Here is a 504218-nt window from a genome sequence, read left to right on the forward strand (position 1 = left end):
TCTGCAATCAGAGATCCGTGCTTCCCTGGATGGGCCTTTTGAAACCCCAACTATGGACAATATCTGTCCTGTTCCGCCAAAGCGTCTAACTGAAATACTAACTGTATGCTCTCCTGACTCCACCCCACCAGTAAACTTCTCTGTCGTGAGAGTTTAATTATTGACTTGTTTACCTTCTTCCCTTTCTTTTTCTTCTTTTTCGATAGCTTACTTCCAAGAGTGAAGACTGGTTCTAAAGAGTCCACTATGTCAAGGTCCCACACTTCAATAACGGGGGTCATGTTTCCCACAGCAATATAATTTCCTACAGGAGGAAGTGAGGTATTGGATTTGAAACATTTCTAATGAAAAATACTGCACCGTGGGTCGAGTGATGTCTTAGAGCACTTTCTCTCAAACTTTCACATGCATGTGTTGTCACCTGAATATTCAAATGCATATTCTGTTTCAGAAGGGCTGGGGTGTGCCCCTGCATAAGCACTCTGACCAGCTCCCAGGTGTACTGTACTGTGCTGCTGGCCCTTGGACCATAATTTGAATAAAAAGGGCTCAGTCTTTTGACCCCAGGGTCCCTACTTAGGTTCTAAGAACAAAAATCATCTTCCACCTTCACCAGTGTTGTGAAAACAAGGACTGAATCAGATCATGAAGGTGAATAAGCTTGGCAAACGAGACGTGAGGTTGAGCAGGACCAGATTTGACCTTTCTTAAGAAGCAGGATGGGGCAACTAGCAGGGTGCAGCTGGGGCTACAGCAACTAACACAAGAACCTACTTCTCTCTTCAGTTTGGTTTTACTTGAAGTTTTCTAAGAAAGGTCATGCTACCAAACTCTTGGGCCATGCTACTTTCTACTGGGTTTACTTCACACCGTTTTGCAGCTCCTAATGCTGTTAGCCTGTTCTTCTGCCTACAGCAATAGCAGTTCTTTATCTGACGTCTGAAGACACACAGACTCAAAACAATTACATGATTGTGCTTTAAGAACAATGTAACTTCATAAAATAACAATTTCATTTAAAAATCAACAATTCTGAAAACATTCATAGAGAATACGTAACTTATGTGGCTAGAAATAACATACAGGGCTAGGAACCCCTGAGCCATCTTAGCTTTTCTAATTACCTGTAGAATCATCTGGACTGGGATCAAAATTCAGCCATTCCACACTTAGAGGGTATGCAGACAGCAGTATATCATGATGCACATAAAAGGAATCTTCTTCTTGATTATAAACTGAAAATATAAAACATTGGGACGAGACTTTATTGTGTCAGAGTAAGAAATCACATCCCACTGAAAAGGACACACTCTCCCTGTTAAACCTACAGAAGCCCATGTGCTTAAAGTGGGTCACATCTGATGGCATCAAAAGGAGCCTCCCAAGTTGTTACTGCTCAGCAAAATTCTGCAGGTCTCATCTATTCCTATCACCTGATATGCTCCAAAGGAACAGGAACAGGGGCAAGGAACTGACATTTGCCTGAACCCCCCCATCGGCATATGCACTGGTTAGAACAGTCCTATACTCTAGTCCACCCACTACAGAAAACAAATGTTCATAAGGGATCCATAGGGAGCATTTGATTATTATCTTTTAAAGGTCTATCTGGCTATAAGAATAAATAAAAAATAGAACTGGAAAGAAATAACTCACATTTAGAAATCTAAATGCTTGTCAAGAATTACTGCTTTAGTATTTAAAGATCAACAATGTAAACAAAGCTCTTGAGAAAACTTTCGGAATATGACAACTAAAACAACTGGCTCTTTATCATTCAGAGTTATAATGTTAAGGAGCAAAGATACTGTTAAAATCAATGACTATGAAGTCTTTCAAAAATTATGCAATGAAACACTGATAAAACTGAGCCCAAACAATCAGAAATCTGCCCCCCCAATATGCTTTTTATTAGAAAGAAGCAAAGTTAAGAGAGACTAAGAATTTTTAAAGAAATTTCTCAGACCACTTTCTATGTATGTTCTCTGAGGCAAGGGAAACAAAAATAAACTACGTAGAAGCTAAATCAAAATTAGAATCTTCTGCACAGAGAACGAAACAATCAACAAAACTAAATGGCAACCTACAGAATGGGAGCAGATATTTGCAAATGACATATCTAATGAAGGGTTAGTATCCAAAATATATAAAGAACCTATAAAACTCAACACCAAAAAATAAATAATCCAATTAAAAAATGGACAGAAGACATGAACAGACACTTTTACAAAGAAGACCTACAGACGGCCAACAGACACATGGAACGATGCCCCACATCATCGATCAGGGAAACATAAATCAAAACTACAAGGAGAGACCACTGCGCACCTGTCAGAATGGCTAAAACCAACAACACAAAAAACAGTAGATGTTGGCAAGGATGTAGAGAAAGGGGAACCCTCCTCTAACCCTGCCTGTGGAGATGTAAACCGGTGCAGCCAGTCTAGAAAACAATACAGGGGTTCCTCAGAAGTTAAAAACAGAACTACCCTACAATCCAGCCATCACACTACTAGGTATTTACCCAAAGAATACAAAAGTACTAATGTAAAGGGGTACATGGACCCCGATATTTATATTTATACATTATCTACAACAATCAAATTATAGAAAGAGCCCAAATGTCCATTGACTGATGAATGGATAAAGACGTGGTGTGTGTGTGTACACACACACATACACACACACACACACACGGAGGAATATTATTCAGCCATAAAGAAGAATGACATCTTGCCATTTGCGAGGATATGGATAAAGCTAGAGAGTATCACACTAAATGAAATAAGCCAGAGAAGGACAAATACCATATGATTTCACTTACATGTGGAATTTAAGAAACAAAACAAGCAACAGGAATAAAGAGAGAGAGACTGTAAACCAAGAAACAGACTCTTAACTGTGGAGAACTAATGGTCACCAGGATGGAGGTGGGCGGGTGCTGGGAGCAACTGGTGTCGGGGACGAAGGAGGGCATTGCTGTGATGAGCCCCGGTGATGCATGGAGGTGCCGAATCACTGTAGTGTACACCCGAAACCAGTATTACACTGTATGTTCACTAACTGGAATTTAAATAAAAACTTTTTAAAAATTCCTAAAACCTCTGCATCTGGGTTAGATCCTGGATCAGCAGATTCCAAGTCACGTTCTATCCTATCACTTCATGACGAATGTTTAAAATGGAAAACTTGTGGTCCTGCGAGAACCTCAACTGTGGTCAAAGTACTCAGCTAACATTTTAGATAAATACGATGATGAAGCTGGAAAATAATCTCCTTTTATCCATGTCAAATCAACATTCAGATCAGCCTTTAAGTGCAATTTTGAATTTATTCTTGCCTAGAGATATGCTAAATAATTTGGAGATCCACACTAGATCCACACCCTTCACCAGATCCAAGTATCTCTTTAATGATGTCGATTAGACTAAGGAAGTAGGACTACCACTGCTTTAACTTAACCCCTCTCCGATACTCACTAAATACAAAGGAATGACTCCAGTAAGCTCTCAAAGGAAAATGTACAAAAATCAATGTCAAACTGAGTTTCGATTTTTGAAATTAGAACTTTAAGAATTTATTTATTTATTTGACAGAAAAAGATCATAAATAGGTAGAGAGGCAGGTGCGGTGGCCAGGAGGAAGCAGGCCCCCTGCTGAGCAGAGAGCTGGATCCCAGGAGCCTGAGACCATGACCTGAGCCAAAGGCAGAGGCTTAATTCATTGAGCCACCCAGGCACCCCTGGAATTTTTTTTTTTTTTTTTTTTGTAAAGATTTTATTTATTTATTTGACACAGAGAGAGAGAAATCACAAGTAGGCAGAGAGGCAGGCGGTGGGGTGGGGAGCAGGCTCCCTGTGCAGCAGAGAGCCCAACACGGGGCTCCATCCCAGGACCCTGAGATCATGACCCAAGCCAAAGGCAGAAGCCTAACCCACTGAGCCACCCAGGTGCCCCTAGAATTGGTTTTTTAAAAATTTTGCCACATGGTTTTTATTTGAAATATGTAAAAAGTTCAAAGATCATTAGAAGAAAAACTTTGCACTAAGATTTCTGCTATTTAAAGCCTTTTCATTTTATAAATAGATCCACAATGGGCCATGGGATTAAAATGGCCTAATCCATAGACTTCCTGAAGGCAGTCTTAAGGATTGTGAGGATTTCCAAAAATCCAAGCTACGAAATGGAGTAAGTGACAAAGTAACCTAGAAGATGTAAAAAAAAAAAAAAAAAATTAAACATAAAGATTTTAATTTTCAAGCTATGCAACTGTGCTTCTATAGCAAAAGGCCTTAGCTTAATATCTTTAAAGCTTCAAATTTTGTTTTTGTTTTTTTTAAAGATTTTATTTATTTATCAGAGAGAGAGAGCGAGCACAGGCAGACAGAGGCAGAGGGAGAAGCAGGCTCCCTGCCGAGCAAGGAGCCCGATGCGGGACTCGATCCCAGGATGCTGGGATCATGACCTGAGCTGAAGGCAGCTGCTTAACCAACTGAGCCACCCAGGTGTCCCATAAAGCTTCAAATTTTAAAGACAGATGATTAGAAGATTGTTGAGTAAGGACAGACATGTCTGAGGATGTGCACAGGAGAAGGGACAAGAAAAAGAGAAGGGAAAATCTAGAGGCAGAATACTGTAGACGCCCTGAAGGTCTATTTTTTTAGAAAACAGTTATTCAATTAATGTTTGTTAACATAATAAATATTGACATTAAATACATCTGATTTAAAAATCCAAATGAAAAAGAAAAATTCAAATCAGTGCCCACTTCAGATTCAAAGCATTCACCTCCGGCTGTGGTGCAAATATTCCTTAACTGGGAAAGAAGACTAGAGGAATGGAAGCCCTTGCATTGAGTTTTTGTGAAGAAATATGTGAAAAGACTATGGAAAAAAGCAGAATAAAAACCTGCCTATTGAGTATAATCTTCACTATGTAAAGAAAAAGTACGCAGAAAAGAGACTGGAGTAAAAAGCCAGGGCAACAAGTTACCTCTCGGTAACAGGACTGTAATTATTTCCTGTATTTTTATATGGCTTTACTTCTAGGTTTTCTCCAATGGGGAGAGAGGGAGAGTGAAAAACTGGCAAAAATGTTCAAAAAAATACTAAACCTGCACGCACACACACACACACACACCAGGAGACCCATTTCCATAAATAAGTCATGTACGAGCCACATACCAGACCACACATGCCCAGGCACAATGACCAGCCTATCTACGGACTGTATATAATTAACCATGTAACTTAAATGAGATCCACCAGGAGCTGTGCCTGAAAATTCACAATAGTAGCTATTATAGTGATTACTTTCATCTTGGAGAACCTTTCCCCAAGGGCTGCCCGCCACTTACCGTGGACCTCTAAATTGCACTGGTCTTGTTCGGCTCTGCCACAAACTATCAGATTGTCACTGGGCTTGATCAGGAAATCTTCACGTTCATACTGCTCCTACGTGGAGAGAATAAGTCGTTAACTAGAAGCAGATATTTGGTAAGGTTTTCCAAATACTTAAGAAGCATAATTAGAAAAGCCACATAAATATTTACCGTATCTTTCAGAGTAACATAAGGATCTTGATCATTACTTCCATAGACTGTAAGACCCAAGAGAGATTCACCAAGAGTTTCAGTATCTGTAAGAATTCATAAATTGAACAGTCATTTCGACAAAAGCATTTTCCTAAGGTATCCCATCTTAGCTCCAACTATCTGTTTCATAACTAACTGGATCATCCACAGGTGGGAAAGGAAATACTGGATAATAAATAGGAATTTAAAAGCCAATTTTAGGGGGGCATGGGTGGCACAGTCAGTTATGTGTCTGACTCTAGGTTTCAGCACAGGTCATGACCTCAGGATCTGTATCAGGTTCCGTCCTCAGCGGGGTCTGCTTAAGACTCTCCCTCTCCCCTCAACACATATGCTCTCTAATGAATAAATCTTAAAAAAAAACCCAAAAAACATTTATATTTGACTTTGGAATACATACCTGATAGTCTTGGTCTTCACAATGTTCCAAAAAAATTAAACTGTAAAGCTCTCTCTTAGAAAATACTAGCACTCTGCTCAGATGGCTTGGTCAGTTAAATGTCTGACTCTTGATTTCAGCTCAGGTTGTGATCTCAGGGTTGAGATCAAGCCCTGAGTCGGGCTCCATGCTGGACATGGAGCCTGCTTAAGATTCTTTCTCCCTCTGTCCCTCCCTACTCCTATTAAAAAAAAAAAGAAAAAAGAAAAGTGTACTTACTTTTAAAAAGAGATAAAACTATCCTAAGACACCAGAATTGATATAGAATAAGGGTTGCCTGGTCAAATCAAATAGAAAGAATGATGGGCTGGGGCACCTGGGTGGCTCAGTGGGTTAAGCCTCTGTCTTCGGCTCAGGTCATGACCTCGGGGTCCTGGGATGGAGCCCCACATCAGGCTCTCGCTCAGCAGGGAGCCTGCTTCCCCACCCACTCTTTCTGCCTGCCTAACTACCTGTGATCTCTCTCTCTGTGAAATAAATAAATAAAATCTTAAAAAAAAAAAATGATGGGTTTCACAAAGTTAAATTGGTTATTATATTGCAAGATTTCTCGGAACTGTTTCTATGCTAATTTACTATATGACTCTGAAAGAGATGCTATTATGCCTTTTCCACTAAACTTATCTCAAAATTAGAATTCTCTTATGGCATATCTGCAAGGGTGACCTAGAGTAGACCCCAAATAACATAAAACTCAGGAAAGAAATATACTCTTTTTGTTAGGGAAAGCTACTTTAAGGAGGCAGGACTAATCTGTCTTAAACATTTGATTAACAACAGAGATGGGAATTTCAACCAGACAAGAAAGACAGCCAATAATCCACACAGTGTGGAGATTATTAAGAAGCAATTTAAAAAAAGATTTGATTTATTTATTTGAGAGGGAGAAAAAGAACATGAGCATGATCGCAGGACCCTGAGCTCATGACTTGAGCTGAAGTCAGATGCTTAACTGAATGAACCACCCTGGTGCCCCAAGAAGCTGTTTCTGAATGCCATTTCTCCAGGCTGGGTTAGCTCTTCCTTTCTCTGTATTCCCATGGTATCTGTCCTAGCAGGATGGTCACAAGTTTAGATGTGCACAACTCAGAGTCCAATGGAAAAAACTATTCTCTGCACCTGATGAAGTGTACTCTAAGAGTAAAGGCTTTGCAGCAAGAGAATGTTCAACCCTCAGCTCCACTGTCCATGGCTGTGTGGCCCTGGCAAAGTCAGTTGATCTTTGTAAGCCTCAGTTTTCTTTGTAAAATGGGGGTAATAACCCCTCTCTCATTATTGCAAAGAGACAGAAGTTACAGATTAAATTTTTTTTTCATTCGGGTACAGCTGAAACACAGTATTAGTTTCAAGTGTACAACGCAGTGATTTACCTTGATCTCTTATGCTTCATGCCAGGCTCACAGGTGTAGCAACCATCTGTCACCACAGAGCGCGATCACAGCATCTCTGACTATATTCCCTACACTGTAGCTTTCATCCCCAAGACTTACTCATTCTGTAACTGGAGACCTGTATCTCTCACTCCCCTTCGCCCATTCCCCAACTTGAATTACAGATCATACCCATCACTTGCAATAAAATATACAATACTATGCTTTTTTTATGTCTTAGTTTAGTAGGTTAGCTTATTTCTTCAACTAGTTTAGGAAACATGTTAACTGCCTTAGACTTGAGCCAATTATTTAACCGCTATAAAGGACAACAAAAGCTCTGAAACAGCAGAAGCATGATCTAATACACTGAGCCTGTGATTAAAAACCAGAAGTAAGTGAACTCTAACCTGGGTCACCTTCCTCATCGTATTTATCTAAGTCGTACTCAGCCAGTTCATCATCATCCAGCGTCCTGTCGTCCTCTGGGTCGCCATCTTCCAGGGGCTCCCTTGGTCGTGCCTGGGTACGTGCACTCTGCATGCCATCTTCTGAAGGATCGCCTGTCTCCTCTTCGTCACTGCCACCTTCTTCTCTGTGCCAAGGAACAAAAAAGAGAAATCACCCAAATGGTACCATCTGACAAGAAGACCACTTCATCATCAATGTTTGAAATTTACATTTCATCTGGACTTGACTTTAGACATCAACAATCCTAAACTTACTGTAATTTTTCCTTAGCTTCAGCAATGAGACGTTTTACTTCTTCTTTACTAAGTTCTACCTATAAGAGAGCAAACATTCTGTTACCATACAGTTAAGGAAATCTTTATAAATCTCTGAGTTAAAAAGAAGTCTGAGAACTAATGTAAAATATAACTTCAAAAAATATCAAGAATCAAACTTCAATCCAGACTCCCTAAATTTACCATAAATGGGATTTTCACAGGTCTTTATAATTATTAAATCCATTTCCCACCTGAAACTGTTAAAAAACAAAAAACAAAAAAACGCTGCTCAGTCTACTTCTTCCCAGACTTTTCAGAAAAGACTAACTTGTATAAACCGGCTTCTGTGACAGTCCATCTCATTTTCTTTCAACTATTCTGATTTCTTCTTGGCTACTTCTCATGTCCCCAGCCTTGGTCCCCTCCTCTTTTCCTGGTTCTCACTGTGATTCATTATGCATCACACGCTGTCACTTCCTTGCAAAGGTCATTCATTCTGGAGACTAAAACTATCACCTCGGAACTGATTACCCCTAACTCATCCTTCTCTAGCGCCCCCAGACTGCAGTTGCATCTTTCTGTCTTTCTTCCCTTTTTTTTTTTTGCAGACTCCCTGGAGTCTGACAACACAGGACTCTTGATCTCACGACCCTGAGATCATGACCTGAGCCAAAATCAAGAGTCAGATGTGTAACCTCCTGAGCCCCCCAGCACCCCACCCACCTTTCCAGCTGCCTTTAAGACTCTCCACTTGGGAAATCCTGTTCAAAAGGATCATTGGAGTCATTCTCTTTATTTCAAAACTGGCATTCTTTCATCTAATCAATGCTTTAATACCTTTTAAAACATCCCATTACTGCGAAACTGTAAACTCACTGAAGACAGAAACAACTTCTTGTTCTGTGTTCACACACATAATTCAGTGCTCAGCCCCTGGTAGGGATGGATACTTGATGACAGACGATGATTCAGTCAATCACTCAGTTTGCACTAAACATCTCTAGTAATATGGAAATCCTCCTGAGGGAAGACATTCACTGTTCCAGAAATTAAAGGCTTTTGAAGTTAATTAAAAGATTTTTTTTTTAAAGATACTTATTTTTTGGGGCACCTGGGTGGCTCAGTGGGTTAAGCCTCTGCCTTCAGCTCAGGTCATCATCTCAAGGTCCTGGGATCGAGCCCCACATTGGGATCTCTACTCGGCAGGGAGCCTGCTTCCCCCTCTCTCTGCCTGCCTCTCTGCCTATTTGTGATCTCTGTCTGTCAAATAAATAAATAAAATCTTAAACAAAAAAAGATACTTATTTTTCTAATTACTCTCACTGATCTCAGTTTTTCTGGGATTTTGTAGAATAAACTTAATCTCTTTATCCTATTTTGATTTTGTAGAATAAACGCAAACTCTTCAAGCAGTGGTTACCAAACTTGTCTGCAATTAAAATCACGTGGTGGGGGGAGGGAATCTTCTCACACTCCAGACCAATTAAATCACAATATGCAGGAGTGGGGCGCAGGCACTGTATTTTTTTTTTTTTTTATGTAAGCTGCAGGCCCAATGGGGGCAGGCGGGTGTGTGGCACTTGAACCCATGACCCTGCGATCAAGAGCCCAGGCTCCACCAATAAAGCCAGTGAGGTGCCCCAGACATCACTACCTTCTGAAGCTCCCCAAGTGGTTCCAGTGTGTGGACAAGTCTGGAACTCATACAGTCTTTAAAAGGTTACATGTCCCTTTTTAATAACAACTATTACCTCCTTCAATAATTTCTATTGAGATAATTTCCTGGCCTTATTCTTTCTCTCTCTATATATATACACGCAATGAGCACCTACTGGAGCCAAGCACGGGAGAAACTGGTGAATAAAACAAGCATGGTCTGTCCCCTGGTGGAATTTAAACCTTCCAACTCCTCATTCCTGTTAACCTCACCTCCCAGCCACTTACATTCCTATCCCTTTTCCCATCTCTGTCACCACTGGCCCAAATACATTCAGTCCCCCCCGCACCTTTCCATTCCTAGCATTTACTCCCACGGACATATATGCGCATGTCAACTCCATAAAGGCAGGGAATTTTTCTGTTTTGTTTATGCCTACCCCTGGACCCTGAACAATGCCCAACCCACAGAAAGCACTGAGTAAATATCAGCTGAACAACTTAAATTATCTTCACCTCTACCACTGTCTCATTTTCGAACTTCTGCAGGTTTTTTCCTTCTTAATGTGTCAGGTTTACCTCTCATCACCCACTGCCACAACATCTCACATGGATCTCTGCGAGAAATTCCCAGTTCAGCGCCCAGCCTCACGACGTCATAGTCTCCATACCCGTTGTTCTACCCTACAGCTCTCGTCCTGCCCAGCATGCCCAGCACACGAGTAGAAAGTGGTTTCCCACTATCCCGTGCTCCCTCTTCTCGCTATGCCTGAGAACGCACTAGAGTGGGGGTGAGCCCTCACTGCTGTCAGTGAGAAGTTGAGAGATTCCCCACTGAGAGCAGCACCCCGCCCCCTTCCCGCCCGCCAGGCCCACGTGCTCGCCAATTCCGGGGTGGGCTGGACTCGTGGGAAGAGACCGTGAGGGGGCGCGGCCCCCGACTCGGAGCCGGAGGGCCCCTCACCACAATCAGGCCAAAGCCGGCCTCACCCCGGCCAGTCACACCAGCCAGGCCCAGGCCGCGTGGAGCGGGTCCAGGTTCTCTAGGCGGGCCTGGACGAGGATGCCGCGAAGAGGCCGCTCCCCCTACCTCCGAGCGGCCAGGCCTACCTTGTCTGGCGTCTCTTTGGCCACGCCGCAGCGGACCCAGGCCACGCACGTCACCTGCCGACTGCGGTTCATGGTCCTCTCAGCTCAAGGACGCCTCACGCTACAGATTCGGCCGCAGCAGCACTGAGACCCCCGCCGCCCTGCGGTGGCCAGGCTCTGTGACAAGCCTGGGGCCGATGCTTGCACACGGCGCACGCGCAGACGCTGATTTCTGCGCCTCCGCGCCTTCTTGTGACGTCATTCTAGGGCGACCGACGGGAAAGGGGTGGGAAAAGGGTTGGAAGCCGAAATGGCTGGGCGGGAAATCAGCGCTGGGGTGGCCCGGGCTGTGTGGGTTCGTGTGAATGGGCTTTTCCAGACGGCCCCACCTGTGACAGTCTCTGCAGACTTCACGGAGGCAATAAATAAAACTGGAACTGTACGGGTCAGAGACCTTTATTTTGCCTGCAGACTTCGCTGACAAATGGTAGCGGTTTGGGGTTTTCGTCTTTTAAAGCTTTCTCCAAAATAGCTTTGTCATTTCAAGGGAGTTCAAGCGCTGTGTTGGGCTCCACGGAGCCTATGAAAATAGAAAGTTTGACTACCCCGAGGCCACTATGTTGCGAGAAGGGCACATAGGAAGAGGCCACGCTTGGGCGCTCCAGTAGGCAGTCCCAAGTTTTTGGATCAGCCCCGGCATGTAAATGTAAGGGCTCTAGATGGTGCCGGCACCCAGACACCGATTCACCCCCGCCTTTGAGTCTCTCTGACTCAGGCCCAGACACCATGGAGCAGCAATGAATTGTCGCCACTGTGCCCTGCCTCACATTCTCACCCCCCAGAATCTGTGATCTTCGTTAAATGGCTGTTTCAAACCGTTACGGGTTTTTTTTTTTTTTTTTATTCTCCCATAATATTTTTCAGATGACAAAATACATATAAAACTTACCATTTTAACCATTGTTATTAGTTTTTTAAATTTTTCATTTATTTGAGAGAGGGAGAGAGAGCATGAGCGGGAGGAGGAATGGAGCGGCGGAGACCAATGAGAAGCCGACTCCCCAGTTAGCAGAGAGCCCAATTCGGGACTTGATCCCAGGACCCTGGGATAATGACCTGAGCGGAAGGCAGTTAATGGACTGAGCCATCCAGGCGCCCCTAAATCATTTTTCAACGTGCAGTTTGGTGGCATTAAGTACCAAGCCACTAAGTTTGGTATTTAAAAAAGCATTAAAATGCATTTTTAAAATGCAGCAATAATAACTGGAACAGGCAAGCACCTGTGCTATATTTAGAGGAGGGCACATGAAATGATTTATTAGTAGAGGCTGATTTAATAACACTAGGCTAGGCTCAGTCAGGTGTGCGGGTGGAAATACAAGAAACGGGCTTCTGTTTGGGTATTTGCCTCTGGATCTCTTCCCTCCGTGGGATTCCTTCTTAGAAATGAGCTGCTGCTTTATCATGGTGCCTGCTGCAGAGTGGACACTTGATAACTATTTTTTAAGATATTTTATTTATTTACTTGACAGAGAGGAAGGGAGAGAGAGCACAAACAGGAGGAGGGGCAGAGGGAGAGGGAGAAGAAGACTCACCACTGAGCAGGGAGCCTGACATAGGGCTCAATCCCAGGACCCTGGGATCATGACCTGAGCTGAAGGCAACACTTAACCAGCTGAGCTGCCCAGGTGCCCTGATAACTATTTATTTGTTAAGTGAATGAGCAAATGAAAGCCTAGAAGGTGGGATAGAACTCTGGTTATTTGGGGCCTGCCAAGCTTCCACTTGGATGCTGAGCTTATTTATCTTGGACATTTGGCCACTTCAACCCAAGTTGTAAATTCCCTTTAAAAATGAAAATCCAACTGCAGTTGGCATTATTCTTTATAACAAGAATTGAAAACGATTGAGCTTAAGTAGCTCCATTTCTAAGCCTGAATCTTGGGAACGCTGATGAGTGTATTTGAGTCAGAAAAGTCTCTGTGCCAGAGGCCAGAAAAATTGTACTTGGTTGCAGGTTGGTTATTCTTAGAGTTAAAGGTCCCAAAGGAGAGGACCCAGGCCCAACCCAGGCTCTTGTTACACACTCTAGCTCAGGGCTGTGTATAATTAGGTTCATAAACATTAGTTCTGGTTGATCGTGAGCTCTGGTAGGAAGTGAAGCCTGGGTACCCTCCTCCCTGGTCATAAGAGGCTCTCTTTCCCGCCCCTCCTCCAGCTAACCCCAATAGTAGCTGATGAGGAGTGGAAGGAATAATGAGATCATTACCAGTTAAGTGCTGGGGACTTGTACCACAAACAGATTTCCCAGTGACAAAATCAGGTATGCAGAAATATTACTTTGTTATTCTAGTGAAGTTCATTTCCATGAGAACAGGAACCATGAGGGGTTGTTACCATAGAAAAGCCAACACCTAGCATGGTGTCTGGCACGATGAATGGCCATAAATGTTGAATAAATGAAAGATATCCGAGTTCTAAACTGAAGTCTAGAGACATCAGGGAACTTGCCCAGGGTCACATAGTAAATGACATGACACTGTCTTGGCCCCTAGCACAGAATCCTTTCCTCTATGTCAATGTTTTCTGGTTCATTCATTCATTCATTCATTCATTCATTCATCTGTCAGGACTCTTGGATGTGAGTGACAGGTAACTCCACTCTAATTGACTTAGACAAGAAATGGAAACTACCTGCTCAGATGATTCAAGAATCCAGTGGCAGAAATGGCTTCTGACTCAGCTGGATTCAGGGGCTTAAAGCATGTCACCAGGATCTGACCTCTCCCATCCTCTCCGGCTTCGACTGTTTTGGCTAATTCTAGGTGTTCAGCAGCTTCGAGCCTGCCGCATCCTTGCTTCTTGCAGCCTGAGCAGAAGAGCACTTGCTTTCATCCCCGCTTCTGTCTCCTTTGTCTCCTCAGTTCTGGAACGATCACTTGTCCATTCTCGAACCAGTAAGTGTGCTCTGGAGAAAGTGATGTTTTCCTTGGTTAGGCCTGGCCATGGGTCCAGCTCTGGAGTCCGGGAGGGAGTGAGCCCTTACATGGAGCACATGGGTGAGAGCAGGGAAGGGAGCGTGCCCTAGAAAAAAATTGGGGTCCTGCTATCAGGCATGGCTGGCAAGAGAGGACTGTTGCTCACAAAACTTAGCAAACGTTCTCCTTGCCACCTTTGTGCAGAGTTCCATTTGGGAGACAGGGAGCTACGGAGGTGAATATGTCCCAGGAGCTTCTACTCTAATGGAGGTCAGAGCTATAAGTCGGGGGAAAAACCAACTAAAATGAATCAGATGCAGTTACAGCATCCTAACTGGGGACTCACTCATCTACTCACTGGCCAGCCGCAGGACGACAGCCCAGGGTTCTGACCCCTTACCGTCCACCAGAAACCGTGTTTCTGGAAGCCCAGCCTTGTTCATCCCACCACCCTCTCCTCCTCTTAGAGAAACTCCCCCTGCCAGGTTCAAGGAGAAGTTTTCTGGTCTCCCCTAGTTTTTGGATAGAGGAATGTTTATCTCAAAGTGAAACTTCAATCCCATATGCTTTCCAGCTCAAGTTCTGCTTGTTTTTCAGCTCCAAGCTCTCTCTAGAGGACCAACTGTGTGGTCCTGGGGTCACAGTCCCAGACGTGGGCCCCGTACACTATGAACAAGGGGGAGACAGGCAGAGAAGTGGGTGGGGAGCCCCATGGTAGCCAGTCTTGAAGGTCATGGAAGGGAGGCCGGCTGTGATCCCCGGGGGTGCGGCAGATGAGTGATGTGATCTAACTTGTTCTCACGTCATTCGATCTCCTGTGTGAAATGCACGTTGAGGGCAGAGTGACAGTGGGAGAACCTCTGGCAGGAGCCTTATGGCTAATCTAGGGGAGATGATGTGATGTGGATTGGAGGGTGACTGGCTCTGGGATCCAGTGGGGGAAAGACACCACCTCCTGCTGGGAAGGTCTGTAAAGAATTTGTGGCCATATGGAGTCTACCGCAGATAAGGAGACTGAGGTCTGAAAGAGAATGTGATGATCCACAACCACACATCATGTTAGGCTCAGAGCCTGAGCCTCCCGACATCAGCCTCCAAGGTTCCATCTATACCTACAGAGCCTCTCTTGGAGGGGAGGCAGAAATGTGTGCCCAGGGAAGAGTGAACACTTTCGCCTACTCCACCTATAATGAAATCAGTCTTGGGGTGCCTGGGTGGCTCAGACGGTTGAGCATTTAATTCCTGGTTTCAGCTCAGGTCATGATCTCAGGATTGTGGGATCGAGCCCCATGTTGGGCTCCTTGCTATACTATATGTTAACAAACTTGCATTGAAATAAAACAATAAATAAATAAAAGAACTACAGTGTTTACTGTTGTATCACGTGTCATGCATACAGTAGGTGCTTAGTAAATATTTATTGAATGAGTGAGTGAGTGAATGAATGAGTGAGTGAATGAATGAGTGAATCTTTTCAGTAGCTCACTTATGAGCCAAATTCACGCTCTAATCTAGAGAAACGTTGGGACCGTGAATGCAGAAGCGTGGCTCCACCTAGTGGACACTCGGGATTATGCTTGGAATATAAACGCTTTCCCCTACTTTTTTTTGGACTGTGTAGGTTCTGATTGCTTAATCCCACAGCACCCAGTTTGGCAAGCCCACCAAGTATGTCCACATAGCCTTGCAGGTGAGAGAATCCTATCTGGAGCTCTGAAATGGGCAATTTGAGAAAGATTCTGTAAGGGGACGGAGAGGGCCAGATTGATGAAATGGTTTAGAGCAGCTGATGTGTAAGGAATACTGGACCATGTATTCAGAGGCCTGTCAGTGCTTTGCTGTGTGGCCTTAGGGAACACACTTGCTCTCTCTGAGCTTCAGTTTTAGCATCACAACGCTGTGTGCCCCTCGTGTTTCTGGGCTAATGCTCAGACCCTAACACAGCCTCACTGGAGATTTGGGGACCACCAGGTCAATTACAGCTGAGGAAAGTGGCTTTAGATTAAGGAAGGAGCTCAAAACCTCACAGCAAAGGGTCTGAACCAGGATTAGAATTCAGATCTGTGTGACTAACACCTGGCCTGTTGACATTGCCCTATACCTCCTCGAGATGCTTTCTAAAGCTCTTTTATGGTGCTACACAACTTCTTATCTCCCTTTGAGAGGCTGTCAATGGACAGGGTCACAAATGTGGTCTCTGGAGTCAAACTCTGTCGATTTTACTTACATACCTGATTCTACTCACGGACCCACTGATAAGGTATGTGACCTTGGGCATCACTTTTATTTCTATTTTGTTTTTCCTGTCTGTCAAATGAGATTAATAACAACAAAGGGTTGAGATTATATGTGTGTGTGTGTGTGTGTATATATATATCTATAGGTACATCTATACATGGATATATGTATATATATATACACATATACACACATTTATACAAACACACACTCAGATTACTACCTAGGACATCCAATAAGTATTTGTATGTTTAAACTACTATTTTTTGCCTTTGGACTTTTGCTGCTCCTTATGACATGGCCTCCAATAGCTGTACATTTAGATTTTTATTATTTTCCCAAGTAAGCCCTATTCACAGAGACACACCGGTAGGACTCAAGAAAGGAAAACTCTCACTGTGCACTCTCAGGGTTGGATTCCATCACAGGATGACCCTCCCTGTAGGGCACGATGAATGAATATATGAAGTGTAGAGATAATGCAGTGATACCCTGACTGGTACAAGCATATTGATTCCACTCTTTGGGGACAGTATTAATTGCTTATTTGCAAATATTTAAAATGCACTGAAATTTTTATCATCTTATTTTTGTCTTTCTTCATTTTTTATACCTAGAGCTTCCAAAACAAATGTGACCTGGGTTTCTCTTGGCCTCTCAGAGGCCCCAATCTATGCCAAGTAGCAGGACTGGGAAACATTTCTTCCAGAAATGCCCTGGAAGATGGAATATAAATGAGCGTGCTCTGCTGTCTGAGGAAGCCCATGATGACCTGGCTGAATGTGGTCGGCCTTGGCCTTGGCCTTGGCCAGGGGCGGGGCAGGGTGATGGAGGGGGCGGGGCACAGAGAATCTGAGCTCATTGCTAGAGACTGTGTTCCGGTTGATTTTCCTGTGATTCAGGAACCTGTGGGGAAGAAATTCCTTCCAAACCACCATGCTGCTCAGTGAGTGAAGACCCAAGCCCATGTCCTGGGAACAGAGCTTCTCCACTTAGGCCCTGCTGTCATGGGAGGCTAGATCATTCTGCCATGTGGGGCCTGCCCTGTGCATTGTGCCCTGTGCATTGTGGGATGGTTAGCCCACTGGTTGCCAGGAGCATCTCTCTCCGTCAGTCAGGACAACTACAAATGTCTCCAGACGTGGTCAAATGTTCCCGGGGGCAAACTCTTTCCCACACCCCACCTCCCCGCCCCGTGCCATAGTGTTACAAGGCAGGTGGTTTGCTAAACCAAGTCCCAATCATGGGGTTTGTGCTCCTGGTCAGAGCTTCTCGGTGAAGGACAGATGATGGTTTGTGCACAGGAGTAGCTGAAGTGGGAGGTTGTCCTTGAATTATCTAGATAAATGATCCATTCTCCTCCATGCTGCACTGGAGGCAAAGCCTTGGTCTCCCGGGGATGAAAAAGTTGTGTTTCATTAGTAGGGATATAGTGACATAACCTGAAGGACTAGAATCCTAGGAGTTACGGGCTCTCCGTAAAAATGACAGTTTCTTGTAACTTTCATGCTCTCAAAGACATTTCTAAGGAAGCCGTTTCCGACTGCCACAGGGTCCCTGAGCTCATGCATCCTCTTTCAAGCCTTCTCGATCTTTCCTTCAATCCTCTTCTCCATTCCTGCCCATAGTGGCCCGTCTGCCTCACTCGGGACACAAGCAGCTTTTGGCAAACCTCATGCATGTGTATGTAGTTTTATAAACAGCCCTTAACTTTCCGTGTCATTTTTCCCCAGAGTGGGATGATTTTTATCTAATACTTAATAAAGAAGCTAATTCCTAAAGTTGTCAGCAGAAACAGGTGGCTGGAAAGGGTGATTGTGTACACAGTGTTCCAAGGCTTTGGACACAATGTCCCCCCTGGTGCGCCACAGGCAGGAAAGACGAGGGTAAGGTAATTTACCAGACATTCACAGCAGGCTGGAAAAGCATCTCTTACCTCTAGGCAGGGGAGAAATTACTGGCAAAAGAAGGGTGCACAATTGACTCTCTGGGATTCTGAGAGAGTGTGGCAGTCTTAAAATGATTCACTCCAGCCAAATGGATCAAACACCCTGAGGATCTTCTCCCGCACCCCACCCCGCTCAGCTCCCCAAGTCCTGACCACATACAGATCACCTTTCCAGGCACGACGTGTGCTCTGTCCTTAGACAGAAGCGCCTGATGCACTCCCAGCAGCCTGCCCTTCTCAGACTCCAGGAGCTCAGCATTTGCCTGAGCCTCTGGGGAAGAGGCAGATTCCAGGGCACTGGGTCTGGGGTAAGGGGTTAGATTTGGCGTTCGCAATGGGCTCCCCATGAGCTCGTGTGACTATCTGTGGGCCCCACTTTGAGAAGCAAGGAGATGGAGCACTTCTTTTGGGAAAACTATCAACCCCGAGCAGTGGAGGAATGGTGGGGGATTAGAGGAAGCACCAGACTTGCTGTGAGGTGCCAAGAGCAGTGGGGTTTCTGTAGGAGGTGTGGGGCTGGCGCGCTGGTGCTGGAACCGGGGTTCCAGTCTCTGCTGTGCTGTTTCTCTGCTTCAAAATAGAAGCGGCCCCAGAAGGAGCAGCAGCTGGGCTGTAACCTCCTCAGTGGACAGTTAGAGGACTTTACCCAACCAGAAAACTCCTCAGTTCACGGCCAGTCCTACCTACTGTCTACCACTCTGCTTGAACACGAGCACAGGATGACGGACACGACAAACCCGAAACGAGGCCAGACCACCCTCCTCAAGGCCAGCATTCCTAAAAGCCCCTCGGGTGACCCTCCTCCCAGCTCAGCCCGAGCCCATGGCCACACCATACGATGTTCAATGTCCTGACTGCCCGCCGCCTTGACAACCCCAACCAGGAGTTACCGGTCTCCTGGTTTTACCAACGCAAAACAAGACAATAAAACCCATATATATCCTGGGCTTTCTCAGGCTGCCCCTGGGCTCTGTTCCCCTGAGGACAGATGTTTTGAAGGTGAAGATGCTGTGTGTATTGTCTGAAATGGGAGCAGACAGAACTGGGTTGCAGGTCAAACTGGCCCATTAAAAAACAAAAACAAAAACAAAAACAAAAACCCCAACCCCGGGGCGCATGGGTGGCATAGTGGATTGAACGTCTGACTCCTGGTTTGGGCTCAGGTCTCTATCTCAGTATGGTAAGATCAAGCCCTGCAGGGGGCTCTGTGCTCAGTGGGGAGTCAACTTGATTTCTCCTTCTCCTTCTATCCCCTCCACGCACTCTCTAAAATCAGCCAATCGATCAATCTTAAAAAAACAAACAAAACCCAAAAACCATGAAAAAACTAGAATGCCCAGGTCAGCCGGAGGAGTTTCTGGCAGCTCATTTTTTGGTGCTTCTGAGAGGTTACTGCTAAAAGCAAAATTTGGTTTTCTAGTGCCCGTGGCAGCAGAAAGCAAAGGAGCCTCTTGTCCTCCGTGTGGAAGCCAAAAGAAGCAGCCCAGTGGATAGGCAGCAGGCCCGGGGGCCTGGGGTCCACTGTCTCCCACCTTGGAAGGGGGGCCTTCCCTCTCTTCCAAAGCTCTTCGAGGCAGTTGAGACGTTGAAGTCTTTCTCAACTGTAACAAGGAACTTAGACCCGACCTCCCAAACTCAGATTGTTCCCTGGGCCTGGAAAGAGAAATAAGCCACACCCACTCCCCCTACACCCCCCGAGTGGCAGAGGGCAAATCGTACAGGCCAAGAGGGGCCTCTTCGGTATGCATTCCTGGGTCAGCGATGCCCATCATCGAGCCACTGTTTGGGGGTGAAATCAGCCATTAGAGAACTTTTCCAGATGCTTTCTCTACTTATGAGCACGGCTGAGGACCCAGGTGGGTGGGACCTCGGCTTAGTAAGAACCAAAAATCTGGGGCACCTGAGTGGCTCAGTCATTAAGTGGCTACCTTCAGCTCAGATCATGATCCCAAGGTTCTGGGATCAAGTTCCACATCAGATTCCCTGCTTGGCATGAGGCCTGCTTCTCTCTCCCACTCCCCCTGCTTGTGTTCCCTCTCTCACTGTATCTCTGTCAAATAAATAAAAATCTTTAAAAAAAAAAAAAAAGAACCAAAAATCTGAGATGGGGAAGGTGTGGCTCAGAGGCATAATGGGCCAACCATGTCTCCTGCCTGTCTGATGCAAGGCCTCGAAGATCATGACCTGGACTGTCAGTGTGACCTTGGGCCCATCTACCCAAGAGGTGCCGGGGTTGGGGGTCATAAGGGTGGTGGTGCCTTCACACCAGGAGTTGGCCTGGCAGCAGCTCTGTTCCCAGGCTGTGTCTGTGTGTCAGGAAGCACCTTGAGGGACCCCAGCTTCCTTGCCTCTGTCCCCAGTAACCGACAATACCCACTGAGGACTGGTCCATATGAACTAACCCTTCATACCAATCAACACTCCTGTCTCTCCCAAACAAAACTCACAAACAGAAAATTGCATCCAGAGGAAGTTGACCTTGGCACAACCAGCTCACCACAGACTCACATGCTTAACCTTCGCCTGACCCCAGAAGGTTTTTTTCTTCCTCTTCTGAACAGCTATCCGAATGGTCATTTTTTTTTTTTTTTAACAGCAGAGAGGAGAGAAGGATCTTTTTCCCACCTCCATTGAAAGGAGGCCTTTTATTTTATTTTTTATTTTTTTTAAAAGATTTTATTTATTTATTTGAGAGAAAGACAGTGAGAGAGAGCATGAGAGGGGAGAAGGTCAGAGGGAGAAGCAGACTCCCCATGGAGTCAGGAGCCCAGTGCGGGACTTGATCCCGATACTCTGGGATCATGACCTGAGCTGAAGGCAGCCACCCAACCAACTGAGCCACCCAGTTGCCCTTTTTAAAAATTTTTAATATTTTTTATATTTTTTAAGATTTAAAAACCCAATGTGGGGCTCGAACCCACAACCCTGAGATCAAGCGTTGCATGCTCCGCTGTCTGAGCCTGCCAGGAGCCCTGAAAGGAGACATTTTAAACAAAGAGCATGGCAAAGGGTAAAAGCTTGCTTAGAAGTCAGACCAATGCAGTTTGCACCTACATTTCAGCACTGCACACGCTTTTAGCCCTGCTGTCTGCACCTCGGTTTCCCTATCTGTAAAATGGGAGTACAAATCCCCATCACGTAGGAGTCATGGTGAGGATGGAGATAATGTACATAAAGCACTCGTTCCAGTGTCCGCGGCAGGATAAACGCTTGATAAACATTAGATCTCACTGTGATGAGTCAGAGCCATGTTGGATTTTTCCTTGTTTTCGCATTTCTACACATTGCGAGGGTCTCTCCCTGGCAAGTATGCACAGGACTGAGCTGCGGCGGTCCTTCATCTGTCAGGACGGCCATTCTCTAAAACCTACCCTGTCTTCCCAGGCCAATTTCTGCGCTCAGAGGTGTAAAAGAGGGACCCAAGATATAGAGGGACGAGAAACGCACTGCTCTCCAGTGCCCTGGAAATGCCTTTCCAGCCACACGGAAGCATCTTCGAAGCAGCACACAGAGGCACGATCCTTGAACATTGTTTCCGTTGCCTCTAGGACGGAACGTGACAACCAGCTGACAGTTACTTAGTAAGATTCCATATCTGAGAGCCCTGAGCAGGAGATGAACACAAGGCTGGTGTCCTCTGGGGCCTCTAGGGAGTGAGGCTGTCAAGGGAGTGTCATGAATTAAACTGGACCCGACGCGTGACTCCTGGAACTCAACAGTGTGGTAGGAGGGCAGCTGGCAGGGGCCGTGGGCAGGATGCTGAGAGAGCCACTGCTGGCCTGCGGGGACCTGAGGCTGGGGGCGTGGTGGATTGAGCCAATCAGCGACATGGGAGCCAATCAGCCAGCTTCCCTCTTGCTTCCCCCGTTTGACGGACAAGGTGTGTTGCGTTGTGACAGAGCCCTACCTACCAGTGATTGAAGCCGGCCATCACTCCCTCACCTGCTGTGTCAGTGCAGCGGCATCCCCATTATGGAGGAGGGAAGACTGAGGCTGGCCTGCCCCCGTGGCCAAACTGACGCACGCTCCTGGTTTTTCTCTGTTGACTCTGGTTTTTTTAAAAAAATGCACAACGGATGCGGTATTGACACGTGCAACTTCCCAGACGTGGATTTCATTCTACTCTCAGAAATGGCCCTTCCCTAACTTGATTGCTTTACTGAAATCCATTTTTTCCCCCTTTATAAAAAGAAGTCCCATTTTTCAGTAACGGAATTGCTGCTAGCTACTTTTTCCTCTTTCCAGCTGGCGAGGGTTCGGAGACCATTTCTCTTCCTCCTATATTAGATAAGTAAGAGTAATGAATTGATCTGCTGCCTCACTAACATGATGAGGATAAATGGGGAAGCAGGCTTTAATAAAATGCAGCACTGACAAAAATGAAGGCAGGGAGGTCATTATAAATTCTACACAAGATATATCAAGATGGGTTGGTTTTCTGAGGCCAAATAGGTGATTAATATTGGAAGGAGAGAACAGAAAATAACAATATCTTTGAGTTGTAAGGGACCTTTAAATTCTGCCCCTTTATTGTTTGTATCTCTATCAAGTGGTTTGACCAGCATTTTCTTGAATGCTTCCTGTGACGGGGAACTCACTATCTGTGTCAGCTCATTCCCTCTTTAGAAGACTTTGCTCTGACTTTTAAAATTTCTTATTCATACCCAGGTCTTCCTGTCTGTGCTCCAAACTTCCCCATTCCTTCAGCGGCTCTTTCACTGTCTGGTTACTTTCTTTTGATAAGTCTGTGACCTTCAATAAGAACAGGGGACATCTGTCATGTTCATGGCCACCCATCATCTTTCTCCACAGAAATCCCCTGGGATCCGTCCTGTCCCCAAAAGGCAGCAGGAAGAACTGAAACTCTCATGCTGCCCCTCCTCCCTAAGCAGAGTCACGTGACCGATGTGGTGCTGGAATGAAAGCCTGATTCTGAAGGGGACACCATGAGGGAATGGGAGCTTTCGTTTTGTGGTTCAAGTGGAGACAGAGGCCTTGAGCTTTTTGCTGGGTTTGCAGGAGAAGTCCTGTGGGAGGAGTGGTCCTGGTGCTTGTGGCCATAGAAATCAGGTCCTCTGTCACCATGGAGCTGCCATTACTGACTTTGGCCTTCATAGCATTTGGTGGCAGCAGCAACAACAAGGGTTTCAACAGGCCTTTCCTGTGTCATGGCTTGTAAGTCATCCCTAAAAGCTCCGCCTTTCAAGTGGTTTCTCCAGTCCATCAACAAATGTCTGAATTGTCTAATATCTTTGAGCAAATCCCCTTTCTTCTTAAATTAGTCAGAGTTGCTTGTTGCTAGGAACCCTGACTCATGCAGGCCCTGAACCTAATGCACGTCTCCAGGAGGGATCTCTTCAGTGCAGAGAGGAGCATCATCACCTCCTCATTGTAATGATTATGCTTCTATTAATGCAGCCTACAGCTAAATGAGCTCTTCTAAGCAACTGTACCATATTGCTGATTTTCCTTAAACTCACTGGTCAGCTGAAACTCTCATATATCAAGGGTAGATATTCATTCCCTGGTCTAAGGAACTTCTAGGAAAAAAAAAAAGACTTTATGTACTTTCTTATTACTGGCTCAACAGAAAACAATCTCTGAGAGCACCCCCCAACCACAATATTTAATGTATGAGAGGGATTCCTTTGAAGTGCTGAAAATCCAGTCATTCACTTGACAAGGAAGGAAAGTAATGAGTAATTATGGATAAAATATGCCACTCTTTCTTCTTGCCACCCACTCATTCCCTACAGCAAACGGCTGACAAGTCTCAAGGTCACCCAGCAGCCATTTGGAACCAGATGCTTCCCTCATCCTGCCCCACTATCAAAGTAATTTTAGTGAAGATGGGAGGGACAGTTGTCTTTGATCGTTCCCTTCTTGGTCCTCCTGGGTGTCCTTGCCATTCTCAGGATGGGTTTGTGAGCCCGGAAAGAAGTCTCATGAAATAGTCTTGCAATAAACAAGAGTTCTCTTCTTTCCTTCTACTGCCAATGCCAAAGGAAAATGGAAAACCAAAGTGCATGCGGATGGGTACTTCATGTCAGAAAAGAGAGGCAGGTGAGGTTCCCCATGCATGCTGGGGCATCAGTGAACACCTGGGGCATAAATACATTTGATCTGGATTAAAAACAGACCATGAAAACTGGAGGTAGAATGAGGTTGTGGGTGAATAATACGTTGGGCATAATTTAGACTCTTTGGACCCTCCACCTAGGAAAATTTAACTTCAAATGATTTCCCCAGATGTATAGCTAAAATGTCTTCATCGTCTGGGACAGAAGGAAAGGCTCATAATAACCCACAAGGTTGAGATTCCAGAGAGGTGGATAACCAGACAGAAGCCACGGGTTAGTCTGGCAGCACAAAGTTTTGGAGATGAATCTCTGATGGCCATACTTGACATTGGCTGGGTGCTCCCCAGGTGGACAGCAAGAGGCTCACATAGATGCTTATTGGAAATGCTGAATTTCAAGCCTGATCCAGCCTTACTTAATAAGAACCTTCATTTCGACGAGATCCCCAATGATGTACACACAGAGTGAGTCTGAAAAGCACTTCTCTGTGCCGTCAGTGAGATGTTTGGAGAAGTCAGTCCATGATAGAAGCTAAAAGACCATTTAGGACAAGGCAGAGCTGTGGTCCTCCATGATCGATCACCGACACCAAAGTGTTGGACTAACATCACAAAACCGTTTCCCCTGGATGCTGCAAAATGAGAAAGTCATGTCCGGTTCTCAAGAGACATCACTGTTTTTTGGGAGCCACAAGCAGAGAACAAGCGGTCAGAGTCAGGTTGTCTTCCTGCCATACTTCCCAACATGTGCCTTAATTTGGTTAAAAGGAGATGGGGGATGCCTGGGTGGCTCAGTTGGTTGGAGGACTGCCTTTGGCTCAGGTCATGATCCCGGAGTCCCGGGATCGAGTCCCGCATCAGGCTCCCAGCTCCACAGGGAGTCTGCTTCTCCCTCTGACCTTCTCCTCGCTCATGCTCTCTCTCAAATAAATAAATAAAATCTTAAAAAAAAAAAAAAAGGAGACGGGCCACAGGGGAACGGTACTCGGCAATAAGAAGGAATGGATTCTTGGTACAGGCAACATCCTTGGATGGTTCTCAAGGACATGGTGCTGAGTGAAGCAAGCCACTCATTGTACAGTTGCATTTATAGAATATTCTCAAGATGACAAACCTTTAGAGCTGGAACACAGATATGTGATTGCCAGGGCTGGGATTGTAGGAGAGGAAGGGCGTGGGAGTGACCAGGAAGGGGGAGCACAGGGGCACCTTTGTGGTGTGGGACAGTGATTGGGGTGGTGGGAAAATGGATCCGTACTCGTGACGAGATGGCATCGAACTGGACATATGTGTTGTGCTGATGTCAGTTTCTTGGTTTCAATATCATACTATAGACACTTCAGATGCCACCGCTGAGGGCAAGTGGGTGAAGGGTACAAGGACCTCTCTGTACTGTCTTTGCAACTTCTTATGAATCTGTAATTATTTAATTTTTTAAAAGAATGTATTTATTTATTTGACACACAGAGATCACAAGTAGGCAGAGAGGCAGATAGAGAGAGAGGAGGAAGCAGGCTCCCTGCTGAGCAGAGAGCCTGATGCGGGACTCGATCCCAGGACCCTGAGATCATGACCTGAGCCGAAGGCAGAGGCTTAACCCACTGAGCCACCCAGGCACCCCTCTGTAATTATTTAAGAGCAAAAAGAGAAAAGAACAAAACAAAAAGGAGATGCTGGTCGCGAGGCTATGATTTGGTGAGAAGCAGCTTCATCATAAAACATGTGTGGAGTGTCGTTGGAAGGCGTTTACTGGATTTCTTGCCTCTTTTACTAAAGACATCATTGTGCACTGAGGTTCCTTTACCTGAGTCCTCCTGGATGCATGAGTGTAGCAAGAGGAGTATGATGTGTTCAGTCCAGGTGCACAGAACATCAGCTCAGAAAGGCTTTCATTTAGAGTAGGTCCAGAATGGAGAAGGGGCCTGATCAAGGTCACCAAATAGCCAATGGCAGAAGCAGGACCAGAGGCGGGATCTGGTGCTCAGCCCAGAACCCCTCCATTCTGCCACCCGCCAACTCTCCTGGCAGATCTTCATCCCAGAGTTCTAAGGTGGCATTAACATTCAGAACTCATCCGAGGTTAACTCTGAAAGCAACATCCAAAGAACGCATCAATGCCATCAGGGCATCTCTTTTAATTGCCTATTCACGCCGACAGATTGTCTTTTCATATTCGGAGCTAAACTTGGAGGCATGTCCTTTCATAGGGCACTCATTACCCCACTGCCTCATCAGTAATGGGAACTAATGTGCAACGTGATTGCTGAGTACAAGTTCTATTTTTTCCTACCAAGCAGGAAGTTTAAAATCTGCTGGGTTATTTTTAAGGAGGGCAAAAAAACAGGCATCCTACCAGCTTCCCAGTGGTCCTGTCCAAAGGTACATGCTGCTTTAGCCAAGGCATTGGCCAGCTTGGGAAGGACACAGGTGATGTGAAGTTTCACCAGGGAGATTTCTCCATGGAGGGGTGGGGGGTGAGTGTCCACACACTCAAGTGGCAGGAAAGGGCGTGGGGTAGTTGCCACTTTGCTGAGGACAGCAATCCTGGCATTTTCTGGAGTTGACATTTGGTGTTTACTTCCCCTGGAGGTCTGTGGCTATCTGTCTCCTCTTCAGCCATGGTCCCCAGCCCTAGACTGAGAGTCGATCTGGCAGGTCTGTCCCTGCTTAGTCACTTCTGGGGCCCTTCTGGGCTCAATGTCATGAATCACAAATAACAGTCTTACGCTCCTGAGTCGATGAAGAGTTTGGGAGAGCAAATCCCTGCAACTCTAATATTTAGCAAATATAGTAATAGCGTGAAAGTATTTTTAGTACTTACATTTAGTATCTATATGAAATATGTATAGTACTTATATGTAGGAAAATCTAGTTGAACTTGGCTTCCATTGACTTAAACATTTCTTGATCACTGACTTTGCGTGAGGCACCATGCGAGGAACTATGACTGCAGTGGAGGTGTTTTGGGGGAATTTCTCCACCTTCCCTGGAAAAAGTAGTGCAACCCTAGAGCTCACAAACCACCCTGGGCATGGCTGCAGTAGAAGGTTCTAGAAATGAAGGGCAGGTGATGGGCATTGAGGAGGGCACTTGAGGTAATGAGCCACCAGGTGTTATAGGCAACTGATGAATCACGAAATCGTACCTCTGAAACTAATAATACAAAAAAAGAAATGAAGGGCAGAATCGTTAACCTTCCCTTCCTTGTGAGAACTGTCAAGTTCTCCTTCCCCCTGCTCCGTCTCACAAGCTTGGAAGTGCCTTTTCCTGCTGCTAACTGTGTAGGACCTGTTCAAAATATCTTGCTTAATCCTCCCAACGATGCTAGTAATTAGTTATATTTACACCAATTTTTCAGAATGGAAAAATGAAAACTAGGTTTTGTGAGTGACTTGTCCAGTGTTCCAGGGCTAGGGAGGGGCTGGGTTGGTTTGGATATGTGCAAGTTTCCAGACCTGCTTGCAGCCTGAAGTCTGGCAGTGGATGGCTGTGCATCTCCCAGACCGGAACCCCCAAGCCCCGAAGCCCAGAAAGCTGTCTTGCAGGGTGTCCGGTATGGCCCATCCTTGAGGGAACCCGAGTGGGGGGATGTGGGTCTGCGCCCATTTGTCTGTGACTCAAGCTTGCGACGGCAAAGCGAGGGGCGGAGGGAATGAGCGGGGAAGGTGAACAAGCAAGGAACCCAGGACTGGGGAAATACAAGATTTTCTCCAGGGGCTGTGTGGAATCCTTGCCCCTTTATCCACCCCGCCTGCAAAGCGCGCCGCCCTAGGCTCCTGGAATAACTGGGGAGGCTAGGGTGAAGCCACGCCCACCTGGGCTAACACGATCGCCCTGGGGCTTCGAGCCACGCCCACCTGGACCAACACTTCCGGCCTGGGGCTACGCGGGGGCGGGGGAAACAGTGCGAGCCCCGGAGACGGAATCACAGAACCTCACGGGCGGAGGGGATCTTAGAAGCCTGTCCGTCCATCTGGACCCTGAAGGGTGCCTCTTCGGGGAGGCTTCCAGCTTCTGCCTCCCTTGATGGGAGCTCACACACCTTGATCCCCCTTTTGGAGGAGGGGGTTCTCCTTTTGGGAAGCACGGATGACATGTAAATACAGGATATACAAGGTCAATCGCACACGTGCAAATATTTTGGCGGCCGCAGAAGCCCAGCCGGGGCCTTGGTGTTTATTCGGGTGGCCGTGCGCACACCCTCCTTCCCCGCACACGCTCCTCCCGTTCCTCCTAGCAGTGGAAGGGGTGCAGGGAGCTTTGTGGCCGGCAGGTGGGCTCAGCCTTCTCCCCGCAAGCCGCTAAGGGCTTCAGACGCTTTGGGCTTCACTAAGGACCGAATGACAAAGCCTCCTGTCAGAGAAGTAAAAGGCGAATGCCGCAGCAGCGTACGCTTTATCTTTGCAGAAGGAATAAATCAAATGGTGTACTCACCCCAGAGGCCACGTAGGGGGTGAAGCACAGTCAAAAATAAACCGACCTTCTGTTCTCCAGGCCGGACTAGCACTCGGAGTTCCGGGCCCGCACTTGGATACTTTGGTTGCTTCTTAAAAGAAAGAGCTTGCCTGCTAAGCAGGGCCTCTGGGCTGGTGAGGGTTGGTGAGGTCAGCTGTTTACCCCGGCCTCCCTGGCCAGGCTTCCTAGCCCTGCTTCCTGTAGGCCGTGTGGATGGGTGCGGGGGTGTGGGGGGACTCAGTCTCCACCCAGACCCGGGCTGGGCCACAGCGGACCGGGTGGGGCCTGGGTTTGACCGCAGTGATGAGGCTACCTAAGAAGAGAGCTGCTTGTCCCTCTGTGGATGCCCCCCACCGCACCCCAGAATGCTGCCGCCATCCACAAACATCAAGTCAGGCTGGCCCTTGGTAGGGGACACGCCATGTGGGAGGAGACTTCTTTTTCTCCATTTTCCCACCCCCCAGAAAGATTCCTCAAGGCACAGAGGAGACAGCCAGAGCTTAAACCCTCTGCAGGCTGATTAGCCTCATGAGGTCAGTAGCTGAGGTGGTCTCGCCTTTAAGTCCTCCAAACGGGGCGGGCGGGGGCACCCAGAGGTATACGCAGGCCCCAGGGGACTTGAGCCTGTGAGGCCGACATCTCTTCCACAGAGCGGACAGGGGGCAGCCCACTGCCAACGACACGAGCCCCTCCCTCTCTTTCACCTGGTGTCTTCATTTTCCTTGACTTTTGTCTGCAGGACCACGTTTTCCAATCTTTCAAATGAATGAAGTTCTCAGGCCCCACCTGGCGGGGAAAGAGCTCCCTCCTACCACACACACGCGATGCGCGGCTTGGGAAAATCGTTTAATGACAGAGAAAGCACACACCAAACTGCAACAGAAGCCCGTCGGGAGTCGCCACTGTACAAATCGGAGGCCAGAGGCCCCAAACTAGCATAAGACATTCGCAGGGAAGTCAGTCGTGGTGAGGGGAACATCACACAGCATTTCTGAGGATACGGAGGAGGCAGGAGGCAGCGGTGACTCACGCGTGGGCTGTGTATCTTCTGGAATGTGGCCTCCTCTGCAGGCAGTCCCTCCCCCCTTCTTCATTTGATGGTAGGGCCTGGGGAGGTTTGCAAATGACCAAGTAGGAGAGAGGCCTTGTGGATCCAAATCTCTCACGGGCCAGCGTTGTAGGCAGACACGGCCCGCGTGCTCACGGGTCACACCCATGTAACTCGGCATTGGTCCTCTTGGATGGTGGCTCAGGGAGCAAGTTCGATGGGTGACAGCAGCTCCTCAGAGTCTAGGGTCCGTGCACAACTTCCCAAAGGCATGCGAGGAAAGAGGTTTTTACCAAAGAGACTTTGCCAACCCCAAAGGGTAAAAGTCATTCTCATTTCTAGCTAGGTTCCAAATTAAGGGACAAGAAAGAAAATGAAAAAAAGGCAACAACTCAAAAATTACCTGGAATATTGTGGCACTTCACCAATCCCTTTTGTTTATAATATATGGCAGAGCAAAACGGACCCCTGTCAATATAAACTTTCGTTATAGATAACCTTATAACTGTACACTCTCGGGATACAGAAAGAATCCTTCCTATCATACATGTTTCATCTTTAAAAATAATCTAACATAGTCATATATCTGGCTAGTAACAAACTATTAACATCTTCTGAGAATACAGAGGAAACTTTGGGATTAATAGTAAATCCTCTGGCGTGCGCCCTCCCCGCCCCCCATCAGCATCATCTATGAACACGTTTCTGCAAAAGCATCCAGAATCATTGTTAAAGGAAAGGAAGAGGTTCTAGTTTTCACCAAATGGATTTTTAGCAAGAAGTGGTGGAACGTTTTTTTACCTTGGCAAAAATGAAGCACAAACATAATATTTCACTGGTTCGGGCCCATGCAAATGCATGTTTTGTTATGTGGGGGTGTTTTATTCTCACCCCAAAATCACGATTAGCATGCACGTTGTTTTCAACTATCGAGTTAATTATTGGCAGTGCACCTCTTTTGTGTAACCATGATCACTAAGGCAAGGTTATTATTTTACCTTGTATAGAATATCAGTAATAACTTGTCAGATGCATATGTTTATACAGTACAGACCGGCAACTTACTGTTTTTTTAAAAAAAAACCAAACCCAAACTCAAAACACAGATCCCTAAACACAATTCAATTGAAAATGAACTGTTAAGCTTTTAGAAATAGGTTTTAAACTACAAGGCTGCCCTGTTTTTTTTGTTTTGTTTTGTTATGAACATTTTAAAAAGTTCCCACCCCTAAAAATTTGCCAATTTATTTCTTCGTGATTGGTAACAATCTCGCAAATTCGCTACCACGCTGACTCTCCCTGAACCGCAGAGACGAAGGTCCTTCGTGGGAACACAACGCTCGCTCATCAGGGTCAGACCAGTCACGTTCTCCAGCTCTCAACCGGTAACCCAGACGACCTTGAGTCCTCAATTCATCCACTGGACGGTGGTCCCCGCCCTGCGTGTTTGACTGCCCCAGGGGTGCTTTCCGATGGGCTTGGCTTGGCTGCCCAATGTTGACCTTCAAGCTCCGGACCCCGCTGCCATCTGACCTACAGACCAGAGGCATGTCCTTTGTTTTTCAACAGGAACACACGGGAGCTGAAATTGCTTATTCGACAGAAGCTGAGGCAGTAGAGACAGCTCCTTGGCCTAGCCAAAAACAGACGCCAGGTGAACTTGGTATGTGTTTGTGTGAAGCCAGTGCAGCAGCAGGGTCTGGAAAGTCCCCAGGGACCGTTCCCTGCCCTGGATGTTTCATACGACAGAACCTTTGGAAGAGGACAAGTGGATTGACTGAATCCTGATGGCCAACGTCCTCTGTAAGTCCTGGAGCACATCCTGGCCCGTCCCTTCGCCATTTTTGTCATAGAGGAGCTGCTTGAAGGCTTCATTTTCAATGAGGACCATCATGTTTTTGAGAAAGTAGCCTTCACAGTAGGCTGAGAGCTCTGTGACTCCAAGAAACTGGAGAGAGACAGGAAGCAGGAGAAGGTTAAGTTTCTGGACCACCTGCGTACCTAATAATGGCTAACAGCTGTGAGGGTAGATTGATGACAGTGGCTGAGATTCACTGCGCTTTGCGGCATTCCCCTAGGGGACTGGGGTTCATTTCTCCGGGGCTTGGCCTTGTGACTTCCTCAGGCCAACAGCAGGTGGCAGACGTGAGAGCTGCCAAACCCGGGCTAGCTTTAAAGGGCCAGGTTCGGACTTCCACGCTCTTGCTCAGAAGCCCACCTCTGCAGAGAGAACAGGTGAGGTGAGCCTGCTGGGAGGGTAAGCGGCTCCAGGAAACTGAGAGGAGCCAGTGACCGAGCCCAGCCAGGGTCACCCAAGCTGACTTCAGAAGCAAGGCCCGTGGAGACCAGAAGAAACTTCCAGCTGTCCTGTGAACTCCTGTGCTGAAGACCTGCTTACTGGTTTAACCCCCGGGTTTTGCGTTTCTTTGTTGTACTCTAGCGAGCTGGCACATGAACGGAGCTGCAGACACAGCTCTAAGCGCCTGGAGTGTTAGCCCATTTGACTCTCACAGCAGTCCCGGGTGGGCATGGACTATGTATGCCCCGGATTTGGGGCAGTGGTTTCTCTACCAGGGCTGATTTGGCCATCCAGGGGACATCTGGAAAAGCCTGGAGGGAGTTTGGTTGTCACGACTGGGTGTGGCGGTGATGTGTGTACCACTAGGATCTAACGGGTGGAAGCCAGAGATGCTGCTGGGGCTGCCACCATGTGCAGGAGAGCCCCAGCAGCAGAGAATCCTGCAGCTCAAGCAGGTGGTGCCAAGGCCGAGAAAGTGATCTGGACACAGGGTTCCTTGCAGACTAAGCCAGTGGGGAAGGGATGATGTTGACCTCGATCAGGGGCCAAGTCGAGGGTTGGCAGATGGCACATACTTAGTACTTGTTGAATGTAGAAGCGAACAGTTAACTAACCGAGTAACAGACTCATGGCAAACGTCGACCAAGAGCTTACAATGTGCCAGATACCTTGCCAGGCACTTCGCCTGCAACATCTCATTTAATCTCCAACCTCCCCGGAGGCGGTTGTATTACCACCTCCAATTTACAGAGGAGGAAACAGACAAGACAGTAACTGACAACAAACTCAGGCAGTACATCCAGGGCAGAATCGGGCATGGAACTCTGGTAATTCAAGTCCTAAAGGCTGTGTGGTTAACCACCAAGACACTGCCTCTAGCCCAGCACCATTACTCAGAGGGTGGGTATTTAGCCTCATGCGTGTGCCTGGCGGAGGGACTCGTGTTTGAGGCACGGAAGTACATGTGGTTATGTGGGTTGGCTGTCTTCAGACCTTTTCTACACTTTCCAGAGCTTGTAAGTCTCTCTATCACAATGAACTGGGCATTCAGAAGTTAAGTGCTCCTTGAGATGACATCCTGCTGCTCTATTTAGATGCCGAATTATCTACATCATCTAAACGCTGAATCATCCTTCTGAACTCCCCAATATCCTGTCCTTTAAACCAGACATGCACTTTAAGTTGTTAGATATGGAATGGTGCAATGATAATGAGGCAGTGCCGACAGGGTTCCGGGGGAATGAGCTGGAATACTTGGATTCAAGTGGGGGCTCCTCTGCTTTCCTGAAGATGTGACCAGGGCTGGGTCACTTTGCCCAAGCTTGGGTTCATCATTTTCAAAATGAGAATGAGGCCACCGGCATCCCAGACCTGTCAGGATGATTTATGGCATGATTCTGTCATTTGTCACACTTAGGAGAGGCAGGTTAGGAATGTAGCTAAGAGGGGGGCCTCTGGGATCTTTTTTTCCCTTCCATCCGTCCTTCCTTCCTTCCTTCTTTTTTTTTTTTTTTTTCTTCAGATTTATGACTTTAGCCATTAGCTGTTGGGCGAGTACATAATCTCTCTTTGCCTCGGACTTCCTAACCATAAAATGGGGATGATAATACCTCCCTAATAGTCTGTTGTTGAGATTAAATGAGATCACGCATGGAGCATGAGAGCAGTGGTCAGTTGTACTCAGCACGCAATGCTAGCTGTCATTGTAAATGTCAACTATGTTTGTAATTATCACTCTCTTTCTCACCAGCTGGTATCCAGTGACCCACGTGGACAAAGTAGGTGGCCAAGCTGGGATAAGGGGAACTGACTGTACCTACAGAACCTAGCCCAGGGGCGCCTGGGTGGCTCTGCTGGTTGAGCATCTGACTCTTGGTTTTGACTCAGGTCATGCTCTCAGGGTTGCAGGACTGAGCCCCACATCAGACTCCATGCTCAGAGGGGAATTTGCTTTAAAAATTCCCAACCCTCTGCCACTTCCCCCATCTCTCAAGTAAATAAAAATAAATCTTAAAAAAAAAAAAAAAAGAACCCAGCCAAGCCAGCTGGCCCTTACAAGGACCAAGCCTGTAACCACGAACTCCCTGATGCCATGTGCTCATTCGCCAAGCCAACGGCAACGGTATGCAAAAAAACCATGTGCAACCTTGAGCAAGTCAGATCACTTTCCTATGCCTCCATTTCCCCAGCTATAAAATGGAAGGAGTGAACCAGAGACACTAGGTAATTCGTGGTCTCTGAGAGACCCAGAAGACATGGTGAGGTTTAGCAGGTGAGAGAGCTTGTTATCACCCAGGGTTCGCCTAGTATCCTGGGGGCTGGGAGACACCTCAGGAATTATTTCATTCTTACAACATGAACCGTGCTCTTACAGTCCTAGAGCACAAGGCTTCACTCTACAGCTGGGGCAAATGAGGCTCAGTGTTGCCTATCTTTGATTCTGCGGACACCCTTTACCACACCTGGCCATGCACTTTGTCTATCAATGTCCCTCACTGTAAGGCAGTAAGTGGAGAATAATAAATACTTACATTTACATTTGGTGATATTTACTCAATGGTGACTGTAGGTCAGACCCTGACTACCTCCACATAGCTAATTACTGACGGAACTGGGGTGGAAACTCTCATCTCCTAGATCAGTGGTTGACAAACTGCAACCCTTCGGAAAAATCTGGCCCCCCACCTGCTTTTGTAAATAAAGTTTTATTAGAACACAACTACATCCATCATGTACATATCGCCTATGGCTGCTTTCATGTGGTTCAGCAGAGTTAAGGAGGTTCAAGGCGACTGTGTGGCCTATGTGAACATATTTACCTGGCCCTCTACAGCACAAGTTTGTTGAGCCCCATCCCTAAACTGTAATTTTTCAAGGGCAGAGACTATGTCTTACTAATTTCTTATTATATTCTGATGAATACAGTTTCTGGTAAACAGCAGGTGCTCAATAAACACTAATGAATGAATCCCCTGGTTTCCAAACCTGTGTTCTTTCTAGCACAGAGCACTGCTGAGCTTACTACTCTAGCTTAGAATCAATTTGATGAACTAGCCTATTCTTTTTCCCAGTATGAAAGATACCACAGAAGGGCCATCAGTAGCTCTGGGGCCCCCTTTGTTTTTGTTGTTTTAAGATTTTATTTATTTGTCAGAGAGAGAGAGCACACAAGCAGGGGGAGCAGCAGACAGAGGGAGAAGCATGCAGGACTCCACGCCAGGACCTGAACCAAAGGCAGACGCTTAACCGACTGAGCCACCCAGGTGGCCCCCGAGGGCCCTTTTTTCATGACTGAATAGTTTGGAACAGCTTTGCCAGGGGGGGAAAAAGATGGCCAAGCCATGCATTTATGGGATGGGCTTCTCATCTGTATGAAATTCTGCAGCTGTCTGAAATAGATGTCACAGAGAGGTAACATTGCCAAGGGCTTGTTGACATTTGCAGCATTGTTATTAACGTGTAAACGCCTGTGTTTCCTGGGGTGCTGAACCAAGAGTTGGTTTCTTTCTTTTCCATCTTTTACTAAACTAGCCTCAATTTGCAGTACAATCTGCCAGGAACAGAAGCCACATGGCATGTGATCATTCGTGGTGCTGTAGTATCCGGAGCACAGGGGAAGCAGCACAGAGAAAAGGCAGGGGCTGGCTGGCTTTGCCCTGTCCTCCATGCAAATAGCACAAAGGGCAGCTTTTGCATTGGAAACACACCAGGATGTGGCCTGGGAGCCACGGCAATGGCTGGTGTCTGCCAAAGTGCACCTGCAAAAGAGGCAGTTCCCTGCCTTAGGTGTGCAGAGCCTGTAGCACCCGCGGATTCCTGGCCTGGGCTCACACCGCAGCCAGTTTCATTATTAATGGCAAGAACTATGGAGCCTCCTGCCAAGGTGGCTGGAGTGATTAAAATGGATTGCTGTCAAGACGACAGGTCACGGCAAAGCCACTTGTGGATGCCGGGTTCACAGGGCACCTGGAGGTTCCGTGGCCAGGGGAGGCGGAGAAGGAAGAGGGAGAGGGGGAGGGACCACAAGATTACTAATCAGGCTCTTCTCTTGGGGAGACAGCAGCCTCCGATGCTTTCCTGCAAAGTCATTAGTTGAAGATTAAAGAAAAAGTGTGCTGTGTCCTGAGAAACCAGATTTTGGTAAAACCTTCACTTAACCAAAATACCTAGTGTACATGCATACGTGTGTATGTGCGTGTGTGTAGGAAGTAGCCTGTAGTTGTCGATTTACTGATGACCAATCAGAACACGTGCTTTGCAGGAAGAAAAAATCTAGATTTACACTTCTGGGTATATACCCCAAAGAACAAAAAGCAGAGACTTGAACAGATTATTTGTCCCCTGTCCATGTGCACAGCAGCATTATCTACAGCAGCCAAAGGGTGGAAGTCACCTGTGTGTCCACTGATGGGTGAATGGACAGACACAGTGTGGTCTCTCCATACAAGGAAACATCATGCAGCTTTAAAAAGAAATGAAATGGGTTGCCTGGGTGGCTCAGTCATTGGGCATCTGCTTTTGGCTCAGGTCATGGTCCCAGGATCCTGGGATCGAGCCCCACATCGGGCTCCCTGCTCAGCAGGAAGTCTGCTTCTCCCTCTCCCACTCCCCCTGCTTGTGTTCCCTTCCTCGCTGTCTCTCTCTCTGACAAATAGATAAATAACATCTTAAAAAAAAAAAAGAAAGGAAATTCTGACACATGCTATAGCATGAATGAACCTTGAAGGCACTGTGCTAATGGAAATAAGCCAGTCACAACGGGCCAAAACGTGATGATTCCACTTATGTAAGGTCCCTAGAGGAGTCAGATTCATAGAGACAGAAGGTTAGGTGGAGGTTTCCGGGGCTGAGGGGAAAGGGAAATGGGCGTTAATGTTCTGCAGGTACAGAGTTTTCGTTTGGAAAGATGAAAAGTTCTGGAGATGGATAGTGGTGATGGCTGTACAGCGGTGTGAATGTGCTTAGCCCCTGAAATGTACACTTAGAAATGGTTAAAATGGTAAATTTCACGTTATGGCATCTGCCACGATAAAAAGAAAAATCTCCACAGCCGTGTGATCTTAAGCAAGTTCCTTCACCTCTCTGTGCCTCAGTTCCCTTATTACGACATGGGACTAATGATAACGTTTACCTCCAAGAGCTGCAGGGAGGGTTACAAAGGAAGGTGTGACAAGGATCTTAGCACAGGGCCGGCATGCTACAAGGGCCTGTTAAGATAGAAAACATCTCAAAGGCAGCCCAAGTTTTCAGGAGGAACAGTGAGAGCGCAATTCAAGTCAGTCGTCACCGGACAGTGGATGTGGGGGAGGTGTCCTGAGCTCCAGCCACACAAAAGAAGGCTTTTTTGTTTTAATTCCTGATCTCAACTCATTTCGTTGTTTCTTCCTAGCAAATGCTAACGGGCCTGTCCTCAGCGCAAGGGACCAAATGAAATGGCACCTGAACAAGTATTTGAATTCTCTTGGTCCCACTATCCCCACAGTGACATGAACTGGATGAGGACAGTGGTCCCCCCAAATTGGAGTTAAGACGGGTCTTAGGGCTGAAGCCACAACAGTGACCCCAGGAGCTTGTTAAAAATACAGATTCCTGGGGCGCCTGGCTGGCTCTGTAGGTTAAGCACCCGACCATTGATTTCAGCTCAGGTCATGATCTCTTAGTCTTGAGATCGAGCCCCACATCGGGCTCCCCATGCAGGCTAGAGTTTGCGTCAGATTCTCTCTCCCTCTCCCCACTCACGTGCTTTCTCACTCTAAAATAAATAAATAAAACCTCTAAAAATATATATATACAAATTCTTGAGCCCCACTGCAGAGACCACTGTGCGGTGGGGGCCTAAAGATTCAGGACTCTCCCCAGGTGATTCTGACTAGGTGTTGGGTCCACCTGACCAGGAGGACCCCTTAGGGGCTCTCCAGGGCTGTTCTCAATCTTGGCCATATCTGAAATCACCCAGGAAGCTCTGGAAAATAGCTATTCTCAGGCTCACCCCCAGAGGCAGATTTAATTGGTCTTTGATAGGCCCCAGGCATAGGGATTTTAACTGAGTGCCCAGGTGATTCTCCCGTGTGGCCAGTTCTAGAACAGCAGTGCTCCCCCTTGAGCACGCACCAGAGTCACCAGGAGGGTGTGCAAAGCCACAGATGGTGCACCTCTCCCCAGAGCTTCTGGTTCACGAGGTCTGGGACGGGGCTCCAGAATATACATTTCTAACAAGTTTCCTGAAGAGGTTGATGGTTTCTAGATTGGAGGACACACTTGAAGAACCACTATTCCTTGCTACTCAAGGTCTGATGGCTTAGACCGGCAGCAGAAGCTTTACCAGGGAGTTTGTTAGAAACATAGACGCCAGGGTGCACCAGGCCTGCTGAGTCAGGGTCTGCAACGTGATTCGTGTTCGGGAAGCACTGTTTGAGAAACAGCTTTGTTTTTGAAAATCCCAAGAGCTCCTGCTTTCATTGTATTTGGGAGGGGCGAGATGAAGGGCAAGGCATTTTTTTCTAGAGCGGGAGGGAGGCTGAGGCGGGGGAAGGAATGCGGGCAGCTCAGCCCGGAGCGGGCAGGCCAGTGTCTGCTCTCTGGCCAGACTCCGTGTCTGCGAAGGAAAAGCCCGAGCCACTTCCGTGCACCGCGCATGCTTGGGCAGCCTGGGCGGGATTGATTACCTTGGCGTGATTGTAAATATCCACACAGTTGTCAGTGTTAATGCTCTTTGCGCAGATAATCTCACAGTGTCGCTGCAAGGCCTCCAGCTGGAAAAATTTAGCGGCAGACAGAAGCTAAAAATCGTAAGAAGAGCCTGTTAGAGGTTGGGAGGTGGAAATAAAGGGAGGACAGTGGTGGGGAAAATCTCCATCTTCCACAGAGGTGTCCCAAGGAAAAGGGCTGGGGGCACAGCGGTGGGTCGGTCACTTTAAAGCACAAAGGAAACCCCAGAAACTAAGGCACAGGGATAGAACTCTGTTGAATATGGCAGAGGGGAGGAGGCTGAAGGGAACCAGATTTAGCATTTTAGCAAAAATGCCTGCAGTTGCTATGTCCAGAAACAAGGGTGAATGTCCTTAGCAAGACAGACATGGATGCGGCGAACTCCCTCTGTTCACCCAGGTGTCCTACACAAATGTCACCTCAGAGAAGCCTCCCGGACCGCCCCACCTCGGGTCACCTCCCTCCGTCACTGTCTGGCCTCCTTCCCTTGCCTCAGTCTTCCTCGGAGCCCTCCTCTCAACAGACATGACGTCATGCCTGGCGCCCTCAGAGAGCCCGCGAGGGCAGGGGTCTCTGTCCCTTTGCATCACCGCGGTGGCCGGGCCCCTGGGAGTTTAAAGGGACTGACTTTGTGGGGAAAGGATGGGGGCAGGCGTGGGCGGTAGGGTGAGCTGCTTCTTGGTGACAAGCTCTTCTGCATCATTTATATGATTTACATGTGCATTCGTTATTTCAATTCTAAAATAAAAACAAATGTGACAGAAGAGCCTGCGTCTTCAGAGGGTAGCTTGGTCCGCAGGTAGAGAAGTGTCAGTGCAGAGGTTCAGAGAGACCAGAGAGGAACTGGGGGGTGGGTGGCGGGGGTTGGCGGGAGGTTACAAAGGGAAGGATAAATGGGTCACACAGTGAATACCCAGCCTATGGCCTCCAGGTGCCAGGAACTGTTGCAGTCACCTTATTATAAAATCCTACAATCTTCAAAACCCAGCGAGGTAGATTTTGTTATTCCCATTTCCAGGTAAGGTACTTGAGGCTTGGCAAGGTTAAGTCATGGCCAAGATGACACAGCTCTGCAGGAGCAGAGCCTGGATCGAAACTCGATTTTTCCACCACTGTGTGGGGTCATCTTCTGACGGGCTGACCGTCCTGACATCTCTAATCGGCCACGTGCCCAGGACTTCGGTCACCTTAAAAGGATCCTGGTTCCTTTGCTTGGGATTATTGGAGTGATTTTGGCTTCCGGTTCAAAGCTCCCAGCTTTGAGCAGGAAAACCAACAAGGGCTCCACTTTGAGGAAGGAGCAGGGTCCCTTGGCCTTGGGGAGAAAGGAGCAGAAACAGGCCCCTGGACTCAGAAGGGGAGGACAGGCTTGGTGGAGAGGTAGACAGCAGATGGGGTGGGGGAGCCAAGGAGCCTCGGGAAGGAGGGACGGTCACCGGGAGTCCTTATAATGGGCTCCTGGCAACCACATCAAGGGACACACTGTGATTTATGTTTCCTGGTGACAGAAGTCACCAAGATAGCTCCTGATGGTGATATTTGCGCCCCTGCTGTGCCTAGAGCTAGCCGAAGCCTCCTCAGTAAGCCCCCCTCTACCCGCCCCAAAGCCAATTAAAATTGGATTTTGCAGACTTGCTACCTAGCACCCCAGCTCTCCAGGAAGGGGCTCTGCCGAGAAGCCCTTGGGAGGTCCAAGGAGGCAGGCAGGACCCCAAAGCCTGTAGCCAAGAGAAAACCCAACACAGGTGCCCTCAGACACTGCCAACACACGCCGGTGACCTGGGTTTACAGGGATGCCTTACCTCCATTATCTCGTTGTTTTTAATGAGCAGTGACTCTGGGCCACCGTAGTAGAGATACTGCATGACCAGCTGGAAGAAAGGACACAGAGAGCAAAGCAGTCAGTCCGAGGGCAGCACAGACACAGTTCTCTTCCAGCCGGGCAGTCTGTGTGTCCCTCTAGAACATCCGCTCCTGCCGGATCGCTGCCTCGTGGGAGAAGTTCCCCTTAGGACACTTCCTCCTCATTGGGCAGTTTTCCTTATCGCCACTGCCACTTGTCTCCCCGTGGTTCTGCTGGGCTCCAAGCGCACCCCAGCTCTGCTCTGCATCATAGACGGCAATCACAGCTTTCCCCTTCCACGTCCCCCCCATTCGGCTGCCTCCAGGACACTCGGCTTAAACAGCCTGCACCAGCGGCCATTCCCCTCCGGGAGCATGGCCCATAGTGACTAGAAGAGTCTCTTTAAATCCCAGAGAGGAACTCTGGGTTACCATGGGACCACCTGCTCCTTTTTACAGCTCAACAAGATGTGGGAAGTAGCCGTCAGGGGTCGGGGGTTTCATTGTCTTGTGGATGTGAACAGTCCTAGCCCAGGCTGCTCAGACCGTCCATGTGATTCAGGAGGCCTGAATGGTGTGCCAACCAGAGCTTTACCAGCTGGCGTCCCTTTAGAACGAGGCCCCCGGATGTGCAGAACTGGCCGTCACCACCTCCCACGAAGCTGTTCATTTTTTAGATGGTGCACAGGCTTTCCAAGTGGGCATGGTCTTCTCCACCATCGTCCTCTGCCTGCCTTATGACACGTGGACTCCCTGGTTGTCCCCACGGCAGCTGTGCTGGAAGCATCTGTGGACTGGCTACATCCCATCTTTGGGCACTTGTAAAATGAGGCACTGGGGCCGGGATGTCTGCTACGGTCCCTTTAGGCTCCAAAGGTCTGTGACCACCATAAGGGAGTGCTTAAGGGCAAGGACCCTGCACTCGGGCTGCCTCAGTCTCCGATCAGGCTCTGCCACTTAAAGGCTGGGTGACTTGAATTAGGTTAGGCCTCTCAGTGCCTCAGTTTTATCATCTGTAAAGTGGGGCTAACATTGCCTACCTCATGTGAGGAGGATTACATGACAGGGAACAGCTCTAGCAAAGTCCTGGCACGTGGCAAGAACTCAGTAAATGTTAGCTCTTTGATTTCCTGAGGTGGAAGCACCTTTTTCCTATAGTACCTCTACCACCTACACTCAGGCCTTTGAGGCCCCATGCGACTGATCTCAATCTACATTTTGCATGCATTTTTACAAATAATAGTTTTCTTAAAAAACATGTTTACAGGGCGCCTGGGTGGCTCAGTGGGTTAAAGCCTCTGCCTTCGGCTCAGGTCATGGTCCCAGGGTCCTGGGATCGAGCCCCGCATCGGGCTCTTTGCTCACCAGGGAGCCTGCTTCCTCCTCTCTCTCTCTCTCTCTGCCTGCCTTTCTGCTCTGTCAAATAAAAAATTAAAAAAAAAAAATCTTAAAAAAAAAACCCCCAAAAACCATGTTTACAGATTTACTGAGATATATCTCATGTAATGCAAACTGTTTCTGTTTATAAAGTGTCCAGGTCGGTGGTTTCAGTGGATTCACAATCTTGTGCGACTGTCCCCCCTGTCTAGTTTTAGAACATTTCCAACACCCCCAGGAGAAACCCCGTGCCCGTTACTAACCGTTCCCACTCCCTCCTGCCCTGGTCCTGACAACCACGAGGGAAATACCCGTTCCAGACATTTCATATGAATGGAATCCTCCGACATGTGCTCTTTGGTCTGGCTGCTGTTGCTTTGTGTCCTATTTTCAAGGTTCACTCTTGTCACAGATCTTTCCTTCACTCTTTTTTATTAGCCCAGGGGCATCTGGATTGTTCCCACATTTTCACTGTTAGGAATCCAGTTGCTAAGGATTAGTTTACTTTTTCAAATCTCATCTGCCACTCTGCCCTTCTCTCTCCTCCTCATCTTGACAACATCTGCCTCTTATACTCTGACCAGTCCCAACCACTTGCCTTTAACCGAACCTATCACAGCGTTTTGTCTCAGGCTTTTGCCCAAGCTGTTCTCTCTGCTTGGATGCCTTTCCCTTCTTCTTCTTCACTTGTTGAACTTGGCCCCCTCTTTTGGGATCTAGCTCAGTGGTCACATCGATGAAGCCTTCTCAGATCTCCCAGCTGCGACCCCAGGCGATGGGGCAGAACCTCATCCACGAATACAGTGTGACTTTTCCCTGGAGCTTGAAGGCCCAGGTGTGGACCGTCCATCTATGCGTTCCCGTGCCTAACACGGGGCCTGCGAGCCCAGGAAGCGCGCTTGAAACAGAAACACAAGCCCTCTGTTTCCCTTTTGTGCTTGGGTCTCCACATGACTTTGGGCTTCTGCCACTACCCACCTGTCGCAGAGATGGCAGAGTGCTCATGGTGGTGGCGGAGACTTGGTCAAAGGATCACACAGCCTCATGGCCCCTCCGCTCCCCCATGCTGATGGGTCCTGGGGATCTACAATACCACATCAGCGTATGGTGGGGTCCTGCTCTTAGGCAGGTAACAGATTTCCCTAGCTCCTCTCTTTTCTAAGGGCCAGACCAATAACCACCACCACCACTAGAGCCGTGAGAGGAACTTCCCCGAACACAGGCCCTACTCCATTGTTTCATCTCATTTATTCGGTTGGGCTGCAGGCTGAAAATGCTGCTCCTTTAGAAGATGGAGATCCTGGGGCTAATGGGATTTAAATCAGGCCACCCCTCTCCGCCTTCAGTCTCCGCCAACACAGGCCTTTTTCGCAAGGGGGCAAAACGAACCCTTAGGAGGCCAAAGGGCCTGTTTATGGAGTTGTTTTTCTTGGCAGCTGAAACCTGCACGAAGCCCGGAATTAATCGCCTCCTCGGCCTCCGGAGGCCCCCGCTTGCAGGTGCAGCTGCGTCCGGTGCTTGCCTGTGCGCGATGCTAAACCGTCTGGCGGGGAGGAAACTCCAGGCAGTTTCATTTGCTAAAATTCTTCTGTCAGCGTGGAAGGGAAGTGAACAGGCCCCTGGGAGCCTCCTTCTGGGTCAGAGTCAGACCTCTTTGGCCTATTTCAAGCCACAAATGAGGCTTTTCTTTTATGGGGACGGGGCTAGCACACAGACAATTCCCCGGGGGCCCGCTAAACCGTCCCTCCTCCTTATAGTAACCCGAGGCTAATGTGACCAGGAAACCTTCCCCAGTCAAAAGCAATTACAGGCCTCAGAGTCCTCTAGGGCGTGCTTTCCTCACACCGGTCTCTCTCATTCAATGGGTCTGCGTGGCAAACATGCACTAGATGCCTACTCTACGGTTCCTATTACAGGAACCTCCCCAATTAGTTCCAGGCTTTCTGGCGTAAGTGCCCCCTTCACGAACATGGGAAGAGGTGGGAGGTGTGCGTTTTCCAGCACTTACTTCATGCTCAGACTCTCATGGGCCTATGATTCTTTCGTCTGGGCCGGCTGACTTCAGCATCCTGATGATGCCTGGGCTCCAGCCCAGGTTCCGATGGACAGCCCGGGCACGGGCAATTTTTAAAGCTCCTCACATGACTCCAATGTCCAGCAGAGGCCGAGAAGCACCAGCTTGGAGCCCGACACATAGCCAGCATTCAAGAAATGGGGGCTGTTCTTACCACTGTCCCCCTTTAGAAAGGGCATTCCAGGACCAAGTCCCTAGGCTTTGGCACCAGATGGACTGGGCTCCCATCCTGGCTCTGTCCCTAAGTAGCACTAAGACTTGGGGCACAGGATTTAAGTTTTCTGAGCCTCAGTTTCTTCGACTCTAAAACCAGCAAGAAAAATCCAGATAACCATGGGCAAGCAGAGGTCAGTATCTCATTCATAGTTAAAGCCCCACAAAGGTTTCTTCAGGGTCCTTCCTCCGTGAATCCTAAAGCAAAGCAGCAGTTCTTCTGGAAAATTTCAAACTCCATAGCCATCACTGTTCCAGAAAGGACTGTGGCCACTTGGTTGTCAGCGGGAAGTGTGGTGAGACACTGGGGTGAGAAGCTGGGTGTGGGGGCGTGCCAGTGCCCTAGTCCTAGGCTGGGGCTCCAGCCTCCCACCGCGCCCCTCCCCCGCCCCAGTGGAATGACTCACCCAGATTAGCTTTATCCATAGAAACGTCATTTGCCCTTTCTCCCTCGCTTAGAGCCAAGTAACCTATTCTACCAGGTCTTGTGTTGAGTAGGAAGGTGGTTTACAAGTTACAGCTCAGAAAAACAACAACCCTCTTAAATATTGCCAAGTTGAACGCTTCCTCGTGTTGTCCTACTTGCTAATCTCTGCAAGAACCCATGACCTAGAGGTGATAATGATTAAATTGTTAAAAATGGAGGAAATGAGCCTCAAAGAGTGCCTTACCCATAGTTACTTGGGAAGGATTCTTTCTTTTGAAGTTTCAGCATAACCAAAGAAATGAATCTCTAATGGTGGAGATGCAGGTGCCACAACAGGCTTTAGGGGCTTGTGTGAGGGTATGGTGGCTTCCTGGCAGCTCTCTGAACAGCAGGATCTGGGGAACCAGGGTCAAGGGTAGAGGGAAGAACCACCATCTGGCCTGCCTTCTGACTTGGCTCATACTATGTGGTCCCAGGAAGTATTTTCAGTCTCCAATATACCCTAGGACCCAGCTGAACAGACGGATAATCACTTTCTCTCAAACACACCCCATGACTTCCCACAACTGGGCCTTTGTTTATGCTGTTCCACCCCCTGCAGTACGCCCTCTGTCTTCTCCACCAGACAAGGAAAGGAGCCTCGGAAGGGCTGGTGAAATGCCCAAGGCCCCGTGGTAGATACTGATTTTAAAGAGAATTTTTTTTTTTAAGATTTTTTTAAATGTATTTATTTGACAGAGAGAGATCACAAGTAGGCATAGAGGCAGGCAGAGAGAGAGAGAGGAGGAAGCAGGCTCCCTGCTGAGCAGAGAGCCCGATGCGGGACTCGATCCCAGGACCCTGAGATCATGACCTGAGCCGAAGGCAGTGGCTTAACCCACTGAGCCACCCAGGTGCCTGTAGATACTGATTTTAAATAGGAAAATGCTGCATTTCAGTCCCAGACTGCAGCTCTGTCCTCCCGTGTCCAGATCAGTAGCCTCGTCCCGCCGCCCTGGCCATGGCCAGCCCTGTCTCCTGCCCCTCGCACTTGCCACCATCTCCGAGCCGTCTCAACAACCCTCTTGGACCATGAGTTCCCCGCGGACCTGCCCGAGCCTCAGCCACCCGTGTGCTCTTCCCAGGGCTGTGCTTCCTGAGCTGAACTGCAGGAGACCAGGTCCTGCCCTGAGTCCCGCAGATTCTGGCCCCGGGTCCACCCACGCGGACGGCGCATAACTCTGGCTGCTGTGGGGACAGCACTGAGGGAGTGCAGTCTTTAAAAGTTGGCTGGCTCCCCATTGCATGAGGCTGACCACAGCTCTGGGACTTCATCCCTGCTGTTCTCTGCCTAGAATCTTCTAACTCCCTTTTTTAAGCCTCAAGGCTTCCTATGGTTCCCCAGATTCTCCTCAGCCCTCACTATTCCAGCCAACGCCTCACCAGGAGGCCTTCCCTGATTTCTCTGGTCTGAATTGCCGGAGCACATTGGCTCTGCTTCCTCTCTCTCGCCCATTCCCACGTTGTACTGTAAGAAATTAATTGCTCAGAGTTACCACCCCCGGACTGTGAGGCCCCAGGGGAGGAAGATCCTTTATCCCTGTGTCCCCAGGTCCTAGCAGAGTGCTAGGCATACAGTAGGTGCTCAATAAATACTGTAGGGATAAAATGATGGTAAACTGGAGGGGGTGTGAGAAGGGCCTCAGAGTCAGGGGACTGATGACTCTGCAGTGGCCAATCCACAGCGGGAGGCCTGCAGGGAAGCCCTGTGCCCCGCGCCCACCACAGGATGTTCCAGACCACGGCAGGGTCTCACCTGAAAGATGGGGTACTTCACGTAACCGATCTCTATGCAGGTGCTGTCATTTGTTGGCTTGCTGGACAGGAGTGCTTTGAACCTGAACAAGGATACAAGAAGGGAGATAAAAAGACCCACAAACACATCTGTAGTTTGTGAGAAACTCCACTCTCTGATGAGAGAGACATGTAAAACCCTGTATTCCCCCACTTAGCACTACATCAGCGACACGGCCCACAGACACCCTAAAGCGACCGTCACCCCAGTATGATGCCATACTTCAATTTGAATTATTTTTTAGAATTTTTTTTTTAAAGATTTTATTTATTTATTTGACAGAGGGAGACATAGTGAGAGAAGAAACACAAGCAGGGGTGTGGGAGAGAGGGAGAAGCAGGCTTCCCACAGAGCAGGGAGCCTAATGTGGGGCTGGATCCCAGGACCCTGGGATGACCTGAGCTGAAGGCAGATGTTTAATGACTGAGCCACCCAGGTGCCCCTATTTAAAGTTTTTTATTTAAGTAACCTCCCTGCCCAATGCGGGGCTCCAACTTACCACCCCGAGATCTAGAGTAGCATGCTCTTCTGACGTGAGCCAGCCAGGTGCCCTCAAACCATCTTTTTAAATTTAAAGTTTTTTTTTTTTTTTTTTTTTTTTTTTTTTTTCTTTTTTAAAGATTTTATTTGTTTATTTGACAGAGAGAGAGCACAAGTAAGCAGAGCAATAGGCAGAGGGAGAGAGAGAAGCAGGCTCTCTGCTGAGCGGGGAGCCAGCCTTATGTGGGGTTCGATCCCAGGACCCTGGAATCATGACCTGAGCCGAAGGCAGTTGCTTAACCAACTAAGCCACCCAGGTGCCCCTAAATTTAAAGTTTTAACTTCAGGGGCACCTGGCTGGCTCAGTTGGAAGAGTTTGCGACTCTTGATCTCAGGGTGCTGAGTTCGAGACCCACACTGGGTGGAGAGATTCCAAAAAAAAAGTGGTTTGAACTGCTATTTCTCATACAGGTGATTGGAACAGAATGAATACCGTTTGAAAACCCACCTGTCCCTCCTGCAGGACCCATCACAAGGCTGGGTCCTTCATGGGGTCCCTCCTGGGCGCAGGCTTCACGTCCCTCTGGGGCTCACGGAGCGCCCCGCCTCCTGTGAGCTCTACCCCCCACACCATCTTTGCCCCAGGAGGGCAGGGACTCTGCCTTCCTGACCCTGTGGCATCCCCAGAACCCATGCCAGCCTGGATCTGAGGCATCATAGGTAATTAATCATCTGTGGCCTAACGACCTCCCTACGGATGACTTTCTTACTGGGTTTTAGATGTGCTTCCCTGTGATCGACAGAACTGTAGGCTCCAAGTGGGTACAGACCCAGGCCACGGAACATACTCGTACACATTAAGGACGAAGCTAAGCTATGTCTCTTTTCTTTCCTTTTTTTTTTTTTTTTTTTTTTAAAGATTTTATTCATTTATTTGACAGAGAGAGAGACACTGAGAGAGGGAACACAGGGGGAGCCGGAGAGGGGGAAGCAGGCTTTGCGCTGAGCAGGGAGCCCGATATGGGGCTCAATCCCAGGTCCCCAGGATCATGACCTGAGCCGAAGGCAGATGCTCAATGACTGAGCTACCCAGGTGCCCCTGTGTCTCTTTTCTTAAACTTTTAATTTTGAAATAATGGTATATTTGCAGAAAAGGTATAAAGACAGTACAGAGCTCCTACAGGCCCTCCACCCAGCTTCTCCTGATGTTAGCATCCTACAGATCCATGGTGTCAAAACCAAGACATGAACATTGGGACAACATCTCTTCTGCTTTTATATGCATCATAGCCGAAAACCAAGTAAGGCACAACGCATTTTTCTCATGTTGGCAAAGCAGACATCTGGGGCTAGTTTTCAGCTTTGGGGGGAGGCAGTGGGAGACCAGGGGAGCCTGGGAAGTACTGGTCACACGCATTCATCAGCAAACATCCTGGAAATGGGCACCCAGTATCCTCACCTCGGCCTCCTTATCCGGCATCTCCTTCTCCTCTGTGCGCCCTCACTGATCCCAGTTCAGGTCTTTGGATAATGTGGTTCTAAATGGTCAACTCATTTCAACTCAAAGCGGAAGGACTAAGGGCCATAGCAAAGTTGGCAGGGAGAGGGCCAGGCTGTTGTCAGCTCCATAGTCAGAGGGAAAAGTCCAGTTCAAGACCTGTGCATTTCGGGTGGCTCATGCCAGAGTTCTGGGATATTTGGAGAGCAGACATGAGACGTTTCAGGCTGGAACCGCGTGAGGGCACTGGGCCGGGGGAGCTAAAATCCAATCCACACTCTGTTCCAAAGCTTGGTGCCCAGAAGAACAGGTGCCCTTGCCTGAGTCACACAAAGGCGCTGCTGTTTATGCTAGTGGCTGCTCTGTACTTTAAAAATCGTGTTAAAAAACACATAATAGAAAATGACCATTGGGGCACCTGAGTGGCTCAGTGGGTTAAAGCCTCTGCCTTCAGCTCAGGTCATGATCCCAGGGTCCTGGGATCGAGGCCCGCATTGGGTTCTCTGTTCAGCGGGGAGCCTGCTTCTTCCTCTCTCTCTGCCTGCCTCTCTGCCTACTTGTGATCTCTATCAAATAAATAAATAAAATCTTAAAAAAAAAGAAAAATGACTATCTTAACCATTTAAAGCATACAGAAATGTTAAGTATATTCACTCTGTTGTGCAACCAATCTCCAGAACCTACTGTGTACCCAATTAAACAACAACTCCCCCTTCCTCCCCTGCTCCCAGCCCCCAGCCCCGGGCCGCCAGCATCCCACTTTCAGTCCCCATGAAGCAGACCACTCTAGGTACTACTTGTAAATGGAATCCTACAGTATTCATCTTTTCATGACTGGCTTCTTTCTTTGCATAATGTCCCCAAAGTTCATCATGCTGTAGCATTTGTCAAAACTGCCTTCCTTTTTAAGGCTAAATAAAATACGTATATCCCACACTTCGTGTATCCGTTCATCTACTGATGGACATTTGGGTGGCTTCTACCTTTTGGCCACTGTGAAGGTTGTTGCTGTGAGCGCGGGTGCACGAGTGCCCTCTGCTCTTGAACTCTTGGTTTGGAAAAGATCATCTTCCCATCCAGGGAAAGTACCACCAAAATTGAATTTCAGAGAACGGTAACAGCAACGGCCAAACTCCTGATTCAGCTGCTTTTGAAGCTGACAGTACGTACCTGGGAGAGGCCGTGAATAACAACACTTTGTGAGCATAGAACGGTCTTCCTTCTACCAGAAAGGTAACATCGGACATTTCTTTATTGTTCAGAAAATGAGGATCTAGAACAGGAAGGGGGAAAGGGTTGCTTTAGTGAAAGAAGGGTGACATTTCCATTCCTCTTCTGGAAAGTGCCAAGAAGAGCGAACGGGGAAACCATGGGGATATGGTATTCATTGGCGAGACAGTGACCCAAAAGAGGACAGACAGAAACAATCACAGGAACACTCAAATTACTGAAATTCAGTCTTGCATAGGAAATCATAGCTGATTTGTGATTAAAAGTAGTATTTCCTCAGAAGAGACTCACCCCAAGCCCCATGCAGGTGACTTCCAGATGTGAAAGTTATGCCCACCTTGCCCGTTAAGAATGCCACCCCCCACCTTTGCTCCTCCTTCTAGGGCTCAGCGCTCTCCCTGCCTGATGGAAAAGGGGTTTTCAGGTGATTCGAAATCCAAGCCCTTCTCTGCCAGAGTCAGAGTCACTCGAACCAGTTCCCGGCTCTCGTCTCCCACAATAACAAAGAGGGTAGAGCCGCTGCTTACTGAGCCCTTAGGACGTGCCAGGCACTGTGCAAGCTGGCAGGCACATGCGCCAATGCACTCGGTCCCGGGAGGCAGGGACCCCTGTCCGTTGTGCAGCACGGGCGCACAGACGTTTAAGCCAGTGACAGGTGGAGGAGCCAGGATTTGAACTCGGGCATTCAAATTGGAGCGCCTGCCTTGTTCAGCACTAGGATTCCTCCCGCCCTCCCTACTCTGCCCCGATCTGCCTGTCATTTGAGCCACAGAGACCCACAGCTCCTGAAGGTGCCAGTCTGTCCACTCCTTGGGGCTTCTGCCGCTTGGGAACATCCAGTAACACCCCTAACCCTGACTGGGTGCCACCCCGCTCGGGTCCTAAGTCAGTCTGGACCCAGGTTCAAGGGGAAGGTGGGTCTAACCGCTGGTGGGGCTTCCTCTCAGTTCACCCACCCTGAGCTCACCTGGGCTGCGCTGCCCTAGGGAGGACCTTTAGAGGACTCTAAATGGAAGATGACTTTTCTGGGGGTTTCTGCATCCAAGTTCTGAGTCTGAGGATGTGCTGCGTTCTCAGCTCATGGGAAGAAGATTCTTTCTGCAAAATGTGCCTTGCCCGGTGCCTCTGGTCCCGTGAATGGCACCACCATCTACCCACCGCCCAAGCCAGGGATTCGAAGGCAACAGGACACCTTCCTCTCCTGGGCTTAGCCAGACCGAGTCTATCACAAACACTGGCTTCTCTTCCTCCTAAGTGTTTCTCGATTCCCCTGTTTCTGTCCACCCCCAATGCCGCAGCTCCCCCAGGGCCACACGGTCTCTTGTCTGGGCACCGGTGGGAGCCTCTGTTGGTCCCTGCCTCCGCTCCCGGCCCCTCAACCTGATGGTCCACCTCACCACAGGCATCCTTCCTAAAGGCAGATTTGATCACACCCCTCCTCTGCTCTAAACCTTTCCATAGCTCCCCAGAGCTCCCAGGAGAAAGTCCCAACTTCCTGACGAGGCTCCTGGTGATGGGGCTTCTGTTGCCTTCTCTGGCTTCATCCTGGTCACATCCCCGTCAACCAGCATGCATGCTGAGCCACACCAGTGCTAAACACTCTCCCCTCTGGCCCTTTCCCTGCTGTTCCTTCTACTCAGAACACTCTTCCATCCCCTTCCAAACCCCGTTCACCCCAATGTGGTCTTCAAGCATCAGTGCAGACACCTTCCATTAGTAAGCCTTGCCTGATTCCCCGCCCTCCCCAGATGGACCAAGCATGCCCTACCTGTGCTCTCACAGTGCCTGTATGCCCCCTGGGTGGGTTCTGAAGCCAGAAATCTCAGCTGTGTGACCTTGGGCAAGCTATTTAACCTTTCTGAGCCTCTGTCTCCCCTTCTGTTTAATGGGAATGGTAATACCCATTGTGCATCTACATCCGAGTTTCTGTGAGTATCACATGAACTTCTGCAAAGTACATAGCAACATGGCGGACACACAGTACTCATGACCCTTGTTCCACAGTCTTGTTCTGAGAGCCTGTGGAGGACATCAGGCCTCTTCTTAGTTGGAGGACCTGCTTGTTGCTGGGCCCTTCTCCAGGGCTTAAAGTGCTATGCTGAAATGAAACTCCTGCTGCTTCCTTTGGCTGGGTTTAGGCTGGGGCTTTAGACCAATCCCCTGCATTCCTGGGGGCCATGATGCCAGTCATTGGGCCCCCCCGACAGTAGTACCTTGGACCCCTGGCCTGGCCCCACTTTGCCCAGAACCTGCTGTAACTTGGAGCCAGAATTTGGATTCCTGGCGACCCTTCTCTTCCAGCCTTCGAAGGGGAGGTGGCCCCTCAGCCCCCGTGTGGCCCCAGAAGGTGGCTCTCCATTCACATTTCTGTTGCTACATATAGCTACCTCACTTCTTCCCATTAAAAAAACTTGAAACTTAGAACGTATCAAAAAAGCATAAAACAGTCAAAATCACTTATAATCCCGCTATCATTAGGTATTTTTTTAAAAAACTCACATACTTCTGAACAGCCCAGATGAAGAGAAAGGAGGCTGCCAGAGACGTCCTCAGAGTTGACTAAAATTCACTTCTCCACTTCCTTTAAACACTAGAAGTTTGGAGTGACATTCTCCTGAGCAACCACCCCCTCTCACTCCCACTGCACCTCCAACCAGCCCCCACTCCTGTTTCCCAAATTACTCATGTCTCCTACCTGTGGTTCTTTTAACCCTTCTCTCCCAGAATTCACTGGGAGGGCAAGAGGACAACGCAGTCACAGAAAAATCAGGCATCAGTGGGCTACAGTCCCCACCACTCCCTACTGTCTTATAGGGAACCCATTTCACTCACTTATATGGCCTCCTGGCTCTTCGAAATTCCAGTCTGGGACCCTAGTCATGAATCACACCTATCTTGCCTTTAAAGCAGGTCTCTAAAGGGCCACTGTTTGGCGACTTTCAGTCATCCTAGCTGGAAATGGTCTACTGAAGAGGGAAGCCCTACGTTTTCCATCGTGCACTTACTCATAATTTTATTCTTCCCTCTTTCTCCTACACAGTAAGCTTTGAGCCTCTCAGGCCTGCCTGTCTTCTCGCAGTGCTAACCCCTGAAATTCTAGTGGTTGGCTTGAAAACGAGGCCCTTTTAATTGCGGGTGAAGGAAAGCTCAGCAAATTCAGGAGGAAAAAAATGTTCCCTCCTCGCCTATAACTACAGGAAAGCAGATTTTATGCTGTGTCATTGAATGGCCCCTGCAAAGGCTGGCTCTAACAAGGGTATCTTGTAAAGGCACCGAGATGTCAGACAGGATTGCCACGGCCTGGGAGCGTAACAAAACATCAGTCTCTGAAGTCTGTTAATATGATTGGTCTTTGCAATGCGTTGCCCTGATAACATTTTAATTAACACCTGCTTTCTATAAGGTGGAAATATTTGTGGTTTTGGTACATTGTCCCCAACGGGCATAAAGGAAAACACACAAGATTTGACTTGGTTACTAACTTTTTTGTTTTAGCAAAAAGTGGTATCGTTTACATTAGCAAGTTCTTCAGGACTTTTCACTAATTTTAACTAGCGCACCTGTTCCAAACGTAATGGTCTTGTTGAAGAATCGCATTTTCAGATGCTCCCATCTCTCAAAGGCTTCCCAGTCTTTACAGGAAAAGTTCACAGGAAGTAGGAAAGTCCCCAACCTTCCCTGGAAAAGGCATTCTTTATCTTTCATATTTTATCATTTCCCAGGCAGCGAGGAGAAAGGCCCCTGCAGCAGGAGCCTCGTATATCAGGCTTCAAGGCAGCCAAGCATTGCTTTGCTTTTTTTTCAGACTGATCGGCCAGCTTACGGCAGCCCCAGGATCCTCTGAATGAAATCAGTGCCCGATGAAAGGGTTCTTCTGGAAAATTCCAGAAGCTGGGACTGCTAGGCTGGGGCCAGCCCCATGCCATGTCCAAGCAGAACAAACAGGGATTACTGCTACTCGGATGGGATCTCAGAGTGATCCGTCTCCTCAGCTCGAGTACACTGTGTGTGTGTGTGTGTGTGTGCATGGGAGCACTTGTTTCCTCTCCTCCTCGGTCCGTGCAGAGGGACTCCATTAGAGGAACACTGCTGGCCTGTCACTGTCCCCTGCTTGTTCCTCCTCAGGGAGGAATGGGGACTTCTTAGAGGAGAGGGTGAGGACGGGGCTGGGGGAGAGCTGCCCGCACAGCTCAGCCTTCCTTCAGAATGGGGAAACCACCTGTGCAGGAAGTGCACGGGCCCAGGGTCTGTCTGTCTGTCTGTCTATCTCTGTGGGATGAAGTCCTTCAGTTAGAGGGACGAGGTATTGGCCAGTCTCCTTCTCCACATTTCCAAGGTGTAGTCTCCAGCTATCCTGTGATCACTGGTACCACGATCTCTACCTGCCGGACTCCTGTATCCATCCTCCGTGCCCTCCAGCACCGCCTAAGATTCTCTAGGGGACTTTGCTACCTCTGTGGGCTCCAACCACAATGCCACTCACCCAGGCGCGAGGTCTGCTTGCGCTTGATCTCCGTGAGCTTGGGGATGGGGTAGGGCCCGTAGCAGTGGGTGAAGATGACGCACAGCTGCTGGCTGATGACCTCGTTCTGCAGCAAAGAAAGAAAAGTTCACGCTGCTGGGCCCTGCACGGCCTCATCCAAGCTGTCAGCAGGAATGCCTGCCTCCCAGGCGAGAGGGGCCCGAAACTTCTGGCAGGTTCTAAGGCCCCCCACCTCCCCTTCGCCCCCTCCACCAGGCCTCACACACTCAGTGTGTTTCGCAAGCCCTGCATTTGCTTGCTGTGTTGGACTGTTGTCTGTTTCTGGTCTGTTCACTGGCGAGAGCTTACTTTGTAATTAAATCCTTCTCCCTCACTCCAATCAGTTACCACCCATCGGAAAGCAAGTTTCACAGCTCGCAGAGTAGAAAATAAGTTTTTACCCCAAACACACCTTGATCAATACTTTGTAGTGCTAGAAGCAGCGAATTATCCTGAAAGCAGCAGCAGGAAGCCCTTGTGATCCCATGACTGCTCTCTGATACCCAGACACAAATGCTCCTGATTCAGCTTTCTTAGGAATGTGATTTTGGTGCTGAGGCATATCCGGATCCAGGAATGCTCAGCTGAATCACTTGCTCCAAATAAAGGGGGGAAACAAGTCCTGTGGTACAGAGCGACAGCTGCCTCTGATCGCCCAGGAACAAAGGAGCCCGTTTCTCACTGCCCCGTGTCCTTCATGCTTTTGCCTCTCCCCGCTGGGCCCCGCTGCTGATCATTAATCTGCCTTCATCTGCAGGTGCGTGGGAGGGAAGCCACGAATCACGGCATCTGATGCTTTTTACTGGGTGAAGGGGGTTGAAACCAGGGGCTGAAAATGGGGGTGAAGTAGAAAGGCATTTACAATATATTACGGAAAGTAGGTTACAACACAGTGTGTACCGTGTATTTTTGGAAATAAAACCCTCTACACATATATACTCAGATTGACAGGTACAGAAAACATCTGGAAGAGTAGGGTTGCCCCCTTTGGGTGGGCTCACGATGTTTTCCCTTTTCAGTTTTATCGGCATTTTCTACGACCACGCACAATAAATTTTTTTATTTTTTTAAAAAGATGGGTTTGGAGCAACTGATGACGTCCGTGGTTTGAGATATTCTTGAACCTGTTTCATCGTGCTCCCGAAGCAGGATACAGCTCGACACATGAAAAGAGAATCGACCGTTTGATTAAAGACACCACGATGCCAGGGGCGTGATCCACACAGGTGCCTACAGGGATGCAGTCAATATTGGACAAAGGAATTCTGCTTTCAAAGATGACGTCTTAGGACCAAAAGGTGTTAAACGCTCCTCTCGACATCCACAAAGCGATCGCCTGTCTCATGGCTTCCTGTGGTTTCTCAAAGTGTGGTCCCTGGACCAGCAGCATCAGCATCACCTGGAGTCTTTGGAAATGCAAATTCTCTGGTCCCATTCCAGACCTTCTGACTGAGAAACACTGGGGGCAGGGCCCAGCAATCTTGATTTGAACAAGTGTCCTGGTGATTCTGGGGCTCTCTTGGGTTTGACCTGAGCTACAGCTGTACATTTGCTTCCCCTGGCCTTAAGCCTGTGCCTCAAGATGGGTTCCAGAGACCACCAGCAGCGAAGAGGCCTGGGAGCCTGTCAGAAAGGCAGATGAGCACCCCAGGCCCACTGAGTCAGGATCCATGATACCGAGCTCTGCCCATAATTCCCAGGCACACTAAGGTTTGAGAACTGCCGCGCACTGGGCACAACTATGGCCCCCCCGGAGACTGTAGTCCCCGAATCCCTGGCACTGAGAATACCGTGAGATAGCACGCCTGCAAATGTGTTCCATTACAGGGCAAAAGGGGCTCCATGAGGGTAATTAAGGTTACTAACTAAGGTTTCAATTGACCTTAAAGTAAGTATATTATTCTGGATTATCCGGGCAGGCCCACTGCAATCACAAGAAGCCCTTAAAATTAGAGGCAGAAGAGGATTCAGAAGGGATGGGGGAGAAGAGGAAGTCAAGGGATTTGAAGCCTGAGAAGGACTTGATGTGCTGTCGCTGGTTTCCAGATGGAAGGGACCCCATGGCAAGCTTGAGTGGGGGAGTGCGGGCAACAACTCTGCGAGAGAAATGGGACCCCCAGTGGCAGGCAGCAAGGAAGTGGGGCCTTAGTCTTACAACCACCAGGAAGTCAATTCTACCCAAACCTGAATGAGCTTGCAGGAGCATTCTTCCTTGCAGCTTCTGGAAAGGAACACAGCCCTGTGGACACCTTGACTTCAGGTCTCCGTGAGACCCTAAGCAGGGAGGGCAGCGAGATACTGTGTCTGGTTTCTGTGGAAACCACAGAAAAACAAGCAAGTGTCTAACCACCTCGGGTAATGGAATGAAGGAAGATGTACTTCCTGGACTTGGTGGCCTGTGGTCAATGTTGGCAGTGAACACTCAGGTTGAGAGTGTGTGCCCTTAATGTGGTGGGAATGGCACTTGACCTCTGTAGTCCTCTGCTCTAAACCCACAACCTCTGTCTAACAGCAAGAAAAACATCCCCTCTTCCAGGAGAGGGCATCCTTTATGGTATATTTGATTAGGACTCCTCAAAATTTGTCAAGGTCACCAAAAAACGAGTCTTTTTAGAAGTGGTCTTGGCCAAGAGGAGTAATGTGGTGTTCTGGATGGGATCCTGGAGCAGGAGAAGACAATAGACAAACACTAAGGAAATAGGAATAAAGTATGGAATAATGTCTCAGTGTTGGCTCATTCATTAAAACAAATGTACCACGCCACTGTAAGATGTTAATAATAAGGGAATGTGGGTGAGGGGTTGTGTGGGGACCCCTGTGCTGTCTTTTCAATTTTTCTGTAAAGCTAAAGCCATTCTAAAAAATGAAGTCTATTATTGGTGAAATAAACCCCCCTACCCCCTGAGGAAAGAGGATGATTATGATGAAAGTATTAGAAGTTCAGGAGAAAGAGAAAGAGGAAGAGTCAAGGGTCAAAGTGGACACTGGCCATTCCCTGGGCTTTAGTCACATATTCCCTAAAGTTCTCATGAATGTGAACATCACACCATGTGCTAAGCCATGTAGCCATTCATGCGGTAATTCTTTCTTCGACTATTGACTGGGCATCTGCTAAGCGCTGGACACCACGTGAAGGTTGATGGTGACGCTCCCAAGGTCAGGACCCAAAATGCTGCTTTTCTCAAGGCTTTCAGGCCACCTCTCTTTCAGACACCAGCCCCCCGCAAGAGAAAACTCCCCCCTCTATCCTTGACTTCCTCTGGGTTTGTTGAGGTGTCTGCTCTGTGCCCTTTCCTGTTCCTTTCCTCCAGGTAGAGGGGTTGTTGGTCTCATTCCCTCTAGTTCCCCAGCACCCAAATGAATCACAACCCCAGGAGGGCTCCTCCGAGCAAGAAGGGGTGCTGTAATTAGTATCAGTTAATAGCTTCAGTGGGGAGAGACCCGCTGAGTTAGATGGTCAGTTTGGGGTATCTGTTGGGTTTGGTTAACTCTGGCCTCCAACTGGAAGGCAGCAGAACGGAGGTGTGGGTAGGTGGGGTAGGTGTGCTGGGAAGATACTTATACTCTCCTCTGAGTTGTACATTTAAGAGAAGTACTTTGAGGCGAAGGCGTGGGCTGGATGGGTGGACGTCTGGCTAAGCTGAGTACATGGCACCTGGTTAGCGGTGGTTACTGGTATGCTGCTAGGGACCAGCCATTCAGGTCTCTCATGGAAAATGCTGGGTGTGCACATTGTGTGAACTTGAGACTTGAGGACTCAGAACCATGTGGCTCCATAGAATGAAAGGGGAGTGAAGTGAAGTTCTTAATGTCACGGTTGGTAGGCAATGCCTGAGAGGGGCACCTGTGAATTTGGGGATGACATCTTTCCTCTCTTAGACCCTCACTTCTCTCCTAAGGAGACACCAAAACATTTTCTTTTCTTCAGAAAGGAATGCTGGGATTGATCCCCAAGTGCCTTTTTAGGGGAATTAGGCAGGGGTTCTACACAGTGGTAAAACATGGGGCAGTGGGGCCAGATGGGGTTGGGTGCCAATTCTGGCTCCTTGTTCACTAGCTCTGTGACCTTAGGAAAGTTACTCAGCTTTTCCGGGTCTTGGCATCCTCTTCCAAAGTGGATTAAAAATATCTGCTTGCTGAGGTTGGTAGGAGAACTAAAAAGGATCAGATCACAGCGTACCATTAGACTGAACCAAAGGAAAGTGCCGAGATTTGACCATTTTTGTAACCCCTCAAACGAACAGCAATTTCCTACAATTCAAACCAATCTCTCTTTTTCTAGATTCTAAAATGTCATACAATTATTGGCAGCTTTTAGGGAGAGAAAAAAAAAAGACCTCACTGCATTAAATACACACATCTGTTTTCAAAGACCCATTTCAAATTGTGAAATGCTAAAAGGTGAAAAAAGCCACATCTCAAAATCAGGAGATGCTGGAAATACTGTTACTTTCAGGGGGACAATGGCAGTGAGTTCTCTGCCTCAGTCCCTTGTCAACAGTGGTTTGTCCCTAGACGGGCCCTCCCTTGTGGGATGTGCTGGGCTGACCTGTAAGCAATGGGCCTCTCTCTGCTCGAACACACCCAGAAAAAGTATGGGAAGGGCACCAAAGAGATGGGAGGGCCACCAGAGTTCCCTGAGGTCAGCCAGAGTCCCATGTCTGTCACTGGAATTGTGTACAAAATGAAATTGAACACACAATAAAGTGCTTTTAAATAGTCACCTGTGTATTTTGATATGTCCCCTCTATTCACGGCAAGTGATGCAGACTTTCTTGTTTATGGTAGTACTTTAACATTTCCTTTCTAAATGCATTTAACAGATGATAAGTTGATGTAAAGGAAAATATCAAACAAATAATAACCCGTGACAGTACCTTTTAGTAATAAAAGGGAAATCAGACATTCTCAGATGAAGGAAAACTTAGAGAATGTGTCACCAGGAGAATTCCCCTAGAAGAATGGTTAAAGAAATTTCCCTAAATTGAAAGGAAGGGATAAAACAGTAAGCTTGGAACCTCAGGAAGGAAGAAAGAACATGGTAAACAAGAATATGGGTAAGCATAATAGCCTTCTTTCTCCTCTTGAGTTTCCTAATTACATTTGATTGTTGGTACAAAAATTGTAACACTGTCTGATGTGGCTCTAAATGTGGGTAGAGGAAATATTTAAAGACGATTATGTCATAAGTGGGGGAGGGTAAATGGGCATAAAGGGAGGCAAGGTTCTTTATTTCACTTGAACTAGTAAAAAGATGGTACCAGTAGAATGTGCTGTTACATATATATAATGGAATACTGCAAGCAACCACTAGAAAAGCGATATGAGACTATACAAAAGCTACCAAAAAAATTACAGACAAATAAAAATGGAATTCAAAAATATGTTCAAGTAGCCCACAGGAAGGCAGGGAAAAGAAAACCTAAGGCAGAGAAACCAAACAGAAAACAAAAAATAAGATGGCAGACATAAGCCCTAAAATATCAAAAAATATAAATGGTCTAAATATACCAATTAAAAGACAGAGATTGGCAGAATGGATGAAGAGCTCAACTATATGTTGTTTACAGGAAATCACTTTTTAAAAAAATTTTTGTTTTTTATTAACATATAATGTATTTTTAGCCCCAGGGGAAGAAATCACTTTAAATATAATGAAAAAGGTAGGTTGAAATTAAGAGGGTAAAAAAAAAATATGCAAACCTTAATCAAAGAGAAGCAGGAGTGGCTATATTAATATCAGATAAAGTGGATTTCAGAGCAAAGAAAATGAACAGAAGCAGGGAGGAGCATTATTTAATGATAAAAGGGTTAATTCACCAAGAAGATATTGCAGCCCTAAATGTGTAGGCGCCCATGAACAGAGCTTATATGTGTCTTCTATGTGATTCTGAGAGAACTGATAGGAGAAACAGACAAATCCACAATTATAGTTGGAGACTTCAACACCCCTATCTGAACTGATAGCACAGGGAGAGAATCTGTAGGCTACGAAGACTCAACATCACCATCAACCAACAGAATTTTCCTGATGCTTATAGAACAGTCCACTTGACCATAGCAGAAAACAGTGTTTTCAAGTGTCGATGGAAGATATCACGATAGACCATACGTAGGGTTATAAAGCCAAACTCAAAAACTTAAAATGATCAAGTAATACAGAAGGTACTCTCTGACCCCAGTGGAGTCAAACTAGAAATCAATAACAGATAATAAGAAAATCTCCAAACATTTGGAAACTAAACAACACATGGCTAAATAATCCATAAGTTCAAAAAAAAAAAAAAAAAAAAAGAAGAAGAAGAAGTTCCAGGGGGAAATAAAAAAATAACACTGAACTGAATGAAAAATGAAAATAACATCAACATTTATGGTACACAGCCAGAGCAGTGTGGAGAAGGATATACACGGTATAAAATGCATATATAAGAGAAAAAGTCTCAAATCAGTAATCTAAGTTCCTATTCGAGAACCTGGAAAAAGAAAAACAAAATAAACCCAAAGCAAGCAAATAATAAAGGTAAGAGCAATAATCGACGGAGGTTAAAATAGAAAAATAGTAGAGAAAATAATGAAACACAGAGTGAATTCTTAGAAAAGACTGTCAAAGGAAAAAAAAAAGAACACATATTAACAGAATCAGGAATGAAACAAGGGCTAGCACAACAGACTACAGACGTCATAAGATAAGAAGGGGGATTATGAGGAACAACTCTACCCACATAAATCTGTCAACGCAGATGAAATGAACCAATTCCTCCCCAAAAAAGTACCCTAATGCATCCAATATTAAAGAGATCGCCTGAATAGCTGTATAGCTATTAAAGAAATTGAATTAATAGTTGAAAAAAACTCTCCCCCAAAGAAATCTTCAGGGTCAGATTGAAAAGGAAGAAATACAACTATCTTTATTTGCAGATGACATGATTATCTAAGGAGAGAATCCCAGTAGATCTACAAAAAATTCCTAGAATAAATGAATCCAGCAAGGTTGGAGAATACGAGATAAACATAGAGAAATCAATTGTATTTCTTTGTCCTAGCAATGAACACATGGACAAAAAATAAAAATATATACAATTGCTCAAAAAAGGGAGAAATACATTTAGATAAATCTAACAAAACACGACTTGTATGGTGCAAACTCCACAGTATTGATGAAAGAGATCAAAGATGATTGGGACGCCTGGGTGGCTCAGTTAAGTGGTGACTCTTGATAGCGGCTCAAGTCATGGTCTCAGGGTCGTGAGATGGAGCATTGCGTTGGGTTCCCCGCTCAGCAGGGAGTCTGCTTTAGGATTCTGCCTCATCCTCTGCCCCTCTCTCTGCCCTGCCCCCCCCAAATAAATAAATAAATCTCAGAAATCAAAGACAATCTAAGTACATGAAGAAATACAATTCATACACTGAAATATTTAATATAGCAAAGAGGTCAATTCTCACTGTATTGACCTAGAGGTTGAACGCAACGCCCATCCAAATTCCCACAGGATATGGTTGTTGTTTGATACAGTAAGTTTATTTTAAAATTTATATGGAGGGGTGCCTGGCTGGCTCAGTCAACGGAACATGTGACTTTTTATCTTCAGGTCGTGAATTCTGGACCCACACATCAAGGGTAGAGTTTAATTGGAAAAAAAAAAAAAAAACAAACCCAAAATTGATATGGAAAGCCAAAGAACAGGGCTAACATCATTTTTAAAAAGAAGAATAAAAAAATTAAAAAAAAGAAGAAAATGGAAAGAGTTAGTCTACCTAACTTCCAAATTTATTTTACAGCTACACTAATCAAGACGGTATGGTTAATGGTGGAGGGACAGACACAGATCAGTAGAGCAGAGTGGAGACCCCAGAAAGAGACCCACACGAATATGCCCAACTCCCTTTTGACAAACGTGCAAAAGTTATTCAATGAAGGAGAGACAGCCTGTCCAACAAGGGAAGCTAAGATACCATCCCTAGGCAAACCAACAAAAACACACAAAAACCAAAAACCTTGATGGAAGTCCCACACCTCATACAAAAATGAATGCAAAACGACTCCATAGAAAACATAAAACTAAAATTTCTAGGAAAAAATATGAGGAAATATTCATGATTTAGGGCAAGGCAAGGAGTTCTATTACTTGATGCCCAAAGTGAAATCTCCATTTAAAAAAAACACTGATCCATTAGATTTCCTCAAAATTAAAAGCTTTTGCTCTGTGAAAGACCCTGTCAAAAGGATTAAAAAAAAAGCTACCGAATGGGAGAAAATAGGTGCAGACCACCTATCTGACAAAAGATCTGTCTCACTCAAAATCAACAGCTAAAAAGCAGACAGCTTAATTAGAACACAGGCAAAGACACAAAGAGACATTTCACAGAAGAGGATGTACAGATGGCAAATAAGCACATGAAAATATGTTCAACACCACGAGCCATTTAGGGAAATGGAAATTAAAACCACGAGATGTCACTTGCACATCTATCAGAATGGCGAAAATAAAAAAAGAGCAGTAATGGCAAACTGTGAGGATGTAGAGAAATGGGCTCATTCCTACTTTGCTGGTGGGAATGTCAAACGGTACAGCCACTCTCCAAAACAGTTCAGCACTTTGTTTAAAAACAAATCACACAGGGGCGCCTGAGTGGCTCAGTGGGTTAAAGCCTCTGCCTTCAGCTCAGGTCATGATCCCAGGGTCCTGGAATCAAGCCCCACATCGGGCTCTCTGCTCAGCACGGGGCCTGCTACCCACCTACTGCCCCCCACCGCCGCCCGCCTGCCTCTCTGCTTACTTGTGATCTCTGTCTGTCAAATAAATAAATAAAATCTTTAAACAAAACAAAACAAACAAAAACCCCCAAATCACACAGCTAGCGCCATACAACCCAGCGATCACACTCCTGGACGTTTATCCCAGAGAGAGGAAGACATACATTTGGATGAAACCTTGTGCACGATTGTTTAGAAAAGCTATATTTGTAACAGCTTGAAACTGGAAACAATTCAGCTGTCCTTGACCTTTGGTGGGTGAGTGGGCACGCAAACCGTGGTATGTCTGTGCTACAGGGCACTGTTCAGCAATGACAAGAAACAAACTATGAATACATCCAACAACCCAAAGAATCTTCCGAGAATTGTGTTGAGTGAGAAAATCTCATTCTAAAAAGTCCTATACCGTATGATTCCACCGAAATTACATTCTTCTTCTTCTTCTTCTTCTTTTTTTTTTTGGAAAAGATTTAATTATTTATTTGATGTGGGGCTCAGTCTCATGACGCTGAGATTATGACCTGAGCCAACACCAAGAGTCGGATGCTTAACTGACCGCGCCACCCCAGCACCCCCAAAATTACATCCTTGAAATAAAATTAGAGAAATGGAGACCAGATTAGATGTTGCCAGGGGGTAAGAATGGGGTGGCGGCTGAAGGGAAATGGGTTTGGGCTGAGAGTACAACATGAGGGAATCCTGTGGGGGATGGAGATTTCTCTGTGTGTTGGCTGTATCACATCAATAACATGGTTGTGGTTTTTTACCATAGCCTAGTAAGATACTGCCAGTAGGGGAAACCGAGCAAAGGCTATATAGTAGTATATAAATTGCATGTGAATCTATAATCTCTAAATCAAAAGCTTAAAAAACTAAGATGTTTCAACTAAAAATTGAGAAAAAATAAAACTGCGTACAAATCACAAGAAAAAACCCCCCACAGATAAGGTCTTGTCTCTGAAACCTCCAGCGGTGATCTAGTCACCGCGTGTGGAAGGACACTACACTTTTCACCATGGAGAATGACTCCGTGCAATCTGATTTCTTCCTCTGATTCTTATTTGTCCCTTTGCATCAGTCACCTTGCTCTTTTTCCTGTCACCTCAGTATACCAAGCACGTTTCTGTTAAGAGCCTCAGCTCCCCACTTGGAATGCTTTTGCCCCCCAGACCTCTGCACAGCTGGAGCTTTTTCCTCACTTCAGTGGTTGTTCAAATGCTACCTTTTCAGGGAGACCTTCCTTATGCCTTGTCTACATTATGCCTTGCCTGACGACTCCCCCCTGCAGACACTGTATCAATGTATCCTGTATCACTGTATCACTGTTTCCTTGCTTATCAGGTGTCTGCCCCTCCCCTGGACAGAGCAAACCCCAGGAGAAAGAATGTGTCTGTCCCATCACCACTGCAGCATAGTCAGACCTGGTGACTGTGGAATGATTCAATGCCCTGGGGAGTTACGTGTGGGAGAAATGGACCAGGAACTTTCTTTAAACAGATGTATATTAAGAAATGGCTATATTGTTCTGTTCCTGGAAAATCTAGAGACGCTGAATTCCTTTGAAGGTAAAATTTAGAAGAGGGAGAAAAAAATAAACCCAACATACACACACCTGCAACCAGATTTCAAGTAATGTATGAATGAGCGCAAGGCAAAGATGGGAAGGCATATGCTTTACTTTATAGGACAGCTGGATTTCTGTGAGTTGACCAGAAAGTGAATTTATTTCTGGGATTTCTATCTCCTTATCCACTGTTTCTTATCCATCTGATAAAACCAGATACCTGTCCACACAGAACAATAGACGTGATGTGAACAGGACTCCTTTAACGAAGGAGAAGGAATAATGCCGGCCGGTTGTGTGATGTGTGGCTACCATCATCCTCCAATAGGTCGCAGGGGAGGGCAAGCTTTGTAGAGCTATCTCAACTCTTTTTCTGCCCCCATCTTTCTCCAGTCTTCTTTTGACCGTAAGGATATCACTCATGTTCTGGGAATGCTTGGCCTCACACCATAGCCATGGGAAATCAATCACCTCTTTCCTTCTACTGCCAATATACATAATGTGTAATACCCCACTTCACCAGTAGGGGTTGCCACTGAACCCCTATGAGAGCAAACCCAACTCTTCCTGAGTGCGCCATCCTTCCCAAGTGGTCTGCTCCTGACAATTTGTTGCTCCTGCCTCATCCCTGGGTCCCTCCACCCTTGAAGATCACTATGGCTGATGGGGAGCAGCCTCTAGTCCACATCTCCTGGCAAAGGCTCCTCCCTTCTTCCCCACAGCCCCGCCCCAGCCATCGGCTGTCCTTTACCGGGTAGTAGCTGAGTGGGGCATAAGGGGTCTGCTAGGGTGTTGTAATGTTCTCTTTCTTGGGTTAGGTGCTGACCACACAGGTCTATTTCACTAACATGAAAACTCGCTAGGATCTATAGTGACGGTCTGAGCACTTTTCTGTATGTATGTCACACTCCAAAACTCCAGCTTACTTGAACTTACTTTAAAAACCTATGGATTAGGTTTACTTAATATACAGGATGCCTCAGTAATTTCTGGAATTCCACTATAGCCTAAAAATGGAACAAACAAAGACCAAGAAACCAAAAACAAGTTAGAACTTCTAACTCTGGGGCGCCTAGTGGGGGCTCGGTCATTAAGCATCTGCCTTTGGGTCAGGTCATGATCCTGAGGTCCTGAGATCAAGCCCCACACTGGGCTCCTTGCTTGGTGGGAAGCCTGATTCTCCCTCTCCCACTCCCCCTGCTTGTGTTCCCTCTCTTGCTGTGTCTCTCTCTGTCAAAAAAAAAAAAAAAAAATCTTAGGAACAACAAAACAAAACAAAACAAACAAACAAAAAAACCTCTAACCCTGGGAACAGATTTAGGAATGTTTTCCACTGAAGTGGCTTCTTAGGTAATTGCTAAGGTGAAAGTGCACTTCATTCATTCATTCATTCATTCATTCATTCAAAGTTGGTGGGCTGAAGAGTGACGGGCAGGGAGGGTTTGGTTTTGAATGCTTCCATCAGGTTTTGCTCTCTGTGGAATCGCTGTGGCTTGTTATGCTGGCACTCCCGCTCCCGCTTTGGGTCCTGGTGGGGCTTCCATTAGGTGCAAATCCAGCCCAGAGGGGGCCCTGAGACTCCGGACTGAGGCTAGGCTGCTGATGAGAATATCTCATGAGAGCTGCTCTGGACCCCAGGCCAGGTGCTCTGCAGCGGCTCGAAGAGCAGATGGGCCTCGTTGCTGCCACTCTGCTGCTGGGCCAACCCTGCCATCCTGAGAAAGGAGCTCTCTGTGCCCCTTTCACTCTTTGGACACTCTGTTGGCTCAGCCTGGCAAGGGGAACCCATGCTGCCCTTTAGGTTCAGAGGCCCATTCCTCCTGAGACTTCAGGGGCCTCACTGTCTTAGAGGGAACCTCAGAGTTCTAGAAAGTGTGTTCCAGAGCAAAGGGGTAAGAGGCTGGTGCTAGAGCCAGGCTGCCTGGGTTCAAGCCCAGTTCTGCCACTTAACTGTGTGACCTTAGGCAAGTGATCACCTGCTCTGTGTCTCAGTTACCCACCTGTTAAATGCAAATAAGAACATTACCTCCTTCCAAGGTTGTTTGTGAAGATTGAGTTAATCCTTATATATAGTAAATATATAATATAATATATATTTTTTTCTATAGTAAGTATACATTATTTACTATAAATAAAACATTTATAAATATATATCATCTTCTATAGTAAATATAAAATATATATTTTAGCTTAAAAAAATCCTCATTTGTGTCTTGAGACAGTTCATTATAAAAGGGTTCCAAGGTCAAATGAGTTTGGGAAACACCTGATTGCCTTTGTGAATTAGAGTATTCGAGACTCTGCAGGAGAGAAATTGGAGTAACCCAATGTTAGCCTGCAGAAAGAGCTCACGGCCAAGAGTCTAGCCTGTTCTCAGGTCAGTATTTGTGGCTGGTTGGTACGTGCGCTGCAGTGGGGTGTTAAATATTCTGAGGGGATGGTTTCTACAGAGCTCCCTCTGGGAAACAGTGCTGCATCCTCTCGTGAGGCCGTCTTTATGGCAGAGTCACTTGCAAAGCCCGCACTAAGTTGCAGGGACAGTTTGAAGGGCGCTGAATTTTGTTATCTTCACAACCACCCTAAGAGGTTAATATAATATTATTTAATAATGATAATAATAATAATTATTAATTATGATTAATATATTATAATAATACCTTATTATCAGGGAGGGACACTGAGGCAGCTGGAAGTTAAGTAACTTGAGTGGGGTCACAAGGCTGGGAAGTGGCTTGAATCCCCGTAGTCTGGCTCCAGAGTCCACGCTCGGAACTGCTGTGCTATATAGGCCCTTGGGGCCCGCTCAGAAGCTCCAGGGTGTGTGGAAACTAACAAACTCTTCAGAGTGTCTCAGGCAGACTGGCCACGCCTGGTGCTTCCGTGGCCTCGGTGGTGGGGCAGCGGTCACAGTCTCCCACTGCGCTTGGCTCTCCCCGCCAGTGGATGGCTGGGGGATGGGCCCATCTCTGCTGTCTGTCCTCAAAGCTCTCCAGTGACACAAACAGTAAGCCCACAGGCCTGCTGGCTAGGACCAGACATCTATGTGGTAGCGCCAACAAGTGACCCCAAAGACATTTTTAAGAATTGATCTCCTAATGGCCTAAGGGCTGGGCTGACGTTTTAATGGGGTTGTAGCATTTCCCTGTTGCAGGAATTAGGAGGCCCGTGAGGAAGGGGTGACACTCATCCCATCCTCTGTACCCAAATAGCTTTCTCCAGGGCCTGGCTTTGCAGGATTCTCGGCAGGGTCCGTATCCCGTTGACCCAAGGAGCTGTATCATTTCCCTCTTCCCGTTGAATTCCCATCTGCCCGTCCAGGCCTGCTCATGTCTCTGCACCTCCGCTGACACCTTCCCTGACCGACTCACACCTCTCAGAGCCCGTGACACCCACTGTACACTGTTTCATAAACTCAGAGGGCCTTGGGCCACATGCGAAAGCACCCAGCTTTCGTGTTAATTCCCTGAGATAGAAGGTATCTCTCTACTCTGTCCTGTGTGCCCAAACGACAGCACAAGTAGCTGGAGCAGCTGGGTGTTTGAGCCACCAGTGGCCATGACCGTGGGATTCCTACCCAAAGGGCAGGACCAGGCCAAGGGACTGGCGAGGTCGTGAACCTCCCGCCTGGTTCTCTGCCACCGACGGACCGCAAGGGCGTTAACCTTCTCCTACCTTGCTCGCTTTCAAGATCTCAAACATCAGGGGCAGGCCTTGGGTAACGAGCTCCTCCGTGTACTCTTCCTCCTGAATGGTCTTGAACTCCTTCAGCAGGCACTGGATGAGAGGCCTGCGGTGCTGCTGGAAGGCGATCCGCAAAGACTCCAGCCACGTGTGCAGCGTCCACGGGACCCCTGGGAGGGGAAGGGGAGGGCCCGGAGGGGAGGAGAGGAAAGACAGAAAACAACCACAACAGAAGGTGTGTTTTTATCTGCAAGTGGGCCTTTCCCCAGGACAGCACCAAATGACGAGACCAAGACAAGAGCCGGACGTGGGGTGAACAGCGCCAGTGTTGCTTTTTTTCCCTGAAGACGTGTGGATGTTGAAATTGAAGCTCATAATTCAGGTCCCTTAGCTCTGGGTGTCCAGCTGCGCACGCCATCCATGGTATGAGGAGCTGCATTCTACCAGATCTAACCGTCATGTAGAACATGGACGTGTCACGTGCTGCTTACACCCTCTCCCTACTTCTGGGTCCTGACTCCGTCTACCTCTACCCCTTCTGCCTTCTGGGGGGCGGGGGAACGGAGGCTCAGGGAGGATGGGTCTTGCCCAGGAGCTGGTGACAGAGCTCAGAGCTGGTGACACTTATCGCTGGACTTGACCCTCTACTGCTCCCTCCAGGACAGCCATGGGATGTCAGAGAGAGATCCTGGAGGATACCCCTGCCTGCTGCCGCTCTGCACGAGAAACAGCTTTGCCATCTGTGGGTGCTTCATCAGGCCTCCCTCCCAGAATGGAAACCGCTCGGGCAGCTGCGGGGCACGGAGGCAGAGCGCATCTCCCTACTGCTTCCCAAGAGCGGGCTGTTCGGAGTCCAGAGTGTCATTGTCCTGCTAAAGAGGCTCATGGGGCAGTGGCATCTGTGTCCCATGTACTAAACAGTCACTCTAAGGGAGAGGCCCACGTCCAGAATGGCGGCAGTGGGGGGGCTTTCCTCAGGCCCTCTGCCCCCCTCTACCTGCCACACTGGTTCTGTTGAAGGCCCACTCTGGGCCCAGACGGGGAGGGCAGGGCTGGCCCGGTCCCTGGACACACGGAGGGGCTGGATCCGAGCTAGCTCACTCAGGAGGAGTCACCCCTGCCTTGCTTTCCCCCAGGGCGGCTTTGCACCCAGAGCTCAGGCCTTCTTGGCCGGTCTCCCGGCCCCTGCTTCATGGACCTGGTTCTCTAAGGCAGTGATTCACCAACCACTGGGAACCACCTGGGATGATTGTTAAACATAAAGATTTCCGGCCTTTATCCATCCAGACCCTCGACAGCAGAGCCTCTGGGTGTAGGGCCTGGCAATCTGTATTCGGACAAGCTCCCAGGTGATTCCGATTCCTCAGTTCTCAGGGTCCGGAGTTTGGGAATCATGAGAAAATGACCTGGGGTTGGATGGGCCTTTGGGGATCGTGTGGGTGTTTTAGCCTGCCTGTGCTCCAACCAGCACATGAGAAGCTCCCTGGCCCCGTGGTATGTGTGTGTGTGTGTGCGCATGGGTGTGTGTGTGCATGTGTGTGTGTCAGTGAGCTAGGGCTGGGCAGGGGTGCTGTGGCCAGCGGCAGAGGGCGCCCAGACTGACCTATGCTCCTGATATCAATTGTGACATCCACGTAGCCATGCTCAGCGCTGTGATACATGGCCTCCCTCAGGGCTCTCAGTTTGGCCTTGCTGTTGCGGCTGGCACACAGGGGAGGCGGGGCTGTCTCCGCCAGGTCAGTCCCCTCGGCCAGAATCTCCTCCAGGGACAGGATATCACTCTTCTCCTTTTCTGGCTGAGCGAGCAGTTTGCGGAACACATTCCTGTCAATCATAAACCCAGAGAGGAAGACACTCAGAGATGGTAGGGCTTTGCCGGGGCAGGACGGGGTGTGGGATGTGGGGACCACTCATGGGAGACAATGGAATGATGGGAACGACTCTGGAGTGGGGGTGGGGGGTGGTTTCAGAGGCCTGACCATGGGTGCTTATGTTTTAAGGATGAAGGAGACAGTGGGGCATGGCTGGCTTTGTTTCCTTGAGGGCAGTCTGGAGCTAAGTGCTTTTCTCAAGTATCTGGAAGGTTCTAGAACTGTGCCCTTTTAACTGTCAGCCTGCACAGGGCCCCACAGTGAGTTTGCTTTATTTGGGTTCTGTGGAATAAAACAGGATGGGGGAAACCCTGAAGGAAATGTAGACAAGGAGTAACCAAACGTGTGGGGGTTTTCTTCTTTTTAAAATGGATTCTTGTCCCTTCCTGGCAGCTGAGGTGACGGGCTCGGACCAACACTGGCCAAGGGGAGCGTTTCTGTGAGGTGAAAGCTGATCGGGAAAGGACAAAACAAGGCCATCTGAGTGGATGTGCACTGCGTGGAGTTGGCTCTGAGCAGGAAGCTGGCGGTTAAGCTCACTCTGGCCAGGCCTGGGGTCTGGCCTGCCTCTGGGCCCCACATCCAGAGATGTAGTGGGTCTGGGGTAGGCCTGGGAATCTGCATTTTTAACAAGCACCGCTTGGGACCTTGTGGCTTTGGCCCGTCCTAGCCTACCTGTGTCCATGGGCTGCAGCCTGGCTGAAAGAGTTCATATCCCCCTGGGGGGTGGTGGAAATTCCATTCCTGTACATGGTTCCTATCAGGGGATCCGCACCACGCTCCAACAGCAAACTAACGAGCTCAAAATTTCCTGCAAGCCCAGAGAAGGGGGTTTTATAAGCGAATCAAGCAGAGATACAGTCACAGACACACTGAGGGCCAAGGTGGCGCAGACCCTTGGCGGGGATGAGACTTGGCGGCTCTTACCTACGGCGGCGGCCAGCTGCAGGGGGGTTTCCGAGTAGTTCTCCTCGCCGTGCTCCACGGAGCCCTCCACCTTGGCCCCGGCGTCCAGGAGCAGCTGCGGAGGAAGAGGGGCCACTGAGACATTTGAGGACATGCACGGTGAGGACGCATGAGGAAAAGCTGGTGGAAGTCAGTACGATGCCAGGGTTCCTGCCCTCCCTCTGGGTCAGGGGCCATGGGCATAGGGCGAGGGCAGCTGGACGCCAGACGGTGAACGGACAGCCGCTTGAATCTCCTAGAAGCTCGGACTATCCAAGTGTGGTCCACGAAAAGCAGCATCAGCATCGCCTGGGAGCTTGTTGGGAATGCTGGCTCTCAGGCCCCGCCTCGACCAACTGAATGAGAGTCTGCATTTCAGCAAGATCGCCAGGGGATTGATATGTATGTTCAAGTTTCTAGAAGCACTGCCTTCGGTGCTCACAGCGCCAGAGTGCTGGAAGACTCCCTTTTTGGGTCTGGCACACAAAGCCTCGGAAAGCATTAGTGTGGTCTCTTAGAACCACGGAATCTTGAGTTCCGAAGGACTTTGGGGACCATCTGGGCCAACCAGGGCCACGAGTCCCTTCTAGAACACTCTGGGTAGCTCTGAGGACAGCTGAGCAAGTTTCCTGGCCAGCTAGATCAATTAATTAAGTGGCAGAGTGAGCTTCAAGGAGTTTACTCTGTTCTATGCATTCCCAAAGATACTGGGCTTCTTAGAGATGGCGGCTGTCCATGCTGGATCTCGCTCACAGTGAATGCGTTCTCAACACTGCTATTGGAAAAAGGGGGGGAGCAATCCGCCTTCTTTACTCCCTATCCGGGGCTCCCTGAGGGCACAGCCGGGAGAGGGCTGCTGAGGGCTTTCCTTGCCTTGTGTACCTGCAGGGGAGAGGTGGCCTGACTTCTGTTTGGCTTTGCTTGGTTACCGCTGCTCCTCCTCCTGATTTCAAGGCTTGAGGATGCCCCTGCACTTTAAGGGAAGGCATTTGTATCCACTAGGCCACCCCCCTGGTCCCTTCTTTCCTATATCCCTCTCCCAGGAGTGAATTGGGCATGACATTCTACAGGCAGAAGTCAGCTCTCAGTGTGACATGTCCTACACTCCGCCTCCTAGAACATGACTTTGGATCTGTCTGAAGGAGTCCCATGACCGAGGAAACAACAAAAGATTCCTGTGGATCTCCAGCATTGCCCAGTGGTCCCTGGAACACTCTTTCCTGCCCTGCAGACCTCTAAGAGTCTTAGATGACATAAAAGCAAGTGTTCTTGATGTACCCAAAGCTCTATGAGGCCAGGAGGGGTAATGGACCTGGATGCTGATTTTTTTTTTTTTTTTCCAGAAGCACTGAAGACCAAGTTTAAGATCTAGAATGTGCTGGATAGCTCCTCCTTGAACACCAACTGTACAACAACCAAAGAGTTCAAGCAATACAACTTAAATGCCCAGAGGACCTTGGATGAGGACATCTCTCCATACCTGGGGGTGGGGGGCTGTTTCAGAAGGCCCGTGCAAAGGCCCTACTCTAGACCTCTGAGATCAGATTCTCATTAAGGAGTGTCCCAGTAAGTGTCCTTTAGAACCACTCCCTTGGTGACTTGGGCATGCTTCTTTCCACTGGTTAGAAACCACTATACTCTACAAAACACCAGGGTCACACCTAAGGGGATGTTCTAAGGTCTTACACCAGTCAAATCTTATGTTCACATTATGACAAGCAAAATGAGCAAATCCACAACATCACAGCTCAGGCCCCACCCCCGAGCAACCAGGAACAGCTTTGTCCGTGTGCCACTCGTGTGTGTGAGGCTGCGTGTGGGTCTGTGATCATTTCATATTGGTTAAAGCCAGGCCATATAGATCATTACATATGATATTTATGTTTATATGATATGAATGTGCTATACTTTGTTGCAATTAACCAATATGAATCCCTTAGGGGATGTGCATGCCGGGAGAGGTACAGATTTGCATAATGGAGGAGGTAAAATTAAAGGTCAGACGTGGATAGGGAAATCCATTAATACCTGAACTACAGGAATATGTCCATGCAACACAGCAAAAGTCAGAGCCGTCCAATGGCGGGTCTCGGGGTGGACGGATGGATATTTATGAGGAGTACTGACAACCTATAAACAAATTGAAGTTATTTTCAAAATGTGACCTTGACAGTATTTCGACTAGCAAATCTGACCTATCTGTGGTTGGGCACGTGGGCTAGAGATGTACAGAAGGGCATCCTGGGAGCGCCTGGGGAAATGTTGGTGATAGCGGGCTGGCGACTTTAAGTCCTCCGTGCATCAGAAGGACTCCCTCTTGCTTCTCACCTGAAGGGAGTTAAACTGATGGCTATGGACCTCCTCCAAGGACCTCCAAGGTGCCTTGGAGAAGCTGTGATGGCAGCTATCATGAGCCAGCTCCCCAGCCGGCCCCCTCTTTCTGCTTAAGGAAGGGTGGTGCTTCAGAGGGCCAAGGCATGGCAGAGAGCAGGAGATGCTGGACCAGGACACCCACACCTTTAGGGGAAATTCTCAGCAGCAGCAAACCTCAGGCAAGGTGAGTTCTGCCTCAAGCTCTCAAGCCAGGGGTGGTCACCACCCATCGGATGGAATGACAGTCCCATCTGGTCACAGCTCTCCTGACCTGTCCTCATTTCACTCTTTGGCTGGCTTCCTGAGAGACAAGGACCCTGATGCTGCTGGAAACTTGGGCACAGGCCCTTCCTGGACACACTGTGGGTGAGCAACCTGACCTCAGTCTTTCAATATGGGGCCTCAAAACACCCTAGGCCAAACGAGAGGCAGCAGGGCAGCTGAAGGCTGGGAATCTGCAGTACTGGCACCCACACATGGCTTTTCTCCCGAACACCCCTGGGGCCATCTAGCCATGATGCCTGTTTCATTCAGAGCAGCTGAGTTCACTAATCACCTGCCGGGGGGTGGGGGAGGGGAGGCCTTGAGCTGGGAGCCATGGGATGGGCCAGAGAGGACCAGAGAAGCTCACCAAGGACCCAAAGATCAGGAGCCCTTGCAGGGGTCTGCACGGTGCTGGGGGATTCGTAGCAGGCAAGAAAGTCCCCAATACTTGAAACTTGTAATATCTAAAATGGTCTGGAGGCAAAACTGTGTCTACTGCCTGTTTTCCTCGGAGGAATATCAAAATTACTAATTAAAAAAAAAAAAAAAAGCCCGGTAGTAAGACTACGAGAACATGTGATATTGAACTAACAAGGCTTCATAGGGCTGCTGAGCTGGGATCGTAGCGTGCCAACCTTTCCAGCCTCTGGGGCTGCCAAGAGCTGGCTGCCAGACAGACAGACAGGATAGAACACGGTCAAAAAGCGTGAATTCACCTATTACAAGCCTCATGGTGTGTTGGGGAGGGGGGAAACCGGTATTAACTGAGCCCCAAACTTAGGCTAGGTACCCTTCGTATTTAATTCCAGCAACCCTGAGATGTGTGTGATGCTGCTCTCCCTGCTGTGGATGGGGACGCGGGGGCTCCAAACGGTTACACCACCCGCCCAAGCACAAAAGCAAGTTGCTAAGACTGGAGTTTCTGAATTTGAGCCTGAGTGTCAAATTCTAAAGCCCGTGGGGTGTGCTTTCCACTATACACATCGCACTGCCTCTAGGAAGCTTTGCGATTGGCTTTAAGACCTGGGGCTTCTGCTTGGCCAATGGGCGAGCCAATCAGGATTTGGTAGGGAGGATGGAAGATCTGGGGGAGTGACACCTCTGGGGTCCACGGATCAGCTCTGTATTAGGCAGAAAGGGCTAATGGCTCAGGAGACCACTCTCTCTCCCAATCCCCAAAGGAATGGATCAGCAGTAAGAATCAGACTCAGTCTGGCGGAAGCAAAGGAAAGCCGGTGTTCCCTGTAGCTCCGCTGGTTGTTTTAAAATGAAATGTACATGCCCGCAGCCCCTTGGAGTGTGGCTGGGCTGGGGCCTTGGGCTGGAGGAAATCCACCAGCTGGTCTGGCCTATTTTGCTGGACTGAGCACCCTCAGTGGTGGCTCTCGGGAGTAAAAGCACCCCCGCCCCTTGCTCATTTCCCATCTCTGGGGACGGCCAGGCCGAGGGGCCCTGCAGGGCTCTGCCCCCTCACCTCCACATTCAGATCAGCTCCGGCATCCAGCAGCATCTGAACCATAGCCTCGTCCCCACGGACGCAGGCGTACATCAGGGGGGTCATGCCCTGCAGCGGGTTAAAAAACAGAGAACGGAGAGGGTTTACACGGTGGCTGTGTCACTCAACAAATGGAAACTCTCACCTGCATGTAGGTAGCGATGCTTGTATTCAAAATCCAGCATTAAAAAAATAAACGTGCTGCTCTAGGACTCACAAGGTTACACACCTCCATGTTTTGAAAACCAAAATGGAAGCAAAAAGTGGGGGCAGATGAATTGCCCCCCCTTTTTTTTGGCAATTATTTTTGCTTAAGTTGGAGTATTTTCATCTGTCCTAAGGAACAGTAGACCTAAGAGTGTTTACTAAAACAAGTGGCTGATTTCAACTTAAGGGTCTTAGGAACTTTCTGGATTCTGCAACATCAGTTCAAACTACCTAATTCATAAACACTGTTTCCTTGACATTTTCTTCTTCACAATAAAACAAGTGTCATCTTTGCTTTATATAAGCTGCTGGTCAGTGTCGAGGGAAATTGGATGCCTCTGAGCTTGCCTCCACCACTGACGTGTGGTTTGACATTATCATTTACAAGCAAAAGGCAAGAGGATGAGGAATGGCTTTTAGGAATTCCCTATTTGCTTGTGACTCCTGCTAATTTTGAAGTTCCATAGCCAATAGAAGAAAGGGACAGATTTTGCAATAAATAGTGCTGTAAATGTGGCTATTCGGAAAAACATGCCAATTAGAGCCTTATCTCACACCATACACCAAAATAATTTCTAGTTTGACTACAGATATAGATAAAAAAAAATTAAAACCACAAAAGACATCTAATCGGATCTGTTTTTAGGTGTAAAAGTAATGGAAGAAATCATAAACAAAAATCATTAGTGTTGAGGACATAAAATTGTGAATAGTATAAATAAAATTGAAAGGCAGATAATAAATTGAGACATATTTGTCATATTATAACAAAGGGTTATATGTCTAATATGTAAAGAGCTCTTCTAAATAAAGAAGACAGGCTCCAGTGAAATCCTCATCAAAGGTAAGTAAAAGATTAATAGGGAAACACATACATTGTTGGAGGGTGTGTATAAGGAAACGAAGTCTCTGGGAAGGTAATTTGAGACTGAGAACCTCTAGAAAGGTTGATGTGTTTGAGCCACTATTTCCACTTTTAAGAATTTCCCTAATGATGAGCATAGCATAACATACAGGATCGTAGGATCATTATTTTGTGCTCCTGAAACCACTGTGTCAACTATACTTCAGTTAAAAAAAACCCTCCCTAATGAAACAATCAGGGATTTGAACAAAGACTTGTGTGTTTAACTCAGCATTATTGACGTAAGTAATTAGAAACAACCTAAATATTTAACAACCAAGGATGGTAAACTGAATAAATAACATGACCATTTCATGTAGCCATTAAAAGTGATTTAATAAAAAAAAAGTGATTTAATAAAATATTTAATGATACTGCAAAGTACTTTTAATATACATTATTGGGAAAGGCAAGATGTTATAATTCCCTGTTTTAAAAAAATATAAGAGAGAGAGAGAGAGAGAGAGAGTGTGTGTGTGTGTGTGTGTGTGTGTTAGGACTCCTCGCTGCCGAGGAAAATTCTTAGCTGCTGTTCCTTCCCTGGAACTTGCTGCATGAGCTGTCCGTATGAGAAACAGCTCCATCTGTCCCTTGTGACTCTCCATCTGGGGCTCACATTGAAAACCGCTGTTTGTTTTCTCTGTCCGTGACATCTTCAACCACATGGTGTCTCCGGACTGGTAGAAACATGAGCCTTTCACCACCCCTCAGTTTCAGGGGCTGGGGGACAGCTGCCGATCTCTGAGGTGCCTCCTAGGGCTCTCCAGAACGACTTCTGTGTATCTCAACGTTTGGTAAAAATACTCCTGGAGTTGTTCTGTGATGCAGTAACAGACAGGCAGGCAGAGAACTAATTTTAACCACGCTGAAAAAAGGACTTGAAGGACACATGCTAAATATAAATGACGGCTATCTGGGTGATGGCATTATTTCCTTTCTGGAATAGGCCTATTTTTCTCTATTTTCCATTTCAGCTGCAACGATCATGTGCAACTTCTATAAGGATGAACAAGGATATTTTTATATTTTAAAAACTAAAACTAACTAAATAAAATAAAATTTAAAAAGTGACCCTAAGTCACCAGCAGGGGGAGTGCGTGCGTGCGTGCGTGTGGGTCTGTGTGTGTCCAGGGCCTGCTGTTGCAGCCATCTTGGGACATGGGGCTGCGCACCTGCTGGAGGGGGTGGGGGGTGTTCGCTCAGACTCTCGGACCCTGTACCTGTTCGCTCATGGTGTTGATCCCATCGGGCCCCAGGAGAGACACTGCCTGCTTCACCAGGTCCGTCCGCCCACAGTTCAGCATCCGGAAACCCAGGTCCTGCTTAAACTTGGCTTCGATGGCCACTGCGTCCAGCTTCCGAGAAGCACAAAAGCAATCGTCGGCCCTAAGGAAGGGAGAGATGGTCAGTTGGTTGCAGCGGCTTCCCCAGGAACTGGTCCTGGAGGACCAGGAGAGCTAGAAAGCACCAAGGATCCTTCGCATTTTCCACGTTAATGGCCCGTTCCTAGGCTCCAGTTAAAATACGGATGTCTTGATCCTTGGTCCTTTGTAACTGGGGCTCATCTGTCTTCCTCTGTGCTAAACAGGACAGAGGGAATATTTACTGTTTGCTACGGGCGAGGTGCTCTGCTAAACTCTTGACGTGAGTTCGTTTGTTCAATCCCCGCACAACCCCGAAAGGCAAGGACTACCATTACCCCTCTTGTAACCATGGAGATAGGCATACAGATAAAGGACTTGCCCAGGACCACCCAGCCAGCAACCTATAGGAGACACTGTCCCAGACCCCCTTCTATCCCCTCTCCTTGCTAATTCAGAGGGTGGAAACTGAGGAAAGGAGCCAGGTACTCAGATTGCCTCCTTCCACTGCAGCTTCTAACTAAGCCACCTTGTGGCTTAAGAAGAGGTTAAGTCTGTGAGGGAACAATGTTCTTTTTTATCTTTGGAGGACAGGAGAGGGGCTACTGTTCCAGAAAGTTTATGGCACCGAGGTTCCTCTTTATCAGTAAGCCTAGGACCTGGGGGAGAGCCTTGAGGGGCGAACCACAAAGGGAGCCTCAGGAAGTGGGTGGGGTGGGTATGTGCTTGACTCTTGGTTTGGTTTGTGATGTATCATTCATCTCTGCGTGGGGAGAAGGCCACCCCGAACTAGGAACCCAGGGTAGGAGATAGTACGGTTCTGGACAGGAGGCAGCAAGAGTTTGCTTCCGGCCACCAGGGGGCGCTGATGCAGTGAGGATAGAAACCGGAGCAAGGCGTCTAAAAGCTTGGTGTGGATGTGGGGTGTAGTCCGCAGGCACACCTCAGGAGCTGGGTGTGGGGTTAGGCCTCCAGGGGCCTATTTGTATGAGCACGGGGAGGGACCAAGAAAACCCACAGCTGGCCAGGACCCTGAACTCCAGGATTAAGACCTTTTCACGGCAGGCAGGGGAGACAAGACCACGCACTACTGTTGGAGGACTCGCCAGGGAAGCTCCGCAGGTGGTTGAGGGGGAGGGGAGGACAGAGGGACCCTGGGTCTCAGCATCAAGATGCGATGGGGTTTGTGCCATAAGGCGTGATGCATGGGGCTCTGGATTTGGGACTCTCACAGTGAGGGTTGCCAGATTTAGCAAATAAAAGTTCTAGTATACTAGAACGCTATTCGCTGTTTAATTCTGAAATTGAAATTAAATTTTGTTTTTGAATTTTTTTTTTTTTTTTTAAATTTGTGAGCAGGCAGAGCCGCCTGCCATGATTTGAAAAGAACGCAAGGAGAGACCACGGATCCCAGCCAGCATCTGCAGGGGATGGGAGGAAATTCCCAGTGTGGCGATGGGCTGCATCTAAGTTCTCCCCCCAAAGGGTCCAGGCCGAATGGACAGGACAGAGCAAAGAGGATGAGTGCAACAGGGCCAGGTTCTGGGGCATAAATAGAGGCTTCTGGAGAGGGAAGTGTTGGGGTCTGCATGTGTTGTGTGGCCATGTCTGGAGCCTTGACTGGGTGGCAGGTAGGGAAAACTTTTCTTCTAGAAGACCATTATCTAGTCCCGGAAGAGGCTGATTTGTGAAATCAAGGGCCTCCTTCTTGAGAGCAAAGATGCTACAAATTGTCATTGTTCGTGAATTTGCAGTTTCCTCTCCCCTGTCCATGTCTAAATCCCTTCTGCTATCTATCCTCCATGCTTGACTGACTCTCTCAAATAAGCATTTTTTTTTTTTTTTTCCTGGAGTCAAGTTGAATTCCACATGACTGGAGAAATGTATACTGAGCACCCACTGCGTGTAGGCACCACGATAGGGGGCTAGGAGAAGGGAGACACAGACCCCCCACCCCAGGTTCCCTGAGAGCCCAGACTCATAAGCCAGTAACTCCAAGAACATCACCACAAGTGTTTTCCAGCTACAGAGGCCCTTGATTTTAATTACAAAGAGACAAATGGCAAGGAAATTACTGTAGCTAAGATGGTGATGATGATAATAATTGTTATTATAGGAAGCTAACGTGCGCTGAGTTCTTATTATTGAAATCTAAGCTCTTTCCGCATATGAAGTCATACAGTCATCACGACAAGCCCACAATAAGAGCTCTCAGGAGCCCCGTTCTAGACCTGAGGAACCTGCCCCTGTCACAGAGCTGGTAAGCACGAGCCCATATAGTACTGCGTGTCTGAAATTCAACTTTTTCTTTTTTTTTTTTGCAACTTTTTCTTAACACATCCACCACCCCCCAACTTCCCAAACCTGTCCCCCAGTCATCCTGTCCCTCTGTGAATGGCACCCCTGAGCTCCCAGATGCTCAGACCAGAACCTTCTCCCATGTTCATGGCCATGGCATCAGTTGGGTGATTTTGCCGCCCCAATTCCAAATCCATCCCCTGCTCTCCAGCGGCCTGGCTTCCAAACACCGGCCCCTGAGACCAGGACCCGAGCCGAAATCAAGAGTTGGAGACTCAACCGACAGAGCCACCCAGGTGCTCAAAGCAGTCTCTCACACGAGGAGAGTGAGCTTAAATTGTAAATAAGACTGTGTGGTCCCTCCGCTTAAAACCTTCCCATGCCTTCCCCTGTACTGAGACTGGAATCCAGCTCCCGGGGCCTGGCCCGCAGGCTCTGCAGGGGTGGAGCGCCCCCACCCCACCCCCGAGTCCTTCAGCAGGTGCCGCCCTCCGCCGGCCCGCGTCTCTCCTGCCTCGCAGGCTTTATTCTCGCTCTTCCCTCTCCTGGCTCTTGGCGGGGCTGGCTCCTTCTCGCCCCCCAAATGTCATGTCCAAAGGAGGCCTTCTAAGGAGGGTACCCCCCTTTCCTGCCTTTCCACACCCCATCTCCGGCCAATTTCCTCCTCCCCTTTCTTAGCACTTTTCACAATCTGTGACTACAGCATTCCATTCGTTCTGTCTGTCTATCTTACGGTTTGTTTCCAGCCTCCTGGGGGCAGGACCACATCTGTCCTGTGGTGCCTCTTATGTGTCTGAAGCATTGGGTCTTGACGGAGAGCAAAGCCCTGCACCACTTGCTTTTTCTTCTTCTTCTTCTTCTTCTTTTTTAAATTAACATACAGTGTATTATTTGCCCCAGGGTACAGGTCTGTGATTCATCAGTCTTACACACTTCACAGCACTTACCACAGCCCGTACCTCCCCCAATGTCCATCATCCAGCCACCCCCATCCTGCCCACCCTCCTCCCCTCCAGCAACCCTCAGTTTATTTCCCGAGATGAAGAGTCTCCTGTGGTTAGTCTCCCTCTCTGGCCTCATCCTGTCCCACTTTGCCCTCCCTTCCCCTACAGCAGGTCCCGGGAAACACCTGTTTTTCAAGAATCCCTCAGTCGTACAAAGTGAGTAATGGTTGTGATTACTCAATGTTACCAGCTAAAGCAAGTAAGAAACATTTTCCGTAAAGGCTTGTGAAAACGTGGCTTTCTGTTCAACCTGGTTTGTTAGAAAATTTACCTCTGCAACATTGAAATTCCTGCAGCACTCTTGTAAACACGACTCAGAGATCCATTTACTCGTTCTGAAGGGCCTGGAAGGATCTGCCACGGAAGACCAATAGGTCCCCTTGGGACCTGGCAAATACGTGCACCTCCCGAAGGGTGGGACTAATTTATGCAGAAATCTATGAGGCCGGTCCCCTGGGGCTTCACCAGAAGGGGATCAACTCTGTGGTTTCCCCCTCCAGTGGCTTTCAATGACGCCATAAAAAATCTGATCAATTTAAGTAAGAGGTCAGCTATGGAAGTAGTCAATTTCTCTGATTTCTCAAGGGCCCTGGCCCCGAGAGACTGCCTCGATATTGTCTACCCCTTCAAGAATGTGACTTCAGAAAGATGTTTTCCAAGGAGGTCCCAACACAGCAAGCGATTGGGTTGACTTTGGTCCCCTGGGAAGGAGGTAGCACTGGGGAGGGGTGTGATGTTTTCTGCTGATCTCTTGATGAACTCCCACTGACACAGGCAAGCAGCTGAGGCCTCAGACACATTTTATTCATATATTCATTTTTAAAGCTAGCATGCATGGGAGTTGTGAGCATGAACTCTGGTTCCCAGTTCTGCCACTCAGCGGCTGTGTGATCTTGGGGCAGGTTCCTTAACCTCTCTGATTTTCAGCTTTCTCCTCTGTAAAATGAGTTTAGTAAGAACACCTTCGTCCCAGGATTTTGGATGTGGGTTAAATGAGACAATCCACGTATGGTGCTTAGCAAGGTACAGAGCTTTGCACACAGTTCTCATGAAGTGTTCACGATCGCATATCATAATCGTTACGGTAAATCACAAGGCAAGGCGTAGCCTGGAGAGAACGCACTGTATTTGGAAGGACCAAATACAGAGACTTGGAGACTGAAGAACACTGTAGTAATCGTGCTTCTTAAGGTTTCAAAGGAGACACTGCAGCTAAGAAATTCCACCAGAATAAAGGCAGTCCTTTTCCCTGTGGGGAGACCCTGGCCCCCAGAAAAGCTGCCAGGCCTCAGCATGGTTTTGCAAGCAAACTGTAAGTGATGACAGAGGTTGGAAAGGGAGGGGGATGGGGTCAGGCTCGAAGAAAGCACAGTTTCTGGAACATTTCAACAAGCAGGAAATGGTAGAGCAGAGCCACTCAGGATGCTGGAGGCTGCCCAGCCAGGCTCCCAGCCCCTCTTTTCTCTCCTACCCCAGGACCAATCCTGACCCCACTGATGCTGGAAGGTGCCAGGCAGTTCCCAGGCTCCCTGAGCGATGAGTCTAGAAGCCCCTCTCCAAGGGTGTGGCTTGGATGCCTGCCAAGCTGGGTTTGTCACTAACTGCTTATGCTGTGCACCTAACCTTGCACAGGTAACTCGGTCTCATTCCATTTTCTCACGTGTAACATGGAGACCCTAATATTTTTACGTATCTTACCGACTTAACAAATACACGTTCTTACCACGTACCAGGCATATTATAACTTTTGGCAAGTGTTAACATGTTTAATTCTCACAATAACCCCACGAGGAAGGCTTTATTGTTATCACATTTACAGTCAGGGAAAAATGGGGCACAGAGAGATTAATTAACTTGTTCGTTGTCACACAGCTAATAAGTAGGACTTGGGATTTAAGCCCAGGCAGTCTGGCTCCGGCGTCTGTCCCACTAAGTGCTCTGTACAGCCCAGTTCTTAGCAAGGTGCTGGCAATCCCTGGGCTTCTGTGCATGACTCTGGGATCTGAACCTCAAAGGCCCAAACAGTCTCTAAAACCATGACCTGCCCTCACCAGTAAAAAAGAAGCCAGCCCTTACTGTTTGCTCTCTGTGTGCCAACCACCATACCGAGTGCTCAATTCCTACCCCTTCAACTGACCTCCCCTTGAAGGCATTGTTATCATTATTCCCATTTTCTGGACAAGGAAATTGAGGCATGGGTCTGAGTGTTTGACAGCAAAGCTTGTCTCTCACAGAGCAGGCAGAACCTACTGCTTTAGACTTGAGTTCAGACCACCCCCCCCCACCAATGCCCCGTGCTTCAAGCCTGCTGCCTTGGGCAGGGAAACTAACCCGTCTAAGCCTCTCTTTTCCGATCTGCAAAGCAGGGATGGTAACGCTGGGACTTACGCCTCTATCTGGGATGAGGATTAAGAAATAAAGCTTTGGAGCCACTCAGCACAGCGTGTGATGATAACTGCACACAGAATGCATACTTATTTGTATTTGTATATGCACACTGTTTTGTGATTGTAGGTCCTCTTTCCCGGGATTTAACGGGGCATCTGGAAGTCCCCCACTCCCTACCCTCCCACTCACGCTTCTTCAGTCCCAGGGCAGGTCCCTCTTTGCCCCCACAGCTCTTTCCAGCCGCCGTGGAGCCCAGCCCTCACCAGGGCCTTGTTTGCAAGAGCTCTCTGCTCTTGTTCCCCCGGCTTCTCACTACCTTGGTCTACCAGCAGGCTGGCAGCCTGGGACAGAGCAGCTTCCCAGGCCCATCCCAGAGGCAGCCGCCAGGGGTCAGCCTGCAGGGGTGGGGGAGGCGGGCTGAGGGAGGGGTGGAGCCGCTCTGCCCTGCTCTCATGGAAGATGCCAGTGCCCGCGACCGTGGGGCACAGACAGAGGTGTTTACCCACAGTGGGGATGACTCTGGGTGGGGGGTGCAGTCCCCCTCTGGTGCTTGAGCCCCAGGACCTGTGATCTGCTTTATAGTATGGTTCCCAAGTCACATTACTTGCCTTTTTTTTTTAACAGTAGTCAAAGAAAGAGTAAAGATTTGCAGTTTTCCTAACACACTATAGTCAATCCGAACAATGGCATTTACAGATAGCCTTCCCAGTGCTAGACATTTCCCATGTAAGAGCTCACCTCATCCTCCAAATAATCCCACTGTTGTCTTTATTTTACAGACGGAGAAACTGAGGCACGAGCTTCTGTCACTTGCCCGAGGTCACACAGCTCATAGGTGGCAGAGCTGTCATTCAGCCCCGCTGGTCTGACTGCTGAGCCCATGTTCATGTCCTGCTTCGACCCTCACAGGAACCCCAAAAGTCAGGCTCCCATATCCCCATCTTACCGATGAGGAAGCAGCAACCAAGTGAAATTAACTATCTTGCCTTCAAGTCACTTGGCTCTGTCTGCCTCCAATCCTACCCCGGCTGGGGGAAATGCCACGATTCATTCATTCCCATGTACTGTTCCCTGAGCGCCAGCAGCAGGCAGGTCAGGGTCAGGAGCTGGGACCAGCAGTGAGCTGGCCGGATCAGGAGCTGGGACCAGCAGGACCTGGCCCTGCCCTTGCAGGCTGCACGGGGAAGGACACGAAGCAGGCTGTTGGCTGCAGCCGTGACCACATAATGGAAAACGGAGGGGTCCAGGAGAAAAACGAGAAGCTTATCCCCAACTCTAAGTCCTAATTGAGACTCCCAACAGCCGGCCTTTCATGTTCCTTGGTGGGATACCAGAGAGATGTATGATGTCGAGGAGACAATGATGCTGATTTCATTTATCTGGACCCCAGGAAGCTTGCTGAAGGGTGGCAGAGAGAACTACTGATGATGTATATCCCGAAACAGCCCAGCTCCTGGCTGCATAACTCAGGGCAGGTCTCCCCAGTCTCTCTGGACTTCCGCCTCCCCATCTCTAACATGGGGAGAACAGGACGTATGCGTTTGGGTTTTGTGGGGGAACAAGGCACACTGTGCACATGAACCTGTCCGGCTGCTCTGGAGACCTGGTGGAATGGGGGACACATGCCTAGGAAATGTGGGATGTGTGATGCTGACAGGGATTGTGACTTTCTAGAAGACGTGGACATCGGTCAGCCATCTGAAATGCAACAGAAATGTCACGGACGGTCAACGCCCACAGCACCTCTTCAGGAACAAGGGCCAACGTGTTGGCTCTGAGACAACACCCAAGCCAGGCATGCAAAACATGGTTCATCTCAGGCACGAACTCTGATTCGTTCGTTCGGCTGCTGGAGTGTGGTGTGGGGGATTCTGAGGCCAGGTCTCAGCTTGGCCAGGCAAGAGGAACACGGCACCCTTTAAAGAAACGTTCTGAAAGCAACTGGTAAGGCGGAATAGGGCCAGAGTAAAAGCTCAGATAAATGTGGTTTTAAGTCGTGGCTGTACCCCCCATCAGCTGTGTGACCTTGGATAAACCGCATCTCCTCCAACAATATCAGTTTTTCTCCTCCGTAAAATGGGGCTGTGGGGCTAGTCAAGATCTTGGGGGCCTCCAAGCATGGACATTCTCTGAGTTGATCCCATGTTTTCTGGTGCCCATGAACCATTCCTTCCTAGGCACCAGCTTTCCCCCCTTTCCTCCATCACAACCCTTGAGTGTCTCTGTTTTTGCTCTTACTCAAACTCTTGTTCATGGCCAAGAGGATCATCTGGGAAAAGCTGTGTGGCAAGGAGTGCTGTCTCCCAGCATGCATTCTCCACCCCTCCTCTTAGAGTAGCACAGAATCTTCTTCCTTCTTTGACTTTTGGCACGGCTTGTGGCTGTCCCGTTAGAAAGTCTATTTCCCCTTGTGGCCGGTGACAGCCATTTGGCTAAAGTTCACACCAACACACATGAGCAGAAGGGACATAGGAAACTTGCATGTCCTGCTGGGGAGCGGGAGCCAGCTCGGACTGGCTGGGAAAGCCAGTGCTGTGTATCTTCCCCATTCTGGGTTGGCGACATCTCCTTGTCAGCCTGAAATCAGCCATTGTGGAAGCATTTATACCAAGGGAGCCGGCAGACACCACAAGCCACGGCTCCTGCTGTCCTGCTGTTGAACTTTCACCAGCACACTGTCTATGTCATCTGCTTGAAAAGAATATTCTAGCCCTGGGATAACAGTCCCATCTCCCCCTCCCCAGCAGATAAGCAGACCTGCCTATGTCCCAGCGCTGACCACACAGGTGAGCCGAATGCACTAGGGCAGCGCTGGCCAACTTTTTCTTAGTAAGAGAGGTAGTCACTATTTTCAGCTTTAGGCTAGAGGACAGCCATAGACAAATGGGTGTGACTGTGCTCCCATAACATTTCATTTAAAAAAACAAACCAGACTGACTCAAGGGCCACAGTTTGCTGACACCTGCTCTCAAGGAGCCACAAGCAACAAGATGGAAGGGTTGGGGGTCTTCAAGGGATCTTGTGGAGCAGACAGAGCTGCCCCATTGACCTGCCCTGGATGAACTATTACATGGCGGAGAAATAAACATCTAGTTTAGTTAAATCTCCATACTTGGAGATGCTCTTGTCATTTAACTTACACAGGAGCTAAGAAAATAACTGCCCGTTAGGGCTCCTCTCCTAAAGCATCAGAAAGAAATATACATTTCCTTGAAATGAAAGGGTCAGATTTGGCTGCTTCCTCCCATTTCCTAATTTCTGTGTCTCCAGATAAGAATACGAGTGTCTGCAGGTCCAAGGCAAGGTATGTATTCCTATAGGGTATGTAGGAGAGTAGTTTCCTGGGTTTTGTTTATAAGGATCTGGTGACCCACAGGACAAAAGCAAGACTGTGCTCTCAGCGTCTTTGTGGCTGCCAGGCTGCCTTGGCGGGGGGTGGGGGGTGTCCTGAGGGGTGCATCAGGCCTGCAGATGCTCCCTGCCATCCCCGGCTCTAGCTTCTTAGTTTATTGGGCATCTGGATGAGGTCAGCCTGGGGAGGTGGAGGCAACAAGGCCAAGAATCTGCTGGTTGATACTTTTATCACAAAGCAGCTCAGTGGTTCTCAAAGAGCCAAAGAAGAAAGCCACGTTCTGTTCTTGCTGTGAGGTGCAGGAGGTCTGACTGGAGGAGAACTTCAGGGAGCAGGGAGATGTGCAGGGCTTGGGTGCTGAGGGGCAAACTCTAGGCCAGGGCAGTCCTAAGACCTATGCTGCTGGCTGACACACGGTTTGAAAACAGGCTGCAGATAACTTTCATGTGGGGCACCCCTGTGCCCAGTCCTCTCTATTGTCTTCTATCATGCTGGGTCCACACGTGTGTTCTCTGCTTGTCCCTGGGCCTCTGAGTTTGGATCCCGGACTAGCGAAGGATGAATGTGGTTAAGTTCTAGACGTACAGGTGACTATGGTAGGTGCTAGATGCACAGAGAGATACTAAGGAACTAATATGTTAAGAAATCTTCATTACGGTTGGGAGACAAACCATAAGAGACTCTTAATCTCACAAAACAAACTGAGGTTGCTGGGGGGAGGGGCATATGCAGAGGGGGGTGGGGTTATGGACATTGGGGAGGGTATATGCTATGTGAGTGCTGTTAAGTGTGTAAACCTGGCGATTCACAGACCTGTACCCCTGGGGCGAATAATACATTATATGTTAATAAAAAATAAAATATTTTTGGGCGCCTGGGTGGCTCAGTGGGTTAAGCCGCTGCCTTCGGCTCAGGTCATGATCTCAGGGTCCTGGGATCGAGTCCCGCATCGGGCTCTCTGCTCAGCGGGGAGCCTGCTTCCTCCTCTCTCTCTCTCTGCCTGCCTCTCTGCCTACTCGTGATCTCTGTCTGTCAGATAAATAAATAAAATCTTTAAAAAAAAAAATAAAATATTTTTAAAAAAGTAATAAAAAGAAGAATTCTTCATTAATTCATTCTGATCACCTATTATGTGTGATACACCTATTAAGTGCTTCCATACTCAAAATATTTTATGGTTCCCAAACAATAATGATAATAATAATAATAGCATAACATAAAGCATTCCTTTTTTTCTTTTTTCACAAAGGATTTCTTGTGTGCCAGGAACTATTTTAATTGTGCATATATATACACACACACAGATATAAATGTATCCTACACATATCTGTGAATGATTATGTGATGGCGTATGCATGTCTATATACATGTAACATATATGTACACACACATACACTCATTCACATATATGATATTATAGAATCCTTACTTTAACCCTGCAGAATTTACTGCATCTTTCAGAATTTATCTGTATCTTAGCCCAGAGAGCCGAAGAAACTCACCCAGGTCCCAGAGCCAGCAGATGGTAGGACAGAGATTAGAACCAGGCAGGCTGTTGCTGGAGCCCTGCTCCTCCCGCCCTACCCCTACCCCACTTTCTGTCTGTGCTACTGAACGTCTTCCATGTTCACTAGATGCTATTCAGATGCTCCCTAGTTCACTACTAGATGCCACGTCCTGGGCAGGGGGCCAAAGAAACATAAATTCCCGTGCACGGGCCTCAAACTCGAGGCCCTCTTGCAACTCTCCCTCCCGAGAGCTCCTCATCACCCAACCATTTCTTCTTTCTCACCATTTCAGCCAATGAGGCCCACTGCCCATGCCACATACACGTCTCCTTACTGCTTTCTTGCCTGCACACACGGTGTCCTCACCTCAGATCCTCTCCCTGTGTCTCGCTTTCTTTCAAGTCCTCCTGCACTCACGAGTCCCATTAAGCCGCCTCTGGCTTGCAGAATCCCAGAACGTCAGTGCTAAACAAGAGCAAGGGCACTGGGGCCAGCTCCTAACCTTCTTAAGATCAGAAGTGTTAATTGGAAGGGGTCCCGGATGTATCAAGTAGCAGAACTCGTGTCTTCCTCTAAGGTCATTTGGCAAGTCTCTCTATGGATACCTTTAGACTTGCGTAGAGCAGCGATTCTCAAACTGGGTGCCTCTGACACCCAGGGGCACCTGGCAAAAACCTGGTCTCAGCCTGGGTGGTCACAGCTAAGGACAGGCTGCTGGTGTCTGGTAGGTAGACAGATGCTGTTGACAGCCTGCAGTGCACAGCACCACCAGCCCCAAATGTCCACAGTTGAGAAAGGCTGAGGTTGAGAAATCCTGGTGGAGGGTAATAACATTTTTTTTGCATCACCTCATATAGATCAAGAAGTCCCCATTACAGGATTCTGTAAGCATGACCACAAAATGGTGCCTTCAGAAATGAATCGTGAAATGACAATTCAGAGGACGACAGGCCTGACTTGGATACCAGCACCCAGAACCTCCTCCTCAACACGTTTGCCCAAAAAGTCAAATTCCTTTTCGTAGGCTTCTAGGCCCCCAGCTGATGAGTTTTTTCTTTTCTTTAGGGTAGCAAAAAAGATGAACACGTTTAGACTCTTTTGTGCAGAAGTAAGTCACACCAAGATCTCCATGCGCATTTTTTTTTTCCGTGCACCTTTTTAAGAAAAAAAAAATTGTATTATTGCAGCAAATGAGACATGTAATGGTGCAAAGTTCCTAGGAGAAATCTTTGTTCAAAAATTGTGTCTCGTTGCTGTGTAATGCTGCTACTGAAGTACAGAGAAGGGCCAGATCATTAACCTGCTTCAGGGAAGGTAAAGAAAGTATGATTCCACGTCCTCCTCCCAGCCCATCTTTTCTGTCTTGTGAGAGATCCCAAGGGGCCTGGAACCTTCCTCCTCCTCAGAAGCCGATGGCCAGTTAGTGGCAGAACCCACTGTGTTTGCCTCCCCACAAAACAGAAATTTGGGGTCCGTTCAAATATGTGAAAAAAAGATCTCTCTCAAACGCAAGGGCTATATGGGGCGCCTGGGTGGCTCAGTGGGTTAAGCCACTGCCTTCGGCTCAGGTCATGATCACAGGGTCCTGGGATCGAGCCCCACATTGGGCTCTCTGCTCTGCGGGGAGCCTGCTTCCTCCTCTCTGCCTGCCTCTCTGCCTACTTGTGATCTCTGTCTGTCAAATAAATAAATAAAATCTTAAAAAAAAAAAAAAAAAGCAAGGGCTATAAACACTCAGGAGAATGAACCAGTGTGCTCATTCTGAAGGTGCTGTCATGTTCTTTTGAGTAGAAACTAATGAGGCATCGTCATCCATCTCTTGTCCTGGCATCATGGCTTATTTTAAAAGAGTCGAAAATGAGACCTATCCTTCAGAGAAAAGTCACCCCTAATTTTCGCAAGTGCTTCATGTATCCCTTTTTGGCAGAGGCTGATTACTGTCCTCCAGAGAGTCCTTTATTTCCTCCATGTATTGTTGTCAGACCTGAATTTTTAGCTGGGCACATGGCTGCCCAGAGAAAGCAGACCTTCCCCTGGCTTCCCTGGTAATTAGAGGTGGCCACATGAATGAGCGCTGATCAACACGCAGGAAGGGAAGTGACGTGGGCAGTCTCTGGGGTCTGCTTGGTCCTCCTCCTTTCCCTCTTCCCACTAAAGCGATGAAGTCCTGATGGACGGGCTCAGTCATATCAGGCCACACAAAGGAAGGACTCACCTATGGGAAGGCAGAGCAACAAGAGGGAAGGTGCCTGGGTCCCTGGCATGGTGTTGCCCAAACAGCCCCAGGCCGATCACTCCTGGACTGTTGCTGCATGTGGGAGAATTTCCAACTCATGTCTAATCCAAAGCACAGGCATTTTATAGATGTGTTCTAGCTAAGGACTCTAGTATCCTAATGAAGCCACTCCACAAGTGGGTTTTTAAATGAAAACCAATTCAGGGAAGCACCCAGGAAGTGCCAAGTACCTTACAGCTATTGGTTTGGGTGCTGGAGAGTCAAAGAGAAAAGTACACACATCATCTGCCAAGGAATCTAGAAAAGAACAAGGGGTCTCCTAGATACTAGTTGGTAAATACACACACCAGCTACTGTGGTAGAAGGGCAAAGCTCGGGTGGGACAATTCCAGCACTCCCAGTGACACTGGTCCCATAAGATGCTCTACGATGGGTGCACAAATGTTTTCTGCAAAAGGCCAACTAGCAAATATTTTAGGCTTCGTGGGCCATAAGGTCTCTTATTACTGCTCAACTCTGCCACATGTGAAAGCAAAGTGTGAAAGCAGCCATAGACTGTAATAAGCAAATGGGTATGGCTGGTGGTCCAGGAAATTTCATTCATAAAAACAGGAGGCAGGGGTGCCTGGGTGGCTCAGTGGGTTAAAGCCTCTGCCTTCAGCTCAGGTCATGATCCCAGGGTCCTGGGATCGAGCCCCGAGTCGGGCTCTCTGCTCAGCAGGGAGCCTGCTTCCCCCTCTCTCTCTGCCTGCTGCTCTGCCTACTTGTGATCTCTGTCAAACAAATAAAGTCTTTAAAAACAAAAAAACAAAAAACAGGAGGCAGACAGCTCTCGCTCGCCAACCCTTGCTGTCTGGTCAAGTGTTTAACTAGGATAACCTTTTCTTTGGGACTTACAAGAAACCCAGGATGTTAAAAGCCTGGGTTTTTTAAAAGCCTATTTGATTTTTATTTAGGCCAGTATTCCCCAAATTTATTGGGCTACTTGCCACTTTCCAAAAAATCATGCTTGTTAACATCCCAGAACTGGCCTTCTAAATATGCTGTTGTAAACACTGGCTAAGTAACTCTTTTTAGCCAGTGTTTACAACAGCATATTTAGAAGGCCAGTTCTGGGATGTTAACAAGCATGATTTTTTGGAAAGTGGCAAGTTAATAAATTAATTTAGGGCACATATAAAATGAAAAGGTAATACAATGACACCGATATGCTCACCACCCAACCCAGTGGAAAACAACAAAGCATCATTAAGTAGCACACACCCCTCCTGATTCGATCATGTCATCCATCTTCCGGAGATCACTGTCTCTCCTCTCTTGGACATTTATCATCCTTATGCATGTTTCATACATTTTACTACTTTTACTCAATTCCTGATAATACGCAAACCGTTTTGCACGCTGGTAAACATTATGTAAATGTTAGCACACTATACAAAATCCTGCCTCGATTTGCCTTTTTTTTTTTTTTTCTCTTTTTGTACACAGTATTACATTTCTGGGGTTTTGGCTGTGTAATAACATGTAGATCTGGTTCATTTATTTTCCTCGCTGTCTGGTATTCTATTGAACGAACCTTTATTCATTCCTTGTCTTGCAGACAGCTTGTTTCTTTTCTTTTTTCTTTATTTTGCTATTATAAATACAGAATGAACATCTTTGTATATGCCTCCTTATTTCCATATGGAGGAGTTTCTCTCGGGTATAGATTGAAGAGTGGAATAACGCATTTTCAAGTTTACTTGAAAGTGGATTCGGGGGGTGGGGGCGTGCACCTGGGTGGCTCAGTGGGTTAAAGCCTCTGTCTTCAGCTCAGATCACGATCCCAGAGTCCTGGGATCGAGCCCCGCATCAGGCTCTGCTCAGCGGGGAGCCTGCTTCCCCGCCCCTCCCTGCCCCCGCTCTCTCTCTGTCTGCCTCTCTGACTACTTGTGATCTGTCAAATAATAAATAAAATCTTAAAAAAAAAAAAGAAAGAAAGAAAGTGGATGTGGAGCGCTACATGGGGGTACAGAGGCAGTCTCACCGCTCTACATCTTTGCTCAAATCTGGGGTCATGACACTGTAGCTTTTTTGCTTGGTTCGATGGGTGGGAAAGGGTATACCCGGGTGTGGTTTGGAAAGCATTTCAGGATGACTCGTGAGGTTGAGTCCTTCCTGTATACTTCTTGGCCAGTTGGCAGAATATTTCCACGTTAAGTCTTCACAAGGATATTTGACAACGGTCCGTGCTGAATCTGTTAGGTTGGTGCAAGAGGTGGCCGTGCACCCTAATTTCTAAGAGGAACAAAGGCCAGAAGCTGAGCCTTTCAAGACGAATCTGGGGGCCTCATTCAAAGTGACTTTCACATTTCCCCATATTGATTCTCTGACTGGAGATAGCCCTTTGGCAGAGACAGACTTGGTTTGAATCCAAGATGGGACACATTCTACATGTGATGGTGGGACATCCTAACTTCCCAGAGACCTGGTGTTCTCGGTGTGCCCAGGAAAACAAAGCCCACTCGTAGAGCTGAATGGAGCAGAGTGTGAGAGGCAGCCAGGATGGTGTCTGGCCCAGGCAGGTTCTCCATCGCTAGTTCCCTCTATCATCTGCTAAGGTCCAGGAGCGGCCACGAGTTGACGCTCCACGTATTTCTTTCCATTTTTGTGTGCCTCGGTTTCCCCTACAGGTAAAGGTCTCATTGCCATCTGCCCATCTAACGTCAGGCCACAAGATGGAATAATCTTCACGGCTAGAAAGGAGATCTTTGGAGATCATCGAGTTTGGGGGTTCTCAACATTTCGTAGAGCAACTTCATGAGCTGGTGAAAGAGAAGTTCATTCTGGAAAAATGGCATGCACACACAGCACTTTGTGAAGACTACAGACATGCGGAAGGAGGGAACCTGCTCCTTCCTTGTTATCTGGAGCTCCTTTGTTGTCATGGTTTTGTACTAAGTACTTTGTACCAAGCACAAACCTCTGTAAAAAGTACTGGCTGCCTGACTGATTGCAAAGGAAAATACTGTTCCTGTATAAATAATATTTTATTTTATTTTTTAAATTATTTTTTTAAAGATTTTATTTATTTATTTGATAGACAGAGATCTCAAGTAGTTGGAGAGGCAGGCAGAGAGAGAGAGAGAGAGAGAGGAGGAAGCAGGCTTCCTGCTGAGCAGAGAGCCCGATGCGGGGCTTGATCCCAGGACCCTGAGATCATGACCTGAGCCGAAGGCAGAGGCTTAATCCACTGAACCACCCAGGTGCCCCTATAAATAATATTCTAAACTAGAGTTTGAGAGATTTGCTGGCAGGAAAGTAAATATGCACCCTGGGTAGAAATTTAACAAACTCAAGGGGAGACCCCCGACAAAAGAAGTCCAAAAAAAAGAAAAAAGGAAAGTCCCTGTTCTCTGCAAGCTAAATCCCACATGGCAGACACAGACCCTCACATTGCCAGCTCGGTCAGAAGCTCCAGCTTGGAAGCAAGCCCCGAATGCCACTGAAGACGTAGTTCTCCGTGTCGCTGTGAGCATCCAATGTGTTTCTGTTTTGCTTTCAGCACTCTGAAAGCTCAGAACAAATTCCAAGTGTTAGCAAACTGTCTGTCGCCTGCAATATGGTTTCCGCCCACGCTGAGGCATAGAGAGCGCGGCTGCAGACAGTGCAGTTCTTTCCAGGATGTGGGGGCCGCAGCCTGGGGTTCTGGTGGTCCCTCTCCGCCTGGGTTCCCTTGGCACCTGCCACCTCACCTTCTTCAGGCTCTTCTCTGACCTAGTGTCAGAGTGTCTTTCTCCCTTCGTGTCATGGCGATTCCTCTGCATCAGTCCCTCCCCTGGGGCACTCTCACCTGCCCCCCGAGACATCGGCGGGCACTCATCTGCCAGCGTCTCCCCCAAAGGCCTCCATAGTTGAGACCTCTCTTGGAGACACCTGACTTTCCTGTGTCTACCCATGTCTCCATGATGAAGCCTCTTTGCATCTGCTTTAATCCAGGAGAAGTCTTCGTCTGTTGACTTTTAGTCCCAACAACATACCTACTAACTCAACTGTCCTCCTTCCTTCTACAAATGCCTACGAGACCCAGCTATGTGCCAGGCTCGGTGGTAGGTCCCAGAGTTCAGGTGTATCTGATTTCTGCCCCAGCTCTAACAAGATAAAAAAGCCCGCTGTCTCAGTCCGTGCTGCATGTCCCCTTCTTCTGGAATATTCTATGCCCCCTAACCTCTTCCCTAACTTCTTGCTCACCTGAGACAAGGCCCTGCCAATCAGGAGCCATATGGACCTTTGTCCACACACACCCTCCTTTCCTTCTGCTACCTCTTCCCTCTAGCGACCCCACTCAGGGGTCAATGCCACAGCGATGGGCGTGCGACTGCTTTGAGGACATGGGGTACTGGGGTACTCTAGCCAGCGATGGCCTTCAAAACTCTTGCCTGTCACTGGGGTGGGAGAGGGGCCCCCAGCTAGCTGGCCAGGTTGATTCTCTTGCTGCATGTTGGGGTGGCTGCCTCAGCAGTGGGGGCGGGGGAGGGTAGAGACTCGTCCGGCCTCAGTCTGGGCTAAAAACCATGTCCCTGGTGGGATCCTACCACGTCTCGTCAAGATACTCATCTCCTCCCTCTCCCTCGGAGGAAGGGGGCTATTGTTTTTGGCAACAAGGAGAAGCAGACCTTCTTGGACTTGAGTGGCGGAATAAGCATAATCACTTATCACTTTAATGTGCATTTACTATGACCCAGATGTGCTACATGGTTTATATGCCACGTGGTCCTAATAAATACATATTTAGTTTTTTAAAAGATTTTATTTACTTATTTTGGAGAGAGAGAGGGAGGAAGAGAGAGCATAAGTGGGTGAGGGGCAGAGGGGAGAGGGAGAGGAATAAGCAGACTCCGCACTAAGCATGGAACTGGACTCAGGGCTCGATCTCACGACCCTGAGATCATAACCTGAGCGGAAATCAAGAGTTGGATGGTTAACCAACTGAGCCACTCAGGCACTGCCCATAAATGGGTATTGTTTTATTGGATCCTTCCCACAACCTTATGAGGTGGGCAATTCCCTGTTTTGCAAGATACAGAAACTGAGGCCCAGAGAGGGGAGCAACTTGTCTAAGGTCACACAGACAGTCAGTGGTCAAGCCAGGACTGGAACTCAGGCAGTCAGCCTGCAGGGCCTACACTCCTAAGCACTGTGCTCTGCTTCCTCCCTATTAGAAGCTCGGGGGGTGCACCTGACACCTGGGCAGGCTGGTTTGGGGAAAAATCCATACACAGACTCTCCCATTTCAGTGGACAGCCAGCTCTCCCTGGCTTGGGCATTGTCACAACTGAACCTACTCTTACTTACCCCACATTGTCCTTGCCTCGTATTTGTTAAAAGCATCCCTAGCTACACACTCTCCCAAGACAGAAACCCCAGGGTGACTTTATGCTGTAAAAATCTGGTGAGGGGAATTGGTACTTCATGCTACAAAATCCAACATTTAAGTGAGTTTCCCTCCCATCTCTGTTCCCCCCATGGGATGGGTTGAATTACGTTCCCCATTAATACGCTGACATCCTAGCTCCCCACCCCCTTACCTGTGAATGTCACTTTGGAAACAGGGTCTTTCTGGATGTAATCAAGTTAAGAGGTGGGTCCCAATCCAATAGGACTGGTGTCCCCATAAGCAGATGAAAATGTGGTTGGAGACACAGAGAGAAGAAAGGCCACGTGAGGAGGAGGCAGAGATTGGGGGGATTCTACACAGGCCAAGGTATAGCAAGGGCTTCTAGAAGCCGGAAGAGGAAAGGAAGGATCCTCCCCCGGAGGATGTGGAAGGAGCACAGCCCTGTCGACACCTTGATTTTGGACTTCTGGCCTCCAGAACTGTGAGACCATCACATGTGCTGTTCTAAGCCATTCTGTCCAGGGCAGCCACAGGAAACCCATACACCCTGTTTTCCAACCCCCTCCTCAGGTACCGACACCACCCTGGGTAGCGGTTTCATATCTCCCCGTCCAGAGACAGCCTAACACAGATGGCAGATATACATGCATTCGTCATACGAAGCTGACACCTTATACGCTGTCCTGCGTGGTGTTTTTCACTTGGTGATACGGCCATTAAAAAAAATTCTGGTAAAGTATACGCAACACAGATTTACCTTTTCAAACATTTTAAAGGTGTTGTTCGGTAGCATTGAGTATGTTCCCACTGTCGTGCCATGGTCACGGTCGCTTCTCCCAAGAGCTTTTTCATCTTCCCAAACCAGAACTCTGTCCCCAGGCAACACTGTCTCCCCAGCACTCCCCCTTCCCCTGCTGCCAGGGTCACGCCTTACACCCTTCATTCCCTCACCCTGGAGGGGTCACTGAGTCCTGCCACTTCCACCTTCGCTGTGTGTCTGCCCCCCAACCCCTCAGTCCAGCTATAGCTTCTCTCGCCTGGGTTCCTGCAACAGCTTCTGGACCCCCGGCCCACCCCCGCCATCTGGTCCACACGGCCACCAGCCCCTCTTTCTCCAACATAAATCTGGGGGCGCCGGGGTGGCTCAGTGGGTTACGCATCTGACTCCTGATCTCAGCTCCGGTCACGATCTTTGGGTCCTGAGATGGAGCCCCGCCTTGGGTTACCCGCTCAGCATGGTGTCTGTTTGAGATTCTCTCTCTCTCTCTCTCTCTCCCTCTACCCCTCCCCCAAGGCATTCTCTCTTGCTCTCTCTCTAAAATAAATAAATCTTAAAAATAAAATAAAATAAAATACAAATCTGATGTCCTCTCCCAGCTTCAGAGTCTGCGATGGTTCCCACCTCCTGCACACACAGTCAGAATTCCGTGTGGAAGTGCGCCACACGTAGAGCTCAGCCCCACATCCCACGCCTGGTCCAGGGCCTGGCCCCCAGGAGGCGGCTCAGACCCGGGGATGCTCCCGTGGTCTGAATTCCTCATTTCCTCCAACACACGCTCCCACCTGGAGGCGTTCCGAGGTTCCCTCTGTGTGGACTGACTTCCCTGCCTCTCCTCTCTTCAGTGCCTCGGCCTCAGCACTCTGTTCACCCTGCAACACGCACATCAAAGGCTGCCTCCTGCCTGTCTAGCGCTCCTGGAGCCCGGTCTTGCCTGCCCGATGTTAGAAGAGTGACCACATTTTTCGGTAATTACTTGGAGGTCCCGTCTGTGCTGCCCGCTGCCTCCCTGGGTGGACACCGTAGGTGCTGGGTACGCGCCTGCTGAGCCCAGGACTGCCCGGCCGGCCAGCAGCAGCTCCTGGAGCAGGCTTTGAGGCCTGTCCCTGACATCATTAGGGGAGGACATCGGAGCCCCACAGTGACTCTCCTGGGATCACGAGAGAGCGCTTTTCTGAATTCCTGGAGGCGCTAGTGCACGGGCCTCAGTGTGGGGGTGGCGGGGGCTCTGCTGGGGTCACCCTGGGGCTTGCAGCACGGACTTCATGCCCACTGGTGGTGAGGACAGGGGTGGCGTCCTGGGGCTGTGCTTTCAGGCCAGCCCAGCCCAAGAGGCCTCGGGGAGCTGCAGGAATTTTCCGGAGCCGGGCAAGGACAAGGGCATTCCAAGGAAGAAGAGAGAGTAGCTCCCGACTCCGTGAGAGGCAGGGGAGCCTTCCAGGGCCCACGGAGCTGTGCCAGGGCCCAGGAGCTCCGCTTCCACAGGTGACCTTCCGAGGGAGAGAACGGGGAAGCCCCAGGTCTGGATTCGGGGGTTGATGTGGAGGTGACCAAGGGGAATGCTGGCCTGAATGTGACTCCAGTGTCCCCTGCCCATGATACCAGTGTACCTTGTCACACTGTCTTTCCCCTCCAGAGCCCAAGATGCTCTCCAAGCACCTCTTCAATTCCTATCTGCCCCACACCGGTTCACTTTCTTTGTAGCACTCAGACTCCGTGAAATCATCTTGCCCATTCGTACTATTGTTTATTGTCCGTGTCTCCTTAGTGGTGCCTCAGTCCTGGGGTCTCTGTCCTCTCTGAGCCCAGAACAAGGCCTGGCTCCACACAGATGCAGGAAGGACGGTGGGGAGCCTCTCTCCTTCTGACATCCACAGTCAGAACTCCCCTCCTCCGGCTGATCCTCTTATAGGAATGAAGGCCAACAGCTCCCACAGCATGAGGTCTGTCCCCTCGGTGACTCGGTGACCACCAGATGCTGTGGCGCTGATGTGGCACCCCTGTGCCCCCATGGGGCCTGACCAACAAGCAGCACCCCATATGTGTTTGGTAAACGAACCCAAGCTTCCAGCTGTCATTACAGGGCTCGGTGGGAGGCACCAGAATGTTAGGACAGGTACTCTTGGGGCACAACCTTCACCTTAGAACCCAGTTTGACCCAAAGTGGACAAATGACAAAGCCTGTTAACCTCTAAAGGTGGTCCAGAGACCCAAGAAGGGTTAAAAGTAGGTCAAGCTTTGGTGCGAATCGTTAAATTCATACTCGACTCCCTTCTGGGGGTCCCCAGCCCGTGAAGCAGCTGTCATTGCATCTTTACAGGGAATGAATCTCATCCCATGAGGCAGGTGAAGTGACTTGTCCAAGGTCACCTGTTACAAAGCAGCAGACCCAGGAGAGAGCATCTAGAGTGGAGTCTGGCACCTAGTAGTGCTCAATAAACACAGCAAAAGAGGGAAGAAAAGAACAAAACGACCCTGGTATCCCATTCTGACACCCTCTGCGCGGTGCCATTCCCAAACTTACCCATTCTGGGACAGCTCAGATTCTGGTGCTCCTTGCAAAAAGAGTAACTATTTCCCGGAGCAAGCTCAAGGTTCGGACAACCCCCAAATCCTGTTGCTAGGTGCTGTTTATTGGCTAAGTTAGGATTTGAGAACATGCCTTATCACCATTATTTCAATACAGTTCCACTCCGGAGCAGAAAAATTGCCTCTTAGAAATATGGGAAAATAAATAGCATTTAGTCTTTGTATTTCTAAAATGTTTCAAGACCAATCATTAATAAGAAAATGTAGAAACGCTGCCAGGATGTCTTATTTGTTCTTTCCTTTATTCTTTCTGGACCCCCTCTCCCACCTCCCCAAGGAGAGGGAAAAGAAAAGAAAGAAAAGGCTGAAAGTTCCAGGTTTAGATTATCTGATACTTTAATTAAGGAAGAATAAATGGGGTCACACTGTCAGCTCCCACACTGCAGTGGCATCAAAGGGTGTTCCTTTTGAACAAAACCCATCCCAGTGGTGAGGCTTTATCATTAGCTGAGTAAAGACAAAAGTGCTTTGGCTGCATTTGGCCAAGGTCACTCTGAAAATCAATGGCTGCACTAGGAACAGACCTGAGAATCCTTGACTCTGGTGGCTCTGTCCCAGCTGGTATCCAGGCTGCCTCCCACCAGGACACCTCGGCCAGCTGGTAGGTAATTATATGTGCTAATCGTCACGACAACTCTAGCCGCCAACACCAAGATCCCAAGTTCCTGAATTGGTTAGAGCATCCAAGGACCTGTCCCTTTCTAGGGCTGTTTACTGAGAGAGGCGAGCTCCCTCCTCTGTGCCTGGGGCTCAGAACAGGAGCCTACCTGGAAACTGGGAAGAATGAAGTCTGGTGGGGGGGAAGGGAGGGCGACAAGGAGACCATGTTGTTATCTCCACTCCCCAAGTCCTCTATTCTAGAACGCACCTGCCTCACAGTAGCTGTGTGACCTCAGACCATTTCCACAGCCTCAGTGAGCCTCAGCCTTCCCATCTGTAAAATGGGATAAGCAAGCCTGCCTTGCACAATTGTTGGGGATGGCACGCCGTGAAGACTGAGTACCAGGCACAGAGTAGGAGTCCAATACCTATCTTTTGGATATCTGAATGAGCCAATCTTTCTGCAGACTGGAGACAGCAATTCCTCCTTCAGGTCACATGAAATGAGGTGGGAAAATCGATGTATAGATAGGTCTGCATGTTGCCTAGACTGAAAAATACTTTTTTTTTTTTTAAAAAAAAACAGGTGCCTCCTTCATGTACTTAATTTAGTCTAGTTAATGGAATTTCTGAGTCTAATGAAATATTGTATTTTCTTTTTCTTTTCAAAAAGGATTTCCAAACTTGAACACTTGGCTGGGCCAGTCAATGATTATGTCTTCTACACACCAATCATGGTTCTGGAGACAAAAGAGTCAAGAATTGAGAGCTAAAGGACTAAAAATAGCCTGGACACTGAATGGAACTGCCTTACTTTGTCTCCCTGCTCTGCACCTGTGCATTCTGGCCTGCCCAGGGCATCTCGCTCATATCCTGTGTGCTTGGAAGAGCTCCGTGCTGGACTTGGGGCATGGAGATGGACACCGGCTCTTGGAAGCTCATGCTCCGTGTACAGAATTGCAAGAAGGAAAAGAATCATCTCAAAGAGGGTTGCTAGAATCCTCAAAGAGGACTGAGTCTAGGTCTAGTGTTGGGGAACCAGAAAAATTTTATCTCTGGGTGTCTGGGTCTGATATCTGACTCCTAACCCTGTCACTTAGTAACTATGTGATGCTGGAAGAATTACCTCGTCTTGCTGGGCCTTGATTTCTTCCTCCGTAACTTGGGATGGCACTACTTTCCTGGATAACAACAGCATCTCTTTTGAGGTTCACATGAGAAAACCTTAAAAGCTTTTAAGAATTATAAAGCGATATGGGGAACCTGTATGGCTCGGTTGGTTAAGTGTCCGCCTTCACTTCAAGTCATGATCCTTGGGTCCGGGGATCGAGCCCTGCATCAGGCTCCCTGCTCAATGGGGAGTCTGCTTCTCCGCTTCCCTTTGCACCACCCTCCACTGTTTGTTCTCTCTCTCTCTCAATTAAATAAATGCAATCTTGAAAAAAAAAAGAATTATAAAGTAATGCATAGCTAAAAGTCTCCATTGTTATTTCAGGGATAGTAGAGGCACGGGAGCAATGTTAGTTAATACTGACCATGTCGTGAGCACTTTCTTCCTTTCAGGCCTTGTCTGTGCAGGTGTGTCAAGGTCTTGGGCCCACCTTGTGCCTGCACCAACAACCTCTGACGGTGGCTGCTTTCATAATGGCGATGTTACGGGATGGGAAACGAGAGGTCCAGAGAGGGTAACTAGCTTGCCCAAAGACACACAGCTAATGAACTGTGGTGGATGGGACTCTGGAGCCCAGTCTCCTAACCTTTAAGCTATGGAGTCTCCTGAGAGCATGGCAAACAGGGAATGCTCGGCAGCCACAGTTAAGGAGACATCTTAGTTTCCCGCCACCCAGCAGACTCAGGACTATTGCAAAGAGAAGAGCTGGAGCCTCGAGGTCAGCTCAGATTCAAGATGTAAATCTCCTGTTGTAATCGATAACTGGCACATAGTAGGTGCTCAGTAAATGCTCCTTAGCCTCTCCCCAAGACATGCTCTTATTCCAGATGGCAAGGCATGAGGGACGGCAGTGTAGGTAGAACCTGCCCAGACTGCCTGCACAGAAACCCAAGGAGAGTACAACTCAGTGGTTAGGACTGTGGGCCATCCGGGTCCATAGCCTTGCTTCATCACTTACTAGTTCTATGATCTCAGGTGTGTTATTTAACCTATCTGTGCCTCATTTCCTTACCAAGTGGGCACCATAAAGTATCCACTTCCATAAGATTTGGGAAATATTAGTTATTATTCATCTGTGTAAAGCACTTTAAGTAGCCTAACATATGGCAAGCATTTGATAAACACCAGCAATGACTTAGATCAGCCCCTGCGTGTTCTCTGGCTGAAGGGCACCTCTGGGTCTTCAGGGGGCTCTGTTTTATGCTGCAGACTCTCCATTTCCTTGCAGACCCCAATCAGATCCTGGAAGGGTGGGAATCTCTGCGGTCTGGTCACATGATTGGGCTAGATGAAGGGATTTGAAAATGGTGATTACGTGTGAGTCTGAAGTCTTCCACAGTGTGTGTTCGGTGTGTAAAGTCTCTAAACTCTTTGAGGGTCTGTGTTCCTGGTTTGCCTCTATGGCATCTGGGGTTCAAGGCGTGAGCCTCTAAACTCATCCAGGGTGTGGGTTTCCAAGTTTGAGTCTGAAATATCTCGAGGATGTTTAGCATGTGAGTCCTCTTAAATCTTTGAAGACATTCGTCCTAAGGTGTCTTAAAAATTTATTTTTACTTATCGAGCCATAATTGATGTACGGGATTATATTAGTTTTAGATGTACCCAATAGCGTGATTTGACACTTGTATACATTGTGAAATGGTCACCACCAGAAGTCTTGTTACCATCTGTCGCCTGACAAGTTAATAAGCATTACTGAATATATTCCCCATCCTCATGACTTACTTATTTTATTTATTTATTTTTAAAGATTTCATTAATTTGAGAGAGAGGGAATGAGAGTGAGAGAGCATGAGAGGTCAGCGGGAGAGGCAGACGCCCTGCTGAGCAGGGAGCCCGATGTGGGACTTGATCCCGGGACCCCAGGACCATGACCTAAGCCGAAGGCAGTCGCCCAACCCACTGAGCCACCCAGGCCCCCATGACTTACTTGTTTTATAACTAGAAGTCTGTACGTCCTAATCCCCTTCGGCCATTTTGCCCACTCCCCCATTCCCTATGCCGCTGGCAACCACCAATCTGTTCTTTGTATCCATGAGTCTGAGTTTTGTTGTTGTTGCTTTGATTTTTTAAGATACCATATATAAATGAAATCATGTGGTATTTGTCTTTCTCTGTCTGACGTATTTCACTTAGCATAATTCCCTCAAGGTCTATCTGTGTTGTAAAAGGCAAGATTTCATTGGTTTTGATGACTAAGTAGTATTTCGCTCTGTGTGTGTGTGTGTGTGTGTGTGTATACATAAAATATATACACCACATCTTCTTTATTCATTCATCCATCGATAGACACAGGGTGTGTCCATATCATAGTCATTGTAAACAATGTGCAATAAACACAGGGGTACATGTATCTTTTCTAATTAGTGTGTTTGTTTTCTTCAGGTGGAACTGTTATTCCATCTATGGTAGTTCTATTTTTAAGTTTTTGAGGAATTTCCATAGGGGCTGTACCAGTTTGCATTCCCACCAACAGTGCATAAGCGTTCTCCCTTTCCGCATCCTCACTATAACACTTGTTTTCTTGTCTTTTTGCTAACAGTCGTTCTGACAGGTGTGAAGTGATCTCTGTGGTTTTGACTCGCATTTTCTTGATGACAAGTGATGCTGAACATATCTTCATGTGCTTGTTGGCCATTGGCATGTCTTCTTTGGGGAAATGTCTATTCAGATCCTCTGCCCATTTTATAATCAGATTGTTTAGTTTTTATTATTGAGTCGTGTGAGTTCTGTACAGATTTTAGCCTCATATCTTGAAATATAGATCACCAAAAAAGTTCAGTAACTCCACTTGTCAGCACAGATCCCCAATAGCAGATAGATATGAAACATTTAACAACTTGGAGATCTCAAACTCTGTGACAAGGACCCTCTACCTGCTCAGACAACTCACACGTTGGATACAGATGCCCAAACTTCCCCAAGCTCTCATATTCCGAGATGCCCACACAGCTTGTAAATGCAGACTTATAATTGGCTCAAGGGATTCACTCCACTGAACACAGACACCCAAGTTCAGAATGTGATACTCTGAATACAGACTCCCCAAATACTTCTAGAACCTCACAATCTGAAGAGAGACACAGAAACAGAGCGGAGGCTTGTGGACAGACCTATTTTGGGTACATACCCAAAACTCTCTTGAACACCATACACCAAGAATACAAACACCTAAACAGCCAGAGACCTCCCATCCTGGGAAACAGCTAGCCAGTTCAGGGCCCTCAAGAACAAAGACTCTGACCAGCCAATAGGCTTCACACGGATTCAGAGTGAAGGCTGATTCAGAGCCTTTCAACAGCTCAGAGGGCTTGTACTCTGAGTTCAGAGAGAACCACCAACCTAGGCAGGAGGCACAACCCCCAAGGAACCTAGGGTCTTCCAACCCTGCACAGGAAACACGAAAGAGCCGGGAGACTTCAAACCTGGGACACAGACCCTCAAGTTGCCAGAAAGCTCCACGTGTGAGCACAGACCTGCCAACAGACTTGTGACACAGACTTCTCAGCAATGCAGAGACCTCATACCCAGAGACACACCCCCCCAAACAGCTCAGAAGTATCACACTCAGGGACAGGGGCACTCAAGGAACTCAGAGACCTCACAAACTGAATGAACTCCCCCCCCCCCCCCCCCCCACCGCAAACTGTTGAGAAACTCCAGATGCTGAGGAACGCCAATCAAACCCACAGGAGCTATGGCCTCACACCTGTTAGAATAACTTTCCACAAAAAGCTAAGAAATAACAAGGGTTGGCGAGGATGTGGAGAAAAGGGAACCCTTGCATCCTCCTGGTGGAAGTGTATATTGGCATAGCCACCATTCCACCCATAGAACACAGTATGAAAGTTCCTCAAAAAAAAAGGAACTACCCTATGATCCAGTAATCCCACTTCTGGGTTTATCTCCAAAGAAAGTGAAAAGAAGACTTCAAATCCTGCAGCCTCCATGTTCGACTGTAGTGTGAGTCTCCATAGTCAAGATATGGAAATAACCTGAGTGTCTGTTCATGGAGGAATGGATAAAGGAGATGTGAAAAAAAAACTGTATGTGCATAATGGAATATTATTCAGCCACGAGAAAGAAGGAAACTCTACCATTTGCAACAGCGTGGATGGCCCCTGGGGCATTATGCTAAGTGAAATAAGGCAGACAGGGAGAGAGACAAACACCCGGTGCTTTCACTTCTATGTGGAATCTAAATCGAGCTCACAGAAACGGAGAGTAGAATGGTGGTTGCCAGAAGTGGGGGGGTGGGGACAAGGGGAGATGTTGGTCCAAGGGTACATGCTTCCTATTATAAGATGAATTTAAGTTCTGGGGATCTCATGTGCAACATGCTGATCATAGCTAAAAATACGGTCTCCTATACACCTGAAAGTTGCTAAGAGAGTGGGTCTTAAATGTTTTGCCCACAAAAAAGAAACGGTCACTGTGTGACAACAGGAGGGAGATGTGAGCTAATGTTTTGATGGTCGTCGCTGTGCAATATTTAAATGTATCAAATCAACACCTGGTACACCTGAACCGTCCACAATGTCATATGTCAATTACATCTCAGCAAAGCTGGGACATAAAGGAAATGATGACCATGACCCCCCAAAGACAGCAGAGTCAGGACAGCGTACCCACAGGCACACACAGCCCCCAGCTTCCTGCTTGTTGCATTTAGACCGGTTTTGACTCAAGCCGAGGGAGCAATTGCATTTCTTTTGCTTTGGGTGAAAACTAGCCCCCACCCCTCTCCGTGCATTGGGGTCCCTGAGGGGCCGAAGAAGAATTCCTATCCTGGGGGAGGGGAGACGTGGGTACAGACCTAGGAAAGAGAGCCACCCCATGTGGGCGACAAAGCAGAGACGTGCTCTTAGCCAGCCAGCAAGTGTTCCCTGCAAGGTGTTGTCAGAAACTACAGCAGGACTGGCCTTTCCTCCTTGCGGAGAGAGGGGAGGAGGGAGGGAGCGAGCGAGGAGAGCAGGAGGAGAGTAGAAAGGAGGTGCACAGAAAGAAGCACTCGGTTATCTGGTCGATCGCAGAAGCGGCGCATTCCCACGCAGCCTTGCTCCTGTCCTTCCGCGTCCCTGCAAGTGCAGGGACCCGCGGCTGGTCAAGCCCGCACGGTTCGCTGGGCGCCAAGCGCAGGGCGGGGCTCCGGCTGGCGGGCGGGGGGGAGGGGTGCCCAGAGCCCCGAGCCCTGCCTGCGCGCGGCCGGCCGGCTCCCCGGGGAGGGCGCCCCTTGATCGCGGCGCCCCGGCCCTACCTGAGCTGGCGCGGCTCGCAGTCCACACCGGGCAGCAGCAGCCGGGCCGCCTGGCGGACGTCGTCGCTGTCCATGGAGAAGCTGCGGCGGTGGCCGGCGTGCGCCACGGCCACCCGGATCCACTCCATCAGCGGCGGCAGCACGAGGAAGGGCCTGCGCGGGAGAACCGGAGAGAGTTAGGGCGGCCGGGTGGCGGGGGGCTGCCGGCTCAGCCCCACCCCCTCCTCGCCGGTCCCACCCCCGTCCCGCGCCCCCATCACCCGCTTCCCCAACCCTCTCACCCCTCCCTTCCGCCCCGGGGACCCTGCCTCTGATTTCCCGAGTGGTGGGAGAGCCGTCGGAGACATCCTGATCGCACTGGTGACCCCACTGGTGACCCCGGGGCAGGCGCTCCAGAGTCTTTGAGCCTCGGTTTCCTCATCTGCAAAGCTGGGATAAAGTGTGCCGATCCTGGGAGGGTTATCTCCCTCAGAGATCATGTGAACACACAGGAGATGGCTCACTTAAAGCACCAAGCACTGGGGGCCGGCCTTGGTGAAAACCCCAACAGACGCCCCAGGTGATGAGTCCTGGGGGCTCCCCATTCTGGGCCCAATCCTAAGGTGTCCTCCAACTCTCCCTTCTGGTCTCCCCACGCTCCCTTTGTGGAGCTCTCCCAGCCCCTGCTCTGCCTGAGCACTGGGCTGCCAACAGGCTAATTTTTAGCACCTGGGAAAGCTGCACAGGGCCAAGTGGACAGGCAGTCCTCCCGGAGATCCAGGCCTCGGGGATGCCCAGTCAAGGCCCACAAAACTGTCTTAGCTGGGGAGGGGAGGGGGCGGGGTGCGAGCCACGCCCCTGAAGCTCTGGGAGCCTCAGGTTCTCCACTGGCTAATGAGACCACAGCAGGGGACAGCTTGTTTGCAAGAATGAACTGAGACAATGCCCAAGGCTCAGCTATACACTTTGCAATCTCATACATTTGTGCCAACTTCCTGTTTCTTCCAATGATCATTATCTACTCTGTCCTTCCATTAGGATTAACGGGTTGGTGGGGAAGCTTCTGAAGGAATTCCAATTTAATTCATCTAGGATGGGGCTGGATATTGGTAGTTTTTAAAACCTCCCACGTATGAATTTAGTGTGAATCAGAATTAGGAGGGCTTGTTAACATACAGATGGCGGGGCCCCAGTCCCAGATGGTCTGAGTCTATGGGAAAGGTGGACAAGAATCTGCATTTCTCATGAGTTGTGCTGATGCTGCCGGCCTGGGGCTGCTCTCAGAACTTCCGTCCTAAAGCACTGTATGGGTAGAGGGCCTGGGCATCCCGTGTGTGTGTGTGTGTGTGTGTGTGTGTGTGTGTGTGTTTGAAATGCTGACCCCTCAGGGTGCCTGGGTGGCTCAGTGGGTTAAAGCCTCTGCCTTCGGCTCAGGCCCTGATCCCAGGGTCCTGGGATTGAGCCCCACTTTGGGCTCTCTGCTCCGCAGGGAGCCTGCTTCCTCCTCTCTCTCTGTCTGCCTCTCTACCTACCTGTGATCTCTGTCTGTCAAATAAATAAATAAAAATCTTAAAAAAAAAAAAAATGCTGACCTCTGACCTTGTCTCCAGAGATGCTGATTGTGTCAGGTCCGTGAATATAATTTTAAGAAGCGGGCCCTAGGATACTGATTTAAATAGACCAAGGAACACACTTTGAGAAATGCACTGTGTAGACCAAAAACGCTTCCAAGATTTAGCAGAGCCCCTGCCAGGGTGAGGCAAGTGGGGTGCCTCGGGTGCAAAACTGAAGGAGGCCAGATCACGCAAATGTGTCCTAGGCACCTCTCCTGCCTCACCTTGACCCCAGTGCCACCATTCCATCCAGCATGGCTGCTGTGGGGTGGACCGAGGGTGGCTTGACCAGGCAGCAGCAACCCCCTCCCCACAGTATGCAGCCGTCACAAGCTCCCCACCAAGTTTTTAGCGGTGAGTTCTGGTCTGCCTAGAGAGTGAGCTGTTTCTCCAATGTTAATATTCAATAGCTAAATAAACCTTTTACATTCATCTCAATTAATCTCACTCATGATCTCCTCTAAATGCTTGGGACCAACACACGAGCTACTTACGGTTATGCCTATTTTCTAGATCAGGAGAATGAAGTTTACTGAGGTTAAGTGGCATGTCTGGATCACAAGGTTAGCAAGGACGAGAGCTGGGAGTCGGACCCAAGATGTCTGAGTACATAGGTCACGTGCCATAACCCCATGTGATCCCGACATTCCCTTGTCTAACTTCCCAGCATGCCTCTGTTACCAGCATGCAGCTGTTACCCCCCCAGCAGAACCTGCTGATCTGGTCACAGACCTTTGCAGGCACCCCATTTTCATTCCTGGCCACGCAGCTCAGTCCCCTGTCTGTAAGGCCTCCAGCCCTTTAAAAATCCACATCCCACTTCACCTTCAAAACACAGTGCAAATCCTACCTTACCCTAAACGTTTCTCCTGGTGTGGACCCCTCCCACGGCGGACCCCACTCCACTGGCTTTTACCCACCGGCCTTGCTGATGCCCCAGTAGAATGGAAAATCCATCGGAGCAGGGACCCGGATCTGCTAGGTTCACTGATTTGCCCCAACCCCTGGACAGGCCTGGCAGGCTGGAAACACTTGATAAATATTTGTTCACAAGACTCAGATTTACCCATTTCCTACTAGGTGAAATGGATGCAATTGAGTTTTGTGGCCCCTTGGACCTGTAGGGCAGCCTCCCAGGGAATTTCTGGCCAAGTCAGCCTGCTGCTTGGGCTGTCTTCCTCATTCTCTCATTCTCTCCATCACCTAAACTGAATCAGGCACTCAATAAACACACACTGACTTGAAATTGAATTGGATTCTACTGTCTCAGGTGAGCAAGACTTATTTTTGTCACCATGTCTCCATCACCTAGAAACCAGCCCCGAGCGCTTGGGAGAACTCTCCTCTGGGAGAACTCTCCTCGTCAGAGGCCGCTCCTGCCATAACGTCCTGCCTTTCCTTTTGCCCAGTGCCCCTGGAGCGCGGCCCCCAGCTCCCAGTCCCTGGGGGGTTGTGTCTCTCCCACGCAAGGCCCCTCGGCCGCTGCCTCTTCCCGAAGTGCTGAAGCCCAGGGCGTGCTACCAGCTGAGGGAGACTGAAGAGGAGAGGTTGAGGCCCTGCTGCCTTCAGGTCCACGCCCGAACCAAGACAGCTGGTGAGCACCAGAAAAAGAAACCTCGAGCCCCAGGATTCCAAGCCTCCTCTGGAAATTTCTGTGTACCTGTTCTCCTTTCAACGCCGCCTTCTCTTCATCACCCCGACTTCAATAGTTTATAAGCTCATGAATTCTTTGCCAGCAACTCATTTAAAAATCTTCTTATCTCGTCTACTCAGAGGCGGGGAGAAAGTGTTATTGGTGATGTTTCTTTGGGAGGCGTTGGAGATGGGAAAGAATTCTAGGGCCTTGAGCTAGTGGGGCGGGGGGAGAAAGCAGAAGGAGAAAGACGGCCTTCTCCTTAGGTATTTTTAAAGGGAACAATATTCCACTGGCTACTGACTTTGTTCTGAAGTTGTCCTCAGTGACTAACACCTAGAGGACGCTTGGGAAGCCCATGGCTTCGTGAAGTGGTTCTGAGACTGTGCTCAAGACCAGAACCCCACATGTGTGTGTGTGTGTGTGTGGGGTGTGTGTGTGTATGTGGGTGTGTCAAAATTCCCAAGGCCTTGGGCTACCCCCAGAGTTTTGGTTCAAATCTGGGGTGGGGCCTGGGCATGTGCATTTGAGATTAGGTCCTCTGGGAATCCCGGAGCAAGCTGTGGTTGAGAACCCCAACTGGGTGGCCTGAGGTGAACAGAAAGGGGGACACGGTCCACTCTTTCAGGGCAGTGGCCGTCGAAATCTTTACTGTGGTGTTCAAACAGGAGGTCTCTGGGTCTCCAGAAGGGAACCAGGGATTTCACAAGGGAAGGGGCCAGGGGTTCCAGAAAGGAAGAGCAAAGTCTAGGTGGGTTTCTTGCAGAGTCAAGAGAGCAAGTCAGCTCAGGAAGCTCGTTGGGCCCAGATTCCAGGGATGAAAAACATACATGAGTGGGGTCTTCCTGAAACAATGAAGGGAAAGTGGGTGAGGGACGGTGACCACTCAGAATTGAAAGGGAGTTCGGTTGGGGAGGGGCTGGATAATATGGAGGATGCTATGGTATGTTTAGGACTCTGCGGAACAGGATTCTAGTCCTGAACCTGCCAAGAGCTCACAGTAGGACCCTGGTCTTGGATCAGATGGTCTGTTTCAGGGGTCAGCAAACCTATTCTGTAAAGGGCCGGATAGTAAATATAGGTTTCATGGGCCGTCTAGTCTCTCACTCAACTACTGACCTCTGCTGTGATAGTGGGAACGCAGTCCCAGAGAATATGTACAGGAAAGAACCTTGCCGTGTTCCAAGGAAACCTTATTCACAAAATCACAACGGGTCATAGGTGGCTGACCCTGGGTCTTTCTGGTTCCTTCTTCCTCTAAAATTCTTTGAGGGTATAGACAGGCGGCTTCCTGGGGGCTCAGGAAGAAGCCCTGAGACGGGAAGATACAAATAAAGGTCCTAGGAATGGGGACAAATAGCTTTGGAGAGATTTGAAAACAGGACCTTCCCACAAAGAGGTCGTGTTTGCATCTGGGGAATACTGAGCCACAGGCATGCCCAGAGGAAGTACCTCAAGATTTAAAGCCAAACCTGGCCATGGGTGTGTAACCGATGAAATGTTATCTGTTACCATCACTCATTCATCTCACAATCCGTTAGGGAGCATGCATGTTGTAGGCACACTTTCAGGACCGGGAGAGAGAGAATAGGACTTATCAAATCCTTGTTCTCACAGAACTAACAGTCAAACAGGGACAGAGATAAGGAACACATAAACCAATAAGTAATAAAGCAATTACACACACCATGGTCAGAGTCAGGGTGCTGGGATAGAGAATACACCAGGCTGAGGTAGGGTGGTGGAATGGCCTCTCTAAGAAGGTAACAAAACCTCAAAGATGTGAAGGAATGGGCCATATGTGAATGTTTGTGTAGAGAGACGCATGCTCCAGGTAGCAGTAACAGACTATGCAAAGGTCCTGAGGCAGAAAAATCCTTTGCAACTCACCAAGGGCTTTCATGGGCATCATCTCCTATTTTGGCCCTCCAGGGCAGCTGGGGCGGCCAGGACACAAGCGTGGAAGGGTCACTGTGGCAGGCTGAATAACAGCTCCCAAAGACATCAAGTCCTATTCCCTGCAACCTGTGAATGTTGATGGCAAAAGAGACTCTGCCCTTGTAATTCAGTTAAGATCTTGGGAAGGGAAGATTAACCTGGATTATCCACGGCCCTAAATGCAGTCACAAGGGGAGGTGTAAGGAGAGAGTAGGGGACATGAGGACAGAAGGAAGTAGCTGGATGAATGCAGCAAAGGGGCTGTGAGCTGAGAGATGCAGGTGCCTCCAGAAGCTACAAAAGGCAAAGGGATTCTCCCCTGGAGCCTCCAGAAGGAACCAGCCCTGCTGAACACCTTCCCTTTAGGCCAGTGAAACTGATTTCATACTTCTGGACTCCTGCACTGTAAGATGATACTTTTGTATTATTTTAAGTCTTCGCATTGGTGGCAACTTTTTTTTTTTTTTTTTAACAGCAGCCATAGGAAATGAACACAGAAGGTTATCGCCAGGATTGACTGGGATGGTGTACGTGGCCTGGCCCCCGGTCCCCGTTCCACAGGTGGCAGCTGTGCTCGTCAGCACCACCGGCTTGGTTTTCAGCATCACTCAAGTGTTCTCTCCACTGGTGGAGGAAAAGCCTGGCTACGCAGAACACCATTCTTGTCTTCTCTCTTTAAACCAAAGCAAACCCCTGCAGTTGCTATGCCTTTCCTTTATAAATTGTCTGGCCTTGACTTCACATCTCTGTTATTTGTTAAGCCTCAGACTGGAGAGAAATTTAGATGTTTGGCTGTGGGTTAGGATGCTCCTAATTCTAGAGATACAGAGAGTGAAGGAGAGCAGCAACATTGATAGCAGACAGTACCCAAGGCTGGTTTCCATAGCAATAGTCACTGTAATCGCACTGTATTTGCGGGCACCAGAGCTAAGCAGATGCAGAGGTCAGAGGTGGCTTGCTTACTATAGTGACGGCCCTCTTGTCCAGAGGAGAGTCACGCTGCCCTCGAGCATGGTTCCCACAGAAGGGCCTGGGGTCAGAGAAGCCAAGGGGCGTGCTTGAGGTCAGTGCTTCTAGAACATGAATGTGCACAGGAATTGCCTGGGACCTTGTGACAATGTGGGTTTTGGATTCAGGGCCTGAGATTTTACATTTGTATGTAACAAGCTTCCAGGCCGTATCTGGACCACAGTTTTCAGTAACCAGACCCTAGAGCGGTATTAGGACTCAAGCCAGAAACCAGGGAGGGTGAGTTCTCTTATGTGTAAAGAGGAGAAAGCGAGTCCAGGAGTGACACAGTTACAAGAGGGCGTAGAGGCCCAGGACACAACGGAAGGGAAGGAGGAGCTCATTTGGATCCGGAGCTGCGGAGGCTCTTGTGAACCTAGGTCGTGAGTTTGTGCCAAGCCACAAGAGAGGCTGGGACAGCAGGTGTCTGGTGATTGCAGCTTTGATCCTGGGAGTCGGGTTCTGCCCCCCTGCCAGGCTTCTCCTTTAGTCTCCCTGCAATCTTAGGAAACAGACACTTTCTGCCCCAGGGGAGTGTGTTCTGACCCAAGCACCCACTCCATTGTCAAAAAAGGTATTTGGTATTCGTGATGGTGTTTACCATCATCCTGGAATGTAAGTACACCTTCTAATGGCTGATTTTATCTGTCCACTTGGCTAGACCACAGTACCCAGACGGGTGGTCAAACGCTAGTCTGGATGTTGCTGGGAAGGTATGTTTCAAGAGATTAGCATTTAGATCAGGGGACTCTGAGTAAAGCAGATTATCCTCCGTCAGGACGGTGGGTGTCATCCGATCAGACCCAGGCCTTAGGAGCTGCAAAGACCAGAGGGTTCTGCCCCCCTTGGCCTTCAGACCTATGCTGGGAAATCAGCCTGGTAACCCCCAGTTTCTGTGTGGACTGGGCCCCCTCATCGTCACGCACGATCGCCGGGGCGGGGAGGAGGCCTGGGGGCTGGGTCCCTCCGAAGACCACTTCCAGCATCCTGAGGGCCTGAACACTGCGTGGGGACGGTGAAACAGAGGCCTCACGGGTGGGCTCAAAGCTTTTAGGGCAGAACAAGACATTTTGTACTAATAGGACCAATCTTTTGGGTGTGAAAGGCAGCCCCACGAATAGGCGATTCTATAAACTTCCCAAAATGGGGCGAGGGCCAAGGGGTGCTGGGTGGGAAGGGGACTTCTGCTCATAGTGCCAGCATATGCCCTATTAGATGCTCCCTCTAGGCGGAACAAATACGATATACCATACCGAGGACTAACCGTCTCCTCCCTCCGCCTTTGCCCCGACTTCACCTCCCCGCCCATCCTGGGGAAGAAGGTTCCTCTTCCACCTGCCCTCCCTCTGCTCTCCTGGGGACGAGGCTCCAGCACGGACCTGCCTGCCCCTTATCTCAGCCCCTGCTCCTTTGCCCGTGGCCACCCCCATCTAAGCACCCCACGTGCTCCCGTCTCCCAGTCAGAACAGGATAGGAGCCCCAACGATGGAGAGCGAGAAGTCACAGCTCTCCAGGGATTGAAAAATCTCCCCCTGGGGAACTGGTTAAAAGGCACATTCCTGTGTTCCCCCCAGCTTGCTGGGTACATGGGTCTCCTGGGGCTGGTGTCACAAGGTACTACATACTTGGCGGCTTAAACAACAGAAGTGTGTTCTCGCACAGTGCTGGAGGCCAGAAGTCCCAGATCAAGGCAGCAGCAGGACCGTACTCCCTCCAGAGGCACGAGGACAGAGCTCATTGGAAGAGTCCAGCTTTTGGGGGCTGCCAACATTCCTTGGCTAGGGCTGGGGCTCCCTCTTTTCCTCTCTGCCTCTGTCTTTATATCTCCTGGTCCTCGCCTGTGTCAAATCTCTCTCTCTCCTCTAAAGATGGGACTTAGGACCAGCATTAGGACCCTTAACTAAAATCACACCTGCAAAGACCCTTTTTCTTTGTAAACTGTAGGCTGCAGAGATCAGGACCTAGTATCCTCTGGGGCCATTACTGAAACAGTTACCCTGGGTAGATCCGCACCTTGTTCATTCCCTGCAGGGTTTCTGATGCCCAGCGCAGCGGAGCCCCTCACTAGAGAATGCCAGCTCCGAGCTGCAGGGTGCTTGGAAGCCCCGAGGTCCTTCCTTGCACACCACTCAGGGATCCAAAGACCAGCCTGTCCCTCTCCTCTCTGGGCTGCTGGCTGCACCCCAGCCAGGCCTGGCTTAGGGGCACAGAGCCTCTGCGGTGGGAACCTGATCTCGAGTGGGTGGAATGATGATGGGGCCTGGGATATAAATGGCCCTGGGAGGGAAGCCGGGGCTTCAGAAGTGGGGAAGCCACAGGCTCCGTTTGAGGCCGCCACAGAACCTTCCTTAGCAGGCTGGGCACCGAAGATCCACATTTGGGAGGCGGCGAGGGCTGCCCAGCCTCACATCCCTGGGAACAGGGGCTCCAGGAACCTTAAAAGGGCGGGGCCTGGGCTGGTGCAGGCTGAGAGGCAGAGGCCAGCAAGGGTCTGCAGGGGTCAGCTGGGCTTGACCCTGCTTCCAAAAGGATTATCATAAAAGTCTGCAAAAGGCAGCACACAGCCTTACAAAGGAAACCTGCTGCTGGTGTGGTGCTGGTGTGGTGGGAAGGGCACGCACTCTAATGACAGAAGGCCCAACATTTGAGTCGGTGACTTGCTAGCTGCGGGTGGGACTTGGGCAAGTTGCTTCACTTCTCTGTGCTTCAGCTTCCTTCCATGTAAAATGGGAGAAATAGGCTACTGCACAGGATTGTTGTGAAGATTAAGACAGTCTCTGTAAGGTGCTTAGCACACAGTAACTGCTCAACAAAGCCAGCTGCCATCAAGCATTTGTCTTTTATTAGTTCGCTTGATAATGACAAGAACCATAAAGTACTATTCTTATCTTCATCCCACGGATAGTGAAACACAGGCACAGAGAGGTTAGACAACTTGCCTAAAGGTACACAGTTATAAGGAGCAGTATTGGGATCTACACGTAGGCACTAAGACCCAGAGCCAGGGCTAGTAGCCAGGCATTCTCTCATTTCCAGGCAAAAGAAAGAGCACGTGCAAAGGCCCAGAGGCAGGGGAGGCATAGTGCTTTGGGGGAATTCGGCTTGATGAGGTTAGAGCTCAGGTGGAGGAGAGAGCTCAGGGGAGGAGGTGGACTGGTAGGATAACACTGGAGAGAGACAGGGGAAACACCATATAGGACCCATTCCTTCTAGAATAAAAGCATAAACTCCTAATACTCTAATTTATCCTCAGTTAGGACTGCAGTGGAAAAACACAAAGTCAGAAAAGCATTTGAAAAGAAATATCAAGAAAGGACTGACGGGGTGCCTGGGTGCTGCCATGGGTTAAGCATCCGTCTCTTGATTTTGGCTCAGGACCTGGTCTCAGAGTTGTGGGATCAGGCTCCATGCTCAGCAGGGAGTCTGCTCGAGATTCTAGCTCTCCTTTTCACTCTGGTTCCCTCCCACCCCCGCTCACACCCTCTTTCTTAATAAATATCTTTTAAAAAAAATGGATTGGCCAAAATACCTCTGAAAATGCAAAACAAAAGGTTCACTGTAACTGTTTACAAAGTTAATGGAGAATATTTTTATACTCTGGCAGAGAGGACTGGGTATCTCTCTGTACGCGTTTTCCTCTTTTTCCTTAGTAATAAAACCCCCAATTGTTAGCTGGGCTCATGACTACCTAGTACACATTTTTCAGCCTCCCTTGTTGCTAGGAGACTGGTTCTTACAATGATATATGCAGAAGTTTCTTGTGAGACTTCTAGGAAGGGTCCATAAAAGGCCCAACTTTCTCTGGTCTTCTTCCATTCTGCTGGCAAAAATGTAGATGTGATGGCTGGTGTAAAAGCAGCCACATTGGACAAGGAGGTGGAAGCCACATGTTGATGATGATAGAGCAGAAGGACTTGGATTTCTGACAATTGCTTCAGTGGCCATACCTCACCTGGATTCTTACTTCCAGACTCTGTTTATATGAGACATAAGCTTCTATCTGGTTTAAACACCTGCTGTTTGGGTTTTCCATCATTCAGAGCCAAATCTAATTCTAACTGACACTAATATCACTTCCTGTAATGTTTAAGTTAAATCTGTATTTTTCCATAATTGTGTCATCATGGATTTGAATTCGTTTTCCCTTTACAAAAAAGAGGTGAAAACCTTCCCTTTTAATACTTATCCTCTAAGACTGCAAACTTGGAAACTTGAGACTGTATTTGTTCCTTGAAGCTACATGTATTAAAATATTTGTTACAATGAATTGCTTGTTCATTTAAAGGTGTAAACTATGTCACCAGAAGTTAAGTTGATTTATCGACTTTGTGAAAATACACTGACAATGGCCTTGAGCTCATCATAATTAACCTAACTAATAAAAATAACAACACAGATGCTCTTGAAATCAGAAACATATCTGCAAGTCTTGATCCTTGCAGAAGTTATCCTGCAAGGAAACATGATCTATTTAAAATTAATAAATCAATTTCATTTAATTTCAGCTCTTCTCACCAGCTTTGTTGAGATGTTATTGACATGTAACATTGTGTAAATGTAAGGTGTAAGGCATGATGATTTGATACACTTAGAAACTCCAAAATGATTACTAGGGTAGGATTAGTTCACACATCCATCCCCTCCCAGCAAATTATTCTTTCTTTTCTGTGGTGAGAACATTTTAGATCTATTCTCTTACCAACGTTCAAGTGTAGAAGATAGTATGGTTAACTATAGTCACTATGTTGCCCATTACTAGATCTCCAGAATTTATTCATCTTCTAGTGGAAGTTGGTACCCTTTGATTAACCAACCTCTCCCCAACTCCCCTGTCCCCGAGCCCCTGGCAACCACTGCTCTACTCTCTGTTTCTGTCAGCTCAGCTGTGTTAGATTGTACCTATATGTGAGATCATATAGTATTTCTCTCTCTGTGTCTGTCCTCAAGGTCCATCCATGTTGTAAATGGCAGGGTTTTTATTATTTTCTCATGACTGAATAATATTCCATTAACAGATCAATCTTAAAACACCATCTCTTTCCTCCCTACCAAAAAAGGGGCTAAAAGGCGAGACTGAACATGGTCTAGGAGTATCCCCCTATGCTGTCCTTGGTGTTCATACCACTGGGCTGTGGCTTTAAGGAAATGATATTCTTGTTCTCTTATAAGAAACCCTTTGAACTCAGGATAGAGCTGGTGTGGCCAAGCAGCTGAAAGTCTAATTACATTCAGTTTTAGTTAATTTAACTTTAAATAGTCACGTGTGGCTAGCAGCTGCCCTACTGAGTAGGGTCTTCAGGTCTGTATAATTGCAGACAGGAATCCTGGTAGAATGCTAGTGGAAAGAAGGCTACATACAGGAGACATTAGGTAACCTAAGTTTTTTTTTTTTTTAATATTTTACTTATTTATTTGACACAGAGTGATCACAAGTAGGCAGAGAGAGAGAGGAGGAAGCAGGCTCCCTGCTGAGCAGAGAGCCTGATGCGGGACTCAATCCCAGGACTCTGAGATCATGACCTGAGCTGAAGGCAGAGGCTTAACCCATGGAGCCACCCAGGAGCCCCAGGCAACGTAAGTTTTGATCCAGTTTTTCCATGAGAACAGTGTGGCATCGACTAAGTCACTGAACATTGATAGAATGCTCTGAATGATAGAAAACCCGGTTATTTATCTGGGAAGGAAGGAAGGAAGCTAGGCCAAATGAACTCTAAGATCTGCAGGAAGTAGGAAAAGGCCATGATTTCATACTTGTCTTTTGGGGCAGGGTGGGGGGCACTTTACATAATGAATGCTATTGTTTACAGATGTGGCCACGGGACTCAAAAAGACCCTGACCTGAGCAGAGTCACTAATTTCCCTAGGTGTAACCCTAGACAGTGTTATAGATTGTTCTTATTTTAAAGATTTTATTTGTTTACTTGAGAGAGAGAGAGAGTGCTCACACGTGAGCTCACCAGCATGCAAGCAAGACAGAAAAGGGACAGGCAGAGGTAAAGGGAGGGGAATCTGAAGCAGATTTTCCTGGACTTGGGGCTGATCTGACAACCCAGAGATCACGACCTGAGCCGAAACCAAGCATCCGACGCTTAACCAACCGAGCCTCCCAAGGGCTCCTAGATTGATTTAAAAAACTCCCCAGGTGACTCAGATCATCAGAAAGATCTAAGAGGATTAGCCCAGGCTAGAACTTGCTAAAAGTCAGAAATGATCCTCCTGTGAACAGTTTTTTTGGTAAAAATTATGTTGTATAACTAAATCATTATTTATACACGATTATTAGATAAGCATCATCTGTCTCAGCGTATACCAAAGCCCCACAAATAACTGGAATAATAAAGTAAAAAAGAGAGTGTTATCATGTAGAATGGGGGGGGGTCCTTTGAAAAGGTAGCCGATGGAAATGGGATAGAATTTTCCAGTAAGAAGAGAACAGAAAAGGGACATGGAGAAAGCAAGCAAAGAAAAGAAAACTTCCTGGAGAGCCTTAAAAATCAAGGAAGAGACGGGGTCAAAACAGAGGCAGTTCTGGTGGTCATACAAAACAACTCTGGTCATGTAGCAGATTTATAGAGCCTCCACATGCATGAGAAGAAAACGTATGTGCAGTTTAATTCTCTAAATGTTACCGATTCTACATTTTGCGGAATCTGGAAGTGAGAGATGACAGAAACTAGAAAGGTAGGTTTAGATTTTAGATTTTAGAAAGGGCTATTTCGTAGGCTGGACTCAGCTACTACCTAGGAAAGGACTCCTTGAAGAGGGCAGTGCTCCAGCGAAAGCCTCTCCAGCTGCACACGCAGAAGATCCAGGGCCGCTCATCCGGGGGTGGCAAGAAGCCTGGGCGTGTCTGCGCCTCACCTGTCACAACCTCTCCAGTCCCCTCAGGAGAGGGGACTGCAGCTTCTCTCTGCAAACCAGCAGGTGAAGGTGTTGAGTCCTAGGGCCAGCCCCAGGGCAGGCAGAGAAATTTCTAGCTCGAGGGACCAAAGCAAACCTCATCCAGGGATGAGCTTGGGCTGGGGAAGGGAGACCCAGGGGGGTCAGGAACAGCACTTCTCGGAGAGGGAGGGGCGCAGGCTGGCAAGCAGGTGAGGATGTCTGCATTTGTCTGGGATGTGGGCGCTGCTTCTGAATGGAAGCTGGGCGCATGGCGAGTGGATGAGGCAACGATGTCACTTAACCCTTAAATCCCTCTCTCACCGGGACAGTGAGGATGGTGCCCAGTGGTCCTTCCTTGCAGGGCCACGGAGAGCACAACCGGTAACACAGGTGTGGAAGTACAATCAGGGGGAAGATATACATTCAGGCATCTCCACGTGCATCAGGCACCTAACACATATAGTCTTAAGTTGTTACCAGTTTAAACATCAGGGTAAGTAACATGCAAATGGAAAGACAAGTCGGTTCACAAACCCCTCACTTTGTCAGGGTCCTATCCATTTCCTTGAAGCCCTCCAGCCCAAACTGTAGCAATACCACAGCCTGCCTGAAGGGGGAGCCCCCGTACACATGCTCACTGCACAGGCTCTGTTCTCATGGTTTTTCTCATCCGTTCCTTACACCTGTTCTCATTCTGCTTCCAGCTTCCCCCTATTCCTCTCTGCTCACCACTGGGGTGCGTCCAAGTTGAAGCTCTGCTTTCCTCAAATCTGACTATACACACCAGTTTCATGCCTTCCACCTTTCTAAGTCTATCCCCCTCTGGTAGCTTCCCAGGATACATCCTTCTTTCCTAGGCATAGACTCTGGGGGGGGGGGGGTGACTCCCCCGAGTGCTACCAGCAGAAACCAGGGCCATGCAAAGGACGAAAAGTAAGTCACCATCTTCTGAAATAGCCACCCTGCAAGCCAAAGCCAAGGACACATCATCACAATGCTTGGGTGTTGACTCCACTGTCCAAATCACTAGAATGGGGAGCCCTGGAAATTATTAACCATGCTTATTTACTTTAGGTTTTCCTCTATGATATCAAGGACAGGGATTTTCATAGTAATAGGTGCTAAGTAAATGTTTGCCAAGTTAAATTGATAGCTATTTCCAAGAGCGCAAGGCTTTGGAGTCAGCTTTGGGCTTTCATCCTGGAGCTGTCTGTTAACTGGGCCAATGACCAAATCCCAGCAAGTCACATGAGCCCCTGGTTCCCATCTGGAAATGGGGTAACATGTGTCCTGCACACCGGCCTGGCACACAGAAGGGGTTTGGTAAATCACGGCTGTTTCTAAACAGTGAAAGGTTGCAACTTAATTAGGAATTGGACTGATTCTAGAAGCCCCAAAGAACAAAAGAAGGAGTAGTGGTGGTACCTTCCGTGAGCAGACTTCAGCTTGACATATGTTAGACCTCAGAGGAGTCTCATCAGTCTGAAGCTGGAAAGGGAAGGAAGCCTCTAGGACTGGTGCCTTGGTTGGGTGAAGTGTCCCGTGGAGAGGCCATTAGGAAGGAGATCTAAACATCCAGTGGGTGCTTGGATTAAAGGCTCCCAGTCCTTCCACACTCTATGAGTCCCACACTCCAAATTTAGCTGATTGGTCACTTATATACAGACTCTTTCTAAATTTGGACGATTGCATTATTTTCATAATAATTTCCTCATTCTAGTTGTTCTCTCCAATCTCTTCACTTACTCGCCAAGATGAATGTGGTAACCTGTAAATCTGGTCGTCTGATAATAGTGTCAATTCTTGGCCTGGCCTCATCCCACATATACTTTCATTGTCTTGTGCTCCCACTTCTTATCTGTCCAGCCCCAGTGTGTTCCGGCCACACCAGATGACCAGTTTTTTTCTGGAACACCCGTGCCTGCTCCCATCTCTCTGCCTCTGCTCTACTCTTGTTTTCTTCCTTCTTTCCACCCTCTCCATCCAATTAAGTCCTAAGAGAGTGATCAAAGGTCACCTCCTCTGAGAAGTGTTCCCCAAGAGCCCCCCATAGGATACAGTTAGCTACTTGTTTCCCTCAACTGCCATATAGCACTTTGCACACAATTCCATGATACCACGTGTAACATATTATTGTTATAATTTATGCCTTTATAACCACCCCAACCACATCGTGAAGGCATGAATTATTCACTTTTGTACCCCCCCCTCAAACTTGCACGTAGTAGCTCTTGCCACCACCGAGATGACATTTTATTTCAGTGTCTTTGTTTGTTTTGTCTCCTCTGTTAGACCAAGAGCTTCATGAGAACAGGGACGTATCCTGTGCTTGGCTGGATCGTCAGTACTTAGTACAGTGCCTCGTTCATAGGTCCTCAACCTTCTTTGAATGAATGCACAACTGTTTATTTGCTTAGCTTAAATTCTAGTGGGTTTCCCACTTCCCTGTGGGTGATGGTTCCCTGGAATGTTTTTATAAGAAGCAAATAAAATTATAAAAATAGCTAACTCTGGTTTATTTTCAGTTGTGTTAAGGGTTGGAATCCACGTAATTAAGATTCAATGAGAACCAGGCTTGGGTAAAAACTATGTTAAAAGTCAGGTCCAGAACCCTGGCCAAGGGCCCAGAATAAATCCCAGTGACCCTCAAAGACTTCAGTAAGAAAGTCAGAAACGAAACATAAACAATGGGCAGGCATTAGGCACACATTCTTCTTGAGTTTAGATGTTCCTTGTACCCCCCTCTGCTGCCACAATGAGACTAGTGATGTGGTGGGGGGGAGGCTGTAAAAGTGTCACTGTCCACAAGACTTCTGGAACAAGGCTGTGCCACAGTTCCAGAACAGGTGAACTCATACACTAACAGGTTTTAAAGTTGCTGAATGGGATTATTCATAGTGCTTTTCCATTGGTCCGTAACAAGGAGAGACTTGGGATATTGCAGTCCAGAAGCTGTATGCTGTTCACGCTAACGTGAGACCCAATTCTGTTCAGTTCAGTGGAACCCAATTCAGTTCTGTTCCATTCAACTAAACTCAAATAATTCAATTTAACAAACTTTACCGTGCGTCTCACCACACATGAAATAGAAACCAAACTACGCTGCATGCCCAAAAGGCTCCGTGAGATTTGACCACTCACCTTGGACTTCATCTCCTACACTCTCCCTGCCCACTCATTCTGTTTCAAGCTCACTGGCCTCCCTGCTGTATCCTGCATGTGCCAAGAATGTTTCTGTCCCAGGGCCTTTGCACTTACTGTTCTCGCTGCCTGGCAAGATCCGTGTTCAGATAATGACATGGCTTACTGCTTCCCTTTCTTGAGGTCTTCGCTCAAATGCAATCTCCTTAGAGAAGCCTTCCTGGACCACCCTACCTAAAATTGCAACTTACGTCACTCACACATAATCTGAGTACCCAGTTTTACTTCTCTTTATACCACTTATCTGTGATGGATACTTTATTATTTATGCATTTGTTCCTCATCACGCATAGGGTAGGTGTTCTACAGTGGTTGAATGGGTGAGTAAATAAATGAGCACCTACTGTGTACCAACTCATACACTAGGCGATACTGGAAAATGTCCCTGCCCTCAACAAACTCCTGAGCTCATGCAGAAAACATGAGAAAAGAAGCTATCCAAAAAGCTTTACGCATACAATTTTACAGGAGAAGGAGTCAAAATCAGCCTCAGCGAGAGGAGTGGGAGTGTGGTGCGAAACGCCACCTGGAGACTGGAATCTGGGACAGAGAAAGGCTTGGGAAGAATCCAGGGAGAGGAAGTTAGCTGAGGAAATGCAGAGCAAGCTCAGGGAACTCTGGACTGAAGCAGCTGAAGGGCTATGGTGGTAAGAGATGTTGTGGAAGATGCATCTAAGGGATACTAAAGGCGTGAACAGGGAGGGCCATTTATGGAGTGGGTTTGGGCACTTAACCTGTTCCCTGTTTATTGACTGTCTTCTTGGAGCAGAGGTCTGCGCTGAGTTTTGCAGAAGGTATAAGAAGTTAAGACCTGGACCCTGCTGTTCAATCTAGCAGAGGAATTTAGTGTGGCCACATGACCCCAATTTTCCAGGATAGCCCTGGGCGCTAAAGTCTGTTTAACTGTCCTGAATTAGCTTTGGGCTGATCGAGTCCTTGGCTTGCTGGATTGGAGCATCAGGTAGCCAGCCATCAGGGAAGGAAGGACAAATAACCACAGTGTGAGGCTGACCATGAAGAGTGAGGTGGTCTTTTAAGGTGCTCTGGGGTCTGGAGAAGGACAGAGCCTCCAAGGAAGGCTTCCGAGACGGTGGAATGTGCTGTTTGTGTTTTCAACAAGGTGGTCCTTGGTTTTGCCTACTTACTGGTTTTTGTCTTTTTTGTTTGTTTGTTTTTCTTCACAGGATGTTCCTTCCACACCCTCCTACCATAGGGTCTCCTGGTAAAGGATGAGATTCTGCGTAAGGATCTAATAGCGGACAGTGTGACAGAAGACTGCCAAAAAAGGCTCACTCCAGCCTGGGAGTTTGAATTTTTCAGTGAAACAGAAGCCCGGGAAAATATCCACCTTCTTTTGCCAGCACATTCCACCTCAGGTCCTGGGCCCGCCTGAACCCGACTGGCCAAATCTTGACAGACTTTGAAAGACTCAAGGAAGCCCTCATGGGCAATGTTTCTTATAAATGAGAAAAACAAAAACAGAGTAGTTTAAAATCCAGAATAATAAACACAACCACCCAACCAGTGATTCCTGGGGGAATTTGCGGAGACTTCCTAATCCCTGGCCGCTGCCAAGAGCAGCCACCATAAACTCTGCCCACGGCATCTACTCAAAACTTGCTTTCTGATGATGCCGTATTAAGGCTCTGCTCCATTCTAGAAGCAAGGCAGGAAGCAGGGTGGGGATTTCCAGAGATCCCCAGAGCAGCTCTTTGGTTTCTATCTGGCCACTCACTACATGGCTTTTGGGCAAATCTCATGACTTTTCTAGAGCCAGTCTCTTTAAAGTTATGAAGAGCTGGTCTTCCCACTCCCAGAATGCAGGGAGACGGTATGTGTGGAAGACTCCTAGACACAGTAGAGTGCTGGCTTAAGAGATTTTTTATATTGACTGTGTGTTTCTTCCTGCGAAACACAGCAACTCACCGGATCTGGGATAGGGCCAGGTAAGCTCGCCTCCCAGGGGTCCCCTCTTCTGCAATTTCTCATTCAAAGGGGCCATCAGAAGCATCATGAGTTAACCCCTCAGTTGCTCTCCTCCAAAGAGATTATTACTCTTTTTATATCCGTTCCCTCTGCATGGATGTTTTAGTCATGCTACCGTGTGCAGTTTTTAAAAGAACAGCAATTCACAAACTGGAAACAGCCCAAATGACCAGCAACCTGGGAAACATTAGGTAAATTATGGTGCATTCACAAGACGGGATATTTTGCAGTCATAAAAAATGATGTTTATGAATGTTCTGCAGCAGAACCAGGAAGAATGCTTATGGCATACTAAGTGAAATAAAAGGAGATATAAAATTATATACATATACACAGTACAGCTATTTTAAAAAGCCCCACTCTCTGTATTAAAAACAAAGATGAGAAAAGGTATCAAATAATCATTCCAGCTACCTCTACATACCAGAATTGTAGATGATTTTCATTTTCTTTCTTAGGTTTTCCTGTATTTTCCAAAATTAAAAAAAAAATCAGCATATATAACTTTTCGGTAGAAAATAGAATATTAAAATTTGAATTTAGAGCACCTTGTATTACCGTTGTAAAAAGGTGAGGTCCAAGAGGAGAGCAAAAGGACGGAGGGGACGATGGGATGGAGTCAGTGGAAACCTAGGACAGTGGCCGACTAGGAGACGTGCCGACCCATGTCGGTTTCATGGGGAAAGTCAGACTTTGAAAAACGCAAGATCAACTCAGATGCTATGTCTACTGGGCAAATGACCAGATTTACTGCCTGGGCTGTTTTCCATAATGCGTAAAACTCAGGTATGTGCTGGCAGCTGTCAGTATCACTGTTTCTGGAAGGATAAAACACAGTAGAAACTTGGCACAGGACGGATGGTTTGAAAGCAGGCTGACCCAGGGGACTGTTCCCTCTCCACGGGCCTTTCTGCTTCTGGGCACCCAGGGTTCCTGCTGGCCCTTGCCATGCTGGGCCACCCTTAGTTTGCACTGGGCAGCTTCAAGGGCTAATTTTCACTAATGTTCTTCTTCTTCTTTTTTTTTTTTAGACATCTTATTTATTTATTTGACACAGAGAGAGAGAGAGAGACCGTGAGAGAGGGAACAGAAGCAGGGGGAGTGGGAGAGGGAGAAGCAGGCTTCCTGCCAAGTAGGGAGCCTGATGTGGGGCTCGATCCCAGGACCCTGGGATCATGACCCGAGCTGAAGGCAGACACTTAATGACCGAGCCACCCAGGTACCCGGCACTAATGTTCTTTTGAAAAATGTTTTCCTACATGTGTAGGATATTCATGCACCGTGCCCGAGGCCTCAGACATAGGGCATGTGGAGAGCTGCCAGTTCCCAGCAAAGGAGAAGGAACCAAACATCCAAGAGGCTCATGCAGCTTCCCTCGAGACCCTTCAGGCCAAGGGAGGAGGCCAGTTGGCGACTTCTCTTGCCAGGGGACATGGGAGATGGCACTCAATCAAGCCACACGCTTGTCATCTGTCTTCGGGGCTCTCGCAGGAAACTTCCAACCAGTTCCTGCATCGTGCCAGCCTCCATTCTCCTGCTGCTTTGCACTCAGACTGATCTTTATGTCCCCGTCCACTCTGTGCGAGGGCCTGGTTGGCTGCCAGAGAAAGCACGAGCTGATCAAAGCCCAGTCCCTGCCCACGAAGAGCTCAGACACAGAAGCAAATGGAAACACAGCAACGGCTGCGGCTATGCAGGAGGCGGCTGGGAGCACACAGGCTCTGGATTCGCAGAGTTTGGGCCTGACCTCCAGCCCGGCCACTCACAGGCTTATCTAGGTGACCTTGGGCAAGTCCTTGAACTTCTCTCAGCCTCCCTCCTCATCGGAAACTAGGCAGAGTGACAGCATCTTAGAGTGACCCAAAGTCTGCTCATCCTAGGGCCTGACCCATGATGGCTCCAAGTGTTGTTAACATTTGCCATGGGGGACTTCACAGAGAACGGGGGAGGCCCTTCCTGCTGGGGGCAGTGGGCGGGAGGGGGGGGCAGCAAAGAGTTCATAGCCACATGAGGATGCAGCTGTCTCGAAGGATGAGCAGGTGACCTGCGTTTGGCTTAGGTTTCTCCCTTTGTTCAAACCTTCATCCAACCAAGGGCCCAACAACACCTGTAGGGTAGAATTTTCTCCCATACATTTTCTTTTTTTCTTTCCTTTTTTTTTTTTTTTTAAAAAATTTAAGATTGCATTTATTTATTTCACAGTAAGAGCACACAAGCAGGGGGAGCAGCACAGGGAGAGGGAGAAGCAGACTCCCCACTGAGCAGGGAGCCTAAGGAGGGACTCCACCTCAGGACCCTGGGATCATGACCTGAGCCCAAGGCAGTCGCTGAAGCGCGTGAGCCACCGAGGCGCCCCTCCCATACACTTTCAACTTAGCAATGATATCCTAAGTATGTAACCTGGGTAAGTCTCCGACACATGTACATTCTGTGGTCTTGAGGCAGGCAGTCTCCCCCACCCCAGTGCTGTGGACCCGGAGGCCTTGCTGCAGGTGCTGGATGGCAGGGACGTGCTGTGGGGTGTGGGGGGGATCTGGGCCAGCAGTTCTTTACCAACCCACAGGGAGGCATTTCAGCATTTTAACAGCTGGCCAAACAGCTGCACCTGTGTGATCCAGCTGAAGGTCAGCCTGGCCTCTGCTGCCGTCGCACTCGCCGGTCTACGGCCCACGGGAGACTTCCTACCTCAGAGCCTTGGCCCGTGGTTCTTCCCACCTGGCTTGCCTGACCTTATCCATGTATCCGTCCGCCTCCAAACCCGCTTCCCGGATCCCCTGCGGCGGTTTATCTGCGTGCCCCTTCTGACCCTTCGGCCTTTCTTTCTCTGCTGATAAATGAGCTGCACAGGGCAGGAACCATGCAAGATCCCCAGGTCCCCCCTCCCCGGCAGGAGGCCTGGCACACAGCCCCAGCGTGTAATAGAAGGGGGCTCTGGAGCCGGCCGCCACTCCAGAGCCCTGGGACCTCTCTGCCTCATCTTCCCCCTCTAGAAAGGCCTATCATCCTGAGGTTATCCCAAGGGACAAATGAGTTAATCAGCGCAAACTATTTGCAATGCACACAGAAGATTCGATCGACACCAGCTCTCACTATGTTCAGGCACTCAATTCACGTTCGCTGAATAATGAATAAAGAATGAACACCGGAATAAGAAGTTCAATCATAAATAAAATAAGTGATAAACAAGTTTTAAAAATTAAATAAGAAAGGAAAAGTTCAAGGAGCATCGTGGTGAAGATTGAAGAGGTAGGTTCTATGCTGTTAGAAACTTGTTCCAGGAGATGAGCGTGTTTCTCAAAGAGGTTTAACTGCTATCTAATCAGATGAAGTGATTTGATTATCATCCTTCCATTTTTTAGCAATATTTATGGAGGCCTAAGCCAGGGAAAATACTAGAAGGAAAAAAACAGGGGAGGGGAAGCATATTAAAGCAAGAACATTCCTGGTTGGAGATTTTCAGGTTTTTGACCTTGAGAGGGACCCCGTGCCTCTCCCTCTGAAGCCCGACGGTCCTTCCAAGTCCCATGGCACAGCACACAGTTGGGAGAGCAAACACTGGGCTGTGCTGCATCCCACTCTGCCCCCGACTAGCTGTGCAACGTGGGCAAGCTATACAACCTCTCTGAGCCTGGCATTCCGCCCGGGAAGGGGGAGACAGCAGTCATGTAAGGTGGTGCTAATACACTCCTAGCGTCCTTGGGAAGGGTTCAGTGAGCTGATGCACTCACAAGGGAGAACTGCATGTTACAAACACCTTGCAAAATTTGAGGGTGATGATGATGATGGTTGCTTTGAAATATTGGGCTCTAAGATCGTCAAAACACGGGGACATGGAATATGCTTCGGCAGGTGAGCTGGTCCCTAGTCCCTACAATGACTCCTCGCTTGTGCATTGCTTTGGGAGCACTGATTTTCATGGGCTGTTTTTCTAAAGGAGGGAGGGTGCGGTACCTGCATTGAGCCTCCGGTTCAGTGTTGTCCAATAGAAGTTTCTGTGATGATGGAAACATCCTATCATGTGCTCTCCAAAAGAGGAACCACGGGCCTCATGTAGCTATTGAGCATTTGAAATAAGGACAGTGGTACTGAGGAACCGAGGCTTTAGTTCTGTTCGATTTTTACTTGCTCATTCATTTATTATTATTATTATTATTATTATTATTAATTAATTTATCTTTTAAAGTAGGCTCCATGCTCATCATGGAGCTCAATGCAGGGCTTGAACTCATGACCCTGAGATCAAGACTTGAGCTGAGATCAAGAGTTGGACACTTAACCCACTAAGCCATGCAGGTGTCCCTAATTTGCATTCATCTCAATTCAAACAGCCCCACACGGCTGGTGGTTACCATACAGGACAGAGTAGCGCTAGTTTTTCAGTCTCTGTGCACGAAGGTGAGGTTTGCCTTCCTTTTCCCATTAAATGAAGAGTGGCTGTGTCGGACAAGACCAGACGGCCACGGCAGCTCTTTAACCGGGATTCAGAGAAGACCTGGATAGTCCAACGATCAAGGGCAGTGCATGCCTCTGATCAGACTAACCCTGCGTGTTGGGACAGAAGGCAGCTGTTCTTGAACTTCAGCCTCTCGGCTTGTTACCTGAAGCCAGGTGCAATCTCTGCCCGTTGGCTGGGAAAAAAGACCTCCCGAGTCAAAGCCATTTGACAAGGCCTGGAGGCTGGACGTGTTCAACACAGTGAGCATTCAGATTTGCCCTGCTGCCTCTCTCCAGACAAGGACACCTGTGAAATCCCGCATCACCTTTGCCTTGCACGCTTCTCGCTAACTTGCTTTCCCTGAGCTACTTTAGACGAGACACCTTGTTAGGCTGACGATGATCATTATATTCAGACACTCTGTGTCTCCCCTTGGCTGTTGGAGCTCCCTACTTCTGCAGACTGGCCAGGTCTGACCTCTGGGATCTGTTCATTTCATCAAATGACATGGAGCTCCAGCCTCTCAGGAGGCTCAATCCAGCTCCCAAAGTCTATTATGTGCGAAGCTCTCCCAGAGAGACAAAAGTCACCCTAAGATCTTATTTCTTGCCCTTATGTAACTTAAACATGGGGGTTGGAGTCAGTTGGTGAAAGGAATGACAAACCCACAAAAAACTATTCTTGTTATTCACGTGTCTTGTTATTCACGGTGTGGCCCGTGGACCAGCAGCATCATCTCACCTGGGAGCTTATTAGAAAGGAAACGTCTTGGGGCCCCTCCCCCGACCTATGAATAGAATCTGCATTTTAATGAGATCCCAGGGGATTCAGATGCACATTCCAGATTACAGTCTGAGAAGTCCTGCTACAGTGTGTGTTCAGGTTCCAAGAACCATGACAATGAGAATAACAATGGCCATTATCTATAAAGCACCTAATGTGTGCTGAATTTGAAGTGCTTTATATATATGAACATATAGAAGAAGGCGTCAACCTGAATTAAGGGCGTAATAATTCCTACTATTTATGTATCATCTCCTATGTGTCAGTGAATGCATATGGCACTTGCATAAGTTGATTCACTGGTCACTGAGACAGCCCCATGAAGTAGGAACTATTATTTATTTACAGCTGAGGAAAAGAGCCCTGGAGCACATGAACGGTGTAACAGGTGCCAAGCTGAGCGCTCCCTGTGTTGGAACACACAGGTTTCAGACCCAGCTCTGTTTAGTTCTGTAAGCATTTATTGAGTGCTTACTATATGTGACACCCTGAGCTAGGCCCTCAACATTTAGTATAGCCTGAGGTGGTAGGGAAGGGTTCCTCGAAGAGGTGAAGCCTATAATCAGTCCTGAAGGATGAACAGACTAAGCCAGTTGCTAGAGAGGTAGAAAGGAGGCAGTGTTCCAGGAAGAAGGCAAAGCCTGTGCAAATACCCTGGGGAACTTCCCTGCAAAACCACTACAAGTGCACTTATGACCCCAGACAAGTCCACACATCCTGCTAGGGCTCAGTTTCACCTTCATCATGGAACATGTTCAATGAGCCTGGTCTCAAATCTCTCTTGACTTTAAATGCCCAATGATGGACTGGTCCCTCGAAAAATCGTGCTTTTGAAGGCTACTCAGTGACATGGATCAACAAAACTGCATGGTCCTTATTTGGTGAAACAACCAAAAAACTTTGATACAGACAGAATATATGCCCTATATGATCACAGTGCTTATGGGTGATTCAAATTGTCTTCTTTCTTGATTTTTTTTTTTTTGGAATTACCACATTTTATTTGATACATGTACTTATTAGTTTCATATCCTATAAACAATCATGAAGATTCTTAAACATATTCTAGGGATTAGGAGTGAGGCTTTCAAACATTATAATTTCTTTTGAAACCATAGCTCACCAATAGCAGAACAGCCTAATGAATGTGAGCACAGACCAGAGCCTGACTCTAAGGGTTCAGACACTAATTCTGCAATTTTAGCTACATGACCTTGGACAAATTAATCATGTCCAGTTAAGTTAATATAGTGGGGAAAAAAAAAAGAAGTTTCACAAAACATCTTTACCTTACCTCATGAAGACTACTTGGATTTTTTTCTGTTCAATTTTAGTTCATTTTTTAAAAATTTAGGTTATAATTCACAACATCAGGGGTCAGAAAACTTTTACTAGAAAGGGCCAAGGAGTATTTTCTGCTTTGTGAGCCATTTGGTTTCTGACACAGCTAATCAAGTGCAAAAGCAGCCACAAATAATATGTCAACAAATAGGTATGGCTGTGTTCCAATAAAACTTTATAAAAACAGGCAGTGGGCCAGATTTGGCCTGTGGGGTATAGTTTGCCAATCTCTGCACTGCACTGATTTAATGGCCCATTAATGAGCTGTAACCCACAGCTTGAAAAATAGTGGGATTAGAGTTGTTTTTACCTTGGCCAGATGAAGTAAATTGCAGCCATGCTCAAGTTATGAATGGATCAGGTTTTAGAACTTTGTTCCTCAAGTTAATTGTTTAGAATTCAACATGCATTTCCCCCTTGTTTATATGGTGGTTGGGATTCCAGGCCAATCCACCAAGGCCCATGTACAGCCTTGCAGCTGTGGTCCCCTCATTCTAGCATGTTCACAAGCATCTGTTGGCTCTGGATTTCTCCAGGACCCTGTAGCACTGGGCTGTACATAGGATGGGTCTTTTGTGCCAGACATGATGACGGGGCTTGACGATGAGGAAGTAGCGTTCTTCCCCTGGGAAGAGGCATTCTGCATCCCTGTTGAGGATGCCAGGAATAGTCCTCCACCCTCCTTCTCCTTCCTATCCGGGTTCCCAGTGTGTTAGTCTAAAGAGTCCTTATGTTGAGGTGGTGTTTTGGTTCTCAGCTGTGGTGTATATGCGCATCAGTTTGAGATGTGTGGCTAACAATGGTCAAAAGTCCTGAACTGTACAAGTGCTTCACTTGTATGTTGCTTATATTAAAAACAAGTAAATTAAAAGAGTGTAGTGCACCTCCGTCAAATTTTTGACTTCTCAGAACCACTGATGACTTTACTGTGTCTGGAGAATTTCCCATATTATTAGTCCATGGTTCAACAAGGTAGTAATTCACCTTCCCAGACTCCCTTGCAGCCAAAGTACAGGTATGCACCCTGGGCTCCATTGATTTGGAAGCAAGTGGTGCGATATAGGTGGAACGTGAAGTTGACTAGGGTGTTGGTAGAGACATTCAGCTTTCATGGGTAATGGTGTAGCGGTCCTGCTAGGAGTGTCCAATGCCTAGCATTGGTGGTGTGAAGTCCATGTCTGTGCCCAGCCCTGGTGGCTGTGAGGTCTTTGCTAGAGCAGTCTTAAGGTGTAATTTGGACACAGTTCTAGGTTGTGCAGCCCTGAAGCCTGGTTCTCTGGCTTCATCATCCACCAGAAGTCTTTTTAAGCTCTATTAAACTTTTAGACTCATGGGACTATCATAGGCCACACTTGACCCAGCAGGGTAGCATCAGATGTTCCTTTGGTGGGAGTCCTTATAGCCAGCCATCCTTGAGCTATCTTGCCCAGGTGACATGCAGGTGACAGAAAATGAGATACACGGGGCGCCTGGGTGGCTCAGTGGGTTAAGCCACTGCCTTCGGCTCAGGTCATGATCTCACGGTCCTAGGATCGAGTCCCGCATAGGGCTCTCTGCTCAGCAGGGAGCCTGCTTCCTCCTCTCTCTCTCTGCCTGCCTCTCTGCCTACTTGTAATCTCTGTCAAATAAAATAAATAAAATCTTTAAAAAAAAAAAAGAAAATGAGATACACTTGAGGGACTGTGAGAACTATCTTGTTTGTGAACCCCAATATCTCTTGTAGCAACTCCACAGATATAGTTTCCAAGGTTCCTGCAAGGACACTGACAGTAACAAGAGCCAGTGGATTCAGGGAAGCCCAGAGCTCTGGATATTTATCAAATATTTCCAGCACTAGCAGGCCAGATCAAATTTATCAATATAGAGTTACTCTGACCATAAGCATGCTTCTTGGTAACACAGTCGATGCTGCAATTTTTATCATGTTTCCAGGAGAACAGAGCTAGAGAATTAACCCAAGATCCAATTCTCATGCAGAAGGGGAAAGGATCTGGCAACCATCTACTGACACTGGGCCTCCCAGAGGTCTTCTTTCTGCTTCAAGCCATCATAGTAGGTTTAACCTTTGTAATAAGCATTTTTACTAGTAGTACTGTTTGTGTTAAGGATACCTCTTCCCATTTGAATTCTGATACGCACTCCTTAGGGCAAAGGAACAAGGAAGAGTTATAATAGCATGCTGGAAATTTTGTATAACCCTGAGTATGTCCATTGGTGTATGTTAACACTTGACTATCACCTTTACCTATGCCACAGATGAAAAGCATCCAGAACTGATGTGTTGTAGGGATTTTTTGACAGAGTAATTGTCTTGGAAGATGTATTTGGGTATCATTTAACTTCTAATGTCTGTTATGTTTGCTTTATTAGCTCTGTTTCTTCAAGTGTAAATTCTTCTGATTGTTTGGATTTGTTTCATTTCTCCCCAACAGCTGGTGACTGTTGATTGTATACTCATGTTTTGGTTCAGCTGTCCCTGGTAGAAAGTGTACCACATCTGTTTAAACAGCTCTGCTTGCAAAAGGCACAAGAGCTGCCATTGCCCAGGTATGTGTTTTTGTTTGCTTTCGGTGCCCCTGGGGGAGGATAGACCTACCCAATTGTGTAGTCTTGTGGGTAAAACGATCTCTGATCTTCTCAGGCATGACCAGCTACCTCATGCAACAATATAGTCCAATTTATCCTATTATTTTTTCTTTTTATGGTCATTGCTGAAGTCATCCATGGCCAAGCACATCTAGGAATCACTGATATTTCCAGTAATGATATAGGGGAGGAAAATCTTATCACAGACTGAAGATGATTCTATTTAAAACCAGCAGTTTCATACAGCTTCTACTATCAAAATCAATGTTTACATTTGTCATTACTAAAATAAATACTGCCTGACATAAAACTTACAAAATAAATATTGCCTAATCATACATATGTTTACACATAAATATATAATAAAGTAAATATTGCCTAATCATAAATCTTGGAAAATCTGAGTGTTTTTAAGTAGAAATATATGACTAAAGTCATATGAAGTCATTCTGAAGTACCTAAAAGATTTTACTGATTGACTGATATTATGATATGTGTTTATTTTGATATTTAGTTTAGACTATTGAAGGTTCTGTCCTAGGAAAAACATATGTAGAATTACCTCTTTCTTAGAAATTTCTTAGAATAAATGAAAGTCAGAAATAAGGATGACATTTGAGCTTAGATTTCTTTGTAAAACATCTGATGCTCCAAAACAAAACAGGCTTTGCTGATGACATTGTTTGTATTTATTTTTAACTAAATTAGCAAATACTTGTTAAGGATGTGTAATGTATAATGTGCCAAAATACTATGTTGGGCTCTAGAAAAACATATAAGAGGTAGACTGCCCTCAAGGAGCTTTATTATAAATGGAATTAAGGAATGAAAAAAAATTAAGTCACACACCAGCAGAATGGGCTGGAGTCAATACTGGGTACCATAATTAATAACAATTTATTCCTTTCAATGGACTGTGAAGTTCCTCTCTTCCTGGAGGCATATGCAAGGTCAGCATTGTTTTTCACAGAGCATCATAAATCTTCAGTGGCCTGCCTTTGGCACCTACAAAATTCAGTGATATCAAAGATCAGACTCTCCTTGATAAAGAATGTTCCTCCTCTCTCTTCTCCTTGTTGAATTTGCAAACACCTGACTTGAACAGGATTGCAAGTCCAGACTTTTAGTCTCAGTCTCTACTCCATGTGGTCTAGCTCATGCCTATCTGTGTCACTCTGGAGCTCTAGCTCTTTACAGGACCTGGTCCCAGTATATGCTTCCAGAGACCCAAAGAACTGCTCTGCAAGATTTTAGAAGCTCAAGAACTAGTAGCCAAAGCTCTGGGAAAACTTGAACTACAGACATTTCTCAGTGGCACCGAGCTTCTTCAAAATCCCACAATGAAAAATGAAACTATTCAAAACAAATGTAGTAATCCTCGATCTGGGCCCACATGAAAGGGTAAAATGGTGCCGGTAGGCCTACTTCCAAATACTCCAGCCAGGGAAGAAGGCTTTTCTGACAAGCAGAGACAATTTGAGGCACAAAACAATCCAGATTTCAGTCCACAAATGTTTCCAGACTTTCGGCTGGTCATGGACAAAAGCAAATGATATTCAGCCCCTTTTCTGAAGAATATAGTCTAGAGAAAAACCATATAAGCACCATGACCCTACAGAATAAAAACAAAGAGTTAAGGAGATGTTTTTTGATTTTGGGGATGAGGAGACAGAAAGAGAGAGATAAACAACTCCAAATTAGAGTCCACCTCCCACTGGAAAATTATTGTTCAGAGGTTTTAGTAGGGAGCTGGTATAAGCTGTTGACTGAAAACAGAAGTCCTCTCCCTCTGAAGCCCTTCCATGTGTGATTTCAGATGCTAAACACCAATGCCTATTCCATCAGGGAATGGGAGGAATAGCTTTTTGTCTAGAAGGAACACACACACAGATGGGCTTCTGTAGGGACAACAATAACAACATTTTAGAGCCACCCAGCTACTCTTTTGGGGAGAAGAAGAACTGCTCTCGTGGCAGGCATGGCACTGGTGGCTTAGCTGCCATACTGAATTCACTGCCTAAACCATTCCCGTGAGGCTGGTCTCACTCTCAGTGTACAGTTGCGGTAAAGAGGTTCTGTGAGGAGGAATGGCTTGTTCAAGGACTCAGAGCTAGAAGAAGCAGGGCTGGGATACAAAGCCAAAGGTCAATCTCGCTCCCAAATCCACACTCTTTCTGGAGAGCCAAAGTGAACACAACTGAAAAATGACAAAGTCTACTTTGCATTTTGTTCTGACCCCTGAAAAATCAACCAAAGAAGATGGGAAAAATCAAGTCAGAACTGATCCCAACGTATCTGGGGCCCTGTTCTCCTTACTCTGCTCTCCCTCAAAGCCCATGTGTCTTTACGTCTTGTTCCAGAAAGTCTGGAAGCCTCTGATGGTCTCCTCAGACTGACAGCTACTCCAGCTACACTCCGAACCCTGAAAGGGATTCCAGAAAGCAAGATGGACGCTGCATGATAGAAGATGTAATAGGCCATGCCCCTGTGTTGAGTGGGGGGCAAGGAGTCCATCACATGATGAGATCCACATTCTAGAAGTTTCAGTCTGGTGGTCATGAGGAGGATGGAGCTGCTCAGAGAGTATGAAGCCTCACATTTGGGGAGACCATTTAGAAATCAGATGCGGTAACAGAAGTAAGATGGAACAAGGTGCCTGACCACACAGCGGCAGCAATTAGAGAGACGACTTAGAAGCAGCATCGGTAAGATCTGCTGATCATTAGCTGTAGGAGGGAGAGAGAGAGAGGAAGGAGTGTGGGGCGAGGCCCAGTTTTCTGACAGGGGTGACTGGGTTGGTGGTGATGCCATTCTTAGGGATGAGGGAGAGAGAATGACCAGATGGTTTGACAGCAAAGAGGGCAACCTCAGATTTGAGGTAGCCCATGAACACACCCAAATGGCAATGTTCCACAGGCAGCCAGATCAATGGTTTGCTCAATCTTTATACAAATACTTACTGACTCCCCACTAGGCACCAGATGTGAAGTGACACTTGGCATTAGGTGTAGAGTGGCCACCAAAACAGATGTGTTCTCTGCCCTCAGGAAGCTGTGGTAAGTGTTACCCAGAAAAGAATAAGGTACTATGAGAAGAAGAACCAGTCTGGGTGTGGGAGACTTGATGGGGAAGCTGAGGCTGAGCAGGATGAGAAGTTTCTGGATCTCAGAGGATCCCAGAAGATTCTGGATCCCAGCACCGCTTGGCTGGGGATGGAGAGACCCCTGGGGGTCATGCGCACATTGGTGGGGGTGAGTCAGAGACACTGTTGCACAGGCTGTTGGGGGCCGGGGGCCAAAGAGCTAGATAGTCCAGGGGCCGAGGCTGCTGGCTTCCGTTCCCTCAGCGCTAGGGCATGCTTGCAGGGAGGGGCACTCCTGGTGTCTCGGGCTGAGGCCCTAATCTGCCCAGGGACAATGAGCATTTGGCCCCTTCTCCAAGGTGGGTGTGTTCGGCACATGAGAACCCGTACGGGGCACCCACGGTTTCGCCTAGATAGCAGGAGGCCTGATGAAGCAACCTCCAGGCGGGACTGAAATCCTCACGCTCAGGTTCTTAAAAACAAAACAAGAATAAAAACCTCAGCAACTTTTCTCTAACTCATGCTCCGTTCTCTTCTCGGAAATGAAAGCCAGGAGAATGTGGGTTTAGAAGGGAGCCCAGTTAAGCCCCAGTCCAGCCCTGCAGTAGCACAACAACCAGGGAGCATCTCAAAACTGCTTGGAACCATTTAGCAGAGAAGAGAAAACCGCATTGAGCCCAAACTGGGAGCTGTACGCCTCTGTGCAGTTAGTGTCTATGATGACAGCAACCAGCGCAAACACTTACTGTGTGCTGGCTGCTGTTTGAGTCACTCAGCCTTCCGACAGCCCTATGCAGGATTTACTTTCATAGCCCTATTGTGCAGATGAAGAAACTGAGGCACAGAGAGGTTAAGGTGCTTTCCCAAGGCCCTTGCCCTTTTCCGACATTTAATTGGAAGAGTCAGGATTTCAAGCCAGAAGTCTGGATCCCAGAGCCCACTCTCTTAACCAGTCTTCCGATAAATGGGTCGATGCTAGAGCAGCTGGAGTAAAAGGGACTGATCTGTGAGGCGTTGTGGGGAGATGGACTCCCAGGGGAAGAGGGATGCCCCCAGGCAGTCTGGTTTCTGACAACCTGCCCCTGAGAGGGAGTCTTCCAGATAGAAGGGGAGCTGGGAAGTGCTGAGTTCAGCTGCTGGTTTACAGATGGGGAAGCTGAGGCACGGGAAAGTGGAGGGACTGCGCTAGGGAGGGACAGAAGCTGGGTCAGAGGGAGTGTCCTCTTCCAGGAAGCCTTCCCTTCCTCCCTTTCCCTGGAGGATTCTGCTTGAGCAAGCCCAGTCTCCCATGTACCCTCGGGTGCCACTTCTGCTGAGCAGGTGTTTATGGTTCCCCACGGGAGTCCCCAGGGCAGCCAGGAAAAAATGAAGCCACCTCCCCGCAAGGAGCTGGCATCTCCCGTAGCTGCCTTCACAAGGACGCCACCCAGCACAGCAGAGCCCCTTACCCTTTTGCAATCTGCAGAACCACCTTCCTGACCCGGGCCGTTTATATCCTGCTCAGCATCAACCCTAAGCGACCCATTTCAAACACCCCACCTGGGTCTCAGACACCCCGTCGTGGCACAAAGTTCCCACCTGGACCCTTCCAGTGAGTTTCTGGGAAATGTGTAGTTCTGACCGCCAGCATCACTCCTCTCCTACACCCCCGTGGCGCCCTGGGTGAAGTACCCACCCACCGCAAGGCGGCGGCGGCCGGAGGGAAGCTCCTCTCTTTGGCCATCCGGAGCCAAGGCCAGTCTTACCTTTCCACCTGTAGGTTGACTTTGGAAGGCTCCACGTTGGGATTCTCCCATTCCATTTGCGGGCAGTGCATGAAATAGCAAAGGGTGTACAGCGCCTCCGGCTCCCAGTAGAGCGCCCCCTGCTTGTGGTGCAGGGGAGTGCCGTTGCCGTGGTGCTTGGCATTGAGGGGCTGCAGGTGGTGCATTGCTCGGGACACCAGGTCACCTGCGGACAGAGGTAAGATTTCAGATCCTTCAGGCAGCCATGACGTGCAGAGATGTGCTGAAGACCTCTGCAGAGTTTCCGATGCTGGGACTCCCTCATTCAACTGCGGTGGTCCTCTGGGACCTCTGAGACTGCACATAGGCTATTCCCTTTATCCAGAACATTCTCTCTCTCCTCTTCTCCAGGCTAACGCCTACTGACCGTCCAGGTATCAGCGGATATATTGGTTTCTCCAGGCAATCCTCCTGGAATCTCCCCACTTCCCCGCGTGTGTATCACACTGTACTTTCTTAGCACAGCAGGTAGAGGCTGTGTTAGAGCTGCCATTTCCTTGCGGGTCCTTCCCAATGGCAGCAACTGTCTTAAACGACACTTGCGTATCGGTACAGTTCTAAGTACCCCAGTTCATCTCCCTAAAGTAGGTATCTTTGTAAACCCGTTTCATGGATGAGGAAAGAGGTCAAATAATTTCTCAAGGTCATGCAGCAGCCATAAGTGGCAGAGTCAGGATTTGAACCCACGCAGTCTGCCTCCAGAATGTCCATGCTGAGCCATTCTCCTTGAGGACAGGGGCTCTGTCTTACTTTACTCTGCACTAGCAAACCTGGGATACGCTCTAGTCTTTCTCCTGCTTTCTCCAAAGGAAACCAGCCTTCTCTTCATCAAACCAAATGTATGCCCCCAGGTTGGCCGCACAGGGAGGACCTTCCTGTGGGGAGGCTGGCTGGACCTGGAAGCCCTCACTTTTCTAGGCCAAGATGGCGTTTCCCAAACTTGGTTGTTTGTATGCTACCTTCATGAGCACAGCTGTATCCAAGTCCCACCTGTGCCATGACTTACTTAACTTTAGATGGATTCCTTTAGATTTTTTTTTTTAAGTATGGGTATTTAAAAAGGAAATGTTCTGTCACTTATCATAAAGGGAAGATCAGTATCACTTGTCATAAACAGAAGATCACTATAAAAGTTAATTTGATGGAAACAAAATAGTATAATTCATTTTTAAAAAGATTTTATTTATCGGAGAGAGAGAGAGACAGAAAGAGTGACAGAGAGCATGAGTGGGGAGGAGAGGGAGAGGCAAGATCCCTGCTGGACTAGAAAGGGGAATATTTGCCTGAATGGGGAGCCTGACGTGGGGCTCGATCCCAGAACCCTGAGTTCACGACCTGAGCCAAAAGCAGATGCTTAACCAACTGAGCCATCCAGGTGCCCCCAGTATAATTAATTCATAGCTGAATTCTGGTCCAATTTTGTTGTTGTTCTAAATGACACGTGTTAGAGAAGTGTTAGGGGCTCATCCCAAATGGAGTGTTTCTTCTTGAAGCAAATAGAATTAAAATTGGATTTAAAAGGATCACTCCCTGACCAATGTTATTCAGTGTGCTGCCCTGTTCCACTTGTCCAGTGGAATGTGTAGCACACTCCAGATAACACTCATCTGAGGTACTGTAATGACTAATTTCATGGGTCAATGGGATGAGGCTACGGTGCCCAGTTATTTGGTTAAACACTAGCCTATAGGTTGCTGTGAAGGTATTTTTCACATTAAATTTTAACCTTTAAATCAGTAGATTTTGGGAAAAGCAGACTCTCTTCCAAGATGTAGGTGGGCCTCATCCAATCAGTTGAAGGCCTTAGAAGAAAAGACCTTGAAGAAGACGGAATTCGGTCTTCAGGCTCAAGACGGAAACATTAATTCCTGCTGGAATTTACTGCTCTCTTCCCCACCCAGGCAGCCCCTGGTCGGGGAGGGAGACTGTCCCCCCCACTCCCCATCTTTCACTGCCCAGCTGATACCAGGCCTGCAGAGACCACCACTTCTCTGCCATCCACCCGTACCTTTTAACATGACACTCTGACCTCAAACCCAAACCCAAGAATGTGAGGCTCAATGAGAGGCATGAGTTTCTCCTCCAAAGGCCCAAAGTCCATTTTCTAGTCTGAAGGTGGGGCCAGAAGGGCAGAAATAGCAAATATTCCCCTTTCTAGTCCACGTCCAAGGCAGACATGGTTAATCAATCACAGAGCTCTTACACACTGAGTATAGATGTCCTTCTGGAGACAAGATTCCAAGTGGCCACTATTTCTGAGAGAGGACTTTTCAGAGGAAAGGAAACTTCCATGTTGTCAGAGTCCTGAGGTCTTAACAGGACAAATGAACCAGGATGCAACCTACCAAGCTTGATATCAGGACAGCAAGCAGATGCAGGGGCTGGACAGAGAACAGCGAGGGTGGCAACCCTGCACCCCTCTGCCTCTTACCATGCCTCGCTCAGAGCCTGACCCTTCTCTCTCCATTTCCCAAAGGTGGGAGCGTATGCCCAAGAAACTCCAAAAAAGAAACAGAGAAGGAAATTCTCTGTGAGAGGTGGGCAGCCTGGAAAGACCCCCAGGGGACCTGCAGATGGAAAACTGGAGAACCAGCACTCACAGTCAAGAGGGAGTTCAAATCCCAGCTCTGCTGCTCATCGGTGCACAAAACAGTAAGTCACTCAGCCTCGGGTAATAAGCTGCCTCCGTCTGGTGGTTATGAGGGTTCAGGACAAAACGAGGAAGGGCTTGGCATGCTGTGGGCATGAAATTAGCTGCCCTCTTAGGCTCAGGTCCCGCCGGTTCATCCTTCTCTCTGGATGGTGAGACCTGGAGGTCGGGTGCCTGGGACGTGTGGGGACAGTCCTGCCGGTGTCCTGACCCAGCGCCTAACTTGCTTTGTGCTGGAGTTGATTTTTTTGGAACTTACGCTACAAAGCTGCACACTCCAGGTGTCTGTCTGGGGGTCCACTTAGGTCCTTAGTTGCTGCTTCTTCCCTGTTCTCTCTACATCTTTTAGAAGCATGGAGAGAAGAGAAAAAGGAAGCCAGAAACCTGCCTCTGGCCAGTCCTATCAGTCAGTCTCATAAGAGGCGGCTCCAACCCCTGGGAAAGAGCCTGACCGGCGAATGTAGAGAAGGAGCCTGGAAAGAACAAGATGGCAGGTCTGGACTGGGACTAGACACAATGACGATGCTGTGCATCTTCTGATGAGGAGGACACGAAGTAGAGGGTAGTGGCAGCAGGAGCAGAAACCACAATATATGGAGAACCTGACACGCCTCAGGCCATTTATACACTTTCCAGTTTAATTATCTAAGAGCCAGAGGGGACATAAACCCACTTCAGAGATGAGAAAATCAAGGTAAGAGACAACTGGCCCAAGTGTCGCACAGGAAGTAGCAGGCTGCCACTCCAACGAGGCTGCCAGGGCTCATGTTCTTAGCCAGTACATCCCCGTTTCTTCTAGGATCTATGTCAGGGTGTGGCCTTTGAAAAACTCTGGTGAAGAGTTTGAGGCCTAAATCCCCAGTCTCCCCAAATATATGCCATTGTGGATTTCAGGGTGGGGGGCTCAGGAGATGGGTCTGCCTCTGCTGGCAGAGCGGAGCTTCTGGCTAAGGGGTCTCAGCGTCCGAACCGTCTGCAGGAGGGGGTGGTGGCTGCTGGTCAGCCTGCATGGATGGCCATGCACACTCTTAGAAGATTCTTGACCTAAGGGAAGGGGCCTGGAGGGGCATGCAAGTAATCAGCAATGACAGAAGCAGGAGGCTGGTTCTGGAACTAACAGAAGCCCAGTCTCTGGAGCTCTCTGCCTCAGGAGAGCAGGAGACAAGGGGGTCTTCATTCTTTGGTGGCATCAAGAGCCCATCAGGAGCTCCCGAGGTCATGGCTGGCTTGGCCACCCCCAGAGTCTGCACAGCAAGGCTCAGCCCATCTGTAACCGGCACCTGTCAGTAACCACATCCTCCATGGGTGCAGGGTGGGGACAAGCCACAGAGGCCATGGGCAGATAGGGCCAATGGCCAGCAGCTCTGGAAGGAACTGCACACTTCCCAGTTCTGCCCCTGGCTGTGATATCAGGGTCCTCAACGGTGGCCCCAGCCACAGGTTGGGGGAAGGGGTGAGGTTTTATGAAGATTCACGGGAGGCCAAGACCACAGGCTGAGCCCCAGCAGGGCAGGAAGAAGGGAGGGCTACACATGAGACGCCATCTGGGGAGACTTGAAAATCGCGGGGTGAACTTTGCAGAGGTGCTGGGTTTCCGCTGAGTTTGCATGTCGGCGGCAGGGTCTGAGGGGCTCTCCCTCACCCCCAGGGATGTGCAGGGAGAAGGACCTGGGCTCACCAGTAACAGACTCAGCACAGCCTCCACAGTCCTCCAGGGGGAAAGATGAGTTGCAAACAGCAGGGGTGTGTGTGTGGTGGGGGAACAGTGAGGGGAGAAAGGCTCCCATCAGGAAAATCTGAGAGGTAATTCTGTTCCTAAGTAGTAGGATGCACGCTGACCTCTGGAAGGAGCAGACAGGGAAACCGCTGGATGCTTTTGGCCAAAGAACCAAAGACGGAGAGACTCCTAGAGCCGGGTGTGGCCTCCAAGCTGATCCCCTGTGTTCTCCTGGGTGTGATCTCTGTAGCATCCAGCCATGGGAAATGTCACTGTCCTATTATTACGAACAGTAGTGACAGGAGCCCCTATACTGTGCCACGAACCTGAGTCAGCACCTTGCGTGCACTGTTCCTAATCCTCTTGTGTTCTGCAAAACACTCATGATAGTAATCAGTTTTATAGCAGCGATCTGCAGCCGAGTGGATTCTGCCTGCCAGAGGACACTTGGCAAAGCTTGGAGCCATTTTGGGTTGTCATGTCCAAGGGCCCGCTACTGGCATCCTGTGGGTGGAGGTTAGAGCTGCTGCTAACCATCCTACAAACGGTCCCCACAGCAAAGAATCGAGCCCCAAATGTCAATAATGTCAAGGCTGAGATATCTTATTTTACAGATAAGGAAATTGAGGCACAGATAAAAGTCCAACGTGGTTCCACCTGACTCTAAAGCCTGTGCTCTCCACCCTACCCGCTACCGTTTTTTTTTTTTTTAAAGAGATAGCCCAGGGCAGCCACGGTCAGCTCCAAGTCCAATCTGGCATTATGTAGCCAAGGTGTTAATGCTTCTTACTCTCAGTTCAGTAATTCTGTTTCTGGGAATCCTTCCCAATGTTAGGATCCAAAATGCAGCAAAAATCCTTACGCACAAGGATTTTCATCCAATCCTAATTTATGGGATCCAAAATTTAACAAAGAAATATATATTTAAAAATAACAGCATGGTTAAATAAATTCTGGTATATCCATTTGATAAAATAAAAAACTTATGCAGTCATTAAAAATGTTTGCACTACGAAAAAAAATCCTCTTGTTAAAATGGCAAGTAGAAAAAAAAGCGAAACTCACAATTGCATACTGTGAGATCAGGATTATGTTATTTAAAAACTTTGCATAAAGTCAATATGAAAACCACGCCTCCCCCAACAACCCCCAAAATGTTGATTAAGACTTTCTCTCCCTAGTGGGATTGTGGGAGGTATTCCCTTCCATCTTGTTTGTAGTTTCTGAATTTTGAATTACAGCTACTTGGCGTTATCAGAATAATAAGCTTACTAGGGTGATATGTTTTCTTTCTTGTACCTTCCATCCATGTCAGACTGGAGTATCATCTTTCCATCTGTCTTTCTCTAAGCTCTAGTATAAAAGCTCAGGACAGGGGAACCTGGGTGGCTCAGTCAGTTGAACATTCAACTCTTGATTTTGGCTCAAGTCATGATCTTAGAGTTGTGGGATTGGGCCCCACATTGGGCTCTGTGCTCAGAGTAGAATCTGCTTGAGATTCTCTCTCTCTCTCTCCTGCTCCTTTCCCCCCACCGCTTATAAGTAAATAAATCTTAAAAAAAAAAGAAAAAAAAAAAGCTCAGAATAAGAAAACTCACAAGGGAGTGAAGAAGAGAAGGTCCACGATTTGGGCCCATTCCCCAAGATGCTGGGACACCTTTGGCCGTGGTTGGGCTAACTACCTCCTTACAGCATTGTTCAGCTAAACCTAAACTTCCAGGTTTCCTGCTTTTGCTCCTGTTTTCTCACCTTGGAGTGCCTTTTCCCTCATTCTCCCAACTACTGAGGACCTCTAAGGCTGTGATCAAGTGCTACTTCTCCCATGCAGCCCTCCAGGATGCTCCCGGTCAGAATCTCCTCTTCCCCCTTTTACCCACAATACCTGCTAATAAAGTCTAATATGCTACTTGCTTGATTCTGTCATGTTTCGTGTCTGCTTCCCCCACTGAGCCTCGAAGGGGAGAGGTTGTGCCTCATTCGCTGTCCTGTTCCTGGAGGGGCTCTGTGTGTGTGTGTGTGTGTGTGTGTGTGTGTGGTGGTCAGAAACATGCTGCCTAAGTCTGAGCCTCCAATCTCCCACTAACTAGTTGTGTGACTTTGGGTGCATTATTTAACCTCTCTGTAAATGGAGATTTTTATCACCTAATGGATTTGTTGGATGGATAATAATAGTACCTACCTTGTAATATTAAAAGAAGTCATGCATATAAGTCACTTAAAACACATGGGAGTCTAGTATATCCTAAGTGCTTAATAAATATTCAGCCCTATTTCTTTTTCTCATCACCATCATCATCATCACCACCACTACCACCACCACCACCACCACCACCATTATCACCATCATTATCACTACTATCATCTCACTATCACCATCATCACCACTGTCACCATCATAATCATCATCATCTTCATGACCACCATCTTCATCACCATCATCACCATCATCATCTTCATCAACACCATCATACCACCACCATCATCATCACCATCATCACCACCATCATTACCATCATCATCTTCATCACCACCACCATCACCACCATCACCACCACCATCATCACCATCACCACCACCATCATCACCACCACCATCACCACCATCATCACCACCACCATTATCTCCATCACCAACATCACCACCACCATCATCACCATCAGCAAATCTTCAACAGCATCATCATCATCAGCTCTGTTCTTAATCAGAGGCCCTAAGGACATCTCTCAGGAGGGCTGGCCACAGAAGATGGATTTGGCACAGGGATTCTGCAATCCCTAGCTCCATCTCAAACCCCACTCTATGTACGTGCTATCCACTGCTTCACCCTTCAGCTTTGTGAACCCCAAACTACAAATCCACTTGTCACTAGCTGCTTTATGTTTCAGCAGCTGGAGCTGGTTCCAGAAACCTTATAGAATTTGCTAATAACTGGTTTCCCAAATGTCGGCCACCTGGGAATCACCACCAGGTCTTCTCTCATTATCTGTGGGCTGCAGGTACAATTTATCTACTTAATATTTTTCTTTAAATTGGCTCATTCTTTCACTCATTTTAAAAGGAAACTTCATATCAGTGCCATAAATGGAAAACCAATATTTTTCTAGTGCTCATGAAAAATTCATGGCAATTAAAAATAAGAAGTGTTGTGTGTATCACCTACGATCATCTCCTATCCTGCCCTTCAGAAATGCTGCTCTAACCTGCCAGACTCAGGTTGTCAGAGCAGCTCCCACTAAGTTGCCCCCTGCCTGCCAACTACAATCACCCGGGACAAAGGGCTACACATTCCAATGGTGGCTCCTTCTGCCCAAAAGGCAGTAGCTGAGGCAGCAACTTCATCACCTTCCCTCATCTACAGTCAGCTGCCACTTACTACAGTATGTTTTCAAAACCTTCTACAACCCTAGGGGAGCAAGGATCATCACCCTCTTGTCATAGATGGGAACACCAGGGATCATAGTGACTGAGTCACTTGACTTATACCACACAGCACAGGTGAGGAAACAGAGGTGTTCTCCAGCATCACAAACTGCTGTTTAAATTTCCCCACCAAAACCCCTTCCTTGATAAAGAAAGAATGGAAAGACCACGTGTAATCCAAGTCATTAGGGACAATGGAAGACTGAACCCTGGATTGAGCAGGAAACCTACCATTCATTCATTCATTCATCAAATATTTACTGAGTCCTGCATGTGCCAACCATTATCCCACGCCCTAAGGATATCATGATATTTTTAAAAAACACAACCCAGGGCGCCTGCGTGGCTCAGTGGGTTAAAGCCTCTGCCTTTGGCTCAGGTCATGATCCCAGGGTCCTGGTATAGAGCCCCGCGTTGGGCTCTCTGCTCAGCAGGGAGCCTGCTTCCTCCTCTCTCTCTGCCTGCTTCTCTGTCTACTTGTGATCTCTGTCTGTCAAATTAATAAATAAAATCTTAAAAAACAAAACAAAAAAACACAACCCTCTCAGCTGTCATGGGTTTATAGTCTCGGTGGGGTGGACAGACAGTATATAAATAAACATATGGTATGTCAGGTGGTGATAAGTGCGGGCTGAAGAAGATTGAAGCAGGAAGACTGTATAAAGAGTGGTGGGGAAGGGGTGAGTGGGGTGGTCACAGGGAGGCCCTCTCTGAGTAGGGGAGAGTGAAGCAGAGGCCTGAATATACCCTGTAAATTACAGGCCCTGTAAATACCAGGGGAAGAGCTTTCTAGGCAGAAGGGGCAGCAAGTGCAAAGGCTCTGTGGTAGAGTGCAATATTAGAAAAATATCAAGAGGCCAGTGGCCACTTTGCCATCAGAGAGGGACACAGGTGCACCCCAGGGGCTGGAGGCAGGACTCAGCAAAGAGCCCAACTCCATTCCAAACAAGGAGAGAGACCCTCTTGTCCAAGCCATAAGGATTAAGTTTCTTTTTTTCTTTCTGGGGACACCGAGGAGACACAACCCAGAAAGCTTTTTACTCACTGTTGTAAATTAGTGACCCCCTTTTGTCTGCCTCATTGAATGGGAGCAACAAGTTCACAGTTGAGTGTGAAAAGTAGTGTGAATAGGAAGGGGCATTTTAGGATGAGGCTTTCATTTTTTTCCCCCTTTAACCCAAAGAGCGCAAACACTACAATTAGTGACTGCTGGATGGGGTTTCAACTGGGAGCTTGTGGATAAGGCTGGCATGTCAGGCAGAGGAGCCGAGACAAGACCTCAGAGGACACGAGTGTGGGACTGAGTGGAACCCAAAGGACAGTCAAGTTGGTTCAAAAGTGAGCCTGAAGCTGGGGCCTCTGCTTCTCCTGTGGCCTCAGTGGGAGAGCCTGGGCAGACCCGATTCCCCTAGATGTGCTCACTGGTTCAGGGAAAGAGAGCCTGAAGGGACTGCTCACCAGTCTCTAGGTCAGCTGTGAAGTTCAGCGTGTCACTGCAAATTTCCTCGGGCTCAGAGTTAAAAAAAAAAAAAAAAAAAAAAAAAAAAAAGGCCAGCCGGTGTCAGTTTGGGGGCTGAGTGGCATCCTAATTTAGCTTCGCACTCCAACAGTTTAGGCATACATGAGCTCAGTTCCAGGTCTCTGAAATCAAAGTCTGGTTCTATAGAATATTTAATATTTGACTGGACTGTCATTAAGAGTTCCCCTCCCCGGTGGCATTTTCTTCCGATCTTGTTTCGGAGACCAACTCGCTGCATGTCCCACCTTGAGATTATCTCCCAAGTCAGGGGTGCTGTGTTAGGGGCTCACAAGGCAAAGCTGAACCGGACACAACATAGTAAGGCCGGGGAAAAAAAAAACAAAAAACAAAAAAAAAACTGGATTCGAATTATGACTCTGCAATTTACTAGCTGCATGGCCTTGGGGAAAACCTTTCTCCTTCCAAATTTCAGTTTTCTTATCTGTGAAATGGGAACACCTTTCATCTACCGAAGGCACCTGGCACACAGTAGGTGCTCCAGAATGAGCGGATTTATCTTCACCCCAAGCCACAGCAGGCCGGACAAAGGTAAGTGCTTTGAACATCTTGGGTGATCAAGTTTTGATCATAATGTGATGCCCTGAGGATACAGGCGGGGTTATAGGGAGAAGTCTCCGCCCCAGGGTGGCCCCCTTCCAGGGGATAGCCTTTGTGACTTTCTGCATCTCCAGGTCTGTTGAGAGAAGAACATTTATGATGCATTCAACAGAGCAAGCTACCGATCCCCAGAGCTGGAAGGAACACAGCCCTCACTGCACCTGTAACATGTAGAAACATCTGCCGGGGTTCTCCCCGAGGGACAGCAGTCTTGTGGTGAAGCGTGGAAGCTCCGCCTTAAGAACCGCACTCAGTCCCAACTCCTGCAGCTCGTGGGTGCGGTGGACCTTAGACAAGTCATTCATCTTCCTCTAGCGCCCCTTCCCGCCAGTGTGGACAACAGTGATTACACTGGAAACAGCTCGTGTGGATTTATCCTAGTCCCCTGGTCCTGTAACACCAGCTGCTGTCGATCATTACTGACTATGGAGAAGGCCAAGGGTAGGGGCTCTGCCCTTGACCCCCGCACAGCCTGATTCCAGAAGAGCAGGGATATCTGGGAACAGACTCGCTCCAGCTCACCTTTGCAGAATAACAGTAGTTTCTACAAGCCACACTGATAGAGTAATCTTTGAATATGAAGAACAGCTCTCTAGGTACACAGAGAGAGCAAGGCTCGTATTGATTCAGACCACAGAGCAAGCCGCTCTAAATTACAGTCAGATCAGAAAAGCGGGTGATTTTATTACCTCTGGTTGCCGAGGCAGCTTATCAATGTGCTTGCGCACATACCTTCTATGGGCGACTTAATGAAGGTACAGAACCCCTCTGTAATTAGCAGCACCCTTTTGTGTGCCGACAATTCATATGTGAAAGTCAACATCAGTGAGGATGACAGCGTCTAATATACAGAGCAAATTGACCTTAAAGACAATTTCTGCGGCTAGCTGCTGCTGCAGACTGCCTGCTTTGGCGAAGTACAGATTTATTAAGCAAATCTTTTCTTTGTGGAGAGCCGGAGTTAAGCAGAGCCCCAGCCCAGGGGTTAGACTCAAAGAGGGACCCTTAAGGTTATCCTAGGACAAACCCTGGAGACCCCAGCGGAGAGCTGGTGATGAAGCTCTTCCCAGGTTCTGCCCGTGAAGTCATGATCCAACCCTGCAGCCAGATTCTGCATTTCCAGGGTCAAGGGCATGTCTCAGAAATTCGGAAAGTCCCAAACAGTGTGGCATTTCTTCTTCGAGCAATGCCCCCCACCCCCAGAGGTGCTGCTTGGACCCTCCATATCCCAAATCCGTGGGAAACTATTAAAGTACAGACATTTTCTTATCCCTTTCCAATTGTTGGAAATATTTCAAAATATCATTCACACATATCACTACCTCCAAATAATGGGGTCATCGAAGCTGCTACTAGATCTTATTATATAATGTGCTGCTAAAAAGTACAGAATGGCTACATCACAATTTTTATAAAAATATTGCAGTAACTGACTTTTAATATAATTGGTTTCCTTTGTAAATGTGTGCACGTATTTCATGCATTTAAAAATATTATTCTGAGGCAAGGTCCATAGGCTTTACCAGACTGTCAAAGGGGTCCATGGCACCCAAAAGTTGAAGAATGATTATATAGCGGACGGGGAGCTGGAAGACCCTGACCCTGTGATGAGCAGCATCTTGTGACTTCTGGGTTTGATGAGAATGGAGGTGCAATTTCCAAATTCAGGTGCCAGAAAGTAGCTCCTTAAAGACCAGAGGGCCAGCCACAGCCTACATCGGCTGTGACTTCCCTTTCCAGAGGGGGGCGCAATGTGCTAAATGGAGGATGCTGTGTATCTTGTGTGTATAGGGACTTGCTTTGGGAAGAGGCACATGTTGTCTTCTGGACCCTGATTTCTTTCTATGGTTCAGAATTTTCCAGAATGCCACACCGATTCATGCTTCAACATAATCCATCTTTTCCAAGATCAATGCTCAGGTCCCATGAGGAACACACCTTCAAGCAATTTGATAATCAACTGAACATAAGTAAATTCAGTTTTATTTTCTTCTGGTTGGCCAGACTCCGAGGACACAGTCCTGAATTAGGGATGCAGAAGGGTTTCAGATCACTGCTCAAACTCGAGACACCCAATCTTCTCGACAATCCTTCCCTATCTCCACCTTTCTGTGCTTTCTCTCTCCCTGTCTTTCCCCTTCTCTTCACATTTCCTGAGGGCATGCTATGTGCCGGGCAGTGTTCTTGGCATTGGGGTTACATTAATAAAGCGGATTATCTCGATTCTCTGTGAGAATATATTCTAGTAGGGAGAGATTAACAATTAAAAAAAAGAAATGAGTAAAATAGAGTGTGGTTAGGTGGAGGGGGGAAGGGTAATGACAGCTAATCACTACTGTGTTTCTTGTTGGGGTGATGACAATTGATAGTGGTTGATAGTTGCTACACCTTAGTAAATAACTAAAAATCGCTGAATTGTACACTTTAAAGAGGTGAACTGTCTATACATTATATCTCTGTGAAACTTTTATTAAAAAACAAAAAAAATTAAGGGGAAAAAGGCCTTTGGGGTATTGAAAAAATTTTTTTTGAAGATTTATTTATTTGAGGGGGGAGGGGGCAGAAGGAGAGAATCTCAAGCAGACTCCCTGCTGAGTGCAGAGCCTGGTGTGGGGCTCAATCTTAAGATCCATGAGATCATGGATGCTTAACCAATGGATCCACCCAGGTGCCCCTAAAGGGTATTAAAATTCTGGGTGAGGCTTGAAGGTAATGAGGGAACTAGCCATGTGGCTATCTGGAGGAAGAGCAGTTGAGGAAGAGGGAATAGTAAGTGCAAAGTCCTGAGGCATGTCTGCTATAGTCAAGGAAAACCAAGGGGCCAGACTGGCTGGAGTTCAGGGGGTCTTAGGGGACAGCAGAAGAATAAAAGGGATATGTGGCGTGGCCTACAAGCAATTCTGAAAATTTTAGCTTTTTCTGTGGGTCAGATGGAAAGCAGTGGAGGATTCTGACCAGAGGAAAATGTGATTTACGCTTTAAAACGATTTCACTGGAAATCAACAATGAACAGCCACCATCTATAGAGCATTTACTGTGTGTCAGCCACCATGGCAAAGCTTCTTTATGGGCATTAGCTCACTGAATCAGCAAAACCATACTTTAAGTCAGGTACTATTATTTTCTCTATTTTATAGAAAAGGAAACTGAGGCTCAGAAAAGAACTTGACCTACAACAGTGACAGTGGCAGGAAATGTTATCAGACCTGCCTGACTCCAGAACCCTTGCCTTCCCTATGGCTACCATGGCAGTGTTCTGTGCACACAGCAGGTGCTCAATACAAGCTGTCACCTGGCTGGTGACGAAGTACTGTCCTGAGGGGAGGGGCACCTTGGGCACAGAGAGGGCAGAGAACCAGTGTCCACTTACTCAGTTCTGCGATACTGCCCACACGGGTGGCCAGCAAGGACTGCTCGATGGTCCTCAACTCCGACTGGCTGAACATGGGCAGGTCGCCCGGCTTGTTTGACCGCTGTGGGTCCCTGTGAAGGTTCAGGCTGTCTGGCAGGCACAGCACTCCTACAGTGGGCGAGGAAAGACAATGAAAGAAAACAGTGTTATTTTTCAGGTAACCAATGGAGAGGTGCAAAACCTTGCACCACTTCGAACCATGCCAGGGTTGGTACTGCAAAGCCAACATGGCATCCAGGGCTCTATTTTAAAAGATCCCCTGAAGATCCCGACCTGCTGATTTTAACAGACATGTGGGCATTCATCTGCATGCACATATTGCCAAAGGACACAAACTAGAACCCTTTCCTCCAGCCTGGCTTCTATCCAGTCAGAGATGCCTCTGGAACCAGTGGTCACCGTCCCATTCTCCCTTCTGGAGTCATCTGCCTCCCCTGAATGTCCATGAGCAGAAGAAGAGTCTTTGCCAGCTGTCGCTCCTGAGGGCTTGCTTTATTTCTCCAACAAACTTAACTCTGGGTGTTTGGGCTATTATTCGTTAGACAAAACTCGGGCTTTCTCTGTGGTAAAAGAGTCCCCGTGGACTTTTGTGATTTTATGGTGAAAACCTATGTGAAACCTCTGGCGTCTAATGATTTCTTCCCTTCCTTGCCATCCCATGAACATTTAGCAAGAGCCAGAGAACTTACTTGGGGAGGTTATTTAGAAATATTTACTTTTCCCTCCACCACCAAAACTTCCCTAGGCAGGAGCCTGCTTTCTTGCTCCTTGACTTTGGGGTTGACTGATTGACTTACTTTGGCCAAAAGACTAATGCTCGTGATAGAACCGAAGGCCTGAAAAGCGTTTGTACAGCTGAACTTGCTCTTTTGTAATTCTGCCATTATCACAAGAAGAACATTCCCTGGCTGGCCTGCTCGCTCGAGGTGAGGAGACACATGGAGCAGCTCCAGTACCAACCTGTAGCTTAGAGCTACTCTACAAAAACCAATACCAATTTGGTCTGCCTTTGAGATAGTGGAGGTTAGCTGGTAGTCAGCTTTGTTAGGGAGATGACTAACAGATACACAGATCACTGAGGACCCAATGAACAAGGCACTGTGCTGTGCTAGAGGCTAAGGATACAGTGATGGATAGAACACACACACTCCTGGGGCACCTGAGTGGCTCAGTCAGTGGAGCGTCTGACTCTTGGTGTTGCTCAGGTCATGATCTCAGGGTTGTGGGATTGAGCCTCATGTGAGGCTCTGCACTGGGAGTGGCATCTCCCTGGGATTCTCTTCCTCTGGCCATCCCCTATTCATATGCACTCTCTCTCTAGAATAAATAAATACATCTTAAAAAAAAAAAAAGAACACACACACTCCTTGTCCTCAGTGGGCTCACAGTCTAAGCGAAGGGGAATATTGTTACCACACACAACCACGAAGCCATATGGTATGTGCCCTACAATTCGAGAATGTGAGGAATGAAGGGACGTCTTAGAAGGGATCCCAGCAATGAGTAGTTGTTAACACACAGGAAGCATTTATTGAGTCCCTACTCTGTTCCCAACCCTGCAAGGCATTTTGGAGATGCAAAAGCAGCAGAAGATAAATTCGAGTAGTGCCTAAACTAACTGAGGAGACAAGACAGCGAATGACAATAAAACTACACACACAGAAAAACAAAAAACCCATGGGAACAATACGACGGTATCAATACAGAGGTGCCAAGTGACTTAAGCCAACTTGTAGGGTGAGGGGAGACAGACAGATTGCAGATGTCAGCAGTTCTGGCCCATTTCTCACCCTGCTTGAACCACAAAATTTCAACAAACAAAGGTTCCTGCTTTGAAGATGGGAAGGCTTGAGGTGGCCCTGGTCACACACAGCTCTTCTGGCCCTTGTTGCCCAATTAGTGACTCCAGCCACACTGAGCCTGTCACTTGCTCCTGGATGTTTCCCATTCACACCAAACAAGATGACCCAGCAGACAAAGCAACTCTTGTAGATGACTGTAGATGAACACCGAATACATAGATAAACAATGCAAACGAATGACCATTAGAGTCTCACATTCCTATAAGCAGGAAACTGGCCAAATAAGTGTCCTTCTAAAATTGTTCTCTACTATTTTTCAAACACTTTGTGAGTCAGAATAAAAATGTATTTTATATCATAGCCCAGTGTACACACACACACACACCCACCACCTCCACTGCACACTTTTCATGTTTTTCATGAAAAAAGTTTCCCGTAAAATAATACTGATCCTGACGATGTATGACACACTCTCATTCTTTTTCCTTTTCTCTTCTCTTCCGTCTCATTAATAATAATGCTGGTGTGCAGCACCAAAAGTGATTTCATGACCCACTCATGGGTCACGACAAGCAGTTTGAAGAACAGTGTGGCTGACACTGGTATACAATTTGGCATTAATTGGACAACACAGGCTCACCATTCACTGGACACTAGTTTGTGCTGTGAGAGGCTCTGCAGGGGATGGAGAGATGACTGAGAGGTGGTCCCTGCATTTCAGAAACCCTCAGCCTGGCAGGGAAGACAAGACCTTCACAGAAATACCCAACATCCAAGGCAGGTCTTCTCCCTGCCTCGTTTGCCTCAATAGATGAGTCACCCTCCCTTTCACCCTAAGCAGGGACACCCTGAGTCATCCTTGCTTCCTCCTGCTTACTCACCTGCTGAGACAGTTGGTCCAAGGCCAAGTTGAGAAGCCGTTGCCACGGCAACGAATGCTGGTCCAATCCCTCCCCAGAGGCCCCCAATGTCCCTGACTCTTATTCAGAAATTTACTACCCGTGGAGGCTCACTGCAGATGGCACCAGATGATCATGACCCAGTGTGATAAGTGGCCCCAGGTTCCAGGGTATGAGGTCCTCTGCTGGGAGAAGCGGTTGGGAGCTTCACGGCAAAGGGGACCCACAAGTGAGCCCTGAATGTGGTAGAGGACAAAAGTTTTCTAATTCATCGTATGAATGACCCTTGCACATATGCACAAGCTTGTTTTCTTGGTATTTGCATTACATACAGCAAGTTCTATTCTCAAGCAGACATCTGAGACATTGTTTCACACCTGGTTGAGGTGCAAGCATGGGGGTTGGTCTGGATCCCAGAGCTTCAGTCCTGGATCTGCCACTGTCCACCCATGTTTCACCTGAGGCAGGTCATGGGGCCTCTCTGGACCTAAGTTTCCTCTTCCATGACATGAAGGTTAAAATAATGGCCTTGTCTCCCAAAAGGCCTTGCTGGGCGTGAGCAATGAAATGGAATCATGTGTACTGAAGTACTGTGCATGTGCTAGGCATATAATAGTGGCTCAACATATGTTAATGGAGATGAAAATCAGCTAATATGTATAAGCCCAGCTTTGGACTGCTTTATGCTTTATCATAAGAATAAATAATTTCCCTTGGAACTGTTCCTCCTTCTTTTAGAAGGTTATGGAATTTAAATGAAAGTGTATTTATTCAAAGAGGCTTTGAAAGCTTGATTACTGAGATTTGGAAAATCTATAATTGGTCTATTATGCAAAGATTATATATCAGGGTTTTCTTTCTTCTTTTTCTTTTTGAGGACTCTGTATGGGATATACACATAAACTGGAGTTTTTGGTTTTTTTTTTTTTTTGCATAAATATCAACTAGGTCAATAAGAAGATCTCAGCATCAGCTTTTAGTGTCAGACACAGGCCTGAGCTTTGGACAACTCATCAATTTCCATTACTAGAGCCAAGGACAGCCAAAGTCTAGTGATTAAGACTCAAGTTCTAAGACGGCGAGAACCAAGGTTCACATTATGACTTCTTTGCACCTAGAAGGAATAATCTCCCTGAGGAGCAGTTGACTGTATGCCATCATCAACCATGAATGTGAAGGGGTCATGGTCTCCCTAAAATTCTCTTACTTTGGAATGGCTTGTGCATTTGTCTAAAGGGGAAGTTGATTCACATTCTCAAATGGGTCTCTGGGTCCTACAAGATGATGAATTAATGCCTTTGGGTGTCCATACGGCCAGGCCTCTCATCTCTGGTGCTTGCCGTGGGGGGGCGGTGTGGGCTTGGCAGAACCATGGACCCTAATCCCCTGGCAGCCGCCATGCAACCTGGACAAAGAACTTTCCAGATCCCCAGTCTCCAGGTCTGCAAAGAGGGGTTAAAATATCTCCTTCATTGGTTTATTGTGGTGATTACACAAGATAATACGGATATTTAAAGCTTCTGGCCTATAGAGTAAGCGCCTGCTAACTACCCTGTTGCCACAAATGTGCAGTTTTGTTTATTTAATGTCTGAATTCAAACAGTCTTGAGGATCATCTTTCCGAAATCTTGTGGGACTGGAGACAGACAACCTTTTGGTTAGGTTGCTTAGAATACAAAATATGAGAACTGCTCCTCTGGGCCAACCACATGGGCATTCTGTCTCGGGTGGGGATGATCTGGGTTGCCCTTCTGTCCCTGTCAATGTCTCCTTCCTGTATGCATTGGACAGCCCCCTGGCAAATAGAATGTTCAGCCGTCTCTTCTCTCCTCTGAGCTTTCCTCTGTGTCTCCATCCTATTATTGGATCTGGGTGCTATTTACCCACCAAGAGAAACCCCAATAAGACAGCCACCAGCCTTTAGCTATTCTCCCCTCACTGATGGTGGTGATGACAGTGATGGAGGAAAACAAGGAGATGATGCTTATCTTCTTGTCTTGGCACTGACGACATGGGCTTGGGTTTCTGCCTTGCCTGTCTGGCTACAAGAGGAGAGAACAAATTCTCCAAGCCTCTCCTGCCAAGCTAGGCCTTGTTCATTGCTCAGTTATCCCCAGAATTTAAAGTAGAGGGTCCTGGCACCAGTACTGGCTTTAAGAGATGGGAAGGAAGCAGCTGGCGTTTAGCAGAACTACCCTTGAATGCGCACCAGAGAGATCTGGCTGGGTTCAGATTTCGGTGCTGTTGTACCCCAGCTGTGTGGCACAGGGCTTGTGACTTGGCTCTTCTGAGCCTCTGTCTCTCCCTCTGTAAGATGTCTGACACTATCTACCTCCAGCATGGTGGTGAAGCCATATGGCATAATATACATGGACAGCCTGGCACAAAAAGGGGGTCAATAGGGTGCCTGGGTGGCTCAGTGGGTTAAGACTCTGCCTTCGGCTCAAGTCATGACCCCAGAGTCTCTGCTCAGTCTCTGCTCAGCAGAAAGCCTGCTTCCTCTCTGCCTCTCTGCCTACTTGTAATCTCTATCTGTCAAATAAATAAATAAAATCTTTTTTAAAAAAAGGGGGGGTCAATAAATGTTTGCTAATAATCCAAGTGAAGTTCTTTGAAGCTAAAGATTTAGGAATTCAATCACATGATGCCAGAAGGCTTTCATTTACGGTTAAATGTCTTAAGGAGCAAGATAGGGAGTTAACAGATTTTTAAAAATATTTGCACAACTGGCTTAGAAACCCCTTCTTGCTTAAGATACTTGGCAGTGGGAAACAAATTCAGGGCCGGCTTGGCCAAGCCATTCGTCTGTGAGAGGCATACCATACTCCAATTAGGATAAACCCAGACCATGGTTCATTTTTCTTCATCACAAGTTATATTCAAAGGGAAAGTTCATAGGACTTCTGAAGCCAAACCATCCAAAAAAATAAGAGGTAGAAAACACAGAGATGGAGAATTTTCAGAAATGGGTTCAATAACGGGTCCATCTATGGAGCCTGGAGTACATACAAGGAATGAGCACGTTGACCATGAAAGAACACGAAGATATTTACAGATCAACCACAAACACCGAGCCCCACAAAGACACCAGGATACATTTGTGCCCCCAAAGGCCCCTTCCTGGTCGGCAGGGGAGACAGACCCACCACCAACTGAAACCTTATGGGAGACACATAAGGGCTGATGTGTGCATGGGGTTCCACTAGGGAGTGCAGGTGGGTGAGCCCAAGTTGGCCTGGGGTCTTCAGGGAAGCTTCCCAGGGGAGCTGGGCCCCAGGGAAGCAGATACCTTACAGCAGAGCAGAGAGTGTGGAATCTGGAGCCCAGAGGAATGCCCGGGTTGAATCAGTACTTCACAGCCACATCACCCAGGCATGCTATTTAGCCTCCCCGTGCCTCAGTTTCCTTGTGAATAGCACAGGAATGGTATAGTGCAATCCTCATAGGGCCACTGGATGATGAAATAAGTACATACATGTGAATCTTGGCCCCTAGAAATAGCTCAATAAATAACTCACTACAATAGCTTATTATTATTATTATTGGGACATTCCAGGAAGAACAAAGGCCCAGAGGCACTGCATCTAAGAGTGGCTGGAGCTCTGCAGCCACTTCCTCCATCAGAGGGAGCAAGATGGGAACAGACGGTGTCAAAGGACGGAGGAGCGCAGGGAGCAGCAGGACTGGGAGGCAGGGACCATAGAGGGCACTGGGCCATAAGGGGTCTGGACTTAAAAACTAAACCTTTCCCTTCCGGCTACTGTGCATCTCTCTCTTCCCTTTCACAGCCAAAATTCTAGAAGGAGTGGTCTGCACTAGTCATCTGCACTTCTTCCTGAGCCTCACTGTCTCTAGATCTTGTTAACTCCCTGTTTTTGCTCAGTGCCCAGCAAGTTCAAGTTCATCCCTCAAGGCCCAATACAAAGGTCACCTCTGAGATCTCAAGACTCAAAAAGGTTGCAGCCCCTGTTCTTAGGAAGCTCCCAGTCGGGAAAGGGAGATCCTGAGACAATAAGGAGACTGGGGCTTACTGGAGCGGCTGTGCCTACTGCATGCTGAGCTAGTTCCCAGCTACCCTGGGAACAGGGTAGCCTTACAGAAGAAGAGGCGACCAAAGGGGACACGGTAGGCTGCCCTCCCCATATGAGCCAGGTGCAGCCAGCGTTCCCTAGCAGCCAGCTCAGGAATAAGAGAGCTAATAAGAATCTGAGTTTGGGCATGTGAGCCTCGCCAGCAGGACACAGAGGCAGCCACACTGCTACTAAGGCACTGTATATGCCACGGGGCACCAAGACAGGGGGGCGATGGGGCAGCTCTAACACTAATAGCATAAATGAGAAAATCGACTGTTAAGGGATGGTGAAGAAACAAAAGGAAAACACTCTGACGGGTCCACTCCTTCAGTGAGTATTATCTGAGTACACCCTAGGTGCTAGGTGTTCTTCTAGGTACTAGGGATCCTGTAGCCAAATGCTGGAAGTCCTTGCCATCTTGGTACATTTGTTCCAAACATGTAAGTGGAATATGTAGCTGGTTGGGTGGCCAGCGTCGTGGAGAAGGGCAGAGCAGGAAAGGAGGGGAGGGGAAGCTGGGTCTGGGAGCAGGTCACACGGAGAAGGGGGCATTCTAAGAGAGATGTCAAGGAGGTGAGCATGTGAGCCCAGCCAGTGTCTCAGGGGAAGAGCCGACCAGCAGTAGGGACCATAAGGGGAAAGGTCCCAAGAGGGGTGGGCCTGTCTTACTGGGGAAAGGAACAGACATGGTGAGGAAGGAGTAGGCAATCAGGCAGGAGAAGGGGTGAGGGCAGTTTGCGGGGAGCCCCAGAGGCGACTCTAGACTTTGGCTTTTACTCAGAGTGAGATGGGGGCCATTGGGGATTTCTGAGTAGAGAAGTGATGTGCCCTGAGCTTTTTGGAGGGTCACTCCAGCTCGTGAGTCGGAACAGGCTGTAGGCAACAGCCAGGGCAGAACCACGGGAGTTAACAGTGGAGGTGGTACGCAAGAGAATCTTCATTCAGTGTGAAGGTAAAGCCAATGGAGTCACCAACTGGGCATGGGGTGTAAGAACAAGAGAGGTGCTGAGAGCAGCTTCAGGGTATCTGGCCTGACAGGGTGGATTTGCCATTTACCAACACCGTGGCAGGGGCAGGTCTGTGGAAAAGATCAAGAGTTCGGTTTTGGTCCTGTTCAGCTTGAGACAGCTGTTGGATACCCCAGTGGAGATGCTGGGCAGGCTTCCTTGCTGTCTCTCCTGACCTCCCATGATGCAAGGTCTCATCATGTCAGCCCCATGGTGGCTTATGCCTTCCCCCCCATCTATCTCCTCTTCCCTGTCACTAGAGAGCACTAGTAAATATCCTTACAAGATGGCTGGATGCCTCCTTTGCCCTCTCTCCTCTCCCAGAGTTCTCCCTTTACTGCATTATCCTTGAATTTCCCCCATAGAGTTCTGAGCTACATCCATTGCATAGGGGCCTAGAAAAGAAAGAGTCTCATGTTCCCAGTATCCTTATCTCTGTAGTGACAAGCGTCCCTGCAGGGCTTGTAGTATCTGCTTTGGTCCCTGATTCCTCCTAAGGAGCATTTTGGACCTCCAGCTAGGTCTTGGATACTGGTGGAAATGTCAGAGGTTGGTCAAATTTTAGAGATCATCTTGACCCCAGAGCAACCTGAGTTTCTTGGGAGTTTCTCTAAACTCCCTTGCTCACTATATAACAGTGATACTCGTGGGCATAGTGTCATGTGGTGGTGATAAAACTCAGTTCTGGGCGTGACTGACAGGGAAGACGTGTGTTCGAATGTTTTGAGTTAAAAATTGGTCTCTGATATTTCAATTAACACACAGCAACAGGCCAGAGTCAAATAACGAGGCAGTGTTTTGGACAATCAAGACTCTCCTGTCTTACATGAAGACAGACATGCATCTTCCTCTTGAATACTTATAATGCAAATACACCCATCAATCTATCCATTCAACCATCCATTTATCCATCCACCCAAACTTCTGTATATGTAATGGATTATCATTTAATTAATTAAAGGGTAATTAATTAAGCGGGATTTTTTTGAGTATCTACTATGTGCTACACATTGGGCTAAGCAATGGAGATACAGCAGGAAACAAAACATGGAGCTTAATTTCTCTTCATCTCTCTACCCATCCATCCATCCATGCACCCCATATAATTTTCCAGATTGGGATCATAATGAAAAGTAAGACACAGATCTTGTCCTTAAGAAATTTATAATCTAATGGGGTAAGTCCACCTGCTCATGAATGTCACAGGTGCTATAAGAGAAGCCCATACTTGCTACACTGATGACACAAATAGAAATTAGATATTCCACCCAGATGGTATGTCAGGAAAAGTTTTATTGGTGAGCTGACCCAGGATCAGTATTGAAAGATGAGCTGATGGTCACTAGGTGAACTGGACTGGGGCTGAAGGAGAGAAGGGAAAACCAGAGAAAGCAGCAAAGGTGTACGGCAGGAAAACTGGTGCATTGTAGGGACTCTAATAAGCTGGGGAGCTGAACTGAAAAGAATTACAGTGAGGGTGTGATGAGGGAGGTGGGTGGAGACTGGATCATGGATGGTCTTGAGTGCTTTGATCAGGGGCTTGTACAACATGAGGAGAGGGGCAATGGAGTCCCTGGGAGGTAACTCTGATGCCTCATTTCTTGCCTCCATGAGGTCAAGGCTCATTGTTGGTGTTCTAGCCAGAATAACCATCCAACACCCAACGACACCCACAGTCAGTGGGAGATAGGACAGAGGGAGAGAACAGCACTCTGCTCAGGCTGCCAGCAGACCCAAATCAACACATTGCCCCATATCATTCTTGGCTGCTGACATCTCCTGGATTCAGAATGTTGCTGGAGGAACTTTTCTGGCTCAATGGATGACTTGAATTTGACCTCTGGCTTTCCTGAACTCTCGACACCCACTTTATCCTTCTCCATCTCTGTCCAAGACTCAGGATCTCAACCAGCCCCTTGGTGAGGCTGAGCAGGGCATCTGACTGGATCTCCTGCTGCCTTGGCACTGTCTTGACAGTATCCAGCCCAGACTGACCCTTTGCTTACTTATCAACATGTTGAGATAATGTAGTGAGTTGAAAGTTCACCTCCAGGTATCCTCTGTCTTCTCCTCACCACCCACTCTCATCTCTGACATTCATTTAAAAAAAGTGAGCTACTTTCAAATAATTAATTATAAAACTATACATGCCCATTTCAAAAACTTCAAAAGTAATAAGGGGATAGAGTGGTAACCTGAAAGCAATCTCCTTTCCTCTCCTGCAACTAGTCCTACTCTCCCATCATCACCACTCTTCTCTGTTGGTTGTGTGAGGTTCCAGAATTTTCTACCCATTCTCATTTACTGACTTATTCATTCACTCAACAAATATTTACTGGGTCTAAAGAATGTGCAATTTTCAGAAAACACAAAGGTGGTGTGAGCAAAACAACACACAAGTCCTACACTTATGGAGCTCAGAGTCTGGCTGGGGTGACAAATATCTATCAAGTAATCATACAAATAAATATACAAGTGCAATGTGTGAAGTGCCATGAAGAAAAAGCACACGTGTGTACACCATACCCTAACCAATAAGCCAGCTGACAAGCTGTCTCTAATTTGATTTCAAGTAATTATGAGCAAGACAGTTTCATCACAGTCACTAGCATCTGTTTCCCTTTGTTCGGGAAGTGCTTTTGCATACCTTTGCCTGGTTTTTGGTAGAAATATCAAATTCTCACTGATTTGTATGAGTTCTTTCTACATTAAGGAAATTAGCCTCTTGCCTGACAGGTGTCACGCACACGTGTTTTCCTAGTTTGTCATCTGCCGTTGAATATTTTTACAAGATTTTTCCAAGTAGAATTGTTTTCCTTCAACACAGGCAAACGTGTCATCTTTCTCTCTTTGATTTCTTGGTGTGGAGTGGTAGGTTTTAAATTTAGCTACAGGTGGTCCTGACTCATTTCTATTCCTTTCTTCTTTCTTCTCCTTTCTTACCGCCCCCCCCCACCGACTTCATTTTTCAGAGCAGCTTTAAGTTCACAGCAAGATTGAATGTAAGATACAGAGATTTCCCACATATCCCCTATGTCCACTCATGCAGAGCTTCCCCCATTATCAACATCTCTCACCAGCGCAGTACATTCACATAATCAACGCACCTACATTGACACATCATAATCATTCAAAGCCCACAGTGTACGCTAGAGTTTGCTCTTCGTGTTGTACATTCTATGAGTTTGGACAAATGCATAATGGCAGGTATCCACCATTATGATGTCATATAAAGTAATTTCACTGCCATAAAATGCCTCTGTGCTCCTCCTATTCATCCCTCCCTCTCCAAATCCTTGCCCATCACTGATCTTTTAACTGACTCCACGGTTTTGCCTTTTCCAGAATAATACAGTATTTAGCTTTTTCAGACTGGTTTCTTTTACTTAGTTCATCCACATCTTTTCATAGCTTAATATTCACTTCTTTTTAGTGCTGAATAATACCTCACTGTCCAGATATACTTGTTTATGTATTCATTCAATTAGTGGAAGAAATCTTGGTTGCTCCTAGGTTTTGGAAATTATGGATAAAGCAGCGGGTTTTATGTGGACACACATTTTCAATTCCTTTGGGTAAATACTAAGGAGATTAATTCCATATTAACCTTACATCTTGGAACCTTGTCATTATTGCCTAATACTTCCAAGAGTTTTGGTCAGTTCTTCTGGACTTCTACATAGATGATCATGTCCTCTATGAACAAAGAGTTGTATTTCTTCCTTCCCAATCTGTATACCTTTTATTTCCTTCTCTTGTCTTATTGCATTAGCTAGGACCTCTAGAACAATGCTGAAAATCAGTGACGAGAGGGCACATCCTTGCCTTTTTCCTGAGCTTAGTAAGACAGATTTGAGTCTTTCACCATTAAGTGTGTTGTAGCTGTGGAGTTTCTGTAGGTATTCTTTATCAAGTTGAACAAATTCCCCTCTTTCCTAGTTTACTAGGAGTTCTTACTATGAATAGTGCTGGGTTTTGTCAAATGATTATCTGTATCTATTGGTATGGTTATGTGATTTTTCTTCTCTAGTTTGTTGATGTGATGGATTACATTAATTGATTTTTGAATGTTGTACCAGCCTTGCATACCTGGGATAAATCCCACCTGGCCATGGTGTATGACTCTTTTTATACATTACTGGATTTGATTTGCTAGTATTTTGTTGAGGATTTTTAACAAATTTATGTTCATGATAGATACTTGTCTATAGTTTTCTTGCAATGTCTATGTCTGGTTTTGGTATTAAGGCAATGCTAGACTTGCACAATGAGTTAGAAAGTATTCCATCTGTTTCTGTTTTCTGAAAAAGACTGCAGAGAATTGGTATGATTTCTTCCCTAAATCTTTGGTACAATTCATCAGTGTTTTCTGTTCTGGAAGGCTATTGTTGATTCATTTTCCTTAATAGATATAGACATATTCAGATTATCTACTTCTTCTTGTGTGAATTTTGGTAGGTTGGGTCTTTCGAGGTATTGATTCATTTCACCTAGGTTATCAAATTTGTGGGTGAAGAGTTATTCATAGTATTATTCTTTTAACATCCTTGGAATCTGTAGTGATGCCCCTCTTTAATTGCTAGTATTAGCAATTTCTTTTTTTCTTAGTTAACCCTTAATCTGGCCAGAAGCTTATCAATTTTATTGATTTTTTTTCAAAGAACCAGTGCTTGGTTTTGTTGATTTTTCTATTGATTTCCTGTTTTTAATTTCATTTACGTCAGCTCTGATTCTTATTGTGTCTTTTCTTTTGCTTACTTTGGATTAATTTGCTCTTTTTTTACCTAGTTTCCTAATGCAAAAGCTTAGATTACTGACCTTACATCTTTCTAACCTTACATTGACCTTACATTCTAACACACTCATTCACTATAATAAATTTTCCTTTAAGCTCTGCTTTCTTTGTATCCCACAAATTTTGATAAGTTATATTTCATTTTCATGGTGTTAAAAATATTTTTAAAATTTCTTTTGAGAGTTCTCCTTTGACCCACATGTTATTTAGAAGTATGCTATTTAATCCTCAAGTATTTGGGACTTTCCAGTTTTCTATTACTTATTTCTAGTTAATTCCATTGTACTCTAAGAAGACATTGTGTGATTTTTATTCTTTTAAATTTCTTAAGGTGTTTTTCATGGCCTAGAATGTGGTCCCACTTGACGAATGTTCTATGTGAGCTTGAGAAGAATGTGTATTCTATTGTTGTTGGATGAATTAGTTCATAGATATCCATTTTGTCCAGTTAATGGATGATGCTGTTGAGTTTACCTGTGTCCTTACTGCTGGATCTGCTCACTACTGATAGAGGGGTGTGAAGATCTCCATCTATAATAGGGGATTCATCTATTTCTCCTTGCAGTTCTGTTTTTGCCTTTTGTTTTTGAAAGTCATGTCGAGGCTATTTTAACTGTTTCTTTCCCATTTTAACTCTGCCTTCAGGATCTAAGTATGGAACTAATGAAGATGGTCACACTAGAGAGGGAAGGGAAGATGGTGAGCAGTCGGGGAAGCATGGAGGTCTATGCCAGATTATGAAAACTCTGGATTCATTATTTGAATATACATTATATGCCCTGAAAAAAATCTAGCTATACCCCCTCTGGCCAACTCCCTGATTCTACTGTGTCTCACTGAGACTAGCTAGATAAACACATGTTGAACTAATGAATGAATCCTGGGTAGTTCTTGATGGGAAAGAGACATTAATTAAAAAAAAAAAAAGATAAATTTTAAAGAAAGGTGTTAATGATATATTAGCACCCTACTGAGGATTCCTCCCTGCTAGAGAAGTAAAAGGGGACTGAAAAATGAATTTCACACCAACTGTTAGAGCATCTTATGCCAAGGACAAATATTCACAGATTTGTTATCCCTGGGATGTCTAGAAAGCAATTCCAGATAATTGTGAGGGTACCTTCTACGGTGGAATCCCATGTACTTGGCAGGCTTTCAACTAGAAATCTCTTTCTAAGGGAGCTTCTGCAAAGTAAGAGCGTGAGGATCATTTATATTCATCACAAAGGCCCCCAAGGCCTGTAGGATCCTGAATCACCCAAAAAAGATTAAATCATGTTCAACCAAGCTTTAGTGCTAAGTATATTTAATTGTATCCCAAGTCTTCCAAGACTGATTATCTTTAATTAAACAGCCTGGCGACTACAGACATATCACTTATTTGATATGATAGAGTGAGGAACTATTCAGTAGGACATTTAATAAGTTGAAATACCCCATGGCTGACCACATGGGATGACAGAGGCGTGTGTGTGTGTGTGTGTGTGTGTGTGTGTGTGTGTGTGTTTACAGGCATAGAGGAGGTTAAGCCAACATTTTGAGATCTGGCTAACTGCTGCTGTTAACACAGTGTGGATGTTAATGGCACATAAAAGCATAAATCTGCCATTTGCAGCCATGCATGTGTACGTGGATATAAATAACTAACAAGGCTTTCACAATCCATCCAAAATACAAAGATTACTAAATTGGCTTTTAAAAACATTAGAATCCCATTAGGCCAAATTCAGCAGCTGATTACTGAGCAAAATAAACCGCCAGAGGACTCTAAATTCTCCTTTGTTGCCGCTGTTAAAAGGTACTGCACTTTCAAGGAGGCCACAGGCCCCTGGGGAAGGGAGCACACAGTTTGTGCTGGCAAAGAGGGGAGGCGTAGCTATACATCTGGATGAAGATGCTTCTGGAGCGGTAGGAAGTCTGTCCAGGAAGAATATAGGAAGCAGCTCAGATTTAAGTCAAGTAGTCCAGATATAACTTCTTACCATTATTTATTATGGTCTCTCCCTTATTATGAAGTCTTGACTCAATAAGTCTTTTTGCATATTTTCTTCCCTGCCTGGCCCCAACTTCTACCATATTCACCACATCTTTTACTTTTTGTATCCTGATGCTCTGAGGTCTGGGGCCTCACTTAATCTGGAGGGTCTGCCCCTCCCTGGGCTTGCCAGTTCCTGAAAGCAAACAACTTGCCAGTGAAGGTGCTTTCCAAATAGGAACCCACCAATCCAGAGCCCACACTCCTTATTAATCAGGCTCTCAAGCACCAGGTCACTATCCTCCTACCCTAATCACCCCCAGGACAACCTGGGACAGTCCCCTATGCCCCAGAGCCCACTGAAATGACTCAAACCAGTCAATTCTAAATCTGCTCAACCTGCCTCACCAGCTCCTTCCAGTGCAAACCACAAGAAAGACTCGTTTGCCCACACTCCCCTTTTCCCTCTGTCTCCTGACCTGTCCTGGTGCTTCCTTGTGTGCGTGTTCACACCCTTTCTCTTGGGAACCGAGAGTCACAATCTACCTTTTCAAACTCCCTCTCCGGATCTGGGGACCTTACTGTGCCTCAGATTTCCTGTCAATGTATGTTATTTTTAAACCCCATGGAATTTTAATACTATGGATACATTGTGTGTTTTGGGGCATCACAAACCATAGTAATGCCGAAGTATTCTTTTGCTTAAAGCAAAGTCTTCGAGCTCATGACTACTTTCTCCATTTGAACAGCTTTCAGTGGCTCCCTGCTGCCTGGAGGGTAAATGGTAACTTCTTAGCAGGGCATTTAAACACCTCTATGAACTTTACCCTACCTAGCAGTCCAATCAAATGTCATAGGGCTTCGAAAGTGACAGAGGTACTCACTTCACTTGCTCTGGATCCCCACCTTCATGCCTCTGCTCACAAGGTTCCTCCCACCTAGAACACCTTTCCCTTGGCTTTTTACAGGGAGCAATTCTACCTGACTTCAAGGCAGAGCTCAAATGTGACCTCCTTCAGCAAGCTGCCCCAGATTTCCGCAAATGCTAGGATTCTTCTTCCCAGAGCAGGGTGCCTGGTGGAACGTCCAAACCGACTGAGTGTTGTGTCAAGATAATAATAACGCTGATGAAAAACAACGGTTAAGATTTTGTGGCCCTTGCTACGAGCCAGGCACTATTCTAAGCATTATACATGTATTAATTATTTTAATCCTTAAAACACTCCTTTGCAATTGACATTATAATTATCGAAAAGTAGACTAAGGCATGTGTGCATATGTGTGTGCACACACACATACTCTTTCACCCTCTGTATGTATATACATATATGTGTACATATGTACATATACACTCACATTTATAGTTGTCCATCCATTCATTTAGTGAGTGTATGTGTGTGAGTGTGTGTGCATGTGAGCATATGTGTGTAATCAAAATGCCTTCTAGGGAGCGCCTGGGTGGCTCATTTGGTTAAGCATCGGACTCTTGATTTCGGCTCAGGTCACAATCCCATGGGTTGTGAGACTGAGCCCCACACTGGTTTCCATATTCAGCGGGGAGTCTGCTTGACATTCTTTCTCTCCCTCTCCTTCTGCCCCTCCCCCTGCTAGTGCACGAGTGTGCCCTCTGTTTCTCTAGATAAAATCTTAAAAAATGCCTTTTAGGACAAAGATTTGTGCCACATAGAAAAATGAGACGCTTTCTGCCTTGAAGGAGTTCCCTGACAGATGTGAATACTCATTTTGGAAAATTTGTGTTTTGTTTAGAACTGGGAGTCATGAAATCATGGACCTTGAAAGCTGGGAGGGCTAAGACACCACTAGGTCCAGCCTCAACCCCGAGTCAGTACAAATACTTTCTGAGTGTCTGTTATGTGCCAGACCCTTGGTAGGAGAGAAGGGGAAGCCATGGTGGCTTATTCTGAGAGCTTATAGCTAAACTCTTCATTTTAGAGATGAGAAAACCAAGGTTGAACCAGAGATGCTAAGTACCTTTCCTAAGGTCACACTAACTTGGTTTAATCCCATTTCTTGGTAATAGAAAGCCATTTCCAGTTCCAGCCATGAATCCCCAATTTTGAAAGAATCAGAATGCTATCCTATATTCTTAATATCGTGTGGTAGGCAAGATAATGGTCCCCCAAGAGGTCCGCATCCTAATCCCTTCAATCTGTGAAGATGTTAAGTACCATGGGGGTGGGTGGGTCAGGCATTACAGTAGCAGATGGAATTGAAGTTGATAACTGGCTGATTTTAAAATAAGCGGATAGTCCTAGACTATCTGGGTGGACCCATTGTATTCATGAGGGTCCTTCAAACGGAGAAGAGGCAGGCAGAGAGTCTGTTTGGGAGTGATGCAGTGTGATACAGACCCAACTGGCCACAGCTGCTCTTGAAGATGGAAGGGGCCACAGCAAAGGAATGCGGGTAGTCTCTAGATGCTGGAAAAAGCAAGAAAAGGGATTCTCCCCTAGAGCTTCCAGAAGGGAACATGGCCCAGCAGACACCTTAATTTTAGCTCAGTGAGACTTGGTTTGGACTCTATGTCCAGAATGGTAAGAGAATAAGTTATGTTGTTTTGGGCATTTACAGGAGACTAATGCTCCCCACATTTAGGCTGAGTCTTACCAACCTCCTTAGGGGGCCTGATGGAGTCATTCTGGCGTGAATGTCACTTATCCTTCTAAAAGCCCAGACATCTAATCTCATGTTAAATCATAGGAGCTGTTTTCAGTCAGGGCACCTCCATCAGCCTTTGACTTTTTCCCCTGTAGGTAAATTCCAGAGTTTAATGCAGAAACAGAGATGACCAAAGAATGCCATTTTTCATAACTTCCTTTCTCAGTTCTTCCAGACACTTCTTGCTTGGCCTTTAGATCACAATCTCTGTTGTTTTATTTTTATTTTTTAAAAATATTTTATTTATTTATTTGACAGAGAGAGATCACAGGTAGGCAGAGAGGCAGGCAGAGAAAGAGGGGGGCGTAGGCTCCCCACTGAGCAGAGATGTGGGTCTCCATCCCAGGATCCTGAGATCATGACCTGAGCCAAAGGCAGAGGCTTAACCCACTGAGCCACCAAGATGTCCCTGCCATTTTATTTTTAGAAACAGTCTTGGTGTTCACTCCTTGCAGCCCATTGAAGAAACGTCCTTTCAGGGACCCATGTTGCTCTCCATGGCCCCCAGCCTCTTTCCATTTCTCAATTTCTGTGTCTGAGACTATCTTCTGCTTTGGGGATGTGCTTCAGGCCCTAGGCCCTCTTGACGTGGAGGGAAACAAGAGGGGCTTACATGCCTGGGTGGCTCAGCCAGTTAACCGTCTGCCTTCAGCTCAGGTCATGCTCTCGGGGTCCTGGGATGGAGCCCAGCATTGGGCTCTCTACTCAGCGGGGAGTCTGCTTTTCCCTCTCCCTCTCTCTCTCAAATAAATACATAATTTTTAAAAACTTCTTCTTAGTTATTTATTTATTTTTTGTAAAGAGGAGCTTATGGAGCAGGGCCAGGCTCTGTTTCCTGCTGTGAGGAGGGGGAACTGCTCCTGCCCACTGAGACCAGAGAGCTGAAATGGGACTGAGCCATTTCCAAGAGAGGGAAGGATGCAGCCACTGTCTCAGGCGAGGAAGGTGGGCAACAAAAGGCTTCTCTGGGGACTCAGAGTATCAGAGCATTCATTGTCTGACACCAAAAATTCCTCCTAGGAATGTGAATGATTGTGAGAAATGCCTCATCATTCATCATTCAACAAAATGTTCACTGAAAGTCTTTTTAATACCAGATTCTGTGCAGGGGAACTAGATGATGATGGTGATCATAGTGATGGTAGTGGTGGTGTTGCTGGGCGTGCTCAGCAGTCACGATGATGGGGCTGTTGCTGCTGGTGGTGATGGTGGTGTTGATGGGGCCAGTGGTGCTGATGGTGCTTCTCCTGCTGCTGATGGTGCTTGATAGTCATGATGACAGTGCTGGTGGTACTGATGTTGATGATGGTGCTAATGGTGGTGCTGATGGTGATGGTGATGGTGATGGTGCTGCTGCTGATAGTGCTGGTGATGCTTGATGGTGATGATGATGGTGATGATGATGGTGATGGTGGTGCTGATGGTGGTCTGCAGTTGATGGTCATGATGATGGTGCTAATGGTGGTGATGGTGGTGGTAGCGCTGTTGATGGTGCTAATGGCACTTGATGGTCATGATGATGGTGCTGATGGTGGTTCTGATGGTGATGCTGATGACGATGGAGATGATGCTTATGATGACAGTGCTGCTGCCAATGATGGTGGAGAACACCCAGTTCTAAGTACTTGGTTGTTTTAAGTACTTGCCATAAATTCACTGCTTATGGCAAGTACTTAGAACAGTTCTGTTCTAAGTACTTGCCATAAAACAAGTACTGTTCTAAGTACTTGCCATAAACTCACACATTTTGTTTGACAGGTGTATAATAGTTACTGAATGAATGAAGAGAGGAAGACTTGGTCCTACCACGCTAAGCTCACAATGAGGGGAAGGGACAGGTGGAGGAGAATGAAGGGAAGACAGGAGAGGGAAAGTAAATAGAAATAGTAAGGAGACATGGTAAGATGGAGCAGTGGTCAGGCATACGGGCTCAAGAGCCAAACTACCCAGGGTCTAAATCCAGGCTCTGGCACCAATGGGCTCTGTTAACCCTCTAGGAAAATTAATAAACCTCTTGTGCCTGTTTCCTCATCTGTAAGGTGTGGGTAGTAGGAATATCATAGGGTGTGGGGTACGTATCCACACTGAACAGTGTCTGGCACACACTGGAGGCTCCATAACCCGTGTTTCTTGTCACCCGCTCGGCAGAATTCACCTAAGTGATTCGGAAGCAGACTTGGTTGCTTAGGGTTCCTGTCTGGCTTCTTCCCAAGACCAGTCCTCAGCATCTATGTGGGAGTCTCGCCCGCTCCTATTCTTGCTGCCATCCTGGACACCAAAATCCCCATTTCTGATCAAATTTGGTTCCCTGTTTTGCATCTTGATCCCCCCACCCCACCCCCACCCCACCCCACCCCCGCCAAAGAAGGACCTCGTGTGACATCTGAGCTGAGACTTTAGGAATGTTTTCTTTCTTTCTCTTTTTAAAAAATTTACATATAATGTATTATTTGCCCCAGGGGTACAGATCTGTGAGTCATCAGTCTTACACATTTCACAGCACTCACCATAGCACATACTCTCCCCAATGTCCATCACCCAGCCACCCTCTCCCTATCCCCCCCACCCCAGCAACCCTCAGTTTGTTTCATGAGATTAAGAGTCTCTTATGGTTTGTCTCCCTCCTGATTCCATCTTGTTTCAAAGGGCTAGGATCAAAGAACAAATAATCCAATCAAGAAATGGGCAGAAGACATGAACAGACATTTCAGCAAAGGACACATCCAGATGGCCAACAGACACATGGAAAAGTGCTTCACATCACTCAGCATCAGGGAAATACAAATCAAAACCACAGTGAGACACCACCTCACACCAGTCAGAATGGCTAAAATGAACAAGTCAGGAAATGACAGATGCTGGCGAGGATGCGGAGAAAGGGGAACCCTCCTACACTGTTGGTGGGAATGCAAGCTTGTGTAGCCACTCTGGAAAACAGCATGGAGGTTCCTCAAAGTGTTGAAAATAGAGCTAGCCTACAATCCAGCAATCACACTACTGGGTAATTACCCCAAAGATACAAATGTAGTGTTCTGAAGGGGCACGTGCAACTGAATGTTTAAGAGAAGGCGACTGGTCCAGCTAGAGGGAGAAAGTGAGGTAGGAAGGGTCCACTCCTGGTGGAAATTCTGGGCAGTGGGCTGTGCCCGAGGATAAGGCGGGAGCCTGGTGGGGCAGGAGGCAGAACTACATATGAAAAGCCACCATAACATTTGAGAAGGTCCATGGGAAACCATTAAAGTTTCCAAAGCTTTATAAACTTGTAGTTGTTCTGGACATCCTAGAGGGGGGTGTTGACCCTAGGGGCAGCATTAGTCCCAGTCCCAGGCGAGGTTGCAGCCATAATGGAATTAAGAGCAGCCATAATCATGGTAGGGGCCCCAGGACTGTGGTCATACTAGTGGCAGCACTGTGGGGACTGAGTCACCAGCACCATCATTCTTACAATTCACTGTTACTCGTACGTACTTGCTACGTGCCGTTCTAAATATATGGGGTTTTATCTCACGGGATCCACACAAGAACCGGAGGAGGTCCCTACTATTAGTACCCCCATTTTACAGATGGGGCAACAGAGTCAGAGAAGCGTGATGTGACCTGGGCAAAGCTGCGCTGGAAGCCAGACACCAGGACCTGGGCACAGTGAGAGGCCGCCTGGGCCTGCCTGCTGGGAAGTGGAATCCTCACGAGGGAGCACCGGAGCAAGGTAGGAAACGGCTTCTCTGGAGCTCCAGGAGCACACGTGGAGGACAGGCCCTGAGAGGTGACTGTGGGACCCTGGCTGAGCTGCGGAGTTGGTCACTGAGGGAGCCACAACTCCCCGCCTCTCCGAAGCCCCCTTGGCCTCCGCCAGGGATGGGGTCGGCTGCACTCTGTTCTAGTCATACCCAGGCCAACACCTATGATTAGTGCATGCGGGGCACCAAAGCTCCCTCTGCAGGCCTCTTGCCAGCTGGGGATGACGATCCCCAGGGTGTGGGGGCAGCCTGGGCCCCCCACCCCCCAGCCCCACTGCTGCCAGCCTCGAGTCTGGTGTACCTGCAGCACACAGAGCAGAGGGGAACCACAGTACGGCTGAGCTGGTCTAAGGGGGGCCTGACTCCCCCCACCCCGAGGCTGGACACCGGCCAAGTGGTCCAGTGGGAGGCAATGACAAAGGCAAAATGTAATTACCCCAACTGCAATTTAGCTCTGCTGCCTGCAAAACATGTCATATCCCCCTTCAGCTCCCCCTTCACCAAGAGGAAGGGTGTGGCATTCCTGAGGACAGCAGGAAGTACGCACAAGCCTCAGGTCCCAAATGCTTCTCAGCAAGGACCCTCAGGCAGGTGGGGGTCCTGGCTGCCCCCTGCCTTTCCCTGGGTCCTGAGAAGTCACAGCCAGCCTGCTTGCTCTCTATTTGTTTCCCTGGCTCTGTTCGTGACAGCTCCCCTGTGTCCCCCACGATTCCTGGCAGGAGACAGAGCTTAAAAGGCCTGTTCTGCAGGCTCCTGGGGGACTGCGACGCCATATTTCCGTGCCTTGATTAAGAATGATCCTGGGGCCCTGCTGTAGGAGAGGCTGACTCCCCTGACAGGGCCAGAGATGGGAGAGGGGGAGGGACAGTGCAGCGCGAGGGCCTCCACAGGAAAGGGAGGTGCTGCCTGGGGACAGCTGCTCAAGCCCGAGGGAGGTGGCATGGGGTGCAGAGCCAGAGGCCTGTGCGGAATAACTTGGTTACTTCTAGAGTCCTGGGGGAGGGGCCCAGGCTTTGAAAGCCTGCAGGAGAAGAACATTAAAGAGAGTGAGGGGCAGGCTTCCTCAGGCCTCCGGTGGATGCTCCAATGACCTCCTGGTCCCTGTGATGTCAAGCCTTAGAGCTGGGGCCCCTCGACTCCCTGGCTTCCCCCAGCCGAGGCTGGAGAGTCTTTTGGCCCCTGGGCTTCAGTCAGCTGGCTGCGGGGCTCCCTCTGATTTCTGGTCAGCTCCTTACCCTTGACTTTCCCAGATACTGTACCAGGGACTCAGCTTGACATCGTCTGGACTAGTCCTGCCTTTTCGGCCCAGCCCCTGAGATCATGGAAAGGCGGGACCTGGCCCAGGATCCCAAGATGCCTAGGCCTGTCCCACGAATCTCCTAGTGCTTCCTGGGTATCTTTTGCTTCCAACCACGACCCAGGATTCAATGCTCTAGAGGCTCCCAGACAGTCTGTGCTTGGAGCTGAACGCAGCGAGGCTCATCTCATTTGCCTTTCTTCCTTTTCCCCTATCTTTTAAAGATTTATTTATTTAATTATTTATTTGGGGGCAGGGCAGAGGTACAGAATTTCAAGCAGACTCCCCGCTGGGTGTGGAACCCAACGTGAGATTCCATCCCATGACCTCGAGATCATGACCTGAGCCAAAACCAAGAGGCAGACGCCTAACTGACTGAGCCACCCAGGTACCCCTGCCCTCTTTTCATAATTAGTGTGTGGGTTTGGACAAGTCACTGGCCCCCTCTGAGCCTCAATTCCTACATCTGTAAGATGTGGATAATAATACTTCCCTTAGATTCGCACCGAGAATCTAAGAAGGTAACATACTGTTTTGCGTTCCTAGGGCTGTCGTCACAAAGCACTACAAACTTACCGGCTTCAGCAACACATTTATTCTCTCATTGTTCTAGAGGCTGGACATCTGGGATCAAAGTGTTGGCGGGGTTTGGTTCCCTCTGAGAGCAGCGACAGAGAATCTGTCCCACGCTTCTCCCTGAGCTCCTGGTGATTTGCTGGTGTCCTTGGTATTCTTGGAGTGGAAAAAGAATCACCCCAAACTTTGCTTTCATCTTCACATCTCCAATACCCCTGCTGTCAGGGGTCTGCCTTCATGCTCTGGTTTGACCTTCCCATTAGGGATGTGTTGCCTCCAGAGAACATCTCTTTGTTTCACGCTGAGGCTGCCCTCTAGGTGATGGCTTCCCCCGCCCTAGACGGTGAAGGGACAGGGCCAGGCCAAGCCACCTCGGGCTTTCTGCCCATGCCTCCCTGCGGGGACCCTGAGTGGGAAGTCCCAAAGAGCTCCTTCCGGCCCCTGGTTACTCCTCTGGGCTGGAGCTTGGCCATTTCCCTCTATTTGCTGTCACAGAAGAGAATTCTTTCTCTCCTGCTCAGTCCTGGGGAAGCTCATCTCTCTAGCCCTGGGGGTTCGCGTGCTTCCTGTTTGTCTAATATCATTTTGGTCTTAACAGCAGCACTGTGAAAACAATACCGACTAAACACTGATGCTGGGTGGCATGACCAGCATCGAGCTCCTTCCAGATTCTCAGCTGACTCTGCACCAGCAGCCTGCCTCGGAGGCGTTATCTCCTGGGAAGGCGAGTGGCGGCCCAAGGGCACAGAGCTAATAAATAAGCAGAGAAGTCAGCACAAGGTTTTTCCCTGCGGCTGTCCCTAAATGGTACTAGCTTGAACTGTGACAATTTTTTTTTTTCAGTTGTGTTGAGTGTGGACGGTTGGCCTGGGCAGACCTCCCTGTCGGGAGAGGAAGAGAGGACAGTGAGAGAGGGCCTGGGGCGGAGGACGGGAAGGTGGGGGGATGGGGCTTGGTCCACAGGGCTAAACTGGGGACCGTGACACCTGTGCCACTGCCCTTACGAGCAGTACCGGCTCTGGTGGGGAAGGGACCTGCTCCGGAGCCTGGAAGAGCCGAGGGCACATCCTGCCTTTTTTCTCTGTCTTCCTGAAGGGCACCTTAGCAAGGCTCTGTCATCTCTGACCCTCAGCCTCCCCACCTGTAAGACGGAGAGGGCTAGCCATGCCGCCCAGGGATGCGGCAAGACCCCTGGATCAGCAGCGTCACCCCATTTCTCAGATGACAAAATGGCGCGTGGTCCGTGCCAGCAGGTGGAGGTGACGGGAAGCTTCCAGGAAGGGGCAGGTGAGAGGGCATTTTTTTTCTACTCTCAAAATCTCGATTCTCCTCCATGGGCTTTAGAAACATGACCTTATAGTTTTCTCAGAGCACTGCTGCTTTTTACAACGCTCCCCCCAGAGCTCCTGGACCCCAACAGGCTAGCACCACGACTCGACTGTGTTACCGGATGAAAGGGTTTATCACTGTTCACTGCTCCATCCCAGCCCTCGGGCAAGGACTGGGTTCCATTCCGCTCTGGTTCTGAGCTCGAGGACTGGGACAGGGGAATGACTTGATGATGTTTGTTGAATGAAAAAATGAGCAAACGGGTGAAAGAAGGAATGCCTTTGAAAGGAAACAACCCGCTTCTGTTACCACATTCTCCTCCTGTTTATTAAAGTTGTGGGCAGACCTGAGGAATAGAGCGTGAAGACAAGGAGTGTGCCCTGGTCTCAACCACAGGACACTGAGATGCTGCGGTACACAGCTGAGGCATCATTATTCATGACAAACAATGACAACCATATGACAAACAAACGACTGAACCATGGAGAGCTGGTCTTCTCCTTATACTTGGCCTCGGGGCACCTGATCCCTTGGCCACAGGAGCCCCCCTACTCTGCGTACATTATGAGGTGTGGCCCCAGCAGGCTTTGGAGCCAGGAAGATGGGAGTTCTAATCCCAGCTCTGCCTCTCACAGGCTGTGTAGACTTGGCCCGTGATTCAGCCTCTCTGAGCCTCTTTCCTCACCTACAAAAGGGGGTGTCAATAGCCAAGCGTGGTTGTAAAGACTGAATTGAAGTGAGATTATTTAAAAGCTCCTAGCACAGTCCTGGAAACACTGTGTTTCTCCCCAGTTCTTCACCACAGGTCAAGAAGACAAACTGCTTTGCCCAACCTTGCCTCAGTTTCTCCCTCTGGGAAGTGGGGCCAAAAGTATCTGCCCAGCTTTCTCACAGGACTCTTGTGAAGAGCCGAAGAAAATGAAGGTGTTCTACAAACATCAATGGACCGAGGAAAAAGGCGTTTGTGTTGTAGTTAACTCCTAGGGGCCTTTGTTCCAACTCCATTCCTACAGGCGTGAGAGCTTCCTGAGTTGGCTTCTCCCCCCTGAATATCCACATGCCTCTCTGCTCAGCACCAACATCTCTGATCCTACCGTCTAAGAAATCCGGGGGCAGTCCTAAGCCACCATTTGTGCCAATTTGTGTCTATGGACACGGATACCTATGAGTGGGTCTTACTTTTGCAACAGGTCAATTATTCCCTAGCTGTTCCGTATAAATAAAACTTTAGTCAAAGTCTATCTTCCATGCCTCAGGGTACCTCCCTATGCAAGGGAGACCTGCAATACATTTCAAAAAAAATGTTCAAGGGTTCAAAGCCATGGTTTATTGAACTGTTTCATTAGCTGGGGACAGTCTGGTTGGTGTGCACTTGGGAGCTATTACCCAAAAGGCCAACAAATGAAGTTCATGGATATATGCACATGGGCATGCATGCGCAAATACACACACACACACACACACACACACACACACACACACAGCTTCTCTGAAGTCTAGATCATTCTGAGAATGGATTCCAGGAATTCACACCAGATCAGGGAAAGAACCATTTTTTTAAAAAAAAGAATGGTTTTTGACCTGTATTGCCAAATTAGTTTTCTAAATAAAGGTTGTGCCCCAAGTGATAGACAGTAGTGACAATATCCCCATATTTTACTAGCATTCCCTATTATTTTGGGACTGCCAGAATCTTAGGCCAAATCCTATGCCACAAATAGTAGTATTACAAAGAGAGCCGAGATATCCTTTCATTTCTTCTTGGAAATCACAGTCCTCTTTGAAGCTCCTTTCTTTCTCATACTCAAATTACAATCATTCACCAAATCGTATGGTTTCTTCGGTGCTAAGTTCCACTACATATTTTTTCCATGCCTATAAATTCATCTTCCGTCCGGGCCCTTAACATCCCCACATACACTGTTCCAATGACCTCTGCAGGGGCCTCCCGTGACTGTCTCTCTTGTCGGGGTCATCCCGCCCAATTCCTCTCTTAAAAACAAAATTTTGTGGTGGTGATAGTTTCACAACACTCTGAAGGCACCGACAATAAAATGTCCCTTCTAAGCATGCAACCGCATGAGTTTCGGCAACGGTACAACTTGTGGAACTAAGATCCCAACCAAGTCATAGCACATTTCCACCATCCCCCAAGCATGAAGAGATCTAGCCAGCCAACAAACGAAGTGGCTGAGAATTGAAGCCAGGTCTGATTCTGGAACCAAACTCTTGGCCCCTCGTGGCCCTCGTATCTCCCAGTACCCTCCAGTTAGGACTCCTCAGCTGTGTCTCATTGGCTGGAGCCTCCTGTACCTGAACCATACCTTCCACCCCCACCTCTGCACTGGAATGTTGCTCCTCCTCCTCCTCCTCCTGCTTGACCCAATGCCACCCAAGACTAGAGCTTGGCTCTAATCTTTCCTCCTTCAGGAAGTTTTTCTGGCTTGACCTAGCCAGCCCAAGGGCAGGGCTCCTCTCCTCTGAATGCCTGCTTTGTGATCTGTGTCACCCCTTGGACTCCGCTCAAATGCTCAACTGATGGTGATCAAACACCATTTTTATTTTGGGGAGTAAAAAGAAATTGTCCTTTACCTCTCATGGACCAGATGATCCCTGAGTCTTTCTGGCAACGACTGTGATTTTTGTGACTGCAAAAATGTAGCCGGGGTCTTTGTGCATCATCAACCCCACAGGAACGAGAGGGGTTAAATTACACCTGCTGACGTATTTCCTGGTGCCCGCAGAATTCATGGGGCTTTACCCCTTACGAGTAATCAGTGCGGCCTTTGAAACGGCAGCCAAGTTACACTGAAAACCGGTGAACGCGGCAGGTAACATCCTTTCCTTTCCCTGGGAATGCCTCCCAGCCAAGTTAAATAGACCCTGGCACAGAGCCTTGGCCTTTTCCTAATGGTATTTGGAAAGTTAGAGGCATCATGTCTTAGGCACCAACACAGGCAGAAATAACAAGCCGAGAGGAATGAAGGAAAGAAAGAGCGAGGCGGCCAGAGATGGAAGGTTCCTGGTCCCAGAAAAATTCTCTCCTTCCTCGCCCACTTGCTGAGCCCACTTCCTTGAGGCAGGTGCCAGGCCGGGCCCTGGAGCTCCAGAGATGAATAAGCTGACCTTCCTGCCCTTGAAGGGCTCACCGTCCAGAAGGTGACCCCACCTTAACCGTTAGCCCCTGAGCACCCGGTATGTGCCAGGGACTAGGGTGTGGGGTGTGGGGTGAGGAAGAGCATTTCTGTCCTCGAGGAAAAACTGGGAAGAGACAGACATGGATGCACTTCCTTATAACATAATGGAATATGTGCTGTGTAAGTCTCAGTTTCCCATCTGTAAAATGGGGATAGTAACCGCCTGCGGCAAAGTGGTGAACACGCTCCCCTCTGGGTCCAAACTCCAACTGACCTGTTTAGCAGCTGTGGGGCTATGCGAAAGTCAGTTAACCTCTCTGTGCCTTGGTTTTCCCATCCGTGACATGGTGATAATAAAGGGATTATCACTATCACTCAGAACTGTATGGAGGTCAAATTAGTTCATTCATGCGACACGCTTAGACCAATGTCTGGTACACAGTGTTCTATGAACAACAGTGATCATTAGCTCTTCAGAGCCCCTTGGGGGGCCTGAGGGGGATATGGTTAGCTTTGTCTTGGGTTTGGGTGGCTAAAGAGGTTGCTCAGTAGAGAGATTTCTTAAGTGGACCTTGTAGGATGCATAGGAGTTTGCTAGATTGTGTGTGTGTGTGTGTGTGTGTGTGTGTGTGTGTGTGAGAGAGAGAGAGAGAGAAAGAGAGAGGGAAAAGCGGGGAGAGAGCTTGGCCCACCTTTCCTATAAAGGGCCAGACAGTAAATATTTCCAGCTTTGTGGGCCATATGATCTCTGCGGTAACTACTCAGTTCTGCTATTGAGTGGGTATGGCTGTGTTCCAATAAAACTTTATTTACAAAAATGGGCCCTTAGGCCACAGTTTGCCAAGCTCTGAGTTAGAGGATTAATGGGCCCTAAACCCTTATTTATGGCAGTAGTAGGCCTGGCCATGCTCCTTTAGATGAATGTTTTTTGGTTTGGGGTTTTTTTTTTTTTGTTTGTTTTTTTGTGAAGAGCTGATCCCCAGGCTCTTTTCCACAGCGGAGTCATAAACATTTCTTTAAAACTTCTTAAAACTAACTAGAGGGGAAATTAATGCCCACATAATCATCCCTTCATGCTATGTGTGTGTGTGTGTGAGAGAGAGAGAGAGAGAGACAGAGACAGACAGACAGACAGAGACAGGATGTCTGCATCTCTGCCTGTGCCAGAGGAAACATCCTGACATCTTCCCTTCCTGGCTGACATTCCTGGGAGCCATGAAGTTTCAAGAAGAGGCAGCTCCGGATGGCAAAAAGGCTGCCTCTCCAGGAAGTCCTCAATGCATGCCACCCTGAGGAGGGAGGCTGGACAGACGCTGATGTTCCCCCATTACGTCCCAGTCAGGTCACGCCCCACCCCCACGCCCGCCCCGACAGGTTCTACATGGAAAGGCTGGGTCCGTGGGTTATTGCCCATGTCTGTCAGCACTGGGACTCGCTGTGTTCCCTGACCCCACACCTGGGTAGAATTTTCAAATGTTGTCTGTGGGGCCAGGATGGGACTTACAACTGTGGTGTAGGAGAAAGAACGCGGGCTTTGGAGCCAGGTTCAAATCCCAGCTCTGCCGTTTACTAGCTGAGTGATCTGGGGGCTCTCCTCTGGACCTCAGTTTCTGACCTGTAAAATGGGTTGCTGTGAGAATTCAATGAGGCAATGGATGCTAAGTAACCAGGTTAAGCACATTATTAAGACTCCAAGGATCTTGGCTATCTTTATGTTACCCATACAAACTCCCGACCAATTCGTTCTCCTGTCCCAGACTCAGAGCTATCTCTGCCCTCCGCAGCTCACATGCTCTGCTATCAGGAGCTCGGATCAGGAAGGCCCTGCCACTTCAGCATACATCAGAGAAATACTTAAGAGAGTAAAATGGATCTATGAAGTCATCTCTTCAGATTAACCACAGAGACAGTATGTGCTCTCCTGAAAATAATTTCAACCATAGTTTTGGGCAGGCCTGGAAACATTGCTTTCCAGAGAAAGTTATGCTGTATGTCAAGAGAATATGAAAAAAAAAAAAAAAAAAAAAAAAGGAAAACAGTGATCTGGCTTATTGCCCTGCAGGTGTAATCCCCCTTGGGCTGGTTGAGCAGCTAATTTATTTGCAAGGTTGTTACTCATTGCACAAGTTCAAGCATTCTGCTATTTTCATTGTTCTGGCTTACAATGTGTAAAAACATGCAGAGACACACACACAGAGCCTCCCTCTTAGGAAGCAAAGGGCACAGTGCTAGCAGAAAGAGGCATTAAAGAAAAAGCAGGGGCCCGTGGGTGGCTCAGCTGGTTGAGCATCTGACTCTGGGTTTTGGCTCAGGTCATGATCTCTCGGTTGTGAGATCAAGCCCCGCCTTGGGCTCTGTGCCGACAGCAGAGTCTGCTTGAGATTCTCTGACTCTCCCTATGTCCCTCCCTCCCCCACTCATGTGCACAAGTGCAAGTGTGCTCTCTCAATCTCTCTCTAAAATAAACAAATAAATCTAAAAAAAAAAAAAACCTGCACAAACCAAATGGCCCCATTGCTCTGATTTTGGGAGTGGTACCTATGCCACAGTCACCCACAACCTTGCCTGCCTGGGACACAGTGGTGGCAAGGGAGGGACTGGGATCTGGGGTTGTGGAGGGGGGGATCTCGTCCTCCAGTGGGGATGATGGAGGTAGCATTCCCTGGCTATCCATTTCTCCAACCAGTTTTTTTAATCTCTTGAAAGCCTGTGGGAATAGCATGTGGAGAGGAAAGAGGAAATGGATTCAAAATCAGAGAGGCTGGGCTTGCTTTGCTATATGCTGATTCTGTGACGTTGGGCCAGTTACTTACTCACCCCTGTGACCCTCAGTCTCTTCTTCTCTGAAATGGGCATCACCAGATCTACCAGGCCATGGTTCTCATTAAAGGAAGGAATGTGTGAAGGTCTGTCAGCCCCTGAGCACGCCTGCTTCAGGCTTCATCTTGGGGGATGTGCACTGGACATTGTCCCTTGGTGTCAAAGGACATCTCACACTGAACACGTCCCACAGGCACTTGTGGCCACTGGATGTCCCCAAACCTGCACCTCCAGCCTCTTCCCCAGGCTTCCAGGACTCTAGCCCAAACCCTGGACCCACCTTGGCTCCTTGTTCCTCTTACAAACCCATCCAATCTGTCTCTTGCCTCTTTTTGTTCAGAACAAGCTCAGAACCACTTCTCAGTAGCCCCACTGCACCCCCAAGCCGCTACGTCGTCTCTGATGGGGATTACTCTATGGCCCCAGCAGTGGTCTCCCTGCTTCCATCTCGGCCTCCGGGCACCCAGGTCTATTCTCAACATAGCAGCCAGGTGAGTCTGTCTAAAAAAACCCCACTGGATCAGGTCCCTCCTCTGCTCAAAGGCCTTCGGCGGCCCCCACCCCACTGGGGTAAACGCTGAAGTCCTCCAATGCCTGTGTGTGGGCAGATCCACCGCCCCTGGGGCTCACCTGCCCCTCCTTCCCAGCTGGGTCAGTCCCAAGGCCATGACCTGGCCACAGCCTCCACCCCCGGCATTCTCAAGCCCCCCACCCCACCCCATGCTGTTTCTGCCCACTGAGCTTTTCTGACCTGACATCCTATCTGCCCGACTTGTACTCATGCTCAGCTCCACGAAGGCAGGAAAGGTAGTCTCTTGTGTTTTCTTCTCCATCCCCAGCGTCCAGAACACTGGGTGGGCACAGAGTAAGTACCCAACGGACACCCACGGAAAGATTTCCAGATGTTTCTTTATAAGAGGCACACTTAATATTCATAGTTTGTACTGGATTACAAAGAAAACAGCCTAGACCCATCTAACCAGTGCCATCTTGTCTATATCTGGAACGAGCTTTGGGCAAGCATTTTGGAATCAGACCAACCAAGCTCTTTCAGCTTCTAGCTGATGCCTGTAAAGGAGCTGCCAGGAAAGGGGTCTGCAGGGAGAGAGGCTGAGGGTGCCCGGGATTGCATAGGGAATGTCTGCCATGCCAAGGGGTCTGACAACCCACTGGTCCCTGGCAAAAGCAGGGGCCAAGGAATCCACATGGTGACAGTCATCCTCCCTCCTGTGCCCTAAAGTTGAAATGGGATTAAAATAAGCATCAAATGGAGCTGGAAGCAGGGGGGACGAGGTGCGGGGTGGGGGCGGAGAAGACATCCTGCACCGGAACCAAGGCCTGGAGTGGAAGATAAAGAAGGCAGCACGCACTCGGTTCCTAGTCCCTGGAGGGAAGGTAGTAAGCTGACGGTTGAGTCAGTTCCCAAGTCCTGGATCTGGGCCCTTCTTGTCCTCCATCTCCAAGTCCCTGCCCAGTCAAAGCCTCCTGCCTCCGCTCCCTTGCCACAAGTCCCAGCCTTGAAGAGAGCAGGGCTGGAGATCCGATTCCACTGCGCCGAGCTCCCAACCCTGGACCCTCCCCTCCCAGCTCTGTCCTACCTCTTGCTGCTCTGGGGCACGTGTCAAAAGCAGAGTGGGACCTGGGGAGGCAGCAGCTCTGCCTTAGGAGGCTGTGGCAGAGCTGACAGAGCGGGGCAGTTACTGGCTGGGTGTGGTGACCATGTGTCATCCTGGTCCACCCAGGGTCCACTCCCCCTGCCTCTCATACCAGCATCTCCAGATTCCTAGTGGAGGACCTCCCTTCTCCCGCTCCCTGTGCAGGCAATGCGGCCTCTCTGTCTCTGTCCGCTCCGGGCTGGTCATTCAGAACCCCGCTTCTCTCCGGCAACACCGGGGCGGATCGGGGGCAGATAGGTTCCCTCATTCACAGTCAGAAGTGCACTCTCAGAGAACACAGGGAGAAAGGCACTTTATGTCTCCCTTGCTTGAAGCTGGGAAGGTAGAGCCTGGAAACCCAGTGATTATCTTGCCTCCAAGAAGGGAGGCCATGCCCTAGGGGGAGAGCAGAGCGGAGGACAGTAAAGCAGAGTCAAGAACCTAATGACGTTGTCCATGCCCCTGGATCCAGCTGTGTCTGAGCCAGACCCCTGGATCCTTCAGTTCTTGAAGGAAGACCCTTGGCTTCATGTCACCAGAGGAGCCCACATAGATACACACCCACAGGCTCGGGCAAGTCGGTTCACTTCCCTGGGTTGCAGTGTCTTTGCTCAACATGGGGGATCGGGGTGGGGGGGACTCAGTGATCTCCCAAGCCACGTCCAGCTCTGTGCTATGAGTCTGCGCAGAGAGCCATCCCCAACCACCCAAGTCCTGAATTCCTGCTAAAGAGGAAGACATGCACCTCGGTGTCCAGAGGGAACCAGGCCAAGTGGGTGCTGGGCAGGGCCTCCTGGTTCAGGCCCAGGTCCCACATGGTCCCTTTTGTACCGAGGGCTAATGGATATCACAAAGCCTTCCAGGCACCTGCTCACCACACACAATTCTGTCACTCCATGGAAAGCTAATTAGTTCTGGAAGCTGAGCAGCAGAAGGCACGGGGCCAATGGTCCTGCTCAGCCTCTGCGTATTTGTAAGGCAAAACTCCCTTCCTCTCTAAAGCAGGGTTCTACATCCTCAATGCTACTGATGTTACAGGTCAGATAATTCTTTGCTGCTGGGGGGCTGTCCTGTGGATTTAGGAGGCTAAGCAGCATTCTCTAAGCATGAGATGGCATTAACCCCTCTCACCCCCCCCCCCAAGTTATGACAGCTCGGTGTGTGTCCAGATGTTGCCACATGTTCCCTGGCGGCGGTGGGGGGGGGGGGCGCAATTCACACCTAGTTGAGAACCACTGCTTGAAAGAACGCTGATTACCCAAGAGGACAACTCTTGGTTCTGAGACCTGAAGTGTTCCTTTTCCCTCTGTCCTTCTCTCTTCCCACCCAAATCAATCAATCAATCAATCAATCAATCAATCTCTTTCTGTGTTTCTCTTTCTCCTTGCTTCTAGGTTTCCAGGCATCGCGCCTGCAGAATTCTGGGCTTCACCTTGGGGTGTGACCCTGGGGGCGTCGCCGAGGCTCATGGCTGTTTTCGCAGTCAAGGATTCATCCAAGGAGCTGAGCGGACCGTCTCCCGGCTCAGATGCTCGTGCGTCAGCTCGAAGGACTCACACGCATCCCATTCTGCCTATGATGTCGGCGTCGTCAGTCTCCTTCTAGCTGGAGCCGCAACCCCTCAGAGTTCGTGGGACTTCTTCACCCTTTCTGACCTTCTAACAGGCTCGGTCATGTCTTTGCCCCACAGAGCAGAATGAACACAATTTGGAGTCAGAAGACCTCTGGAGTTGGGGCTGTACCGTTTCATTACCTGGATGATTTTGGCCAAGGGATCCGACCTCACTGAGCCTGGGTTCTGGAAAATTGGGACAACCTCCCTGGCTTAGGTCTACAAGGAAAATAAGGCACCATCAAGTCCAGTGATCTCCCGGTATCCATTCTCCCCACTTCTCATTCCACCTGACATTCCTCTGCCAGGTTAATCTTCCTAGAGCACAGGTATGGGCGTGTTCTCCTGTGCTCACACGCATGCCATGGCTCCCTATTTCCTAGAGGAGGAAATCCCTTTTCATCCTCCAGTGGGGTCCTGTTCTAGCTTTCTACCTTAGCTAGCTACTTCTGTGCTTAAACATTTTCTGAGGTTTCCACCTTTCTATATTTGTTCACGCTGTTCCTATACCTGGAATGTCTTTCTCTATCCTCACCTTGGTTTATCCTCTATAAGGCCTGGCTCAAAGGTCACCTTGGCTGGAGGGAGACACAATCTAGGCCCATCCTAAGTTCCTGTAGCCCTTGGCATCATGGGTTCTGCCTGTACCCCTCCAGCAGCAGCTTCAGGCCCAAGGACATGCCTCCGGGTAGCAAGTAAGAGCATGGGCACTGAGGCTCTCCGTCCTGGATTAAGCCCTAGACACCATTTGTTTCCTCAGTTTCTGCCTGGGCCTTCTCCTCCTCAGCTGAAAAATGGAGCTAATAATAGTGCCTCCTTCCAAGAATCGCACACCGTGGCAGGCACTAAGCCAAGCTATAGGATCTCATACAGGCCACTATGTCAAGTATATATCAAATGCTTCTATCACCGTGCCTGGCACAGAGGAGGTACTCAATAAATTTCAGTACTATCACTGCCATCATTAGTAGGCTCCAGGGAGAGATAAAGAAAAAGACTTCCACAGGGCTAAGGTAAATTGATAACGACCAATTAAAGGACACGGACCAGCTTCGAATTCCTTAGTGGCCTCTGGAGGAGGAGGAGAAAATTAGAAATAGTAACAGCAAACATCTACTTTGTGCTGAGTATGTACCAGGCACTGTCCCAAGTCTTTTGCATGAGTTTACTCTGCAATTCCCACTGCAGCCTCAAAGGCGGAGACAATTAGCTCTCTTTTAGAGATGAGGACATTGAAATACAGAGAGGGCAAGTAACTTGCCTGAGATCACACAGCTGAGCTGGGACTCAGGCCCAGGCCACCTGGCTCTGGAGCTCCTGTACACTCCTGCCCTCACGGGGTATGTTTGTGATCTCTCTCGGGACAGAGACCCTGGGTGGCTCTTCAGGGGACATCTCAGATCCGGAGAAGACAGTGGCAAAGCCCACACAGGAATCTAAAAGGTGCCTTTCTGCGGGCCTATCTGTTGTTTAGTCTGAGCTCCGTCTACAACCACCTGGGATTGGCCACCACACAGCAGGAGCAGAAAACATCTGGAGCCCAGATGTGCCCACCACTCCCTGGGCCAAGAAAACGTATGCACAATTTTCCAAACTCGTTGGTTCTCAAAATATTTTAAAGTGCTTTGTAGGAAGGAGGAAAGAAGTTGGGGGGCCTGGTTAGAAAGAACATCTCCAGGAAGAATCTCAAACAAACTCCATTTCCTCTAGTAGCTTTAAACTTCTGCTGGCTCTGGTCGTTCAAAGGCTATGACTCCTGGGTCAGTGCCCAGAAGCTGGCTGGGCCCAAGGTCATTCTGAGGTGGTCAGAGGCTGAGAGTCTGGGGAATCCAGGGCAGCCAAGACTGGAACTACTCTTGGATTCCAGATGATGTGAAGACCAGAGCCCTCTCTCCAAGACCTGAGATGGGACGGGCATCAAGGCCCCTGCACCCCAAACCTGTTAGTTACATAATAGATAAAGTCGGAGGAATGAAACTGATTTGTTATCTAAGACCCCATCCTTCCTGAATTTAAGTCATTGCCTCTTTATTCAGACTCTTCAAATGGTGGAAAAGGAAAAATGGCTCAGCTGTGTCCACTCCCACTGTCTTAACATGGGTCAATTCATTCCCAGCCCTGTTCTCCTTCTAGCTCTTCTCCAGCCAATGGTCACAGCTTTCAAAATTCCACTGAGACCATGACTTCTTAAAAAACAAACACGTATGCCCTATAACTAAATGCCCATTTAAAAATCACTGCATATAGTTTCAGCTCTGGGACAAGAATCCCTGTGCTAAACCCATGCAAGTAACTGGCGGGAGCAGTAGAGTTGGAAGTCTGTGCTTGGAGGGAAGCCACAAAGGTCTTAGAGGAAAACCCCTCAGGTCTCAATATCAGCCAACTTTGACTTGTTCTGATCAATGGTCTTGTTTGAGGGCCATTGGGACAATGTAACTGACCAGGTTCCCCTTTTCCTAATGCCTTCCAGGAAGCTCAGAGCCCTGTTTCTAGCTCATCAGAGCAAGCACATAGAGAGGGTGGTAGAGCATTGCTTGCAAAACGCGTCTCATTTCTGGCTCCGTTTTGTGTCTTCACCTCTCTTTTTCTTTTATTTCAGTCACTGAGTTCACATTTAGTTTACCTTTATATAACCTTGAAAGCAAACTTTAATCCTTTCTGGAACATGTTGTTAGATAAAATAGAATTAAATGGAATGGAAGGAAATGAAATAACAGTGTTGAGCTTGAAGTTTTGAAACCTTCCAGGCCTACCCATAGACCCAGATGACCTGTCTGTAGCATTCACACTGAAGTACAAAGAGTACTGGGGCGCCTGGGAGGCTCAGGTGGTTAAGCATCAACACTTGGTTCTGGCTCAGGTCATGATCTCAGGGTCATGAGATTGAGCCCCACATCAGGTTCCATGCTCAGTGAGGAGACTGCTTGAGATTCTCACTCCCTCTGCCCCACTCGTGCTTGCATGAATGCATGTTTGCTCTCAAACAATAAATACATCTTTAAAAAAATAAATAGGGGCACCTGGGTGGCTCAGTGGGTTAAAGCCTCTGTCTTCGGCTCAGGTCATGATCCCAGGGTCCTGGGATCGAGCCCTGCATCGGGCTGTCTGCTCCGCGGAGAGCCTGCTTCCTCCTCTCTCTCTCTCTCTGCCTGCCTCTCTGCCTACTGTGATCTCTGTCTGTCAAATAAATAAATAAAATCTTTAAAAAAATAAATAAATAATAAATGAATAAATAAATAAATAAATAAAACACAAAAAGTACATTCTAGCATCTTCTTTCCAAAGGCCCATCCATATGGGATTAGACTCTTCCCATCCCAGTGAAAGCATCAGGCAGAAGCAAGTTGAAGAGCTGGTGTGTCTGCTAATGACCTTCCCATCCCAAGAAAAAAGAGCTTTTGTTGCCACCTCCCCACTAACAAGCATTAAGAGGTGGTCAGCTTTCCATTCTTCTGTTTTTCACAGTGATGTCTTTTGACCTACTCGTTGAACTCTATCATGGACACGTGCAAAAGGCAATAGCAGGAGAGAGGCCCAGGCCCCCTTGACCTTACTTCGGTCAGAGGTGACTGATGGAAGTGGCCTTGTGCCATCTTTGAAAGCATGAGCACCAGGGCCTCATTTTTCTTTCATTTTTAAATTAGGCTCCATGCCCAGAGTGGAGCCCAACACGGGGCTTGAACTCATGACCCTGAGATCAAGACCTGAGCCAAGGTCAAGAGTTGGATGCTCAACTGACTGAGCCACTCAGGCGCCCTACCAGGGCCTCGATTTTGAAGCCTAAAGGCCCAGCATGCTCACACACAGAGTGGAGATGGATTTAATTGCCCTTCGTGAGCCAGCACAGAGGACGGGCAGGCCTGGGGACACAGCTGATGCGGGTTTCTTCTGAAAGCTGGACACCCACCCCCCCGCCCCCAACTCCCTCCAAACTGGAAAACAAAACTGCCTTCTCCACAAATATTTATTGAGGGCCTCCTATGTGACCGTCCTATCAGGCACAAGTATATGGACACAAAGTGAATATGGAGTAGATATGTTGTTTATACGTGCACAAATTAGTAAGTTAGCAAGCAGGCAGAACCAAGAACCAAGAACCACATGTATGTGCCCTGCCTTCAAGGAGCTCACAGTCCAGCTTGGGGGTGTGGTGACAGACATTGGCCTGTATACAATCCTGGCTCTCTCCATTCCACCAATTTTTATGGAGAATCTCCAATGGAGATTAAGCATCACCTCCTCGGAGAAGCCTGCCCTGATTTCTCTCCAGCCTGCCTGCCCCCCAGGCAGGTCGGGTATTCCATACATCTAGTGACAATACTGATGCTCTGGGACACCCCCCATGCTCTAGCTGTACTAGGGAAGAATCTGCAGAATGTTCCCCAGTGAGCTGAAGTAGGGCTATCGTTCTGGAGCACGGCTCTGGGTCAGGCTCGGTGCTGAATGCTTTTCACGAACTATTTGCTTCTTACAGAAGCCTTACGAAGCAGGAGCTGTAATTATCTCCATTTTGCACACGGCAAAGCTGAGACCCTAGAAGACTGTCTGACATGTCCTGGTTTCCCCTCCAGGCACAGAAAGAGCCAGGATGAATCCAGGCCTCTTGACACCTAAAGGCGAAGATGGGCAAGAGGTGATTAGGTGATTTCCAAGTTGCTCATTTTCCACTTTGGCAACTTCCGGTTCCTTGGTCTTTTGGGGAACTGAAGTTTCTGGACTTCAGTTTAGAAAGAGGGCATAGGGTAGGGGAGGGCCGGCTTGGTGGCTCCCAACTTGCACCTGGCTCGACAGGAAGCCTCATAGGGAGGGGCAGGCAATGCATCACACAGCCTGAGTCAGCCCTGAGCCCAGTCTGCTTGGCCTGGATGGCCGGAGGTTTGCCCGCCAGCCAGCCAGCTCCCTCTGCCCTACCTCTCACCCAGCGGGTCCCCCTCTTTGCTTGGCTCTCTCCCCACCCAGTCTACCAAAGGAAGGGGTGGTTTGATATTGCAAAATAAGCAAATGAGGGCCCCAGCTGCTGGAGGAATGTTTGCATCTTGCCCCATCCTGCAGAACTGCAATCGCTTGAATCCCCAGCCACCAAGAACCAATATCTCAGATGCCAACACAGTGGCTCCAGGGGCATGGGGAGCTGTAAGGATCTTCACTGGCCAGGCAAGGCAGTCCTATTCCTGAGGCATTTTGCAACCATCAGCGGGCATGGTGTGCTCTGCTGTTGGACAGTTACCGGTAGGAGCCAGGGAAAGGCCAGAGAACAAATTGGTACGAAGGAAAAGTACAAGGGCTTTGGTGTCAGAAACCCTGAGTGCAAGGCCCAGCTTTATCCCTGACTACTCTGTGTCTCAGTTTCCCGTTTCTAAAAATGAAGACAACAATAGTGCTGGGGGCTCAGGTCTGACTTGTAGGAGGGGGGAATACAATTGCTCATGTAAAGTCCTTATATCCCGGGGTCTGGCACAGAAATGCTGCAGGATTCACCCTTGCTCTCTTCAGGGGTTGCAACACGGGAGGGTCTGAGTCAAATTTGGGTTCTGCTAGGATCCTTGGGGAAAGACCAGAGGAGACAATGTTGGAGCAGGGCTTCTAGGCAGAAGGCCAATGCAACAGGCCCTGGGCAGCAAAAATAGTTTGCTCTCACCCTTGGGTTCTGTCTGTTATGGGTGCCCTGAGCACCCAACTTGTCAGGTGAGTCACGGTTAGCATCTTATGTCCGTCATATCCTTTGGGAATCACAACAAATGAATCTAGGTCTTATTATTATTTCCAGGCCACAGAATAGGCTGAGAAAGGTCAAGGTCAAGTCAGACTTCCATGGAACCCATTAGCACAAGAGTCTGCTTTCTGATTTGCGGCCTGGGGTGAAACTGTCCCCCAAAGGTACCAGAGGGAGGTTTGTGTGAAAGGGTGTTACTTAAAAGCAGCCTGAGGGGGGCGCCTGAGTGGCTCAGTGGTTTAAAGCCTCTGCCTTTGGCTCAGGTCATGATCCCGGGATCCTGGATCGATCGCCGCATCAGGCTCTCTGCTCAGCAAGGAGCCTGTTTCCTCCCCTCTTTCTGCCTGCCTCTCTGCCTGCTTGTGATTTCTGTCTGTCAAATAAATAAATAAAATCTTTAGGAAAAAAAAAAAGCAACCTGAGCAAGTCAAGCTGGGATGGACATTCATTGCTGGATGGTTAATAAGGTACATGCGGAAAAAAAATCATCTAGAGAAACCCAGCCGGGGAGAAGTTAGGGAATGGGCTGAGGCTGTGAATTGTGAGTCAAGAAAGCCGAGTCCCTTTTTGATGGGGCCCAGCATGGGCCAAAGAGATGGTCCCTTAAAACAGTATTTTCCAAACCTGAGTGGGCACCAGAATCCCTACTGGGGCTGGTACAAAAATATTGTTTCCATGGCTCCAGCCTGGCGGAATGTGATTCAGTGGAAGGCAGTATATCAGATCTCTGTGTTCAACTCACCTCTAGGGGCACACCCCCCCGCACACACTCGGAGGAGTGGGTGGTGGGAACCCAGCACTCTGCTACAGGTTGGTAAAATGTGGTACCAAGTTCAGGTTCCTCATATTATCCACCCTGATTCAACGTATGTTTGGCTGTCCCCTCCTTATCTGTCCTTCCAGTGCCAAGGGCATCCTAATCTCAAATCTTCCTGATTTCTCTCTAATGCCCTACCTCCCCCTGTGGGGCTGACCACCACCTTCCCAACATCACTGGTCCAGTGACAAGCCTGTGGTCCCAGACCATCTGTCCCAGGGCCGAGCCATTTCAGAAAACAGGCTCTGATTTCTTAATCTTTGCTCAAGCATCTCTGCTTCCCATGGCTTTTAATCACTCGGAAAGGGCCTGCTGTTCAGAGCAGCACTCCCTGAAATGTGTCGATATCTTGTTATAAATCTCCATGCTGCTGCGTCTCTAGGGCCTGACTCAGGGTCACAACCGCATTAGAGAGACAGTGAGCGGAGGTGGTTCTCAGCAGCCGTGGCTGGCTGGGCAGGCCTGCACCAGATTCAGCTCCGAACCCATGCTCAGTAAATGTGGGCTGAGGGGCTCCTTGCAAGCCCCCTGTGGCTAGAGGTCCAGGGCAGAGGAATCGGCCATGCCACTTGCAGGAATATACCCAACAGGACTTGGGCAAAATGTCACCAAAAACAGGTTCTAGAATGTTCACAGCAGTACCACACATGGTAGCCCCAACCTGGAAACAACTCTAATCTATGCTGTAAGAGTCAAGACAGCATTGCCCTGGGAATAGGCAGTGACTGGAGGAGGGGACAGGAGGGGCACCCTTGCTCCCCGTCTTGGTCTGGGGGCTGGTGACACAGGTGTGCTCTTGGTGAGAATTCAAGGACTTGTACACTTTTCAGGTGTGCAGTTTCCATACATCTATGACATTTCAAGTTTAAAATGATCTCACCCCAGAGATGTCCACGAATGGGCAGAGGGGAGGATACGAGAGATCCAAAAACGGCCACATGGGACTCTGTCCTCACTCAGCTACCGGCCTGCTGTGGCCTCTCCTTGATCCCGGGGTCTCCGGGGGCCTCAGTGTCCTCCTTCACCTATAGAGCAAAGGCACAGGATTGTGATGACCCCTGGCATCTAAATGGGGACTGGCTCTGATGACGGTGCTAAGGGACATTCAAAAGCAAAGGTCATATCACACATATCTCTGGCTTCCTTGAATAGCGGAACATCCCCGGACTCAGCTAAACCTCTCTAAGGGCCCCATTTTGTCATTATGTCCTGTGTCACCAGCCTGTGAGTTCCTCCAAGTCCCATTCATCTTTACACCCTGAGGGCCCAGCCCCAAGGAGAGGATCCCATCAACTTGTGCTGGACTGAGTAGCAAGTGCTCCCATCACAGGCAATAATGATACCAGGGAGAACCAGTGCTAGTACAAGCTTTGCTGCGTCTGTGCCAGGCACCACTCGAAGTCCTTTCCAGGTAGTATCTTATTTAATCGGAGCAGCACCGTGAGGCGGGTTCTACCTCCTGGCCCATTTTACGGCTGTAATCCAAAGAACAGAGGGACTGTGTGAATTGCCTAAGGTCACACAGCTAGTAAACAGCAGGGCAGGGTTTCCAATGGAGCAGTCTGGCTCCAGGGTCCATGTTTTTACCTTCTCCCTAAAGCTACACTTTGATTTGTCCTGGCCTCTGGCGTTTACTGTCCTGTGTTTGCTCTGCCCACCCCTTCCCTTTGATTTATAGACTGCCATCTTAGCCTCTTGGCCTTAATCCTCCTAGACTGGAGAGGACTTTTAGGTTTATCTGTACACATCCACAGCAGCCACTCAGGGCCCTTCATCAGTGTGGCTGCTTTGCTCTGGACCTTCCAGTCTGGATGTGTCTTTGCCGTAGCAACAACAGGGATGGATGGAGGAGCTCTGTTCTGGGCTCTGTCTGATCAGACAATATGCAAGAGCCCCTTGGTGCTTCCGCTTTGGTCCCCAGTATCCTTCCTGGTCATGACCAGCTACCCTAGGTCTAGGTTCAAGAGGTGCTGAGGAGCCCCCAAAGCTACACTGGGCCGGGAGCCCTGGGTTCAAGTCACCTCGAGTCCCTGTTCTAAAAAGCGTCTCTCTCTATACCCAGGGGTGGGGTTCTCGCCAGGTCTAGGAGGAAGATCTGGGAGCCTCCCTGACCGGAGCCCACCTGCGATTGTCTAGAAGGCTTTACGGGAAGGGAATCAACATCCCAGAATTCCAGGCATGATGGGGAAGTTGGCATCCACTATGCCACTGAGCCTCACAGCCTCATGAGGGAGGCGTGCTGAGTCCCATTTTGTAGAGGAGGACACTGAGGCTCAGAGAGCTCACCCTGCCGTGGGCCTCCGGATGCATGAGCCCCCATGGCCCATCTTAAAGCCTCACCTGCCAGATCACAGAGGGAGAAGCTGCTACTCTACTTCCCTCCCAGAGACTCCAGGCCCATCTGCAATGAGTCCCATTTACAAAGGCTACATACTGGGGACAGAATTCAAGCAAACCTCATAGTATTGCTACTCTAAAGGTCAACTAAGATGAAGCATCTCAGGGGCTCAGTAAAGAACCTGGCACACAGTAAGGACTCGGTACCTACTGGTGTTACTAGTGGTGGGAGCTCCTACTTCTGTGCCTGATCCTCAGATTTCAGGGAAATGAGGGGCAGACCCTAGAAGAAGATTAGACTCACTCCTATTACCCTTCTAGATCTCCCAAATCTTGTGAACCTTCTCTTATCCCTAACACTCCTTAGTCACATGACTTCACACTGGTTACTGGAATTCTCTGTGCCTTGGCTTCCTCATTCATAAGATAAGATGATAACATCTTTCATAGAATTCTTATGAGAATCCATTGCATAAATTGTTATATGAATAAGTGCTCAGGGTAACGCTTGACTCAATGCACCATGTAAGGATTTGTATTACAGTGTATGTGAGAAAAACTTCCTGAGCACCAACTGCATACATACAATCCCATCCAGCTATGCATCAAGCCATTCAACAATTTATTATTTACTGAATGCCTCCTTTGTGCCTGGCATGCTTGGTACCTCCCGTCTGTTCTCTGACAGCAACAATTCCCAACAACTGTTCTAAGGTGCTGGATACAAGGGCAATAAGACCTCCACAGCTCACGCTCTCTCCCTTGCCACACCCCCATTAGAACAAGCTCTCATTTCACCCAGATGGCCAGTGAGGCGTCTGGCTAACTCCAGCTTTCCAGATGGCTCAGTGCCTTCTCCCCCCAGGGTCTTTATTCTGGGGGGGGGGGTTCCTCCTCTCTGGCCACCATCCCAAGAAGCAGAGACAGCCCCTCCCAGCTGAGGTCCAGCCAGCTAGAGGCAGGCACTGGGAGAGGTGCCACCAGACCAGGGTCAGTTAATCTTGCCTTTAATTAGCATACATGCTAAGTGACGGGGCCAGGGGTGACCCCACAGATGGCAGCCTGCTCTGCTGCCCGTGATAAATTGGGTGCATCCAGTTCTGTGAAGGGCCGTATCTGAGCTGATTCTTGTGACTGCACTTCTCACACCTGCTGCTCGGGCAGGACGGCACTGAGAGGGTAGCATGGCCAGCTCAGGTGCCCTCAGTACCCAAGGCCAAGACTCCTGTCCAGCAGCCCAAGGGATATGGGGCCCAAGCGGAAGAGGGGAGGGTGGGAAGCTCAGCTTTCCCTGGGCTCCCACGCTGGCTTCGTCCAACCAGATTCTTTGGGAGAAGGAACCAAACATTTATAAAGGCCCTGCCACAAGCAGCTTGCTACGAAATAGTAATAACTACTGGGTCAGATTATAGAAAGTTGCCATGTCTGGAGGTCAACACAGAATTGAATACAGCCAATCTCATGTGGTTCAAACTATTATTATCTGACAAGTGCTTTCTACGTGTCAGGCGTTGTTCTCATATTAACCAGCTGAGTCTTTACAACCACACTTGGAGGAGGGGCTCCTTGCTGGTGGGGGGCCCTCCTCTCTCTGGCTTTGTGCTTCAGAGTAGACGACTTCCATTGGAACACCAGCTTGTTCCCTGACTCTCTCCACCCCAGTGTGTTCCAGGCCCTGTCCTAAGTGACTGACATGTGTCACCTCATTTATTCCTCATAGGAATCCTATGGGATGGGTACCAGTGTCGTTCCCATTTCAAGGGTGAGGACATCAAGTCCCAGGCATGTTGAGCACTTATTCAAGGTCATGTGCTTAGTAAAGAGCAAAGGCAGCGCTGGAAGCCAGGCTGTACCATCTTGTTGGGGAAGAAGCTGAGCCCCTACCTCCCTCCTTTCTTGTCTGCTTCCGGGAGCCAGCTGCCTAGAGGAGACACACGTTCTGCCTGTGGGGTCCCTTTATGCAGAACTTCACAGAGGCAGGATCTGGCATGTGGGGGAGGCCTGTGTCTGACCAGAGGCCCCGAGGGCTAAGGTCTAGTAATGAGGCCCACTGTGGCCACGCAGGGAAGCCACCTCCTCTAATCCAGCCTTCCCCCATCAGAAGGGACATATCGCCATCATTGTCTGTCTGCCTAGTTGGGTCTCTGTCTCTCCATCAGTTCCAAATTTAGGGGGTATGGGAAGAGTGGTGTTATTTAACGGACCCTTAAAGTCCCTACCCTAACCATCCCTATTTCGCAGATGAGGAGGCTGAGGCATGGGAAGCTTGTGTGACCCGGCTGAAGTTCTCTGAGATCCGATGAGCCTCCTCATGTCCGCTGGACCACGTTTCAGCAATGTCACCTGGGTCTAATGGCTCCAAATCTTGACTGCCCCGCAGGTGTCACAGGAACAACCCCATTCAGATCACAGAGTGGCCATGAGAGTTAAATGTTAGAAACCACAGGTTTAAGACTCCTGGAAACATGCGTGGTGCAGAGTAAACACTCAATGTTAGCTATGAGATCAAGAGTAACAGGAAGAACACCCACTCCCTTCTACTCTTGGATCCTCCTCCGTTTTCCATTGCATTTATCTAAATCAGAAGTTATCATGTTTACGTATCTATGCACTTGGTTCTTATTCCCTGCCGCCAGCAAAGTGTAAGGTCCATGAAGCAGGGTCCTCATTATCTTACTCATCTCTGCATCTCCCTTGCCTAAAACAGTGCCTAACACATAGCAGATGCTCAACAAACCCTTGTGGAACAACCTTATATATTCACCAATGATGGCTTCTTTCCCTTCCCCGAGGACAAGGAACACTCAGCTTACAAGCCGCACCCCAGGAGCTGCTCCTCCTTGCAGTTCATCCTTTCCTACCCAGCCTTGCCTACAGGGAACTTCGGAAGAAGCGCTGCACCTCTTCAAGGTCATGCTCAAGGTGTCTTGCTCCCACTCCCATCCCTGGCTCTCTGCGACTTTCACGGCCCTAGTGGCCCCCCGCCAGAAGGCAGCACCCCCTTAAACTCTCGCTGCTCGCAAGACTCCTGTCTGGCCAGCTCCTCTCCCTCCCAGCATAATGGGGGAAGAAGCCCTTTCTCCCGCCAGGCCCACAAAGCGAGAAATGAGAAACGCACACCCCAGGCTGCTGGCTGGCTCTGGCGCCCGTTTCGCTGCTGCCAGGGAGTGCTTGGTCTTTAGATTTCCCCCTTTTTGGCTTGATTAATACAATGCCAGTTTCCTGCTGCCCAGCCTTCGGAGAGGCATGTTTTGCTTTCAATTCGGCTGACCTCAGCTCCTGCGGGAAGGGTTCATATGGGAAAATCGGGGGGTCAGGGGAAGGGATGGATTTGGCACGTCCTGGTTGCAAAAACCATGAATGAGGCTTAGCAAAGCTCAAGAATCCTTCAAGTCAGGGTGAAGACCAGGAGTGGGGGAGGGTCTCTGAAGGCCTCTCCCTTTGCTTCTTCCTGCATATGGGGGGCCGGGGCACCTCTGGTCGGTTCAAGCAGATCACATCTGGGGCTGGCAGTCACATCACATCAGGAGCGCCCAGAGGCCAGCCACGCCTCACCTCTGCTCTTTGTTTATTATGGGCCTCAGCAGCTGAGTGGCTCCAAAAGGCGAGGAAAAGGCAGGAGGGAACAGTTCTCTTTAAAAAAATGTGGGATAACGTTTGATATAAAACAAAAACAAAGCGTTTTTCTCCAGGGCCCGTTCCCTAAAGTCTCTTTCTGTGATGGAGTAAAGCAGGAGAGAAATGAGTGTCACCTCAAGGAAACTGGTTTCTCCCTGTCTCAGAGGGGGTCATAATATAGACGGGGTCTGGGCACGCGTCTGCGGCACCCGCGCGCGAGTGTGCGCGCTTGCGAGTGTCGGGGCTGCGCGATCCGGCCGCATCTCCAGCAGCTCTCGAGCGAGCGTCTGCTCAGAGTCAATAGAGAGGATTCAACCCAGTGAACAATTATGGAGTGTCCCAGCTGCTGCCGAGGACAAGAGGGCGACAAGGCAGCCCCGGCTGCCAGGAGCTCGCAGGCTGGCTGTCACACGCCAGGCCATGGGCACAGGATGCCCCCTGGGAGCACTCGCCGGAAGTGGCCGTGACTGCTGGTCTCCACAACCCCGCAGCACAAAGACCCGCTTTGATGTGGTCCCTGCTAAGCTGCAGCAGGCCGCCATGCAGATGGCCTCCGTGCCCCACCTGGCTGTCGCGTTCACGGCACCCCGACCCCGCAGACAGCGAGCGCTGGCTGAGACTCGCTCAGCACACTGGCGAAGCGGACAGCTGGCAGCCACCTGATACCCACCGTGTGCTGTCTGGCACCGTTCGGAGGGCCTGGCGGGAACAAGCTGATTTTGATTCCCCTCAACTCCCCTACGAGGGTGACGTTGCAGACACACAACCCCTTCTTCCAAGCCCATGGAGCCAGATGTGGCTCAGAATTCAGAAACTCTGGGATTTCAGGAAGAGGCTACGGCAGATATGCTGTGTATCACTAATGCGCACCCAGGATCCAGGAGGATTCCCATAATTGATCATCTTAGTGCCTGTCCAGCAACGGGTAGGAATAGCTTCACTCGGCATGGTAAGACTGTAAAGAACCCTGCGTCCTATGTGCCAGGGTGAGCTGTCAAATGAATTTCTGCCAGTGTACGGAAAAAACCCCTCCTGATTCCAGAGCTTTCTGGGATTTGCAGTTACAGATAATTGGGGGTGTGAAGCCCTGTTCTGCACAGAAGAGTAAAATGTGGAGACACAGAGCTGGGGAGGAGAAGCAGGCTTCATTTCCAGGCCAACTGGCTCCCAAACTGAGTGCTTAGGCCCTGCACATGGCACAGCCTTGCTTACGTGTCTGTGGGGACTCCTGAAGAGTTACATCCCTGGGTGCAGCTCCCATCAGACCTCTCCAGACCCAGGGGTGTTCACATACTCTTGTTCTGACACTAGGAGCCGACCGCACATGTTTCTGAACACATCAGGAGCTTTTAGTCCTGTGGCTTTTGCAAATACTGTTCTTCCTGCCTTGAATGCCTCCCACTGTTTGGCCAACTCCTATTCATCCTACAGAAGCCACTCAAATGACCCTTCTCTGGCGAGCCACATACCAATCCCAGTGGGCCCAGGATGACTTGTTGTATCCTTCCCGGCCCTGCTCAGAGCTGCAAGGCTCCTTGCTAACTCTCCGGGCACACTTTACACTGAGCATTTAAGCCAGATGCCAGGGGACCCTGCCTGCTCTTTGGGATGGGGACAGCCAGGCCCCAACCCCCAGTTCCACATCCTCCTGAAGTCCAAAGGCTTTCTCAAGTTGACTGTGGATCCCAGGGTCTGCAGCCCATGGTAGCCTCCAGTCTTCTTCCTCTGGGCCGTCTCATTCACACAGTAGCCAGCACCCTCCCAAGGCCCACCGCCCATCCACAAAGCATCTGTGAGCAGAGCAGCCTTTGCGGGGCATTTGCCATTAGGGCGGGTGGAAGAGAGGCAATGTTGCCACCGTAGGAATACAGCCTATCTCAAACTGAATGTGCAGTTTTGTTTTTAAATGGCCCCCACAGGACAGTGTCTTGCTCCTCCGCTCTCTGGGTCCCAAGCCTCCCGCTATCTCACAGGTGTCCCCCCCAACCCCGCCAGCCCCCCTACTCTGCTCTCTTTTCGCCTCTGGCCCACCTCTCAATGCAGATCTGACGCCAACTCCAGTTTCCTCTACTCTTTCCTTTTGCAGGCCCTTCCCACCACCCTCCTACCTCATTGCCCTTGACCTCGGGCTCCCACCTTCAGTACCATAAGCAGCTCAACCAGACGTTACCCCAAAGCAGGCAGCATCCTTCTGGGGGGCTGGTTATGTAATAGCCTATTATAAAATGTCTCTGCTTATCAGAGTCGTTTACTATCTGTCTTCCTGGCAGAGGCCTGCTTTGCTCAGCTCAGAGTGTCCTCTGTCTCTAGCACAAAGCTGGGGGCACGGGAGGGCTTCGAGAAGTGATTCTGTGGAATAAATGAATGGGAAGTGAATAGTCCTGAGATGCATGACAAAATGCAGAGAAGTTACTTCCTACAGGAGCATGGAAGACAGAAGCCGAGGAGTGTGTGTGTGTACACACGCATGTGCATGTGTATTTTCTGGGAGTGGGGGTCACGGATTGTCAGGCCTGGGAATATGTAAGGTAGGAAGAGACCAGATAAGACAAACTCATGAGATCCGTAGAGATGCCCAGAGCCTACGGCCCGAGTCACCAAGAACAGCCTAGTGATCAAGAAACGTGGTGGTGACTTTGCCCCCAGGGCAGTGGCCCTGGCTGTGCCTTTCCCCCCCTAGTATGTAGATGAGGACAGACCTCACCCATCTGTCCTCCAGCACTCTCCTCCCCTGATTTGATGCCTATATTTTCAGAAGGAAGGGACAGGATTTAAGTCTAAGATGTTCATGTCTACTTGTGTTTAATAAGCCATTACTGGGCCCTTACTATGTGCCAACCCCCGTACCAGGTGCGGGGGATACAGTGGTATAAAGGGGCTCATAGAGGTCCACACAGATGATCCCAACACAGGCAGTGCAGGCTAGTGGCCATGAGCGTGTGCTCTGGGGTCAGACTGCCTAGTCAGAGCCTGGCTCCTGAACATATGACCTTGCCAAAGTCATTGCACCTCCTTGCCTTGGGTCCTTCCTCCCTAGCATGTGGAGAGTAATGGGGCCTCCCTCACTGGAGAGCTGTGAGTTTTAAATGAGTCAATATGTATCACGACTTCAGAATACTTACAAGACTCGATCACACTCTGCGGGAGTTGGACATACTCCTACTGATGACGATTACTATTACATTGTGATGAACACTACTGCAATCCTTGTCATGGTCCTTGGGCTCTATCCAGACCCTCTCCTACCTCAACTCTCAACAATCCCCCTCCGCCAACCCCTCCCCCCCGCCTCACTTCAGACCAGGGTTTCTCAATCCGAGCATTATTGACACTCAGGATTGGAGATCATCTTCGGTGTGTGTGGTGGGGGAGGGGGCTGTCCCGTGGACTGTAGGACATTTAGTAGCATCACCTCTCCCACACCCAGCTGTCACCTAAAAATATTCCCAGATACTGCCACATGTTCCCTGGGCAGGTGAAATGGCCCCGGGTTGAAGTTCACCACTCTACATTCAGTCATCTTGCTGCTCAACTAGGGAAGCCTACTTAGACCCCAGGGTCTTAGTACCTACTGTTCCTTCTACCTGGTGTGCTCTTCCCTCAGATAAGAAGATGGCTCATGTTTCAGCTCAAATGTCACCACCTCCTCAGAGAGGCCTTCTCTGACCACTACGGCAACAGGCAATGCGTGCACGCGTGAGCTCGCGTGCACACACACACACTTCATGGCTCTCAAACTCCTTTTCAGCCTTCACCCTATGGCTAAACTCCATCTGGCCAGAGCTTGTGCCGGCCCGACTCAGAAGGCTGTGGGTTCCACATAAGGTAAGACACAAAGCCAAGCTGCCCCCAGATGTGTCTCCACTGGCCCATCACTCCCTGTACTGACTCTGATGAGCTGTGGAGATCATCTGGTCTCCCCCTATTTTCAGCTGGGACAGCAGAGGCCCAGAGACGGGAGGGGAGAGCCTCCTAAAGTGGCAATATAGGGACCAGAACCCCCAGCTCTTCTGATCCCAGGACGGAAAGGCATTCTCCTGAAGCCAAAACTGTAAGGGAGGCTGGTTGAGGTCCCTTCACACAGCATTAGGGCAAGCTCTTTATCTGCAAAATGAGGGTAAGCCCCTTGTGGGGTTGTTGGGGAGATTAAACGGGATTGTTTATAGTTTATAAAACACCCAGAACATGCCCGGTGCAAAGCATCAGCTTAACAAATCACATCTATTATTGGGGCTCTTATCATTATTATTGCGAGGCCTTATCTCACACCAAGTGTATGTGGCTTAGCTACAGGCTTTGGAGTCTGCCTGTGGTAGTGCAAATCCCAGATCCATTGCCTCCTGGCTATGTGATTCTGGGCAAGTTATTTAACCCTTCTGTACCTACGTCATCTTGTGCATAAAATGCGGGTAATCGCAGAACCTACCTCATGGGAAGCTTACGAGGATGAAAGGAAATCATGTATGCAAAGTACTCAGCCCCATAGCCAGTGCTCACTAAAGGTGACTATCGCCACCGTCATCAGTGACCACGACCATGACCTCCACCACCATCATCACCACCATAGCCTCCTTGTTCCGAAGTGCTCACGCAGTCTGGCCCCACGCCAGCCCCAGAGAAGGGCTTCACACATCTCCGTGCTGACTGACCTTCAAGTTCTCACCCCTTGGTTCCCAGGGAAGCTTTTGCTTCACCCAAAACTCTTGCTCAGAGGATTTCTCTACTCTCAGAAATGGTTCTAAACATGACAGATATCACAGGAGGGTCCCAGAATGCACTCAAGATAGTCTTGATCATTGAATATTAAACTAATATTAAAATCTCCCTTCTTTCAAAGGCACTAATAAGGCATAATAAAATAAGGCATAATAAGATAAGACTTCCATCTTTCTGCAAATAAAAAGTCCTTGCAAAATGTACAAAGATTTGCAGGACTGGCAAAGCCCCACCCAGTCCTTTCCTGAAGGGATTTTTAAACTGAAGCAGATTGAAGTCTTACAATTCTCCCCAGGGATGCCCCCAAAGGGAAACAAGAGTCCTGACTCTTCTCCCATTCAGACCCTCTTCTCTTGGGACAGCTTCTTCTTTGCCCCAGCCCACGATTCTAAATCACATGGAGCTCTGCAGAGAAACCCTAGCTCTGGTCGGCCCTCCTTATTTATTCATCAGCAACTTCAAGTCTAGCTGACTTTGGAATCATGCCAGGAGGGGAAGACCATTATGCCCATAGCTTCCCGCTCTGGATTCCCGGCCCCGGGCCTGGTTTCTTTTCTTTCTCTGGAGGCTTCAGGGCTGCTGTGAATCTCTGAGGTTGGAGTTTTGGTGTCTTTCACCTCCCCAGCTGTCCCCTCCCCTCAAAGCTGTCTTTCTTTTTCACGGCAAATAGAAAGTAGAAAGTTGATCATTCAGAAGCTGTTAAGAGTCGAGGGTTTGGAAACCAAGGAGAGGGGTCGGTCTTGGGTTCCCAGAGCTGCTGTAACAAACCCCCACAAACTCAGTGGCTTAAAATAACAAAATCTATTCTCTCCTAGCCTGGAGGCCAGAAGTCTGAAATCAAGGCTTCCGCTGGGTTGTTCCCTCCGGAGGCTCGGAGGGAGAATCCGTCTCGGGCCTCTCCCAGCTTCTGGTGGCTCTGCGAAGGTTTGGAGCTCCGGGGCTTGTAGCTGCATCCCTCGTCCCCGCCTCTGTCTTCAGGAGGCCTCTTCCCCTTTGTCTGTTCTCTGTGCGTCCTCTTTTCTTTTTATAAGGCCAGATTGGATTAGGGGCCCACTCTAGTCCAGTATGACCTCATCTTAACTAATTACACCTCCAAGCCCCCTAAGGTCGCTTTCTAAGGTTCCAGGTGGACATGGATTTTGGGTGGGGGCAGTATTTAACCCAGTACAGGGGGCAAGGGCTTAAGAAAATGACTTAGTACTTTCCCCCACTGGAACCCTCTCTCAACGCCTCACCTGGGCCGCAGTCCCCCAGTGCAGCCTGGAAAAAGGAGAAACACTGTGGCCCCTCCATGGGAGAATGTGGAGATTTCAAACCATTTTCCCACCAGTGTGTCCGCACGATCTCATAATGACCACAGAGGGAGACTGGGCTTCCTCATCTTCCAACGACAAAATGGCTCGGAGAGGTTAGGCCACTTGCCTAAGGTCACATATCTGCTAAGTGGAGAGTGGGGCCTAGATCCCAGGCCTTCTCCCCCAAATCCAAGGCTCTTTCTGTCTTTCCATTTCCTCACCAGGGAAGATACAGGGCTGGTGAGTTTGCAAGAGAAACCTGGTGGCTTGAAAACCTGTTGGGGGTTTGGAGAGAAACTGCTTCTGAAGAAAGTAAGAGGGAGTAAGGAAGCGTCCCCAGAACACAGTAGCAGGGGCCTGGCCAGGGAGGAAGAAGGCAGATTGTTTTCCCCACCATGAAAAAATATCAAGGGAAGCTGAGGTTTGGTGGTCTCCCTTCCTGCAGTTCCTCTCCGCATTAGCTCTCCTCTCCTGCCGCAGGCTCCTTTTGCTAATTCTGTCTTTACCTGCAGGGCAGCTTTGCCATCTGCGGAGATGAAAGTGAGCTAGGACAGATGTCTGGAATGCAGGAGGGATGAGCTCAGTGCACCTGCAGGGGGCGCTTGGAGGGCAGGCATCTCGCTGGACACCCCAGCACGCAGGGCTGGGCCCCAGGGAAGTACAGGCAGAGGCCAGTCTATTTAATCAATGGTAATAAGCTAGAGTTTGAGAACTAGCCTTGGTGTGCCCACCTACCTTGGGGCTGCCGCACCTGCTGTTCCCTCTGCCCAGAACATTCTTCCCCCAGAGGGGCACATGGGCACTTCCTCACTTGCTTCAAGTTCTGCTCTGTGCATGACAAGCCTTCTTAAAATCCACACCCCCCCAACTCCCTCCCTGAATTCTTCTCCAACATCTTATGTATTTTAGTTTTCAGTTTTGTTTACAGCCTATCCCTCTACGTCCTAGGGTCCAGGAGAGGAGGGATTTACATCTGTTTTGTTCACTGTTGAATCCCTAGTGTCTGCCATGTAACCCAGACCTCAATAAATATTTGTTAAATAAGTTGGTACGTGAATGAGTGAATTTACTACAAGATTCAGCATGGTAATGTGAGGCTCTGGATTCAGATTCTCTAGAATCAAATCTCACTCCTCACTGCCTGGCGTGGGACCTTGGGCATATTCCTTAAATGTCTCCGGGCATCAGTCTTCTCAAATGTCAAATGGGGATAATAAGAGTGCCTATCCCACAGGCTTGTGAGGAGGTCAGCTGAGTGAATCTCAAGTGCCTGGTACACTGCCAACCTTCCATGTATATAACAGCTATCATGATTATTGGATTTATTAGTATTTGGGAAAGAATACTGCAAAGTTGTGCAGGAGAGAGTGTGAGGGAGACATGCCCCCCCCCCCATCCTCAGGGGCCTTAAGAGTTTCAAGCACTCACTGAGCTACCAGCATTTATCCCAGTGCCTGGCACAGAGTGGGCCTTCAGGGGGCAGCAGATAAAGAGAACGTGCCCCATTTTCCAGCGCCCCTGACAAAGGATGATTCCATGTTCCCCCCCATGCATGGGAGGCAGCAACTAACTCCATGGTGAGGGGAGTAGGAAGGGTGGAGTATGTCCAGAAAAGGGTCATCTGTTGGCTTTCCATCACGTCTGCCTGCCCAAGGAGGCTCCCTCAGACATCTAGGGTTCAAGTTCTGGCTCTGTCCCCAGCTGGCCTGACCATGCCAAGTTTCCACCTTGAGGACTTCCAGAAGGAGACACATCCTGCCAGATTCTATCCTGACCCATTAGGTAAGTATTGATGGGGCTGTTGTTCTAGGTCCAAACCTCCTGCCAGCTGCCTGAAGGGTGTTGGATCTTGGTCTTTGCACCGACTGGGCTCCAGTCCCAACTCTGCACCTGCTTGAGGAGAGTGACCTTATGCAAGTCACTCAATTTCTCTGACCCCATTCTCTTCATCTATCAAATCACGCACACACACACACCCTTCACTGCACAGAGGAGTGTGACAATGGAGCAACAGAGCCTGTATAAAATACCCATAGCAGTGCCTGGTGTGCAGCAGGGGCTCTGGACACAGTGCTTCCCTTCTCTTTCCCCTGGCAGGCAGAGGGAGAGATGGGGGAGGAAGAGAATGAAGATAGCAGGAGTGAACATTCACCATGTTCTTGTACCTAACCCTGCACAAAGTTAAAAGCTTTGCCCATTTCAATCTCCTTACTATTCCCATTTTAGAGGACAAGAAATTGAGGCTAGGCAACGTCAAGGAAGCTGCCCAAGGTCACACAGACCCCAACAGACAGAGCAGGAACTCAAACCCATTTCTTTCTGTTGCTAAAGCCTTGGTTGTTACCGCAACACATGGCCTGCCTCTCATGGAGTGAGCACTGAGCCACTGGTTCCCTCAGCCCACTCAGCCAAGCAGGAAGGTACAGGTGGAAGAACATGGCAGGACGCTTGGCACACAGCAGGCAGCTGAGGCCATGCCTCTGGGGCTGTGGGTGACATTGCAGCTTTTTATCAAGCCCTTTGGGCGGGGAGCTGGGACAGCTCTGAGCTCACAGAATCCTTTCTGCTCTAACCAGATTGAACACTGTGAATCTCTACCCAGAGACCTCATCCATTAGTTGATTAAAAGCCATAGATCAGCCTGCCTGGCTGCCAGCGCCATTACGAATAAGAAGTGTCAGGAAATCTTTCGGCATAACCAATGTCTCTGAAATTGCCATGGTGACAGTTAATAAAACTTCGGAGTCTCTTTTGGCAGGAGGGCTCTGCCGCCAAGCAGCAACATTTGGGACAGCCTTTGAAATCATTTGTATTTAAATGAGCCATGAGTGCCATAGCTCAAAGTTCCACACCCTCAGATTTAAAACAAACACTGCCATCAAAAATGAGCTTGTCAAACAATTATTCCCAGCCAACAGAAGTGGCTACAAACAGCATTCAGGGCACCCAGAATTAATGAGAGGCAATAAGACTGACCACCTTAGTGGGCATAGACATGGTTACTACTAGAGTTAAACTGCTCAAGTTCAAATCCAGGCTCCAGCACCCCTCTACCTGTGTGAACTTGGGTAAGTTACATAACCTGTCTGTGCTTCAGTTTCTTCCCATATAAAATGGGATAAAGCTTAGTAACTCTTTCAGTGGGCTGCTGTCAGGATTCAGTGTATTACTACTGATCTCTTGGTCAGTTTGGGCCACTATAACAAAGTACTCTATACCGGGTGACTTATGAACAAGAGAAATTTAAAATCTCACGGTCCTGGAGGCTGGGAGGTTCAAGATCAAGGCATTGACAGATTCAGTGTCTGGTTCACATTATGCTGGCTTTTTACTATAATCTCATGTGGCAGTGGGAACAAGAGAACCTCTGGGGTTTCTTACAAGGACACTAATCCCATTCATGAGGACTCCATCCTCATAACATAATGACCTCCTAAACACCACTGCATAAGGGGTGAAGCTAGATAAATTCTGCAGGGGACATAAATATTCAGTCTAGAACAATGGAAAAGGCTTAGAATTGTCCCTGGCATCAGTTTAGTGCATACTCATTTACTTACTAAACATTTATTGGCACAATGTCTCCCAATTTTTCAAACCACTCTGACTCATACTCTCTGACCCATACCCTTTCACATCAACTCTGCACTGGACCTGGGGGCTTCTTTTGGCCCCAAAAATGCAGTGGACTGATGGTGTTCTAGTTCCGAGCCTAGTCCTGAAGATCTTGTTACATTCTCCTCCCTCTCTTGGGGCCCTAGCAGGGCCAGGTGAATGAACCTAACTAGCCGGCTTCAGGGTGACAGACTGTGGAGGAGAACCCAGCTGACCCCCACACCCGAAAATAGAACCAACTCCCCTGACCTAGAGCTGACTCAGAGGATGCATGAGAAATCCTAGTGGAGACTGGAAGAGCCATCCAGTTGTACCCCAAATGCGCATTATTAATAATGCTTAGTGTTTAATTCACTTGAGTTTTGGGGTGGTTTGTTACACAGCAATACCTAACAGGTACAGGACCCACTACATACTGAGAACGGAAACGGAGTGCGATACTATCATCTCTCCAAGGGTTCACTGTCCAGCAGAAGAAACAATGCCAACAAGGCCATCACAACCGGGCCTTGTGGGATTGCCCACTGAGAGGGAGGAGGGCACTCCAGGCAGCAAGACCAGCATGGACAAAAGCTCGAGGTGAAGAAGAACCATGAATATGACTCTTCCTTGGGTTTGGAGACAAATGCAAAGGTTCAAGTATTTCTTCCCCTACTGCCGTTATCCAAGAAGCAGGGGATCTAATGCAAAGGTTCAAGTATTTCTTCCCCTACTGCCGTTATCCAATAAGCAGGGGATCTGAGCATCCCATCTCTCAACGAGGAGGAAGACCACAAACTACACAACCTTCTCCAGGTCAGATGCAGGAGCTTGGCTTTAGATAAACCCATGTCGTCATCTCCACAACCGAAGGAGGTAAGATTTTTCAGAGAGGCAAGGAGGCCGGGAGACTCGCCTGAAACCATTCAGTTAAGAAGTGGTACCGATGCCTCTCCCAGGTATGAGGCACCATGACCCAGCTTTAGAAGCAGAGGGACAGCAGTTCAACCCCCTCGCTAGGTTTGTGGGGTTTTACCGTCCCTCACTAACTGTGTGACCCCAGGCTAAATACAACCCACCTGCAGATAAGGTGACATTCCCCAAGAGCTAAAGAATCAGTACCCATTTGTTATCATTACTTATTATAATTCAAAGTAACTTCCTTTCCCAGAGAATTAATATTAACAAATGCTAGAGGAAAGGAGGGGGAGTAAAGGAAAGCAGCGAAAATGCATGCCCTCCCCGGCATAGGGTCTGGAGTTCAGAGGTCCAGGGCTGCTGCCTCCTCCTGCCCCAGAAAGGACACCAGCCACACAAAGGCCTGCCTTCCCACCTCCAATCTGGCCTCTGCCCATGAGACCAGGGCCTCCCCAAGAGGTAGATAGGATACATCCTCCAGGAGAACTTCACAGCTGAACTGCTCCCTGAGACATGCGGGCTGCACACAGTCTGTCCCCACTGGGCTCCTTGCACATCTGGGCTCCTGAAGCCTCTAGGGAAGGTTCTTCAGACTTTTTCTCGGAAACCCAGGTAGACCCACATTTGCCTTCAAGGAGTAGGCTTCCTACTTAGGAGAAGGGCCTCTCAGGCTTGGTTGATGCTCTGCTGCCACTCACTTGAATTTCTTCATGCTTTTTAACCAGGGGCCCCTGCCTTTTCATTTTGCACCATGGCCTGCAAATCACTTAGACTCTCCTGTTTGTGGCCTGTTCCAAGTGTGGAGGCTGCAGGTATCCCCAATCATATCTTTAAAAACAGGGATCAAAGCTGCAGCCCCCTTTGGTCAGGCAGACTTGGGTATGTATTCATTCAACAAGCATTTAGAAGCACATAAATGCCTGGCACATGACTACGTGCTGGGGGTACGTACAATGAATGAGACAAAGACAACCTTTAAGAACTCTGCATATCCCAAATGTACTCTTGATTTCCCTTAGTCCTGCTCTTTTCTCCTGCCCCTGCACTTCTCCCACTCAGTCAACAGTGTCACCATCCTCTCAGTCTCTCCAGCTGGAAACCCAGGAGTCATCGTGATTCCTCTAACCCCTTCACCCCTGCATATGGAACAATAGCAAGTCCCATGGGTCTCGCCTTCAAAGCTTAGCTCCAATCTGTGCACATCTCTCTATCCCGACAGGTATCCCTTCTCCAGGCCAACTTCCCCTATCATCTTAGGGCTCCAACAACTCTCAACTTCCTACCTCCATTCTTGCCCCATTCTATTCCCTATCTTCTTCCAGAAGAATTAACATGTAAAGAAATCATATTTCTTCTTGTTTAAAGCCCTCTAGTCACTTCCTATTGCCCTTAGTATCACATTCCTGCTCCTAACCTTGGCCTCAAGCCACAGGCTTCCCAATATCACCTTCTGCTTTGCCCCCTTGCTCATGATTATCTAGCCAAGTGGGCCTCCTTTCAATTCCCTGAGTATAGCAAGCTCTTTCCTGCCACAGGGCCTTTGCATATGCTGTTCCCTAGACCTGACCACTTTCTGTTCTTTTGGACTGTACTGTCCCTTTCTCTCCTTTTAGTTCTTTTTTTTTTTCTTAATATTTATTTATTTGACAGACAGAGACACAAACAGGCAGAGAGGCCGGCAGAGAGAGAGAGGGGGAAGCAGGCTCCCTGCTGAGCAGAAAGCCCGATGTGGGGCTCTATCCCAGGACCCTGGGATCACGACCCGAGCCGAAGGCAGAGGCTTTAACCCACTGAGCCACCCAGGCGCCCCTCTCCTTTTAGTTCTTAATAGAAATATCAAAGCTCCCAAGAAGCCTTTGCTGCCACTCTGTCTAAAGGTTTTTCAGCCTTGCCCCATTACCCCATATCCCATCTTGGCTTTTTTCAACCATTACTTATCACAACGGGTGATTATTTTGTTGATACATCTTTCTAAATTTTTAAGTCTCCCTCCATGACCCACCCCTGGAGACTGTAAGCTCCATGGGGGCAGGGATCTTTTCATCTGTCTGAATCACTCTTAACCCCAATACCAAACACTGTGCTTGGAACATAATCAGTGTTTGCAACTTGCTTGCCAAATGAATGAATGAGTGAATGAATGAATGAATGAATGAGCTCAGCCCTGGGCAGGAGGCAGAGAAATAAAGCAACAGTTATGATCCAGCCTAGACCATGAATGCTCCAAGAGCACAAAAGAGGCACCATCTTTATCAAGATGGGGGATCAAGGGTTCATAACGGTTTCGCTGTTCTAGTTTGGCTAAGGTGTAAATGTATATAAAGTGTTTAGCTCTGTGCCTGGCATGCCATAAACACTCAATACCTGTTAGCTATTGTTACTGTATCGTTATTATTTTCCAATATGTTGAGAGCTAAGCAGAGTCTCGAAGGGCAAATGAGATTGAGAGAGGGTAGCCATTGCAGCAGAGAGGACTTGGAAAGCAGGAGGCAGGACAGAGCACATGCATCGGGCTGTCTGGGAGGAGGGCTGGGTGGGTGGAGAGCACTGAGGGGTGCGGCTAGGGCTCAGATCCCAAAAGCCTTGTTAGCCATGCTAAGACGCCCAGGCTTTGGGGGCAGTGGGAAACCCCTGGAGAACTGAAGCAAGACACGATCTGGTTTTGCCAGTGCATTGCGGTGGTTGCGCGGAGGATGAATTAGAAGGGGCCAGGGGAAGATAGTTATTTCCGAACTCCAGGGAGCTCATCCACCCATTTCGTGCAGCCCTTGGAAGGGCTCAGGATCACGTTACAGCAGCGGGAGGGTGACCGGGGCGTTGCAGACAATCCTGCCTTCAATGTTCTGTAAACGGGCTCACCTTTGGAGTCTCGACTTCTAGCTGAAATAGAAATGAGGTTTCCAGCTCACATTTTGCAAGGAGGAGGGCAAAAAGAGGCATCAAAGTGCACCAACCTCATCCCAAATCAAGTTGTGAACAAGAGAAAGAAAATCCATCCTCTATGGGGCCATATTCTTCTTGCTTTAATGCCACTTCTTTCAAACCTATCAAAGCAAAACGTGCTCTGCACAGTGGTCGCGTCATACCTTGGCAGCTGCTACGCGGAGTCCATCCGCCTTGCAAAAGGGCACCATTTAGTTCTAATGTTGAATTCCTTGGTCTGAGAATCTTCCGAGTCATTTTACATGCTCTCTCTCTCTCTCTCTCTCTTTTTAAGGTATATGCATCTTAACCCAGTGGGGGAATTCAAATATTCTTCTGCTCTCTTATGGGAAGAGATGGAAGTGGGAGGGGGAAGGGGAGGGAGGGAAGAAGGAAGGAAGTGAGGAAAAGGGGGAAGGAAGGGGAGGAGGGAAGAGAGAGAGCAAAATCAGTAAGAAGAAGATCAAAGAAAAGTGACCCCCAAGAAATGCTTCTGATCACTTCCTACCCATCTCCATGGCTGTTCATGATTCAGAATTCCAGCAACCATACGTAAATCATTTGGACAGCAAAAACTCCCTATTAAGGGAAGCAGAGTGTTGACATTTATTGAGCACCTGCTGCATACCAAGCATGGTGCTGAACTCACCGTCTCAATTAAACTTCCCATCTTTCCTTCAGAAACGGCTTTCTTAACGACCCTTATTTTCAGATGCAAAGACGGCACACTGAAAGGTTAAGCGATGTGGCTAAGGGTATGCAGAGGGCTATGAGGCCTGTTGGTGCTATTGTGCTCCCTGGCCGGTACAGCGTGGTGCTTGGAAGGATGCCAAAGTCAGGGAAATCGGGGTCTGCCCTTGAGAAGCTCAGGGCCCCCTGTGTTAGGAAGGAAGATGCAGGCAGAGCCATGAGAAGCAGAGGAGAGGTTCCCCGAGGCCTCCACTTTGGGACGTTTCTTAGTTGTCCCACATGCCATCTGGACACTGGCAGTTCGGCTGTCAAGAGAGCTGCATCACTGGTGCGCACCGGGCCTGTCAGGGCGCTGAAACAGGTCCAGCGCAGGAGGGAGAGAAATCCAACAGCTGAGTCTCTCCCCATCTCCAGGACCCTAGCACGCTGGCTTGAGAAGCGTTGGCACTTAGTTTCACAAGTGGGAAACCTAAAGGCCAGGACACATGAATGTCTCATTCAAGGTCACACGCCTAGCTCTGCCCCAGTTCAGATGTAGCTGATGGCGGGTGCTTTGCAGGACTTGCCTTGGGCTCGGGTTGAAGTTCTATTTTACGTTTAAATTATCTCATTTGCTCTTCTAATTTCTCTGGAAAGCACCCTCCCTTCCCTTTGGATGCCACAAACGCTGACCCCAGTGGGCATCAGAACGCAGACTCTGAATGGCGCCCCCTGGGGACAGAGCCCGGAACTAGTGGCCAAAGACTCAGGGTTCCCTCAGGTGGGATGTAGGCTAATCAACCAACCACACAACTGTCACTCAACGGAATTCCCGCAGGATTCCACGCGTTCCTTCATTTGTCCTCATGGCAACTCCTGAAGCCAGTCAACGGTCAACGGTCCTCATTTTTGCAGGTGAAGAAGCTGAGAGGATTGATATTCTGTGTAAGTCACGCAGCTCACCTAGAGGGAGAGCCTGGTTGGGAGATGGTTTCAGCTCAGGTTAGTCTGACACTTGCTTCCATTGGGACCTTGGTCTTGCAATCTCTACAATGGGGACTGCAGAACTTACTTTTACAAGGTTGCTCTGAAATGCATTTAAGAGCATTAAGGAGGGGCGCTTGGGTGGCTCCGTCAGTTAAGTGTCTGCCTTTGGCTCAGGGGGTGATCCCAGAGTCCTGGGATTGAGTCCCATGCTGGGCTCCCTGCTCAGCAGGGAGTCTGCTTCTCCCTCTGCCTCTACCCCCGCTTGCATGCATGCTCTCTCTCTCAAATAAAGAAATAAAATCTTTTTTTTTTTTTTAAAGGCAGTTTTAGAGAAGCCCTTCACCATGCTTGGTTATCGGCTCTTTCATGACTATGTGGGAGAGCACAACATCCCAAATGCTGGCTGAGCAGGGGCCCCTGGGACATGCCCTGGCCATCATCACAGAGCCCACATGGCTGTGGGTCAGAGGTCAAGGCTCCAGTTCTCCCTTGGCCTTCATAAGCAAGTTCAAAGTCACATTTTCAACTTGCAGGAGGGATTTAACAAAGAGGCTATGCCTGGTGCCTCTGATCTCCCTCTCTCTCAGCAGAGGAGACCAGGGAGGGCTCCATAATTCATGGAGACAGAACTAATACATGGGCTGACCTGTGAGTTCCACCGTGAGCCGAACTGGTAATTGTGAAAGTTAATACAGTCTGGGGAAGCGGTGCAGCTATTTAAATTTCAAATGTGGCCAGATGCCAGAAACGTCCTGGTGTGCAAGTCGGGTGCATTTCATTCTCTCACCACCCCTACCCCCAACCACTGGCTTGGATTGTAGCTTTTGGAGGACCTGGAGTCTCAGGTAACTACCAACAGGAAGCACCAGGCAGGGCCTAGGGAGGCGGAAAGGAGATTTTAAAAAGTCAACTTAAGGGCCTCCCCACTCTTCCCAGCCTGGGAGCAGAGGTCTGGGGCCATACATACTGTTACCTCGAATGTTCTGGAACAGATTGTTCCAGAAAACAAGAGCTAACTGAGAAGGGCTATGAGATACTGAATGGATGACCACCTTTCAAAGACTGAGAATATGTTTCTAAAAACTCTACTGTTTTAAAAATTACCAAGCTCTTTTGGGGAGGCACTTCTCAAAGTATTCTACCATCAAATTTCCTCACAGTTCCCCTGGAGCAGAAGTTATTATCCCCATTTTTTAGATGAGGAAATTGAGGCTCTGAGAGGTTAGGGAAACTTGCCCAGGGCCACACAGTGTGGCAAGACAGCTGGGATCTGGACACAAATCTTCAGAATTTGAATCCAGCCTCTTTCTGTCACCCCATGTCTACTGGACACTGCATTTGGAAGGCAGTTCTTTTCTCTGGGATTAAGGACTTCATAGGCATCACTGGTCACTCTGGAGATACACACAGAAGCTGGCAGAGCCTGGGCTAAAGCTCTTTCAGCCTCAGGAAGGACTGAGGAGCTTCTCTGACCTTCACATGGTCACCTGGGGCTTGCCTCCCTGCCCAGATATTAAGGGACACCACGGAGGAAATGGTCCCAGTCATCCATCATGTCTCATTTTCTTAAAAAAGATTTATTAGAGAGAGAGAGCGCTCACAAGAGAGAGTGTGCCCATGAATGGGGGAGGGGCAGAGGGAGAGAGAATCTCAAGCAGACTCCCCACTGAGTGTGGAGCCTGATGTGGGGCTCCATCTCATTACCCACGAGATCATGACCTGAACCGAAATCATGAGTCAGATGCTCAACCGACTGATCCCCTGGAGTGCCCCTTGAGTTGTCTCATTTATCGTGTTTGATGTCCATGTTCTAGTGCACATTGGATTTCCAGTCTCTATAATTTATAAACCTGTGACCATCCCCCCTCCCAGTCTGCATGGTTCAAGGCCCTCCTGTCTCCAAATGGTCCTCCCGTCTTAAGCCACCACAAATAAACACACAATTCAAATAAAGACAGTAGACCGGATGGAATATGGTAGCTTTGGGACAAGCCTACGGCCCACCTTTTTCTACCCAGACTAACCCCCAGGCCCTCCTCCCAAGGAACTCCAGAGAGTCAAAAACCACTTCTCACCTGGGAGAGGACCTGAAAAATTCTAATTCTTCTTCCTAAGCGTTCACAAGGCACTGACACTACACTCACCTTGCCTGGGTTAAAGCAATTTCTCCAGCCTGGGGTATCTTCCCATCTGTGGTGGGTGGACTAATGGCCCCCAAAGATGGGGCTGGAACCAATGAAGATGTTACCTAATGGGCCAACAGTAACTCTGCAGATGCGATTAAATTAAGGACCTTAGGATGGAACGATTATTCCAGATTACCTGGGTGGCTCAGTGTAATCACATGGGTCCTTATAAGAGGGAGGCGGGAGGGTCAGACACAGAGAAGGGGATGGGGATGACAGGAGCCGAGTCTCAGAGAGATCTGAGGACGCTATGCTATCGGTCTTAAAGATGGAGGAAGGGGCCGCAAACCAAGGAACACAAGAGAAACTAGAAAAGGCAAAGAAGCTGATTCTCCCCTAAGGCCTAGAGAAGGCACACAGCTCCAACTTGGTTTTAGGGTTTCTGACCTGCAGAACTGCAAAATCCCAAGTTAGTGTTCTAATCACTAAACTTGTGATAACTTATCACAAAATACCACTAAATTTGTTATAATTCTTCACGAGAACTTCTGTCTCGGTTCTTCTCCAGAACCCAATGCCCACCAAGGACTTTGCTCAAATGTGACCTTGACAAGGAGACCTTCCTGGGTGCTTTCCCTCACCTAGCAACTCTCTGCCTCACCCATTCTGGCTTTTTCTCCATACAACTTATCATCATCCAACGTGTTCTGCATTTTACTTATTTACTTAAGTATGCAATTACCCATTTATTTCTATATTTACATGTACATTTATTTTCTGTCTCCTCTCCTAGAATATAAGCTCCCAAGAGTGCAGGGGCTCTGTGGTCGTCATGGCTGTATCCTCTTCTAGGTGCTAAGGCTGGGGCAATTAACAAAACAACGTGGGCGTTGATCAACAGCTGCTGAATTAGTGAATGAATTAATAAGTGACTGAGTGAGTGGCTTGTCCTTCCAGTCCCGTGCTTCCTGGGCTGACTCCTCCAGTTTCTAGCTTCCCCCTGCCTGTTTCTCCCAGATGGGCTGTGTGGGGCACCCCAATTCCTCTGCCCAGCTTGCTGCCTCTTCTTGCCAAGTTTCTCCCTTGCTCTTGAGAAACTCAAGAGAACAAGTCATACCATTGCATTTTTCCAACTCCTGCTGACCGAATGCAGCCCACACTTTTGTGGATTTGTCAGAGGAGCATGGCTGTGTTGGGAACAGCATACGCCAAGTGAAGGAGAGAAGACTCAAGGGTGACCAAGCAGGCCAGGCACCCCCACCTCCTCCACACTCTTTACTTAAGAGTCCTCCTGGGTCTCTGGGAAGCACAATTATCTCACAGGATTTACATGCCTTATGCTTTTCATGAGTCCCTTACCATCTCTTCCAGAACCATTACCAGCTGCGAGGAAAAGGAAAGGAGGAAAAATGGGAGAAAGGACAAAAAAAAAAAAAAAAACCAACCTCGTAGATCTTTTACTGGCTATTCTACCTCCTAAAACTTTGGAGCCTGGTGATGAAAAGCTAGCAGATATTAGGCTCTTTGGTGAAATAAATAACAAATAAACCTTCAAAATCAATCCTCCCCAGTTTGCAATATACATTTCAATGACAACCAGAAAAAAAAAATCTTTGGATTTCAAAGGGCAAAAACCAAGTGAAACCTATAGTCTTCTCTGCTTTTCAAACACAAATTAGGTTATAGCCCAGAATGCAGGAAAGTGACTAGAGCAAACGTTCTATTAAATTCTAACAGGACCTGAATTACTTTAGAAATTGCTAGCTTAATTGGAAAACAAGGATCCAAACTGAAAACCTTCACTCATTCACTCGTCCTATCCATTTAGCGAATGTTTACTGAACACCAGCTACGTAATCCACGCCAGGCCACGGGAAAGCAATGACAGAATGAGCCCTCGCTGTCCTCTCGAATAAGAAAAGAGTATAGACCAAGGTAGTTTAAAAAATAGTAATAATTCCAGGAACCCCTTCCAAAGCTACTGAAATCAGAACTTTTGAGGTGACATTGGAATTCTGCATTTTAAGGAAACACTTGAGCACTTAGAAACCTTTACTTGAAGTTTGAGAACCACGGGCTCATCCTCCCGCCAGGAGCAGAGGCTGGTTCTGTCTCTTCCTCCAGTGCCCAGCTGGAGGCTCATTCTCCTCATCAATAAAAGTGGAGAAATACTAAAAACTTGGACCGGTCATTGTGAGACTTTAAAAGAGCCTGTGGATGTCATGCCCTTGGTTCAGGGTCCAACATGGTGTTGGCATTCACGCAACATAGCTGTCATCTTTATTGGTCTCGTACTGGTGGGGGCCACCCCCCGACTCACTCTTTTCCCCATCTTTCTTTCCCTGACCCCCTTCTTTCCCTCTTCCGTCTGAGAAATAATTATCATGTGACTCGGAGGTCCCCAGCGCTGTGTCAGGCAGTTGGGAAGTTCAAGTGTGCTCATTACAAGATAGATCCAGGCCTGGTGGAACAGACATTCTCATGGGGAAGCTGATCATGACATGCCAACAGATGAAGTGATCGAGACTGCGCTAATCTGTACGAACGAAACACAGAAGGCACAGAGGCAGGGGGTGAGGGAGGGGGCCTAACTAGGAAGCATGGAGGAAGGAAGTCCTCTTTGAAGAGGCGACAGCCACAGGCAGGCTAGAAGGATGAGAAGGGCTTGGAGACAGGAGCCTCCCTCCCAGGCAGGGGGAACAACAGAGAGTGCTCTGGAAAGCAGACGAGTGAGCTTGAGGTGTTTGAGAACCGAAAGAGGTCAGTGTGGCCGAACGGAGGAGGCCAAGGGATGAACCCAGAGGGGGAAACGGAGGCCAGAAGATGTAGAACTTTATAAACTGGGTGGTGGGGCAGAAGAGCAAACAGGCCTCCAAGGCATCTCATGGATGCTGACCGTGGTGCTGAGGCAGGGGTCTCACGGCCACCAAGGTACCAGGTATTATTTCTTCCCTGATGGGATTATGAGGAGCTGTGGGGGTGGAGGGATTCCCAGACCATGGCCCAGACAAGATTCCTAATAGACGGTACCCAGCCCCCAGTGAGTACCAACTGAGTATCACGCCAACGAATAAGTCACGGGAAGCCATTTAGAGTTTATTCTGGGCACAACGGGAAGCCACTGATGGGTAAAGCAACAGGGAAATAACACCAGCAGGATGACATTTTAAAAATGCATTCTGTTTGCTGTGTGTGGATGAAAGGCAGGGCCCAGAGTGTGAGCAGAGGCAGGGAGCAGGCCTCTGAGCTGGTCCAGGAGAGATGGTGGGCGTGGCCGTCAGTGAGGAGAAGTGGGGCCAGTTGGTAGTCTCAGCGCTGCCTGTGTGGTCCCCAAGGCGCCCTGGAGCCCAGCCCACCCACAGGCTCCTGAGCATCCCCAAGGGCTCACCAGGGGGGGATCGTGTAACCCGAGCATCCCGAGCATCCCCGCCCGCAACTGGACAGACAGGTAGAGGTGAGATTTCTGACCTGCAGATGCCTCTCTGGGAGTAAGGGGCCCCAACGGAGAAATGAGAGGCTAATTGGGCTGAACGCTTCCTTCCACATTCCAAACATTCCCAGAGCTAAAGTTCAAACCCAGCTCATGTCAACTGGAGACAGCCAACCTTATTATTAAGCCAGGCATGCCTGGCTAAGGTTAAATCCTGGAAGAAGGAAAAAAAAACCAAAAAACGCAGACATCTGAAGGGCTATTATCTACGAATTATAGCACCATGAAAGACGTGCAAATTATTAGCACCTTGTGTGTGTGGGTGACTGTCTTTATGTTCAAGCAACAAACAGTTTGTTCTTCAAGAGATAAATGTTAGCCACACTTCCATGGCTGTTAACAACCACAAGAATAAAATAAAACAGGTGATGCCTTATGTTTGCAAAACACAGTCCCACTGCTAATTGCCTAATATTGGCACAAGCAGGAACGCTTTCTTCAGCGAAACAGATATTAAGTAAGATTTTTTTTTTTTGAAAGGCAGTGTGACTGCTTGGCATTCAAAGTTATTTCACCGAGAGCAAGTGCCCTTTGAGAGCAAGGAGCTAGAGCCTCCGGAGGCCAGAATTTATTTTTTCCATCAAGATCATCACTACAAAGGACCTGCTGCTAATGTATCGTTTTGTCTCATCTTCGGTGAGAACTTTGGGGTCGCTCCATGAAATGGCTCCAACAACTCAAAGGGAGAGGGAGCAATGATGGTGGTTTATTGGTAAAAACAAAACAAAACAAAACAAAAAAACAAAAGAAAAAAGAGAGAGAGACAGAAGAACGGAGATGTTCTCGGAGGGCTGATGCCTTTTATCTGCTGGAAGATGTGTTTCCACAAGGCACCGATATTTTGCATTTCCAGAGGACAAAGCATTGTACATGTAAAGAATATCACTAGTGTCTCTCTCAAGGTGGCAGCGCGCAAGTTTCTGACAGGCTAAGACAGAAGCAAAGCAGGAAAATAGCAGACTCCGTGTGAGGGTTCAAACACAGCTCCTTTGAGTTCAACACCACGCTCCCACCTGGAAGAATCCATCATGAGATGCCACAGAGTTGGAATAAGACTTTTTTTTTAAAGGCAAACTCATTTCTGTGGCCTGGAAAGGTGTGATTTGCTGGCTCTCCGTCCTCAGGAGAATGGCTTTCGGACAGCCCCTTCCACACCTGCCAATGCATGAAAAGGGGGAGCCGTGTGAAACACTCACCACCACCCCCCCAATCCCCCTTCATGCTTCTAGGAAATAACATTGCACAATGTTGGCAGCGACTGTAACCCAGAGAGAATCGGTGCCTTAGAGCCGAGCTCAGAGCAACTCAGAGTTTCTGGGTCACCTTTCCACGGCCTTCCCATTAAAGAATATCCTCGGGAGAGGCAGCTGCCATTCCGACTGAGCGGCTGCCAACCAAGGTCAAGTCTGTTTGGGAGTAGTATGGGGACAATGGCAAGAGAAGGCAAACAAGCCCCCATTCCCACAGTAGTCAGCTGAGTGATGTCCCCCCCAAAAATATATGTCCACATCCTAATTCCCAAAACCCCGAATGTGACCTTATTTGAGATGCAATTAAATTAAGGATCTTGAAGTGGGATTATCCAGGTGGGTGTGAAATGCAATGATAAGTGTCCTGATAAGAGAAAACCAAGGGAGAGAATGGAGACAGACAGGAGGGGAGGAGGTGCTGGGACTACAGAGGCACTAACGGGACCAGGCGGCTTCAAGGGAAAAAAATGCCTCAGCTGCCAGAAGCCAGACCTGATTTCCCCCTAGAACCTCCAGGAGTGCTGCCCTGTCCACACTTGACTTTGAACTCCTGGCCTCTAGAAGTGTCAGGGGACAAGTCTCTGTTGTTTTAAGCCAGCCAGTTCATGTGTTATGACCACCACCTAACACACGTCATCAGAGGACGTTACCCAAGGGAGTGCACACTGCCCGAAGCCCAGGCTTTCTCAAGAAGGATCCATGGACCCCTAGATGCTCCAGGATGGCTTTCTACCCCTGAAGTCATACAAAAATGTTCTATGTGACAGGGCGCTCGGGCATGCTGGGGGGAAAATACCTGCTTCCACCAGACTCTCAAAACGGTCCAGGATCCCCAAAAGCACCAAACTTCACAGATTTCCATGAAGGCCCAGAGCTGTCCAGGGTCACACAGCTTAGCACTCACTCACTCGCTTATTCTTTCAACTTTTCTGCGAACATTTATAAAGCAACGACTATGCGCCAGGAGCCCAGCTGTGTGCTAAACAAGCAGAGCCAGTAGATTTCCCACTGCATGCTGGGAAAAAAATAAACAGAGACACAAGCTCAACACCTGGAGTCTTTTTGCCCACGAGGTCCAAACTCCCTTAAGCCTTGACTGCCTGTTGCATCTCAAAGACGGTGGCAGGCCGGATAAGTCTCCCGTGTTCTGAGTCAGTCATAGGCTTGAGTATGTGTCCACGGAAAGCCCTCACACCCTTCCTTACAAGTTCCAGAAATTCCAATATGGCGACCATACTCCTGACTGCCTCTCTCAGCCAGATGTGGCCCCAGACCCTTGTTTAGATCACGTGATCACATTAGTGGTGTAGAAAGGACAGCCCCAGGGCTAACTGCAAGAGCCCCAAGCCCAGCCCATCCCTCCCTCCTCATGTCTCCTATTGGCCTTGGATTAGGCCTCTTGGCATCTGTCACGTCATTTTTGGAAGGAATATGGCTCCTGGTCCATAGCTCTTTTTTTTTTTTTTTTTTAAAGATTTTTATTTATTTGACACACAGAGAGAGAAATCACAAGTAGGCAGAGAGGCAGGCAGAGAGAGAGGAGGAAGCAGGCTCCCCGCTGAGGGACTCGATCCCAGGACCCTGAGATCATGACCTGAGCCGAAGGCAGAGGATTAACCCACTGAGCCACCTAGGCGCCCATGGTCCATAGCTCTTAAAGGCAGAGGTTGGGCATCCCTTCTGAGTGGTGTTCTCTCGGCACCACATCTGACACCTTGGAGAAAATTCAGTGCGCATTTCCTGAATGAAGAAACAAGCCAGTGGACTGTCCCCCTTTTTCCACTCCTTCCACTGCAGCTGAGGGAAAATCACCAGAACTCCATGTGGGCAGATGTGGGGACCTGGGTGCACAGGCACGCGAGTGGGTTGCATTTTGAGGAGGGTGCTCAGGAAATACGGAGAAAGGGTTTAAAGCAGTCTGCGCCTGCACAGTCCCATGTGGTACCCACTAGCCCCATGTGGCTACTTAAATTTAAATTAGCAACTCAGTCACACTAGCCCCAATTTAAGTACTTAATAGCCACTTGTGACTAATGGCTGGACAGCGCAGACACAGGAGCCCTCTGTCAGGGCAGGAAGTTCTGGGCAGCATAGGGCTCTCTCCACTTTAGGAATTATATCCTGAGGAAATAATAAAGGGAGAACGAAGTATCTGGGGTAGAGGGCACCACTTAAAGCAAGGGAAGGTTGGAAACATCCCAAATGCTTCCACCCAGGAGAGTGGTTGAACAAGCTCTCAGGAAAAAATCATGACCCTTCACTCCCTCCACAAATATTTATTGAGCACCTACTGTGCAGCAGGCCCCATGGTGCGAAGACATGGAAGCCAAATGAGGCAGAGACGATCTCTGTCCTCGTGGTTCTTTTGTTCCGGAGCATGGGGGGCAGAGGCTGAAGGTCCATGAATGAATAAAGATTATTTCAAAGTGTGAAAGTATCATCAAAGATATAAAAATCCCAAAGCCGCAACCGTGACAGTGGGAGGAGGGTCCTACTAGCAAAGGCGTCCCTAACCCTTCAAAGACACGCTGGCTTCTCTCAGCAGGTGGATTAAAGTCAGGACGTCAGGCTACGTGCGCACCAGGGTCATGTGGAAGCCCCCAGAGGGATGGCCCGGGCACCCCAGTTCCTTTTCCGTCAGGACATGGGGACATCAAGCAACAGCAACCGGAAGAGAGCTCGGTGGCCTGAGGTTTAATGAACGGTCTGCAAGTATGGTTTTGGTGTGTTTGTATTTGTGACGCTGTTGACGTTCACCGTTTCCAACAAAAGAAACTTCAGGGGCGTCTGGGTGGCTCAGTGGGTTAAAGCCTCTGCCTTTGGCTCAGGTCATGATCCCAGGGTCCTGGGTTCGAGCCCCGCATCAGGCTCTCTGCTCAGCAGGGAGCCTGCTTTCCCCTCTCTCTCTGCCTGCCTCTCTGCCTACTTGTGATCTCTGTCTGTCCAATAAACGAATAAAATCTAAAAAAAAGAGAAAGACTTCAAATTAGGGCCACACCAATGTGTTCACGGTGAAGCAGGTGACCACTTAGGGCTGGTGCCTGTCACACTCAGGCGCCACCTTGCCCCTCTGACACTACCCGTTCCTGAGCAGAATTAATTGTTTCCTCTTCTGTGTGTCCATCTGCCTTTACTCCTCATGCAGAGCTGGTTCTCGGACATTGAACTATAGCTCGCATCTGAATCCTGGGTCTTCCTCCAGTATGTTTGGATGGATTTCTGAGGCTGATGGAAACTGGTGTCAGAATGTCCCAGCTGCCTTGCCCCACAGGGAGGGTAATTCTGAGCTGTGTTCCGCGCTGGCTGGGAGTAAGTCACAGTCCCCACGGGTAGCTGGCTCGCTAACACACCCCTCATTTGGTTCTCTTCCCTTCCATGACTCACGACACCACTCCTCTCCCTTTACCTCCCGTGTACACTTCTAGCACTCAATCTCTTGCTCAGAGTCGGCTCCTGGGGGACTTATCCGGAGACCAGGTTAGGTGAGAGACCTACCCTACGTGAGGCCGTATGAGGAGTTGGAGGCGAGAATAGATACCACATTCCCAGAGCGTCACCCGGCAGGCACTTAACAAAGTGGACGTCCTTCCATGGGGGCTACTCCCTTCTTCGCCTTTCTGTGTTTGCAGCACTGCCTTGGCCAGCAAGCCCCGCGGAGCCTTCCGGGGCTGCCTATGTCCTGTTCTACTATTTCCCCAACAGCTGTTTGGGTAATTACAGTTTCTAATTATAACTCATCTTTGTGATTTGGATAACTCCATTAGAGCCACCTTCAACAAACCTCCATTGCTCGTCTTGTCTTGCATGGGTGAAGAAGAGGCAGGCAAAGAGGTGTGCTTGCTAATGAGTGGGCTGCGAACAGGAAGCTTTTCATAACATAATCTCATTAAGCATCATCGCCCAGAGCATGGGCCTCAAATTAAAGAGCCCATCAGAACCTCTGGGGAAGGGGGGGGGGCAGTTGTTATCAATTCACAGTCCTGGGCCCCTCCTGCAGAGACTCTGATATGGAAATTTGGACAGAGCTCAGGAATATGCTTTTCAACAACTGATACCTCAAGGAATTCTGACACAAAAGGACCCCCCACCCCTCGCCTGGTACACACTCGGGAAAACACAGTCCTCTTGTTCCTTACTGGCATCAGTGGTCACTGGCCCAGGGCCTGGAGAGAGCAACTTCCCCACCCAGGCATCCATCCAGCATCTCTCACTGCACACCTCTGTCCTGGCCACAAAGCAGGGCACTGGGACCACCAGAAAGACTTGTCAAACGACGGGGCACATGGGTGGCTCTGTCGGTTAAATGTCTGCCTTCGGCTCAGGTCATGATCCCGGAGTCCTGGGATCGAGCCCCACATGAGGCTCCTTGCTCTGCGGGGAGCCTGCTTCTCCCTCTCCCACTGCCTGCTGCATGCACCCCTGCTTGTGTTCTCTCTCTCAATCTGTGTCAAATAAATAAATAAAATCTTTAAAAAAAAAGAAATTTGCCAAATGAGAACAGACCCCTTCCCACTCCTTTCAGTACACTGGAAACCTGCTTTGAACCCACAGTAAGCTCCTTGTGAAGACATACAGAATTGCCGGGGCCTTCCTGCTGTGAGGGGGTGGCTAATGTCTCCACAGGAGGTGAGGGGCCTGCCTCGCCAAGGCCTCTGTAGTTTTATGGTGACTCCAAGAGGTTAAAATGCCCCCGAGGGTCTTACGCAGGACATCAGCACGCAGCCCACTTCCCTCATACACCCTGGCTCTTTCCCTCTCTCCCAATAGCCACCAGCCTCTTCAGCCTCAGAGTGACCTTTGACCTCTAGTGCTCCTCCCACCCGACCCCCCTACCCGGGCCCCCAGTACCACCCACCGCCCAGCCACACAGGGGAGGAAGAAGGGGGTGGAAGCTCGTAATACAATCTCACTTGTGTCTGGCTACAAGGACCTTACATAATTGTAAATCAGCGGCACCCGGGCGGCTCAGTCAGTGAAGTGCCTGACTGTTGGGTTTCGGCTCAGGTCATGATCTCAGGGTCATGAGATGGAGCCCTGAGTTGGGCTCTGCGCTCCGTGGAGGGTCTGCTTAAGATTCTCTCTCTCGCTCTCCCTCTGTCCCTTCCCCTGCTTGCGTGCGCCCTCTCTCTAATAAATAAATTAAAAAAAAAAAAAAAGGTGTCATAATGTAGAGTTCTTTGGGTTGACTTTTTTACAGTACCTACCATATGCCAGAAATCTCGGGAGTGCACAAATGACGAAACCAAGCCTGTGTATGAGTCGGAATGAGCGATTTCCTCCCACTGGTCAGTGTTTAACAAGAACAGAAATCAAACCCAGTGAGTCAATTTTTTTTTTTTAGCACACAAACCAGAGCCCCTAATTCCCTCTCTCCCAGGTCATATAGCCCCTGACTCACTTACTAGAAATATCCAGCAGGAGCACAAGCAGGTACATGTTCAAGCATTTATGGGGTCTCCAAGAATGGAGAGCCAAGAAGCTTCTCCATTTATTTTATGATGTTAACAAAAACTTAAAACCACAGGCAGTGGTATGTCCTGAAAATCATAATAGGAAGTCTTGACTAAGAAAAATTTATTCTACTAATAAGGTCTAATATTAGGAAAAGCATATAGTTCAATCACACTGATTGATCCTAGGAGATAAACAAATGGTTTTCTCTATAGACGACAAAAGATAGTTCATCATTTGCTCTTAAGGTTTGGAAAACCAAGAGCGCAGGCCATTTTCCTACTCTTGTGGGCCATGTGTCTTTAACTAATATCAACATCGTTCTTAATGATATAACAGTTGAGATATTCCCACTAAATTCTGGCACGAGAAAATGCGACCCAGGACCATTACTTGTGAACATCGTTCTGGAAGCTGTAGCCAGTGCCCCGAGGAAAGGATGGATGGATGTCAGAATGGATGGAAGGAAAACGTATACTGGAGAGAAGCGACCCAAGTCACATATGCGGGTGGGGACTGTCAGTCTAGAATGCCCAAAGTGTGAGGAAATGGGTACTTTTAATGCTGACTAGTAGACTATAAATCATACTGCATTTTCACCTGTAGTATTTCAAACATCAAAAGCAGAAGTCTTCACACACCTTTTAATCCGGTAACTACCCATCTAGAGATATGTCTTCAGGAAATAATCTGAGATGCGTGGGCAAATGTCAAGTTCACCATTACACTAGCTATAAAAGTACAAAAGACGAAAAACGTCAATGTCCAGTGAAAGGGGACTGGATAAATAAATAATGATTTCCCTAAAAGACGGATAGACTATAAAACAGTACTTCAAAATTATATTTTCGATGAGCAAGGCTTCCTGCAGGAAAGAAGGCATGACAGCGTGCTCCGTGTGATTTTCTAAGCTTCAGCTATAAGCAAAACAGACTAGAAAGACCCCGACAGATGTGGAAACTTACTATCTTGGTGGTTTTGTTTACTTTTTCTTTGGGTTTATTAGTAAGGAGTTAGAGGGGGTGCCTGGCTGGGTCTGTTGGAAGAGCATGCAACTCTTGATCTCAGGGTTGTGGGTTCAAGCCCCATCTTGGGTATTGAGATTACTTTAAAAATAAAAGCTTAAAAAAAGATAAGTAGTTAGGGGCACCTGGGTAGCTCAGTTGGTTAAGCATCTGACTCTTGTTTTCAGCGGAGGTCATGTTTTCATCTCGGGGTCCTGAGATCAAGCTCCACGTGGGGCTCTACGCTCAACACAGAGTCTGCTTGTCCCTCTCCCTCTACTCCTGCCCTGCCTCGTGCCTGTATACACCCATACTCTCTTCCTCTCTCTCTCTCAAATAAATGAATAAATAAAATCTTTTCAAAAAATCAAGTAGTTAGAAAACACAGTGTGCTATTTAAAAGTGATTTTGACATAATACTAATGAGCAGTAAGCATGGGGCTTGGATCTCAGAAGACCATTCCTGCCATGGGCACCCAATGCCAGAAACAACAAAGCCTGTCCATGGACCTGTGACAAGGCTAACAGCTTTGGACCATGTGTATCTATGAAGGCAAACCAGATCCACACAATCATAAACCAGACTGTTTTGTGCACTGAGCCCTAGACAAAACCTACACCAACGGCCAAGTCTCTCATAAACCCCTGTTCACTTAGTAGCAACTTGAGGAGTTCTGAGAAATGAGCAGTTTCTGTGCTGACCTTGCAATTCAAACCTGATAGGGGAGGACTGACGCCGAGCTTCAGAGAGCCCAGCCCACAGGGTAAAGAACCTTTTGGCCCAGGTGAGCGGGTGAGACCGCTGTGATTCACCACCCCCACTCCACGTCCCTAACTCCCAGGGAAGACAGCAGACCAAGCATGAGAATCAAAACTTAACACCTGGCGTGGGCTGACAAGTGTGGTCGACCAGTTGTCGAGGTTGATGGCCGAGTGGTTCTTGTCTCAAGCAGAGGGAGGAGGAGACGGAGGGTTGCTGACCTGGGCCTCCAGGTGGAGAGGAGAGGAGGGGAGGGCGTGGGAGGAGAATGTGAGCCCTGCTGGGGTAGGAGGAGGTGGTGAGCAGCCCAAGGTCAGCTCAGCAGCTGGTCCCGCTCCTGCCACAGGCACCACCCAGGCTGGGGCCTCTAACTCAGCTCTGATGCAGATGAGAGAAAAAAGAGGAGCCTACCGGCTGGTGCCGAAAAGACCAGCACTTTTTTCTGTGCTTTGAACCAGAGAAACAGCCCCACACCTCCTTCCGCGCTCACCTCTGGCAACAAATCTTCCTTTACGGGTGGGCCTGCTCTCCCTCTCTTCCCCCTGGACCTTCCTTCTCTGTGCCTAAGGTGCTTGAACTAGCAAAGTGGGGTGGCAGCCACGTGACTGGGAACACCTCTTGTCCCCGCGTGGGTCTTTCGTCTCGGAAAGAGGCCTGACAGCAGCACCGACCTCACAGGGCTGCTGGGAGGACCGGACTGCAGGATGTTGGCTGATGGCGGTGCCTGGTACCAAGCAGGTGCTCAGTAACGTTACCCTCTATCATTTCAGCCTGCTTCTGTGTCTTTGCGGTGTGTAGGGTTCGAGTTTGGGTTCTTCAAAAGCAGATCCTCCAGCAGGGACTTAGGTGAGTGGTTGATGCTGGGAGGCACCGGGAGGAAGCAGGGAGGAAAACCCAAGGAAGCCTTAATGAGAGGGTTACACTGTGCGTGATTGGGGCTCAGCCTTGCTGGGAACCTTCTCTGAGGCTGTGAACATACCGCAGAGCTGTCCCACCAAGGAGGCAAGGGCACTGGCTATCTACCAATTCCCATCCTTCACGGGTGGAGGTCGCTCCTCGGGTGTTAGCTCCCAACACTTTCCAGCCTGCCTGGGTGGAAGCTGAAATGCCCCCGTGGCCGGAGGACGTGCAGGGTGGACATGCAGGGGTAAGTTGTGCGAGGGGCTGAGGACACGGGTGGGTCACTGACTGCACCTCTTACGGGTTGGTGAGGGATGTGGGACAGTGTGATCCCTGACTGTTGATTATGCTAAAATCTGCCAGGCATTTCGGGGCTTTTTAGGCAATCTGGTCTTCCCTATTGTATACATTAATTTGTTCATTTCTTCCATCCCTTATTCAGCCATTCACGAAACATCTACTGAGCCCTTCCCGTTGGCCATGTGCCAGACGCTACAAGAGTCAGAGGAAGGAGCTGGGTGTGAAAGGCATAAAATAGCTGGAGGGGCATTCCAGGCCGAGCTAAGCACACGCTAAGACTGGGAGACAGAAAACCTTCATGGCAACCGGGAGGTAGCATGTGGCGTAGTCTGCCTAGACCTGGCACTCGTGAGAAAATGAGGTGGAGACAAGGAGGGCCGAGTGGGTTAAAGGTGTTCCTGGGGGGTGTTCTAGTCTCATGGGAAGGTGCTAACATGCTGGAGACATGCAGGCACAAGGTCAACACTCAGTGCGCCCTGACAGGCAGAACTTGACTTTGCTCTGTAAGCCATGGGGCGCCATCTTTCATTCCTGCAGAGAGACGCAGTGTTTGGGAAGCTTTGTAGAGGTAATTAAATTCAGGATCTTGGGATGGGGAGATAGATTATCCTGGATTATCCAGGTAGGCCCAATGTAATCATGAAGGTCCTTCTAGGAGGGACACAGGAGGGTCAGAGGTCGGAGAGGAGAAGGCAACGTGATCACGGAGGCAGAGCCTGCAGGGGTACGGCCACAAGTCAAGGAAGGCCGGCATCCTCTAGAAGCCAGAAGAGGCCAGGAACAGCTTCTCCCATGGAACCTCCAGAAGGAACCATCCCTGCTGACACCTGGTCTCCAGCTCTGGAAATTTCATCTTGGACCCGTACCCTCCATAACTGTAGGAGAGTGCACAGAGTCACAACAGCCACAAGGCTCTGGGGACCCCTGCAATGGCTCTGGAGACGGCAGGGAAAATGGATGAAACTGGGGTAAGTACAGGAGTGGAAGGGGCCACCGCTGGGTCCCAGGGGACGGTGGTTGAAGGGCGGGGCGGCAGCGGCAGGCACGAGGGAGGGGCTGGGTTAGAGAGGAATTACACAGTGGCAATCCCCAGGCCTTGGTTGAGGTGGGAGAGGTGGGAGGAGGGGGGAAAGCCAGGCCCAGGCTTCTGGTTTGGGTGATGGCGCAGAAGGTGGTTCCCGAGTTCCAGGCCCTCTTACTCCCCACGGTGGAGGCAGGGCCAATCCTGCTTCTCCTGATAGCTGCTTTTCTCTGCTGTCTGACTCTCCGAGGCTAGCGTGGGCCAGTGAGCTAGTCCAGAAAAGCGAACTCAATCACGAGGTGCAAGAGAGCCATTGCGGGTGGGTGGCGGTGAAGGAGACATCAGGATATTGTCCAGGTGACCAGGGAAAGAAGGGAGGAGAAGCCAGCTTGGGTGGGCAGGAAGAGAGGCCAGCAGTGCCCCTGTCCCCTGGCTTTGTTGATGACGCTGCCACAGTGGGCCCGGAGCCCACTCCAAGGCTCTGGCTCCATGGACCTGCCCACGTGTGGGTTCGAGGACCTGGTCCCACCAGGGATGGTCAAGGCCGCCCGATGGGATGCACACTGACTCCCAGCAGGCTGGCAGCTACCCCGGTCCTTGTCCCCATCCATCCACCCACCATCTGCCCAGACACAGTGGGGCCAGCAGACCACTACTTGGCCCCAGTTCTGTCCTTAATCAGTTGAGAATGCTCCAAAAAGAGAGACACGGCACCGCTGTGAAGTGCTGATGGCACAAATCTGGAGAGGAAAGCAAATAAAAAGGAAGCACGCAGGAGAGGAGCGGGAAAGGAGATGCCAACGTTTCTGCAATTATGCCCAGAGCTGTGAATCCTTCTCGCTGGGGGTGGGAGGGAGGTGGGCCAGGAAGCCACGGTGGGAATGCAAATGCCTTGTGCCGCCCAGCACAGACCCTCGGATTCTGAACTGCGGGAGTCTCGTCAGACAATGACGGGCCGTCAAAGCCAAGTGGGCACAGGCCTCCTCCCTTCTCCAGAATGTGGGGACTTGAAGGGTTACAACCTCCCAGGAAGACAAGATGGGGCTGGGGGTTAGCACCCTCTGAGACGCCCTTATGTGCCTGGCCCAGCGCTAGCCGCAGAGGGTGCTGGCTGCGCGGAGCCGGATGGCTGCTCTCGAGGAGCTCCTGGGCCGCTGGGGGCACAGATGTGGGGACAAATGAATGCCGAGAAGTCCCGGGGGACATCTGATCAAAATCGAGATGGCATACGGCGGGCATGGGAGCCACGATGGGAGAGGGGTCTGTTCCACGTGGGTGAGTCAGAAAGTCTTCTTGAACAGGCAGTTCTTTTTGTTAGTTTAATTGAGGTGCAATTCACGTAACATAAAATGAACCATTTTAAAATGCACGATTCAGTGGCATTTAGTATTTTCGTAATGCCGTCCAACCACTACTTCTCTGTAGTTCCCAAACATTGCATCACCCCAAAAGGAAGCTTTAGCCCCACTGGGCAGCCCCCAAATTCCCCTCCCCGAGCCCCTGGCTGCTGCCAACCTGCTTTCTGTCTCTATGGATTTTCCTTTTCTGGTTTTCCCATATAAATGGAGTCCATATAATATGCAGCCTCCGGTGTCTACTTTTATTCACTCAGTGTAATGTTTCTGAGGCTCACCTGTCTTGCAGCAAGTATCAGTACTTCATTCCTTTTTATGGCTGAGTCATAAGGCAGGTGATTCTTTTGCTAATTGTGAAAAATGAGTAGATGTGTGCAAGCCAGGGAAACAAAGGGGGGGGCGATCCTGGCAAAGACATGAAAGCATGACATAGCAGGGTCTCCTCTGGGGACCTCATGAATGCTGGGATGGCCAAAGGGCTGCAGGGCAACAAACGATGAGACCTGGAAGGGAGAAGGGGCCTAGGAGGTTAAGGGGGCTCCGTGCTTGGGTAACGGGAGCCATGGAAGGCGAACCAGGGTACCATAGGACTAGATCTGCATTTCAGGAAAGATGTTCTGGCTGCAGTGTGGACCAGAAGGGAGACCAGTTGGATGTTACTGGGAGGTGATGGCGGCAGGACTAAGGTAAGAGCCAGGTAGGGACCCAGAGGAGGGACCAGTCGAAATGCAACAGCCTTGACCTTGGAAATGAGCGAGATGAGGTGACCAGCTGTGGGTTCTTGGGTCATTCAGGTGGGCCGTCCTGCAGCAGCTGGCTGGTACCCTGGACTCAGTCAGGACAGGTATCTGGACTGAAGAAGAAGGTTTATGAATCTTGCTTTGTGTATTCCTTCCTGCATGAGAGAATGTGCTCCCATTCTAAAGACAGGGAAGTGGAGACCCACGGAGGAGAAGCCACACACCCACGCCCACATAGCTGATTCAGCGCCAGAGTCAGCCCCATGTTTGGTGGGTTCCAAAGGCTCCTAGCTTTCCGGGAAGCCAAACAGGCTTTTAAATTCTTTCACTGCAACTCCCACCTCCTCCCCAAATTCTAAATTCACCCAGTGCTTCCACGGGAGAAGGAATATGGGCCTGAACGTGACACTGAGCAGCAATTCTGCCATCTTGATGTTCCGCTGCAGGGGGCGGAGAGGGGAGGGGGAGGAAGGAAGGCCCTGTTTTCCAAGTAAACACTTAAAATTCCCCAGGACACACTGGAGATGCTGCTGAACTTGAATTAGACCCCAACGTGGAGAGGACACGGCAGCCTCTGATAACGTAGCCAGGGAGACGTCCCCGGGATGGAGGGCTGGAGTCGTGTGTGTTTTTTACAACACTTAAGTGCCCACTCCAGCCTCTCAAGGTTAATGGCATTAGCCGATCCCTCCCACGTCACGTGGCCCAGCTGATGGTGCCACAGCGGGGAGCAAGATGCAAGTTAACAATTTCATGGGCCAACGTGGGGCTCTGGGAAGTTTCTTAACTTGGGGAGAAGGAGCCCCGGAGGCGAACAAAATCCAGGCAAGAGCAAAATGACCCAAAGCAAATAAACTGGGGGTGGTGATTAGGTGTCATTCGAAGCGAGAGAAACGATGGAGGAGCCGTTATTTTCATGAAACAGAAATGGCATCAACTCAGAAGGTTTCAGCAAGTCCAGCTTGCATCCTCAAGGCCAAACAGCCCTGGCTGCTGAGGACCAGGTTTGGAGCCACACCACGTGGTCATGAAACTTGTGTCTGAATCATTCACTGTGACTCAGCCACTCTCTTTAACAGAGAAACCTGCTGCCCAGGGGTCATTAGGCCTCACTGGCTCTGTGCGACAGCCCCTGACTGTTCTCTGAGCCGGCTCCCCTCCTGCCCTGCCCCCAACCTCCCCCCACCCCCATTACAATCCTCCCTTCTCCCTATACAATAGCTTAGGACAGTGTTCTGTCCCTTCTGAATACAGGGAATATTGGGCTGCTTTCTGCTCTCACTGGGCTCATCAGGTAGCTAGAGAACGTGTGACTGTCAGCTTTTCAGGTTCAAGTTCCTTTTTCTGGCATGGACACATCACGTTCTGCAGCTGGGTACTGGGTAGGGAAGTACTTTGAAACCTGGTATCCAGAACATTGAGGTTTTCATCCCTGCAATTACTTTTTGTGTTTCTGGGAAAGCACAGCGTGTGACATAAGGAAAACGAGAGGGGAAAATTCTCGTTTATTTAAAAAAAAAAAAGTCTAATTCCCAGGTACTATAAATTGGTTATTTTTGTCTACACAGCAGCTACTTTCTATCCTTCTAGCAATGCAAAATTATTTGTGTGTGTGGGGGGGTACGTTTCTCTCCTAGTCACCACCCCTGGTTCTAGGTTGGTTACATGGCAAGGGATGCCCTAAATGTATCCTATTTCCTTGGACAGAGTGATTGGGTTAGGCATACAGATGACTTGAGGTTGATGAATCCATTATGGAAAAAATACCGTTTTCCTCCTCATGCTATCTGCACAGTCTGCATAAGCCTGGAGATGCTGGTGGCCACCATGTGGGAAACGAAGCCAAGCTAAGATAAGGAAAGAGATATTAAGTATACCCTGAACAGAGGCTTTGTGCTCCTGGAACCAGCCATACCTAAAACCCTTGTAGGGCTATGCTGTTCTACTGTTATGCTGATTGGGTTTTTGTACTTATAAGCAAAAGGGTCCTAACTGCAACCTACCACCGTACTTTGTACAGAGAACATGTAAGAGGTTCTCTTTTCATTTAATCTACTAGCAAATCCTGCTGGATCTATCTTCAGAATATATCCCAAATCATACTACTTCTCATCACCTACAAGGTCCAAGCCAACAATATCTCTCACTACTGGCTTCACTGTCTCCCTTCCTAACCCTCCACAGCCGATTCATTCCTTAGGCAAGCAGACAGAAAGATCTTTTTGCAATCTCACTCAAACCAGGTCATTCTTCTGCTCAGAACTATTCAATAGCTCCCACCCCACTGTGGATAAAATCCAAAGGCCTTCCATCGGGCCAGCTCCCTCTCTCACCCCTTTCCCATGACCCCCTCCTCGCTCTCTGCGCCCTGGCCAGGCTGGCTTCCTGGCAGGTCCTTGTTTGTGTCAAATACCTTCTCACGTTAGGCCCTTTGCACCTACTGTTCCCTCTGTCTGCAACCCTCTTCTCCCAGTATTTTCTTGCCTCTCTCTTTGCTCAAATATCACTTCTTTAAGGCCTTCCTTGATCATTCCATCAAGCCCCTCACCTTACGCTGGCCTTGCTTCACTGCATGGTGTCGCACTCTCTACTACCTGACATCATATGTATTTCCATCTGTACACTGCCTGCCTTCCCCACTGGCCTGTAAGTTCCATGAGGACAGGACCCAGCACGGTGCCTGGCACATTGTAGACACCTGATTAAATGTTTGCTGAGAACCTGAGTGAGTGCTAAACTTGTAACGGATGACCTTGGACAATGAGCAGCCTCTTTGGCTCATCCATTTTTCCACATGTGAAGGAAATGAAGGGACGAGATTTATGGTTTTCAAAGTACATTCTGTCTCCCTGCTTCAACAGAGCAGCTCAACTTTTATTTTTATGTACTCGGGTTCCACAGAAGAAGCAATTGTGTATCACTGTTAAGAGGTGGCTCCGACGGTCTCCTGGGTGACTTCAAGGATAGCCCGGCAAGTTTCCTCTCGCTCACATCATTCTAGAACTTCTCACATCTTCTCTTAGCAGAAGGCCTTTGTGGGCTCTCTCTCTTTGCCTTAAATTCTGAAAAGTCTAAGTGGATTCTCTTTCTCTTCATTAAAGAAGTACAGAGGTGTTACTGTCTTCCAGCACCGATCTGTTATCTGGTCGGTACTGCCGTGGAAGGTCCCAGCAGAGAGGTCCCAGTGCTTTGGAAGTTTAAAGGAAACCCCCTCCCTCCCCCTCGGTTGGCAACAAACTGCTCCTTTTTCTTTTACCGCACGCCATTTAGAGAAATTGGCAAATTTCTCTAAAACCGCAGAGACGTTAAGTTTAAACAGGAAGGGAAAATTGATCTGGGTATGAGGCTAATTAAAAAAGCTCTCAGAAGGACTGTGATTTTGCCTATTCTTGTACCTTCTCTTGGAGGCAAAAATTTTCCTCCATAGACTCAGCATATTGAGAAATGTACCTGGGGGGAGAAAAAGGCTCAGAGTCGACCTTAGACAAGAGCCCTCTGGTGGATTTCCCCCAGGAAAGGGGCTTTGAGACCTCTCTTCTCTTTGACCAGAAAGTTGGTGGAAGAGACAAGGAAAATTGGGAGCCAAGACTTCTGTAATCTGAGCCATGGGGATTTAGGCAGTTCCTCTGGAGAATTCCTAATTGCCTTGGGTTTGATCCTCATACGGGGTGAACCCCTTTCCCCCAGCTCCTCCCCTAACTCTGCTGTTTCCTCGGCATCTTGTTCTTCCAACACACACGTGAATGAGGGCTCTCTGAGGCCTCAAGCACTAGCGAGGCTTGGCCAAAATTAATGAGGGTGATAACGACATTAACATTTATGCAGCACCTCCTCTGTGTCTGACTCTGGGCTAAGGAGAGTAACTCATTCACTTCTCACAACCATGCCACGTGGTCAGGCACCATCGGTTCACAGCAGAGAAGCCAAGGCCCAGAAGGGGTAAGGAGTTGAGGATGACAAAACTGGGAGGGGTCAGGTAGCCCCACGCAGTGTTAGGGACTAAATGTTCAAAATTCATTGGCTGAAGTCCTAACCCGAATGCGTTTGGAGACCGGGCATTTAAAGAGGTAATTCAGATCGAGTGAGGGCATAAAGATCGGGTCCTGATTTGAAAGGGTTAGAGTCCTTCTAAGAAGAGATAACCAGAGGGCTCTCTCTTTCTCTCTTTCAGCTCCTACCAATCACCAAACTGCCAGAAGCCTTGATCTTGGACTTCTATTCTCCAGGGCTGTGAGAAAATTAATTTCTCTTGTTTAAACCATTTAGTCTATGGTTTTTTGTTATAGTGGTGCAAGCTGGCTAATTTGGGGAGTAACAAGAGTAGTGTTCCAGGCAGTTCTTTCCAAGGAGGTAGGGGACTTTGCAGCTGAGCTCTGAAGGGGGGGTCATGGGAGCACCTGGTGGAAGAACCACCCAGACAGAGGAACTAGCAAGTGCAAAGATCCTGTGACAGGGACCATCCCTGCATACTGGAGAAACAGAAAGGCGGTGAGTAAAGGGAAGCTTGTACTGGGAGGGTCTGGAGAGGCAGGCAGGAGCCCGAGTGTGGAGGGCCTCTGAGGCCACGAAAAAGAATCTAGATTTTATCCTAAGCGCCCTCCCTGGCCTGCATCCATCGTCCAAGCAGACCAAGCAGCTCAGCGCCTGCAGGAGTAGAGTGAGAGAGGGAAAGTTCACAGAACAAACATCTTTGCCTCCTGCAGAGGCCACGCCACGCCACCCCAGAGCCCATGCTCCACACCACTCCGTGGGGGCCGTGCACGTGAGCTCTGCTCTAAGTACAGTCCCTCGGGCTGGGCAGCAGGGACCCTGCTCACCCAACCCTCAGATTTGTCTCGGAGAACAAGCATTCTCAAAGTGGTTCCCTGTTATCCTTAAATCCCAGTGACCTGCTCCCCTTCACTGCATTGAATTACCAGGCCATCTGCTGCCTGGGAACAGAGGAGCCAGCAAGCAGCCCGAGGTGGGGGAGGGCCGTACCCAGGAGACAGCCTTGTGCTCCCTCCTGAAGACATTCTCTTTATGCACATCCGACAGCGTCTGCCTGACCACTGGGATGGAAAGAGAAGAGCAGTCTGGAGAGTGTGGTTTTTTGTCTACAATTCTTGCTGATGTGCAGATAGCTGGGAATGAGTAGGAGATGGGCAAGGGGAGTCCGTGGATCCTGAGGGCTCCGTTGTCTCTTGGAGGTGACCCAACTCAGGCCCCGGGTGTGATTCTGCTCTGTCGGGGCAATTCTGACCAGAAAACGACTTTCCAACCCAACACCTGGGTGAGGTGTGGCCTCACCACGTAGATCGGAGGTGAGAAGGTGCTGTCAGTGCTTCAGTAACCCCTGAGCCCCTGCGCTGCACCAGTATGGGGTTGGTGCTGGGGTTCATGACAAAGGAAAATGTCATTTCAGGGGGGACAGAACAGCACAGCAGGGGGTGACTCCTGAGATGCCTCTTGAAGGAAAGACAAATGCAACGAAGTCCTCAAATATTTGACTATGGAAGACATTGAGTTCCAAAGATTAATAAAGTCTCAGCATTTTGCCCCCGAGGGGCCCACATTCTGCTAGGGGAGCAAGACCATATTCAAAGGACCATAAGAGCAGGTAGTACATACTGTGAACAGAATGATGCCCAAATGCCCGGGATTGAAAGAAATACGGAAGAGTAATTCTGTCTGGGAAACAGAAGGGACGCTGCAGACGGGAGGGACCGTCGGAAATGCCCCCGAAGGACAAATTTGGTATCTATCGCAAGGCAGGTGTGGTTGGTGGAATAACAGCCCTTTAAGATAGCCTTCCCCAAAGCCTGGAACCTGAGGATATGCTATGTTACAAGGCAAGAGGGGCTTTGCAGAAGGGATGAAAATTACGGATCCTGAGATGGGGGAAATTATCCAGGTGAGTTCAGTGTCGCCCTAAGAGTCCTTGTAAGGGGAGGTCAGGAGGGTATGAGCCAGAGAGAGAGATACGATGTTGGAAGTAGTAGTTGGATGGACGCCGCAAGAGGAAGGCGGGTGGCTTGTCGACTTTGAAGATGGATGAAGGCGCCACCAGCCAAGGAACGACGGAGCCCCTAAAAGCTAGAAAAGTCAAGAAACAGATTCTCCCCTGGAGTTTGCAGGAGGAACACAACCTTGCTGACACCTTGATCTTTGCCCAGGAAGACCCACCTCAGATTTCCGCCCTCCAGAATCGTTACTAGATTGGTGTTATTTTAAACCATGGGGTTTGGGATGATCTGTTACAGCAGCCATAGGAAAGGAACACAGCGGGGAAAGGCATTCCAGGCAGGAAGAACAGCACACACGGAAGTGCAGAGGCCTACCAGGCAAAGCTGCATTTCGAAAACCAAGTGGGGGACTTGGCCACAGGGTACATGCAGGATACATGCTGGATGGGACATCGACAAGTAGTTGGGGACAGGGGGTTCCAGGCGTTTGAAGTCATGTCTGAAAAGTGGGTGTGTACTCTGGAGGCACTAGGGAAAGCACTCGGGATTTTTAAGCCCGGTGAGATGGGGAGTGGGACAAACAGATCTGTATTTGGCAGCGGAAATAGTCTAAAGGTAAAAGGAGACAGAAGTCACTGAGCACCAGTAACCCCAACACCCATGACTTGTGGGTCACGGCCCACGACCAGCTGGACTCCTGCTTCTGACAGATGGGGGAGGCCAGGTCACAGCCCTGCAGCAGTGTCCGTGGCCCCAGTCCCCGACCTCCCTGTCATGAGTGGGAAGAGCCAGCTCCAGCGCCCCCGGGACTGTGGTCACGCTCAGCCTCTGTGGGGAAAAGTGCTGCGATGGATTAGTCATGTCTGCTCTGGGCCCGAAGGGGCAGATGGGCTGTGGTAGCGGAGGACTGTGGCAGTGCTGGTGGGGGTGGGAAGAGGATACGGGGGGGCTGTAGGGACAGGGCATGATGGTAGTCTCTTGAGAGAGGGTACAGAGAGAAGGAAAGGGCTGGGCTGAGGCAACTGGAGGGTGTCAGTCCAGCTTGGGCCAGGATGTGACCTCTCTTGTGGCCCCCTTCCACCTTCCATGAAGTCCACAAAAATTCTTGGAGTGAGGGGGTGTTCCCGGGAGAGAGAAAAGGGGGTGAGTTCTGCATCCTGATTCTGAGGGGTGCTTGCAAATGAGGAAGCAAGCATGGACGCTCGGAGAAAATCATGGGGATGCCACGGGCCCTGGACAAGGGGAGGACCGGGGCCAGGAGGAGCCTTCTGTGGACACAGGGCTCCCCAAAAAGGGATTCTGGGAAAGGTTTTAAAATACGTGTACTTTTTTTTTTTTTAAGGTGGGGAACCACTGCTCAAAATCAATGCTACAGATCTTTAGCTGGATATCTGAGACTTGAGGGAGCTCAGAATCTTGCCCAAGGTCATACAAGGGAAATGAAAGGCAGGGATGAGCACTCCTGCCAACGCTCTATCATGCCAGTTCTCCATCCCACTGTCTCTCTCCTGGCTGCCCCATTTATAGGCCATAACATGCCTTCCCTTCCCTCGGGATTTCCACACCCCTGTCGTCCATGGAATGCCTACTCCGTGGGGGATAAGACATGCCCTCATCCATTCCAAACCCTGAGGAAAAACCACGGTGGCTAGGGTAGGTGGGCTGGGTGGGGGACAGGATGCAGGGCTGGAATGCCTTCCAACAGCCAGGCGCTCATTTCCTCCATCCCCCTCACAGGTGTCCTAGGATGAGCTGAGGAACTTTCTAGAAATGTCTTTACAACTTTTCCCTATTGGTGGGTCATTCCACACATAGGCAGGGAACTGAATTTCGCAGAGCTACCGGGTACTCACAGGCCTCCAGTGTGTGTAGGAATGAACAGAAGTTCTGCAGGCTCTATCATAAGGGGTGTGATCTCACTTCTCCGGGGACATGGTGTGAGCTCAGCACAATGTCTCAGCACTTCATGGATGCTCAGTGAGTTAGAAGAACTGCTGCTGATGAAGAATGAGCTGTGTATGGGCATCAAAAAGGTCTTCGACATCTTATCCCTGGGAGGTATAGACTAAAGGCATCTCCATTTCTCGGTCAAAGTCTCTGAGGCGCACAGAGATTTAATGACTGGTCTAAGGTCATACAGTGGGGGTTGAGTGGTGGGATCTGTAAATGTGGAAAGAGTCTTGGCAGAGGTAATTAGGTGAAGGATCCTAAAATGAGGTCATTCTGGACGATCTGGGTGGGTACCAGACCCAATGACAAGTGTCCTTAGAAGGGATGGGAGAGGAAGTGGCCATATGAAGACAGAGGTAGGGACAGGAGGTCTGCTCTGGAGCCTGCAGCCACCAGAAGCTGAAACAGGTGAGGAAGGGTTACTCCCTCAGAGCGCAGCCCAGCTGACACCCCTTGGATTTGGGCCATCCATCCTCCAGAGCTATGAGACAACACATCTCTGTGGTCTCGAGGTTCCAAGTTTGTGGTAATTTGTTCCAGCAGCCCAAGGACCCTGGCACAGGGGTGAGGGCTGTGGGTCAGTCTGACCCTAAAGTCAGTACTTTTAATCATAAATGAGTGGATCCACAGCCAGAGGGCTGAATGAGGGAAATGTCCTTGCCACAGACTATCAATACTATTTCCGTGATGGGAAGAGGAAGTGGGAGATCCAGCGGGAAAAATCAGTTGTCAATTTCTTTGCCCTCAGGTGTCACATTTAACACCCTTAATTCCACCTGTTCATTCATCATTAGGGTTTCCGTGCTCAACACAAAGGAAAGAAGGGGCCACAGGCCTCGCATGGAGAGACCATCGGGGGAAATTAAGATGGAAATGCCTGTCTGAGCCAGGCAACCAAACGCTGTCGCAACGTGAAGGGGTCACTCCTGGAAAGAGACAAAGAGGGAACACGAGGAGGAGGCCGGTGTCTTAAGGGACATGCCTAACAAAGCATCACGATGACCGGATTTATCCTTCAGAAGGCTACAGGACCTCAGCTGTTCCTCCTGTTTTCTGCTGACTGGGCTCTCCCACCTCCTTCCCCAGGCCGAAGGGGTGGGTGCGGTGCCTTCAGAGCAGAGGAAGCGCCAGCCAGTGGGATTTCCTGAATTTGCTAAAAGGTTTGCACCCTGTAGGTGCTCAGCAGAAGGAAAGAAGCAGAACATTCTCGATCTCTTGATCTCGGTGTCAGTGCTTGACATCCCTCTTCAAAACCGTACAAGCGACGGAAGGGAAGATGAAGGGCCTTCCTGCCCACGACCACAAACACGTCTGCCCTAGCGCCTTCCCCCAGCTTCTGGGCTTCGTTATGACAGGCGGGCCAAGCATTTCTCCAGGCTGCGTTCACCTATTGCTGTTCCTGACCACAGACTTTTCCAATTTGCAGCTGGGCCTGCCTGAATTATTTCAGACTCCGGAATTTTTCCAAACTCCCATTACTGGCTGGCTGTGAAACAGAGCGTAAAATGCCAGTCATTTTTTTTTCTTTCAAATTCCATAGTCATCTGACATCATAACAGATTTCAAACTCAGACAGTCAAGCTGGACTCAAACACCTCTTGGCTGGCCTCTGAAGGGTAAGAGGCCGCTGGGCATGATGGGAAGCACCTTGAACTTGGGGTCAACCAGGGTTAAAGAGCAAATCCTCACTCCACCGTTTCTAGGCAGCACGGCCCAGATAAGCGCCCTAAGCTCTGACTCTTGGGGTGCATGTTCATCCTGTAACTCGTTCCTGAGTCTCCCACTGTGATCAGCACCACTTCTCTGCCAAAGGAGGCAGCTGGCAAACAAGAAAAATTGCCGATGTGATACATGGTACTCAGACTGTGAAAATGGTCAGTGTCAGAGAGAGTGGCCAGCTGTAGCTTTAGACGGAGTAGTCATGGAGGGCTCCTCGGAGGTGGTGACGTTGGCAATAAGACCTGGGTGTCAGGAAGTGAGCTACACAAAAGCAAAAGGAAAAGCATTCCAAGAAGAGGGAACAGATGGGTGCAAAGGCCCATAGGCTGAGCCGAGGCATGCCTGGAGATCTGGATGGAAGGCATTGGGCTGGAGCTTAGGGTATGGCTGAAGATGGTGGCAGACGATGCTGAAAGAAAGGTGGGGACCAGGTCCTGGAGGGGCTTGACACAGGGCCGCACAGGATGATGGATGAGGTGCAGGAAAAAACGTGACAACTTGTCATGACATCAAATAGATGAATCTCAAAATAGATTCTATATTTTAATCTAAAATTTGAATCTAAAAATAGAAGAAGGAACTCAAACTCCACCTCTGAGAATTATTGCTGGTAGCACAGACACTTAGTTTCCAAATGAACAGGCACAGAATGAGGGGACACGCTCAGATTTTTTTGGTGGGGGGGGGAGCACAATAAAAAAGTTCAGACATCGCTAGTGTAGGGCTTTGTAAAGAGTGAGCAGTGGGACGGTGAGCTTTCAGAGAGCTTTCATTGGGAGGAGGACAGGGGCTGGTCGATATTTTGGAAGCATCACTCCCTGCAAAAAGGCGCTAACTTCCCCAGTCTGTATGACCCACACAGGGTGTTTAGAGCCCTCGCTAAGAAAATACTTAGTAGCACTGTGTTTACTGCTTGCAAAAATGTTACCGGCACAGCCTCAGAGGTGCTACAACTGTTCCCAATTGCCATATTATCCCAGTTACTCAAATCAGTCTAAAAAAATTCACGCTCATTTGAGTCCAAATATTCCACTGGCCTCTGAATTTCACATTGCCCACCCCTGTCTCCTCTTACCAGTACACACTCTCTCCCTATTTACTGTGGCCTTCCTTTGCTAGCTTTCTGTCCTCTCATACACCCCTGATCATCAAGCTAAGAAAACAATCTATATTTTTCTCTTTCTGGAGATTCATAATGTACCTTGGGCTTTAAAGTCCCTGAGAAGTTCTGCAGTTGAAAAAACAAAGTCTGTTTAACTCTGTCTAGCCCGATGGCTTTCAACCTGGCCATAAGTCCACATCAAAGAACTTCGCAAAAATTCTATGCCTGTGTCCTATCCCCCAATATACAGGCATGTAGCCTGTGTATTGGGGGTTGTCAAAACTTCCCAGGCGACTCTAATGGGCAGGCACAATGGGAATCGCTCCTCTAACACAGTAGTTTCTAAACTTATTGGCCAGGAGGATTTTTTTCTTTATTATATAACACCTATTAATGTCTCCATGGAACTAAGATGGTGTTCTACGGAACAGGCAGGAATACTGAACTAAGGCAGCAGTTTCCAAATCTGACTACACATTAGAACCAGTGGGGACTTGAAAGAAGCCTCATTTCCCAGTTGCAACCCCAGACGTACCACATCTGCAGCTCTAGGGCCATGGCCTGGAATCTGCAGTTCTAACAAGTGCCCAGGGGGCTCATGATCTCTTGAGTCTGGGGCACAACAGGCCCTAGACAGGTAGGGTGGAAGATAGGAGAATCAACTGAGGGTGAGGTCCCTCCATTCAGAGTTTCTCTAATTGGTGGTGGTGGGGGGAGTCAGGACTCTCCTATCTGACTCTCCTATCTCCTTGATTCCCTGCCGCTGCTCCCAGAAAGAGCACTTTCATTGAGCTGGGGGACGAGGTTGGCACAAGGCAGTTTGACAGGGAGGTCAGGGAAGGACGTGTCTCCATTAATCTGTGTGTCATCTGGCACACCTTCCATGGTTTTTCTCATTTGCAAAATAACCAGGGGAGCTCTGGGACCCTGCTCCAACCTTCCACGTCTCCATGTTCCTCTGCCAATGCCATTTCATGAATGGCATCATCACTGGAAGACCTTAAGCACACATGGCTTCCCTTCACGGTCTCCTTCAACCTTGCAAGACTGCTGTGCCCTGCTTGGATGCATCAAATCCAACAGACAGTGTGTGGACTCAGGCAGCGGAGCCAAGCTCACACCATGAGCCATGGGACCCAGAGCATATTATCTAAACTTGCCGGAGCGTATTGTCTGAACTTGCCAAACCTCAGCTTCCTCATCTGCAAAATGGGGAGAGATGTGACTATGCACACCACTAGGGCTATTGCAGAAATAAAATAAGGCACTGTATACCGAGTGTTAGCATAGCGCCTAGCATCCGCCAAGAGGGTCCGTAAATATCTGCTGTTGATGGTAGTAGTAAAGGGGAGTAATAGAGGGCCAGCCCATAAACATTGTCAATTGCTGTTGTAAGGCCAACAGGTCCCCAGTGACACTGAAGTTGCTCGGCCCTCTCCAGGAGTCAGGGTTTGCATCCTTGAAGGGAGCCCAGAGCAAGTCACTGCCTTTATACCTCCCAGTGTGACAGTTCACAAGGAGACTTACTTTTGGTCCCCACAACCACTGGGCGAGCATGGCTAGTTGGAGCTCAGAAGTTTATCAACTGTGCTGTCCACTCGTTGATTTAAATCATGCCTCACAACGCACAGCAGATCAGTCCTACAGGGCAGAGGGACATAGGGAGGGGAAGCCTGCGTCCACACAGCTCCTTAGGGCCCCTGGCCCGACTCAGAGATGATGGCTCCAAGGCTCACAGTCCTACCTATGAGAAAATCGAGCGTCAGAGGGGTGTCGACACTCACCAAGGCATCCTAGTATTTATTCCAAGTAATCCACCCGCGAGGCAGGCATGAAATCTACACAAAACCAAACAACCAAAGCTCAGGCAGGAGAAACGACTAGAATGCCTAATACCAAGGCCAGCTTTGCCGTTGCAGGATCCGCATGACCCCGGGCAAGATATTTAACCTCTTAGTACCACACTGTCCTCGTTGGCAAAATGGAAATCACAGGTTTACCAAAGATAAAATATACATGTAAAACACTTAGAACAATGTCCAAAGCTCAGTGCTCAGGAAATGCCAGCTCTCCCCAGCTCTTCCGAAATCCAGTCCAGCTCTCCTCCCCAGCCCCCTGCAATCTTCCCAGAGATGAGCCCTTGTCACTAACAGTCAAAGAGCTCCCAGACCATGCCAGTGTTTAAACCATTTCCCCACGATCTTTAAATTTGCAAATTAGAAATGTCAACACACGCCTCGAATGAGCTAGATAAGGATGGGACAGCAGTCTGCTGGACTCTGGCTTGTAATAAAAGAAAAATAACCAACAATATCCATTAAAAAAAAAAAAACACCTGATGTACAATTTCCAAATTACTGTTCTTTGCATTTCTTTCCTTTATGCGTGCTGCGGTAAAATTACCTTTCTCAGACAATCTCAGCCACACAGAGCATGCTTGCCTCCCGACAACGCTGCATACATTTTTAGCATCCACTTGGGGTTTCATTGTGGCGAGTACAATACCCAGTGAGACACAGTTTATCATATTTGGTCGGTTTGCCCCTCGTATTTCCAGCTCACAGTTTTATTTATTTCTTTTGCAGGAACAGGTTTCATGGAGCGGTGCGGGGGGGCGGGGGAGCATTCCTGGGCTTTGCAGTCCAGCCTACCCGTGCCCATCCTCCATCTTCCCACAACATTTTGGGGGAGAAAACCCCATACTGCATCCCTGGGACAATGTGGGTACAGAAAGGAAGTCAACTTCTGGAGCAGTGATCCAATGAGATGTTCAGGGTTCCTGGCCCCATGATACGGTTGAAACGCCTACCCAAACCAGTGGCCCTCACTGGCAGTTCTGACCCCAGCCCTCTCCTGGGAGTTCTTTTTTTTTTTAAAGATTGTATTTATTTACTTGACAGACAGAGATCACAAGTAGGCAGAGAGGCAGGCGGGGGGGGGGGGGGGAAGCGGGCTTCCCGCCAAGCAGAGAGCCCGATGTGGGGCTCGATCCCAGCACCCTGGGATCATGACCTGAGCCGAAGGCAGAGGCTTTAACCCACTGAGCCACCCAGGCGCCCTTCCTGGGGAGTTCTTGGGAGGCCCAGCAGATCCCATTAACGTCCCTGAGTCTTCATGCCTGCCTTTAAGCACACCCCCTTTCGTGGGAATCGGCAGTTCCCTCCACTAAAGGACCAGAGTCTCCTCTACCTGCTGACTTTGGGTTTGGCCATGTGACTGTTTTGGCAACAGAATGAGGTGGAAGGGATGGTCCTGTCCCAGCCTAACCCTTCGGAGGCCTTAAATGTTTGCCCTCCCGCACCTCCACATCGCAGTGAGAAATGGGTCCCCTGGGGCACCTGGGTGGCTCAGTCGGTTGAGTGTCTGACTCATAGTTTTGGCTCAGGTCATGATCTCAGGGTCACGACATCCACCCCCCGCACTGGGCTCTGTGCTCAGCGGGGAGTCTGCTTGAGATTCTCCCTCTCTCTCTGCCCGTCCTTCCACATACACACTCTCTCAAATACATAAAATAAAAAAACAAAGAAGAAGAAGAAGAAGAAGAAAGAAAGATGTGTCCCCTGTGTGGTTACTGCTCTCTCAGACAGGCCCTAAGATGAAGGCATATGGAGCAGATCCGAGCCCAACCCTCAGCGAGGAGCCCCATCCTGCTGGGCCCCCAGTGTAAAGCCCAGGGGCCCAGTCAAACCTAGAATATTCCCGCTGCCTCACCTGATGCACAGATATGGAGGCAACTGTAAGTTGTTGTTGTCTGAAGCCCCTGACTTTGGGACAAGTTTTTTCATAGTAGTAATTCATCAGTCCAGGAGAAGAGAAACAGCACCTGCTCTGTGCTAAGCCGAGAGCTTTACATGCATTCTATCGCATTTTGGCTTTCCATGTGCCTCCTGTGAATTAGGTATGATTTTCTGTCCATTTTACAGAAGAGCAAACTGAGGCTCAAAGTCTCTCAGTTTTGCCCAAAGTCCTACAGGCATAAGCACGGCCATTTCACAGATGAGAAGACTGTTACACAGAGAGGTTAAGTGACCTCTCCTCCAGTAAGAAGCCACGAAATCATAATCAGAACCACCCCACTTAACCACGACCTTATGCTGCCCCCCCCAAACCAGAATGGGGAAAGAAGAGAATTTCCAAGGTCATCTAGAACACACCCTCATTTACAGATGGGGAAACTGAGGTCAGGGAGCGGAAGCATCATGCCCAAGACAGGGAGCTGGATCCGTACCTGGATCTCTCAGTACCCAGTTCAGACCCTGCTTCACAGGACACACAGACTGAGGGCCCGGCTGGGGCAGGCAGGGTGACAGAGGAAGCCCAACCCCACCACCTGCAGGCAGGAAGGCCCTCCTTGGCTGGGGTCCATGCCAGCACGTGTGTCTGTTTCCAGCACGGCCTCCCCCAGGGACCGGCTTCCCTTCCCAGTGTGCGCTGGCGGGTCAGCTGCCCGCCTTGGCTTCAGCCCAGACTGGAGGATTTTCTGTGCCTGCCACTAACTCTGCTCTCCTGCAGCCAGGCGGTCGACCCCTGGGCTGCCCCCGCTCGGACAGCGGCTGCCTTCAAGAAGGGATGACGCTCTAGATGTGCGTAGATGTAAAGAAAAAGATGAGTAAACGCAATAGTGACCTCGTGACAACTTACTATCTGATCCTTACAATGACTCTGATAGGCGGCTGTCACCATTATCCCCACCACACAGGTGTGGAAAGAGAAGTGGAGAGCCCCGTCATGTTGCCAAAGTAAGTCAGCGCTTCCGGCTGGCCAGGGACCAAGCCAAGCGTTCTGCGTGGATTAAATCATGACGACACTGCGGACAGGCCCTACTGTCACCACCGCTGTCCGGAGAAGGACGCTGAGGCTCAGAGAGGTGAAGTACGTTGCCCGCGGCAAGGAGTGAGTAGAAGACCCAGGCAGTCCGATTCCTAATCGCCATCCTGCCTCACGTACCACAGATGCAGCAAAAATCATGGCTTAGTGTTCGGATTACTGGAACCTGGGGAACTGAGCTGGTCCACTGCGGCCACGCTGGTCACTCCACCTCCTCGGGGGCAGCCTGAGATCTGGTCTGTCCCAGCGCGCTCATGCTGGCCTTTCTGGGGACCCTCTACCCCAACACTAATACAACCCTTCCGAATAGGACATCCCAGCATCCAGGCCCAGACTCTGCTGGGGCTGGGAGTTCAGGGCTGTTTCTCCAAATCTTCGGCAGCCAAAGCTGGAAGGTTGCTCAGTATTTAGTTCAAATGTTTTTTTTGTGATGACTTGTTTATTTATCACCACCAGAAGTCTTTAATCAAAGTCTCCCACAGAAATCTGACAAACAGAATAAGTAACAAGGGCATTGTTCCAGCATCTCTGAGCCCCTCCCCCCACCAAGGACCCTAAAAGTCTGTGGAACTCACCTTGAAAACCACTGCTATGTGCCAAGCCCTGACTTTACGGATGAAACAACCAAGGTTCAGAGAGGGAAAGTGATTTGCCCAAGGCCACATAGCAATTAGGAATCCAGTTAGGACCCGATCAGGGCCACCTCCTGGGCAGGAGGGCCAAAAGTAAGGTGGCAATGCCCTGGCTGTAGCTGGGTGGCAGGGGTCGGGGGATGGTGGTGGGGAGGCACGAGAGGCTAATGACCAAGGACCTGGGATCTGGCATGGAGCCTGTGTCAAGATCACAGTGTCATCTGGGGGCTTCTGGGGGCGTGGTCTTAGGAGTGTTATGCCCAGGGCTGTTTTTCTTGATTGTAATAAAATTAACACCACACAGGGTTGTTTGCAGGGAATCAAGTGAGATGGAGCCTTTCCCAAGACACTGTCACATAGTAGGTGTTCAACAAACATCAGCACTTATCATGGCCTCCGAGCCCACGGCCTGAGACCGCTCAAGATAGAGCCCATGTATATTCATCAATTAGTTTAGGGCCGGTCTGTCTATCTGTCTGTCTGTCTCTCTCACACTCACCTACACACAACCCTATAGGCCAGCGCACCTACCTACCCTCCAGGGAAGAGATTGCCTTCTTTTCACAGCTTCAAATGGATGCTTTGGAAGCTGTGATCCTAAGCTTTGTCTGGGCCAAGAAGCTTGGCTGCATCTGGAGGAATCCTCAGTATTCTGGAAGGGGCCTGCTGCCCTGCTCATGCGCCAGAAGATCCGGCTGCAGTGTGGCCCTCTCTTGCTGCCTTTTGCGTGGGCCGCTGAGACCCCTGATGCAGGCAGCTGTCCATTCCGCCAGGCCGCACCCCCTCCACCCCGTCTGGACCGCGAAGGCCCCTGGTGCAGTCTGCTACCATCTCAGACTCTGGGCCTACTCTCTCCCTTAAAACGCACAGTGAGCGTCCTTCAGCTGCTCCCTTGATGTCTCCGCCAAGGAAAAGGATAAGGCGAGCAAGGCCTCACATCCAGCACACATGTATTCGGCAGCTGGGCCTCTTCCAAAGGGCAGGCCAGGTCAACCTGTCATGTTGCATGCCGAGTGCGGTGGGTCCTCCTCCCTCCCTGCCCACAGCAATCCTTACTGCCTGCCTGACCTTGGTTGGCCCTTCTGGTGGGCCTGCCCAGCCCCTCCCTGGGACAAACCCTTGGTTTCTTCCACCCTGGGTCAATCCTCATGGAGACCGGTGGGTAGCCGCCTCCTTGAGTTAGGTGGTCCAGGTCTGAGAGGCCCATGATGCTAGCTGGGGTGGCCCAGGGACAAATAGGGTAGGGGAGCACCTCCATTCCATGACTGTCTGCGGCCAGGCTGGTAAGGCACAAGTCCCTTGGGAAGAACAGGGCACATCTTTGCTTGAGTGGATTGACTGGCTTCCTCGAGGCAGCCACCTCCTGAACAGTGGTAGAACACAGGCTCTGAAGTCACAGAAATGGGGGTTCAAATCCTACCCACCAGTTTCATGTCCTTGAGCAGGGTCCTTGCCCTCTCTGAGAATCTCCCGAGCTCTGTGAAGATGGAAAGAGATTGCTCATAGTGGATACGTAGGCCCTAGGTCAGACCTGGCACCTGGCGGCCTCTCTCAATTCATAAACCCTACTCTCGTCACACCCAGCAGCAGTCCCTTTCTCGGACTTTGCCTGATTGCACAGAGATATGAGGGGCAGCACGAGAATGAGAAGACACACAGCAACGCCTATGTGATCATACACACAGCATAAGTCACAGCAGCCAAAAAGTGGGAACAACCCAAACGTCCATAAGCTGGTGAACGGAAAAGCGAAACTGGTCTAGCCACACAATGCAACATTATTCGGCCATAAAAGGGGATGAAGTTCTCATATGTGCCAGAACCTGGATGAGCCTTAGGAATGTACTTCCGGGTAAAAGGAGGCAGACATCAGGGATGACATACGGTAGGATTCTACCTCTACAGGATGTTCGGAAGAGGAAAATCTGTAGAGACAGAAAGTAGACTAGTGGTTGCCAGAAGCTGGGGGAGAGTTGAGGTGAAGACTTCCTGAGTACGGGGTTTCCTTCTGAGGTTTTGGAAATGTTCTAGAATGAGACTGTGCTGGCTGGGCAACTCTGTGCTTATGCTCAAAACAACTGAATTGTGCACTTAAGCAATTAAAAAGAAACGAAAAAAAAAAAAGGAAAGAAAAAGAAAATGTGGTCAAATAAATAAATGATGACTGTTTATATTTTAAACAACAACAAAAAAAGAAAAAGACATATGGCAGTATGCGTCATATGCAAATTTCCTGGTGTTAGGTGACCATTAGGAGGACATTAACTTATCCATTCAATGAAAACCACAAACCATTTATTAAAGATCGAACATGTGCCAAGCCTCGGGCAAAGCGCATGAAGAGGCAGGACGAGACGAACCGGCGGTGCCCTCCACCCACTCGGAGTCCAGTCACGGCTACTCTTCAGACAGTGGCCTGGCTGTCGTGTGGATGCAGTCAGTGAGACGCCGGCAATGTGCTCCAAGGAGGATCAGAGCAGGGCATGGGGAGCCCCCTCCCAGGGAAATCAGGGAAGACTCCACGGAAGAGGCCATACCCAAGCCACACCTTGTAAGGTGAATGTGGACACAGGAAAAACTCGGCCTGGCGTTCCAGGTGTGGCAAATAACACAAGCAGGGGCCCCAAGGTGGGAAAGTGGAAGGAATGTGTGGGGAAAGATAAGCTATTTGACTGGTCAAGAGCGTGTTGGGTAGTGAAAGGGACAGTGGGAAATGATATTGTGAGAGTCATAAAAACAACAGCAAATGTGAGCAGCCACCATTCACGGGGTGCTGACTATGGGCCAGGATCGTCCCAATCACTATGTACGGATGAACTCCTGTAATTACTGCGCCAACCCTCAGAAAAGACAATGCTCTTAGTCCCTGCTTTATAGATGAGTAAACTGAGGCACAGAATGGTTACTGAATTTACCCTAGGTCACATGAACAAAAGGTGGCAGAGCTAGCTGTCCAAGCCACAGCTGATGAAGCAGTGCATAGTCTCCTGAGCCCTCCCACTGATTAAACAGCTGAAAACATCTGGAAATCCAGGGCTGACATTCTGATTGGGCAGCTTGTGCACTGCACAATTTTAGAGGGCACCAGGCCCATAGACCACACCGTGACAGGTACCTTTAGAGTCGTGCAGTGCACAACCTGGCCAACTGTACACCACAGTCCAGACAGAGGTGCCTCCTAAGGCTGATGAATCAAGTCAGTATGTCATCTACTCCCACCACTGACTCCCACTACTAACATCACCCTCGAGATCTGCTCACCAAAGCACAGTGTCACGCAGAAGCACAGGGCCCTAGGTTCACACCAACCTGGGCTGGCACCCTGGATCTGCCATCTCATGCTGATGTAAGGCCTGGGGAAGTTCCCGATGCTCAGCAGACCTTACTATCCTTAACTAAAAAATGGACAATAATCAATAGCGCCTTCCTTGTGGAACACGTGAACAGTGCCTCAAACACAGTGGGTGCTGGGAACATTGTAGCCACTGTGATGAATGGAGCTTGCAGCAGGGAGAGGGAGCCCTGATCTAGGCTGCCCCAGCCAGGGAAGAGGTTGTGCCATCCATCAGGGCCGGCGGTGGCAGTGAGAAAGCACCTGCCTCGAATGAGCGTCACAGAACCATTCATCAGTGCTCTCCAAACCGGTAGAGAATCTGGGTATGCATTATTCCTAGAAGCCAGAGGAAGTCCCGGGAGAACCAAATCCAGCAAGTTATTCACAGAACACTCCATCTTTCCAGATACTGTGTAAGATGCTAGAGTTGCTTTCAAAGGCAATCTTGAACAGATCTGTCTCTATTACGCATTTTAAGAGATGGGTGCAATGACACAGAGTCGCTCGTGAGAGGCAGTGGGGAGCCAGGCACAGCTGCTGTGCTGTCTGTCTAGGGCAGAAACTGTGTCTTCACGGCGCCAGGACCCCAAACTGCAACATTACTGGTTGCTCTCCCTCAACTCAGGAGATGGAAAGGTTTCACTGTAGAAACAAGTTCTTCCCAGCAGATGGGACATGGATCATTACAATAAAATCTGGTTGCCATTGACTTTGCTTTCTACGTGAAGTCCAAAGATTCTGGGCATTTTATTGGGCTCCCTCTGCTCTTTCTGATCTGTGGGGAGTGGGGGGGGGGGGGAGTGGCAGGAAAGGGTGGGCTGTCACTGACAGCCTTAGGAGCGGTGCGCTCCTCGCCAGGCATTTCCTCCACACTCTGGGATCTGTGATCACAAAAGACTCTCTGGCCATCCAGTCTATGCCCCTAGAGAGCTGTATATTTTTTTGTTTTTTTTTAAAACAAGAATGTAGTTATATTGATGGAGGGTTTTGTCAAGGGGAAGGGGAATAACATTTATTAAGTGTTGACTGTTGGTGAGCCTTTTGTAGACATGACCTCATTTTATTCTCCCTACAGCTCTGGGAGGTATTATTAGGTATCTGTAGGCCCACTCAAACAAGGAGAAAAGCAAGACCTATTGCAGAGGTGAGGGCACAGCTAGGCAGAGGTAGCTGGTAGGGAGGTGGTACCCATCCCCCAAACTTACCATGTGGATTCTAGAAGCAGAGTCTGCTTAAACAACCCACTACCTTTCTGACCTGTGGCATGCCAGGCACAGAAATGTTTAGAATCAAGAAGGCTTTGGCAAGTCCGGATCTGTCCGTAACAGACTATGGGGATATGCACATCTCTTCACCCTCGCCAGGCCTTGCTGTGCTCATCCACCAAATGGAAGTTAACGGGACCCGCCTCACAAGCAGTTAGGAGGATCCGCTGATGCATGTGATCTACAGACCATGCCTGGGACACACCCGGGACATTCCAGGTGTCAAGTTAAAGGGAATCCACGTAAGCAGAACATGTGACTTGCACCCAAGGCTGCGGGGAGCCCTCTCAGCAACCCGGGTCTAACTGGGGAAAAGAAGGAGCAAGGATCCGTGCATAAGGCATGCTGTGGCTGGGGTCTACCCACCTCCCCACCTCCCACCAGCTCAGCTTGGGAAGGGAGCAAACATGGCATAGCGGGGACTCCAGAGCCCCAGCTACTGCCCTAGACACTGTGGGCTCCGCGTTTCCAATCCATGGGGCTGGACTTAGAGATGCAAATCCAGGAAGAGGAGGTAGTTAGGGGTTAGCAGAGGAAGCACGATGTCATTAGCTAGGAATTCCGTCCGCAAGGCCTTTGGGTAAGGTAAAGCAGGGCTGGGGGGGTGCGGGTACTGGGCACCCCCCACCTCCCACAGTCAGAATCCTGGGGGCGGAGGTAGCAGCTTGGGGTGCTGGTCAGGACTTGAGAAAGGTAATAAAGCAATGCGTGGGGAGGCAGGGAAGCAGCAGCTTGGTTTAATCACCGTGGGAAGCAAGTTGCAGGACTGAAGGGCAGGAAGAAGTCGCAGGGAGCCTTTCGGAGCCCAGCGGGTACGGCTGGGTGAAGAGAAGGAAAAGGAGGCACCTCTCCCAAACGCCTTCCATTACCTCACGTTTTCCTCAGCACATCCGTGGCCGGCCACTGCTACGAGGACCACTTTACAGATGAGAAAACAGAGGCTCGCAGAGGTTAAGAGCCAGCCCTAGCATAGTGAAGCTGGGCTCTGGACCCAGGCCTCCCCTTTTCCCCTGCCACGTCTTATCACGAGGGAGGCAGTGAAAGCACAGGCTCTGTGTCCGGTGGCCTGGGTTCACATCCCAGCTCTGTTCTTCAGAGCTGTGTGGCTTTGGGGAAATGCTTTAACCTCTCGGGGCCTCAGGGTCCCCACTATAAGACAGGGAAGCCACTACTTTTCATGGCACCCGTCTCCCAGTATTGTTGGGGAGACTCAGTACACTGAGTATGACAAGGGCTTAGCTCACAGGAAGGACGTAGCCGGTGACGGCTGGCTGTGTTATGCCGACTCTTCTACTCCCATCTCCACCGAGCCCGGCTTAAGACTCAAGACAGGGCTGGGCCCGCAGGCAGGGAGGTTTCCAAGGAGCCGCTCTGGAAACTGGAAGTGGGGAAGATGGGGAAAAAAGGCCGGGGGAGCCAGCAAGGAATCCCTAAGCACCTATTACCTATTGTGTGAAGAGCAGAGGCTGAGGCTTAAAAGGCAAAGCGCAAGGGATTAAAAAAGGAACAAGGGTCCTTTTATACTGTATTATTTTGTTGATTATGTTATTCCTTCATATATAAAGCAGTGGTTCCAGATTCTAGGATTTCAGAGATCAGGAATTTCTCCCCAAAAGAGACGGCGATATTAGAGACCAATTTCGCGTTATAACAAAATGACAGAAGCCACCACTAATTATTAGCACCATCATTTTGGATTTGGATTTTTAAAAGGATGTTGTTAACATCCACTCGAGATCAAGCGCTAGCCTTTAAACTGTATGGATTCTGCAGGGGTTTTTTGGAGGGTGGGGTGGGGGTGGGAAACCTGATTTCCATCTCATTTTGCCACAGACAGTGGAGACCTGGGGAGGGACCGGTGTGCGGGCCAGCGATGGGGCCTTCTTGGTATTGAATATCCCCCATCCAGCCACTGGGAATGCTGGTGACTCGAGAGGTGTCTATTTCCTATAATTACTGCGCGTTAATGTAATCACCGGAGTGGAGAGCCAGCTGGAAAGGATGGAGTCCGACATCCCGCAAAGACAGACAGCTAAATAAGTCATAGGGCCTGCAGACAGCCTGGCTGCCGGGGTTATGTAATCACCTCCCCTTGGCTCCCTTTCCATTGGTCTCTTTCTCCGTTTGGCCTTTTTGTGCTTTTGCTTTTGCCTTCTGAGGCTGAGCCTCTACAATAGGCTGAGAAAATATTGGACATGAAAGAGAACCCATTTGGGAACACGGTACAGACAGCCACCTCATTTGTCTCCAGGCTCAGAACCAAACCCCAGGTTTCCATGGGAGCTGGGCTGTGGCCTGGCACAGCCCGGTCCAGCACGTGAGTGTGGCATGGGCGGCGGACCAGTGCACGCGGGCAGGAGGCAGGGGCTGGGCCCTCCCAGATGGCTGGTGGCTCCTTGACAAACTAAGTTCATGCATTTTAATTTGACCAGGGCCTTTTGAAACCAGGCTGCTGAGGGAGGCAGGAAGTAATCAATTTCTCTGCCAATCCATTTTCCTCTGGGCACCGGCTCTCCATGTAAGAAAGGGCGAAAGGAGATTAGCTTGAGTGCATTCCCAGCAGTCAACTGGGTCAAGGCCACTCCATCGGGGAACACGGGTGCAGGGGTGTGAGTCTCTCTGTGCGCTCTGCCCACCTCCAAGTAATAGTAATAACAACAACAATGGACACACTGGCCGCTTACGGGGCACCAGACATCCCGCTTTGGATGCTCTGTCTCACTGAATTCTCATGCACTCTGGGAAGTGGATCCCATGGCCATTCCGCTGTTGCAGAAGAACAGACTCAGGCTCAGGAAGGTTTGGTTCACGGGAGAAGATACATGCATGCAAAGTGATGCAAATTTCACCATACCAGCTCAGCAAAGAAACGAGGACAGAGAAACAACGATTCTGCATTTCCAAAACCCATCTGTACATAAGGGTTACCTGGAGGGCCAGTTAAACACAAAGATTCCCGGGCTCTGCCCCAGATCTACTCAATCAGAAACTCCGGTGGAGAGGCCAGGCAACCTGTCTGGTTAGTGCGTGGCCCAGGTGATCCTATCAAGGGCACACTGGAGTGTTGATTACACACACATTGCCAAGTAAGTCAATATCCATAAAGCACTTAGAATGCTGGACACGTAGTGTTGGCTGATGTAATACTAGTGGTCCAGTAACTATTATCATTTTGGGGGCAGGTGATTCCACCCACTCTTCAGTTGGTGAGTTCAAGCCCAGAGTATAGAGAAGATGGGCATCTTAAGTTCGCTGCTTCCTCTTGGGCTCCCAGCAACCCAAATGTTCTCCTCTCCTGGCCCTGAGTATGAGTCCGCTGTTCAAAGACGGAGGCAGAGCCAGGCTCTAACAGTGAAGCGAATGGGTCTGGGGAAGCGGGGAGCTGTGCCCCTGCTGAGGAAGCTTCTCAGGGTCCTGTTTCCACATGGCTCCCTTCTCCATGGTCTTATCAGGCGACCGTGTGACTTCACCATTGTGAGAAAGGAGTCACTCTCAGTGAATGGCCTCGGTGGGCCCCTGTGCCCCGCTCCTCCCTGGCCAGCTGTGTTTCTGTTTGAAGGTAACTGGTTTCCAAATGCATCCCCTACACACACACACCACCTACTTCATCTGCTGCTCAAGCAAAGAAACGGCAACCTGCTCCAGGAAAACTGGCTGTGCTGGATGTCTTTTGAGAATGTCATGTCTATACGTTACACTTGAGAGACAATGCAAGGGATTTTGCCGGGTAATACACTGATGTTAGACGTAATCCACCTCCCCCAACCCTACCTTGTGTAAGATGGGTCTCCACTAGAACTCATCTGGGATCACAGAACTCAAGGCCAAGTCTGGTCTCCAGAGTCCAGCATGTTAATGCTTTAGGGACTGTACTGATTCTTTGAAGGTACGGGGAAGCCAAACTGTGCTTCATAAATCACACAGAGCTCTGTGAAACTCCCTGTTAAATGAGTCTTCTGCTGTGTGACTTCAGACCCTCTGCGTAAAACGTAAATGACCACCCTGCACCCCTAAACCTCTCCCAGCCCTAATTTGTGGGTCTCTTAAGTCGCATGGATTTTAAAGTGAGGCTGAGCAGCATGGGAACTGTGCGCCAAAGCCACATCCCGGAAGGCAAGAACAAGAGGCGGGCAATGATGAGACGTTTCTGAATGCCCTAGACTACAGGCAAATATGGCTGCACAAGGATGTGGCAACATGAAATGCAGTGTCTTGCAGCAGCCCAGGCGACCAGAGTGCTTGCTTTGCAGTGGATGGGCTCTGCTCCTGACCTGGGGAGAACCCACCTTGGGAACTTACCCCCCCACCTCCTCTTTCCATTGGAAAATGCTAATCTGTCCTGCCAATGGGCTCAGAGACTCTGATTTTTGTAAGGGAGCCAACTTGTGCTATTGTGCACATGCATGACCTAATCTCTGTGTGGACAGGTCTGCGGCCCTGGTGGGGCTCCTCTGAAGTATGGCTCCATCCCAGGGAAGGCAGGCGTGCATAAACACCAGCTTCCATGAGCAAACTTGAGACTCGTCTGCACGCAGCCACCCAGAGTGGCGTGGCACCTGTCCCTGCTCGATGAGTCAGGCTTTCTTCTCCCAAGTGGGTGCCCACCCCAGCCCCAACCTGCAACTGTCTGCAAGGGCAGACAGTTCACACAAGGCGGCTTGGCCATGTAATAAAAAGTCCAGAACTCATATAAAAGCTGAGAAAGCAGCAGAATAGAGAGAACACAGAAATGAAAGACCTCCCCAATGCCCCAGCTGTAAGTTCTCATAGTATCTTGGGCTTTTCTAGCATAGCATTTGCCACAATTAAGATTAAATAATAATTTATATCTATAGATAGAACAAAACAATGAGCCTAGAGAAAGACCTACATATACCAGTCAACGCAGTATAGAACAGAAATGGCATTATGAAACAGTGGGAAGGGGCGCTGCTTTGGGCTCAGGTCATGATCCCAGGGTCCTGGGATTGAGCCCCACTTCTGGCTCCCTGCTCAGAGGGGAGCCTGCTTCTCCCTCTCCCTCTGCCCCTCCCCTGCTTATGCTCTCTTTCTCTCTCTCTCAAATAAATGAATAAAATCTTTAAAACACACACACACACACACACACACACACACACACACACAGATAATAAAAGGCAAGCATTCCAGTAGGAAAAAAAAAAATGGGTAATGGATTTGAACAGGTATTTAACTGAACAGGGCACCTCAACATTCCAAAAACTTGGAATAATGTTCAACTCACTAGTGATCAGAGATATGCAGATGAAGCCAAAGTATGAGATGCCATTCCACACCCAATCAGATCGGCAAAAATTAAAAAGTCTAATAAAACCAAGCACTGGCTGAGAATGTGGAGAAGCAAGAACTCTCATATGTTGCTAGAGTAAATCAGAACAAACACTTTGGAAAACAAGTCGGCACTGGCCGGCCGAGCGGCAAACACGCAAACCCTATGATTCAGCAGCTCTACTTCTAAGAATACCTCCCATGGGAGCTCAAGGAGAAGCCTGCCGACAGGATCCCTGCAGCCCTGGGGGATAGCAAAGGTTGAGAATTTCCAGAATAGCGTGTGCCAATCAAAATCGATCAGCAAACTCAATGTTTCAATGTGGATAAATCTGAAAAACAATACTGGGTAAAAAAAAAAAAAAATTGAGTTGCAGAGTATCACCTACAGTTTGATGCTATGAATATAAATATCAAATACAAAAATTCGTGATTTATGAACACACAGAGAAAGCAAAATAAAAAGGCAGACTGCAAGACCTGCCCCATATTCAAGCCTCTAGGGAAGCTTCCTTCCCTAGAATCAAGGGTGGCTAACAGGAGGAATTTCAGCTTTAACAAAAATGTTTGCTTTCTTTTGAGAAAATCATGCAAATATGTGGAATTCTTAACCACTGTTAATTCTAGTGGGGGGGGGGTTATATGCTCTGCATTTTTAATTACTGAAAAGAGCATTCATCTCCAAACAACCTTAAAATCCACCACTTGAGAAAAATCATCCATGTCCCTATTGATTTTGGGGTCCACCTCCCCCAAGGGCAGAGCCTGGGACCTTGTTGTCTTTTAGAAAGCCAGTGCTGCTGAACAAATGAACCTTTCCAGTGCATTTACACTTCTTTCGGTCCTCACATTTTTAGAAGTTCCCCATAGTACAAATGAGAAAATTGTGATTTGGGAAGGTTAAAAGACTTGCCCAAGCTCACAAGGCTAGCAGTTTTTGAACTTGGGTCTACGGACATGGGTGGGGCAAGTTCAGAGCACACAAGAGAAGCAGGAATTTGGGGAGAAGGTGGGGCACAGTGCATGAGTTTGTAGGCATTGTTCTAAATTCTCCATATAGATTAGCTCATTAAAACAACACGGTGACCCTATAAGGAAAATATTATTATTAATATGCAGAAGACAATGAGGAGAAGCAGAAGGAGACTAGGTTGGGTTGTATAGGGTCTGAAAATCAAGGGATGGGCACACTTGGTCCCTGGATCTCCCAAGTTTAGGCAGGGCAGTGCCAGGAGGACCCACCAAGGTCAGGAGCTGCCCAGAAGCACACACCTGCCCTAGCCAGGTCTGTGCCTTCCCTCCTTGCTCCCCACTATGGTGCAGTGCTCAGGTCCTTGCCTGTCACCTTGGGTATCCTTCGAGACCTGGCCTCCTGGCACACATCACACCACGTTCTGAGTGTCTTTGGTCACCATCCTTCTGTGAATTACTCATCCTGTACAGCAATGGGGACTTAGGAATTGGTGGGTGGGAGAGGGGAGGCAGCTGGAGTGAGGGATGTGACCACGGCTGGCCCCTGCTGGGGGGTGGGTGGTCGCTCTCCCATGGCACCTGCGGAGTGTGGCGGATCTGGAAGGCCCTGGACATACACCAAAGGATCCTCTGTTGGGGTGGGTGGCAGCACCCACCTGACCAGGGTTAAATGGGGGGTGCCTACAATTGAGAAAAGGCTTGGACACACTGGGCAGTTGGTCTGGAACGGTGCCCAGAGCAGGTGCCCAACAAACGTGTTTGAACAAAACAAATTTGGAGCCACTGGCTAGGGGCACAAGCAACACACGTGTGTGTATTGCAGGGAGGGGATGTCAAGGTCAGGGGCAAATAGCCTAGACTTCCAGATAGCATCAGCAGGGAACCTAAATGCCAAATCAGGAAAGCAAGGCAGAAGCCCCAGCCTGGGAAAGAGGTAAACCTAGAAGCAGCGGCAGAGAACAAAGTTCTGGGCACGCGCAGTCGGGTGTGTGGGTCTGAGGGGTGAGGACAAGAGTGCTGCCCGGGGCTCCCGCTAAGGAAAATAGCAGTGGGCTGCACAGGGGCTCCTACCTTGGCCAGACCACAGGGGAGGACAGCTGTGCAGGTGGGAGCGCTCAGAGCTCCACGGAGAGGCCAGAGAAGAGAGAGTAAAATGTGCAAATGAGAATGAGGACCCTGGTGGAAAAACCCCAGGACCTCTGCACAGAACGGCCCTCCAGGGCTGACCACTGGGCTGCATGGGTTCTGCTGGGAGCCACCAGGCCACTGCAGGGAGCCCCTGGCCTGCCTCTATGTGGGAGAAGAGGAATGACGTCGGTGATCCTCACCGTAATGATGGCAACGGTGACCAGAGCTACGATGTGCTGAGAACTTGCTCTGCACCAGACATCGTTCTCAGCGCTTCAGGTGCACGGACTTCCTTCGAGAGTACAACCCCCCACCCCCATGAGGAAAGTCAAATCTTGCAGGGGAAGAAACTGAGGCACCAAGGGGTGAAGTAACACTGCTGGCCTCGGGGCTGGGAAGCGAACCCAGCACATGGCTCCAAAGTTCATCCCCCAATGGGCCATGCAAACCAGGTCACACATGCATGGTGCTGCCGTGTTTACAAACCAACATGTGCATGCATTTCCTCATTCAAATCTAACGTGGTCTTCATGCAGGGATGCAGCACCCCTCGCCACCGGGGGCACAGGGACCAGAACAGACAGAACTATGGATGCCAGAGCAAGTACTAAGCTAACAGGATGCAAAACTTCCCAACGAAATGTCTTTATAATTCTGAGTTTGGTCCCAGAACTCTGTTGTCTACCACTCTGTGACCCCGGGTAAGTTGATTATTCTAAGCCTCGGTTTCCCTGAAAAATGGGCCAACACAGGACACGCTCAACATCTGCTGGAAGAATTATGTGAGACGTCAGGTACAAATTGCCTACGGAAATTCCAGTTTGGGGGGTTGCTTGTGGGGCTTCAAAGAAGCATCACTATGGGGTCACCTGGGTGGTTCAGTGGGTTAAAGCCTCTGCCTTCGGCTTGGATCATGATCCCAGGGTCCTGGGATCGAGTCCCGCATCGGGCTCTCTGCTCAACAGGGAGCCTGCTTCCTCTTCTCCCTCTCTCTGCCTGCCTCTCCAACTACTTGTGATCTCTGTCTGTCAAATAAATAAATAAAATCTTTAAAAAAAGAAGAAGAAAAAGAAGAAGAAGAAGAAGAAGAAGAAGCAGCAGCAGCAGCAGCAGCATCACTATGTAAATTCTATGCAAAAGGACTCCACAGAGCAATGGTTAAGAACCCTGGTTTTGGAGTCTGGCCACCCTGGGTGGGCATCTGGACACCACTAGCTGTGCAGCTTTGGGGAAGTAAATTCACCTCCCTGTGTGCTTTGGTTTTTATCATTCATTCAACAAACATTTACTGATTGCCTACTATGAGCCAGGCACCACAATAGGCATGACTGTGAAGTGGGGGTGGGAGTGGGAAGCTGTGGTGAAGACATGACATCACCTCTGGGAAGGGCATCACACGGTGCTTGGTCATAGTTACTGCCATTGGGCAGCTACTATAAATGCTAGAGCTCAGGGCTGTGCTGTCATTTTTTTGTCTCCCGTCCACATTGCCATGAAGCACAAGAACTGTGGAAGGCAGGCTCTGGAGGCTATCAGATCTCCGTTTCCCCAGATCTCCTGGCAGCCCTGTGCCCGTTGCACCTCCGCTGAGATGTGAAGTGAGACCCAGAGATCCTCTCCTGTGCCCTGCTTACTAGAAAGCACAGTGTTCTTCCTGTGACCTCATTAGAAAACCACAAAAGATTTATTTTTAAGACGGGAGGTGATGATTGCACTTTGCAGAGCAGGAGCTCCTGTCGCTGCCTGACTGTCCCCAGGACCCCCCAGGGAAGCATTTCCTGCAGGCCAATCACCAGTTTCTTCAACAGCAGCCGGAGAGGCACACCGAGGCCTGGGAGGGGCAGATCCCGCACACCTGCTTCCCCCCTTCTCCTCCCCAACAGTCCTTGCCCCTGAACACTGCACCCTGATGAAGGCAAAATGCCTCACGCATCCCCAGCCACTTTCTTCCTCTGGCCCTTTTAGCGATCTGTCCACCAGGAGTCTTTAAGGGTGGAACTTCCCCGAGTCCGAGGAAGTCTTTCTGATTTGCCTTTCTCTATGATTAGCATGACCTACACTTTTCACTTCGGTGCCCACTGTGGACCTGACACTGGGCCTGATTCATCAGAGGACAGGATTCCCGCCCTCATGGGGCACAGTCTTGGAGAGGGGACAAGTGCTAATTGGGAACTAATCCGTCCCAACTTCCATGCTGGTTACCGTTAGGCTCATTCCTCCCCTACAAGCACTCACTGCTTTACCTGCGAAGTCTCCAAAGAGCCCCCCTCAAAACGAGCCCCCCATTGGGAGGGTTGGCGAAGCCTGATAACCAGGATTCTTATTTGGGTTTGAATCCGGCTCCGTGACTTTAGGAGCCACGAAAACTTGGCCCAGTTACTTCCCTTCTCGGGGCCCCAGTCTCCTCACCTGTAAAGCGGCATTAATGATAGCCCCCAGGTCTTTGGGTTGTTTAAGGGTTCAAGGAGGGAATGGAAAGCTAGAAGTACCCTGTGTACCACATATAACGTGGTATCCGTTACGTAAGTTCAATGACGACCACCCCGGCACTCAGACTTTTTTCGAAATCCCAACCGCTTCTTATAGTCCAGCGTAAGCTCTACTTCCTTAAGAAGAACCACCCGAGGTTGCCAGCCATGCTCTCTCTCTTTCCATCCTCAGAACGACCAACCCTGTCCGCACCAGCCAGCCTCGCTATGGCGGCTGGTCTCCAGAGGAGGCCCTGCGTGGGCCAACCCTCTCGGTGCTGGGCCTAAGGTTAGTCTCCTTCCCCACGCGGAATAAGGCTTGGCAGCTTCTGCTTTTGAGCTTTTGGGGTTCCTGGAAAGGACCCCTTTTGGGGTCATGCTGGAAAGACCACACGGAGAAACCTATGGGAAAGGCCACGTGAAAAGGAGGCGGCCCTCTACCAGGGGAGGAAGACAGACACATGCTCCTGGGTGTCCCACCAACCCGCCCGACCTCAGGCGTGCTCCCACCTCCCAGGACGACATCAGACATGGCAGTGAGCCCGCCGCCATGTGCCAGTCCACCAGCCAGAGCTGTGTGGAGTCCCGGCTGACATCACTGGAGAGAAGAACCACTCACTGAGCTCAGTCAACACCCAGAGTTCCAGGAGATGAGACGGTCGGTCGCTGTTTCAAGTCACTACGCTTCCGGTGCTTGGTTACATAGCAAATCGTACCCCGAAATGTTCGCTCTGTCCCGGAGTATGGGAGGAGACCCACCCCAGGAGTTGGGGTTGTCATGCCAATTTCAGAACCTGAGATGTAAAAAAGTTCTTGCTGGGGGCAGGATGTCACCGTGGGAAGTGTGTGGCCACAGGTGACTCTGGGTTCTGTCAATTACCAGCTGTGTGGCCTTGGGTGTATTCCTGCTTATACCTGTTTTCATACCTGTAAAATGGGATTCTAGGGGTTGCTGTAAATTTAAATGAGATGAAAGATACAAAAATGTCTCACACGTAAGAATGAAACGTTTTGAGCTCTTATGGGGAAGAGACAAGCAGCCATAATCGAAACAATGCAGCTTCTTTACAGAGTCTTGTTTAATTAAAAATGTTTCCCCAAATACTGTTGCAAATGTGTGGAGGTGAATCCCATTAGCCTCCAGCTCCGTTTACAACCCCGAGCGTTCATACAAAGCTGCCGTGGGGTCCCCCAGGTTCAGAGGCACAGTCCCAATTACCACAGCCTAGCTCACCTGCTGCTCACATGCTTTCTTTGAAAAAAGAAATTAAAAAAAAAAAAAGTGGAACTCTGACGTTTTGTGTGATTCACTCCAACACAGGAAAATGTAAACTCTCAATGCTTTTCCTCCAAGGAACACAAAACCTGAGCAAACCCATCTGATCCTTGTTAAATTCATGTATCCATGGAAGAACTGAAGAAGAAAGCTTGCTAATAACGTCACCGCTGTCACCAACGTGGTCATGACTGCCATATGTTTCTGAGCACTGACTACGTGCCAGGCTCTGTGGCAAGCACTTTACTCTGATTACCGGAGCCTGGGGTGGACCCAGCCGGGGAGGCTGGGAGATAAGGAACACCCCACACAGGAGACACTTCGGTGCTACACAGATGACACTCGTGCGGTCCCCAGCATAGGTCTTCAAGGGCTCAGAAACAGCCTGGTACAGGGACTGTTCCTAATATGTGTTTAAATCAGTGCTAAACTGAGACTGATCAAAGTCCCCAAGTCCCAGATGGGAGGAACAGGTGTAGTGGGCTGTTCAGAGGAAAGTCACCACCATCTGGCCTGGACATCTAGGAAGGTTCCAGAGAGGAAACCTAGCACTCTGCCTGGCCCAGAGCAGGTACCTCGAGATATTGTTGAAGAAATAAATAAATGGACTTAGGAGTGAGACATCTCTCCTGCCATCCCCTCCCCCGCAACTTTCTTTGCAGCTCCTGGAACCCTAGCTGCCCTAATCCAGCAGGGACCCTGCCTCTACTGTCACCATGTCACCATTTGAGTCCTCAACACCCAGCCCGACATTTGGCATACAGTGATCATTCAACAAATACTCACTGACTTAGGGACAGACCGACTGAGGGACAGAGCCTGCCTATTGTCACTAGCGGGGCAGGAAGGACCCGCCGGCAGGAGGAGGCTCGCGAGTGTTTCAGGTGGGTTCGGAACACAGCTGCCTGTCTTACCGACACCACATCCTTGCGCATTCATGCACCCACACACAGACCTTCCGCTTCTCAGTGTTCCACCTGGGGAGGCCCAGGCCGCGGTGACACGCCAAAGATATCCCTGTGACATGACACAATTAGAAAGCTGTGTGTGGCAGCTGCAGGGAGAGGCTGAGTCAGCCAACCTGCCATGGGCTCAGGAACACCTACCCTCGTCTATTCTACAACAAAGGCCACGTCATGACCAGTTAGGGGTGTTGGCTCCCTGGGCACAGGCTGACACTCAAGATGGAGCGGGCAAATGAGTTTCAGGTTCTAGGAAAGTTAACTCAGATCTCTGAGGAAACTGAGATGCTTCCCCCAGGTGAGTGCTAGAGTCCCCGGATAATCAAACACCTCCTTTTTTGTCTAGAGCTTTACATTTAGAAAGTTCTTTACCTACACAATCTAGTCGGGATACTCGTCCGCAACAAAAATTTACTGAGCATCTACTATAAGCCAGGGACTGTGCTACGTGTTGGGGACCCAGACACAGACAAGGTGGTAAGACATCCGCTATCTTTATGGTGTATAAAGATGTCACTGGTCTGAGAATCCCATGAATGTCAACCAACAACTGGCCAGTGACAAGCGGAAGGAAGGGAGCTCTAAGTAGGCCTCGGAGGGTGGATAATGGGGACCTGACCTGGTTTGGCAGGTGTGATGACTGACTAAGACCCAAAAGAAAAATGAAGCCCATGAGGTAAAAGGGAAAGGGGTGAAGAATATGCTAGCAGAGGGAAGAGCCCATGCAAAGGCCCTGAGGCAGGAGAGAATTACCCGGAGAGGTAAACAAAGAACATATTCACCTCATCTCCACCTGACAGAAAAAGGACTAAGACCCAGAGAACCACATGGCAGAGCCAGGAAGGCCCAGAACTCAGACTTCTGACTCTAACCCTGGCTTTGTGAAACTCCATGGACTCTCAAAGTCCCCAGGGTTCCCTTCTCGGGCCCTGCCATGTTCCTGGCTGAGGTCGGGCTGGGCAGGTTGGTGGAGACGGCAGGGGGGTAGGGGCAGGGGTGTAGCCACAAGGCCTTGCAGGCCAGGAAGGGGCAGGAAATTGCACCGAGTGATTGCCCAACAGGACTCGGGGCATGCGGTTAGCCATCGGGCCCCGGGAGCTGTCAGCATGCCAGAGCTGCTCTGATCCTCACCTCTAGGGTCCTGGGGCCAGTGCCAAGGGGTGGGGGGGAGGTTTCCCAAGGAACACGTCAGCCCTGCCCGGCAGAGGACACCACACCTCTGGAGAAGCCGTGCGGAGCCCCACCCTAGCCAGCAGGAAGGAGACAGGCTCCTGAGCCCTGACAATGACACCCCAGACTGTCAGTCAGTTCTGTTCAAATAGTACTCGTCACACTCTAGTCAGGTTGCAAAGATGCAGAAGCCACCAACTCATCTTTTGGTCACCTTCGGGAAGCCCACCAGACGCTCTCGCAATCCCTTGCCGTACCTTTACCCCAGCGCTCAGCACTACCGGAAGTTATCCCACGGGGTGACCTGTCCGTTGTCTGTCTGCCCAGGAGAAGCCACGTGCTCTGAGGAGCGAGCCCATCCTCGCCCGCCTTCTCACGGCTGTATCTCAGAACCTGGCCCTTACTCAGCACGCAGCGGGGGAATGAGTAACAAGGAGAAGAATCGGGGGTCCTAGGGGGTTCAGTTGGTTGAGAAGACTCTCGATTTCAGTTCAGGTTCTGATCTCAAGGTCGTGAGATGGAACCCTGCGGTGGGCTCCGTGCTCAGCAGGGAGTCTGCTGGTCCCTCTCCCTCCCCTTGCTCGCACTCTCTCTCTCTCTCTCTCAAATAAATACATAAATAAAATCTTTAATAAAGAAGAAAGAAGGACTCCTTCAAGAAAGGGAAGAGGAACAAATGTGGCGTGTCTAAACGAGCCAGAGCCCGGGCCCAGAGCTTTCCTCCTCAGTCCGCTGACTCCGGCACCTCCCTGAAAGAACGGGGTCGTTCCCACCACCGAGTGCGCGAGCTTCGGAGTCTAGACGCAGCCCAGCGAGAAGTGCTGAACCCAGGAGGGCAACCGAGAGAAGCGGGGACAATCATGGATGTGCCTAAGGAAAAACCGCAGGACAGGTGACGTCACGTGGGGGCTGAGAAAGAAACGAGGTGCTGGCCACCTATCACCCAGGTTCCGGGGTATGACTCCTGATCCCACAGTGATTCCAGCCCGGCTTCACAGCGATTAGAAAACCGTAGAACTGGTCACGTCCGCAGTGCCTGATGGAGGGGACACTGTGGGGCTTCCTCCCACGGCCCTCTGGTTCACGGCACTCTGCCCCCAGCTGCCGAGTCCCTTCTCAGGAGGCTGACCCAGTCACGCACCCCGCAGGGACAGCTGTATCGTGTGGCGGTACAGAGGCCCCCTCGCCTGAGTTGAGACAGATCTAAAGGGGCCTTCTGGCCTCAGAGCTCCCCACGCTATCGGCCGAGGCCTCTGTTGCAACCAGATCACCTCCTCTGTCTTCTGCTTCTCAGAGTCGAGTCCAAGAGCTCCCTCCAATAAACCTCCAGCAGGCAGATCTGAGAGTTGCTTTTCCAGGAAACCCAACCTAAGACACCTCCCAAGACGTGCTTTGGAAACCAAGGAAACCCAACCAGGATCTCCGTCTGGGGTCAGTGCCACTGGCTCCCAGTAATCCTGCTGCTCTACCCACTGGGACTTGGCGAGCTTCTTGCTCCTGGCGAGAAACGGCCACACGCTGGGTAAGGACGTTGTTGGCTCTGGAGGCGGGCTGCCTGAGTTCAAATCCCAGCCCCACCCTCTCCAGCTACAGGACCCTAAGCAAGCCTTTTCAGTTTCCTCATTGGTAAAAGGGAATTCTGTCTCCCAGGACGTGGAGGATCACACAGGTGGCGACACAGAGGCCTTTAGAACATGACCTTGCACCCTGTAAGAGCCCGAGACCTGTTAGCTCTCAGCAGCTGCTGGTTTTACACGGGGCCCATGTGCCCTCTCTCCTGTAGGGACCACACTGCAGCCCGGCGCAGCCGGGGCCTGACACTCATCCCTGCACTTGGAGGGGTATCCCCTTGCTTCTACCTTACGTAGCCTTCTAGAAGCTTCTAGAATGAAAGCCCCAGGGTAGATGGAAGATACTGTTATTATCTACACTGTCTGAAACTTGCTTATCACCGATTCAGATCAACTAGGGACACGCCATTTCCATAAATCAACCGACCACACAACAGGCCCACCCGGCAAAGCCTAAGATGACAATAATAATCATGCGTATTTATGCGGCGCCTTTGTTCTGCGAGGCTCCCAACAGTCGAGAATCATTATTCCTGTTAACACTACAGCCATCTTGGGAGAGGCGGGCAGCGAACACAGGCCTCTCCCCTTGAACAGGCAGGAAAAAAATACCGAGAGTGACCGGGAATGCTTATTGATCTTTTATTCGGTGCTGGGCCCTATTTCAAGCCCTTTATAAATATTAACTCACTGGTAACTCTGTGAGGTAATTACTATTATTATCCTCATTTCACAGAGGAGGAAACTAGTGTCTAGAGAGCGGAAAGGGGGCAGGAGCCGAGAAGCAGGCGACCCTGCCCCCACACGGCCTGCTCCTGGGGGCCTGCTGGCTTCATCCCCGCGCCAGGCTGCCTCCCCAAACCCAGGAGTCAACGAGCCACTGGGAACAAATGCAGAAGTCAGAGCTGTGGGTGGGGGGACACCTCAGTGAGGGTGACAGCCCCAGGCCAGCGACATTTGCAGGGAGAATGGAGAAGGCCCACAGGCCCCGACTTCAGGAGCGGGTCCGCACCCCAGACGTGGCATTCACTTGCTGGCTGGTCTTGCCCCCAAACCAAGAGCCACCAAGTCATCCACTGCTGTCATTTGGACCTTTGCCTGGCTGAGTGTCAGAGTGCGACATGCGACAGGGAGACAAATTAAGGTCACTAGTAGGAATGGCAGGTGAAGGTCCCATCCGGGGGTGAAGGGACTCGAGAAGGGGAAGACAGACAAGACCCTCTTTCTCCATATCATCTTTTCCTCCCATTCTGCTTGAGTTCAGGCAGCGGCCATGGGATCTTTTGAAAGAGAGCCAAATCCCATCGCTGCCTGATCAAACACACACTTTTCCACCCAAACCCTTTACCTTGACAAGACTGGGTCCTCTGCTACCTCTCCAAAATCTTCCCCTCCACTCCCCTTTCCCCTGCTACACTCAGATGCACTGGTTCTTTGGGGTCTTACACACACCCAATCTTGCAGCAGGTAAGTCACCTCCTCCAGGAGGTCCTCCCAGGGTGCCCAGACTGAGGGAGTCCCCAGGCACCTCTCTCTACATAGCCCTATCCCAATTCTCTTCGTAGGCTTCTCACTGGATGATTTGTTCTTGTTAACTTGTTTATTCATTTATTATTTTCCTCCCCTAATTACAATGCAAGCTCCATGCCAGGGTGGTTTATGTCTGATTTGGTCACGACTGTATCCCCAGCCTGGAGAACAGCATGATGCTCAATTAATATTTGTTGAATGAATTATAATAAGCAACACTTGCTGAGCAGTTATCCCATGCCAGGAACCATCTCTGTGATTTACATAAATTAGCTCATTTAATCCTCACAACACCCTACGGAGGCCGGTCCTATTATCATCCCCATTTTGCAGATGAGGGCGCTGAGGCAGAAGGATGAAACCTCCTTCTGAAAGGATAGTGCCAGGATGCGAATCCAGACAGCCTGGCTTGCTAGGTTCCCGCTCCACACCACCACAAGGACACCCTGCCCTCAGGATCCAGCCTCGACTCCTGAAAACCATGAGCCAGGTTTTGGTGACCGATCTGACCTCCTTTCTAACGCCATTCTCTGAGGCACATATGAAGTCTCAGCCCCGCGGAACCTTCTGGAAGACCCTGCCCCTCTCTTATCTGTGCCATTTGGCCTTGCTGTTCTCCACCCAGAGCTCTCATCTTTCTTGACCAACTCCTGCCTTACCCTTCAGGGACCAGCTCAGGCAGCCTCTGTCTAAGAAGCCTCTCCTAGTTCAGACACTCCCTCGGTGTCTTCTTGACTCCCTGCACATCCCCTAACCCTGTACCTAGTCTACTCTGATGGGCATGTGTATTCACCTGTCTGCTGAGACACCCGGCCAGACCCATTCATTTGTTTCAGCAATTATTTACTGTGCGCCCACTACATGCCCAGCCCTACGGGTACTGGAGAGACGTCAGCAGGTAAATCAAAGTCTCCAACTAAGCAGAGCTTTCTAGTGGGGGAGACAGACAAGAAGCAAACAAAAATATAATGTAATGTCAGGAAGAAAGAAGGAGACAGAGGCAGAGGAATGGGAAAGGATTAGGAGGTAGAGCTATATCCTAGACAGAGTGGTGAGGATGGTCTGTGTCCACTAAACCCACAGGGTCCAAATATTTTTGATCACACACCCCTACAGTCCTTGGGGATACCTCCCCAGTATACGGATATATGGTTACATTTAATTAGAGACTACACATAATCACTGCTGTGTTTTTGTATTACACAGTTCACTATAAAATATATATAAAATATAGAAATAAGAAAAGGATGGGCAAACAATTCATAGGAAGAGATGTTCTAGAATGTTCTTCTTGCCCTCCACACGCTCATGCATGCACTCTGATTTAGAGACTATTGTGCCAGAACATCAGCTCAGCTTAGAGTTAAAGAGGAAAAACGCAAACAAAGAAACAAGGCTACTCTCAGATCCTAGCTAATTACACACAGCAGGCACCCCAAAATAATCTGTCAAATGACTCAGGGGGTGGTGTTCAGTAGCTTTTAGGTAAGTCAGCCTCAGGTCATTTCCTAATTCCTGGTCTCAGTTTCCCCATCTGTAAACAGAGGGTGTGGTCTGAATCCCCATGGGAGTCAGTCTACACTGGCTCAGAGGGGAGGCTGCAGTTCACTGAGCCGCTCCCCGGGTAGGAAGGGGGCCCCTCAGTGGGAGTGTGACATGCAGCTGAGTTCTGGAGTGGGCAGGGCTTTCTTTCACTGGCCTTTTATTGATTTTTACTGGTTTACACAGAAGGAGAAAAAAAATGCAAACAAGGAAACAAAGGCACTCCATCTCCAACCCGGGCCAATTATGCAGAGATTCAAGAGAGTAATGAAAACCATAAAGCATTCACTGAAATAAGAGCTCCCAATCTTCCATAATCTTTTGGTGATAAAACGCAAAACAGCAGGCCAGTGACACCCATTCATAAATCCCAGGTCCGTTTACTAGTGCTCAGTTTGGAACACATTGGCCGGCGCTGAGAGCCCATTCCGTTGTTCTGCAAGCTGGGTGTTAGGGCAGGTCCTTTAAGGGTCACACGTGACTCTCCTCATTGCACCAGAGCCAGCGGGAAGGACCCTGAGGATGCTGTGGCCACGGGCACACAGACGGTGGGAGGGCACTTCCCCGGGGACCGCAGCTGGACACGGCATTGTCAAGGGCTCATGGGGATGGGAGAGAGCCTGCTGTTGGGCTAGGGGATCCAGGGCTTGGAGAAATGAACTTGTCCTTGAGTCACAGTTTAGGAGTGGAACCCAGCCTCAAACCAGGGCTTCCTGGCAGCCTGACCCATGATCTCCAGTTTTCTGGAAGGTTCTGTAAGCTCCTCGAGGTTGGGTCGCTCTCCCTCATTCTCTGTCTCCCGGTGGCCTGGCACGAGACTTTGCTGGCAGTAGGTGGTAACTGACAGTGAGGAAGGAAGGGAAGGAGAGGAGGAAATTCAAGGTACGGCTTGTCTGCCAGTCCTGAGAACAACGCTAAAGTAAGGACAGTTAGAGCCCTTACTCCACACCAGCTAGACCAACGCCGCCTTAAATGTAATGTCTCATCTACTCTCCAACTCCCAACGACCTCTGGGGAAGCCACTGTTGTTGCCCTTGCACAGAAGGGGAAATGAGGCTCTGAGAGGTTCAGTAACTTGCCGAAGGTCACTTGGCAGGTAGGTGGTAAATCCAGAATGTCAACTTTGACAGTTCTGGTGCTTAACCACCACCGCACACCGCCTGCCCCTGAGCAGGAATCCACTCTTGAACGCTTCCCGGTACCTTCTGTTACTCTGTGGCCCAAAGCAGGAGCGACTCTCACATCCGTGGAGGCAGCATCCTGGTGATCCCCATGTCACAGCCTTCTAAGGAATCAGATGGCTGTCCACAGGGCAGGGGGTGCAGCCAAAGCGCTGTCATGGGGCATTTTCTCAAGGGACAGAAGATCCATTCTCATTCCCAAAGGCAGAAGGAGCCAATGCAATTGTCAATCTTGGCGTTACCAGTCGGGACCAGGATGGGAAAGAGAAAGCGGAGGGAAGGGCCAGTATGTAGAGGCACGACCAGGGAGCACAGGGGGAACGAGGGCCGGCTTCTGGGGCATACCAGGCTGCCAAGATGGAAGCCAAAACGAAGGGAAAGCGGGCACCCGTCTCCAGGAGGAGAGCTACCGGGAGAACGGGCTGCATGGCTGCCTCATCCTGGTTCCATGGCTCCCTTCTCTGAGACATTGGACAAATCATCCCCCCAGAGCCTCCGACTGTCATCTATAAAATGAGGATAGGAATAGTACCTACCTTATAGAGTTGTTAGGAGGATTAAATAAAGTCTAAAAATTGCTTTAAACACGGAGAAATGCTCCATTGAGCAACTGTGATTGGTGGTGGTGGTAGCACAGGCAGGCAGGCTGATTCGTAAAGCGATGGGGTGGGGGCAAAGGCAGGAGCAGGTAAGATGGAAGGAGGAACCACCACCCCACCCCGATCTGCAAGCGATGCAATGTTCACAGACCACATCTGAATCCAGCCAAGCCAAAGAAAGTGGTTCTGTGACATGCCCAAGGCTGAGTCACAGCATTTTCTGGGCAGGGACCTGGCTGACTCATCTGATAGTCCGGTCCCTGGCATTGGCTTTGCACTCCACTAATGGCTGAGAAACCTACAAGTGGCTGAGGCTCCCAAAGTCTATCATGAGATTACACTCCCCACTGCCTCCCTTTCCCTGATTCCTCTTTCCTTCCCTCCCTGCTGATTCATTTATCTTCTTCCACACTTCTTGACCATCTATCTATTCTAGGTTGCAGTCCTTCTGGAAAAGAGGAGGGTATTAAAAGAAGTCCCGGACAGGACTGTAATTGAAGCAACCAGACATAAACATTGAACAACCAGAATATAAATTACGGATTACGCGCAGCGGTTTTTCCCACCACCTACCCAAAACAAGTTCTTTCCCTTGCCTGTGCGGGCGACATGTGAAATCTTCAAAGGGCAATCTCCTTCTGCTTTCCCATTCCCAAACCATCCGGTCCCCAACAGACATTTGCCTAAGGCCATCACGTGGGCTTACAGTGGCCCAGGAAACACTCGTTCATTTCAGCAGCAAAGTATTACAACTCTGAACCACAGCGAGAACCATATGGGGTCTGATGCTGACCGCTCCCCTTCCTCTGGTCATCATGGCCAGCAAACAGCTGCAAGCCTTCAACCAGCACATCCTGGCCCTCTAAGACCTAAGACACTTCTAAGGGGACACAGTGGAGTCTACGGGACAGGCTGGGTCCCCTGAGAAGCAGAAGAGGAGGTGGGTATGAGCATGTGGTCATACAGAGAGAAATACAGGGTATATATTTCCCATGTATCATACATGTCATATATATACACACATATCCTATATACACACTTAAAGGTGTAGCTCTTGGGCTTGACCCCATGTAAGGGAAGGTGAGAAGCAGGACTGGCACAGGGAGAAGCTGGGAGGGCCCTTTAGAACTACCCTAAGTTGGTGAGCGGGGCCAGGCTTTTACACCTTATGTCTATGGGTCACTGAGTGGGGGCTGCCTAGGAAGGGGGCATGACTTCACCTCCAATGCTCTTTTTTTTTTTTTTTTAAAGATTTTATTTATTTATTTGACAGAGAGAGATCACAAGTAGGCAGAAAGGCAGGCAGAGAGAGAGAGAGAGGAGGAAGCAGGCTCCCTGCTGAGCAGAGAGCCCGATGCGGGACTTGATCCCAGGACCCTGAGATCATGACCTGAGCCAAGGCAGCGGCTTAACCCACTGAGCCACCCAGGTGCCCCCAATGCTCTCTTGAACTAAAGCAATTTCTAAGGATGACAGGAGCAGGGGACTGGACCAGTCCTCAGTCTAAAGGGGGTCCTGACCGTTCTATCTGTGTCCAAGACAGTTCAGGTAATAGCCTCCAACTCCTTTACCCATTGAACAGCAGGAAGACACATGGCTGGGGTTCAGATGTTGGCCTTTGCTCCCATGGAGAGCCTGCCCCTTACCCCTCTAAGCCCCTCACCTGTAAAATGGGGCCACTAAGAGTGTCGTGCACGTCAGCTCCTGTAGGAGCTTGACCCAAACAACACAGTGCAAGGCAGCTGTGGTCTTTATCACACACCCAGAATCGAGGAGGAAACTGCTTGCTTCAGGCCACAGCTGTAGGGTTTCTCTTTCTTAGCCTCACCCTAATGCAGGTTATACCAAGAAACATTTCGGGGACGTTCCGCGGTCATGGCAGCTGACTGTCAGGGGCTAAACGTCTCTCTGTGTCCTCTGAGCAGCCTCTCTCTGTTCCAAACATTGGGTGAGGCCAAAAAGACTTAACCTTTCCCCAGAGGCACGTGTCCTCCTCCTTCCTGAAGCACTTACACAGGGCCCAGGAGAGACAACACTCCTGTTCTCAGGGAGTGCGCACAGCGGGCTCCCGCACCACGGTTGGGCTCTGCTCCTAGATGTTTCTGCGGGGTGGAGGCTACAGAAAAATGTGAGAAGATTCAGGCCAATGCCAAGAGGCCACCCGCTTGAATCCTTCTTAACTGCACCGGGGCTCTCTTGCTCTCCTGGGACTTGCTTTCTATACCTGAAGCATCACTCTCAGGCAGTGTGGCCAAGAATCCCTGTCGGGGCAGGCTGGGCAGAGCTGCCAATATCCGGGACAAAGACCGTAGCTCCTTTGGAAAAGGCCAAGGAGGGTGGCGGCTGGAGGAAAGTGCCTCCGGGTGGCAGGCCGAAGCTCAGAGATCTGAAAGCCAGATCCCGGGCCTGGTGTGGGGAGGGTCCCAGGCAGGGAGGGCTAGGAGGGGAGGACAGCAGCAAGGCCTCAGACCACACCCCCTGTAGGGCAGGGGAGAAATCTCGGCAGCTCCAGGAGGGGCCTGGCCAGAGTGAACAGCAGGGGAGGGAAATGTAGGTTAGACATCTAGGACAGTTCTGAAGCCGGGGCTGTGTCTGCCAGGAAGTCAGGCAGGGGTGGGACGAGGTGGGAAGTAGAAAAAGACAAAGGACCAAGACGGCCTCAAAGCCTCCGATTTGGAAAAGGAGCACAGGGGGCAGAAAAAAGAGTCCCTCTGATGAAGCAGGAGGGGTGCTGGGGAGGCCGGCCAAGGCGGGGCAGAGCTGCCAGGAGCCCCCTCCTCTGCCCACTCCCGCAGCGGACATGGGGGCTAAGGGATACAGGGGCTGGGCATCCCCGGCCACCACGGGCATCAGTGGAGACTGGAGGCCGGCCCTCAGGCTCACTGGGCAGTGTTCCGCTAACGTCCTTTCTGCCAGAATGAACAGTCGCCCCGCCGTGCATCCTGAGTTCTCGGCATGGACTCCACTCCAGCATTTATCTCGTCTGACTTTTATTTGCAGGGTTTGCACTCAGATTCTTCCACAAATATTTACGGAGCATAAATAAGGCGTTGTGCCGGGGGTGTGAAGGATGCTGTTACAAGATCATCCCTCTCTCAAGGACGGCAGGGATCCCGAGGCCAGCTGGGTCACTTCCTGGCTGTGCAACCCGGGGCAAATTCCTCCCCTGGTCTCCATTTCATGTCTCTGTAAAAGGGAGGGGCGTAGGGCTGGGGGTGGGGGGTGATAAAGCTAAAAGAGCAAAGGAGGAGGGGCCGGGTGGGGGCCTCTGCGTAACATCACGACTGCCATTTATGAAAGCACCTGGTATGAAGTGTCTGGAACTGTTTTGGATGTGTCTGGCTGTCATTACTCACCCGACAATCGCCCCACCAGGTGGGAAGTGCTCAATCTCGGCCGACCCAGATGTGAACCTGGCTCAATGCCCAGCACATAGTAGGACTGGGAACAAAGGCTGACACCTGTTCATGTTTCCTATGTGCTAGATGTTTTGAGGCCAATGGTTCTCAACCAGAGGACACTGAGCAACTAGGCGGGGGCGGGGGGGGGGACAGTGCTGCTGGCATCTAAGCAGGGGGCAAGGATGATGCTCACCATCTTACAATGCACAGCACAGTCCCCACGACGGAGAATTATCTGGTCCAAATTGTCAGTCATGCTGCGGTTGACAAACCCTGCTCCAGGACTGGGGACCCAGGAATGCACCAAAAGGACAACGTCCCTGGAGCTCATGTGCCAGGAGCGTGGACAGATAAAGACAAGTAAATGTACAGGTATCTGTTGGTGCGACATGCGGAGGAGAAAAATAAAGTAGTACAGGAGAAGAGAGAGTGACCGGGGAGTCCCCGGGGACATAAGAGGTCATGCAAGAAGAGACCAAAAGGAAGTGAGGGGCTGAACCCGGGGCCTCCTGCTATGATGAGCCAAGGCCCTGTGCAGGGCACACAGGCACCCTTGGTGGGGCAGGAGGGCTACGTGGCTGGAAGGCTGTGAGCACAGATCGAGTGGTCAGAGTCAAGGTCGGAAAGGTGCTCAGACAATTTAGTGAGCCGTGTGGATGCTCCTGGAGGTGGTGAGTACCCTCCTTGAGGACACAGGTCATACCGTCGGATACAACCCCTCTCTGCCACACATTTGCTGGAACGAGGCTGAGGAAGAAGCCAAGTTGAACTGCATTTTGGCTCAGGGGAGGCGGTTTCCTGTACTGCAAAATTTACACGAGACAAATTGTCCCCGCTTTGTTCTGGTTTGGGGCAGGAAATGAGTTTAAATGTGCTGTCAGCTTTTTTATAATTATTGGTTGGCTTTCATTCATTTCAGGAGAGAGAGACCATAATGATAACTGAGCCTCTGATACTTGGTACTGTTAGGGCTGTTAGTCCAGTGCCAACCCAGACGCCCGGGTCCAACAGAGACACACCCTCTGGTGACACAAGGGGAGAATATATCGTATCGTCCCCCGGAGAAAACGCCTAAGCCCAGGGTGGTCCTGGTTCATGGGTGCCGCACCGCTACCACGTCATTTCTAAAATGAAGATCTGTCGTAGCTCCTGCCTGAGAAATATTTCTCTTACGGCCCCCTGGCCTCGCATTGCCGATGTCCCTTCCCATCGTGTCAGGAAACATCTTCCTGTCATGGGCCCCTGTTGACACTGATGTTCACAATCACCCCAGCTGTCACTGAAGTTCACTGCTGGGTCTGCAGAAAGGACCTCTTTACTGGGTCACTGGGAAACCACAGTTCTGTGGGTTTTCTTTGGTCTCACATTGGTACAGGTGCCGTGACCCTGGGATAAACACCTCCAAAGAGAGGGCAGCGAGCCCTAGAGCTGAGTCCAAGCATTTCCACACTGTTCTTTTAGTCTCCACAGGAAGGCAGTCGCTCATTGATCCAAGTAGTAGTTGGTGATGACGAGAGGGCAGATGACACGAAGGTGAGTCAAGCACTGATTCTTCTCTCAAGCGACTTACGGGATGGTAGAAAAGTTCCAACACTTATCTAGTTAATAATACTGGGTACAAAGTCCTAACTGAGAATTCGATGTTTACATAGAAGGCAGGATAGCGTGAAGATTTCATCTCACATGCCAACTGTGATCAATAGCGGTTGCCAAGAACAGTGTTGAGAAGGATTCTGAAGTCCCATCTGAGTTCAGGGAGAGTTAGTGCCAGGCTCAGTTGATTGTGTCTGCTGTAAACAGAGAAACCACGTGGCAAGTGTACCAAGTATCTTAGTCCTCCAAACATAAAGTAGAGACCAATTAAGTGGACGTGTAGCTTTAAGAATGAATTATGTCCTTCCTTTTAAGGTTTAACATAGAAATACAATAACTATGTTACACTATTAGAGTAGAAAGGAAGGAGTAGTAAAAACCCAGCTTAATGCTAAGTGTGTATTTTTTACCTCCTTAACTCTAGGAGTATTTAAAAAGCAAGAGAAAGAGACTCACCACTTGAAATCAGGGCAGCGCTCTGGGCTGAGGGCCCCTCCCCTGTCCACTGTCATACTTTCTCTCCCCAAAGATCCTCCAAGACCATCGTAGGGAACCTGGCAGTGGAGCGGTGAAGTCTCATCCTAGAACTAGATTTGCCAGTCAAATCCGCTCTTCTCAGGGACTGAACAAAGAGGGCAAATTGTCCTTCTGTGACTGTCCAGTCCTTCAAGAGGCTGTTCACCAACAGCTTCCGGGGGAGACTTCCTGTCTCCCTTCGCTGGGACCCTGCTCACACCCAACTGTTTGAAGAACCCTGTGGGCATGGCGGAAGCAGCCCAGAGCAGGGATTTAGTCTCGTTCTGATACAACGAAGCTCCAGAATGCTCTCCCCACTAGCCAGTCAAGCTACAGTGGAGCCAAAGGCTGCACACAGGATCCAGAATGAGATGGAACTGCCTTCTTAATATCACAAAGTGGAGGAGAAAAAAACAAAGAGTGTTCTGGATTTGCTGTGCCAGGAGAGCTTCATTATGGAGAAGAGGAGGTCAGGTGGATTCATGCCCTCTGAGGGCCGCCATCTTGGGAGGAAGTGGTGGCCCTTCCTGGCCACGTGTTGTCAAGAGGAACTGCTATGTCCTCTCACCTAGCGGGTCAGCCCTCCGAGACTCAGGAAGGAAGGTGACAGAAGAGAGCCACGACCAAAGGATCAAAAGCTTAAATTATAAAAAATTTAAAAAATCTTTTCTTGAAAGGCAGCCCAAAAAATGCTTTCACGGAGCTAGCTCTATGGGGACTTTAGCCCCAACCACTTCCAGCAGCAGGGGCTGAGCAGCCCACTAGGCTGCCCACACCAGGGCTTGGCCGTAAAAGCTTTAGTACTTCCTTCACACAGGTGGCCCAGAGACTTGGCTTTATTTTGCTTTTATTTTATTTTATTTTTTCATTTCAGGGGAAAGGGCTGAGGTTGGGGGGGGGGGGAAGGAGAGTAAAACAGAAATACTACATGTTCCGAAAGTTCATCTACACAAATGGCCAGGCAACAGAAGCATTCTGATGACTCATTCAGCCTACTTAGCTAAGCATCTACCATGGGCCAGGCCCTTGTCTCCAAGCCTTGTACAGCTGGACAAAGCAGGTGCTCTATGGAAACCCCTGCCGTGCCCACAGGTGTGCTGGTAGGAAGCTCGCTGGGAAGCTTTCACGAGGCCACATGGACCACCGTGGGGACAGCCAGAAACAATTGAGTACAAGGCCTGGATTAGCAGGTAGGGGCAAGAGGCAAGGACATTTGGGGGATTGGGGTAACGTATACCCACAGCTTGCCAGCCTGGGGAAATGGCTTACAGAGCCATTAAAGTCATTGTTAGATAAGGATGATCAAAGAGGAAATAGCATTTATTAAGTGGTATGCATTCACATGTATTATAGCATTTAATTCTTAGGACACTCCCAGAAGGGTGTTATCCCTGTTTTACAGATGAAGAAACAGAGGTTCAGAGGGGTTGAAGAAGATGCTCAAGTTCACAAGGCTGGTAAATGGAAGAGCCAGGACTGAGTGCAGGTTCATCTGACCCCAAGGTTCCTGTTTATTTCATTATGGTTCGCCACCTCTCAGCATTACCGGAAATAGTCAAGGTTCCCCTACTCAGGACACACCATACAAATTCTGCAAAACAAAGCCTCCTTCAGCCTCGGTATTTGAATGATAAAGTTTAGAGCACTCAGAAGAGAGAAAGAATCTCAGAAATGAACCCATGTATGGAAGAACACGACTTATGATAAAGGTTGCACCTCGTATCGCTGGAGAAAGGATCGACTCTCTAATAATGTTGAGAAAACTGATCACTAAGTGAATTTGGATCTTTCCTGTGCACGCGACATAAAGGGAGACCCCAAGTGGATGACAAAGCTGCACGTGAAAAGACAACCCCAAAGCTAACAGAAGAAAGTGTGAGACTATCTTTGTGAACTTAGAGTACAGAAGAGCCTCTTACATAAGATCCCCCAGAGCACCAACCACAAAGCCCAGTAAGTTGATAGATTTGATTACACCAAAATTAAGGGATTCTGTTCAACAAAAGACACTATGGACAATGTAGTGTAGTTGCAATATTATTGCCACACTAGGATGGCAAAAATGAAAATGCCAAGCTCATCCCAGTGGGGGTGGGATATGAGTAAATGGGAACCCTCACGCACTGCTGGTGATGGTTCAGATTTGGGCAACTGTTCTAGAAACTCATCTGGTAGTGACCATGGAAACCAAATATGTGTAAGTCCTATGACCCAATACACCCACACTCAGAGATAAAGCCCCAAGAGAGAGATTGCACAGGTTCTTGAGGGGACAAGTAGGAGGAGAGGAGGATATTCATGGGGCCGTGGGGGGACCTGGGAGTCCCTGGTGCCTATCACTTAAGAATGAATAAATTCATTGTAGAGGGGGTTCCTACTATATGGTAGTTGTTAGCGGCACTCAATAATTATTTTCAGCTTTCCTCCTTCTGATTCATGGCAGGATTACAGTCCCCCCTCCTTATGACGTTGGGAACGACCACTTCTGGAGTTGAAGCCACCTGGACCCGGGTGCCATTTGCCACCTTCTGAACAGAGTCTTGACAACCCAGTAAGTGGCCGCTTTCTCCTCTCTCTGCCACGGTGAGAGGCGGGGGCTCCCTCAGCCTAAGCCCCCAAATAAGATGTGAAGCAGAGCTCCTACTGACTTGACGGGCATCGGATATGGCCCAACAGTAAACCTTTATTATTTTAGGGCTCTAAGATTTTGGTGTTGCTACTGAAGAATAAGTCCGCCTACCTCAAATGAGACAACTAGGCACCTGTTAGAGATAATGAACCAGACATATAGCCAACTGTGAGGATAGATCTTAAAACCATGGTGAGAATGTGTGGGGATATGGTCAAAGAAGCGCCTAGGGGTCATACCATTTCCAGAAATCAGTAACACACACGCACACATGCACACACACACGCACACACATGAACAATGCATGTTTGATAGACACACACGTTCCAGGGTATTGAACACTTGAGATGGGTTCTTTTATGGGAGAGAAGATCACAGAGGAAGAGAAAAAAAAAAAGAAGGACTGAAATGGGGAGAGAGCCTGGCACTGAGGATGATGGAACTTCTATGAATCCTCGAGCATGAATAACTCAACTCTCTATCGAAGATCAAAAAGAGAAGGAAAGAGGAAAGAGTGTAAATAACTCTTCTGGGTTGACTTCGGGATGCATTTTAAATCCTGCAGGCCAATCAGTCTCCTACTGGCACAGCGCTGCCCTTTTCCCACCAAACTTTTTTTTTTTTTCATTTTTTTAATGATCGAAGTATATAGTTAGGAAACCCTCGTGCACTATAGCTGAGAATGTAAACTGGTACAGCTGCTGAGGAAAACAGTGTGAGACGCCTCCAAAATTTAAAAATAGAAATATCACAGGGTCCCGGAATTCCTCCCTTTACCTAAAGAAAATGAAAACGTTAGTTCAGAAATATACATGCTCCCTCTATGTTTACTGCAGCACTATTTACAACAGCTGAGATACGGAAGCAGCCCAAGCATCCATCAATAGATGAACGGATAAAGAAGAGTGGTGTATATATCACACACACACACACACACACACACACACACACACACACAGGAATATTATGCAGCAATAAAAAAAAAGAATAAGCTCTTTCTCCAGTGCTCACTGACCCACCCAGACAGGCTTTCACCTCACAGTCTCTGTAGCGACCACCCCTTCTTGGCACAAAGGCATAAATGCCAGCCACAGCAGCAACTGCCCAGCTCCCATTTCTCTGAGCTGAGGGAAGATGCCTCCTGAGGGAACAGACATCTAGCAGCCCGACTGGAGACACGAGAAGGGAAATGCACCAACTCTGACAAACTCCAAGCCAATGGCATTGATCAGCTGTGTTCTCCTTTCTGGGGAGCACTCCTGGATCCCGACAGATCTGAGTTGAAAACAAATAGCCAGCTCAGGTCCACACGTGCAGGAGATGATGCAAGGCTCAGTCAAGTGTTCCTGGCAGGCTGTGTTTCCTGGGTTCCGGGAGTGGTGGGTTCAGGAGTTGGCTGGCTTGGAATTCCACTACCTAGCTCATCATAGCAATGGCTGTGCCCAGCACACTGAGAGACAAGCGCAGTGCAGCTCAAACAGCTCACAGGAGAGCCTCCCTGCTGTCCTTTTCTTTCCTGGGTTTAGTGCAAAGGGGCTGGGCTTGGAGTCAGGCAGACCTGAGTCTGAGCTCTCTCCCCCTAGGCACTGAATTAATTCAGGGCACTGGTTTTTTTTCCCTCCATGCCTGGTACTGTGTCAGGCACACAGCAGAAGCATATAAATATTTGTTGAACAGAACTGTTTATGTGCTTCTTACTCATCTTCCTTAAGAAACCACCAACTTGGGTAAGTGCGTTCATTTTATTTGAGGCACTTGCTCCTAGAATGTAAATAACAGTAATTCTTTTCAATTATCAAACGTGTGACACAAGGTTTTTTCATACTCATTTCCAAGATTAATCTTTATATGAACTCTCTTATTATGCTCTTTATATAGATAAGTAGGATAAAGCTCAAAGAGGGTAAGTAATCAACCCTCGGGTTTTCGGGAATGCATGCTAATCAATGTGGAAGGAACAACAGAATTAGCAAACCAACAATTTGCAATCCAAAGCATAACAACCAGCTCAGGTAAGGATTGGCAAGAGATGCAAAGACTTCTGGGAGAAAGACAGTTGGAGAACAGGATGTTCACATGCTCTCCGGGTATCACTCACGGATCCCATAATAGCTACAAAGGGAAAATGTGTCTTTACAATGGGAAGATCTTGCCGTCACCACCTTTAACCAAGAGATCTAACAGTGTCTCCAACTGTAAGGCATTCAAGTATTATGTGCTCCCAATAGGACACAGTTAACAAGCACACAGTAATGCCTGTGGCTATTCCTGCCAAACATCTTTCATTTCCTTATAACCATGAGGAAGCCATCGGACAAACCCAGAAGGGGGCATATTCTACAAGACAAGTAATCTGTTTTTCTTCAAGAACAGTCGTTTATGAAAACATAGAAAGGCAGGGGAGCTGTTCTAGACTTAAAGGGACTAACGAGGGGCGCCTGGGTGGCTCCAGTCGGTTAAGTGTCCGACCCTTGCTTTTGGCTCAGGTCATGATCTCAGGGTCATGATCTCAAGATTGTGAGTTCGAGCCCCACATCAGGCTCCACACATGAAGCCTGCCTAAGATTCTCTCTCCCCCTCTCCCTCCGTCCCTCTCCGCTCCCTATCTTAGAAAAAAAAAAAAAAAGCAGGGGGACTAAAGAGACAGAGCAGCCAAATGTAATGCATTTGCTTTCTATGGTCTTAAAAAGTTACAAAAGCCATTCTTGGGACATTGGAGAAAAATTACGTTAAGGACTGAATAATGCATGGTATTACTGAATTAATATTAATTTGGGGGAGTGTGATAATATTATGTTAGATCTCTTTATTGTGATAATGGTCTTGGGATTATATAAGAGAATATCCATATTCTTAGGAAATGCAACTGAAACATTGGGAGTAACGATTAGGGGTCAAGTGTCTTGATGGCTGAGACTTACTTCTAAATGGTTCAGCAACACAGAAGAATGTGGGTGTGTAAAGAGAGGGCCAGGGAGGAAGGGCAGAGAAAGGTACCAGATGCTCACAGCTGGGGACTCAAGGTGGAGATAAAGGGTATATCGGTATTCATTTGCCTATTCCTTCAAATTATCTGTAGGTTTGAAAATTTTCAATTAAAATAAAGTTGGGAAAAAAGCATAGGTGTTCTGACTTTTTTAAAAAAGATTTTTATTTATTTATTTGACAGATCACAAGTAGGCAGAGAGGCAGGCATAGAGAGAGGAAGGGAAGCACACTCCCTAGGACTCTGGGATCATGACCTGAGCTGAAGGCAGAGCCTTTAACCCACTGAGACACCCAGGCGCCCCAGGTGTTCTGATTTTAAAGCCAAGGATTACCCAGAACATTGACCCACCCCCTAGGAGGATTTTGGTGTGCAAGCAATGTGTCTCCTCCCTGTCCCCAGGACTGCCACCAAATCCCTTTCTAGCCAGAAAGAATCATGAGTCCTTCAGATATAGGGGGTTGCTTTCCTTCTCGTTCATTAAAAAAATACTTTCTCTTGATAGCATACCACTATATACTCAAGATGGATTGGAAAATAAAGTCTATTTTCCACCCCATTTTCATCTTAATAGTGAGACACATTTGCTAAATATCCCAATTAAAGGTTGGAGAAAAGGCCATACTTCATTGTTTAAGCTGCCTTTTCACTAATTTGGTCACTAGTTAAGGGTTTAAGAGAGATGGCACCTGTCAGGTGGAAAATGCTGCCCCCTCCCAGCCTTCCCCCCCCCCCCCCCCCCCCCGCTCCCAGCAGACATGACTAATCAATTACCGTGCGTTTTTCTCCCAAGCCTGAACCTTTTCCCCAGCCTCCCATGGTCCCCTGCCATCTTTCTGGTGGTAGGCTTTTCCTTTCCTACTTCCTTTCCCTTTCTTTTTTCTAAAGACCTTAGAAGAGAAAAATATTCATTCTTCCCTTCGCAGGAGACTCATCTCCAAAGAGCTTATGTAAGAAGTTTTCTCTGGAGAATAGTCATTTGTGAGGTCCCTGATTTCCTCCCTTAATTATTCATCCAGCGATCATCTGCTCACCACCTACTGTGTGCTAGTGTCTGGACCGCCAAGATGCAGGAGATCCAGATCTTCTCCTGTGGGCTCACCAAGAGATACTGACAGAAGTTCAAACAGGGCACAGAGCAAGGAGTGACCAACCGACTGGGTAAGTGAAGACAGGGCTTCAAAGAGCAAGAAGGCGGACACCGAGGCCAACCGTCGGCCGATCCCAGGATAAAACGGTCATTGACAGCCAGCCCTCCTTTGCAGGTGGTCGCATTCTGTGGCTGCTACTCTCCCGTGAGGGAAATCTAACCTTGTACTCTGTGCTGGGTCTGTTGATGACAGCAGGCGGAATGGACAGTTACCCGTTGAGATCAGTGCCCAGTTGGATCCACCCAAGATCACAAAACACCTCCCTTCCTGATGTCTGGAATTCCACCCCATCAGGGGAATAGCTCTTTATCAAAGAGAGGACATGAGGGGACAGGGGGAGGGCGATGGACACCAGCCTTTACCGAGCAACTACGAGGTTTACCTCCACTTACCTACCTCAACAACATTGGGAGCCTGGGAAGGAGTGAAGCCGCCCAGGTGGCTTCCCGATGCTAGATCAGGATCAAAATCTGATAGAATTATGAGGCAGGTGGACAGAAAAGGAAAAAAGCAAGAACTTTTGGGTGTTTGCATATTAAGTGTCCACATATGCGATCTGAAAATCTCTAAGAGGTATTACTATTCCCATGTTGCCAATGAGCAAATTCAGGCAAGTTGGGTACCATTCCCTGGGCTATCCCAACACAGTTACTTTGTATCAAGCTCTGCAAACATTGTATTTCTATTCCCTTCCTTCCTTATCACAGCAACCCTGTGCTGCCAGCATGATGATGAGGACCTGAACTGTGCTAACAAGCACTATTCCTACGGCGGCAGACACAGCACAACTCACCCCTATTCCTGGCCTTCTGGGCCACTTCTGCTACCCTGAATTTACGCACAGCCATGCACTTTGCTCTGGCCAATGAAACGCGAGCAGAGTGACTTGTGTCACCGTCCTTTGAGGCGCTGGAGAGCCAGTACATAATTCCCGGTATTCTGTCTTCTTCGCAAAAGCAAGCGTGCAAGGACATAGATACAGAGGGGAGGTAACACCGAAGCAGGCGCAAGTGTGTTGAGCCAACACACCAAGGGCAGCCACGTTGGGAGTCATCCAGACCTCTGGAGGACTTCACATGAGTAAGAAATAAACTTTGGTTGTGGCAAACTTCTGAGATCTCGGATTCGTCTGTTACAGCAGCGTAAGAGCAGAAGCTAGCCTACTCTGATGAAGAGTCAACGAATCCTCCTATCAGATGTACAATGCGGGTGCAGTTATCCCCGTTTTACAGAAGGGAAACCAGAGCACAGAGGGGCTAGGTAATTCGCCAAAGATCACACAGCTAGTAAAAGGTAGAGCCAATCGTGGACCTCAGGAACTCAGACTCCAGAATCCATGCTCTTTATCAGTACCCTGCAATTCCTCACTAACATTTTTAATCAGATATACTAATGCATAAACATCAAGGTAAGTTTCTTGGTATACCTTCGCCAATGTTTAAAGAATAAAAGAATTATAAGAATTATAAGAACATATAATTAAAGAAACACCAAAACTTCTTGCTTTAAAAAAAAAAGAAGAAGAAAAAAGAAAACCAAGCCTAGCTTTTGCTCGTAAGGCAGTTAAAACTGAAAATGGGTTATAGCAGAGGTAACTGTTCTTTGGAGAATTGCCTGGAACGAGGGAAAACCACTTAAAGAAAAACTCAGTTTCTCTTTCTTTACCCAATTCCTTAGAGTTTACCCTAAAGGGCCACAGGCACAGTTAAAAGTATAATTAGTGTTCTCACCCACCGCCCCCAAATACATGTTTTTCCCTAATTAAAAAAAAATATTTCTTTAACAGATTCATTATATTCTTCTTAAATCAAAGCAAATCCTTAATGAGTTGCTGAGATTCCCCCAGATAAATTGGAATCATCAGAAACCGCACATCGTGTTTCTCTCCCAATCCTCTTTGAAGCAAGGACACTTGTCAAGGTCCCCTCTGTGTGCAGTCGTCATAATCGCTGCTGGTCGTAATTTAGGACACTTGGTTAAGTGGTTCTTTCCAAAGCAATTAATGAATTTCATGGGAATAGGGCTGGTCAGAAGGTCTACGGAATGTGTAAGGGGTATGCCATTTCAACCTGGGGACCCTGACAAGCAGGCCAGTCTGGCTCTCAGCTGACTCTTCCCCCTACGTGGAGGGCATGTCAACCTTTCAAAAGTCAGATGATGCTGATGGGGAGAGACAGATTACTAACTGCTGAGACAGTGTGGTCTCTGGAGTCAGGGGGCCTGGGTCCAAATTCCAGCTCCTTCCAGTCCCAGCTAGGAGATTTGGGACAGAGTGCTTAATCCTCTAAACCTCATTTACAAGACAGAAAGGGCCAGAATATCTACTTCATTGTTAGAAGGATCAAAGGAAAGGATGCAAGTAAAAAGCCTGGCATAGTAGCAATACAAATTAGCTGTCATTTTAATAATAATTATCAGAGAATACTTATTGCCCTTTATGGTTGTTTCCTGCCTTGTGGGGGAACATCCATTTGTTTAACACTCCTGGCTTTTCTCACTCCCTTACGCACTCCTTCCCTGGGGAGCTGGAATGAGTCATCTGGTTGCTGAGTTTGCCTGGAGAGCTGAGCCGCCATGGCTCAGCCCCTCGGCTCACCTTCTCCCTGGACGCCAGCTGCCTCTAGGAAGCCAGCATTCTGCTGACCTCCAGCATTGCCATAGCTTTCCAGGGGGAGGGCTGCGGTTTTCCTACATGGCCCAGGAGTAGGAACTTATACCTGATTCCTTGAGGGGTCTAGGATTAGGAAGGTCATTGTTACTGCATATCTAGGCCATGTTCTCCAAACTAGTCTTTATTAGTTATAAAAGGGGTATTTTTTTTCTGCCTGGCATGTCCTGTCTCCATCAGCTGCATTAGGACAGGTGTAGAGAAAGGAGGTAGCATTTACGAGATTCCCTCTAACCTCAGTGACTGTCACAGCAATCTCACTGGCAGGCACTCAAGGCTTTTTAGGAGCTGCCTGGTCCCGCCCCGCCATCCCACGGTTAGCCACATATCCTTAGGATATAACCAATCACATGCAAAAAGCTGTATTACAGGGCAATTCACTACAGAGCTGTTTATAGAATCAAAGACTGGGATACAACCTAAATGTTCAATATTAGGGAACTGACCATAAGACAGAGCATGGTACACTTAGTTTAAATGATGTTGTCAAGGGGTATCAATGACCTGTCCAGATGTTCATAGTCAGGTGAGTGCAGAACATGTACTATTTTATAAGGAAAATATCAGACACATAAAAAAATTTGGAAAAAATATACCCATTGTTAACACTTTAGATGGTGATATGGTGGGTCCCTTCAATTTTTTCTGTTATTGCTTATGTAAAAATGCTCAAAATGTCTCCCTGATGGACATCTATTTCTTCTAAAATAAGCAAGGAAGGTATATTTCCTTTTCCAAAAAGCCAGGTATACAATGGCTGATGGAGAGAATTCCTTTGAAGGGCTCAACCTCTGTTTCTTGCTTCTTTGGAAAAGAGCCAGTAGGTCCACATGACTGGGCTCATATAGTCAAGTCTTCCCTGACTTAGCGGTGGAGGGTCTGCTTGTTCTAACTGTTTTGGAAGAAGTCAGGCTGGGGTTCTGTATGGCCGCAGGAGCTCTCACAGGACTGACAGTGCTGGCTGGGAAGGGTGGGAGGTGCTGACCCAAGAAAGGAGCCTGGAAAAGCCTGGAAACATCCAAAAGGAAATGGGCACCTGGGACTTGGGTGGCTTCCCTGCCAAAGGTGAGAGTCCCCAGTGCTAGGCATCTGAGGCCTTTCTGATCTGACCCTCGTACCTATCCCACTGGCTCAGTTTCAGTCCAACAAAACTCTTGCCACTCCTCAAATGGTTCATACCCTGGTCCCTCAAAGCCTCTGATGAGGTGTGTCTTCTTCCTCCCCTCCTCCAATTAGCTCCCACCTCTTTCTTTCTTTCTTTCTTTTTTTAAAGATTTTATTTATTTATTTGACAAACGGAGATCACAAGTAGGCAGAGAGGCAGGCAGAGAGAGAGGAGGAAGCAAGCTCCCCGCCGAGCAGAGAGCCCACTGCAGGTCTCGATCCCAGGACCCTGGGATCATGACCTGAGCCAAAGGCAGAGACTTTAACCCACTGAGCCACCCAGGCGCCCCTCCCATCTCTTTCTGATGCTCTTCTGTACCACCAGCATTGCCTACGTCTGCCTACGTTGCCAGTGTCCCCCATGCCTACCTGCACCACCACTGTCCCTCACGCCTCCCTATATTACAACACCCCTACATTGACACAACCAACACCGTCTATTACAACCCAGCATCAGTATTCTCTGGGCATCACAAAGCTCTGAGCCTGTGGGTACAACCTGAGAAGGAGCAGGTGCCTACAAGCCCAGACAACCCACAGGAATTCCACATGGATCTAATTAGGACTCATTTCTCCCTTTGATCTTCTCTGACAAATTGGAGGCCAGGACCGGGTGTCCTCAGGCCTTCTCTCCTCTGATAGTCAGTGACCCCATCTCCAGGGCATCAGCCCCTGCCTCCCTGCCTCCTACCTTCTGTTCTTTACAGCCATCCAACCTCGGTTTAAGTCCAGACCCAGCATGTGACCTTTCCTATCAATGTGAATGTCAACTTCCAGACACTAAGAGGATGGCATTTTTTGAGGTCAGGAGATCACATCAAGGATGACTGTCCCTTTTGTCTTAGCCCACAAACCAGAGGAACAACAGTCCATGCAGGGGCGGTCATGTGTAGCCTAGGTGTTTGATAGCAGTAGCTCTCACATCAGAATCCCCCAGGAGAGCTGGTTCAAATAAAGATTGTGGATCTCACCCCCAGAGGTTCTGATTCAGCAGATCTGGGCTGGTTCTGAGATGACATTTTGAGAACCATTATTTAAGACCTTTCAAGGTCTGGTTCCCAACCCCCAACCTCCCCCATTACTTGTCTGAACTCATCTACACTTTCCCCTTGCTCAACCGACTCCACTCAGGCTCCTCACTATTCTTCAAACATGCCAAGCACATTCCTGCCCCAGGGCCTTTGCATGGACTATCCACACTGCCTAGGAAGCTCTTCCTCCATTGTCTCTATAGCCCTTTCCTAACTTCTCTGAAAGTCTTTGCTAAAATGCCACTCTCTCGGTGAGGCTTTCCCCACTGTATTTTTCTCTGTAGGACTTAACCTCACATAGCATACTATTTTATGTCACTGGTTTTATTCATATATATATTATTTTATTCATATATATATATTCATATATATATATATACATATATGTATATATGTATATATATATATATATATATAATGTCACTGGTTTTATTTATCTCTGTCCCTTGGACTAGACTGCGGGCAGGGGCTTTTCTTGATTTCGTTTCCTGCTATATTCCAGAATAGCATCTGGTCTATTGCAGGTCATCTAGTATTTGTGGAAGGAAGGGAGAGAATGGCCAAAGCAGCGGGGTAAGGAGGGGAAATGGAGGAAAGGAAGCAGATGAAGAGAGTGGGGAGGGCAGAAGGAAACAAGGAAGGAAGGAATTTTAGAGAAATAATATCTTTTACCAGCTATAGATCAACAAGATGGGCGCTAACTTTATTATTCTGTCGCATAAGAGCTTTAAAAGCTCAGAAACTTCAGCTAACATCTATCTCATCAGGGCCCTGCAGGGGGGATCAGAAGCCACAAGTACAGGGTAGCCTACGTGGGTGGATAGTGGCCCTGGAGATGAACAGTCAGCAGCCTGTGCAGCACCACATGGCACTCCAAACACCACCATTTCATGAAATAAAGGATATTTTATTTATTTTTTTAAAGATTATTTGAGAGAGAGAAAGAAAGCATGAACGGTGGGATGCCTGGGTGGCTTAGTCAGTTAGGCATCTGCCTTCGGAACTCATGGTTACAGCTCACACATTCCAGAAAAGGCCAAACAAGAAGGCCAGAAAGTAAGTCAGGGTGGCTACGGGTTAAGGGTACGTATATGGAGATAAGAAGAGATAACACTTCATACCCACTAGGATGGCTGTGATCAAAAATATGGATATTAGCACATGGGGAGAGCGAGGAGCCCTCACACGCTGATTGTGGAATTATAAAATGGTGCTGCCCCCGTGCAGAAGAGCCTGGAAGTTTCTGGAAAGGTTATCCATGCAGCTACCTTGTGACCCAGGAATTCCACACGAAAACATGGGCGCCGACGTTCACAGCTGCATTCTTGGTAACAGCCAAAAAGCAGAAACAACCCAAACGCCTATCCACTGACACAACGAGAAACAAAATATGGCACAGCCATGCCATAAAACACTATTCATCAGTGAAAAGGAATAAAGCACAGATCCATGCTACAACACGGACGAACCTTGAAAATAGGCTGCTCAGTAAGTAAGCCCGTCGACAAAAGCCCAGATGGCATAGGAATCCGTTTGTACGAAATGTCCGGAATAAGCGAATCCATAGAGACAGAAAGTAGACGAGTGGTTGCCAAGGGCTAGGGCACGGGAGGAAGGCAGAAGTAGAGGGAACGGACTGTGATTTCTAAAGGCACAGGGCTTCCTTTGGGGGTCATGAAGGGGTCCTAAACCTGAACAGCTCTGTGAGTACACTAAAAAGCACTGAATTGTATACTTTCAGCAGGTGAGTTGGATGGTATGTCAATCATAGCTCAAAAAAAAAAAGTTATAAAAACTAAGAGATAATAAATTACCATAAGCTTTTTAAAAAGTACAGGAAAAGCTTAACTACAAAGGGATAAGGCAAGGGAATTGGGGTGGGGGCAATTAATAGAATAGTCTAGATCTTATTTGTGGTTCTGATTGCCTGACTCTATGCATTTGTCCATACTCTCAAAACCGTACACCAAAAATGCAAAAATAAATTAGCCTATCCCAATTAATATTAAAAATGGTTATCCTCAGGGTGCCTGGGTGGCTCAGTCAGTTAAGCAACCAACTCTTGATTTCAGCTCAGGTCATCAACTCAAGATTGTGGGATGGAGCCCCTACCTCGGGCTCCACACTCAGCAGGGGTCTGCTTGAGAATTCCTCCCTCTGCCCCTGCCCCTGCTCACTCTCTCTCTCTCTCTCTCTAGCCTAAATAAATAAATCTTTTTTAAAAAAATGGTTACCCTATAGTAGACCCTATGCTAAGCACTTTACAGGCCTTGAATTATTTAATCTTTAAAGCAAACCACTTAAGTATTACTCTCCCCCATTTTATAGGTGGGCAAACTGAGGCTCAGAGAGGTTTTGTGACTTGTTTTGGATCACAGTTAGGAAATGTTTTTAGAACTTGAACCCAGTTCTGTCTGACTCCAGATCCCACATCAATATCTACTGTGCTCTGTCCGCCTACACACTGATCATCTGGAACATTCTCTGAGTACCTCTCGGGTCGTCTTCGATGGTGGCCTGTCTGCTCATGACGGCCCCATAGGTGCGTTCCTTCAGGGCTGAGACTGTGCCTGAGAGCTTTGTATCGCCCACAGTGCTGGGCACAGAGCCAGGCACTTTAACAGCGGATCGGACTGGGGTATAATGAAAGAGAGGCAGCGTGAATGCCCTTTGGAAATGCAGTTGAGTAGTCTGAGAGCTGAATTCTCGGGTCTCCTGCCTCTTGGCCTCCAGTCTGGCCAGGTGGCCACATGCCCTCACTCCACGGGCCTCCTGCAGTTGGGTCAAACATCTGAGCCTGAGCTGGAGAGCCGAGACCACACCTAAACTCTGGCTCTCTCAGTAGCCTGGGGGCAAAACGCTTAGCCTCCTGGCTACGTTCCTCAAAGATTTAGTATTGCTGCTTCTGAAAGAATTTCCTCACTTGACTCACTCACAGGAGGCAGTGAGAACCAGGTCTTTCCCACAGGTGACATGCTTCCTCTGTTATTTCCTTCTCTCCTTTCCCGCTGTCTCCCCAGGCTGCCGTCACAACCACTTCTGCCTACACTCTCTCCCACCACCCTGGGCCAGTCTCCTCCCCAGGCCTGATCCTTCACCCAACATACCCCACAACCAGAGAAAAGGCTTGAAAACATGAATCTGATCACATCACTCTCCTGATATCGAGGCTGGCATCGGCCCTTAAGGCTTCTTGATAAGAATGAGCAAAAAGTGCCCTCCTCCAGGCAGCCACATACCTGTACTGGGGCCCATACCTTGGTGAGCTGAGAGTCACCCCCTTAGTTGGTACCCTTGTGCAGGACACAACCTGGGTAACCGACCAGGGCAACCCTGAGCTTCACTGTCTGCCCACTGCTGTGAGAACAAACACCAAACTCTTGCCAGGGCCCTCTAAGGTCCCGCACAATGTAGCTCTGCTCTATTTCTGCAGGTTCTCCCCCCTCCAGAGTAGGCTCCACCCCCCTGCCCGCCACTGCACTCTACCCTCTGTCTGGACAGTCAGTACAGCTCTGGATTCCCCAAGCGTTCCATGTGTGCCCTCCCTTCGCACAAACTGTTCCCTCTAAGCCTAGCCAACTCCTGCACATCTTTTAGCTATTACCTTAAATGTCCCTCCCTTCACCAGAGCCTCGCTTGACCCCACCATCCCAAACATGTGTCTCCCTCCTAATAGCCTTCTTTCCCCATACCACCGTAAGAGCCTGCTTACTTGGCTGTCTGCCCCTGGACCCCAAGCTTTGCAAGGGCAGGAACCTGCTGCTTATTCACCAGTGTATCTGGGGCATATCCTTGGCACGAGGTAGATATTTATTGAAAGAAGTAGCCAATCAACTAACAGAGGTCAGTGAGACAAAATGGTTTGCAGTAGGACAGAGTTCAGTTCGAGAAAGGGCTGGACCCATCATCTTACTGAGAAGGAAGGAGGCCAATGCGTTAGGGAGGTCCCACGACTTTGCTCAGCTCACATGCACCAGTCTTTAGAGGCCAGGCCAACCCTCCACCCATGACAGCAGGCAGAGAAAACAGAAGTCCCTGCTGCAAAGGGGACACTCCTACAGGAGAAAGTCTGATGGCAAAATGCTGCAGAACGGGGTGCTTAAGCTCCAGGCCTTTGCATCGGCAATCAGAAGGCCCAAGGCTGCTTACTAGCCCTACACTTCGGGTCTCCAGTCTGTAAAATGGGAACCCGGGGCCCATACTGCATGAGGTATGGGTAGAGATGGAAGAGATTCAGCGTGAAAAGCACTTAGCACAGGGCCTGGTCGCCAGCTCATCAGTTAAAATGAGCTGTGAATCCGGAAACTGAGTAATGCTTCCTACCTCCGTGATGCATCCTCCCTCCTCCCCCGCTGGGCCCCAGGTCCAGGTTTTCCCCCATGCCAATCCCATAAGCAGAAGCCCTCCCCTCCACTCCTCACTGTGGACCAAGGGCCAACTCAAACCTCACTGAAAGCAAACAGAGGACTCCAAAAACAGTCTTCAGATTTGCAGGCCTTTCCAACCACCCCCTCATTCTAAAATATCCCCTTCTGTGTCTGGGAGAGAAGAGGGAGGCTTCAGGAATGCAGATCAGACCATGTTCAATATGAGGCCATCCATTTGCAAGGGAAGATAAGAATGTGTCTGGCAGGTAGCACCTTTTTAAAAATATTTGCAACCTGTTCTCCCCCCCTCACCCCCCCAGTATCTCGATGCTTGCAGCTTTGGGTAAATTTTAGTTTGGAAGCAAAGACTCCAATTGTGTGTCTCCTATGAGATCCCTGGGTGGCATGTGGCAAATTTACCTCTAGATCTCCAGGGAAGCAGAATAATGAATTATTAGCATTTTATCTGCGAGATGCACATTCCACAAAGTCAGGGAACAATGGGATTTTCCCCCAAATTAATTTCATTTCATTTTAAAATGGCCTATAGAAAATGAGAGGGAGAAATAGACTGCCTGTTTCGTGATCAACAAAGATCACCTTGTGCTTCGAGAGGGAAGAAAAAGAATTCATTTTCCCAGATTAGTAGATGGAAAGTGAACGTGAACTCTCCACCTCATCTCATGGGCCTGGATTTTGTGCTCTCGTGGCTTTAATTCCACAGTCACTGGGTATGTTCAATAAGCATGCCAGCATTCGGCAAGGGAGGAGGTCTGGATTTTTTTTTAAGAGCCCAAAGGGGGGCTGTCTGTGTTTCCACAGCACACAGTCTGTACCTCTGACGGGAGTCCCAATGCCCTGCACTGCAGTTCTGTTCCTCATGCCCACCCCCCCCACCCCCCAGAAGGTACTCCTCAAACTCAAGCATCCCTCCCCTGTCCCACCTTGCATCTTTATTTTAATTTGCCAATTAAAATACCAAGTGCACAGTTGAGACTAAGACGTAACGTCAGAGAAGCATGCAATATTCAGGACCTAATGTACGGTAAAAAGCACTCCTTGTGTATCTGACATTCAAAATCTCCTTGGCACCCTTTTTATTTGCTAAACCCGGCAATCCTGACCCCAAGGTTCCTTCTCTCATCTACGTGACTCGGAGAAGTCATACCCATTTTCCCATTTTATAGTTGAAGAAACAACGGCTCAGAAGGGCTAAACACCCTGCTGAACGCACACGGCTGGCAGGTGGGCGAGCTGAACGTGCACCTCGCTACTGGTTCCACCCCCGGGCTCCGGACCTGTTGGGGAATGAATGAGCGCGCGCATTCACTCCCGATGAGCAGCGAGGGAATCCGCTCTGCGCCTCACTCTGAGTCATCCTTCCCGCTCTGGAATCCCAGGCACAATTCCTTATTAGCCAGAGTGCTGCCCCACATTCCTCTTCTTGGGAAAGGGCCAGCTTCCTGGGAACAGCACTGATGCCGTGGCTGAGGCCAGGTTCTCCCTAAGTGAAAACAAATCTCCCCGGTGCCAGGAACAGCAGGGGGGAAGGCGGCTGGATATAGGGCTGGGGCTCAGCACCCTGAGAAACCTCCGGGTGCTGGGGATCAAGGCCCGGATGCTGGCCATCCCCCACCGGCAGCCGCCCTCCTCTGAGCTCAGAGCAGGCAGAAGAGCACAGGACAGGGGTCCTATGCCCACTGCAGCCGTGTGACCTCCCGGAGCTTAGGGTGCAGGAAGGCGGCCTCGCAGAGAGAACCGCAGTGTGAGGCGCAGGACTGACACCAAAGCCGTTCCCACCGCGGCGGCTCGCTCTGCTTCGAACTCTGCCCAAATCCCTCACCTCTGCTCAAGGGAGGTCTCCCCAGAGGTCTTCCGGCTGCCCTGATTAAAACAGCACCCCCTGTGGTCTCTTACCCCAAATCACGCGGCGGACTGCAAAGTTCACTAGTTTACCGCTGGTCTACATCACAGACCTGAAGTTCCCCAACAGTCTCTCTTGCTCTGCACTTTTACTTTCTTCGCCATCATAGCTGTAGCACCTAGAACACTCTGGCATAGGTGAGATACTCCGGACGCAGCTGCTGAGAGAAAGCCTGAACGGAGGTCTCTGGTTAAAAGAAAAATGATAGGAAGGACTGGGTGGCTTGGTGGGTTAGGTGGCTGGCTTCAGCTTGGTGCTCGGGTTGTGATCCCGGGGTCCTGGCATCGAGTCCCGCATCGGGCTCCCTGCTCAGTGGAGAGCCTGCTTCTCTCTCTGCCTCTGTCTGCCCCTCTGCCTGCTTGTACTCTCTCTCTCTCTGATAAATAAATAAAATCTTTAAAATATATATATATGGATATGGGTATATATTTTTATATATACATAGATAAACACATATGCACACACGTATATACCCATATCCATACACACAGAGAGAGACAAAACATAAACCCAACTAATTAAATATAAGTGTGGCGGTGTTCCCGGGTAAACCCATCAGAGGACCCTATCACATGCCTTCACACATACTATTTCCTCTCCCTGAAATCCACCAACGATTCAACTTTCAAAACCCAGCTGGGTTGCTTCCTTCTCTGACCCTCACCCCCTCCCCACCCTGTTGGAGAGCCCATTACCCTGTCCCCTCTTTTGACTTGCTGGTGCGGTCACTGTTGTGGTTATTACACTGCCTTATAATTTACTCAATTGCACATTTTGACGCCCTTGTGGCGGGACTGCATTTTACCAAAGACAGCTGCTGCAGTCTGTCTACTGCACGTGCTTGGCTGCACAGTGACCTTGCCCCTCCCCCGCCAGGACGTGGAATTCCTCCTGCTCCCTTGGAAGTGGGCTACGGGGCTGGGCTTTGTGCCTTCTGACTGCTTTGGCTCGATGGCGGAAGTGAGGCCATGTCGGTTTGAGATAGGACCGTTAGCAGACCTCAAAGCTTCTACTTCTTGCCTCTTGGAAGCTGGCCATTGCATCAGAAGGACAATTACCCTAAGACCTCCATGATGCACAAAGTCCAAGCCATGGGGAGAGGCCCCAGAAACAAGATACTATGTAGCAAGAGATGGGTGGAAAACCATCATGGCACCGAAGGCGTGAGTAAGGAGGCCCTCCCTGGAGGGAATTCTTGAGCCTCGGGAACCCCACACACACTCACCAGAGATGATCGGCATGACTGAGCCCTTTCTAGATTCCTAATGCACAAAACTGAGAGCAAAATAAATAGGTTGCTTTGAACCAGTAAGTGTCGGGGTAGTTTGTTTCGAGCAACAGTTCATTGGAACATCCTTGAAGACAGGAACTCTATTTTATTTAACTTTACATCCACTAATCTAAAACCATGCAAGGCTTGTAGCTCAATAAAACTCAGCTGAGCTGAACTGGCTCAGATTGAATTTAATTTTCCCCAATTTAGAAGGACTACTTTAGTAAATAAAGCCAAAGTGTCCTCAGTCATCAGCTGAAGCTATAAGCTGGCCCATGTGCAGAATGGAAGGGTAGAGCTTATATGGAAATTTATAGAATATTACATGCTACTCTAAACAACAGACTTTTACAGGGATGAAATAAAACTACGATTATCCCTAGTAAGTTCTAGGAATATTGCTGGTAATGACAGTCACTGTAAAAACATCGTATAAAAATACTCCCTATTTTGTGTCTGGTGCCAGGAAGCCCTGATGTATTTCCCCATTCCCTGAAGGACCAGAATGGAGATGGGATTCTATGGCCTTGCCTGTTTACTCCCATGCACTCAGAGATAGGGTCTGGCAAGTCAGGTCCCTGTCGCCAGTGAAAATCACATTTACTTTTTATTGGCTAAGATATGGGAGCAGCCTCGACGTGAAGGGCTTCCTGTTCTGAGGAGGAAGAGGATGTGTCCTGTAGCTAAGATCCGGCTTCAGGACATCTTCCCTGGCCCATCACAAAGGACATTCTCTGGTCTGAGATGTCCCTTCATGGAGCCTACCCTCTAACTTTCCTCTCAAGATCCTCTCAGGTGAGCCGCCGCCTAAGTCTAGACCTTCCATCTTTCCTGACATCACAAACTCAGAACCTAAAAGGAACTTGGAGTCACCTAGGTCATGCCCCGGTCAAACCCCCGCTCCAAAACACAGACAGGACTTCTTCTTCTGGTGTGCAATGCAGCTCAGGGGACCAGGGACAAACTGTACCTCACCAGCCCTAGGCGGGAGTCATGACTCCACTCTTTATAGACAATGGGGCCTAAGACAAGTCCCATGACCTCACTGGGTCTACCCAGGCCAAGGATGCTCACGGGAATGAGTCCCAAGAAGACTGCAGGAGATGGGTGTGTGGGGTGAATGAGTGAACATCACTAACGAGGACTGAGCACACTCTAACAATCTGTCAACTTTAGCCTGAAATAACTGCTTTTGTGCTGCAGCCCCAACAGCCCCATAAAACTTCTTGGCCATTCTAGATCCCGACTTCACTCCCTAGAGTTTCTGGATGTTGGAACTGCATGGTCTCCAGCTCTCTGGGACCACCCTGTGTTGGGAAGGAGCCTCATTTTGACATGGGCAACCCCCCCACCAATAGTGACTAGGTCAGAGGTGGGCCCCACGCCCGTTTGGTCAGAACCAATGTGCACAGGACATGGGGATGAGGATATCTGGGAAAGGAAAATGTTTCTCTCCTCCTAATACAATCTGAGGAAGTCAGACCTGGGATAGTGATGCTCGTATGACTAGCCCACAAGAAGCTGAGCTGAAGATAAACCCACCCAGGGAGGAAGGTATGGCTGGCAAGGGCAGAGGGCAGCTGAGGCCAGAGCTCATGATGGCATCCTCAAGCACGGCTCCTGAAGCCAGCCCTGTTCTAGACTTCTCATTTTCATGAGCCAGTGTTTCCCTCCTCTTTATGTTCACATTGGTTTGGTGTTTTATGACCTGAAGCGGACAACTTGCTCTTTCTATCTATGGACAAAATCAAAGCTCCCTCTAATTCTCTTTGTGGGGCAAATCCCACAAAACTCTACCTTCACAGAGAGTTCTAAAATCAAAGAACGGAGCTTCTTCCTGGTCTTACATGTGGCCTCAGAGATAGATTTTTTCAGGCCCACCCAAGTGTCTGCTTATTTATAAAGGGCCCTTGTCTCCATCATGCTTGATTCTACCCATCTTTTCTACCCGGAGACAGTCTATGGTGATTCACCAATAAGATACTTCACATTCACCTGCCCAATCCTACCCTGCAAATAGAAAACAGGCAGGTAAAAAGGGACTCCCTTCCAGACAGAGGGAACCTCCTGAACTCCAGTAAAAGCAAGAGAGGTATCCAGCTAAAGCCTTATCTGGTGAGCTGCGATGAAGAACCAGACCAGGCTGGAAGGCCACTGTCTTCCATTGGAAATAAACAAGGTCTGGCCATAAAGTCATGAGTGCTTTTTGGTCCAACTACAATGTCCTTTAGAGTCCCTTTATGGACCAGAGTGATTTTAAAAGCAAATGAGTTATTTTTGAAAATCAGAATTTATTCTTATTTATATAATCAGGCTGTTCCATTAAACCCTACAGACAAACTGAAGCTCAAAGTTGTGTGGAATCAATATCATGATCATTATCAAGTTTGGGGGCAATGACTTAAACACAGAGGTCATGGCCTGGCTCCAAGTTTGCTTTAGCAAATCTTTCAAGTAATCCAAAACACAAGGACCATTCCTCAGTGCTAAAGGATGAGGTGGCCATGACAAGGGTGTTAGCCATCACCCCCTTTATGAGGCCAATTACATTCAGTGACCGTGAATCATGATTCAAGGTGAATCATTCAAGAAATACTTGTCTGAGGATGAAATCCTGGAGAAACCTGACCGCTGAAGTCCTGGGAGTCACTGGCAGAAAATTGCAAAGAATGAACTAGAAATATCGGCTGCCTTCTTTGACAGGTACCTCCTGAGCCTCAAAAACAACAGGTGCCCTTCACCACCACAACAGGCATTGCTGGCTGCCAACCCAATCAATATTCCTTCCTGTGCTCTTCCTTAGTAAAAGCACTCAGATTGGGTAGTGGTGGTGGGAAAAATATGTCCAGCTAAAGAACTGAATGTCTTAGCCTCCCTTGGAGAAGTGGTGGCTCAAGAGGGACTAAGTGTTGGTCAAAGAGATATAAGCAGAATTACTGGGTGGGGATATCAGTGAGGAACCTTAAAAGAAGAACTGAGGCCACTGGCAGGCACCCTGTGTTCCATCCCTCCTCATTCTTCATCGTGCTTAAAATGTGGAAGCAATGACTAGAGCTGTAGCAGCCATCTTGGGACCATGAGGTACCTTGAGAATGCAGACTATGTGTTAAAGATGACAGGTCAGAAAGACAAGAGCCTGAGATGTTGCAGAACCACCTACCTGACCTTGGACTTCCTATCTGCCTTGGGTTGTTGTAAGAGAGAAAACCAACTCCTTGCCTTATTGGAGCCAGTTAGTTTGGTCTCTGACACTAGCTGCCAAACACAATCTGGCATCAGATGGGCCAATTAAAATCAAGGGTTCTTATTGGTCAAAAATGATATCTGCAATTCACCCTGGGACACCTTTGACAATCAGAATGCTCTAATTGGATAATACAGTTTGTGCTCTAATTATTCTAGAAGGTCTGATCAAGTCATATCTTCACTGAACACAGGGCAGGAAAAGGGGCAGAAGAACTAAAAGATCCAAACTCTGCCCTCAAAGAGCTTATGGGTAATGGGAGAAGCAGGTCACAGCCACACAAAAGGTTTCCAACAAAAGGACCCATGTGACCCACAGCTGAAGCATTTCAGACAGCAACCAAATGCTGTGGGATTTCAAAGAAGAGAAAAATCTGCTTATTCTGGGGCAGCCCCAGGTAGGATGTAGGGCTTAATTTGGAGCCTGAAGCTGAGAGAAGGGGGAGAAAGGAGCCATTCCAGGTGGACAAGGTGCTTGAGTGGAGGCTTGGAATTAGGAAGGAAAGCGTTGGAAGGAGCTTGGGAAGCCACAGAAGTTCCACTGAAGCGGGACTTGGCGAGGGGCGGGTACCAGGAGGAATGGACTGGGCGAGGAGCCTAGGGTGAGGCTCCAGGAAGGAGGCTGACTGTGGTCTGTAGAGGGCCCTGAGATGTTCTGGGTGGGGATGGAATTCAGTGGCTCTGGCCCAGGTGGCAGATAAAATGACAGTGGCAATGGCACAAGCCAATCCTCCCAGCTGAGAGACACCCTGAAAAACTAGAACAGAGCGAGCCAACCACACATCATCCCCTCCCCCCTCCCCTGCAGGCAGGCTGCTTGGATGGAAGCCTCGGCGTTTATGCTCTTCCTATCCCCCAAAGAGAAGCAGGACACCGATCTGGCATCCAGAGGCAGAGAAGGCTGACCGCCTCGATCCAACTGATGGTTCAGGATTCCAGACACAGGATCATGACAACTTGGGATGGAAGGGACCTCACCTGTCATCAAGAAGCCACAGAACTCTAGAACAGCATGGGCTCCTCGGATCATCTCACCTACCACTTTTCAAACTGGGCTCCATATGGCAGTAGGGTCCACTATTCGCAGAAGGGAGAGTGATCGAACCAAAACAACTCTGCCTTTTCTGTTGTGTATACTGAGGTTCCCAAAAAGACTGCATTCCAAACCAAGTCTGAAACCCACCAACAACCCAGCTCCCTCCTCTCATGCTCCAGGGGAGGGAAGGGAGGCACACAGAACCCTGAACCCTCTTTGCTTGTAACTCCCATGGATCCTGCATCACATGGTCAGTGTGTACATTTCCAGGACAGCCTCCTAAGGTTGGGGCAACGCTGTTCCCACTCACTGTGGGGCCCTCAGCTCCTAGCAGAGGACTGGCCGGCCACAAGGTAGGTGCTTCATAGTTACCTTCAAAATAGAGCCACAAATGAAGGTGCCTGGAGGTTGCTTTCAGTGGCAGAGCCATGGTGACTCAATCCCTGCCACACCTGTGGCACAGCATGGCCCATTCAGGCAGGGGCCGAGCTCGGGCATGTGCAAACAGCATCCTTGGTTCCTCTGCACACCAAGCTCCCAGCTGCCTGTGGTGGGGCTGGGGGTAGGGGGGTGCGTTCCCGCCCTCCCCAGGGCCAGCTGCCTCCAGCCTCCACGCCAGCCCCCATCATCCTGTCCCTGACTAAGGGCATGAGCTTCTCAGGGGCACCAAGTGCATCGTATCCATGGCTGCCTCTCCAGCACTCAGCACCACCCTTCTGCTTCTCTCTACCAAATCCCTGATTTAAAAAAAATAATAATTTAAAAAAATGGCAGGTCTTTGAGAACGCTGGGAACGTGCAGACTGTTGCAGACACTGAGCTGGGAAGGGGCTCCATTGTGGGACGTCTCTGGTGAGCCTCCAGGAGTGGTTTTTTCCGTCTGGTGTTCATTTTTCTCGTTCTCTCTAAAATGGGAAGGTTGGCTGCTTAATCAGCCTCCGAGGGCTGCATCAGTGCTCCGTGTAGCTGCAGGAAAAGGAACCAGGGAATTGTGGACACAAGGAAGCACAGCACACCGCAGGCCACCAACTGTGGTTTCGTTCCACACCTCTGAACCCACACATCCGTGGACCAAACTTCCTCTCCAGACTTGTAGACGACACACAGTGCCGTCCACAGGGAGCGGGGAGGGGGTAGAGAGCGATGGCCGTTAGGTTTGGCACTAGATTCTAACTACGTCAACGCAAGCATCGTAGGATGAGTGTGAGCGTGTGTGAGACCACGTGTGAGTGAGTGTGTGTCTGTGTGAGGGGCCTCCGTCGGGCAATGGACCTCTCAGAATGACCTTTCTGAGGCCAATCTCAACTTGGTTTCTTTTTCTTTTTCTTTTTTTTAAGAATTTATTTATTTGACAGAGATCACAAGTAGGCAGAGAAGAGAGAGAGAGAGAGGAAGGGAAGCCGGCTCCCCACTGAGCAGAGAGCCCGATGCGGGGCCCCATCCCAGGACCTGGGATCATGACCTTAGCCGAAGGCAGAGGCTTTAACCCACTGAGCCACCCAGGCGCCTCTCAACTTGGTTTCTTGATGTCAAAATCATGTGGTCATTTTTTCCAGCTAGGCAACTCAGTTCTTAGGCCTCTTCTTGGGCCTACAGAACTACCCAATGCCTTAAAAGTGAAAATTATCAACTCCAAAACATGAAAAGAAAACTGCAAAGCCATAATTAATAGCGGTGTAATTAAGTGGCTAAAACCCGTAACACGAAGTCAACATTATGAACAGCTGATACCGACATTCATCACGATTTCATTACATTTGTGCTGGGGCTGGGGAGAGGCTGGTGAGATTTTTCTCGCTTTGTAAGAATTCCTGAGGACACAAGAGGACAGCAGAGAAATCAGAGCCCACTGAAAACTGAGAAGTACACACAGCAAAATAATTCCAAAAGCAAAACCATTACAATTTTTTTTTTCCTCAGCGGTAACAGAAATCTGATGGGGTTTATCTGAGTGTGATGTGTGTGCCGCCAAAGACAGGGAGGCTAGAATTAAGGAAGACGTTAAAACTACCTACGTGAGAGTCTGCAAATTTTAGCTATCAAAACTCAACCCAGACTCAGAAGTCCTGGCAAATGCCTGATTTCTGACAGTCTTGCTGAATAGAGGCCTGTGTGTGTGCGCACACACACACACACACACACACCAGCTGCCTGTCTCCTGGTCCTGCTGCAGTTAAGAAATATCTGCCCTCACTTCTTCCCAATGGAAACAAACTGAAGTTTTCCTTGATAAACGATGTATAATCAATAACCTCCTACTTCTCCTTTCATAGAAAACTCATTTTACTTTAAGGAAAACATGATGAATGATTAAGATCCATAACAGAGACCCTGCGCACAGAATATGTAAGGATTTCTAGTTATGACAAGTCTTTGCAATGGAAAACTTTGGGCAAACTGAAAACAGAGGTTAGAAACCTGTCTAGAAGCAGATCTCCCCCTGGGCATGCCCCCTCTCTACAAGCACCCGGTACAACACAGGTCAACCTCTTTCATGCAAGAGCAGGACGGATTTTGCAGTTGAGCTGAGGTACACAAAGCTTTGGGAGTCTCTGCGCTTGTGTTTTCTTTCAGAAGGAGATTGCTCAGGCTGGACTAGATTCCTCTAGAAAGTCTACCAGTGCAGGGGCCAGAGGCCCATTCTGTCTGGGCCACTGGGAAATTGGTGACGGGGCTGTCTGGGTTCTGCAGAGCCCGGCAGGTACACTTCTCCTTTCTGAGAGGGCATTCCAAGGACTTCCAAACCTTCAAATAGCAGCATCTGAGCCCAAATCACGAGGAAGCCCCCCACCATGGCTGAAGATGCAAAGGTAGAGTCTCGTCGGATACAAGGTTCCACTGAGGCCTGGCAGACTACAGGGGAAGGACACAGTATCTCCATGCACCCAAAGGTTGGGAGGGCCCAAAGCTGGGGTAACCTTCATATCTTGTTTAGTCTTCAGATGGGATCCCTGTGTACTCTTCCTCCCCGCCCCCCATCCCCCGCCTTGGGATAGTCAGTCCAGGTTCATAAAGCACTTGAGCACCAACAATGCACAAGGAGTGGCCTTGGGAAGCACAGAAAGAGCACTGGACTAGGAGCCCAACAGCTGCCCAGTGTTGCCACTTACTTGGCGACTCTGGGCAAAATATGTCCCCTGTGCCATACTCTTCTTCCTCTTATGCAAAACCAGGCTACTCGTGCCTACCACTCCCCCTGATACCCATGGTTGTTAGGAATATTGATAGAAATAATTGATGGAACTTGGCAAACGGTGCAAACCTAAAGAATGAATAATAACAAGGCTCTGTGAGATTCACAATTAGAGTTAGTGCAGCCTGATAAGTAGCAAACGTCTCCTCCTGTCTTCCAGCGGTCCCATGCTTCAATTCCACTCAACTGGCAGGTGAGTTTGTTCCCCAAGGAAGGGAGAAGAAGAGGCAGACCTGAATAAGTCAATAGGGGCATTAAGTTAAACCAGCTCAGATTAAGTATTTGAATCAATACATGTCACACGGTTCTGGAAAAAAGTGGTCCTGGTCTTTCTAATCACAAAAGTGGACTGGATATTGGTAGTGGTGTGTGCTTTCTTCCTATGCCAGTGCCTGGCACTTAGTAGATGCTGAACCCTGCTTCCCCAATGAAGGACCAGGAGAGATGGAGAGAGACCAACACATCCACAAACACTGAGTCAACAAGACGGAGGACTAGATAAGTGCTTGCTTTACCTTTACAATTCCACACTGCCGATCTGATGAAACTGATCACTCATCTGATAGCTGATGTTTTTTTAATCCCCGGGGGACTGACCAGCTGCATCCTTATGGTCTCAACACAGTCCTAGGCTACCAGAACATTTAAGAAATTTTCAACAAGTCACATTGCAGCCTTGTTGCAGACTGCCGGCAAGGTTCACCCGCTGATGGCAGGCCAGGTGGCCAGCAGGGTGGGGAGACAGCCAGCTCCTGCACCCTGCCAGCGTAGCCGTCCATGAGCCTTGTTAGCTTCTCTGGGTCAGGTCCCCAGGCTGTGCAGGACCTGGGTGGGGGGTGGGGGAGTGGTAAGCACAACTGAGGAAAGGGAACAAAGCCTTGTTTTTTTCTTCCTGGGGCAGCCTGGCAATGTGAATGCCAACCTGGGGATTCAGGGAGCACAGGTCCAGCCCCAGTCGAGAGGTGAGGACCTCCCACTTGGAAAGCTCAGGACTCTCCCTCACCCGCTCATATGCCAGCAGCTGTGCGGCCCCACACACCTCTGGTAAGCACCCCCCGGCTCTGGTCTCTGGTGCACAAAATCCACCCGACACCCAACCTGAAGGCAGCAGGGCCCCCCAGGAGCATCGTGTGGGTTTCCTCCAGCTCTAAGATCCATGCAGCTCTTCCTACAGGTCTAAGATCCTATGCAGACACAGACTTCAATTCCGAATTAGAGCGAGATGCCATCTCACAGGAAGAAAGTAGGTATGAGGGAATAAGGAACAATCATTCTTTTTTTCCGCACTGCAAAGAGGGGCAAGTTTTGAAAAGGAGAGGTTTTCAGGGCTGGGAATTTGGAAACAGAGTGGGAGACTCCCAGCCAGTTAGCCAGTGGTTAGCTCCAGGCTCGGGGTTTGCCTGCTAGTGACGCTCCATTGATTTGTGGTTCATTTCACAGACGACCAGTGTTCACTCAGAGCCCACGATGTGTGGACGCTGTTCTAAGTCTCGGGCTGACAGCGGGGAATGAAACAGACAAATACCCTGCTCGCGCGGGGCTTATGGTCTGTGGCCTCATTCACTCACCGAAGTGCTAACTACATGCCACCTGGAGACCCAAAGATGAAGAAGAAACAGTCTGGACCATAAAGATGAACAGGGAACATGATGAGTGCTACAGCAGAGGTTTCAGGGGCTGCGGGATGAGAATCCCAGCGACTCCAGCTGTCATGTGTGAGCGTTCACCACCCCCACGCTAAAGGCCTATCACATCATGGTATTTCATCTTAGCCCCAAAACATTCCTATGCACTGGGGGTAAACTGAGGCAGAGAGAGACACAAACCCATCCAGGATGGCCCAGCCAGTAAGGGATGACACTGGGACGTGGACCCAGGCTGCCTGACCTCAGATGCTTGGTTAGACAACACGATACACCACACTGACTCCTCCCTAAAACAACAGCTGGGTGAGACATTTTAGTGGGTAAGTAACGTAAGCCACAACATCCCAGCGTCCTCAGCTTCCACACTGGGGTTTAGGCATCCAAGGCTGATCCTTTCCGTGGATGTAAAATTGAGTTGGTCACAAAACTTCTTAGGAAAAAATATACGTATTTCTTTAACACAGAGGCAAGCCAGTTTTTAACCTCAGACCTTCAAGAGCCAAGGTCGACGTGCCAACCCTGACAAATGAAAGCAAGCACTTTGGCCTAGAAGGTTGGGATGCATCTGGGGGGACAGGGTTATTTTTGGCTCAGAGAAAGCTTTGACGAGTTCCAACTTTGCTCCCTTGTATCAAAAATGGCACCTGGGAGATGAGGATATGGCAGTGAAGGGGGAATAAAAAGAAGAGCTTTGCATCAGGAAAAGAGCGGAATTGCAAATAATCAGGAGGAGATGCTCGGAAGCATCTAATTGGACCCTGCATCCTACCTGTCCCATTTATTTCCAATACTGGTTCTCCTCCTTCCCTTTCTTCCAACCCTTTGGGTCCTAGAGCTCTATAAGGTTCCAAGCACAGCACCTACCCTCCTCTCCCCTCCCCATCCCACCCGGCTTGGTGATTCTCTGAGCCTCAGGAGGACACTCCCCTGCAGCTGGTCCAGGCAACCAAAGACAAGAAGGCCCAGCCATACTGTGGGATCCCCGCTGCCCGAGCAGCTGAGGCTCCTAGGATGCCAGAGCTGAAAGGACTTGCTAATCATCTGGGCCAGTGCTTTTCAGACTCTACTTGGCCACAGAATCCTTTTCTCAAATGCATCTTCTGCAAATGTCCGATATGCACAGCGCAGATGGAAGGGGAGGATCTCTGGTAGATGTGTGCAGGGTGGGGACAGGAAGACTCCCCACCCCACGCTTTATGGAACCTTAAGATCATGACAGTCTGAAGCTACTGATCAGGCCTAAGGCCCTTAGTTTATAGATGACATCCTGAGACCATTTTGCCTCCATCCCGTTGAGAAAACAGCCTGCAGGGAGAAATACCCCCGCAGCTGGGGCATGATGATGGTAACTGCCTTGCAGGCCACATGACACAGTGGAACCCTTCCTCATCCCAGATGCTCTCTCCCGCTGACTGTGAGAACATTTCTATTCTCCCATTTTACTGGCTGTTCTTTTTCTTCTATCTAGCCCAAGCAAGGGCCCAGTCCTTGGTCTTCCTCTCTCTTCTACACTCACTTCCCAGGTGACTTTGTCCCATCTCATGGCTCTAAAAACCATCCGTATGCTCCTGACTCCCAAATTTATATCTCCAAACCAAAGTCTCTCCCGAACACAGCCATGATTATTCAACCACCTAGCTGACATCACCACCCACAGGTCTCGAAGGCTCCTCAGACAGAGCAAGAAGGAGAATCGGAAATCTTAACCCCCACCCCCCACCCCCAGGGCCCTTGAATGTCCGGTGTCCTGAGGCTGGCCTCAGCCACCCCTGGAGGCCCCCAGGAGGGGCAGCTGGGCCTCCCCACACTTCATCCCACTGCCTGAGGAGGCTTTGTCACAGGGCACCATGAACCTCTCCTCAGAAGCTCCTGCCATGGGCGCTGTTTTGCATTCGGGGGATAATTTGTGAATCAGCTAAACCCACCTCAGGCCTCAAAGTCTCAGGAGAGCCAGCCCCATGTCCGGCGCGGCCCACAGCGGCAAGTCCAGGCCCTAGACCCTCAAAGTCAGCAAAGATAAGGCTGCAAGGGGTGGGGGCAGGAGGGCCTAGGAAAGGACAAGCTATATCCGCTCCCCAGGACCCCAAATTCTCTGAGGCAGAGAGAGGGAAGGCAATCTGGGGGAATCTGTGCCAGCCCGCTCTCGTGCACGTCCTGACTTATGGGTGGCACCATGCGCTGGGATCAGGACGAAACGAGGACACATGCCACCCAAGATCCCCAGGGAAATGCAAGCAGCCTCTCTGATTTGCTTTCTGATGTCAACACCCCGGGGAACTGCTAACATGATTCCACACTGAACACACCTGATCTTCGCAATAATTGCCTTCACTGGCACAGCCACGAGCTAACGAGGACCTCCTTGATCTGTGAAGACCAGTGAAGACCAGAGATGCTACGGCCTGGTCATAAAGTCATCTCCGGAACTGCTGTAGACAACGCAGCCTCTCGGCCCTCGCTGCCCCCCAAGGAGTGATCTGGTTTGGAGGAGACAATGCATCACAGAGGACAGGAAATGGGCTAAGAATCCAGAAACCTAGGTTCCTGCTCTGCCGTGTGACCTTGTGACATGGGGCAAGGAGGGTCTCACTCTGAGCCTCAGTTTCCCCATCTATAAAGGATGAGAGTTGAACCAAGGGTTCCCCAGGGATGGGGCACAGCTAGGAGGAAGGGAGATCTGAACTCCCTTAGACTTGAGCTCTAATCCCCACCCTGCCATTTATGGGTCAGTGACTCTGGGCAAGTTACGAAATGTCATAGCCTTAGACTCCTCTTGTGTAAGGTGGGCGTGGTAACAATGCCTAACTGGCCTTCCAACACTTGTCCTTCCCTTCCTTCCTGTCTGTCCCAGTACTGCATGAGTACGGCATGAGCTTCTTAGAATACAAATCTGATCATAGCATCTCCCTCCTTAAAAACTTTCAAAGGCTTTCCAGCGTCCTTGGGAAAAGACAGACTCTTTAATCTGGCAGGTGGCCGGGTCCAACCTCTACCCAGCTCCCCTCACTTTGTTCTCCCAGTCAGTCCACATTGGACGCTCTCTTTCTCACCAGGCTCCCTTCTGCCACAGACCCTTTGCACATTCTGTTTGCATTCATGGAGGACTCTTCTACCTTTTTAACCAAATGGGCCACTCTTCCACTTCACTCAAGCCTCACCTGGTCGAAGATTTCTCTTACTCCTGACTGCATCAAGAGCCTCAGAAAAGGCTCTTCCAGTCCCGTGTATCTCCCCTTTGTAGCAACCATCACAGCTGTTATTTGATAAAAAAAAAGTAAGCTCCATGAGGACAGGGACCACGCTGCTTAACTAACACAGTACCTACAGTAAAAGTCATAGTGAATATAACAAAATTCATTTATTAAGCAACATTTATCAAGCAATTTCTACTGTCAGACACTTCCCTAAGAATTATACTGTGTTATTACTCTCACTTAACAAAAGGGAAGACTGAGTCACAGAGAGGTTAGGTAACTTGCCCAATATCACACAGCTAGTAAGAGGTCAAACCCTGAAGTCTGGTTCCTGGGAGACTATTTGGAGCCTTTCACTCCGTATGAAGCAGGGTTCAGATCTTTAAGCAAGGAAACTGGCATTTCTTAAACATTTGATAATAATAATTATAACTGCCAACAGACACTAAGTATTTATGATATGTCCAATACTACATACTCTAGGGAGTTTTACATGAATTAACTCATTCTCTTAAGGACCCCATGAGGAAGTACTACCATTGCCCTCATTTAACAGATGAGGAAACTGAGTCTCAGAAGGTTCATTCGCTTTCCCAAGGTGATCTGAGTTTACCCCTTGGTCCCTCAAGTCTAAAGTCTGGGAAGACACCAGCTCTGGGATTCTCAAGGAGGACCAGGACAAATTCTCCACCACGCCGCAGATTTCTACATTCAGTCCTAGTCAGAAGGCATGCAATCCTCCTGGCCCTGAGCCTGCCCAGCTAGGCAGAGTATGGACAGAGTTATCCCCTGGAGACTCCAAAACCAGCCACTGCCCCGGGGCCTCCACTGAGGAGGCTACACAGCAACTTCACTGGGCAGGCAGGATGGGGAAAGCCAGCAGGGCTAAGAAAAGAGCTGTGACCACATATTGCATAAATGACAATCCTCGACCAGGATCACCACACCGGGCCAAGCTGAGCCCCTCACTCCACACACCCTTCAGGCCGTGCACTGGAGTATTTCTGGGATCCCCTCAGAGGCTCATCTGAGCCAGAGTTCACCACGATGCTGTGGCCCTTCAGAGCACAGGTTCTGAAGCCCAAACCCCAATTCTACCCCTTCGGATCTATCGCAACTCAATCAGTCACTAAACCTGTCTGAGCTTTGGTTTCCTCTCCTGTAAAATGGAAATAAGAAACACCCACTTCACAGGAACGGTGTGAAAACTGAATGAAATATTATACATTATATATTTACAAGTCCAGTCTGTCGCCTAGGATAAGTCAGAGTCCAGTGCCTGGCCCAGCGAGGGTCAGTCCCTCAGCAGGAAAAATACCGGGGAGAGCACAGGTGAAAAGACAGGTGATAATACAATTTGCCCAGGACATCCACTCTCTGGGACTTCTATTTTATCCAGGCCTGAGAGTTTCATACCGATTCACTATGAATCTATACAACACCCGACTTTAAGAATAGGATGGCAATAACAATGATGATACACCTAAGGGATGATAGCTATGCAGTATGTACTTAACATGAGACATTGGGAAAAATACTTTGTAGACACTATTTTAGGTCTTTCATATCATTTTAATTTCACAAAATATCCTACAAGGTGGTCCAGAGCCAGTCTGCCTGGGTTCACATCAGACCCAACCATTTGTTAGCTTTACCTTAGCCAAATTCTTTCAACTTTCTAATCTAGAATTACAGCTGGGAGTGGCTGCCCTGCCAGAGTCCGGCATTCCCAGACCCCTTGTTTCTAGTCGAGGCCAGGTGACTTGAATTCTGGTCACTGGACAGTGGAAAGAGATGATATAAGCACATCCAGACTGTTCTCTAAAACCTGCCTACACAGTCTCCCACACCTCTGTTGTCCCTGAGCAGAAAAGTTCCCCAGAGTCAGTGTTCCAGAGGACAGAGCCTCCATCAACCACCACAGGACAAAGAGCCTCCTTGCCCTGCCACCACTCAGAAGGTCACTTTTACTGTGGTTAGCCACTAAGATCTTTGGGTTGATCTGATGCGACATCTAGCCTCACCCTGCCGAAGAAATTGGTACCAGAAGTGGGCTGCTTACATATGTGGCCCTTGCTTAGAAGTCAGAGAGCAGAGCCCAGGAAAAAGTGGTAAAATGTTTGCTTAAACTGTCACCGAGGATAACTCAGAGGCCCAAACTGGGCCAACTGAGCCGGTAGCCCCCAGAGAAAGAGGTCTGAAAATAAATAAATAAATAAGTAATGCAAATAGCAGGGTCTGGTTGCTCCTGGTGGGAGTTTAGCAAGGTACTGGAAAGAAAGGAGGAGCTGTGGCACAAATTTGCAAGTGAAATTGGAAAAGAATCATGGAGAACTGAAAAGGACAACTATTTCTAGACCCCAAACGGTAAGAGGCAAGAAGACTTTTAAGTGAAAGAAAGGATCAGATTCAGGGTAGAAGCTTCCCGCCTAAGTCTGATGGCCCCAAGGTAGCTGTCAGGACACGGAGAGATAAGAAAGGGTACCCACTTAAGAAAGGGAAGAAATCACCCAGGCTCGATAATTAGCCCTAGGAAAGGACTATGGGCGTGGCTATTGATGCACTAGATGTCGTCGATGAAAACCCTACTATGTAGTTAAGGGAGCTCCACTGGCAAGATCTATGAGCCTCCATTTTGGGTCTTCCACGGTTACGCCATCAGCATTATCCTTGGGTCCCTCACAGTTCAAGGGCAGGAACTAGGTTACAAAAGATGGAGAGTCTCGGGTGGGTCATATTCCTCAAGAGCCACTTGGGGAGTGACCAAGAAGGAAAATGGACAAAGACGATCTTCCCTCAAGGCAGAGCTAGGAGGTTGGAGAACAACAAACCAGGAAATTGTTCAAGCAAGGAGCGTCACCTGTGTCCAGAACACAACCACACAGTGCCTACCTGCCAAGGTTTCCTAAGAACTAAGGGCAGTCCCTTGTGTGTGCCTTCCACGACTGTGTGCTTCCCTAAGGGGAGTTTTCCTGTGGCTGTCCTGCCCTGCTCCGAGATGGCGTATGGACGCAGAGTGGCAGATAACATGTCTGTATTGGCTCAGGCTCCCTTCCCCAAGAAGCCACACACACACAATCCAATGGATAGGACTGAGCTTCACCCTAAGATCCTGAACTTTCCCTGGAAGCAGTGATTGCATAGAATGTTAGTCTCTTCCCTTGGGAAAGGGGAAACACGCGTTGCATGGCAGAAGGACACACATAGATATTTGGCGGCTAGGGAGCTAGTGACACACCTGGCCAAGGATATGCGGGCACAAGGGATGGAGATCCCTTCCAGGCTTTCGTAAGATCCACTACCTTCTCCTTCTTCCTCTGCGTATTGGCTGGACGACTGTCCTGAAGGCCACATACTGATAATAAAGAAAGCCAAATCCTTCAGTCTTAATCCTTCAGTGCCTAAATGACCCTCTTGCTGCCCCCCACCTCGCTCCTCCCCCAGACTTTACAGAGTAAGAAACAACCTTCTATTATGTTCAAATCCTAAGATTTGGGGCTTGGTTTCTATAACAGCTAATGTAATTGTAATGATTATAATATAGAGAAACAATGCCCCGCATATAATAAGCACGACACAAGTGTGGCTATTATTATAATGCCCATTTTACAGATAGGAAAACTGCAAGTTGTGGGTGCGTCGGACTTCAAAGTCAATGGTTTTTTTTATATATACTTTTCAGTTGATGACAATGATATGTATTTTACAGGTGAGTTTGGTTCAAGGCCACAAATAATAATAGATCCACAATTAGAGGCCTTCCCCCTATTTGAAAGCCATCAGCGTGCCACACCCGACCCCAGGTCTCTAGATTGTTCCCTCATTGTCTTATTTTGCTGTTATTTTTATTTTCTGTTCCTTGAAACGCCCTACTTGCGGATGCCCCAGCACTGAACTGGCAAGTCTGCAGAGAAAACCAGATAACCCTCCACTGACCCAAATTCCAAGTTTTAATTTACATGCAGCCAGTTAATTAAAAACGTGCTCTGTGAGCACAGACATGGCCATGGCTGACTCCTGAGATAGTTTTCCTAGTCTTCGTCAGAAGCTAGGTTTCTTCTGTGACATTTTTGTTCAGCACAGCAACACTGCACCATGGAACAGCATGGCCAGCTGGAGGGAATCGGAAAACCGCCGAGTAAGCATTTAGTGCAGATCGGAATCTAAGGGGGCAACAGTGAAGCAAAAGACCTGAAAACGGTCCTACTCACCAAGCCAGTGCTGCCAGGGGCCAGGGCTCATGTTAATTAATGTTTATAAAGTGATTTGGGATCCCTGAATGAAAGAGACTATTCAAAATCACCAGCCTGGATAATCAGTGTTTTAGGGAAGCCATTATAATTGAGTACCTACTATGTGACAGGTGTTTTCACATACTTGATCTGATTTAATCCTTTAATCGCTGTATGGGGTAGATTTGGATTTTCTTCCTTCTTTATGCCTTTTTGTTTTGTTTTGGCAATCCTCACCGCACAGATGAGAAAACCAAATTCAGCAGAATTAAGTCATTTGCTGGAAAGCAGCAGAGCTGAAACATGAGGCGGAATCTTTCCCAGTGTAAAGTCCTTATCCCTTTCATCATACCACATTGCCTCTTCCAGTCTTCCCTTCACACTCTTTCTGCATTTAAAACTAAATTTCATTCAAGGATGCCTGTGGCTTTGTTTTTAATGTCTTCTTTACTGCTGTAACATTTTAAAATACAGCAAAATGCACACATCCTACGTTTACAATGCAATCATTGCATTTTGACAAATGCACGTACCCCCTGAACCCTATCACCCTGGAAATTTCCCTAGTGCCCCTTCACTAAGCATGTCTTTAATAAAAAATAGGGCAAATAAAATGAGCTACTTTCCTTTGACCCAAACTATCTTTTTGTGACCTTGGCAGTGGGGGCTGAGCCCATGGAGCCAATCCCTGAGATGAGCACCCTGAATAACATTATGCCTGGATTACCATGACTACTGCCACCATTTTGGCCCCTACCGAGTGCCAGGCAGCAGACTATAACATCCTTACACACATAATCTCACTTAATCCTAATTATCATCTCTATTTTATAGTTGAAGAAACTGGGCTCAGAGAGGTTAGGTAACAAGCCTAAGAACACAGAGCTGTAACATCACAGCCTTGAAATTCGGATCCAGGAGGCCTGACTTTAGAGGCCTTTAGAGAGGTCGATGCCAGATGCCAGTGGGTGAATTTTAAATCCCAAGGGCTTAAGGCACCACTTTTATTCATTCAACAAATAGTACCCGGCATCTGCTAGGTACTAGGTGCTATGCTGAGTGATATGAAAGGAGAGACAAAGATGAATCCGACATAAGCTTGCACTGGAGGGGCCACAGTGTGATGGGGAGTGACTTAAAGCAAGGTCAGGGTGAGGATTCCCAAGGGAAGGGGAAAGGTCTGCCTATGGCACAGGTATGGGGATTGGGGAAGGGGCTGCATTGAGGGCGGTCTCACGGAGGTGTTGGAAAGATCATTCTTGACCAAGTCTCCAGGGATGAGAACTGGCCAGCTCTTAAGTGTTTGAGGTAAAATGACTCACACACACAAAATGGCTTGCAGAAGCACTTCTGCCTGCCCCTTATTTAGCTTTTGCAAAAATCAATCAAGCCAAATTTTAAAACCCCACAGAAACCCAACGTCCAGAAACCTAAGGTCTACTGGGGTCTCTTAGCTCCTACCCCAGCTCCTCAAAACAGTTCAAAATCAACATAAGAAAAAAGCCCTCTGAAGCGTAAAACAGTCCCCACAAAGTACATGTCCTAAACCCAGTCCTATCATTTTTGAGAGCCGCCAAGCCCCTGCTTACAGCTAGGTATCTTCCGTTTTCTGAACTGAGTCCCGTGTGATTAGTTTCATAATTCCCTGGGCGTGGCCGTTTAGCCCCAGCAAATTTAGAAGTGTGCACAGGTGTAGAGATGGCAGGAAGAGGGGGCAACCAAAGTAGAAGAATTTGAAAAGATGATTCAAGAAACTCAAAAATCAATAGCTTCTTTGGGAACATCATTGTATAATATTACACAACAGCTTGAGCAACTGAACAGGCATCTAGTAAGCTCCACCTGTATACTAGGCTCTCTCTTAGACTTAGGCAGAGGTTATAAAAATGTAAAAAAATCTGGTACAGCCCAGTGCAGTTTGAAAGGAACAGAAAGTATATGAATTGGGACAGAGAGTCAGGCTGTAAAGGGTCTCTGTTCAACTGGGTAGATAATGAAGGGCAAGTCGTGGCCTAAAGACAGAGAATTCATAAGAGCAAAACACTTAAGTTCCCTGTGCCTCAGTGCCTCCTCTAAACAATGGGGATAACAGGAGCAGCTTTCCAAGGGAATGCTGAAGATCAAATGGGTCAACATACAGAGTAATGTTGGAGGCACGGTTACTACCTCTGGACCCCAGTACTTGCTTGGTCCTTAAGTTTATTAACCGCTCAATAAATATCGATGAATAAACAAATTCACAAATGAATAAGTGAGACTGCTGAGTTAAAGGGGAAAAAAAAATCAATCACATAAGACACGGGCTCCTTAATAAGGCTTGCAGATCAGAAAGACTGCCATGAAAAATAGTTTAAAAGGTTTGATGTTTAATGTACATTTCAGATACCTAAGAAATTAATTGCTCATTCCTTACTCTCCAGCATAATTGACCTGCCATTTTACACAAGCTCAAGGAAAGCAGAGAGAGAGAGAGAGATTCACAATGAAATGACAGCATATCTCATAGTAAGGGATGGGCTGAAGGGCCCTGAAACCCAGGAGTTAAAGCTCTGTGGTGTGGGAATCTTTCCGAGGGCAGCAAACCCCAACCGCCACACACTCACCCTGCCCAAAACCAACTCTGTGGTCTTCTCCTTCCTTAAATTATACTTACTCCGAAAAGGATAAACACAAAAACTGTCTTTAAAATATGTTGAGGATCATAAAAGTAAAACCGATTTGAAAAAACCTAGAGGCTACTAATACAGACAGAGCTACAAGAGGCTCTTGATTTACAGAGGAGGAGACTGAGGCCCAAGGAGAGTCAACCAAAGTCACAAGTTCAAGAGCATGGCAAAGACAGGAGGAGCAGGATTCCCAGAGTCCCACAATGGTGCCTCCTAAGGGAAATGCTCCTTCCTTGAAGAAAACACTGTGAGAGCTTAGGAAAAGCGGGGTCCAGTCCCAGCAGGGGAAAAAGGTTTGGGGGTCAGTAAGAAGTAAAAGGACGATTGTAATGGGAAAGGTAAGAACAGGGGAGGTTGGGCACACCTGGTGGAAAGAAAACTAAGCCCTTCTATGCTTTTTGTGGGGGTAGGGCAGCAGACAAGAGCAATCCAGTCCAAAGCTCTTGGGTTTTTCAGGTGAATCTTCCCCCTTCTGAAGAAGCTCATACAAAGACCAATGCCTTCTCCTGCATGTTTCCACCGCGGTCAGGATTTCACGTGTGTTCGGGGTGGGGGGAATGGGGAGGCTCTGCGTCCACGACTGCCTGCAGAAGGGGAAGGTCTCTGGCAAAGAGATTCTCAGGAGTCTCCAGATCAACGCGGAAGTCGCGATCCCTCCCCTCCCCCCAACCACGCCCACTTTTCCTTCCTTCTCCTCCTCCAACGCTGATCAAAACCAGGTGAAAGCACCGAGAGCAGGAGGGTCAGTTTCCCGAGAGCTCTTGCTGGGGCGCCGCGCGCCTGCTCTTTCCTGCGCACACTCACAGGCACACTTAACATACACACGCACAGGCTCACACACTCACAAACAAGCACACACTCACATGCACACACTCGGCACCCCCAGAGGCCCGGCCGCGCCCGCTGGATCTCTCTTTCAGCCCCCGGGAAACAGGCAGGCAGCAACATGAATGAAATCTACCCAGAAAGACTGCATTTCAACTCCAACCACGCAATCTCCGGCCAAACCGCCGACTATGTAGCAAAGTTTTATTTCGCTTTAGAGTCTCCAGTTACGCTTCTACCATTTCCTGTGGAAAACTGAAGCTTTGAAGTGTCTAGCTCGGGCTTTCGCAGACAGGCAGGACGGCCAGCTCAAGCTCTCCAAAACAAGAGCCCCCGACCCCACCCCCTCCGCCTCCAGAACTGCAGGTTCAAACCCACCCAGCTCCACTTCCGAAAAAGGGGATGTGGGAGGGGACAACAGAACCTGCTGGAAACGACACCCTAAACTGACAGCCCCCTCTAGAACCCCGCCCCACTCCCATCTTGCCCGGGTCCCTAGTGGCGCTCCTTAAGGAAAGTGGTGACAGCTGCAGCTCCCTGCCACCGCGAACCCAGAGAGGCGTGAGCTGGGAAGTCGGAAATGGGGGGAGGGGTGTGCATCGCGCTGCACCCATCAGCTGTGCGCTCCGGCCTTCAAAAACTGCCCCGGGTACACTCAGGACCTATAAGTCTTCAGCTACACACTCCCACCACACACCCCTCTCCCCGACTGTTTCTAGGCCATGCGAGCTCTAAAACGTTCTGCCTTGACGGCCGCGGGGCCTCTGGTACACCCGCACCAGCATAGTGTCCTGGAAGGCGCGGGAAGTACATGAGCCGGTCGGTGGAAGGAGGAATGTTCCTCCTCCGGAATTCCAGGGAGCAACACTCGTGCGCCCGAGAATTTGGCATCTTCAAGGTCAAAAAACAAAACAAAACACGGGGCTTTGGCAGAAATATGTACTAGGGCCAAATGACAAAACCTGTGTCCGCGAATGGTGATGGGCTCTTCCCACAGACTGAGGGCGGCAGTCGCCGCCCCGCCCGGCACTAGGGGCGGAACAGTGCGCTCCGGGACTTGGAAACCTTAGGAGCCGCGTAAAGTACGCGGATTCCGAGCGCGCGAGTGAGCAGGCGAGTTTCGCGCCGCCTCCGGCTCCGCGGCCCTCTCAGAGGCTTGGGACAGCTGTGGGTGGCCGGAACGACGCGGGAGTGAGGGCGCGAGGCAAACTTGCAACCAGAGTTGGCCAAGTGGGGTGGGAGGAGACGGCACAGCGCGGCCACTTACCGCTGGCATTCTTCCCGCAGATGAGGTGCTGGTAGGGCTGCAGGAGCCCCCAGATCTCGGAGTCGTTGTTGACCGTGTGCTCCAGAGTCTCCACGGTGAACCTGGGCGCCTCGTGGAGTGCGTGGTGGTGGTGATGGTGGTGGTTGGCGGCGGCGGCGGCGGCCACGGCGGCTGCGGCTGCCGGTGGGGCTGCGGCGGCGGCGGCGGCGGCGACAGCGGCGACCGGCGGGGCGCAACAGCTGCTGCCCCCGCTGGCGCTGCTGGCTGCGCTGCAGGCGCCGCCGCTCGCCGCTCCCCCTCCGGGTGCCTCCCGCTCCTTATCTGCCGCGGGGGCCGTGCCGGGGCCAGAGCCCGGGCCTGGGCCCGAGCTGGAGCCCGAGCCAGGGCCACTGCAGCTCCGGGGCAGCCCGGAGGCCACGACCCGCGAGTAGATGTCCCGGAAGAGGCTCTCCATGCAGGCGGTCAGGTAGATGGCGGCGTGTTCGTGGATGCGCAGCGCCACGCGGCTGTCCACCATCCAGCGGTACACGCGGCCCACAGAGAAGGTGAGGCCGCAGCGCGCAGACTTGCCGCGGCCCAGGCGGTCGCCGCCGGCACTGCTCATGTTGTAGAGGGACAGCGCGGCCAGCGCGGCCGCTGTGCAGTGCGCAGCCAGGCCCCAGGACAGCACTATCTCCATGGCGCTCTGGATCTCGTACTTGGTGCACTTAGCGAAGCGCAGGCTCAGGCGCTGCGCCTCCTTGGCGATGCGAACCAGCGCCCGGCTCACCAGCATCGACAGCTTGGCCAGCGCGTCTTTGGGCAGGCCGCCGGGGGCCGCCGGGCCTGCCCGGGGATCCCGCGAGCGCAGCAGCAGCGCCTCCAGCTCCTGGAGGGTCCAGGGGACCTCGTCGAGGTCCGGCAGCAGCCGCGAACAGTGCTGGCCGGCGCAGTCCAGCCCCTCGGAGTCTTCCACCAGGGCAGTGTTGACGGTGTCAAAGCTGTTGTGCCGGCTGTGCATGGAGTCAGCTAGAGGCGGCCAGCAGCTCCCGCCATACGGGGACGCCGGGTGCGAGTCGGAACAGCACAGGGACAAGTTGGAGGAGCGCACCGAGTCCGCCGCGCCACCATAACCCGAGTCCAGCGTCAGATCCTCCAGCGTCCGCACCACAGGCTTCTTACCTCTCCTGGCCATCGCTGCGCCACTTCATGCTGCGGCCGCCGGGGAGCCGAGGGGAAGGAGCAGCGAGAGCAGCGGGCGCCGGCGCGCGGGGAGAGCCCAGTCCGCGCTGCCTCGGTTCACTTTTCACCAGCTGCTACTACCAAGTGTTACTACTTTCGGCTGCCTACCCGAGCCGCCGCCGCTGGTAGACTCCGGGCGGACCCTGAAGTCATCTTCCAGAGCCTGGGCCGGAGCTGGGGCGCACTGGGGAGCGAGAGAGGCCAGGAGGGAAGCTCACGCCGGGACTCGCCCCTTTCTTCCCAAATAAAATAAAAAGTGTCCGACCCGCTCCTCCCTGGGCCCCGCTGGGCGCAGAAGCCGCCGGCCGCCGGCCTTAGTGTTCGTAGGGCGGAAATGGACGCAGATGCTGCCGCCGCAGCCGCTCTGCCGGCTCCCGGCTCCCGGCCCGGGGTTCGCTGGGCGCCCACCCGGCAGTGAAGCGCAGCAGCTACCGCGGCGGCTGCAAACCCGGCCCAACCCCGCAAACCCCCAGCAGCCAGCAGGGCGGGCGTATGTAAAGCAGGGCCGGCGGAGAGCCAATGGGATCAGAGGATGCTAATTACCTCGCCTTTTTTTTTTTTTATATATATATTCCTCAGCTCCACGTAGCCCCGCCCCTCACACACGCCCCCGGCGGTGACCAGGGCCGCAGGAAGTAAGGGGCAGCGGCCTGGGGATTGCGGGTCCGGGAGCAACGTAGAGACGCGAATGTTATCTCCCTGTTGCTATCCCTGCCCCTCAGGCTCGTGGCTTTGGTACCAGAATGGAAGGGTGGTAGGTTGAGCAGGTGACTCCCCCCACCCCCCTGCCCCAAGGTGTGCTACCCGCCAGTGGTTCACAGTGTCAGCCTGGGGTCGCTTCCTGCCGCTTAGTTTTGGATTTCACTTTCATTTTTTTCTTTAACACGCAAAGCGTGTTTTTTCTGCCTTACCCCTTCCCCCACCTTCGGGTCCCCAAACCAGTCAAGGCGGTCCTCTTTCACCTCTAGTTTTCTACAGCGTGGAAGCAAGGTTAGAAACCAGAAACTACCGAGCCAGAGGCCAGGGCACTGGACACCACTGGAAGGCTGAAATGTCAGGACATTTTAGCCACCTGACACTTGGGCACATTAACTCAGTTCTTTTCCATAGCCAGGAGGACGACCCTGCACCCATCCTTCAAAGGCCTGGGAGGTGCCCCAGGAGGGAAAGCTCCTGTCCCACTTTACCAGCTTGGTGCCCCTAGTTCCAGACAGCTCGGCCTTAAAAGGGTAAATTTGGGGCACCTGGGTGGCTCAGTTGGTTAGGCAACTGAGTCTGGAGTCTCAGGATGGAGTCCCACATCAGGCTCCCTGCTCGGCAGGGAGTCTGCTTCTCCAGCTGACCTCTTTCCTCTCATGCTCTCTCATTCTCTCTGTCATAAAATAAATAAATAAATAAAATCTTTAAAAAAAAAAAAAGTAAATTTGCAGGGGGGAGTTTTTTCTTTGGCGAAAAAAAGCTGTAACATTTGCGTGAAAAAAACCATACCTTTTCACCAGGGGGTTCCAGCTCCCACAGAGGCTTCTGCCTGAGGTTAGGAATTTTCAGCTTAGAAATCCCCTCCCCAGAAAGGTAGCCCAGATCCCCAGTATCCACCTGGGGGCCTTATCTGCCCATTTCCCTTTTAAAGCTGTTGATTTCTGGGCCCTTGTAATACTAGGTAGTTACCATACAATAACATGTCTAGATTGCACACCCGACTAGGGAGTCACCGTGCATAGACCTGTCACAGAGTAGGCACTCAGTAAATAATTTGCTATAATTGGGTGGATGAAGGAAGGACGTGCTTTTGAACTCTTGGTTTGAATGTTCAACAATGGACTTTCCCAGATAACTCTGTAGATTATCTGACATTTCTCTTATCTGTCATCCCAAATGCACCCATCATTTCACCCCCCAATAAACCATGCCCCTCGTAGCTATCATCCTTGTACCCAGGAGCATATACGCTCAGCACCTCTCACTCTATTATAATATTCTACCAACTGTTGGCCTTCTCCCCTGCCCCTTCCTACTCCAAACCATCCAGTCCCAGGATCTTGAAAAGCCTAGTTCTAATCTTGTCACTTGTCACTTCCTTGAAAAAAATTCAAAGGCTCCCAATGGCCTTCCAGATAAATAAAGTTTATACTGATTAGCTTCAGGGATCTCTCCATTCTATTCCAGACTCTCTTTCCATAAAATTCCAAATCTTTTAATAAGGGAGCATGATGATTAATTTTATGTGTCAACTTGAGTGGGCCACAGGTGCCCACTTTAAACATTGTTTCTGGATATGTCTCTGAGGGTCTTTTCAGGTGAGATCAGAATTTGAATCTGCAGACCCAGGGAAGTAGATCGCCCTCCCCAACATGGCTAGGCATTACCCAGTCCAAACAGTAGAAAAGGTAGAGGAAGGAAGAATTCGTTGAGTTTTTTTCCCACCTCACTGATTGAGCTGGGACAATATCTCATCTTCTTCAGCCCTCCAACAGGCATTTACACCACTGGTTCTGCCCGGTTCTCAGGTCTTTGGACTTGGACTGAATACCACCAGCTTTCCTGGGTCTCTAGCTCACATATGTCAGCCTGTGGGACTTCTCAGCCTCTATTATTCATATGAGCTAATTCCTCATAATAAATCTCTATATATTTGTTTTCTCTGTTTTTCCAGAGAACCAGAACCAATAGAAAGACAGACAGACACACACACACACACACACACACACCTGATTCTCTGGAAAACTACCTACCACGTTTTCTTTAATGACATAAAGCGTGCCTTCCTCTCTAGATTATGCACCATCACACTAACCTCCTAAAGGTATATTCACACTCACGTACACACACACACACTCTATTTTTAGCCATACTAAAATCACTTGCTGGTTTTCCAAGTTACCATGTTATCCCTTGCATCCCTTATGCTTTTGCAGAAGCTGTTACTTTTGCTCCAGACACTTGTCTCTGTCTTCTCCACCTGGCAAACTTCTCATCCTCTAAGGTTCAGCTCCAAGATTGTTATCACTGTGAAAGTTTCCCCATGCCTGCTGTCCACCCAGCCCAGACCTGGGAAGGTATTTCCATCTCTTTTACTCTGGCTTTGTTCCCAGGGCCCTTTTTCTTCTCCTCTGCATGTTTCCCTGGTGATCTCACCCACTCATATACCTTCACTTACCACCTATGTGCTGATGATGCTTAAGTGAGCACCGCCCAGTGGTGCAGAGGACTGGGGAAAGCCTCATGCATGGGGGCCTGGGGGGTGGGGGAGAAAGACTGAAAGAATGAGCTTAACATTGATTTATTTTCTTCTGTAGCACCAGGTCAACTTGCATTCCAGGACTGCTTCTGCCAATTCTCCAATCATGTACCCGGTGTTCACTCATTTCATTTTTTATTCTCCCTTTCTTTGCCTTTGAAATGCACAAAATAATCACAGCCATCTTTAGAGGGTTGCTGGGGGTTAAGTGAGATGTTTCCACGTAAGGACTGAACACAGTGTTCCACATGTGATAATAACCCTGGAAATGTCTGTTGTCATTTTATGCATTTTCCTATCCTCTACAAGAAACACCTATCTCTTAGAGAGTCAGCGGGAGAGTGACAACTGTTACATAAAAATCCAACTTCTTCCAGGATGTGCTGAATTACTAACTTCCCTGGAAGGTTTTCCTAATATCTCAGCAGACATGCTCTTCTCTCTTATGCTGTAGATGTTGGGCATATACCTTCTCCCACCTTCCAGGGACCTACCCTTTGAGAGCCAAGATCTGACCCCTAGCGCAATGCCAGTACTAATGGGCGTACTCCTTAGTATTATGGATAAACCAAAGCTTAGGTCCATTTAGTTCACTAAAATAAGTCCTTAATGATAATGTTATGCATCTGTAGGTAAATGACCTCTAATCAGTAGGAAGAGTGAAAGCATCAACCAGACATTAAAAATTAGTCTCTGTATTAGAAAATTTCATGTCTGCAAAAATGTATGATGAAAAAATTCAAATTGCCCAAAATCCCACCTTACAGAGATCATTTACATGAACAATTTCTTGTATTTCCTTCTAGTCTAATTTCTTTCCCATCTTTTTCTTCTAAACTTACAGTTTAACAGTTGGAATTATTCTATGAATTATTTTGCATTTTGATTTCTTTCCTCAAAAAAAATTCCTATTAGGTATTTATCCAAAATTATTCTTTTTTGTGTAGCTACAAAATATTCCAACACATGTTTATATCTTAATTGGTGTGTTGGTTTCTCCTCTGGTTGTTGCTGTTTTCTAACTAGCGTAGGTAATGCTGAGATGGACCTCTTTGCATATAGATAAGTCTCTTCTTTGAAACCAGAAGTCTTAATATATGTTATCCTCTAAGAAATTCAGATGGACAGTAAACATATATTCAAGATTAAAAAATAAACAAAACAACCCCCTCCAGGAAATTAAATTCCTGGGATTATTTTGCCTATCAGGTTAGCAAAGATTTCTAAATTCAGTCATGATGGATGTGTATCACGGTGGGGCATAAACTGTGGCAATCTTCTGGGGGGACAGTTCACCAATACATATCAATATGTCAGTGTGCATTCCTTGTGATTTCCCAGAAATCGTATCTTCTGATTACCCAAGGTGATTCTTATGAATTTTTCAAAAGTCTACAGGATGATCTTGGTAATGTTTTCACATAGGACTTTGGGAAACAATCTAAATGTCTTTCAATTAGGTCTGATGAAATGTATGATAGTGACTCATACAAGGTAATACCACGCAGTTGCAAAGAATAATGGTGGTGATCTTTAGTTCCACATCATATTGGCGAGTGAAGAAATTTTTGAAAATAGGTTTTGGAATTGCATATATAATGTGATCCCATTTGCATAAAATGCTTTATGTAGAACTAAATATGTCTATAAGCATGTAAATGTGCCTCAAAGGACGGAAATAACAGCTATAAATGAGTTTGTTAGATTTCTGGAGGGTTTTTCTTTTTGAAGGAGTTTGGTTTATTCTAGCTCTATCCCTTTTTTCCTTCTTTCTCTCCTTTTTTAAACTCATGGTTTTCAACTTTCTTCTTTGTACTTCTGAACTTTGATGATATCATATCAAAATACATATCATTTTTACCAGAGCCCAGAAAGCTACTGTCAAAAGAAAATTAAATTGTTTTCCGCCTACTTTTCTGAAGCTCACCAGTTAATCAAAATAGTAACATAATCTTTGTCCTTCTGCATTCTAGAAGCCCTAGAGAAAGTGTAGCAACTAACCCAACAAACAGGGTGGCACAGTGGGTTAAGCCTCTGCCTTTGGCTCAGGTCATGATCTCTGGGTCCTAGGATGGAGCCCCATACCAGGCTCTCTGCTCAGCAGGGAGCCTGCCCTCCCCCACCCCGCCTGCCTCTCGGTCTACTTGTAATCTCTGTCAAATAAATAAATAAAATCTAAAAAAAAAAAAAAAAAACCCAACCACCATAAGGTGAACCAGCTTCGCTTGGCTGGATTCTCAAATGTTGGGTGCTTCAGCACATGCTTCCAACACATCTACTGTACCGGAGCAGCAAGGTCACTTACATTAGAAGTGGGCTGAGTTGATATATCAAGGTATGTATATTCTTGTGTCCCCCTCCCCCAGGTAGGTAAGGTAGGTAATTAACAAAGGCAAACCCAGGTTCTAACCACAGGTGGGACATCAAAAGATTATAATGAATTTTCTGTTACAGTTAAGAAATCATTGTTGAGATAGCGTTTCTCACTCAGATTTGTTTATCTGTAAGACAGTATCACTGTTAAATCACCTCTCTTTAAAAGGATGAAAGTAAATGTGTCCGTAGTCTGAATAACAATGTTTGGGGGCATTTATTGCTTCTATAGCTCATTCTTAATTTGATCTTGTAATAAATGTAAATGTAACAAAATATGTAAACAAAAAAAAAAAAAGGAAGAAGAAGAAGTGGGTTCACTTATCTACCAGCCATGTAACCTTGAGCAAATCCCTCAGTCTCTCCATGCCTCAGTTTTTCATCTTTAATTGGGAAGAATAATACCACATGCATCAATGTTTGCCTGTGAGGATTAAATGAGATCTGTAGAACAGTGTCTGGTCAGTTTCCACCGGGCAGCGACTCTAGGGAAAATGGACAGGCCCCTTCTCCCCAGTGGCTTGTTGCTGCACCAAAGTCTTCTACTAAAATATACTCCAAAGGAAAGCATCACTGCTAGAATAATGTGCCCTACAAAAGTGCCCAGCATTTACTAGGCACTCAATACATGGTTGTTGAATGAATGAATGAATGAATGAATGGGTAGATAGGTGGAAACTGCACCATAACCCAAGTAAAGCACCAGGAAGACAGAACTAGAGTTCTTACCCTTCCTTATGTCCCTTCTCCTTTCAGATTCCGCACAAGGGAGTTAATGATGATGATCATTGGGACCCAAGGCTAGAAATCAACCAAATCTTTCTTGAGTGATTGCCATATACTTCTTCTTGGAATTCTAAACATGGAGAGAGGCCTGGATGGCTCAGCTTGTTGTGCCTCTGCTTCGGCTCAGGTCATGATGTCAAGGTCCTGGGATCGAACCCTTTATCAGGTCCCTGCTCAGTAGAAAGTCTTCTTCTCCCTCTCCCTCTGCCTCCTCACCCCTTCTCATGCTCTCTCTCTTGCCCTCTCTCTCAAAATTAAAAAAAAAAAAACCAACCTAAAAATGGAGAGGTACTGTCCCTGTCCACTGGAACTTCTGCTTCAGTGGGGTATCCAGCCAGGAAATAGACACCCCTCTAGGTGTTTCCATCTGAAGGAATCTAATACAAAGAATCAGTTACAGAAGAAATGGCAGAGCTATGTGGGACAGGAAGGAGACAACCAGGGTAGTAGCATCAACAAGAAGATGTTATCAACACTAGGGCTGGTGGGACAGGGAGAAGATGGTGTTACAAGACCTCACAAGCCAGGCTGAGTTGGACAGGCTCTAGAGCCAAATGGAGGCTGAGCTGGAGTGGTTGCTCTATGTTGGGAGGGGCTGCTTGGCAGGGTTTGGACTCAAGGATGAGACATAGCTCCTGCCAAGAACACAACCTGAGGTGGACAGATAGGGATTAAAAAACTTTGAGCGCTCCATGATCCCCCAACCCCTGTCTTCTGTTAGTGCTTCCCATTAGCCAAACCCAGCAAGAAGCTGGAGGGTGAGGGAGTCTGGGAAAGGTAGTGCCTGTGATACAAAGGTGACAAAGCAGGTCAAGAGAAGGGGAGGTATGGAAATGAGCATAAACAAGCAAAGGACCAGTTCAGGAAGACAAGAAGATTATTTCTAGACATGTATCTATTATGGAGTGACCCAACATAATGCTACACCATTCAGAAGCAGAAGCTTTGATACTGTTTCCTCTTCATTCTCACTGTCCTTGCCTGGTAAAATAATTCATCACCTCCTGTGGGACTGTCCAGTCTCATTCACTGCCATCTACCCTGGTTACCTGCTTCCACACTCTCTACAAACTAAGAATAGTTTCTTAAATACACTGTGTGGCTTTATTCATGCTATTTTTCTCTGTATTGAATGTCCCCCCCCCCTTTTTTTGCCCATTGGACTCCTATGCATCCTTCAACGCCCGTCTCAATTGTTACCACTTGGTAAGAACTACCCCACTCATCCTGTCCTGCACTGTAGAACTAGCCTTTCTCTTTGCTCTGCTTTTTTGAATATTAAACACAGGCTTCCATTATAGCCTTGATCGAAAATTATTAGCTATTGATATCATTGTCAGCAGTTACAACAGCCTTCTGTTCTTTTCTCTGTGTGAAAGAGCAATAACTAAGAGTGTAAACTTGAGGTCATAAAGATCCATGTTTACCAGTGGCTGGCTGTGGTTTTTAGATAAGTTTTTAACCTTTAAATTTCTATTATTTTTTTATGTGGGGAAAATCATGATTCCCCATTACCTCATAGAGCTTTAGCTACATGAAACAATGCATGTAAAATACTTAGCACAGTGCCTGACACATAAAAAGTCTCCACTCAATAAATACCAGCTACTGTTATATAATCTTAATCTTCAAGGTAATAATAACAATAATGATAATGAGATTATATTGCACATATTGATTTTCAAACTACTTTTTTCATTAAGATATATCACAAAATAGATTATCACCCCCAAATCACAAAATACTATCATAATATCATAAAATATATCAGAAAATTTTTTTTCATTAAAATATATCTCATCACTAAAAAAGTATTCTTTTTTGTACATTTTGTACTTTTGAAATTTTTTAAACAGGAAAGTTGATAGAAATACACCCCATCCACCATTTACTAGATTCATTAGGGCTGACATTTGCCTTCTTTCTAGTTCTCTGTGAAAAGTATGTATGTGTGTGTGCGTGCACACATGTGTGTATGACATCATGTCCCTTTCTTCCTGAACCATTTGAAAGTAAGCTGCAAAGATCATGACATTTCAGCATGTACCCCCACTACACATACTCCTTTCCCTTACAAAGCATACCCAAGAAATAGCACTGACGTATTAACATTATCTAACATATAATTCATATTTCAGTTGTCCCCCAAATATCCTTTGGAGTGGTTTTTCCTTACATCGTCTGATGACTACAGAGAATTCTACTGAATGGATGTCCAATAATTTGTTCAATGAATCTATTATTTTTAGACATTTTGGTTCTTTCCAGTATTGCATCATGGTACACAGCTCTGAAAAAAAAAGATCTTGACAGTAATTTTTAAAGTATATTTGACTTATTTCCTTGGGAAAAATTCCTACAGTGAAACTTGGTCCAAGGCAATGCAGCATTCTAAGAACCTGCTGCAGGAAGCTAACCTTCCCTGGGAGAAGATTGTACCACTTTATGCCCACCAGCAGTGTACAAAAGGGCATCTCCACACCATTAACACCCCTGCTAGTATCATTTCTATATTTATCAATTGAATAAGAGAAATAATAACTAACATTTATGTGACATTCCTACTATGCAAGCTGCTATTCCAAGAGTCTGACATACATCAACTTGCCTCGCCCTTGTCATTACCCTATAACCTTCATTTTACAGATCAGGAAACTGAGCAAAGAGGGTTTCAGCAGCTTTCCCAAGGTCGCACAGCTAGAGAGCAGCAACCTGGGGAGCCCGAATCCAGAGACTGTGTCACGATCTGCTGTATACTATTACCTCTCAGTAGAGTCTAACATTTATTTGATCACCCTTGAAGCTGAATTTTTTTACATATTTATCTTTTATGCCTTTGCTTGTAAGAATATCCTTTTGGGGTGGGTGGTATGAAGTAGGTCCCAAGGTGTTCATCTTTTTCTTTCCTTTTTTTTTTTTTAAAATATTTTATTTATTTATTTGAGAGAGAGACAGTGGGAGAGAGCATGAGCGAGGAGAAGGTCAGAGAGCGAAGCAGACTCCCCATGGAGCTGGGAGCCTGATGCGGGACTCGATTCCGGGACTCCAGGAACATGACCCGAGCCGAAGGCAGTCGTCCAACCAACTGAGCCACCCAGGCATCCCTTTCTTAATAATTTTTTTAAAAAATTTTTTATTTCTTTTCAGCCTAACAGTATTCATTGTTTTTGCACCACACCCAGTGCTCCATGCAATCCGTGCCCTCTCCAATACCCACCACCTGGTTCCCCCAATCTCCCACCCCCCGCCGCTTCAAAACCCTCAGATTGTTTTTCAGAGTCCGTAGTCTCTCATGGTTCACCTCCCCTTCCAATTTCCCTCAACTCCCTTCTCCTCTCCATCTCCCTTTGTCCTCCATGCTATTTGTTATGCTCCACAAATAAGTGAAACCATATGATAATTGACTCTCTCTGCTTGACTTATTTCACTCAGTATAGTCTCTTCCAGACCCATCCATGTTGCTACAAAAGTTGGGTATTCATCCTTTCTGATGGAGGCATAATACTCCATAGTGTAAATGGACCACATCTTCCTTATCCATTCGTCCGTTGAAGGGCATCTTGGTTGTTCTTAAAAATTATTAAGAAGTGAACAGACACTTCTTAATAATTTTTAAGAACAACTTGTAAAAGAAAAATATAACAGTTTTGGGACGCCTGGCTGGCTCAGTGGGTTGAGTGACTGCCTTTGGCTCGATCATGATCTTTGGGTCCTGGGGTGGAGTCCTTCATGGGGCTCCTTGCTCAGCGGGGAGGCTGCTTCTCCCTCTGCCTGTCACTCCCCCTGCTTGTGCTCTCTCTCTGTCTCTCTTTCTCTGACAAATAAATAAATAAAACCTTTAGAAAATAATAGCAATTTTTCTGTATTGCAGGTAATTCTCCATGGCTCGATATTTTCCCCTTTAAACTTACTTATTTATTTACTTGTCTGTTTATCCATCTAGCATAAGTTCTTTTATTTTCTCATAGTTAAATTTGTCAATCCTTCTGTTTAAGTTTGCTAAGGGAAAAAAAGTCTGCCCTACTTTCTAGAGGATAAACATTATATTTTCCTCTTACATCTTCACATTTTACTTTAAAATCCTCAATCCATCTCATTTCTCAGCACCTTTGCCAACACCAGCTTGGCCTTATTTCTAAAGCAGACCCCAAATACCTTCCAGGGGTAGAAATGGGACATTGTTTGCTGAGAGGTCGGTCCAGGGACATTTACGATTTTATTAAATCTGGAAAGGTCACGTGCATTCCTAAGGGACAGTGCGCCAAAGACAAAATAGGATTGCCATTTCAATCTGTTTCCTAAATGAGCTACCCTTTTCCCCTACTGCTTTCCATCTCAAATATGAAACGCTTGGTACATGTTAGACAGTTAAGACAAAAGCCCTGTTTCTCCGGTCTTCTCTGAAGAGGGCTAGATGGAGGGAGCAGTGGTAGTTGAGGGAAAGGCATGCCAAGAATTCATTTCAATTTGAAAGACCTTTTCAGGGCTTTATTTATTCCAAGAGTTCTTTAAACATTTTAAATACAGTCCGATGAAGTGTTTCAGGCACTGTCTCAATAACGATTATGTCTCCTCTCCTTGAAGACAATGCCTTGCTTCAGTACACATTAGTGTTTTCAGCAGACCTTTGATTTTAACACTAACCAATCCCATTCTTTCTCTCCTTTGCTCTTTGCCGAAATATTGTGGCTGAAACCATTACTCACAAAATGAAACAATTAGCGTATTTCCAAAAATACTTCATTAAAAATACAGCAACCCCATCACCCAAGTAACAATTTGGTGCTTTGCAGTGCCTTTAACATAGTAGATAATCAGTCAATGTTTGCTGAGCAAATTAGCAACGTGTGCATGGGGTCCAGGGAAAGAAGAATAGCTATTAAGTCTATAATGTACAAAGGGGGCATACTCTGAAATTTTTGTAGGAGAGCTTAAGCCTTTGAAATTACAACTTTAATTCATTTACTCATTTAGCTAATAGAGAATTTTCCAATGTGTGTTCCATAAAACATTCGCCCTATGAAATGCAGACAAAAAAAAAAAAAAAAGGTTGAAAAGTTACAGACCCATTCTCCCTCTCTTAGAGAGTCAGGATGAACATTTGCATATTAAAAGCTCTGTCTCTTCCCACAGCATAGAAACATGTTTAAATTAACTTAAACCCCATAAGGGCAGAAGTCAGGTTTGTCGTGCTCAATGTGTCCCAAGAACTGCATATAACGCTATTAAATATTTATTGAATGAAAAGAATATCCTACTTGTCTATTGCTGATAAAGAATTACCCCAAAGCTCTGAGGATTAAAATGACAAACACTGATTACCTCACAGTGTCTGTGGGTTAGGAATCCAGGTCCAGCTAAGGCGGGTCCGGCTAAGGCGGGTCCGCTGCTCAGGGTCCCACAGGCTACAGTCATCTCGAGCCTCATTTAGGAAGGACTCACTTTCAGGATCACTCACTTGGCTGTTGCTGGCCTCAGGTGCTCACTAACTATTGGCTGGAGACGTCACATGGGTAGCTCACAAATTAACAGCTGGTTTCTTTCCCTCTGAGTCAAAAGCAAGAGAAGGTAGCCACAAGAGAGGGCAAGACAGAAGCCACAGTTTTTTTATAACCTAATATCAGAATTGACATGCCATCACTTTTGATATGTTCTGTTAGATGTGAGTCAACAAACCCAACCCACGCCCAAGGGTGTGATTACTGGCAGTGGAGGATATATATTAAAGATTTTACTTATTTATTCGGCAGAGAGAGAGCTCACACCTGGAGGGGGATCGGAAGGCAGAGGGAGAGGGAAAAGCAGGCTCTTTGCTGAGCAGGACCCTGGGATCATGAATTGAGCTGAAGGCAGATGCTTAACTGACTAAGCCACCCAGATGCCCTAAAAAACCAAATTTTCAGGAATTAGCACTGTCTCCTTGAAGAGCTTAGAGCTTCGGCCCAATCTGAGAGTCCCTTTTAGAACGTATCACCTTGGAAGAAGCACACTTAACAGATCACCAATACAGATTCCAACCGAAAGAGACGGGGAAGAATTCTGTCATGGTTATGGCCTTCTGACTGACTAGATTGTGCCCTCCCTCCTGTGCCTTCTTTTTTTTTAAAGATTTTATTTATTTATTTGACAGAGAGAAATTACAAGTATACTGAGAGGCAGGCAGAGAGAGAGAGAGAAGGAAGCAGGCTCCCTGCTGAGCAGAGAGCCCGATGCGGGACTCGATCCCAGGACCCTGAGATCATGACCTGAGCCGAAGGCAGTGGCTTAACCCACTGAGCCACCCAGGCGCCCCCCTCCTGTGCCTTCTTGATGGAGCACCAGACATGACCTAAACTTGGCTGGAGGGCTGCTTCCACCAGGATTTTGAACTTTTTTTTAAGTGACCTCTACACCGAACGTGGGGCTCAAACTTGCAGCCCCGAGATCAAGAGTTGCATGTGATACAGAGCAAGCCAGGTGCCTCCAGACTTTGAATTTTAAGAGTCACACAAAATACAGAACAAGTGAGCTAGCATTTGTGGTGGAAGTGGCATTGGAGCTTGTGAAGTCATCAAAGCTGATCAAAAATATAAGAATTGTTATTTATGGGGTACTTCATAGAATTGCATTTCCTACACTCCCCACCCCCCTCCCAAAATTGGACATGGTCATATGCCTTGCTTTGGTCAGAGAAATGGGAGGGGAAGTAGCATACACCACATCAAAAAGAAGCTTTAAGAGCTGGTTCAGTTGATGGGCTGCCCTTATCCTTCTCTTTCCCAGATTCTGGGATCATGGAAGCACAGGCCTCCATTGGCTTGGGACTTTGAATGACTCTGATGAGCAGAGTCACCCTGCCCATCACTGTAGAGATGCTACAGGAATGAGAAATGAACCTTTGTCACTTAAGTCACTGAGATGTTGGGGTGGTTTGTCACGCCAGCGTAGCCTTGCTGGCCCAGGAGTCCAGCAATGGCAGATGGAGCATCCAGCCATGGTGGTGCCAATGTTATCAGCTTAAGAAGCCATGACCTTGGCTGTATTTTTTCTAACCTCTCTTCGTTCCCGCTTGAGCTATGAAGCTGGCTCTGTGAACTTATTCCCTTCCAGGATCTCACCAATGAACCCTTCTTCTGCATACGTCACTCAGGGCAGGTTTCTCTTGCTTGCAGCCCAAAACCTTGTCTGATACTCATTCTGTTTCATTCAACAGGAATCTCTTGAACCCAGGGTAGTCATCATTGTCCTAACAGCAGGCAAGTTTAAGACTGAAACTCAATAACAAATACGACATATTCCTTACTCCTTGATCTCAAGTAATTTCTAACCTCATTAAACAAATAATATGCACGAGAATGAAACTTGTTGAGAAATTTAAAATAAGCCTGGGGTGACACTGGAGGCTCTGGGGTGAGTTCTTTACCTAGGAAACATATACATTTAAAAAGTAGGGCATATCTATTTTAATCTCTCCATCCTACCCTTCACCGACCAAAATTTACATCTTTCCATTTGAAAAATATTTTCCCGACACAGGAAATATGATTATTGCAACCATGCTTGGCACACCGGAAGCCATAAGTAAGTACAGATCTGTTGAGTGACTCGATGAATGAGTGTGAGGAGGAGCATGTGGCGTTAGAATCTGCAAGCTAGTGTTCAAGTCTTGCTCTATGCATTTATTAGCTGTGTGCTGTGTCCCTTTAAGTCACTGAGCCTGGAAATGGAGACTTCTGTAATCCTTAGCACAGAATGGAGATGCTAGTACTGGTTTCCCAGGATTATTGCCAGAACTGAATTTATATGATGGTATAGAGAGAGCCTACAATACATGGAAATAGGCATTTAGATACCCGCATATATGTACCTACGTGTGTGTGTGCACACACTCTTCACAATGCACTTCCCTTTTATTTTATTAATTCATATAGAAATGGTCATAGAGATTTTATTCATTCATATAGGAGTATAAAAATAGAGCATCTCCTATATGCTGTGTGCAGTGCTAACAGCCGAGACTCAGTTGTGGGCAATGAGATAAACCTTATGAGGGGTGGGACAAATGTCAAAGGATATTCAGGGAGCTAAGGCCATGCGATAGGGAACATTGGGACTGACCTCTAGTAAAAATCAGCACTTGGCAGTTTGCCAAAGTCTTGGAAGTTCTCCCAGGTTTCTCCCTCTATACTTCTTCCAACTGAGGAAAAAAAGAAAAATCAAAGGCCAGATATGACAGATGCTATAAGTCACCTCTCCAATATCCACCTCTCCTTTCTCCTACCATTAGAACTTTGATTTCTGGGAGTCTGGGTGGCTCAGTGGGCTAAGCATCTGCCTTCAGCTCAGGTCATGATCTCAGGGTCCAGGGATCAAGCCCTGTATCGGGCTCTCAGCTCAGTGGGGAGCCTGCTTCTCCCTCTCTCTCCCTCCCTCTCCCCGTGCTCGTGTGTGCACTCTCTCTTTCAGATAAATAAAAAAAATCTTAAAAAAAAAAAAGAGCTTTGATTTTCTTCAAGATAGTCACATGTCCTGCTAGAAGACCACATTTCCTAATCTTTCCGGCAGCGGAGGGTAGCTGCAGGGCTTGGTGGTGGCCTAAGGGACACAAGAAGAAGTCTGAGAGACGTTTCTGGGAAGGATTGGCTTTCTTGATGTGTCACCTCCTCTTCACCCTCCATTCTTTCTTTTACCAGCCCAGAACATGAAAGGGAGGCCACAGGTGGATTGAACTCCTGTACCCACAGGGACATCATGGGGAAAAGAAAGCCGTCCACCACAGGTGGCAGAGAGGAAACCTGAAGGAGCCAAGGGGCCCTGATGACATCGTGAGCCACCCTACTGGCTTGACTCGGCCAACGTCATTTGGGTCTTCTGGGAGGCAGCAGAATTCCGAAACTTTAATGTTATATGTATCCATTTGGCAAACATTTCTTGAGCACGTACAACGTACAAGATATGATTCTAGGTTCTAGGGATAGAGCAGAGCAAAAAGACACTGAGGGGAAGAATATTCCCACAGGGGGACCAGCCACGTAGCAATGGGCTAAGTGTGGAGGGAGCAAAGTGAGCAAAGAGGAAAGCAGAAGAAGATGGGGTCTGACAGGTGAGTGGCAGTGGGGAAGAGAGGGGTTAACCCAGAGCAGGGGTCAACAAACGTTTCCTGTAAAGAGCCAAGAGATCTGAGCCTTTGCAGGTCATGTAGTCTCCACTGTAATGGCTTAACTGCTCAAGAAAGCAGCCAAAGACATCATGTCAACAAAGGGTGTGGCGGTTCCAGAACTTTCTTTGCAACAGGCTGTGGGCAGCTCGGTTTGGCCCGAGGGCCATAGTTTGCAGAACCCAGGGCCATGTAAACCCAGGGCCTAGTCCTTGAGGACTAGGACCTTTACTAGAAGTAATTGATTAGCTCTTGGAAGGCTTTGAGTATGGGAGTGACATGGTCTGAAAAGCATCTTAACAGGATCACTCTGGATGTTGGGTAGAGAATAAAAATTAAGGGTAGAGGGCATGAGGAAAAGCTGGGAGACCAGTTCAGAGAGGACAGCTACAGTCCGGGCTTGTGTCACATAAAATATTCCCTTGGTTTCCCAGTCATTGGCGAGAGTATGACAGTGTTCCTCAAATGATTTATTCAACCTGCCATCCCTTGTGCGGAATTAATGATGCCCACCTTCCCTCCTGAGGGGAGGACCCCAAGTGCTTGGCAACCTGATTTGCCAAGCAGAACATGAAGAACTTTGTATCTAATTGAAACAGTGGGGGGAGATTTTAAATAGGCAACATGAAATCAGCTAGACTGGAAGAGACACGGGACACCAAGGCTCACATGCACACAAAAAATCAAAACCAGCAGCCCAGCCCCGAGCTCAGATGTTCTGCAGGGAATCAGACCTGGGACCAGGGCATTCTGTTGACTTCATGGTAGAACATGGTAGAACAGACTCATCACAAACACTGAGATTCAGACAGCCATAATGGAGAAGTTATTTTCCTCCTGTCTAATGCACATATGAGGTTGGCCATGGGGACAGGAAAGGCTCATGATAAAAAGCAGCCATGTCTGATTCAGGTCTGGCTGAGATGGACATGCTCAACAGCCACCTGCTGGTACAAGAGCCATGTTGGGTGGGGAGGGGGAGGAGGTTGACTGACACTGCTGTGGCTTCTCCATCACTATTCCTTCCTTCCTTCCACTGAGAAGACTCCTTGACTTCATTCTCTCTGCTCTGAGTAGCCAAGTCCCCAGACAGGCCCCTTCCCCACCCCAGGGGTGAATCCTTACTGGTCTGTGCCAACTATGGGGCTCTCTTTCTCCTTGCTAAATGCAGTGGCCATGAGAATGTGCCTCTGAGGTCCCCTACTGCAGGGAGTATAATTGGAAGTCAGCCCAGAGGCTATGCTCAAAAATCCATCCCAGCCTTGGCCATGACTCACGTTTCCCTTGGACTGCTCTCAGCCAGTGACAGAGAGTGGCAGGGATACTGAGGCAGACTTATTTCTGGGAGATGGGGGACTCCTCCCACAGGTTACTGCCCTGTTTTGCCAAGAGCCTTGCGGAACATTCCTTAGGCTGCACTGCAGTGCCTTCTTCACCCAGCTTTTCTCCTGCTCTCTCTCTTTCACTCAGGGTCAGACCCATGTTACTGTCTGCCGGCTATCCTGTCGCTTCTAGCTCCTTCCCATTTTCTGTCAAACATTCCCCCTACTACCTTTCTAGCATGTTCAATCCTAACCCAACATGTGCTTCTTAGAGAACCTGGACCCAACACACCAAGTAACTATTAAATCATGAGCATGTGTTACAATTTGGCCAATGAGATGTAAAGGGGACTGTGGGGAGGGGAGCTTCTAGGAAGCTTCTATAGTCTTAGAAAAGGGATTCAGGTTAGGACAGGTTTTTGTTGTCATTGCTATTGTTTTTTTTGTTTCTTTGCTGCCTCAGGACAAGGGGTGGGTCCGGATTTTGTGGGGCATAACACTTATATAATTTGAAGTACCTTCTTTAATTAAGAAAATGCACATAGTTTCTTTCCAAAAATTTCACAAAGGTATACGGCCACCTGAGCACACTGCCAGGCCTTGAAAGGGCCCATGAAAGTGAGAGACCTTGAAGCTCAAATTTTATTAGCTTCATGGAAACTTTCCTCTGCTTTTGAGGTTGCCATCAGCATGAGATGACCAGAGCTGGGGCAGCCGTTCTGGGATCATGAGCCAACACAATGGAGGGAACCACTGATGGTTCCACTAACATTACCAAGCTGCCTGCATCCCCAGCTCTGGAACCACCCTACTTCTAGATTTAAGGTTATGAGAGCTAATGAATGAATAAATGTCCTTATTCTTTAAGCCAAATTTAGTTGGATTTTCTCTGACTTGCAGTCAAAAGTATTTTCACTGATTTCAGATTTATTTCTGAAAAGGTTTCTTTTGTCAACCCCATCCCATGTTATACACTAGGTGATGAAGAGTGATCTGGGATGAGAAAAGAAAGGAGATGACATAGCAACCCTAGCAATGGGGTCTCCACAGCTGATGTTTCCTGAGAAAATCCGGAAATTCTTCTAAGCAGACATAAGTGAATGGGTGATCGAGTTAGAGAACACACTTGACTTTGGGAAAACGGTGAGCGTCCTGACAAAAAGGAAAATATTTGAGACTTTGGTTGTGATCTGGAGCTGTGAGTCACTGGAGAGGCAATGGGAGGTATTCAGTCACATTGGAACTGTTGTATCACTGTGGAATACAACGAGAATGTCTCAGAAGACAAAGCACTAGCATCGAAACACAGGGTTTCACGGCACACATAAAATCCCTCTTCCTGAGCCAACAGTACTTTAACCAAAAAACTGTTATCTTGATGACTGTAGGTAATGATGGCCTAGGACATGAATTGAGCCCTGGCTTTATGCCAGGCACGGTGCCAGCACTTTACACAGAGCATTTCAAGTAATCCTCATAGTAAATTTACGATAGAAGAACTCGTATCCCCATGGACAGATGAGGCTATCGAGGATCAAAAAATTTGAGTTGCTCAAAGGCACAGTCAGGAAATGGTGGAACCAGATCAAATCCCAATAGTGTGGATCTAGCATGAGCTTTTTCTTGCCTCATTTTTCATCTTCTTGAGACCTTCGCAATCTCTCCCAACTTTATATACAAGGCCAGATCGTAAATATTTTCAGCTTCATAAGCCAGACTGTAGCTGTGACAATTACTACTCCACTCTGCCCTTGCAGCGCAAAACCCACTGCAGACAATATGTAAATGAGTGAGGGCAGCTGTGTTCAAATAAAACTTTATTTGCAAACACAGGCAGTGGGCCTGACTTGGCCTGTGTTTGCTGACCCTTGTACCACGTCATCATCACTTACATCTATTAGTGACCCGTGCTTGCTACCACCCCTGCTCTGCAATGTCCATTGCCAGTGACATACAGATGTCAGGGTAGTTGGCTAACTCCAGATTAGCTGTGGCAGCACAGGTAGATTGTCATGAAGTTCCTGAGGCTTCAGTTACATAGGCTCACTTGTACTGGTTTCTTCTAAGGCTCCAGATGGGCCCCTAGCAATGGGACTGCATATAAATGAATGAATGAATGAATGAATGAATAATTCATTTGCCTAAAAAAGATTTTTCAATAATACTTCCTCTCCTTCCTAATTTTCTTCATGTCCAGTGGCATTGAAGTGGTCATGGGCATTTTGGAGATCTGGGCTAAGAGGAACCATTTGGTTTGGATCTAGTGGAATGTTTATGCTGTTCACAGTCAGTGATGTGTCTGTTTGGCTATTGCTTGCCACCCGTTGTGGAAGTGGTTTCCAGAGCACTCCTAGAATGCACTGTGACATTCAGCCATCGCTGTAAACTGAAGGTGCAGGGCTAGAGAAGGCACAGTGCTATCAAAGTGTCCCACAGAGCCCAGCTCTAGAGGAAAGTGGGTGGAGGGGGAGAAACAAGGTTTAAGAGGTAGGGAAACAGAACCTGTCTGTGGAAAATTCCTTTAAGCATCAGACATGTAAATTCCTAAGTGGAGGATTGGGTTCTCCCATGCCTAATCAAAACAGAATTTCTCTCTTTTCAGGAAAACACTTGATTATGCAGCATACACGACTGAGAACGCACCACACATTTTTTATGAGTACTGCACAAAATAGTACGTACTTAATGAATGTTAGCTATTTTGTTTTATTTTCCCTTCATTGTTCTATAAAAATGAGTGGGAAATAGAAAATGGATAACATTGAGATTAGTACTAAGAGATATAGCTCTCAGAAATGTAACGCTGTTAAGAACCAAGAGGGAGAACAGGGAGCAGACATTCTGTCAATTTTTAAGTTGAGATGGACACTTACTGATATGATCTGGCCAATCATATTCATCTGTGAAGGCAAAGAACAGAATGAAAAAACATGAAGCATGGAACCACATCTGTGGGAGGCCGCAATAAGGCTTGAGACGAGGACCAAACCAGGCCCTGACTTGGACCTCCTTTAAAGTCCGAATAACCTAACAAAAGGTGTGGGACGGGAAAAGTTGAGTAGCTCTGAGAAAGGGTCTGTGCTATGTGTTGTGCGCTCACCTACGTGACTTCCCACACGCTTGCTAAACAAATGAGAACAATTCGGTTGGGGTCAAAAGTTCATTGCTGGTCCTTGCTGCCCTAGTACTGCTCATAAATTACTTTCAGGTTTGCTGTATCAATGCAGAACAATTGTACTAGCATCAACCGTTTGGTGTCACGAGGTCTGCTTACAGTTAAATGGGAAACTTATTATGGGAACTCGTGACTGTTTAACTAGACACAGGTGTATTGCTTCTCCTATCACTATATATATGGCCTTAGTGCTTTGAATAAACTTAGCACTGTTGGGCATCCTCCTTGGTGCTCTTCCTGCCCCCATCTCTTTGCCTCTTAATTTCTTTTCACCATCCTCTTACCCTCACGTTCCTGGTCGATTTGTCATGCCGGCCACGACACACATCATCAAAGGTGATGCATAAGTAGGAATTCCACTGTAAATTCTTCATAACAAAGAAGCCTCCCCTCTTTCATCACTTACAACATTTGACTTATACATTCATTGCTAGTCGTTCATTTGTTAAGTCAGACACTGAGGAAGGACACTTCATGGCCCTGAGCCTCCGTTTCTTGATCTGTAAAATGGGGATAATACCATGATTACTGTGAGACCTCCGTTAGGAAATGTTTGTGAAAGTGCCTGGCAGAGGGTCAGGCCCCAGCGAGTGCCCAATACGCTGAACTCTTTCCCCCATCAGCTTGTTGAACATGGAGTGATGAGTTAGGCAATGTTGAAGGCCTTGTTTTCCAGTTTGCCCATGCCCGCACCATTTCCTGCTCTGGCCATTGGCTTAGGGATGATGCTGAGTAGCAACCACTCTTGTTCGGAGATGATTTCAACCCTTGGCATTAGATACAGACCCCTGGTCTGAAATAAGAGTATCTGGCAACACTGTGCTACTAGGAATGGCCTGGAGTGATGAGCACTCCAGAGGAGTGTGGGAAAGACAAGCACCTGAATCCTGTTTGGGAAAGAGGAAATAATGGGGAGCCCATCCTTATTGAACTAGCCCTACACTGGGTCTTCTGAGAGATGTGTTCATGCCATGGACATTTCACCCTCACAACAATCCTGTAAGCTGGAAATCATTATCCTTTTTCACAGATGAGGAAACTGAGGCACACAGATTCCAGGAACTTGCCCAAGGATACACGGCAAGACAATGGCAGAGAAATTGTAGAGCCCCAATTCCCTGAATCCATCTCTAATGGTCTATGACACTTGCTCCTCCCCCATCACAGAGTCCATGGCTCTCCCAAGGCTTTGGGAGGGCTTCCCTGGTCCTGCTCTGCTTCTACTGCCCACCCCTCTCCAAGCAAGAAGAAGAACATTCTGTGATGTTGTTCTTACCAATAAGCCAAACATCTAGAAATTCTAGGGTCATGGGGATATCTCTGAGGATGCCAGACCAAGAATTCCAAATCCAGAGAGCTCTACTTTTAGTTTACTTGCAAGAAAACACTCTGTCCCAGATTGTTCATTCATTCATTCATTCATTCATTCATATGTGAACTGAGTATGTACTATGTGTCAAATGCTGTGTGGGGTGCTGGGATACAATGCAAGATACAATACAATACAGCTATGGTTCCTCTTTTCCTGGACCTTACATTCCAGTGGAGAAAACAGGCAAACAGATAAAGAATATTACTGCAAAAGGTGATGAGGATTAAGTAGGAGTCCAAATAGGAAGTTGAGATAGAGACAAAACTTTGGGTCAGGAGTTCCAGGGAGACCCCTCTGAGGAGGTGACATTGAATCCTACTTCTAAAGGATGAGGAGGATGCAGCCAAACAAAAGGTGAAGAGTAGGGATGGGGAAGTGGTCCAGGTAAAGAAAACAGCATCTGCCAAGTCCTGAGAGAGGGAAGTTGGACCTGCTGGAGGTACTAAGATGGCCTGTGTGGCTGGAGAAAGGGGAGAGCTGGAGAGAGTAGTCAAGAGTTGAGTTTGAAGAAGTTGTTAGGGTCCCGCTAATGTTGGGCCTGGTAGTCATGGGGAGGAGTTTGGGTTTTTACTCTAAGTGCCATGGGCAGTCACTGAAGCTGAAAACCATCACCTTCTAGCTGTATTTTAATGGAATAGTCAATCTGTTAAAGTAAGAAGATCCCAATTTGGACGTTCATCTCCAAATGATAGGCTGACTGCATTAGGGGTCCCTATTCTTCACCCCTCTCTATATCCATGTCTTTTGCCATGACCTTATCCAAATCTTCTCAGTAAAGATTCACCTAGAACCTGAGCTAGATGGGTGACTTACTTTGGCCAAAAGACTGTAAGTAAATGTGATAGAACAGTAAGTTGAAAAAGCACTAGCAGGTTTCTACTTCCTCTGCCATCACCATAAATCATATCTGGCCTCCCTGAGAGAAGAAAGACATTGACCAGAGCTGAGACCCAGTCATGTCATTTGAGGTCATCCTGGCCTCAACAAGCCAACTCCTTTACCTGTGAGTAAGCATAACTAAGTCAGCTGAACTGATAATCCCAAATACAACTGATCACAGGCACAGGTGAGCCCAGCCAAGATCAGCCCAGTCTGGAATACATGGACCATGAGGAACTAATAAGTGTTTATTGTAATAGATCACTGAGGTTTCATGGTTGTTTGTTACACAACCTAATAGTGGCAGTAGGTAACTGACATACACATCAAACTCAAACTGCTTAACTGTAAATTCCTGAAATCTCAAAACTGATAGTTTAGATGCAATACTTGAATGGCTTAACTCCTTCCAGCATGAACTCTGAACTTTCCGTCAGGAACCTTAGACTCACATCTCAGCTCTGCTGTTTATTGCCTGTCAATGCTTGCACAAGATACTTCACTTCCCTGGGTTTCAGTTTCCTTATCTGTAAGATGGGTTTAATAATTCTACCTACCCCATAAGACTGTTAGAGGAATCCAGTGAGAAAACACTTTGCTGAGAGTAAATACTCTCTCTGCAACTCTTAGTCATTATCATTGTCTTCATGGATGGAGAAGAGAGAATAAAAGGAAAAAGAAAATGGAAAGCATGGCATGGGAAGAGACATAAGAGTGTGTTGTGGTTAGTAAGTTGAATCTGTTGCAGGGAAAGACCAGGGTATAGTGTTATCTGGGGTATAAAACCTTTTGGTTGTAAGTCACTTTTCAGGTGATGGATTCAAAAGTATAACCAGAAGCTAAGAAAGAAGCTAGTGTTACCAGAAGCCCAGAGGGGACCTCCTGGGCTGGCACTGCCCAGTGATGTTCCATTCAGTGGATATAAATGGTCAAGGTGTCCTACCTATTAAACAAGGTCCTGAGGCTGGCAGTGGCATATTCAGGTAAAGATGGCTCTCCCCAGGGGAACCTGGGTGGCTCAGTGGGTTAAAACCTCTGCTTTCAGCTTAGGTCATGATCCTGAGCCCCACATCAGGCTCTCTGCTCAGCAGGGAGCCTGCTTCCTGCCCCCCCCCCCCACCTGCCTCTCTGCCTACTTGTGATCTTTGTCTGTCAAATAAATAAATAAAATCTTAAAAAAAACAAAACAAAACAAAACAGATGACTCTCCCTGGTCAGGGGTAGTTCCCCCTCCTGTGCTCTGATCCCACCTCCTCCTTCCTAGGAGGCCCTGCCTCATTTATTCCTCTCTTTCTTGCCCCTCAAAGCCCTGCCTAATACTGTATTCTCCTTAGAATACAAAGTAGAATACGGACATGTTCAAGCCCCCCTCTTCTGAAGTCATCTCTTCTACCATGCTCTCCCCACTCCTGCCTTTGTTACCACCTTCTACACAGTTGTCTACACTTCCCACTCTGTAACCCTTCACTTCTACCCTTACGTCTCAGAAGCATTCAGTTCAAGTTGTTTCTTGGCCCCCAGCAACCAATGCTCATAAAATGTCAGAGACTTTACATCCTTAATATCCCCTTGTTGTTCTAATGGCTATGACCTTGGTTTTGATACCTATCACCTTTGATTTAGAAAATTACAGTAATCTCTGGTCTCTCTCTTTGTATTCTGTAGCATTTCTGGGCTCTACCCTCTGAATCATAGCTCTGAGCCTGGCTCTCTCTTGCTCCAAATCTCTCAGTGGCTCCCCATTGTCCACAGAAAGTTTAAACTCTCTCAGGTGCTTCACAAACCTTCATGCTTTGGTCTCATCCGTTTTTTTTTTTTTTTTTAATTTCCTACCATTCTCAATCATGAATCCTATGCTCCCATCAAACTTAATTATTGGTCATTCCTTGTACATACTGAATACGAATACCTCCATGCCTTTGCTCGGGCCGTTTCCCCTTCCTAGTCCATCTCTGCAATTTTTACAGCCCTGATTCATACCAAATCTTCACAGACCAGCATAAATACTTCCTCCTTCATGAAGCTTTATTTTATCTTCTCAGGAGAAATAAATCTTTCTCTTCTCCTTCCCTGTAAATTGATATTTTGGGACATTTTTGTATAGTTTTTGCACATATTATATCTCTCTTCTTGGACTGAGGACTTCTTGAGAGCAAAACTCATCTACGTATCACCATAAATACTCTGCCCAGTGCATTGCATATAGCAACTTGCATTTTTGAACAAAGAAATATATATATTTCAAAATATCATTGGCATAAAGATGATAGCTATAAATCATAACCACTAACAGTTATACCATATCCTGAAGTCACATTTATGATACTAGTTAACTGAGGCATTGCAAACTCAAAAGTCTATCAGCGTCAGACAAGTAGTGTAGATGGCAAAACAGGCTTGGTTAAGTCCAGAGGCAAACGTTACAATATCTGCCACATCTAATGGGGGCACCGGATATTCATTGGCAGTTGGAAGTATGGGCCCAGTGTGACAGGTCATTTGATTCTCAGAGAGATATTAGAAACACAAATACTGTAAAATCTTCCAGTTTTTAAAAGTTGGCAACTAGCTCAGTTTTTTAACAGTGGGGTTTCCAATTTGCAAGTTCTGGGTTGGAGAACTCTATAATTCTGTTTAAGTGAAAACACTTGTTAATTGACTTACCAGATACAATATACCCCATCAAAGACAGCTGGCTCTCCAAGAATTAAAGCATCTTACAACGCATTTAAGGCTGGCTCCATGGTTGATTCAGAAGGCACTTTGTGGCTTTGCCATGTCTAGGCATCTCATTTCCAACATCAGTCATCATCAGGGAAAACAGAGAAGAGCTTTCTGAGAGCTGAATCCCTCTGCTTGTCTGTATTCTAGAGACAACTACTTTGCCTTTTTTTTTTTTTTTTTTTTTTTTTTTTTAAATGACTGCATCTATTTGCAAGCCTGTGCACATTTCCCCACAGTCTCTTGCACTGAGCGATCACTCTGCTGACCTCTGGGCAGGTATCAGAGAACTGCGAGTTCAGCTCTCCCAGCCCTTCCGACTTCATACAGCCTCAGTGGCTTGGCAGGGCCCAGACCTAGGGAAGTGAGGGCCAGATAAGAAACCACCACATTCCCCCAGAGTCCCAGAGCATCTGTTTTGCACCATTTTTATAGGAATTATATACTTGATTATATATATAGGAATTAATACTTGATGGTACCATTGACTATGTATTGAGCCCCTAAGTTAGGCATTTGACAAATTTGCTGAATTGTCACAACAATCCTGCAAAGTAGATAATTGCACAAATTGCTAGGAAAGTTAATGGTTATAACAAGACAACCCCTGAAATCCCAGTGGTTGAATTCGAGGAAATGACTATATTCTTTTATTTCTTGCTCACCTCACAATCCAGTGTGGTTTGGGTTGGGTGAGGGGATCTCTGGGGTTCTTTGGGGTTCTTTGGGGACGAAGGATCCTTCCACCTTGTGGCTGGACCCTCCTCTGGGATCTCCAGATTCTCTCTCTTCATCTGGAAGATGGGGGATAGAGAGCAAGAATTGCACATAGGAGATATTCATCAACCGGTTCTAGAAGAGGCTCCCATCATTTCTTCTCCTGTTCTATGGACCACAACTCAGTCATGTGGCAGTACCTAACTGTAAATAGAGTCAGGAATTGTGCTCAGGAAGAAGAGGGGAGCCAGACTGATGAACCCTAGCAGTGCCCTCCATAACAGTCATTCCCATTTCCCTGCCAAGAAAAACAAGAGTCCAAGAAGTTACATCACTTGACCAAGGTCTATGTGTTGGAGCTGGGCCTCCACCTGGGCTGGCCTGGCCCTGATGTTCTTTTTTCATTACTCCATTTGGTCCTTTTTGCATCTATGAATGTGACCTGTCCACTCCCAGAAGGCCACTTGCATCTGGAAAATGTTGGCTTATCCCTGTAGGATTTTGCCTAAAAAGTCCCTTACTTCTTAAATATTTGAACTTTTCCAAAGAGGCACAGATGGCTTTCTTCTAGGATAAAAAAAATAAAGGAGTGGGCCACAGGTGATGTGTACTACACCTGTCCATCAAGGTTTACCTGGGGCACTCTCAGACTAAAGGTATGCTACTTTGATTAATTGATTAGCTTATATATTGCTTTCCCTCCCCCCGGTTTCTTGAGAGCACAATGAATCTCATATTTCCATACTTATCAGCACTATTCATGTATTTTGGTTGCTTAATTTCTCAGAGTTAAGGTAGCTTAAAGTTTCATATGAATGTGGCAGTGTAAGTTATATGATAGAATTTTAAGAGTAAAATTAATTAGCTACAGATAGGAAACCTCAGTGTTATTCTTTTCAGAACTATCTTCCCATCCAAAAAAAAAAAAAAAAAAAAAGGCAAAAGCAAGAACAAAAACAAAAACAAAAAACTTGACCATGTGATCCTGCTGCACACTCTCTCATTACTCTGTATTCTCATAACATCATCACAATTACAATTTTTAAAATCACTTGAGTAATCTTTGGTTTAATGTCTTTCTCTCTAGACTGTAAACTCCATGAAGGCAAAAATCATGTCTTTTTTGGGGTGCCTGGGTTGGTCAGTAGGTTAGGTGTCCAACTCTTTGTTTCAGCTCAGGTGATGGAATCAAGCCCCACATTGGGCTCCGTGTCCAGTGGGGAGTCTGCCTAAAAGATTTTCTCCCTCCAGCCCTCCCCTACCTTCTCTGTCTCTCAAATAAATAAACATTAAAACAAATAGTCATGTTTTTTGTTTACCACTTGTATTGGTCAGCTAATGCTGTGTAACAAACAATACCCAAACATAGTCACTTTCAACAACAACTATTTATGATCACTTACATATTCACAGATCAGCTGGGATTTGACTGACTGAAGCTCGTCTTCACTGAAGCTGACTCCAAGATGACAGTGTTTTTATTCTTTAGAGCCACTGTCACATTTTTCTCATGGCAAAGACAGAAGTGTGAGAGGCAGTGAAAGCAAAGTTGCTTAAGTCCTGGTCTTAGATCTGTCTACCTCAGTCCACACTCTATGACTAAGGTGAGACATATGGCCAAGTCTGACCTTAGTGGAGTGGGAAAACACACTTCGCCTCTCGCAGAGCACTGCAAAGACAGACAGCATAGGGCACAAACACAGGGAGGAGTGAATATTGCTGTGTTTCCTGTGGCTGTATCTGCAGTAGCTGGTGTACTTCATTCTATATTAGAGATTTGAAATGAATGTTGCTTCAATAAATGTAGAGGGTATGCCTATAAATTAATCTCTCTAGGTTGGAAAGAATCCCACTGGTTGGTAAGGATGGACTAATGTGGAAGGATAATATGTTAAAAGATTGATTTGTATCTGTTCCTTCTAAATCTTTCCCTTCCTGCAGCTGGAGCAGGAGCTGGATGGACTTCATGTATCTGCTTACAGGGTAGAAGAGTTGAAGCCAACCAGAGATAGTTTTTTCCATCTTTTGTTCAAATTTGAGCCATGTGAAGGGGAAAATGTCAGTCTAACCCCCCTCCCCCCAAAAAAAGGGAGGGAAGAGAGATTTTTGAGAGAAAAAGACTTAGCCAGTCAGGAAGAGGAACACTGATAATTGAGTACAGCAGAACCCCATACACTGCTCTGTGATCAAGTCTGAGAAGATGGAAGAGCTTCAGGGAAGACAGTTGTTCAGGGTCCCTGAGACAGACAGACCCTGGGATCATCTAGCAAGATCCCCCAAACCTGAAAATGGTCCAGAAGCAAGTAGCTCTGGACATCAGAGTCCCCTCAGTCTGGGACAGTGAGAACATTTGACCAGTTGAGGCTCCCACAGGTCCTGAAGGAGGCCCCAGTCCAGTTGGAGACTAAATTTCCCACATTGGGTAAGGGCCTATAGTCATAATTAAGATGTTTTAAAAGAAATAAAGAAAATGCTATTTCCTATACATGTGAGTTAGAGAAGAGTTATTCACACTCATTAAACCATGGAAACTGTAGCTGGGAATTGGCAAACCAAGGTTCTTTGAAAGCTTCATATAATAATAATATTTCAATATTTTGAGGACATTATTACCATTTTCATAAGAAACCTTACAGATCCATACAAAGGTCTGCACAGAGCACTAGGGGAGAGATGCTGATAATAAAATCAAGAACCTTTCCCCATACCTTGCAGGGTTTGAGGGCTCTTTTGTAAAACCCACACAATCCCAGACTGTGAAGTTAAATTAGCAATAATGTTTAAATTATGCAGGCTCCCAGCTGTGCTGTGATGTTTGCACACTTTCTAGGAAGTGACTAATTATAATTAGTGCTTAAATACAAAAGACATACCATCATTAAAAGAAAAGGAGAAAATAAATCTTATGTGTTTAGACCTTGGTCTCCCAGCACTGGCTGTATTCACTTATGCTGGAATTGCTAGCTGAAGGACAGGAGGGACATGTTGATTTCCACACTACATGTGAGGAGATGGATTTAAATGTTTGTGGGTCAAGTGAGGACACCAGGCATAAAACAATTCCCAAGATTAAGAATCTGATGTCACTGGTCACCTCACCAGGAAGGGAAGGAGGAGCAGAAAAAAGGAACAAGCCATCAGCAGATCTGGGTTCTTGTCCAGAAGACAGACCCTCACTATTTGTGGAAGGTCACTTAGCTTTTCTCAGTCTCATTTTTCTGATCTGCAAAGTGGAACCAACAATGCCTGCTCTGAATGTTTGGTAAGCTGTGTGTGTGTGTGTGTGTGTGTGTGTGTGTGTGTGTGAGAGAGAGAGAGAGAGAGAGAGAGAGAGAGAGAGGGAGAGAGGGAATATCCTTTTCTTTGAGACAACATCCACTATTTTTTGAGGGCTTATGTGGTGCTAGGCCCTGGGATGGATCCTACGAATTTGAGGGTAAAGAGGAAACACAGCACCTCCCCTCTCCTGTCCCAGCAGCCTCCCAACTTATCTTTATTATGATGGTTTTCCCTTTCACCATTAGTGACAGAATCCAGGTCTTGGTCCCATCCCTAGCACTACCATTGTGTCTGCACATTGTAGAGACTCAATAAATATTGTGTGGAAGAAGGAAGGAAGACACTGACAGAGAATGATTTAAATATGTTAGTCTTGCCTCATCTGCACCATAAACTCTTTGAAAACAAGGGGTGTGTCTAACATCTTTCACTTACTACAGCACCCCATGGTTCTGCACGGGCAATTGTTGATCCATTTCCATGAACACGAAGTGACTCCCTACCCTGAAGAAGGCTCTGTAGTAGGTGCTGAGGGCACAGCACTGAAAACATAGCCACCTATCTTGCCTTGTGGGACTTAAATTAGAAAGGTGGAAAGGAGAGTCCGATTTTTAATGAATCACCAAACCAAGGGAAACCCAACCACAAATTGTGAACAGCAAGTAATGCAGCAAAACAAACACTAGTCACTGCCTAGTAGGGACCAACCCCCTTCTTTCTTTGGCTAACACAACCCTGAATTTGTTTAGGAGCCATATCCCCAGTCACAAGTAACTCAACCAAATGTAGACGGGTTAAACTAAACTGTCAGAATACCTCTATTTCTTTTGGCCACTCGTTGGTCTGGAGTGGGCATGTGACCCAGTTCTGGCCAATAGACTGTGAGGAGGAGTCTACTGGTGACTTCTGGAAAATATTTTCTTCCCTGATAGAAGAACAGCCCTTTTGCCCATTTTCCTGTCCTTCCTGCCTGGGATGCAGTCATGTGACAATATGGTATTTGCAGTTGTGGCAGTCATCTTGTGACACTAAGGGACACATTGTTGACACAGGGATGATGGCGGAGCAGCCATATTTGGGTTCCTGCTGGCATCTGTTGGAGCTTCTCAAGAAGCCAGATGAGTAGCTTCCTTTTTCCCATTCTGAGTTTGAACAGATTGAGAAATCAGATAATGGAGAAAGATGAAGGGAAAAATATCTTGGCTGCCTAAGTGCCAGCTTTGGGATGTAACTTAATGGGAGAGTCAGTAGGGTTTGAGCCCCCAAGTTAGGCAGACTTAGCATTAGTTACAGATCACACCCGTAGTGGCAGCAGCTGAGTCCTGCATGTGGCATGCTGAGCCCTAAGAGGAGCTTGGCCAATTTACCAAACAGATAAGCTACTCTCCCTCCCCAGGGACAGAGAGAACAAAGGGAAAGAAAGATTGAATTGCCTTCAATCCTCCTATGAAATGAGACTCATAAACCTCTATTGGTTAAGTTACTTTCAGTCAGGTGTTCTGTTCATTACAGCCAAAGCATCTTAAGGATCCAAGCACCATAAAGGAAAAGCAGAGGACAATGAAAGGGCTTTTTCCATTTTCATTTAGACAGAGGTCCAGGTAGCCATGGAAAAGCATCTCCAGATTTGTGTTTAAGCTGCTCCTGAAGGATGAGGGGCAAGGCTACACAGACAGGGAACAGAAGTGAGAAGACCCTGATGCATCAAAAGAAGGTCCCCGTGGCCAAAGTGGACTCAGGGAAAGGGAGATACACCAGAGAGGGAGACAGGTGCTGGGTCATAGCTTTATAGGCAGGATGCCACAGGCTGGGCTCCTAGGAAGCAGGAACCCAGAAGGTTTGTATGCAAGGATGTTTATTACAGAGTGTCTTAGGACCCCTCAGCTGTGAGAGAGAAGGAGGAAAAGAAGCGGGTTGGGCAGAGACAAGTTGAACTGTGATGTAGGCCCAACAACAGCCTCAGTTGAACCCCGGGAGAGTTGTGGATACGGACTAGCTTCATAGCAGTACTAAGATAGGTCAAGACAATCAGAACCTTTTACACCCCCACGTGGATTTGTCATTGTGTGTGGGTTACCTGGGAAAGGTGGTACTTAGCTGGGATAATGCCTGAAGGGGCTTACAGCTGAGAGGAAAATTGCCCACATAAAGAACCACTGTTGAAGCCACAGATAGTTGAATAATTTGCTTCAAAGCAAAGGTACATCCTATGTGGCCTTAGCCTAATTGTTCAAGATCTTTGGGCTTCTGCTTGGGGATAGGGTGGGAGTTGGGCTTAAGGAGTGCTTAATGACTTCTTAGAGGGAGGATTAATGATTTCAGCAAGACTTGCACACCTTAAAAATCTCCACAGGTACAGATACCTCCACTGCCCTTTAACCTACTCACAAGCTGATGAGTTACTGGGCTTGATGAGTTTTGTGAATAAAAGCAAGATCACAGCTGCCGGTCTTTCTGCTCTCTTACTAAACAGATTCATTGTCTTCCCTTCTGGCATTTTCCTTTGGCTTCTTATCAAGGGTGACTCAGCCATTGCCTTCCTTCAGAATTTTCCACCTCGCTTTGGACTCAGCCCCCAGCACATATTCTCTGTGTCTTTATTAATATGCTTTGTGTCAACTTCTGCTCCTGCAAAGAATTAGCCACCCAATTTCTGAACCATTGCCTCCATGATAAGAAGGCGCTCTCATAATTGGAAGGGATGCCTTACAGCAAAAACACTTAGACATTGGAGACTGAGCTCTGTAGTTCGCATCTGATGGGATTTGAGGTCTCCATAGCTCCCTCTTGTTCAACTGGTAACTTTTCCTCCCATCTTTTGGGGGAATCACCCTTGGTGTATACTATCAGCCATGTTCCATATTCTGACCTTTGGGGTTGCCAAGGTCAGGAAAGATGAACCAATAAGAGGGTCAATTTCTTCTGATCATAGTGATTGATTGAATGAATGAGTATGTGGCCTCAGCTGAACCAGTCACCGCTCAGCTCCTTCCATTCTAGTCATAGATTTGTATGAACCTGGAGCTGCTGGTGGCTAGCTACCCCACCAGAGAATAAAGCCCACACAAGGAGAGATAGCAGAACAAGGAGTAGAGAGACATGACAGCATTTGCAATCCCTTATGACAAATGTCCTGGAGGCCAACCCATCCATCTCCTTGATCAGGCAGGGCCAGATTCCATATCCTTCCCCACCCCACACTTTAAAATTTTTTCTTAAATGAGTTTGAAATGAGTTTCTGTTACTTGCAGGGAAATGTTTCTGACCAATACAGATTAATTAACCATGACATCCGTATCTGTAGTTCTATCAAATATGAACACCAAAAGATTATTTATTCATGTGATCATTCAACAAATGTCTGTCAAGTGCCTATGAGTTTGAGAAGACATAAAAATAGAAAACTACCACAAAGAGTATGAGCAAAATCTCACAGAGAGCTCTACATCAGCTAAGTCAGTGGCAGCCATTTTCTCTGTTATGTCTGTGCTACAGGAGATGGTAAGTTTCTTTTCAATGACGTATCCAAGCAGAGAGTTAACAGCCATTTGGCAGGAAGAAGATGCTATAGATATTTCCAAGCATTAATGGAAAACAAGAGTCAATGAGTTTTAGGGTTTCTCCCAGTCATGACATTCTAGGGTAAGGGTTTCCATGTCTTTTACCCTTTCCACTAGAGAATCTTCCTAAACCACTCCAGATTCTGTCCAGTTCCAGCTTGTGGAATGAAGGCATTCTGCATGGCTCAGTGAATGTTATCTAACATTCTTAACAAAGTGTTAAGTGAAGACCTCCTTTCCCCTTTGCTTCAAGTTTCCAAGTGGAGGGATCGCCATTACAATAAAACTTTTGCCCTCTTTCCCTAGAGGAAAGGCCTTACCTGATTGGTGAATTTAAGCTGAAGTGAGCATCTTCAGTTTCATCTCTCTCTCTTTCTCTCTTTGGGGACCAGATGCTCACAAAACATTCTCATCAGCTCTAAGCAGATCTATACCTGCAGGAGAGGCCTACGTTTGGGGAATTGGGTTCAGTACTGGAAGCAGAGCAAGCAATTTGACCAGATCTAAGCCATGCTTATTGTTTTATCAGCAGCAAAACTGACAATTTTATCTGCATCTGCTTGACTCCTTGGGGTTTTTTCTCAATTAATTAGGAATCTGGGCAGGGAACAAGGTGTCATTTATTAGCTCCCTAAATCCCAGCCGAACAATCTTACTTACAGACAAGATCTTCTCAGTTTGGTTTACCCACCTTGTAAGCCTCTTCCCACACTACCTCCTGCCCTCCTTTTTATCCTCCAAGAACATCAGGTAACTTGTCATTTCTTTCATATTTCTTGCAATTTCGTGCTTTTATGCCTTTGATTATGTTATTCCTTCTGTGGCATATCCACTCACCCCCAACACACTGCTTCATCAGCTAATGCTAACCCATTATCTGTCCATAATGCCTCATCTCAAGGAATACCTCATCCAGGACATCTTCCCTGGCTGTCACCTTCCCACCACTGTAGGCTCAGTTTGATGAATATTCTGTCATCTTTTTTTTTAAATGTCAATCTCTCACAACTAGATTGTGAGCTTATTGAGGTGACTGTGATCTTATTATTCATCTCTGAGTCCCTCAGAATTCAGAACATTTCACAGAGGACATGCATGGTAAATGTGTGTTAAATCAATGCATAAATTAGCCAATAGTGGGCAATACCCATTCCTATAGGCCAGGCAGAACTGGGAAGGGTATTTCCACCAGCCAGAGGTCAGGAGCAGAATCAAAATTATAGCATTTAGTCCTCAGGGCAAGGCAAGGCCAAAAAAAAAAACAAAAAAAACAAAAAAAAAGTAAACACAGGTAAAAACAGACAGGGGGAAGAAGAGGCTAAGAAGAAATACTCTACAAGGAATGGGCCAGAGCAAGGAATACAGAACAAAGGCTGTGAAGGGCAAAGGAGCCTGGTACTCACTTATTACACAGCATCAGGTGTGTGGTAAAGGGAAGGGACAGAAATCCCTAAGATTTGATGACAGTGGAGTGTAGGGGATAATCACGAGAGCAGAAGAATGTGGAGTCTGGTCCCAGCTCTGCCACTAAATACTCAGGTGAGCTTGGACAAATCACTTCCTTTCCTGTGAAAGAGGTTCCTCATCAATGGGCCTTAACGGCATGTCCTAGATCACTTCTCACTTCTCTTCCAAGTCAAATGTATTGTGATTCTTCAAATGTTATTCCATAGTACGATTACAGAGGATTCTTTTGTTACATAAATAATATTTCATCATCCTGTTATTCTTTATATTCAGTCAACCAAAAGGACTACATCTATTTTGATCTCAGTTCTGAAATCAAGGAGATTAGACTCAATAATTTTTGTGATCCCTTCCAGCTATAGAATATTTACGGTGCTGCAATTTTCTCCATTCCTTGAGAACATACTTTTGGTGCCTCTATGTGCTTGACACTGTGGCCCTCTCTGTTCTGAATGAACAATATATGAACAATCTTATAAACAATAAGATTAACATCTTCAAAGAGATTGAGAGAGAAATCCAAGTCATTGTGTAATTTAGTGCTAAATGATGTGTTAAGGACTATAGGAATCAACTGAAATGAGTAGGATCAGGAGTGGTTGAAGATACTGGGGAAGATTTCCTGGAGGAAGTGGGCCTGCAAGGGTGAATAAGACATAGATCGGAAAAGGGGAGATTGAGATGGACAGATGGTTGGATGATGGATGGATGGACAAGTGGATGGATGGGTGGATGAAGTAGGACATTCTTAAGAGGTATAGCCCAAGCAAAAGCAAAAACTTAAAGATGATCATGATTTTGTGTGGGACTCACTATGGAAACCTATCCTAGTAAAGTAGGAACAAGGAAAAGGGATGCAGGTTAATATTAGTTGTGCTCCTACTGTGTGCTGAGTGTTTGTAACTGAGATGTTTGGTGTATGCGCTCCTACAGGGCCTCGCTCTAGGAATCACCTCCATACAGAGCTGAGGGGGTGTGCCTACCAAGGGCTCACACCTTGGTCACAGACAACTGGATCAAGGGTGGACACTGGACCTAAACTCAGTCAATCCAGTTTTTCCTTGCAGAAACACAGTATTGGACACAGGAAACCTGAACAGGACTTCCTGTGACTAAGCTAGTATATAGAAAGGTCGAGAGGATAGGAAAATAGAGATGGAAGGGATCTGAGGAAAGCTAAGGAAACCAGGCTATGGAGAGCAAGGAGCAATATCCACAACGGAAAAGCTGGGACCCTGTTGACAGATTTGGTGGCTCCTGGAGATGAAGCATATACCTGGGTTCTGACAATCCCATTCCTCATTCCTCCTCCTGAAAACTCTGTATTTTATTTCCCATTTCTTGATATCAGCCAAACCAATGTAAGTGGTTTCTTGTTCCTTGTAATAAAAAGAGCCTTTACTAGGACAGTCTGTTCACAAACATTTTCCCCAGGGAATCCTCACAACAATTCAATGAGATAGGTATTATTTCAAATTATTAATGTGGCTACCAAGACTTAAAGAGGCAATATTACCTGTGTAAGCATTCAGCTTAGTAAGTGATTAAACTGGGATCAGAACCCAGGCCTGTCAGGCTCCAAAGACCTTTGACTTTACCACACACCATCCTGAGGGAACTTTGACAGTGTCGGAATCAACAGCTGATCACAAGAACACTTTCTCTGAAAACTGCACCAAACATCTCAACTCTAAGTAGTATGCTGTGTTTATTCACAGGCCTGTTCAATAACTTTCACTAATTCTGAGATTCTCCTGAAGTGACCTAGAAAGCTTACTTAAAATACAATAATTCAGAACTTATGATAACTTAGACCCTGTTACTCTTAATCAGTCAAATTTAAAGCACTCTTGTCCTCCAGGAATATCCAGAGTCTAATGAATGAAGAGAAACTGGTTAAAATTAGTGGAATTTTTCCAAACCAAGAAGATTAAGAATTTCCTTAGTGTGGGGTTCATTCATTCTAAGCAATATTCACTCTGTGGTAGCCATGTGCTTGACACTGGCTACCACGGAGTGAATATTGCTTAGATATTAATATTAATATTATATATTAATATATTTATATATATATTAAATATATATATATATTTAAAGATTTCACCTATTTGACAGACAGAGACCACAAGTAGGCAGAGAGGCAGGCAGAGAGAGAGGGAGGGGGAAGCAGGCTCCCCCCTGAGCAGAGAGCCCGACGCGGGGCTCGATCCCAGGACCCTGGGACCATGACCCAAGCTGAAGGCAGAAGCTTTAACCCACTGAGTCACCCAGGCGCCCCTCTAATTCTTATATTTTAATGGCCCATGAAAAATACACCTTCTTCGTGTAGTCTACATTCTAGTCAGACTCAACTCTTCCAATCCTCTCAAATACCATATTACTCCAACCTCCATGCCATAATATGTATGAAAATTCATTTCCTTCTGCCAGCCGATCTGGAAAACAACCATTCTTCCTTCAAGATTCAGCTGAAGAGTCATCTCCCCCACCGAGCTGTCTTGGCCACCAACTATCTGCCCCATGCAGGTCAGCTATTTCCTCTGTGACTCAGGAGAGTCTGACCTCAACTCTCATCCCTCTGTGTTGTGATTGTCTCTTTGCTGATGAGGTGAGATGTTCTCACTCCCTGCTGAAACCATGCCCCTCCGCCCAGGGTTAGTGAAGTAGAAACTCACAGAAAAATTAAAGCTTGTTTTTCAGAGGACTATTTTTCCCTAATCAACTACTGTGTCTCTTCAAACCCAACTAACAGATCCACTAGCTTTCATTGCAGTAGTTTGGACTCAAGTCAACTGATGTAGTTCTAGCCTATGAACAAGCACGGCCCTGCATTCCTTACCAGAGATACTGAGTCCAAGACCCCATCCAGTTTATAGTGGCTCCTGGAGTATATTCATAGCCCCTTCTCCTTGTCCTAAGATGACTTCCTGAGGTCAGGTACTGAATTTCGCCTCATTTTGATGTTAGGTCTCTACCCTAAACTGAACACGGGATGTATGTCACATATATGTTTGTTCAAGGTGCGTGCATTATCCTTCTTCATGAGAAGTTATGTTTCCTTCACTTTTCATCAATATGTATGTAATCTCAACCTCCACGACTAGAAAACACTTGTTCTTGTCCCCTTTGAGGTGGCAGACTTGAGGCTTGCCCTCCTGTCTCCTCCTTTGGCTGCCTCTTGAATAAATTCCTTCCTTGCTGCCTCGCTGTTATCTCAGTGATTGGCTTTGCTGAGCACTGGGCAGACAGAACTGGGTTCGGTTAGGATGCCAGAGCACCTCTTTCTTTTCCCATTCCCACCTTCCCACCACCCCGCCCCATGCATCCTCCAACTAATGGGAAAGTAATTGCTAATCTGATATACTTGAGAGGTTGATTAGGCCACATTTCATTAATGAGTAAGGTTACCATGGTCAGTCAAGACCCTTCTTCATGTAATATTCTAGTCCAGGGATTCTCAACCCCAGTTGCACATCGGAACCACTGTGCTCACCAGACATCCCTGATTCTGATGTGAGGCTACATTTGAGAATGGTTGGAAAGGAGAGCTGAGCCATCCCTCTCACCCCACCCCACCTGAGGCTGTGAGTTCTGCTATGCAGCCGTAAAAAAGAAGCTTCAGGAATCAGTAGATTTAAGTAGAGCTCCGGGTGACTTTGACTTACTGCATCTCCTGTACCACAGACCCACCATCTGTGAAAATAAGAGGTTTCCTCAAGAGTTTAGCTTTTAACATTCTGGAAGTCATGGGCACCTTTGAAATTCTCATTGAAAACTCTGGACATCTCGCCAGGAAAATGACATTGTCCCAAACTCATATATCTGCATATGGGTTCTGGGGTGCTTGGACTCCCTAAAATGCTGGCCTAAAAGACATTATTGTGGCTTTCAGGTCCATAATCTTATACTCTTCATCCCCTGCTAGGGGCGAGCCCTGGGCCAGCCCAACCTCACTCCTTTTCCACAATGATTCAAAACACACGTTTATCACATCACATGCCCTCCTTAATGCCCGTCACCCAGTTACCCCATCCCCCGCCCCAGCAACCCTCAGTTTGTTTCCTATAGTTAAGAGTCCCTCATGGTTTGTCTCCCTCTCTGATGACTCCCCTTCCTTCCCCTCTGATCCTCTGCATTGTTTCTTATATTCCACCTGTAAGTGAAACCATATGGTAATTGTCTTTCTCTGATTTACTTATTTTGCTCAGCATAATACCCACCAGTTTCATCCACATAGATGTAAAAGTAAAGTATTCATCCTTTCTGATGGCTGAGTAATACTTCCTTATATATATGTACCACATCTTTATCCATTCACCTGTCGATGGACATCTTGGCTCTTTCCACAGACTGGCTATTTTGAATGTTGCTGCTATGAACATTGGGATACAGGTACCCCTTCTTTTCATTACATCTGTATCTTTAGGTTAAATACCCAGTAATGTGATTGCTGGGTCATAGGGTAGCTCTATTTTCAACTTTTTGAGGAACCTCCATGCTGTTTTCCAGAGTGACTGCACCAGTTTGCATTCCCACCAACAGTGGAGGAGGGTTCCCCTCTCTCCGCATCTTCACCAGCATCTGTCATTTCCTGACTTGTTAATTTTAGCCATTCTGACTGGTGTGAGGTGGTATCTCACTGTGGTTTTGATTTGGATTTCCCTGATGCAAATGATATAAAGCATTTTTTCATGTGTCTGTTGGCCATTTGCTGGCTAGTTGAATTTAAATTAAAAAAAAAAAAAGTTTACAGACTCAGCTGATCTAACAAATAGACACCAAATACAATGTTTAAACTAGGGGGGAGAAAAAAGAACACCAAAGCCACACATGCTGTATCTTTCAACACCAGCATCAGCAGGACGCCCACCCCAAGAGCTGTTTGTAGCTTCTGATGACAGCAGAGGGAACCGCAGAGCCAATTTTTGGTCAAGTACTGAGACCTACTAGGCGCCAGGCTCAGGGGCTGGTGGTGAGGGAAACAAAACAGAATCCCCGCCCTCATCCCTGATGGGGGATTTGCATGAGGACAAGTGCTCACTGAGTGGAATTCCTCACTCTACTTAAAAATATGTCTCTGTCTCTTTCTCTAATGGCTAAAAAATTGGCATGGTTGGCTTTTTACAAGAAAATACAGTATTTTCCTTAAAACTGGACAGAGTGACTCTACCATTGGCCCACACACTTGAGGGTCCTGCTCTGCCCCTCCTCTGCCTCTGCCCACCTACACAGAGTGAGGAGTCCATGAGGCTAAGAACCTACATTCACTCAGAGGCTTCATGCTGCCCTCCCAACCCAGGCACTTGTCACCGGTGACCCACATTCCCTACCGCAATGTCCCAGAGCCCATTCCCAGAGCCCTGCATTTTCTCCTCCAGACCTGTCCACCCTAAGCAAGACCACATGGTGGGCGGCCCCACGGCAGCTGTTTGCTGGGGTGTGGAAGGAGTTAGCATGCGCAGGCTGGCATGTCCATGGGAGTGCGTGAGGTCCCTCACAGAGATCCAGAGATGCTGAGAGAGGTGGGGTGAGCCACATACTTGGGGGTGGGAGCTGCCCTTCTCCAGGCCATTACCTGGCGGTTCTAAGTTTGGAGACAACGGAGAATTCTAAATTCTAACCTGCGTTCCAGGCCGTATAAAGGTAGATTTCTCAGAGCAGGAAATAGAACATATTGTAGTTAATAGTCTCTTAGCCTGATTTATTACTTTTAAATATTTATATAAATGGTGTTGGGGCCTCCATATGTAGCCTTATTCGAGGCCCCTCCAACATTAGGGGAAAGTCTGATGGAACACGTCTGAGGTATGAACTCACCCAAGCGGCTTTGGTTTCTCATGGCTTTCTTTCACCACTCCCTTATAATAATGATGGCAATAGCAGCTAACCTTTTAAAAAATTAAATTGTTAAGCTAATATTACACAGCTTTGGAAGTATTCCATTTGCTATTTTTTACTGAAGTGTCAACTCTGCTTCAATAAAAAAATAAAATAAAATTCTTATTGAAACATAACATACTTCCAAGTTTTATTGAAGTGTAACAAACATACACAAAAGTGTGCCATCATAGGGTAAACACATCCTTCTAACAAGAAACTGATCAAGACACAGAACACTAATAGCAGCGATGGCCACAGTCACCAAAATGTGGAAAGAACCAAGATGCCCTTCAACAGATGAATGGATAAGGAAGATGTGGTCCATATACGCTATGGAGTATTATGCCTCCATCAGAAAGGATGAATACCCAACTTTTGTGTCAACATGGGCGGGACTAGAAGAGATTATGCTGAGTGAAATAAGTCAAGCAGAGAGAGTCAATTATCATATGGTTTCACTTATTTGTGGAGCATAAGAAATAACATGGAGGACAAGGGGAGATGGAGAGGAGAAGGGAGTTGAGGGAAATTGGAAGGGGAGATGAACCATGAGAGACTATGGACTCTGAAAAACAATCTGAGGGTTTTGAAGGGGTGGAGGGTGGAAGGGTGAGGGAACCAGGTGGTGGGTATTAAGGAGGGCACGGATCGCATGGAGCACTGGGTGTGGTGCATAAACAATGAATTCTGTTACACTGAAAAGAAATTAAATTTTTAAAAAAGACACAGAACACTAGCAACTTCTATGTCCTCTTCCAATGACTACTCTCTCCCTCCTTCCCAAAGGTAACCAATATCCTGCCTTTTGCCTTTTATTGAATTTTATATAAATGGAATCATATGTATTCTTTTATGTCTGGCTTTTTTCCCTCGATATTATCTTGATGATATTCAAACATGTTACTGCATGTAGGACTAGATCATTCATTTTCATTGTTCTCTAGAGTTCCAATGAATGAATATACACCCCCGTGTGCTCATCCTATTGTGGATGGACATCTGGATTGTTTTCACTCAGAAGTGCTAAGAATAATGCTGCTCTGACCATTCTTGTTCGTGTCTTTTGGTTTCCATGTAGACTCATCTGTGCTGAGTATGTACTCCTAGGAGTGGGGTTGCAGGGTCTTAGGGTATGTACAGATTCAGGTTTACTAGATATGGCAAAAAGTTTTCCCAAGAAATTGTATCAATTTCCATCCTTATCTACAATGTATGAGAGTTCTGATTGCTCCATATTCTTGCCAATTACTTGATATAATTAGGTTTTTTTGTTTTAGGCATTTTGGTGGTTATATAGGGATATTTTGTTGTGGTCTTCATTTGCATTTCCTCTGTGAATATTATTGTTAATATTATTAATAAATATGTAATAATGATGATTTTGTATATTCAGTAGCTACTTGGATATCCTCTTCTTTTGTAAAGTGTCAGTTTAAAAAATTGGGTTCCGTGCCTTTTACTTTTTGATCTGTAGTTCCTTATGTATTCCCAGACAACAAGTACATTGTTGGTTGTATCTAATACAAGTATCGTTTCCTATTCTTTGGCTCTCTTAATGGTGTCTTTTTAAATTATTTTTTATTTTTTTCAAATTTTATTTATTTATTTGACAGAGAGAGAGAGAGATCACAAGCAGGCAGAGAGGCAGGCAGAGAGAGAGGGGGATCCAAGCTTCCCGCCAAGCAGAGAGCTGAATGCGGGGCTCGATCCCACGACCCTGAGATCATGACCTGGGCCAAAGGCAGAGGCTTAACCCACTGAGCCACCCAGGTGCCCCAATGGTATCTTTAGATAAATAAAAATTGTTTATTTCAAAATAGTTCAATTTATTAATCTTTTCCTTCATGGTTAGTGCCTTTTGTGCACTGTTCAAAAAACCTGTGCCCGTAAAGACTATTAAGATCTAAAAGCTTTGTTTTAGCTTCTGTATTGAGATCTATAACCCACCTGTAATTGATTTTTGTGTGAAGTGGAAGCCCAAGATTTTTCATATGCAGAACTCCTTGACAGAGCTTGGCCATTTATTAAAAAGCCCTTCCTCTCCCCACTGCTCTGCAATGCCACCTTTACCATAAATCAAACACCCACACAAGTGTGGATGTGTTTCTGGATCATTTTTTTCCTCTTTCATTAGTTCATTTGTCTATCCCTGTCCCAATTACCATGCTGTCTTAGTTACTGTAGCTTTAAAATAAGCCTGGTTATATCAATGTCGTTCTTCTTCAAGATTATTATCTTGACCATGGTGAACACTTTACATTTCCACATAAATTCAGAGTCAGCTTGTCAAATTCCAGAAAGAAAAAAGTACACCCTTCTGAGGTTTTGATTGAGATTGCATTGACCCTGTTGATTGATTTTCAGAGAACTGGCATCTTTATAAGAATGAGCCTACAGGGATGCCTGGATGGCTCAGTCGGTTAAACATCTGCCTTTTACGCAGGTCATGATCTCAGGGTCCTGGGATCAAGCCCCATATCTGGCTCTCTGCTCAGTGGGGAGTCTTCTCCCTCTCCCTCTTCCCCTTCTCCTACTTGTGGTCTCTCTCTCATTCTCTGTCTCTCAAATAAATGGATAATGTCTTAAAAAATGAGCTATTGGAGCATTGTTTACTCTCTTTCAGTAATAATTTGTACTTTATAGCAGAGAGGTCTTGTACTTCTTCCCTTACTTTATCCTTAGTATTGGCTATATTTTGTTTCCATTGTAAATAGAATTTTAAACAGTCATTTTTATCTGTAGTACAGTATATAGAAATATAATTTATATTATACTTAGGTTATGTTATATTTATTACATTCAGTGAACTTGCTAAATTCATTTGTTAATTCTAGGAGGTTATCTGTAGATTCTTTCAGACTTCCTATGTTCATAATCTTGCCATCTATGAATATGACAGTTTCTTTCTTTCCAATCCTTACATTTTTATGTATGTTTTTTCTTTTCTTTATTTTATACATTTGTTTTTTTCTCTTTTACTAGACTTGTAGGAGGTGTTGAATAAGAGCGGTGAGAGGGAACATCCTTGTTTCATTCTTGATCTCAGGGGCAAAGCTTTCAATAATTCATCATTAAGTATGATGTTTGTGGAGAGGTTTTTTTATTATGGATATCTTTATCAGATTCGGGATGTTAACTTTCATGATATGTGTTCCCAGTTATTTACTCATGTGGCAAATGAATGTGGCAGAATCCATACCTTTGCTATTGTCTCAAGTAGAACAGAGTGCATTTCCACCGCTCTTGGACTTGGGGTTGACCATGTGATGTGCTTGGGTTGGCCACATGGGGTGCCTTGACAAATGGGTTGTTAGTGGATGTGTCATGGTCAGAGGCTTGAGAAGGCCTTGGGCTGTGAGCTTGCATTCCTGTACTTCTGCCATCACCATGAGAAGAGCATACCTGGGTAGCCTGAGCTATAGAAGGTGACAAGAGGAGCAGAGACATCCCAGACAATGCATGGACCCATAATTTCAACTATAGCTGCTCCACTCAAACCGCAGAGGTATGAACAAGAAATAAGTGCTTTATGTTTTATATCACTAGTATTTTATGGTTAGTGGTTATTGAACAGTAGTTGGTAAAACATCTTCTAACCCTACTTTGTTAAGAGTTTTTAATGTGAATAGTGTGCAGAAGCAAATTCCTAGTTCAGCTAATGAGGCTTCATCTTCAGGATGCCTCACTTCCAATGACCCTCTTCAAGGCTCTGGGAGAAGCCCTAACAATGCATTTACATGAACAGATACTATAGTCAAGTAAGATCAGTGTGCTTTTCCATCCTAGCTTACTCTGATTATATGTCAGGTAGCTTGTATGTGGCCATGAGCATCTTGGGGGGATCTAATGAAAGTAACTGAATTGGGGATATGTTTAGCTTCATTCTTGGTGGGTTATACTTATGTAGTTTTCAGTCATGTCTCTGAAGAGTTAAGTTACTGCCTTCTTTCTTATTGTAGGAATGACTTTCACAAACACTCCTATTAATTAATGAGTGTCACCAAAATTCAAAGGCTACTTACAGATAGCCACTACGCAAGAAAAGTTTATAGGCTTTGAAATGTTAGAGTTCATGTACAAAAGAAATTTGATAGATTTCCCCTAAATTGACAACAATCCTAAATGTTTGCATTTCACTTCCAATAACAAGTGGCAAAGATAAAATATATTTTTCCAAGGTATTTCTAAATAGTTAATAAAAATTTTAAAATTTTATTAATATATTTCTAAATATTTAATAAAATTTTTAAAAATCATGCTAGAAAAAAGACCAAATTATCTTTTCATTCTGTCTATAGAAATTATTGCAAAAAATTATTGTCAGAAAAAATAGTGACTAAAGATTTATTCAGCCAAAAAATGTAAGGAAAAATATTATTGAGTTAGGACAGACAAGTAATAAAAGTAATTTGTTATTATTTCGGGTTTTAGGATCCTGTGGAATTTATCAGCTTTATACAATTTGTAACTTACTAGGATTTCTTATACTGAATTCACTGTTGTGCCTTTTGTATTCTGCATTGGTAATTGTGCATAATTTTAATGAATATATTAGAAATTGGGGACGACTGGCTGACCTAGTCGGTAGAGCACTGTGACTCTTAATCTTGGGTTCATGAGCTCAAGCCCCATGTTGGGCATGGAGTCTACTTAAGAAAAAAAGAAAAAAGTAAATGTATTAATTTCATGTCTCTCAGACCCTCTATATACTTCTGGTTGTTTTAGCAAAGACTCCCTCCGTATCCGTTTGATGCTCCTATGACTTTTCCCCCTTTGTTCTGTGAATATAGCAAATTACACTGATTACTTTTCTAATGTTATATCTAACATTCGCTCCTGAAGTATATCTAACTTGGAAGCAACATCTTATCTTTTTACGATGTGGCTGGATTTGATTTGCTAATGGTCACTCTGGAATCTTTAGGTGGGCCTAATGCCTTACATTAAATTCACATTTTACTTGAACTAATCTGGATGGGTTACTGTCACTTGGACTCGAATGACTTCTGACCAGGCTCTCCCGACAAGCCACCTTTTCCTCCAAAATGCTTCATTAGAGTAAAATGCAATATTATCTTTTACCCCAGATAGATATTGCTTTTCTTCCCAGAGCTTCTGATTGGTTAACTTCCCCCATGATTCCATTTATTTCCTTGTTTTTAAAAAGACACTCACTGGACAACTCCCTCACACCCGTGGCTCCAGGAAACCTACCTGGAGAAGGACACATTCTGGCTCCAAGTAGGCAGCCTCAGTGAAAGAACGAAGTCCTCTAGCAAGGTCAGAATTCCACCCGGCTTGTGTTCTGAGGCCCAAAGCACAGCTTGAGCTGTGAGGTAATTGAGCCAGCTGCTGAGACACAGCAGCCACATCCCCCAACTCATTAATCTGCCCCCCTCAGCTAGGAAAGAGACCCATGGCTTCCATTTCAGCAGCGTGAGGGAGTACACCATTTTCACGCATCATTCCATAAAATCCCCTCTTGGAGCACTTACCTAAAAAAAATAAAAATAAAAATACTCAAGGAATAAGTCTCTGTAGCCACACCTAGGTTTTTATTTAGCAAATCTCACCTCACAAAATGTATCCAGCTGTTTATTTTTCCCACTCTTGGCCAATCATGGTATCCAGTTGGGGGTTCTTTTGTTCCATTCTAGTAGTTCACCCAGCAATCTAGACTTCAGGAAAAGCCCATAGAAAGGTGTTCACCTAGGACGGCACTGGAGGCAAGAAGAAAAGTGTTGTTAGGGAGAATGACCTTCAACCATGTTAAAGGTCAACCATTCAGCCAGGTTGAACCTGGACCATTCAGCCAGGGTGCGAACAATTCCTCTTTGTCAGGACAGAACAAGGAAGAGGGTGACAGGTATTCATCTTGTCCAGTGGATCTGCTGTTCCCTGGTATTCAGAGAGCAAACTTGAGTTTCTCAGGAAAAAAGAAGTAAGAGGCCAGTAAGAACTTAGCAAAGACACCAAAAAGGATTTGGGCTGCTTGTCTCAGGATTCCAACAGAAATTCTCCCAACTCCTGTCCTAGTATGATGATGGGGATGATGATGATAGTTCATTTGATTGGCTGTTGTGTGTCAGATGGGTTGTACACATTATCTCTAAGCAATCTGAAAGGCAGGTCTTTTTCTTCTAATTTTACTGATGAGAAACAAGAGGTTAGAAAAGTTACATAATTGGCCCGCAATTACTCTGTAAGGGGCAAAGCTGTGATTCTAACCTAAAGCCCATGCTCTTTTCAAAATACCACCCTATCTTCTAACTTCACTTCATTGTCACACCAAAATGGTAATGGATATTGTTAAGATAAGATTGAATCTGCTTTATAACAGAGAAACTATTCTCCCACAGAGAAACAAAATAAATACTGTCAGACTATTAACCATATGACAAGTTATTAAGTGGGAAATTCTCTGCTTCCTGGAATTGACAACTAAGAGAGAAGAAGGTTCCAAATACCCAACTTTCCAAATAGAGCCATAAGCAACTGGGCCATCTATCTACCTGGTACTTCATAAAAGCAGTAGAAGGACTAGCTCTGTATCAGGAGAAGAGAGGTGTGGGGGTTCTAGGTAGTTACATGCCCAGTGGATTCTATTGCATTTGGGGTCAGAGCCTTTATCTTCCATAGTGGATGAGAGGAGTGCTTCCCCATTTCATAGCATAGCAGTTCCCATAATTTTTAGTCTCAGGATCCCTTTAAATTCTTTTTTTTTTAATCTTTTTTTTATTAAATTAATTTATTTATTTTCAGAAAAACAGTATTCATTATTTTTTCACCACACCCAGTGCTCCATGCAATCCATGCCCTCTCTAATACCCACCACCTGGTACCCCAACCTCCCACCCCCTGCCACTTAAAACCCCTCAGATTGTTTTTCAGAGTCCATAGTCTCTCATGATTCACCTCCCCTTCCAATTTACCCCAACTCCCTTCTCCTCTCTAACATCCCTTGTCCCTTTAAATTCTTAAAAAATTATTGATAACTCTGAAGAGCTTATGCTTATGTGAGTTCTATCTATGAATATCCACAGTATCAGAAATAAAAACTATAAATTTTTGTTATTTCCCTACTAATTCATTAAAAAAAAATAAACCCATTACATGTTAGCATAAATAAAATGTTAATGAAAAATACATTTTCCAAAAATAAAAAAATTAATGAGAATAGTAACAGTGTTCTACACTTTTGAAAATTTCTTTAATGTACAATTTAATAGGAGGCAGCTAGGTCTAAGCTCAGGTCTGCTTCTGTATCCTATCTGTTGAATTAAGTTGCTTTGATCAAAGAACATGAAGAAAATCTGGCCTCACACAATTATGCAGTTGGAAAAAAAAGGACTATTCTAATAGCCTTTCACATAACTGGGAATATTCTTTGATATTACACCAAATCTCAACAAGTGGTCATTTATTCCTTTTTTTTTTAACAAGTGGTAATTTCTTAAGGATTATTTGCAATATGGAATCTGAAACCAAGTCAGCCTTTAAAAAAAATTATTTTGTACTTTGTTATATTAAAATCCATTAGTCTATCTTGTACTCAGAACAGATCTTTTAGTCATTTCTTATAATATCATTCCTTTATTGGCCATTTAGAAATATTAGTTCACTGAGTTAAGCAGATATTTCAAATCAACCTACTCTATCATACTAGTCAAAAATCACATTTGTTATCACCACCCACAATGCCATTAGAAAAGTCTTTAAATATAAGAAACTACCAAACTCATAGTTTCAGGTGTAAGTCTTGCATAATTCCAATTTTTGCTTGAAAACTCAAATTTTGTCACTGGCAATAAATCCTGTCAGCAATTTTTCCTGGAAGTAACTGGCTCTCCTGGTACATTTTCAAGAGCTGCCAGCTACCCAAGTCAGGATAACAATTGTCTGTACATCAGTCTTTTTTTTTTTTTTTTTTAAAGATTTCTTTCTTTATTTTAGAGAGAGAGTGAACACAAGGGGAAGGGCAGAGGGAGAAGGGGAGAGAATCTCAAGCAGACTTGGTGCTGAGCCTTGAGTCCCATGTGGGGCTCAATATTATGACCCTGAGATCACGACTTGAGCAAAAACCAAGAGTCAGATACTTAACCAACTGCGCCAATTGGGGGCCCCACCAGTCAATCTTTTAAGTAAAAATGGTGTTCCATGAAAGAAGGAGCTAATTCAACTCATGACTCAGTTGCTGAAGTGTTATTTTCTGAAGACAACCGTCATAGTTCAGCAGGCAACACATGGACTTTGTGTGTACTTCCCACTTTGGTGCCCAGAATATTATTATAAAGATATATATCAAGGGTAGAGGTTTACTCAATTTAATCATTTTTACTGCTTCATCAAGACACTCTTAAGTGACACTAGAACTTGTTTCTATTGGAGTGTATGCGATGGTGAAGGGCCCAATGACCGCTAGTACATTCTCACACATTCAGGAACCACCAGCATTTCTACCCACCAATTATTTTTGCACCATCAGTGCCAATGTCAACACAGTGAAAAAGGTAAATAACATTTTGTTGTGAAAATAATTTTGACCTTGTGGCTTCCTTGAAAAGGTCTTAAAGACCCCAGGAGTTTACAAGCCACACTATAAGAACTACTGTCTTAGCCAACTGGGAGGAGATCAAACTACCAGAAAGGGGGTTGCTTACAAGAGAAGACTGATCCTCTCTCTAGATGTCTGCAGCATTGTAGCCACTATACCTACCTTGATGGGATTCTAGGGCAAACCTGACATGTGTCCCCTGGAATCTGGGGGGAGCCACAGCATAGGACTGTGCATTTTTGTCTTGCATTAGGATGCCTGGTGGAGGGGGTGACTAGGGCTGAGGAGCAGTGAGAAAGGGGAACTTTCTGGTAACTGGTCCACTCCAAGAGGGTGCCTTTTTTTAAAAAAAGATTTTATTTTTTTATTTTGAGAGACAGAGACTGAGCAAGAGAGAGTATGAGAGTGAGAGGAGCAGGGGGAGGGGCAGAGGGAGAACCAGACCTCAAAGAGGGTGCCTTTTTAGGGTCTGCACAAGGCAGACTGTGTATTCAGTGGCAGCTCTGGGTGGGAGAATGCATGTACCCAGGGGCTTCTCACCTGGACATTTTGAAGTGGGGAGGCTGGCTGGGGTAGTCTTGACAAGAGGGAGAAAAGGCTCATGGATAATGTCCTTAGGAAGAAAATGATGCATCATCTGCCCCAGCCCAGCTCCCTGTGGCCATCTGAGAGTGTCAAAGAGGAAGTCAGAGATTCCCAGGGCTCCAGGTCAGGCAGCAGGGGGTCCGAGGAAGGGGCAGAAGATGTGGATGGCCCAAGGGTGCCAAGAGAAGGGATGCCCCACAAAGTGAGGAGCCAAAATCAGGGGATTAGAGGGTCTAGATGAAGCTCAGGATGGCCCCTGGCTAAGTGTACAAAGAGTACCTCATCAAACAGAGGAGAGTAAGGGCATCTTCCCGCCCCCACCAGCTCTTCTCTTTTCCCTGATTCTCAATATCCTACAGAAAAGAGTTCCAGAGAAGAGGTGGGGAGGAGTGAACTAGACGCTGCTCAAGTCCTCCTCCTTTTTTCCCCCAACAAACTCCACAATTCCCACAGTGCAAAGAAAAAGGAAAAGCAGCAGCTCGCTGTCCTCTGTCTGGGAAGGGGCAGCCAGAGAGTTAGAAATGGACATTTAGAACAAGAGTTTTAAAATGGACTGAACAGAATTTCAATCATCCAATATGTCAAGCAAACTATTGGATCAGCTCATGCACCCGATGAGGGATCTACTACCCAGTAGGGAAGAAAGATTTAACACAGTATAGCTGAGGACAGTGAACAGAATAAATAAAATTGTTATGTGCTTATTTCCTGAAAGAGCTGAAACTCCTCAAACCAGTCACATTTAAACAAAGAAAACTGTCTAGAAGGAACAATGACTATGATTCCTTTCAACCACACCCTTAATGAACCCATGCAAATAAAAACAAATGTTTCTTGCTCTGCCTGCCATTGGCTGAAAGGGCCCCATGGCTTAGTGAAGGGAATAACTAGTTAAAATGAAAAGACACAGCTTCTGCCCTCCCTGCACCCTTTTTCCATTGTCACTGTACAGATTCCATCTCTTCTGGTGCCAGTGGACCGTCAATCACATTGCCTTGCTTTTCCTCTGACTATGGAAGTGGACATGTGATTCAGGCTTGGCCAACAGTAACACCCTATTTTGTTACAACTGTTGGTATAATGGAGTGGGGGGGGGAAGACACAGTACCAAAACAGGCTAATCAGGGCCCCTCCAAGTAATTTGATCTATGGTAACTAAGAGAGGCAGTAGCTCTCTGTTTTTTCTAGAAGAACAGAGCTCAAAAGATGGTGGGGCTTACTGCCAATACAGGCCATCTTTAGTGGATGGAACCTACGGAAGAATGAAGAGTTGAGAAGCAAACAGAGCTGAGGAGTAGAGAGGCAAAGACAAAATGCTGCGGCCCCTGGCCAGCTGTACCTAGACTGAATTCCACCCCTGGGACGTCCAAGCTTGAGTCCTATTTGCTCTCTTTGATTAAGCTAGGCCAACATGAGGTTTTATTGTCTCATATGACCAGAGTGGGTATTGTGGAGGGCATGTATTTCATGGAGCACTGGGTGTGGTGCATACACAGTGAATTCTGGAACACTGGAAAGAAATTAGGTAAAATAAAATGAAAAAAAAAAAGTGCACTGGATTCTAGATTTGGCTATTTTACTTCCTAACATTTAAGCCTGGGAAAATTATTAAACAGTCTCTTCGTTCTTTCATTTATTCATTCATTCAGTCATTCAAGTGCAAGATCCTGAACTTGGCACCCAAGGAAGAAAGGTGGGACTATTTGATCTTTGTCTTTAAGGACCTCACAGTCTTCTGGGGAGACAAAAATGGGGGGGAAAGTAACTACAAAAATAATGAAAAAACTGTTTTAAAATTCAAGGGGTGTATAGAGAAAGCACATAAGTCTGTCTGGAAACATCAAGCAACGCTTTGAGCTTGAGAGTTACTGCTAGAGACAAGGGCATTCCAGATGGAGAAGAGCATCCACAAAGGCACGAAGGCAGGAGTTGGACGACTCTAGCGTAGTGTGTGAGGCGGGGAGTGGGCCCATAAGGCAGGTGGACAGGGCCAGATCATGAACTATGTTATGCAATTTCAGTCTTGGTTCCAAAAGTCATGGTGAGGGGTGCCTGGGTGGCTCCGTTGTTAAGTGTCTGCCTTCAGCTCAGGTCATGATCTCCGGGTCCTGGGATCAAGCCCTGCATCAGGCTCCCTCCTCAGTGGTGAGCCTGCTTTTCCCTCTCACACTCCCCCTGCTTATGTTCCCTCTCTTGCTGTCTTTCTCTGTCAAATAAATAAATAAAATCTTAAAAAAAAAAAAAAAAAGTCATAGTGAGCCACTGAAGGATTTTCAGTATGAGAGATGGACAGGGCTTGAAGGATTAAAAAATCCAACCAAAAAATAACAAAAACAATTCCAGATAATTGAAAGAAGGTAAGGGGTGCCTGAGTGGCTCTGTAGTTAAGTATCTGCCTTCGGCTCAGGTCATGATTTCAAGGTCCTGGGATTGAGCCCTGCACCCTGTTCCCTGCTTAGCAGGAAGTCTGCTTCTCTCTCTGCCACTGCCTCTGTTTGTGTTCCCTCTCTCACTGTGTCTCTCTGTCTGTCAAACAAACAAGCAAATAAATAAATAAAGAGGGCAAAATGGGAGACAAAGAGATGAAGTGCTGGGTGGGAGGTGTGGAGGAGGTGGTTGTTGAGGTCATCCATGTGTAAGATGGTGAGTGATTGGGCTAAGGTAGTAGATAAAACACCTGAATAGCCAGTTCATGGTGGCTCTTTGGATGTGGGGTAGCTGGGTGAAGATAGTATATTACCTTCTCGGCTTTGGATGAGAATAGTGCTTGCATCGCTGAGATTCCCAGCATTATGGAGTCCTGGATCCCTTTGGCGAACTGTTTGAAATCTATATACTCTCTTCCCAGAAATATTAACATAGCATAATAATGATAGCTAACATTTTCTAAACACTTCCTGTGTTCTGGTCACTGATCTAGAAACTTTTGTTTATATAATCATCACAACAAACCTAGGCTGGTACTAACTTGGGTTCATTAACCTGCCCAAGTCACGTAGGAAGCAGCAAGGTCAGAATCTGAAGCCAGGTCATCTGACGTAAACTCAGTGATTTAATGGCTAGGCTTCAGTGTTCTTCATATGAGGGTGCCTATGGCGTGCCTACAATTCAGGAGGGTCACAGACTCCTCCACCCAAAGCTCATATGCCATCACTTAAATGTCCTCAGATCTAGTAGAGCTAAGAATGCCTGCTGTATATGAAAGCTTTTGGTAAATTCTATGGAGGAAGATCAATGTCAAGGGTTCTCACTATTGACCTTGTGTTGCCTCTAACCCACCTCACACCTCACTGTGGCCAGAAGAGGCCAGCTTTATGTCCTAACCCACTATTACTATGGCCCTATCTAAGGAGAATTCAAAAAATTTTTTTCTGAGTAGATTCCTCTGAGACGTTAATATGAATATACTATCCAACTGCTTCTGTGTTATGAGTAGGTCTGTGATTTATATATAAAATACAGGTAAGCTTTTTTTTTCAGTCCTCCCTCTACCAGGAATTAACTTTTACCTGTTGAGTCATACTGTTCCCACTGAGAATATACACCCCAGCCCTAACCACCCACCAGTTAGAGCTGTGTCCTGGTATTCAAACCTTGTGTTCATATATTTGTGCCCTCTCTTGAGGGTAGGCTGACTTTTTTTCCCCTATCATTTAAAAAAAATTGTTGTAAACTACACTTAACATAAAATTGATCATTTTAAGTATATAGCTCAATGGCATTAAGTATGTTCACACTGTGGGTTGCCTGGGTGGCTCAGTAGGTTAAGTGTCTGCCTTCAGCTCAGGTCACAATCCTGGGATTGAGCCCCATGTCAGGCTCCTGCTCAGCGGGGAGCCTGCTTCTCCCTTTCCCTTTACTTGCTGGTCCCCTGTTTATGCTCACACTCTCTCAAATAAATAAATAAATAAATGTGTGTGTGTGTGTGTGTATATATATTCACATTGTTGTGCAACCATCAGCACTATTTCCAGAACTTTTTCATCTTCTAAAAATGAAACTCTGTGCCCATTAAAAACTAACTCCCCATTCCATGAATTTGATTATTCCAAATATTTCATATAAATGGAATCATACAATATTCTTTTGTTACTGGTTTATTTCATTTAACATAATCAAGGTTCGTTCATGTTATAACAGAGATCGAATTTCATTCCTTTTTAAGGCTCAGTAATAGTCCATTGTATGTATAGACCACATTTTGCTTATCTGTTCATCCATCAGTAGTTGTTTGCACATTTTGGCTGTTGCGAATAATGTGGCTATGAACCTAGATGTATAAATATATGTTTGAGTCCTTGCTTTCAATTCTTTTGCGTATATGCCCAAAAGTGGAGTTGCTGGATCATATGGTGATTCTGTTCTTAATTTTTTGAGAACCCCCATACTGTTTTCTACAGTGGTTGCACCAGCTTATATTTCCACCAGCAGTTCATGATTTCTCCTCTGCTAACTTACTGGTTTGCTTCCAACAGAGAGAATAATGCAGAAGTGATGGGTTGTCACTTCCAATGTTAGGTTATAAAAAGGCTTGTTTTGGGTACTTTCTTGGTTTGCTGGCTCTAAGGAGGACAACAGTGTTGTGAGTTTTCCTATGGAGAGGCCCACATGCCAAGGAACTCATGTGTCTACCCAACAGCTGACAAGCCTGTGAGCCCTGCCAACAGCCACATGTGTGTGCCTGAAGTAGACCATGTCCCCATGGAGCCTTGAAATAATCACCTTCCTGGAAGACAAACTTGACCACAGCCCTGGGAAAGAACTTGAACCAGAGAGACCGAATAAGGCCAGGTGCAGATTCCTGACCCACAACACATGGAGGCAATAAGGATTGTTTTCTTAAGCTGCTAAGTTTGGGGAGTAATTTGTTAGGGAGAGATGGATAATGAGTACAGTGGGGCCAGATACAGGTTTATGAAGAAAGAAAGAAAAAGAAAGAAAGAAAAAAAGAAAGGAAGAAAGAAAGAAAGGAAGAAAGAAAGAAAGAAAGAGAAAGAAAGAAAGAAAGAAAGAAAGAAAGAAAGAAAGAAAGAAAGAAAGAAAGAAAGAAAGAAAGGGAAAGAAAACAGGTTCATGCTGTTGGTAGGGGTCCTGCAGAGGGAAAAGCGCAGGAGAGAGAAGAGAAGCCAGCTGAAGTGATATCATTTGGTAGCAGGAATGCAGTCCTGTGAACGAGAGGAGGGATTGCCTTCAGAGAGAGGTGGAAGCTCATCTACACTGTGAGAGATGAATTCACTGGAGAAATACCACATGAAGTCAGTGATCATGAATTTTAAGTGAAACCAGCAAGAAGTTTGTGTGATGTTTCTCCAGCCATGTTTTGCCACTCAGATTTGGACATGGAGTCAGTGGTGCTGGATTTAACCAGGACTTGTTTTTTGTTTTTGTTTTTGACAAGAGAAGTTGACATAGCTAGAGGGGACAAGAGCATCAGAGATATTTGTGAGGCAGTGTATAATATATACTATAAAGGTTGTAATATATATAATAGTATGTAATATATATGTATAGCATATATATACACATATATATATATGTATATATATATGGTGTGGGTATGTGGTATATAATATATATACCACTATATATCTATTATAATACTATAATGGTTGGCCATGGATTGTCACATGGTAGGAGCAATAAACTGGAAAAACCAGTGGGGACTGGATTGTTGGGAGTTGGAATACTTCAGAAAAAGACTGTAGTGACTAGAGAGTAGACCCAAGAAATCAAGATTAGGGATCGAGGGCAGTTCTAGGATGTGGCTACGGGGGACAAGGACAGAGAGAGAGTGTGAAGAAGGTCTCTGAGGGAAGAAGTTCAAGGAACTGAACGCTGAATCTTTCAAAAATAACTATTTAAAAATCTAGAACAAAAATAGTCAAAAGGGGGAAGAAAAGCTTAATAATGGCTAACACTCCCTGCTCGATGCTATTCTAAGTGCTTTATGTACGTGAGGTCATTTAATCCTCACAACAGACTTGGAATGATAGGTACTGTTGTTATAGCATTCGTATTTTACAGATGAGGAAGCTGGCACAGGGAGGTTAAGTAACTTGCTCCTAAATCGCATTGCTGTGAGGTAGAACAGGTGGGATTTGAGCCTCCACAGTCTAGTCTGGAGTCCTCACTTGGCATCACCAAACTGTACTGCTTCTCCCTTTCTTCTCTTCCTCAGTTTCCTTTTCTCTAGACAGTTCTTAAGGCATCGGGTCAGTGCCACACAATTGGTCATGCAGCCATGTTGTCTTGAATTAATCACTGTGCTTGCTTGTGTGTTCCTCTTGTCCACAACTAATGGCTGAGATACCTGTGTAATTCTCACTGTACTCCTCCTCTGACCCCACATGCGCACACACCCATGCTCCTGTGCATGCGCACACACTTGCATATTCCTCTGACACAAAGCTGGATTCACAATCTAGGGCCTTCCTGGGGAAGGTGAACTAGGACAGAGATATGAAGGGGCTCTGCAGCCCTGTATTGGTTATGTGAACTTGGGCTAGTTCCTTTGTTCTCCTGAGCCTTGATTTCCCAGTTGTAAACTGGGAACTCCAATAGTCCCTTCCATGGGGAGCAGTTGTGAAGATGAGTGTGAGTCATCTACCCAAGCCATTGTCCAATAAAAGCTGTTGTTGTTGCTATTATTACCATTACCTCCTTCCTGCCCTATCGCTCTTCCCTTCCAGGCCATTGGCTTTCTGGTAATTTCTTGCTCCTGTCAAGCTCTGTCCTGCCCAGACCTTTACACTTCTTGTGTCCTTTACCTGAAATATTTTTGTTCCACATTTTCATGGGTCATCATGAGATTTCCTGTGATTTTTATGAGATTCATTTTCCTTTGATTCAGGTCTTTGCTCAAATGTCACCTTGTCAAAGAGACCTTACCTGATTATCTTAACACACACACACACACACACACACACACACACACACACACACTTCACTCTTTAACATTTTATTATCTGTACATCACTATCTGAAATTATTATAATGTGTTAATTATTTATTGTTTATCCCCCTCCCTAGAATATAAACTCCAGATAGTCAAGAACTTTGTATTCCTTGTTCATGGCAATAATCCAGTGCTGGGTATAAGGAAACAGTAAATAAGTCTTTGCTGAATGAACATTGCATAAGAAGTAGCCACAACTGCTTATAATAAAGACCACCATAAACAGAGTGTTTGCTCTGTGCAAGGCATTGTGCTAAGTACTTGATGTGAATTGCTTCATTTAATCTTCACAAATAGCCTAAGAAATACTTATAATGGTACCCAGATTTACATAAGACACACATGAGGGGCAGAGCAGCTTAATGATGTGCTCAAGGTCTCACAATAGATAAATGGAAGAGGCTTCAAATCCACCATTCTGTAGGCAAAGCCTGCAGTCTTGACCACCATGCTTCTCAGGTAAAAGACTCTCCTGTCCTTCCTTGCCAGAACATTCGCTCTCATATTCCAACACAGCTGCTGATCTGGCACGGAGACAGGCTGCCTTCAGATCCACGAGGGAGTATCTTGGAAAAAACTCAACTCAGCTCCTTGGAAAGGAGCCCCAGCTGGGCTGGGAGAGCTAGGGCCTGTGAGGCCACTGCTGGCTCACAACCTGCCTGCTGATGTCTCCACATGTTGGTGAGGACCCTAAGGAGAAGCCACCAGGTACAGGAGTTGCTGATCCAAGGGTCTTAACAAGCTCCTATCCTTCATATCCTACATTTGCTGGCCCCCTACGTTCTAGCTGCATCAGAATACTCGGTATTTCCAGGAGAGGCCAAGCTGTGTCTCTACCCCTTGCCTCAGAATATTCTCCTCCCCATGCCTAGCATGTCCTTCCTGCCTCCTTGTCCTCCAGCAAACTCCTGCTCAACCTTTAAGACCCAGCCCAAGAGACACCCTCTCCATGAAGCTTTCTCTGATCTTCCCCAGGCAGTGCGGACTGCCCTTCCTCTGATTCTCGTCTTGTAGAGAGGAGGGATTAAACAGGTGGGCCTGGAGGGGGGTGAATTAGATTCACACATTTGCTTCTCTGCTGGTGATCTGCGTGACCTCAGAAAATTTTTTACACTCCCCAAAATGTGCTTTTCCCATCTGTAAAATGGGAACAATAGTAGTACCTACTTCATAGTTGGTGTGAAACTTAAATGAGATAACTCATGTAGAGTGCCTAGCACATGCCTGGTATGTCTGAACCTTCAATAAATATCAGGAGTTATCATTATTAATTCTATTTTAGAGGACCTACCAGTCTGTATTGAAACCTGTGTGTCTCTTCATCTCCCTCACTAGGCTGTAATCTTAAGGACGCTGCCTCATACTCCGAGCCTTGCCCTGGGCCTGGAACACACGATGTATTCCAAAAAGGTTTGTGGAATGAATCTGGCAACTTTTAAGAGGCATGCATTGAAGGATGGGAGAAGAGAGTTGTCTTTAGCCTTGAGAAGTGACTGGATCAACACTGATTTTTCTCTCTCATTTTTGTAGTTGTTAGCAGGACTGGGGTTGGCTTGTTAGGTTTTGTATAGTAAGGATGGCAGTGTCAGAAGGTAGCAAACAGACCAACCAACCTCTGCATCCTCTGTGCCTACCCTGAGCCGATAACCTCAGTTTCCCTCAACTTCCACCTACAGTGGGAAAATCTTATTGGAGGATGGTTGCCGCAGACGTCTCAAAAAACCCAAAACCCAGAAAAAGTTTTTGGCCCATCTTCACCGGGCTCATGTGCCCAGATTATTTCCTGAGGATTTCCTGAGGATGTGTGTAATCAGATTCTTGATTGCCCTGTGCTAGGGAGACAGGAACAATGTTCACCTACAGGCTCACTCTGGGGCTCAGGTTTCGTCTTGACTTCCTGTGCATTTGCTGGTCATGGCTTAACTGGTGATGAATGATCCCACGACTCAAACTGCCACATCACAATGGGGCTCCCTGGGCTTAGAAGGGGGACCCCTACTCCACACCCCTCTCCTCACCTCTCTCTCTACAAGGGGTCAGTGCCCTGACTGCAGTGGGGGCACCTCCTTCTTACCATTTCTTCCCCATTTCTCCTGCCTCTTCTTATGTTTACTTTTACTTGAAGAGAAATCCTACTTGAAGCCAAAGTGCTTTCAAGAGAACTTCTTATAAAAAATACTCTACATTAGCATAGTACATTAGAGTCTTTCTTTTCTTTAAAAAAATAATCTTCCCATTATAAAAGTAATGAATGCTCATTATAGAAAATGTGGAAAATGCAGGGACATTTTAAAAAGATATTTAAATCACCCATAATCTCAGAGCCCCAAGAAAACCACAAATAGCATTTTGGCACATTTCCTTCCAGACTGTTACACATGCTTATATATACATTGGTACATAATTAATGCCAGACTACATATTAAACAGAGATATATGCCATACACTTTGTATATATTTAGATCTCGTGTCTTTCCATGACATGTTCCCATCATTTCGTTTTCCCCTGGCTACCATCAAAAAAAGGAAAGCAGATGTTAGTGTCCTGGGATTCTGGATGCAGGAAAACTATGACCCAAAGAAATAAAGTCACTTTCTCAAGGTCACAAAGATTTCTGGCACAACTGGGATTGGAGCCCAGGTCTCTTGGATCATGGCCAAGTCTTCTTTCCACTGGACCAAAAAAAGAATCTGCCCCAGGGATACCAAGGAGAAGAGTCTTAAGTACTGATGCCAAATTTATAAAATGTAGAATCAGAGTTCTTAGGTTATTTACATTTTTGCCCAAAGTCCAAAGATAGAAAGTATTGAAATGCTTTTCTGAAGCAAATTTGAAAATGTACTGTGGTCAGTGAAGAGAGAGAGAAACCTCTGCTTGGCCCTGACCTTGGCACTCTCATCTCTTTTAGTTAGGGTTTTAATATATGAATTGAAACATACTTACTCCTATTTTATGCAGAAAATTAAAGTATTCAAGGATATCAGGTGCATCACCTAATCTCCAGAAAGACTACAGAACAATGTTTGATATCCATGTAGCTACAGACAACCAGACCTAGGGATAAGTGTCAAATATTTGACAACTGTGTGACACAGGGTCCAATTAATCAGAACAGTGGAAAGTGGCAAATAACCTCTAGAGCTGTGCTGGGGCGAGCTCACTGAATATCAGCCCTACCCAAATCAACCTTGGAAGTACTCCAATAGGAATACTGTATTAATCATGCTTCTTCTTTGATATGCCACGTAACAACAGATTATTCTTCTGTCTTAACAATGAACATCCTATTTTGCCTTCATGGGTCGGTTGTGGTTTAGCACATCTTACCTGGGCTCAGCTGAGCTTAGTTGGGGTTTGGGCCAGGTTCAGGTCTAGTTCGGGTATCTTCATTCTAAGACAGGCTGAAGGGACAATGGCTATACGGAGCACGTTCTCACAGTGAGGGTGGAGACTCCCACTAATGGAAACTTGCCCTGCTTCTTAGACCCTCTGCCTGGGTACAACTAAGACACTATCCCTTCTGTCTTCTTTCTACATCTCAAAATAAATCTGACAACCAAGCTCAAGGTCAATGGGCCTGGAATGTAGTCTTTGTCTAATGTCATGGAAGGCACTGCTAGTCACATGTCCAAGGGCATGAATTCCATTGTAGGGAGAAAGTGAAGAATTAAGATAGGTATTTAGCTATGATGCCCCTACTGCTGCTACCCCTAAACATAGCACCTTCAGTTTATATACCAATGTTGGGCACTAGATGCTACTGCTGGAACCTCTGTCCCTGCTGCTTCTTGTAAATTGAAAGTGTTTGCCAGCATTTTCGTCAGAATGGATTCTCCCCAGAAACTGCTTTTCTGCTTCACTAGTTTCCAGTTCATTTTCTAGAGCAGGTGCATCCTATTGACTCTATCTTGGCTACCAAGAAGGCTGGAAAAGCAAGCTTCTGGCTTCAACTAGAATGTAGATAGGGAAATCAATTCAGTTAGAACGGCTAAAATTAACAAGACAAAACAACAAATGTTGTTTTGGAGGTTGTGGATAAAGGAGAACTCTTCTACACTGTTGGTGGGAGTGCAAGCTGGCAGAGGCTCTCTGGAAAACAGTATGGAAGTTCCTCAAGAAGTTAAAATTAGAGCTACTCGTGGAGTCTGGGTGGCTCAGTCCTTAAGCGTCTGCCCTCGCCTCAGGTCAAATCCCAGGGTCCTGGGATCGAGCCCCACTTCGGGCTCCCTGCTTGGTGGGAAGCCTGCTTCTCCCTTTCACACTTGCCCCTGCTTGTGTTCCCTCTCTCACTGTGTCTCTCTCTGTCAAATAAATAAAATCTTAAAAAAAAAAAATAGAGCTACTCTATGATTCAGCAACTGCACTATTGGGTATCTGCCCTAAAGATACAGATGCAGTGAAAAGAAGGGGCACCTACACCCCAGTGTTTGTAACAGCAATGTCCACAATGGCCAAACTGTGGAAGGAGCCAAGATGTACTTCAGAAGATGAATGGATAAAGAAGATGTGGTTCATATTACAATGGAATATTACTCAGCCATGGAAAAGATGAATCCCTACTATTTACATCAACATGGATGGAACTGAAGGATATTATGCTAAAGGAAATGGGTCAGTCAGAGAAAGACAATTATCATATGGTTTCACTCAGATGTGGAATATAAGAAACAAATCAGAGGGCCTTAGAAGAAGGGAGAGAAAATTGAATGGGAAGAAATCAGAGATGGAGACAAACCATGAGAGATTCTTGACTCTGGGAAACAAACTGAGGGTTGTGGAAAGAGAGGTGGATGGGGGGATGGGATAACTGGGTGATGGGCATTAAAGAAGGCGTGTGATGTGATAAGCACTGGGTGTGCAGCTACTGAATCACTGAATACTACATCAAAAACTAATGATGTACTATATGTTGGCTAGTTTAATTTAAATTTTAAAATGGGGGGAAAAAACTTGATCTATAGGTACAGTACAATTCAAATAAAAATAGCCAGTTAATTTATGGGTATCAACAAACTGAAGTTTGCTGTGGAGAGGCAAAAGATCCAGAATAACCAACACAAAATTAAAGGAGAAAAACAAATTTTGAGGACTAATGTTACCAGATTTCAAGACTTACTATAAAGCTAGAGTAATTAAGACAGTCTGGTATTGATGAAAGAATGGACAAATAGATGAATGTAACAAAATAGAAAACCAAGAAATAGATCCCCATAAATATAGTCAACTGACCTTTGACAAAGGAACAAAAGTAATACAGTGGAGTAAAGATAATCTTTTCAGAAAAAAAGAGATGCTGAAACAACTAGACATCCACATTGCAGAACAGTGAATGTAGATACAGACATTACACCTTCACAAAAAAATAACTCAAAGTGGATCATAGATCTAAATGCAAAAATATATAATTCCTAAAAGATAACATAAGAAAAAACCTAGAGGATGTTGGGTGTGGTGATGCATTTTTAGATACAACATCAAAGACTGATCCATGAAAGAAATAATTGATTAGTAGGACCTCATTAAAATTAAAAACTTCTGCTCTGCAACACAATCTCAAGGGAATCAGAAGACAAGCCACAGACTTGGAGAAAATATTTGAAAAAAGATACATCTGATAAAGGACTGTTATCCAAAACATATAAAGAACTCTTAAAACTCAACAGTAAGCAAACAAACAACCTAATTATAGAATGTTTCAAAGACCTTAACAGTCACCTCACCATAAAATATAGACAGATGGCACATAAACACATGAAAAGATGCTTCACATCATATGTCATCAGAGAAATGCAAATTAAAACAATGAGATACTACAACACACCTATTAGAATGGCCAAAGTCCAGAATACTGAAGACATCACCAAATGCTGGTGAGGATGTGGAGCAATAAGAACTCTCATATGCTGCTGGTGGGAATGCAAGATGGTACAGCCACCTTGGATGATAGTTCGGTGGATTTTTTACAAAATTAAATATACTCTTACCATATGCTCCAACAATCTCATTACTTGGAATTTATCTGAATTGAAAATGTATGACCACGCAAAAACCTACTTATAGTTGTTTATAGAAGCTTTATAAATAATTGCCAAAACTTGGAAACAACCAAGATGTCCGTTAGCAAGTGAATGGATAAACTGGAGTACATCTAGACTATGGAATATTACTCAGTGTTCAAAAGAAAGGATCCATCCAGACATGAGAAACATGGGATAATCTTGAATGCGTATTGCTAAGTGAAAGATCTGAAAAGGCTACATACTGTATGATTCCAACCATGTAACATTCTGGAAAAGGCAAAACTATGGAGATAGTGAAAAGATTGGTGGTTGCTGGGGGGATAGGGAAGGAGATGGATGAACAGGCAGAGCACAGAGGATTTTTTAAAAAGATTTACTTATTTTTGAGGGGTGTGTGAAAAGGCAGAGGGAGAGGAAGAGAGAGAATCTCCAGCAGACTCTCTGCTGAGCACAGAGTCAAAGGGCATGAGATCATGACCTGAACTGAAATTAAGAGTCGGACACTCAACCTACTGAGCTACCCAGGTGCCTCATCAGAGGACTTATCATACACTGTTTGATATTATGAAGATGGATACATGTCATTATACATTTGTCTAAACCCACAGAATGCACAACACAAAGAGCGAACCCTAATGTAAACCAGGGGCTTCGCGTAATGATGATGTGTCAATGTAGGTTCGTCCTTGATGGAAATGTTCTGTTCTGGTGAGTGTTGTTGGTAATGGAGGACAGTAGGCTTGTGTAAAGGCAGAAGTTACATGGGAAAATCTCTGTACTTTACTCTTGATTGTATGGTAAGCCTAAAACTGATCTTAAAAAATAAGGTCTTTTGAAGAATGAGACAATACTGCACTTAAGTGCAGCAGTGTATTACAATTTAGTAAAGAAGAAGGAAACAGGGACAACCAACTAATCATGGCAGAAGACAATAAATGCAAAACAGAGTGTAGGCAAATGCTAGGAGCAACTCTATTCCAACTGGAGATAAAAATACAGAATAAGGCCCATTTCTGGGTTCTCTATTCTGTTCCATTGATCTATGTGTCTGTTTTTGTGCCAGTACCATACTGTCTTGGTAATTACAGCTTTGTAATAGGGTTTGAAGCCTTGAATTGTGATGCCACCAGTTTTGGTTTTCTTTTCTGAAATTTCTCTGGCTATTTGGGGTCTTTTCTGATCCTATACAAATTTTAGGATTATTTGTCCCAGCTCTGTGAAAAATGCTGATGGTACTTTGATGGAAAACAAAGACAGTCTTTTCAACAAATGGTTTTGGGAAAATTGGACAACCACTTGTAGAAGAATGAAACTGGACCATACATAAAGATAAACTCAACATGGAAAGACCCAAAGGTGAACAGGAATCCATCAAAGTCTTAGGGGAGAACATAGGCAGCAACCTCTTTGACCTTGGCCACAGCAACTTCTGGCTAGACCTGTCTCCAAAGACAAGGGAAACAAAAGCAAAAATGACTATAGGCACTTTATCAAGATAAAGAATTTTTGCACAGCAAAGAAAGTAGTTTACAAAACTAAGAGGCAAATGGGAGAAGGTATTTGCAAATTTCTTTTCAGGTAAAGGGCTAGTATAAAACATCTATAAAGAATTTATCAAACTCAACACCCAAAGAGCAAATAACCCAGTCAAGAAATGGGCAGAAGACATGAACAGACATTTCTCCAAAGAAGACATACAAATTGCCAACAAACACTTGAAAAAGTGCTCAACATCACTCAGCATTAGGGAAATACAAATCAAAACCACAATGAGATACCACCTCACACTTGTCAGAATGACTAAAATTAACAAGCTAGGAAACAACAAATGTTGGCAAGGATGCCAAGAAAGGGGAACCCTTCTACGCTGTTGGTGGGAATCCAAGCTGGTGCAGCCACTCTGGACAACAGTATGAAGGTTCCTCAAAAAGTTGAAAGTAGAGCTGTTCTATGACCTAGCAATTACAATACTGGGTATTTACACAAAGGATACAAATGTAGTGCTCCAAAGGTGCATGGTGCACCCCAATGTTCATAGCAGCAATGTTCACAAAAACCAAACTATGGAAGGAGCCCAGAAGTCCATCCACAGATGAATGGATAAAGAATATGTGATTCATATATACAATGGAATATTACTCAGCCATCAGAAAGGATGAATACTTACCATTTACATTGACATGGATGGAACTGGACTGTATTATGCGGAGCCAAATAAGAAAATCACAGAAAGACAGTTATCATATGGTTTCACTCATATGTGGAATTTAAGAAACAAGTCCAAGGATCACAGGGGAAGGGAGGGAAAAATAAAATAAGATGAAAGCAGAGAGGGAGACAAACCATGGGAGACTCTTAACTATAGCAAACGAACTGAAGATTGCTGGAGGGGAAGTGGTGGGGGGATGGGGTAACTGGGTGATGGGCATTAAGGAGGGCATGTGATGCAATGAGCACTGGGGTGTTACACGCAACTGATGAATCTCAAACTCTACCTCTGAAACTAATAATACACTACATATTAATTAATTGAATTCAAAAAATAAAATAAAATAAATACAGAATAGAAATACAGAACAGCTGATTAAATATTATTTTCAGATAAATAACAAATGAATTTAAAGTATGTTCAATGAAGTATTTTAGACATGTCTGTATTATAAATCATTCTCGTGTACCTGAAATTCAAATTAAACTCAATATCCTGTATTTTTACTTGCTAAATCTGGCAATTCTAAACTTGAGAGGATCAAGGGAGACTTTAGGGGGGAATTGTCATTTGAATTATGCCTTAAGGGATAACGAATAGGATTTCAATAGCTGGATTATGTAAGGCTACCCCAGTCTAAGAAGCCAGCAAGAACAAAGGATGAGAGATTGAAAATGTCTGGCCTATCTCCGTAACTGTGTTACAGTTCGGTGATTCATCTAATGTGGCTATCATTTTGGTGGATCTAGCTAATATTGAGCCTAGCGACAGATATAGAGAAGTGTGCAACCATGTTGCAAAATTCAAAAACTAAGATCTGGGATCCTTAGCACCATGACCATCTATTAGTAGATGTCCTAAATTTTGAAAGTCCAATTAAATCAGAAAATGGAGAAATGAAAGAGGAGTGTTAGATTAGTGACCTTCTATTTTTTTTTAATTTATTTATTAGACACAAAGAGAGAGAGATCATAAGTAAGCAGAGAGGCAGACAGAGAGAGGGAAGCAGGCTCCCCACTGAGCAGAGAGCCCGATGCCGGGCTCAATCCCAGGACCCTGAGATCATGACCTGAGCTGAAGGCAGAGACTTTAACCCACTGAGCCACCCAGGTGCCCCATGACCTTCTATTTTAAGAACAAGAATTGATCGGTGCCTTGGTGGCTCAGTGGGCTCAGGTCGTGATCCAAGAGTCCTGGGATTGAGCCCGGCATTGGGCTCTGTGCTCAGCGGGGAGCCTGCTTCCCCTCCCCCTCTCTGCCTACTTGTGATCTCTGTCAAATAAATAAATAAAATCTTAAAAAAAAAAAAAAAAAGAACAGGAATTGCTACCCAGGGCTTTCTTTGCAAGATAATCATAGCATGTGCTATGTGAAGCTTCTGCTCAACTCATAAGCACCCTAGTCTGCCTCTCCACCCACAGCAATGACCTCTAGGCAACCATGTATATTGTATGAGGCCTCTATCACCAGGCCCAGTGTTGACTGGCCAACTATGAATATGTGACTCATGCTCAACCAAGAAGAATCCATATCCTGGTGTTTAGAATTGGTACTAGAAAATTCTAATTCATTCTGAATTTATCTCTTGAAAAGAGGAGATTTACAGTTATTAACTAAATCATTGACTATTCCAGTAAAGTCTTATTTCCACAATGGCTTCAAGAATTCTGCTCACTGGGTGGATGCCTGGGTGACTCAGTTGTCTGAGCATCTGGCCCTTGATTTAGGGTTGGGCCATGATCTCAGGGTCCTGAATTGAGCTCCCCAACCCCCCATAAGGGTCTGTGCTCAGCAGAGAGTCTGCTGGAGATTCGCTCTCTCTGCCTCTCCCTCTGCCCCTCCCCCAGCTTGTGCTCACTCTCTCTCAAATAAATAAATCAATCTTAAAAAAAAAAAAAAAAAGAGAGAATTTGGCTCACTGGGTATGATGAGACTAGAAGCTCGAAGCCTGGAGACTCTTCTCTTCTGAATTTGATGATCATAAGTTGGCAAAGTTCTCTGCTTCATGCTAAAAATGTATACGGTGTCATACTGTGAAAGGTGCAAACAGGCTGATAATCTCTTTTTGCTCTCCACTAATTATTCCTCCCCTCTTGTCAGGGTGGGCCTGGGACCTTAGTCAAGGTGCTGGCTGCAGCAGGCTCTCTGGATACATGCTGGCCGCTCACCCTATTTAGTCTCCAGAATAGGAGTACACATGTATCCTGATCCCCAGGAATTCTCTGCTGTGTGTCTGCTCTAAGCTGTGAGGCCTGTGGTTTGCATTATTGATAAGGAGGCAGAGAATCTGAAAGGTCAACACAGCCGCCTCACAGACCTCATGCCTGCATGGGCTTGCCCACCACGCCCAGCCTCACAGTTCTAGTTTGGTGAGTCTGGGATTTAATGAGACTCGTCTGGGGCTTGAACTGGTTTTGATTTGCTCCTTTGGAACTCCCACAGAAAAGAACTCAGTAGGGAGAGGAGATGAGCTCTCTCTGAATGAGAGCGAAGTGGCTACAGTGTCTGGCCCTCATGAATGGCAGTCAGGAAAGAAATTATTAAGGAATTAAAACTGCAGGGTGATTTCCCTAAACCTACTATCTAGATGTGTCCTTGAGCCTCATCAGCTTTGGCATAATTGTGGACGGAGGATGCTCTGAATTGGGAAACCAGAAAAGACCATAGAGAAAGGATCTGCTGGTTTCCTGGAAGCAGAGCTTGAAGGATGTCTCTCTCCAGCATTCTAGCGAAACTATCCCATTTCAGAAACCAGCAGATCCTTTCTCTATGGTCTTTTCTGGTTTCCCAATTCAGAGCATCCTCCGTCCACAATTATGCCAAAGCTGATGAGGCTCAAGGACACATCTAGATAGTATATGGACTCTGAAAAACAATCTGAGGGTTTTGAATGGGCAGGGGTGGGAGGTTAGGGGAACCAGGTGGTGGGTATTAGAGAGGGCATGGATTGCGTGGAGCACTGGGTGTGGAGCAAAAACAATGAATACTGTTAAGCTGAAAAGAAATAAAAAATTAGAAAAAAAAGAAGAATCTCAATTCAGTATTGTTTATAGTAGAAACACCAAACTGGGGAATACGGTACCAAACTTCAAGTCACCCAAAGTGCTGGACAGAAATGATTCTCACAGCTGGGGCCTGGGAAGGGGTAATTCATAAACCCAGCAACCCTATTACATAACTGGTTCAGCTAGCCTGGCCAAGGGGACACAGCGCTCTCGCCTAAGTGGCAAAACCCAAGAGTGGCTTCATGATTAAAAAGGTAAAATGTCTTCTTGGTAATAACAATGAAATCTGTTGTAAGGGAATAGCCCCCCGTTCTGTGAACTGAAGTCATCTTACATCGGTGTCCATGTTTAATGCCTTTCTGGGACTATAGGGGATTTTTAATACTTTGTGTTTCATGTGTGAGATTAATCTGATGTTCCATTTCTCATATAAGGCTCTAGGGAACAATAGTAATTTTCCACTTTGTAAAGCTTTCTTTCACTTTTCATCCCATTCAAAGGCAGCTGTTCTAAATTTTGAGCGTCTTTTGTATAATATGGGGATTCCTGGGACTCTTGCAGAAGGCTTTTTAGAAAAGTCACTTCACTCTGGCTACACCAGAAAAACGGTCTTATCACGTGGAGTTATATTCCTTCTGAGGGCCGGTACTCTGTGTTTTATAGACTCAACCACAAACCCTGCACTTAATCAGCTGTCCATTATATGCCTGCACATTAGACAGTAAAATCTTCCAAATTATCAATAAATCACTAAATCAGGACAATGCAGAAAGGAACCATAGACATTTTATTCATTCAGGAGTTCCCAAAGAGAGGAGTTTTGTGAGAAAATGACCCAAAAAACTCCCACAAGGGAAATAACCCCAGGATATGAAGAGGTACCCCTCCTCAGCTTAGGAACTGGAGACAGAGTGTGCTTCTCAAAGCACAGTGAGTGGATAGATGGTTGCTTTCCCTGCCTGTGCACATCAGGATCCAGGCTGAAGACAGACACATCTGGGCTCCTGGCCCAGCTCCACTGCTTACTAAGTCTGTGAGCCAAGATAAGGCATTTTAACCTTCCTCTGCCTCAGGCTCCTCATCCATAAAATGAGGATAATTATAGCATCTACATGATAGAGTTATTAGACAGTTAAATGAGATAGTGATATTAATATTAGTAGCCAACTCTGCCAGCCAGGAAACACAGACCCCTCTGGGTCTTTCAACTAAAAGGAATTTAATATAGGAAAAAGGTAATAAATACAGGAGACAATAGAGCTGACCCACCAAACAGATGCCTATAAAGTGGCTGTGGGATGCTGTTAGGATGGGAAGGAGAGCAGGAGGTGGTCCTGCAGGAGCTGAAATCCTAGCGAGGTCTGAGCTGGAGCCATGGAGGAAATGCCACAAGATGCAGATGAAAAGGGAAGAAATACTCTGGCCTTTCCCCAAATCTGCTTCCTGGTTTTCCACTAGAACTTCCCACGGCTGAAGCTCCCTGGGAACTATAGAGTCAGGGGACCCAGGAAACGTGGCTCCCTCAATACAAAGCAGAGCATGGGAAGGGCAGGGACAGAGGGGCACATAAACAGGTGGTTAAGAGCAAATGCTGACACTTACCGAGCTCTACCATGAGCAAGGCACTGGGCTAAGGACTTAATATGGATTGATTCATTTAAACCTGTGAACCAAGGTTTGAAGTGCCCAGCAATTGTTAGACCTATATTGAAGTACCTGAATGTTACTGAATTGTTACCCTTGGAAATAATGCCACGTAGGTGCATTTACTAGATTGAAACAAAACTGGGGGGAGGGAATCATGTCTTACTTATCTTTGGGTTCTCGGCACACTGCAGGTACCCTACCTACAGTGATCATTTGGCTCATATATGTGAGTCTAAATGAAATTGCCGGCAATGAAAGTATGAATCCGTGAAGTGGGTCTGCTATAAGTAAAAAACTATCTCCTGCCCTTGCTAGGAGTTTGAGTTTTTGGTTACTGTACCATTACTATCATCTCCCATCAATATTTTGGCACTTGACTTTTTAAAATTTAATTTTATTTTTTCAGTGTTCCAAGAGTCATTGTTTATGCACCACACTCAGTGCTCCATGCAATCCGTGCCCTCCTCCATATCCACCACCAGGCTCACCTATACCCTCACTCCTCTCCCTTCTCAAACCCTCAGTTTGTTTCTCAGAGTCCACAGTCTCTCATGCTTTGTCTCCCCCTCCAATTTCCCCCAATTCACTTTTCCTTTCCTTCTTCTAATGTCCTCTGTGTTATTCCTTATGCTCCACAAATAAGTGAAACCATATAATTGACTCTGTCTGCTTGACTTAAGGCAAAGGAAACAAAAGCGAAAATGAACTTTTGGGACTTCATCAAGATCAAAAGCTTCTGCACAGCAAAGGAAACAGTCAACAAAACAAGGAGGCAACCCATGGAATGGGAGAAGGTATTCGCAAATGACAGTACAGACAAAGGGCTGGTATTTGGGATACCTGGGTGGCTCAGTTGGTTAAGCTGCTGCCTTCGGCTCAGGTCATGATCCCAGCATCCTGGGATAGAGTCCCACATCAGGCTCCTTGATCGTCAGGGAGCCTGCTTCTCCCTCTGCCTCTGCTGTCACTCTGCCTGCCTGTGCTCACTCTCTCTCTTTCTCTGATAAATAAATAAATAAAATCTTAAAAAAAAAAAGAACAAGAAAAAGCGCTGATATCTAAGATCTATCAAGAACTCCTCAAACTCAACACTCAAAAAAACAGATAATCAGGTCAAAAAATGGGCAGAAGACATGAATAGATATTTCTCCAAAGAAGGCATACAAATGACTAACAGACACATGGAAAAAATGTTCACCATCATTAGCCATCAGGGAGATTCAAATCAAAACCACCTTGCACCAGTTAGAATGGCCAAAATTAATAAGACAGTAAACAACAAGTGTTGGAGAGGATGTGGAGAAAGGGGAAACCCTCTTACACTGTTGGTGGGAATGCAAGCTGGTGCAGCCACTTTGGAAAACAGTGTGGGGATTCCTTAGGAAATTAAAAATATGGTACTTTACTTTTAAAAATATGAATATTTCATGACCAATCCAGTAGTACTGAACATCCTCACTCTTCTATTGTGGGAGCTAATCATTTCCCAGGAAAAGGGAACAAGTCTACTTGGAGAACTGGCTAATTCTATGTCTGAGGAAGAAATATATAGATGAGCCTGGGACATTTTGTAATGCCAGAATGCCTGGGACATTTTGTAATATCAAAAAACAACTGTGCCATGTCTAAAAGATGCAGAAGCCAACTTTAAGAATCTCCCACTAGTCAAAGATAGGACAATTTGAGCATCAATAAGAATAAAAACCATGATAGGTTAAAGTACATCAAATATGTCAAAATCCATAAGTTCATAATGATATTAAGGGGGAAAAATCCATGATTGGTAATCTTTGGAGAATGCAAAGAAACCAACTGCTATGGGCTAAATTGTGTCCTCTTAAATTTCATTTTGAAGTTCTAACCCCCACTATTTCAGAATGTGACTGAATTTGGAGAGAGGACCTTTGAAGAGGTTTTTAAAGTTAAAGAAGGTTGTTGGGGGGGTGCCTGGGTGGCTCAGTGGGTTAAGCTGCTGCCTTCGGCTCAGGTCATGATCTCAGGGTCCTGGGATCGAGTCCCGCATCGGGCTCTCTGCTCAGCAGGGAGCCTGCTTCCCTCTCTCTCTCTCTCTACCTGCCTCTCCATCTACTTGTGATTTCTCTCTGTCAAATAAATAAATAAAATCTTTAAAAAAAAAAAAAAAGAAGGTTGTTGGGGTTGAATCCAAATCCAGTATAACTCATATCCTTAGGAGAAGAGGGGATTAGGACACAGACACACAAGAGGGAAGACTATGTGAAGATACAGGGAGAGGATGCCATCTACAAGCCAAAGAGAGAGGCCTTAGGAGAAAGCAGCCTTGCCAACATTGATCTTGGACTTCCTGCTTCCAGAACTATGAGCAAGTTAATTTCTGTTGCTTAAGCTACCCAGTCTACGGTACTTTTTGTGGCAGCCCCTGCAAACTCATATACCAGCTTAGTCATTCCAAAATTTGGGAAGTAAAAGGAAAGACATACCTCAGGGTAACCAAATAGTTGATGAGGAAAAGTTTCTCTTAATGGATATATTCCATCTAATAAAGAAAGGATGAAATAATTTTTTTAAAAATCACTAATTTACAAGGTCCATGAAGATATAATGGTCCTAGGCAATGGTCATCAACAGCAGCTATCTTCACATAAAGTGTCAACTAGATATCAAAGCTCCTAGTGGAAATATTCAATGCTATCTATAAGTTACTTTTTGCCAAAACTCAAACCTGAATCAGACCAGTTCTTTAGATATAACTACTAAGTCACAGAAAATACATGGGACAGAGGAACGTGTTGAGCATTGAAAGGATGCAATCAACAAAATCCAGGAAATAGAGATTATATATGACAAGCGACCTGGTTTCCTTAAAAAAATAAATCACAAAAACTAAAAGAAAGGAGGCAAATCTGTAGATTTAAAAAGAAGCTTAAAATACATATCAAGAAAATTCCACTTACAGATCTTCAGATTCTCTTTCAAACAAACCGATTTAAAAAAACAACAACATCACGAAGCAACTAGAAAAACAAACAATGACTGGATATTTAATATTAAAGAAGAGTTTAGGTGTTATAGTGATTTTCTGTTATGTTTCATAAAAATGTTTATCTTTCACAGATACATACTAAAATATTCATGAGGAAAATGATGTGATGTCTGAGATTTCCTTAATCTAATGTGGGAGACAGAGTAAGCAGGTTATAGATGAAATCTATCCATCCATGAGTTGGATGTCATGAAGCTGGATGATGGACACATGGAAGTTCACTAGAGAATTCTCTCTACTTCCATGAATGCTTTATGTTTTCAATTATTAAATATTTCTTAAAAGGAGAATGTTCAAATGTTGGAGGTCATCAAACAGAGGCAAACCTGCCCATTCCTATTAGTAATTCAAGAAATGTACAGAAAGATACCATTTGGCCTATTGAATTGGCAACAATTTTATTTTAATTGTAGTTCCTAATGGTAATTTCTAAGGTTAGGTGAAAAGACACTTGCATGCATTGCAACAGGAATATAAATTGGTAGGCACAACACTTTTGGAAAGTAATTTGGTATTATGTAGTGAAGATATTAAAAGAAACATTTCTATCTTATTTAGGAGAAACTATTTGTAATGTTCATATTCCTTAAACCAGCAATTTCACAGAAGAGTTCCACATCCCCAATTCTTGAAACAAAGAGGGAAAAAGCTTTATAATTAATAAATATGTTCATTTTACCACTATACCATTACATACAATAGGGAAAAAAACTAGAAATAAACATAGGTCCAAAACCAGGTAAAATTAATTAGAACAAAATATTATCAATAAAAATGTTTAAAGGGTATAAAATTTGAGGCAAGTCTTATATTACAATAATTTTTTAAAGAATTTTTGAAAGATTTTATTTATTTAGTTGAGAGAGGGGGGGAGACTGAGCATGTGTGAGAGAGAGAGAGAGAGAAAGAGAGCGAACACCAGCAGGAGGAGAGGCAGAGGGAGTAGAAGAAGCAGACTCCCAGCTGAGCAGGGAGCCTGATGTGGGATTTGATCCCAGGACCCTGAGGTCATGATCTGAGCTGAAGGCAGACACTTAACTGAGTCACCTACAGTGACTCAGTGGGTGACTGAGTCACCTACAATAAATTTTTTTAAAAAGATAGGATGAAATATATTATAAGTATAACTTATGGTGCACTGGATTTTCCAAAGCTGGAGATGGATAGTGGCCAGACATTTGATAGATGAATGGATGAACAGATACTTTTCTCTCAACATGACATTGACCCTTCTCCCTTGGTGGAGCTTAGTAACTGTCTCCATCAATAAAAGTGACAGAAATGCCACTATTGACCTCCAAGTCTGGCTCATGAAAGACTCCTGCCTTGTTCTCTACCTTGAGGCAAGTGGCTTTCAAATCCCGAGCCACCATATATGGATGTCCACCATGTTCCCAAAGCCTATGCTGGGAAGACATGAGGCCAGATCACCAAGAGAATGAAAGATATTTGAGGAGTCCCAGCTACTTGGATCTTCAAGCCCAGGCACCAGACTAGAGTGTGGAAGCCACTGAGGGGAATCTAGCCCCTTCCAATGACGATCACATGAACCACCCCAGCCAAAACTCCCACGTGAGCCATTCCAGAATCCCTGACCCACAGATGATAAAATGGCTACTACCATTCTAGGGCACTGAGTTTTGGTGTGACTTCTTATGCAGTAATAGATAACTAATAAATATGTATGTAATATATAAATATATATAAATATATATAAAATATATAACTATCTATTAACAGCAAACAATATATTAAAAAACAAGGAAAAATATGCCCCAAAATATTAACAGTGATCATCTCTGGTGGGATTATGTGGTATGTTTTCTTCTCCTTCTTTTTCTATGAAGCCAGCATTACCCTGATCCCCAAATCAGGCAAAGACCCTACCAAAAAGGAGAATTTCAGACCAATATCACTGATGAATATGGATGCTAAGATTCTCAACAAGATCCTAGCAAACAGGATCCAACAACACATTAAAAAGATTATCCACCATGACCAGGTGGGATTCATCCCTGGGCTACAAGGAGGGTCCAACATTCGCAAATCAATCAATGTGATAGAACAAATTAATATGAGAAGAGAGAAGAACCACATGGTCTTCTCAATTGATGCAGAAAAAGCATTTGACAAAATCCAACATCAGTTCCTAATTAAAACGCTTCAAATTATAGGGATAGAGGGAACATTCCTGAACTTCATCAAATCTATCTATGAAAGACCCACAGCAAATATCATCCTCAATGGGAAAAAGCTTGCAGCCTTCCCGTTGAGTTCAGGAACATGACAAGGATGCCCACTCTTACCACTCTTGTTCAACATAGTATTAGAAGTCCTAGCAACAGCAATCAGACAACAAAGAGAAATAAAAGGTATCCAAATCGGCAATGAAGAAGTCAAACTCTCTCTCTTTGCAGATGACATGATTCTTTATATGGAAAACCCAAAAGACTCTACCCCCAAACTACTAGAACTCATACAGCAATTCAGTAACGTGGCAGGATACAAAGTCAATGTACAGAAATCAGTGGCTTTCTTATACACTAACAATAAAAATACAGAAAGGGAAATTAGAGAATCGATTCCATTTACTATAGCACCAAGAACCATAAGATACCTGGGAATAAACCTAACCAAAGAGGTAAAGGATCTGTACTCAAGGAACTACAGAACACTCATGAAAGAAATTGAAGAAGACACAAAAAGATGGAAGACCATTCCATGCTCTTGGATCGGAAGAATAAACATTGTTAAAATGTCTATACTGCCTAGAGCAATCTATACTTTTAATGCCATTCCGATCAAAATTCCACCGGTATTCTTCAAAGAGCTGGAGCAAATAATCCAAAAATTTGTATGGAATCAGAAGAGACCCCGAATCACTAAGGAAATGTTGAAAAAAATAAAACTGGCGGCATCACGTTACCTGATTTCAAGCTTTACTACAAAGCTGTGATCACCAAGACAGCATGGTACTGACATAAAAACAGACACATAGACCAGTGGAACAGAGTAGAGAGCCCAGATATGGACCCTCAACTCTATGGTCAAATAATCTTCGACAAAACAGGAAAAAATATACAGTGGAAAAAAGACAGTCTCTTCAATAAATGGTGCTGGGAAAACTGGACAGCTATATGTAGAAGAATGAAACTCGACCATTCTCTTACACCATACAAAAAGATAAACTCAAAATGGATAAAAGACCTCAATGTGAGACAGGAATCCATCAGAATCCTAGAGGAGAACATAGGCAGTAATCTCTTCGATATCAGCCACAGCAACTTCTTTCAAGATATGTCTCCAAAGGCAAAGGAAACGAAAGTGAAAATAAACTTTTGGTACTTCTTTCTGAATTTTTTGAATGGTCACATATTTCACTAGAAAATGGAAAAAATAAATTTTCTGTTGGAAAAGCATTTAACTATGAGAGGTTTTTTTTTGGCATCCAGGCTCCCTCAACCAAGTTCAAGAGTTCCCCCCAGGGTTTCCAGAAGATCGTGTGCAGGTGCATGAAACTGAATACAGCCAAAGCCTTGAGAGGCCTTAGAGACCATCTCCTCCAGTTCCCTATCTGCTCAGAGCCTCCTGTATGCATGCCCATGAGACAGCTGTTGTTCAGCTTTTCTGTAAATTAAACGTCGCTCCATGATGGATTTATCCCATCCAGAGCTAGTTCTTTCCACCTTCAGGTTCCAATGACAGGAAGTCTTTCCTTCTAATGAACTGAATAGTGTCTCCCTGGACACAGTGAGTAAGACTCACTGGTCTTACTCGGGAAATATTCATGAAGTCTTCATCAAATGCCTACTATGGGTCACACATTGTTCTAGGTCCTGGGATACAACAGAGAACAAGACAAATAAAGTCCTTATTCTCAAGGAGCTTAGATTCTGATGAGGGAGAAGCACAATTGTGAAGCGAGAGAGAGAGAGAGAGAGAGACACACACACACACATCATATATACATATTATATATACATTTACATATATACATATATATACACTCATAAAGACAGTACTAAGTGCTATTAAGAAAATAAGGTATGTGGAGTGAGAGTGAGAAGATTAATTAATTAATCAATTTTTAAAAATTTGTTTATTTATTTATTTTTAAAGATTTTATTTATTTGACAGAGAGATAGAGAGCACAAGTAGAGCAGCAGGCAGAGGAAGAGAGAAAAGCAGACTCCCCACCAAGCAGAGAGCCCAATGCAGTACTCAATCCTAGGACCCTGGGATCGTGACCTGAGCCCAAGGCAGCTGCTTAACCGACTGAGCCACCCAGGGGCCCCTATTAATTATTTTTTAAAAGATTTTATTTATTTGAAAGTGAGAGAACACGAGTTGGGGGAGGCCCAGGGGTGGAGAAAGAGAGACTCTTAAGCAGACTTAGTGCGGAGCCTGACCTGGGGCTCAGTCCCACAACGCTGAGCCAAAGTCAAAAGTCAGACGCTTAACTGACTGAGCCACCCAGTTACCCAGAGAAGAGTACAATTTTAAAAAATTTAGTTAAGGAAGGCCACCCGGAGGAGGTGACCTTGAGGCCTGCCTGGAGTGAGAGCACCTGTGGCTATCTGAGAAAAGATCATTCCAGATGGAGGGGCATCAAGGGGGAAGTCTTGCAGCAGAGGCGCACCCAGCATATCTGAGTGACAGTGTGAAGGCAGAAATGGCAGAGGGCAGTGAGTACAGAAGAGAAAGACCTAAGAGTGAGAGGTCAGGGAAGACAATGAAGGCAGACAGTAGAGATCCTGAGGGCCATGCCAAGGAGCCTGGATTTCACTCTAAGTGTGATGGGAGCCCACCGGAAGCTTTCAAGCAGACGAGTGATGAGAGCTGACTGATGTTTCCAAAGCATCACCCGGCTGCTGCATGAGGACAGGAGAGGGAGGGAAGCGAGACCCGCTGGGCAGGTGGCTATAGTCGGTTTAGCCAGCAAGTGGGTTAGAGGTGATTGGATTCTGGATATATTGTAAAGGTAGAAGCAGCCGGACTTGCTGGGTTACATGCAGCTGAGAAGTGGGAGGAAAGTCTGAGACAGCTCCAAGTTCCTTTTAAACAAGCAACCTGACGTCAGCAAATATTTGCATAAGATGATGGGGATGTACCTATCACTGGTTCGTGTACTTCCCAGAAAGAGAGATAGACATGTTCCCAGGGCATTTTAATCTATCAGGGCCTAATATATCAAAAACACTGTAGCTGGGCTAAAAGTTACAATGAACATACTTGGGAACCCAGAAAAGGGGCAGAAAGGGCTTCTTGGGGGAAGAAGTCTTGGATGGGCAAGGGTGGACAAGTGAAGCTCTCTCTGGGGGTGGGACCAGCCTACCTGACACCTGCAAGCAGGAAACTTAGGGCAGAGTTGAGGAAAACACTCAACACCAGGGTGTCACTGGATGTTAGCCTGCAAGGTGGCAGATAGAAGGAAACAAGTCTGGAAAAATCTGCAGAGATCAGGCTGAGAAGGGTCATGGCCATTCTAAGGACCTTGATTTTTTATCCTGAGGACAGTTAGAGCCACAGATGGGTATGAAACCAAGGAGATCTATGGTGAGATATGGGTCTCCAAAAGATTATTCTGGCAATCAAAGTGTGGAGGAAGGAGTCAAGATCAGATTGGAGGCTAAGAGGCCAAGGAGGAAGCTGAAGAGTCATCCAGGGAAGAAATGCCAAGACAGGGATACCTGGGTGGCTCAGTAGGTTAGGCTGCTGCCTTTGGCTCGGGTCATGATCTCAGGGTCCTGGGATCGAGTCCCGCATCGGGCTCTCTGCTCAGCAGGGAGCCTGCTTCCTCCTCTCTCTCTCTCTCTGCCTGTCTCTCTGCCTACTTGTGATCTCTCTCTGTCAAATAAATAAAATCTTGAAAAAAAAAAAAAGAAATGCCAAGACATATGAATGCTAACAGTAGACGGAGGCCTAGAAACACAGGGAAGATGCATTAAGGAAACAGAAGGTAGGACAGAACTTAAGGCATCATCCTAAGTGAAATAAGTCAGAGAAAGAAAAATATTGTGTGCTCTCACTTATCCATGGGATTGTAAAAAAATATCCCAAACCCACAGATCCAGAGAACAGATTGGTGGTCACCAGTTGGGAGTGGGGGGAGGGGTGAGCAAAACAGGTGAAAGTGATCAAGACACAGACTTCTAGTTACAAGACAACTAAGACCTGGGGATGTCAGGCACAGCACGGTGACGACAGTTAACACTGCTGTGTGCTATATTTGTAAGCTCATAAGAGAACAGATCTTAAAATTTTCATCGCAAGAAAACAGATAATTCTGTGTGATGAAGGAATTTAAACCTAACGTGGTGTACATTTCACAAAATACATACATAGCAAATCATTATGTTGTACACCTTAAACAAATACAATGTCATATGTCAGTTACATCTCAATTTTTTAAGTTTTTGAAAACTAACCAATAGAAGGTCAGTTGGGCAGGTCTTGAAGAATGACTGGATGTTGGGGTGACTGAGTGTGGTCTAGGATGGTTCCAAGTTCCTGATGTGAGGGACTGTGGTGGAAATTGGGGCATTGACCATGGGGGTGTGTGCTTGGATGTTTGAGGTTGAATTGCCTGAAGGACATACCCAGTGGCTGGTCCAGCAGGCAGATATGGAAATCTGAAGCTCGGGGGAAATGTCAGGGCTGGAAATAGAGACAAGTCTATGTTGTTCTGTTCCTTGGGCTCTGGAAGTCAAGTCTGATTTGCTTTTCCCATGCGGGCCCTTTAAATACCTGGGGACAGCCATGGTGTTCTCCAACTGCACCGCGCCGGGCTGCCTGGAGGCCAGACACTTCATTCCTCCCAACACCACTCACTTGGGGGGCAGTCGAGTAGAGGGGTTGGAAGTCTTTCTGCTTGAAGTGTGACTCACGGACCAGCAGTATCACCTGGGAGCTGTGAGAAATGCAGACTCTTAAACACTCACCCCCGATCTACTGAATCAGCGTCTGTTTTAACAAGATCTCCTGGTGATTGGTGTACCACGCTGGTTTAAAGTGTGGACTGGATTCACACTCCCAGGCTTTGGACTCTGACCCTGATGTTTATTAGCTGTGTGGGGACAGATTACTTAAATTCTCCGTGCCTCAGTTTCTCTTTCTATCAAATAGGGATAATTTTTTTTGAACATTTACTTATCTGAGAGAGAGGGAGAGAGCACGAGCAGGAGGGGCAGGGGGAGAGAAAATTTGAAGCAGACCTTAAGCTGGAGCATGGAGCCTGATGCAGGGCTCGATCTCATGACCCTGACATCAGGACCTGAGCCAAAACCAAGAGTTGGCTGCTTAACAGACCGGGCCACCGAGGTGCTCCTCTATCAAACGGGGCTAATTTTAAGACTTATTCCATAGGGGCATTATATAAATCAAACAATCCAGGTAAAGCACTTGATACACCAGGCCCCAAGTAAGTAGGGCTTTATTACAATGATAAGGCTCTGTCCCCTTTTACTGTACTAACCAGCCTTCTCCAAAATGCCTCCAATTTGCCTATGCCTCTTTTAAAGTAGACCATCCGGGGGTGAGAACTACCACTGACTGTGGGTCGGCTAGCCTGAGTAAGTCAGACTAGCTCCTCTAGAGGCCTGCTGTTATACCTGCTGCCTTCAGGTACCATGGGATAGAGTATATGGTACACAGGGTGAAGAATTAAGCTAGGAAGCCAGACTACCCGCTTTTGAATCCTGTCCTGATGTTGTATTAGCTGGGTGGCCTTGCACAGGTAACTGAAGCTCGTTGCCTATTTCCTCATCTATGAAAATGAGATAAGAACAGTACCTACTTCAGGAGAGGCAAGAACTGAGGTACATCACCAAGGCACTGTCCAATGCTCACTTTGGGGGCCCCTTCTGCACCTTCCACAAGCCCACCTACTTCTCAAGATGCACTTCTCAGTCCTCTACATGGCCTCCCTCTGCCCCATTCCCATGTGGACCTTCCCTTCCACCCATGCTCAGGATGGACCAGCTTGACACCAGCTGCAAAAATACACCCTTCCTTGGGAACATGGCCCACGTCAGCTTAGGGCACACTCATTGTCCAGGACCGGTCCTAACCCCTCCTGTTCCACCCACACTAGGCATTGGTCCAGGGCCAGCAATAAAAGTGGTCTCCCTCCTGGAATTAAAAAAAAAAAAAAAGAATAGTATCTACTTTATAGGGTTATTTTGAAATTTACATGACTTGGGGCACCTGGGTGGCTCAGTGGGTTAAGCCTCTGCCTTCAGCTCAGGTCATGATCTCAGGGTCCTGGAATAGAGACTGCATCAGGCTCTCTGCTCAGTGGGGAGTCTACTCCACCCCACACCCACCTGTCTTCTCCCCCACTCCCGCCTGCCTGCCACTCTGCCTACTTGTGATCTCTCTCTCTGTCACATGAATAAATAAAACCTTAAAAAAAAAGAAATTTACATGACTCAAAATAGGGCTTGTGGCATATAAAAATATTCAATAAATGAGAGAATCAATAAAATCTCCATATAATGCTCCTTGCAAAATTGTGACATTTGAAAGGTCCAGAAAGGTTAAGAGACATGACTAAGCCACATAAGCTTTCAGGTCCCTTGACTCCTCTCTGTGACGTCATCTCACCGCAGTTACAACGCAGGCTATGTGGGTGGTATCCTCCCTGTGCCCTGCTCAGCCTCACAGTGGTATGTGATGAACCTGCCCTTTCTGTACCCAGAGCATCAGAATCTAGCTGCTTTCTTGGGGGCTACAGAAGGAGGAAGGGACCTGCTGTCTACACTCCCAGAATCTTAATGCCTTTGGATTTTGCTTCAGGTAAGAAATGGGTTCTATAATTATGACTTAAATTGTGGAGTTAATTTCAGTGAGAAATAATTTTGATGTTTTCCCCTTCCCTGATTGCCCTAAGTCTGAAAAAAATGTTGATGGCAAGGATTTCACTCAGGAACCTGTTACTGAATGTATTCATTTCTTCACCTTGTCCTGTAAGTGCTGGCCAAGTGGCAAAGAAATAATCACCTTTGGGGGGGGGGTGCTGGTGGTGAGCTGGGGTTTTGTTGTTTGTTTTTGGACTTACTGAGTCAGCACCAGAGAAGCAAGGTGTTAAGCCAGGAGCAGTGGGACAGACGTCAGTGAGAGTGACAGCAGGCTCGTGGATCCCAGACTCTCATGAGCACCAGAGCTGTCATGCCCAAAGCCCTCCCCAGAAAGATGACTCAGTAGGTCCCCTAGGGTCCAGGGTCTGGCCTCCGAGTAGCCTCATGAAGAACATTTACACTGAGAAACATTGAAGTATAGTGCACTTTAGTTCCCTGAACCTAGAGTTCCCTCTAATTCCAAAGATAGTTAGATAAGGGTCGGGTCTCCGCATGAGAACCTTTCTGAGCTTTGGTTTCCTGTAGCATCGGCTGATAAACCAATCCACTTCACAAAGTTGTTGTGAGGATTAAATGAGGTAAAGTGTGGGACACCTGGGTGGTTCAGTTAGTTAAGCATCCAACTCTTGATCTCAGGTTGTGAGTTCAAGCCCTGTGTTGGGTTCCATGCTGGGCATGGAGCCTACTTTAAGATAAGATAAAATATGGGACGCCTGGGTGGCTCAGTGGATTAAGCCTCTGCCTTCGGCTCAGGTCATGATCTCAGGGTCCTGGGATGGAGTCCCATATCAGGCTCTCTGCTCAGAAAGAAGCCTGCTTCCCCCTTCCTCTCTGCCTACTTGTGATCTCTCTCTCTGTATCAAATAAATAAAATCTTTTTTTAAAAAAAGATAAGATAAATTAGATAAAGTGTATAAAACACTTAAGTTTTGTGCCTCCGTATTCTGGGAGCTCAACAAAAGCGAAGTCACTCTTCCTGAAGAAGCAGTTTAGTTTTCTGGGTAGAAGCACAGATCCTGGAATCCACCACATCTGGTCTCACAATTCTGGTCCATGGGTAATTTACAAAGTGTGACACCTTGGCTTCTCCTACTATTAAAAACTGGGTCTAATACACGTTCCCCATCATGGAGTTGTAAAGATGGAGACCACCGGGTCAAGAACTTAACACCATGCCTGGTGTAACGCTTAGTGCTACTCCCCAGATATTTCTGTGTCTCCTTCTTCCAGGCACATGATAGAATTGCATCTTGCCAACGTAAAGTTAAATATGGCCATGCGACTTGCTTTGGCCAATGGAATGTGACCTGAACGGTGATGTCACTTCTGGGCAGCAGGTTTAAGAGACGCTGTGCAATCTGCCACATCCCCTTTGCTCTGCTGGGAAGACTGTGGGGGCACAGGTCCCTTTGTCAGCCTGAATCCTGGGAGTCTCTGTAGAGCAAAGGCTGCCCAATGATCCCAGTGGATGAGTACGGTGAGCCAGCAGGAAACTCGTGTTGTGTTAAGGCACTGAGATTCTCAGGTCATTTATAATTGCTGCACAAGTCTTCCACCCTGCCTGATAAACCTGCTTGCTACACTGTCATCTCTCAAATTATTATCAGCTATGATGATTATAATTATCATCCTTGAGTGGCTTCCAATTCAACTATAACAGAAACAAGACTCGAGAAAAATGAAATAGTACATTATAAGCTTTCACTGCCTGTAAGAAGTGCTTAATAAATGAAAAATTTCAATCTAGTGTATTTTCTAGAAAGCAGTGAAGAGAATGAGACTGTGGCCTCCAATAATAGAAAAGGTCTGGTTTACATGAAGCCCAAATTCACTGAGGCTTTAATTTTTGTTCTAGCTAAAATAAAAAGAAATTTAATTCTTGATGTGTCTTATCATACAACCTAGACCTTGAGTTCTTGGAAGAATCTTGAATATTTAAGCGATTGCAGCAACCAGGGCTTCCAGAGTGTTACCTGCTCTTATTAAATCTCAATTTCCAAGACAGATATCTTCCCTTTTGGCTTTTCATTAAAGAAAAAAAGGGGGGGGGGTTGCGGAACGGAAGGATGGAAGGAAGTATAGCAAACAGCTATGGGATAAATTGGTGTTTTGTCCTTTCTTACTAATGGCATCTTCCCCTTGAGGTTCCCTTTGCTTTCTCCCTGGTTGGAAGCAGTCTAGGCTCTGGTCTGTGGTCCAAATTGCTAGCATCCAAGGTCTAGGCAGTACAACCAGGACGAGACAAACCTGGAGGACAAGCCACAGCCACAGTGGGAGGACGCCCAGGCTGTGCAGAGACCTCTCCCCATGAGGCTGCCTCAGCTCCCCACTACACCCAGATGCCTTCTTAGGAAGGAGGTGGTGGGAGAAGAAAAAAAAAAAAATCCCCCAACAGGAGTGTGAACTCAGAATGGATGAAATAAACTGATGAGGTAAACCGAAAGAGACTTTCCCCTCTGGGAGTGGGAACTCCAGATCAAGATGAGATCAGCTATAGAAAACTAAAGTCCCATTTGTCACACCTGGATAAATTTTAACTCTACCATATATTTATTTGTAATCATATGCAGTGAGATTGTGATGACTGCACACTACCTACATCTGAGCAAGGGTGAAAAGACAAACTCGCTAGCAACAGGGTGCCTTTCTTGCAAGACCCTAAAACAGCAGGCACTAATCCAGTAGTTGTCAAATTTAAAGCATGCATCAGAATCCTCTGTGAGCCTGGTCTGAATACTGATTACTGGGTCAACACCCAGAGTTTCTGATTCAGCAGATCTGGCAGGGGGCTTAGGACCTGCATTTCTAATGAGTTCCCAGGTGATGCTGATGCTGAAGGTCCAGGAACCACCACTTGAGAACCACTACAGTAATTTGTCTAAGTCCAGCTTTCAGCTAGGTTTTCCTTTCTGTGGTTTGTCCGTTGATATTACTTACTGGCAGATGAAATACTACATAACTCAGCGGGAGCCACTGTGTCACCATGGTCATTGTCATCACCATCATCCTCATCATTACATCATTACATCATTGCCCCTTACTAAGCATTTTACTGGGACACGAGCCCTGTCCTAGGTGCTTTACACTGCTGATCTCACTTAATTCTCACACATTTAATCCTTGCAAATACCATTCCTTTCATTTTCCAGGTGAAGGGACAGAGACTTCAAGAAATCAGGGAACCTTTTCAAGGTTCTAGCTGTGCCACATGGCACAGCCGAATGTCCCACTGGGCAGCCAGACCCAGAGTCCGGTTTCTTTTTTTTTTTTTTTTTTAAAGATTTTATTTATTTATTTGACAGATAGAGATCACAAGTAGGCAGAGAAGCAGGCAGAGGGAGAGGAGGAAGCAGGCTCCCTGCTGAGCAGAGAGCCTGATGCAGGGCTCCATCCCAGGACCCTGGGATCACGACCTGAGCCGAAGGCAGAGGCTTTAACCCACTGAGCCACCCAGGCGCCCCCAGAGTCCGGTTTCTAATCATGGGTGCTACACTCTTCCTCTTGAATAATGATCGTAATAATGAGGTCATTGAGGGGGCCCCAGAGTGTCAGAACTGATTTAAAAACCTAAAACAAAACCACTGAATATAAAAATGTCTGTTCTACTTGTCCTTAAGCTACCAAAGACACCAGGACCTTCTATCCATGTTTCTCTAGATCTTCTACCCTTGCCACCATTTCACTTATTTTTTAAAAACCCTTCCTTTAAAAAAAAAAAAAAAAAAAGTCGGGGGGGGGGGTAAGAAAAGAAAAAAATCCTTCCTTTCTCCAAACCCCAGAGTTTCCATTCATTTGCTCTCAGTGAGTTTGGCTTTCTCTGCTTTCTTGTCACTTTCTCAACCGTCCTTGGTAGGGGGTGAGAGGGGGCACAGGGAGGGATGCTTGCTTGACCACCTCATTAAACTGAATTGTGCTAAACAAAAAGCCATCTCCTCTAGAGAGAAATTATATCACTGTTTGTGAGCAGAGCAGCTGTCAGCAATTGTGTTTTAGATAGTAGTTTACATCGATTTTTCTTTTTGATGTGCATAATGTATAAAAACTCACTTGTATGGAGAAGCAGGTCCAGTAACAGGCTTGAGCAAGATGGACTTGACTAAGAAAGTCCATATTCAGTCCCCCCGCTGCGATCTGTGTTAAATCTGAAGGGAACTGATCACAGTCTCCCTGTTTTGAGCTACCCCTGTTCACATGGCAGGTGGCCCCAGCAGTGTGAGCAAACTTCAAACCCACACTTTAAAAGAATCTATCAGGGTATGAATCACATTAGTCAGCTGCCAAGACGGAGCTCCTCAGGTTTTCTCCGTAAGAATTCCCAATCTGGGTGTCACGTGGGGCAAGACAAAGTCATCTCCCAAGTCCATCTGAGCAAGAGAACGTGTGTGTTCTTGTCCCTCAGGCCTGACTCCGTTCTACCGCCCGGGGAATGGAAAGGGGAAAACCTGAATGGAAACCCCACTGTTCTTCCCTTCTCCTCCTCCTGCCCCCTCTGGGGTCAATTGCACATTCTGGCCAAGTTCAGCTCTGCCCGGGGTGGAGGAGGTAACCTTCCCAAGGGTCAGCTGGCCAAGGACTGGGGCGAAACATGGGAGGCGGGAAGGGGAAAAGAGCAGAGGCAGGCAGGGAGGGGAGAGAGGAGCAGCCCGGGTGGTCGCTCTTAGTTTTTGGATTCCAGGCAGAGCCTCTTGCGCTGTCCAAGACAGAACCAGCAAACGTGCTTGCTCCTGTCTTGCTTACATCCCCACATGCTCTCCTGACACACATTCTCATTCCTCGTTCCCTGACTGTAAAAGAAATACATGCTCACTGAAAAAAAAAAAAAATGAGGAAAATAAATAAAGAAATCAAGATCCTCCTACCCAAAAATAAGCATGTTATCAATTTTATGTATACCCTCCCATTTTTTCACATATCTAATATGTAGTTGTTGTTTTTTTTAAATTGCCTCATACCATATGTACTGTTTCGTCCTTTTTTTCTGCTTCATAATAAGTTGTAGATCTCTTACCCTGTCTGTCAGTATGGATCTAAGTCTTTGTTCCTGGTGGTGCATTATGTCGTAGACTATTACAATTTATTTAAGTCTCCTCTTGCTGAACTCAGTGATGGACGAGGGTCCTCCTCCCTGTCAGGCCTCCCAGCAAACAGAGCTAGTTTCTCCCGCACAGCCTTACTGGTTCTCACTTCCCCCCTTCCGTGGGGTTCTTGGGTCTTTCTCTTGCATCTCCCCAACTTTTTATGAGCTCCTCGTGGGTGGGGCCATGACCTCTAGACATCTGCAATTCCTACAGCCTGCACAATGCTGCCAGGGACTGACCCTGGGACAGATGGACGGACAAACACCCAGTAAGGATGAGTATTTGCTCTGAAGTCACTCCTTTCCCATCAAGAATTCTCCACCTGTGCTTTATCTGCCTTCCCTCCCTCCCCAACACACATTCTGACATGTTCTCAGTCTCTGTCTCATTTTCTCTACCCACCTTGCCTCCTCCTCAATTTTGCTTCGGCTGAAGCACATTCTAGAATTCTTTTCCTTTCTCCCCTCTCCTTGTTTCCTCTCTTCTTCCTCTCCCTCCAGACAATATACCTAGGTCACACCCGCATCTACTCACAAGCCCTCCTACCCACCTCCACATGCATCCCTTCAGACACCTATTCCTAAAACAAGTACCTACCACACATAAAGGGATGCCCTCTGCATCCCTCCTCAGTGAAGAAAGACCAGCCTTTGGAAAACCAGGCTGAGCAGATCTGTTGAAGGCCTACCTGTTGACTGCAATGCTGTTGAGGGGCTAATTCACCCAGACTCTAGAGCTCATGGAATTCCTCCAGCCCCTCAAGCAGCATTGAATTTGAGCTAAAAGGAAAGGAGAAAAAGCAATGTATATTGTCCTGGATACTCATGGTGCTAACAGGACTGGGAATTCCTTTTTTAATTAATTAATTCATTTCTTTTGTATTAACACATGATCTATTATTTGTTTCAGGGTTACAGGTCTGTGAACCATCATCTTACACAATTCACAGCACTCACCATAACACATACCCTCCCCATGTCCACCACCCAGCCACCCCCCAGCAACCCTCATTTTGTTTCCTGAGATTAAGAGGAGTCTCTTATGGCTTGTCTCCTTCCCCTGTCCATCTTGTTTCATTTTCCCCTCCCTTCCACCTGTGAGCCCCTGCCCTGCCTCTCAAGTCCCTCATATCAGTGAGATCACCAGATAATTGTTTTTCTCTGATTGACTTATTTTGCTTAGCGTAATACCCTCTAATTCCATCCACGTCATGCTAATGGCAAGATTTCACTTCTTTTGATGGCTGCATAGTATTCCAGTGTGTGTGTGTGTGTGTGTGTGTGTGTGTGTGTGTGTGTGTGTGTATGCCACATCTCCTTTATCCATTCTTCTGTTGATGGACATCTAAGTTCTTTCCATAGTCTGGCTATTGTGGACGTTGCTGCTATAAACATTCAGGTGTACGTGCCCCTTCGGATCACTACATTTGTGTCTTCAGGGTAAATACCCAGTAGTGCCATTTCTGGGTCATAGAGTAGCTCTATTTTCAACTTTTTGAGGAAAATCTATAGTTTTCTAGAGTCGCTGTATCAGCTTGCATTCCCAAGGAGTGGGAATTTCTGATGCATGGAGTAATACTTCCATGTCAACGAACAGAAAATGTTACAAGTTTGGTTAGGAGAGATGTCTTCAGGGGTGTCAGGAAGATTTATAGGAAGCCTGGAAATTGCTAGGAGTGATTTTAGAGTGCTTCTACCAGTGTTTAAATGAGCATTAATGAGCTTTGTCTGGATGGAAGGCTTTGTGTTTTGATTTGCCTCACCTTTAATGATCTTCTAAGGGAAACTTCAGATCTTTTGGATCTTTCCAGACATGCTGTTCATTTTCTTGGCATTGCCTTCCTGTGGGAAAATGGCAAAGGAAGGGCTTATATCCAAGTGGTGGGATGGAAGCAGGTCACCCAGGTTCAAGTCCCACTTCTGCTATTATTGGACTGACCCTATGCAAACCATTCACTATGAATTCCAATTTCTCCCTCTGTAAAATCAAAAACCCATTTTCAGCTCCCAATTTCTATATACATAATGACTTTGCTTTTGTGGACAGAGAGAAGAAATGAAACTGATGAGAACTTGTAAGAAGTAAAAGATGGAGTACCTGGGTGACTCAGTCAGTTAAGTGTCTTGCCTGGGTGGCTCAGTCAGTTAAGAATCTGCCTTCAGCTCAGGTCATGATCTCAGGGCCCTGGGATCAATTACTGCGCCAGGCTCCCTGCTTGGTGGGGAGTCTTCTCCCTCTCCCTCTGCCTGTGCCCTCTCCTCCCCCTACTTGTGCTCTCTCTTATACCCCCCTCTTTCAAACAAATACAAGAGATCTTAAAACAAACAAACAAACAAACAAATAACAAAACAAGAGACAACATCTATTTCTCAGCCACATATAAAGCAAATGGCAAGAAAGCAATCTGGCCACTGCTGGGTGAATGCTGATTCATAAAAAAAAACCTCAGAATTAGAAGGAAGAGAAATATTCCTGGGGGGGAGTGATGGAGCCTGAAACTATTCCCTCGAGGCTGTCTTCTCCCTCACCCCCGCCCACACAAGCACAAAGAATTTTAGCTGGGCACCTAATCACCCAGCCAGAGCTCAGAATGTGAGTCAAGGGTCCACTGCACACAATGACATGTGAGCAGTAATGAGTAGTGCAACTCCCATGTCTCTTTACTTCTGAGCCAGTAAAGTCCACTCAACTCTGGACCTCACATGAGAGAAAAAAATACTCCTACATTGTTTAAAGAGCTGCATTTTGAGTTTCTCTCTTATGGTAGATTAACCTCTAGCCTAACCAACATGGAGATCTTCAGATAAAGCTAAAAGAATATAGGAAGTCATTTAAAATGTCATCAGGAAAAAAGGGGGGATTAAATTGAAAGAAGACCATCAAAGGCGACAAACAGCCTGAGTGTGAGTCCTGGCTCTGTTGCTTACCAGCTGTGTGACCTTGACTAGATCATTTCTGTTGACTCTGTTTCCCCATCTCTATAAAATCGGCAAATCCTCTCTTGTTTAGCATTATTGGGAAGACTGAAGGTCAAGATGGTGAAGTGCCCACATGCTCTGTAGATGGTAGTTGTGGTCATTATTCAAAAGGCATCATTGTGAGCCAAGGAAGGAGGACTTGTGCATTAAAACTCTAAGGAGGAAAGGAATTTTTATTATTTTCATTTGTGGGGTAAGAGCTCTCAGCCTCTGGACTGTCAGCATTCCCAAGTGTCACCCAATGTGAGAGAGATGGCAGTTAGCAAAACAATTAAAAGCCCAAAAGGGACTTGGAAAAACGAAATATTGTAATATAAAGTACAACTTCTGTGCAGCTGGGATCAGGAGACATTTCTTTCTGGCCCTAGAACCAAGAATTATGCCTAATGGGCACTGTAAATTGTGTCACTGATCAAGGTCCCCTCTCGGCCTTGACTGCGGGAAAACCAGAAGCCAAATGTGTGGCTTTACCTCTAACAACACATAAGCTGTTAAGACAGGCCCTTTTGTAGTTGCCGAATGCCTGACTTCATTTGATATCTGTGGCCTGGCTTATTTTGTTCTCCTTCTTGCTTCTTCCAATTTGTGTTCTCTTGTGGTATCTTATGAATTCCTAGAAGACCTTTAAAGTTTTCCTTGGAACAAAGAATGAATGGATGGATGGAGACAGGAGTGAATCAATGACTAGAATCTTAAATTAGAAGTGAACCTTAGAAACCATGTAATTCAGTTCAGGAGTTTCCTCTACAACATCTTAACAGATGATCCGTCCAAGTGCCTCCTCCTACTTTTGCAGTGATTAGAAGTCCACCACTTGATAAGAGAACCCATTCCAGCTTTACTATCAGAACACTCTGGTTTATGGAGACTTGATGTCTGCTTCCTTATAGGAATAATATTAATATTCATAACAAGAGGAGGTAAAATTTTTAGTAAAAAAAAGGCAACAGAAGGAAATAAGGGTATCAGAACAAAAGGAAATGATGCAGTTTTTATTCTCAGTGAGCCTATATTAGCTTTAATTTCTAAATTTCTAAATACTCATAAATCATCTGTGTTTATGATTTTGCCAGTACCCAATTCAAGACTTACCTAGTTCTGTTTTGTAAATAAAATATGAGATTTATGCTAAGGAAGTGAAAAGATGACCCACTGAATGGGAGAAAATATTTGCAAATCATATATCTGATCAGGGATCTGTATCTAGAATCCATAAGGAAATTTAAAACTTAACAATAAAAAGATGCATAAACCAGTTGGAAAATTGAGAAAGGATCTAAATGATGTTTCTCCAAAGAAGATACAGATGGTCTATAAGTCCATGAAAGGGTTTCATTCTCATTAGCCATTAGAGAAATGCAAATGAAACCTACAATGAAACCCTATTTCACACCCACCAGGGTGGCTATACGAAAAAAGATAGACTATTACAAGTGTTGGCAAGGAGGCAGAGAAAGTGAAATCCTCATATTCTAACCAATGAGAAATCATAAAATGGTGCAGCCACTTTGAAAACCAGTTTGGCAATTTTTTGGAAGGCTAAACACAGATTTATCATATGACTGAGTAATTCTGCTCTAGGGTGTATACCCAAAACAGAGGTCTACACTCAAAAAACAAAACAAAACAAAACTCACCAAACCAAAAAAATTTGTATACAAATGTTCATAGCAGCATTATTCACAGTGGTGGGAAAAACCCAAATGTCCATCAACTGATAAATGTTTAAAAAAACGGGGTTTATACAATGGAATGTTATTCAGCCATAAAAGGGATAAGATATCAAAACATACTGCAGCATGGATGAACCTTAAAAACTTGAAACTAAGCAAAGAAAGCCAGTCGCAAGAGACCACATAATAGATGATTCCATTCGTATGAAATGCTCAGAATAGGCAAACACCCAGAGACAGACAGAGGTTAGTGGTGCCTGGGACTTAGGGGTGGAGGTGCAGGGTGCTGGAGCAATATAGGGAGTGATTGCTAGTGGGTAGAGAGTTTCTTTAGGGAGTAAGGAAAATGTAAAAATTGATTGTGGTGATAATTGTACAACTTTGTGACTATACCAAAACCCGTTGATTTGTATCCTTCAAGTAGGTGAGTTGTATGGTACACGAATTATATCTCAATAAAGATCTTATTTTTAAAATGGAGTGGAGGTGCTGATTCAATCCTTGTTCTTAGTGCGGACAAGAGTATCTAGTATTGATGGTTTCAGCAGAAAAGGGAATATATGAAGGTTATGAGGAATAATCTCACAGATTTTCTAGGAGGGTTGGGATGTCAGTCCCCAAACCATACCTCAGGGATGCCTTCAGTGTAGTCACTGCTCACCACAGACTTTACAGCTCTCACCTGATGGGGTTAGGAGATGATGCTAGTTTTCCTTCAATGCTCTTTGCCAAGGTCTGGACAAATTTGTCACCAAGGTTTACACAAAGCTTCCTCAAGATGGTCTCTCCTAAATAGAAGTCTAGAGGAGGGTCATTTGATTGCCTGAGCATAAGTCCCATGTTTTTCATCTAAGCTGTTGAGGAATCTGGGAAAATAACTTCTGGCTCCTGTCTTAACAGGCAGGTTATATAATGTGAGAACTACTCCAATCAAAGGAAGGGTTTTCTTTTTAATCCTCCTTTCTGCATTCCATTGGACTGGGTGACTTTTCTTCTGCAGATTTAAAGAGTATAGATTTTATTTTGGTGATGACAGTTGCTGTTAACTTAAGACCCATTTGTAGGTTTCTGTATGCAGTGGCATGCCATATATATCTCCTGCCAATCTACTCTGTGCATCCATTGATTTCACCTTCGTAGCTTGAAATCTGTCATGACGAGAGTATTTATACCATGGAATTGTCAAATGTTACAGATCACCTCCCCCTCGCCTAAGAACCAGTTGTTAAGCATTCACCAGCATGCAACTGTCCTTATCCCTATTGATATCTAAATTGTAAGGAGACAGTATTTTGGTACAGCCCTACCCCTGGACCTATGCTGGTCTTCAAGTTATGTATTATCTGACTGCAATAAATACAGAAATTTAGAGTGATTTCTAGCATGTGAAAGTGCTGTGACTTCCAAATGTGTCCATTTTTTAATACATATTTCATGAAAGCCTCCGTCTAGGGTAGATCAGAAATTTAAAACTGATCCGTCATGACAGGTTGTTTGAGAGGTATTGCTTTAGTCTGTTCTCATGGTTCTTTGTTCTACAACTCCCCACATACAATGGGTGCTGACATTGTCTTCCTTGGCATGGAAAGTCCCATTATCTCATGTAGATGAATCCTTCATCAGCTTCTTACCTCCTGGCCTTTGAAAATTGATTCTGACATCTTTGCTCAGGTTCTACTGTTCTGACATCTTCTTGGGAGCCTCCTGTCCCAGCTTCAGAGGCTAAAAAGAAATACCAGAGTTTAAAACAAATAAACTCAGATGGATTACAACATATCTCTTCCTCCTTCCCCTTCCCGTACATAAAACCAAGCTTATATACAAACTGGTTTCTTTGGGTGATGAGGCCATAAGTAGAAGTATGTTCTTTTGTATATCTGAGTTTCCTATATTTTCTACAATGAATATGTATTAGGTTATCAGGAGAAAAGTCCCTGCCTTATTCTCCAGGATTTCATCGACTTTCCATGAATTTTCCTTCTTACTTCCTTGTTCCCTTCAGAGAAAATGCTGAATAAACTTCAGCATTGCAGTCATCATTCCTGGAAAGTCTCAAGATACTGTCATTCAACTCTTGTCTTGACACTCTCAGATATTAAATCCATAGCAGAACTGTCTGCAAACACTGACTTTCCAGGTGGAGTTGTGCTTTGTCTCCTCTCCCCCAATTTTCTGCTAAATCCTACAGTTCCTGCATTTACTGAGAAAGTATTCTAACTTTGGTTTGCTGGAACATCATTGCTAATATTCCCCAAGAGTGGATATAATACACGTACTAAGCCCTGAGTTCTTCATATATAAGGCAGGGATCTTTCTGGGCTTATCCCAAGCGTCTTGAACACATGGATTTGTGGGAACTATTTTGGTTCACAGTCAAACTTTAAGCATTGCAAGGCAGTAATACATGCCTTGAATTTCTATAAAAAATTTTTTATGTCCAGAGGATTTTAACACTTACAATCGGATCTCATCCTTTTCTCAAATAAGATCCTTGAAGTAATGACAATTAGAGAGGTTTAAATTAAGCCCATAGTGTGGTAAACTTTTTTTACTTATAAGATATGATAGATTTATTTAATGCTATTATCCAGTCCTGGAAACATTAGGGGGTAATTGGTACTCTCATATACTACTTATAGGAACATGAATTGGTATAATCTTTCTGGAGGGCAATTTCTCTCTCAATATCAAAAGTATTAAAAATACATGCACAGACAGAACTTCTCACTAGTGCAGAGAGAAGATACAGGCAAATTCTTTGCCCCCACCAAAAATAAAATGGAACAAAATTGTTCAAAAATGATCATTCCAGAGAGGCAAACAGGAAATTTTCTCATGACAAACAGCTGAACTTTGGGTAAGAATCAGTCTTACAGAAAGAGTTTATGGTGTTCTTACCTAGAACCACTCCCATCCCTCCACCTAATGCATGACACAGTGGTACTATTGGGGCAGGACAATCTCAACAGCAGTAGCTTTGCTACTGGAATAGCTTTGATTTGGAGTAACTAGATGGAGGAAAACCCATGCCCAAGAGGACTGTCAATAAAAGTAGCAAATTTGGTAGAAAACAAACAGAGAAAATCTACAGTTATGATAGTTTGAAGTCATACTGCTGGTTGGGGTAAGTGGTGGGATGGGGTACTAGCCAGAAATTTAACAGGGAGATACTGAGCATGAGAGAGTCAGAGAAGCTAGATAAGCAGTCCAGGCATCCCTGGCTACTTAGGAGACTGCATGCATTCCTCTGAAGATCTGAAGAGTTCAACAACTGCCACATAGAATAGATAAACACAAAGACACTCTCACCTAGACACAAAATAGTCAAAATTATTGAATTCCAAAAACAGAAACAAAATCTTAAAAGCAGCAGGAAGAAAATGACACCACCTACAGGAAAATGCCATGTCATTAACAGCTAACTTCTCCTCAGAAACGACAAAGGGCAATAGGCAAGGGAATGACACATTCAAAGTGTTGAAGAATACACTGTCAATAAAAATTCTGTATCCAGCAAAACTACCCTTCAAAAATGAAGGGAAGGGGCGCCTGGGTGGCTCAGTGAGCTAAGCCTCTGCCTTCGGCTCAGGTCATGATCCCAGGGCCCTAGGATCGAGCCCCACATCGGGCTCTCTGCTCAGCGGGAAGCCTGCTTCCTCCTCTCTCTCTGCCTGCCTCTCTGCCTACCTGTGATCTCTGTCAAATAAATAAATAAAATATTTTAAAAAATGAAGGGAAAATAATGATATTTTCAGATCAACAAGGATTGAGAAAACATGTTGCTAAGAGGCCTGTCCTACAGGAAATGCTAAAGGAAGTCCATTAGTCTGAAATACAATGATGTCAGGTGATAATGTGAATGAAAGAAAGAAAGAAATAGTAAATGTGTGGGTAAATAGAAAAGATAGTATGAACATATTTTGTCTTTTCTCTTAATGCTCTTAAAAGACATAAGATTATATAATGAAACAATTATAACACTGTATTATCTGGTTTACAATATATATGGATATAATATATATGACAAAAGCACAAATAAGGACTAATAAAATGGAGATATATTGGAATACAGCTGCCCTATTTCACTGAAATTAAATCGCAAGTAAACTCAATTAAAATGTGGATAAGATACATACTGTAATTCCTAAAGCAATTGTTAAGAAAACAACTAAATATATTTCTACATCATTTTTAAATCTATAATATTGTATAGTATTGTATAATATTATAATATTCTACTGTATAGATATATCACATTTTATTTAATCAGTGTTCAGTGTTGAGCCATACAATTTATTTCAAATTGTTTACTATTTATAGTTAAAGGTGTGATTAAACATCCTTAGAGCTAAAGCTTTGATCACATCAATTGTTATGAGTGTAAAAATAAACTGAAGTTGAGTTACTGATTAAAATGTACATACCTTTTTAAGAATTTGATTGAGGTAGAATTTATATATCACAAAATTTACCAAATGGGTATAATTCAATGGCTTTTAGTAAAGTTATAGGATTATACAACCATCACTGCAATTCAACTTTGGAATGTTTCTGTTACCGCCCAACAGTTCCATCATGCCAATTTTCAGACAATCCCTACTCCTATCCCAACCCCAAGCATATATGGGTTTGCTCTATAGATTTGCCCTTTCTGGAAATTTTATGTAAGTGGAATCATACAATAGACATAACAGCAAAAGATGTTCAAGTCATGATGTTAAGCAAAAAAAAAAAAAAAAAAAAAAAAAAAAAGATTATAAAACACTATACAGGACTATTTCATTTAAAAAATAAACACAAATACATGCATGGAAGTAAGTCTGAAAGGGTTAAACCAAAATTGTACCTAGATGACAGGATTATGAGTGGCTTTTCTAGTTCTTTTTTATTTACTTACCTGTATCTTATAATTTTACATAATATGAGTATTTATGAAACTTCATACTTATATCATATTTTGTAAGTCACTTTCATAACACATCATACTTCATAATTCCTCCTGTCCTACAAAAACTCTATAAGCAACAAGGAAGAGTATACTGACACACACATATATAAAATAATTAGTATATATAATAGTATATACTAGTGCATATATATACTAATAATTAGTGTGTATTTATACTATACACGGGACACCTGAGTGGCTAAACTGATTAAGCATCTGACTCTTGATTTCAGCTCAGGTCATGATCTCACAGTAGTGGGATTTAGCCCTGCATCTGGCTCTGGGCTGGGTGTGGAACCTGCCTAAGATTCTCTCTCTGAATGGGTCAACCAGGAAATTAAAGAAGAATTTTTGAAAATTCATGGAAATGAAAATAAAAACATAAATGTTCAAAACCTGTGGGACACAGCAAAGGCAGTCCTAAGAAAGAAATATATAGCAATACAAGCCTTTCTCAAGAAATAAGAAAAATCTCAAATACACAACCTAACCTTACACCTAAGGGAACTGGAGAAAAAACAACAAATAAAACCTAAACCCAGCAGAAGAGAATCAATCAATTTTAGTGCAGAAATCAATGAATGAGAAACCAAAAGAACAGTAGAACAGATCAACAAAACTAGGAGCTGGTTCTTTGAAATAATTAATAAGATTGATAAAGCCCTGGTCAGACTGATCAAAAAGAAGAGAAAGGACCCAACTAAATAACATCAAGAATGAAAGGGGAGAGGTCACAACCAACAACAAAGAAATACAAACAATTATAAGAACATACTATGAGCAACTGTATACCAACAAGTTGGGCAATCTGGAAGAAATGGATGCATTCCTGGAGACATAAAGACTACCAAAACCGAAACAGGAAGAAACAGAAAACTGAACAGACCCATAACCATCAAGGAAATTGAAGCAGTAATCAAAAATCTCCAACAAAAATAGCCCAGGGCCCAATGGCTTCGCAGGGGAATTCTACCAAACATTTAAAGAAGAGCTAATACCTATTCTTCTGAATAGAAATGGAAGGAAAACTTCCAAACTCTTTCTATGAGGTCAGCATTTCCTTGATCCCAAAGCCAGACAAAAACCCCACCAAAAAGGAGAATTATAGACCAATATCCCTGATGAACATGGATGTAAAAATTCTCACCAAAATACTAACCAGTAGGATCCAACATTACATTAAAAAGATTATTCACCATGACCAAGTAGTATTTATTCCTGGGCTGCAAGGGTGGTTCAACATCCACAAATCAATCAATATGATACACTATATAAATAAAAAAAACAGACAAGAACCATATGATCTTCTCAATAGATGCAGAAAAAACATTTGACAAAGTATAGCATCCTATCTTGATCAAAACTCCTCACATACCTCAATATCATAAAAGCCATATATGAAAATCCTGTAGCAAATATCATTCTCAATGGGGAAAAACAGAGAGCTTCTTCCTAAGGTCAGGAACACAGCAGGGATGTCCACTAGCACCACTGTTTTTCAACATAATACTAGAATTCCTAACCTCAGCAATCAGACAAAAAAGGAAATAAAAGGCATTCAAACTGTCAAAGAAAACTCTCACTCTTTGCAGATGATATGATACACTATATGGAAAACCCAAAAGATTCAACCCCAAATTTTGTAGAACACATATAGGAATTCAGCAAAGTTGCAGGATATAACATCAGCGCACAAAAATCAGTTACATTTCTATACACCAATGAGACAGAAGAAGGGGAAAATTAAGGAATTGATCCCATTTGCAATTGCACCAAAAGCCATAAGATACCTAGGAGTAAAACTCACCAAAGAAGCAAAAGATCTGTATTCAGAAAACTATAGAACACTCATGAAAGAAATTGAAGAAGACAAATGGAAAAATGTTCTATGCTCATGGATTGGAAGAATAAATATTATTAAAATGTCTATGCTACCTAGAGCAATCTATACATTCAAAGCAATCCCTATCAAAATACCATCATCTTTTTTCACAGAGCTAGGACAAAGAATCGTAAAATTTGTACGGACCCCAAATACCCAGAGGAACATTGAAAAAGAAAACCAAAGCTGGTGGCATAACAATTCTGGACTTCAAGCTCTTTTACAAAACTGAATATCAAGACAGTATGGAACTAGTATAAAAACAGACACATAGACCAATGGAACAGAATAGAGAACCCAGAAATAGACCCTCAACTCTATGGTCAACTAATCTTTGACAAAGCAGGAAAAAAATATCTTATGGAAAAAAAGACAGTCTCTTCAACAAATGTTGAAAATTGGACAGCCACCTGCAGAAGAATAAAACTGAACCATTTCCTTACACCACACACAAAAATAGATTCAAAATGGATGAAAGACCTCAATGTGAGACAAGATTCCATCAAATTCTTAGAGGAGAACACAGGCAACAACCTCTGTGACTCCAAAGAGTATATACAACATACTCTGTGTATCCAAAGGTAAGGGAAATCAAGGCAAAAATGAACTATTGGGACTTCATTAAGATCAAAAGCTTCTGCACAGCAAAGGAAACAGTTGACTAAACCAAAAGACAAGCAACAGAATGAGAGAAGATATTTGCAAATGACATATCAGATAAAGGGCTGGTATCCAAAATCTATAAAGAACTTATTAAACTCCAAAGAACAAATAATCTAATCAAGAAATGGGCAGAAGACATGAACAGACATTTCTGCAAAGAAGACATCCAGATGGCCAACAGACACATGAAAAAGTGCTCAATATCACTTGGCATCAGGGAAATACAAACTAAAACCACAACGAGATACAACCTCACACCTGTCAGAATGACTAAAGTTAACAAGTCAGGAAACAACAGATGTTGGCAAGGATGCAGAGAAAGGAGGTCTGCCTACACTGTTAGTGGGAATGTAAGCTGATGCAGCCACTCTGGAAAACAGTATGGAGGTTCCTCAAAAAAGTTAAAAATAGAGCTACTCTGCAACCCAACAATTAGACTACTGGGTATTTACCACAAACATACAAATGTAGTGATCAGAAGGGGCATGTGCATCTCAATGTTTATAGCAGCAATGTCCACAATAGCTAAACAATGGAAAGAGCCCAGATGTTCATTGGCAGATGGATGGATAAAAAAGATGTGGTATATATATATACAATGGAATACTACTCAGCCATCAGAAAAAATGAAATCTTGCCATTTGCAAAAATGTGGATGGAACTAGAGGGCATTATGATGAGTGAAATTAGTCAATCAAAGAAAGACAATTATCATATGTTCTCACACATATGTGGAATTTAAGAAACAAATCAGAGGATTGTAGGGGAAGGGAGGGAAAAATAAAACAAGATGAAATCAGAGAGGGAGACAAACCATGGGAGACTCTTAACTCTGGGAAACAAACTGAGGCTTGCTGGGCGGGAAAGAGGTGGAGCAATGGAATAACTGGGTGATGAGAATTAAGGAGGGCACATGATAAAATGAGCATTGGCTATTGGATAAGACTAATAATAAAACCGATGAGGGATGCCTGGGTGGCTCAGTGGGTTAAGTGGCTGCCTTCGGCTCAGGTCATGATCCCAGCATCCTGGGATCGAGTCCCACATCGGACTCCTTGCTCAGCAGGGAACCTGCTTCTCCCTCTGCCTCTGCCTGCCATTCTGTCTGCCTGTGCTCACTCTCTCTCTCTGACAAATAAATAAAATCTTTAAAAAAAAAAAAACACGATGAATCACTGACCTCATACATATAACATAATTATGTGTTAATTAATTAAATTTTAATTTTAAAAATAAATTTTAAAAAAGATTTTCTCTCTCTGTTCCTCCCCCCACTCATGCACTCTCTTGTAAAAAATAAAAGATAAAGAAAAATAGATTAATACTATACAATACAAATAGTGTATATGGTATAATTAATATTTAGGTATATGTACAAATATATTCTTCATTCTACCACAAACTCTGAGGTAGGTATAATTATTCCTATTGTATAGATCAGAGAGAAAACAGAACCCATGGTATGGGGCTGGCAAAGTTACACTATCATCCCCATTTCAGAGATTGGAAAACAAGAACTGAGCTTCAGAGAGATTGAGGTATGGCAAAATCACACAGCCAGAAAAATGCAGAACCAGACCTTAAACTTTCCACAGGAAGTAATCATGGTAATGAAGTCCTATCCAGAATCTTCTGTATTGCTTGAATGCTGACCTTCTTTGGAAGTAGGGAAATAATAGGTGTTGGCACCAATGGATTTATTTTGGGGCCAGTAGCAAGTAACAAAAGTTAAAAGAAATGGTGGATCCTTTCCAACAGCTTGTCCAGTAGGTGTTTGGCCTACTTTCTCTCCTCATGGAATTTGGTTCTTTAAAAGGGTGATTTTCTTTCTTCAGATTTAGACCTTCATTTGGATTTGAGTAAGTGCAAGCCACAATGTTCTCTGCTCACGTAAAGGGCTTAATACAAATGGGTCAAGTCATTTTGGTGGGGGATTTAAGGCAAAAACTGCAATGTTAGACATAACAAAGATAAAAACCCATTCCTTTTGGAAGTTAATGCTCCAAATATTAAAATACATGTCTGAATGCCATCAACATTTTGTAATGCCTTTTAGGGGCTGGGCACTGTAACTATGTGTGCACGGTATTGGGAGCAACTAGGAGAGAGTCGTAACAAGTAGTATTTGCTTATGAATCCAAGGTTGTTCCTGCAGCTGCCAAACTCAGAACACACAGTCATAATATCTATTTTACTGAGTGTATACTGTGTGGCGGGCATTGGGCTTAGTGCTTTGTATGCAGGATCTTATGATATTTTCCTTCCAACAACCCTAGGAGGAAGGTACCATTTTTAGTTCCTTTTTACAAGGACCCTGAGGCTTAGACATAGTAGTATTTTACTCAAGGTCACACGGCTAGTACGTGGCATAGACAGAATTCAAAGTCAGATCATTGGACTCTTAAGTTGGACTGTGCTCTAGAGTAGACTCTTTATCTGCTGGACCCTAGACTCCCCACCCTGAGAATGGCAGTCTCAGGAATCCCTTCTCATTGAAAGTCAAACTACATCAATGAAGAAGTTCTCAGTATGTTCCTGAAGACCTCTAAAGTAGTAAGAGATACTGTATTTGTACGTCATACCAATTTCAATTCAAATCTCAAAGCATGGAATAGGTAACTACTTGCTGAAGTCAGAAATTTTACCTGGCTGATAAGGAACAGAATGGGAGATAGTTCAAGTGCATGAATTCATTCAGCGTAGATTTCCAGGTGACTTTGGAGGTGACAGGCTTTTTCAAAGCCTAGAGAATCTGGATTTGACTGTGGTCCTGACCTCAAGGGGCTCTTATCTCATAGTAAGTATAGGAGCACCAAAAACCAAGCATGACACAATATTAGATGTGTCACAGGGACATCAGCATAGTATTTTACATTTTTAACCTCGAATGCGTGAGCACTGACCAACCAAGTAGTTTGGACCCCAGCTGTAAACTACTGGTGTAACTGTGAATTCCCACCAGGGAATGTCAGCTTTGAAAAGTGGTATCTGGAAGAGAGGTAAAGCCTCAAAGCAAGGCAGTATATAATGAGTCAGATTGAGAAGTGAGTTGTATTTCACTAGGTTAAGAAAAGCCAAAAGGGCATTCTAGGAAGGAACAGCATGAACAAAGGACATGCAAGGAGCTGGAAAGTGCCTGATGAATGGACCTCAGAGTCTGGGAAGTGTGTGCCTAATGGGGACGGTAGGAGACACACTGGAAAAGGCAGTCAGAGCAACATTCTGATGGCTCTTGAATGTCAAGGTGAATAATTCAAACTTCTGCTGCATTGCTAGCAATTTGGAGCCTTCACAGTATTTCCAAGCAGCAAAATGGTATAAATATAAATGGGTAAGAATCATTAGAAATTTCCTAGTCCATCATTCTTAAAAATGCAGGTGTCTGTCTCAGAGAATAGATCAGCCAACCATTCCTTGAATATGTTCCAGAATAAGCAAGTTATCCTTTTAAAGTAGCCTAATTCTTTGCCAGGAGAAAAACTTTCTCAAATGCTTTTTTGAAGATACACTTTGTTTATGGTGTTGGATGAATGAATGAATGAATGAATGAATGGGTGAATGAATGGATGGATGGACAGATTTCCATACACTAGCTCTTTAGAATGAGATAACTCCCCCGTTGTTTCAAAAGTATGGAGTTAGTTAAATCCGTTCAGTAATCTCTGTGACCTGATTCCCAGCCCCCTCCACCATTTGATCTCTTCCAAATATAGTACTTTTAACTTATTGATATCCCTTTGATGCCCAAGGCTAGACAGTAGACATCCCATACAATCTATCTAGGACATTCCTGTTCTTCCTCTGGAAACTCTCCTTCAGCTACAGTTTTTGTTAATCATTATTTTTTTTAAGTTGTTAAGATTTGCTTACTCCAAAATTAGTACAATGCTCGGTGTATACGAAGTAAGAAGTATAGCCTTCTCATCCTTCTACTTCCCCAAAAGTAACTACCACGAACCATTTTATGGGTCCTTCTTGACTTCATCCATATACTAATGGACTATTTTATGTGTCCTTCTAGCCTCATCCATATTCTAACCCAATATGATGGTGCCATTATTAGAATTTAATTAGGTTTTTCTAACATCTGGCTGACCATTGTCTCTGCAGGCTCATCCAGAGATCGGGGTCAGCCAAACCTCATCTGTCTCCCACACTGGCGAACCTTGCTGATTCTGTGACTAGAAGCAGTCTGTTATTATTACTACTTGTTGAATTCCATCATGCTGTTTTGGGCCCATTGTTCTAAAGGATAGCCATCAGATTCTTTGCTTTTATCACCCACAGATTTAGTAAGTAATTTCAGCTCTCCTGCTGAAATTAGTTGGCCCATCCCTATTTAAATTCCTTTAGTGTCTTCCCACGAAACCCCTGAGTTCCATTTCCTCATCTGTAAAGTTAAGGAAAATGATATGAGGGTCTGTGAGATTCCTTTCTGATTTAAAAGTCTTCGGAACTATTCAAGGTGTGATGTACTCTGCTAAGACCCTTGTAGCACTAGCTAATGCTTTTACAACTTGGGGAGGTCCACGTTTCCCAGATGCATTGCAGAAGGTGGAGGCAATTACCCTGGGAAGCTGATGAAGGGCAAGGCAAATGGCATTGAGGAAATTATCCAGGCTTCAGATAAAGATGGGACACAATAAAGTGAACAGGATATGAAAACATTTGCAGCAGTTCTAAAGAGAAGGGCCTAGCTTAGTACGGTTTCCAAGTTTAAGTGCTGGATATATATATATATATATATATATATATATTTTTTTTTCCTGGAGGGGGAGTTTGATCTTTTAAAAAATAGCAAACCCGTGTGTTAAAATTGTGGCTATGGTTTCCACAAAGGTCAGCTGCAAGTTAGTAACTTCTGAAGGTGACTTAATTGCTTGGCTGGGCAATTATTTTGGATGGGAATCTTTGCCTAACCAGCCTTGGGAGACTTTTCTTGAAATGGAATTGAGTTCTACCTCAAAAACCTTGTCCTCACTTAACCCTGGGAAAAAGAGAGAGTCCCACAAAGCAGGGCAAGGAGAGTCTTGCAAGTGTAATTAATGTATGATTACATTTTAATGATTTGGCTGAAATACATTACGGGAATAATTTTCATTTTTAAATGATTTAATTTTTCCTCTTCTAGTGTAAAGGATTTAGCAGTTCCTGATTTTTTTTTCTCAAGGGCATATCTGTAGAGTTCAGTTATGACCAGAAACCATTGTTCTTCCCCCTCACACCACACACCACTATAGGGAATATTGTCACACTCAGCCTTGACTGATTTTAGGGCACAGAAGTACGGTAGGACTTTTAGGAACAGGGAAAGTGACGGAAGGGAAAATCGGGACATCAGAAGTCACCAGTATGATTCAAATTAAAGTGAAGCTTTCAGAACAGAAGGTGTGGGAGCTTCATTTGGCAAAAGCAAGGATTCTGGAGCCAGACTGCTGAGTCCAACTTACCCCATACCAGCTGCATGACCTTAGGCAAGTGTTATTTGGCCTCTATGTATGTGTTTTCTCATCTATAAATTTGAGATAATAATGCCTGCTTCAGGGAGTTGTTCATATCACATGAGTTAAGAATGCAAAGTTCCTAGGGTAGTACCTGGCTTATAGGAAGTCTTGATAAAAGTTTTATATAGGAAAAGGAAAAGTTTTATATACCATGTGCATATGTTATATTTATTTGTAGTACTTCTTCAAATACTAATGAGATCTTCAAACATATAAGGATAACTATTGTATCAGTCAGGGTTCTCCAAAAACATGCGATCAATAGGAGACTATATATTTAAGAGATATATTATTGTATATTTGGCATATATAAATTATTATATTTATTATATATCTATTTATTATTATAAGGAGAGAAGACATGATTATAGATGTAAAAAAAAAAATCTCCAGGGTAGACCAGCAGCCTGGAGAATGAGAAAGAGTCAGTGTTCCAGTTCTAGTTCAAAAGCCAAGATGGCAGAGAAGTAGGAGACCAAAATATCATTAGGTCCCAGGAGTTGAGCTAGTTATCAAACCATTCTGAACACCTATAAACTCAAATCAAAGAGAAGAAGAGCAGCAATTCTAGGAACATTGACTACTTTCTGGAAGGTAGGATGTGCAGAGAAGTGAATCTGAAGTGATGGGAAGACAGTGGGGGGAAGGGCCAGCTCCTGGCAAGCAGTGGAATGGTAGAGTACAAAATCAGAACTTTTAGAGGTCTACTCCACGAGGGACATCACTCCAAAGGCTAAGTGGGGGGTGGAGCCCTCATGGGGACAGTGTGGTCTCAGGAACTGCAGGGTCAAAGAAAGACTGGGGTGTCTGAGTGTGACAGAGCTGCCAGGTATCAGTGCAGGGAAGCCAGCTATAGAAGTGAAGTGTGGAGTGAGCTCTCAGCTCAGGGTTACCTTAGACCATCATCCAAGGCACAGTTGGGCCACTGATCTTCTGGGAGGAGTGGAAGTGAGCATGCAGCAGGAATCCCCTGGGTTTGCAGACTCCAAAAGGGGCTGTGCGCTAGAGATAGAAATGTTCAGTCACAGACCAGGTGAGCATGGAGCGTGGCTGGAGACCAGGGATATGGGAGAAATTGACTGATTTTCTCTGAGGGCACATTGAGGAGTAAGGCCCGAAGCTCTCAGCTCCTACAGGCCAGAGATTGGGAGGCCGCCATTTTCATTCCTGTCCTCCAAAGCTGTATGGAAAACATTCAGGGAACAAAAGCTACCAAGAGCAAACCTGAGCAGATTACTTAGCCTGGCCCCTGGCAAGGGTGGGGCAATTCTGCCTCAGGGAAAAAAAAATTGAGAATCACTGCTACAGGCCCCTCCCCCAGAAGATCAGCAAGAACATCCAACCAAGACCAAGTTCACCGATCAATGAGAACTGCAGAACTCCAGAGCTAGGGGAAAGCAACACATAGAATTCATGGCTTTTTTCCCATGATCCTTTAGTCTTGCAAAGTTAAATTTTTTCTTATTCTATTTTTTTAACTTTTCCTCTTTCTTCTTCTTCTTTTTTTTTTTAAGATTTTATTTATTTATTTGACAGAGAGAGAAATCACAAGTAGGCAGAGAAGCAGGCAGAGAGAGACAGGGGAAAGCAGGCTCCCTGTTGAGCAGAGAGCCCGATGTAGGGCTCGATTCCAGGACCCAGAGATCATGACCTGAGCCGAAGGCAGAGGCTTAACCCACTGAGCCACCCAGGAGCCCCATCCTCTTTCCTCTTTTCACATTTTTAAACTATGTTATCTTAACAATACCTTTTTTTTAAAAATACTTTAAAATTGTCATTGTTATAGTCATATTTTAACCCTTCATTGTATTTAACCTTATTTTTTATATACATATAGGTTATTTTTTCTTTAAAATTTTGGGATACAATTTCTTCTAATAAATCAAAATATACCCTAAATCTAGCACCTGGCTTTGTTCTAGTCTCCAGCCGGATCACATTCTCTCATCTTTTTTAAAAATTTTCCAACCAATTTATCTTATCAATTCCTTTTTTAGAATCCTTTTAAATTTTCATCTTTACTTTCATATTCATACCTTCATCATGTTTACCCTTATTTGTGTGTGTGTATACATATATATATATATATGTGTGTGTGTGTGTGTATATATATATATATATATATATATATATATATATATATATATACATTTTCTTTAAAATTTTGGGAGGTAGTTTCCTCTAAGAGATCAGAATACACCCAAAATCAAGTGGGTGGTTCTGTTCTATTCACCAGTCTAATACATATTTTTTTTTATTTTTTACTTTTACTTTTCCCCATTTCTTCTCCCCCTCCCTCTTGATCCCCCTCCCAAAAAAACCAAGACCCATCAATATGTTGTCTTTAAGAAATTCATTTTAGACCCAAAGACTCATTTCAGACCCAAAGACCTCCAGATTTAAAGTAAGGGGGTGGAAAACTATTTATTTGATGTTCATGCTAATGGACATCAAAAGAAAACTGGGGTGGCAATCGCTATACCAGATAAATTAGATTTTAAGCCAAAGATAGTAATAAGAGACAAGGAAGGACACTCTATCATACTTAAAGGATCTGTCCAACAAGAAGATCTAACAATTTTAAATATCTATGCCCCTAACAAGGGAGCAGCCAATTATATAAACCAATTAATGACAAAATCAAAGAAACACATCAACAATAATACAATAATAGTAGGGGACTTTAACACCCCCCTCACTGAAATGGTCAGATCATCCAAGCAAAAGAGCAACAAGGAAATAAAGGCCTTAAATGACATAATGGATCAGATGGACATCACAGATATATTCAGAACATTCAATCCCAAAGCAACAGAATACACAGTCTTCTCTAGTGCACATGGAACATTCTCCAGAATAGATCACATCCTGGGTAAAAAATCAGGTCTCAACTGGTACCAAAAGATTGGGACCATTCCTTGCATATTTTCAGACCACAATGTTCTGAAGCTAGAACTCAATCACAAGAGGAAATTTGGAAAGAACCCAAATACATGGAGGCTAAAGAGCATCCTACTAAAGAATGAATGGGTCAACCAGGATTTTAAAGAAGAATTGAAAAAAATTTATGGAAACAAATGAAAATGAAAACACAACTGTTCAAAAATTTGTGGGACACAGCAAAGGCAGTCCTGAGAGTAAAGTATATAGCTATACAAGCCTTTCTCAAGAAACAAGAAAGGTCTCAAGTACATGACCTAACCCTACACCTAAAGGAGCTGGAGAAAGAACAACAAAGAAAGCCTAAACCCAGCAGGAGAAGAGAAATCATGAAGATCAGAGCAGAAATCAGTGAAATAGAAACCAAAAGAACAGTAGAACAAATCAAAGAAACTAGGAGCTGGTTCTTTGAAAGAATTAATTAAGCTCTAACCAGACTTATCAAAAAGAAAAGAGAAAGGACCCAAATTAATAAAATTATAAAGAAAGAGGAGAGATCACAACCAACACCAAAGAAATACAAACAATTATAAGAACATATTATGAGCAACTATAAGCCAGCCAATTTGACAATCTGGAAGAAAGGGATGCATTCCTAGAAACATATAAACTACCACAACTGAACCAGGAAGAGATAGAAAACCTGAACAGACCCATAAGTAAGGAGATTGAAACAGTCATCAAAAATCACCCAACAGGGGGCACCTGGGTGGCTCAGTGGGTTAAAGCCTCTGCCTTCGGCTCAGGTCATGATCCCAGGGTCCTGGGATCAAGCCCCACGTCCTGCTCTCTGCTCAGCGGGGAGCCTGCTTCCTCCTCTATCTCTCTACCTGCCTCTGCCTACTTGTGATCTCTGCCTGTCAAATACATAAATAAAATCTTTAAAAAAAAATCACCCAACAGAGGTGCCTGAGTGGCTCAGTGGGTTAAAGCCTCTGCCTTCAGCTCAGATCATGATCCCAGGGTCCTGGGATGGAGCTCCGCATCGGGCTCTCTGCTCAGTGGGGAGCCTTCTTCCCCTTCTCTCTCTGCCTGCCTCTCTGCCTACTTGTGATCTCTGTCAAATAAATAAATAAAATCTTTTTTTTTTTAAATCACCCAATAAACAAGAACCAAGAGCCAGACAGCTTCCCAGGGGAATTCTACCAAACATTTAAAGAAGAATTAATACCTATTCTCCTGAAACTGTTCCAAAAAATAGAAATGGAAGGAAAACTTCCAAACTCATTTTATGAGGCCAGCATCACCTTTATCCCAAAACCAGACAAAGACCCCATCAAAAAGGAGAATTACAGACCAATATCCTTGATGAACACAGACACAAAAATTCTTGCCAAAATACTAGCCAATAGGAGCCAACAATACTACATTAAAAGGATTATTTACCAGACCAAGTGGGATTTATTCCAGGACTGCAAGGTTGGTTCAGCATCCACAAATCAATCAATGTGATACAATACATCAATAAAAGAACAACAACCATATGATACTCTCAATAGATGCTGAAAAAACATTTGACAAAGTACAGCATCCTTTCTTGATCAAAACTTATGAAAGTGTAGGGATAGAGTGTACATACCTCAATATCATCAAAGCCATCTATGAAAAACCCACTGTGAATATCATTCTCAATGGAGAAAAACTGAAAGCTTTTCCCCTAAGGTCAGGAATATGGCAGGGATGTCCACTATCACCACTGCTATTCAACATAGTGCTGGAAGTCCTAACCTCAGCAATCAGACAATAAAAAGAAATTAAAGACATCCAAATAGGCAAAGAAGAAGTCAAACTCTGATTCTTTGCAGATAATGTGATACTCTATGTGGAAAACCCAAAAGACTCCACTCCAAAACTGCTAGAACTCATACAGGAAATCAATAAAGCATCAGGATATAAAATTAATGCACAGAAATCAGTTTCATTTCTACATACCAACAGCAAGACAGAAGAAAGAGAAATTAAGGAGTTTATCCCATTTACAATTGCACCCAAAACCATAGGATACCTAGGAATAAACCTAACTGAAGAGACAAAGAATTGGTACTCAGCAAACTCTGAAGTACTCGTGAAAGAGATTGAGGAAGATACAAAGAAACGGAGAATGGGTATTTACCCTAAAGATAAAAATGTAGTGATCTGAAGGGGCACGTGCACCTGATTATTTAGAACAGCCATGTCAGCAATAGCCAAACTATGGAAAGAACCTGGATGTCCATCAACAGATGAATGGATCAAGGAGATATGGTATATAGATGCAATGAAATACTATGCAGCCATCAAAAGAAATGAAATCTTGCCATTTGCAATGACATAGATGGAACTAAAAGGTATTTTCTGAGTGAAATAAGTCAATCAGAGAAGGACAATTATCATATGATCTCTCTGATACGAGGAACTTGAGAGGCAGGTCAGGGGGTGGTGGGGGGTGGGGGGAAAATGACACAAGATGGCATCAGGAGGGAGACAAACCGGAAGAGACTCTTAATCTTACAAAACAAACTGAGGGTTGCTGGGGGGTGAGGAGGTAGGGAGAGGGTTGTTGGGTTATGGACATTGGAGAGGGTATGTGCTATGGTGAGTGCTGTGAAATGTGTAAGCCTGATGATTCACAGACCTGTACCCCTGGGGCAAATAATACATTATATGTTAATAAAAATAATTTTTTTAAAAAGCTAACTGCTGGGAAATTCCCACAACTCAGAAAGGTGGGTCTTTTCTGTTCTGCTTAAGCATTCACCTAATTGGATGAGGCCTGGTCACATTTTGAAGGGAAATATGCTCTAGCCAAAGGCCACTTATTTAATTGTTAATCTCATCCAGAAATGCTTTAATGGAGGGACACCTGGGTGGCTCAGTCGGTTAAGCCTCTGCCTTCGGCTCAGGACGTGATGCCAAGGTCCTGGGATCGAGTCCCACATTGGGCTCCTTGCTCAGTGAGGAGCCTGCTTCTCTCTCTGCCTCTGCCTGCCGCTCTGCCTGCTTGGGCTGTCTCTCTCCCTGACAAACAGATAAATAAATAAAATCTTTAAAAAAAAAAAGAAGAAGTGCTCTAATGGAAACACCCCGAATTATGTTTGACCATCTGAGCATTGAGGCCCAGCTAAACTAATACATAGAATTAATCATTGCAACTATTATCAAATAAGCAGAAAACAGCAAGTGTTGGCAAGGATGTGGAAAAACTGGAACCCCTACGTGTTGCTGGTAGGAGTAGAAAATGGGACTATGGCTGTGGAAAATTGTATGGTGGCTCCTTGGAAAATTAAATGGAATTATCATTTGATTAGCAATTCCACTTCTGGGTATAGACACAAAAGAATAGAAAGCAGGGACTGGAACAGATATTTGTATACTTGTGTTCATGGCAGCATAATTTACAGTAGCCAAAAGGTAAGAACCTCTCTCCCCAAATAATTGGTATTCCCAACATCTACTCCAGTCAGAGGCGAGGTAGCCACCTGCCTTGGACCCACACTCTGGCAATAATCACAGACTTTCAAATTATAATAATAATAGCTAATACTTATATATAATCTGGCCCAATTACTGTGTAACAGAAACGTACGCATTCTGTGTTTCACATGTATTAACTTATTTTAGTACAATAATCCTATGAGTTAAATACTATTATTACCAGTCCTTTTTATAGGTGGAAAAACCGAGGCACACACTGATTTCATATACTAAGAAAATGACAGTCTGGGATACCAATCCAGCCACATCTGACTCAAATTCCATGCTCTTCACCAGCGTACATTACTCCACATTATTATCACTTAGACAAGTGATCCTCAACATGTGACCACAGGGTGGCCATTGACACTAATGCAAGGGGCCTGTGAATGTGGATGGTAGGCAGGCATAATCTTTCAACAAATACAGAATGCCTGAGACATTGGTGTACAAATATTTTTTCAAATATATATATTTGAAAAAAATATATATATATATATATCTGTATATATATACAGATGCTGCTGTGAAGAATAAAACATCAATTCAATTTAAAAATACAGAATACAGGGGCGCCTGGGTGGCTCAGTAGGTTAAAGCCTCTGCCTTTGGCTCAGGTCATGATCCCAGGGTCCTGGGATCGAGCCCTGCGTCGGGCTCTCTCTCTGCCTGCCTCTCTGCCTACTTGTGATCTCTCTTTCTCTCTGTCAAATAAATAAAATCTTTTAAAAAATTTTTTTTAAAAATACAGAATACATTGTGGCTTTTACTCACTATATAGTTTCTTGATCACTGATAAAAAGGAAAAATCATAACCCATAGTGACATATTCAATTACAGTCTTCTTTTCGCCTCGTTTGGAGACGCTGGTAGATTTGCTTTTTCCTAATATTTTAGAGAAACATAAATAAGAATAAGCAAGTGTAAATTCTTCTAAACAAAGGGGAATTAAATTTTTTTTAATCGAAGCATAATATCTATAGAGAAAAGTACACCTATTAGAGAGGAACATAGCTGGGCAAATTTTCATAAACTGAAACCACAGTGTAACCAGCCCCCAGATAGGAATAAGAACATTGCCAGTGTCCAGAAGATTCTTCCTGCTTCTCACGGTCACTAGTCAGCTCCCTTCAGGTGTAGCCATTTGTAGCAGATAGAATTGTGTCTCCCAAAAAGATATACTTAAGTCTTAACCACCAGGACCTGTGAGTGGGAATTTACTTGGACACAGCATCTTTGCAGATGTAACAAGTTAAGAAAAGGTCATCCTTGATTAGGGTGGACCCTAATCCTTGTTTTGTTTTGTTTTAAGCTCTCTTTCTGTGGCTATCTGATAAACTTGCTATGGAAGTAAATTATCTGTGCTTTTCCATTGCTGTTTCAATGAAGTAATTTATAAATACCATAATAAACAAATAATAAAACTGTACTTGAAAAAATGAAGAGCCAACAGAGAAAGTGATTTTATTAGTTTGCTAGGGCTACCATAACCAAACACCACAGGCTGGGTGGCTTAAACAACAGAAATTTATTTACTCACAGTTCTGGAGGCTGGATGTCCAAGATCAAGGTGTCTTCCTGAGTTCCCTCTGCTCCAACGGCAATGGCCGCCATCTCGCTGCGTCCTTAGTCCTAACGTGGTCTTCCCTCTGTGCACAGGCTTGTTCGTGTCCTAATCTCCTTTTAGAAGGAAACCAGTCGATGGGATTAGCACCCACCCTAACAGCCTTGTTCTAACTTAATCCCCTCCGTAAAGGCCCCATCTCCAGATACACGCACATTCTGAGGTACTGGAGGTAAGGGCTTCAAAATATGAATCCGTGTGTGTGTTGGGGGGGTAGCACAATTCAGCCCATAACGGTGATTTAATATTGTTTTCACTTTAAACTTCTGTGATCGCTCTGATCTCACCAGGGAGGACTTTTGCATAAGCAGGTTTTAGACAGTAAAGCCTGAGCCCAGGAGGTGGTGGATAGGCAGCCCTAACCCAGAGGCCATCTCTGAGGCTGCAAGATCCGATCTCCTTTTCTTCTTCTTTTTTCCTTTTTTTTTTTTTTTTTTAATGTAAAGAAGTTCTGTTTTTAAAACGTGGAAGGAAATGCCAAGTGATTTTTAAATCACCTTCCGTAATGAAGTCTGATGCCAGGATTTTCATATGTAACAGCTGAACTGCCCATGACTGACAGTGATGACCTTAGAAGGAAATTTTCCCACTCTTTCTGCTCAAGCACTTTTCAGGTTTGTTCTTTCCACTTTTCCATAAGAGTCCACACTTTCCAAGGTTACAGCGCATGACACCCCCCCCTCCCCCGCCGTGGTTGTCGATTACACGCTGTGGTGTGTTTCCTAGTATTTTATGGACAGGTTTTTGTTTTTTGTTTAGTTTTGTTTTGTTTATGTTATGTTAGCCACCATACAGTACGTCATTCGTTTTTAGGGGGTTGTATTTTTTAAAGATTTTATTTACTTGTTTGACAGAGAGAGAGACAGCAAGAGAGGGAACATAAGCAGGACGAGTGGGAGAGGGAGAAGCAGGCTTCCCACGGAGCAAGGAGCCGGATGCTGGACTCGATCCCAGGACTGTGGAATCATGACCTGAACTGAAGGCAGATGCTTAACGACTGAGCCACCCAAGTGCCCCAACGTCATTAGTTTTTGATGTATGGACAAGTTTGTAAACAGGGGCTTTTGTCATCACCTACGAATGGAAGTAAATGAATAAATGCCCCTTCATTTTAGGAGCCTTTGTTGTGTGTTCACAATTCGCCAGGCAGTGTGCTATAGAGATGAGCCCCCTGGGAGCATCTAGTGTAGTGGAGGAGATGAAAGATGGGTAATGAAAGATTTCCAGGTGTTAAGATATGGTTACCACAGTGCATTTAACCCAGACTACCATTTCTCTAAGAACTGCCACCTTCTGAAGAAAGGGACCTAGCAATCCTGTGGGACAGTGATCCCTCCCCCTAGCTGTAACAGATGAGATAGGAGGCGGCCAGCTATCCAAACTGGGTGAATTAGGGCCCCTCTGCTCTGGAATTGTGGTTCAGGGATGTCGTCAGCCTTCGCTGATCACTTGAACTAAGGACAGGTGAATTTGGGAGCTGTGGGTGGTCACCTGCTGCTGCTGCTGCTGCTGCTGCTTAGCAGAACAGACAGCCAGTCTACAAGCCAGCAAGAATAAAAGGTCTTAGAGAAGGTACAAGGATGGGCTACTACATGGAGAGATAGAGAGGGAGGGTGGAGAGAGACAGACCAAGACAGAGGGGAGAGGGGGAAACACTGGCACTAGTAGTACTTATGGCTGGATAATTCTTTGTTGCTGGGCATCCCTGAGTTCTATATACTATATGCTAGTAGCACTTGCCAGTTGCAACCATCAAAAAGGTCTCCAGACAATGACAAATGTCCCCAGTGGGGGGTTGGGTGGGACCGGGGTGGGGGGGCAAAATCATACCCCCATGGAGAACCACTGTGCAAGAGTGAGTGAGGTTCTGTATTTGCAACTGAAAGGGCCCAGAATGAGATCCTCCCATGGGGAGGCTGGGCTCTCCCTGAGCATTGCCAGATGCAGAGACGGCAGAAGGGGTGCTCAGATGGAGGCGTTAGACTGGACTTTGGTACTAGACTCTTCGAGAAGACGAAAAATTGAGAGAAGTACAGCCTCTTCTGTTAGATGTTATAACAGGGGGAATAATATAATTTTAGATTGAACAGCTCTTTAACATTTGAGGTATAAATATGGTCAAATCTCTTTTTTTTTCTAAATTAAATTTAGACTGGTTCACTCATTTATGACATTATCAGGAATACGCATTGTTTTGGCTCCTTTTCCCACCATGATTATCTGAAACAAACAAATTCTGGAACTTTTAGGCGGCCTGAAAGGGAAGTCAAGTCTGCCTTTAACCCCAACGGCAAGAGAACATTGGTTCTAATGCAGGGATCTTCAAACTATATTGATGGTGAATCTCTATCAGTAAAGCCTTTCTTAAGATTGTCTCTCCGCTGTATGTATGCCCATATGTTTATGCATGTTTATGCTTATTTATTTATACACCACAGTTGAGTCCTTTTATACTAATATATTAAATTTTATACTAGTATTCTGTGTCCTATTATAAAGCACAGAAAACATCAATATTCTTTAAAAAATTAAAAGTACATGTAATCTGTACAATGGAATAGTATTATGCCATAAAAAGGAACGAACTATAGTTGTGTGTTATCACACAGAGGAACCTTGAAAACATCATGCTAAAGGAAAAAAGCTCATCACCAAAGACCACACAATATGATTGATTCCCGTTAAGGGAAATTTCAAAATAGGGAAATCTGTAGAGACAGAAGGTAGATTAGTGACTGCTTAAGCCTAGTAGGGTTACCAGGTGATAGGAGGGTAATACTTAGGGGTATGGGGCTTCTTTTTGAGATAATGCATTATTCTTAAATGCCTATGATAATTGCATATATTGGTAAATATACTAAAAGCCATTGGATTGTATATATTAAATGAGTGGATCATATGGTTTATGAATTAGATCTTAACAAAGCATATAAATACAAGTCCTCTCCCATCCCCTGACCCCTTAGTTCATGCTTTTTTGGGGAAACACACCTCACTTTGGAGATCTCAGGGGTCATGGATGAGACCCATTCTGGCACTTGCTTTCCACTGCCACATTCCAGGGCTATATGAAAAGCGGGTCATCCTTCTGCACACTCAATATCATGATTAAGGTCAAAGAGTCTTTCAGGGTGCCTGGGTGGCTCAGTGGGTTAAGCCTCTGCCTTCAGCTCAGGTCATGATCCCAGGGATCAAGCCCCACATCGGGCTCTCTGCTCAGCGGGGAGTCTGCTTCCCCCTCTCTCTCTGCCTGCCTCTCTGCCTACTTGTGATCTCTGTCTGTCAAATAAATAAATAAAATCTTAAAAAAAAAAGAGTCTTTCAACATTGGCAATGATGTAGAGAAGCTGGTACGGTGACACTGTTGTACTCATTCAGTCTTTGGGGGAGTGTAAATTGCACAACCCTTTTATCATTAAAACTGCATATACCCATTCCCTAAGACCCAATACTTTCATTCCTGGTATTTACCCAACAGAAATACAAACACAAGACAATGTTTCTAGTAGTATTGTTCACAAATAGCCCCAAACCAAAACAACCCAAATGGACATCAGCAGTAGAATGGGCAAAGAAACGATGACATACTCATACGAAGAAAATAAAGTCAGCAGTGAGAATGAAAAGAATGTCACGCACAAGAAAAGAACGAAGCTCATGAAAATGACTTGAGCAGAAGAAGCCAGACACAAAAGAACACCTAGTGTATGATTTCGTGTAGACAAGGAACAAACAAAACGAAGCTATGTTGTCAAGGTCAGGCTAGGGATGACTTCCGAGGATGGGGGTGGAGGTTAGTGACCCGGCATGAGGTGGGAGAATTCTCGGTGGTTGGTAATGTTCTGTTTCTTGACTAGGTGGTGGCTTTGGGGCTGGGTTCAGTATACACAAATTCGTTGAGCGGCTGCAATTAGATTTTTGCACTTCTCTGCATGTGTGTTACACTTTAAGAATACATTTATTAAAATAAGTGAAAAACGAAAAACACATAAATAGATAAAGTTCAGGCAGGGTCTCCCAGAGCCCTGACAGGAGCAACTGGCTTGCCCCCAAGTGCTGCTCCCTCTCAGGGCCAGCTCAGCTCCCAGGACAGAAGGCCACCAGGGTTCTCTGAGGGACGCCAGGTCACGGCCTCACCTCCCACAGGCCTTGCAGGACCAAGGATGCCTCCAACTTCCCGAGTCCTCAGCAACTTCAGCTGGTCCTTTCCACCCCCTCCGCTGCCTCCACACTCTGGCTGCCCTGAGGCTTAAATCAGGATCATTTAAGCATCATCCTCTCTCATATCCAGAACCACTTGCCCCTGACTTGGGAAATACAGAAGGGATCAGACCAGTTCTTTTTCACACTTAAACAAAGGATTTATTTCCCAATTCACACCATCTCCGGTCAAGGGAGCGATCTGCTCCACCGTCCCGGGAGAACCTCCCGTCAGGACTCGTGCAAGCTGCCTGTCTACCTCCCGAGGGAGGCTTGCCTCGGTGCCCTTGGCAATGTCTTGTTCACAGAGGGCGCTCTCTCCACCACAATCTGTGGTAGGTGCTTTCGATGCATCATCACAGTTAATCTTGGGAGGTAGGGACTATCACCTCCCGACGAGAAAGCCAGAGACAGCAAACCATTTGCCAAGGCAATTCATTCCTGCACTACAGCTTCCCCTGGGATTCTGTCCTTCCTGTGGTTCCTAGGTGAATTCATAAAGCATCTCTCAGAAGAGTGAGGGGGGAAAATGTGCTCTTGCAAGGCTTCTCACTTCACTCATAAATTATATAAATAACAAGGACATGAGGGAAGTATGTTAAATGCCAAAGAGAGACGGAAGCGAAGGAGGAGGGAGGTATTGTCACACTGAGGATGACACGAGGCATTGCGGGGAGGAGCCGGTGTTGGCCTCCGTGATGGGCAGGAGCTGGGCAGGCAGAGACGGGGGGGGGGGGGGGGGGGGGGGGGGGGGGGGGGGGGGGGGGGGCTGCCAGAGCAGCTCAAGGAGGCAGGAAGTGCTGGGCGAGATCAGAATGCAACTGGGGTCTGGAGTGAGGAGCAGCACATGTGGTAGAGTACTTGAGATTTGGGACTGGGAAGGAGGCAGGGTACGTCTCACGGTCAGTGCGCTCAGTAATTGTATGTGCCCACTTGACTGGGTCACAGGGTGTTCAGATGTTTGGTCAAACATTACTCTAGGGGCGCCTGGGTGGCTCAGTGGGTTAAGTCTCTGCCTTGGGCTCAGGTCGATCCCGTGGTCCTGGGATCCAGCCCGCATCAGGCTCTCTGCTCAGCGGGAAGCCTGCCTCCTCCTCTCTCTCTGCCTGCCTCTCTGCCTACTTGCGATCTCTGTCTAATAAATAAAATCTTAAAAAAAATTATTCTAGATGTTTCTGTGAGGGTGTTTTTGAGGAGTTTAACATTTAAATCAACACACTGAATAAAGCAGAGTGCCTTCCTTAATGGGGCGGGGGGGCTCCCTCCACTCAGGTGTTCTAAACTAGAACACAAAGGCTCACGTGATTAGGGAGGACGACAAGTCTCGGGACCTGCAGGAAGAGACAGCAAGCCACAGCCCCAGGAGAACCAGTGGTGTAGTTCCAGATCAAAAGCCAGCGGGCTCAAGACCCAGGAAAAGCCAATTCAGTTCTCTCCCACCATCCGGTCTCTGCTCAAAAGTCCTCCCAGACCACCCGTTCTAAAGTAGCCCCACCCACCATCACTTTGCATCCGGGTACCCCTCTCTTAATTCTTCACTGCCCTTTTCCTGCCTGGAACTCTATATTTGCTTTCTATCTCCCCAGTAGCACATAATTGCCATGATTATTACCAAAAGTTTACTGCTACACCCACAGCTCCAAGAAAAGCAGACACACAAAAGATGCTCAATAAACATTTGTCGAAGGAAGGAAGGAAGGAGCTTTCACATTGCATTATTCCTTATTATGGTACCGCTTCTCCTGGGCTCACCACTGGGCCTCAATCATATTAGCACAGCGCCTGGCCAATGAGAGGTCAGGGAAGACACAGTGTGTGTGGAACCGCCTGGATTCTGGTTATTTCTAGATTGGCTTCTCTTCCACCTTGAATTATAAACTCTCTGAAGGCAGGGACCACCTGCCTAGGCCCCCAACACCTGTCACAGAGCCTTTTGCCCTGTAGGCCATGAGTGTGTGGAAGTCGATTGAACGGTGTAGATAATAGATAGTGGATAGTAGATCGTAATTGCTGTGCACCTACAAGACACTCTATCAATACTTTTAAGTTGCTACTGAACATTTCCATTTAAACTTTCCATTATTGGGCTCATAATGAAGAAGGAACACACACATTAAACAAGGGAATGACCACTTGGGGAAGATTCGACCCTCATTTTGATTCATTGGATGATTTTATGCCTACAACAACAGCAAGCTGCTATTTGTGCCACAATTATTTTATTGAGTACAGGATCGGATCCGCTTACAGTGGGATTGGGTTCTTAAAGTGCCGATTTTGCCATTTTTAAAGGCTGCGTCTTTGAACTACCATTTCGGGACAGAATATATCAGAAAGTTGCATCTCCAGTGAAATTCCAAAGCCTTGATGAGAAACTCTTTTTAGAATAAGCAAGTGAAGGAGAAAGGAGAATTTTCCTTTTGATCGGAGGGTCACAAGAGAATGAAATTGTCAAACTTTTGCCCCCCGCGAGAGAGCTAAAGTGCTGAGCTTAAGCTGTTTCATTACAGGGGGAAGTGGAGAGTGGAAAGGAGAAGAGGGAAGGAATGTTAGCGTTATTTAGTTAATTTCCTGTCGAAAACCCTAAGCATACTGCAGAAGTGAGCTCGAGCGGCAGTGTCCATCTGGAGCACGGCTTCTTAGGTGGGGTCAGAGCTGCGGGCGGGCTCGGCATCACGGAGATGAGACAAATTATCCTTTCGTTCACACCTACACTGCTTATACACAAAGCTCAGGAGAATTTGTATTCTCTCTGACTCTGGGGAAATCAAATTTAGAAACAGGACAGAAAGAGAATTTTCGAGAATCTAATGACTCCCATTATAAGCCAAAGGCAAAATGGGAGCTCAGGACGGCGTGATAATGAAGTTGGTCATTAGCAGCTAGGAATACCATTTCTGCAGATCTTGCTCTGGTGAACCACGTGACATTGACTGGAAGATTACAGATTGCCAATTTATCCTGCTCTCCCTGATCTGTCACACAGTGAGAGTTAGGGCTTGTCACTGGTTGCCTGTTTGTGTGAAAACAAAAGAAGCCGAATAAAGCTGAAAGGAATCTGTAATAAATAAATAAATAAATAAATCAGGAAACAATATGGAAGGGTGATTTTTTTTCAAAGTGATCAGAGTCTAAGGGATGGAGTAGGGTTTCTCATCCAGGAGGAATGTACACACTCATTTTAAACGGGAAAAAAAATGTGCCCCCCCCAAGGAATTCATTTCTGCTAAGAAACAGGCTTCTTTGCTAAATGGCTGTGAATCATGCACAAAGAGGAATTTTGTCCTTATAAGTGATAAAGTTTTTTTAAAATTACTATGGAAAACAAGTATTAAGGGGTGCTTGGGTGGCTCAGTGGGTTAAGCCTCTGCCTTCATCTCAAGTCATGATCTAAGGGTCCTGGGATTGAGCCCCACATCTGGCTCTCTGCTCAGGGGGGAGACTGCTCTGCCCCCCCTTCTGGCTACTTGTGATCTCTGTCTGTCAAATAAATAAATAAAATCTTTAAAAAAAAAAAAAAAAGAAAGAAAACAAGTATTATATTTTTAAATTGCAGCATGAAGACCCCAGTTTAAGAAATACTGTGTTGAAAAAGGTCTAGCTTCTGTCAACTTTAACTTCCATCATGTGGTCCCTGGCTTATAACTGACATTTCTAGAATAAGCCTTAAAGTATGTTAACTATTACTTAGAAGTAAGAGAGAAAATGCATACAAATTTAGTGCATTTCTTTAATATGACTTAGCTTCTATTTCTGTGAGTCATGAAACACCAGGTTTTACAAACACGCCTTCCCTTAGAAATGGTTTGTTGAGTCGGTGTTATAGGTTAAACCCCGCAATTTATCAGAACACTCAAGGACGCATGTCCTTCTGGAGCTTTGACCATCAAATTCTAAAGACTAAGAGCCAAGATCCATGCAATGCAAAGGCATAGAAGCAGAGATGTGCTGACACTGCTAATACTGTTTCTTGAATGCTGACCATTAAATATTCAGGAATTTTATAACCTAATTGTTCAAGTGATGTTATCTGAAAATCTGCTGTGGTAGGAATATTTACACCATGGAAATTGGTACACACTACATATACTGAGGTGTTTTTTTGTTTTTTGTTTTTTGGGGGTTTTTTTTTTTGGTTTTTTGGAGACCCATTTTACCAGCATACCTCACTACACTGAAAGATTTTTAGAGGCATGCAAAATCATAATCTGGTAAATTAAGCCCAGGAGTCTGGGTCAACTGAGAGGAAGGTTATCGATTAACAACACTGGCCTCAGAGTCACACAGACAAGGTTCCTGATCCCAGATTGCCAGTCAGAGTTGTGTGATCCTGGCCAAGTCATTACCTGAGCCTGGGTTTGCTTGTTTATAAAATGGGATGATGGTGACCTCACATGTTTGTGAAGATTAAATAAAACAATGTGTGTATGAGCACAACCTCGCCTAAAGAGAGCACCTGGTGCTCAGTAACCACATATGGACTGAATATTGAGTGAATCAGTTCCAAGCACACACTATTAGCTCAATTGCCTCATGGACATCTGGGTCCAAGCCACTTCTTATCCAGTTCTCTTTTTAAAATTCAATTTAATTTACATTGACATACAGTGTATTACGAGTTTCAGAGGCAGAGCTCAGTGATTCATCAGTCTTATGTAACAGTCAGTGCTCATCAATCACATGCCCTTCTTAATGCTCATCCCCCCATTCCCCATCTCCTCATTAACCTCCCCTCCAACAACCCTCAGTTTGTTTCCTATGTTTTAGAGTCTCTTTTGTTTGTCTCCCTCTCTGATTTCGTCTTGTTTTTTTTTTTTTCCCTCCCTTCCTCTATGATCTTCTATTTTGTTTCCTAAATTCCACATGACTGCCATCATTTGATATTTGTCTTTCTCTGATGGACTTATTTTGCTTAGCATAATACCTTCTGGTTCCATCCATGTCTATTGCAAATGGCAAGATTTCATTTTTGATGGCTGAGTAATATTCCATTTTATATATATGCCATGTCTTCTTTACCCATTCTGATCCAATTCTTACCACTCCCAAGGTACCATCTGGGCTCTCCAGGCCTTGTCCTTTAGCTCCTGTATGCCTGGGCTCTCTTGCGCTTGCTCTCTCTCTTTCTCTTTCTCTCTCCCTCCCTCCCTCTTCCTCCCTCTGGGCCTGAACTGCAAGGCCACACAGGGTGGGTGACCAGGAGGTGGGGAGTGGGGGCTGAGTTTATCTGTAATCAGTATGTTAAACAAGTACAACATGTGACATAATCAAAACAATTTTATATTTATCTCCTACCATTTCTTTAAAAGTAATTCAGTGGGGCACCTGGGTGGCTCAGTGGGTTAAAGCCTCTGCCTTCAGCTTGGGTCTTGAACTCAGGGTCCTGGGATCAAGTCCCGCGTCAGGCTCTTTTCTCGACGGGGAGCCTGCTTCCCCCACCCTCTGCTTGCTTCTCTGCCTATTGGTGATCTCTGTCTGTCAAATAAATAAATAAATAATCGTTAAAATAAATAAATAAAAATAAATAAGTAAATAAAAGTGATTCAGTGACCACACACACACACACACACACACACAAAAGTGATTCTATGATTCGGTGACCAGTCAGGTGGTTCCTTAAAAGGTTAAAACATAGACAGACCTAGGGGCGCCTAGGTGACTCAGTGGGTTAAGCCTCTGCCTTTGGCTCAGGTCATGATTTCAGGGTCCTTTCAGCCCTGCATTGGACTTTCTGCTCAGCAAGAAGCCTGCTTCCCCCTCCCCCTCTGCCTACCTCTCTGCCTACTTGTGATCTCTCTCTCTCTCTCTGTCAAATAAATAAAATAAAATAAATCTTTTTTAAAAAAACCCACATAACACCTGGGTGGCTCAGTTGGTTAAGCAGCTGCCTTCGGCTCAGGTCATGATCACAGGGTCCTGGGATCGAGTCCCACATTGGGTTCCTTGCTTGGCAGGGAGCCTGCTTCTCCCTCTGCCTCTGCCTCTGCCTGCCTCTCTGTCTGCCTGTGCTTGCTCGCTCTCTCTCCCTCTGTCTCTGACAAATAAATAAATAAAATCTTAAAATAAAACAAACCCACATAGACCTAGGTGTATACTCAAGAGAAATGAAGACATATGTCCAAATAAAAGTTTGTATACCAATGTTCATAGCAGCATTGTTCATAGCCAGGAGTGGAAGCAACCCAAACGTCCATCATCTGGCAAATGGATAAAGAAAATGTGATACTTTCATATAATGCAATATTATTGGGCAGGAAAAGAGAATGAGGTCCTGATATATGAGATAGCATGAATGAACCATGAAAAGATGCTGTGCGAAAGAAACAAGTTATAAAACACCACATTACTATGATTCCATTTCTATGAAATGCTCTAATTGAGCAAAACTATACTGACAGAAAATAAATGAGTGTTTGCCCGGGGTTGTGGAGCTTGGTGGGGACATGGGGAGTGCCTGCTAATGGGTATGTAGTTTCTTTTGGGAGTGATGCAAATGTTATGAAATTGGCTATAGCAGTGGTTGTACTAGACTTGGGATGAAGGAGAAGAACTGCCCCCCTTTTAGGGGACAGAGAGGACTGGCACAGCACCTGCCCAAAGAACATGTCCCCCAGATTTCTTATCCAATGCTCTGACCCCTTTTATAGCCTTGATCTGGTCCAGAAACTCAAGGGTCACAGGATTGTTCTTGGCAATCTGCTTTGTACATTCTGCCCTTTGGCCTTGAGGCACTGAACTGTGTACACGTGGTGAGCACAAATACGATACTTGCTTGTCACCTGGCCAGTCAGGTGCTTGTTCCTTGCTTGTTCCTGGGCGGTCTCTGCTCTCAGGGGGCAGGCCTACTTAACTGATCTTTAGACCATAGTGAGAGACCTAGGGGACACAGCTGCCTTCTTGAAAGGTTAGCTAGAGATTTCTGGATGAGCCTGGAGAAACACATGGAGAAACAGTGGGGATGCAAGCAAATCAATTTATTCCTTTACTCTATTGCTTATAGTTAACTTAAGAGCAGAAGTTTAGTGGGAAAAGAAATTAGTCCACAAATCGAGGGTGCAAGATATGTCAAAGTTTCCCGTTTGTTGAAATCAAATGTAATCTGCTCTGAGCTCCCCAGCCTTCTCTTGGCTGGCAGGAGACATACTGGAAACTCAGTAACTGGTGTGTGTCAAGGGGAAGGGCAGAACTCTCTCCCTCTGCACTGGGTAATTCAATAATTCTGGAATTAGTGAGGCCAGAAGACTGGGCTAGGAGGCAACTCATCACACTGGGATGATCGCCAGCTTTGCCAATGCTTCTTCATGCTATGTGGGTTGAACACTGGCCTTCACCAGACATATGGACGCTGGTCTGCAAACGGCCCCAGAAATCACCACTCAGGAGTGGTCTTCATGGCTCGAGGACATGGCATCCTGCAGTCACCCTCCAGTCCAGGACCCCGTATCCACACTCCTCCCCACTCCCACCTCCCCTCCCCACAGACTCCTGCCTTCACCATAATCTGGAGTGGGTCTTTCTTTTTATGTTATTTCTTAAAAGATTTTATTTATTTATTTATGAGAGAGAGAGAGAGAGAGAGAGAACACAAATAGGGGGAGCAGCAGGCAGAGGGAGAAGCAGGCTCCCCACTGAGCAGAGAGCCCGATGTGGGACTCGATCCCAGGACCCTGGGATCATGACCTGAGCCGAAGGCAGACGCTTAACAGACTGAGCCACTCAGACATCTCAGTTTGTGGTGGGTGTTTAGAAATCTAGTGTTGGCTGCATTTCCTGGGGTTGGGTGGGGGGAAAGTAGACGCTAAGTTAACTAGTCTTGTGTGTGTGTGTGTGTGTGTGTGTGTGTGTGTGTGTGTGTGTGTATTAATAATTTATCCTGTTACAGAACCTCTACAAGCCATAAGACTCAGCATCCAGACTCACAACCTGTTCAACAGAATAATTCTGGGCATGTGGACCCCTAGATGGCCACATTAAGGAATCCAAACCACAGATAACAGAGCAAGCCAATCAAAGAAACATACCAAGGAGGTTTCACCTTCTAGTACTCTCCAGCCACAGTCTCTGGCTACCCAGAGGTCCCTGTGGGATTGGCCCCTGTGAACACATCCACTGTCCCCCTGCCCGCAGCCCAGCCCCAAACTGTGTCTATAAGTGACACACGTGCCCCAGGAAAGTGCAGACATCTCAGTGCTCTGGCCACCTCAACATAGTCCCCAGTGCCAAGCCAGCCACTCACTGAAATAAATCTCAGATTTAGCATGTTGTGTAGGAGGACAACAGTGGTCTTAATTTGTATTCCCTGAGAAAAACTAGACAGGCCTTTGCCCCACTTATATTTTACTAAAAACCCCCTGCTCCATCAAAGCAGTCTATGTACTGACCTCTGAAAGCCCATTACATCCTCTCTGGGGAATCTCACCATCTTCCTTCCTGCCATCCAGATGTAATAATGCCCGGCTCCTCTCCCACACATGATGGGAAGCCTCTGTTGACCACATCAGTCTGAGAGGCTCACATCCCCTCTGAATCCTGACGTCACCTCTCCCCACCCCTCCTTGGCACTCAGTTCATATCGGCTTGTATTGTTTTCATGTTTTATGCATTTGTCTCCTCAAGGTCACAGACTATATCCTCTGCTTTGTGCTTTGTGCCTCCCATCTTTCCAGGCACATGATTTATTTGTTTGTTTGTTCTAATTAACATATGATATATTTTTTTGCCCCAGGGGTACAGGTCTGTGAATCATCAGGCTTACATATTTCACAGCTCTCACCACAGCACATACCCTCCCAAATGTCCATAACCCAACGATCCTATCCCTACCCCCCACCCCCAGTTTGTTTAGTGAAATTAAGAGTCTTTTATGATTTGTCTCCCTCCCAATCCCACCTTGTTTCATTTATTTCCCTCCCTACCCCCACAACCCCCATCTGCCTCTCAAATTCCTCATATCAGGAAGATCATATGATAATTGTCTTTCTCTTATTGACTTATTTTGCTTAGGATAATATCCTCTAGTTCCATCCATGTCATTGCAAACGGTAGAATTTTGGTTTTTGTTGGCTGCATAGTATTCCATTGTGTGTGTGTGTGTGTGTGTGTGTGTGTGTGTGTGTGCCACATTTTCTTTATCCATTCATCTGGCGATGGACATGTAGGTTCTTTCCATAGTTTGACTATTGTGGACATTGCTACTATAGACATTTGGGTGCACGCTGGAACATGATTTTGATAATTACTGTTATTTGATCATTATTTTGTTACTTTGAAATTTTTTATATTGTGCTATTTTGATCATCACTATTATTGTCACTATTCTAATAGTTCACCCTTGTCAAGGACATATCATGTGACAAACACTGAACCAGGTGTTCACATGCACCCCACATTAATCCTCACAACACCCGTAGAAAGTGAGCACCATTTTTAACCCTGTTTCATCAAGGAGGAAACACGGGCTCCCAGAGGCTGAGTCACCGGCCAGAAACAGCCAAGCTGAGTCTTAACTTGGCTCCATCTGACCCCAAACCTGTGTTCTCAGTGTCCCAGGGTTACTGTAGGTCAGACTGCAGAGTAGAAAATGGAAGTTTCAGAAAGGGGACTGGCCCCCAACACAACAGCGTACCCAGGGCGGAGAGGGGAAGAAATGCAGGAGCCCTCTTTCTTCCACACCCTGGTGCTCTGCTATAGGACAAAAATACTCTTTTTGGAAACTTAGTCTTTTTGTACTTCTGTACTGTAGGACAAACCACCCTTTAGCAAAAACCAAAATAGTAATTTTCTGTGGAGTGGATAATCACTCACTCCAGTAAACTAAAACAACATATTGTGGTTAGAGCTGGAGAAATGCAAAACATCTCTTGCTTTGTCCCTCTCTGTAGATAAAAGAATACACGTGTGCCTGTTGTATACACTGTGTGTACACGCTTTCCACTCCACCGAACTTAAGCAAGGAACAGCCATTTCTGGTCTGGCCGCCCGCCCGCTGCTGCTCTTAAGCCTTTCAAAGGCAAGAGCAGAGCCAAACAGAACCTCAGTTTCTGTCACTATCATTTGCAATCTCTCGTTTTAAAAATCCACATCCTGGAACACTTCTGAACAGTGTGGCACTGATGAGGCATGGGCAAGGGTGACAGGGAGAAGGGGCCGGACGGGGAGGGGGGAAGGCAGGGAGGCTGCACTCTGCCTAGACGCCCCTGCCAGCTTTCTACACATCTTTAATAGAGGTCAGCTCAGCAGATGTTTACTGAACACTTATTACCTGCCAGCCTCTGCTGGTTGGTAGAGATGCAAAACTGAATACAACTTCATCTTTGACTTCAAAAGAGTCACGGTGTCAGAGTCAACAGACATGTCAGAATAAACACCCTGACACAGATCGGGAAGATTAAAAGAAAGTAAAAAAGACCAAAGTACCAAAGGGATCATTTTAAGGAAGAAATCTTGGGGGACGCTATGGTATACAGGGAGCAGTCAGACTGTCCCATTACACCCCAGCTCCATTATGGAGTTCCTGTATCTGCAAAATGGGGGTAATGTCTGTATCTGTACCCTGAAGTTGTTGCCAGGACTAGAGAAGACGATGTGGAGCAAAGACTTCTTGCAGCGCTCAGCGTGGAGCAAGTACTCAATAAACTGCAGGAGAATAAAAGATCAGTTAACACTGAAAAGAAATAAAAAAGAAAAAAAATCTATAGTCATATAAGTGCACTAATTTTTGCAAAACTCCTTGAAAGGAGAGAATTAATTTTGAATAAAAAGTTATATTTACCAAAAAAAAAAAAAAAAGGTCAGTTACAAAATAAAAGAGGTGAGTTCCCCCTAAGTGGAACCATGAAAGCAGACAGTCATGTAGGCAGAGATGCGGAGGGACCCACGGATCAGATCGGGCTTGGTCACTTGAAGGCCTCGAAGGAACCTCCGTTCCCTGAGACCTATCCCTTGGGGAATATTCCTTAAGCATCATAGGCTGCGTATGTGGATCCAAGGCAAGGAGGGGGGCATGAGTGGAAGACAGAGGGGAAGACAGAAAGGCAGCGTATGATAAGTATTCCTTAGGCAGTACAATAAATAAATTCATTAATGCATCAGTGATGATAGAATTGAAGAGACGGAGGCAAGCCAGGTGAAATGTTTTTGAACAGATGAGCCCTCTGATGTCATTCATTTTGGAGATATTTTATTTTGTATGGCAAGTGTTTGTATACTTATGCGTTTTTCACTCTTTTGAGCACTCTACAAATATTAACCAACCTAATCCTCATAATTACAACCTGATGCCTGCATACCTGTTCTTCTCCCCACTGCACAGATGAGGAGAGGTTGAGGGACATGCCTAAAATCTCACAACTGGTAGGCAAGGAGTCAGCCTTCAAGCCCAGACCATTGAGCTCTGGAACCCTATCTGGAACCCGACAACAGTGGACCAGGCATGCTGCTAGAGAAGGGGGGTTCAGCAGTGCACCCCAGTCCTGATCTTCTTGGAGCTTTCATTACACTGTAGCAGCAGCAGTGGAATGAAGCAGTGGAGACAGCCGCAAACAAGAAAGCCAATAACCGTAGAATGCCATGTGACTGTGCTATGAGGATAAATAAAGTGGGATAAGGGGTTAATGAGAATGGGTTGGAGGGTTTATTTTTAAAACAGCCATTGGGAAGACCTTTCTGAAGAGCTGAGACCCTAATGGGGTTACGAAGAAAGGTAGAGAAACTGTACCTCAGGCAGGAAAGCAGGAAGTACAAAGTCCCTGGGGTCAGCAGTGTGTGTGTCATGTTCAAGGAAGAAGGTTGTTGTTGGGATGGAGATGAGAGGGTGAGGAGCAGGAAGACATGGAAGAGGTAGCCAGGGGCTAGACCTAAATGTAAATAACTTTGCCTTTTGTTTCAAGAGTGATGGGCAGGCACGTGATCACGGGTTTTGAGTAAGGCAGGGATATGGTGTGATATCTACATCAGTTACTGGGGTGAGAACAAGCATCAGAAACCAGGAGGAGACCCAGGGTACTAATTAGGAGTGACCAAGGCTAGAAATGATTGTGACTTGTGCAGTTGTATCAGGAGAGGCAGGAAGCATGGTCAGATTTGAAATATCTTTTGAAGATACTTTTCAGAGGATGTGATGCCCAAGTATTCATTTACTTGTTTATTTATTGTCCACGTCTGGTAGTAGAAAATGACCTCAAAGAGGGCCAGAACTTTGTGTTTTGTTTGATCTGACTCTTCTTCTCCTCATTTTATGAGCAGTTCCTAAAATAGTGCTTGCTGTATAACCAGTATTCAATATATATTTGTTATGTATTTGTTTAATGAATAATACATTGACTATGAGGTGTGAAGAAGAGAGAGATGTCAAAGTGACTCCATCTCGGGCTGGATCTGCCCATACCGATTCATTAGGACATCAGCTTTCATCCTATGCCCTGAAGACAGAGATGAATATATACATATGTTCATCTATTAATCACAGGACATGACCTTGGGAGGTCATCTAATGCAGCCTTGTGCCCTCAAATAAGTATAATTTGTCATGCTCTTTTTGACTTATGACACAAACTGAGACCCAGATAGACAAAGTGACTTGCCTTAAAAATCCAACATAATAATGATAAGGATACATTTATTTGGCATTTACTGAGTTTTTACGTCCATTGTGAATGACTTTATAGTTACTCACAGTAACTATAGTAGTCCCAGTTACTCAAAGACATAGGGACTGCTGTTATCCCCATTTTACAGATGAGGAAAAGGTGACACTGTGAGGGTGAAGCAGCCAGCCCAAAGCCATACAACCAGGAAACAATGGAGCCAGGACTCAAGTCCAGGTTTCATTTTAAATTAAAGCAACAACTCTCTGCAGTTTCCCGGAGTCACATAACTGTATTATAACAACCAGTGTTGGTCTCCCATCCTCTTGGGTGACGTAGGTAAGAGCACACAAAGGGTCATGAATTACTGGCTTCTACAGAGGCCTCCACTGGCTACATTGTTCTCATGTCCTTTTGGACTTAGCTCCTATTAAACTGAGGAGACAGAGAGACAGTCAATCTATTGCTTTTCTCTGTCCCTGCTTTTAATCTCCCACAAATAGATCATCTTTAACAAAACATACAGCAGGCTAGCTTGAACATGTGATGCTTATGTTATTAGAACAGACTGCAAAGACCTATGGAATTGATTTCTATTGTCTCTTCAAAAGATTCAAAAGCTACTGTAGCTTATCTTCTTTTTATGTCCAACTCTGCTGTAAATGGCCTAGAAGTTAGATGACATTTCCATATACAACATTGGTCACTGGTTATCCTTATTACCTTTTCAATATTCCCATGTGTTTTTTAAAAGATTTATTTATTTATTTGAGGGGGGATGGGTGGGCGTAAGGCAGAGAAAGAGAATCTTCAAGTAAACTCCCCACTGAGAGCCCCATATCAGGGGCTCTATCCCTTCGCCCAAGAGAACATGACCTGAGCCAAAACAGAGCTGGACACTTAACCGAAAGAGCCACCCAGGTACTCCAATGTTCCCTTGCATTTAATGACTTAGTGATTAAGACCGTTTTCAGTCTTCAGTACTTACTTGTGAGATTTTTTAAAATATTTTTATTTATTAATTTACTTGAGAGAAAGACAGTAAGTGAGCAAGAGAGAGCACGAGTGGGAGGGGGACAGAGGGAGAGGGAGAAGTAGACTCCCCACTGAGCAGGGAGCTCAGTCCCAGGGGCTCAATCCCAGGACCCTGAGATCATGACCTGAGCCGAAGGCAGATGCTTAACTGAGTCACCCAGGCGTCCTGTGAGATGTTTTATATATAGCCAATGGCTAACACTGAACCACTACTCAGAAAAGTTATGACAGATTGAAAAATAAAAACTTGAAGTGTCTAATGATGCATTAAATTTGTGAAGGCCAACAATTTGTATTTTCTTCCACTTTTATGAGAACATTTTTTTTTTCCAGATCAGTATTAAATGGCTTTTAGAAATGATTGAACACTTCTGGTGGCACCTGTGTGGCCCAGTCAGTTAAGTATCTGACTCTGGATTTTGGCTCAGGTCCTGATCTCAGGGTTGTAGGATCGAGCCCTATGTCAGATTCTGTGTTGGGCATGGAGTCTGCTTAAGATTCTCTCCCTCTGGGGTGCCTGGGTGGCTCAGTGGGTTAAAGCTTCTACCTTCAGCTCAGGTCATGATCTCAGGGTCCTGGGATCGAGCCCCACATCGGGCTCTCTGTTCAGCGGGGAGCCTGCTTCCTCCTCTCTCTCTGCCTGCTTCTCTGCCTGCTTGTGATCTCTGTCTGTCAAATAAATAAATAAAATCTTTAAAAAAAAAGAAAAAAAGATTCTCTCCCTCTTCTTCTGCCCTGCCCATGCTCGCTCTCATTCTCTCTCTCTCTCTTTCTTGCATGAGCGTGTTCAAAAAAATAAGCAAACAAAAAAACAAGAAATGATCGAACACTTCTGAATACTAGAACATGTGGCATAATCACAGAATAAAATTTCATGTGTGTGTGTGTGTGTGTGTGTGTATATATATATATATATATATATATATATATATATATCAAGAAGGGCAGGTATAGAATTTTAACACATGATTAATTACGGACCTACTGTTTCTATCAAGTACTAGACAGAGAGTTATAAAACATGTCAAGAGTAATCTGCATATACAAAACCAGGACAGAGACTTTCCCATTTTCTAACCAAGAACTCGAAAGGGCCGATGTCACTTAGCCTCTGTCAAGTCCTGACGGCTTTTTGGGGCTCTGTCGCTTCGTTTGAGGAAGAGATGTAATTAGGCCACAGGAATTTAAAAATACAACACTAATAGCTAACATTTTGGGGTGCTTATCTATGCTAAGTACTGTTCTAAGCACTTTAAATGCATTAACTCAATCCTCACAACAACTTGGTGAAGCAGATAGTATTATTATTGTCATTGTGCAGATGGGGACAACACGCAATGTGAGACTCAGTGAATTATACAATACGCTGTGACAGATGAATGGCTGAGCAGGGATTGGAAGGCAGGCAGTCGGGCCTCAACGTCCAAGTTCTTAACCACTGCTCTCTGGTATCTCTCAACCATAATTTGAATGACGTCATTTTTTCCCAGCTCTTAGCAGGTGCTAAGTCGTATTCTGAGACCATCTTTTATCTCCTTCAACTGTTCCAGCTACCCAGTGAAGTTGGGGCTGCTGTTGCCATGAGAGGTGAGGAGTCTAGAACTTCAAAAGGCTGAGATTTATTTTATTACCTGTTTCTGCTTTCTTTCTTCTCCCCGTTTAGCTGTTGGCATTAGGAGGCGGAAATAGAATTAATGCTGAAGACACAGAATATCAGGACTGGAGGGGAAGTAAACGATAAAGCACGACCCCTGATACGAGGCTTCTCCACTCTCTCGGGCTGGGCTTGAACCTCCACTAATAGGGTTATTAATTCTAGACCTTTCTCTCTGGATGGAGAAGCTGAATTCTGTTTCAGATTTTTTTTCAAAGATTTTATTTATTTATTTGACAGACAGAGATCACAATTAGGCAGAGAGGCAGGCAGAGAGAGGAAGAAGCAGGCTCCCCGCTGAGCAGAGAGCCCAAGGCAGGGCTCGATCCCAGGACCCTGGGATCATGACCTGAACTGAAGGTAGAGGCTTAACCCACTGAGCCACCCAGGCACCCCTGTGTTTCAGATTTTAAAAAGGAAAGCCTTTTCTCATTTTAAAGAAGCTGATGTAAAACAAGAGGGAGCTATTATTTAAAAGGAATCCAAGGGGCTGGGGGGCTGCCAGTCAGTTGGATGTCTGGCCTCAACTTGGGTTGTGACCGGAAGGGTCCTGGGATTGAACCCCACCTCCAGCTCTCTGTTCAGTGGGGAACCTGCTTCTCCCTTCCCCTCTGCCTGCTGCTCCCTCTGCTTGTGCTCTTTCTCTCTCTCCAAATAAATAAATAAAATCCTTAAAAAACTAATAAAATAGAAGGAATCCTTGGGGAAAAGTAAAAAAGCAGTGGGAGTTCAAGACTAATCCCAAAGCTATCAGTTTTCTAAACCATATAAAGCTATAGAGGAAAAGGTGGAGATACTATTTGACAATCCAAACTATAGGCAAAACAGCTAGGGGAGGTGGCCTTGTTTTAACCTTGAGACCCCTGTCAAGGGCGTATAGGGTTTGACAGCCAGGCTGGAAATGGCATATAGTACTTCTGTTCACATACCATCGGGCAGATGCTAGTCACATGGTCCAAACCTAATTGCAGAGAAGGCTAGGAAATGAAGTCTTCCTATGTGACAAGGAAGAGGAAAATAAAACAGGCTTTGAGAAATGTATAGATTATCTCTGCCCAATTACAATGACTTCTACAATTCTACCCTTAGATTTCCATTTAATATTTAAGGAGGTAATTATGAAAATGAACCAGGTGAACTGTATCCCTTGCACCAATCACTATTTCTAACATATTGTAAGAGAGCACTAAATATTTATAGAATTAATGAATGAATTAACCTCACAAGTTTGGACACGAAAGTTCATCAACCTGTAAGTCTAGGACTTGGAATACAAACAGAAATTCTCTTTGAGCTGGCTCTGCACCAACTTCCTTTTCTTCCCCCCAGAACTTCTAGGGTTTAAAAGGTTACTTTAGAGAGCACAAAATGGAGAAATTAATTCTAGAACATAAGACCAAGGGTTTAGTCTTAGCTTTGACATTTTCTAGGTATGTGGTCTTTAGCAAAACCTTTCACCTTAATGGACTTCAGATTCCTCATCTACAAATGGTGGGAGGTAGAACACCTAGGTGGCCCAGTTGGCTAAGCATCTGACTCTTGATTTTGGCTCAGGTCATGATCAAAGAGTCATGAGATCAAGCCCCATGTCAGGCTCCATACTTAGTGCTCAGCATGGAACCTGCTTAAGATTCCTCTGACCGCCTCCCTATGTTCCTCCACCCCACTCACTCTCTCTGTCTCTCTGTCTCTCTCTCTAAAAATAAAAATAAACCAATGGAAGGAGGACATACATGGAGACTATCAGGGGCCTATCCAGTAGTCCTTTCACTTCTTCTTGGATAACAGAACCCCAACTGCTAGTAGGTGTCGGCTGCCCACCTTCAGAGGATTAATTGTGATTGATTTAAGCCAACAATGGCAATTTGGCTTTAGACACTAATTAGTCTAGAGGTAAGCTCGTAATCAGGTTATGGCCAAGGAGATTAAGGGGATATCTGCTGGAGGACTTTGGGAAATGTTTTTCCTCTTTGATAACAGTGGAAACTGCACAAGAAAGAAGATTTTTGGCCCTATCCATTCATTTCTGCTTGGATGCTGAAGGTTAAGATTGTAATACTTGGAGCCACTGCCGCTTGCCTAGCACCTTGAGAGGAGAACTTGAAAATGCACTGAAGATTCAGCACAGAAAGATTAGAAGAGCCAGGGTCCTCAGTGACATCGTTGAGCCTTTGAAGTAACCCTGGGACAACCTAGTTCCAGTCCAAAAATGTGCAACCCCATTGTTTGAACCACTTTATCTGCATATCCTCTTACTTGCAGCCAAGAACATTCCCAACCAACAAAGTAGATAAGTTTTAGAAGTCTCTCCAGATTCAAAATTGTCAGAGTATTAAATAATATTTCAAAAGGGAAAAAAAAGTAATTGTCAGGGAATATATGAAACAATAGGAAAAGTTTTAAAAGGAGAAGAAACAATTGAAGGTGGGCTAAACTTAGATATATCAATCAGGTGACAAGCATGGCATAAAACGCGGAAATGCAAATTGAAATGCCCATAGAAACAGAAAACTAGGTCAGGTCCCTGTGGAGGAAGGAAAAGAGCTGGTGCAAGTCTGTAGGATCAGAATTAGACAGTAAATATAACCCGAACAAATGCACGGCTTTATCGAGAAACAAATGACCATAAAGTCTTTTGAAATTACATTCACTCAAAGTAAGTGCTGTCTTTTGATAAGTAGAAGGGTACTAAAAACAAGTGACTTCAAAATGATCTCTTCCCATCGAAATTTTATGTGTCTATGTTTGCTTTTTATAACTACCATCTTTCCAGAAAAGATCGCCTATGATCGGATGATTAGAACAAGTTGAAAGTCAAACCGGAGTAAGGAATAAAGGCATTGCAGACTGTCTGCGGGTCCTACATGAAACAAGGCTATCCACTGCCTGAGTCTGATTTTGCTAGAAAAGCTATGAGCAAGATATCTGATATTTACAAAGTACTCCATAAATATTGGTTGAGTCTGATTTTGCATAACATATTTTAAGTGAATATTCTCTACTTAGAGAAAAAAGAAATCAGTAAGATCTCTTCTGAAGTCTTCCAGAAGAGACATAAAGATGTGAGGTCCATTTTGAACAATAGATCACATTTACAACCCTGTGTTTGAATGATGTACACAGGAATATAATAAAAACGACCAATATTTGTTGAATACTCACCATGTGCCACATATTGTATATTCATTTTTTTCTTTTAACCCTTGTAACAGCTCTGAAAACTAGGAACCTTTATTAGTTTCATTTCACAAATGAAAAAACTAAAATTCAGTGGAGTAGCCTTATCAAGGTCACTCAGCCTAGAAAGCAACAGAACCAGGACTCAAGCTCAATTCTATCTGACTCAAAAATCCTGTCATTCACCACTATACTCTACTGCCTCTTCATCAGAGGAGGAGAAGAGGGGAAAATGAACAGGAAGAGAGGGTTCTGGAACTGTCAAGGCTAGAAGACAGGTGCATCTCAGGTAGGTAGGATCAGAGAAGTGCAGGCTACATGCAGGAATTAGAAAGAAAACAAACTCTTCTTTGGAGATTTGAGAGAATTGGGGGATGGAGACAACTTAACTTGGAGCTGGGATAGAAACATAAAACCAAAACAAACAAACACAGTCTTCTAAAATAATCAGAAAAAGAATGGACAAAGAACTGTTGAATTCAGATAACTAGCATGTCTGGCTTTCTCTGGTATCACAGGAAATCTCAAAACAAGTTTTTACCTCCCACGCTAGATTCTTCCTAATTCAGCTTTTCTGAGATCTGATGGAACTCTCATTCTGGAAAAGCAAAACATTTGCTGAATCCTCCACTTGCCTTGTTAGCAATTTCTTCTTTTAGAAGATCCAGGGAGCAATGATGAGGGACATGTGACGGGGTGGAGAGTGTGCTGATGAGCTCAGATTTTCAGAGGGTACGTACAGGAGGAGGGCATGAGGGACACAATCAAGACTGAATGCACCAAGACGAGCAAAGCCCTATAGGAATAATGCCCGAATTTCTAAAGCTTATTTTAAAATGCTACGAATGATAAAAAAAAAAAAAAAAAAAAGATTCTTGTAGTTTATTCTTGTAGTTTATACAGAAACCAGGCCTGCTGCTTGGGGCTGAAACACACTGTTAACAGATTTATAAATAAAAAGCAACAAATGGAAACAACTGGCAAAATCAAATAATATGTTTGGAAAGGAACTAAGAATGAAAATGGTGGGATCTAGTGGGGACCACAAGAGATAGGGCAGAAATCCTGGAGTAGCATCAGAAGAGCTATTTGCCACTCAGAGGACAGAAGGAATCTGAGGAGAAAGATTAATTACCAGGACCTAGAGGAGGAGAGGGTCATATAGAGCTTGGAACCTTGAGAGGAGCACTAACCTTTAGCAGAGAGACGTGTAAAACCCAAGGCTGCCTTATAGGAAGAAAGCGTAGATCCCTGACCTTGCCTCCTTTCTCCCTTCAACCTCCCGCAAGGGTTGCCATTGGCTAAATCCAGCTGGGACCCAGAAGGCAAAGGAGACCTTAGTGTGGAACAGTCCGGGAAGATCGTAGGGCAAAGAGAGGAGCCAAAAAGGGTGAGAGAGAATCCAGGGGATCCACAGAAGCTGGCACATGACCCCAAAGACTTGGTATGTCTACAATTACCATGTAAAGTAGGCACCAGATAGTAACTAGCAAAATACCCTTAAAGTACAGAGCCTTCCCAATATATTTCCCAGGCTCTGGCTATTACTTGTACCTAAGCCAACACTGACAGTGCTACTCTCCAGAAATTCTGCAAATATTTCTGTACAAAATGCCTTCTTTCTAGATAGCTGCAATGGAACCATGTCTTTAGGTCTCACTACGTTTTAGGAAGGTGATTAGAACTACATGGCTGGCTACTTTGAAACCAACAGCAGAGACAGCTGGAATCAAAGAGCCCTGTTCCCTTCCATTATGCAGCCTTGGTAGTGAGAAGCAGCTTTCAGGAAGGGACTGCATTACCCAGCCTCACTTTCTTCTAAAAGAGGATCAGGTGACTAATTCTCACCAATGGAATGAAAGCAAAGGTGATTTGTGTCTGTAGAGCCAAGGCCATTAGGATATAGTGTGACCTCGTGCTCACTTCTCTTTTTATAGTGAACACTGGTGGTCATGTGCCAAGACTGTTGTGTCACGAGATGCAAAGACCCCAATTTCCAAATTGCCACTTACATGAACACCACTCAGGAGAGTCACCTGACCTGGAATAGCCACATTTTGAAAGTGACAAGTAAACTTTTCCTGTGTTAAGGGTAATTAGTTCTTTGTTAGAGCTGTTAGCCTATCCTGACAAATGTAAGACCCTTTACTCTGTAGTTATTTTCCATAATCTCACTTTCAAATTCCTTACCCTTGGCTTCAAATTACAGTAGTCAGGATAAAAGACTAGTAGAAAATTGTCCACTAGCTGCCTCACTAAGATTTTGCTGTTTGACCATTCTGTGACAGAAACATTTGCACTGAATATTTTTGTTGTTAGAAGACACCCACATTATTTTCTTTTTTTGAAATTGAAGTTTGATGCAGTCTTGGAATCATATAAAGAATATTGTATTCGAAGCATCCGAGTCCAAGTTTTACCACTTCCTTATGTGCCTGACCTTGGGCAGGTCCCATCAGCCCTCATCTCTGTCAAGCAAGGATATTAATAATGCCTCTCTGTCAGGTTGTTGTGAGGATCAAATAAGATAAGGGCTATGGAAACACTTTGTTCACAGTAAAGCTTTAGACAAAATCAGTTCTCATCTCTAGGAACAGGAAGTCAACTTGCATTTGCCTTTTAAATGTGTTCTCTGGTCATGGTGTTGTCAAGTTAGCTCCCCCTCCTTTTCTCTCAGATGGTGAGGTTCACTTCCTTCTACTCTGTCTCACCTCTATTAACAAGAAAGTAATTCTTTTTATTGTTTGAAATTTTCGCAATCTGAGTTTTGCCCAAGGAAGAATGATTTTTAAAAAACTGGGTCCAAAAACAAATTAATAGAAATAATTTCTGTACATTTTAGGGCCATGGGTTTACAATACAGCTCATTCTTTGCCCTGGGCTTTAGTTTCTCAGCGAAGTTGTTGGATTTCTATGCATTCCATGTGCACCCCCCAAAGTGTGCGTGTGTGTGTGTGTTTATCTCCAGACACCCTATTTATTATTCCAGATAAAACATGCCTTTTGTTGTTTTTAATTTCCCCTGTATTTATAAATAGGATTTTTAAAATCACTACGTCTTCTTTAAACCTCAAGACATAAATAGTGGATCAACTTCAATCCTCTTGTTTAATAAATAAGGAAACAGAAGCCCAGAAGACCAGAGATATTTCATGACCCAATTTAAGTACCACCTCCTCCAATAAGCTTTTCCAGTTTTCTCTTCCCTCTCTCAAGCTGAGTGAGGTACCCTTTCTCCATCATAGAACGTGTTGGGGAGAGACAGAACCAGGTTCTGAATGCTTCATAGGAAGGCACCAAGTCTTCTCTGCCCTCCCAAGAACTTCTGACCTCCATGTAAATCTCCAGCTATCTTCCGCCTCTGCGCTTTGGCCAAAACTGGGCCACATGATCTAGTTGCAGGGGAGGCTGGAAAAGAGAATTTTTAACTGAACACATTGCCCCCTCCACAAATTGGGGTTCTATGAGCAGAGAAGAAGGGGAGATGGATATGAGTTAACTAAGTACAACCTGGTAGTAGAATGGTGCTAGGACTCAGGTATGCTGAGTTTCAGCCCAAAGCTCCTTCCACTACCTAGTACAACCTCAATACCATATATCCAGTCATATGAGTATTTGGTTCCGCATTCTTATTAAAAAGAATCATGATTTTCTCCCTGCAATATCTGAATTCCCCTAAAAGATGTATAACCAATCTTATTATTGGGAATTTTCTCTCCAATTTCTCTGTAGTATTTATCCAAATACTTTAGTAATAGGAATGTGACATTGATGGAAATCTAATAAATGTAAGATCTTTGTGGAGTTTGTGGGGTTTTCCCAGTTTTTGACTTCGCTTATTTCCAGACTCAAATGTATTATGACAGGTAATTCTATCTCACCCAACACTACAGAGTTATTAATAACTTGCCCTGCTGAATAAATCAGAGACCCCGAAAAAATGTGGAGTAAGCACTTGTTATGCACATATGGGATTTACCAAGTTTCTGCATTTGAAGGTCTAATATTAGGATTCACATGTCGTGCAAGGCTTTGCAGAGAAAAAGACATTTCACGTCTTCTTGACTTTGAAAATAGGCTATACTTTGCATGCAAACAAGTCTATGAGAGTATAGCGATTTTGAATAAATCACCAAGAAACAAGGTTTCAATAAACTCTAAGAAACACATTTTCAAGATCATTGCAGAAAATTAAATTAGGTGCAAGGATTTACATGACCTAGGGGATCAGGAGTTAGGCTGCACTTTGGGTTGGGCTGTTCTCATAATTAGCGGTGTGACCTTATGGAACATTCAGGGTCTTTGGTTCTGTCATCTGTAAGAAGGGACAGTTGTACCAGGTGATCTTCAAGGCGGCTGTGCATGTCTAAATTCTCTGATTCCATTTCTTCTTATGCACTGAGATCAAGAGAGCCAATTTAGAGAGTTACATGATGGCCAAATCCTGAAAAGGGCACAGTAACCTTTTGCCAGCATTACCCCTGGATTTAAGGCTGATAAATTTTTAGAATTTATTTATCATAGAATTGTTACTATTTTGGCAGGTTACCTTTTGTTGGCAATTTACAGGCTTGTAATCATCAGAAAAATGCTGTTTTGAATTCAACTCTTTTCATGCAACATTTTATCATAACTATTTGGCAATATCTCCACAGAGTCTTCATAATCACGGTTGTAGTGGGGCAATGTCGTTCCATTTGGCCGGTATGACCCAAATCTGGGGCCATCCTTGCCCTTCCTCTCATATTCTACATTTGGTTCTTCAGCAAATCCTATCAGCTCTACCTTCAGATTATGTCCAGAATCCGATCCCTTCGCACCATCTCTGCTGTAACCACCCTGTCCAGGCCGCCATTGTCTGCTGTTTGGTTTATTTTCATGGTCTTCCATCTGACATGTCTGGTTCCACTACAGTTTGTATTTCACACAACTGCACTGGAGAGGTCCTTTCAAACCATTGTCTTATCTTGTCCTTCTCCTCAAAACCCTCCAGGAACTTCTCATCTTATGTAAATCCAAATCTTCCTATGACCTTAAGATCCTACATGACCTGGTTTCCCTTCTACATCTCTGACCCTATCTTTTTTTTTTTTTTAAAGACTTTATTTATTTGAGAGAGAGAGAGAGTAAGAGAGAGAATGAGCATGAGAAGTGGGAGGGTCAGAGGGAGAAGCAGACTCCGTGCTGAGCAGGGAGCCCGATATGGGACTCGATCCTGGGACTCCAGGATCATGACCTGAGCCGAAGGCAGTCACTTACCAACTGGGCCACCCAGGCGTCCCTCTCTGACCCTATCTTCAACCATTGTTCCCCTCACTCACTCTGTTCCCAATATCCAGGCCTCCTCGTTGCTTTTGCCAGACGATCCTGTCCCAAAACCTCTGCACTCACTGCAACCCCAACCCAGAATGTCATTCTTCCCACATTCTCATTCCCCTCTTATTATTTTCAGGTTTCTCTTCAAAAGTCCTTTCATCAAAGGAGGCTTCCCTGTCCACCCTGCTAAAAGAGCAACCACCCTCCAGCACTATATGGGTTTCTTTATTTTTATTTATGACACTTCGCATCCCCTGATGTATTATTTACTTATTTATGGCCTTTCATCACCACCACTGGAAATGGAAGCCCCATGAAGGCAGGGACTTTGTTTTCTTCACTGCTGTATCCCCATGATCAGAAGAGTAGGTCAATAACTATTTGTTTAATGAATGGATTAAACTAGTTGATCAAGTAGGACTTCAGGTTATAGGTCTGGTGGTGAAACACTCAGGAAAGAATGTTAGGAAGCAAGACAAGATAAGCAAAAGAGATCACATCACGAAGATCCCACGGCAAAGTTTTCAAAATGTTATCTTTGCCTAAGTGGGACCCATAGAAAGACCTGCATCAGGGAAACAACAAAACCATATTTGTATTAAGAAACTAAATTCTGGGGCACCTGGGTAGCTCAGTAGGTTAAGCCTCTGCCTTTGGCTCAGGTCATGATCTCAGGGTCCTGGGATCGAGCCCTGCATCGGGCTCTCTGTTCAGCAGGGAGCCTGCTTCTCTCTTTCTCTCTCTCTGTCAAATAAATAAATAAAATCTTAAAATAAAAAGAAACTAAACTCTGTCAGTAGTGGGGAGAATGAATTGGAAAAGAAGAAAAGAAGTCAGGAAGGGGGCTATTGCAAAATCCATGAGAGAGACCACACAAATGAGAGCCAACATAACAGAAGGGAAAGTAGGAGGAATCAGATTCAAGGACTAGAAAGGAAATTAGAACAGCAGGATTTTAAGATTGGTTGTGCAGAGGGAAGACAAGGAAAAGGATGATTACCAAGTTTCCAGCTGGGCACCTGGAGTGGGTAGGTGTGCTTTCACCAGAAAAAGGGGCAAAAACAGATCTGAGGGTAAAAAGGCTAAGCTCAATTGCAAACTTAAGTTGGAGTTATCTGTGAGTCTTCCAAGTGGAGATGCCTGGCAAGCCTCTGAACATATAATATAGGATCTCAAGAGAGAAGTCTGAGCTGCAAATACAGATTTGGCAGCAATGGCAAGTAGTCATTGGAGTGACTGACATTCCTCAGGAAGTGTGTTGGAGGAAGAGGAGAAGCGGGGGTTGGGATACAACCCTGGGTCCAGGAGACCATGAAGAAAGAGTTGAAAGAATTTCTGAGAAGCGTAAGTCAATGGTTTTAAGACCACTGGTGGTCAGTGGTGTCAAAGCAACAGCAAGCTCAAGAAAGGGAAAGACTGAAGTATGTCCCTGAAATCCAGCCATTGGGAAAGTCAAAAGGGACGTTGATAGCAATTTCAGGCATAAAAATCAAACTGCAGTGAAACTACAGAGAAGGGAGAAGGAGCTAAAGGCATGGTTAGGAATTTGGGGAGAAAATTACAGTGTAGTCTTTTTGATTTGTTTTGTTTTGCTTTTTGTATCTCCTATAATTCAGACCTTTGATATGGCTGAAAGAAAACTAATCAGCTGGAGGAAAACCACTTATTTTTTGGTGATGACCTAACTCTGCCAAGTGCATTAGCCTATGACCACTTTTAGCCTTGAAAAACAAAACAAAATAAAGAAGGTAGTTGGCTTAAAAGAAATTATTATCTGTGGTAGAGACAAAAGTTACCTACCCATCATTCTTTCTCATCTTCTTTAACATGAACAGAACTCTGCTTTTATTCAGGGTAATAATGTGTTCAGCTAAGTCTTCTTCTCTTGGACTCCTTTGCAACTAGGGAGATGTACATGCAAATCTTTGGGTGGAGCTTTCAGGAAAGCTCCTTAAAGAATACAAACGCAACAGGAGGGAGACTTTTCTTTTCTTTCTTTCTTTCTTCCTTTCTTTTTCTATTAGACATGGTGGTTTTATTTTTTATTTATTTATTTTCAGCATAACAGTATTCATTGTTTTTGCACCACACCCAGTGCTCCATGCAATCCGTGTCCTCTCTAATACCCACCACCTGGTTCCCCCAACCTCCCACCCCCCGCCGCTTCAAACCCCTCAGATTGTTTTTCAGAGTCCATAGTCTCTCATGGTTCACCTCCCCTTCCAATTTTCCCCAACTCCCTTCTCCTCTCTAACTCCCCTTGTCCTCCATGCTATTTGTTATGCTCCACAAATAAGTGAAACCATATGATAATTGACTCTCTCTGCTTGACTTATTTCACTCAGCATAATCTCTTCCAGTCCCGTCCATGTTGCTACAAAAGTTGGGTATTCATCCTTTCTGATGGAGGCATAATACTCCATCGTGTATATGGACCACATCTTCCTTATCCATTCGTCTGTTGAAGGGCATCTTGGTTCCTTCCACAGTTTGGTGACTGTGGCCATTGATGCTATAAACATTGGGGTACAGATGGCCCTCCTTTTCACTACATCTGTATCTTTGGGTTAAATACCCAGTAGTGCAATGGCAGGGTTGTAGGGAAGCTCTATTTTTAATTTCTTGGGGAATCCCCACACTGTTCTCCAAAGTGGTTGCACCAACTTGCATTTCCACCAATAGTGTAAGAGGGTTCCCCTTTCTCCACATCCCCTCCAACACATGTTGTTTCCTGTCTTGCTATTTTGGCCATTCTAACTGGTGTAAGGTGATATCTCAATGTGGTTTTAACCTTTGCCTTTCCTTTTTATCTTTTGAAAAGGAGATGTGATGGCTGGACCTACAATAGCCATATTGGGCCCATGGAGCTACTTTGAGGATGGAAGTTATAGGCTAAGGTTAGCATAGCTGAAAAGACATTCAGATCCCAAATGCTATCACAGAAATACTATTCTTTCCTTAAAATTTCTCCCCCCAGGCTTCTCGTATGTGAAAGAATAAACCCCTATTTGGTTGTAGTCCGATCTCTGCTTGCTATTAGCAGCTGAACACAATTCCTAATTGATGCATCACCTTAAACTCTTCTATTTGAGTCTGGCTTTCTCTAAGAGCCACCATCACTGTACTGTAATATTCCAAGCCCTGAAATAGCCATCTGCTTGAGAAATATACTCACCTGGTTGCTGATGCCTAAAATCCCTGGGATAGTGGCCAGAGTCTTGTTTTCCCACTCAAGATAAGGCTTATGTTGCAAATATCCATGAGAGAGATGTCTCATGAAGTTAAATTTATTCTCTGAGCTTGAACTGGGTTTCAGTCTGGGATGGGGAAGGAACATGATAAGGATGGATGTCCAGGGAACAGGGGGCATCAAAGGGATAGGAGCTTCTGCTGGAGCACTAGAGCCCGGATGACATATTTTACCAGTTTTGTAAATTTACCTTAAAGTGGGCCCAGGAGAGGGACCAGTAGAAAAATAACTAATGTTTACAGAGCGTTCATTCTATACCATGCATTTTACTTACATTATCTCGTTGAATCCCTACGACATCCCTATGAGATTAGGTGGTTTTGTTTTTAAACCCATCTTACACATGAAGGAACTGGGCCACAGAAATTTTAAATAGGGATCTGACATTTGAACCATAATCCTTCTCATACCAGAGCCTTAACTAATGATAATTTAAGTGATATTAGCATTATTATTTTATATGTCTTCACATTAACAGCTTTATGAAGTAGTTACAATTCATATCCCCATTTTATAGATGAGAAACTGAGGTGAGGAGAGGTTAGGGAATTTGCCGCTGGTCGATGTGGCTAGAAAGTGAGAGAACTGAAATTTGAGCTCATGTTTGTCTCACTCTAGAACTGACTGATAGACACTGAGGGGAGAAATTTAATTTTTCTAACCTTTTTCAAGGCCCCTCATTTTTAACCCACTAAAAAGCCAGAAAATATCACTCAATACATCTTAGTCTTCCAAGGCTCAATTCATTATTAGAAGAAAACACTATATAAATCCACTCATACAGGCCTCAGTGACACCCAAGAGACTGACACCCATTATTCTCCTTATTTTATGAATTTGGATGCACAGAGATCACGAGACTTACCCAAATATAATTAAGGAAACAAAATACATTCTGGTGGATTGCCCTAGGACCCTAGTCCGGGCAGTCTAGCAGCGAGATGAAAGATGGAGCTCTTCTGTGTAATTCTGGGCTTGAAAAGCTCCCAGAGGCCTCAGACTTACAGAGGAAATTTTAAAAATGAAACTTTATTTCCCCTCCTCCTCTCCCCTTTTTGAAATAAAAGCTTATTTTTCACTGCTGAGGAACTCACTCACAGCAGCCCATCGTCTGGGAACAGTGTTCATGTGTTAGGGACTCAGGGGTTGGGGCTAGAGGTGCCTGGAATAGAAAGGGGCCCATGGATCATACTGACATCTGAAAAGGCCCCTGGAAGGAAGGAAGAGACTGAGCTGGGCTGACTGGCTATCAGCTGCCGCTTTCTGAGGCCTCGGGCATGTTCTCTTTCAGCTGAAAGGAAAAGTCACTGAGGTGAATAGAGGACACAACAGAAAGCGCGAGCTCAGGCTGGAATTCACTTACAGGTGCATTGAGACAGGCTCCCAAAGCATCTCCTTGGCCTCTCCTCTCCACTGTGACCCTGACGTGGCTGGATAGAGTCTCCAGCAATTCAAACTGGAGGGTTCTAGAAGGGAGACAGGTCTCTGGGACATTTCATTGCAGAAAGTGGCTGCAGAGGGTCAGCACTTTTCAGCTCCATGATGCTAAATGGTCCAATGAGTGGACTGTCGAAACACATGTTGGTTAATGAGAATTTTTGCATGAATTTAAGCTTGGGGATAATTTTTTAATTAAATCATAACAACAAGGAGAGGTTATTTCCCACTTTTCAAATACTTAATTTTTTTTTTTTTCATAGTAGTCAATACTGAGATAGGGTAGGGGCATGGAATGATTTTCTCAGACTCACTGAGTGGGCACAAAGATTGGCAAACAGCTTAGTGAAAGCCTTTAAAAGATTCATATTCCTTGGCCCACTAATTTCACCCAAGAATTTATTCTAAGGAAATAATTAGAAATGCAAACAATGATTGGCATACAGGGATATTGTTATAAATACCTTTTCTGAAACCTGTCCAGAGCAACCATTATGAACACTTACCTTTGTGGGAATTCCCCTTCTCCCATGGTTGAAATGTCATCTTTCCATCCATCCCACCCCTTGGCCACCACTGTCTAGAGGAAGCAGGACTGGGTACCTGACCCAGCCTGGACCAGTGATAATTCACACCCCCTTGACCAATCACTGTTTATTTGTCCAGGGACAGCTAGTTATTTTTCAAGTTGGGTTTCCCTTGCACCTGAAGTAGTGAAGATGTTTAGTTATAAGAGCAGAAGTTGGAGACACGAAATGTGTTCTAATGCAGGACTGATTAGATAAACTATGGTACACCCATAAATGAAATACACATTACTTAATAAATGGAATGTATTATGATTGTTACCATCAGCATTCAAACATGTTGTGTCATATCTTCTATTTAAAAGGATATCCTCCTTTGACCCACTGTGTCCTCCTCCATCCCACATCCCACCTCTCTCCTTCCTTTTCTGCAAAACTACTAGAAGGGTTTACCTAAATTCACTATCAGCAGTCTCTTTTCCCATTCTTTCTGAAATTCTCTCTAATCAGGCTCTGCTCCACCAGAATTGCTCTTGTTGTTCACCAGTGACTTTCCGTTGGCAAGTCCATTGACCAATGTTCGTTCCTCATCTTTCTAGACCTTATCAGCAGCATTGATAGAGTTGATGGCTTAGATCTTGAACTTCTTGCTGCTATTTCTTGTTCTCCTACCTCCCCGTTCACTGTCTCTTAGTCTTCTTTTGTTGGTTCCTCCTCACTCTTCCCACTTCTGGACATTGTAGTGTTCAGAACGCAGTCCTCAGGACTCTACACTTTTCTTTTCATACTCCTTTGGGGACCTCATCCTGCCATGACTTTAAGTGCCTTGTATGCACTCTATATGTACTATGAAGACTTGCAAGTTATAGCTCCAGCTTGAGTTTCTGTCCTGAATTCCAGACTCCGATATCAAACCGCTTACTCTACTTCTGAACTTAGATATCTAATAGGCATCACAAACTTGTCCAAAATTGATATCGTAATTTACTCTTTCCTCCAAGATCCATCTCTGAAATTTGCTCCTCCAATCTGAGTGAATGAGCACTGCCATTCACCTCATTGGCCAGGCCCTTCTATTCATAGGGGCTATTCCTGGACAGTAGAATCACAAATGATTTTGCTTGTTTGTTTGTTTTTCTTTGCACTGTTGAAGGAGCAGCATTGACCAGAGGAAGAATCAACCACATTAGAGAAGAGAACGGATTCAGAAATAAAGAGTAGATAAGGAATCTGTGAATTTAAGGCAATGGGTACAATATGTTAAAAAAAAATAATAAAAGTGGAAAATCAGGTAAAACTGAAAACTGCAGAATGTTCACATTCTATGACCAAGAAAACGAGGTAGCAGCTGGAGTTTGACCAAATGGAGCAACGAGTCTGCGTGAGACTGATAATCACAGGACTTAACTTTACCACATGTACATGACCAGACCAGAATATTTGGTCTGTGTTCTAGGCTAGGTTAGACTCAGTTCAAAATTCCTTCTCCTCAGCATTATTCCTGAAGAAGCATAAAGAGTATGAATAGGACAAGGATGCAGGACCATGGACTTGGCCCCCATTCTTTCTTATCTCAGAGAGGTGCGCCTAGACTTAGCCCACATGGATGCGTTATCTGCCAGATCAGAGGAGTACAGAGTCACCAGCTTGACGTTTCCTCCATCCTCAGCTGGGGCAGGTTAGAAACAATGAATATTACCACAGAAGGCCAAAACTCTGCCTCTCAGCCTGTCAGGTCATTTAAGCCAATGGCTCTGGTTCCAAGACTTGAAATTCTGCACTGGCCTAATCTTGCATTCCTGCACTTGTATTTCAAGGCCAAGGGTTTATTTTTTCTGTCTGCCCAGAGGCTTTCTGTGTGCAAGACTCACCCTGGAAATCTGTATGAGTCAGGGCTCTCTAGAGAAACAGAACCCATAGGATGATTCTACACATATAAAGATTTCTTTAAAGAGTTAGCTGACATGATTATGGGGACTTAGCAAATCCAAAATCTGATGGGATAGGCCAGCAGGCTGGGAACTAGGAAAAAGTTGCACCTGAGACTGAACACTATCTGCTGGCAGAATTTCCTCTTGCTGGGGATGGGCAGTTTTGTTGTATTAAGGCCTTCAACTGATTAGATGAGGCCCACTTATGTTATGAAGAGTAATCTGCTTTATTCAAAGTCCACTAATTTAAATACTAATCTGATTCAAAAAACAGTTTCACAGAAACATCCAGAATAACATTTGAGCAAATATCTGAGAATCATGGCACATAAAATTAGCCATCACAGTAGCCGGACTTAGTTGGTTAAGCACCCCACTCTTGATTTTGGCTCAGGTCATGATCTCAGGGTCATGAGATTGAGGTCCATGTCTGGCTCTGCACTCAGGGGAGGTCTACAGGAGATTTCCTCTCCCTCTCTTTCTGCCCCTCCCCCCACTCCCTCTTAAAAATAAAATATTAAAAAAAAAAAAGAGCCATGTGACCTAACTAGATTCACCATGGGAGGAAGTCAGAAAGGGGGTTTGGGAAAGGTTTGTGTACTGGAGGGAACACATATTAGTTATGTGTAAATGGCTTAAACTGAGCCTGTGCAGTTAGAGCTTCTGGGTTCCAAATGACGTTCTCTTTTTTTCCTATTAACTTCAGATGGAGTCATGTGGTTGTGTATCAGTGATGTTTTGCCAGCCCCACCCATTGGCATCACTGCCTGGAAGGAATCTTCCAACAGACTGTCAGGAGCTCATTAACCTATTGATCTGGGACCACAATTGTAGCTGTCTGATGCTTAGATGCTGTGTACCCCAGGAAGCCTAAGCACACCTGAATACAATCATGGGAGAACAAGAAAATATGTACTTTTTTATTTTAGAAATTTCCTGTAAAAATATTAAAATAAATTGTATATAATGAAACAAAAATAACAAATATTAAAAATATGCTTGTTGAAGGAAAGTAAGGCCAGCAGAGGACAGGGGTCAGGAAACGAGAGAGCACAAATAGGGAACCAGGAAACTCACAAGAACACCTTTCACCTCTGAGAAGCTCTTTCTCCTGTACCCCACCCAAGTCACTGGTTGGACCTGGTCCCTTTGTTCTTGACTCCCGTCATTACTCTAACCTTGAATGCTGGATTCTGATGTCACCTGCTATTTGGTTCTTATGGTCCAATTTTCTGAACTTGAGCTATGAGATTGAATGTGATTAAAATCATAATAAATGTTTATGGGAAGAGTTCTGAGCCTTTTTCCTAACATTTGACTGAGGTTGCCTTTGTAATATTGATTTTTATAAGTTATTTTGCCATTTCTTATTTATAAAATCATAAATTACAAGGCTGGCAGAAATCTTAGGGTTGATTAAGTTCAACTCCCTGAGGGTTAGGAAACTGAAGTCCAGGGAGGAAACTGAGCAAATGACTTGCTCAAGACCAGCATCTCCCTAAGATGAACCCAGGCTCCAGCTCACCTGTGTCCTAGCACTCTCCCTAGAATAGCACAGGAAGAAAAGGCACGCTGTATTACAGGCAAGAAGCAGAATCCCTTCCTGCCAACAGAGGCACAGGACTCCTTCCACATATTGCACATTACTCTGGGAATTAATAGCTCAATTTGGTATTAAACGAAATGGCTCACGTGGCTGATCTGGCCCAAGTGAAGGATCAGCAAAATGGGGACCTGAGCTTCTCTGTATGATAATTAGGAGCAGTCCCTGAAGGAGTAAGACAAACACACTAAACGCCTTCCTGCAAAGCCAATTTTGGGCAATGGTCTGATTGCTGGATAAATCACACCAGGAAATTGAAATGAGTGGTGAGGATGGTACATTATAGGGTAGCAAACAGTTCTCTATACCTTAGAGAAATTACTCTATCAGAAGTGGAGAGGCACTGTGCAGCATGTCCAGGGAAATAAGGAGAGACAAGGAAGAAGAAAAGAGCTTATATGAGATACATAAATCAAAAGGATAAATTGATGTTAGAGGTGGTATGGAATTAAAAGGAAATAAGAAACAGATAGCTAAAGAGAGGGCTGAAAGGGGACAGAAAATGGCAGGGGAAACAGAAACCCAAAAGTGCACTTACCTCTCAACAGTTCATGAACTTGATGATTTATTCTTTTTTTTTTTTCAATCAGTGCCAGCTTAGACCGACATGACCACAAAATATAGAATTCCAGCCCTCTCTCTTTGCCAGCCTATACACAGAGAACACAAATCAGCACCATGCTAAGTGAGGCAGGAATGGGAGATCACATTTATTTATTCTGCATTCCCTGTTAATCTTATTCCAGCTTATTTACTGAGCATCTCATATATACCATACCCTGTACTAAGGCACCCTATTGCATAGGTAGGTGTGGTCCCCGTGCTCACTGGGTCAGCACTCTAACAGGGGGAAAGGGGATGTACCATAAATGCACATCAAAGTGATTTAGGGGATTAGTCACCCTATGGCTTGGGTTTCAAGACGTTATTCTGCTACCTATCACAGAAAATCTGAATAATAGCGGCTTAAAGGAACAGAAGTGGATTTTTCACACACAACAAGAAATACGAGTAAATAGAGATTTATTTTTTCATGCAGAGAAATACAAATATAAGATCCAGGGAAGGTGCAACAGCTCATGGGTTACACCAGAACCCAGACTGAGCCTATAAATCTAGACAGAGAGTGTGGTACAATGGAGAAGTACAGGGAAGTTAGCAGGAGGCTTGTTATTTTCCAGCTCCTGTTAACTTGTAGTATTAAATCTCGTCTCTAAAACTGTGGGAAAGTTATTTAACATCTCTCCATTTCTCTGGTCTTCTTGTCTATAAAGTGGCCATGAAAGTATTAGACAACCTCCACCACCATAAATATAGTCAACTGTTCTTAGATAAAGAACCGAAGGTGATACAATGGAGCAAAATAGCCTTTTCAACAAATAGGGCTGGACCAACTAGACATCCACTTGCAAAACAGTGACTCTAGAGACAGACCTTACATTCTTCATTAAAATAAACTCAAAATGGATCACCAGTCTGAATATAAAATGCAAAACGATAAACCTCCTGGGAGATAGCATAGGAGAAAACCTACATGACCTTGGGTTTGCTGATGCCTTTGTAGATACAACACCAAAGACACAATTCACCAAAGAAATAATTGATAAGCTAGACTTCATTAAAATTAAAAACTTCTGTTCCGCAAAGAATAATATCAAGAGAATGAGAAGACAAACCACAGACTGGAGAAAATACCTTCAAAAGACACATCTGATAAAGAACTGTTATCCAAAACATACAAAGAACTCAAAACTCAACAGTTAGACCACAAACAATCTGATTAAAGAACAGGCTAAAGCCTTACCAGACATGTCACCATTTTTGAGGATATATGAAAAGATGCTCCATTAGGGAAATGCAAACTAGAACAATAATGAAATGCTTCTAACTCCCATTAGAATAGCCAGAATTGGGGGTGTCTGGGTGGCTCAGTGGGTTAAGATGCTGCCTTCGGCTCCCTTTGGCTCAGGTCATGACCCAAGGTCCTGGGATCGAGTTCCGCATCGGGAATCTCTGCTCAGCAGGGAGCCTGCTTCCCCCCCCCCCCGGCCTGCCTCTCTTCCTACTTGTAATCTCTGTCTATAATAAATAAATAAAATCTTAAAAAAAAAAAAAAAAGAATAGCCAGAATTGCAGTGCCTGGATGACTTAATTGGTTAAGGGTCTGCCTTCAGCTCAGGCCCTAATCTCAGGGTCCTGGGATCAAGCCCCAAGGTGGGCTCCATGATCAAGCAAGGAATCTGTTTCTTCCTCTCCCTCTGCCCATCCTCACCCCACCCATACTCTCTCAGTTTCTGTCTCAAATAAGCAAATAAAATCTTTTTTAAAAAATGAAAAAAACAATGGCCAGAATCCAGAACACTGACAACACCAAATGCTGATGAAGATATGGAGCTGTAAGAACTCTCCTTCATGGCTGGTGGGAATGCAGAATGGCACGGACATTTTGGAAGACAGTTTGGAGATTTCTTATGAAGGTAAACACATCCTTACCATCCGATCCAACAATCAAGCTCCTTGGTATCTGCCCAAAGGAGCTGAAGACTTATGTTCATACAAAACCTTCACACAGAGATTTTAGAGCCAGGTGTTTGTTCATATTTGCCAAAACTTGGAAGCATCCAAGATGTCCTTCAGTAAGTGAATGGATGAAAAGTCTGTGGGACATTCGAACAAGGGGATGTTATTTAGTACTAAAAAGAAATGAACTCTGAAGCCATGCAAAGACATGGGGGGATCTTGGAGGCATATTACTAAGTGAAAGAAACCAATCTGGGGAGGCTACATGCTGTATGATTTCGACTATATGACATTCTGGAAAAGGAGAAACTATGGAAGAAGTAAAAAGATCAGTGGTTTCCAGGGGCTAGGGGGAGAGATGAACAGACAGAGCACAGAGGATTTTTAGGGCAGTGACACTACTCTGTATGACATTATAATAATGGATACATGTCACTAGACCTTTGACTAAATTCATAAAATGTACAACACCAAGAGTGAACCCTAAAGTATACTAGGGATTTGGGTAATTATGATGTGTCCGTGTAGGTCCATCAGTTGTAACAAATGTGCCACTCAGGTGGGGAGTGGGAAAGGGGAGAAGCTGTGCATGTGTGGGGTAGGAGATGGATGGGAAATCTCTGTACCTTCCCCCTCAATTTTGGTATGAACCTAAAACTGCTCTAAAACAAATGTCATTTTCATCATCATCATCATCATCATCATCATCCCCACCTCCCAGGCCTATTAAAGGGATTAACAATTTAACATATGCAAACCATGAGAACAGTGCGCTAGGCAACATGTGTTGTTACAGTTGTTAATATTAACACCCTGACAGGCTTAACAAGTTGGATTTTGTCCTTATGTTTGGCCCCTAATGGTCTCAAGAATTGGAAGGGGAGGTGAACCATGAGAGACTAAGGACTCTGAAAAACAATTTGAGGGTTTTGAAGGGGTTGGGAGTGGGAGGTTGGGGGAACCAGGTGGTGGGTATTGGAGAGGGCTCGGATTGCATGGAGCACTGGTGTGGTGCAAAAACAATGAATACGTTATGCTGAAAATAAATTTTAAAAAAAAGAAAAGAAAAAGAAAGCTGTCACATCCTTAAGCATCATATAGCAGTCTGGACAGGAAGAAGGGGAAAGAAATGAAAATGGTATGCCAGCTAAACCTATTTCTTTTTCTTTTTCTTGGTTTTTTTTTTAATTCAAGTTTAATTAGCCAACTTATTGTACATCATTAGTTCCATGTAATGTTCAATAATTTATCAGTTGTGTATAACACCCAGTGCTCAACACATCATGTGCATAAATCTGTTTTGTTTTGTTTTTAAAGATTTTTGGGATGCCTGAGTGGCTCAGTTGGTTAAGCTGTTGCGTTTGGCTCAGGTCATGATCCTAGGGTCCTGGGATTGTGTCCCACATCGGGATCCTTGCTCAGTGGGGAGTCTGCTTCTCTCTCTGTCTCTGCCTGCCACTCTGTTTGTTTGTGCGCTCTCGCTCTCTCTCTCTGACAAATAAATATATTTTAAAATAAAGATTTTTATTTATTTATTTGAGAGAGGGAGACAGCAGAGTGAGAGAGAGAGTATACAAGCTGGGGGAGAGGGGCAGAAGGAGAGGGAGAAGCAGACTGCCCACTGAGCAGAGAGCCAGCTCTTGGGCTCCATCCGAGAACTCTGGGATCATGACCTGAGTCTCAGGCAGATGCTTAACTGACTGAGCCACCCAGGTGCCCTAAATCTGCTAAATTTAAAAAATCAAGAATACAGGGGGTGGGATGGATAGGGTGCCTGGGTGATGGACATTGGGAAGGGTAGGTGCTATGGTGAGTGTTGTGAATTGTGTAAGACTGGTGAATCACAGACCTGTACCCCTACAACAAATAACATACTATATGTTAAATTTAAAAAAAAAGAATACAATAGCTTCTCTGACAGTTGGGCTCAGCAGACTTTGCTTTCATCTCATTGGACAGAACTGTGTTACATGTTCAAATCTGGCTAGAAGGTGGTGGATAATAAGGTTGCCAACAGATTAAGGAGATCATGCATGGGGGTTGGGGACTGGAATATGGGCATAGGATCAGCCAACCAACCGTGTCTGCTATGGCTTCTGTCCAGAGACAGTAACTGCTAACATTGGACATATGTCCCTTTTTATGTGCACTTCCCCTTTTAATAGCATAGATCAAGCTGGTCGAACTGAAATGTCCATGCTTCTTATCCAGCTGTTATCTACCTGGATCTCATTTCCTCCACACAAAATAAGGCTTTCCAAGTGATGCCATTCCAGCCATTTCAACCAACCCGATTATTGACAAAATGCCCACTATGCATGTGGAGCTATGCCTTGAGCTGCATGAGGACCTGAAAATTTAGAAGTCATGCCTAATAGCACAGATCATATTATCTCTTTCCCGAGAGGTGCCCAGAACAAAAGAATACAAGAACACTGTGGAAAGAAATCTGGCCTTAAGAAATGTTTGTGTCTTGGGGCGCCTGGGGGCTCAGTCAGTTAAGCGTCTGCCTTTGGCTCAGGTCATGATCCCTGGGTCCTGGAATCGAGCCCCACATTGGGCTCCCAGCTCAGTGGGGAGTCTTCTTCTCCCTCTCCCTCTGCCTCTCTCCCCAGCTTATACTCTCTCTCTCTCAAATAAATAAATAAAATATATTTTTTTTAATTTATTTATTTGACAGAGAGATAGATCATAAGTAGGCAGAGAGGCAGGCAGAGAGGGGGAGGGGGGAAACAGGCTTCCTGCCAAGCAGAGAGCCCGATGCGGGACTCCATCCCAGGACCCTGAGATCATGACCTGAGCCAAAGGCAGAGGCTTAACCCACTGAGCCATCCAGGCACCCAAATAAATAAAATCTTAAGAAAGAAACAAATGTTCATCTCTTTAACCCAGTAATCTCATTCTAAGATTATTCTAAATAAATAATTGGAAAGCCAGACAAAAATTACATGCAAAAAGATATTGACTATATGCTGTTTTAAAATGCCAAAAAAGGTAGTGTGAGTGACTATTCAGCAGTCACAAAAATTATGCTTTTGAGGAACTTTTACTGTTATGAGAAACACTATGTTTTATGCTCCTATGTTTATATTTTTAATGCTATGAGAAACATACAGTGAGAAAATGCTTATCATGTATTATTCCATGGGGGGCGGTTTACCGATGTACGTAGCCCACACAGTATAGTGATTAAGTGCGTAGACTCTGGAGTTAGACTAGTGCCAAGTTCCTTTTTTGCAATTTACTAGTTATTTATCTGTTTATTTGGGGGCACTTTACCTAACTTCTCTAGGCCTCTAAAGCCAATACAGAAAGGTAGAGGGAGGAAGGAAAAACAATTTAAGAGGAAAGATATGCCTTAGTAAGGCATCATAGAGCGAAAGCTGTTGGGGGCCCAGAACAAGAAGGCTCTACAATGGGTCCAGAAGGCCATGCCAGCTGCTCCTGACCCTTGGGACCATAGGATCCAGCAGACCCAATGGTGCTTGAGTGTCCGTGGAAGACAGAGATGCTGTTTGGAGCATTTGGCAGGTCCCTTTGGGTGAATTGTAGCAAAATCCTGCCATCTCCTTGGATAATTACTCTCCTTTAGAGAAACGGCTCATGGACTGCTACGTTAATAGAGATGGAACCCTTAACCACGGGCCATCAAGTTACCAGGAGACCTGAACTGCTCATCACGCACTTTGTTATTTGCCACACAAAGCCCCAGAGATGGGTATGTATGGCAGCTCTCCGTAATTGGACCTAGGCAGTCCCTGAAGACACAATTAAGTGACCTGAAGAGGTGGCCCAAATGCCCAAGTTCCCCCCTCAGGCTACACGATTTCTCTCTCTCCCAGCCTGCACCTGTGGTCTCCTGGGGAGTTCCCTATGATCGGTTGACAGAAGGCAAGACTCAGGCCTGGTTTACAGATGATTTTGCACCATATATACAAATCCCCAGAAAGCGGACAGCCACAACACCACAGTCCCCTTCTGAGAATGTCCCCAAAAGACAGGAAGGGAAGGGAAATCCTCTCAGTGGGCAGAGCTTAGTTGTTGACTTTGTTTAGAAGGAGGAGTGGCCAGACATGAGATTTTATACCAGTGCATGGGCTGTGGCCAATGATTTGGCTGAATGGTCAGAAACATGTAAGGAACATGATTGGTGATAAGGAAATTTGGGAAAAAGAGAAGTAGATTGACTTCTCTAAATGAGCAAAAACAATGAAGATATTTATGTCCCATGTAAATGCTCACCAAAAGGTGACCTTGGCAGAGGATGATTTTAAAAATCAAGTGCATAAGGTGACACATGTTGGATACCAGCCAACCTCTTTCCCCAGCCACCCCTGTCATCATCAACAGCTCCTGAATAAAGTGTCCATGGTGGCAAGGATGGAGGCTAGGCATGGGCTCAGCAACGTGGGTTTGCAGTCAGTGAGGCCAACCTGAACCATAGCCACTGCTGAGTGCCACTCGCAAAGACTCATCCCGAGTCCTTAACACAACACCATGTCCTGGGGTGATCAGTCATCTACCTGGTAGTAGGTTGATTTCATTGGACACCTTCCATCATGGAAGGGGCAGTATTTTGTTCTTACCGGAATGGATACACACTCTGAATACAGATTTACCTTCCCTGCACATAATGCTGTAGGCAAAACTGCCATCCACAGACTTACAGAATTATTTATGTACTACCATGGAATCACTTCACAACAAAAGAAGAGGGGAAATGGATCCATGCTCATGGAATTCACTGGATTTGTCATGTTCTCTGCCACTCTGAAGGAGCTGGCTTCACAGAACTGTGGAATGGCCTTTTGAAGACTCAGTTATAGCACCAGCTAGATGTCAATACCTTGGAGGGCTGAGGCAAGGTTCTCCAGAAGGCTGGTATGCTCTGAATCAGTATCCAATAGATGATATAGTTTCTCCTATAGCCCGAATTTATGGGTCCAGGCATCAAGGGGTGGAAATAGGAGGGATACTGTTCCTTATTACCCCTAGTGACCCGCTAGCAAAATTTCTGCTTCCTGTTCCCACAGGCTCTGCTGGCCTAGAGGTCTTAGTTCCAAGGGAAGGAATGCTTCTACCAGGAGACACAATGATTCCATTGAACTAGAAGTTAAGACAGAAACCCAGCCACTTTGGACTCCTCATGCCTCTAAATTAACAAAGAAGGGAGTTCCTGTGCTGACCTTGTGGTTAGTCCTGACTCCCAAGGGGAATTGGATTACTATTCCTTGGTGAAGGTAAGGAAGGGAATCCGGAGATCCCTTAGGGCCGCTGTTAGAATTGTCATGCCCTATGGCTAAAGCCTGTGGAAAACCACAACAACCTAATTCAGGCAGGACTACTAATAGTCCAGATCCTTCCAGAACAAAGACCTGGGTGACCTCACCAGGTAAAGAACAACCAGCTGAGGTACTTGCTGAAGGCAAAGGAAATGCAAAACAGGTAGTAGAAAAAGGTAGTTATAAATACTGGCTGTGAGTACAGGAATAGTTAAAAACAAGGACTGTAATTGTCATGAGTATTTCCTCCTTATTTTGTAATGAACATGCTTGCATGTGTATATGTGTCAAATATCTTCGTTTTCTTCCCTCTAATTCCCTTATCCTGTAACATAAGATGAATTGACTTTATATCATAATATAGTTATGTTTTGTTAATTTCACATCATAGTATTTAAGTTATGAATTATCAAGGAGAATGGCAAATATCACTCAAGAGTAAACATCACTCATTTACCTCCTCTCCTGGGGAAACAGTCAGTATAGTTTGGGTTGTATGCAGGATAGTTATACCAACTTAGCTGGAATTATGACTTTGTAATTGTCTTCGTTTGGAGACTAATAATGGTTTAAGGAGAGGCATGTGGGTGCCAAGTTGGCAAAGTGGCAAGACAACAAATTACTAGCCGTGATCGTTAATTTTATGTGCTAACTTGACTAGGCCACAGAGGTTTCCAGATATTTGCTCAAACAATATTTTGGGGTTTTGTGATAGTGCTTTGCAGTAAGTTTAACATTTAAACTGACAGCCTGGCTCAGTTGGTAGATCATGAGACTCTTTATCTTGAGAGCATGAGTTTGAGCCCCACATTGTGTGTAGAGACTATGAATAGATAAACTTTAAACTGATAGACTGAATAAGGCAGCTCGCCCTCCACAATGTGGGTGAGCCTCGCCCAATCAGTTGAAGGTCTGAAAAGAACAAAAAGGCTCTCTTTCCTGAATGAAAGGGAATTCCTGCCTGCCTGTCTTCAAACTGAGAAATTGTGCTGAGTTTTGTTTTCTTGTTTTTTGGTTTTCTCCCGCCTTTGGACTAAACTGAACTAGTGGCCTCCCTTGTCTCAAGCCTCCTGGCCTCTAGAGTGAAACTACACCATTGACTCTCCTGGTTCAAAGGAGTTTCCTGGGTCTCCAGCTTGCCAGTTGCAGATCTGGGGACTTATAAGCCCCTATAATCATGTGGGTCAATTCCATATATATATATATATATATATGTATATACACATATATATATATATGAGAAACATATGTATATAATTATTATCATATATATTATTATATATATAATACATGCACACATACAGACACATACACACACACACACACACACACCCCTCCCACATACTGCTGGCTCTATTTCTCTGGAGACCTCAGAGAATCCTCCCTTGCTTTTTCCAGCTATTTCCCTGCATGGCTTGCTGAAGAGGCTCCAGATTGATAAAATTTACCTCTATCTACCACCACTTGGTCACTCCTCACATAGGACTCAACGCCCATAGAGAACTGAAGAGAGAAGAAGATCACTGGCTTTTAAGAAAATCCGGCATTTGTGGAGAGAGGATATTTCCTCTTCTAAGCCAGGTAAACTTCTTGCGATGTTAGGGGTGCTTGCAAAAAGAGGAGACTCCCCATTCCCCAGTGGAGGATCCTTGTATCCACTAACCCACTATCAAATTGTCCCCAAGCATACGATAGTGAAAGAGCTCTTGGAGAATGTTCTAGAAACCTAGAAACAACCCATCAATCTTTTCATCCTTCTTTTCACTACAGAAAACAATAATGGGTGCTTGATGTGTGTAGCCTTCTATCTGGGAGCCTTTGGAAACAGAACAGTACTCACTGAACAATTTCTGAAGATAAGCATCTTGATGGGCTGGGTCATACCCAGCGGACTGAAAGCATCTATGGTGCAGTAAGATATGGCTGGGAAGAAACCCCCCTCCATCCCACTTCTCTGTGGCCTTTGGAGGGTGCAGAAGAGGACTTTGGAAATTTCTGTGGCTCCCCTGGGTGGAGCAATACCAAGGTGAGCAATAGGGCAGAAGTCTCTGGGTGGCCCTGGTGACCACTGCGCCAAGCAATGGGCTGCCCACCAGGGGAAGCGGTCATCAGTGGCAGAGGAGAAGGTGGAACACCATCCCAAGAAAAGACAAACACATCACCTACAAGGAGACTTAGATCAGACAACATTAACCTTAGATAGCACCTGCCAGAACAGAAGAGGAGCCAGATACTGCTCTCATGCAGGCAATCACAGAAGGATACCTCTGCCTCCTCTCACCTCCTCCCCACACTATTGACACAGAAGAGCTCTGGGAAGAGGGTGGGACAGTTTTCTCAGGGCCCTGTCTGGCCCTCCACTCCCTGCTCCTGGGGCCACAAAGAGCATCATCTGCCCCAGAGTCAGGTATGGAAGGAACAGAGCTCTTAATAGAGCTTGACATTAACTCGGTCATGAAGACATGGGGTCAGAACTAGGTCTTAAATGCCGAAACAAGACTGCTCATAGCGCCTTTTTTTTTTTTTAACATTTTATTGATTTATCAGAATGAGAGCACAAGCAGGGGGAGAAGCAGACAGAGCAAGAAGCCCAACATGGGACTTGATCCCAGGACCCCAGGATCATGACCTGGGCCAAAAGCAAATGCTTAACCAACTGAGCCACCCAGGTGTCCCTGGAAACTGCCTTTCTTGTTGCAGGTTCCCAGTGTGGGGATCTGCAGAGTACCCTGTGTGCACTCCTGTTTTCTGTGGCTCACGGCAGTGCCGCCACGCACAGTCAAGTCAGAGACGAATAATAAATCAAAGTATAATATGATTAAGAAGCAAATGAGATACATAGTCTACAACGTTATGGGACACAAAGTAGGGAATGATTATATGAAGATGGGGTTCCTGCCCAGGGCTTCAAGAAAAGATGGCGTTTTTACTGGCTCTTAAAAGATAGTCCAAGTCTTAGAGGAAGAGGAAGCCTGGAGAGAGAGAGGGGGGACCCCAAGAGGTGAAGTGGGGAAATAATGAGCAAGGCCACAAAAGAAGGAACAATGCGGATTCCAAAGACAATAAAACCTCTAGTCTGGCTCCAAATGTGTTTTGGGGAACAAGAGACCTTTATGGCATGCTAGAACTTTCCTGGTATCCCTTCTTTCTCTCCACCCCTCCCAGTTGCTTACACCTGGCTTACTCCTACTCATCCGTGCACTTCCAGTTTAGATGTTTCTGCTAGGATGCCTTCCCTGTCTCCCCTCACTGATCCCCACTGTACTTCATACCGTACCTCCCATTTTAGCACCCAGCACTTTGTAACTCATTGTCTACTTGCCAGATCACACCCCCACCCCGCCCCACCGGCAGCAGTCAGTGAGCTGCCTGAGCAAGACTATGTTGAGCTTGGGGTGCCTGGGTGGCTCAGTGGGTTAAGCATCTTCCATTGGCTCAGATCATGATACCAGGGTCTTGGGATCGCGTCCCGCTTCAGGCTCCCTGCTCAGCAGAGAGCCTGCTTCTCTCTCTTTCTCTGCCACTCCCCCTGTTCATGTCCTTTCTCTCACTCACTCTCTCTTTTAAACAAATAAACAAAATCTTAAAAATAATAATAAAATAAGATAAAATAAAACATTTCCAAGTGCATGTTGAATCCATGCTGCAGGATCTACCCAATAGGGACTCCAGAGTCTCCAATCCGGGTATTTCTGGTGGTTTGGTTGGCAGAAACAAGATGCCTGGGAAAGTTAGCTTGGAGAGAGAGATTCAGCACCTGACATTTACAGTAAGTCCTCCTAGAGTAGCAATCATGAGTATAAAGAGCAGAGGAAGAAAATATTAGATATTTCACATCCCTTACCCATGGTCAATGAGCTCCACCTACACCCGGTATCCCCAAGCAGGCCATGTGTCCCTGCATACTGCATACAATGGTACCTATTCCCACTCCCCTCCCCCACCCCGTGCCCCTACAATATTCACCCATTAGCAGGCAAGCACCAGATACAGAGCAACCCCCCTAGGGCTCCCATTCTGGCTGAGCTAAGAACTAGTGAGGTGACCTTGAGTGATCAGGTCATCATGTCAGGTCTCAACTTCCTCATCAGAAAAATGGGAGGGTTGAAGATCATTCTAAGGTTCCTCCAAGCTTTACAGAGCCTATGGTTCTGGGACCAAAAGCTGCCAGCTAAGCCTTTATGTAAGAAGTGTCCTCTAGCCTTCTCAGACTCTGATTCCAAGAAGGGCTCAGTGTGGGCATCGTTACACTCGAACAGCAGATGCAGAGCTGGACGGCTCGGGGAAGGGGAGCAATCTAAGGGCACAGGGCAAAGCCATTTCCTTCAGGGAGATGCCAAAGAAGGGTGCAATTTTGCTTTGCTAAACTGAATGCACTGGGCCCCCGGTATGGTAATCTCATTCTTAGAGCGCCACCTACTGATGAAGGGGTTTTGGTCAGCAGATAAACTGTGCTCTCAAAGGGTTGGTCTTGAGCGTCTGCATGTTTCTGGAAGGAGTTTCAGGTAATATTTAAAAACAAAAATCCGCCCGCAGACCAGCTACCATAACACCTTTAACATTTACAAAGAAAAAGGAGGAAAGCGTTGCACCCTTTCTTCAGTATTTATAAGAAAGAACTAACCTTTAATTTGCTCTTCTACTGAATAAGGGATCCCTTGCTTAAAAGAACAAGAACTTTCCTGACAGGTCCTGAGGGTTAACCAAATTTGAACAGAGAAATTTACATTTTAATTGCAGTAAGGGAGATCGCTGTTTTAAGGAGTCCCGAGGGTAATCCTGTTGTAAAGCAAAATAATCACTTCTTATGTTTGCTTTGGTAAATTCAGCCTCTGGTTTATTTTCTTTTCAATCTGGGCCCACCTGTTTCTGTGACGTGGGTTCTGGGCAATTTTAAATGACGGCTTTTAGCTCACACTCTCTTTAAAAACAAACCAAATACACTCAAAACCCATTTGGAGCTGGCAGTGAGGCCTATGTGGGAGGTTATTTATGATGTGCTGCCACTGCCTGGATCCGGTGGGCGGCCCACATGGGCCCCACAGTCTTGTCTTTCGGACAAGAAGCCTTTGCCCAAGGGTCCTTGACGTTGTCTTTAGCAACTACCGCACTAGGGCGCTGGAAAGCATCGTGTGAGTTCTGCTGGGGTTTGTTTCTAGCCCGTCCCCCAAAGGGCAGAATTTGATGTAAGATAGACTTAAGGGAGTTAGAAGGATACGACAAAGAGAGCCCATTTTAAAAGAATTCTATTCTGACTTGTCCGCCAGAAGGGGAGAGAGCATTGTAATGGGACCCTCAGTCCTAAAAAGGATGCTATTCCTATCAGGCGGGATAACTTGAGCCTTGGAAGCCAAGACACTTTAAAAGATGGTTTTGTATCTTTGGCCAAGGAAAGAAGGTTCTGAGAGATCCAGCCACGGTACCAAAGAGTTAAAACTTGGGTGCTGAGATCAGGAAGAACCGGATTTGAATCTCAGTCCTGTCTTTTACTCACTGTCATTTAAAATACTGGATGAATTACTCATCCTCCCTGGGGCTCAATTTTCTCAGCTGTAAAATGGGATAATAAGAGGACCTACCTCTTTTGTGTATGAGTGTGACATGCAGTATCAGACACCCAAAAGGGGCTCCGTAAATGGTAGTGATCATCAATAATAATAATGATATTGAATGCAATAGTCCCTTAGCCAGCGCCAATAGTGGGACTAGACAGCAGAATGAGGCAGTTGGAAAAAGCTTAGTGCTGGAAATTAAGAAACCTAAGGTTTTTATCTCAGCTCCATTAAAAATCAGCCATCTAACTGGAGGCTAGTTCCATTGGCTCTCTTTGAGCCTCAGTTTCTTCATTTACCAGATAATATCTCTAGTGCTCCTGGTCCTTTTCATCTCTGAAATTAAAATCAATGAGCTCTGTTGCATTTAAAGTGGTTTTAAAGTTCTGAGTAATGGAAATAATGCTATTATTATAAGAATGACTATTCTGAGGTTAAGAAAATACTTTCCAATCAAATCTTTAGGTGGAGTATTCCCCCCCCCACCATGTTAGAGCTATCATAAATTTGAGAACATTTTTGGAGCACAAAGACTTCCTTGTAGATGGTTATTAAAGGTTTGAGTTGGAAGGAGGTGGGAAGGGGCTGGTTTGGGAGGAGGGAAGCGGAGCGGGAACATCAATGGCTTGGCCAGGCTAAACTCCAGGCTGGCTTTGTCCTGCCACCTTGAGACAGGGCTGGAACAATTCTGAGGTTTAGCACTCCAGGGTCCCTAAGGAGCAACAGCCCATTGGATTGAACTATGCCAAATTGAGGAGCGACTTGTAAAATGAGCAAATATTCCCCAAGGATTTTAGCCAACACGTTGTCCCTTTCAAGTCGCTGAGTACAACCTGTGGGAAAATGACCTTGTAAACACATCAGACTGTCATTGTGAGATCAGCCTGGAATGGAAATGATTTTGGATACAAGAAATCAAATTTATGACTAGTCTTATGCCACCAGCTTTTATTGATTCTTTGGCTACATCGGGGACACGTAGGGCTAATGTAGCTGGTCTAAGGCAACTAGTCTGTTGAGAAATGGAATTCTCTTTTCCAGAAAATGTAATTTAGTCTCAATAGTGAATCAATCCAAAGGTAAGACCCCTAAGAACCGCAAGAAGGGATATTGCAGCTATCATATATATTAACCCTTAACAGACAAAGCATTCTGGAAGTGGGACATTTTCTAATAAACTCTCGTATTTCTTTTACTAAATTTTTTTTATTGCTTTTGTACTGTTTAAAATGAATGGATTAGGAGTGCCTGAGGGGTTCAGTCCATTGAGCATCAGACTCTTGATTTTGGCTCATGTCATGACCTCAGGGTGGCGAGATGGAGCCCGGCCTCCAGCTCTACACTCAGCCTGGAGTCTGCTTAAGATTCTTTCTCCTGGGGCGCCTGGGTGGCTCAGTGGGTTAAGCCGCTGCCTTCGGCTCAGGTCATGATCTCAGAGTCCTGGGATCGAGTCCCGCGTCGGGTTCTCTGCTCAGCAGAGAGCCTGCTTCCCTCTCTCTCTCTCTCTGCCTGCCTCTCCATCTACTTGTGATTTCTCTCTGTCAAATAAATAAATAAAATCTTAAAAAAAAAAAAAAAAAAGATTCTTTCTCCTTCTTCCTCTGCCCCTCTCCCCCTGCTCATGCATGTGGTCTCTCTCTCTCTCTCCCTCTCTCAAATAAATAAATAAATAAAATCTTTAAAAAAATAAGTGATTATATTCAAATGGAATTGCTTAGGACTGAGAACTATTTTCTAGGTCCCCTTAGAAAGCCAACACTACAGGGCGCCTGGGTGGCTCACTGGATTAAGCCGCTGCCTTCTGCTCAGGTCATGATCTCAGGGTCCTGGGATGGAGCCCCGCATCAACAGGCTGTCTGCTCAGCAGGGAGCCTGCTTCCTCCTCTCTCTCTCTCTGCCTGCCTCTCTGCCTACTTGTGATCTCTCTCTGTCAAATAAATAAATAAAATCTTTAAATTAAAAAAAAAAGAAAGCCAACACTACAAATTTGTATTATGAAATGAAAATTATACATAGAACAATGATAACAAAAACAAAGGCTTCCCTCTAATCCCAGAACCCAAAGAGAACCATGAGTAATGTCTCACAGTATTTTTGCTATATCGTTATGTAGATGTGAATAAAATTGGTGTCAAATCTGTATCTTCTTTTATTTTTTTAATAGCTATAAAGAAAGTTCTGGCATATTTTGCAAGTCAAAAAGATTAACCAAGAATGAATAATGGGCAAGTTAAAAAACTAAAACTTACAATATTCAAAACAATGAATACTGTTACGCTGAAAAGAAATTAAAAAAAAAAAACTTACAATATTCAAAACCCAGGAGGATCCAAGGGGAAAAAACAAACAAACAAACAAACAGAAACAGACTCATAAGTACAGAAAACGAACAGAGCAGAGAGGAGTGGAGGTTATGTGCGAAATAGGTGAAGGGGGTTAAGAGGTACAAACTTACAATTACCCAATACATAAATCACTTGAATGAAAAGTACAGCATAAGAAATATAGTCAATAATATTGCAATAATGCTGTATAGCAGGGCACCTGGTGGCTCATTTGTTAGGCATCTGCCTTTGGCCCAGGTCATTGTCCCAGGGTCCTGGGATTAAGCCCCACTTTGGGCTCCCTGCTCTGCGGGGGGCCTGCTTCTCCCGCTCCCACTCCCTGTACTTGTGATCCCTCTCTCTCATGTGCGCTCGCTCTCTCTCTCTGTCAAATAAATAAATAAAATCTTAAAAAATAGTAATAATGATGTAGAGCAGCAGGTAGTAACCATACTTATTGTGGTAAGCACTTACAAAATGTGTAAATTGTCAAATCACTATGTTATATACCTAAAACAAATGTAATATTGTATGTCAACTATATTTCAGCTAAAAATAAAAATAAAACTCAGGACATTTGACTGATATTCTGTAATACCATATAATTAAAAAAAAAAAAAACCCAAACTATGCAATTTAAAAGGTGTGCTCTTCTTTTTGTAGGCTTTTTCCCCCAGCTTTGTCTATTTGTATTTTTTGCTTCAAATCTCCACAAAAACCTAAGACCATTTAATTATGCCCTGTACATCTTTTTTAGTGTCCTTGTTATTAAAAACAGACTTCAAAGCACTCCCCAGAATCAAACCATGAAGATCCTCATTAAACAGTCAAGGAAAGTGATGTGATTTCAGATGTTGAACAGCCCTTAGATTGAAGGGGTAATATTCGAAAAAATTTTTAAGATCTTATTTATTTATTTGACAGACGGAGATCAAAAGTAGGCAGAGAAGCAGAGAGAGAGGAGGAAGCAGGCTCCCTGCTGAGCAGAGAGCCCGATGCGGGACTCGATCCCAAGACACTGGGATCATGACCTGAGCGGAAGGCAGAGGCTTTAACCCACTGAGCCATCCAGGCATCTCAATATTGGAAAATTTACAATCAAAACTAATTGAACAACAACAAAGAAAACTAATTGAACATAAAACACTACACAGATCTACGTATCGATAACTTTAAAACGAATCTGTGATTCGTTACCTTAAGATTCAAGGACTCTCTATCAGTGTGGCCAGGGGTCAAAGGGATTAGGAAGAAAAGATTACATTCTAGGACTCATAGCTAAAATACGTGGCTTGAAATTATATGAAACTTGGCCGGATTCTCATATGGCCTTTACATAAGACATACATACAACAAGCAAAGCCAAAGGCTGCTGTGCTTCAGAAACCAAACTTAGCAGACTGGAGTCCTCGGGGTTTGCGCTGCTCCGATTCACAGAGAATTTCCGAATCTGAGAAATAATTAAGGTGCAATGGGTATCGCTGAATATTCTGGGAACTGACAACAAGGGCCAACTGCGCTGAGTGCTGGCATGAATTAGCTCATTTAATCCTGACAGTAACCCTGGCAAGGTTCTTTCCAATTGTACAGAGGAGAAAACTGAAGCAGAACTCGTAAAGGGCAGAGGAAGGACTCGATTCCAGGAAGCATATAACCCAGAACCTGTGTGTTTCATAGGACACGTCTTTTCTCCTCATTAAAAGAACATTAAAAGAACAAAGACTCATTAAAGGTAAAGCCCAGCCTCTCTCTCTGGTTCCCTGGTTCTTGGTCCGTTCAACCTACTCATCTTTTAGAACTCACTAGAAACCTTGATTCCCTGGAAGAATTTTCCTGGTTCCTTAGGCTACATTTGGTCCATTTTGTTTCACTTGCCCTCCTGGAGCCATCTGCTTCTACCAGCATAACCCGAATCATAATTTTCAAAATTACTCTTTGAACTAACTATTCTCTCCAGTAGAATTCTTCAGGAGGGTGGAGGCTGTGTCTGTTTTTGCTCACTACGGTAGTCTCAGTCCAGGACATGGGGTAGGCACGTGATAAATCTTTATCGCAAGAATCAATAAAGAAGCAGATCATAGCTGTCCTTGATCATGGGAGATGAGTGAGAAAATATGCCCTGTGTGTACAAAGCACGCCAGATGTAGAAAAACATGGTGTCATGAAAACAGTTAACCAAAAGCAGACAGCAGAATCACCACAGAGATCAGGCATGACATCTGCTGGCAGTTCTGGGCATACAGGAGAGGCTGGTTCTCAAACAGAAAACTCCAGAATGGCCACACTCATTCCTCAGGCTGCCTACCTTTCTGGGGCTCTCCCAGAGTATGACATAAAAAAAAAAAAAAAGAAATGAAATGGAATAAAATAGTTCTCTACACTGACTTGGAAACCACCTCAATTTGTCCGGGCTTTTTTATCATTTATTGGACTTTACACAAAAGAAACAGATACTCCCCCAAAGACTTTGCTGTTTTCGTGTGAATATTATCTTCATTTTATCATGGGCTTCTGATGACCATAGTTTATCTTGACTAACTTGACCCCATTCATTTGATGAGGGGCCCTAGCTTTGTGTTCTAATTCCCATTTAGTTTGCTTATTCATTGCACACGTTTTCATCAAAGGCTTATTGTATGCCAAATGCAGTGCTAGTCCCAGCAGCACAATGGTGAACAAAACAGATGCTCCCCCACCCCAACCTCGCTGTGGGGTCTGCTGGAGAATGCAGATGTGTTCCCAGGCAGTTACAAACTTAACAGGGACCCAAGGATCTGATGTGAAATTCAGGTAGTTCTTAAACATCCCTCAAGTGGTAAGCACAATTGGATGTATTTGTTGGTGTGCATTTTTCACTGTTTGCGCGGTCTTAACCATCTTTAGTCTAACGATTGAGGTAAGACAATACTGCATGCAAAACATCCGTGAGCATATCTAAGCAAAGCATAAACAAATCACCCAGCTCAGCTACTTTGAACTGCATGTACCCTAAAATTGGGGCCAGGCAGGGGCAGCCCTAAATTCATTACCAAAAGATCTTGTTTAGAAATTCTGGGTAGGGACTACTCGAAGAGAACAAAAAAGTAGGTGTTGTAGATTATGTTATTGTTCCCTACCATTCTCTCCTTTCTCTGTGATATAATTATACTCCCCACCCTCCTCCCCAGCCCCACATCAGGCTTGGCCACATGGCTTGTTTGGCCGCCTGCAGTGTGCATGGAAGTGTTGTATGCCTCAGCCAAGCACACGCTAGAACAGCTTGGGTTATTCATGGCTCTTTTCCCTCTAAGAGAAAGCAGCCCATCTTAGGTGTGGATTTCTCCTCCAATCTGGATCCCAGAGTGAAGACACAGAGCAGGGCTGACCAGGGAATAACATGTAAGACGGAGGAAAAGGAAGCCTTTGTGGTTGTAACACATTGAGATTTTGGAGTTGTTTGTTTCCAATGCAGACTTTAGTAATTCATCACTTACACAACACCTGATGCTCATCACAAGTGCCCTCCTTAATCTCCATCACCTGTTTCATCCATCACCCCCCCACCCACCTCCTGTCCAGGAACCATCAATTCCTTCTTTATGGTGTAGACTCTGTTCCTAGGTTTGCCCCTCTTTCCCACCGGCGCCCCCCACCATGTTCATTTGTTTTGTTTCTTAAATTCCACATATGAGTGAAATCACGTGGTATTTGTCTTTCTTTCACGGACTTATTTTGCTTAGCATAGCACTATCTGGCTCCATCCACATCATTCAAATGGCAAGATCTCGTTCTTTTTACATCTGAGTAATATTCCATTATATATATATATATATGTGTGTGTGTGTGTGTGTGTGTGTGTATAACATATATCACATATATCACATCTTCTTTATCCACTCATCTATCAGTGGAATTTAGGCTCTTTGGGCTCTTTCCATAATTTGGCTATTGCAGATAATGCTGCTATAAACATCGGGGTGCATGTATGAGATTTTGGGGTTGTTTGCTATCTCATATAACCTGCAAAGAGTAAAGTAAATCATCAAGTGTCAGAGTCATCCAAGGGAATCAAACAGAGTCTTGAAAAGAAGTACAGTACAAACATAGAACAGGCACAGCTTTCTGGAACAAGATAAGAAATTAAACATAAACATATAAAGTAGTTTATACTCAAACCCACAGAAAAGTCAGTGACGAAGAAGATGATTGAATCACTGTGAGTGAGCTTGATATAATATTTATATATAGTACATTGATCTAAGAATGGGAAAATATTCATTCTTTACAAGCTTTATGGAGTAATTTATGAAAAATGACTTGTGAACTAATCATAAAATATTCTCGACAAATTCCAAAAAATAAGTATCTACAATCTATGACTATAATGCAACTAATTTAGATATTAATTTTTAAAAATAAAACAAAAAGTCACACACTTGCATGTTGAAAAACATACTTTTAAATAGCTCCAACACAAAGAAATCCTAATGAAAACTAGAAAATATTTAGAACTGAACAGTAATACTACTTGTCAAAATTAACAAGATATGGCTAAGGGAGTATTTAGAGGGACATGTATAGTACCCTAAATTCATATATTGTAAAAGAATAAAGGGTAAAAAAGTAATTAGCTTAACATCTAATTTTAGAAGATAGGAATAAAGAAATAATTATAAAAGCAGAAATTCATAAAGAGGGTACTGGAAGAGATTATCTGAGTGAAATAAGTCAAGCAGAGAGAGTCAATTATCATATGGTTTCACTTATTTGTGGAGCGTAACAAATAGCATGGAGGACATGGGGAGTTAGAGAGGAGAAGGGAGTTGGGGGAAATTGGAAGGGGAGGTGAACCATGAGAGACTATGGACTCTGAAAAACAATCTGAGGGTTTTGAAGGGGCAGGGGATGGGAGGTTGGGGTACCAGGTGGTGGGTATTAGAGAGGGTACAGATTGCATGGAGCACTGGGTGTGGTGCAAAAATAATGAATACAGTTATGCTGCAAATAAATTAAAAAAAAATTTTTTTTAAATGTTGAAATGAAAACAAAAGAATGAACACAAAACAGAGAGGCTCGACAAAAGATTTTTTTGAAGATTTTATTATTTATTTATTTATTTAGGTGGGTAGGGGCAGAGGGAGAGGGAAAGAGAGAATCCCAAGCAGACTCCACTCTGAGTGCTGAGCCCAATGTAGGGCTTGATCTCACCACCCTGAGATCATGATCTGAGCTGAAACCAAGAGTCAATGGTCAACTGACTGAGCCACACAGGTGCCCCTAAAAGTTTTTTTTTTTTCAGGATTAATAAAATTGACAAATCTCTGGGAAAAAACAAGTAAGAAAAAACCAAGAAAACACAAATAAATATTATTAGGGTCATAAAAGGGAAGTAAATCTAATTTTGCATTCTTTTAGGATATAGAAAAAGAGGAAATATTTTCCAAGTCATTGTAGAATGTCAACATAAGCATCATATACATCAAAGAGAGGCAATAGCATTAAAAGACTGAAAAATTATAGATCAAAGTCAATAATGATCACAAATGCAAAAATCCTAAACAAAATTTAACAAACTGACTCTAGCAACGAATAAAAAACATATTTGATTATTACAAAATTGGTTTCATTCCAGGAATTCAAGATTGGTTTACCCTTTAAAAATATTTTAATATACCAAGGCAACAAATTAAGGGTGAAAAAAAAATACCATCATCTCAAGAGAAGTAGGAGAATGATTTAATAGAAGGGAACTTTAGATTATGGTTTGGGGGAAAAAATTCTTTGCAACAAAATAGAAAGAAAAAAACCTCTTTAACCATATTAAGTTTTTCTAGAGGAAAAAAGCTATAGCAAAAATTCATACTTACTATTAGTAAGAAATAAAGGGGTGGCTGGCTGGCTCACTTGGTGGAGCAAGCAACTCTTTTTTTTTTTTTGCCATTTAAAAAAAAATCATTACTAATTTATATCAGTCACCATACAGGGGCTCCGAGTGAGTCGTTAAGCATCTGCTTTCAGCTCAGGTCATGATCCCAGGGTTCTGGGCTGGGGCCCTACATCAGGCTCCCTGCTCAGCGGGAAGCTGGCTTCTCTTCTCCCACTCCCCATGCTTGTGTTTCCTCTCTCTCTCTCTGTCTCTCTCTGTCAAATAAATAAATAAAATCTTAAAAAAAAAATTAGTCACCATACAGTACATCATTAGTTTGGATGTATTGTTCCATGATTCATTGTGTCTAACACACAGTGCTCCGTGCAATACATGCCCTCCTTAATACTCATCACCAAGCTCGCCCATCCCCCTAACCACCTCCCCTCTAAAACCCTCAGTTTGTTTCTCGGGAGTCCCTTGCTCTCATGGCTCATCTCCCCCTCCGATAACTACCCCCCCCCCCGCTTCATTTTTCCCTTCCTTCTCCTGTTGTCCTCCAGGAGCACCCAACTCTTGATCTCAGGGTTGTAAGTTTGAGCCCCACATTGGACATAGAGGTTACTTAAAAAAAAATCTCTAAAAAAAAAAAAATAATGAAATTTAAAAATATAAAAATTCTTTTAAGATCAAGAACAAGTGTTCTATTTATCATGGCACTAGAGGTTCTGACCAGTGAAGTAAGATAAAAATAAGACATAAAATAGATAAGGTTGAAAAAAAAGAAACAAAGCTATCCTTGTTTGCTGATGATAGGATTATCTACACACAATACTCTGAAGAATCCAAAGATAAAGTTTAGAAATTAATAAGTGGTTTGAGATGCCTGAGTGGCTCAGTCTGTTAAGCGTCTGCCTTCGGCTCAGGTCATGATCCCAGGGTCCTGGGATCGAGCCCCACACTGGGCTCCTTGCTCAGTAGGAAGCCTGCTTCTCTACCTCCCCCTACCCCTGAGCTTTCTCTCTTCTCTTTCTGACAAATAAATAAAAATAAAGGAAAAAAATTAGTAAGAGAAAAGTTTCTGGTTATGAAATCAGTATGCAATAGTAAATTGCATTTGTACATATCAGTAACAAAGAGATTTACAACAGCAGTAAAAACTAGAAAGAGATCCAACAAAAGACATGTAAGACCTCTATGGAGAAGATTATAAATCTAATGTTAGAAGACATTAAAGAAGACTATTAAGTAGATTAAACAAGAAAGCTGTTAGACTGAGATGGTTTTAATGCCTTAGTAGCCTACGTAAGCAAACCCAAACTTTTGCCTATAATGCCTCAAAGTTAAAAAACTGAAACCCAAGGACAACGAAGGACAGCTACTAGCTCTCCCAGGTAACGCAGCCTCTTATAGCCGAGTCATCCTCTTGCTTTGCTTCTGCCTCTTCTCTGTTAAGTTTTTCTTGTAGCTCTTATTGGCGAAGCCCTCCTAACTGTTTCCAGTTTGGCATTGCCCAACTTGACTTGATTTTTGCTCCAATAAACTTTACAAATTGGAAAATGCTTTATTTTATCTTTCAAGAAGACCACATAAGTGGAGAAACATATATAATAGATGTGAGGGGTGTGTGTGATCAAGTAAGCAAATTCTTGCTTTCAAACGTTATATGAAAACAGGAAAAAGGAGAGCAAGGTAAAAATACACGCCCTATCAGATAGTCACTGAGACAAACAATCCAATAGAAACAATAGAATAAACAGCCTTGAAACAGACTCTAACATGTATGGAAACTGGATTTGTTGCAGTGATTATCAGTTGCGATGTCACCAACTACCCAATACCTCATGTCTTAAAACTACAGCAACCATTTTATAATTTCTGATGATTCTGTGAATTGCCTGGCCAGTCCTACTATTGGTCTCAGCTTGACTCAGTCATTCCAGCTGTATTCAGGTGGTCGCTGGACCCAGATGGCGATTCCAATAAGACTGCTCTCCCATGGCCAGAGTGCTGTCTGGGGTTCTGTTCTCTTCCAGATGACCCCTCCTGATTTGTTCGAGCTAGTAGCCAGACCAGCCCAGATTCTAGGGGAAAAGAAACAGGCCTTAGCTCTTCATGGATAGAGCAGAATATTTATAAGGAGGTAAAGAGCTGATCAGAGCCTTCTTTGGAGATGATCCAACACAACTGGAATTGCAGCCTCGTGAGAAATGGAGGGCCTCTACAATGGGTTATGTATGTTAAATAAAATGTAATTGGAACTATACCTCATACAACAGAAAAAAAAAAAAATTCCAGATGGATTCAAGGCTTAATTGTGGAAAGTAAAACTATAAAACTTCTAGGAAAGAAAAAAAAGAGAATATATTTAAGACCTGGGAAGAGGGGTGCCTTGTAGCTCAGTCAATTGAGTGTCCATCTGTTGATTTCAGTTTTCAGTCATGATCTTGGGGTCCTGGGATTGAGCCCCGCATCAGGGTCCCTGCTCAGCAGGGAGTCTGCTTCTTTCACTTACCTCTGCCTTCCCCCCCTTGTGTGCTTGTGTGTTCTCTCACTCTCTCTCTCTCTCAAATGGGTAAATAAATCTTTAAAAGGAAAAACAAAAAAGACCTTGGAAAAGAAGAGGATCTCTGAAGCAAGACCCAAACAGGCACAACCTCTAAAAGAAAAGGTTGGTTAAACTCAACCACGTTAAAATGCAGAATTTCTGTTTGTTAGAGGATCATGAGAAAAATGAAAAGACGGAATGCATACTGAGAAAAGATATTAGCAACACATACAACTGACAGAGGGCTATTGTCCAAAATGTATGAAGGATTCCAAATTTTCTTTTCTTTTTTTTTTTTAATTTATTCATTTGACAGAGAGAGACACAGCCGGAGAGGAAACACGTGCAGGGGAAGTGGGAGAGGGAGAAGCAGGCTCCCTGTGGAGCAGGGAGCCTGATGTGGGGCTCGGTGTGGGGCTCAATCCCAAAACACAGGATCATGACCTGAGCTGAAGGCAAACACTTAACCACTGAGTCACCCAGGTGCCACAGATTCCAAATTTTCAATAGGGAAAAGACAACACAATTTTTAATGGGCACAAGACTGGAATCAGAAACTTCAGAAAGGAAAAAAACACAAAACCAATGGGAAATGAACATGAAATGATTCTCACCTTTATTATTTGAGGAACAGAAAATCATAACTAAAATGGTATACTTTTGGCACACCTGCTGGCCCAGTTGGTAGAACATGTGACTCCTGATCTCAGGGTCATGAGTTCAAGCCCAACCTTGGGCATGGAGCCTACTAAAATAAAATAAAATGAGATTTTTACATCTACGCAACTGCAAAGATTTTAAATCCTCACAATATCAAATTTGATTGGAGATAAGGAGCAAAAGGTACTCATATACTCTGCTAGTCAAAGGATAAGTAGTTATTACCTGTTTGGAAAACAGTTTGACATTAATTAATAACTTCAAGTATACACATATCCTGTGATCCAACAGTTCCACTTCCAGATATATTTTCTAAAGAAACTCTTATATATAAATATCAGAAGACAAAATATTTAAAGAAACACTGTTTTATAATAAAAAATAAAATGTACATAAATCTGTTAATTAGAGAACGGATAGATTGTGGCTTATTCTATTTTTTTTTTTTAATTTAAGACAGGGAATACTGTATTCAAACCCATCAGAGACATGGACAGCTTGGGTCTGTAACAAAGTGTTGTGTTTTAAAGCACAGGTCAGTAATTGTATGTCAAATTAAGTAATCAGAGCACAACTTTTCTATTTTTTTTTAATTTTTTTAATTTTATTTTATTTTATTTTTTTAATTTATTTGACAGACAGAGATCACAGGTAGACAGAGAGGCAGGCAGAGAGAGAGGAAGGAAAGCAGGCTCCCTGCTGAGCAGAGAGCCTGATGCGGGGCTCGCTCCCAGAACCCTGGGATCATGACCTTAGCCGAAAGCAGAGGCTTCAACCCACTGAGCCACCCAGGCGCCCCAGAGCACAACTTTTCAATGTTCAAAACAGAATAAGCTTCCCAGCAAAAGTAGCATCTTTGTGACATTTCCTTCTCCTTCACCTTCTCCTTCAACAGAATCCACACCAACCTCCTCATAATCCTTCCAAGGGCAGCCATGTCCTCACAAGCCCATGTACCAGTGAACAGAGAGACACGTGGCATGCATCAGGTCAAACTTGTGGTCCAGGCGAGCCCAGGCCTCAGCAATGGCTGTGGTGTTGCTCAGCATGCTCACAGCTCGCTGGACTTTGGCCAGATCTCCACCAGGTACCACAGTGGGAGGCTGGTCATTTATGCCCACTTTGAATGATACTGGGTGGTATGCTTGGTTTTGATGGTGGCAATGGCGGCTTTGACATCTTTGGGAACCATGTAGCCACAGTACATCAGGCAGCCAGCCATGTATTTACCATAGTGAGGGTCACATGTCACCATCTTGTTGGCTGGCGCAAAGCAAGCATTGGTGATCTCTACTACAGAAAGCTGTTCGTGGTAGGCTTTCTCAGCAGAGATGACAGGGGCATTCATGGCCAGAAGGAGGTGGATGCAGGGATAGGGCTCCAGGTTGGTCTGGAATACTGTCAGATCAACATTCAGGGCTCCATCAAATCTGAAGGAAGCTGTGATGCAGGGCACAATTCGACCTATCAACCTATTTAGATTAGTGTAGATTGGGTGTTCAATATCGAGGTTTCAATGACAGATGTCATAGATGTCTACCACAAAAGCATGGAAACCTGGGGGGCTGGGTAAATAGAGAACTCCATCTTGGACTTCCTGCCATAAACAACAGAGAGATGTTCTATCACCAGGGAGGTGAACCTGGAACCAGGTACCCCCTCCAAAGCTGAAGAAAACCAAGAAGACCTGAAGACCTGTGCCCTGGTCATCTACCTTACAAATTCTGTCACTGATCTCCTTGCCAATGCGGTAGTGCCCTCGGGGGTAGTTATTGGCCCTATCCTCCTTGCCTGTGATGAGCTGCTCAGGGTAGAAGAGCTGGCGGTAGGTGCCAGTGTGAACGTCATCAATGACTGTGGGTTCCAGGTCTACAACACATTCTTGCCAGCACCCATCTCACCGAAGAAAGTGTTGAAGGAGCAAGTCCTCCATCAATGGTCTTGTCACTTGGCATCTGGCCATCAGGATGAATGCCATGTTCCAGGTAATAGAGCTGCCAGTAGGCACTGCCAATCTGGGCACCAGCCTGGCCAACGTGGATAGAGATGGAGTCATGCATGGTTGCTGCTTCACATCTGCCAATGTGGCTTGTTCTTTAATTTGAATACTGTGCAGCAGTAATAATCAGTAGCCTTGGCTACATTTCAAAAGCATAAGGTGAGTAACAAAAACAAGTCACGGAAGACTAGATTCTGTATGATTCGACTTTTAAAAGTTCAGGAATACAGAAAATTAAACAATATATTGATTGGGGATTGATAGGTGATAAAATTGTAAAGAAAAGTAGGGCAATGGACAAGCATAAAGTTCAGAGTCATGGTTACCTCTGGGCAGAAGGGAAGGGGGAGAGATCAAGGAGACACACAGAATGAACTTGGCTCCAAAGGCACAGGTCATCGTTCATCTTAAAATTAGATGTTGAACATTCATTCCCAATTCCTTCACACCATAATGCCATTAATAATAATAACAATCATTATTATAATTATTATTATTATAATAAATAAAACTAGATACTAAATATATGGGTGTTTGAGGTATTATTATTTTTTAACCTTTTCACATCTGTTACACTTCCTCCTTTTTATATATTCAGTATCCAATAAAAATAATTTAAAAAATTAAAGTCTTTTTAAAAAAATAGTTTATTTATTTGAGAGAGAGAGAGAGAGCACAAGAAGGGGAGAGAGCAGGGGGCGGGGTAGAGGGAGAGGGAGAAGCAGACTCCCTGCTGAGCAGGGAACCTAATGCAGAGTTAGATCCCAGGACCCTGAGATCACAAGCTGACCCAAAGGCAGAGGCTTAACCCACTAAGCCACCCAGGCACCCCATAAGAGTAACATTTTAAAACAAAGAGATTAGATTCCCTCGTCTTTGTTTCTCAAAAACACCATGCAAAAGAGAGGCTTGAATTTGTTTTTTCAACCTTCTAGTTTGCACCACCTTCAGCAGGCACCCAAAGGGAGTGAGAAAATAAGCCACGGGGCTATCTGGGAGAAGTTTCTGGAACCAAGGGTAGAATGGAGAGGGAAAAAATAAATTGAGCTTTGTTCCGGATATCTAAAGTTAATCAGACCCACCAAGAAGGCAACAGTAAATCATTTCAAGTGACTTGTGTCGGGTCTATGTAGGATATTCATCCCACCTCCCTCCACTGTCCCTCTCACCCCACATCTTGGCTTACACTGATCTTCTTATGGTTAAGATATTGGGTTGCATTACAAAGTCCTCATCCATTAACTTGACACAATAAAATTAAATTAAATTAAATTAAAATACTTGACACAATAAGCTTCATGTCTAGTCACCACTACCTAATTCCCATGATCCCCAGGCTAGGTATCAAGAGCTACATTTGGTGGGAAATGGATGTTCCCGTTACTTCTCAAATTTGCTTCATTCTCACATACCTCATCGTTTCTTGCCAAGAGTGGTCTCCTTGCTTGGTCCAGTCAATTCTCCTCTCTGCTGCCAGAGATGCCTCTTTTCTTAAAATATGAATCAGCTCAATCCCCTGCTTAAAACCCTTATCTAATTCCCTTACGCTCCAGGAAGTGTCCACAGTCCTTGCCTTGGTAGATAGGATGTGTTCCGAACTGACTTTAGGCTATGCCCTTCCTCTTTCTCTCATTTTCTCTTTCCTCCAGGCTCAGTGAATGGGCCCTTCTCATTTCCTATGTATGCCATGCCCCTGTGCCTTTGTACATGCTGTTCCCTCTGCCTGGACTGTGTGTTCTTCCTGCACTTGCACTAAAGCAACGGAACCTACAGATTCTTCAAGCCATAGCTCAAAGGTCAGAAAGCAACTTCTCTTGTGCCTCTGATAGAAATTACTGTTCAACCATAGCACTTCCGTCTTACAGAGAGCCTGAAAAGTTAGAAAACATGGGATACATTTATTTTTAAATAGGATGTGCACATTTTCAAAGAATGTACTCAATAAATTTTTCTTCCATATTCAGACTCCTTTTCAGGTGAAGTGGCACTAGATTTAAAGCAAAAGTTTTGTTTTTTTTTTAAGATTTTATTTATGTATTAGATTGAGAGAGACAGGGAGAGAATGAGTACAAGCAAAGGGAACAGGAGGCAGAGAAAGAGAAGCACACTTCCCCCTGGGCAGGGAGCACAAGGTGGGTCTCAATCCCAGGACCCTGGGATCATGACCTGAGCCAAAGGCCACCCAGGTGTCCCGACAGCAAAAGTTTTGATGTTTTTTCTAAAAAGAATACAACAGGGCACCTGGATGGCTCAGTCGTTAAGCATCTGCCTTTGGCTCAGGTCTTGATCTCTGAGTTCTGGGATCGAGCCCCACATCGGGCTCCCTGCTTGGCGGGGAGCTTGCTTTCCCTCTCCCACTCCCCCTGCTTGTGTTCCTACTCTCGCTGTCTCTCTCTCTGTCAAATAAATAAATAAAATCTTTTAAAAAAATAAATTTAGGGGCGCCTGTGTGGCTCAGTGGGTTAAAGCCTCTGCCTTTGGCTCCATGGGAAGCCTGCTTCTCTCTCACCCACTCCCCCTGCTGTGTTCCCTCTCTCACTGTATCTTTCTCTCTCGAATAAATAAATAAAAATCTTTTAAAAAATAAAATAAATAAATAAATTTAAATCATTTAAATTATTTTAAATTTTAAATTAAAATATTTTTTTATTAAATAAATTTTAAATAAATAAAATGAAAATTAAAAGAATACAATGATTATACAATAAACAATCCTAGAGTCTGAAAACACCAGAAAAATATGTATTTTTTTCTGTCTACATGTCCCTCTTCCTTAACCAGGCTATGTACTCCTGAAGTATTGATGCTTTCTTACACTGCTAGCTCCTGGCACATGTCCTGACACATGATAGGCAGACAATAATTGCCTGAGAAATGAGTAAAATAATATATAAGGTCAGGAAAAAAGCCAGTTAAACAAGTAATACATTTTATTTAGAAATAGTTATCAAGACATCCCTCTGTTACAGAGTGGAAATATAAATGTATAATGTTGTCTCGAACAAACAGTGCTTGGACTAATAGAATTTTCCCTTTGTGAAAAGGTCCTAAATTATTGCTGTCCTTTGGAACTCACAGTATAATGAGTGTGTAAAAGTGTATTTTTTTTTAATTTTAATTCAGTTAGCCGACTTACAGTACATCATTAGTTTCAGATGTATTGTTCAATAATTTATCAGTTGCATAACACCCAGTGCTCATCATGTCATGTGCCCTCCTTAATGCCCATCACCCAGCTACTCCATCTTCCCAAGCACCTCCCTTCTAGCAACCCTCACTCTGTTTCCTATAGTTTAGAGTCGTTTGTGGCTTTTCTTCCTCCCTGATGACTTCCCATTCTGTTTTCCCTCCCTTTCCCTATGGTCCTCTGCCGTGTTTCTTACATTCCACATATGAGTGAAACTGTATGACAATTGTCCTTCCCTGGTTGACTTATTTCACTCAGCATAATACCCAACAGTTCCTTCCGCACTGATGTAAATGTTAAGTATTCATCCTTTCTGATGGCTGAGTAATATTCTATTGTGTATATCATATCTTCTTTATCCATTCATCTGCAAGAGACATCTGGGCTCTTTTGATAGTTTGGCTATTGTAAACATTGCTGCCATGAACACTGGGGTGCAGGTGCCCCTTCAGATCACTACATTTGTATCTTTGTGGTAAATACCTAGTTGTACAATTGCTGGCTTGTAGGGTAGCTCTATTTTCAACTTCTTGAGGAACCTCCATGCTGTTTTCCAGAGCTGTACCAGCTCCCATTCCCACCAATAGTGTAAGAGGGCTCCCCTCTCTCCACACCTTCACCAACATTTGTTGTTTCCTGACTTGTTGATTTTAGCCATTCTAACAGGTGTGAGGTGGTATCTCATTGTGGTTTTGATTTGTATTTCCCTGATGCCAAGGGATGTTGAGCATTTTTTAATGTGTCTGTTAGCCATTTGTATGGCTTCTTAGGAGAAAAGTCTGTTTATGTCTTCTGCCCATTTCTTGGTTGGATTATTTCTTTTGGGGGTGTGAGTTTCGTAAGTTCTTTATAGATCTTGCATACTAGCCTTTTATCTGATATGTCATTGGCAAATATCTTCTCCCATTCTGTAGGTTGCCTTTTAGTTTTGATGACTGTTTCCTTTGCTGGATAGTGTATTTTTTTTTAAGATTTTATTTACTTGACAGGCAGAGATCACAAGTAGACAGAGAGGCAGGCAGAGAGAGAGGAGGAAGCAGATTCCCTGCCAAGCAGAGAGCCCAATGTGGAGCTCGATCCCAGGACCTTGAGATCATGACCCGAGCTGAAGGCAGAGGCTTAACCTACTGAGCCACCCAGGCGCCCCTGGATAGTGTATTCTTATTACTGCATCATGGCCATATGTACTGTGCAATACTCAGATTATATGCCTTTGTGAACTTTGATAATTATACATCTGTTTCTCTATATGAAATTTCTCTTGCAAATTTTACCAGCATGGATCAACCCATACAGAATGTTCAAATACTTTTTGAATATTCGATGCTGTAAATAAGTTTATTTTTTAAAATGAGTTAATGAATGAATAAGACACTCAATAAATATGCCTAATTGATTTGAATGTAGATAAGCAACTAAAGACATATGGCATAGAAAAAATCTAACTTTGTACAGGAGATGTTAAATTTAATTTAAGTCTGGAGTGCATCTACCAGTTCCCCTTACTTGGGATTCCTGCCCAACATCCTAATCCAAGTTATTTTAAATGTAAGCCCATCTGCCTGGACCCAAGAAAATTCTTAAGTATCCATTTTACTATCAATCTTTTTCCAAGAGATCAATGAACCATACGGTTCATCCATACAGTTCATTCATATGGTTTTGCAAGCCACAGCTCAGGAATTCTAAGCCTGGCTCTTCTGCTTACTGTGGGAACCTTGGGGAAGTTACTTAGACACTGCGTCTCAATTTCCTTACTCCAAAATGGAGAGAAAATTATACTTACCTGAAAAAAGTTATTGGGAGGATAAAAGATGAGTATACCTGTAGCAGACCTCTTTGGACTGTTTACTGATAGCCCAATACTCTTCTGAAAAGACTGCCTCAGAATCACATTGAGAGCCCATGAAATGTACAGATTCCTGAGTTATGCTCAGCTCTGTTAAACCAGAATCTCAGAGAGGAAGAGAAATGCCTGAGAATCTGGAAATTTTATTCTGATCAAAGTAATAATTCTGATGTCTATATGTGGAGGGCACAGTTGTAAGAATGACCACAACGGCCCTCATTCTGGCCTAATTCTTTCCTTTTTGGGCAGGGATGGAATCTAATGAAAACGAGATGTCACTCGCCAAAACAGATCGTCTGGGTGAGCCTCACTGAACACATGAGCCCTTCAAGAGCAGAGAATTCTCTCCCGCTCATAGCAGAAGAGAAAATCAGTAGAATCCTAAGGAGAGAACCCAGGGGAGCTGGCCTGGACTTCTGACCTACAGAACCATGAGATAGAAAAATGGATGTTGTTCTAAGCCACTGGTCTTGTGGTAATGTTTCATGCAGCAGCAGAAAATTAGAATAACATCCCAACTTGGGAATGGCTAAAAACAATACCCGATTCCTGTTCCTCTACCCTCTACACACACTAGTACTGATTCATCTCTGTCTACATTTGGACATGGGTTTTTTCCTTGTTATTACTTAAACTGGAAGAAGGTAGAGGAGTGTTTTTATGAGAAGAAGAGCCAAGTAGTGGGAGAGGAAAAATCCAGAATGGGGAAAGGTGATAGAACAGGAGTCTAGTTTTTAGCCCCCAATGAGAGGGGAGTTTAGAGGCCTGCAAGGCTGTTCAAGAGGGATTTGAGGTACTCTGGGTATAAGCAAAGCTACTTGGGAAGAAATTTGGGCACCACACTCTCCAAATCCTTGCCAAACACTGCTCAGGAACCCAGGGGTTGGCACTGAGTGTACCCAGAGGGAGTGTCCTTGGCAGGGTCCCTTGGATTCCCACGCTATGGGGGGTGGGGGGAGGGTCTTCTCCAAACAGCTGCGTAGACAGTGTCCACAGACACGTGAAACCAATTGACAGAAGGAAGACGTGAGTCACACCTTTGAGTGTCTTCTGGAAATAACTGGCAGCACTGATAAGGGTGGAGGCAAGTTTTGGTATAGCTAACTAGTGAGGCCCACCAAACTAGCCGACATCTGGGCTGCACAGGAAAAGACCTAGCACGCTTGATATTTAGAAGACTTTTCATAAAGTATAGGACTAATCTAAGCTTCCCCTTTAATTGATGTCAATGTCCTTTAGCGCTGATCACCAAATCCTATTCCTGACCTAACTCTATATCCCCTGTTAATTTGAGCAGCAAACCATTTCTGTCTATGGTAGCTGCCTTCTCCTTTGCTTTCTGGACCTCCATTCATCCACTGTGTCCTAAGAATGAGGGCTGTATCACAGTCTGGTTTCAGCCACAGTATTTGGCCCAAATCCATTTGTGGCATTGGGTTTTTGAAGGTCAAAAGCCTTCCGGCATTCTAAGTAGCAACATGCCAACTTTAATACTATTTCTGGCCTCCCTGAACTTGCATCTGATCGATATGCAAGCGACTACAGAGCTACATTAAATCTAATCAGCACGACGTCAATAGCAGAATGAGATCTCACATTCGGAGTCGTTTATTAATATCTGAATATGTATTTTTAAATATAGGCAAGCATTTTAGATGTAATCGATAAAAAAAAGATTTATGTGTTTTGGATTTTGAATTCCTATCACTCAGTTGGAGTCTAAAGTATATTTTTAGTTTGCAAAGAATAAAGAGTTAGAATAATTAATGAAGAATATAAAAAATGCTTCATGTTATGAAAAAACTACTAATAAATTACTAATACATAACACATGCGTGCATAAGTTGGGGGGGAGAGAAGCAGAGAGAGAGAGAAGAGTGGAATGGAGGGCCAGAGGGAGAGGGACAAGCAGACTTCCTGCTGAGGCTGATGCGGGGCTTGATCCCAGGACCCTGAGATCATGACCAAGCCAAAGTTAGACACTTAACCCACTGAGCCACCCAGGCCTCCCTTAGCTTCTAATTCTAATCTTCATAGTACTGCTTGATGTTCTAGGATTCATAACATTAAAACGATCCCCCAAAATTCTATTTGGCTTTTAGTTACTTAATTCCATTTAGGCCACGAATCTTCAGTTGTGCTTTCTGCAAGTAATTAGTGTGCAGCCTAATGAAGCAGAATTATGTCCTACAAACAGAAAGATAACAGGCCACTTTCGTTTTCCTTCAGGCAAAGATGAACCACAAGGCAGACGAGAGATTTTGGAATCGCCTTGTCATGTACTTATACAAGATGTTCAAACACGATGAAATAGCAACTCTTACATTCTTAAAAGGCTGCTTGAATGAAAGAAACCCTTTAATGCAGTACTTTGCAGATTAAAACACCAATATTGCAGGACTTGCTAACCACCAAATGTTGCCTGCAGAGAAAGTGGTTCCTATGCCAAAAACTGCTGAAGAAGTAACCAAAGCAATATTCCTTAAGAGAGCAAGTATTTCTTATCTGCAAAGATGCTCCCATCATGCTTTGCCAGGGAAGATGCTAAAAGTGGCGTGCAGACCTCAAAAACAGAGGTGTGGAGGAAATGCAGGGAATTGAGTTACCTTGGGAGCCATTTAAATTGGTCCATTGCCACATTTCTGGACCCAGGATTTGAGAACAAAAAATGTGGCTTTTGTCAAGTGATGGCTTGAGGCAGCAAGTACATGCAGAAATATTAGGAATCAAAAAAATGGAAGTGATGATGATAATTTTATGTCTGCTTTGGAAAATAGAACCTCCTTCAGAGGGTGCACAAAGCTTTTATTTGTGGGGGACTGTCTCAAAAAATTGCATCCTCACTGCCAAACAGAGGGCCATGAATAGAAGAGGCCATTTTTCCAATAATCTACCACCATCATCATTCAATGAAAGCAACATGGACATTCATTAGCAAGCTGGCACAAAAAGTCATGTAATCAGTTGCTGTAATTTCAGTGAAGTCCCCGCTCTCTGCCCTGTTAGGGCCTGACAAGCATTTTGCATGCAAAAGCAAAGTGGAACAATATTCTGATAGTGGAAGCTTCTAAGGCAGGGCGCTCCAATAAAAAATAATGTAAGTCACATATGTAATTTAAAACTGTCTAATGGCGTGCCTGGGTGGCTCAGTCGTTAAGCTTCTGCCTTCAGCTCAGGTCATGATCCCAGGGTCCTGGGATGAAGCCCCCCATTGGGTTCCCTGCTCACCGGGAAGCCTGCTTCTCCCTCTCCCACTCCCCGTGCTTATGTTCTCTCTCTCTCTGTCAAATAAATAAATAAAATCTTTTAAAAAATAATAAAAAAATAAAATTATTTAGTAGCCACATTTTTTCTTTAAAAGTCAATATTGTTTCCTTATAACAAATGTATGGCTGAATGAGTTATTGTAAGGTAAGCACCTGTATAATTACTGCCCAGGGTAATAGGGCTTTGCTGGCTACCCCAGAAGCCTTCTCATGTGGCCTGACCCAATCTCAACTCTATCCTGCTTCTATATGTTATTCGTCTCCCCCGCTCCTTTTTTTTTTTTTTTTGAGACATAATTGTTAAGACAGTTCTAGATTTATAGGTTAAAAAAAAAAAAAAAAGAGCAGAGAGTACAGAGTTACAGAGTTCCCAATATGCCTCCATGGACATACCCAATTATTAAACTCTTATGTTAGTAGGGCTTATTTGTTACAAATAAGGAACCAATATTATCATCAACTAAACTCCCAAATTTATTCAGATTTCCTTAGTTTTTACTTAATGTCCTTTTTCTATTCACGAATCCAATCCAAGTCATGACATTACATTTCTTTGCCATGTTTTCTTGGGCTCCTCTTGGTTGTGACAGTTTTTCTGATTTTTCTTGTTTCTGATGACCTTGAGAGTTGTGAGGACTGTTTGTCAGGGATATTATAGGACATCCTTCTACTGGAATTTGTCTGATTTTTTCCATAACTATATTGAGGTTATGGGAATTTGTGAGGAAGATCACAGAGGTAGAGTGCCATGTTCATCATATCAAGGGTATATTATCAACATGACTTACCACCACTGATATTGACCTTGATCACGTGAAGGTAAAATTAATTCTAATAATATATTTTATTTGGTCTAATATATTCAAAATATTATCATTTTGGCTTGCAATCAATATAAAAATTATCAGTGAGATATTTTACTTTCTTTACTTTACACTAAGTAAGAGCTGATGTGGTTTATGCTGACACACATCTCAGTTTGGATTAGGCATCTTTCCAGGGCTGCAGGCGCTGATGGCTACTGTGTTAGTACAGTTGCAAGAGGCAACTGCTGAGGTTCAGGCAGGCAAGAGGGCACTTGTGTCCCCTCCCCCTGAATTCCCCCAAATAAAGCCAGATGTTCAATCATACTTTGCCCTTCGTTTTTAGCTACTCTCAAAGATACCTTCCCAACCAGCCTGCCCACAGGATCTTTGCATAACTGTCACAAGCAGCTTAGCAGAAATTACCCACTTCTTTTAAGCCTGCTTGGGTTTTTTGTTTGTTTGGCTTTTCTCTGCTTGTTTGTTTTGTTTTTACCTAAAAACTGCGAATTTGAGGGCTATGCTCCATTGGTCCTGCTGAGCCTCCTTCCCTTTGGGGCAAATGAAGTGGTCCAGTCTGTTTGAGTGGCTAAACCACATAGAAAATAGGAAGAAATTCAAAGGACTTTTTGGACGGATTGAGGAGAGAGAACACACTAGCTAAAACTTCACAGTATGACCTTGTCACTCTCATTAATAACCCTTTAGATATAGTGGGGGTGCCTGGGTGGCTCAGTCAGTTGAGCGTCCGACTCTTGATTTCTGCTCAGGTCATGATTTCAGGGTCATAAGACAGAGCCCTGCATCAGGCTCTAGGCTGAGCGTGAAGCGTGTTTAAGATTCTTTCTCTCCAGGGGCACCTGGGTGCTCAGTCTGTTAAGCTTCTGCCTTGGGCTCAGGTCATGATCTCAGGGTCTTATGATCAAGCCCCATGTTGCTCTCTGCCCAGCAGGGTGTCTGCTTCTCCCTCTGCTGCTCCCCCTCCTTGTGCTCTCTCTCTTTCTGTCAAATAAAGAAATAAATCTTTAAGGAAAAAAAAAGAGAGATTCTCACTTTTCCTCTGCCCATCCCCCACCACTCAGCACTCTCTTTCTAAACAAACAAACAAACAAACTGGATATAGTCTTACCATAATGAGAGAATGAAAGCAGCAACATTAGCATAAGCACACCAGCTCCTATCACACACTGTAAAGCCAGCCATACATAAAAGTACCCTTCCTTATCTTCAGGAAAAGTCATTTGCTGCTAGATCACAGTACTGACCCTTGGATATACTTGCATTTCCCTCCTCATTTGTGACAGTCAATATTTGACTTCAAGCTTAAAATGTTTTGTGTTTTAAAAGACCTAAAATCACAGGGCACCTGGGTGGCTCAGTGGGTTAAGGCCTCTGCTTTCTGCTAGGGTCATGAT

The 504218-nt window shown here is 46.3% G+C and overlaps 2 protein-coding genes, 1 long non-coding RNA gene and 1 pseudogene across 7 annotated transcripts in view; 1 reads left to right on the plus strand and 3 right to left on the minus strand.

Moving 5' to 3' along the window:
- Window positions 1–11111, minus strand: part of PWP1 (PWP1 homolog, endonuclein) — a 24244-nt gene extending 13133 nt beyond the window's left edge. The window contains exons 1-7 of one of the 2 annotated variants that reach the window (XM_032346482.1): window positions 10897–11110; window positions 8128–8186; window positions 7813–7997; window positions 5552–5637; window positions 5357–5453; window positions 1125–1235; window positions 174–304 (exon numbers count right to left, since the gene is read on the minus strand). In XM_032346482.1, coding sequence (XP_032202373.1) covers window positions 174–304; window positions 1125–1235; window positions 5357–5453; window positions 5552–5637; window positions 7813–7997; window positions 8128–8186; window positions 10897–10968 — 741 coding nt within the window. In that variant the 5' untranslated portion in view covers window positions 10969–11110. Of the gene's footprint in view, window positions 1–173; window positions 305–1124; window positions 1236–5356; window positions 5454–5551; window positions 5638–7812; window positions 7998–8127; window positions 8187–10896 lie in introns of both variants that reach the window. The other variant, XM_032346483.1, reaches the window with a different exon arrangement.
- An 18295-nt stretch (window positions 11112–29406) lies between these two features.
- On the minus strand, window positions 29407–319223 carry BTBD11 (BTB domain containing 11). Of its 4 annotated transcripts, XM_032346484.1 has the most exons (17): window positions 317530–318703; window positions 151649–151798; window positions 138316–138520; window positions 106104–106256; window positions 77405–77570; window positions 75053–75142; window positions 72970–73071; window positions 70924–71017; window positions 70672–70807; window positions 69729–69949; window positions 68117–68295; window positions 54087–54192; window positions 49544–49646; window positions 46357–46438; window positions 40431–40499; window positions 38586–38699; window positions 29407–31569 (listed from the first exon to the last, which is right to left on the minus strand). In XM_032346484.1, exons 1-17 carry the CDS (start codon window positions 318701–318703, stop codon window positions 31360–31362), a joined length of 3354 nt encoding a protein of 1117 aa, XP_032202375.1. In that variant the 3' UTR covers window positions 29407–31359. The 4 variants fall into 4 exon arrangements, with proteins under 4 accessions (XP_032202375.1, XP_032202376.1, XP_032202378.1 ...); XM_032346485.1 differs by lacking the exon at window positions 72970–73071 and having other exon boundaries at window positions 317530–319223; XM_032346487.1 differs by lacking the exons at window positions 138316–138520; window positions 151649–151798; window positions 317530–318703 and adding an exon at window positions 106412–106586.
- LOC116592879 lies at window positions 69906–72806 on the plus strand. Its single transcript, XR_004286642.1, has 3 exons — window positions 69906–69989; window positions 70390–71061; window positions 72285–72806. It is a non-coding gene; the product is annotated as an uncharacterized LOC116592879 (long non-coding RNA).
- A 173417-nt stretch (window positions 319224–492640) lies between the features above and the next one.
- LOC116593442 lies at window positions 492641–493759 on the minus strand (annotated as a pseudogene).
- Window positions 493760–504218: the final 10459 nt, after the last annotated feature.

Source organism: Mustela erminea, chromosome 6, assembly GCF_009829155.1.
Source record: "Mustela erminea isolate mMusErm1 chromosome 6, mMusErm1.Pri, whole genome shotgun sequence".
Lineage (NCBI taxonomy): Eukaryota > Metazoa > Chordata > Mammalia > Carnivora > Mustelidae > Mustela > Mustela erminea.

Coding starts and splice junctions, on each gene's coding strand:
- BTBD11 (XM_032346484.1), bottom strand. CDS start 318,703: ATGGCCAGGAGAGGTAAGAAGCCTGTGGTGCGGACGCTGGAGGATCTG. Junction 68,296..69,728: donor AATTGATATCAGGAGCATAG/GTCAGTCTGGGC, acceptor TTCCCCTCCCAG/GGGTCCCGTGGACGCTGCAC. Junction 40,500..46,356: donor TGAAGTACCCCATCTTTCAG/GTGAGACCCTGC, acceptor CCTTTCTTCCAG/CTGGTCATGCAGTATCTCTA.